General features: G+C 40.5%; 2 protein-coding genes, 3 long non-coding RNA genes and 2 pseudogenes across 22 annotated transcripts; 3 read left to right on the top strand and 4 right to left on the bottom strand.

Moving 5' to 3' along the window:
• Positions 1 to 8,923: 8,923 nt before the first annotated feature.
• LOC138760001 (dynein axonemal heavy chain 11-like) lies at positions 8,924 to 47,842 on the bottom strand (annotated as a pseudogene).
• A 19,033-nt stretch (positions 47,843 to 66,875) lies between these two features.
• LOC138759896 (dynein axonemal heavy chain 11-like) lies at positions 66,876 to 186,725 on the bottom strand (annotated as a pseudogene).
• A 104,867-nt stretch (positions 186,726 to 291,592) lies between these two features.
• On the bottom strand, positions 291,593 to 410,180 carry LOC138751513 (transcription factor Sp4-like). 6 transcript variants are annotated; one of them, XM_069913865.1, is made up of 6 exons: positions 409,886 to 410,174; positions 409,495 to 409,577; positions 407,499 to 409,149; positions 362,491 to 362,728; positions 339,880 to 340,079; positions 292,177 to 292,338 (listed from the first exon to the last, which is right to left on the bottom strand). In XM_069913865.1, the coding sequence occupies exons 1-6, from the start codon at positions 409,890 to 409,892 to the stop codon at positions 292,247 to 292,249; spliced, it is 2,271 nt and encodes a 756-aa protein (XP_069769966.1). In that variant the 5' UTR covers positions 409,893 to 410,174; the 3' UTR covers positions 292,177 to 292,246. The 6 variants fall into 6 exon arrangements, with proteins under 6 accessions (XP_069769967.1, XP_069769966.1, XP_069769962.1 ...); XM_069913861.1 differs by lacking the exon at positions 292,177 to 292,338 and adding an exon at positions 320,207 to 325,951 and having other exon boundaries at positions 409,886 to 410,162; XM_069913864.1 differs by lacking the exons at positions 292,177 to 292,338; positions 409,886 to 410,174 and adding exons at positions 320,207 to 325,951; positions 409,770 to 409,861.
• On the top strand, positions 375,513 to 383,047 carry LOC138751517 (uncharacterized). Its single transcript, XR_011350024.1, has 2 exons — positions 375,513 to 376,190; positions 380,534 to 383,047. It is a non-coding gene; the product is annotated as an uncharacterized lncRNA (long non-coding RNA).
• LOC138751516 (uncharacterized) lies at positions 407,686 to 435,214 on the top strand. 2 transcript variants are annotated; one of them, XR_011350022.1, is made up of 2 exons: positions 407,686 to 408,751; positions 434,946 to 435,214. It is a non-coding gene; the product is annotated as an uncharacterized lncRNA (long non-coding RNA). The 2 variants fall into 2 exon arrangements; XR_011350023.1 differs by having other exon boundaries at positions 407,686 to 409,823.
• A 1,000-nt stretch (positions 435,215 to 436,214) lies between these two features.
• Positions 436,215 to 532,204, bottom strand: LOC138751514 (uncharacterized). 11 transcript variants are annotated; one of them, XR_011350012.1, is made up of 5 exons: positions 531,911 to 532,204; positions 518,676 to 518,880; positions 512,328 to 512,361; positions 443,300 to 443,431; positions 436,215 to 436,426 (listed from the first exon to the last, which is right to left on the bottom strand). XR_011350012.1 is itself a non-coding variant. In XM_069913868.1 (3 exons), the coding sequence occupies exon 1, from the start codon at positions 456,214 to 456,216 to the stop codon at positions 455,161 to 455,163; it is 1,056 nt and encodes a 351-aa protein (XP_069769969.1). In that variant the 5' UTR covers positions 456,217 to 461,133; the 3' UTR covers positions 436,215 to 436,426; positions 443,300 to 443,431; positions 453,821 to 455,160. The 11 variants fall into 11 exon arrangements, 1 of the variants encoding a protein (XP_069769969.1); XR_011350011.1 differs by having other exon boundaries at positions 512,328 to 512,358; XR_011350016.1 differs by having other exon boundaries at positions 512,328 to 512,358; positions 531,989 to 532,204.
• LOC138751515 (uncharacterized) lies at positions 530,122 to 548,887 on the top strand. 2 transcript variants are annotated; one of them, XR_011350021.1, is made up of 6 exons: positions 530,122 to 530,197; positions 539,715 to 539,858; positions 540,495 to 540,557; positions 542,733 to 542,874; positions 544,981 to 545,025; positions 547,861 to 548,887. It is a non-coding gene; the product is annotated as an uncharacterized lncRNA (long non-coding RNA). The 2 variants fall into 2 exon arrangements; XR_011350020.1 differs by having other exon boundaries at positions 539,715 to 540,557.
• The last annotated feature ends 937 nt before the right edge of the window (positions 548,888 to 549,824 follow it).

Genomic DNA, 549,824 nt, shown 5'->3' with positions numbered 1-549,824 from the left:
GATTTTGGTTTTGTAAACTGGTCATTAGTAAATGTTCTTCAATTCTATATCTGCTGGATAACTCGCACAGAAAGTTCTTAATGTTGTGCTTCTGTAATAATGCCGTTCTGAATGCCCTATTTTGTTAAAGGAATTATGACCCCAAAACCCAGCAGCAATAGAGATTCACAAAGACGTGGCTTTCAAAATAAAAGTTATTTTTAATCAAATTCAAACATGAAAATAGAATCAAACATTAACTTAGCCCCTTTTAATTCTAAGTGCACGTGTATGCAAATTCAAGAAAAGTTCTTTGGTTCACAATTCAATCTCACTTCTCCTCCTTCCAAGTTCTCTGGTTACAGGTAATCATCATACTGTGCACAGAATTTAACATGTATAAAGTTTACTGCTCAGGAAGGTTCTTGTAGGGTTTGCAGAGAGAGATATTTGTTGCTCCAGGATTTCCACAATTGAGGTACCACCACTAGTCACCTCAGGGTCTCCTCGATGGTAACCTCTTTCTTCAAGAGAAACATCAGACAGATAGCACTTCCAGCCATCTACTGCTCTGGAACTTGTTTTCATCAGTTTCAAACTGTTTTCCCTGGATTGCACTTTTCAGTTACCTGTCTGTGTCCTACACATTGACTGACTGAGCTGTGAACTCAACTCTCTTTTCTAACTGAAACTCCAAAGAGAGCATATGACTCATGTCTTGCAAAAAACCCCCACCTTCTCCAGCAAACAGGAGTTCTTACTTCTGCTCCCATCTGTTGTTATCTTAGGTAAACAATCCAGAATTGACCTTTCTGTGAGCACTTTGTAGAAAGGGTACTGATAGACTCCAGCAAGACAATGGTCAAGCATTTTATGATGTCAGTTCAATTAACACCTACTTGTGAAAGGTGCTTACATTCTCCAAGAAATCCTGCAATGTGAATTCTTCAGTCTTTCAAATAAGATCTGTTTTAAAATGTGTGAAAGTATATGACCTACTCTAAATCTTATAAATTCTCCCCAAATATTAATATTGTTACAATTATCAAATGTAAAAATGTATGTTATTACTTCTGATAATGTGGGATAAGTAGTGGAAAGTTATTCTGTTAATTTAAATGGAGGACCATCGCCTTCCCAAGATCGTGTTCTATGGCAAGCTCTCCACTGGCCACCGAAACAGAGGTGCACCAAAGAAGAGATACAAGGACTGCTTAAAGAAATCTCTTGGTGCCTGCCACATTGACCACCGCCAGTGGGCTGATATCGCCTCCAACCGTGATCTTGGTGCCTCACAGTTCGGCGGGCAGCAACCTCCTTTGAAGAAGACTGCAGAGCCCACCTCACTGACAAAGGCAAGGAGGAAAAACCCAACACCCAACCAACCAATTTTCCCTTGCAACCGTGTCTGCCTGTCCCACATCGGACTTGTCAGTCACAAACGAGCCTGCAGCAGACGTGGACATATACCTCTCTATAAATCTTCGTCCGCGAAGCCAAGCCAAAGAATTTAAAATTGAGAATGGTAAAGGTGTTTTAACAGCTTCCAATCTGTGTCTAGTCACATTTCCTCTAAGTTGCCTTTTCTATCTGTTTACCACCTTTCCTTTCACACTGCACTGGCATGAAATGTGAAAGTAAGATTAAAGCAATTAAGCTCAGGATCCTTGTTGTATCAACAACATTTGGTATGTTTCCTGTAATCAAATAGTCATATATCGTGGAACCACACTGACTAAAATGTCCCATCTGCCTGTATTTTCCCTCTAAACCCATTGTATCCATCCAATTTTCCTAAATATTGCAGTAATACCTGCCTCAACTACCTCTTCTGGCAGCCCATTCTTTCTTCTTCGGCTTGGCTTCGCGGACGAAGATTTATGGAAGGGGACGTCCATGTCTCCTGCAGGCTCGTTGGTGACTGACAAGTCCGATGCGGGACAGGCAGGCACGGTTGCAATGGAAAATTAGTGGGTTGGGGTTGGGTTTTTCCTCCTTTGTCTTTTGTCAGTGAGGTGGGCTCTGTGGTCTTCTTCAAAGGAGGTTGCTGCCCGCTGAACTGTGAGGCGCCAAGATGCACGGTTGGAGGTGAGATCAGCCCACTGGCGGTGGTCAATGTGGCAGGCACCAAGAGATTTCTTTAGGCAGTCCTTGTACCTCTTTGGTGCACCTCTGTCTCGGTGGCCAGTGGAGAGCTTGCCATAGAACATGACCTTGGGAAGGCGATGGTCCTCCATTCTGGAGACGTGACCCACCCAGCGCAGTTGGGTCTTCAGCAGTGTGGATTCGATGCTTGCGGACTCTGCCAGCTCTATAACACACACTCATACACAGTGTGTGTTAAATCTCTTCCCCTCCTCCCCTTAAAGTGTCTGCTGGGTTATGATTCTCCTACTCTCTGTTCACCTCATCTATTTCTCTTATGATTTTGTATCATTCTAAGATCACCCCTTTATCTCCTGCGCTTCTTATGTTCCCGAGTCCTGGCAGTCTTGTAAATCTTTGTACTTCCTCTCGCTTGACACCATCTTTCCTGCAGCACAGTGAACAAAACTATACTCCAAGAGGTCTCAGCAACATCTTGTACATTTGCAATATGAACTCGATACCTAATACTCTGTAGGCCAGTGTGCTGAACATCTTATTTTCCTGTACTCCATCTGGCTCCCTACCAATCACTGTGTAGGTCATAGCCACATTAGATCTTCCAAAATGCAACACTTCACATTTCTCTGTATTAAATTCCATCAACCATTCTTCTGCCCAACTGATCAAGATCATTCTGCAGTCTTTTGCATTCTCAACACCATACACTTTTATACCATGTGCATTTTCATCTAAATCATTGATTTAGATAACAATAATGGGCCCAGCACTGAACCCTGAGGCACACCATTAAACAGAGCCCCCCCCACCTCCAAAGAACAAGTTTACACCATCACCCTGTTTTCTTCCATGAAGCCAACTTTTTATCCATTCTGTCTTGCCTTTGATCCCATGCAATCAAACCTTACAGAATGTTTTGCTGAAATCAATTAAATATGTATACAGCTGGGCCCTCATCAACCTTAGTCATATTTTCAAAAAACAATCAGATTTGTGAGATGACCTGTTACAAAAATTATGCTGGCTATACATAATCAGCCCTTGTCCATCCAAATGTTTGTAAATTTGCTCTCCAGTAACTTAGCAATCACAGATGTTACACTCACCAGCCTGTAGGTGTACGATAAAACAATGAATGTCTGTCTAAACTTAAGGACATCTCTCTGCTGACAAATATCAAATTAGTTAGTAACCAAGGTGGAAAGTTCTTGTAGCCACCTTCTTTTGTTGGATGACTGTAATCTTTAGTTTTCTTGGTGATATCTACAGTTAGGCACATCTTATCCAAGGACCACTCCTTCTTTCTGGCCATACTCTGCATAATAGCTATACAATGACCAATATTTAGTTAATTCCTGAAGGTGAATGACTCCTCACAAAAAAATCCTTCAGTTTTGTGTACTGAAAGGATATTTTAGAACCCTTTCAATCACATCCCTAAGGACTGAGATGAGCAGTAGGATAATTTTGGCCACTGGCACTGTATGTGAACTGGCCAGTTCTCTCCTTCCCCCAGTTAGTTCACTGACAAGAGTGGAAAGTTGCAAATACACATTACACTGGTGACTTGCCATTCTTTCAAACCATTATTTTTAGATAGTTTTTCTTTATTTTTTTTACCTTAAGTGCTTGCCAAATATCAAGTTTTAGACTGAACCTATACCATTGAATCTGTGTATTGACATTTTGTTAGTATATTTGTATTTGCCCCTTTCAGTTCTGATATTATTACCCTCTGTTGCTGTGGTGTTTTTTAGGCCATTCATTCCATTAACACTTGCAGTCCCATAAGGTAGACACAAGGCCCATGGCTTATTCCATGAATGGAAGACAAATTAAACTCCAGTTAGCATACGGCTAAACTCCAAATGACAGAATTAACCCACAGGACATGTGAACGGTCATTGGTGATGCCCTAATTTTGCATAAACTTTCTATTTTGCAGTTAAGTGAGAATATCAACTTTGCTTACCAATTTCTACTATTTCTTCAGCTTCACTTATTTATCTCCCTTGTACATTTTTAGTATAGAGACTCCCTCCTCTTCATATAAGCACACCATTCACCCTCCTGATTTTACAGCTCTATCACTTTGAGTGCCCCTTCACTCTAGACCAGATAATGAGATTCCTTTCTACAATACTTTACTTGTTCCCCTCATTGTTGCAGTCTAGGACCCTAGTAAAGTGTTGCTAGACCATGTATTGGGTTCTTTACTACTAATTCTAGGAATAGCATACACACATTTTTCTTGACAATAGTCCAAGATTGAAGAATCATTCTTCAATCAATCAAATTAAATAATAACTTTACTTCACAAGAGATAATGTATCACAGCAACTCAGTTTTTTTCCCAAGTGAAGTTGCAATTTATGTGAATGTTTCCTTCTGGGAAAACTATTCACTGCTATTCATGTAAATCAGTCCTGCCTTCCACCTGCCCACTGAATGGATTTAGTCTTTACATCTAGTCATTAACCGCTCCTTCCCCCCCCCCCCGCTCCCCCCCAAATGGTGTAAAATTTGCTGTATTTTGAGTACTTTGCGAGTTTAAAAACAGTTACTAAAAATAAAGTTTTAACTATCCATCTCAAACTTCTCTCTGGAAATGTGAAATAAAAACTGCAGTGGGGGAATTCAGCACGTCAGGAAAGAAGACTTGTGTTGTTCAATTGGCATCCATCCTCCTCAAATCCCTCTAACTTCAATCATTCATATGGATACCTTTAGTGTAACAAATTGTGCACATCACAATTTTAAACAGAAGCTGGATATTGAGGCAGCTAATGTTGGTGAAAATGAGAAAAGACCGAGTCAGATGTAGTGAAACAAGAAAGCCTGCAGGCACTGTAATTGTAGTTAATACACAAAAGTACTTGAGAAACAGCAGATCCTGCAGTGTCATTTGGAGGCAAAGACATAGAATTTTGGGCCTAAGCCCTTTATCAAGGAATGAGCAAAATCCAGGCAGGTGTCTGAATTAAAGGTCAGGGGGAGGAGGGCAGGAGAGAAAAGCTGAGGATTGATCAGGGGAGGAAGTAGCTCTCTGAGGAAAGGAGACAGGGAAAGGGAAAGAAAGAAGTTGATGTTAATGCCATTTGGTTTTTGGGTGCCCAGATGGAATATGAGGGGTGTTCTTCCAATTTGCAGGTGGTTTCAGTTTAGCAGTGCATGAGAACAGGGACAGATTTGTTGGCATGGACTTGGGGTAGTGATTGAAATAGGTTCCCATTGGGCAAACTGCTATTACAGCGGATAGAGCAAAGGTGCTCAACCAAGCGATCTCCCAGTGTGCATCCAGTTTATTCAATGCAGAGGGAACCATGATGGGAGCATTGGATGCAGTAGATGACCCCTGCAGATTCACAGGTGGTGTTTCTTCACTTGGAAGGACTGTTGGTGGGGCCCCCAAGTGGTGGCATGGGTGCATATGAAGCATTTCCTGCAGTCACAGATGTAGGTATAAAGGAGGGAAGGGATAAGTGGCAGAGGGGAGGGTTGAGAGGGGAAGATGTGTCTGGAGGTAGGAACATGTATGTAGATGATGGAATTTGTGGAGGCTGGTGGTAGGTAGGGACAAGGGGAATCATGTTCTTGTTGCTTCTGGGGGATAGAGGGAACCTACTGAATGGTTGAAAGAGTAAGAATTTGAGAAGGAATTGTAAAGCTTAATACCCAGTTAGTAAGTAATAAGATTAAATTTGGAGATGATTTAGAATTGGTGGATCAGAGATTTTGCAGCTAGAGCATGCAACTACACAAAAATACAATTAAATTTCTGACTTGGTAAAATTACAACATTAAAAACATAGCAGAAGTGCCAGGGAAGATGTTGCTTCAGACTGGTGATGCTCAATGTGTCCTAATATCCATCTTGAGTCTTCCTAACATCAGGCCTACAGTCTACTTGGGGAAAATGCAAGCCCAAGTGTATTGTGCTATTCTGTGTAGCAAGTACAGTATGTCAGATTTAGATACAATGGCAACGAGGCGTCACCAGTGTAAAGGAGAAACTAACCCTGCTAGAAGGTAATGCTACAAAGCTGTTGCATGTCAGGTGAGGCAAGGAGAAACACTGGAGGCAATGGTGCAGCCAATCCTGATTATTGATTAAATAAATATTTATGGATCAAAGGAACTCTGTCACTCCTATTCAATTGGATGACAGTGGAGAGGGTTGGGAAGTAGTGTATTCACAGTTCTAGCTTTCAGACTGGTCTTTATTACAATCACAAGTAATGTCATTAATGACTTAAAATACCTAGGAACTTCTCTGAAACACTTGAATTAATTGCATAAATCACAAAGAATATAGCCAAAGTACTAGGCCATTTCGGAAGTGAACAATTTTAACATCCTAAGGTCGGACATTCTCTGTGCTGAACTTGTTAATAATTCAACCTCATCAAAACAATAACAGGTTTCATGTGCAGAGCACCTTTAAATCATTTCAGTGGAGCAAAATTTGACAAGAAAACACTGATGTAATTCAAAAATACAAAAAAAAGCTTACCAATAAGACCAGGGATTGCCACACAACTGCAGGGAGACTAAGATCTTGAGACAATGTATCAAGTTCACGGCCCGCAAAAGAATATAATTGAACCTTTAAAAACAAAAATATTAAGTTACAACTGACCTATATATCTACATTTTCACAACTGAATCAGCACACTTGTGCATCTTTAAACGAATTGGAATATTGTTCATTGGTCTCTCTGCAACCCCCTTATTTCTGTGGGGCATGGTGGGGGGTTGGGGGGGGGGATTGGTGGCTGTCTTTTTCCATCAAGATACAATGTGCATGTGTTTGAAATGGACATGCATAAATCTCCAATTATAAATATCTGACTGCAGACACTGGATCTGGAGCAGAAACTAATATGCTGTAGGTATAGCAGGTGCTCAAGTAGTATCAGTGGGAGAAAAAGGATTGTCAATATTTTGGGTTGGAACCCTTTATCAAGACTGTCGAAGGGTACAGAACAAGATGTATGCTGCCAGCTGAAAATATATACTCCCTGCAAATGCATCCAAGAAGTTTGCACACTAATATTAAAATTAATTGCAATTCACATTGAGGCTCCCTTCAAAGAAGAGAAGTTGGGTGATTTTGAATAGTACTCGATACATCATGAATTCACAAGATATTAGGAGCAGAAGTAGGCCAATCGGCCCATTAAGTCTGCTCCAGCCAGTTTATCATGAGCTGATCCATCCCCACTCAGACCCACTTCCCGGCCTTCTCCCCGCAACCCTTGATGCCCTGACTTATCAAATACCTGTCAATCTCTGCCTTAAATACACCCACAGCTGCCTGTGGCAACAATTTCCATAAACTCATGACCCTTTAGCTCAAGTACTTTCTCTGCCTCTTTGTTTTAAATTGATTCCCTTTTACTCTGAAGTTGTGTCCTGTCCTAGACTCCCCTGCCACGGGAAACAACCTTGCCACATTTACTCTGTCCATGCCTTTCAGCATTTGAAATGTCTCTAGGAGGCCCCACCTCCCATCCTTCTTTACTCCATTGAGTACAGTCGAAGAGCTGTCAAACATTTGTCGTATGTTAACCCTTTCATTCCTGGTATCATTCTAGTAAATCTCTGAACCCTCTCCAATGCCTTTCTCAAATAAGATCCCCAAAACTACACAGAACTCCAAGTGAGGTCTCACCTCTGCCCTATAGAGTCTCAAAATTACATCCCTGCTCTTCTATGCTATTTCTCTAGAAATGAATGCCAATATTGCATTCATCGCCTACCACTGACTCAACCTGGAGGTTAACCTTTAGGGTATCCTGTATGAGGACTCCCAAGTCCCTTTGCACTCCAAATTTTGAATTTTCTACCCATTTAAATAATAGCCTGTCCGTCTATATTTTTTCTCCCAAAGTGTACTTTGCTCTTAAGATTAAAATAACCCTTGCAAAACATTGTGTTTCACCTGCCACCTCTTTGCCCATTCTCCGAATTATCCAAGTTTCTGCAGCCTTTCTGTGTCCTCAGCACCACCTACAGTAAAAGTTTTAAAATCTGGACTGCTCAGGGATTGGGTCCGTTTGGATTAACTGGATTCTCAGGCAGTACTTTTAAAATCAAATTTAAGGAGAATAAAGAGGAGATGAACATGTAAATTTTGATAGTTATGAACTAAACATTTTTTCATCTAAAATACAAAGTACAAAAAAAACCATAAATGTTTATTTGTTAATTTCTCTGACTGCTGTTCATCCGTGGCACGCGCGCGCGCACACACCCACACACACAAGGCCTGCTAAATTTAAAAAGTTTGACAGTTTTTGAGAAGTTAGATTCTTGGGGGTCCAGATTTTTGACTTACTACATTTTGGTATCATCCGCAAACTTAACTACAAAGTCATCTATTCCATAATCAAAATCATTTACATACAATGCAAAAGTAGCGGCTCCAACACCATCCTCCTGTGGCAGATGTTTCCATTCACCTCATAATTCATTTTGATACTACCATCAGCAGTGACATCACTGATGAAGATAAGTGAGTAAGTACCTGTGGCGGCCATACATGCCCAGGCCATAACAATTCCACCATCACGTTTCATAGATGAGATGGTATGCTTTGGATCTTGGGCAGATCATGTATGCTCCCACCCTTTTCCCATCACTGTGATACAGGTTAATCTTGGTCCTCCTCCTGTGGACATCACTGGTAACAGGTAAACAACCAGAATAGGCTCCCTTTATTCCCACTCTTGTTTCCTGCCTAGCAGCCAATGCTCTACCCATGCTAGTTGATGATGCTCTGAAGATTAAAATAACCCTTGCAAAACCATTGGACAATTTTTGGTGGATAGTAAACCTATATTAAGTATTTAATAAAATCTGTCATTCCATAAAACGATGGATATGCTAATCTGCTCCATAACATTGGAACATTGTCATAACACAGTGCGCTCTAGAGCTTCAATTTCTTCAGACAGTCAGCTTCCACTTTGCAACAAAAAAAATGGAAACGAGGATAAATTCTTGTTTTCTTTAATTGGACTTTCTAATCTTGAATTTTAGAGCAATTCAGTTCTTACTTCTTATCCTAATTTGTTTCCACCCTACCAAATCATAACTTACTCACTTTTAATAATACTTCAAGCTATTTGTTTGCTTTATATTGTGAGATTCTAAATTTGGGAAAGTATCTGCAATATTTTTCAATTTTGCAATCAGCTTTCCCGACAATTATTAACAAGTAAATGTTGATTAACATTAATGCGCGTCTCCTCGGCTACTACTCATGAAGATCACTCAACAAAATCTTGTCCAGCACTTTTGTGCATTGATCAGCACAACCTTGCCTCTGTTTAGAAATTTAAGGATTTTACAGAAGAAAAGCTCATTAAATTTGAGATATGCAAAAGCCAAGATATCAAAAGTTTGAATGCTGCTGCAAACATTACAGTGGTGCCCTTGCCTCTTCCTGTTTAAAAGGACTGTCTAATTGCTCTGGGCCACTGTTATGAGGGTTTACAGGATACGTACAAGTCAAGCCTGGAGATAATAGTGGACCAAAAAGACCCAAAACAATTTGAAGTAGAGTGTTGATGGGGGTGGTTGAGGATTGTTAACTGATCTCAATTTCCAAAATCTGTTTGGTAAATGGAGCCAAAAAAAAAATGACTTCCTTCCTATTTTATCACCTTCCCTGAATCAATATAGAAACTCAACTTTAGCCTCAGTCCAAGATCCAATTCCTTAAGTGACTTCCTGATCTCTCATGTAAGTACATTCTTGGAAACCCAACAAGGATATAAGGATTGCACTCTGCTGTCTTCACCATTATTTCTGACATGTTGAATTCTTCAGGAAGTTTCTCTAATATTCAAAACATTCTTCACCTGAAATAAATGATTACTATTTGTAATTCATGACATAATTAGTGTAATGTAATTAAATAATGATATTACAACAACCTTGCACTCAAATGTTAGCAAAACCAAGGAGCTAATTGTGGAGTTCAAGAAGGGGAAATTAAGAGGACACAAACCAGTCCTCATTGAGAGCTTAGCAGTGGGAAGGGTTAAGAACTTTAAAATGCTGAATATCAACATCTCTGAAGATCTATCCTGGGGCCATCATGTCGATGCAATCACCAAGGCGGCTCGCCAACAGCTGACTTCATGTGGAGTTTGAGGAGCTTCAGTATGTCACCAAAGACTTGCAAAGCTTTTTGACTGGCTGCTTCACTGTCTGGTAATGGAGATGCCAATGCACAGGACAAGAAAAGTACTAGAGAGTTGTGAACTTAGCCAGCATTTCATGGGCACCAATTTCTACTCCATCAAGGGCATCTACAAGAGGAAGTGTCCTCAAGGACCCTCATCACCTAGGCCATGCCCTATCAGGCCTGCTACCATCACGAAGGAAGTATCGGAGCCTGAAGACAAACATGCAGCATCACAAAGAGAGCTGTTCTTCTGCCATCAGATTTATAAATGGGCAATGAATCGTAGACACTACCTCACTTTCTCTTATTTTTGCAATTTTTAAAATTAATTTTATAGAAATATTTGCACTATAATACTATCACAAAGCAACAAATTTTGTGATATGTTCATGACAATAAAATTCTGACTACGTAGTGAGAAAAGACAACATAAAATTAGATAAAGGCTCCATTAATGTCATGTAATACTACATTTAGAATGTAACATACATGAAATTCTAAGACAGAGTCACCACTTTGTCCAGTGCCGCCTCACAGAATCTTACAGTAAGAACTAACCAGTCCTTAGCCTGCTTAGCTTCCAAGATCAGGCATATTCAGGCTATTAGGTCTTGTTGCATGATTGATTTAGGTTAAACTTTTAATTGCCTCTCAATTCAGGCTTAATTGTCATTTCTTTTCACTGGTGTGAATCAATGCAGCACTTAAAGATTAACAAAACCAATGTGTGAATTTATCAGACCTTATATATTAGGCAGAAAATATTTATAAATGCACAACATATCCTATAGGATTTATCTCATAAGCAAATTGGTACTATATCAGATTATGTGACATTTAATTGTTAGGTGCACTGCTAAGATTTAAAAGCAACTCATTGGTAAATTGGTCACTGTGTAGGGAGATCAGAAGTAGATTTGTGAATATCCTGGGGCTTAATTGTTTGGAACTAATCAACATGCAGCTGCAGGAAGAGGCCCAGACAGAGATTAAAAATACACTTTGGGGCTTTGTCCTAAGCCAGTTGAATCAATCAATTAATCCAATTTAAGATCCAAGCTTACCAGCAACATCTTCTATACATTCTATCCATGAGAGAGGAGGTGTGGTTCGGTGCAGGGAGATAGTTCACTTTGATGCAGACATACCAAGTAAGAGTCAGCTATTCGTTTGGTCAATGGAGACATGGACTGAAATTTAAAAAAAACATTTTTAGTTTTTATGTAGTTAGTAGGAAAGAAGTACAGAAGAAACCAGCTAAACCTGACTTCTTCACGAGGAAGTGGGCCCATGAACCCCTCCGCACCCCCACAACCCCAATGATCCCATCCTGTCCGTACCTGAAGATGATGTGAGTGCTATTTTCAGGAGAATGAATCTGAGGAAAGCATCCGGCCCAAATGGAATACCTGGCTTGAGTATGAAAGGTCTGTGCTGACCAATGTACCAAGATATTCATGGATATCTTCAATATCTTACACCAGCAGGGTGTGGCACCCACCTGTTTCTTTTTGTTTTGAATTTTTTTTAAAGCAACACATATATAACAAAAAAAATCATACAACACATTATTACAAAGTTATTGATTAAATAACTTATATATTGATTTATATAAAAAAAGAAAAATGCAAAATTACCCCATCTAAATGCAAACTACACCCCCAATCCTTCTACCCCCACTAAAAAAAACAACAAAAAAAGAAACGAAATTGCTAAAATACATAACAAATATGAATATATATTGAATTGGAGTGCCTTAGGAAATGCTCAAAGATCCCAAAAAACATTTTACAAGAAAACATTATTTATTATGGGAAGACTTCTCTGTTCTGAAGATTTCAAAGGAATTATTTATAAATTCAAATCCAATGTTTGAGCATATGGGCTCCAATTCTGTAAAAATATAGAATATTTGCCTCTCAAATTATATATATTTTTTTCTAATGGAATACAACATTGAATCTCTGCCATCTTCCTAGTGTTAATGAAACACCTGATTTCCAAGTGACAGCAGTACATTTCCTTCCTATCATCAGAGCTAATTTAAGAAATTTCAACTAAAAATCTGATTAACATAATTTAGGAGTTATATTTTCAAAATTCCCCATCAAAAATAACTCAGGATTCAATGGAAAAACAACAGCTGTAACCTGTTACCCACCTGTTTCAAACAGGCATCAATCATTCTGGTGCCCAAGAAGGGTGTAACCTGCCTGAACGACTCAACCAGTAGCACTTACATCAACAGTGATGAAGTGGTTTGAAAGGCGGGTGATGAAGCAGATCAACTCCTGTCTGAGCGGTGACATGGATCCATTCCAGTTCATCAATCGTAGAAACAGGGCTACGCCGAATGCCATCTCACTGGCTCTACACAAAGCCCTGGGACACCTGGACAGCAAAGATCCATACATCAGGACGCTCTTTATCGACTACAGTTAGCATTTAACACCATCATCCCCTCAAAACTAATAGCAAACTCCAAGACCTGGGAGTTAACATCCCACCATGTAATTGGATCATGGATTTCATCATCTCCAGAGCATCACAGGGCTATGTTCTTAGCCCCCTGCTCTACTCACTTTATACCTATGACTGTAGATCAGTATGACAATAAGACCATCTACAAATTTGCTGACGATGCCATGGTAGTGGGCTGTATAAAAGAAGGGGATGAGTCAGCATAAATCATGGAGTTGGAAAACTTGGCTGAATGGTGCACCGCAACAACCTTGCACTCAATGTCACCAAAACTAAGAAGCTGATTGTTGACTTCAGGAAAGGAAACCCAGAGATATACAATCCAGTGATCATTGGTGGATCAGAGGTGGAGAGGGTGAGCAAATTTAGGTTCATCTGAGTTATATCTCGGAAGATCTTTCCTGGACCCAACACACCAATGACTTTGTGAAGAAAGCATGTCAGCACCTCTACTTCTTCAGGGTTTTGTGGAGGATTGGAATAACATCAGAAACCCTGGCAAATTTCTATAGAGGTGTGGTAGTAAGTGTGCTGACCAGTTGCATCACGGAAAGAGGTAATAAATGCCAGAAGACTTGCACCACCTGGTTCAGGAACAGCTGCTACCACACAACCATCAAACTCCTCAACAACAAACTCAGAGGCTCATTTAAGGACTCTTGAGCACTTTATTGATTTTCTTTTGTTCTCTGTTTATTGCACAGTTTGTTTACATTCATTATCTGTTTACAGTTTTTATGTTTGTTTACATGTTTTACGCTGTGTACAGTTTAGTTTTTGCACTACCAATTGGTGGTAATTCCGCCATGCCCACAGGAAAAAAGAATCTCAGGGTTGTATGTGACAAATTATAGGAAGGATATCAATAAGGTAGAGAGGATGCAGAGAAGATTTACTAAAATGTTGCCTGGATTGCAGTATCTAGAATACAAAGTAAGATTGAGTAGTCTGCGTCTTTATTCATTAGAGCGTAGAAGGTTGAGGGGGAATTTGATAGAGGTATTTAAGATTATGAGGGGAATAGACAGAGTAGATGTGAATAGGCTCTTCCTCTTGAGGGTAGGTGAGATTGGAATGAGGGGACATAAGTTAAGGGTTAGGGGGAAAAGTTTAGAAGTAACATGAGAGGAAGCTTCTTCACTCAGAGAGTGGTGTCTGAGTGGAATGACCTTCTGGAAGAGGTGGATGCAGCAGGGTCAGTTTTGTCATTTAAGAGAAGGTTGGATGAATATATGGATGAGAGGGGACAAGGAGCAGGTAGGTGGACTAGAGGAGTTCACTTAGATTGGTACGGACTAGAGGGGCTGAGATGGCCTGTTTCCATACTGTAATCTGTTCTGGTATATAATAAATCTGAAATCTGAAAACTGAGTGGAGACCACAGCCAAAAAAAAGGTTGAGAATGGCTGGCTTAAATTTTCCACTGAACATATGGTAAACCTGACTATGACCCCCAACTCCACATTTCTGTCTACCTTTAACCTTTCATTACTTTTTTAAAAAATCAAGAATTATATGATACTGCCTTAAAGGTAGAGTCTGCCTTAAAGGTAGAAAAGACTCATAGCCTGACAATTTTTTTTGCCTCAAATGGGTGACTTAGATTATCTTCACAGCCACCTTGTCAAGACCCGAGGCTCCCCTCATTCACTTCGGTTTAGCAGATGGAAGTACTGCACACCAGTCGCTTGACATCTGGTTCAGGTGATGTTTGTAATTTCAACTGGATGAATTCCCATTTCCTGAGCTCCTTGTTGTGTCTCCAGTTCTGGTATTCCCTCTCTACTCAAGTCCCTTGTACATGCAATCCCAGTTCTAGGTTCCCATTTACTTCACCCCTTTCTATTTCATTGGGTCCCCAGTTTCTACACTGCCTGACCATCCACTGATTCTGTTTCTCCTGCTTCCTTTCCACTTACCTGTCCCTACACCACCCTCCACACACTGAGGCCTCATTTCATGTTGTGTCACTCACTAAAGGTTGTCATAGCCAAAGGGTGGTAGTGGGGTCGAGCTCCCACTGTTACACAAATGCTCTTTATGTCATGTGTCTCAATCCACTTCTGACAACCAAGTCCAATTCCTGTCCTTCACATGTTTCATAATTCTTATGCCTGGCAGAGCTGTTCTCACTAACAGAAGAAGGGGCAAAAGTGGGCTGCTGGTGCCTTGAAACCAGTTGCTCTTTAACCATGGATGGTAACTCATCTAGGGGAGGGAAAACTCCAATTTTAAACCTCCGCTGCCATGTGGCGACACCTACTCACTGGAAAGGTTTTGGGAGTAAACCTCAAGGAAAAATCCAGAATCGGAGTCCCAAAGATGGCTGACTGCGGTCCCCAGCACCAGCACGGCAACTACTGTGATGTTGCTGGCACCAAACTGTATCAACTTTCATCGTTCCTTTGAATGTCATTAGTATGGAGAAGCAGGGGGGGGGGTGGGGTGGCCCACTGCATGGGCAACTCTGCCCTGGCGAAGCCACTCCAGCTCAGTGTCCGTCAGAGGTGCAGTGCCCTTGGTTGACCATGGCCGACGGAGACCACAAACACTCACTGGAGCTTTGGTTCCTGACTCCTTAACTCACCCAGTTCTGATGGCTGCATTCCCTTGAAAATTACTTGATCCTGTTTTCTGTACAGTATCCCTTATAAACTTACTAATTAACTGAATTCTCACTAATATAATTATCATTAAAGCCAAGCTGGAATATTAATAGAACAACAATTGATAGTCTAGAAAATCAACCAGTCTGGCACCATTGATGAGTTTTACTGTACCATTGTCCATTATTTGATACCTTTATACCAGCTTATTTCAATTAAGCACAATCTATTACCATTTAGATTTTAAAAAAAAACTTTTTGTCAACATGGATAAATTCACATTTTTGCACATTATGGTCTCTTTGCCCACTTATTTAATACTTACTCAGGTCATATAAGGAACCCATTGAACCCATTGAATCTGCACTACTTTCAGATAAATCCTTTCAATTTCATTCCCACCACCTTCCGGGAATATCTGATCAAAGTGGAAGAGCATCTGGGATAGTATTGGGAGCACATGGAAGCCCAACTAAAATGTTACAGCAAGCTATCACCTTCTGTTCTACACAACATCTCCTTAAGTATTGAAAAATTAAGTACACAGGGCAATCTTATATGCATATACCATGTAAGATGAATAGCTGTTCTTCAATGTTTGAGAGACTTAAAAAGTGAAAGTACAGAAATTGTATTATATCTTTTACTATAAAGTATTTTCCTTTTTGGATTTATTTTAATAACAAATTAACACCAAAGCAATTCTGCAAATTATTTTTATGTTGAGAGATGTTAAACACACTATTTGATCCACTGGATCCATCCATCAGAGTGAGGAGCCACGGGAGATATTAATAGCCATCATCAACATTCATCGAAGACCTAGCAGTAATCATCAACTAGGAACAGATTTCATTTTCATTACAGTGCCCTCCACAATGTTTGGGACAAAGAAACAAGCATTTTTCCCCCTTTATTTGCCCCTGTGCTCCACAGTTTTAAATTTGTAATCGAACAATTCACATGTGATTAATGTGCACATTCCAGATTTTATTCAAGGTTATTTGTATACATTTTGCATTGACCATTTAGAAATTAAATCAATTTTTAGATATAGTCCCCTCATTTCAGGGCATCAAAATGGAAGATTTGGGATATAGCAATTGTATTTATATTGAAGTGGTCATGTTTCTAATTTTTTTCATATTCATTGGATGCAATGATTGCTTGAAGTTTGTGATTTGCAGACATCACCAGATGCTGAATATCTTCTCTGGTGATGCTCTGCCAGGCCTCCACTACAGCCATCTTCAGCTCCTGCTTATTTTGAGGGCTTGTCCCCATACGTTTTCTCTTCAACACATGGAAGGCATATTCAATTGGATTTACAGTAGTTCAGGTGACTTACTTGGCCAATCAAGAAATTTCCAGTTTTTTGCTTTGAAAAGCTCTTCTGTTCCTTTAGCAGTATGTTTGGGATCATTGTCTTAGGTTGAAGTGCTGTCCAATGAATTTGAAGGCATTTACTCAGACTTAAGCAGATGTTTCCATTCACCTCATAATTCATTTTGATACTACCATCAGCAGTGACATCACTGATGAAGGTAAGTGAGTAAGTACCTGTGGCGGCCATACATGCCCAGGCCATAATTCCACCATCACGTTTCATAGATGAGATGGTATGCTTTGGATCTTGGGCAGTTCATGTATGCCTCCACACTTTACTCTTCCCATCACAGGTTAAACTTGGTCCACAAGACTTTTTTCCAGAATTTTTCAGGCTCTATTAAATACTTGGCAAACTAAATTGGCCATCCTTGTCTCTGTAGCTAACTATGGTTTGCATCTTGCAGTGCAGGCTCTGTATTTCTGTTCATGAGGTCTTCTGTGGACAGTAGTCATTGACACATCCACAACTGCCTCCTGAAGAGTGTTTCTGATCTGTCACACGGGTGTTGGGGATTTTTCTTCATTATAATGAAAATTCTGTCATCTTCCTTAGCCTACCAGTCCCTTCACAACTACTGAGCTCACCAGTACATTCTTCCTGCTTAATAATATTCCAGTTGATTTTAATAATCCTAAAGTTTGGGTGGTCTTACCATTTTATTCTTGTTTTTTAGACTCATAATGGATTCTTTGACTTTTATTGGCAGAACTCTGGTCCTCTTGTTGTAAACTGGAAACTACAGATTCCAAAGGTGATCAAAAGCTTAGAAGCAAGCTTATACCTGTACCAATGAAGTAATTAAACATACCTGAGTAGTCACAAACACCTATGAAGCCAAATGTCGCAAACATCATGGTGCCCTGAAAGGGAGAACTATGTAGAAAAAGTGCTCTAATTTTTATATGGTCAAATCAAAATGCATACCTTGAATAAAATCTGGAATGTGCACTGAATCACATGTAAAATATTTGATTATGAACTTAAAACTGGAGCACATGGGCAAATAAAGGAAAAAATGTATTTCTCTTAAACATTATGGAGGACACAGTACTATGTTATTTGGTGAATTCTTTTAGTTCTAAATACAGGCAAATCCTACTTTACATGATTAATTCATCCTAATTTTTACTGGCATAAGACAAATTCACATAAAGTGATTAACAGAATCAATGGGGATAATTACAATGAATCCCTGTCCTTTCAGATTGTCCTTCAAGACATAAAAATGTGTTTTAAAAACATCTTTTAGCTGCATATAATGCCAAAACTCTTAAGGTTAATAAAAATAATTATGATATTTTTAATTTATTTCATAATGACCTCATAACTGTGTAAGAGCAGGGCAGTTGGATCAGTGTGGGACTAACACGGGGCCGTGGGGAGAGAGCAGGGCAGTTTGGGAACTGTAGGGAGAAAGCCGGGCATACTCCAATGACTTTAATAGAGGCAAATTTTGGAGATTGAGTACAACTTGCAGCTCTTTATTTTGTATGGTAGCATGAATGGCCAGAAATGAAAGTCTATGTATTGATGTTATCCACAAATATTGCTCATATTATAACTCACTGATGCTGAATGCACATCAACCAGGGGACTGTATTACTCCAATATTTTGTTGGCTATTCTCTGATCTTTCACTTCATATTAATCTAAATATGACCTCATATGACCTCAGCTCCCATTCAATCATGATCCCTGAGCTAGATTAGAATTGGAGTTAAATAATATTGGGAAAAAGTTTGGCTTTGAAGCAAGAGAATTTGCAAATTGAAACAAAGGTAAAGAGGTAGGAATTCAATGTTGAAAACATGCACTAAAGCATGCAATATATTCAATGTAGTATTCTGTAAATGAAGAGCAAGTCCTAGTTTAGTGATGGTCAGTTATAAAATGTAATTCTTATTTTCAAATCCCTCTGTGATTCCTCTCTTTTCATTTTTGTTACCCCATCACTTTCTATTTTTCTCCAAGTTTATCCTCTTACACATCACAAATCTCTATCACTCCACTCCTGTCAGCCCTGTCTTCAGTTCCCAGTGTTTTAAGCTCTGTAACTCCCTCAATAAACCTCTGTGCTTCTCCCCTTCCTCAAAAATCTATATTTTAATTATATCATCTTGCGCTTTTGGCCCAATGTTTTAAACAATATTCCTGTGAAGCATTTTGAGAGATTATAGTGTATCAAAAATCGCTGTATTTGTTATTACAATGGTTTAAATATGGAATCGATTCAATTTTTTTGATACCTGAATTCAGCTGTATGAAGACCCACAGGAGACTTCAGATGATGAAATCTGAATCTTAGCACAATCTGCTGGAGGAACTCAGTGGGAGAAAAAGATTGGACAATTGCTCAAGTTAAAAACCTTTCAAGTCCCAACAAAAGATTTCAGATTGAAACAACAACCATTCTTTTCCTTCCACTGATATTGCTTGACCCACTCAGTTCCTCCAGCAGATTATGCTTAGCTTCAGCTCTATGAAAATGATGTTGGGTTCTAGTTTCTGCTCTTAATTCAAATCATCCACTGAGTGAGTAAGAATTTGCCCAGCAGAACATCTGGCCAAATGTAAAGCATGCAATTCAGACTTGATTATAGGGACAGAATTGTAGAGTCTCACCATGATAATTCCATCTGTATTTATACAACAGACAGATTATGCTTAAAAAAAGACAATGGAAAACTACAATTTTTGTAAGATGTTCAGAAAAATATTTGACTGAACTTCTACCACTATCCCCTACATTTTTGTTTTTATTCTTGTACTACCTGTTGATGTGTAGGTGTGACAGTACACAAAATGCTTTTCAATGCTTCTTGGTGCACATTACAATGGACAAATCAATTCAAGTTCTGACCTTTTCCTCTGAAGATGGTGCAAATCCCTCTCCAATTGATGAATCTCTGAATTACACTTCCACCAATGTTGGAAAGAGATTGTCGGACATTACTGTGAGGAATTCTATTTCAGCGATGAAGTGCAGACCATATGGCAGTGGGCTTTCTGGAGGAAGCATTTCATCAATGTACTTATGGTATCCAATATAATACAACTTCGGAGGGGCGACAAAACCTGGTGTTAATGCACATTTTCCTTTAAGACATTTGCATTCAGAAACCTTGTTGATGGGGTGGGGGGGGGGGGGGGGGTGCCTGGCAAGATGGTGTAGAAGACAGACGTGCAATTCCACCTTCCCCCAGCTAGATTTTTAAATACCCAATTTTAAAATTTATAAAAGTAGTTAAAAGTAGTGTTTACAGTTTTTGTAATAGTGGAGGATTGCAATGGCTACTAATGTGAAAAAGTCAAAGGCTCAATTACAGAAGAAATTACCTTATAAAAGTGTTGAAGAATTGAGGCCTACCTATCAAGTTGAAACCATGGAGTCATCAATGGGAGCCCCCAGGACTCAGAGGACTCCTGCATGGCTAAGTATTATGCCGGTGCTGATCTTGCATTCGCAAGATGGTGCCGGCTCGACGACAAGCTCAGCTGGCGCTGGCTTGGGCGCCTGTTAAGTCAGGCGCGCAGGTGGTTGGGCCAAGAGAGGAGCCCTCGAGCCTGTGATGTAGTCTAGTGGTTCGGGAGCGTGCAGTGTAGCATCGGAGGACGCACCTGCGCGATTGATGGTTCTGCTGGAGGTGCGTGGATTTCTGGAAAAGGTGTGGGCTGTGGGGGAACCTGAGCGACGGAGGCCTGACGAGGTCGGTGCGCCGTCATCGGGTGTTCAAACCCATAGCTACACCAGAAAAGGACCAGTTGTGGTTGAAGAAGAAGAGGATTTAACTTTACTGGAATGTACACAAGAAGAAATAGGGGCTGAGACTAGAGAAGGTAGGCCTCAAAGGGAGGTGATGGAATCTGGACTGGATTTTGTGTTTATTGTTTTGGAAGGGATTGCTTACCAAATGGAGAATATGTCGAAACAGATCACTCAAGGATTTTTGGAAGTGAAAACTAAAATGAGTTCTATGTGTGAAGAAATGACAAATATGAAGCAAGATATGACTGTAGTTAAAAGTGATGTTAATAGATGTATAAAATCAGTAGACACTGTACAAGATAATTTCAAAAAAATTGAAGCAGCTTTTTTTGAATGTAAAAATCAAGTGGAACATAATAGAGAAAAAATGGAAAAAGTGGAGGATTCTTTTATGCACTGGGGGATTCAGAAAAAAGAATTACTGAAGAAGATTGATTCGTTGGAAAATCAAAGTTGGAGGAAAAATGTAAAAATAGTGGGTCTTCCAGAAGATATTGAAGGTTCAGACCCGATAAAATGTTTTAAGAATCCCAATGTTGCAAGTCTAGAATCAGGGGTCACAGTTTAAGGATAAAGGGAAAGTCCTTTAGGACTGAGATGAGGAAGAATTTTTTCACTCAGAGGGTGGTGAATTTATGGAATTCTCTGCCACAGGAAGTGATTGAGGCTGGTTCCATAGCCATATTTAAGAGAAAGTTAGATTTAGTACTTGTGACTAGGGGGATAAGGGGGTATGGAGAGAGAGCTGGAACAGGGTATTGAGTGGATGATCAGCCATGATCAAAATGAATGGCAGTGTAGGCTTGAAGAGCCAAATGGCCTACTCCTACACCTATTTTCTATGTTTCTATCCCTGAGGTGTTGGGCAAGAAGTTTTTTCCAGAAGGTCTGGAGTTGGATCGAGCAGATAGAGCATTAAGGAAGAAGCGGTTCCCAGGACAGTCACCACGGGTGGTTTTAATTTATTGTTTGAAATACCAAGATAGAGAAATGATATTACGGTGGGCGGTGGAGATGGCCCGACAACGTCAATCTCCAATGATGACTCAAAATAATAGAGTATTCTTTTATGTGGACTCGAGTCAAGAAATTATTGGACGACATCGGGAATTTAATTTAGCTAAAGAAGTATTGTGGCGGAAGGGTTATAAATTTGCTTTTCGTTATCCTGCGGTGTTGAAAGTTTTTTAAGGAAATTTTCAATCCCAATTTTTTGAAAATGATCACGATGCATTAATTTTTGCTAATTCGTTGCCAGATTTGTGAGGGAATAGTCGGTCTTCATTGTTGTCACCTAAAAGAAGGGCTAATGGAAATGGGAATGGGAAGAATGGAAAGAAAGAGGAACTGACACAAAGTCTTCTTGATTTTGATGACCTGGAAAAATCATTGGGGCTGGAATCACTGGGTTGAATATACTTACTATATTTGATTGTGTTTAATTAAACAATGTATATACGTCTGGTTGGGGGGGGGGGGGCTGGGCTGGTGGGGGGTTGGATGGCACCGAAATCTTTGATAGTCATCTGCCACTAGTGGGCTTTACCACACCCAGATTTTTAGGGTGTTACTACCTTTGGGTGTTTTTTTTTAGGGGTGATTTTTCTTTATTTTTTTCAGTTTGGCGTTTTATAGGGGAAGGTTTACGATTTTAAGGATTTATAAGGGGAACAATATTTTGTAGTGTGTGAATATATTATTAGTTTGTAGGAATGTCTAATTTGAAATTTGCAACCTTTAATGTTCAGGGGTTGAATAATCCAATGAAGTGGAAACGAGTATTGGCCTATATAAAAAAACATGAAAGCTGATATTGGTTTTTTGCAAGAAACACATTTGATTGAAAAAGAACACTTGAAATTGAAGAGAGAGTGGGTTGGGCATGTGTTTTTTTTTCTTATTTTAATTCTAAGGCGAGAGCTGTAGCAATTTTAATTCATAAGTGTTTGCCATTTGAATTAGAATCGTTGGAAGGAAATGCTGGGAGAGTTTTGAGGGTGAACTGTAAAATTTTTGCGGAATCTTGGACTTGGCTTAATGTGTATGCACCTAATATAGATGATGAATGGTTTATTTCAGAAGCTTTTTTGTTGTTAAATCAAGCTAATGAAAATATTTTAGTTGGGGGAGATTTTAATTGTGTTTTGGATCCTTTATTGGATAGATCTCTGAAAAGTATAAGCAAACCAAAGATGGCGATACAAATTGGGGCCTTGATGAAAAATTTAAATCTGGTGGATATTTGGAGAAGACATAAGCCTAAGGAGAAAGATTGCTCTTTTTATTCATCTCGACATGATTCATTTTCCAGAATAGATTTTTTTTGGTATCGACACATTTACAGGGTAGAGTATTACAGGCTGAATGTAAAAGTATAAAAGTAAGGTTATATCAGATCATTCTTTTTTGCTCTTTTCTTGTGTAAGCTCGGAAGTGGTACGTTTGTCTTACAGATAGAGGTTTAATACAATGTTATTGAAAAAACCAGAGTTTGTTACTTTTGTTAAAGAACAGATTACTTTGTTTTTGGCTGAGAATGTTAATTCTGTAGATAATCATTTTGTACTATGGAATGCTTTGAAAGCTTATTTGAGAGGGCAGATTATTAGTTATACTACGAAAGTTAAGAAACAATATAACCATATAACCATTTACGGAGCGAAAACAGGCCATGTTGGCCTTTCGAGACCGCTCCGGTTCACTGATTTTGTGAGCCCTCTTCAGGCAATGGTCCCGGTAGATCACGTCTATTTAACTTGTTTTAAAATTTCAAAGTACGCTACAACAAGTCTAGCTCTGAAACACAAGTAATTAGGTAAGCTCTCTTCAAAACATAAATTAGAACTGTTCTTTAGGTGAGCCTCGTGCCTTGATTTGATAATATTCACTGAGGATGTTCAATTTACAACTCACCTAAATGATGAAATGCTTCAGGTTGCATCAATCTTCGCAATCCATTTTCAGGTCAGGTTCCATTAGTCCAAACTCTACTTGGTTCTGCTGAAACTCACTCAATAAGAATAGTTGTTGCTTTCTTGTAAATATGAACTCAGCATCCATTCTGAGCCAATAAGAACAGTTATTATATGGCAGAAAGTTTAGCGTTGGAGAAACAAATTGCTGAGTTAGAGAAAGATTTTCAGAAAGATGTGACAGAAAATAACAAAGCTGCTTTAGCGAATTTGAAACTACGTTATAATACATTACAAATTTATCAATTTGAGCATTTAATTAATCGATCTAAACAGTGTTATTATGAATTGGGCGAGAGGGCACATAAGGTATTTGCATGGCAATTAAAAATGGAACAGGTATTGTGGACTATTAATGGTGTTAAAAAGGGAAAATAATGACCAGTTTTATTCATTCTATCAAAAATTATATACTTCTGAGGGGAAACAGGACAATAGTTTTATTGAATCTTATTTATCCAATTTAATGTTACCGATAGTAGGGGAGGAAGATGTTGTGGAATTGGAATCTCAGTTTACAGATTTTGAGATTAAGGAAGCTATACAGGAGATGCCAAATGGAAACTCTCCAGGGAATGATGGATTCTCTGTGGAATTTTATAAAATCTTTTATGATGATTTATCTTCTGTATTTGGGGATGTATTACAACAAATAACTGAAGAAGAGGTGTTAACGGAATCTTGTTCTAGTGCCTTAATTACTGTAATTCCAAAAAAAAAGATAGAAACCTGTTGAAAGTGTCTTCATATAGATCTATTTCTTTATTATATGTAGATTATAAAATTATAGCAAAAGTGTGAGCAAATCAGCTTGCTAAGTACTTACCTAAGTTGATACATATTGATCAAACAGGTTTTATTAAGAATAGGATTGCGTCAGACAATATTTTTTGGTTGATAACATTGGTCAATGCATATCAAAAGCAGCCCAACCACCCAATGGTGATTGCACTGGATGCAGAAAAAGCCTTTGATAGGGTTGAATGGGATTTTTTATTTAAGGAGTTAGAGAACTTTAATGGTTGGGTTAAAGCTTTATATACAAACCCAATTTCCAAGGTGTGACAAATAGTCAAGATTCTTTGCCATTTAAATTGACACGTTCGACTCGACAAGGTTGTCCATTGCCACCAGCCTTGTTTGCATTGGCTATTGAACCATTAACTCAGACAATTAAGAAAGAATGATAAGATAAGAGGGATGAGGGTTATGGATGATTAATATAAGATTAATTTATTTGCAGATGATGTGTTGATATATTTGACAGAACCAAAACAGTCATTGTCATAGAAACATAGAAGATAGGAGCAGGAGTAGGTCATTCGACCCTTTGAGCCTGCTCCGCCATTCAACGAGATCATGGCTGATCTTAAAGTTCAGTACCCCGTCCCCGCCTTCTCTCCGTAACCTTTAATACCCTTATACTGAAGAAATATATCTAATTCCCTCTTAAATATATTTAATGAACCTGCCTCTACTGCCCTCTGTGGCAATGAATTCCACAGATTCACCACCCTCTGGGTCAAGAAATTCCTCCTCATCTCGGTCCTAAATGGTTTGCCTATTATCCTCAAACCATGGCCCCGGGTTCTGGATTTTCCCATCATTGGAAACATCCCATCTGCATCCATTCTGTCGAGTCCTGCCAGAATTTTATATGTCTTTATGAGATCCCCTCTCAATCTTCTAAACTCCAGCGAGTACAATCCCAATTTGCGCAATTTTTCCTCTTAAGTCATTCCTGCCATTCCAGGTATCAGCCTGGTGAATCGCCTCTGCACTCCCTCCATTGCAAGAACATCCTTCCTTACATAAGGTGACCAAAACTGCACACAATACTCCAGGTGGGGTCTCACCAAGGCTCTGTACAGCTGCAGTAAGGTATCCTTATTCCTATACTCAAACCCTCTTGATATGAAGGCCAACATACCATTTGCCTTTTTAACCGCCTGCTGTACCTGCATGCTCACCTTCAGTGACTAGTGCACAAGAACCCCTAGGTCTCTCTGCACTTCCCCATCTCCCAATCTATTGCCATTCAAATATTACCAAACCTTACATTTATTGACATTGTAGTGCATTTGCCATGTATCTGCCCAGTCCCCTAATTTATCCAAATCACACTGGAGCTTCCTGATCCCCTCCTCAGTGCACACAACCCCTCCTAGCTTAGTGTCATCTGCAAATTTGGAGATATTACATCCAATTCCCTCATCCAGATCATTAATGTAAATTGTGAACAGCTGGGGTCCCAGTACAGATCCCTGTGGCACCCCACTGGTCACCGCCTGCCACTCAGAAAATGAGCCATTTATCCCAACTCTCTGTCTTCTACCTGCCAGCCAGTTCTCAATCCACATCAATACTTTGCCCCCAACCCCATGAGCCTTGATTTTGGAAGCCAGTCGTTTATGCGGGACCTTATCGAAGGCCTTTTGGAAGTCCAGGTACACCACATCCACTGGCTCTCCCCCATCTATTTTACCTGTCACCATCTCAAAGAATTCCAATAGATTTGTCAAGCACGATTTACCTTTTGTAAATCCATGTTGACTCCGTCCGATCCCTTCTCTGCTAGTCATATGCTCCGCTATTACATCCTTAATAATGGATTCCATCATTTTGCCCACTACTGATGTAAGGCTCACTGGCCTATAATTCCCCGCTTTTTCTCTACCCCCCTTTTTAAATAGTGGGGTAACATTAACTACCCTCCAATCCATGGGTACTGATCCTGAGTCTATCGAGTTCTGGAAAATAATTCTTAAAGCATCTGCTATCTGAATGGCCACTTCCTTAAGTACCCTAGGATGTAGATTATCAGGCCCTTGGGATTTATCTGCCTTCAATCCCATCAATTTCCCCAAGACCATGTCCTTAGAGATACTGATTTCTTTCCGTTCCTCCCTTGCATTAGTCTCTATGTTTCCCAACATCTTTGGGAGGTTATTTGTATCCTCTCTTGTAAAAACTAAACTAAAGTAAGAATTTAATTGGTCTGCCATTTCCTTATTCCCCATTATATATTCCCCTGATTCTGACTGCAAAGGACCTACTCTGGATTTCACCAATCTTTTCCTTTTGACATATTTATAAAAGCTTTTGCAGTCGGTTTTTATATTTGCCGCAAGCTTACTTTCGTAATTTATTTTCGCTCTCTTGATTAATCCCTTTGTTCTCCTTTGCTGGATCTTGAACTGCTCCCAGTCTTCGGTTGCGGTACTTTTTTTGGCCAATTGATATGCTCTCTCTTTGGACCCAATGCTGTCTCTAATTTCCCTTGTTATCCACGGTTGAGTCACCTTTTTTGGTTTATTTTTATGCCAAACCGGTATAAACGATTTTTGCAATTTCTCCATTAGATCTGTGAATGCTTTCCATTGTCTATCCACAGTCAACTCCCCCATAAACAGCACCTAATCAATCTTACTCAACTCCCGTCTCATACCATCATAATTCCCTTTATTTAAATTCAGGACCTTAGTCTCGGTTTTCTTTTTATTCATATCTTTGGTTCTCCATGTCGAGTGAGAATTCGATCATATTGTGATCGCTCCTACCCAAAGGGCCTCGCACAAGATTGCTGATTAGCCCCTTATCATTGTATAATACCCAATCTAAAATGGCGTGCTCCCGTTGGTTCCGCGACATATTGTTCTAGATAACCATCCCGTAAACATTCAAGGAATTTCTCCTCCTCACTATTTTTACCAATTTGACTAGTCCAATCTATATGCAAATTAAAGTCTCCCATGATGACAGCTGTTCCCTTATTGCACGCTTTTCTAATTTCTCTTTTAATGCCTTCCCTCACCTCTACACTACTATTTGGAGGCCTATATACCACCCTCACTAACGTTTTCCGCCCCTTGCTATTCCTCAGTTCTACCCATATAGATTCCGCATCTTCTGCGTTAATATCCTTCCTGTCAATCGTGTCGGTCCCTTCTCTCACCATCAATACTACCCCACCCCCTTTTCTTTCTTGCCGATCCCTCCTAAATATCGTATACCCCGGGATGTTAAGTTCCCAGGCTTGCCCACCCTGCAGCCATGTTTCTGTAATCCCAATCAAATCATATTTGTTTATCTCAATTTCCACAGCTAATTCATCTACCTTGTTCCGAATGCTTCTTGCATTAAGATATAAAGCCTTCAGATTTGCTTTTTTCACCCTCCTTGCTCTTTCTGATTTTTTTACTTTCGCTGCCTAACCTAACTTTTCCTGTCATAGTTGCAAGAATGTCTATTGCAATTTGGAGAGCTATCTGGATATAAAGTTAATTGGGATAAGAGTGAAATCTTACCAGTTGGAGAAGGTTCAGAATATTTTTAATTCAGAATATTAAAAAATCATAAAATAAAATGGTCAGATAAAATTACATTTTTAGGAGTAATTTTAAATGCTGATTATCAATCTTTATATAAATTAAATTATATTCCTTTATTAAAAAAAGATTAAAGTGGATTTAATTAAATGGAAAGATCTTCTAATTGGTAGGGTAAATTGTATTAAAATGAATATTTTTTCTCAAATTCAATATTTGTTTCCTTTCAAAGGGTTTTTTTTAGGATTTAAATAAAGTGGTGAGGGAGTTTTTATGGAAAGGTAAATGACCTCGAGTGGCATTGTATAAACTCACATGGAAATATGCATTAGGTGGATTTCAGTTACCTCATTTTCAAAATTATTACAAAGCAGCTCAGTTGAAATTTGTTAGTAGATTGATAGACTTGGATCAATCCCCAAGTTGGGCAAAAGTTGAGATGGCTTGTATTTCTGAATTTGAGGTACATCAATTTATATTTTGATGGAATATGAATTTGCTGTGGGAATGTAATATGCCGGTATTAAAACATTTGTTAAAGGTTTGGAATATGGTTTTTAGGATTGAAAGGTAAATTATCAATTTTAACTCCATATATAATAACCAGCTTATTCCTTTTTCAATGTTTAATAATCATTTAAAGGGTTGGGATTCTAAAGGTATAAAGATAATGCAGAATTGTTTTGAGGAAGGACAGTTTCTTTTTTTTAATCAATTGAGGGAATGATTTGATATATAAGTTTTTGTTCTACCAACTTAGAGCTTTGGTAAAAGTTAATTATGGTGAAGAGATGAATTTACCTATATTGATGAAATTTGAATCTTTGATTTCCTCTATACCAAAGAAGAGTTATATTTCAGTTATGTATCAAGTGTTACAAGATAGTATGGATAAACTGGAATGGGAGAAATCTAGGCTTAAATGGGAAAATGATTTAATGTATATTTTTCCGGAAGACAATTGGAAGGATATGTGTTATGATAGTGTAACTAGAATGACGAATGTAAGATATGGATTGGTTAATTATAATTTTCTACATCAGTTATATTTAAGTCCGGAGAAATTGAAAAAAATATGGTTTTAGTAATTCGGATTCTTTTTTTAGATGTGGTTTATGTACTGGAACTTTTTTACATGCTGTTTGGTCTTGTGTTAAAGTACAACCATTTTGGGAAGGAATTAGGTTAGTTTTGGAAAAATTATATAACATTAAATTACCATTAGACCCATTGATTTTTTTATTGGGTTATATGGTCTCTTTGAGGGGATTAGGGTTGGATAAGTTTCAAATTGCATTTGTACGCTTAGTGTTGTCTGTAGCACGAAAATGTGTAGCTAGTACTTGGAAAGATAATATAGAGATTAATATAGTACGTTGGCATAATGAACTGAAAGCTTGCATTATTATGGAAAAAAATTACATATAACTTGCATGGCAATTATTCTTTTTTTGTTAATAAGTGGTCTCCTTACTTGGAGTATATGCATTTAGATATACTTCGATTTATTGTAAATATTTTCAGTTTTTCTTTTTATTCATATCTTTGGTTCTCCTTAAGAGAGCTGGCTGATGGGGTGGGGTTTTTGTTTTCTTTTTCATACTTATACAAAATTGATTTCTTTTTGTTATTGGACTGTATGTTGTTTTTTAAAAAGATCTTTTAAATAAAGTTTTAAAAAGAAAGAAACCTTGTTGACAAATTAAAAAAAAAATCACCTTAATGTTCAGTAAATTAAAAAAAATAATCATTACCAAAAGTGGCTATATCTCATTAATGTATAATGCCAATTAATTTGACAGTCAATATATATATATATATATATATATATATAGTTACCCTGAAGAAAACTGAGGTCCTCCATCAGCCAGCTCCCCACCATGACTACCAGCCCCCCCACATCTCCATCGGGCACACAAAACTCAAAACGGTCAACCAGTTTACCTATCTCGGTTGCACCATTTCATCAGATGCAAGGATCGACAATGAGATAGACAACAGACTCGCCAAGGCAAATAGCGCCTTTGGAAGACTACACAAAAGAGTCTGGAAAAACAACCAACTGAAAAACCTCACAAAGATAAGCGTATACAGAGCCGTTGTCATACCCACACTCCTGTTCGGCTCCGAATCATGGGTCCTCTACCGGCACCACCTACGGCTCCTAGAACGCTTCCACCAGCGTTGTCTCCGCTCCATCCTCAACATCCATTGGAGCGCTTACACCCCTAACGTCGAAGTACTCGAGATGGCAGAGGTCGACAGCATCGAGTCCACGCTGCTGAAGATCCAGCTGCGCTGGATGGGTCACGTCTCCAGAATGGAGGACCATCGCCTTCCCAAGATCGTATTATATGGCGAGCTCTCCACTGGCCACCGTGACAGAGGTGCACCAAAGAAAAGGTACAAGGACTGCCTAAAGAAATCTCTTGGTGCCTGCCACATTGACCACCGCCAGTGGGCTGATAACGCCTCAAACCGTGCATCTTGGCGCCTCACAGTTTGGCGGGCAGCAACCTCCTTTGAAGAAGACCGCAGAGCCCACCTCACTGACAAAAGGCAAAGGAGGAAAAACCCAACACCCAACCCCAACCAACCAATTTTCCCTTGCAACCGCTGCAATCGTGTCTGCCTGTCCCGCATCGGACTTGTCAGCCACAAACGAGCCTGCAGCTGACGTGGACTTTTTACCCCCTCCATAAATCTTCGTCCGCGAAGCCAAGCCAAAGATATATAGTTACCCTAAATGTGTTAATTAGAAATTCTTAACTATTAATTATTAATCTAAATATTAACAATTAAAGACTTAGTGTTTATTTGTAGATAATGCAGTAAGATTCAGTGGAACCAAAATGTACTGGGTTGTAGGTTAATTGGATGTAAATTGGGCAATACGGACTTGTGGGCTGAAATGACCTGTAACCGTGCTGTATGTCTAAATTTAGAAAAAAAGAACGCCTAAGATGCTTGGACATTTTATAACAACCAGAAAATCTCTACAACTATCCATTGTTAGGATTCGATTATTTTAAAACTCAAATTTCACTTCTGACGTAAATTGTTAATCATCCATAAGGAACAAACCAGAGAGAAGGAAAAGTACATTTGGGCAATTCGATAATTTCAAATCCATCCATTTCCCTTTACAATGGCAAGCCTATTTCAGCATATTTTGCATTATTTCTCCCAAAGGCACTGATATAAAAAGTGTTATTTTTATTTCAACAATGAAAAATGTTATATTGTACAATGGTCAGAATTAACCATAGCTGATTAAAAATGGCCAATAGCAAGAATTGAAAATACTATTCTTAATCATTACACTGTTTGCTTTATCTGAAAAGTATTCTCCTGAACATGGCAATAAAAGTTGGTAGAAATTAATCAATGTCTCAGTTAAGAAAAATTTTATTCATTATTTTAGTGGGTTATTTTAGTGGGTTATTTTAGCTGCAGTGCATTTCTTTTGATCTTTCACTAGAGGGTGCCAAGAGCCCTATAAATTCTGGCATGGAACCCAAAGTTGAACTTAAAAAGTAATAATTACTGATATGAATAAATAATATACTTTAAATTATAATCAGGGAAACAGTCACAGTTTTATTAGCACACATAGACATATCTTCCAAGCATTTCTTGTGTAAAACTATCTTGCAAGGGGTTTTTATTGGTAAATAGTAATTTCCATTAGTAATTATTTACTTCAGGTATTGAGGAATTATTAAATTCTTCAATTAATGCTAAGGTATATTTCACTTCCATATATAACAGATACCAGGACTGCAAAAATTGACGAGGTTCACAATGACCTTTCATGAGTCATTATGTGTTAAATTTGCTACAGTAGATAATGATTACTGCTTAAATATTTCACAGTTGAAAGCAATAAATAGAACAAACAATAATAGGCAAGCAAAAGGTTGTAATTTAGTATAATGCTCAATTGAAGATTGAGAACATGGGTCGAGTCCTTCATACAAGCTGCCTTTCCTCAATTATACCCTGCTGTCCAACCTTCTGTTCATGGTTCCAATTCAGACACGCCTTTAGAGGAAAATTGCCATATTGAATGTTTTTTTTATTTTTAATTTATAATTTCTCCCTCCTTCCTATATTTTATTTTACAACATTTCAATCAAGGTTGAACGCAAGGTGACAACCTGTTGATTGAGTTCCTACCATTAACAGTAGCAAGTTAAAATCTAGTAAAAGGACACCAATGCCCTGATTCATGCATCGAGTTATAGACAGGTGATACCTAACATTTCACAGGTTCTGAGCAGATCCGGTCCCACCAACTGTCAATTGGTGACAATATAAATTAATCTTGGTAAAAGCAAGCTCATAGCCTACTTCATTGCTTTTTTGTAGATTCTATCCACTCATCATCTGAGATGTCAAAGGTGCAGGTTCAATCTACATAAAGGACAAATGTCCACCATTGTTTAAAACTTTTGGGTTTTTTTGTACATATGACACCAATAGATTCTTACCACTTTTCCCAAAAATTGCTTGTGACTAAATGTGGCTCCATCATGTCTCAACGTGCCTTATTTGAAGAAATGAAGGACAATGTACTACTTACTCTTGAGGATTTTAAGCAGATCAGTGGTTGTAAAATGAGCTACATTGATAAATTGCCGGTGACAAACCATTTTCCTATCCATAATTCCAGCCTAAAGACGTAGTCAGGAAAAGAGGAAAAATGGATAAAATTGTGCTCTTTAGCTTAATTTTATTCTTGGATGATGAAATTAATTACTTGTGAACATAAGGTCTATTCTTCTCTTAGCATTATTTTTGTGATCTTGTTGTGATGTAATCTTTCCAGTGCCCAGTTTCCGATGTAACAGTTTCTTTATGTGGATGAATTTGAGAATCTGAGTATCACCGAACCTTCTACACGGTTTCATAGACTTCTGAAATGGCACAGTTTAGACCATCCTTTTTCCCTGGTATTATTAAAAAGTTCCTTTGTTAAAATCAAAGTCAACAATGTCTAAAGAGTCATAACTCTTACCATGTTTGGATGCATGAATTCCTCCAAATATGTACAGCAAAGCCCTCTGTCCTCATCATCAGTAATGTGCCCTCCATACATAATCTCAGCAGAAAGCAAAGATCTTCCCAGGGTACCTAAGGCAACGGAAAGCATTTTAAATGAAAATACTGCAATGTGAATCTGACATTTTGAGGAGCTCATGAGTAGAGATGAAGATAAGGAAAGGCCAGGATGTACATTAGTCAAGTTTATTGTCATCTGATTGTACAAGTATAACCCAAGAAAACAGCATTTTCCAGTCCTCGATGTAAACACACACAATCAGACATAACACCCACACAATACATCAGCAGGACAAGTATTAGGCATTCGGCATTCTGCATTCCACTTCCCAATGTACACGTACCTATAGCAAAGATGACAATTGTTAGGTCTGCTTTGTTCATGAATGAGTGAGTCAGACACCAGACTGAGTCGAAATCAAGGTTCTTTGTTCGTTATTACCGGATTGTAACACTTGCAACTAACAGTGTTAGTTGGAGAAGGCGCATTCTGCCGTTATCAGCAAGTGGTGTTTTTTATATACCTTAGGATACGTACTTAGTAAATTATCATACCATGACATTGTCCAATGAATAAACTGTTGCTATCCCTCTCTGCTAGCCTCCTGCACATCAATTTGTCATCCCCACTCTTATCTTGAGAGTACAAGGTCACAACTGCATCTTGTTACGGCCCAGCACTGGGTGACTCCCTCTACATTCCCAGCTCATGATGTTTTTACCTAACACTATACAGTACCAGATGACCAATGCCTAGATAGATTGAAACTCCAGCAGATATACTATGCTGAAATGGATAGATCTTCAGAAATAAATTTCTCACAGCCTATAGTGTTGTTTAAAAGCAGGCAGGTCAGTGATGATCAGCCCCGACTTAAACCATGACAGGTATTGTATCTATCTGATAGTAATCGTTGGAAGCATTTCAGTTGAACATGGCCAAGATAAAACTGACTGCAGAGTGATGAATTTATTATCAAATCTTCTGCTATTATGTAATGTAGGGCTGACAACACTAACCATGCTATTAGTGAGCTGCAACCTCAGCAATGTTCCCACTGCCTTGCAGACCAGCTGTGAGTTGCATTTATGGAGATGACAATTGGTTGGGATAGGCACTGGGCTCCTCAGACACTCACCTGCAGATTCATGCCTGCACCTCAGATTTTCTTTTGCCTAATTAACAACCTAATTTGCTGTGAAGCTTTAAATCTGTAACCAATGGTGTTATCAGAAAATTATTTTGATGGTTAATAGATGAAGCAATCATTTATTGTTTAGACCAAAGGGTGTGAAAACAGAAATAGCTGGAAATGGTGTTTTGATCTCTTAACAAGGGCAAAGAAATGTGCCTTATTGTCATCTGAACCCTGCAAAAATTCAACCAATATTCACAGCACTCATCATTCAATGTACTCATCTTCAAATGAATCAATTTCTTTAGCAGCATTTTGCCTTCTGTGGTTTTGAGATAAAATGAATGAAATAAATTTATTTTAAAAGGTAAGTTAATGGTACAGGTGAAGATCTTACTGCGGCAGAGGTTAAGAAATCTTCAATTCAAAGCTTAAAACCAAAGTGCTCTCTAGATTGCCATATTTTTAAAAAAAATGGCCTCTATAAGAGCCAGCTACTGAATTTTGAGCTGCTAAATACCTTTTTCATGGATCAACTCTTAATTTTTAGGCTCATGGATGTGACGAGGAAGACAACAGATGGAATTCAAGAACATAATATTTCCTCCCATTGCATTATGAGTTTATTTGCCATTAACTAGATTTTCTATTGAAAATCTGCAAAGTACAAAATATGCTGAATGGTGTTCGAAAGGTCATGGATCTGTTGTGTTTTGAACAGTTTCAGATTTTATTGCACTTTGTTTCTGGGCTTGAGGCCAAGAAATAACAATTGGATGAAACAATGATATACTCGTCATGCAAAACACTGAAAAAACAAATGTCAATTAGGTATGTGAATAATGGTGACATCAAATAAATATTTGGTTGTGCCAATCCTTGCACCCACCAAAAGAACAGTTCAAAGGCAATCAGGGGAAAATAACAATAAATGTTGGCTTTGCCAGCCATGCTCAGGTCTTGAAAAATGAATCAGGTCTCAGCTGAGCTGGTGAAGCCATGATTGTGTACATATTTTCATGATTTGCTTTTCCAATAAGTGGCAGAATTTTTTTAAAATCTCTTGGTACAGCTACTGTCATCTTCTACTGAACTTGGATAAATTTAGCAGGAAGGAATTGTCTGCCATAATGGGGACACTCTTCTGTAAATACCACAAGTTATTAACATTAGCAAATTAGCAACTGCTTCAAGAACCACTCTTCATAAAGCTTAAACTCATAAAATGGTCAGTTTAAAATAGCGAATAAAACATTTTTAAGTAAAATTCTCCAGGGTTTCATGAGCAATATTATATACATACAAAGATGCCTGTCCCGCATCGGACTTATCAGCCACAAACGAGCCTGCAGCTGACGTGGACTTTTTACCCCCTCCATAAATCTTCGTCCGCGAAGCCAAGCCAAAGAAAGTTTGTGTAAAATATTGTTAGAGATTGGTTATATTGTAACATATTAAATAAAAAAATTATAAAAAAGAATTGGGGATCAAAGGTTTCTCAATCTGGGCAAAACTAATTATTGAATGGAAAGAAATGAAAGATTATAATTTTGGTGCAAGTAAAATTTTAATTTTTTTTTACAAATTTTAGAAAGTTTTTAAAGGTCCTGAAGCAAAATGCTGGAAATCGGACCAGAAAATAGTTTAAAAAAAAGTCAGCATGTCTGACAGCATCTGTCCAAAGGGAAAACAGGGTTCTGATGAAACCCCATTATTCTGAATTGTTGGGGCAGATTTTCTGCCATCCAGAGATTTCCTATTGTCTGTGACGTGGCCCATCCAGCTTGGCCTTGGGTGTAGTCTAGTGCTGGGAGCAGTTCTCAGCACGTCAGACAGGAGAGGGCTTTATATGGCCAATTGCAGAAGAAGAAGGTCGGCCTTGCTCCTGTATCACCCTCACCAATGCTTGTGTGTGTGATATTCCCAAATAACTCGCCACCTGACAAAAAAATTAAATGTCTAAAATTACTTTAAAATGTTAAATATTTTGAATAATAAAAAATTAAAATATATCTAAACAAAATTAAACATCTTTTATCTTTCTCTCAAGAGTTAGTTTCTCCCTCTGATTCCAAATGAAAGCTGGACAGAATAAATTTGCTGAAAATGAGAACCCAGTGACCATCTGTACACTATTGGCTCTTCATTAGGAATCACCTTCCCATATTTCAGATGCAAGTGGTAACATAACTCATAAGAACATCCCATCTCTCTTGTAAAAATGATGGTATTTCATGGATTGGATAACAAGAACTGGCCATGCTGATGTCAAGAAAGACCATCTCTTCTGTAATACATCCATAAAGTTTTTACCTACATGTCCTACAAGTCCTCACTATTTTGCCAGCCTCTTCTTACGAGGAGAATCAAAAGTATATTTGGAAGTGCACTACAGCATAAGATCTGGGTAGCCATCTTAAGGTTCAATGCAGTCTGTGTCTATATTTTCTCTAAATATTGGTCAGAATGGTTCAATTGAGAAGTGAATCCAATAGGTAAGTGTAGCAACCTGCCTTAACAACTATCGACCAGTAGCACTTATATCAACAATGATGAACTGTTTTGAAAGGTGGTATCAGCTTCCATCTGAGCAGTGACATGGATACATTCCAGTTCGCCTATCGTAGTAACAGGTCTATGGCAGATGCTGTTTCACTGGCTCTACATAAAGCCCTGGAACATCTGGACTGTAAAGATGCATTCATCAGAATGCTCTTTATCGACTACAGTTCAACATTTAACGCATTCAAAACTGATCAGCAAACTCCAAAACCTGGAAATCAACACCCCACTGTGTAATTAGATCATGGATTTCCTCACCTGCAGACCACAATCAGTGAGGATTGGTAAGAATATCTCCACAATCTCCATCAGTACTGGAGCACCACAGGGCTGCGTTCGTTCTTAGTCCTCTACTCTATTCACTTCACACCTAGCTATGACTGTGTGGCTCAGAATGACAATAATACCATCTACAAATTTGCCAAAGATACCATGGTAGTGGGTTGTGTAATGGATGGGGATGAGTCCGCATACAGGGTGGAGATTCAAAACTTGGCTGAATGATACACCAATAATGACATTGCACTCAATGTCACCAAAACTAAGTAGTTGATTGGTGACTTCAGGAACGGAAGAATCCAGTGATCACTGGGGGATTGGAGGTGGAGAGGGTGACTAAATTTAAGTTCTTGGAAGTCACTATCTTATAGGATCTTTCCTGAACCAAACACACTAATGGCATTGTGAAGAAAGCACATCAGCATCTCTATTTCCTCAGGAGTTTTTGTAGGTTTGTTATGACATTGGAAACAGTGGCAAATTTCTACAGAGGTATGATGGAAAGTGTGCTGACTGGCTGCATCACGGTCTGGTATGGAGACACCAACACCTGAGCATAAAGCCCTCCAAAAGGTAGTGAACACACCCCAGAGCATCACAGGCAAAATCCTCCCCACTATCAAGAACATCTACAGAGTACGTTGCCGTCAAACAGCAGCAGCAATCACCAAGAGTCCACACCCCCCAGCACACGCTCATTGCTGCCATCAAGAACAGTTGGTACTCCTCCACCATCAGAGTCCTCAACAACAAACTCAATGAAGGTCTCTTACTTGTGCACTTCATTGATTTTTTTTTATTCTCTGTATTTCAATCAGTTTGTTTACATTCGTTATCTGTTTATAGTTCTTTATTGTTTACCTGTAATGCTGTGTACATTTTTTTGCACTACCAATAGGTGATAATTCTGCTTTGCACACAGAAAAAAGAATCTCAGGTTTGTATGTGATGTCATGTATATACTCTTGACAATAAATCTGAAAATGCCTGTTTACTCTTTATCAAAAGGAGAATCAAATCTGGCATTCAATACAGGGGTGATAAGAATGGTCCATTGAAAGAGTTTTCTTGTACTTCACTCCTTGGGTAGTTGTCAAGAACCAGCTTTCATGGCTTGGGGTGAAGAATAGGGACTATCTTGCTGTAATGTGCAGTGGTCCATTGAGTCTTTCAAGTAATATTTTGTTTGGCTTTAATGGAGCAAATATTGTTGAATGAGATAGGATTTTCTTTTATTGGCTATGAGAGGGCTAAAACCTTCCTATCGTGGAGAAGTTGCTTAATTTCTTCAAATTCTCACCTACTCATAATAAGCATGCATACAATGTTAAGTTTTGATTTGGTAGTTGTTGACAAGGTAGTTGTTGAAAGGTACTGTGAATAGTCATGAGTGCAGAGCTGAGGTTACATTCTAATCTGCCAGGACCTTATTAAATGACAACTTGAGAGAACAAGTGCTTCAGTCTTGGTCCCAATGCATATGTTGATATGTTAGATGTATAACATTACACAACAGTGGATTAGTTACTAAACTCTCCAGGTATTTTTGCCATAAATAATTTTAGGATAACCATATATTATTTTTTAAATCTTTTTGCTGAAGCCAAACTGATAGAAACACACACCATTGTTTACATGACTGAGGCTGCATTACTTCAGAATTCAAATTGTTGCTCATGTATGGAACACTGCCAGGTTAATGGAAATTTAACTGTTAATTTATGCAAATTATATAAGTTAACAGCATTAAAGGGTTAAATACATACATAATTTTAAAGTTAAGCATGGCTAATGAATGTAATCTGTTCCTTGTTTTACTGAGTACATATCATTTGCATTTGCCTGATTTTATTGTCAAAAAGCCATCATCAAGCCAGGAGGATATGAAATTAATTAACTTTCATTTTACAATTTATTTTGGTATGCATTTAGTTTCACTACTTTATTTTAATTAAATATTAGAACTATACAAATTGCTCAAAACAAATTAACGCAAAATATTCCACACTTTGGATGGTGTGAATTGTTCATTCACTCACATTTCACATTCAAATTATATGAACCATTAGGGTCTCAGGCAGATATAATTACTTTTAATCACCTTCGATTATAATCAAAACATGGCTCACTAAGTAATATACATCTGTTAAAATGTATATGAAGTATCAGAACTGAGAAAGTCAAAGGAAGGAGGAAACTTAAACTCCTAATAATGACAAATATAGAAAAATATACAGTCATTTGTATATCGGACATGTCTTAAATAGCTGCCATCATCATAACAAATTGTCGATGTTTTTCATTCACTGTTTCAAACTGTCAAATATGCTGTATTCAATTACTTCTCTTCAAATGCTTCATTGCCTGCCTAATGAATTTTGGGTATATTCACAAGCAAACCATGTTTGGTTAACATAATGAAAGACAGTTTTTCTTTGCTGCAATATCCATGACCTGGGCATTTCCCAAAGGATTACAAAGGTGATTTTCAAAGAGGCAGGAATTAGAATTCTTTATACAGCAGTCTAATGTGTAAATCCCTCAGAAGCTACCCAAGAGGGGAAGCAGCATCGTGAATGAGCATCATGGATGGACTTTAAGCCACCTAATCAGAGCCCAACCATGATAATCACAATTTATCATATTAAGAAGTAGGAAATTAGCCTCCTGACTGCTGTAAAATATCAGGCAGAAAGTAATCCCAATGTGCTGATCAGTAAATTGCAGCTTAAGTGGAAAAGGAGCACAAAAGATGCATTTGGCTGATTTCACTTGGCCTTTATCATCAGGGAGAATACGTTGAGGGGCTTTCAATCTCAAACAAGGCAAATGTACACCAAGATCAATCTAAAGAGTTGGAGTTGGGCTGTAAAGGAATAAAATGGCAACTGAATAATGTCTGTATCAAGCACAAGATTCAGCTTCAAATGCATTCAGCTAAATCAAAGAAACAAGAAATACAATGTTTCTGACTGGCAATCCAGGATAATTATTCAAGGGCCTTTTAATGATTTGAAATCTACAATCAACAAAAGAAATTTCAGGCAAGAAGTCTGAAAAACACCAATGATTAAAAGCACTATTTAGGTCGATGGTAAATTGAGCTTACAATGCAGTATTTCCTGTTTTGCATTCCTACCATAAACCAACATCACACACCTGATGTTCAAATTTAAAATGATAAAAAATAATAGACAATTCAAAAGACAGATTCTGAATCTTTTGAGGAGGCTTTCATCTTTGGTGGACTTATAAACTGAGTGGTGTGGTTAAAAATAGAGGTATATCTTCTTCTGCATTTTGGCCAAAAGTTTAATCATAGAACAGATTATTGATCCACTGCCACTTGTTTTGCGCTAGCGTCAAAGGTGAATTTTGACCAAATTTATCAGTTCATTTCAGGTTTATCTGTCATCCGATAAAACCAGTACAACCCAATGAAACAGTGTTCTCCAGTCCATGGTGCAGAACTGTGTAAATCACGTGTACAGACATAACACACATACTAATGATATTTATATGATGTGATGTGTACATACTGTACACTCCTGTTCGGCTCCGAATCATGGGTCCTCTACCGGCACCACCTACGGCTCCTAGAACGCTTCCACCAGCGTTGTCTCCGCTCCATCCTCAACATCCATTGGAGCGCTCACACCCCTAACGTCGAGGTACTCGAGATGGCAGAGGTCGACAGCATCGAGTCCACGCTGCTGAAGATCCAGCTGCGCTGGATGGGTCACGTCTCCAGAATGGAGGACCATCGCCTTCCCAAGATCGTATTATATGGCGAGCTCTCCACTGGCCACCGTGACAGAGGTGCACCAAAGAAAAGGTACAAGGACTGCCTAAAGAAATCTCTTGGTGCCTGCCACATTGACCACCGCCAGTGGGCTGATAACGCCTCAAACCGTGCATCTTGGCGCCTCACAGTTTGGCGGGCAGCAGCCTCCTTTGAAGAAGACCGCAGAGCCCACCTCACTGACAAAAGGCAAAGGAGGAAAAACCCAACACCCAACCCCAACCAACCAATTTTCCCTTGCAACCGCTGCAATCGTGTCTGCCTGTCCCGCATCGGACTGGTCAGCCACAAACGAGCCTGCAGCTGACGTGGACTTTTTACCCCCTCCATAAATCTTCGTCCGCGAAACCAAGCCAAAGAAACATACTGTATATTAAAATAAATATTATTATTAGATTAATAAATGAATTAAATGTATTAATCTGTAATTGGGAGAGAGAAATGAGGAAAATACTAATGTTTTCTTTCATGGCTGACACTTCCAATCCATCAGCCAACCCAGGACTGTTTGATATCTTCTTCCTCAGCGAATCAGAATTTATTTCATGAACAGGCCACGAAATTCAGTGTTTTGCAGCACATTCATATAACAATAAATATTTAAAAATTAAATAAATTATAGTGCACAAAAAATAAGGCAGTGTATTTGGTTCATTTATTTTTCAGGATCTGATGGCAGCGGGGAAGAAGCTGTCCTTGTGCCGCTGAGTGCTCGTCTTTAGGCTCTTGTACCTTTTTCATAATGGTAGCAGAGTGAAGAGGGCATGCCCGGGGTGGTAGGGGTCTTTGAGAATAGAGGCTGTTGCTTTAAGATAACGCTTCACGCAGATAGAGTGGCGTCTGGTGCCTATGATGTCACAGGTCGTGTTAACAACCCTCTGGAGCTTTTTTTCTTGTCCTGAGATTTTGCTCCTTCATACCAGAGAGTGATGCAACCAGCCAGAATGCTCTCCACAGTACCACCTGCAGAAGTTTACAAGAGTCTTCAGTGACATACCAAATCTCCTCAAACACCTCACAAAGTATAGCTGATGACGAGACTTCTTTGTTACTGCATCAACATGGAAGCTCCAGGACAGATCATCGGAGATGTTGACACCCAGGAATTTGAAGTTCTTGACCCTCTCCATTACTGAGCCCTCAATGAGGACTGGGTCGTGTTCCCCTGACTTCCTTCTGAAGTCCACAATCATCTCCTTGGTTTTGATGATGTTGAGTGCAAGGTTGTTGATGTGACACCACTCAAAGAGCTGATCTATCTCCCTTTTGTTCGCTTCATCTTTGCTGTTTGTGATTCTGCCGACCATTGTAGTGTCCTTTGCAAATTTGTAGATGGCATTGGAATTGTGCCTGGCTACACAATCATGGGTGTATAGTGAGTAGAGCAATGAGCTAAGCATGCATCCTTGGGATAATCAGTGAGGAGGAGATGTTGTTTCCAATTTGTACTCACTATGGTCTTCTGATGAGAAAGTCAGTTGCAGAGGTGGGTTCAGAGGCCTAGAGTTTGTAGCTCCTTGATCAGAACTGAGGGAATAATGGTATTGAAGGCTGAGCCGTAGTCGATGAAGAGCAGCCATATGTATGAATTGCTGTTTTCGAGGTGATCCAGAGCTAAGTGGAGAGCTAGTGACATTGCATCTGTTGAGGAGTGACTATCACAATAGGTGAATCGCTGTGGGTCTAGATCTTTGCTTAGGTACATGTTAATTCTGACCATGACCAGTCTCTCGAAGCATTTCTTCACAGTAGAGGTTTGTGATCTAACAAAATGATTGCAGCAATGAACCTGCAACTTAGATGAGCATGCAACCTGTGTTGGAGATCAAAGTTATTTGTTTGAGTGAAGTCACAATCAACTGCACGTGTTGGTTTCTGAAGCGTACAAATTAACTGCTGGAGGAACTCAGCAAGTCAGGCAGTTTCTGTTATGGGTTGAAACTGCAACAGGACTGAGAGTGGAGAAGGAAGATGGGCAGTATAATCAGGAAAGGGCCAGTAGATGTATTATGAACACAGGGATTATGGGCAGATGAAGCAAGGTAGTGGAGCAGGAGTTCAGAGATAAGAGGCAACTAGGTGATGGGTGGAAGCAAAACAAAGTGCAGATGGAGCCAGGTTGCAGTAGGAGAGAGTGAAGAAGGAAACAATGGCTGAAGGTTGACAGTTGGGAGACCAAGGCTACGAGTAAAATAGGAAAGATGGGAACCATTAAAGGATAGATGAAGGACAGATAGAACTGGATGGGTGAAGACAGGCTGAAGGGGAATGAAGATCGGTAATGGGTGCTGAAGAAGACAGGGTATGGGAAAGAAAGTGAAAAATAGAAAGATCAGAGGTGGATCAGAAGGAGAGAAAAAGCAACACAGGATCACAATGCAAAGGGATACCTGAAATTTATCAAAAAATCCTCCATGTTCAAACCATTAGGTTGTTTACTTATACTTCAATCTTCAGGAAGTCTAAAGACTGTGGAAGATTGTCCATTAAATCCAGGGTCACTTCTTTTTAACTTTGGAATGTAGATTATCAGGCATTTGCCAGCTGTTAGCCCTTAATTTCTCGACCACCATTTCTTTACTAATAGTGAATTCCTTTAGTTTGTCCCCTCTCTAGAACTTGACCTTTTTTTTTTCCATTAATTTTTTCCTTTCCTCATTTGGACTAATTTGTATTGTTTTCTCTAAATCAGTTATTTCCATTTCTAATTGATCTACTTCCTTTAAATAGTCCTTTTTAAATTTTTTTGCCATATAACATATAACAAATTTATTCTTTACCAAATCTTTATTATTCTCCATAAAAAACTTAATTTGTTTTCTTACTAAATCACAAAAATCTTTCCTTTTCAACAATACCTTATTTAATCTCCACCTATATCCACTAATTTTTTCTTCCTCAGATACCATTGACAATAAGAAAGGCGAATGGTCTGAGATTGCATTTGCCAAATATTCCACCTGTTGTACTCCAGATTGAACTTGAGCTGCGTCAATTCGTGAATATGTCATAGGTCAGAAAGAATAAAATGAATAATCTCTATCATTCATATGCATTTTCCCCCAAATATCTATCAATCCCATAGCTACCATTAATTCTTTTACTTCTTTTGACACTTTACTATCTCCTACATATTTTCCCAATCTATCCATTTTCGAATTTAATGTCAAATTAAATATTGCCAGTACTGAAAGGATAATTTTAGTTCCAACCCTGAGGACCAAATTTCTGTCTTTCTGCAACAGATGCATGAAGTACCAGAGGCAGAATAGAATGGTTTTGAACTCTTGTTCTCGAGAACACATTTCCAAGATATTCTATACAACAAAGCACACAGGAACCATTTTTAAATTCATGAAGTTTATAACAAGGACAGTCGTCTACAATCATATGACTGTTGCCTTTAAATTTGAAATAGACAATTGGACATGCTTATAACTCAAATAGATTCCCAATGTGGCATTTCCAGGAAATCTGCACCAATTTCAAAATTTTGTATTAAACAGAATAGATGGCTGATCATAACTATGCCTGTTGTAAATTATTACTTGACCTTAAAACAAATCCATTCAGGTTAGTTTCTAAATATTAGCAGCATTTATATTAGCTCAAAGTATGGCACGTCATTGAATATTTTCCTGCCACCACAGTATCTTGACTGTGAATTGACACCAGTCTTTATTGGTTATGTGTTTTAATGGATATACAATATAATCATACATTCTTGCTAATTTGCATAGATGGAGTGTTGCAATATTTTGAAATAAATACTTTTTTCTTTGAGGGGAATGTTTATTGCACATTTCTAGAAGATTCTTTGAGAGAAAAAGATAAGCTTAACGTTGAGTCAAAGAAAGGAAGCACTAACAGGATAAAATGTTTAAATTGTGCATCTTCTACCTGGTCGAAATTAGATAAAGCAACATGCAAGTTTGCCAGTAGGTGGCTCATAAGTGATCTTGACTGAGATTCCCAGAATTTCCTGAGGAATATTGTGCTCCTCTGAGGTTGGGGCACTGATGAAGATTCTACAGTCAGGATGACCACCTCCACTGAATTGTTCTAGCAACTTTTCTAGCATTCCAACCAGATGAACGTTCTGAAGCAAATGCGTAGACAAGGATTTTCATGAACAATCTGACATCTTTTTGAAGATCTACAGTTGCCACAAATTGAGGATGGCAAATATATTCATTCCATTTAAAGCAACAAAGGACGAACCAAATGATTACACTCTGATTCATAAATTAATCATCAAAATTTCGCAAGACAAAGCTTTGCATGAGGCATCTCTGAATTCTAAAGTATCTTTTCACTCTGATCCATATGCAAAATAACAATGGAGAAAATAAGATAGCTAAGACATACATAATATAGCAATACAGAGCATGGTGTGATACAAGAACTATATAACAGATTAGTTGTGTCACACCCAGAATACCAAGTCAAGTTTTTTGTCATCTTATTAAACTTATTTAGTTTTGGCCAACGTCGTCACAACATTAGAGATCATCAGAGTGAATCACAAAAGTCTGCAGATACTGTGATTGTAGGAAAAACACTCCAAAATGCTGGAGGAACTCAGTCGGTCTTTTCAGCATTTATAGGGGACAAAGGTATATTGCCAACATTTCAGGCCTGAGCCCTTTGAATCGTTGGCAACATATCTTTGTCCCCTATAGACGCTGAAAAGACCGGCTGAGTTCCTACAGCATTTTGGTGTGTTTTTAGAACATAGAACACGACAGCACAGTACAGGTCCTTTGGCCCTCAATGTTGTGCTGACCCATGTATTCCTTAAAAAAAGTACTAAATGCTCTCTACCCCGTAACCCTCTATTTCAAAATATTGCAACACTCCATCCATGTGCCTGTCTTAGAATGCCCCTAATGTTTCAGCCTCCAACACCATCCCTGGTAAGGCATTCCGGTCATCAACAATTCTCTGCATAAAAAACTTACCCCTGATGTCTCACCTAAACTTCCCTCCTTTCACTTTGGACACTTGTCCTCTGGTGTTTGCTATTACTCCCCTGGGCAACAGGCACTAGCTTTCTACCCTATAATCTTGTAGACCGCTATTAGGTCTCCTCTCATCCTTCACTCCAAAGAAAAATGTCCCACCTCTGCTAACCTTGTCTCAAGATTTATTTTCCAATCCAGGTTGCATTCTGGTAAATCTCCTCTGCACCCTCTCCATAGCTTCCACATCCTTCCTATAATGAGGTAGCTAGAACTTGTTAGAGATTATCAGACAGCATCCATTTGAAAAAAAAGAGACATTCTTCAATCTGCCTATTTTTCCAAATTTAGATTAATTTAATATCTTAGACTACTTTCAGGATGGGTTCTCCATGTCTTGGTTGATTAAATGGTTAGCATAACAGTTAGCGTGGCACTATTACAGTCCCTCTGACCTGGGTTTGAATCCGGCATTGTCTGCATTGGTTTACCCTAGGTGCTCCATTTCCTCCCATTCTCCAAAAACATTCTGGGTTGTACAGTCGTTCTGGGTTGTTTTAATTGGGTGCAATTGGGCAGCATGGATCTCAATGGCCAGATTCAGCTACTACCATAGTGTAAATTTTTTTTTAAAATTCAGAAGCAGATGAGGTATAAAGAAAATGCAGAGGAGCAATTGTTCATAACCATCTATTGTTAATTCAGGGTGCCAAATTTGGACACATCACAAATGTATAGAAAGGAAATCATAGACCAAGGAATAGGAACAGAAGAGAAATGGAGTCTAATCTCTCCTCAACCCAGCCTACCAGGTCAAGTTTTTCCACCAATTATCATAGTTAGAGCCATGCAGCATGGAATTAGATCCTTTAGCCCAACTGATCCAATGCTGTCCTCTGCCTGAGCTGGTCCCATTTGCTTGCATTTGGCCCATATCTTCCTAACATTTCCAATCCATGTACTTGCCCAAATATATTTTCATCATCAAAAGTAGGAAACATTTCGAAGTCCATCAGGGACTCCGACCACCCATCCTTTGAAGACATCTCAAGAAGGCAGCAAATGTCATAAAGGACCTGGCCATAACTTCTTGCTTTTATCTCTGTGAAGAAGGTACACAAGCCTGAAGTCCTAAGGTTCAAGAGCAGTTTTTAACCAACTGCTAATAGGCTCTTTAAACTCCACCCCCCCCCCCCCCCCTTATTACCCTAACCATAAACTAATCTGAGACCACAAAAGGAATTGCCTGCACTATTAAAATGTTACTTCTTGTACTTGCACTAACCATAACTGCGAATATTTATCCATCTTTCCTTTATATTTATTTCCATGATGGGGTAATTTAATGTAGACTATTATAGAATGTGTTTCTTACACATCTGTTTGGCTGCAGTAAATAAGAATTTTGGTGCATATGTACCTTATACTGATATATCTGACAATGTACTCATTCTCCACATTAAAATGTCCCCTGACATTTTGGCCCCTCAGGGTTGCTTTTAAATGTTTCACTGCTCACCTAAAATCTATATCTTCTAGATTTAGAGTCTTGTGAAAAAAAGACTATGATCATTCACTTCATCCTGCTTCACATGATTTTATATACCCCAAGGTCACCCCTCACCCTCTCCCAGCTTATCCAGCATCTCAAGCTTTTTGGACTCAGTAACACCTTCATGCATCTTTGTTGTATTAGTTCCAGCTTAATGATATTGTTCCTATAATTGGTCAACCAGACTGCACACAAAACTCTAAGTGATCTCACCAACACCTTGTAGCTCTGACATGATGGCCCAACACCTGATCTTAATGCCTTGACTGATGAAGGCAAGCATTCCAATTGCCATCTTTGCCATCTTGTATCTCTACTTTTATGGAACAATATAATTTTACCCCCAGATCTCTGTTCTACAGCATTCTCCAGGGATCTATCATTTACTGCGATAGTTCTCCCCTGATTTAACTTACAAATGTGCAAAACCTTGCACTCCTCTCAGTTAAATTCCATCTGCCATTCTTTGAGCAACTTTCCCAGTTGATCTTGATACTGTTGTATTCTGACCATTGACGGCTCTACTGTTGAAGTCGTCGAGAGTATCAAGTTCCTCAGTGTGCACCTGGCAGAGAATGTTTCCTGGTCTCTTAGCACTAGTTCCATAGCCAAGAAAGCCCAGCAGTGCCTTAACTTCCTGTGAAGGCTGAGAAAAGTCCATCTCCCACCCTCTATCCTCTCAACATTCTACAGAGGATGTATTGAGAGCACTCTGTGCAACCGTATCACCACTTGGTTTGGAAGCTGTATTATCTCAGACTGCAAGGCCTTGCAGAGGATAGTGAAGTCAGTGGAAAAGACCAGTTGGGAACCTCTTCCTAACATGGAGGACATTAACTACACTAGATGCAGGTGGAAAGCAATAAACATTATGAAAGACTCCACATAACCTGCATGTAACCTGTTTTCCCTTCTGCCATCTGGCAAGAAGTACCATAGCACTTGGACCCTTACATCCAGAGTGGGAAACAGCTTTTTCTCCCCAAGCCATCAGGGTCCTGAACTCCCAGTAAAGATGTGGATAGCGTACCATGGACCTTCAGTGAATACATCTTAGTACCTTAATATTTGAGTGTGTTAACTACTTTCCTAACTTACATCTATGTAAAATATGCTCCATGGTCCTGAAGAAAAGCTATCTCGTCCTACATGCAAGAATGGTATGCATGATAAATAAAGTTGACTTGACTTGAATCTTAGATAACCTACTTTTTTGTCTACTACACCACCAATTTTGGTGTCATCCACAAACATACTAATCACATTAACTACATTGTCATCCAAATCATTAATAGAGATGAAAAACACTGTGGTCCCAGCACTGATCCCGGTGGCACATTATCAGACACAGTCTTCCAATCTAAATAACAATTCTCCACCACCACCTTCCACCAAGCCAATGAATACAATTGGCCACCCCATGCAATCTAACTTCTTGAACCAGCCCACCAAGTGGGACTTGTCAAAGGTCTTGCAAACTCCATGTAGACAATGTTCATTGCCCTACCCTCATTAATCATTTTAGTCACCTCATTAAAAAAATCATTCAACTTTGTGGGACATGACTTTTCAAGCACAAGGTCATGCCTATCAAAATGCTGGTAAATACTGTCCCTCAGAATACCCTCTAATAAATTTTCCACTGCTAAGATTAGGTTCACTGGTTTAACCTTCCCCTGGTTTTCTTGCAACCCAACTTAAATATAGGCAAAGTATTTGCTACCCTCCAGTCTTCCAGTACCTCACTGGGGCTAATAACATTGGATAATGAAGGTTTTTCTTCCTGAACACTTTTGGGTATATTTTATGGATTTTGGGTTGCAGATCATGAAAATTACCTTATAATGTTTTCTATCATATACTGTTCTTTTAGATATAACCTATTTTTGTGATTTCCAGTCATGTTTTAAGTCTACTACAATATTGTCCACAAAACATGCTGTTCTGGTCAGTCCAAACATGCCTGGTCATGCACTCAGTGCAGGTGCTATGCAAATGTTGACTTAAGCCTGGGTATGCTTGGAAGGCATTTAAGGATATAGCTGAGGATTTTCTTGGCATCGACAGAGCATGAAACTACATCCAGCTGATTGACAAATGCTTCAAGGATACAAAATTATTAAGTGCAACATGTCATTGAAAATTCATTTTTCTGCATTTGCACTTGGATTTCTTCCCTGCTGACCTTGGTGCAGTCAGTGACAAACATGGTGAAAGGTTTCACTAGGACATTACAACCATGGAAAAACAGTATCAGGGCCACTGGTCCATCAATGCTGGCCAATTATTGTTGGACACTGACATGAGAGGCATCAGATGCTGAGTACAAATGAAAATCAGCAGCAAAACATTTTTGGGTTAGTTTAACTAATACAACGTGTCAGCATCATTATGCAATTAAACATGCTAAATTCAATAAAAGTTAATTTAATGTTTCTTCATTTTTAAATTTAGATTTAATCTTCCTACATGATACAGCAAATCTGAAATTATCTTTGTGTTCAGCTTGAAGTTGTATATTTAAATTTAGACATACAGCATGGTTACAGACCATTTTGGCCCATGAGCCCGTGCTACCCAATTATACCCAATTGATCTAAACATTTCAAATGGTGGGAGAAAACCAAAGTCCATGGGCAAAACCCAAGCAGACATGGGGAGAATATACAATCTCCTTACAGACAGCATGGAATTCAAACCCCAGTTCCGATCGAAGGCATTAAAAAAATTGTTGTCCAGTGTGATGATACAAATTTCTCTACTAGGATCCCTCAAATTTCTCTATGGTCAGGACATAGGAATGTATTTAACTGCAAGCACCTTCTCTTTCATAATGTCCATTTCACATAATTGCTTAGCTTCCATGACTTACCCACAGAAATATTAATTTATTCACCTATAGATGTACAACATTTTACTTGAAAATCCTAGTTACATGTCTAACAACACTGAAAAGAGTGATAAAGTTTACCAAACACAATAAATTGCTCTTTAATTCTCTGAAGTTTTAGAAAGTATTTGTTGATTTAATCTACAATATTTTTCATGTACCTGCAAAATGACTCAATGGCCTTCCTTGAAAACTTTTTCCAAAGCGGTTCCAGCCACCAACTCCTGGCCTTGGTTCAGGGAAACATAATGAAAATTTCCAGCATCAATGATGAATCCCAGTTTTTGACCTAAAAAAAACATGCACAACTAATAATTGAATCACAATGTGAAACAATGATTCATTTTTAAACTTTGGAATAAAGTGAAGATTCACCATATTTTAAGCCCATTCATGCCAACCTATCAACTGACTGCTTTGTAAATCCTAGACAATTATTTTTAAAAAAATCTAGCTTTGGTTATTTTGAAGTAATAACAAGAAAGGATGCTGCAGATCAGAAGATTTATGATTTAAAAAAAAATGTTCATGTTGTGGACAATAGCATGGAGGACTCAAGAAGCAAGTGAACAGGTGGACACTGAGCAAAGAACCAATTCTTGAAGACGACAAGTGGTTGATGCTGAGGTCGAGATCAGTAAAGAGAAAAGTGGAAGAATCAGGAATCACTGGTGAAAATCAGTTCAGAAATTTACAACAGATTTGGCATCTTTAAAACACGATACAGACAAAAGAAAGAGCTGTGTATTGCTAGAAAATAGGACACCTGGGAAAAGGCAGGATTCTCTAGTGTGGCATCATTGGAGCTGGGTGAGTAAAGAACATTATGCTACAGTAGAGGAATAGAGGCAAGAAGTTGGATTTATTAAAAATGCTTGCAATTGTGACAACAGTATAATTAAGCTACCAGGGGGAAGGCATCAGAATTCCCAACATAATTGCTTACAGACCATTTCAGTTGTAAATACTATCAAAAAAAGGCCAAAAAATTTCAACAACTATTTGAATGTACAAGAGACCACATTTCATATTTTAATTATGGAGATTTCATTTATTATTCAAAAATAAATTGAATAAATATTAATTGATCTCCCAGTGGTGCATATTGGAAACATAAAAGTAAAGATATCAGAAACTAAAAGATGAAGAGAGTTAGGGAGCAGAGTGAAAGGAGAGAGGAGGGGAATGAAGGCCCTTTTCAGAGAGGAGTAGAGAGAGAAAAAAAATAACAAGGTCTATGGTGTGAGAACAAGGAGGGGGATTGGTGCGAGACAGCGGCGCAGAATTTGGGGAATAGGAAAAAAATGAGTTCATGGGAAAGGATCGCAGTATGATAGTACAGATTCTATCACCAATGTGCACATGTACATATGTACAGATGGTAGTGTAGGATGACTGTGATTGGCTGAGAGTGTAGCCACACCTACTGTCAGGTCTTAAAGGATTGCTCCTAGCCAGACCAGGTCATTCTGGACTGGTCGACCTATTTGTGATATGCTCCAGTCTTTTAGTTAATAAAAGGCTTGGTTTGGATCAATATGTCTTTGGTTCTTTCAATGCGCTCTACACGCAGAAAGGTAGTAAGAAGAGAAATAACGAGTTTGAGAGCAGGAAGAACTTGAGTTTTAATTTGTGCGAAACATGGAAACAAATATAAAATAAACAAAAAGGAAAATGGTGTTAATATTTTTTAAAATTTTGTGGCAGTCAGAAGAGGGCATGCAAGGCTCTAAAGGTAAGTTAATTTTCTTCTGACAATTTAATTTTAATTAACGTGATTTGCATCAAACTAATGTGAAGCATTTAAAACATTACAATTAGCATCAATGTACAAGTGATTAAATGCTGCAAGTCTGGGCTAAGAAGCATGGTAACAAAGAATTGTGATGAAGATATTATTTCATTCTTTCCACAAACTAAGAGGCTTGAAGATATTCCAGAATTTCACTGTTTTCTTAAGTATTCTTCCAAAATGTCCATAAAATGCATATGGCTTCATTCCTCAACTACAGTCACTATAAATTCTGCACATTTAAAATTAAATGCAATTCTAAAGTGCTATGGCTAAATTTTACACTTGATAATAAAACCTACAGTCAGTGAGCAAAAATAGTCAAATGATCCATAGCAAGTGATTCAAATCTTTCCACTCACATACTGCATAGGTGCTCTGTGATTAGTAAGGGATTGCTTAAGGCGGGATGTGGGTGGAAAGAAAAAGATTTGAAAACCATTGTTTTAATCGTACCTAATTGACTCATATGCATGGTTTCATAACTCCAAAGAAAATGGGCCAATGAGAGTTTTTCTCAAGCAAAATATTTTAGTAGCAATTGGGTCTCGAGTTGAGATTCTCAACCTTCCCTTCCCACTCACATCCCACCTTAAGCAATCCCTTACTAATCACAGAGCACCAATGGCATAGGGATTACTTAAAGAGGTATGTGAGTGGAAAGAAAAAGGTTGAGAACCACTGTCCTAGAGGATCAACACCTGAAGACGAGATGAAAAGAATGGGAATAGCTGGGCTACTTTGCTCAAATTATTTTGCAAAATCAATTTGCAGCTCATCAATATGTTTGGTTCCTAATTTTTCTTCAACAAAGTTTCTGTATTTTGGTGAAGTTGCATTACAAATTTCCATTTCAGTTTATACTGAAAATTAAAGTTATTACCTTAATTTAATATTTTTGTAACATTTTCCTTGCAGGGAATTTACAGAGGATGTTAAATAATTTTGTATAATTAAAGAAATGCATTGCACCTGGAATACGGTGACCTGAAAATGTATGTGGCACATACATGGTAATGACCTGCTTTTTCAGCATTTTCTCATTTTACCATCTTGGTATCTCTGCATTAGCTACACACAACTTCAGATCATGTTTTTGGCCAGCGCTAATTATTATATTGAGAAAATATTTTGTCAACAGGTTCCGAAGTCACCAACAAAAACATACAAGAAAGACAAAAATATCAAGCTTTTATCTGGTCAACATCCCTGCTGGCACACACTCCAACTATTTAAATTTACTTAGTACAAGTACCTATTGGTATGAGCTAAATATTGGAATCTTCCAAGTGTGTTAAGAACAATGTTGGAAGTTTGTTGTATTAAAAAAGACTGCATGGTTTTAGTTAGTTTCCCACCAGTTAACCTGTCAAAATCCTGCTTCCATTTAGCACACTTGCATTTAGGATTGTTGGGAGCAGACTGGAAAAAAATCCAGATAGTTCTACTCTTTGAAGCACTATGAATTAACAAAGGAGCATGGAAAGTGACATTGAATACAATTTTCATTGTTGTAGAAAGTAACAAATCATGTAGACAATTTACTCAATAATGCATTGAATGGTATAATATAGAGTAATCACATATTCTGATGCACACTCCTGTTACATAATTTTCGGGGGCACTAGAGAGCAATTAATGAAGTAAGTCACAATCTACCAAACTCCTGCAAATTGTATTAATATTTAACATCAACCCAGATAGTGATCTGACCATTTGTTTATGGTCAGCAATACATTGAAGTAACATGGGTGAATTTTGAAGTTTTGAAATGTCTAAAAAGAAGGCTTAAAGTCGAGATAGTATGCCGAAGCCCCAAAGCCCTTACCTACAGACTGAAGCCTTGGCCTGTCTCTCCAAGCAGTTCACTATCAGACCATGAAGAACTTTGAGCAGTTAAAGCTCGAAGTGCTGAATGCACTTTGTAAGCACATTGTAGAGACCATTAAAAAGGAAGATAAGAATACATATTGAAGAAGAACTGGCTGCCCTTAAGTCAGGGCTACAGGCTGTAGAAACACAATTTGTGGCCAAAAAAGTATCTGCAGACTGAAAGAAATTAAAGATACCATTGAGGAAATAGAACACTCAATGTCTGGGTGCACTGATGAATCTGCTCAATGCAAAAGAAAATTAAAACCCTCACTGCCAATATGATAAAGCTGGAAAACAGATGTGAGGATTTGGAAGCGAGGTCCCTGGAGAAATAACATCTGGATAGTGGGAGTTCCTGAAGGACCTGACAGTGTGAGTACAAACACAGCATCAGCTTTATTAAAAGAGGCATTCAGCCTGGATAAAGAGCCACTAGTGGACCGAGCATACCACACTCTACACCCAAAACCAAGGCCGGAGGAGTGCCCATAGGCCATAGTAGCCAGACTTCATTATTAAAGTGATTGTGTGGATGTTCTGCTTTAAAGACCATTTAAGGTCCATGGGTAAGTCAGGCTGTTCATTCCAATGTCAACTCTAAATCACGAGGTGTAGCTATCTTAATAAATAAAAATATTCAATTTGTACCATCTAATGTGACAGCAGACAAAATGGTAGATATATCATAAGCTTTTGCAGAAACAGGTGCCACTGGTCAATGTCTGTGCACCCAACTTCATCAATGTCTCATTTGCTAACACGCTATCGAGTAGTCTTCCCTTGTTAGATACCCACACGGTAAGATTGAGGTGGGGGAGGTATTTAAATTATGTTATGGACCTGCCTCTAGACAGATCTAATCCCTGTAGCACTTCCCGATCTGCCACGGCCAGGTTGTTTTCTGATGTTATGCTGTAGAATGGGCTGATTAACTGTTGGAAATTTCACAATCCATCAACAATAAAAAAATGACATTCTTTTCCAAAGTTTACAATTCATTTTCTTGGACAGACTATTTCTTTTTGGATGGCTCTCTCAATCCATGTATAGTTTTCTTGGATTATTCCAGTATTCCGATCTCTGTTCACCCAGCATTATTATTTGACCTTCAACCACCCAATCAACCCCTTAATGTGATTTTTAATTTAAATTGACTTTCTAGTATATACTGAAGTATTTTTTATTTTATTTATATTTTCAAATTTACATGAAAACAAAATTCATCAGTTACATAAAAGAAACATAATCTTGTCATTCGATGTTCATTTTGAGTAAGAAAAAGAACCTGCCCTAACCCTCTGCCTCCCAACCACCCAGGGAAAGAAAGGAAATAATCAACAGAATTGAAGAGAGAAAAGAAAAAAAGACAAAAAAAAAGAAAAAGGAAAAAGGTTTCATTGGGTTCATCAATTTCCCTCCAAGGGACAAATAACCCGACTTATCCGAATCCCAGGTGGTTCCCAGAAGCAGGGAGCAGAGGGCCTTGGGAAGGTGGCATCATTAAGAATTTACACCTACGTGTTGAAGATATGTACTCCAAATTTTTAGAAAAACATCATATTTCTTTTCCTAAGGTTATAAGTAATTTCCTTCAGGGGAATACAAGCATATATTTCCGCTTTCCAACGGGTCATATTCCCAGCTAACCACTATATATTTCCTGGCCACTGCCATGTGATCTTTACAAATACTAAGTTTAATTTTAGGTCTTACATCTGCTATATTTTCCAATATAAACAATTTTTGTATCTGTATAAATCAAATCTAGTGGGTTTCTTTCTAGAAGTTTTCCCAAATCCTCCCAGAAAAACCTCATCTTGGAACATGACCAGGTTAAATGCAAAAATGATTCCCGTTTCTTCACTGCATCTAAAACATTGATCTGATATATCTGAGTTTAATTTATGTCATTTTTGCGACATAAAATTGGAAAAAATTGCATTGCACCAATCTATACCTTACGTTAATAGTATTGGTCATGCTGCCCCAATACATTGAAATCTTTTCCCTTTCTTTTAAACAAATATTGGATCTTACATTGAGGTAAATCACTCAAGTCTATTCTTTGAAGTAAACCATGACTTTATTTTGTCCAGCAGATGTGAGCATTCAGCCAAAGAAATATCATACGAGTCCCATTTGCTGATGCAGCCGAGTTTATGTTTTTAGGAATGACAAACTGCTGCTCTTGTTATTATACTGACAAGACAGTTAGTTCCTTAAAGTGAGACCTGAGGTAAATGACTTGGCAACTTTGATGAGGGTGTGGTGGATGAAAATGAAATGGTTTTTTGCTGCAAGACTTTTGAAGACAGATAAATGTAACATGGACAAATATGAAAGGGAAATTCCCATATTCTCAGTATTGACATTCCTGTCCTATAGAGCAAAAGAGAGAGGAAATGTAGTGAACAATCTTATTCAACAATGGCAAGTAAAATTTGAGCAATTAAATAGAACACTTACATTGGATACGATCCATGTCAGACTGAGTAAGGAATGTAGGTTTCATCTCCTTAATGGCAGACAGGTTTTATGACAATTTTATAGTTTCGTGATTACGATTATAAAGACCACGACTTTAAAAACAAATTGAACTTAAATTTCCCAGAAGCCATTGAGTGATTCAAACGAATGTATCATGATCAACAGTACACAACTCGGATTACTACTCCAGTACCTCAAGGACTTATACCTCCACACCAGCCAACTATAATTCAACTTGGAACCTGGCAAGACACAAAGGTACATGGCTGCACACTCTCATTTTGGTTTCTATAAGCAATCATTTTAAGAGGTGTAGACTCTGCTATAGATTTGTTTGGCTTTGGATGACTTCTCACTGCTTTTTCCATTTTCAGGAACTTTTCCTAGATCTGATCAATGGATTTAGACATGAAGCGTTCACGTTCCTCTTTGCAAAGATGCTACCTGATACACCAAGCATGCTCTATTTTCATTCCAGACTTCCAATATCTGCTGCCTTTTAATTGCATTGTCTGCTTTTTTAAGTGCTCGAGAAGGCCAAGCCTCTGCTGTCTTCCACTCCTTATCTACACGTTTCCCCATTGCTCATAGCTCTATTCACCTAATGCTAGGACATGCTGAAGAGTTTATGGTTACTGGTGCTTAGCTTGATTTTCACTCAAAATCTCATCCAAGACAGTCACGATGCCTTGATGAAGGGATCATGCTCGAAACATTGGGTTATGTATCTTTATCTTACCCTCATAAAGAATGCTGTGTGACTTGCTGAGTTTCTCCAGTATTTTTATGTAAACAAGTCATGATGTTACCTAATTCTGATTTACACTAACTCCAAGATCTAGAAATTAAGCAACTATTTTGTGCAAAGCATTTTGCTGTGTGTCTATGAGTGCACACTCCTGAATTTACCCCAAGATTGCTGAATTTACCTTACTTTGGTTTTAATGTAAAGTTTCAGCCAGGAAATCCAATGTGTACACCTTTAATACACTATAATTTATTGTTCCACATATTCAGATCACTCGGCCTCTTCTCTGAAAAGGTTTATGCCAAAGCTTAGGAACTTGATACATTGGAGATGGCTTCCAGATAGAAGTTCATGCTCAACGATGAACTGCCTCTATCTGCACCCAAACTCAAAAGAGTAGTTATTTTTTGTTAAGGAAGAGCCAGGACTCACAACTAAGATGAAAGTAAGGTGCATCCAACACCATATAACCATTTACAGCACGGAAACAGGCCATGTCAGCCCTTCAAGTCCGTACCGGTTCACTTGAACAACTCCACTAGCTCCTCCGCAAACTCCTGAGGAAGTAGAAGCTTTCTTCATGATGCCATTGGTGTGTTGGTTCCAGGAAAGATCTTCCGAGATATGCTCATCACTAGCCACTTATCTATGCTTGTCACCGACAATTTCTTTTGATTTTCTCTGGGTTCTACTTTATGCAGAGATATTATTTACAGCAACAGCCCTCTGGTAAAACTCATGAGCAAAGGCTTTGCTGAAAATTTTATTTAAATTATTAAATTATTGTATTACACCTGGAAGTTCAAAGATTTACCAGAAGGAGCAAAAAAAATTAAATATCAGCATAAATGAGGATGAATTTTTAAAGAACTTGCATCAATAACTGTTTCCAACATAACCTTAATGATCCCATTAGTTTTAAAATATGGTGAATGTCATACAGTACAAAGATCAACACCTTTACCTTGCATGTTCACTACCACATTCTCTGCATGAATTGATGCAATTACCTCACTGCACACGTCATCCTGTCAGGTCGCAAAGCTCCGAGCATAATAGGTTTCTGAAGAGAACTTTTTTTCCCCCTTTCCTGTGAGAACTTTCCCTTCTTAGGGCATTCTGATTCAACATACTTCTTCCAGCATTTGGCAGAGCTCTCAATGTCCGTCTAACCTGCTGAACTCATCCATCATGGCCATGATCTAAAAAGTCGAAAGGTGAATATTTGCATCTTGTTAGTTTACAGAAGCAGCATTCCGAACAAGAAACAATGAATACAGGAGCAGAGGAAGGACTGCTGACATCTTCATCATTCATATGGAATAAGACAGTGAATTTGGATGATGTCGATATGTGACAACTTATTAATGAGATGCAGATTTTGCTCATAAATTAACTGCTGGAGAATTGCTCTGCAGCCTAAATAAAACGAGCATTTCTTCTGTAGCAGCATATTTTCCATAGAAAGAAATGCAGGCCAGCTTCTTAACAATACATATTGTGCTTTTTTCCTAATATTCTTCAGTTTGCTATACACAGGAAACGATCTGCACTCAAATGCAAAGCAAAAAGGTAAATGAATCGTGTTTTCCTCGAAACAATCAGAGCGTTTGACAGAGATCAGAATTGCTGTACAGCCTGCTCATGCTGCCACCACAGAGATAAAGACAGAATTAATGTTCTAGTTTGATAAAAAGTTAGAGAAGGAACAGGACGCAATGCAAAGGAAGGATGCAGAAAGAACACAAAACACTGCGATTGAATGCAAGGCTGAAAATTCAGAGAAGGTGTAGCGGCAGCTACAGTGCTACTGAAAGAACACACAAGCAGACGGGTTGAGCTCAGTGAGCAGAACTGATTTATTGCAGGCTGCTGGGCTGGACTTGTACTCCCAGCCCGGACCTGGCTGAGAACTGCGCTGGGGGGGCTGGGGGGGCTGGGGGGGGTGCCGACATCACCCAGGTGTCACGTGGTCCCCCAGCGCGGGCTTCTGAGCCCTGTGCTGAGAAGAAGGGGAAACCCCCGACGGTGCCATTTTGGCTGGCTGCCCCGCCGTGTGGATTACAAGTGGGGCCGGTTCGCCTGCCTAGTGGTGTGCCGCCACACAGCCCCCCCACCCCAGAATTGGCGCCAATGTCCTTTTTAGTTGGGCGGACTCACTTCTTGGGCTGGGCCACAATCACTGGTTCGGTGGGGTCGAGGTGTGCTGGTTTCAGCCTGTCCACAGTAAACAGTTCCCGCCCGCCACCGATGTCCAGTGTGAATGTTGACCCTGAACGCTGGACAACCTTGTACGGCCCCTCGTAAGGTCTCTGCAGAGGTGCCATGGGCAGGCCCCACCGAATAAAAATGTACTCTGCGGAAAGCAGCTCGCTGGGGATGTAAGATGGCCTTGTGCCATGTCTGGGCAGTGGTGGGGTGCGAAGGAGACCAAGTAGGCACGGAGGTAGGGAAGCAGCTTGTGTGGCAACCACTGGGGATTGTGAGGCACGTTGATGAACACACCAGGAAGTACCAGCAGTGCGCCATAGACCAATTCAGCTGATGACACTTGCAGATCCTCCTTGGGCGTGGAGCGGATGCCCAGGAGCACCCAAGGCATTTCAGCCACCCAATTGGGACCAGTGAGGTGGGCCATAAGTGCCAACTTAAGGTGGCAGTGCAGATGCTTGACTAGCCCATTGGCCTGTGGGTGATAGGCCGTGGTGCAGTGTAGCTCGATCTCCAACCTGTTGGTGAGCTGTGCCCAGAGCGCAGAGGTGAACTGGGCACCCCGATTGCTGGTGAGGTGATTCAGAATGCCGAACCGGGTGACCCAACCGTGCAACAGCACTCAGGAGCAGAAGTCCATGGAGGCATCCAGCATCGGGATCGCCTCAGGCCAATGAGTGGTGCGGTCCACCACCGTGAACAGGTAATGGTTGCCCTGGGAAGTGGGTAAGGGTCCGACTAAGTCCATGTGAATGTGGCTGAACCATTCCCGGACGTGCTCGAACTCTTGCACGGGCGCCCTGGTGTACCCATTTGGCAATGGGTTCATATTCTGGGCCAGCCCGCGATCTGCTTCTGTAGCCTATGCCAGACGAACTGCTCTGTCACCATCAGGACCATGGACCTGATGGACGGGTGCGAAAGGTCATGGATGTGATGGAAGACTTGCCTGCGCCACTGCAGGGGAAGCACTGGCCGTGCATGGGGTGCCCATGGAGACATCACACAGGATGGTGCTTCTGCCACTCTGAGTTGGGAGGTCTCAGAACCGCAGGCCTGTGATGGGAGTCCTGAAGGCTTGCGTCTCCTCGTTGGGTGAGCTGGTCGAAGTAGAGGCTGGGCATTAGTCCACAGATGGACAGTTACGAGAGTGCGTTGGCGACCATGTCCTTCCCCGCCTTGTGCCAAATGTTGGTGGTAAACTCCGACATGAAGGAGAGGTGACGCTGCAGGCGGGTTGACCAGGGATCCTTTGCCATTGCTAGTGCCTGGGTGAGGGGTTTGTGGTCAGTGAAGATGGTAAAAGTCTTCCGCACCGCCAGGTACATGCCCAGTCACTCATGGTCAAAAGTGCTATACTTGCGCTCTGGTGGGTGGAAAAGCTGGCTGAAGAATGCCATCGGCTTCCATTGTCCATTCACCTGCTGCTCCAGGACAGCACCGATGGCTGTGGCAGCAGCATTGACGGAGAGCACCATATGCAGGTCGGTTTGTGGGTGGGCGAGCATGGTAGCCTTCACAAGGGCATCCTTGGTGGCCTCGAATGCACTGCAGGCCTCTGGGGTCCAGGTGAGCATTTTGTGCTTGGCTGCAATGAGGGCAAATAGCGGCTGCATGATGCGTGCAGCTCCCAGAATGAATAGGTTGTAGAAGTTGACCATACCCGTGAACTCCTGCAGCCCCTTGAGATTGTCCGGATGTGGGAACTCCTTGATAGCGGCGACCTTCGTAGTGGTGGGCCTGGCTCCCTCAGTCGTGATGGTATGGCCCAGGAACTGCATGGACTCTTTCCCAAACTAGCACTTGGCTGGGTTAATGGTGAGGCCGAAGATAGCCAGCCGGGAGAAGAGGGTGCACAGGTGGGTCTTGTGTTGCGCCCGATCCCTGCTGGCATCGAGGATGTCGTCAGTAAATGAAGATGAAATTCAGGTCCATGCCCATTGAGTCCATGAGGAGCTGGAAGGTCTGAGCGGTGTTCTTGAGCCTGAATGGCATGCAAAGGAATTAGAACAAGCTGAAGGGGGTGATGATGGCCATCTTGGGTATGTCCTCAGGGTGCACTGGGATTTGGTGATTCCCGCGCACCAGGTCAACCTTGGAGAAAACCCTTGCACCATGCAGGTTGGCCATAAAGTCCTGGATGTGAGGGATGGGGTAACGGTAAGGAACTGTCACCTTGCTGAGCCGCCGATAGTCTCCGCAGGGGCACCAGCTGTCGGAGGATTTCAGGATCACGTGGAGAAATGGAGGCCCACAGGCTGTTGAACCGCCAAATGATCCCCAGCTTCAATAGTTGCAAAAACTCCTCCTTCGCCACCTGGAGCTTGTCAGGCGGGAGCCGGTGTACCTTGGTGTGAACCGGTGGGCCCTGGTTGGGGATGTGGTGGAACACCCCATGGTGTGGCGAGGTACCGGAGAACTGTGGCTTGAGGAGGGTGTGATAGTACAGATTCTATCACCAATGTGTATATGTACATATGTACAGATGGTAGTGTAGGGTGACTGTGATTGGCTGAGAGTGCAGCCACACCTGCTGGCAGGTCTTAAAGGATTGCTCCTAGCCAGACCAGGTCATTCTGGACTGGTGGACCTACTTGTAATATGCTCCAGTCTTTTAGTTTGGATCAACGAGTCTTGGGTTCTTTCGACGCGCACTACAATTTTATTAACTAAAAACTTTGAAGGGATGGAGCGTATGCAACGGCTGGGACTCCTCGACATCGACCCACAATAAGCTACAGCCTCGAATGACTTTTAAGCACTGGGTGAGATGCTTTGAAACATACTTACAGCTCTCTGATCCTGCCGTGATAGAGGACAACCATCGACTACTAATACTGATGACTATGGTGTCCCCAAGAGTTTACCAGAGTGACCAGGACGCGACCACTTATGCTGGAGCCATGAAGGTGCTGAAAGGGCTCTACAAGCGACCAGTGAACAAGGTCTATGATTGGTACAAACTTGTTACAAGGAGGCAAAAGGCCGGTGAGTCCTGTAAAGCTTATATTCAGGCACTAAGGGCAATGGGCAGGGACTGTGCCCGCACAGACAGAACTGCTGCGGAGACCACAGACGATCTCATTCGGGATACCTATGTGGCCGGGGTTCGATGAATGAGGTGAGGCAGCGCCTGCTAGAGCACAGGGGAGAAAACCTAGAGGACGTGGTCTGGATCGCAGAGACTATGGAGGCTGCGATCTTAAGTATGGACATGTACTCTCGGGGCTGGACCCCATACTCTGATGTGAGTAGGATACCCTCCCTCTACCCTACTACTGCCGCTATGCTGCCCAATGCAACCCCAAAGTGTTATTTCTGCGGGAGGATCAAGCACAGCAGGTCCCAGTGCCCGGTAAGAAAAGCCAGGTGCCAGAAGTGCCTTAAAAATGGCCATTTTGCTGCAGTTTGTCGCTCCAAAATGGCCGCCGTCAAACACAGTGCCTTGTGTGATGCCAAATCGCCACTTTCCATTTCAAACACTTCTTCCTCAGAGCTCTCGTCCAATGAGAGCGAGGGCTCCACTGCGCGGCAGTGCCTGACATCACGGGGCAGACATCGAGCGCGGAAGGTACAACCCACCCTCACTGGAATGAGGTTCACCCTACCTCACGAAGCAACCTCTGACCAGGCCCCAGCCCCAACCTCAGACCAGGCCCCAGCCCCAACCTCAATGCCCGCCGCCGCTGTTGACCAGGGTCCTGCTGCCGCCACCGATGCCACCAACCAGGGACCTGCCGCCGCTGACCGGGGACCCGCCGCTGCCGACCAGGGACCCGCCGCCGCCGACCGGGGACCCGCCGCTGCCGCCGACCGGGGGCCCTCCGCCGCCGCCGACCGGGGACCCGCCGATGCCGACCGGGGACCCGCCGCTGCCGCCGCCCGGGAACCCGCCGCTGCTGCCGCCACCCGGGGACACGCTGACTCTGCCGACCAGGGACCTGACACCGCTGTCCGCCCCACCACTGTCCGCCCACCGCTGTCCGCCCCACCGCTGTCCGCCCCACCGCTGTCCGCCCCACCGCTGTCCGCCCCACCGCTGTCCGCCCCACCGCTGTCCGCCCCACCGCCGACGGCAAGCAGCGACCCCCAACACTTACCTTAGGCTGCAGGCAGCAACACCAACTCCCCGACACTGTTTTTTCAGGCCCAACTGTTTGCGTGATGTCATCGTGTAGGACTCCAGTGTCTACATTACAAGTCTCTGCATCAATAACCCTCGACCAGGACTTCCCCCAACCCCTCACAAAAGCAATGGAACTGATTAAAGTGCATTGACACAATACCAATTGCTTATTTGACTCGGGGTCAACTGACAGTTTTATCCGCCCAGACCTGGCCCAACGTTGCGGACTGGCTATTCTCCCCACTGCACAGAGAATTTCATTGGCGACCAGATCGCTCTCGACTGGGGTAAAGAGGTACTGCATGGCGACCCTGAAAGTCCAGGGCATCACGTTCACAGACTGCAAACTATTAGTCCTTCCCCAATTGTGTGCCCCTGCTCTGCTGGGACTGGATTTTCAGTGCCAGTTTCAAACCATTTCCCTGCACTTTGGGGGGCCTCATGCTCCGCTCTCTGACTCTAACTACTCCACCCCGGAAACCTCCTGCCAGCGGCAGCCCGAGCCACCTTCCCCCACGCCCCGGGGCCTCACCTGTAGTCTCTCCACCCTCCAAGTTGCTCCGCCAGCACTTTTCGCAAATTTCACCCCTGGCTGGAACCCTGTGGCCACCAAAAGCCAGCAATATAGTTATGAACACAGGAAATTTATCACAAGCGAGGTGCGCAGACTGCTGGATGAGGGCATTATCGAACCTAGCTCGAGTCCATGGAGGGCCCAATGGTTGACTTCAGCCAGACAACCAACTGCTTTATGCTCCTGGATGCGTATCCCCCTTCCACGGATCACAGATGTGGTGAATCAGATTGGCCAATACCGTGTATTTTCCACCATTGACTTACATTCGGCCTATCATCAGCTCCCAATCCGCTGAGAAGACCGACCTTTCACGGCCTTCGAAGCGAATGGGTGGGTGTATCAATTCCTCAGGGTACCCTTTGGGGTCACAAATGGCATTGCGGGAAATGGACCGGATGGTGGACTAGAATGTGCTGACTGCTACTTTCCTGTATCTGGACAATGTCACCATCTACGGCCATGACACGGAGGATCATGATGCCAACCTTGAGAAATTTTTTCAGACTGCAACTCGGCTGCACTTGACCTACAATTTCGACAAGTGTGTCTTCCGGACCACTCGGCTCACAATTCTGGGTTGTGTGGAGGAGAACGGGGTGGTCATGCCAGACCCTGACTGCATGCTTCCCCTCATGGACTTGCCCCCCCGACCCCCCCACACCCAGAAGGCACTCTTACTATGCCCAATGGGTTCCACACTATGCCGACAAGGCCCTGTCAACCAAAGCCAGAGCGACCTTCGACCGCATCAAATCGGACATCACTGCTGCAACGCTGCACGCCATCGACGAGTCCATTCCGTTCCAAGTCGAAAGTGATGCGTCTCACTTTGCACTGGCAGCTACTTTGAACCAGGCCGGCCAGCCGGTAGCCTTCTTCTCCAGAACCCTCCAGGGTCCTGAGAGCCGACACTCCTCTGTCGAGAAGGAAGCCCAGGCCACAGTCGAAGCAGTACGTCGTTGGAGACACTTCCTCACTGGCAGGTGCTTTACGCTGCTGACCAACCAACACGCTGTCTCCTTCATGTTTAGCAATACCCAGCGAGGTAAGATCAAGAATGACAAAATCGCCAGGTGGAGAATCGAACTCTCCACCTTTAATTATGACATACTGTATCAGCCAGGTAAACTCAGCGTCCTGCCAGATGCGCACTCCAGGGGGACTTGCACCAACATACAATTGGACCCGTTGCAGAAACTCCACGAGGAGCTCTGTCATCCAGGGGTCATTAGGTTTGAGCACTTAGTCAAAGCTTGCAACCTGCCCTACACAGTCGAGGAGATTCGCTCCAAGACCCGAGCCTGCCCAGTGTGCGCTGAGTGCAAGCCCCACTTCTTTCATCCGGAGAGCACCCACATCATCAAAGCCACCCGCCCCTTTGAGCGTATCAGCGTAGACTTCAAGGGGCCCCTGCCGTCGACCAACCATAACACCTACATCCTTACGGCCATCAATGAGTAACCCCGCTTCCCATTCGCTGTGCCCTGCTCGGACATGACTGCCTCCTCAGTTATAGAGGCCCTGCACAGCATCTTCACCATCTTTGGGTACACCAGTTACATCCACAGTGACAGGGGGTCCTCGTTTATGAGCACGGAGCTGCGGCAGTACCTTCTGGAGCACCAGCTATAACTCACACGGTAATGGGCAAGTCGAAAGGGAGAATGCCACCGTCTGGAAAGCGGTTACGCTTGCCCTCTGGTCCAAAGGTCTCCCTACCTCTCGCTGGCAGGATGTGCTCACTAGTGCCCTACACTCCATCCGCTCCCTCCTATGCACCGCGACCAAAGCCAAGCCCCATGAAAGGATGTTCTCTTTCCCAAAGAAATCCAAGTCGGGTACGACCATACCGGCATGGCTCACGGTTCCTGGCCCAGTCCTTTTACGATGCCACGTCCGGTACTCTAAGAATGACCCCTTGGTTAATGTGATAGTACAGATTCTATCATCAATGTGTATATGTACATATGGTAGTGTAGGATGACTGTGATTGGCTGAGAGTGTAGCCACACCTACTGGCAGGTCTTAAAGGATTGCTCCTAGCCAGACCAGGTCATTCTGAACTGGTTGACCTACTTGTGATATGCTCCAGTCTTTTAGTTAATAAAAGCCTTGGTTTGGATCAACAAATCTTTGGTTCTTTTGACGCGCACTACAGAGGGTCAGAAACTCGTCCAGGATTCGCTGGAACTCGTCTCTGGGCGTGCTGATCTTGGCCATCTGCGGCTGCTCTGTGCGGGAGGTGATGAGGTGAATGGCCTGGAAAATACGGGCATCCACCAAGTGCCTACACCGAATGTCCACCAGAAGCCCATGGGCGAGGAGGAAGTTGGCACCCAGGACGGTGGTCAGAAGGGATGAGATGGTGAACCTCCACGAGAACTTTCATCGGCGGATCTGGAAGTGGATTGTCTTGTCTCCATACATCCGGATCTCTGTTGTGTTGGCTGCATGGAGGGGAGGTCCTTGAGGTTGGTTCCTGGACTCGATGGCCGTGGCCAGGATGATGCTGATCTGGGCCCCAGTGTGGACAAGGAACCGCCGGCTGCTGACTGAGCCCCGCAGGTAGAGGAGGCTGTGCCCTTGGCCAGACGCCGCAGCCATTAACAGCGGCCGACCTGCTCGTTTCCCTGGAACGAGTAGGGCTGACGACACTTCTGAGCCTTGGCTCCCCAGCGCTGGTGGTAGAAGCAGAGGCCTGGAGCAGATGCCATGCCCCTGGTTATGCTCCTGGTGGCCCCTCCAGGGGCTGGATGCTCTACCGCAGTGCTAGGGGTGGGCTTGGTATGGTCATGCCCGTGGCTCGTGACCTGCTGGACTGCTAAGCCCTCCGGGAATCACTTGATTCATAGCTCTTGGGCCTTCAGTGCCCAAGTGTCGGTAAAACTCTCTTGGGCCAGTAACGGCTGGATGTTCTCGGGCAGATGGTCGAGGAAAATGCGCTCAAAGAGTGGGCAGTTGGTGTGATCACCCATGAGTGTGAGCATCTCATCCTATCAGCTCCATCGGTGACCTGTCCCTCAGGGCGTTGAGGTGCAGCATCCGAGCAGCACGCTGGCGCCTGGATAGTCCGAGGTTTCCGGCTCCGAGGGTTCCGGTGAGCACTCGCTTGATGATCTCGTATTTGTCTTTGGCGGGTGGGTGCTGAATGAGGTGCAGCAGGCGTTTGGCAATGGCCTGGTCCAGGGCAGCGACCACATGGTAGAATTTGGTCGTGTCAGATGAAATCTGACGGAGGTGAAACAGCATTTGTGTGGCTGAACCAGGTCTCCAGCTCCTGAACCCAGAATTCAGGCAGCTTGACAGCTATAGCACTGATCCCAGGTTCGCTCATGACGGGTTCAAAAATGTTTGAACCAGTCGGGGTCACCAATTGTAGCGGCAGCTACACTGCTACTGAAAGAACATACAACCAGATGGGTTGAGCTCAGTGAGCAGAACTGATTTATTGCAGGCTGCTGGGCTGGACTTATACTCCCAGCCCAGACCTGGCTGAGAACCGCAATTGGGGGGCGCTGACGTCACCTGGGCATCACGTGGTCACCCAACGCGGGCTTCTGAGTCCTGTGCTGGGGAGGGGAAACCCCAGACAGCACCATTTTGGCCAGCTGCCCCGTCGCGTGGATTACAAGCGGGGCCGGTTTGCCTGCCTAGTGGTCTGCCGCCCAAAAAGCATAAATCGAAGGTGATGAATAATAACTTGAAATTACATGAAACAACATTACAAGCAGTGCAATTGCTTTTATCTGAAGTTATTCAGCTCAAATATTGAGCCCATAATGTTCCTCTTTGGAAGAGGGCTGTTGCTCTTCATATTGGAGTTGACTTCATTTGAACAATATTGGATGCTGACCAGAGTGAAAATGAGAATAAAAGTTAAAGCTACAGCCAAGTGAGAGCTGAGGGTCACTTTTACAGATTGAATGGAGGTGGTCACCTCATCTACATTTGCTTTGAGCATTGAATGAAGTACACAAAATTGAAAGAGAAACAAGTCAAACACTACTTTTGAAAAAGGTGTCTAGCATACTAGATATGGAAAAGAATAAGGGCAGATCTGACATTTTCTGTGATCGCACAGAAGTCAGTGACAAAATGAATTGGACTGCTTTAAAATGAATGATGGAATTCTGAAAGATGAGATTGGAAATCATAGTCATAGATCACAGAAAAATTATGTTTCCCCCACCCCCCCAATCTCTGCTGACCATCAAGTATCCATCCATACTACACTCTTCGTATTTTCCAGCTCTTGGTCAGAATCCTTCTTTGTTTTGCTGTCACCGCTCAGATCTCTGCAGAGATAGCATGTCAGGAATTATGTGGCCTTATTGAATTGCCTGAATAAACAACTTGTATGTTTACTTTTAAGGCCCTTAGACCAGAAGACAACACTTAAATGATCTTGATGGCACTCCAGGACTGAGTGGAGAGAAAATCAAAGCGGCTCTTGAATGTTTGCTCAATTGTGAATCTCAAGAAAAAGTCCAACTCCTTCGGATCTAATTCATTGGTTATCAATAGGATTTGACAAATTAAAAATGACAAATATTATGCTTGATGTCTTTGCATTCTTCATACAATAAACTCCGGTGATTGCTTTATGGTTCTTTAAAGCAACAAATCTGATATCTGGTTAAGTTTTCAGTAACATGAACTTTCTTCACAGAGAGAAGTTATGGAACTAACAACTTGTAATAATTATAGAAAGAATATAAATGGGAACAGGAATAGGATACCTAGCTCCTCAAGCCTTTTATTATGATCACAATTGATCTGCTCATGACTCTAATGCTCTTCTGTGCCAGTTTCACACAGCCCTCAATTCTTCAATCTTTCAAATATGTATCTGCCTCCTCTTTAAGTACATCCAGTGATCTAGCCTCCACATCCTTGTGGGGTAGAGAATTCCAGAATTGCCACTTTCTGTGAGAAAAAAAATCTTTGGCACCTTGGCTTTAAATGATCATGCTCTTATCTTGTTTCAAGATATTTTCAATGCTGAAAACATCTTGACATCTAAATTACCCTTAGGATCTTCTATGTTTCAATAAAATGCCAAAGAATGAAGGTATATTATTTTTAGCATTTATTCTTTGTTAAATTAGCAGATCAAAACTATTCCAATTGCTGCCTGAATAACCCCCCATCCAATTTAAAAATAGAGCATAAAAAAGTACACTTCAGAAAAGGTGCTTTGGCTTTCAATGTTTGCACTAACCACGTTGCCAAACTGAACTAATCTTATTTGCCTCCATGTGATCTACATTTTTCCATTTCCTCTACGTGCTTATTTAAATCCTTCTTAAACATCACTATCGTATCTGCTTTTACAACCTACCCTTTCTTCACCCACTTACAGCATGTTCCAGGCACCTACTATTCTTGGTGTAAAAAATACTTGCCTTGCAAATCTCTTTTAAACTTTTCACATTATACCTCAAAGCTCTGCCCTCTAGTATTTGGCATTTCCACCCTGGGTATATTATCATTCCTATTTATGTCTCTCATAACTTTCTAAATTTTTACCTGACACTCCAGAAAAAGCAATCCAAGTTTGTCCATCCTCCTATGCTTCATACCCAGGCAACATCTGCACCCTCTTCAAAGATTCCACACTGTTCCTATAATATGAAAACCAGAAATGCAAACAATACTCCAAATGTGGCCCAACCAAAATTTTACATGGCTGCAATGAGACCTCAACTTTTATACTAAATACCTGTCTGCTGAAATCCTTCTTTACATCCTATTTATCTGTGTCATCACTTTCAGGGAGAAATGGACCCACACCCCTGGAAACCTCTGTAGATCAGTGTGTTTCCAAGAACCTTGCCTTTACTGTGTATTTTTCCCTTACATTTGACCTGCCAAAGTACCACACCTCACATTTGTCTGGATCAACTCCATTTGTCCTTTTTTTTAAACTCAAATTACTTGACAACAAAGGCTAATATACCATTGCCTTGTTAAATAATTACAGTACCTGTGTGATAACTTATTGCGTTTCATACTCAAGAACAACTCGACGCCTCTGCAGTCCACTCATATGTAATTTCTCTCCATTTAGATAATAGTCCACCTTTTGATTTGTCCTACTGAAGTGCATGGCCTTACATTTTTGTACAATGAACCCCAATTAGGGATGAACAATGGGGACTTTTTAGTCACTCAAGGAAAAACATAATCTGCAAGATAATGATTTTGAATAGATTGATTAAATGAATTCTGCAGTGGTACAACCTTAAGTGGTAATGATTAGTGAGATGTGGTTGCAGAAGGGTTGTGATAGAATTGGAGGGGTAAAGGGGGAGGGTGTGGCATTGCTTGTCAGGGAAAATATTACAGCAGTGCTTAGATGAGCTAGATTGGAGGGCTTGTCAAGAGAGGCAGTATGGGTAGAATTGAGAAATGGGAAAGGGGTAGTTACACTTATAGGGGTGTATTATAGACCACCTAGTGGGGAGCGAGAAATAGAGGAGCAAATTTGTAAGGAAATAGCAGATATTTGTAATAAGCTCAGGATTGTGTTAGTGGGGGATTTTAATTTTCCTAATATAGATTTGAAAACACATTCTGTGAAAAGGTTGGATGGATTAGAATTTGTAAAATGTGTGCAGGATAGTTTTTTTTTTGCAGCAAGGGACAGTGTTGGATCTACTGTTAAGGAATGAGATAGGGCAGGTGACAGAGGTATGTTTCAGGGAGCACTTCGGATCCAGCGATCATAGTACCATTAGTTTCAATGTAATTATGGAAAGGGATAGGTCTGGTCCAAAGATTGAGGTTTTTGATGGAGGAAAAGCCAGATTTGAAGAGATGAGAAAGGATTTGCAAAGAGTGGATGAGGATGATTTGTTTTATAGGAAGGAGGTAGAAGAGAATTGGAGGTCTTTTAAAGGTGAGATTTTGAGGGTACAGAATCTTTATGTTCCTGTTAGGATAAAAGGCAGAGTCAAAAGTTCAAAAGAGCCATGGTTTTCAATGGATGATAGAAATATGGTTCGAATAAAAAGGGAGGCCGACATTAAATATAAGAAACAAGGTGTAAACAAGATGCTTGCAAAATACATTGATTGTAATAAGAATCTTAAGAAAGAAATTGGAAAAGTGAAAAGAAGGTACGAGGTGGCTATAGCAAACAGGGTGAAAATAAATCTGAAGGGTTTTTATAAATATGCAAATCACAAAAGGAGAGTGAAGGATAATATTGGTCCCTTAGAGAATCAGAGCGGACAACTGTGTGCAGAGCCAAATGAGATGGGGGAGATACTGAACAAGTTCTTTTCTTCAGTATTGACTAGGGAGAAGGATATTGAATTGTGCAGGATAAGGGAAGCAAAAGGGGTAATTATGGAAAATGTAGAAATTAGGAAAAAGGGATTATTGGAGCTTTTGAAGCATATAAAGGTGGATAAGTCTCTGGATCCTGACAGGATTTTCCCCAGGACCTTGAGGGAAGTCAGGGAAGAAATAGCAGAGGCTCCGACATTGATTTTTCAAAAGTCATTAGAGAGGAGCATAGTGCCGGAGGATTGGCGTATTGCACATGTGGTTCCTTTGTTTAAGGGTTCGAGGAGTAAGCCTAGCAATTATAGGCCTGTATGTTTGACGTCGGTGTTCAACAAGCAAATGGAAAGTATTCTTAGAGATAATATATATAAGTATCTGAGAGACAGGGTCTGATCAGGAACACTCAACATGGGTTTTTGCGTGGAAGGTCATGTTGAATTTTTTGAGGAGGTGACTAGGAATGTTGATGAGGGTAGAGTGTAGATGTTGTCTATATGGATTGCAGTAAGGTCTTCGATAAAGTTCCACATGGAAGGTTGATAAGGAAGGTTTAGGTACTAGGTATTAATTTTAAGATAGTCGAATGGGTTCAACAGTGGCTAGAAGGTAAATGCCAGAGAGTCATGGTGGATAACTGACTGTCAGGATGGAGGCCCGTAACAACTGGTGTGCCTCAGGGACTGGTATTTGATCACTTGTTATTTGTCATTTACATTAATGATTTGGATGGTGGAGGGGTAAACTGGATTAGTAAATATGTGGATGCTACAAAGATAGGTGGAGTTGTGGATAGTGAAGAAGGTTTTCAGAGATTGCACAAGGATTCGAACTGCTTAGAAGAGTGAGCTGAAAAGTGGCAGATGGAGTTTAATACTGATAAGTGTGAAGTGCTTTATTTTGGTTGGATATAATCAAAACAGGACATATGCAGTAAAAGGGAGGGCATTGAGGAATGCAGAAGAACAGAAGGATCTAGGAATAATGATTCATCGTTCTTTGAAGATGGAATCTCGTGGATAGAGTGGTGAAGAAAGCTTTTGGTGTGCTGGCTTTTATAAATCAAAGCATAGAAAATAGGAGTTGGGAAGTGATGTTGAGATTATTCAAGCATTGGTGAGGCCAAATTTAGAATACTCTGTACAGTTCTGGTCACCAAATTATAGGAAGGATATCAATAAGGTAGAGATGGTGCAGAGAAGATTTACTAAAATGTGGCCTAGATTTCAGAATCTAGATTACAAAGAAAGATTGAGTAGATTAGGTTTTTATTCATTGAAGCATAGAAGGTTGAGGGGGGATTTGATAGAGGTTTTTAAAATTATGAGAGAGATAGATAGAGTAGATGTGGATCAGCTCTTTCCCTTGAGGGTAGTGAGATTCAAACAAGAGGTCACAAGTTAAGAGTTAGGGAGCAAAAGTTTAGAAGTAACATGAGAGGGAACCTCTTCACTCAGAGAGTGGTGGCTGAGTGGAATGACCTTCTGGAAGAGGTGGTCACAGCAAAGTCAATTTTGTCATTTAAGGAAAAGTTGGATAGGTATATGGATGAGAGGGGATTGGAGGTTTATGGGCAGAGTGCAGGTAGATGGGACTACAGGAGATTACTTAGATTGGTACGGACTAGAGGGGCTGAGATGGTCTGTTTCCATACTGTAAGTGTTAAATGGTTTTATGGTTAACACTTTAATTGATCTTGTTTCATTTTTATGAAACTATTCGGAATGGGATAGAACATTTAATCAACATTAAACACGCAAATTAATTTTAAACTGGACAATTTGTACCAATGGTCACCTGAGATATACGGCACAAAATCTAGATCAGTAGGTGCACTGGAACATTTTTTAATTACGAAAGTTGTATCCACATCATGCCCACATAATTGTGGGATAAATCTCATTTTGTTACCAAGAATGCTGGTGCTTGCTGCAATCTGCAGTTAGCTTTGTTAATTTCAGTTTCTCCACCAGTTTGATATCACCAAGGGAGTTGCCCTCCACCACAGATAAATGTGTAAGGAGTTTGTCCTCAAGTCGTTTCAGCTCAATCTTAAAATGATTCTGTTGCATTGGCAATGTAGACTGCATAACATTTATTGTCACATGCAACTCCTCAAAAACTATTATCGCTCTGCTATTTTTTTGTTATTAACATTGAAGCTTTGTTTAAAATTTTTGCAGTACTGATGGAAACTTTTAAAGACTCTTCATTGCAACACTGATAAAACTACTGACAGGGCCTTTAACATAGGCAAGCCATGTGAGGTGAATTTAACCCTGAAAACAATCGGCTGCTAATGGGTGAGATTTTACATTTTAGAAATACTAAAATTCCCTCATCGATTCACTTTTGGGGGCCGACAATCTGCTGCCAAGAATCAGATTGGTAATATTCAGATTGACACTGCAGTTAGCCTGACAGTTCAGGAGAGAGAGATTAAGTCTGCTGAAATGCAAGTGCCTTGTAGAATCAATTTCAGTTTGAATAAATAAAAGTACTGCACCATTTCCCCATATAGCAAGGTACCTTCTGACCTGTAAATGATATCCAAAATCATGGATTGGGAACTCTTATATTTCCAAACACACCTCAAAATTCCAGCAGGAGTCAAAGATCTGACAAACCTTATATTGGTCAATGGATTCCGAACTAGTCCACCCAGATAGCTGTACACTTCTCATCAGGACAGAAGGCTATTCCAGAATATATTCTTGATGACTACTGGTTGTTAAATTTATCAATTAGGATAGGAGAATGGCAATTCTACTGTTTAAAATAGTTGCTGGGGAGATGGACTTCTACAATACGCTGAGAACTTGGAATTTTGACTCAGTTCATGGCCCATCCCATACAAAACCAGGACCCTCTTTTTTGAAGAAAAAATAATATTTTTGCAATGTCTTTCGCAGTCTTAGAACCATGGACCACTGCACCACAGAACTGGCCCTTCAGTCCATATAGTCAGTGCTGAACTATTATAAACCATAGATCACTGCAGCAGAGAAACAGGGTCTTCAGCGCTTCTAGTCTGTGGGGAACTATTTTTCTGCCTAGCCCCACTGACCTGTACCCACTCCTTAGCCCTCCATACCCTTCCAATCCATGTACCTGTCCAAATTCTAAAATGTTAAAATTAAGCTCACATTCACCAAGTCAACTGGCAGCTTATCCCACGCTCTCACCACTCTCTGTGTGAAGAAGTTCTCCCAAATGTTCCCCTACACCAGTAGTTTTCAAACTTTTCTTTCCATAGTTGCTCTGTGATTAGCTAGGGATTACTTAAGGTGGCATGTGAGTGGAAAGAAAAAGATTGAAAACCACTATTTTAATTGTACCTAATTGACTCGTTATGTGCATGGTTTCATAACTCCAAAGGAAATAGGTCAATGATGATTTTTCTCAAATAAAATATTTCAGTAATAATTGTGTCTAGAGCAGGGGTTCTCAACTTGTTTTCCCCAGTTACATACCACCTTAAGTAATCCCTTACTAATCACAGAGCACCTATATAGCATAGGGATTACTTAAAGTGGTATGTGAGTGGAAAGAACAAGATTGAAAACTACTGTCCTAAAGTTTTCCCCTTTCACCTTTAAGTCTTGTTACCGCCCTGAGCCCATTTCGCTGAGCTTTACTGTGTCAGTACAATTCAGCATCAGTTCTCAGGTGGGTAATTGTAAACAAGGACAATTTATCTTTGCTTGATCCATGCAGCCAGGCTTTAAGAGAACAAGCCCTAAATAAACCACCAGAAAAGGCTGCCTCATGTCTGTATAGAAATGAATCGCTTTCAGGATCACATTGCACTGTCATTAAAAAATGTGCCATGATCAATTCTGCTGCTACTTTATGCAGTGTCAATTAATGCTATTAGATTTTGGTTTTCAATTTATGTTCATACATTCTGGCATTTAGGAAAATATTAAACAATTGGAATCTTGGCAGTTATTGCAAATTAGAGACAGGTGCAAACTTTTAGTCTGCCATTTTAATGAGTTGTCCAACAAATTGAGAGCAGGCAAGCTTTGATAAAGCCGCCCTGAAATGGTTGATTCAGGGTGCAGAATACAATACTAAGTGAGAACAGTCTCCTGCATTCTCTAATACTTCAATCCTCTTGATGTTCATGCTCCAAAAAGTGATACAAATCCTGTTGAAAGCTTTAGGCTGATAATGCAGAACTAACATAAATAATATTGTCAACTTGGGTGAGGAGCAAAAGATTATTTTGCATTTATACATAAAGACTATAAGAGCTCAAGAAACAAGGCCAACATGGTTACAACACCAGCAACTTGGGTTCAAATCTGGCGCTGTAAGGAGTTTATACATTCTCCCAATATTCGTGTGGGTTTCCTCGGGCTGCTCCAATTTCCTCCCATGTTCCAAAGATGTACAGGGTTAGTAGTTTAATTGGTCACATGGGTGGAATTGGACAGTGTGTCTTTGTGGGTCAGAAGCACCTGTTATCGTGATATATCTTTAAATTAAACTAGAGCTGTACAGGTTATTTTAATTTTTTTTCATTATATCTTCCCCTTACCATTGTAAATTATGAAAATAACTTTGAATATACTGCATAATTTGTTAACTATTGGACAAGGTAGTTTGAAGTCATCAATAATTGATAAATTATTTGAGACAGTTACAAATTGAAGAAAAAACCAAAAAGGTATGGGAAATCCATCAATAGTTGCATCTAGTAAGATTACTGCTATTTCTGTCCCATCTTAGCAAGTATGGTACCTTCAGGTGCTCTAAATCCGATCTTCCTGTGTTGACCACTTCAGCCAAGCAGCTGATCTTCAAGCCCATTCCTTGTGACAGTAAAATTGATGAGCCGTGTCTGAGCCTGCAACTCAGCTTTGTAATGAGGATTGGCCAACTTGGTGTGAAGAATTAATCCGAAATGGCTATCGAATTCACACGCATTGTCACCAATCTTAACATATCTGAGAAATTTAAAAAATCTTTTAGACATTCAGGTATAATATATTTTGTACAGGAGTTAATAGAGGAATGTACATTTTAGTTGTGCTGTTATCTGGTCAGAAAAGGCTGACTGGTATGAAAGTCAGGCTATTTTAACAACTAATTTCAAAATACTGTACCATTTTCAGTGGGGTATAGTGTGAATTGCAGTGGAGGGAACACAATGGAACACAAATATTTTGTTTCATCTTCATGATTACTGACATTTTAAATACTTGGAGCCAGTTTGGATCCCCTGTATAAAAATGTATTCCAACTTTACCATTACTTACCATCACTACCTCCCACACATCCAGGAAAGCCCAATGTTAACTTCAAACAGAGAATAAGTCAGCAATAGGCTTGATGTCCATCTATTTGACTAATGAGCTACGGTAAGCAGTAGGTAGGTAGAAAATCAATTAGTTCCTATTTTGAGCCAGCTATTAGAGGAGGGTTTACTTAAACATGATGAGTATAGCCCAAAATTTCATGGATACAGAGAAACACATCTGCTTCTGCTTCCCATCTGTGAGAAACAGAAGTTCCTTCACAGATTTCGCTCGAGACATAAATTGAGAACAAAGAACATTTATTGTACAACAATGCAAAGTTGGGTGCTTCCCCTTACCCTGGGAATACACACACATACTGGGGCTCACCCAACTTTTATACAGTTCATTTCAGTGAAGAGGTACCCTCTAACATTCTTCTGCCTCCTGGATTGGTTTGGCATTTGTCTGCCTACGTGCAGTTTCTGTAAATTTGAAAGACCATGGGGTATCCTGTCTGGGTCCCATCATGTCATTGTCCTTATTCATGAATCTGCCTTTGTCCTTATTCACACATCTCAACCCCCAGGACTTACTAATCTTTATGCAGAACTTGCTAATTCTTTCTATCACTATAAGACCCTTATTCTATTATACTTGCGTAACCCTTCCTCACACTCTTATCGGAATTCATCCCTACTCAGCACTTACTTAACTTCCTCTAGTCTAGTCTAGTATTCCTTATTTCATTCATACTAGCTTTACTTCCTATATTCTATTATCTCTCACACATCTGATTAGAAAAAGAGCTTATTTTGTGTATTGCAGCCAGCTCAGCTAGATTCCACCTTCCTGTGTCTTGAAATTGGAATCCTCCAGTTTGCAAAAACAATGGCAGTTACAAGATGCAAACAGTAAAATGTGCTCAGATTTACAGACGGTTCCTACTTGCAACTTCATGGCTGAGTGAATCGTTAAGGAATTTACATTTACACACACACTTCTCAAATCTGTGCAATTCACCTATGGATAATTTGAAATTCAAACTCACAATTTCTTCTGACAGTAAGGATTCCAATCTTACAAACAATGAACTTATGACAAATATCAAAATAACAATGGAAATCTAAATAACCAAAATTGTAGCATCAAAGGCCTTCATCCAGCTTATCGTACCTGGGTTCAGTAACTCTTTAGCTAAAGCTATCTTCTCTATCCTACCTTCCTCTGTTCTCTTTACTTCTTCTTTTACTGCACATCAAGTTCATTCTTAAGAACCCTATATTCTATAAAATTTCTGAGTAAAAATATTTCTTTGACTTTATTCAAGGGTTAAATCAGTCCATAGTTTTAAGATTATTTATTTACCCACCTCTTATTTTCCTATCAGAACCCTTGATACATACTTTTTCCATGTTGCACCATTCTTGCAGACAGTTCCCTTCAGGACTAAAGCCTCTCAACAGATTGAACAGAGGACAAAAATAATAGATCTTATCCAAAATAAGATTCATGCAATTTATTTGCTCCAATAAATTGTTGGGATTGGGCATTGTTTTTGACTGAGACATGATCTGATATATTTTATGCAGAGAAATAAAATCTCTCATAACAGGACTTTAGACTCTTTGAAAGTAAGTGGGGTTTGACACTCTAACAAGTAGAATCGAAGAGAGGTGTTAATCTATGCTTCTTCTCAAAACAGAATTTATGCACCATTCATGGACCATTACTAAAACAAATTGAAGTCTTTGTTGATGGATTGGCCAAAAGGGTACTGTAAGACACGGAAGGAATAATTGGTGCTCATTACTTCACACTCTACGACTCTCTAATTATTATTGAAATTCAATTTCTGTGCAAAATCCATCACCAACCTCTCTGCAGCTACTACTAATTAGAGAAAAAGAAAGATGCAGCAATGGTCGCGACAACGACATTAACACAAAGAGAATATACAAGCTGAAGCAGAAAACAAAATCCTCAAACTATAGTATTCTGACCCAAAATTAAGTCAGACCATCTGCTGCTGTCTTGTCATGGATTCACCATAATGATGGTGGAAACCAATTTCACACATACAAATTTAATTTCCCACTGCAATTTTGGTTGCAGAGCAAGACGTGCTTCAATATTTTGACCTATTCTTTTTAAAATAGTATGGTATCGTCACAACATTGCCAGATTTCAGTGTTTCCTCAATGAATGTGTAAATAAGGGTGGCAATCTCATGTTTACAGTTCTTTCTCTGAGTTGTGCCAGCCACTGCAAAGCTGCAGCAGAAATTCTGGTGTAGATTGACCTTGTCTGGTTGCCCCGGAAGTGGGTAATGAATGATCGACTCTGTCAGCATCTTTGCTACCTTTCACCCAATCATCCTTAGCAATTCATCTTTCTTCTTGACATTTTGCAACTCAGAGATCTTCAAAGTGACTTGCAACTTTGGACCACTATCTTTCTCCATGTTCCTGTCCACATACAGTTCTCAATGCTGGAACCATCCTTCAATTTAAACTTCTTAATTCTGAAAAGATGTTTTTCTTCAGTAATCTTTCTACCATATTGAAGTTAATTTATTAACTCCCATTTAATTGCTACTTGGAATTTCTCCAACTTTTCTTCCTTTCTGTCTTATGTGGTTGTACTGAGAAAAAAAAACTGGAGTGGAGCAGGAGTCCAGAGTTTGGAGCAGGGTTAGGGAAAGAGAAAAAGAGCAGACAATGATAAAGGCTGAAGAGAAAAAAGATAAATATACAAAAATAATAAACTTTTTGTCATAACTGGTGAGGATTCACCTTCCAACAATAACTTTAATTTTACTTTTAATTATGTTTAAATAAGAACATTTTGTACTTTCTTGATTCAAGCTTCCTCTGATCAGTAACTGTGATTGACAGTCTGCAACTAATACAGTCACTTCACTTTTTACTTTTAAATAATAAATACATAAGTAATCATAAAATAAATAACATTTAACATTTACAAAATATACATAATAAAGGAGGAATGCTTTGGATCTGAAGTATTTTGCCAGAGTTTTCTTAATATTATATTAAAATAAATTCTTTTACACAAAGGTGCAATATTGGAAATCTGTTTCAGCTTTAAATGGTTTGAATTTCTGTTTGCTTGAGATATTTATACCAACTGGTTCTATTTTAATGTGATATTTTTAGGCCAAATTAACTGTGATTAATTAATAACTACTTGTGAAAAACTTAGCAGGAAGTATGTGTATTTATCATTCAGCAAAATAACACAATTTGCAATGTTTCCATTCTATTTTGACAGCATTTTATTTCTGAAAGCACACAAATGTCTGGAAAATGGGGTCACACAGCATTGTTTTATTCAATGGAATGCGATCAGAGTCATTGAAACCAGAGCAATTTGCACTGATGGTCAATTCCAGGTGAGTTTATGCCAATCACAAAATAAAACGGAACAATTCCAGTTCCAATCCATGTTAGTGTCTGTAAGGTGGCAGCGCTGGTCATCACCATACACAGAGAGAAGAGGCAAACATGGCCATTATGTAAAGTTGTCCAGAGTACAACTAATGGAAATGGACTGTTAGTCAAGAATCAAACACACTGGTACAACGAATCCATGATGCTGATGACAGCCAGCAAATGGGACCCTCTGCTCTATGAGGAATTTGCTTTTCTGTATTGGAATACATGGTTTCCTTGTGGTGAGCTTGTGCCTAGCTCAGGAATTATCATCATTTTTTTTAAATTTATTTTTTTATTTTTCACACCATAAATCACATTAGCCATGATACACACTTTTTCCTTTTCACACATATACAGTGACATTTTCTCCCCCCCCCCTCCCTCCTCCCAAGCCACCCCCCACCCCCCCCTCCCATCCATTTAAGGTATACAATCTAGGTTACATTAAACCAGTCAGACAATGTTGTCATTCAACAAAAATACACCAGAAATTCTACTGAGTCCATTCTTTTCTTTCCTTCTCCTTCCATCAACTTAGGTAATGATTGTCCCCGGTAGGTTTTCGCTATTGTATTTAATGTAAGGCTCCCATATTTGTTTGAATATTTCAATATTATTTCTTAAACTATATGTAATTTTTTCTAATGGAATACATTTATTCATTTCTATATACCATTGTTGTATTTTCAAATTATCTTCCAATTTCCAGGTTGACATAATACATTTTTTTGCTACGGCTAGAGCTATCTTAACAAATCTTTTTTGTGCATCCTCCAAATCAATTCCAAATTCTTTGTTTTTTATGTTACTTAGGAGAAAGATCTCTGGATTCTTTGGTATATTGTTTTCTGTTATTTTATTTAATATCTGATTGAGATCTTCCCAAAACTTTTCTACTTTCTCACATGTCCAGATTGCATGAATTGTTGTTCCCATTTCTTATTTACATCAAAAACATCTATCAGATACTGTTGGGTCCCATTTATTTAACGTTTGAGGTGTAATGTATAGTCTATGTAACCAGTTATATTGTATCATACGTAGCCTCGTATTTATTGTATTTCTCATCGTTCCAGAACATAATTTCTCCCATGTTTCCTTTTTTATCTTTATATTTAAATCTTGTTCCCATTTTTGTTTAGTTTTACCATTTGTTTCCTCATTCTCCTTTTCTTTCAGTTTAATATACATATTTGTTATAAATCTTTTGATTAACATTGTATCTGTAATCACATATTCAAGGTTACTTCCCTCTGGCAAACTCAAACTGCTTCCTAATTTATCCTTCAAGTAGGATCTCAATTGGTAATATGCCAGCGCTGTATCTCCAGTTATATTGTACTTATCTCTCATTTGTTCAAAGGATAAGAATCTACTTCCTGAAAAACAATTTTCTATTCTTTTAATCCCTTTTTTTTCCCATTCTCTAAAGGAAAGGTTATCTATTGTAAAAGGGAGTAACTTGTTTTGCGTCAATATTAGTTTTGGTAATTGATAATTTGTTTTATTTCTTTCTACATGAATCTTCTTCCAAATATTGAGGAGATGATGTAATACTGGAGAAGTTCTATGTTGTACCAATTTTTCATCCCATTTATATAATATGTGTTTAGGTATCTTTTCCCCTATTTTATCTAATTCTAATCTCGTCCAGTCTGGTTTTTCCCTTGTTTGATAAAAATCTGATAGGTATCTTAATTGTGCGGCTCTATAATAATTTTTTAAAGTTTGGCAATTGTAAGCCTCCTTGTTTATACCATTCTGTTAATTTATCTAGTGCTATCCTCAGTTTCCCCCCTCTCCATAAAAATTTCCTTATTATTTTCTTTAACTCTTTGAAGAATTTTTCTGTCAGTTGTATTGGCAATGCCTGAAATAAGTATAATATCCTTGGAAAAATGTTCATTTTAATACAGTTTATCCTTCCTATTAGTGTTAGTGGTAAATCTTTCCAATGCTCTAAATCGTCCTGTAATTTTTTCATTAGTGGATAATAATTGAGTTTATATAATTGGCCGAGATTTTTGTTTATTTGTACACCTAGGTATCTTATTGCCTGCATTTGCCATCTAAATGGAGATTCCTTCTTAAATTTTGAGAAATCTGCATTATTCATAGGCATTGCTTCACTTTTATTTATGTTTATCTTGTAACCCGACACTTCTCCATATTCCTTCAATTTCTTATATAATTCTTTTATTGATAGTTCTGGTTCTGTTAAGTACACTATAACATCATCCGCAAATAGACTGATTTTATATTCCTTGTCTTTTATTTTTATTCCTTTTATATTATTATCTATTCTTATCAATTCTGCTAGTGGTTCTATAGCTAGTGCAAACAATAAAGGTGATAGTGGGCATCCCTGCCGCGTTGATCTGCTTAAGTTAAATTGCTTTGATACATGTGCATTTACTGTCACTTTCGCTAACGGTCCCTTATATAATGCTTTAATCCAATTAATATACTTCTCCGGTAAACTGAATTTTTGCAATACTTTGAACAAATAATTCCATTCTACTCTGTCGAAGGCCTTCTCTGCGTCTAAAGCAACTGCTACTGCAGGTGCTTTATTTCCTTCTACTGCATGAATTAAGTTAATAAATTTACAAATATTGTCTGTTGTGCGTCTTTTTTTGATAAATTCAGTTTGGTCTAAATTTACCATTTTCGGTACCTGCTCTGCTAATCTGTTTGCTAATAGTTTAGCTATTATCTTATAATCTGTGTTAAGTAAAGATATTGGTCTATATGACGCTGGTGAGAGTGGATCTTTCCCTTGTTTTAGTATTACTGTAATTATTGCTGTTTTACATGAATCTGGTAAGCTTTGTGTTTCATCAATCTGGTTGATTACATCCAGGAGGGGCGGAATTAATAAGTCTTTAAATGTTTTGTAGAATTCTATTGGAAATCCATCCTCTCCTGGTGTCTTATTATTTGGTAATTTTTTTATTATCTCTTGTATTTCTACTGTTCCAAATGGTTCTGTTAATTTAGTTTGTTCCTCTATTTGTAGTTTTGGTAGTTCAATTTTAGTCAAAAATTCATCTATTTTCCCTTCTTTCCCTTCGTTTTCAGTTCGGTATAATTGTTCATAGAATTCTCTAAAGTTTTCCTTAATTTCTTTTGGATTATATGTAATTTGTTTGTCTTTTTTCCTTGATGCCAATACCATTTTCTTAGCTTGTTCTGTCTTAAGCTGCCATGCTAGGATTTTGTGCGTTTTTTCACCCAGTTCATAATATTTCTGTTTTGTCTTCATTATATTCTTCTCTACCTTATATGTTTGTAGTGTTTCATATTTTATTTTTTTATCCGCCAATTCTCTTCTTTTAGTTGTATCTTCCTTCATTGCTAATTTTTTTTCTATATTTGCTATTTCCCTTTCCAACTGCTCTGTTTCCTGATTATAGTCCTTCTTCATCTTGGTTACATAACTTATTATTTGCCCTCTAATGAATGCTTTCATTGCATCCCATAGTATAAACTTATCTTGTATTTATTTCAAAATACATTTTTAATTGTTTTTCAATAAATTCTCTAAAATCCTGCCTTTTAAGTAACATGGGGTTTAATCTCCATCTATACATTCTTGGCTGACTTTGTTTGGCCTGGAAGTCAGCCTGAAGAAAACTGAGGTCCTCCATCAGCCAGCTCCCCACCATGACTACCAGCCCCCCCACATCTCCATCGGGCACACAAAACTCAAAACGGTCAACCAGTTTACCTATCTCGGCTGCACCATTTCATCAGATGCAAGGATCGACAATGAGATAGACAACAGACTCGCCAAGGCAAATAGCGCCTTTGGAAGACTACACAAAAGAGTCTGGAAAAACAACCAACTGAAAAACCTCACAAAGATAAGCGTATACAGAGCCGTTGTCATACCCACACTCCTGTTCGGCTCCGAATCATGGGTCCTCTACCGGCACCACCTACGGCTCCTAGAACGCTTCCACCAGCGTTGTCTCTGCTCCATCCTCAACATCCATTGGAGCGCTCACACCCCTAACGTCGAGGTACTCGAGATGGCAGAGGTCGACAGCATCGAGTCCACGCTGCTGAAGATCCAGCTGCGCTGGATGGGTCACGTCTCCAGAATGGAGGACCATCGCCTTCCCAAGATCGTATTATATGGCGAGCTCTCCACTGGCCACCGTGACAGAGGTGCACCAAAGAAAAGGTACAAGGACTGCCTAAAGAAATCTCTTGGTGCCTGCCACATTGACCACCGCCAGTGGGCTGATAACGCCTCAAACCGTGCATCTTGGCGCCTCACAGTTTGGCGGGCAGCAGCCTCCTTTGAAGAAGACCGCAGAGCCCACCTCACTGACAAAAGGCAAAGGAGGAAAAACCCAACACCCAACCCCAACCAACCAATTTTCCCTTGCAACCGCTGCAATCGTGTCTGCCTGTCCCGCATCGGACTGGTCAGCCACAAACGAGCCTGCAGCTGACGTGGACTTTTTTTACCCCCTCCATAAATCTTCGTCCGCGAAGCCAAGCCAAAGAAGAAAAGAAAATACATTCTTGGAGGGATGTCCTCTAGCTTTACTGTCAATATTAAGGGTGAATGGTCTGATAGTATTCTCGCTTTATATTCTGTTTTTCTTACTCTATCCTGCATACTAGCTGATAACAAAAATAGGTCTATTCTTGAGTATGTTTTATGTCTAGCCGAGTAATATGAATATTCCTTTTCTTTTGGGTTTTGTTTCCTCCATATATCCAAAAGTTGCATTTCTTCCATTGATTTAATTATAAATTTGGTTACTTTGTTCTTTCTGTTAATTTTTTTCCCAGTTTTATCCATATTTGAATCCAAATTCAGGTTGAAATCCCCTCCTATTAGTATGTTCCCTTGCGTATTAGCTACCTTCAAAAAGATATCTTGCATAAACTTTTGATCTTCTTCGTTAGGTGAATATACATTGAGTAGATTCCAAAACTCCGAATATATCTGACATTTTATCATTACATATCTCCCTGCTGGATCTATTATTTCCTCTTCTATTTTAAATGGCACATTTTTACTAATTAATATAGCCACTCCTCTTGCTTTTGAATTATACGATGCTGCTGTTACATGTCCTACCCAATCTCTCTTTAATTTCTGTGCTCCTATTCAGTTAAGTGTGTTTCTTGGACAAATGCTATATCAAGGAATTATCATCACTTGATTAGATTTACATTTCAGATTTATTTTCACAGACAATCCCGAGATTCGAAGCAGTGGGTTGATGTATTGGAGTTTGGTTGGCATATGCACGAGAGTCAAGTACACAAATTCAATATCGTTAGGGTGGTTTACTCTTGCGCATGTGCCAACCGAACTCCAAAATGTTCGCCAATCAAAGACTCGTGTATGCGCACAAGAATCAAGGTGGCCACGCCCAGCCTATGGACCCCAGTATCCCGACTAACAAAATGTTGTACACATTTTGGCTCTTACATGCCCTGTATCCCTGTTCTAGTTTGTCAAATACAACATTTACTTAAAAAAAATTGTTTAAGACTTTTCAGTACTCCACACGCACAGGCAAAATTCTGACCTTCTTTCATTTCAAGATATGACTGATCCTTCAGTCCCAATTATGGTCGTAGCTGTAGTACATTTCCAATTTGCCACAATAACTTCTGCACACTGTTCAACCACCACAACATTGGATTGCTGCAACAATTCTAAGCAGCCAAAAAGTTTTTTTCAGATACCCAGACAGCTGCAACATTCTTGGGACAATGTCAGACTGTCAAAATGGCAGCAGCCATAGGAGTGGATTACCAAATAACTGTTGTGTACCTTTGGATGTTAACACATTGCTGTAAAACTGCAGAAATAATGCCATACTGCAATATCAATGCTTGAAAAATGCTAATGTGTCACAAAAAAAAAAACTGGATGGGCACAACTACTACTCACTGCTGCACTGATGCAATGATTACAACTACCACTGCCAGTCTACCACTCAATGCTGGACTACCATAGTGACTGCCACAATCTTCCACAGAATTCTGGAGGATTGCAATGACTTTGCCCACCATAGCATCCTCCTCAAATCCTGTACTTGACAAAATGCTGTAACAACTATCCCATACTGCCTGAGCTGCCATACTACTGTAGATTTGGATGCCATTGAGGCCACTTGGGAATTGAAAACTCTCAAGGTTGCCATGCAGATTGATAGAATAGTTAAGAAGGCCTCTGGAATGTCAGGCTTCATTAATAGGGGGATTGATTTCAAGAGTCAAGAGGTCATGTTGCAACTCTGCAGATCTCTGGTAAGACCACACGAGAGTATTGTGTTCATTTTGGTCACCTCATTATAGGAAGGATGTGGAAGTTATGGAGAGGGTACAGAGAAGATTTACCAGGATCTTGCCTGGACTGGAAAATGTCTTATGTGGCAAGGTTAGCAGAGCTGATGTTTTCCCTCTTTGGAGCAAAGAAGGATGAAAGGAGACCTAATACAGGTTACAAGATTCTGAAAGGCATAGACAGAGTGGACAGCCAGCACCTTTTTTCCCAGGGCAGGAATAACAAACATCAGAGGATGTATGTACAAAGTGAAGGGAGGGAAGTTTAAGGGAGACATCAGGGATAATTTTGTTTTACAGAGTTGTGGGTGCCTGGAATGCCTTGCCGGGGATGGTGGTGGAACAATAGGAGGATTTAAGAGACTCTTAGACAGGCACATGGATTAAAGAAAAATAGAGGCTATGAGGAAGTGTTTTTGGAAGGAACATATGGGCTGGGACAACATCGAGGGCCAAATGTCCTCTTCTGTGCTATAGTGTTGTATGAACTATAAATTTCTGGTTTTTTGTTTCTGGTTCTTTTCATATCTACAGGAAGAATATTATAAACTTGAAAAGATTGCTAATGGCAATAATGAGGCTGTTCCCAGGGTTAGGGGAGTTAAGTTTTCATTAGAGATGGGGGAAAAAACAGCCTGTTTTCCTTAAAGCACAGACAGTTAAGATCATCTATAAAATCATGCGGGCCATTGATAAGCTGAATATTGACCGTCTGCCTCCTAGAGTGAAGAGGGCATAACTACATCATGAGAGGGGTGGGATTCATAAGGACATGAGAGGACAGTTTCTTTATTCATAGTGTGGTAGGCATATGGAATGAGCTGCCAAAGTGGTAGAGGCAGGAATGTTTGCTTTCTTGAAAAATCATGGTTAACTACATAGGTGAAAGGGGAGTGGAGGAGTATAGGTGGAGGGCCGGGTAGTGTAGAAGAAGCAGGGAGTCCGAGGAGGGACTTTGATGTGTTGGAGGATAGGCAAAGAAGTGGCAGACAAAATACAGCGAGAGTATTGTCATGCATTTTGGTAGAAAGAATAAAGAAGACTTTTTTTCTAAAAGGGAGATGATTCAGAAAGCAGAGATCCAAAGGGACTTGGGAATCCTAGTGGTGGATTTCCTAAGGGATAACGTACAGGTTGATTATTCATTAAGGAAGTATTACATCTCAAACCAGCAACGACAGAAGACTCGATTAAAAGGTTAAATTTTAACTCAATATTTATTAATAACTCTTAACAATATAATGTCTTAACACAATTAACCCCACTTTAAGTATCTATAGCAAATATACAGATATCATATATTTATAAACAGTGTGTATGTGGAAAAAAATCAAACTATTACAGTCTGTGCTTAATATTCAAAAAGGAAAAATTCCCCCCAAACTCCGGGTCAGTCAGTCAAGTAATTCAGTACAAAAAATAGTCCACAAAATTCAATCTCAAAGTTCATTGTCCAAGTTCAGTTCTTTAACTGATCATAAAGGATGATGTATTGAATGTTGGAGAGTGATGTTGTGTTGCGAAAAACTCACGAATCCTTCCTTATGAGGCATGTGCACCTCACACAGCTCTCCAGCTGCCCTCTGCCGCTCCAACTGCTCCTCTCTGCTTCACAGCTGGATTCTCCCTTTGTTCTCAAAAGTTCCAAGCAATTGGTGAGTCAGCACTCAGCTGTACCATGTTGCACAGAGCAGAAATCCTTCCTTTATAATGATAGTCCACAGTCCAAAAGGTCAGACCATGGTCCATAACAGAAGGCAAATGCTGTGTTTGTATTTATTTCAAGATTAAAACATAAAAGCAAGGATATAATGCTGAGGCTATATAGGTGTCATTCAGACCACATTTGAGTATTTAGGCCCCCATATCCAAAGAAAATGTGTTGGCATTGGGAGTGGGTGAAGAGGAGGTTTACAAGGATGGTCGAGTTAACATACAAGGAATGTTTGATGGCTCTGGGCCTGTACTCACAGGAGTTGAGAAGGATGAATGTGATCTCAATGAAACCTTTTGAATATTGAAAGAGGCTGGATAGAGTGGATGTGGAGAAGAAGAGGGGGAGCATGGTTAGCGTAATGCTATTATAGCACCAGCAACCCAGGTTCAAATCTGGCTCTATCTGTAAGGAACTTGTATGGTCTCCCCATGTCTGCGTGGGTTTCCTCCAGGTGCTGCAGTTTCCTCCCACCCTTTAAAATATATGGGGTTGTAGCCTAATTGGGCGGCACAGGTCTGTTACCTTAAGTCTGCCGTATATTTAAATTTAAAAACGTTTCCAGTAGTGGGAGAGTCTAGGACCAGAGGGCACAGCCTCAGAACAAAAGCACGTCCCTTTGGAACAGAGATGAAGAGAAATTTCTTCTGCCAGGTTATAGAAAGAAGGCAGGAGAATGGGGTGCAGCGGAAAAAAACATCAGCAATGATTTGAAAGCTCGAGCAGACTGGATGAGCCGAGTGGCCTAAATCTGCTCTTATGATCTTATGGAATGGGGCTTAAGTGGGCAAGAGAGACTAAAGCAATAGGGCAAGTTGTTCAGTGTGGATAGAAGCCCAGCTGTAGGACTCAGCTAATATTTTTCAGGTAACAATTCTGTGACAGATGCTTGAGGATTCAATGCTCTAGAAGCTTAAAATCTTTACATTTAGACATACAGCATGGTAACAGGCCATTTCGGCCCACAAGTTCGTGCCGCCCAATTTACATGCAATTAACCTACATCCCCGGTACATTTTGAACAGAGGGAGGAAATGGAGACCTTGGGGAAAATCCACACAGACACAGGGAGAATGAACCAACTCCTTACAGACGGCGTGGATTTGAATCCCGGTCCTGACCGTTGGTACTGTAAAGGTGTTGCGCTAACTGCTACTCCAACCGCGCCACCCCACCTGGGGTATGTTTCATCATTGTCCTTGATGAGACTCAAAAACTAATTTAAGAGCAGTGAGAGAACATATCAGGATTTGTTAACTTTCTGAATTGGGCAAGGCAGCATTCCTGGACTCCTGACTATCCAGGATGCCTGCACCAAGGAGAATGGGATTCATGCAGAAGGTCTCATTGTCACCTTCATTGTTGTCTTTTATTCAATATGCCTTATGTGTTCCCGACATTGGAAACAGGCTCCATTTGCGTGGTGAAGTAGGCCCAGCCAACAGCACAGAAAACCTCTAAATCTTTTGGTAAATGTCACAGTTAGCACAGGGGTCCCCAAACTTTTTAGACTGTCGACACCTTCAGGTCTATGTGGTCCCTCATCCATGCCAAGCATGGAATCAGAATCACAGCACTGGTTGGGAAGGGGGGGGTGGAAATGCTTGACAGGGGGTGTTGGGTGGAGTGGCCAGATGACTGGTTTTAGGCTGCACAGTCCTCTGTCCTTCTCCAGTGCCAAGAAGCTGAATGTTAATTTGTCCCCCAAATGGAGGACAAATTAAAGGGCAGAAAGGACCTTAATGTGGGGTCCTGGGGTCCGCAGGTTGTGCATGGCCGGCTGGCGCATGTGCAAAGAGGGGCAAATATGACTGTGAAGCTTGAAGTCGATATCGACCACTTTGCAGACCCCTAGGTTAGCACAATGCTATTGGAATGCCAGCGACCTTGATTTGAATCCGACACTATCTGTAAGGAGTTTGTACTTCCTCGTTGTGACCTGCACTGCTCTGGTTTCCTCCCAAAAGTTATGGGGTTGGCAGGTTTATTAGGTGGAATTGGGTAGCTCTGCCTCTCAATGGCCAGAATTGGCTTCTACTGTGTTGTAAATAAATTTAGAAACAAATTTAAACATTTTTAGTTTCATGACATCCTTTCCCACAAAACAACTCTAATGTAATTGACCCCTGCAGAGTTTTTCAGGCCTTTTAGATACCCTTAGAAAAAGTATTGTTCCATCTCCAGACCCTTTTTGCCATTAGTAACAGGTGCTTCATCATTAAATTTCAGAAACCATCTTTTAATTTTTTTTCTTTTTTTTTTCTAAAACTTGTGTTTAAAAGTTAAAGGAAGTTGCTGGCAAATTCTTCACAGAGCATTCAATCAGATGCCCTCATCTCACTGCTACCATCAGCAAGGAAGTACACGAACCTGAAGACGAACACGTAATGGTACAAAATCAGCTCTTACCCTCTGCCAACAGATTTTTGAATGGACAATGAACCATATATACCTCACTTTCTCTTTTTTGCACATATTTATTTATTTATTTTTATAATGTAATTTATAGCAATATTTTCACATGTAATGCTGTCTCATTATGTGGTGTGGTATATGGGGTGTCTAGGGAGGGGTGGCACCACTGGTTGGGGGGGGGGGAAAGAGCCCATCGTGCTCTTTTCGGGCAGCTCGTCCACCTTCGGTCCCCACCTGACACTTAGCTCTCACATGTGGCTCCAAGTAGCTCTAGCACATACAGTGGCCACTCTCCGGTAAGCCATCTCGGTAGATGGCTAAACCAGGTGAGGGTAGCCGATGGGTCTTCAACCCTTGGTGAAGCAGGGGAATCTGTCTATCCCAGTGTGTGAAGTCTGGCCCTGGGTGGTTGAGTGGAAGAGACCAATTAATGGTTCAACGGTCAAGAAAGCACGCCCAGCAGGTATCGTGGAACACTAAGAGCATGACAAGACACTTGGACATCCTGGTCATGCACTGCAGCAAGAGAGGTCTCTAGTCGTAACGGTTGTCTGTATTACTGGATTAAGGTCTCTTCTGCCGAGAGAGTGGGATTGCCCATCACGCAACAGGTTTCTGTTATGTGATTCATCTCAGTTAACCCAACTCAACAAGTCCTGTGGCGATGGAGGAGTGACAAGGTGGAGATGACCACTGGCAGTTGTAGCTGCAAATGTGCACATAGGCAGCCTTTGGACCAGTGGTCATTCGTCTCTGTAACCAGGGCAGCAGAGATGTCCAACAGCATCCAGGGCAACTGTGCAGTCCTTTTTAAGACAGCACTGCCCACCCTCACATGAGGGAGAGGTTTAGAAAAGGTACCCTAAGCATTGTCTTCCCCACAACAGCATCTGGCTAGCTAACCACCAACAGCGAGTGGATATATGCTCTTTTGAAAAGGAAAACCACAGATTGACAAAAGGATCCACGGAGTAGGTTTTGCAATTAAAGTTGCTCTGCTGAAGAACATCCCTACCCTACCCACTGGAATCAATGAACGTATCATGAAGTTCCGCTTCCCTCTTATCAAGTCCTGGCATATCACCATTGTCAGTGTCTTTGCATCAACTCTCATGAGTTCAGATGAAGTCAAGGAAAGTTTCTTTGAGGACCTGGACCAGACTATTCAGACAACTCTTGCTAGCAACAAACTCGTCATTTTGGGCCACTTCAACACTAGGGTGGGGATAGACAGTAAAAACTGGGATGGAGTCCTTGGAAGGCATGGAGTGGGAAAACAAAACAGTAATGGCCTACTGCTTCTGAGTAAATATGCCAAGCACAATCTGTGCATCGCTAATATGATGTTCAGACTTGCAAACAAATACAAAACAACTTGGATGCATCCTAGGTATGCCTGTGTAACCTTCAAGACGGCACCATCATCCAGGCCATGGGAGGTGCTGAGTGTTGGACAGATCACAGGCTGGCTCAGTCAGTCCTCAACTTGCACGTAGCCCTTTTATAGCGTAAGCAATCAAAAACTGTCAGGGTGTCATTCGGCAGACTGCAAGGTCCAGGTCAAGTCCAGCATTTTCAAGATCTACTTAATGAAACACTCTCCAGCAGTTCAGCGCTTGTGGGAACCTGTTCTGAAAAGTGGAAGCGGTTCAGAGATGTTGTCACGTAGAATGCTACAACTATACTCAGAATGAAAACCCAATGCATCAAGATTGGTTTGATGAAAACCAGGAGGCCATTTAAGCAGCTCTTAGGGCCAAGAACAAGGCCTATGCAGACCAGCAAAATGACCCATCAAATGTCTCAAAGAAAGACAAGTTTAAACACCTGCAATCCAAAATACAGGCAGAACTCTGAGAAATGAGGGATAGGTGGTGGTAGAGAAAGGCCGAGCAGGTGGAACACTATGCATGCCACTAAAGAGTTTTTCAGTGCCATTAACTCAGTTAATGGTCCTTCTAAATCAGGATGCTCCCCCTTGCTGGCATCAGACTGGTCAAGACTGATCAAAGACCAGGAAGTACTGAAAGACCATTTGGCTGAATACTTTTCCAACCTACTCACAGTCGATCCTGGTGTCTTACAGCACATCCCTAAACAGCCAGTCCTGGATGACCTAGACGTGTCACTCTACTGATGAGATCAATAAAGCGATCTCGCAGATGAATTCAAATAAAGCAACAGGGCAGGATGGCATTCCTGCTGAGATCTACAAAGTTCTAAGCCCAAACGCATTACAGCCGCTCCAAGACATTCTGGAGGACATCTGGATCACAGAGGAGATGCCTGATGACTTCCATGATGCCCTCATCGTGGATCTCTACAAAAATAGGGGAAGCAAATCAAACTGCAGAAATTACAGGGGCATTTCAGTGCTGTCTGTCCATCTCAGGCAAAATTTTCACCCGCATCCTCCTGAACAGATGTGACACTGTCTTGGAAAGGAATCTCCTGGAGGCACGGTGCAATTTTCAGCCAGAACGGAGTTCAGAGGACATGATATTTGCTGTGAGGCAAGTTCAGGGGAAATGTATTGAGCAGAACAAGCTTCCTTACTCTGTCTTCATTGACCTGGCAAAGCATTTGACACTGTTAACAGGGACGCTTCCTGATCCATCCTGAGACGTTACGGATGCCCAAAGAAATTCGTAAAAATGATCCAGCTGCTCCATGATGGAATGATAGGACAGGTCCTCTGCTGTGGTGACATACCAGCTGCATTTACTATTTCTAATGGGCTGTAGCAGGTTTGTGTACTAGCCCCAGTCTTGTTCAATCTGTTCTTCACTTGCATGTGGTCATGTGCTGTCCAAGGTCTGGAAGAGAGAGTGTACATCAGGTACTGACAGGACAGCTCTCTTTGATCTTAGCCGCTTGAATGCACGGACGAAGTACCTCTACACAGAGGCTCAAAAAACCCTTTATACTGATGACTGTGCACTCTTGGTGCACAAAGATAGTGATCTACGGTTAATGTTGAACAAATTCTCAGACAGTTGACCATCAACAAGACTGAAGTACTCCATCAGGCCATGCCAAACACCAACACCATAGAACAAAAATCATTGCTGACGACACCCAGCTGACGAATACAAACAGCTTCAAATACTTGGGGAGCATCATCTCGAATGATGGGTCTTTGGACAAAGAAATTGATACCAGGATCAGCAAGGCCAACCAAACCAAAAGATGACCAATAATGCTGATGCAAAGCAATGAATTTCATAGAGTTCGTGACAATAAATTCTGATTCTGATGTGTTGAAAGGGTGTGGAAGCTATTTAGAGACAGAACAATGGATAGGATGAGGAAAAATGAACTCTGGAATTTAGGGTTTAGGCAGGTGAGTGTTGACCAAGGGGAAGTCAAGATTAAGATTGGTCAAAATTTTAGAAAATGCAGATAACTCAAATGGATTGTAGGGGTGGATGAGATTATAAAAGGGCAGAGGCAAAAGCTTAATTGTTTTTGAAAACAAGGATACAAATATTAAATGACAAATGGGCTGTTTAGGTAATTCTTTCAGTGTTTTCTATAAAGAATGTCACATATTCTTCATGTGGAAGCAGTATGATAATATACATTTGAGGACTATGACAAGACACCACCCTTTACATTCTGACTGGTGGTGATTATAACCTATTTGCCAGGATCATTCAGGAAGTTACAAGTGTGCGTCTTGATTGCACTAGGTTCATCAAGACTGGTTTGATGTTACCAAGCAACTCTAGTGCTCCAACATTTATAGATTTATTATATAGGAAATATGTAGGTATAATATGTCATTGCATTCTGTGTGTACTTTGTTGATGTACAAACTCATTTATTGGTAAGGTTAACTGCTAACATTTGTTGAGCATGACTATTAATGTCTAAGATCGTTTATTACACACTGACATTTCATACACAAATGCTCGTTAGTTCCCTGTAGTTCTCAACTCTTTTCTGTGCATCCATAAACCAATCTATTTCATACAAAATTTTTGTCCTATAGTGTTTTTGAATGATGATGATAAATGTACTATATTTTTCATGTTTAATTATGGACAGTTAACGTTAACACATGGGATTTGTTTCAATTAGATCTGAATTGTTATATTTTTGGTGGTTGGTGTGTGTGTATTTATATACACTGTATATTCAAGTCTTGAAAGTAGACTGATTACTTCAGTTGAATGATAGGAAAATGCTTTTGCTTCTTCCAGAAATCTGCAGCCCACTGACACTTCCTCATCATTCTCGAAAAGCTCACAATTGCATTCAAACTACAAAAGCGCAAGAATCAGGAAATAGGCATAAATATAAAGCCAAGAGAAGACATCCTGTCAAATTACAGATATAAATCGGTTATGTAATTAATGACAAGACCATGGGTGAGTAATGAGTTTATTATTTTCTGCCTGATTACAAATAAAATAATTAATTGATGACTCGTCATCACACTTACCTTCTCTTTTTAATTGTGTTTCATCCAAGTAGTGGATCGAGAACTGGGTCAGTGGTTTCTTCAAGGTTTTCAATGAGGACAACATTAACAGATGATAATGTATTCTCAATAATATCTAAATAACTTTATATAAAAATGTATTTCTTAAAAGTAATGACTGTGCTTTAGTTAAAAAAAATTGAGTTATTTCTAAACAGTTTATCCTTTCTGTCCCATGTGAATAACTCTCAGATCACTTCCATACTTGCTCCCAATTAATTGATCTCTTGCTGCTGTGTGTCGATCTTAAATGGCCAATATTCACAGTTGAACAGATTTTCTGTTGACATCTTCTCACTGGGTAATCCTTCATTACGCTAGGTTGCAATTGTGGCTTTGTCAGTCAACATTGTTATTGGATCCAGTCCTTTCATAATTGATATGGAAACCTGAAACAAGCAAGGAACAAATTTTATGGCTAAATCCAAGATTCTTTTTCTATGCACTGTTAACACATGTGATTGGTTTCAGTCATTATGCACTGCAGCTGGTTAGGATATTTAGAAAAATCAGAAGTTTTTCTTTAGATTTTATTTTATTATGCTAATAAATTAATAGCAATAGATTATAAGTATTGTATGTCAAAAGTATATATTTTTTGAATATTTTATTTAAATTTCCATATATGTTTTAATATCTAGATACAGGAAATATCCCTCATATCTCAAATCAGTAATACATAGTACTATATACCTCCTAACCCCTTCCCCCAAATAATAATACAGCCCCAAAGAACATAAGAAACAAAAAGAATAAGATAAAAGATATGAGTAAAAGAAAAGAGAGAAAAGGAAAGAAAACACATCTGGTTACTAAAGTTTCAATACATTCAATCAAATTTGCCTTTACAATATTAAACATATATTAATTCCAAGGAGTTGATAAGGTTCCTGTGGTTTGGGGATAGTTTTCATAATGTAATACCTACAACATGTAAATTTTAAAGAAAATACCATATTTATATGCAATTTTATAAAAAAGGTATACAACTATGTATTTCTGATGCCATCAATCCATTGCCAAATGTGAATCTGATTTCCATTTCGCCATTATACATTTTCTTGCAACTGCTAAATCAATTTTTACAAATTCCTTTTGAAACATATTAAGTTTCAGTTTTGGTCTTGTTCCAGATATATTACCTAATAAGAAACGCATTGCATTTTGAGGAAATTTAACTTTAGTGGCCCATTCTAAAAATGCTCCTAGTTCCATCCAAAAAAGTCTCAATTTTGGACATGATCAAGTGGAGTGTAAAAAAGTATCTATCTCTTGATTATTTGTAAAACACTTATCTGATAAAGCTAATTTCAGTCTATTTAATTTCTGTGGGGTAAGATATAATTGATGTAAAAAAAATATTGAACCAATTCATATCTAATGTTTATTGTGTTTGTTATACCATCATGACACTATTCCAACCAATTTTTATCCTCAATACTAATATTTAATATTTAAATATTTTAATATTTAAATCAGTTTTCCATCTTTGTCTAGATCTATGGGTTCCTTGTTTATGTATTCGCTTTTGCAACAGTGTATATACGTAGTTGAAATAAACTTCTTAATAGATTTATTACAAATCGATCTTTCTATTTCACTCCTTTCGGGAAATAACATTGTCGGACCCATTTTATCCTGTAAATATGCCTTTGTTTGATAATAACAAAATATTGTATTATTTTGTATCCCATATTTATTTTTCATTAAATCAAATAACATTAAACTTTCCCTTCAAAACAATCCACTATTCTCCTAATTCCTTTGCAGACCAAGTAATAAAAAAATTGGTTGTTCATTGTAAAGGGAATAAGTCTATTTTGAGTCAATGGCATTTTATGTATCACATAATTCCTCATTCCCATTTCAACATTTTCCTTGTTCCATATATTAATCAAATGTTTCAACAATGGCATATCCCTATCTCCAATTATTTATGTCTTACCTCATTTGCACATAAAATCTTCAGGCATTATCTCCCCTATTTTATCAATCTCTATCTTCATCTATGCTGGTTTCTCTCCCTCTTCAAAGAAGGAAGGGAGAAATCTCATTTGTGCTGCTTTATAATAATTTTTAAAATTTGGAAGGTGTAAACTTCCCAATCCAAGTTTCCAAGTTAGTTTTTCTAATGAAACTCTGACATTTTGCTCTTCCACAGAAACTTTCTTACATATTTATTCAATTCCTGAAAAAAAATGTGGAATAAATATAGGCAATGTTTGAAAAAAAATATTGTAACATAGGAAAAATATTTATTTTTATACAATTAACACTCCTTTTGTTAATTAACAATTAACAAATAAAGTTACAGGCAGTTCCATCCATTTTTAAAAAATCATCAATTTTCTTAAGGGGTAATAATTCAATATAAATATATATTTAAAAAAAATTATCTATTTGTATTCCTAACTATTTATTCTATTTACTGGCCATTTAAATTGAGTATCTCTTTTACACTGTATATATCACCCATAGTAAGAGGCATAATCTCACTTTTGTCCCAATTTACTTTATAATCAGATACTATTCTGTATTCGTTTAATGTTGAGTATAATTTACGTAATGAACTTTCCAGTTCCATCAAATTATATCATCTGCAAATAAACTAATCTTATATTTCTCTCTACCAACTCTAAAACCATTAATATCAGAATCAGACCTAATCAATTCTGCCAATGGTTCTATTGCTAAAATAAATAGAGCCGATGACAATAGACACACTTGTCAACTGGATCTAGTTAATTGAAAAAAGTCAGAGATTTGTCCATTTGTTACCACCGTAGTTTTTGGTCCATTATACTGGGCTTTAATCCATTTAATAAATAATTTCCCCATGCTAAACTTTGAATACATTAAATTAAAAAAAAAATCACATTCTCATCTATCAAACGCTTTTTCTACTCCTAAAGCGACAGCTACACTTGTATCTCCTCTTTTCTGTGCCATGGATTGTAACCATATAACAATTACAGCACGGAAACAAGCCAATTTGACCATTCTAGTCTGCACTGATCCAAATACCCTCCTCTAATCCCACTTACCAGCACTCTGCCCATATCCCGCCATCCCCCTCCCATCCATATACTTATCCTACTCTTTCTTAAATGACAAAATTGACCCTGTCTCCACCACCTTTCCCAGAAGCCCATTCCACACAGTAACCACTCTCTGAGTAAAGAAGTTTCCCCTCATGTTACTCCTAAACATTTGCCCGTCAACTCTCAACCCATGACCTCTTGTATCCATCTCTCTTACTCTCAATGGGAAAAGCCTTTCCACATCAACTCTATCTATCCCTCTCATTATCTTAAACATCTCTATCAAATCCACTCTCAGTCTTCTACGTTCCAAACAATAAATACCTAATTTGCTCAATCTTTCCTTGTATTCCAGATGCTGAAACATTTTGTAAATCTTCTCTGCACTCTCTCTATCTTGTTAATATCCTTCCTATAAATCGGTGACCAGAACTGCACACCGATTTGGCCTCACCAATACCTTGTACAGTTTCATCATTACTTCCCAACTCCTATATTCTATGCACTGATTTATATAGGCAAGCATACTAAAGGCCTTCTTCGCCACCCTATCCACATGCGCTCCTATCTTCAGGGAACAATGCACCGGTATTCCTAGATCTTTCTGCTCCTCTGCATTCTTCAATGCCCTCCCATTTACCACATATGTCTTGCTTTGATTATTCTTTCCAAAATGAAGCACTTCACACTTATCAGCATTAAACTCCATCTCCCATCTTTCTGCCCACTCCTCTAAGCAGTTTAAATCCCTCTGCAATCTTTGAAAACCCTCTTCATCATCCACAATTCACAATTAAAGGGTGAAAAACTACAGCATGCTGTTGTTCAGAGGGACTTGGGAGTGCTTGTGCATGAATCGCAAAAAGTAAGGTTGCAGGTGCAGCAGGCAAATGAAATGTTGGCCTTCATCGCTAGAGGAATTGAATTCAGGAGTAGGGAGGTAATGTTGCAACTGTATAAGGTACTGGTGAGACCACACCTGGAGTACTGTGTCCACTTCTGGTCTCCATATTTGAGGAAGGATATATTGGCTTTGGAGATGGTCCAGAGGAGGTTTACTAGGTTGATCCCTGGGATGAAGGGGTTGACTTATGAAAAAAGATTAAATCGTCTAGGATTGTAATCGCTCGAGTTCAGAAGAATGAGAGGAGATCTTATAGAAACATATAGGATTATGAAGGGTATGGATAGAATAGATGTAGGAAGGTTTTTTGAGCTGGCTGGGGAAACTAAAACGAGAGGACACAGTCTCAAGATTCGGGGGAGTAGATTTAGGACAGAGATGAGGAAAAATAGTTTTTCCCAGAGAGTAGTGAATGTTTGGAATTCTCTAGCCAGGGAAGTGGTTGAGGCTGCTTCATTAAACATATTTAAAATTCGGTTAGATAAATTTTTACATGATAGAGGAATTAGGAATATGGGGAGAAGGCAGGTAGGTGGAGTTAGGTCATAAATTAGATCAGCCATGATTGTATTGAATTGTGGAGCAGGCTCGATGGGCCATTTTTGGCCTACTCCTGTTCCTACTTCCTATGTTCCTATCTTCCTATTTTAGTATCATCTGCATATTTACTAATCCAATTTACCACCCCATCCTCCAGATCATTAACATATATGATAAACAGTAATGGTCCCAATACCAAACCCTGAGGTAAACCACTTGTCACCGGCCTCCATCAAACAATAATCTACTACTGCTCTCCGGCAACTTCCTTCCAGCTACTATTGAATCCATTTGACTATCTCCAAATTAATACCCAGGGACTTAGCCTTCCTAACTAACCTCCCATGCGCAAGCTTATCGAAGGCCTTATTGAAGTCCATATAGACAATATCCACTGCTCTACCCTCATCAACATTCCTAGTCACCTCTTCAAAAAATTCAACAAGATTGGTCAAACATGACCTTCCATGTACAAATCCGTGTTGAATGTCCCTGATCAGACCCTGTCCCTCCATATACTTATATATACTATCTCTAAGAAAGCTTTCCATCAATTTACCTACCACAGATGTCAAACTTACAGGCCGATAATTGCTAGACTTGCTTCTCGAACCCTTTTTAAACAAAGGAACCACATGCGCAACATGCCAATCCTCCAGCCCTATACCCGTCTCAAATGTCATTTGAAAAATCACTGCCAGAGCCTTCGCTATTTCCTCTCTAACTTCTCTCAAGGTTCTGGAAAAAATCCTGTCAGGACCTGGAGACTTATCCACCTTTATATGTTCCAAAAGCTCCAGTACTACCTCTTTCTTAAACACTATAGTCTCCATATTAAATCTTCGTCCGCGAAGCCAAGCCAAAGAAAGATAGTCTCCATATATACCCCCTTTGCTTCCTTTACCCTGCACAGTTCAATATCCTTCTCCTCAGTAAATACTGAGGAAAAGAAATTGTTCAAGACTTCCCCAATCTCTTTTGGCTCCACACACATTTGTCCTTTCTGATTCTCTATTTGACCAATTTTGTCTCTCACTTTCCTTTTGCTATTTACATATTTGTAGAAACCCTTTGGATTTATTTTCACCCTGCTTGCTATAGCCACCTCATGCCTTCTTTTAGCTTTTCTAATTTCTTCCTTAAGATTCTTTTTACTTTCAATATAGTACCAAAACATCTCCTTTTTTCCCTGTTTCTTATATTTATTGTAGTACTCCCTCTTTTTTCAAACCAAGTTTCCAATATCCCTTGAGAACCATGGCTCTCTCAAACTTTTGACCTGACCTTTCGATTTAACAGGTTTATAAAGATTTTGTACTCTTAAAACCTCTCCTTTAAAAGACTTCATTTCTCTATTACATCCTTCCCTGAAAACAAATTGTCCCAATACATCCCTTGTAAATCCTTTCACATCTCCTCAAACCTAGCTTTTCCCCACTCAAAAACCTCAACTCTGGGCCCAGACCTATCCTTTCCCATAATTACCTTGAAGCTAATGGCTCCATGATCACTGGACCTGAAGTGCTCCCCCACACATACCTCTGTCACCTGACCAATCTCATTCCCCAACAGTAAATCCAACACAGCTCCCTCCCTAGTTGGTACCTCCACATATTGATGTAAAAAGCTATCCTGCACACATTTTACAAACTCCAACCCATCCAGCCCTTTCACGGAATGAGTTTCCCAATCAATATTCGGAAAATTAAAATCACCCACAATCACTACCCTGTGGTTATTACAAATATCTGCTATCTCCCTACTAGTTTGTTCCTCTAATTCGCGTTCCCCATTCGGTGGTCTTTAATACACCCTTATAATTGTAACTTCTCCTTTCCCATTCCTCAATTCCACCCAAATAGCCTCCCTGGATGAGCCTTCTATTCTATCACACCTAAGCACCACTGTAATATTTTCTCTAACAAGTAGTGCAACCGCACCCCCTCTTGTCCCCCAGGTTCCATCACACCTAAAGCAACTAAATCCAGGAATATTTAGCTGCCAGTCACATCCCTCCTGTAACCATGTTTCACTAATCGCTACCATGTCATACTTCCAAGTGTCAATCCATACCTTCAGCTCATCCACCTTCCTTACAATGCTCCTAGCTTTAAAATATATGCATTTTAGAGTTTTCCCACTTTTTCCTTCCTGTAGGCCCATATCTTTACCAACACCTCTCTTATGATCTTTTGCAATCAACCTCTGTCCATCTTTGTATTGAGCATCCCCCTTTTCTATCACCCGCCTTTCACCCCCCAACACTGTCTACAAGCTTTCTCTAATTGCACTCTAACCTTCTCCTTGCAGTTCTCCTTCATTTGGTTCCCTCCCCCCAGCCATTCTAGTTTAAAGTCTCCTGAGTAACCCTAGCAAACATCCCCGCCAGAATCCTGGTCCCCCTGGGGTTCAAATGCAACCCGTCCTTTTTGTACAGGTCACACCTATCCCAAAAATGGTCCCAGTGATCCACAAATTTGAATCCCTGCCCTTTGCTCCACCCCTTCAGCCATGCGTTCATCCTCCATCTCATTCTATTCCTGCTCTCACTGTCGCGTGGCACAGGCAGTAAACCTTTGCAGTCCTTCTTTTTAACTCTCTACCTAACTCCCTGTACTCACTTTTCAGGACCTCTTCTCTATTCCTCCCTATGTCATTGGTACCTACATGAACCATGACTTCTGGCTCATCTCCCTCCCCCTTTAGGATGCCCTGGACTCAAGCAGCAACATCCTGGACCATGGCACTAGGGAGGAAAGCTACCATTTGGTTCTTCTTGCTCTGCCAACAGAATACTCTGTCTGTACTTCTGACTATTGCCCTCCTCTTCCTTTCCCTACTCTTCTGAGCCTGAGGCCCACCCAGTGCCAGAGGCACAGCCACTGACGCATTCCCCAGCTGGGCTGTTTCCCCCAACAATACCCAAAGAGGAGTACCTGTTGTTGAGGACCACAGCCATAGGGGTCCTCTCTACCACCTTACTATTCCTCTTCCCTCTCCTAACCGTGATCCATCTGTCCTCCTCCCGTGATCCTGGCGTGAACACCTGGCTGTAACTCCTATCTATGACGACCTTACTCTCATTACTCATTAATCCAGTCACATGATCTGCCGACTTTTTTTAAAAAACAAATTAAGTTTGATCCATATTTATTAACTTGGGTAAACATTTTGCCTACCTGCTTGCTAACACTTTTGCTACTATTGTATAATCTGCATTTAACAAAGATATAGGTCTATATGAAGATGCCTTTAAAGGACTCTTTTTTGGGAATCACTGTTGTTATTGTTGTCTTAAAGGATTATGGTTTAATACTTCCATCAAAAGTAGATCTTAAGGCAAGGCTTGAATCTTCTCCAGGAGGAGGGTGAAGTAATTCACAGGGGTTTCTGTGAAGAACAAGAAAGGGAAGTGTGGAGGAGAATAAATTGTAGTAGGTTAAGTTAAAATATTTGTTTCAACCTAGAAATGGCTATGATTGAGATGAGATGTTTTTAAGAGATGGGTTAAGGGTGGAGTGCTAAACAGATCCTTAAAAATTGTTTTTTTTTACATGTTATTGTGGTGGCGCTTTTTATTCAAAGTTCAGATTATTGTCAGACTACATACATAATATCACATACAACCCTGAGATTCTTTTACTTGGGGTCTTGGCAGAATTTCTACTTACCTGTATTGCAAAACACTGAACTCAAGAAAGAAATGTAAACAAAGAAAGAAATTGCAACAAACAAACTGTGCCCTAAAGAAAAGAAATATTAAATAATAATTAAAGTGGAAAGTAAGAGCACTTAAATGAGTCCCTGATTGAGTTTGTCGTTGAGGAGTCTAATGGTGGAGGGGCAGCAGTAGTAGTGCGAGTCTCGTGACACCTAGACCTCTTTCCTGATGGAAGCAGTGAGAACAGAGCATGTGCTGGGTGGTGTGGGTCTTTGACAATTGTTACTCCTCTCCAATGGCAGTGTTCCCCATAGATTTTCTCAATGGTAAGGAGAGTTTTGCCTGTGATGTACTAGGCTGTATCCACTACCTTATGGAGGGCTTTCTGCTCAGAGATACTGGTACCTCCATGCCAGGCCATAATTCAGCTGGTCAGCACGCTTTCCACTACACATTTGTAGATGTTTTTCCGAAGTTTAAGACGTCACACCAAACCATCACAAATTCCTGAGGAAGTAAAGGAGATGACATACTTTCTTCATGATAACATTTGTGTGTTGCATCCACAGGTTTTCCAAGATATGAACTCCTAGGAATTTAAATTTCCTCACTCACTCCTTTCTCAATTTACACTTCCTAACTCTGAGAAATACAAAGCTAGTCAATCCAATCTTTCATCATATTCCTACCATCCCAAGAAACAATATGATGCCCCTCGGTGGCAAATATATTTCTTCTTCATTAAAAAGATCAATATAAAAACATAAAATATTCTGTGTGATCTTCACCAAGGCCCTGTTTAAATTTAGCAAGGCACGCTTGTTCTTCCTTAAAGGATCACTTGCACGTTTGCTTTCAATAACAAGAACACTCAACTTTTACCAGCCTAACACCATTTGAGTAATACACTGTCTGTTTTCCTACCAGAGTGGATTCACATTTATTCATGGTTTTGCCCATTAACACAATCCCTTTGCATAATCTTAATCTCTTTGCATCCTCCTCACAATAACTGACATTTCTGGCTTGAGCCCTTCGTCAAAGTATGAAAGAATGTTGGTAGATGTCCAAACAAAAGGGGAAGGGGTGGGTGGAAGGGGTGGGGGGTCGCAAAGGCAGGAGATGATAGGTGAAGGAAGGAGGGAGGGGATAGCAGCAATGAGAGGGGAGGAGCAATGTCTGAGTGGGTAGATGAACTGGAAAGACAGGAAAAGGGGGAGGGGAAAGCAGTAAAGTCGATGTTGATACCATCTGGCTGGAGGGTGCCCAAATGGAAAATAAGGTGTTGTTCCTCCAATCTGCAGGTGGTCAGGGTGGGATAGTACATAAAACCATGGACAGGCATGTGAGTGCGGGAGTGTGTCTTGGAATTGAAAAGGCTGGCCACTGAGAGGTCGCTGTGGTTGCGAACAGAGCAGAGGTGCTGAGCAAAGTGATCTTCCAGTCTGTGCCCAATCTCTCTGATGGAGAGAATGCCACAAAAAGTGCTTGGATGCAGTAAATAAGTCCTCTGGATGTATAGGCGAAGTATTGCTTCACTTGAAAGGCCTGCTTGGGACCCCGGACTGTGGTGAGGGATGAGGTGTGGGCACAAGTCTTGTACCTTTTACAGGCACAGGGGAAGGTGTTGAGGGTGTGATGGGTTGGGAGGGGTTGAATGCACGAGAGAGTCATGGAGGGAGCAGTCACTGTAGAAGGCTGAGAGGGAAGAAGTTAAAATGTGTCTTGCTGTAAATGCCAGAAATTCCAGTGGATGAGGATGGTGAGATGGTAGGTATTTAATGTTGGTTGTGTCTAGGGGAAGAGGGAGCCAGGGCAGATGAGTGGGAAATGGAGAAGTGGGTGACGGCTGAGTTGATAGTTGGGGGGGGGGGGGGTTGTGGAGGAGCCACGTTTGTGGAAGAAGACAGACATTTCAGAAGGTCTGGACTGGAAGACCTCAACTTGGGAACTGATGCAACAGAGATGGAGAAATTGAGAGATGGGGATGGAATCCTTGCAGGGAACAGGGTGTAAGAAGTGTAGTCCAGGTAGTTGTGGGAGTTGCAGGGTTCTGTTATTGCCTCAATTGGAATAGGCTCCAGCATTTTCTCCACTACTTTTTAGTGCTGGGCACTGAGAGTAACCTTTCTACTGAAGGCAAGAGAGAATACCTGCGGGTACAGTGACAACCACTCAACCCTTTTAACTTTGGCCACTCCTCTCCGGCCTGGGGAATGCTGCTCCCATTCAGTGATTGCTGGCTCTTGAAATAGGCAGAGGGTTTTTTTTTAAATTGAATCGACTGTCGTATTTGTGAAGGTGTAGATTATTTTCCAATATCTCAATATATCCCACACAACATTGGATATGACTATTTTAGGGTTCTGGCATGGCAGCGGCAAGGGATGGTTGCAGGGTGAAGGATTGAAGAAGTAAGTTTTAGCAGGGGGCATTATTTTCCCTAGATATGCCACTGTGTAGGAATTCAGACATTAACAAAGTCTTGAGCCATACAAATCTTGATGTCAATTTGTCAAGAACTTTAAATGCTATCATAGGAACTCCTACTGGCAAAGGTTGGAACAAAAAAAGCAGCCTTGGCAAAACATTCATTCGGACAGTTTCAATTCTACTGATTAATGCTAAGGGGAAAATCTCCCATCTGAGCATATCTGCCTTTACCTCCTTTAATAACATCCCATAATTGGCTTCATACAGTTTTAAGATGGAACGATGACAATGCTTAGGTATCTGAAGCCCTCACTGAACCAATGAATCCTGACCAGGTTTTCTAATTGCAATGGCCACGTACCCAACAGCATTATTGCTTCTGATTTTGAATAATTAATTTTATAACCAGATATTTATTCATATTCTTTTAAAACCTGCATCATGCGAGACACTGAAGAAATAGGGTTGGTCACCTACAGCATGACATCTGCAAATAGGGATATCATATGCTCCATCCTTCTATTGTCTTTTATACCCTTTATATAACCCTCTTGCCTAATAATTTCACGAAGTGGTTCTAAGCACATATTAAAGAGCATGGAACTCAAACTGTCTCCCTGCCTAACTCTACGCTCTAACCTGAAAAACTGAGAGCAACATCCATTCACCCTCACTCTTGACCTTGGCAAAAATTTAGTACTTTCACGCATTTTATAAAGTTTGGGTGAAACTCCATCTTATCTAATGCATGGTTGAGATAGACCCAGACTACTCTATCAAAAGCCTTTTGCGCATCCAAACCAAATATCATAGCTGTCTGATGTTTCTTTTTGGCACATGAGAATAATGTTAAGAACATGCCTGATATTAATGGCTCCTGGTCTACTGGGTATGAATCCTGTTTGATCAGGGTGTATCAACTGTGTTACAATCTTTTGAATTCTCTTTGTTAGTATAGCACTAAGTATCTTTTAATAATTATATAAAAGACATCAGCCTATAACCTTTGCACTTAGTGGGGTCTTTCCAATCCTTATGAATTACAGAGATTATAGCCTTGCCCATGACTTAGGAGGATTTCCTTCCGATAGGACATAATTATAGGCCTTAGCCAAAATTGGGGAGAGGTCCTCCCTATAACACGTAGAATTTTCCCGGAATCCCATCAGTCCCTGGGGACTTATTATTCTTTGGTTTATTAATAACTTCCTTTATTTCCTGCTCTTCTATACATGCTGTCATTTTTACCACTTCTTGGGAAAGGGAGGGTAAATTTAGTCTATAAAAGAATGTTCTTATCTTCCCCTCTTTGTCTATGACTTCAGGAGAATTATATAGTTCCTAACAGGATGAAAATGCTTCTGCCATTTCTCTTAGTTGTGAAACTAACTTCCTTGAGGCCGGGTGAAAGACTTTGGAGTCCACTCAATTGGCTTGCTCTTTACACAGCTGAAATGCCAAGAGGCGACCAGCTCTGTTTCTCTTCTCATAATACTTTTGATTTGAAAATCTCCAGGCCCTTTCAGCTTTGTATGTCAGGAGCTCCTCTAATTCATGTCTGCTTTGTCTTAACTCATTTAGGAGTTCTTTATTTTTATTGTTATTTTGATGTACTGACTCTAGTACCTTTAGTTCACTTTCCAGGTCTGATCATTTCTCCAACCTGTTCTTTCTTATTCTAATTGATATTTCAATCATTTTACCCTTCCTATTGCTTCAGCAGAATCCCACAAGATGGATGGGGTAATGTTATCATTATCATAGATATGAAAATACTCCTCCCTACACTGTTTAATCTCCGGACTCAGTAAAGGGCCAGTCAATAGAGAAAGGTTTCCACTCCAATATTTAAAACACTTTCCTATTTCTAAATCCAGGGTGAGGATTATAGGTGTGTGGTCACTGATTGTTACTGAGTCTATTTTACAATCTAATACTTTATACATACATTGATTGTTTAGAAACACAAAATGTATCTATGTGTGAATAACTCCCATGCACATTTGAGAAGAAACTAAACTCCCTCCCCTTGGTTTCTGTGTCTTCATGGATCCACCAACCCCATCTCTCCTAACATGTTATTCAATGTTTTCAATCTTTTTGATTCCTTGTGTATTATCTGTAATCTATCCAGCCTCCCATCCAGAACACCATTAAAGTCTCCACCAATAATTATCATACTTTTAGCGATATTTGCAATTAGGTTCGCAATTTCTCCAAAGAAAGAGGAATAATTTTCTGTCAGAATATAAATATTCAGTATCGATATACCTTTCCCACTTATCATACCGATTACCATAACGTATCTCCCTAGTGTGTCTTGGATCACTTTTCTGCAGAGAGGTCTACACTCTTATTGAATAAGATGGTCTGCTCCACTCTCGGTTTGACTGCAAGGGATCCATATGCTCTCTCTATACAGATATTTAGGTCTCCTGGCAGTTCTAGCGATCTCTTATAAGAGTTCAGTCACATACTGTTCATGTCATTTTTTTTTCTTTTCTCTCTGCAACTCCATAAATCCTCAGGTTTTTACATCTCGACCTATTTTCCAGGTCTAAACATTTATCCGCTAGCTTAGCCTCTCAGTGTAACACGTACTTGATAATACTCTCATGTCGCATTCCTCTGTCTTCTGTTGAAGTTTCTCTGCCCCCCATTTCTTTCAGTTTCCCCTCCAGATTTTCAATTTGAGCAGTTAAATATCCTCCACTCTCACTAGCTTCTGTTTAATATCTTCTGAGGCTACTTTGTGTTCCTTATCAGAGACACTGCCGTCATGAGGGGAAAGGTGGGATGCTTTCTCCATCTGTCCTTATTCATCATTCTCTCCCTTTCCTCAGTGCTCATTAACCCTATGTGGGCTCATCCCACTCAATTAATCATTAATACTTAAATTGTAGCATATGCTTCAGTAATTATTTTGTACATGATTGGTTTAAAGAGGGTTTCTCGAGGAGCAAGTTGACTACACAGATGCTGTTTTCATGACATCACCAGAAGTCAGCCAAGTTAGTTTCAGTCATCACCAATAGTGGTTGAACTTATGCTGTCAAAGATACTGGTCCTGCTTCTATGGAAAACAAACATATTCCACCAATTCAACAACAAGTCCTAGTGCTCCAGAAATTTAAATTTCACTCTCATGAAGCACATCTCAAACATTTGGCAGGACGATCTTCTTGTTTTCAAGCTCATTGGCACGTGCCACCAACCGCACTCCTGAGAGTAATAATTTTGAGGTCCTCTTTTTGAGTTTCCTTCCTAATTCCTGAATCAATGCCTGCTGCTCATCATTTACTCTAACCTTGGGCATCTTGTGGACCATGGCTTCTGGCTGTTCACCCTCCAGAATAATCAGCATCTACTCCGTGATATCCTTCTATCTTGAGTTAACTTACCAACCTGGAATCACGTATTTGATCAGAGAAATGCCAGTTTTCTCCTCTAACAATAGACTCCATAGAACATTATAGCACAGAAAACAGGCCTTCAGCCCATCTAGTTTGTGCTCAACTATCATTCTGCCTAGTCCCACTGACCTGCACCCAGTCCCTCTCATCTATGTACCTGTTCGAATGTTGCTTAAATGTGAAAATCCCCCATCCCAATTGCTCTCTTGACCTTTTATTATAATCCTTTCTCATTATTTTATTTTTACAAGTTGTTGGTTTTGAGGAGCTTTAAGATTATCAACTGAAGTTATTTTTAAAATATTTTTGAGCTGATCCCAACTGCAGTTGATGATTGTCAGATTTGGGAGGGCTGAGTTGGGGGGTGGGGGATCCATTAGAGAGTTACTTAGTTTGGCAAGGTTACCTTTCTTTCAATTTTTTTTTATATAGTGTGGATCCAAGATGGTGGCCCCTGGAGCCACATGGGGATGACTGGAAAGGATGCTATTTTATACAAACCATTCTATTAATCGGACGATTGCTCCAATTTACATAGTTTTATGGAATGTTAAGGGTCTGGATGGGACAAATAAGAAGTAAAATGTTATGGCACATCTTAGACAGTTAAAAACATCTATTGCTTTTTTTTGAAGAAATCATAAGGAATTTCAATAAGGATAGGACAGCATTTAAATGGAGAAGACAATATTTTTATTTGTGTTCTGAGGCTAAAATAAGAGGAGTTTTAATATTAATAAATCAAAATATCCATTTTAGATAAACAAGGACATTTTATTATTTTAACAAACAAATTATATAATAAACTAGTAGTTCTGTCTAATGTTTATGCCCCTAATATAGATGATGCAGATTTTTTGGAATTTTTTTTCAGTATTACCAGATTTAAATCAATATTCATTGATTTTGCGAGGAGATTTTAATTGTTTTTTGAATACAACTTTAGATCATTCCTCTTCTAGAATAGTTTCCCTTTTAAAATCTACTGGTATAATACATTCCTTTTTATCTAATGTTAGTATTACAGATGTTTGACATTTTCTAAACCCTACTTGTCAAGAGAACTATTTTTTAATCTAACATACATCATTCGTATTCAAGGATTAATTATCAATAAAAATGCAATCAATTTCTCTGACTAAATCATGTGAGTATCAAGGAAGAGTTATTTCAAATCATGCCCCAGTTACTATATCTTTGAATATGTTTGAAAATTCCCCATTAAAAAGAGGGGTGATTTAATACTACTCTTCTTGCCAACAGAGAATTTTTAAATTTTATGGAGCAACAAATTCAGTTTTTTTTTCTACTAATTCTACCCCAATGATGTCTAACTTGATTATTTGGGATACAATGAAAGCATATTTAATAGGACAAATCATTTCATATATGGCCAACATTAAGAAAAAGACCAATAAGGAAAGGCTGATTAAGCAAATTGATCTACAATTTGCTCAAAACAAAAATACCGATTTTTATGAGAAGAGTTGATCTTAAAACCAAATTTAATCTACTTTCTATTTATCCAATTGAACAACAATAGTTAAGATATAGAAGTCTTTTCTATAGTCATAGGGAAAATATCTTGCAAGTTACTAGCTGGACAAGTAAAAGGAATTATTGCTTAAAAAACAAATAAATAAGATTTATATGAGTGATGGGAACATGACATCAGACCATTCCAAAATAAATTTTATGCTAAGTTTTATACTTCTGAATTTAAGAATTATTATGTTTTAATGTTGGATGTCTTAGATTGATTGAATTTACCATTCTCAAGAGAAACAGGCTAGTTTAGTGAAACCTATTTCGCAGGAGGATATAACCATGACTATTTCCTCATTTCAGTCAGGTAAATCTTCTGGATCAGATGGATTTCCTGCAGAATTTTATAAATCCATCTCTAAACAGCTTGTACCTCATTTTATTTGGTTTTGGCCGATTAGTTTTAAGAGGAGAAATTACAGGGGTGGGGGGCGGGGGGGGAAGGGGGTTTCATTTGTATTGTCTATTCAAAATTTTAAATAATTCAAAATAAGATAAATTACCTTTATCATTTAACAAGGCTGTATTTCTCTTATTTTTTTTTAAAAAGGGAAAGAGCCTTCTTATAGACCTATATTGTTACTTAATGTTGATATTAAAATTTAAAAAAAAGGTTTTTAGCATATACCAGTGGTTTAGAAAATAATTACCAACTATTATAAACACAGACCAAACTGGTTTTATTCAAAAAGTATAATATACATTGATTCCTGAATATTCTATATATGGCGTTTTAATATGTTCTTTGATTAGATGCTGAAAAAAATGTTTGATCAAGATGAATGGGACTATCTATTTGCTGTACTGGGTAAATTTAATTTTGGTCCAGATTTTATTAAATGGATTAAATTATTATAATCAAGCCCCAAAGCTTCGGTCCGTTCTAATTTACAGCAATTGGCTGTGTTTAATCTCAATATGGGAACACAGCAGGGTTGTCTTTTGCTTTTCAATATAGTATTGGAACCATCAGCTTTTATTCTTCGAAGTGTAGAGAATTTAATGGTATAATTAGAGGGGAAATTGAACATAAAATATCACTTTAGGCAGATGATTTATTGCTTTTTATTTCAAATCTTGCTAATAACTCCTTTCAACTCCATGTCTGAGGGAAATTATTCCAAGGGAGATAGTACAGGTTGCACCACAGACTCCCAATCTGATGACATGTCCGACACTGAGAGAGTTTTCAACTCTGTGAGAAACTTGTGTAATGACTCAGAAGTTGTTGTTTAATCAGAATATTCACAAAGTTGGCAGTAGTGAGTCTTTTCTACACACCTGTGGCGATGGGTGAAATGTTGGACAGTGGCTCAATGGCCTGCAGCATCAGTGAAACAGCTGATACTGAGAGAGGCTGGGGTGATTATGGACCAAAAGCAGATCGACGTGAATGTTGTCTTCGTCGGATGTGGCAGACTTTGGGTTAATCCAAAGCATGCTTTTGACATAGAGGTGGAAGTGTATGGCTGTAAAATATTCATCCCACACTAGTTGTCCTGGGACAACATAATTAGTTGATATGAGGGACCAATGTCATCAAACTCATCCTACATCAGTCTAAACTATGTGAGTCCTATTTGGAAGACAGTATCTGGACCCTGCTCAGCCAGAGACGCTGAAACCAAACATTTCCTTTCCATGCTCTCTAGTCTGAGCTCCTGGAGAGGTGAAGATATCCCTGACGAGGTTGGTACTCTCAGGTGTAACTCAGCTACTTGATTTGAGCCTGGCCGTGAATATCTCATCTGGGCAAAACTGCTCAAACACACCATTGTTTCCCCAGGTAGCACCATCTTGACAGAGCCTATGTTGCCCCGCTCAGCTCCTAGAGGTGTTCAGGTTGCAAAGATTATAACTCCAAAGTGGGCGGGAAGAAGAAGAACAGCTGGGTCCCAATGAAGGTCATTAATACATCTGACAGGTCTGTTCTGTTGAGACACAATGCAAGGCTGGCTGATGTTTACCCCTGTGTAGCGCTCGAGGTCATGGATGCCGTTGAGTGTTCAGTGGTCCCCTGGTCAGCTGCAGCCAATCAGCTGCACCACCCAATGCTGACGAAAATTATACCAAAGATGAGCTCAGGTCAATAGGGCTCAGTGCCATTGAGTAATATGAAGTATCAGTGGACTGTAAGAGGAAGATGGCTGACCTTGTTTTGCAGTACGAGGACATTTTTTTCATGCCACCATCGTGACAGTGGTGAGGCGAAGGGCCTTGTGCACCAAATACACTTATCAGTCAATAAAACATTCAGGTTCTCGTAGAGGAAAGTGCCCCCCTATCCAGTACCAAAAACTATGCCAGACGCTGATCAAGATGGAGGAAAAGGAAATCATCAGAAGATCTATGAGTGAATACGCATCACCATTGGTGCTTGCGTGGAAAAAAAATTGAGATATCCGCATCTGCACAGATTTTTGCCAGTTGAATAAAAGGACACTGAAGGACTCTCATCCTCTTCCCCATCAGGCAAATTATCTGGCAGCACTGGGAGGCAACTGCCTTTTCAGTACGATGGATCTGACCTCAGGATTTTACAATATGCCACTCCATGAGGAGGACAGGAACTACTCTGCCTTTACCACCCCCACGGGCCTGTATGAGTTAAACTGTCTGCCGCAGGACCTCTGCAACAGCCCTGGGAGTTTTATGCGCATGATGCCTAGCATTTTTGGGGATCAAAACTGTTTGAGTCTGTGATGTTATTTGGATGATTTGTTGGTGTTTTCCCCTGATGAAGTGACATCCTTGCTATGCCTGGGGATGGTGCTTGACAGGCTGAGATGCCATAACATGAAGTTGGCCCCCAAAAAGTGCTTCGTCCTCAGAAGGTCTTACCCCGCTGCCATGACCGAGTTCCGCAACCTCTACAGACCATGGGTAAATGAAGTCTACTCATGGTACCTCTTGGAGTCGATGGTGGAGATTGAGGTAAATGGCAAACGAACTAACTGCCCATTCGACAGTGGAAACACTGAAAGCTTCATCCACCCAAACTCTGCTCACAAACTCTCTCTCTCTCTCTGTCAGACCAACGAGCGGCATGATATCAATGGCTGCAAAGGACCAATCTGCCAAGATCCGTAGGTATTGTCTTGCATCGTTAATGGTGCGGGTTGAACGTTATGACAAATTCCATTTGCTCCTAATGCCTCAGCTCTGCGCACCGATCCTTCTGGGGCTGAACTTACAAAGCCAGTTCAGGAGTGTCACCATGGTGCTCAGGGGGCCCCAACCACCCATCGATGAATACAACCCCCAGCCCTCGCTTGCGGTCTCTCTACCCTCTGCATACCCCCACCATCGCTGTTTGAGAACCTAACCCTGGACTGTAAGCCGATAGCCACTAAGAGCCAACACTACAGTGCAGAGGACAGGGCATTCATAAAGTCTGAGGTGCAGCAACTCCTGGTGGAAGGGGTCATAGTGCACAGTTCCAGCCTGTGGAGAGCTCAAGATGTGGTGGTCAGGGGTGGAAGTAAACCCCGTATGGTGATCGACTACAGCCAAACGATCAACCGCTTCATTCAGTCGGACACACATCCCCTTCCCCAGATTGCCGACATGGTCAATAAGATTGCCCAGTAAAGGGTCTTCTCCACCAATGACCTAAAGTTGGTGTACCACCAACTTCCCCTTTGCCCAGGAGACCACCAGTATACTACAATTGAAGCGGATGGCAGGCTCTATCACTTCATCCGGATACCCTTCGAAGTCACCAATGGTGTCTTCGTATTTCAGAGGGAAATGGATCAGATAGTGGACAAGCACAAACTGACGGCCATGTTCCCCTACCTAGATAATGTCACCATCTGCAGCCCCGACCAGCAGGACCATAACTTGAACCTTGCCAAATTCCTCCACACTGCCAAGACACTCAATTTGACCTACAATTGGGACGTGTGTGCTTACAACAACTCACCTGGTCCTCCTCGATTGCATCATGGCACATGGAGTCATAGCCCCCACCCGCACACATCCTCTTATGGAACTCCCCATCCCGCACAACCTCAAGGCGCTAAAAACATGCCTGGGGTTTGTGATAGTACAGATCTATCACCAATGTACATAGTGTATATAGTTACTGTATCTAGACTGTGCTTACAGCGATTGGCTGAGAGCTAAGCCACACCTATTGTCTGGGCCTTAAAGGGTTGTGTCCCTAGCCAGTTCGGATCATTCCGGACTGGTCGGCCACCTGTGAAGAGCTCCGGTCTTTTTCTCGTATTACGCCCAATGAGTTCCATACTACGCCGACAAGGCGCGTCCTCTTATCAAGACCACCTCCTTTCCCCTCTCGACCAAAGCTACAGCGGCTTTCGATCGAATCAAATCCGACATCGCTGCTGCGACGCTGCACGCGATCAATGAGTCTGTCCCGTTTCAAGTCGAGAGCGATGCATCCGACTTCGCCCTGGCAGCCACCTTGAACCAGGCCGGTTGGCCTGTAGCCTTCTTCTCCAGAACCCTCCAGGGTCCGGAGAGTAGACACTCCTCGATCGAGAAGGAGGCCCAGGCCATAGTTGAAGCGGTGCGTCGTTGGAGACATTACCTCGCTGGGAGGCGCTTTACACTGTTGACTGATCAACGCGCGGTCTCCTTCATGTTCAGCAACACCCAGCTTGGTAAGATAAAAAACGACAAAATCGCCAGATGGAGAATCAAACTCTCCACCTTTAACTATGACATCCTGTACCGGCCTGGTAAGTTCAACGACCCGCCTGACGCGCTCTCCAGGGGGACGTGCGCCAGCATACAGATGGACAGACTACGGAAACTCCACGAGGCGCTCTTTCATCCAGGGGTCACTAGGTTTGCTCACTTTGTCAAGGCGCGCATCTTACCCTACACAGTCGAGGAGATCCGATCCATGACCCGAGCCTGTTCGGTGTGCGCTGAATGCAAGCCCCACTTCTTCCGTCCGGATAACTCCCACGTTATCAAAGCCACCCGCCCCTTCGAGTGTCTTAGCGTAGACTTTAAGGGGCCCCTACCGTCGACCAACCTTAATACCTACATCCTTACAGCCATCGACGAGTACTCCCGCTTCCCATTCGCTGTGGCCTGCCCAGACACCACTGCCACCTCCGTGATACAGGCCCTTCACAGTATTTTCACCATCTTAGGGTACCCCAATTCCATCCACAGTAATGCGGGGTCCTCATTCATGAGTGCAGAGCTGTGACAGTACCTTCTGGAGTGTGGTATTGCTTCAAGCAGGACCACGAGCTATAACCCACACGGTAACGGCCAGGTCGAGAGGGAGAATGCCACCATATGGAGAGCGGTTACACTGGCTCTCCGGTCTAAAGGTCTCCCTACCTCTCACTGGCAGGAGGTTCTCACTAGTGCCTTACACTCCATCCGCTCCCTCCTATGTACTGCAACAAATGCCACCCCCCACAAAAGGATGTTCCTTTTCCTGAGGAAATCCGAATCAGGAACCACTGTACCGGCATGGCTCACTGTCCCTGGCCCCGTCCTTTTGCGACGCCACGTCCGGCACTCAAAGAACGACCCCTTGGTCGACCGAGTGACTCTACTCTACGCGAACCCACATTACGCCTATGTTGAGTTCCCAGACGGGCGGGAGGACACTGTTTCGGTGCGGGACCTAGCTCAGGACGCAGTAGACCCAATAAACCCCCCAACCCAACCTTCCCCAACTCTTTATTCTCCAGGCCCCGTGCCGCAACAGAAGGACCAACAGCACCCCAATGACCCAGGCCACCCTGCCGACAACACGACTGGGGAATTGAGCGACGGAGCAGTCGCACCCGACGAGCCCGCTGGCGACACTACTCCAGCGACCCCAATCCCGGCACCACGGCGGTCACGCCAGATGGTCAGACCCCCTGACCACTACAGTCCTTAACCTACCCCTTCCTTTCATTCTCTCCCTCGTTTTTGTTTTTTTTCCCCAGGGTCAGTTCTCCAAGAAGGGATGAATATGATAATACAGATCTATCACCAATGTACATAGTGTATATAGTTACTGTATCTAGACTGTGCTTACAGCGATTGGCTGAGAGCTAAGCCACACCTATTGTCTGGGCCTTAAAGGGTTGTGTCCTTAGCCAGGTCGGATCATTCCGGACTGGTCGGCCACCTGTGAAGAGCTCCGGTCTTTTGCTAATAAAAGCCTTGGTTTGGATCAACAAGTCTTTGGTTCTTTCGACGAGCTCTACAGGGTTCTTCTCCTATTACGCCCAATGGGTGCCCAAATATTCCGATAAAACCTACCCCCGGTAAGATCCACAACCTTCCCCTTATCGGCAGAAGCCTGGGCAGCCTTCACCTAGATTGAGGGAGGCATTTCCAAAGCCATGATGCATGCTGTGGACGAATCCATCCTGTTTTAGGTAGAAAACGATGCCTCTGACTGCGCTGGCCACCACTCTCAACCAGGTAAGCAAGTAGCAATTTTTCCTGCATCCTTCACGGTCCTGAGACACGACACTCCTCCAATAAGAAGGAGACACAAGCCATCATTGAGGCAGTACACCACTGGCTTCATTACCTGGCTAGGAAGAGATTTATCCTACTAATGGACCAACAAGCCATTTTTTCATGTTCAATACCAAGTTGCGGGGTAAGATCGAAAACAACAAAATCGTGAAGTGGAGAATCAAGCTCTCCACCTACAGCTATGACCCTCCCAAGATGCCCTATCCCGGGGGATGTGCACCCCAGAGTCACAAGATTGTTCCACTTTGTGAAAGCCCTGAACCTTCCCTACTCCATTGAGGAGTAGGGAAGTCTGCGCGGAGTATGAACCATGGTTCTTCCGGCCTGACAGGTTGCACCTCATAAAAGCCACACACCCCTTTGAACAACTCAGTATCAACTTCAAGGGGCCCCTATCCTCGTCCAAGAGGAACATTTATTTCCTGAACGTCATTGTCAAGTTCTCCAGGTTGCCTTTTGCCATCCCGTGTCCCAACATGATCTCAGCCATTGTCATAAAGGTGCTCCAAAGCATATTTACCCTCTTCGGGTACCCAAATTACATCCACAGTGATCGTGGGTCCTCTTATGAGCGATGATCTGTGGCAGTACCTGTTGGCTGGAAGTATTGCCACTAGTAGGATGACCAGCTATAACCCCTGGGGGAACAGTTAGGTAGAGAGACAAAATGCCACAGTTTGGAAAGCTGTCCTCCTGGCTCTCAAATCCAAGGGCCTGCCAGTGTCCCATTAGCAGGAAGTCCTGCTGGAAGCATTCCATGCCATCTGATGCCTGTTAAGCTCTGCTATCAACTCAACCCCTTGAACTCATGTTTTCCTTTTCCAGGAAGTCGGCAACCAGAACCACACTACCACCCTGCCTCTCATCCCTGGGACCCGTCCTGCTGTGGAAACATGTGAGGGGTCATAAATCCAACCCGTTAGTCAACGAGGTGCAACTCCTTCACACCAACCCTCAGTATGCCTACGTGGTGTACCCAGATGGCCATGAGGACACGGTCTCCCGTCCAGGACATGGCAAATGCCAGAGATCCCTGCCCACTCCCCACCTCCTTTAAACCAGGTCCTATCTCCATCCATACTGCCCCCACTAGGGACGTGGAGCAGGTCAAGGACCCACCCCACCCACCATGCCATACACCCTGCTCTAGCTGCGCCGACCACCACAACTGCCCCCACATATAGCCAAGCACCACCTCCTACAGAGCCAGCTCTCCCTCCCCAGCCTTAAGACATATGACCGGCAATGGAGTCGACCATTGTACCACTGGTGGAACTACGCCAGTCACAGAGGCAAAGGAGACCACCCGACCAGCTGAGCCTCTAGGACTTTTAACCTGTTGGGGTTTTGTTTTAAAAGGGGTGAATGTGGTGATACCAATATGTGTACGTGTGTCAATGGATAGCTGGCCCATCCCCCACTGGCGACTCGTTCCCTGGTAGCTCCTCCCCTTGTGACCCTACAATAAAGGTCAACCTCGCTCTCTCTGTCCTCAGTCAAAGCACTTGGAATCAAGCCAGCTACAAGTCTAAAGTGTAATAAAGCCTATCATTACTCACTCTTCAGTATCAAAAGGAAGGCCAAACATCTAAAAAACAAACTGTCAAACAAGAGGCTGTGTGCATCCGAATGGACTTTGGAGCAGGTACTGGCCTTTGAAAACCTGAAGTCTTCGTTAGTTCGCAGCATTGTCCTGGCTCATCCCAACTTCAACCGACCCTTCATGCTGTCAACTGATGCATCCTTGTATGGCATAGGAGGTGGCTGTCTCAAATTCCAGAGGGTAAAGAATGAACCAGACCTATTGCTTTTGCCAGGAAGTCGTTAACTCAGTCACAAAAGAACTACCCGGCTCACCGATTAGAGTTTCTGGCTTTGAAATGGGCAGTCTGTGACAAGTTCGATGAATGGCTGGAAGGCCATAAATTTAGTCTGGATGGACAAAAACCTGTTGACTCACATTCTAGCGAAGCCAAAACTAGATTGTTGTGAGCAATGGTGGGTAGCCAAGTTGACGAGTTACAATTTTGATATAAAGTACGTCCCAGAATGACAGAACACTATAGCTGATGCCATGAAGCGTATACCATTTGTCAAGGAGAATGTTGGTCACAGGCTGCTCTGACTGAACCGTATGCAGATCTTATCGCCAGAGGTCAATAATATGTCAAGAACCTCAGTCCGAAATGTCTTCCGATCTTCAAGAAATATTCTCCATTGAGTAGTAATGGCTAGTCCACATGCAGTTCACTGCACTTTCATGCTCAGTCTGTTGCAGTAGAGGATGTGTCTACTGTACTACAGTCACACATTGAGTGGTATGCTGGTCTGAGGGCTCACGCTGCTGAGGTATTACAGTACTTACCTCAATTCATTCCATCTAGGCTGGACACCTTATCTACCTATACCGAAAAGGACCTCTGGGATAAGCAGTTGGAAGATAGTACACTCTCTCATATAGTGTTCTATGTTGAGAGACATCGGAGACCTTCTAGAAGGGAAAGATTTAAAGAGCCTGTCCCTGTCACAAGATAGTTGAAGCATTGGGAAATAATTATTGTGAGAAATCATGTGCTGTACAGGATTTCAAGGGACCAGAGTACCAAGGCAAAGCATTTTCAATACATTGTCCCTGACTCATTTAAGTTCAAGGTTCTGCTGAAGTCAGACAGAGGTTTTTCTAGCCAAACCTTGAACGAGATGCAAGAGGCTATGGGTGCCAATGTCAGCAAGATAGCTGAGGTTGAAGGAAGAATTCCCCTGGAGAGCATAGCATCAACCAGGCCACTGGAGCAAGTCTGCCAAAGACTCCAGAAACAAGTCTATAGATGTCCTGGTGATAACTGATCATTTCACCAAAGATGTCTCAGGCATTTCCATGTAAAGACAAGACGACTAAACAGGTGGCAAGATTTCTGTGTTCTTGGTTTCCCAGAAAGGATCCATAGTGACCAAGGTGCTAAATTTGAGAGGGTCTCAGGTATCAGGAAATCACACACAACTCCTTACCATCCAATGAGAAACAGGAGCAGAGATCGATTTAATCGGACCTTGGGTGGCATGATCCGTGCATTGCCTTCTGAATAGAAAGCTGAATGGCCACGACAAATGCAAACTCTGACATTCATGTATAACTGCATGGCCTATGAGACAACAGGATACACTCCCTTTTTACCTCATGTTTGGCCAGGTTTCCCGCCTACCTATTGATGTCCTCTTTCGTACTGTCTTCCGTGACTCTGATGTGACAAGCTATGAAAAGTACATGGCATGACTCACTAATGATCTAAAAGAAGCAATGGTGATTGCCCAGCACCATGCGGCAAAAGAGCAGAGTAGACATGCTCAGCTGTAGAGCAAGAAGGATAAGGGATCCAAAATTGGAATTTGTGACAGAGAGCTCTTGGCCAACAGGAAGGAAAGAGGTAAGAAGAAACTTGCTGACCGATGGGAATCAACCATCTGCATTATGGTGGACATGAACACAGAGACACATACAAGATCCATTACACAATCACTGGACAGGTGAGGTTGGCCCACAGGAACCTAACAATGCTGGCCAATTTCCTCCCTATGGGGGACACATGAAATGCCCGACCTTGCCTGTTACAGAATCCTCAGCCTCAGGAACTGATGACGTGAGAGAGGCAGAAGAGACCTTGTTTGAGAGGGAGACTGAGACTTTTTATTTCACTCGTGAAAGCCTTGATGCTGTCAGTGACAAAAATTCATCTGTGACTATGGAAGGGGGAACAGGGTCCCCTGACTGCTCCGGAGCCTGTTCTCCTCTCAACCATAGATTGGATTACACAGTTGTCTGTACCAAGTCTGTCAGGACCAGATGTTGCTGATATCTGACCTCTAGGATGCCTCAGTCTCACCTGGGAGTCACATGACAGTTCATCCTGTAGTTCTGTGACAGCCATGAATGTTCTGGCACACAGGAGACAGCCAACCCCAAAGGTCAGGTGAAGATCTAGTCACCTACTCAATCCTGTGAACAGATTCATACAAACCATGTTAAGGCAGGATGTTGTTCAGGACAAGCCCAATCTTGAGGCTGGTTGCAAATCTGTGTTTCAGGCTCCTGATGATGAAAACATTAATCAGATAGCCTATGGGTTGAGAAGTTAAACAGTCATAGGCCTGCACTACACAGGTTTTGGGGTCGTGTGGAGTGTACAAGCCACCCTATTACCATTTGTTGGGTGATGAATCAATGCTGCCCTCATACCACTTCATCCTTATGGGATACCACTGATGTCGATCTTCTTTATACTGACCCTTTGCAAATTGTCAGTTGTAGTGATTTTTTTTGGTGCATTTTGTGTATTAGAAGCTCATATTCAGAAAAATTCAGTGGTGGGGGGGGGTGTAACAGAGTTAAAATGGGTTTTAATAATTTCTGTATTTGTGAATTTTATTTCAATGAGTTACTTGTATTCACTGTCATTTTAATATTTCCAGTGGAAATTAGTTTGGTGGTGCACACCTCTTGTGCACCCCCTAAGCCCTCCCTTCCTGTTTCACACATTGCTGTTACCTTGCTAAGGGAGCAAAAGAGCAAAAAAGGAAGAAAACCCAGAAAACAATGATGGTTCTATTATTTTGTCTTCTTAAAAGGAGCAAATAAATGCTGGAAAACAATTCTATAAAGTTGTCTCTTCTACACCCTATGCAGACCTGTTACACATACTTACTGCTGGAGTGGCCATTCACACAGGAAGCACATTTACACGGACCTTCTGGATAGTGGTGATTGTCGGAGGGTGGGCATGAGTTGTCGTTGACTCGAAAATACGTCCGAAGCACAGCGTCACTACATCAACGTCATCATTAACTGTGTCAAAAAAAGCCTTCAGGAAGAAGATCCACGGATCATGTTAAAGGTGTTGGCATGTATGGTTAGCATTATGTGAACAAACCTTAACAGAACTGTTTCATGTAGTTCCATTCGTTTTTGTGTGTATGTATTTGTGTCTATATGAGATGACATGTTAAGTGCTTTTCTTAAAATTTTCTATTTAAGTTTATATGTTAAACTCAATCAAAATTCTTAAAATGGAACAGAACATCTCCTTGGCTTGCTGCAGATTTAAAATTCCCGTGTTGCCCATCATGAGCTGAACGCGTCATCAGGAACGTTGTGTTCATTAACACATTTTTGCGGACTGCCTGCAGTTCAGTTGAGACTGCAGGCACCCCATAAAAATGTCTAGGGCTCCTGCAATAAAAATGTTGGGATGGAAGTTAGCTACTAATTTCCGTCCTGACCTTTTGGCACAGCCTTCATTGTGGGAACTTAGCGCAAATTTCCCACTTCTCAGCGGCTGTGTAAAAGTCATAACAGGCACCTATCTTTTTTGTTTTGCTCAGACCTCAATGTAATATGCAGTCAAAGTTTTCAATGTTACATTTATAAACAAAACTATTTTATTTACAACTATTTTGTTTTATGAAATTATAGTTTACAGCTTTGCAGCATAGATTCTAGATATATGCGCAAAAACCTGAAAAATAACTATTGTGATTCAAACAAAATGTCTGGAGAAAAAGGGTAAATATATGCAACACCATGAAACAAACAGATTTAATTGCATATTTAGCTCCATAGAAAATTACTCAACACAATATTCAATCCTGTTGTGAAGGAATTTATAAAACAAATATTTTAGTTAAATTATCCTCTTCATCTCTATCGATGGTGACAACCAATAAGGTACCTCGTTGATCTTGCACATGGCATTGAAAGTTTCATGAAAATATTCACTGTTCATTAATTTCGACTCTATTTAGAGCAGCAACAATTTTAATACTGCACCATCTTTACTTAATTTATCACTGATGACACTTTTGCAACAAGGGTTTAGGAGCTATTTCATGTCTTGCAATAAATTTTCCGACAGTTAAAAATCACTATAATTTCATCCTAATGTGTTATAGATTACACATAATGTCATTTAGTCTAAGGTGACCCTTCCTAATTTTCAGCAGCTGTTCGGCCTGGGAGTAAGTTAATGATTAAATATATACTAGGTTCTTTCCATGTGATTTATTAACCAAATGCTTTGCTGTGATATATAGACAAAATCATCTGTCTTAGAATCATTGAAAGGCTTTAAATGCACAATGTCTTTCATACTAGCACCATAATTAATGTTCTGAGCCATTAGTAGTCTGCCATTCTAATCTAAACAAATTAGAAACATTATTAAATTTATCAGTGTTCAAATTGTGTTATTCTGTAAATAATGTACACTGAACAGAATGTGACTATACCTCCATCAAATTTCACGCAAAATTATTGCATTTATAATTAATAATGCTGACTACAAATGAAATCTCTTGCATACCCATACTCAGCATGGGATTTTTGTCACCAAGCCTGATTGGTGCATATGTAATACCAAGCATGTACAGATTAGTTTTGACTTCAATATAATTCACTCCTATAAAGAGGGCAGAGGCTGTAAAATTAATTTGAAGTTTTGTCATCAAGCATAATGCAAGTTTCTCCTCAAGGTACAGAGACACAAGACTCACATAAATATCGATGCTGAAAGGGGTTTGCACATTCAGGTCCGTTTTTTTTTCTAGCAATAGACCAGATCAAGATTTATTAGTTTCAGTTCGTATCTTTCCACACCTCTTGATGCAGATAAATAGAAACAAAAGTGCATTCCTGCAAATGCCGGTACTGAAATAAAACATCCATTGTGCTTCACTGGACAAAACTTTGACTGAATGTTGAAAAATCTCCTTTGGTTCAATGTTAATGCCTCCAACTTCACCTTATTCTGGGAAAACAAGTGACAAGGTCACCAAATGGTTATTGTTGAACAAGGCTGATTGAGGAACACAAAAGCTGGAATTACAGAAAGGGTCCACACCCAAACGGTTGACTAACTATTTCTGCCCATGGATGTTCTTTGTCTGCTCACTGCTGCAATTTCAGCAGGTGCCATGAGTGGCAGACTGGTTTCAGACTTACCACCACATGCAGATATTAAAAGAGGATAAACTTTTATTTTCCCCACATTACCTTTCTGTGCCATGGGTGTCCTCTTCTGGGTCTTGCAAGGTTTGGCCTCCAGTGCCCCAGGCCCACCTCACCACCAACTACAAGATATATCTAAGTACTCTCAATCTTTCTGATGGTGCTGGCCCACAACCTCCTGCCACATAATTTGGCTCTGGTCCATTGGCTATCCATCACTTCCTGCTGACTTAAGACAAGGAGGATCAGCAGCTCTACCAATTAGCTTGATCTTAAAATTACGAGGTCCTCATGCTGCCCAGGTCAGGCGAGTTTGTCTTTAACCCTGCCTGCCTAATTCGACAACCTATTTAAAATCTAGGGTAATACAATTAATTCCCACTATTCTCAGGAAAATTTGAAATGCCACACATATAATGCCTTCCAATGTGGTGCGCATCCCAATAACCATCCAATAAATGTCTTTAAAGTAGATAATATTCATTAGACAAACATTAAACAGGAAATGGGTCCTTTTCTAGAATGGGTTTATGGGAATTGGTGACCTTGGAGTAATCTTGTTAGTCTTTAGTCTTGCAGCTCTTTCTTTTTTTAATTTTTATTTTTCACATTATGGCCGAAGATATTATCTTACCTCAAGTCTCTCAACAAACCTGTTTGCCAGTTCAATTGTCCTGTTGGTCTGATTTACATAATCTTGACCTTGTATCCTTTCTGCTGTAGCACTTTGTAAAGTCAGCATAAATGAACATCTAGATCCTGTACATGCAAAAAGAAAATAAAGTGTTGTGTACAAAAAAGAACAATTTTAACTTGCCATTGAAGGAATGATTGCACTCATTGCTATTTAGAGATTGAAACTTTAGATCTCATCTTTTAAATTACAACATTGATCAAAGAAATTAGAATATGAGATCACATTCATACCCTTCTTTTGCAGTGACTAATTTTAACTGAGTACAGTTAAACTGTACGTTAACTTCATGAATTATACTCATGACTTAATTTCAAAATGACCAAAGTTAAGAAATTAGAAACAAAGGCAGTTGGCATTTTGTCTTTCAGGGAGTGCTGTAGTGATCTCAATTATGTAGATACAAGGCTAAAGACCAACAAGATTACTCCAAGGTCACCAATTCCCATAAACCCATTCTAGAAAAAGACCTATTTCCTGTTTAATATTTGTTCAATGGATATTATCTACTTTAAAAATCTGGTTTCTACTTCAGTGGAGGGCAGATTAAATTGTAACGTGGTAAATCCTAGACAAAATAAATAGAAGCATGGTTTAAAATTTTTTTTTACAATACTATTGAATTTATCGATGTCCATTATAATCTCAGGCAGAGAAATAATAGCCATCGTGTCTCTGAATTTTACAATAATTTTTCTAAATATGTCATCTGCTTTAACCACAACCCTGCAACTGAACTGCTGCTGGATATATTGAAAAGCAGGAAGATGCCTCCAAAATGTGTCATTGCACTGAATTATTCACAAAAGGCAATATTGTGGGCTATGTAAGAGACTGCATAGTCTCACCGAGACATGTAAAACACTCGGAATGATAGACACCATGATAATTCACAGAGGGAAATTAATTTAATATTGAATGTAATATGGAAATTTGATTTGGAAGATTTATTTTGTTTTGGCTTTTATTCTTGAATTCTGCCCAGAGGGTGGCATTTCAGTCAATAAATAATTATTTGATAAGTATGGTTTTTTGTTGTTTTATTTTATTTTATTTTATTTTATTTTTTTAAACACAGCAATCCCACGATATTTCTGTAATGAAGACCCACCACATGCAGGCATTGGTCATTCACACTGAAACAAACAAAGCCATAATTTTTCTGGGTCAATGTGCCTTTTTAACACATATTCCACGAACTAAATGGGCAGGACGTGTAACTCAACAGCGTTGATGTCTGCATGTAGTGTCACGTATAACATTCAGTATTTGACGGCACATTAGACCTACTTGTTTCCCTTCGCCCGGACCGGGGCCGGGGCCGCTGCTGCTCTCCCTGTGCCCGGACTGGGGCCGCCGCCTCCCACTCTCTGCCCGGATCGGGGCCTCCACCTGCCTCACTCGACCGAGGCCGGGACCGCCGTCTCCCCCTTGCTCCTGCCCATATCGGGGCCGCCGTTGTCTCCGCTCCATCCTCAACATCCATTGGAGCGCTTTCATCCCTAACGTCGAAGTACTCGAGATGACAGAGGTCGACAGCATCGAGTCCACGCTGCGCTGGGTGGGTCACGTCTCCAGAATGGAGGACCATCGCCTTTCCAAGATCGTGTTATATGGCGAGCTCTCCACTGGCCACCGTGACAGAGGTGCACCACAGAAAAGATACAAGGACTGCCTAAAGAAATCTCTTGGTGCCTGCCACATTGACCACCGCCAGTGGGCTGATATCGCCTCAAACCGTGCATATTGGCGCCTCACAGTTTGGCGGGCAGCAACCTCCTTTGAAGAAGACCGCAGAGCCCACCTCACTGACAAAAGGCAAAAGAGGAAAAACCCAACACCCAACCCCAACCAACCATTTTTCCCCTGCAGCCGCTGCAACCGTGTCTGCCTGTCCCGCATCGGACTTGTCAGCCACAAACGAGCCTGCAGCTGACGTGGACTTTTACCCCCTCCATAAATATTCGTCCGCGAAGCCAAGCCAAAGAAAAAGAGACCTACTTGTTTTTCCCCCCCAAAAAAGGCTTAAAGATATTCCCCTGGTTTTATATGCCAGATTGAAATTAGGTTGATAATGGTGAGCAACCCTAACAGTAAAGCTGTTGGTCCCCACACTGGTCATTGTTGTGTTGAGGAAATGTCATGTCTGTGAGAGACAAGTCTGGACTCAAGGCTTTGCTATCAAACATTATTTTTATTAACACACAATTAACAGAAGAGTATGGGAAAATCATAGCAGGAATAAAATATACATATGCACAATGTATAAAAGAATATGGGGAAAAATCATGCACAATTTATTAAGACATACACGCACAATTTATAAAAGAGCATGGGAAAATCTACTGCAAGTATTGATCCACAGATGTGGATTTCAAATTTTTTCTTTCCACTCACACACCACCTTAAGTAATCACTGCTACCTATTGTTGAGGGCTGGTGGCAGACTGTCAGTGAGGGGAGTGGGGCGGAGGGCTTCAGACTGTTCAAACCGAGGACAAACCCACAGACCAGCTTGCTCACAATCTGGCATACCTAGTGTCAAATCTAGGATTAGGGATAGTAGCCCACATCAAGAGAGAGCAGGCAATGGACCTCTGGGACAGAGTGGAACAACGGGCCATTGGAGAGAGTGGGCAGCAGACCGCCAAGACAGAGCAGGACAGTGGGCCGCAGGAGAGAACAGGCAGCATTAAAAAGAATTACGGTACGCAATATACATCATGAATTGGTCCTGAAATGCCAGAAGTGCCTGTACTTTACTGTGTGTCTAAATTGAACTAAGCAGCGCTTTCTATGATGTCTATGGCTCTTAACATATGCACGCCATCATGGTTGGATGACAAACAGGAATATCTGTGACCAGTGGGCAGCCCGTTTGGTATCTGAAGCACATCAATGTCTCACAGAAATGAAGGCATCAAGATTGCAGCTGGAATATCAGGCACTTAGTGTTATGGAATGGGGTTGGGTTCTCAGATAAACATCCATATTACAATTCTCTGTAATACAAAGCTACATCATCTGCATGAGCATGCATAAATGCAAAGCTGAAAATAAAATAAAATTCAACCCGATAGAAAGAGAAAGCACAGTTTTACTGTGTATCTCAGAATTTTTGATAGTAAAATTCTAAATTTTGGAAGGGGAAATTCTTCTTATTCAACTGCTATAACATTGGACTCTCTTATCCTGGTACTCATTAAAGATGGTTCACAATACAAGCAATGTACTGTGTTTGCCCTCAACGGCACATTCACCATAAAAAAACAAATCTTGCAGATCTCCATGCTTGCTCAACCTGTTTGTTTCTATTCAATAGGAAACTTCATTTCTGCTCAAGGAACAGCAGTGGAAGGCAAATTCCCAAATGATGCTGGTTAGTAAAGGTAGGTTCAAGAGTCAAGAGTTGTTGGAGAAAAACTGTTCTTGAACCTGGAGGTGCTGGACTTCAGGCTTCTGAACCTTCTTCCCGAAGGTAGGAGCAATAAGACGTTGTGACTATGGTGATGGGGGTCCTTTATAGTGCTGCCTGCCTTTTTGAGGCAGCACTTTGCAAAAATGTCTTCAATGGATGGGACATCAGAACCTGTGATGGACTTGGCTAAGTTTGCTACTTTCTACAGTTTTCTGCTTTCCTGGGCACTTGGATTCCCAAACCAGGACACGATGCAACCAGTCAGTACACCTGTCGAAGTTCGACAACATCCCAAATCTCCTCAGGCTTCTTAGAAAGTGCCTTCTTCACTGTTGCCTCAATATGCTGGCTCCAACCGAGGTCTTCCAATATGTGGGTTGCCAGAAACTTAAAAGTTATGATGCTCCTTGGTCTTGTGACACTGAGGGCAAGACTGTTGTTCTGGCACCACCCAACCAGGTTGATGATCTGTACTCTGGTTTGGAAATAGCAGAAGCAGATCTTGGTTTATGAACAATAATCTCCCATAGTACGCAAAAGAAAAATTAATTCCAATATGTAAAAGTAAAAATTTTTGTTAATCATACTTTTGTATGCAAAGCTAAAAATAACCATGACTCAGACATATCTGAACTAATTTAGTCATCAAGACTTTGATGGTGAAACTGACGACCTGTGATTATCTGTGGAGAATGACAATAATTATAACTATGCAATCCTTAGATTGTGAAGCAGACATATTCATTGTTTATCAGTGTAACCATCTGTAAATTAAGGATTACTGTTCCTCAACATTACTCTGAAAATACAAATAAATTTCTCTTGCCAGCATTTATTCATTACTAGTGTTAAACAAATGATTGTCTGCAGTACAATACCATTCTAGTTGATTATTTGGAGTCTACCCTTTGAACAAGCAGACACTCATGCTGCATTCTACTTAGCAACTGAATGTGAGGCAAGTTGTAGTCAACTCTTCACTAATGCACAAGGATGGGCTTCACACCCGACATCTATGAAATAAGAATCTTATACCAAGCTGCTCTTGCTTCACAACACTGTCTTCTGATCAACGATGAGACCCCAAGGTCATGAACCACTTGCTGATTCTCAAAAGCCACCTCTCAATTGAGGCAATCTCCAATGACGAAATTTACTATCATCTAATTGTTTTCGCAAATCACGACATAAACAAGTTTGTTGATGATACCATGGTGGGCCGTGCGAAAGGGCAATGAGTCAGCATTCAGGAGGGAGATTGAAAACTTAGCTGAATGGTAACAACAACCTCGCACTCAATATCACCAAGACCAAGGAGCTGATTGTAAACTACTGGAAAGGAAAACCAAATGTGTATGATCCAGTGATCATTGGGTGAGCAAATTTTAATTCTTGGTAGTTACCATTTCAGAGGACCTGTCCTGATCCCACCACACTAATGCCATTGTGAAGAAAGCATGTCAGTGCCTCTACTATACCAGGAGTTTCTGGAGGTTTAGTATGTCATCAAAAACCTTAACAAACTTCTGCAGATGTGTAGTGGAAAGTGGGCTGGACGGCTGCATCATGGCCTGGTATGGGAGCACATATACGTCTGAGTGGTAAGCCTTGCAAAAGGAAGGAACACAGCCCAGTACATCACAGGCAAAACTCTCCCCACCATCGAGAACACCTACATGAACTGTTGCGGTTGGAGGACAGCAGCAATCATTAAGGACCCACACCGCTCAGGACATGCTCTGTTCTTACTGCTGCCATAAAGAAAGAGGTACAGATGCCATAGGATCCATACATCTGGGTTCAGGTATAGTTGCTAGCATTTAGACTCCTAAACAAGACTCAATCAGAGAATCATTTAAGGACTCTTATTTTCCTCATTATTTATAGCAGTATATTTATTTTTCTACATTTGCCAAGTTTGTTTATGCTTCTTTCTTTTGTGTACATTTTCTTCTTCTTGAGTACAGCTTACTTTAAGTAGTAATTAGATTTCTGGCCAGGTTGCAAGATTGTACACATGTATTCTGACAATAAATATGAAAACACAAAGCTCATTGTTTTATCAGGTTGCCCTTGAGAATCATGGATGTCCTATGACACTTCAAAACAGCTGGAGAAATTCAGGTCACACAGCATCCGTGGAATGCAAAAGGATGTTGAGATTTTGAGACTGAGCCCTTCTTCAGGAGTCGACTGCCTTTTGCTTTCTATGGATGCGGTGGTGCCTACCGAATTTCTCCAGCACTCCTGCGTAATGCACTCGACCCCAGTGTATGCAGATTTCGTGTTTAATTTCAAAACATTGGGGCAATACCATTAATGCCGACTTTGCTAAATCCTCCTGGGTAAGCAAACAGATATCAATGCCCTCTCCCTGCATTGAGGGCCTAATTATATTCTGTTAACTCCAATTAGCAGGTGACATTGTTAGTTTGCCAGACACCAGACTTCAAAAGTAAACATTCCATTTCAAGATACTTCAGGGGAAGAGGTGATCAACTTGACACAGAATTTGTTCTCATCCTTAAGGGCTCCTTGAAATGATCATTAGGAATCCTTGGTTCATGACTGAACACTATGCAGGAGCGTATTGAGCACATCTGGTTTATTTGCCAGAAACAAAGAAAATCTCTGCTTAAATAATAGTAGGAAGGAAGAAACAAATTACCCACTTCCCCACTTCTTCAAAAACAATAGAAGAACATGGGTCTCACATTGGATCCTCCTTTGAGCCCACAGATATGGATAATGAGTTGAGTAGACGTGAATGACTTAATCTTTGCTTTATTTTTGGATTTAGGGCAGCAAGGTTGGCATAGTGGTTAGCGCAACACCTTTACAGCACCAGCGATTGAAACTGGGGTTCGAATCCTGTGCTGTCTGTAAGGAGTTTGTACATTTTCTCCGTGGCTGCATGGTTTTCCCCAGGGGCTCCAGTTTCTACCCACCATTCGAAATGTACCAGGTTAATTGGGTGTAAATTAGGCGGCATGGCATGGGCCAAAAAGCCTGTTACCATGCTATATGTCTAAATTAAAAAAAAAATCTTATCTGAATATTATTTTATTCTTAAGTACTTACTGAATGTTTATTTTGATGATTCCCAGCTTTTTGGTGGCTGTTACCAACTCAGTATTTACTTGTGTGAGAGCATGACACTTTGGTTCATCAGCGCAGTATACCTTGCAAAAATAATAAAGTGCAAATAGCAACTTTTAATTTACTTTTTAAAAAAGGAACAAAACTATCATTCAACTCCACCATTACTTAAGCACTCTGCATATTAACTACATTTACCCATTTTCAAAGATTAGCACATCATAAGCTTATCATATAAAAAAGGCAAAATAATTTTTTAAAATTCAGTTTGTTTTTCTTCAGGCAGATGGAGACGACACTTAACGATTTTAATTTATATGGCACCAATTCAATTATTCTCTTGGTATGCCTTTGCCCCAATTAATTTTCAGACCAGCAATTTAATGGGTTTGTCAGTTTTTCATTGCCCCCTCCCATTTATCCCGATGTCTCTTTTCGTCTCACTCCATCTCTCTTATGTTTTTACACAGCCGCTGAATGCAGGCTGTGTAAAAAGATTGGAACGGGAATAAGGACTCATTCTCATTCCGACATTTTACCTCCTCAACTCCTACTTATTTTCACGGATTACCTGCAATCTAAACTGAACTGCAGATGATCTGTGAACAATGGGCTTATGAATAGGATATCCAGCCTCCTTAAATACCTCACTTCAGGTTTTCTGTCTAAACTCGCAGTGTGATACGGATATTTGGAGTTTTGGTCATTCCTGCAATTACGTAAGTTCTATGTAAAAAATGTATTTGCCTTCCCCTTTGCCCATCTCCTTTCCCCCAGCTCTGCATTCACAAGCTCACTGAAATCCAATTTTTTTTGCTAATTGACACCTTTCTGCATACTAATCCTGGATCTAGAGGCAGATTCCTACTATTTACTCAGAACTAGTTAAAAGATTATTTGTCTGCAGTAGGTTATTTTCCTCCTTTGAATAATGGAACAATTTTTTTTTTCAGTTTCCAATCCTGGATCTAGAGAAATGTTTTTTTCACTCACATACCACTTTAAGTAATTCTATGCCATTGATGCTCTGTGATTAGTAAGGGATTCTCGGCTGCACCATTTCATCAGATGCAAAGATCGACAATAAGATAGACAACAGACTCGCCAAGGCAAATAGCGCCTTTGGAAGACTACACAAAAGAGTCTGGAAAAACAACCAACTGAAAAACCTCACAAAGATAAGCGTATACAGAGCCGTTGTCATACCCACACTCCTGTTCGGCTCCGAATCATGGGTCCTCTACCTGCACCACCTACGGCTCCTAGAACGCTTCCACCAGCGTTGTCTCCGCTCCATCCTCAACATCCATTGGAGCGCTTTCATCCCTAACGTCGAAGTACTCGAGATAGCAGAGGTCGACAGCATCGAGTCCACGCTGCTGAAGATCCAGCTGCGCTGGATGGGTCACGTCTCCAGAATGGAGGACCATCGCCTTCCCAAGATCCTGTTATATGGCGAGCTCTCCACTGGCCACCGTGACAGAGGTGCACCAAAGAAAAGGTACAAGGACTGCCTAAAGAAATCTCTTGGTGCCTGCCACATTGACCACCGCCAGTGGGCTGATAACGCCTCAAACCGTGCATCTTGGCGCCTCACAGTTTGGCGGGCAGCAACCTCCTTTGAAGAAGACCGCAGAGCCCACCTCACTGACAAAAGGCAAAGGAGAAAAAACCCAACACCCAACCCCAACCAACCAATTTTCCCCTGCAACCGCTGCAACCGTGTCTGCCTGTCCCGCATCGGACTTGTCAGCCACAAACGAGCCTGCAGCTGACGTGGACTTTTTACCCCCTCCATAAATCTTCGTCCGCGAAGCCAAGCCAAAGAAAAAAAAACTTAAAGTGGTATGTGGGTGGAAAGAAAAGTTTGAAAACCACTGTTTTAATCGTACCTCATTGACTCATTATGTGCACAGTTTCATAACTCCAAAGGAAATGGCCCAATGACAATTTTTCTCAAGCAAAATATTTCAGTAACAATTGGGCCTAGAATAGTGATTCTCAACCTTCCCTTCCCACTCACCTACCACCTTAAGCAATCCCTTACTAATCACAGAGCACCGATGGCATAGGGATTAATTAAAGTGGTATGTGAGAGGAAAGTAAAAGGTCGAGAACCACTGAATTCTAGAGGAATTTCTAAAATTATATCATCTATTTATTGCAATGTACTCAAATGCTTTAAAAATGTTTATTGTTGATTAAAAAAAGTAAAATGAATTTATATAGCTTAACTTCTTCCTTAGCTGACGATTGTACAGATCGAAAAGAGTAAAAGAATCAGACACTAAAAAAAATGAACTTAAAATAGCTTAACATTTTTGTGAAAATTTTTATATTAATGTAATAAAATTTCAATTCTCTAATTAAATATTTCTCACCTCATAGAACTTGTTGATATTAATGACCCATGAACAGAGACTCGGTGATGCAAATGATTTGGAACGAATCAGATCGAGATTGAGGTCTGGGTGATGTCGATTCTGCTCCTTTATGATCTTCAAAGACTTTTCAGGAATATGCTCTTTGTCATAATTTATGAAAGTTTGGAGGAAGTCGTCAACCTGAGGGAAATAGCAAAACTCACAGATATCATTACTACAATGAGAAAAAGCGAGAACCTAGATTGGTTAGTGTGACTGATACGTCTTGTGCAAAACTACAAATAAAGCAATTAATTAATACCTCTTCCATTTCATTATTGCCCATTCTAAATTTTGTCTCGAAGGATTTCACATTTGCCCTTGTTACTCTGTTCTTTTTCACATGCCTATTAAAACTCCCTCAGTTAAGTTTTATGTCTCAATTTTGAGAATGGGACATACCAAGGCAATATTCCATATGAGGAGGAGGATGTCAGTATTGTAACTGCTACTGCTTGGCTAGAGGCACAGCTGCTTCTGGAGCACAATATATATATATTTTTTTTTAATGTTTTTTTTTCACACTATGAACCATACTGACCAAAATACACACAAACATTTCCCTCTTGAATAAACACAGTGTCATTTTCTCCCCTTTTCCCCCCTCCCTTCCCTCCCTCCTTCACCCCCCCCCATCCCACTCACTCAACATTCAACATATATGATACATTAAACAATGTCATTACACAATGAAAATAAAGAAGAAATTTGTGTCTTCTACTTTTACATACTGGGTCAGTTCATTTTGTCTTCTTCTTCTGTCATTTTAGGCGGTGGAGGTCCGCGGTAGGACTTCTCTGTTGTGTTCCATGTACGGTTCCCAAATTTGTTCGAATACTGTGATGTTATTTCTTAAATTATACGTTATTTTTTCCAATGGAATACATTTATTCATTTCTATGTACCATTGCTGTATTCTCAGGCTATCTTCTAATTTCCAGGTTGACATAATATGATGCAAAATCAACTAATCCCTTTCACAATAGATAACCTTTCCTTTAGAGAATGGGAGAGAAAAGGGATCAAAAGAATAGAAAATTGTTTTTCGGGAAATAAATTATTATCTTTTGAACAAATGAAGGACAAATATGGTATAACTCATGGTACAATGTTTGAATACCACCAACTGAAAACCTACTTGAAGAACAAATTGGGAAGCAGGCTGAGGTTACCAGAAGGAAGCAATTTTGAGTATGTGATTACAGACACAATGATAATTAAAAGATTTATAACAAACATTTACATCAAACTGCAAGAGAAAGAGAACGAGGAAACAAGCTGTAAACCCAAACAAAAATGGGAACAAGATTTAAACAAAGATAAAGAATGAAACAAGGGAAAAGCTATGCTCCGGAAATATGAGAAATACAATAAACACATGATACAATATAATTGGTTATACAGGCTATACACCATGCCCCAAAAGTTAAATAAATGGGACCCAACAGTATCAGACAGATGTTTTCGCTGTAAGAAGGAAACAGGAACAACAGTACATGCAATTTGGGCATGTGAGAAAGTGGAAAATGTTTTGGGAAGATCTAAACCAGGTATTAAATAAAATCACAAAAAGCAACATACCAAAAAATCCAGAGATCTTCCTTCTAAGTAATACAAGAAGTAAAGAACTTGGACTCAATTTGGATGGAGCACAAAAAAGATTTATTATGATAGCCTTAGCTGTAGCAAAAAAAATGTATTATGGAGCACAATATTTTAAGTATTACAGTTACGATGCCATATTATGCACTCTCAGTCATTTCTTAAAATCACTTGGTTAATCAAATTGACCAGAGACAATGATTGTCAGGAAGAAGCCAAGATGGATCATCTATTTGGCACTTCTGGCTGAACACTGTTGAAAATGTTTCAGCCTTCTCATCACTATACAGGGCCCTGCCATCAGTGAGAGCGAGGACATTCGTGGAGCCTCTCCTCCACATTGTCCAACACTATTAAACATTGAATGTTGTAAGATTGCAGTGCTTTGCTTTGATTCAACAATTACCAGACTGCTTAGCTATGTCTATTGTTTATTATCTCACATACTTATATTCATTCCAGCATTGCAACTTTATTAGTCTTACACCTTAGTGTTTTTTTTTGGTATGTTTGATGCTGCTTTTAACAAGCCCTTCTTTATTCTGAATAAATTGGAAGAGTGAGCAATATGAAGAGTTTGGCAGGTTACATTTCTGCTGTTGTTGATGGACTGTAGTTCCTCATGGATACAGAGTTTAGAGCATTCAGATCTGTTCTGAGTCTATCCCATTTGATGTGCACCCTGATGTGTTTTAATACGTTAAAAATAATTCACGCAGTTCTTACTTCCATGAAGATCCTTCTACCTGCAGCTTCAATAAAGATCAATGCTTTTGTGAATTGAGAACGACATCAATCTAGGTGTATTACACAAAAGTGCTGCAGAACACAGCAGGTCTACCTATTGTACAAAATCGTGGTGAAGGGCCCAGCCCAAATTGTTAATTGCCTTTTACTTCCTATGGATCCTGCATGATCTGACTGGTTTCTCCAGCACTTTTGTGCATTGCACTCAAACCCAGCATCTGCACATTTTCTTGCTTAACTCCATCAATCAATGGTTCTGATGTTGTTGGCAAATGCATAGCTTCAGGACCTCATTTGCTATTGGGTGCAGTCAGCCCAGCAAATGGACAAGGTGAGGAGGAGGGGAAATGAAGGGTGAATGCTGCGAGCCTTTCCCTACCATATTTCCCTTTCTGTCCTTATTCTTCACAATTCCCTTCCATATTTTACACAATTCTCTCCATATCCCTTTGATCATCTCCTTGGCCCTGTCAGATTAATGGTATTGCCGCTGTCTGTTACACAGATGGCAGTGTGACTGTGAAATAACAGGTTGGGGTTTAACTCATTCAATCTACACAATGTCACTTTATTAAAAGATGGACATCCCAATTTCAAGATCTTTAGATAAATGTGAATGTGGCATTAAGGCCAGTTTTTCTCTGCACACACACATAATGAGTGATATTTGATTTTATAGCAATTGCTATCCACAACAATATATTGATACTGTTACAAGATCAAACCAGTCACCACAAAAAAGACCTATCACACAGGGGTACTTTATTAACAAAAAATTCACCTTCCAACTTTAATTAAAAATACCCCCTTTTATAACAATGCCCACTGGTTACTATGCAAATTTCTATAACAGTGTAAAACTAATAAATTCCCCAGCCTAAATATAACATATGCAATTAAAGTCTAAGTTATATTTACAACCAGCCCACAGAAAAATACTTGACACAAAACAAACAGAAAACACACAAGATTCACAAAACTTCGATCTCAACCGAAGCAAAGATCATAAACAAAATTCAGTTTGTTTGGTAAACTGAAGCCAAAAGATCTTTGAGAGAGAGAGAGCACAAAATCCGAAGTTGTCTCATGTTGCTTGCAGAGAGAGGAACAACTGGTCCGGATCCTTCTTGCTGCCTTCGGAATGTTCATCCCTTTTTGAAATCCCAACATTCTAAACTGTCTTCCAGACTATGACAGATGCTCTAGGCCTTCTTCCACTCCACAGCACCACCCAGTGGTGGTTTATCATCTAAGTCCAGAAATTATTAGATCATTTTCTGCACATGCCCAGTCCGTCTCCAACCCTTTCAGCAGTTCACCTTCACCTTGGCTCATAAAGGCAAAAACTGTCACTTTTTAAACATAGGTCAATACACAACACAGAACTCTGTAATAATACAATGAAAAACATCTGGACAGATCCCTATGAAACTTTACTGATCACACATTGACAAATGAAGGAATGTAAAGTGAAACCCAAAAGACTGCTGAAAAACTGTGATTGTAGTAAAAACGCAGAAATGCAAGAGGAAATCAGCAGGTCTTGCAGCATCCACAGGAGGTAAAGATACATAACCATTTCCAGCCTGACCCCTTTCTTAAGATACGAGGGAAAAGCAGACACATGCCTGAATAAAAAAGCTGAGAAGGAAAAAAAAAGCAGGGGAGGAACGCAGTCCAAAGACAAAGGTTGACAAATGGACATGGATAGGAGGAGAGGAGAGAATTGAATTAGCAAAGGACATGGCTCTGTGAATGCAGAGCTCGAGGAAAGGAGTCAGAAAAAAGATCAAGATGGGGGGGAAGTAATGGAAACTGGAGAAATCAATGTCAATGCCAACTGGTTGGAGGTTGCCTATACAGAAGATGAGGTGCTGTTCCTCAACTTTGCGGGTGGTCTCAGTCTGGCAATGCATGAGGGAATGGGAATGTCAGCTTGGGAATGGGCCAGAGTATTGAAATAGGTTGTCACTGGGAAATCCCCGCTATTGCGGCAGACAGAGACAAAGTGGTCAATGAAGCAATCTCCCAGTCTCCATCTAGTCTCTCCAATGTAGAGGAGACCACGACAGGAGCACCAGATGTAGTAGATGACCCCTGCAGATTCACAAGTGAAATGATGCTTTATTGGAAGGACTGTTTGGGTCCTTGAATGATGGTGAGGGAGGAGGTGTAGTACTTCCCGTGGTCAAAGGGACCGGTGCCAAGGAGGAGTAGATGAGGGAGACACGGAGGGAATGGAGAGGGAAAGATGTGTCTGATGGTGGGATCGTATAGCAGATGGCAGAAATGGCAGAGGATGAAATGTTAGATGCGGAGACTGGTGGGGTGGTAGGTGAGGACAATCCTGTCCATGTTGTGCGTGGGGGCTGAGGGGGCCAGGGCAGATGTCTGGGTAATGGAGGATATCTGGATGAGGACAGTGGAGTTGGTGAGTTTGTAGAAAACATCCGTCAAGAGTTGGTCTCCTCAGATGGAGACAGAGAGATCAAGAAAGGGGAGTGTGTTGCTAAAGATGGACCGTGATCTAGGTAAAAATGGGTTTAACTGTGGATCATTACTATTGATCGTATCACAGAATAAGACGAAAATATCTGAGAAGCTTAAAATCCCTTTATTTATATGAGGGAATCTTAATTGTATCTTATCCATTTTCTATTCAACATTAATTATGGCTATATTAAGAGGAATGGATTAACTTAATATAATTATAGAATTCAATGTTTTGAATGGAATATGTAAATAATTTTGGTTATACTTCTGATTTACAATTTTTGTGTGATATGTATATGATATAATTTGATTTACGTTATTAATTAGAAGACCATGTATAAAGGGGTGGAAGTTAGCAGCAAAGTGGACAAAGTTATGAGGTCATTATGAATGCATAAGGCAGCACTAAAGTAGTCATCAATTAAATGGAGCAAGAGTTGAGAAGCCTTGCTTGTGTAGGCCTCCAATTTTGTGTGCTTCTATTCTTTTTTATGTATACAATGATCTCTCTTGTAGAACCGTATCAAATGTCATTAAGACATCCATATACCATTCATATCCTTATTAACAACTACAAACCCATTCCTGCTCTTTTTGACCAATTCACTCTTAATCCATGTCTTCGGTTATTTTTTCAGCAATGCCAACATTTGAGTTACTTTGCCAAAATTGTTGTGTGACGAAGAGAACTTCGTTTTTCAATCTACATTTCTCAAATTATGAAATTAGAGAGCCAATTTTCCAATTCAAGTGGACAATTTCAGAATTGCTGATGTTTTGGAAATAATTTTGTCAACTTATTCAAAAAATCTCCAGGACCTTATCTCTACATTCAGATTGATTCATTTCTCCATTACTATTTGTTCATACTAATTATTTCAGGAAGTTGACATCTTTTCTTTTCCCATAGCATCTCTGCGCTTTCTTAATTCTCTTCCCTTACTGAGCTGCCTAGCTATTGTTTTAAAACTTTTAAAATCTAAAATCCTACTATTGACATCAAATTTTTAAATGGTAAATTATCCTACCCTTTCCATGAAATCCTTTGAAGCCTTCCAACTTCTGACTTTAGGCCCTCTGCCTTTGGAAGCCAATAGCACCATTACTGCTGCTGTGACACTTGTGATTGCCACAGGAAGGTTGGGGAAAGTTTTCAACTCTATCAAGTTCATCTGAAGTAGAAGAGTGACAGAAAATTGTATTTTTTTAATAAATGCAAGTCTACACAAAGTGTAACAAATTGTACTTGATCTTAAGCTCAATTATTCCTGAGAATTATTACCATAGATTCATACCTTTTAAAAAAATCTGAGCAATACAGACAAGCCTACATTTAAAGCTCACCCCCAGCAGACTGACAGAATGGTGGTGAGTTCAATCCTGGTTACTGAGTTGATGAGCCATTTTGCCAGTAGCAGGAAGAGAATACTGGGACATTGATCTAGTACTGATGGAGAGAGAGCAATAATATGTACCCAGATAAGGATGACAAGCAGCTTGTTGATATGGCCTCTGTAAGATATTGCTACTCTTGCACTTTAAAAAAAAATTAAAGTTAGACATGGTAACAGGCCATTTCGGCCCACGAACCCATGCCACCCAATTTACACCCAATTAACCTATACCACCAGTATGTTTCGAAAGGTTGGAGGAAACCCGAGCCACTACGGAAAACACACAGACACAAAGAGAATATACCAACTCCTTACAGACCTTGATCCCGATCACTGGCACTGCAAAGGCGTTATGCTAACCGCTACGCCAAACGTGCTGCCCCTTTGTGCAAGAATGTTCTATAATTCAACAAAAGAGGATAGGATCTTGTTGAATCAGATCTAGTGTCAAAATGTGATCTGCCTATCACAACCATAGTGTCAAAAACAATTCAAAGTTCTGGAACTGGAGGCACAGATGCTGCAATAATGATACATATTGAAAATGTGGAGCAGGCCATTTCTGTGACTTGTATGTTCTTTGAGTGAAAACCTAACATTCCATTTGTTGTTGACCTTTCCTTGTTCAAGGGATTTAGAGCAGTAGTAGCTGCCGCCAGGGCAGATTCAGCTTTGAAAAAGTTGTCTTCACATTCTTTCTGCTTCAAAGCTATTGCATCTTGTATTGCTTCTACCCAAAGAGAATTATAATGATATTTTGTTGCTCTGCCATCACGCTTTATTTCTTTGGCTTGGCTTTGCGGATGAAGATTTATGGAGGGGTATGTCCACGTCTGCTGCAGGCTCGTTGGTGACTGACAAGTCCAATGCGGGACAGGCAGGCACGGTTGCAGCGGTTGCAAGGGAAAATTGGTGGGTTGGGGTTGGGTGTTGGGTTTTTCCTCCTTTGTCTTTTGTCAGTGAGGTGGGCTCTGTGGTCTTCTTCAAAGGAGGTTGCTGCCCGCTGAACTGTGAGGTGCCAAGATGCACGGTTGGAGGCAATATCAGCCCACTGGCGGTACCTCTTCTTTGGTGCACCTCTGTCTCGGTGGCCAGTGGAGAGCTCACCATCGAACACAATCTTGGGAAGGCGATGGTCCTCCATTCTGGAGACGTGACCCACCCAGCGCATTTGGGTCTTCAGCAGCATGGATTCGATACTTGTGGACTCTACCAGCTCGAGTACTTCGATGTTGGTGATGAAGTAATTCCAATGAATGTTGAGGATGGAGCGGAGACAGCGCTGATGGAAGCGCTCTAGGAGCCGTAGGTGATGCCGGTAGAGGACCCATGATTCAGAGCCGAACAGGAGCGTAGGTATGACAACGGCTCTGTACACGCTGATCTTTGTGTGTTTCTTCAGGTGATTGTTTTTCCAGACTCTTTTGTGTAGTCTTCCAAAGGCGCTATTTGCCTTGGCGAGTCTGTTGTCTATCTCTTTGTCGATTCTTGCATCAGATGAAATGGTGCAGCCGAGATAGGTAAACTGGTTGACCGTTTAGAGTTCAATGTACCTGATGGAGATGTGGGGGTGCTGGTGGTCATGGTGGGGAGCTGGCTGATGGCGGACCTCAGTTTTCTTCAGGTTGACTTCCAGGCCAAACATTTTGGCAGTTTCCGCAAAACAGGACATCATGCGCTGGAGAGCTGGATTTGAATGGGCAACTAAAGCGGCATCATCTGCAAAGAGTAGTTCACGGACAAGTTGCTCTTGTGTCTTGGTGTGAGCTTGCAGGCGCCTCAGATTGAAGAGACTGCCATCCGTGCAGTACCGGATGTAAACACCGTCTTCATTGTTGAGGTCTTTCATGGCTTGTTTCACCAGCATGCTGAAGAAGATTGAAAAGAGGGTTGGTGCGAGGACACAGCCTTGCTTCACGCCGTTGTCAATGGAGAAGGGTTCGGAGAGCTCATTGCTGTATCTGACCCGACCTTGTTGGTTTTCGTGCAGTTGGATAACCATGTTGAGTAACTTGGAGGGGCATCCGAGGCGCTCTAGTATTTGCCAAAGCCCTTTCCTGCTCACGGTTTCAAATGCTTTGGTGAGGCCAACAAAGGTGATGTAGAGTACTTTGTTTTGTTCTCTGCACTTTTCTTGGAGCTGTCTGAGGGCAAAGACCATGTCAGTAGTTCCTCTGTTTGTGCGAAAGCCACACTGTGATTCTGGGAGGACATTTTCGGCGACACTAGGTATTAGTCTATTAAGGAGAATCCTAGCGAAGATTTTGCCTGCAATGGAGAGCAGCATGATTTTTCCATGTAGTTTGAGCAGTCTGATTTCGAGCATTTGTTTTTGTACAGGGTGATGATGATGGCATTACGAAGGTCCTGAGGCAGCTTTCCTTGGTCCCAGCAGAGCATGAAAAACTCATGCAGTTTGGTATGCAGAGCTTTGCCGCCAGCCTTCCAGACCTCTGGGGGGGGGATTCCATCCATACTTGCTGCTTTGCCATTTTTCAGTTGTTCAATTGCCTTATAGGTCTCTTCCCGAGTAAGGACCTCATCCAGCTCTAGCCTCAAGGGTTGGTGAGGGAGCTGGAGCAGGGCGGATTCTTGGACTGAGCAGTTGGCACTGAAAAGGGATTGGAAGTGTTCTGACCATTGATTGAGGATGGAGATCTTGTCGCTGAGGAGGACTATGCCATCTGAGCTGCGCAGAGGGCTTGGGACTTGGGGTGAGGGGCCGTACACAGCCTTTAGTGTCTCATAAAAACCCCTGAAGTCACCAATGGAGGCCTGGGGTCCAGGTGGAGCCACCGCCAATGGAGGCCCGGGGTCCTGGTGCTGTCGCCGCCAATGGAGGCCCGGGGTCCTGACGCTGCCGCCGCCAATGGAGGCCCGGGGTCCTGGTGCTGCCGCCGCCAATGGAGGCCCGGGGTCCTGGTGCTGCCGCCGCCAATGGAGGCCCGGGGTCCTGGTGCTGCCGCCGCCAATGGAGGCCCGGGGTCCTGGTGCTGCCGCCGCCAATGGAGGCCCGGGGTCCTGGTGCTGCCGCCGCCAATGGAGGCCCGGGGTCCTGGTGCTGCCGCCGCCAATGGAGGCCCGGGGTCCTGGTGCTGCCGCCGCCAATGGAGGCCCGGGGTCCTGGTGCTGCCGCCGCCAATGGAGGCCCGGGGTCCTGGTGCTGCCGCCGCCAATGGAGGCCCGGGGTCCTGGTGCTGCCGCCGCCAATGGAGACCCAGGGTCCTGATGCTGCCGTGCGCCAATGGTGGCCCGGGGTCCTGGTGCTGCCGACACCAATGGAGGCCCGGGGTCCTGGTGCTGCCGCCGCCAATGGAGGCCCGGGGTCCTGGTGCTGCCGCCGCCAATGGAGGCCCGGGGTCCTGGTGCTGCCGCCGCCAATGGAGGCCCGGGGTCCTGGTGCTGCCGCCGCCAATGGAGGCCAGGCAAATCCCGGCAGCCTGCATAGCCTGACCGTTGGCAGCTGAGCCCCGGTCCGGGAGCCATCAATGAGAACTGTGAACTCCATTGCAGAGCTCTCTCCAGCCTTAAAAAATTTTCTACTAGAACTTTTCTTTCTGATCCTCATCCAATGCTGCATCCCCTTTACTCGGCCGCGGCAGGAGTAAACGCATTCAGGCCGATTCCAGGGCTCACCACTCCATAACTGTGAACAGTGGTCGTAGATCTCCAGATATGGTTCGACCTAAAAGGGGAGGTGGGCCTCTTTAGCCATCATCCAATCTTCATGATAATGACAGAGATTGAAATATGGGAGAATTCTTGCATTTTTAATGAGTAATTCTTAGTTATGGGTTGTCCAATGGAGGACAACTGAGAATCTGTAGGGTAGGGCAGAGAATGAGTGTGGGGCACAATTTCAAAAATTTACTAGCTTAGTTTCTTTGGCATTGTTAGTGGCTGCTCATTTTACCTGACCCATACACAATCGCCTTGCACCTCACACAAGGAGATAACAGGTCAAGAGAAGATGCAGGTTGAACTAAACCACAAACTACTGGAGGAACTCAAAGAGGCAAAGGGATAGTCGGCATTTCAGGTTGAAACCCTGCATCTGGACTGAGGATAGAGGAAAGATATCCAATGCAAGCAGGTGAGAGGAAAGGATCAGACAGGGAAGGATCAGACAGGGCTGATTGTAAGTAAACCCATTGAGGATGACAACAGATAGGCAGAGGGGAGGGGAAGGAAATGTTTAGAGATAAAGGTTGGTGGGTGACATGTGGAACAAGATAGGGATAATGGGCAGATGGAACTAAATATGGTTGAGAATAGGGAGGGTAAGCCAAGAGTGTATAAGCCTAGTTTGATGGGTGTGAGACAAAATCTAGGTGTGCTGGTAGGTGTGGAAAAGGAACACAGGGAAAATGTGCTACCTGAAATTGGAAAATTCAATGTTCATATGATTGGGCTATAGGATACACATGTTGATTATGAGGTGCTATTCTTCCAGCTTGTATTTGGTTTTGCTGTGGCACTGGAAGTGGCCAAGGACAGACAGTCTCCACTGTCACTTCAATCCTTTCTGTTTCAATCCATTTGTTTTTTTAAAATAATAAATACAGGTCATCTGCACAGAAAGAAACCTTATTGGTTACTCCATTTCTAACAAACACTCATGTTTCTAAGGGCTTTTGCCAGAGGTTCTAGAGCTAGATCAAACTGTAAGGGGCTAAGGGGACATCCCTGTCTAATTCCCCTAAACAGCCCAAATAAGAGGATTTTTTTATTATTAGTAACCACCATAGCTAAGGGGGTACTATAAATCAATTTAATCTATGATATAAAGCCCATATCAAAATTAAATCTCCTTAATATTTCAAATAAATAGCTCCACTCCACTCTGTCAAAAGGCTTTTCAGCATCTGGAGAAACTACACATTTTGAAATTTTGTCAGAAGCGAAATAAATAATGTGCAATAAGCTACAGATGTTAAAATGTGAATAACGACCTTTAATAAATCCAGTCTGTTGTTTAGATATAATAGAGGAAGGATATTTTCCATCCTACTGGCCAAAATCTTAGAAAGAATCTTAAAATCTACATTCAGCAAAGAAATCGCTCTATGGAAAGTATATTCAGCCAAATCTTTATATTTTTTAGGAATCAATGAAATTGACGCTTCATAAAAACTTGCCGGTAAGGTCCCAGAAAAAAAACAAACAAAAAAAAACGGCATTTTCAAATACTTTATATAGTTGAGGGGCAAGCAAATTACAAAATGATTTGAAAAATTCCACCATAAAGCCATCCGGATCTGGGGCCTTGCCAGATTGAAGAGAAGAAATAGCTTGAGAAACTTTCAACTCTGAAATTGGAGCATCCAACAAGTTTTTATCTTCTGGTGATATTTTGGGAATATTCAATCGATGCAAGAATCTATCCATTGAAATAGAATTATCAGGAAATTCAGATTTGTTATAGATCTGAATAGAATTCCTGAAACACTTTATTAATCTCAGCATGATCAAAAGTAAAGTTTCCATCCTTCTTACATAGCTTAGTAATTTGTCTTTTAGATGCTGGTGCCTTCAGTTGACTAGCTAACAGCGTACCTGATTTCTTTCCATGTACATAAAATTGAGATTTAATTTATGTAGTTGACTGTCGATAGGGCAAGTTAATAATAAATCACGCTGAGTTTGAAGTTCTACTCTTTCCTTATAAAAGTCCATACTAGGCTTCATAGAATATAACTTGTCAATCTCTTGAACTCTGTTGGTGAGTACTATCAGTTCACCTTTTGTACGTTACTAAGTCCAGAAGAATAAGAAATTATTTTTACTCATAAAAATGCTTTAAGTGCATCCTAAATTACCAGAGTCTGTCTGGAAAAAAAGAAAGATCCGATCTTTAATAAAGCTGATGAATTTCTCACCCTGAAGCAAAGTGGAATTGAACCACCATTGTTGAACTCTGGAAGTGACACTGGAGATTTCAACATAAATCTTTAAAGGCGTATGATCAGAAACAACGATTACGCCGTATTTGCTTTTCCCTATCGAAGGCACCAGTCACGTATCAATAAAAACATCTATTCTAGAGTATTGGCACTTCAATCTCTTTTGTCAAAAATCACAATTCAACGGATGCCTGACACATACATGTTCTACATAGCTACAAAGAACCCCACTTGGAGTTCATTCTGCAGATGTACCCTTAATTCTCTGCATTTCATTCTGCCTCCATCAGGTCAATGATAAAACTTGAAGAACAAATGATCTGACAACTTATAAAACCATCATTGCCTCCCAAGTTCCTACTTGCAGACTCTTTCACGAGGTCAACTCAAATATCTTTTACCACTCACACCATCACCCACTCCCACCCTTCACCCTATCAGCACCCACCAACTAAATTTCCTGCCCAGTAGAAAATTAAAACCACTCAGATACCTTCCAATAAAAATCTTCCATTGCATTGAAACATTGTTCACATATCTTCTATCTAGCTTAGCAAAGTACATGCCTGCTGTAAAAACATAACAACAATAATGAGAGCAATAAACTGATCATTAAAAATGACCACGGAAATTATGGTCAATCACCCAGTCCTTATGCCGATAAATTCAATTGTCCAGCTTTCGGTAAATTGTTCTGGTCACTGATTTGCATATCTATCCCTACTGGGAACTGAATTTCAATATATTAATGTACTTGCTATTCTTATCAAGTCAGTCTTATGTGTGACCTCAGAACCACACCAATATAGTTGACTGTTAACTTCCCTAGGAAGTCACTCAATTCAACCAAGAGGTTCACTATTTCCTTCTCAAAGGCAATTAGGGATGGACATTGACATCCATGGTATGAAAACTTAGTAATTAAATTGGAAATGGGTAAAGGTGATATTTTGTATGCGTACATTAATTTGTCACTAATTCATTGCAAGCAATATTAACTGCAGGAACACGATTAAAATCGGAATAGCCATTAATACAGTCAACTATACTTGATTAAAAAACCTCTGCACATATTTCACAAGCAGAAACACACTGTATGAGAATTTCAGTAGAAGGAACTTCCATGGAGGAATTGCACAAATTTAGAGCAGCCTAGTAGAACAAATTCATTTTTCAATATAATATTTTAATAATTAGTTAAATGAGGAAATGGCAATTGCTTGAGGTTTGGTAATTTTTTTTTGAAAGTGGGTGGCCATTTCGATTTATCCTGAAGCTCTTTAATTCTATTGAATTTATAAAAAGCATGATCTCAAAACATTTAAAATCATAGACTGGTCTAATTCATTCTGTTTTCTGCTGTAAAGTTAAAATTGCACCTTCTGTCTTTGGGCATCAAGAAAAAAAAACCAGAATGCATGCAAACATCAGACTTTAAGGTCATTATCTTCAGAAGACAGAAGACAAATGAAAAGAATGTTAATTGGACCTACATTTTACTCTTCTGCATCAGCCTTCTCATGTCTCACTTTCTCAGTCTGTTGCCCAATTTTAGTTATAAGAGCTTCTGTATCTTTATTTCAGACTTTCAGTTCAAACTCTTGAGATGCAAACTTGCTCTCCAGATCTTCCAACCAATCACATGAAGCAACATGTCACATGAACTGAATAAATATTCATCCTGTGGCTTTTCTCCCCAATTGATTATGGTCTGAGGCTTCAGATAAACTATAGTTTGCCTACAGCAATATTCATTTCAATAACATCTTGGTGTTAACGGCAGCCACTCTCATTTCTTCTTTGGCACCTTCTTTGCATGTCAAAGTTTGGATGGAGGACATGATAGCATTGTGGAGCTGAATGAATTGACAATATAGTCAATGAGACCTTCCATTAAAAAAAAATTAAATTGAGTCTAGGAGTTGAATTGCTATGGTGAAGTTGCACAAGAATTGGTGAGGCCAAATTTGGAATATTTTGTGCAGTTTTGGACACCTACCTACAGGAAAGATAGCAAGACATTTGAAAGAGAGCAGAGAAGATTTACTAGGATGTTGAAACTGAGTTAGAGGAAGATTAAACAGGTTAGGACTTTATTCCTGGAGAGTAGAAGAATGCGGGGAGATTTGATAGAGGTATACAAAATTTTGAGGTGTATGGATGGAGTAAATGCAAGTAGGCTTTTTCCACTGTGGTTAAATGAAAGAAACAAGACCAAAATGATGTGGATTAAGGTTGAAAGCTGAAATGTTCAAAGGGAACATTAGGGGGAACTTGTTCATGTAGAGAGTGGTGAGTGTGTGGAATGAGCTACCAGCTGAAGTGGTGCATGCAAGATTAATTTTGAAAAAATAAAAAATAGGGATGAATATATGGATGGTTAGGGTATGGAGGGCTATGGTCCTGATGCAGGCCACTGGGACTTGGCGGAATAGTAGTTTGGCACAGACTAGATAGGCTGAAGGGCCTGTTTATTTGCTGTAGTGTTCCATTAATTAAAGTATCCTTATTGTGTGATAATGAGCTGGATTAGATTTGTGTGAATAGCACATACCTGGGCAATTTTCTTTACTGCTGGATACATGCCATTGTTGTTACTGTACTGGAGTATGTTGGCAAGAGACAGAGCTATGTCTGGGCCAAAATACTCAGCCCTTGAATGCAGTCTATTCCCATAACCTCTGCTTTAATCGATGCTATTAATTGTTCCTTTATCATATTAATTGACTAAAGAAATTATTTTGTGATGAAATGGATCTGAAGTGGAGGTTGACATGGATCACCTACTATCTGCCATTGTTGAGAGTTAGAGTATGCTGGAGCCTCCTCCTGTTTATATTTCTCCTCCACTATGGGATAGAACTATACAGCTTCGATCTGATCTGTTGATTGTGGGACACAATTTTCTGCTTCCAGCAATCCTGGACTCAGCATTCCCAAATGATCAAAGTTGATCACGAAACATCCTGAGCCACATTACAGATTATGGTGGAATACAATTTTTATAACCAATTGCACAGCATAGATGCCCATTTTCTGTGCATGAAATCTGCCTCGAATCTATCAGATGGCAAAGCCACGCAACAAAACAATTGGTGTGAAGCTGGGATTGTTTTTTCTTCATTTGGACCATGTAGTAATCATTCTTACCAATGCAGTTATTTTCCTATGTTCTATTGAGCTGCCAAACGTGCATCAACATAGGAGACAATTCCAAAACTTTCAATGCATAATAGTCAAACTACACCACTCTAGTAGTAAGACAATTTTGGACTTCACTTTCAAACCAGGTCCTATTGCTATTATTTGGCATCTCAATTCAATGAATGTTATATGTATTCAAGAGAAATTCATTACTTCTTGTACATAATATTCATGTACAATTTTTGTTTCCTCAGTTCCACAAAGCATCCATGTTATAGTTAACCTCAGGTCAATTAATTTTCTCTGTTATCGTACCTTCAAAAAAATGAAACAAACTTTTGTGAACCATTAATCATGTTTACCTGTGATGCTATTGACTTTAGCTTCTGGATGCCATTTGAGAGGCAATCCATTTTCTGTCCTAAATCTTTCTGGTTTTTTTTCTGAAGCAGGCTTTTGTAGAGTGTGAACTGTTCCAGGAGTGGAGTAATTGTATCCCTTGTCATTCTGGCGATGATATTTACTCATTTCATTTACACTGGGGTGAATGTAGGCCATAAATAGACTGATAGAATCTTGCAAATTTGGCTGAAAAGAGGCAAGGAGAGAGTTAAATCAATCCAACTGGTGTTTCTTTCTCTACTTGCAGAAATGTGGTTTAAATACAACTGACACTGGAATTTCAGTCAATAATTATTTCATTTATAACTTGAACATTTATGCAATTAATTTAGAGATACATCACGGTAACAGCCCTTCCAGCACCCAAACCTATGCCGAATGTGACCAATTAACCTACCAACCTCATATGCCTCTGTAATGTGGAAGGAAACCCAAGTGGACAAGCGGAGAACCAACTCCTTACAGACAGTGCCGGATTCAAACACTGGATGTGGTGCTGTAAGAGCATAGCACTAACTATGCTGCCATTACAAATTTACAATACCACGAGAATACAATATTGTGACTGGAACAACTTGTGATCAAAAGCAATATGCGAGTTTAATATTTCTTTCTATAATACATCTTGCTATTTTGAAAAATACTCAGAATATTTTTGACCAGTATTGCAAGTTATGTAACAATGTCAATGTCAAAGATGTGGTCTGTTTCTCATTTTATATGTAAGGCAGCCTCAAATGATGCTTCTAAGAATTCTGATTATGCTGTCCTGCGATACAGGTAGACATGGTGAAGGTGATGGTTGGCACACTTGCCTTCATTGTCCAGGGCATTGAGAATAGCGACAGGGAGGCCATGCTACAATTTTACAAAACAGTTGTGCAGTTTTGATCATTCAGCAACTGGAAAACTATCATTAATCTGGAAAGGGTGCAGTAAAAATTCACAAAAAAGTTACAGAGCCTGGCAGGTTTGAGTTACAACAAACTGGATTTTCTCTCTGAAGTACAGGAGGTTAAGGGGGTGGACCCAATAGAGTTTGTAAAATCATGCAACTACGGATATTCCCCTCTTTTTGAAACTAGAGCTTTCCTATGAAACCTCTCATAAGATGAAATGACCCATTCACTACTATTGGAGGCTATTTTCGTAAAAGCAAAAACCCATTCAAACCCTTTCTTAAAAGTTAACACAGCTTTCCTCATAAAAGCAAATTTTCATAATTCGAGTATTCAGAAAGCAGCGTATACCAGTATTATCCTATCTATTTCTCTAGTTAGGGAAATCAAAAATGAGAGGGCAAAAATTTAAGGTAAGAGACCCAAGGAGCACATTCTTTGTACAGTGGGCAGTGGTATATAGAAAACGTTTCTAGAGAATGTGGTACAGGTAGGGTCAACTGTAATGTTTAAAAGATGTTTAGACAGATACATGGATGTGAAAAGTTTATCGGACAAATGCATGCAAATACGATGTGTGTAAAAGTTTACACCTTTAATGCATGATTCAGAGCCAGCTCTTCAGCGCTTGACGTCCTGCTTTGCGGAAACTGCCAAAATGTTTGGCCTGGAAGTCAGCCTGAAGAAAACTGAGGTCCTCCATCAGCCAGCTCCCCACCATGACTACCAGCCCCCCCACATCTCCATCGGGCACACAAAACTCAAAACGGTCAACCAGTTTACCTATCTCGGCTGCACCATTTCATCAGATGCAAGGATCGACAATGAGATAGACAACAGACTCGCCAAGGCAAATAGCGCCTTTGGAAGACTACACAAAAGAGTCTGGAAAAACAACCAACTGAAAAACCTCACAAAGATAAGCGTATACAGAGCCGTTGTCATACCCACACTCCTGTTCGGCTCCGAATCATGGGTCCTCTACCGGCACCACCTACGGCTCCTAGAACGCTTCCACCAGCGTTGTCTCCGCTCCATCCTCAACATCCATTGGAGCGCTCACACCCCTAACGTCGAGGTACTCGAGATGGCAGAGGTCGACAGCATCGAGTCCACGCTGCTGAAGATCCAGCTGCGCTGGATGGGTCACGTCTCCAGAATGGGGGACCATCGCCTTCCCAAGATCGTATTATATGGCGAGCTCTCCACTGGCCACCGTGACAGAGGTGCACCAAAGAAAAGGTACAAGGACTGCCTAAAGAAATCTCTTGGTGCCTGCCACATTGACCACCGCCAGTGGGCTGATAACGCCTCAAACCGTGCATCTTGGCGCCTCACAGTTTGGCGGGCAGCAGCCTCCTTTGAAGAAGACCGCAGAGCCCACCTCACTGACAAAAGGCAAAGGAGGAAAAACCCAACACCCAACCCCAACCAACCAATTTTCCCTTGCAACCGCTGCAATCGTGTCTGCCTGTCCCGCATCGGACTGGTCAGCCACAAACGAGCCTGCAGCTGACGTGGACTTTTTACCCCCTCCATAAATCTTCGTCCGCGAAGCCAAGCCAAAGAAAGTATGGACAAGTTGGGGGGAAAAGCTATGCTGTAGAATTTTATGTATACACTCACTATGTTGTGCCTACTATTGCATACCCAGTTGAGTCATTAAAAAAAGTGCAATGGAGTAAACCATAAGACAGACACTTTATGTATTAATCTGCTTCAAAACCAATGGTTATAGAAATGAGTCAGTGAGTACCATGTTCCAATTCTCATTCCACGATCAGTTACTTCGATCTCATGGATGTGATGAAAGTTTGCCTGAGCATCTCATGTACTGTATAATTACTTATTTAAAACTGAACTTTCAATTTTGAAAAAAGCTAATTTCTAAACAGATTATTCAGAATGAGTTTTACAAATGCTACATATTCAAAATATTTTACACGTATACTGCATCCAATGCCTTCAGTCTCCTTCAATGCCCTAATTAACTACAATGTTTTAAACCACATTGTCCTCTTGATGTCCTCTGTTCAGCTTCATTTTACATCACATCTGATGGTTGATCTAATGAATCTTATACTCATGGAGCTCGTTTAATTAATCAACAGATGTCCAAAAATCAATTAATATGATTTAAATGAGGTAGATAAATACTAAGTAAGGCTGTACAGAATTCACCATCAGGATGTCATCGGAGGATTAGTACCTTCAGACAAAAGCCGGGCATAATTGATTTTGGATGTGAACAGATAAATTATTGTTCTGGGTGATTGTACAAACTAAGTTTTGCTTTCAATTCTATTCACCCAGCATTTTGCAAACTTTCACTATTTTATTTTTTCCCCAGTTTGAATGTATGCTGTAATTTCAGAAAAACTCTCCAGTTTACAAGACAAAATATTTATCATCAGCTGTACATCAGCTCCTGCCTGAGCGGCGACATCGATCCCTTCCAGTTCACCTATTGTCGCAACAGGTCTACAGGGGGATGCCATCTCACTGGCTCTACACAAAGCCCTGGAACACCTGGACAGCAAAGGTTCATTCATCAGAATGCTCTTTCTCAACTACAATTCAGCATTTAACACCATCATCCCCTCAAAAATGAGCAGCAAGCCAAAACCTGGGTCTTAATACCCCTCAGTGTAATTGGATCTTGCGTTTCCACACCTCCAGATCACAATCAGTGAAGATTACCAAGAATGTTTCCTACACAATCTCTATCAGTACCAGAGCACCACACAGAGCAACATTCTTAGCACCCTTCTCTACTCACTTTACACCTACAACTGTGTGGTTCAGTATGACAACAATACCGTCTACAAATTTGCCGAAAATACCACAGTAAATCGGTTATATATAAAAAGGTGATGAGCCAGCATACAGGAGGGAGATTGAAAACTTAGCAGAACTGTGCACCAACAACAACCTTGCACTCAATGTCACCAAAACCAAGGAGCTGATTGTTGACTTCAGGAAGGGAAAAACCGGAGGTGCACGAACCAGTGTTCATTGGGGGAATCAGAGGTGCAGAAGGCGAGTGAATTTAAGTTCCTGAGAGTCACTATTTCGGAGGATTTTTCCTAGACCCACTAACGGCATCATGAAGGAAACACATCAGCACCTCTATTTCCTCAGGAGTTTGTGGAGGACTGGTACCACATCAGAAACCCTGGCAAATTTCTACAGATGTGTGGTGGAAAGTGTGTTGACCAGCTGCTCAGTCTGGTATGGTGACACCAATACCCCTGAGCGTAAAGCTCTGCAAAAGGTAATGGAAACAGCCCAGGATATCACAGGCAAAACTCTCTCCACCTTTGAGAACATCTACGGGAAACACTGCCATAAGAGAGTAGTAGTATTCATCAAGGATCCACACTACATAACACACACTCTGTTCTCCCTGCTGCTATCAGGGAAGAGGTATAGGTGCCACAAGATTTACACCAGCAGGTTCTGGAACAGCTGCTACCCTCCACCATCAGAATCCTCAAAAACAAACTCAATCAGGGACTCATTTAAGGACTCTTGCATTTTATTGATTTTTTTCTCTCAATTGCAGAGCTTGTTTACATTTCATAATCTGTTTACAGTTGTTTACATGTGAAAACGTCGGGAACAGTTTTTTTGTTTGCACTGCCGTAAGTGGTAATTCCACCTCACCTGCAGGAAAAGGAATCTCAGGGTTCTACGTGATCTCACTTGTGTACTCTGACACTAAATCTGATAGTACCCTGGTGCAACACCAAATGGCCAGAGTTCTCATCAGAAAACTGGGAGTTTTTATATATTTTCTGGAAATGTCCTCCACACTTTTTAGAACTGAGAAGAAAAAAAATCAAAATTTTAAAACATATCACTCTTTATATTCTGTGTAAAATACAACAGACTTGCCTCTAAAACACAACTCTATTTTTTGAGGTGATCCCATTATTTTTGTGATGTTCTTAAAGTTGAAAAATCTTTCCACATACTTGCAAAGGTACACACCTATCTAATTAAAGGCTTTAAAAACTGAATAATTGGTCAGCATTAAACATAATAACTGCTAGGCATAGCAATGGAACATATTAATTTAACCTTTGATTTGAAATAGCCTCACCTAAGTCAAAACATTTGTGCCGGAACCCAGTTTGCTAGACCAGTATCTCATTGCACTACAAGTGTTTTGAGAAGACACATCTCAAAGGGTAAAATGGCACTTGTCATTAATTTAACAAAACAGCACAGCATGGAAGAGACATTGTCAGTCAAAGAGCAGCTGGTAGTAATTCAAAGTGCTTTCAGATAATGATAATCACCCCAGAACAGAACTCTTTGATGACTGCTCTATCCTTCATTCACAATTTAGCCCTTCTGTTCAGATAAGCTCAGTAGTGACAGCACTTCCTGACTTTAACAGCTGTGGCTTCTCAAAGGGTCATTGTGTGACTACTAATTATTGTAATTCATTAGCATAAATTATTTGTGCTGAATGATTGATCACTATGAATTTTTTCAACACCATCCTCTTTGCATTTGTCTGTGAACACAGTGCAGTGATGCATGCAACTAAAGCGGTTGTTTTATGTCAAAAGGAGCATTATCAATCATTCCTTTTTTGGGACTTGGAAGCTGAAATCATAGTCTTAAAATAATTACATTTCTCTTAAAGCAAATTCTCACTCAGATAGTTTGTTCATCACCAAGAATTTTAATTGATTATCGACTGGAGTTTATAACCTTAATAATTAAAAATAAAATTGCCAGGAAAATAAAACCAAATGTAACAAATTTCTAAAACATGAGTTAATTTTATTCCACGTTATCCAAAAGTTTTACTTCACATTTTTAAACAGAATTCTCATCGGAAATATTTAAGGTGCGAATCAATCAAGAATGATTAATATTTAAATCATATAGAGAAAGTTTAGTCTTAATTGTGCTGGGTAAAACCAACAGTTCCACACAGAACTGCCATGTTCAGCCATTAAAAGCCAACACCCTCTTCTCCAGCATGTGTTGGAAATGACAGAACTCTAGAGCATGCTGACAAATACAAGGGCGAGATCTGTCCACATTTTCCTGGGATTCCCCAGCATTACATTAGGAAAACTACTCTTGGATCAATTAGCCTTGTCTGATTAAGCACATCATAAAAGACCCTGTTGATTTCTCTTTTTTTTGGTTAGAATCTAAGAGGCCACAGAGTCTTTCTTTGGCTCGGCGGACGAAGATTTATGGAGGGGTATGTCCACGTCTGCTGCAGGCTCGTTGGTGACTGACAAGTCCGATGCGGGACAGGCCGGCACGGTTGCAGTGGTTGCAAGGGAAAATTGGTTGGTTGGGGTTGGGTGTTGGGTTTTTCCTCCTTTGTCTTCAAAGGAGGTGGCTGCCCGCCAAACAGAGTCAAGTTACTTATTTTTCACACAACAGTTTTACCTTAATGTCAGTTAATTATTTCCTGTTGTTTCAGTGCTTTTTGTTAACCTTATCACAGTTTAAAGGTCATCACTCATTCTTGGGTAAGACCGCACGCGACATCTAGTTTTTGGTGTATTGTTAATATAATATTTTCTTAAATTATGTCCTTCATTTTGTTTCACATTAAAGTTATTGGATTGATTTGGATCAGCTAAACTTTAAATAGTCAGGTGGACAGAAGCTCTGAGCTCCTGAGTGCTGACCGGTACAAACTTTCTACTTCAGTTACCGTCACTCAACTAATGTTGATAATTCCAACAGGGCAGCATTGACTCTCCCCAGTTTCCAAGTGTTCGATACACCAGTTTTAACCACATGAAAATGAGGCCCTTGAAAATGAAGAGGGGAAAAATGTTGCTGGGAGAATGGTATGACAACCTGATTATTTCATTTAACTTTTTTTAAAAAGAGTAGACAAATGTTTTTCTTAATTTTGCAGAAATGGATTCTTCTTTTTGAGCATGTCTATAAATACAAAAGATTTGAGAGGACAAGACTCTTTTCTCAGTATTGCCTTCTGTCAGGAGTGTTTTTGCAAGACATTAGGATTAACCTGAGGCTTAATCACTATCTGTACCTTACTGCTGTCTGAATATGGGACAGCTAGATAGGCCCTGAATCCAGGCAAGGTAATGGTGGCTATGCAGTGACGACTTCCAGTAATTCAGTGAAAAGTATGCACAATCCGGCCCAAAGTTAAAAGTAACTTTGAATATCTCACAGCATTTTAAAAAAATGCTTATTTATTACAGTAATTGAATGCTGTTAACAATGTCATTTCAATTCATGAAATTGAATCATCCAAGTATATTTACAAATCCATAAGGTGTAACAAAATTTATAACAATTATCTCAACACATCATTTTAGTTCTGTATTTTGTATCTCAAAATCTTTCTATTTATGCAGTATGTGTTATAGTGTCTAAACAACCACTATTGGATGTGGAGAATCTCTTAACAAATCACCAGATTTGGCAGGATTAAAAAAAAATCCTCCTCGAATGAGATTGAAGTAATTTTTGTTGAGATTCATTGATGAGGTTAATTCTCTGATGGTGTGATTATGAATATGATTTTAAAAAAATCACACAAGTTAGTAACTTGTTCAATGTTTACTTTTAACACAAGATCAATGCTAGAAATATTAAACAGCATATATAATTTTCAGCAGGAGCTAAAATAATCTTTTGAACTTTCTTCCTTATTAAATAATTATTTTCCCTCTGGGAATTTCACATACCCACCAGCATTAATTGATTAGTATTAACAAGTTTTAATGCAAACAGTGGTTTGTGCAATGCAAATCTTAAACTGAATGCTTTATGATCATTTAAGGTCTATAATTAACTTCTTCAAACCCTTGAAGGGTGATAACATGAAAAATTAACAAATGCACACAAGGTGCAATTTAATCAACTTATTCAGTTCTTAAATATTGTAGCTGTTCTTCATATTTAAAATGCATGAAGTAGAAATTATTTTTTGTTGAGCTGGTTTTATAAAAAACCACAGGACTAACATAATGATGGCATTCTGAGACAGAAATAGTCCCTTATCCCCTTCTTTTTCCTCTTCCCACTGCCATTTCCACAACACAACCTTTCTGTGAGATGACAAATATCACCTGCTTGACTCCATATTGGGAAAGATACCTCAGCAGCCTTGACTAGATATGAAAAATCAATGGTCTAAGGTTTGTTCTGTCCTACCCAAGGGAATTCATTTATGACTGACTGTAGCACAAAAACTAAGGAGTTTCATGCAAGTTAGTGATACACTAAGGTCTGAAGGACTGCATTCAAATTTTTTTTCTTCATTTATATTATTGCAAAACCCTAAACAATGCAAGCAGTCTCCACTGCTGCTCATACCTGCCACAGTGCACCCTGCTGCTTCAGCCATTCAGATAGCACAGCCAGCTGGCCCTGTTTTTCCTCTTAATTCACCTTTCTGCGTCTGCCCCAACACTGTGTAACCTCTGCAGTTGCAAATGACACCTGTGAGCTGATGGAACAACTGGCCATATTGGTACCACTAGCCTCAATCGGACTAATTAGGTGCAATTCAATTACTAAGCACACTTTTAAGGGGAAATGCTGCAGTAATCGATAAAGAACATAGAAAGTTGAAGTAATCAGCTTTTCAACCAAAAACAAAAATCAGGAAATGCAAAATGAAATTGACTCCTTGATTTGACTAAAAGAAAGTATTTAAAACAAAAGTCTCACTGGCCCAAACAATTTTGTCACATCTCTTGGTAATGTCAAAAAATCAACATGACTGACCCCCAACCAGCCAATGTCATTTCAAATATTACTGAAAGCAATGATGTGTAATAAATTGATGCAAATGAGAGTCAAAATACCAACTTCAACAATTTATATACTTGTTGGAATATGAAGCAAACGAAATATAGCAGTTTTAGATATCCCTGTCAATTTTGTCCCAAATCAATTGAAAGTTCATGACATTCTTACAGCTTTAGCCAAGCTGTACATTCAAAATGTTAAAAAAAACCCAACTACTAGCACTAGAGTTAACAACACTCTAGAATTGAGAAACTAATGTTTTGGGTAATCTTTATTAGTAATGTATGCAGGTTTTAATATTTACCTTGCTACATCTGAATTTGTAGATGAAGGAAATTTTTCTAAAAGGAGTATCAAGTACACAGTAGTTCACAGCTGAAATTTCTGTAGTTATGCTTCAGATACACTGACATTTTAGCAAAAGGGATCCTGCAATTCAATGACTGATACCATTTAAAGCAACATGAATTAGGTAAGAATGTCCTTGAAGTCCCATACACTGGGAGGCATTTCTAAACATTAGTTTGATTGACACTCATACGACACCCACCTTAATCCCTTCAATCTCCTCAATGAACCACCTGCTGACAGATATTAGGGCCTCCTGTGGCCATTCGTGAAACCAGTCAATAGTTGTGCAGTTAACTATGGCTGGGAACTTCCGGGCTTTCACGTGCAGGGTTGAACCAACTGGGGAGAAACAGAGAACAACTTGTAGAGTACAAGATTACCAACACATCTATGAAATGACAATGATCAAAGGAGTTCTTAGAATGAGGTAAGATCACAATAAAAAGATGAAGCTTAGCTCCAAATTCATAATCAGCTGGAGCAAGAAGCCACTCATCAATATAAAAATTGGACCCGATTTAAATTAATTGATGATGGATATACCCCGCAAACACAAAAACAAGTAATAGTGAACAATTCAAGATATGCCAGTTTAATTTAAAGAAAATGTGGGATATCTCAGCAAGAATGGTAGGTTCTAAGAAATTATTGCTTAAAGACTGTTCAGCCCATAATACCTCAAAATGGTTAAGTGGAAGGATGTATCAGTCACCCTCCATATATTCAGCACAGATTCAATTGCTGAAGGAGGATGGGAGGTGAAAATGAGGAAGCTTCCACGACTATGTTTGATCTAAAAATCCCTAAAGATGATAAGCCACATTCAACTAAAATTACTTTCTGAATTATGTCAAGATAAAACACAGCAAAATTATAAAAAAGAAAAAAAGTCTGCAGATGCTAGAAATCTGAACCCCACTCCAGGAAAATTCAGACATGCTCAAGAGGTCAGGGAGCATCTGTGAAGAGTACTGCAGTTAATAGCACACACAGAACAGTACAGCACAGGAAAAGACCCTTCAGCTCCAATGTCAGTGAAAAACGACGTCCAAATCAAACTAAAAATCTGCCACTTCCACCTGATCGATATCCCTCCATCCCCTTCACATTCTTGTTCCAATCCAGAAGCCACTGAAATGTAACCATTGTAGGTGTCTGCTTCTAACAGTACTGCTGGCCACCCTTTCCAGGCAATTCCAGGTATTTGCTCAGCACATCTCCCTGAAACATTTTACCCTTTACCTTCAACACGTCCTCTGGTGTGTGATGTGTTTGCTTTGGGAAAAAATTCTAAATGTCTATCATAGCCTCTTATAATTTTATACATCTCTATCAGCCTCCTATGCTCCAGAGGACACAATCCAAGTTTATTCAATCTCTTTCCATAACATATGTCCTCTGAACCAAGCAAATTCCTGTAATGGAGTAATCAGAGTTACACACAGTATTCTATGTGTAGCCTAACCAACATTTTCTATAGATGCAACATGACCACCTTAGTTTCATACTCAATCCCCCACCTAATGAAGCCAAATATACCACAGGTCTTTACCACTCTATCTACTTCTGTGGCCAATTTCAATCAACTATGCACTTGGACCTGCAGATCCCTCTGCACATCAATACTGAACTTTTAAGAGCCTTAACATTACCTGCATACGTTTCCCTTATATTTCACCTCAGAAAGAGCAAAACCTTGCCCTTCTCTGGTTAAAATTCCATCTCCTATTTCTCTGCCCATATCTGGAATTGATCTACATCTTGTTGTATTCATTGCTCACCCATTAAATTGTTCATATCTCCACCAATCTTTGTATCATCTGCAACTTACCAACACATCTACCTACTTTTTCATCCATGTCATTTATGTATGTCACAAACAATCACTGTGGATACAAGCCTCCAGCCCTTTACCACTGTCCCTAATCAGATCATGACTTTCCAAATGTACACTAATTCTCTCCCCAAATATCCTTTCCCATGGTTTCCCTAACCCTAATGTGAGGCTGACAATTTGCAGATTATCTGTTTTTGTACAAAGGTACTACATTAGCCACTACCCAGTCCTTTTGGACCTCTCCTGTTGCTAGAGAGGTTGCAAATATATTTGCCAAGGCTGCAACTGTTACTTCACTTGGCCTCTTTTAATAATCAGGGAACTATCCCATCAGGTCCAAGGGACATATTCATATTAATCTTTCTCAAAAGACCCTTCTCTTTCTTGATTTCAGAATATCCTAACACATGAGCATTCGCCACATTATACTTCCAATCATTGTTCATATCCTTCTCCTGGGTAAATACCAATCCAAAGTACTCATTTAGCACTATCTCCGAGCATAAATTCCCTCCTTTGTCCTTGAGTGGTCCTATCCTCTTCCTGGTCATCCTCTTGTTTGCAATGCAAGTAGAAAAGGTCTTGCGATTTTATTTAATGCTGCTCACCCAGGACACTTCATGGCCTGTTTTGACCTTCCTAATGCCCTGCATGAGCTCTTTCCTGCAATCTTTATATTGCCCTAGGTCTTGGTCTGCTTATAGCTTCTGGAACCTCGCGTCTCCTTTTCCTTTTTTGACGAGTTCATGACCTCTCTCATCATCCAAGGTTCTCTTACCTTTCCGCCTTCGGACTGGAGCTCCAGTGCTGAATTCTAATTCATAAATAACTCCCATGTGTCAGTTGTGGACTTGCCTAATTACAGCTGCTCCTAGTTTACTCCTCCTTTAGGACAAAGGACCACCCCCCACTACTATGAATGACTCAGTCGTAGAGAGAGTGGGGAGCACAATGTTTTTTGGCATCAATTTAAAGGACGACTTATCCCGGACCCACAAAACCTCCTCATTAGTCAGGAAAGCGCAGCAGTGCCTACACTTCCTCAGGAGGCTGAGGGCAAGGCTACAACGTTCCTAACAACGTTATACAGAAGCACGATAGGGAGTATCCTGGATGGCCGCAGTGTGGTATGATATCTACAAAGCATCAGATCAGAGATCAGCATGGAGGGTAATTAAAACTGCTGAGAAGATCACTGGTGTATCCCTTCCCTCTATCAATGAAACCTGCAGGAAGCAATGCTTATAGAGGGCTCAGAGAATCATCAAGGACCCTTATCATCCAGCCCGTGGTATCGATGAGACACTACCTTCAAGGAAGAGGTGCAGAAGCACAAAGATCAGGACTGCCAGCTTATTCCCACAGACTGTGAGACTATTGGACAATTCTAGAAATCCGTACATTTTTGATGTATATGCATTTTGCATCACTATGTATATACTATGTCGTTTGTGTGTTGGGTGTACGATGTGTAAGCACTGTGGTCCGGAGATACACTATTTTGTTAGGTTATACATGTGTATGTACAATCAGATCACAATCAATTTGAACATGAATCTCCTGCCTCATATCACAATAGTGGTGAACCCTGAAACGTTAACTCTGTTTCTCTGCAGCCTACCCTGCAGAGTATTTCCAGCATTTTCTGTTTCTATCACCAGTAAAACAATGATCTTGCTTTTCAATTCTTGCACAGCGTTTATTGTTCTATATGCTTGACCTGCCAAACTGAACAATCATTTCATTCTGTATTTATTGAGTTATTCCAAGACTGCAATCTGGGATTTAGGGAATGGCCACTAGGGGGTGTGTTAATGCAGCCTGCTTGCCTCTTATTCTTGTGATGTTGCTGGGTTGCTCGTTACGTCACGCCATCCGTGCCAGCACTGCTGAGCTTAGCACTTCCAAGAAGTGCAGGTTTAATTCAACACCCTAATTTTTGCTGTCACCCATTCGCTGTCAAGCACACCACACGAATGTGCATAATCATATTTCTTTAATATTGTATCAATGAGCTGCATTTTAAAACAAAATGCGCTGCATGGCTTTTTTGGTCATTACTGGGGGTGAAGTTACAATTCCATGACTGAAACGTTATTTCTAATCTCACATCAGATACGTTTGGCAGGCCCAGTGTGATTGGGAACCTAGAAAACTTCCAAGGAGCAACAATGACTGGATTAAGAATCAATTCTACAAATGAAGCATGAAAGAAAATTCAAAACCATTATTCATCAAAATGAATACATGAGCAAAATACAAAAGGTGCCAAAAATCAGAAATAAACTAAGTTATAGAAATATTTGCAAGGTCGACCACACCTGGTCTCGGCCTATTACCTTTCATCCATGACCTGAAATGTGGATTCTGTTTCTCATTCCATTGAAAATACTCTATTGAGTATTCCCAGCATTTTGTGCTCAGAGTGTATTAAATGTACCTCAAGAAAATGCTGCTGTTTCAAGGGAAGGAAGTGGTAAATGGGAGAGCATTGAGGAATACAGAAGAGCAGAAAGATTTAGGAGTAACGGTACATCGTTCCCTGAAGGTAGAAACTCACGTGAATAGGGTGGTGAAGAAGGCTTTTAGTATGCTGGCTTTTATCAATCATTGCATGGAATATAGGAGTTGGGAGGTGATGTTGAGATTGTATAAGACGTTGGTGCGGCCTAATTTGGAGTTCTGTGTGTAGTTCTGGTCGCCTAATTATAGGAAGGATATAAACAGAGTGGAGAGAGTGCAGAGAAGGTTTACCAGAATGTTACCTGGGTTTAAGCATCTAGAGTCTAGGGAGAGATTGGACAGATTAGGTCTTTATTCTTTGGAGCGTAGAAGGTTGAGAGGGGATTTGATAGAAGTATTTAAGATTATGAAAGGGATAGACAGAGTGGATGTGGATAGACTATTTCCGTTAAGAGGAGGAAATATTAAAACAAGAGGACATGAGTTAAGAATTAAGGGGCAGAGGTTTAGAGGTAACATGAGGGGGGAACTTCTTTACTCAGAGAGTGGTAGCCATGTGGAATGAGCTTCCGGGAGAAATAGTGGCGGCGGAGTCAATTGTATTATTTAAGAAAAGGTTGGACAGGTATATGGATGAGAAGAAGATGGAGGGTTATGGGCATTGTGCAGGGAGGTGGGACTAGAAAGGGGTGTTTGGTTCGGTGCAGACTAGAAGGGCCTAATGGCCTGTTTCCGTGCTGTAATTGTTATGTTATGTTATGTTATGACTTGTTGATGCATTTAATATTTTTAAAAATACCTTCAGCTGTTGCCGTGTCCCTGCTGAAAAAGAGCGTCCAGGAGTTTTCCCAGTTATCCACATGCCTAAATGTCAAACCTCATTATGCACACTAATGATAATACTGTCAACCTCTTCATCATTGAACAGATCGGGAATCTTACCTGTTTAAAACAGTTTAGGATGCTGATTGCCGCAAGATTATCAAAAGGATCCCAGTTCAACAGTAAATGTTCTCTTGAATTTTTACAGGAATCATGTTGGTAACAGAACAGCAAAGGGGTAACATAAATATTTCCAAAATGAAAATTTATTGCTTTTTCTGGCTTGTACTTTGAGTTAGAGTCAGGGGTATACAATACATAAACAGGCCTGTCCGCCAAACTCTTCCATGCTAGCCAAGTTCCTTCTCTGAACTAGTCCCACTTGCCTGTGTTTTCCCCATATTCCTCCCAGTCTTTCCTATCCATGTACCTGTGACTCGGCAGCTCATTCCACATACTCATCACCCTCTGTGTGAGAAAGTTTCCCTCGTGTCTCCTTTAAATTTTTCCTCTCTCATGGTTTTAAATGCATCTATATTGTCAGTGGCTTCAGAAGTTCCCACTGCTCCATAAATGCTCTTCATGGCGTGCGTCTCAAACAGCTTCTGACAACCAAGTCCAACTCCTGGCCTTCACGTGTGCCTGGCAGAGCTGTTCTCACTGTCAGGAGAAGGATCGAAGGCGGGTCACCAGTGCCTTGAAACCAGTTGCCCCTGGCAGCTGGGGCTCATTAACCACGGATGGTAACTCATCTAGGAGTGGGAAAACTCCAGTTGCAAACTTTCTGCTGCCTTGTGGCCATACCCACTCATGGGAAAGGTTTTGGGAGTGAACTTCGAGAAAAAATCTGGAGTTCGAGTCCTGAAGGCGGCTGACTGCTGTACCCAGCACCGACCAGCAGGGCAACTCCTGGGATGTTGCTGGCACCTGTTCTTGTTCCTTTGGACCTGTCATTAGCATGGGGGGAGCATGGGCAACAGATGAATCTCCATGAAACTCCCACACTTCAGGAGAAATCACTGTCAAACATTTTGTTGACATTATAAAGTGTGAGGTGATTTTAAAAAAAAGATTGACATGAATATATTTGTATTTCATGCCCTGTGAAAATATCTGTTGATATTGGAACAGCTTGGGGATAACTTACAGGAAAATATTTGAGATTTTTCTTCTCAGAATGATTAGCTTTGCAACATCATTGATTTTGGAAATAAAGATCATCCTTAACCTACTTGTTTGGATGGGTTTTTTAAAAAATAAAATACATCGATAAAATGTTGGAATGAGAAATTGTCGTAAGCATTACACACTTAGCTTTCCAGAAAGCTTCTGACAAGGTGCATGTTAGCCATTCATCAATATTAAATACTAATGTGCGGGACGATGAAACAGATAAAATATGATCTGCAATTGGAAGTGTCTTAAATAGGGGAAAGGCATAAATTGAGCATTTTTCAGATAGGAAAGTAGTTCGTTGTAGACTGCAGGGATATCATCAAAACTGGTTAATAGCTTGAATAAGCAAAGTTTATATGTATTAATTTTAGTTAACATATAAGTTAAAAATCAGCTTTAATATAAAATAATTAAAAAAGAACAGATAAAGGGAAGGGGGAAGGAAAGATATTTGTCCTTAAAAGCATCAAATGGGATAGATCAAGGTCTTATAGTGCAAAGATGCTACGTTGGCATTCATTTCAAGTGGAATAGTGTACAAGAGTAAAGAGGTGCTGATGAGGCTCTATGGGGCCCTGGTGGGACCTCATTTGGAGTATTTTGTGCTGTTTTGGGCCCCTTATCTTAGAAGGGATGCAATGATATTGGAGAGAATACAAGAAGATTTACCAGGATGATTCCTGGAATCCAAGGGCTAGCATATGAGGGATGTTTATTGACTCTTGGACTGAATTCATTGGAGAATATAAAAATGAGAGGGGATCTCATAGAAGTATTTTGAATGTTGAAAGGATTGGACAGAGTAGATGTGAATAAGATGTTTCCCTTGGTGGGTGAATCCAGGACATAAATTAGAAAGTACCCATTTAAAACAGAAATTAGGAGACATTTCTTTAGCCAGAAGTTCATGGGTTTGTGGAGTTTAAGGAGGAGATTGATAGATATCTAATTAGTTAGGGTATCAAGGGACTTGGGGAAAAGGCTGGAATTTGGTCTTGATGTAAGAACTGTTTAGTTCTGGGTGAAGTTGCGGAGAAGACACGATGGGCCGAATGGCTTACTTCAATTCCTTTATCTTGAGATCTTGTCACCAGCACTGCACTGTTAGGCAGCACAAGATTTTGACCCTGGAAATCGGACACTTACACAGAACAAATCTAAGTCTAGCAGCATGACAGAGATGCAAGGGGAAAGTATTTGTGTACATTTGGTCTGACCATGTAGAAAGTATCTTCTCTGGTATGCTCTGCCATGCCTTTACAGTAGCCATCTTCAAGTCCTGCTTGTTTCAGGGGCTTATCCCCTAAAGTTTTCGCTTCAGCATGTGGAAGATGTGCTTATTTGGAATTAGAGCGGTGACTGACTTGGGCATTCAAGGATTTTCCAGTTTTTCAGCTTTCAAAAACAATTTTGTGGCTTTAGCAGTAAGTTTGAGATAATTGTCTTCCTGTAACAAGAAGCACCATCCAATGAGTTTGGAGACATTTACTCAATCTTGAGCAGATAAAATGTTTCTATACACCTCAGAATTCACATTGATACTACCATCAGCAGTTACATCATCAATGAAGGTAAGTACATCAGTACCTGTGGCAGCTACACATGCCCAGCATGTTTCACAGATAAGGTGGTATGCTTTGGATCTCGGGCAGTTCCTTTATGCCTCCACAGTAGATTGTCAGATTTTAATTTTCCTTAGGGTGAAAAAGTCAGTAGTAGAAGGAAATCTAAGACACTTTTTTTTCCCCCCCACAGTGATGCCAGGAACATGCATCAGGGAAAAGGAGGGTTGTTGAAGCAGCTACAATTATATAATTGAACTGACATTTGAACACGCATATGATCATTCTAGGAATGGAATGAAATGGATCTCATGTAGTCAGATGGGTTTAGTTTAATTTGGCCTCATGTGCAGCACAGAAATCATGGGCTGAAGGGCCTGCTCCTGAAGGTATTATGCTATTCATCTAGTTCAGAATTTAGCAGAACATACTGATCAGATGAAGTTCACATGGGATGCTTCCACAGATTTAAATCAGAAAACAATTGTGTCATGAAGCTACAGTTATTATGTGAACTTTCATTCAGCATATACTAATAATGATAACTATTTTTAACAATGCAGTATTATAACTGGAAAATAATGGCCTTTAGATCTGAAATCCCAAAGCCCTTCTTCAATGTGATTTGGAATACTTCAAGAGAACTAATGTAAGCAGCCAATCTGGATAGAATTTACTTCCCACTGGCACCAATCCCCACCAGCAGAACAGAACCTCGGCTGCTCTCAAATATTCAATCCATCCGACACCTTATGATATGAGAAAAAAGTCTTCATTGGTACATATTGAACAATATTTCAGTAAAATTATACAAGATCTAATCTAACTAATGGCAAGACCAAGTTAGCATTACTGGGGCAATAGATTTCTCCCATTGATTATAGAGCAATATACTTGCCACCAACTTCACCAGGACCCAGAGTACAGAATAAAGGCCGTGCCACCTGGATGCACGTGATTGGAAGAGAGGAGGACATGAGGTAATATCACAACCTTAAACACAATGTTAATTCCAGAGAAGCATACATAGTGCCACAAAATATTCCTAAAGATTGCATAATTTTTAGATCATGAAAAACTTGGATCCTGCAGTTACAGACAAGTATTAGTATGAGTTGAATGACACATTTCTGTAGTCTCTGCATTTTATTTCTTCGGACTACTGAACAATACTTGTGTGGCAGCATCTTGGACCTGGATAGAGTTGGAAGGAGAAAATGAATTATTGGGAGAAGAAAAACTGAGGAATGATTACATGAAACTTAGTAGGTCTATAAGACCTTCTGTAACAGGTGTCACAGAACTGGTCGTGGGGGGAGTGTGTTTCTCCAATGTATTCAAACAGTGACAGAGGAGAGCACCAGTCAAATGGCTTTAGAAAAGGTAACGATGATCACTTCCCAATATCTGCCCCCAAGTTACTGTCCGGGAGTTTTCAATCATAACTATTTTGCAAATAACCAAAATATCTGAACATTAAAAGGTAACAACATTATAAGAAACTCTATCTTCACTTTTTCCAGTCATATCCATTTTGTCAATCAAGTACATTAACCACTGGCACATGATGTTACTGACATCCCTGCATCTTTTTTTCATTTTACATGTTTTTACATCAAAAGAAATGAATGATCATTTAAAAAAAAAGTATTTTAGTCTTACTTACACATGTTGCATGGCATCATCAATTAAATCTGGGTTCATCATAGCACTGTGCTCATTACAACTGTCAGAAGTTTCAGTTAGAATGTTCTTCAGGACTTTCCACTCTTTTACAGCCATATACTGGGAAGCTCCAATAACAAGAGCAAAATAACAAAAGATCAGTGGCTTCTGAAGCAACATATTATCTTCAACACCCTGAAATATAAGAAGGTAAAATTCTTCACTTGCATCAAATCAAAGAGGAGAACACTTATTATAAATTGATTTTTAAAATCCTATTAGACTATCTGAATGGATGAAAGGCCCCAGGCAACAGGGATGATGGGCAGCGAGATACCAGATTGCTCAACAGATCCTTTCAGGGTCCTCCTTCAATCTTATTTGTCTTGGTTCACTATTCACTTCTAAGCCAAGACTTGAATATGAATGGACCAAAATTTTAATATCATTCAATAGTTTTTTTAAAAAACAGTTAGCTTACTTCAAAGAATTTTTTGGCTGTGCCTAGTAGGGTTCTTTGGAAAAGCTCTGAGTCTTTTAACTGAACCAACTTATCTCCATAGACACGGGGTGATTAATGAAGTCACAATAGTACCACATCCATGGATTTTTTAAAAACAATTAGGAGCTGTGAATTATATTCCCTGAAAAAAATAAAGGTGGGGTCATTCACCAGTCAACAATTTCAACACAGTTGGATAAAAAGTTATATTTAATAGAAAATGTACATCTACAAATTTTGACATCAACAAGAAAACCACACAAATCCAGATGCTGGAAAGATGAACTGCAAAGAGAACATGCTGGAAATACTCAGCAGGGCTGACAGAATCTGAGGAGACAGAAAAAAAATTAATGTTTCAGGTTGATGATCTTTCGGCAAGGTTTTGAAGCGGAAGTAAATTGAATTGTTAACCATTCATTTCTCCACAAATAATGCCTAATCTTGAGTATCCACAGCACTTTTTTGACGTTTTCACAAGTATAAGGCAGATGTTCAACAGATTTTAAAAAAACACTGATGCTCCTTCTTGGACAACTTTCAGAAGTGGATGCTAACATATTACATCACATCACCCATCATTTAGGCAGAAATATACAGTGTTTGGAACAAAACATTTTTTTCTTATTTGTCCCTATGTTCTATGCTTTTAAATTTGTAAGCAAACTACAGGGTTACGAACAACTCGTAATTATGAATGAGCTGTTCCCCAATTCGTGCATGTGCATAATGTTACATCATGAACACTAAATAAGAACCATAAGTACCTGTTCTGTCTAATATGTACAAAACTGGCTTATGGACAGACCCAGGTAACAGAACTCGTTTGGAACCTGGGGACTGCCTGCATTCACAAATGATTAAAGTGTATTTTCCAGATTTGATTTAAGATCATTTTGGTTTGACCATGTAGAAATTGCAGTACTTTTTATGCATAGTCCCCTCATTTCAGGGCACCACAATATTTTGGGTATAGCAATGGTATGGATATTAATCATGTTTAGTTTTTTGTTGCATATCCCTTACATGCAATGACTGCTTGAAGTCTGTGATTCATAGACATCGCCAGGTGCTGAATAACTTCTCTGGTGATGCTCTACCATACCTCTACTGCAGCCAACTTCAGCTCCTATTTGTATCCGGGGCTTGTTCCCTTCAGTTTTATCATTGGCATATGGAAAATAGGCTCAATTGGATTTAGATCGGATGACTAACTTGACCATTCAAGAATTTTCCAGTTTTTAGCTTTGAAAAGCTCCTTCGTTGCTTTAGTACTATGTTTAGGATCATTGTCTTGCTGGAGGATGGGCAGGCAACCAACAGCCCGCGAGCCAAATCTGGCCCACGATCCAAATTTATCTGGCCTGGTGCTCGGCTTCCCCCCCTCGGTGCATGGTTCCCTCCTTCGGTGTGAGCTCCACCTCAGGGTGCAGCTCCCCCGCTCTCTGCACTGGAAGCTCCCACTCTATGCGTGGCTCACCCACTCTGTGCATTGGAGACCTCCCCCCGCCCTCTGTTGTGAATACACCCTCCGCACCCTGCATTTGAGTCCTCCCTGCCTTCTGCACTGGAGTCCTCCCCCTGCCCTCTGTGTGAGATGCCCTCATGACATTCTCCCCCCCCCCCACCAAGGTGACATTATCCCACTGTCTGTGAGAGCCTTCTCTGCATGAGACCCATTTCTTCTGTGAGAGAACCATGTCTGTGAGAATCCACCTCTCTCTCTGCAACACCACCTATTTCTGTAACACTCTTTCAACATCTGTGTGTGGTACTCCTCTCTCTCACTTCCTGTTTCTGTATGTGAGACTTTTTCTGTGTGTGTATGTGACACCATCTTTCTGTGTCACTCCTTGTCTCTCTGCAATCACCTGCCTCTCTGTGTGGGCTCCCCCTATCTGTGAGTAAATCCCCTTTCTCTCTCTCTCTGTCATCTCTTTGCTCAATGTGTGACACAGCCCCCTCTCCACTGTGCCATTCTCCCCTTCTCACTGCTGTCTATTTTGGGGTTAGTTATTTTGTTTTCATTATGACTATTTTTCTCCTTTTTGTCTTTTGCTTTTTATTTTGTCAATTTAATGACTAATATGTGATTTTTGCATTTTTAGATTTGAAATCGCCTTCCCTGACCTGAAATGCATCACTGTATTTATTCCATCTACTTATTTATGTATGTATTTATTTATTTATTTGATTGATTATTTTATTTATATTTTCAAATAAACATTGAATTCATCAATTATATAAAATAAATATTATCTTCTCATTCGATGTTGATTTCGAGTAAGTAGAAAAGAAAAAAAGAACAAGGCCTAATCCTCTCCCCTCCCGTCCACCCAGTGGGGAATAAAAGAAGGAAATAGTTAATAGAATGGAGGAGAGAAAAGAAAAATAGCCCAAAAAAAAGAAGAAAGAAGTTTCATTGTGTTCATATTTGTCCCTTGTTGCCAAGGGACAAATATCCTGACCTACCCAGAATCCTAGGTGGTTCCCATTTATTTATTTATTTCATTTATGGTAGCATCAGTGCACCCCCCTTTCCAACCACTGACACACCATCCGGCCCAGGCATGGTGAAAGGTTGCCTGCCCAAGTTATAGAATGACGCACCATCCAATGTGTTTGGAGGAATTTGTTTGAACTTGAGCAGGTAAGGTGTTTCTATTCACTCAGTATTTATTCTGCAACTGCCATCAGCAGTTACATCATCGATGAAGACAAGTGATTAGGTACCTGTGGCCGCCACACATGCCCAGGCCACAACACCCCCACCACTATGTTTCACAGATGAGGTGGTATGCTTTGGATCTCAGGCAGTTTATTTACACCTCCACAGTTTGCATTTCCCATCACTCTGATATAGGTTAATCTTGGTCTCATCTGTCCACAAGACCGTTTTCCAGAATTATACTTCTTGGCAAACTGTAATCTGTATTTGCCCAATAGGGAAGTTGGGCCTGCTGGGTCTAAACTCCTCCCTCTGCAATTAGATTCTTGACTTCCTGTCGTCGAGATCTAGGCAGTCCAGGTCGGAAACAGTACTTCCAATACCATCATACTGAGCACAGGGGCCCTCCCTAAGGCTGTGTGCTGAGTCCATTGTTGTTCATTCTGCTGACCCATGACTGTGCAGCTAAATACAGCTCGAACTACATCATCAAGTTCGCTGACGACACAACCGTGGTGGGCCTTATTAGTAAGAATGAGGAGTTAGCGTACAGAGATGAGATGCAATCTTTAACGGACTGATGGAGAGCCAAAAACTTGTATCTAAACGTTAATAAAATAGAGATGGTTGTCGACTTCAAGAGGGCCCAGGGGGACCAGGCTCTGCTGATCTTTGATGGCTCGACCGTTGAGATCATCAAGAGTATCAAGTTCCTTGGCGTGCACTAGGCAGAAAATCTCACCTGGTCCCTTCACACCAGTTCCATACCCAAGAAAACCCAGCAGCACCTCTACTTCATCGGATCACAAGACCCTGCAGAGAATAGTGGAGTCAGCGGAAAAAATTCATTGGGGGCATCTACAACACCCGATGTAGCCGAAAGGCAATAAACATTGTGAAGAACTCCAGACACCCCTGATGTAAACTGTTCTCCCTTATGTCATCTGGTAGGAGGTACCTTAGCACTCAGGTCGTTATGTCCAGACTGGGCAAGTTTTCTCCCCCAAGCCATCAAGCTCCTGAATTCCCAGAATATATGTTGATAATGTACCTTGGACTTCTCTGTATACATCTTAATATTTTAATGTGTTTAACTTCTATTCTAACTTATATTATGTAAATATGCTCCATGGTCCTGAAAAAGCGCTATCTTGTATTTACCATGCGAGCGGCGTATGAACGATAAATAAAGGTGACTTGACTTATACATGGGGCTAAAAGATGGAGGCTTTTTGGGATAAAGTTACAAGTTGTGCTTTTATAGTGTGGATATGCTCTACAAGTTTGACAATTTTGTTGTGTTCTTTAATTTTTGACATCTATTTTGTGTACTCTACAAATTTTCTGTATATTCTTGTAAAATTCAATAAAAATATTATTAAAAGGGAAAAAAAACTGTGGAACACAGGTGCAAATAAAGGAAAAGAATGTCTTTGTCCCAAACATTATAGAGGGCACTTTGCAGTTTGCTATTTTAAACAAACCAAGGCATACATTTAATTTGCAGTTTAAAAGCCCTGAGCATGGTAAGAGGCAATTACCAGAATGTGTATACAAATAGGCCCCACTGCTCTTGTTAAATTGTGTAAACTGTCATAAAGCCAGTGAAAGTGGACTGCCACAGAATAAAATATACCTTGGCAGCTGGCAAGGAATATGGATATGGTGAAAATACTTGAACACATGAACCCCTTCCAGATGATCAGGGGTGGGGTGTGAGGGCACTTCAGTGCCACATGTAATATTCTGTGTGTTTTCTCGTCATCAGACAGAATCATAAAGCCCAGCTCCTGATAAATTTGTCTTTTTCCGGATTTGACAAGCCAGCCAAATCTGAGAAAATCATAAACTGCAGAAGCTGCAACTTTGATCAGACAAAGGATTGCTGGAGGAATTCAGCAAGTCAGACAACATCAGTGGGTAAAGTTCCCCACAGGAGGTTAGGAAAAAAGGTGGAGGCATTAGGTATAAATGAGGAGGTAGTGAAATGGATTCAGCAATGGTTGGATGGGAGGTGTCAGAGAGTAGTGGTAGAAAATTGTTTGTTCAATTGGAGGCCAGTGACTAGTGGAGTTCCTCAGGGATCGGTCCTGGGTCCACTATTGTTTGTTATATATATTAACGATCTGGAAGTAGGGGTGGAGAATTGGATAAGCAAGTTTGCGGATGATACAAAGATTGGTGGTGTTGTGGACAGTGAGGAAGATTACCGTAGATTAAAGGGTGATTTAGGAAGGCTGGAGGTGTGGGCTGAGAAATGGCTGATGGAATTTAATACAGATAAGTGTGAGGTGTTACATTTTGGAAAGGCAAATCTAAATAGGTCATATGCATTAACTGGTAGGCTATTGAGATGTGCAGAGCAACAAAGGGATTTAGGAGTTGTGGTAAATAGTACCCTCAAGGCTGATACTCAGGTAGATGGTGTGGTGAAGAAGGCATTTGGAATGTTGGCCTTCATAAATCGGAGTATTGAATTCAAGAATAGGGAGGTTATGGTGAAATTGTACAAGGCATTGGTGAGGCCAAATTTGGAGTACTGTGTACAGTTTTGGTCACCAAATTATAGAAAAGATCTAAACAAAATAGAGAGAGTGCAGAGAAGGTTCACGAGAATGTTGACAGGATTTCAAGGTTTGAGTTACAGGGAAAGATTGTGCAGACTGGGGCTTTTTTCTCTGGAGCGTAGAAGATTGAGAGGGGACTTGATAGAGGTGTTTAAGATTTTAAAAGGGACAGACAGAGTAAATGTGGATAGGCTTTTTCAATTAAGAGTGGGGGAGATTCAAACTAGAGGGCATGGTTTAAGATTGAAGGGGGAAAATTATAAGGGGAACATGAGGGGAAATTTCTTTACGCAAAGGGTGGTGGGGATGTGGAATGAGCTTCCGACAGACGTGGTCGAGGCGGGATCATTGGTTACATTTAAGGAAAGACTAGATAGTTACATGGATAGGAGAGAACTGGAGGGGTATGGACCGGGTGCTGGTCAGTGGGACTAGGAGGGTGGGGATTTGTTACGGCATGGATTAGTAGGGCCGAACTGGCCTGTTCTGTGCTGTAAGTGGTTATATGGTTATATGGGTAAAAAAGATGGTCAAAGTATCAGGCTTGACTTAAAAAAAAAATCAAGATAAAAAAAAAGTGAAATGACAGATATAAAGAGGAAGGAGACTGGGGTAAGGGCGCAAAGGTATGGGAGATGGAGAGACAGGTGAATGAAGAAACCATTTTTAGAGTTGATGAAAGGAAGAAAAGTTAGAGAGAGAGAGAGAGATGGATTGTTTTGAAGTGCAGGTTTAGTCAAAGGAGAGATGGAAAGAGTTGATCGATGGTGGTTGGGGAATATCTTATATCAGAAAGATCAATGTTCATCCTGTTAGGGTTCAGCCTGTGCAGGGAGGAAAATAACATTTACATTTGGGCCTCGTCCTGACAATGGATGAAACAGAGGATAGACATGTCACTGTGGGAATGGTTGGGGAACTTCGATTGCAGGAAGCTCAAGTTTAGCCCCGCAAATAGAGTGTGGATGTTTGATGAAGTGGTCACTCAATCTGCGTTTGGTCTCACCAATGTAAAGGAGGCCACGCCAGGTACACCAAAGACAATAGATTAGGTTGGTCAATATGCATTTAAAGCTCTGCCTCACCTGAAAGGTCTGTTTGTGGCTGTGGCTGGAGGTGAGGGAGGAGATGTGGAGACAGGTTCTGCACTTCCAGCAGAAATGTCCTAAGGGGGTGGAATAATGGGTGGGGAGAGAAGAATGGATGGGTTTCTTGGAGAGACTTATCCACACAAAAAGCAGAACAGGGTGGAGAGGGAGAAGATGTAGTTGCTTTTCTTTATGCATTTGCTATGGAAAGATCCTGAATGAAAGCTCCGATGGAGCTTTGGTAGGATCTCAAAGCAAAAGATATGTAACTGACAGTCTGCGATAAAGAGTGACTTTAGACCTTGATGCTGATAGTCTTGTTCCAATTGCTTGGACATTTTTAACACCTCCTGACACGACACCATATCTCAGTCACAGATATTCAGACCAATGGAGGCACATTGTTACCTTCTTGACATTTACATCCTATTCCAGGACTGGACTCTGAACTGATCTGTTCTCTTCTATGGTGGCACTGGTCAGAAAGCATCAGGTGTTTGGAGCTGCAACTCCTGCACTTTGATATCTTGCTCTTCATCTGAGAGTAACAAGGTAAATGTGCCATCCATACTGACCTGATGGATCCAGACCCCATGAGAAATTTAAGATGCCTAAACTCATGTTCAAGATTATTTGTCAGCATAAGGCCATAATGCAATATATTAGAAAACGGCTGTAAATCGCTTTTGCAAGTTTCCTTGTCATTGCTTCAGCTCCCTCAACAAATTGCCATTTTATTATGTTCTTTCATCTACAAGGGCAAAATTAAACTACAAAATCAAACTTAACATTTCATGAAATTGGCAAAACACTATTCTTGAGTGGTGTGCATGAATTCCATCACATCCTCAGGTTAATGGTACACAAGCTTCTTGATGCAGCAGTAAAATTCCAATTTTACAATGGTCTGTGAAATACATGCACTGGATCATATAAAAAAATCTTTAATTAACTTTGCTTCTTTCTCCAAAAGTGTTGGCTTAGCTGCTGAGGGTTTCAACATTTTCAGTTTTTATTTTTATAAGATGATTGGCATCATTAACACTAATGGGTAATATAGGGATCGGATAATGGGAACACATTTGATGCTAATTTAGGGAATGTCAACTGATCTTGAAACTTACCTGAAGCAACAACCAATTTATTGATTCAACAGTTTAGCACCATATGATTGAAAATTGATTTAACCAGCAGTAAATCATTTCTAGGATACCTCGCAGTAATGCTGAATTCACTAGACACTATCAGTCTAGAAAGGATGCAACAATACATGATTCCTTTGGTTCTGCAGATGGCCGTCAGATAGAGAACAGGATTTTATGGCTACATTAAGCTATTTTAAGCTTTAGTGGGAGATGGGTGGTTAGTTAGGAAATGTGCTGAAACCATCAAGCCACTTACAAACGTGCCTCAGCATCCTGACCAGCAGCTTAATACTTCTGTGATGTCACCTCCAGCCGCACCCCTCCATCCTGCTTCTCAATCCTCAGGGAATCCCCTTTCAACTGGCCTCCACAATCTCCCCTCACCCATTTATGGCCCATACCCTCCAGCTTCAGGAGAGATGTACCAGGCTTTATATTTTCATGCACATAAATGTGCAACAAGTGGTAGTTTATGAGACTGAGATTGCATCAATTATAAAGTGACCAGAGAGTCCAACATAGTTTCAACACATAGTACCTAATTGCATTTCCAGTAACGCACACTATACTCCAGGCAGCATAGACATCAGGAAGAAGACAGAAAAAGTCAACACTTAGTCCAGTATCCAGCCCAGTTTTGTTTTATAAATCAGAAATCAATTTCAGAAAAATTAAATATTTTAAAACAATATTACTACATAAATAAACTGCAAACGTCAGCTGCAACCTTACCTGAAAAATATTGGCAAGGTCACAAATGTTAAAAGTATAATGAAATTTAACTGCTGTTGGCAAGAAATGTTGGGTCATTTTTTTGATGAAGCCATATTGCTGCCTGGACAACTGCAGGAATAGTCTTTACCCTTGATGCTGCAGAATTTGAACTTTGAAAATAGAAACTTAGAATTTTGCTGTAGATTGTCTCCATGGAATTTACTGAAGGAAAATTCACTGTAAAATGTCTCTGGAATGCAAAAAAAAATCAGAAAAAAATCAATCATTTCTGACACTACTGCATGAAATTAACCATAATAAACAGTGTAGAAAAGAGGGGGTAATTTATCAGCTATAAATTCAACAATTAGTCAAAACATACAAATAAATAGAGAGACTGAACCCCAACAGCCTTCTCATGCACCAAGAAGTGATCCTGCAAGTGGACCTTTCTTAGGGTGGAAGTAATATCTAAAATGGAAGTAGTGCGTCCTCCTAAACAAAGTGAAGAAATTTTTTTTGGCCATAGCCAGGTCCAGAATAATCCTGCTTATTATCTAAATTTATAGTCTGGATGTTAACTCAACATTGTCAGAATTTTGGATCAGAAACTGGGTGCTACAGTTCTTATGAAAACACAATGCTGGAGAAACTCAGCAGGTCCAACAGCATCCCTTAAAAGACCAAATTTAAAGATTCATAACCAATGTTTCGGGCTTGAGCCCTTCAACAAAATAAAAACTTTGTTCTCCGAAGGGTGTTCTTTGTAATTTCTCTCTCACTGCTTCTCATCCATAAAATCCTTTGTTACAATTCTAATATTGTTCATTGAAAGTTTGAAAATAAAATGAAATGTGCATTCAATTTCAACCTTAAAAAGAAAAAGATCTAATTTAACCAGCAGCTAGACAATGATTAATTTTTACCTGAAGGCAAGGACTGATGGCAAAGATGCCTGCTGTTGGGTTCATGCAGCTGATATACTGACAGTTGTGAATTTCCTTCAGAGTTAACTTTTTCTCAATCATACCTGATCATTGGAAAATGTAAAGATTTCAGAAAGACTTAAAGTGGTAAAATAGCTTCAAAATCTTTTGCAAGGGTTAACTAAGACTTTATTGGTGTAAAATAACCAGTATGATTTGGTTTCAGCTGTCTTTGGAGTTACAGAATTTCCACTCTGAAGAGATGAGTTTCTCCTCATCGCAGACTGAAATGGCATACCTCCTATTCTTAGGCTGTGATTTTGAGTTCTGGACATCCCCACAGCTTGGAACATATTTTCTGCATTTCAGCTACCCAGTCCCAGCAGGGATTTTGTAAGCTTCAGTTAGGTCCCCTTGTAATCCTCTAAAGTCTGATGAATTTAAGACCAATCATCTCAATCTATGATTTCCTTTGTAATGACATAAAAGTAATTTGTTCAATTGTTCTCCACTTATTTCTTCTCCATTATAAATTTGTGTGACTCAAATGAGCTGACATTTGTCATCGCTATCTATTTTTATCTTCCTTTGCTGAGCTCTTTTCTGTTCCCAGTCTTCAGGTTTGGTGCATTTTTGGGTCATCTCCTGCTTTATATATGACCCAGACATGAATGAACAATGTTATACCTCGTCTGTGTGTTCCTTAACTGCTTGCTGTTGATGACCCAACATAATTCCACTTTATCTTGACTCTCTCTTTCTCTCCTCATACCATTGTGGCCTCCCTTATTTAGAATCAGAATCAACCATGCCACTCTCCATCTTAATGAAAGACTGTTTGGTCACTTCCCCCACTCTCCTAAGAGGGTCTGCCCAAAAAGAAAGCTAATTAATCATTGTTTATTTTTATATAATATCCAGAATGGATGGCTTGCTTGTTTGCTGGTTTTTCAGTGAATTATCTTAGAAAACCACTCTAATATACCAGTTTAGATCCAGAAAACTAACCCAGATCTTCTCAATTCCCTTCTCTCAGAATTAATAAAGTAGTGGAATAGCTATAGAAATAATTAAGTATGGTATAAAGCATAGAATATTTAGAATTATTTTTAGAAATCCAGATTCTATCAGATTCTTCATAAGGAGAATAAATATTTTGTTCAGACTTGACCTTCCATGAAACTGCAAATACACAAACATTTAGGCCCATTATGATTGACCTTAGCAAAACTTCAACTTTGACTAATTAAAGGCACAGCACATCACACATGAAACATGGTTATGACTCAAAATTATGACTGTTATTCATTTAAACACTAAAAAAAATACTGCACTTAATGGTCCAATCTTTTAAATATTAAAATAAAATTCAGATAATCAAAACATGATCCCAATAGTTCTTAGTACTTGTCAGAAGTAGTAAGATTTCCTGACATCTAGTTGACAGTTAACCCACAACAAACACTGATAAAATAAATTATTTTTTTATTATTCATCTTGTCCCTGATTTTAGAAACAGGTTCTCATACAAATTGGCTGCAGCTCTTACCCTGCCAAAGCAATGACTACATTTCAAAAAAAAATTCACTGATCATAAAGTACTTTAGCCCATACAGAGGTCATGGGGGGGGGGGGGGGTGGGGGGGAATATTTTTTAGTTTAATACTTTCTATAATCTTTTCAAAATTCCTAAAAGTGGTTTCCTGCATTGAAGCACTTTTGTCCTTTACCCAAGAAGCTGATCCCAACCTCCAGCTGTGAAGCATTTGCTTGTTAGTACAGTATGTAACTGCTATCCCACAGTAAAATAAATGGTACAGAGGCAACTTCTACTTCACTATGTGAAATTTGAGACTTAAAGTGTCAGAGGATATTCTGAACCATGACAAACCTAAATGCTGCTCTATTATCTTAGCCTAGAAACTCTTTGACACTAACATTATCATATTGACTGAGACCTACCAGACAGGATATGGTTGTTTAAAGAACAAAGAAGCAGGAACATTTTTTTTCTAGCAGACAAACTGAAAAGGTTAGATGGTGTTTTAGGTGTTCTCCTGTAGAGTCATTCAGCACCTTGTGATCCTTCAGTTCACAATATGCAGAACCACCATTCTGAGCTCTGTGAACTATATTCTATATTCTATATATCTATATTCTAATGTCTCTATATTCATCAAGTCTCTGTATAATACTCACCAGTGCTGGTAATCAATAAGTGTGGGGATTGAACTGTTCCATAAGCATCTACCTCTGGCATATTCATGTCATCAATAAGATAAATGAGTTGGATTTTTTTTATTTACAGAGGGTCCATAATTAGGACCAGCCTTTTTCTCAAGAGATTTTTCAAGAACACCCAATTTAAATTTACAATGATAAAAGCATAAAACTGCATTTATTAAATTAGTAGAACAAATAATTTTGATAAATAATGGTGAAATTTATTAATTTGCTCTGTTGTGAAATATCACATACTGAAAGGGCACAATGCAAATATCACTGCATCATTAGCTTTCCAGCACAAATCTTCATTGATCAATATTCACACTTCAATTCCAGTTGATGTAAATCTATAAATTCACACTAAGAAACTTCTTTCACCAATAAATGATGCCAAAAGTTATAATTTGTTGAGATTTGAGAATCAGTCAAATGAAAAACAAATCAAACCTCCTTATTTATTGTCTCCATGATGAGGCTGGCCTAGTTTGTGAGTTTGTCGATGCTGGCTGATTGAAAAATGCCTATCAGATGCCCGTGAACCTGCATAGGCAAAAAGGACTTCTGCTTCCAAACATCATCTTCGATTATTTTATCACTGGCTAGCCTGTGCCATTTCTGCAGCGTTTGTGATGGACTTCTATCACTGAGGTTGTCATTTGCCAGCAGCTCTGCAATGCAGGATTGATTTGAGTGTTGTGTTCGCTCCAAGATGGCTGCTTTAAGATGGGCGTCACAGTTTGCAAAGCGGTTAGTGCCAGTGTTTAGGACCAGGCTTCAAATCCTGCATTGTCTGCTATGAGTTTTTATGTTCTTCCTGTGACTGCATGGGTTTCCTCCAGGTGCTCTACATTCCTCGCACCCTTAAAAAAAATGTACGGGGGTTATAGATCAATTGGGTGTAATTGGGTGACATGGGTTCATGGGTTGTGTAAGGTAAAACATCATGAGATGGGAATGTGTAAGGAGTTACCCTGTGCAGGGCTGTAACAAGATGTGAATGCATCCTTGTACTTACAAGATAAGAGAGACATTGATGGATTGAGAGGCAGGAAGCTAGCAGGGAAAGGATAGCAACAGTTTTAGTCATTGGACAAGTAATGATATGATGATGTTCTAAGCACGTATCCAAGGGTATAAAAAAATCACCATTTTGCTGATAACGGCAGAATGCATTCTCCGACTAACATTGTTAGTCGCAAGTGTTACAATCCGGTAATAAAGAACAAAGAACCCTGATTTCGACTCAGTCTGGTGTTTGTCTCACTCATTCATGAACAAAGCAGACCTAACAGTTGTAAGGGCCTGTTACCGTGCTATATGTCTAATTAAAAAATTAAGTTTAAAAAAAAATTAAGCACATCGTATGGCATCATTTCATCAGGATTAAGCAGCACATTTTCTACTTCATAAGCAGGGAACAAGCAGCGAGAAAGTCAAACTTCGTTCTCTGGTTGATGACATTCAGTGAATGGAACCGTGCCTTCAGGATTGAAAACCACACTCATGCATTGGTTGTAAAAAGGGTGGGGACTTCGAGTTTGCCCATCGACTGCCACTGTGCCACTTCTATCATCAGCTATTTCCATACGAGAAAGGAAGATTTTACGTAGTAATGACATCACCAGATGTAGGAGTTACAAAATCTCACAACGGAACAAATAACAAATGAATGTTAAGCTGTGCAAGACACTTTGTGCCCTTAGTTTAATAGGCACGACTCAATTAGAGACTAACTGCTTAAACCTATCCCGCTGCATTCCATGTGTCCCTGCTCTCGACTGGTTGGCCCGCCCGAATGTAGGCCCCAGTGAGTCACCAGAGATAACAGGCCCCATACAAAATGTGCCCTTCCCCATTTAAACACTTTACCATTTGGTCTACTCCTATACCAGTCAGAGAATTGCGGTCACTTTCACCAAAACGCTCCCCTACCGAGTGGTCTTGTCACTAGTCTAGGATCATTACCCATTACTTGATCCAGTATGGCCTCTCCTCCAGTCAGCCAGTCGACATACTGTATCAGGAATCCTTCTTGGACACACCTGACACATTCTACCCCATCTATCCCTCTTGCATTTAGGAGGTACCAATCAACATTATTCAAATAAAAGCACAAGAACATTAACAGGAACATTCATTTGTCTCCCTCATTCTGCTGAGCTTTGAACTTTAGTTTGGTAGGAATCCATGGAGCATATTCACAAAATACATATATTTAACTGTGCAAGATTATTTTATAGCTGGGGAGAGTACTGAACTTCAAAACAATAGCTCTTGAAATCAAACTGCATGCTGATTGGCATCACGACTGTCTGCTTTTGACACATCCATGAGATAAGCACTCCTTTTGTGTGAATAACCTCGCTGAAGCAATTTTGGAGCTCAAATGTCAATTTTAAATGTGTCTTGAGATCACCTTTCAGTCTTCAGTTATGTATTCAAGAGATCAGTTAGTTTTCCTACTAATACCGTATTACTCTTTCAGTTCTGGTTTTACCCTTGGAAAGGTTCTTTGTACTTTCTTCTAGGCTTCTTTTTAATAATTTGCAGACAAGAATTCTTCACAATACTTCAAGTGTGAGCTTTTCAAGTTTGACTGAATGTTTGGTTTTGCCGTTACAAACCACAGGGCTTCGTTTTATACTTTGGATGTTCACAAACTACATTGGTACATGTTAAGAGTTGCTTCTATTTTCACCCACTCATCATATTGCATGCAATCAAAATTGAAAGTACTGACCACATTGCTTTTTTCATTGTTAAACATTAAAGAAATGCAAAAATAAATGTTATCATTGAAGAAACTCAACAATGCTCTTGATATTAGTGCATTGTAGACGTAACATATGGTTGCCAGTGCTGTCTCCCTTACAAATACTTTTGCTGAAATGTAATTTTAAAAATCTGCCTTCAGTTGATGCTTGATGGTAATCTTTCAATATTCCTACCAGTCTTCCAAGTGGTCAAGTAAAACCAAAAGCATTTCTTCAAATTTCATGACAAATTATACAAAAATTTTGAAGAGATGCATTTGGAGTACCTTGTTATTCTTTGGTTTGTTTGAAAAATCTTAAACGTTTGTGCTTTTAATCAAGATTTTTCAATCACAGAATCTGTATAATACCAGGTTTGAGCAAAATTTACACTAAATACATCACGTAATGTGTACTGTTATGGAGTCCAGAGGACCCCAAAAACCAGCAACAATAGATATGCACACAACACAGGGTTACTTAAACAAAAGTAGTTTTAATTATAATTGAACAAGAAAACAGAATTAAACTCTAACTTATTAATTAAACTACCTAACTACTTAATCCCCCCCCCCCTCTAATACTAAATGCAGGTGTGTGTAAAGTATATTTAAGATTAGAAAAGTTCTTTGGTTCACAGTCCAATTTCACTGGTTGCAGGGAATTCTTGTACTGTGTACAGAAGTTAGCATTAACAAAGTACACCAGTCTTTGGTGCTTAACAGGCAAATGGTTATCACTCAGGAGGGTTCTTGCTGGTTTTCAGAGATTCCTTTTCCAGGACATCTGCAACTGATCCCTTCTCAATCAGTCTTGCTGATGAAACTTGTCCTCTTCAGGGTTCTCCAGATGATCCTCTTTCTTTCAGGTCATCTTTCACACTGCCAGCCTTTGCCTTTGACCAGGCAGTCTTCCAAAGTTTGCCAGCTTGTCCCTATGGAACGCATTTCTGTCTCTCTCCTTCGTTGTTTCACATCCTCTCTCTCTGAGAGCAAAACTCTTCTTCACTGCCTACAAAGATCACATGCCCTCCCAGGCAAGATGCTGTCGATATTTGTTGCATTCTGCAAAAGTCCTAAAAATATTCTGCGTTTTAAAATGTACGTGTGCAAGCTGCTCTAACAATTCCTCCCAAACCACCTCTAAATACTCTTGTCACAAGGTGAAAGCCCAGTCAACCTGTCACGAGATTGTTATTACAATCACCAAATCATCCTTCATCAATGTCACTAATGATCAGAAGTTGAATGAACCAAGTTGAAAATCATAAAAAAGTTATAACGAGGAAAGAGAAACCTCGTTAGAATGCGAATCATTAATCCGCGGAATCGCTCATAGCGCTGGTATCTGTGGACCCCAAACTGCTAAGGGGCGGGCTGATGACAATCAGCCGGTGACCCAATGTCCCGCGGCGGCGGCCCCTGCCCTGATGTCCCACTTCAGCTGCTGTTGCAGCTGTTTCACGACTCGGCTGTACTGCAGTATGAAATCTTGGACCCCAACTATTGCGTTCTAACGAGGTTTTACTGTATTTAGCCTGTCAAGTTTATGCTAGCTCTATCAAGGGTTAGCTCAGCTATTCTCACATCCCCCATCCTCTCCTCTTTTTTGTTAGACATTTATCCTTCTTCCTGTTGGATGTCAAATTGAATTGGTTCCCACTGTTACTGCTGGCAATTTATTACAAGCCTAATCACTTGTTGGGGAAGAGTACTTTTCAACATCACTTAAGCTTGTCAATTGCTTTCATTCTCATCATTCCAGCAATAGAAACAGTTTCTATTTATCTTGACTCATAATTTTAAATACCCTATCAGATCACCCACCAATTTCTTCCATTTAAAGAACTGCCCAGTTTCTAAAGTCTATCTAGTTCAGAGAGAACATTGAGTAATGTTTCTTTTATTGTAATAAAGAAATTTGGATTCTTTAAAAACCACAAAACTTTATTAGCTAACGTACACAAGACCATGTGGAGGCATCCATCTTGAATCAACAGAAGCTACCATAAACTAGTCTCTAACTCCCTTTAGCAGGCAGGAGGATCACTAGCACTCTATCATTATATCCCCTTTTCTTGAGATGTTTAATCTAACAAAATTACACACTAATACAGTATTCATTTCAATTTAAAGTTCAATACAAACGTAAACATAAACAACGGCAGCACAAACTTTTAAAGTGCGTGGTTCTTTTTCTTTTAGAGATTCAGTCTGTCAGGTGTTTTAATAACGCGTGTTATCTTCTTATAACAGATGCTTATGTCGGTTCTGCTGGTCCACTATTGTCTATCACTGGGGTGTTTCCTCTGTTGCCCTGCAGGCTGGATCCTCTGCATTTGTCTGTTCCTGCAATGTCTCTTGCATTTTCAGGCTCTTTTGATTCCTCCTCTGTATTTGGCCCTCCTCTGAGAGTGTCGGACCTTGGATTTACTTCCTCCAGAACAGTGGCCTGTTTGTTGGTATCTCTGAGTCTCACTGTGTCGTGTTACGCCAGTGGCCCCAAGCCTCTTGCTGACTTGTCATATTTTGCTTTTTGTCTCCATTGCAGTTGCTTTTGTTTCCATTTGACACCTTCAACATCTCTGTTCTTGTTTGGGTCTGCAGAGAGTAGAGAATTGTGGTGTGTCATCTACGTCCCATCAGCAGGTGACATGCCATGTTCAAGTGGAGATGCTCTGTAACTCAATGGAGCTAGATATGGATCTGAGCCATTGTCAAGAGCTTTTTTGAGCAACTGTTTAACTATGTGAACTCCTTTCTCTGCTTTATCATTTGACTGTAGATGCAGAGGACTTGAAATCACATGTCAAAAATCATACTCTTCTGCAAAGTTCTGAAATTCTCTGCAGCTGTAGCATGAGCCATTGTTGGTATAGACAAATTGAGGAATTCTATGCCTTGCAAAGATCCATTTCATATATTTGATCACATAAGCAGTAGACATGTTAGGAAGCAGCACCATATCTGGATAGTTTGATAGATAAACAATAACCAGCAAATAATTTTTTTCATCCATCTGGAGCAAATCAGACCCAACTTTCTGCCATGGATCTGTTGGTACATCAGTTATTTTCATGGGTTCCTTTGGCTGCTTTGCTTGAATTAATTCTGTAAATGCCAGTGTATATCCCTGGCCAATAAACAGAAGTTCTGGCCCTTCTCTTGTTTTTTTTTCCATTCCAAGATGCCCCCAGTGCACTCTTTTCAGCATCTCATCTTAATTTATCATTCATACCATGCTCACATGCTAAAGACGAGTTGCAGTGATTGAGGAATGGTAATTCTGCTCTGTCCTGCCCATTGACAGCACTCAGCTCAGCTCTGATATTATAGTATGGCTAACATTCATCTCTAGGCCATCCTTCATTTAGATTCTTTATGAACTTCTGTAGAACTGTATCCATTTATATTTCAACTGTGATCTGTTTGGATTTCATGTCAGATACAGGAAGAGATTCAGTGATCAGGTTCATGTGGAGATTCACATCTGTTCTGTGGAACTCTCATTGTTTGCTTCACGCTGCATCATTGCCTTGGATAACACATCAGCTAACACAATCAGTTTCCCTGATTGGAATCTGATAATGTTCCTTCTTTATATTGGCATTCAAGTCTTTTGGGCCCATACACACAAGTAGATCATTGTTCTTCTTTTCGATACACACCACACCCATTCTGTGGGCTCCTCCACTTTCTTTATGATCCCCTAGTGATGTCATTCGGTCAAGTTCCTACTTGAGCTTTTCTCTTAGTGCTGCTGAAACAAGCCTCAGGACATGCACTACTGGCTGTGCATCCTCCTTGAACTATATCTTCTAGATGAATGGTAAAACTCCAAACCCTTTGAAAATGTCTGGAAATTGATCCAGTATTTCCTCTACGCTGTTCAGTGCATGGTCACTGTTAATATGGTACACCCTCTTGCTAGGCTTTAAGTTTTCACATGCTTTGTCACCAAGCAGTGAATAATGTCTATCTGGGACTACTGTGAACCTGAGGTGGTGCTCTTTATCTTTAACTTTCACCTTGAGTTTACATATACCTTTCGTGTTGATGCTCTGTCCATTGTAGGCTTTGAGCTGTACAGGATTTGCATTGATGTATGGTTTTATCTTCATTGCCATGATGTTGCGCTCACAGATCAAATTGACCTTTGCCCATGTGTCCAGCTTGAAAGGAATATCTGTTCCATTTGTATGTAATGACACAGCCCACTTGTCCTGCTTGGCTCTGTTCACATTTGGCTGTTCAGTGTCTGTTGGTTTAGAATCTTTCTGCACTACCATGTCCACAAAAAGTGTGTCACTGAGGGCAGTTTCTTCTACAGTGTGTACAGTTTCACTTCTGTTTTGTTTCCGTTTGGGGAAAACGCTGCTTTGCTTAGTGATTCTGCCCTTTGCACTTATTACAGACTTTTCCATATGGTGGGCATTGTTTTGGTGCATGCTCCTTTTTGCTTGGTTTCTTTTTATTGCTTTTAACATATGCAAAATACATAAGTGCATATGATAATAATTATAAAGTAAATTAATAAAGTTATGTCATATCAAATAACAGTAAACAAGGTACATAAGAACCTATGTTATTAATTGGAAAAAAGAGAAAAAACATATATAGTGAAACCCCATTATAATGAGATCATAGAACTATAGATCATTACAGCACAGAAAAACAGGCCATTTGACCCTTCTGCTCTGTGCTGACCAATATAACTAGATAGTGTCACTGACCTCCTCTCATTCCATAACCCTCCAGACCACTCCTATTCACGTATTTATCCAATTTATTTTTAAAACTCAAGATTGAATCTGAATTCACCATATCAGATGCCAGCTCATTCCACACTCCTACCACTCTCTGAGTGAAAAACTTTCCCCTAATATATCCCTTACACCTCTTCCCTTTCAGCCGAAAGCTATGACCTCTCATATTTATCTCCCCTAATCTAAGTAGAAACATCTCACATCTACTCCTTCTATACCCCTCAAGTCTCCCCTCATTCTTCTTCATTCCAAGGAGTATTGTCCTAACCTGTTTAATCTTTTCCGGTAATTCAACTCCTGAAGACCTGGAAACATCTTAGTAAATCTCCATAAAATGGCATCGTAAAAAAAGTGGGGTCGTGCTAAATCGGGGTTTCACATATACGAGAACATCAGCAGCAGTGTTTCAACCTGCCTCACCTCCATTTCAGCCGAATCCCAGTCCAACCTGCACAACCTGGCACACTCCACCTACATTACTTGGGCATCACCTCCCTGCGCAGGAGCAGAACCTTTGGCAGCTGAACAAGCTGAGGGAGTTGATGACGCTGGAAGAGAGCACACTGTCGACGGTTGTGCTATGTCTGTCGTCTGTGTTGGCTGCTGCGGTCGGACCAGACCAGCTCCCCGCTTCGACGAGCGGCCACCATTGGGACAGTTGACTGCTGGAGTTCTGTCATGCCTTGCTCCACCACTCACTGGCCTGCCACAAACTCCAGATCCAGGAGTGGGTTGTGTTATATCCAATTTCGGGTTAAATCATGTTGTGTTAAATCTCTGTATTTCAAAACTAAGAATCAAACCCCACACTATGAAGGCTGCTGGCCAAGTTAAGGAGTCCACTACTAGTAATAACAATGGGTTAAAAAAAAAAACAATAATCTACATGTATTGATAGAAACTGAGAAAAGTACTCAAAAACAAAAGTTAAAATCCATTACAGTAATAATGTCTTTCTAGAAAAAGACATGCCATCACATCTGACAACCATCGAGTAAGAATGGGAGGGACAGCATCTCTCCATCTCAGCAAAATGGCCCCTCTAGCAATGAGGGAAGCAAAAGCCACACGGGATTGTGAAGAAGTCAATATTAAATCCATTGCCTCACTCATTACAAAGATAGCCAAAATAGGGCTAGGAGTCAAGTTAATATCAAAAACTAATGATAAAGTGCAAAATACCCCTTGTCAGAAATTAGTGAGAGGACATAACCAAAACATATGATACAAAGTACCTTCCTCAGTTATGCATTTATCACATTTAGAAGAGATGTTAGGATAAAATTTAGTTAACTGAACCTTGGAAAAGTGGGCCCGATGGAGTACTTTAAATAGTATTAATGAATGCCTAGCACAAAGAGAAGATGAGTGAACACATTTCAAATTAGAATCCCATGTAGTTTTGGCAAATGGTTGTTGAAAGCTGAAAGCAATCCCTTATGATTAGGTTTAAAATTATATAGATCCTAAGCTTATTTAAAAAGTAAGTCCTGGGGAAGTTTCAAAGTTAAAGAATTTAGTCATTGCTGTTCCTAATCTATAAATAATGAAAAAAAAAGTGATGTTTTGGTATTTTAAATTTAATAGATAATTGATCAAAAAAGTAAGGTTTTGGTCAATAAATAAATCTAAAAAAGATTTGATACCCAAACCTAACCATTGAATATAGCCAATACCTTGGACCGAAGGTTTTTTTTAAAAAAGGAATTACATAAAATTGGGTTAATCAATATAAAAACCTATGGTAACCAAAATGTTTTCTAAATTGAAGCCAAATTCCCAAAGAGTGTCTGGCTACCAAATTATCAGTCAACTTTGAAGCCAAAAAAGGCAAGGGTGTTCCAAGTATTGATAGTAGTCTTAATCGAATTTTGGTTTGTTGGAGTGATAAGATTGTAATTCAGAATATCGAAGCAACGTTTCTTAGAAGATGATAGGTTTTGAAATTGGGAAATACGAGAGATTGGAAATTGTCATCTACATTATTTATTTAAAAAAAAAGTATTTCAATACTTACGCTACCTGACATGGTTCTTCGAAGACTAAAGGTAATGTACTTGCTAATTTATAAATTATTATAAACAAATTACCTAATTAATCAAAAAAAGGATTTAAGAACAAACACCGGTACAGGATGGAAAATATGTAAGAATTTAGGCAAAACATTCATTTAAATAATATTAATATGTCTAATTAAAGTCATCAAGAGAGGAAACCATTGAGATAGGGACTTCTTAACAGGAGTCAATAGGGTAAGAACATCTTAAACAAATTATTAATCTTTTTAGCAATAGTAATGCCTCGAGAGTTAAAATGATTTTTAACAATGTTAAAAGAGATAGAGGAATCTAAGGAGCAGGAAGAATTCAAAATAAACATTTTGCTGTTATGCAGGTTTAATTTACTGAGAAGTAGCAACATATGTGGAATCGAATGGCCAGGATTGGATATGTATAGCGGAAGATCATCAGCATGGAGAGAAACCTTATGCGATCTCTGCCGATTGCCAAAAAGCAAATGCTAATGGTTCCAAAGCCAAATTAAGTAAGAGAGGACTTGAGGGACAACCCTCTCTGGTTCCATAATGCAGTTTAAAGGGCTTAGAATTAATTGAATTATAAAAAAAAATTGAAGCTGTAGGGGATAGATGCACCAATTTAACGCTCTACTGTAATGGCAGCACTGCCGCTGATGAAAACCCTGATGTGCGGGGAACATGGACACAGCGTTGCTCCACAGGGTCCTACCACCTGGCGTAATCCCAACAGTTTCTTACAGGTTTTAAAGGGCCCGTTAAAGGAGCCGTTGGCGTCTTTTTAAAAGATTCCTGTAGCCACGGGGTCTGTGCCCAAGATGGTAGCACCTGTGCTGGGTAATGTACCATAGGGGAATGCAGACTCTGGGGGAGTAGTGGACTGGAACAGGGCACTAGAAATAGGAGAACACTCCCTGTTGGGAAAAAAATGTCTAGGAGATTAACCTACAGGCATCCGACCACAACAGCAGTCCAGCGACGAGCTCAGCTGCTGAGGGATCCATACAGGCTTGTGGGCTGTTGGTGACATGGTTGAAAGATCCTCACAGGATCCTTGAGACTGGCTCATGCGAATTAGGTATCGGAACTAGGATTCAAGAGGATGCTGACAGCAAGAAGGGCTGCCAAAGGGCCTCGGGTGCTTATGTACTCCTTGTTGTATTGGACGTTTGGGTTTGGAGTCTGGGTCGCCAACAGAGAACAGGGTCCCTTGAGGCTGTTGAGGCTGTGGGAGACCTGGAAACAAATCCAGCGACTCTGAAGGGACTCTCTTCTGCTGTCATTCGGGGCACTGGGCAATGTTCTTGTGATTTTTTGTTTTATGGCAGACAAAAGTTGAAGTATACCATGTACATTACATTTTTTTTACCATGTACATTACATTTTTTTAATGCATTATTACATGACAATAAAAGGAACCTTTGACCTATTGAAACAGAAATAACTGGTTAGAAGACTTGCATTTTTATTTTAGAAGACATCCAGCTACATCATAACAAGTAGGATCGGGAGCAGAAACCAGTTGCTCCGGGCAGATGGGGCTCATTAACCATGGATGGTAATTCATCAAGGAGAGGGAAAATTGATTTTAAACCTCTGCTACCTTGTGGCTACACCCACACATCGGAAAGACGTTGGGAGTAAACCAATACTAGTGTACCCAGCACCAGCACGGCAACTCCTATGATGCTACTGGCACCAAACTGTATAGACTTTCCTTTGGACCTGTCATTAGCATGGAGAGTGGGGGGAAGGGGGTCCCACTACATGGGCAGAGCCTGCCATTCCAGGATCAGCCTCAATAGCCACAGTCAATGCTGTTCAACAAACCAGTGACTAGCAGAGACACAGTATCCATGGTCAACCATGATTGACAGAGGCCACAAAGATCATCAGGTACATTGAGCCTGCTCTGCTATTCAATCTGATCATGATTGATCTGGCCATGGACTCGGCTCTACTTCTGCCTGTTCCCATCACCTTTAATTCCCCTATTACTCAAAAATATATCACACTGTGACCTGAGTACATTTAAAGAGGCTGATTCTACTGTTTCTTGGGCAGAATTCCATAGATTCACTACTCTATGGGAGTTTTAAATAGACACCCCTGAATCTTGAGGCTATGTTCCCTAGTTCTCATCTGTCAGTGAAATTGGCATATTCCTACATGGTCCATCTATCTACTCCTTTCATAATTTAATATGTTGCTACAACATTCCCCCCTCCCTCCCATCCGTCTAAATTTCAATAAGTATTGTGCCAGGTTATTCAATATCTCCTCCTCAAATAACCTCTTCATTTCCAGAACCAACCTAGAGAATCTTCTTTACATCTCCTCCAAAGCCAGTATATCCTTTCTCAATTAAGGAGACCAGAACAGTAAGCAGTGCACCAGGTGCCTCACCAGTACGCTCTACTGTTGGAGCAGAGGCTCCCCGGTCTTAAATTCAATTCCTGGAGCAATGAAGGCTAACGTCCTCTATCTGCTGCACCTGCAACTAACTTTTTCTGATTTATGTCTAAGTACATTGAGATGCCTCCGCACAACAGCCACCTGCAATAGTCCAATGTACTATTTTTTTCAACAAAATGGATGACCCCACAGATACCCATGTTGTACTCAATTCACCAGATCCTTTCCCATTCACCTGATCTATCCAATAACCATTCTGTAGATTCTTGTGTCCTTTGCACAATTTACTTTTCCACCACAGTAAGTGTCATCAACAAACTTAGATATGGAAACACTTGACTCCCTCCTCCATATGATTTATGGAGATTATGAACTGAGCCCTGCAGCACTCCACTAATAAAAAAAGGTATTTTATCTTGATAAAGGTCTCAAGCCCGAAATGTCGGTAGTGTATCTGTCTTTACTATATAAAGAACACTGTTTAACCTGCTAACTTTCTCCAGCATTTTGTTTTTACTTCAACTACGGAGTCCGTAGTCTTCTGTGTTTTACCTATGAAGGGAAACTTCTTTGTTTTACTGTGGAGAAAGACAGAAGGACTGGGGAATGGTCGTGCCTTGAGACAGCCAGCATTACAGCTGAGGAGGTATTAAAGGTCCTGATGCATATGAAGGTAAATAAATCTCCTGGGCCTGATCAGATATTGCTGTGGATATTGTGGGAAGCTAGAGAGGAAATTGCAGGTATCCTGGCTGAGATTCACGAGTCATCATTAAGCCCAAGTGAGGTGCCAGAGGACAGGAGGATGGCAAATGTTGTGTCACTATTTAAGAAGGACTGTTGTGAATAGGCTGGGGATTACAGGTCAGTGAGCCTAATATCTGTGGTCAGCAAGTTAGTATTCTGAGGGAGTAAATGGTCATAAATGAATTAATAAAATTTAATTCCAAAAGGACTAGAATTTTCTGAAATATTCTCGCTTCAAGTTAAAAATGGGGAAGGGGTAAAGGAGACTGCATTTTAAAAAAATCATTTAATTGCCTGAGCTTCTGGCCTATTCTTGTCTCTGCAACAACTAAAACAGATTTCACTGCATATAGGCCCCAGTCATAATGGGCCTTAAAAAGAAGAGAGGAACCTGGGTTACCAACATCAATACTTCATTTTTACTGTTCACAGTTATTGGATATTATCTGTGCAATTGTAAAACAATCCAAAAACTTTGAAACAGAAAAATTTGCCACATGTTCAGCTGAGGAGCATTGGTTTCCCTGTTGCTTCCTTTATAAAAACCATAATTTACAGAGGACAGCAAAAGCAGAGATTTTGATGGGCTCAGTATATAGATTTCCAAAGACAGATATCATTTGATGTTCCATGACCAATGGAAATCATATATGCTGCAACTGGCAGTAATAGCTTGGGTAAGGTTTGATACAGTGTAGATTATTCTTGGAATCTAATACCCTCTAAACACAAAGTGAGGAGAAATCATAGATATTAAATAATCCAATTACTGTGATGCAAATCATAGTAAATCTTTCCTCAAAATACCAGTAGTCAATACACAAGTTTGAAATCATCCACATTCCAAAAATTTAGTCATCTGAAAATCCATATAGAAATTTCTCCATTGATGCTACTATTTTATAACTCCAAAACAGCAATGCATCTTACTAGATTAATCAATTGTTCTTTTATTTGCTCATCACTGCTATTTTCTTTTAAAACAATTAATACAATCCTTTTTTCTATAGATTAATAAATCACATTTTAAACACCAAAACATGTAGGGGAAAGGCAAATCACCTTGGTCGACTGAGGAGCTTTATTATTTGAATTAGTGATTGAAGACAAGGCAAACATTTTTAATCTATATAATTTACAGAGGTGGGCAATTAGTGTTAGGATTCATTGTGAGAAATGTATCCATGCAGATCCCACAACATATTTTTTTATATTTCATTACTCTGGACAGCATTACAGTGCCAATGTGGCAACATAGATCAAATAATAGTATTAAGTGATGCATTTGGAAAATATCTCGTGTTTGAAAATGTAGCATCATTCTTTAAGGTATTAAGTATCTCGATTGAATTCTCAAAAACTATTACATTTAGAACTAGGCATAGAATTTCTTCAGAACTGGTATTGTCTGACCTTTGAAATATTAAGAAGTTTGTTGGAAACCAGTTTCACTTGTATAAATACATATAGGCAAGGATGAACTCTGAGAAAATGTATGATTTCCAAAGTGTTTCATTTATCATTAAAATATACTAATGTACAAAGTAATTTTCTGATTCTAGTGTTTTAAAGTGTATGAGAAATTTCAATGTAACTTGTACATTAGTTATTAACCATCAGAGAATCAGAAAATCACCTTCAATGTACAATTCACACAGAAATTTTTATAAGCAATGATTTTGAAAATCAGATCAACCTAAAGAAAGTAAAACAATACAACCTGTTTTAAAAGCATTTCCTTACAAAGAGTGTACAAAGTAATGAATTTCATGGCCAATAAGTTGGCATCCAAAAATCCTTCAGCAACCAGCATAATCTCACAAATCAGTTCAAAATCAGGAACAACCACTGCTCAAGGTCTTAAAAAAAAAGCAAAATACAAAAATTGATTTTGACTGTAATTCCACAGCCTCCATGTTAGAAAAAAAACACTAATTTTACAAATTTATTGCATCTCAATAAATGAATTTGAACACTAGTCAATTAGCAGCTGAATCTATATAATGTTATTCAACATATTTTAAATACAGAACTAATTTCACAGCATTATTTAATTTACATTGTATATTTTAATATTATTAATTAATGGAGCAGTTGTATTTCCTTTAAAAGAGGTAGAGATAACATCACAATATTTGAACAAATATGGGAACCATACATGAAACACAATATAGAAATCATACCACGGACCTCCACCACCTAAAATGACAGAAGGAGAAGACACCGAAATGAACTGACTCAGTATATAAAAGTAAAAGACAACATTTTTTGTTTATTTTTATTAAGTGATGACATTGTTTAATGGGTTTAATGTATCTTATAGATTGAACTTTGAATAAATGGGAAGGGGGTGAGGGAAGGAGGGAAGGGAGGGGGAAAAAGGGGAGAAAATGACACTATATATTCAAGAGAAAAATATCTGTATGTATTTTGGTCAGTATGGTTTATAGTGTGAAAAATAAAAAAATTATATAAAAAAAAATAAATATATGCAAGGAAACTGATAAACAAATTTGGAAGTTGCAGTAAAATAAATTGCTTCATTATAACAAAACAAAAAAAAATGGGTAGAGATGCCCTGGAAAAACTGAATTTTTTCCCCAATGATATTATCAGAACTGATAGCTTATAACTATTGAGAAAGTTTTAAAAAAAATCTTCAGCTCTTTCAAGAGAAAAGATTTGAGTAATCTGATAAGAGATCTTTCATGTTATGACAAAAAATTGCATGTCCTTGATATCTGTATTTATAGCAGACAATATTAGAAACAATGCATCTTGGTCAATGTAAAATATAAACTTAATGCTCAGATCAGACCTGTGGAGAGAAAGAGAGTGAAAGGGTCTTGAAATTGAAATATTAAGTCTGTTTCTTTTTCCACAGTTGCGCCTTGAATGTTTCCAGTATAAACTGTTTTCAAATTGGTGCTTTACAGCATTCAATATGTTAACTATCAAAAACTCAATTTTTATATTTATTTATATTTAAAAAAAGTTTAGACATACAGCATGGTAACAGACCCTTTCAGCCCATGAGACCGTGCCGCCCAATTACTCTCAATTAATCTACAACCCACTGTATATTTTGAACAGTGGGAGGAAACCAGAGCCCCAGGTAAAAACCAATGCAGATAGAGGGAGAACATACCAACTCCTTACAGAGAGCATGGGATTTGAACCCTGGTCCCAATCAATGGTGCTGTATCAGTGTTCCGCTAACTCTACGTGAACCCTTCCGCACATTTTCGGTGCCATTTTATATAAACTCTGCAATAAATTATTTGGCTTGAATTTATTTATTTGGTCTATATAACAAAAATAAAAAGGCTTGTTTTTTGGTGTGTTATTTAATTGGTGTCAATTTCTAGCCCAAATTCCACTTTGGTGTGCCTTACACCCACTGCTAAGGCAAGCAAGTCATTTTATTAATCATCATAAATCCCTATGATCAAGATCATAAACCCAAGATTTGTATGCCAAAATATCATTTATGTGCTGTCTATAAAGGCTTTATTCAATCTAGCCAGTAAGCTCTGGCTTTGAACAAGAAACAGTATCAAAGCTTGCATGCTGTGGTAGAGCAGCAAATTGAACAGTTACCTTGCTGGGCCAAGGTGTCTATCAAAAGGTTGAGAGCTGATCTAAAAAGGAGCAGATATCAATCGGCTAGAGTACTTCAAATATCAGGCATAAATATCAATGGGCTAAAATAATCGCCTTCCAGCAGAAATATTTACAGAAATAACAATTTACAAAAGTAACAATTTCTTAAAGTAAAACACACACAATGCTGAAGAAACTCATCAGGTCAAACAGTGTCCTTTATATAGCAAAGGTAAAAATACATAACCAATGTTTCAGGCTTGAGCCTTTCATCAAGGTATGGAAAAACGTCAGTGGGCGTCCGAGCAAATGAGTAGGAGGGAGAGATGTGGTCACAAAGGCAGGAGTTGATTGGTGTAGAAAGGAGGGAGGGGACAGCAGCGGTCAAGGGGAGGAGGGGTGGCCAAATGAAGGGAGGAAGGAGAACTGGAAAGGGGAAGGGAAAGAGGGAGGGGGAAAGAAGAGCAGATTAGCAGAAACTGGAAAAATTGATGTTAATGCCATCTGGTTGGAGAGTGCCCAGACGGAAAATCAGGAGTAGTTCCTACAATTTGCAGGTGGTCGGGGTGGGATGGTACATAAGGCCATGGACAGACACTTGAGTTTAATACAATAATCCATATACAAGTTATTAATATAGCGAAGCAATACGTTAACATATATATAGCATATAATTAAAGTAAATGCATAATACAACAATTTTTAAATCTCATCCCTAATTGTTAAATGTGATTGTTAAAATGATTATGCGTAGAAGACAGTTAACAATATTATAATAAACCTCATTATACCTTAATATAGTAATTAAAAAAAAGATATATCTAGTATAACCATAATTAAACCCCATAAATCCACTTATCAAAAAGTAAAAAACTTAAAACTAATACTAATCTAACCCCTCCCTCTAATCAACAAAAACATTCTGCTGATTGGCCAAAACTGCACATTGATATTTAGATCATTGCTAAAGACTGAACAACTGAGGCCCACGCATCAATCCCGATGGAAGTCCAATAGACTCAGTCTGGCAACCTGAGAAAGATTCATTAATTACTCCCAATTCCCAGGTACTCCAATCTTGTGGACCACTCTCCTATGCAGGACCTTATCCAAGCCTTCTGAAATATTTAAAATACGACATTTACATTAATGATTTGGATGATGGGCTAGTAAATTGGGTGAGTAAATATGCGGATGATACAAAAATAGGGGGAGTTGTCGATAGTGAAGATGGTTTTCAGGGACTGCAGAAGGATTTGGACTGCTTAGAAGAGTGGGCTGAAAGGAAGCAGATGGAGTTTAATATCGACAAGTGTGAAGTGCTTCATTTTGGGAATAACCAAAACAGGACGTATGCGGTGAAACGGAGCCCACTGAGGAATGCAGAGAAACAGAGGGATCTTGGAATAACGGTTCAGTGTTCTTTGAAGGTAGTTTTTCATGTAGATAGGATGGTGAAGAAGGCTTTTGGTATGCTGGCCTTTATAAATCATAGCATAGAATATAGGAGCTGGGAGGTGATGGTGTTCAAGGCATTGGTGAAGCCAAGTTTGGAATATTGTGTGCAGTTCTGATCTCCAAATTATCGGAAGGATATCAATAAGGTAGAGAGGGTGCAGAGAAGATTTACTAAAATGTTGCCTGGATTGCAGTATCCAGAATATGGAGAAAGATTGAGTAGACTGGGTCTTTATTCATTGGAACGTAGAAGGTTGAGAGGGGATTTGATAGTGGTATATAAAATTATGAGGGGAATATATAGAGTAGATGTGAATAGGCTCTTGCCCTTGAGGGTAGGAGAGATTGAAACAAGGGATCATAAGTAAAGGGTTAGAGGGCAAAATTTTAGAAGTTACATGAAAAGGAACTTCTTTACTCAGAGAGTGGTGGCTGAGTGGAATGACCTTCCAGAAGAGGTGGTTGCAGCAGGGTCATTTTTGTCATTTAAGAGGAGATTGTATGAGTACATGGATGTGAGAGGGGTTGGAGGGTTATGGGCAGGGAGCAGGTAGGTGGAACTAGTTAAGTTTCACTTAAATCAGTGCGGACTAGAAGGGCCGATATGGCCTGTTTCCGTACTGTAATTGTTATATGGTTATATACTGGCTCCTCATCTATTTTTATTGTCATTTTCTCAAAAAAGTTCCAATATGCTTTGATTTCATAAATTTATAATGAATGCATAAACATTATTTTTCTTTGTTTAAGTTCATTATGATTTGTGATTAAAGTGCACAATTCAGATTTCATTCAAAGTTATTTGCATACATTTTGGTTTGACCATTGAGAAATTACAGCACTTTTTGTACATAGTACCATCATTTCTAGATGCCGTAATCTTTGGGGCACTTGGCTTCACATGTGTTTGTGAGTACTCAGGTATGTTTCATTGTTTCATTGATGTAGGTATAAGAGAGCTAGACTTACTTCTAAGCTTTTGATCACCTTTGAAATTTGTAGTTGCCATTTTTCAACATGAGGACCCAAGTTGTGCCAATGAAATTCAAGGAAGCCATTATGAGACTGAAAAACAAGAATAAAACAGTAAGAGGCATTGCCCAAACCTCAGGATTACAAAAATCAACTGGTTGGAACATCATTAAGAAGAAAGAGCGTACTGGTGAGCTAAAGTCGCTTTTAGGTGTTCTGATGAAGATTAGGCGCCTGCAGGTGTGGCTAGTGGAGTTCAGTCGGCACATTAGGTGGCCACCGAATGGACGGCTTTCTGGCACCTAAACGTGCCAGCTGACTGCTAGCCGCCTAGCAGCGGAAGCCAGCTACTCGGGACAGTGGCAAGTCCCATCCACGTTGACCTCACGTCGTCGCAGCGCGTCAAGGCATGCCTGACAAATAGCTCAGGCATGACTTGACTCCCACTGCCGGTCTCCCCCCACACCCTCGCCCGCCGGACTCCCGCTGCCAGTCTCCTCCCCCCACACTCTCACCCACTGGGTTCCTGCTGCTGGTCTCCTCCCCCCCACCCTCACCCACCCGACGTCTCCCCCCCACCCGACCCCCACTACCGGTCTCCCCCCCCACCCACCTGACTCGCCCTGCCGGTCGTTCCCCCACCCCACCGACTCGCCAGGTACCAGAATCTGTCGGATCCAGTGAAGTTAACGTCCTTACACAAGTCCCGGCTAATGAGGACTCCCCCATCATCCGTATCGCGCAAGAACCATGTTTATACGGTGTCCATCTCAGAACGTTATTGAACCTAGCAAAGTCTTGACCATCGGACGATATACCAGCATCGTGTTCATCATAGCATGTCTCTTAGTTCTCAGGATAAAAGAATGCTGAACAAAGAAAAATAATGTTTAGGTACAATTAGCAGTTGGGAGACCGCGGGGCAGTGCAATATGTGTGGGGACTGATAGCACTGTCGAGAGAGTGTGGGGCAGTGGAATCAGCATGGGGATTGATAGTGGGAAGTCGGAAGAGCGCAGGGCAGTTGGATCAGTGTTGGGACTCATAATGCTGGGACTAAAGGCCATGCTAACATATGTACAACTTACATTCATTTCGAGATCTGACCAGTTGGTCAGAACGGAATTTGGGCATTTGTCAGGGAATGGGTGTATTTAAGCTGTTTCTCAGCTTGGTGGTGCTGGCTCTGATACTCCAGCATTTCTTTCCCAACGGGGGTAGCTGAAAGATGCTATATGTGGGGTTGTAGGGGTCCACAACAATTTTGAGCACCCTGTTCAAACAATGACCCCAGTAGATCATGTTGATGGGGTGGAGGGAGACACCAGTGATCCTCTCTGCTGCACTTAAGGTCCTGTGGATTGATTTTCGATCCAACCACTACAGCAACCATACCACACTATGATGCAAGTGGCCAGAATTCTCTCCATGGAGCTCCTGTACAAAGTGACAGGATGATGGCCTGCAGCTTTGCCCACCTCAGTCTTCTCAGGAAAAGGTTGCACCTTCCTATCAAGTGAAATGTGTGTCTAGGATAGGTCACTTGTTAAGTGAACTCTGAGCAATTTGGTGCTCTGTACTCTCTCCACTACTGTCCACAATCATCTCCCTCGACTTGTCTACATTGAGACTCAGCTTGTTATTCTCATACAATATCACAAAATTTTCCACTTCTCTGTAGTGTGATTCATCGTTGTTCCTGCTGAGGCCAACTTCTGTCGTGTCATCTGCAAACTTGACGACTCACCTTTCAGTATTTTGAAGAGACCATTCTCTCAGCGATTCCTTTATCCATCTTTAACAATACTCACTCCTTCTCACAGCACTTTAGCATTCAATACAAGAAATACAACATTTGTTTATCCTCCTCCCTTTACATTTAGTGTTTAAAAGCAGCCCTTCTGCATGGAATAGCAAGTAACTCACACTCTTTACAATTTAGTGCATTACAATCACTGCACAAACTATTGACTCCTTTACATTGGGGAATTCAAATACAGCTTTGTAATATATTTCTGTTCAGATCAGAATCAGACTTATTGTCATGAATATATCAAGAAATGTATTGTTTTGTGGCAGCTGTATGGTACAGAACAAGTTACAAAAATTTCTATAAAATTATATTTATGTAAATACAATATTTTTTAAAAAGTAGTGCAAAAAAAAGTGAGGTAATGTCCATAGGATAATTGTCTGTTCAGAAATTTGATGGTGGAGGGGAAGAAGCTGTTTTTGTAACATTGAGTGTTTGTCTTCAGTCTCCTGTATCTCCTCCCTGATGGTAGCACTGAGATGACTCGGGGCACCTAATTGCCTGTTATTTTCCAATTTAATTTCATTCTATCTTTTTGCCTGTGACTTCCTGCACTGTTCCAATGATGCTTAGTGCAACGTTAAGGAACTGTATCTCATCTTCCATCTGAGTGCAGTACATTCTTTTGGACTCAATTGAATCCATCAATTTCACTTAGCAGGCTTTCCCTATCTGTGATGGAGCTGGGTGGATGCGTCATAAGGCCATCCAGCCTGTGATATTAACAAGGTTTTTTTTCCACTTTGCATTGATGGTGTCTGAATTTTTTTTAGCCTTTGTTTTATTCCATATTTTCAATAACTATAATGCTCTGCATTTGACACTCCAACAGATTCTTTCCTTTTTCTAGCTGCCAGAATTGTAAGTAGTTGTTACCTGGACATATGCAGCCTGCATCTTTTCTCAGAGTCCTTCCAGTTCTCCGTAACTTAAAACATGCTGATTTTCTGCTTTTCCCAGCTTTGAAGATGAATTAACCTGAATAGTTTAATCAGTTGTTCTTTCCATAAGCCAACCTGCCGAGTAATTTTTTTCTGGGCAATTTTGGTTTTTGTTTTAGATTTCCAGCATTTGTAGATGCTTGCTTCAAACACTATAACTTAACCCCGTGGTTCTCAATCGTTTTTAGTCTAAGGGTCACCTGACCTAAGGGCCTTCCAACCTAACACACCATGCTCCACTAGTGGCAATGACTGAGCAATATTTTCAAGTGAAAGGCACCTCTGTAAGAAACACATCTTTAGCTAACTAAAGCATTTTATTTAACATTTTAAAAGACCCACATGGAAACATGCTATGGACCACTGGTTGGAGAATCACTACCCTAACCCCTTAAACAGGAATTTTTTTTTGTATTTATGTATCCAAATAGGACCTTTAATAGTACAGGATATAACTGGTACACATCAACCTTTCGCTCAAATATTTTCACACAATTCTCGATGATCTACTGCTTTAAAAACTGCTCAATGCTATAAAATCATTGAGATAAAACTGAATTGATTGGAAAAATCTATCATGTGTACCAAAAAAAACTTTTAGTATGAATAAGTGTAGCTAACTGAATAAATCTGCTACATCATGAATTTTGAGATTATAGCTACACAGTATATTCAAATTCTGCTCTTTAAAAATTATTTATGTGCACAATTGAGAGATAAAACTCTGAACTAATGGTACAAAATCCTAAGATTATGCCTTTATATTCATAAATATTTTTGCCAGCGTTTTTGAACACACATTTGATCTATTTTCATGTTCCCCCAACCCTTCCACAGATGTCCCAAAGGGAGTTCTTAAATAAAGCTTTGCTTTTGAAGTACTCACTCTTTAAAAGACTTAATCACGAAGAATGATTACTCAGTAAAGTAGTTGATAGTCTACTAAATTTAGATGACTAAACACAGAGCATGACTATGTGTTTGCTGCATTTCACTGATGTCAGAACTTTTTCTGATCAGTTCAATGGCAAACATTGTTAGTCCTTGTCAAAACTCAGCAATAATTATTTTCAAAGATACATTTTCACTAACCACCTGGCTGTCTCCTAAATTAAGCATTGGAATTGCTACCAATGTGCTTCACTGCTGTCACACGATTTAAAAAGATGATCATAAATAAGGAACGTCTTCTCTCATTGGTAAAAACATCATTCCTAATAACCAATTGATTTATTTTTCAAAGGTTGCTCATTCTTTGCACAAATAACTTCACATCTGACTGATAATCCCCAATAAAAGTGTCATATTCTAATGAATGAACTTCAATTTAATTTAACTAAGTAATTAAGGTTGTATTTAAGGCAGAGATTGACAGATATCTGAATAGTTGAGCTATCAAGGGTTACGGAGGGAAGGCAGGGGAGTGGGACTGAGTGGGAGAATGGATCAGTTCATGATAGAGCAACTCGATGAGCAAAATGGCTTATTTCTGCTCCTATAGCTTCTGGTCCTTACTAGGTTAAGACTATAACTATAATGGATCCTATAACTTTATTGTTAGAATTTTAAAAATAGCGGAATAAAAGTAGGTAGATGTTACACAATTGGGATAAAATGTTGATAGTGAATAGCACTTCATAATATTCAGTTATGATCCTTATAATTAATTTCTGAATTCTTATTGTTCCAACCCCTGACACTGCCATCTAGTGTTACTATGTGGCCAACCAACTGAATGAGAATTGCAATAAAGACTAGTGAACATTTTATGAAAAAAAAGTCCAATTTCAAATTTATCATCAAAGTTACATCCATGGCATCACATCCAACCCTGAGATATCTTTTCCTGTGGGCCAGTTAGAATTCTTACTTATCACTGGTGCAAATGGTATTCAAGAAAAAATATAAGTAAACAAAAGAGAGAAATGTAAAATAGATATGTAAACAAACTGACTGCAAATATAGAAAAAAAAATCACGAATAGCTAAATATGTTCTGAGTTAGTTGGTCAAAACAAGGGAGCTATATCATGGCTGTTTGAGTTACCAAAATTTCCCCTTTTGGAATTCACAAAACACTACCTCCAAAAAAATATTAACTAATAACATTTTCCCTTATGCAATTTGTATGCAGGGAATTGAATAAATAATAAAAATTCAAAAATTAACCTATTTTTGTCTTTTTTTTCCATTCTGCAGTTCTTGATGTATGCTCATAATGAAGTGAAACACAAAAGTCTGCAGATACTGTGATTATATTTAAAAATACAAAAATACTGGAGGAACTCAGCCAGTCTCACAGCGCCCATAGGAGGCAAAGACATAAGATCGACATTTCCAGCCTGAGCCCTTCTTTTTTAAATTTTTAAAAAATTTTTTCACACTATGAATCATATTGACCAAAATACACATAAACATTTCCCTCTTGAATACACACAGTGTCATTTTCTCCCCTTTTCCCCCCTCCCTCCCACTCCTTCCCCACCCACAAAACGTTCAACATATACGATACATTAAACCCATTAAACAATGTCATCACACAATGAAAATAAACAAGAAAATTGTGTCATCTACTTTTACACACTGGGTCAGTTCATTTCGTCTTCTTCTCATTCTGTCATTTTAGAGGGTGGAGGTCTGTGGTAGGACTTCTCTGTTGTGTTCCATGTACGGTTCCCAAATTTGTTCAAATACTGTGATGTTATTTCTTAAATTATATGTTATTTTATCCAATGGAATACATTTATTCATTTCTATGTACCATTGGTGTATTCTCAGGCTATCTTCTAATTTCCAGGTTGACATAATACATTTTTTTGCTACAGCTAAGTCTATCATAATAAATCTTTTTTGTGCTTCATCCAAATCGAGGCCAAGTTCTTTACTTCTTATATTACTTAGAAGAAAGATCTCTGGATTTTTTGGTATGTTATTTTTTGTGAGTTTATTTAATACCTGATTTAGATCTTCCCAAAACTTTTCCACTTTCTCACATGCCCAAATATGGTATAACTCACAGTACAATGTTTGCATACCACTAACTGAAAACCTACTTGAAGGACAAATTGGGAAGCAGGCTGAGGTAAACCAGAAGGAAGCAGTTTTGAATATGTGATTACAGACACAATGATAATTAAAAGATTTATAACAAACATGTACATCAAACTGCAAGAGAAAGAGAACGATGAAATAAGCTGTAAACCCAAACAAAAGTGGGAACAAGATCTAAACATAAAGATAAAAAGTGAAATACAGGAAAAGCTATGCTCTGGAACTAGGAAAAATACAATAAACACGAGGTTACGCATGATACAATATAATTGGTTACACAGGCTATACACCACGCCCCAAAAGTTAAATAAATGGGACCCAACAGTATCAGATAGATGTTTTCACTGTAAGAAGGAAAAGGGAACAGCAATACATGCAATTTGGGCCTGAGCCCTTCTTTAATGTATGAGTAAAAAACAGCCAGGTGCTTGAACTAAAAAGGCTGGGGAAGGAAAGAAAGAGCAGGGGGAGCAGAGACCAAGGGTGATAATTGCGCATAGATAGGAGAGGAAAGGAGAGACTTGATCAGGGGAGGGGTGACTCACTCTGTGAATGAGAGGCAGAGCTAGAGGAAATGAGAAATAGGGATTGAGGGGCAGGGGACAAATGGAAGCCAGAGAAGTCGATGTTAATGCTATCCAGTTGGAGGGTGCCCAAGCTTCCTCTTCTCCCATGAGCAACAAGGACATGATTCCCCTTGTCCTCACCTACCACCACATTAGCCTCTGCATCCATCATATCCTCTTGCCATTTCTGCCACCTAATACATGATCCCACCACCATACACATCTTGTCTCTGCCTTCCATAGGGACTGCTGCCTCCATGCCTCCCTAGTCCATTCATCCCTTCCCACTATTCGCCCTCATCACCTACCTCTGTGACCACAGGAAATGCTACATTTGTGCTCACACCTCCTCCCTCACTACCATTCGAAACCTGAAGCAGTCCTTCCGAGTGAAATAACCACTTGTGGATCTGCAGGGATTATTACTGCATCAGTGCTCCCATCGTGGTCTACTGTACATCTGAGAGACAGGATGCAGACTGGGAGATTGCTTCGTTGAGCACCTTGGCTCTGTCCATCGCTATAGTGGGGATTTCCCAGTGACAACCCATTTCAATTTCCTGACCCATTCCCATACCGACATGTCTGTCCATGATCTTATACACTGCCAGTCTGAGACCACCCTGAAATTCGAGGAACAGTACCTCATATTCCATCTAGGCAACCTCCAAACAGATGGCATTAACATAGATTGCTTCAGTTTTCAGTTTCCTTTAGCCCCACTCCTCAACACCCCTACTGAAGAACTAAGGTTCTGCCTTATGAAGTAAGGGTCTGCCCTGATGCTTTGCAAAATAATACTGAGGGCTATAAATCTTCAAGGGGTGGGGAGGGGGGGGGGGAGGTGGATGGCCATGACTTGTTCTGCTAGGCATCCCCAGTTATGCCTGAAGATTGAATAATTTGAATGAAGTGATAATGGTTTGATGTGGTTGCTGGGCAACCTCTGACCAGTTAGTAAGTTTCCTTCACCATGGAGTTTTCTCATTCAGGTGATGTGCAAGAACAATGCCTGAGGAAGGGAGAAGCTGGTTGTGTGACTGGTTCCCATTTGCAGATAGATAGTGTGTATCTTAATGCTGATAGGGTAATGCTTGTCACATAGGAGAAGATTGTCTTTTGGATTGGCCAAATCACATTGCGGCAGGGGTATACAAATTGATGTAATTGTATGTTCAGAGAACTCCTGGTTCCCCCAGGGGGGTGACGGACCTCCCACTGGCCTATGTAATGAATAAAGGGAATTAACTAATGAAATGTCTGAGTCCTTCATTCCTCAGGAGAGTAAACTGCTGATTCGGATCTCACCCCAGAACCTGGATCAAGGATCGACACCAATCCTCCTCACCATCCCCATTTCTCTCTTCCTCTAGCTCTGTCTCACTCTTTCCTTTCCCCTGTCTTCTTTCCTGCAGCTCTGCATTCACAGGAGTACACTCTCCCCTGACCAATTCACATCTTTCCTCTCCTGTCCTCTCATCAATACATCATGTCCAATTATCACCCTTTGTCTGCTGGTCTGTGCTACTCCTCCTACTCTTTCTTCTCTCCAGCATTGTATTCACACCTTGAGGAAGGGTTCAGACCAGAGCGCGATGAGACCTGCTGAGTTCCTATGTTTTTTTCTGTGTTTTTAACTGCATGCACATAATGGTTATTTTTAGACAAGGTCGGATTATTTTGCTTGCAGTTTCTTTCCCCAAGAGTTTTTCTTGTTATTTACCATCAAGCTGTCTGAGAGATAGCAAGTTTAAATGCAAGAAGTAAACTTAAACAGACAGTTAATTTTTGTGATTACGTCATTGAGCTATCTTACCTATATTTGATATGTATTTAAAAGTGTGGGTCTCCATTAAAAATGATTGAAAGATGATAAGCGTCAGTAGTGTGTCTCCAAATGCAGCTGCTGGCTTCTTAAGAGAGTTGCTTTGGAAACCACCAAGCACAATCTCTTCAGTGAACCAGCAGCTGCAATACTCATTATTTTGAGACACAAGCAGCCCAAAGAAACATATCTCTACTTATAATGCTAGATGCAATGGGGACTTGTACTCTGGAAAATTGTAATAAGAATGATTTTCGCAGAATGCGACCCCTCCATAACACAGTAAAGTAAATGGATTTTTTTTTCTGATCCTGAGACAATAATAAAGCTTCTTCAGATATATTAATACTGATGTCCTTCTTTTCTTGGGCACAACCTATTATTACATCGACATAAAAGTTTGCAAATTCTCACTTTCTTACAATGCTTTTTTTTCCAATTAATATAATTGCAGGTACCATGGTAGCACCAAACCAATGGACTAGAAAGAGGCCGCTGCCCATGTCCAAGGAGGTTACGCTTGTTGCAGAAGCAGCTATAATCAAGGTAGTCAGATGGACCCACGATCACTTGATGTCTCTGAAGTGACCCTCTTTTGCTTCTTCTCTTTGTCTTCTTTCTTTTTAAAATATTTTTATTGGCATTTATATTGTACATTTTAAATACTTATATATTGTGCCATACGATTCAAAAGAAAAAAATAAATTATTATAAAAAAGCTTTTCATGATTTAAAAAAATCCAGAGCACAATCATATTGAAAAATAGAATTAATCATACACAAAAAAAACCAAAAAAAAAAAACAAAAAACAAAATTAATCACCCCCCCCCCACCACCGACCACAAAACAAAGTTAAAAGTTAACATGTAGGAATCAAGTGCCAACTTCTTGGAAATGGACAGCACAGCACCAAAGTTTCAGAACATCCCTAATTTTAGATTATGATAACAGTCCATAAAAGGGCCCCATCTGTTTTGGAAGTTAATATTTGAATTTTTGCTGGCATATCTAATTTTTCCTAAACTTAAAAAAGACATCATTTAGTCACTGTGTATGTGGAGGTGGAGTATTATCTTTCCATTTAATCAAAATTGCACGCCAGGCTATCAATGAAGTAAAGGATAAAATTCAGTTTTGAGTTAGAATCAGTAAAACATCATCCTTTATTAAAACATTTAATAATATGCAGGAAACTCTGAGGAGAGGAAGTACCTTTGGTGCTGATAGCTGCGCCTCACTAAGATGGGGATGGTAGGCATCACTGGACCTCACTCACCTCCTAAATCTGTCACTTGTTGACCCCTCGTGCCACACCCTGAAAACTGCTTCAGCTAGTGGGTGAAAACAAGTGAGTGGGTGGTGTCATTTCTACACCACTAGGTGATCATCCCAACAGTGGAGCAGGTGGAAGAGGAGACATCTTCCAACGGCTGCAAAGGTGGATGAGGATGCCCAAGAATGGGAAGGGAACCTTGCGAGTTGGACCCACAACACTCAGGGCTGGTCTACCTAGTGTGTGAAGCCTGAATTCGGCGGACTGTGCTGAAGAAACCATCACTGGTTCAACGGGCAGAAAGGCGATTCTCAGCAATGCGTCGTGGAGTGCTAAGAGGGCACAGTGAGACACATACAAAACACTGCTGGCCATCCACTGCATCCTGACCTGCCTCCAGCCGTCTTGACTATGTCTTGCCACTGGGTCCAGATAGGCCAGGGCAAGAGAGTGAGACTGACGACCTGCACAACTCTCCCTCACTTTAATCCAAGTTAAGCACAAGTCATGACTTCAAGCAATTTTAAAAATAATGGCACTGAATTAGTTTGTGACTCTTTGTTTTCCTTTGCAGGGCAAAGAAAGTATTTTTATGTATTTTGTGTATGTGACACCAAGTTGAATCTTGATCTTGATCTGCATCTCTTTGCAAGCGACGCCACCTTTTGACCTGCTCACTGCTTAAGGGAAACCCATGCATGGCCAGGGACTTTCCAAGGCCAACACAAGCTTTCCATTCCACATGTCAATGGAAAGATACAAGAAGGAGGTAGTGGGCTAATACAAGGAGGTAATTGAGTTTATTTCTAATCTCACTTCACCTGACCATTAGTTTGACTTTGTGGACTATTTGAATTCCATTTGGCTGACGTGTCATTATCAGCAATGGCTTTAAGATGACCTGGCTTCTAATAATTGTTGGAAAATGATGAGACCAGCAGCTGGTATATAAAATAGGTCAGACAGGTCGTCATTGTACACTGTAATTTTTAAGTATCATTGAGGTAGTCATGTTTTTTTTAAATTTTTTATTTTTCACACCATAAATCACATTAGCCATGATATACACTTTTTCTTTTTCACACATTTACAGTGACTTTTTCCCCCCCGCTCCCTCCTCCCAAGCCACCCCCCCACCCCCCACCCCCATCCATTTTAGGTATACAATCTAGGTTGCATTAATTCAGTCAGACAATGTTGTCATTCAACAAAAATACACCAGAAATTCTACAGAGTCCATTCTTTTCTTTCCTTCTCCCATCAACTTAGGTCATGTTTGTCCCCGGTAGGTTTTCGCTATTGTATTTAATGTAAGGCTCCCATACTTGTTCGAATATTTCAATATTATTTCTTAAACTATATGTTATTTTTTCTAATGGAATACATTTATTCATTTCTATATACCATTGTTGTATTTTCAAATTATCTTCCAATTTCCAGGAGGTAGTCATGTTTAATGCACCAGATGTGATCTGCCAATTTTTGCAAATTATGGAGTGAAGTTGCTTTCTTTTTCAACAGGATCAAAAGGAGACGTCTGTTTTCTGAGTTGCAGATCAGCACAAACCCTGACCCATTTCCCACTATGAGTCCCTGATGAGTTGCAATAATTAAAAAAAATTGCTTGGTTTCTGCAAACTATCAAGCCTCTCCACACATGTCTGGGGCCTTGCTATCACAACATGCATGCTATCTGTACATTATCCATCCAGAGTGAAAACTATCCCTCTCCTGTGCAGTGCCAAGAGAGACGAGCCAATATTAACACAAAGTTAACATTTTATATAAATCAGTGTAATCAAGCTGATACCAGTTTTTTTAAAATGTTATTTACCGATCAATCAGAGGAGTGAACACGTCGAAGGAGTGTTCCAGAGATATTCATAGGAGTACACTGCATTGAAAATGACCATCACAAATATCAGCCTAGCAGTGAGAATGATCTGCACAACATTGATGCCTTAACTGGGATAACCAAGAAAAGGATTGGGATCTTGTAATCTGAATCAAAAACAGCACTTATCCTTTTAGTTAAAAATTCTTGAAAAAAAAACTTTTAAAAAAGTAAACAAAAACAAGAAATCATCAGATAATTTACAATCAAAATTCTTAACATCCCTTTTTATTTTATTTTTTATCAAAATACTATTTTTATTTTATTGTTATGAAATATAACTTATGTTTTATATTTAAATTTTAAAATACTTTAATTAATGCATTAACATTTATTTTTCCCCAAATGCACATATATCCATCTTTTTACCAATGTCACCACAATTAATTTAAGCTTGATCCTTTTGATTTTTGGATTAATGGCCTCATCTTTGTAACTTCAATATCCTCTTATACACAAAAATAGACTCTGAACATACTATAATTGCTATTTTCAAAGTGTCGAAATGTACACTGAATGCTGACAAAGAACGCAAAATTATTTTTTAAATACTTGAGCTTTCATTCAAGTATTTACACTTTAAAAAGTTCACAAACTTGTATATATACAATTCTTGTAGCAAAATTATTTCTGACATGCAACATACTTGTTTTTTTTGTTATAATCTTTTTAGTGCTGTTCATAGCCCTCTTTCAGCCTTTCAAAAGCAACTCCTACATCCGTTGTCAAATATATTTGAGATATATTGAGAAATGATGGTTTTGAGAAAACTGCTATCTGTTGGTGAGCGGGATTAGTCAAAAATCCATTGGTCTCTTAGCTTTTCCTCATAAGATGCTGCAGCCTCTAATCTGATGACAAATGGCTTCCTGCATGCTTGCCTCCACTTGATTTAACCAAGCTTCAACCTTGGAAAGATAAGAAAGGGCTGCTTTTACATAAACATCAAAATTCACTTATGAGCAATTGTTATCTCAGGATTTGATGGCAAACCGCAGAGAAATGATATAACACTATAATTTGTAAGCATGGTCACGCTATCCACTTCACAAATTGAATCAAATAAGCTGTTCAGCACTTGCTTTGCTACAGATAGATTGTCAGATCATAGTTTAATGAAAGAAAACTCTATTCAACTCAATAAATTTAACTAAAATAGTCAACTTTATCTTCTGCATAAAAATCTGCACTGGTTAATGTGACAAGGCCTGATAATCCCCTTCATTTCTGATTACAATCACTTTGTGTTGAAAAAAAAAACCTAGTGAAATTGCAGATATTGAAACCCTGAAATAAAAACAAAAAAATGCTGGAAATACTGAGCAGGCCAGGCAGCACCTGATCATGATAATGAAGTTATTAGCATATTCATTGTATGATGCATGTATGCTCCAAATTCTATGGGAAGAGAATCAGTTAACATTCCTTGTCGAAGATTTTAAGTATGAGTAGAAGTTACATCAAATAAACTCTCCATATTTTCCTTTATTCCCTTATATAGTATTTTTCAACTATCAGATTTAAAAAAATTTTAAATCATATGTGCTCCTCATGTATTTATAGAATGAATATTTTTTTTAACTTTGAACATGTTATTTCCACCTTTAAATATTAAAGCTAAGAAACATCACTTCATCCTGGAGGTGATAGATGACAGATGATTTTCAACGCAGACATGCTGGATGAAAAACTTTTCATGCAATTTTATTGACCACACAAAGGTCTGGGTTTCATTTTGTGCACTAGACAGACATCCTCACCATTTGTGGGAGGGCCCCAAATTGATGTCAACTTGTTGCAAGCTGTGAAAAAGAGGACAAGGTAACAGCAAAGCTCAGTCCCCTTGGCAAGCAGAAGATGAGAAATGCTATAATTGGCAAGGGTAGGTTAACTCAGGGAAGGATTTTATGGAAATGAAATGGTGGTTTTGAGAAAACTGCTATCTGTTGGTGATATTTATTGCACACTTCTAATTAGAATTGGTTCTCATAACCTTTTTTGCAGTTCATTGATTTTGCTTATTACATGCCAATATTAGTCTTTTCTCCAAAACACCCATAGAGGAAAATAAAATATAGAAGACCTTGTGAGCTCCAATTTTAAAAGCAGTCTTCTTCTTTAGCTTGGCTTCGCGGACAAAGATTTAAGAAGGGGTAATGTCCACGTCAGCTGCAGGCTTGTTTGTGACTGACAAGTCCGATGAGGGACAGGCAGACACGGTTGCAGCGGTTGCAAGGGAAAATTGGTTGGTTGGGATTGGGTGTTGGGTTTTTCCTCCTTTGTCTTTTGTCAGTGAGGTGAACTCTGCGGTCTGCTGCCCGCCGAACTGTGAGGCGCCAAAATGCACAGTTTGAGGCGATATCAGCCCACTGGCGGTGGTCAATGTGGCAGGCACCAAGAGCTTTCTTTAGGCAGTCCTTGTACCTCTTCTTTGGTGCACCTCTGTCTCGGTGGCCAGTGGAGAGCTCACCATATAACACGATCTTGGGAAGGCGATGGTCCTCCATTCTGGAGATGTGACCTACCCAGCGCAGTTGGATCTTCAGCAGCGGGGATTCGATGCTGTCGGCCTCTGCCATCTCGAGTACTTCGATGTTGGAGATGAAGTCGGTCCAATGAATGTTGAGGATGGAGTGGAGACAACGCTGTTGGAAGCGTTCTAGGAGCCGTAGGTGATGCCGGTAAAGGACCCATGATTCAGAGCCGAACAGGAGTGTGGGTATGACAACGGCTCTGTATACACTAATCTTTGTGAGGTTTTTCAGTTGGTTGTTTTTCCAGACTCTTTTGTGTAGTCTTCCAAAGGTGCTATTTGCCTTGGCGAGTCTGTTGTCTATCTCGTTGTCGATCTTTGCATCCGATGAAATGGTGCAGCTGAGATAGGTAAACTGGTTGACCGTTTTGAGTTTTGCGTGCCCGATGGAGATGTGGGGGGGCTGGTAGTCATGGTGGGGAGCTGGCTGATGGAGGACCTCTGTTTTCTTCAGGCTGACTTCCAGGCCAAACATTTTGGCAGTAGTAGTGTGCATGTATAAACAGAGATCACACTTTGCTTGTTTATATTTTATAAACTGTTAGGTTACTTGTTAAATTCTCCTGGGGTGGGGGGGGTGGGGCAAGTGAAGTCTGGGCCTGATGTCCCGCTCACCCAGGGAAAGTGCACGCATAACACATCACCTCTACTTTCTTGGTATAGTGATCGCCACATGGCCACTGTCTGGCTTGCCAGGCAGGAGGTCTCTGCAGATTGCCTCTCCTACATTACTGCATCCTTAGCAACACCTTCTCATTAGTGCGCCACCCCCCAGTTTCACTGAGTTTGTTAAGTCACGGAGCGACCGAGTGTCCGTCGGTATAACTGGATAGCTTGGCTGGGCTCATAAGCCTTGGTTGGCAGCCAGCCTAAGAGAAGGAAAACTGATTTCAAACTCTGATTTCAAACCTGGCCAGAGGGGACTTGTTAGTCTTCTCAGCCCATCCATCTAGGAGAAGAACAATCCAACATAACACCTGCGACCCAAGGACCTGGCTGTCACCATGCTGGGCCATGGCAAATAAAAACCCGGGTGCAAAGGGTTGGGCCAGTACAGCATACACCACACTCCACCTAAAAATAACCATTGTGCTGGCTCGAAGGACAAGCCCATGTTTACGACCCTTCTTAAATCTTTGCTTGCGGAGCCAAGCCATGAATGAAAAATTCTCCTTCGTCTTTTTATAAGCATTTCAAATCCAGAACTTCACCACATTGATTTTGATCAAATGTTCCATTTATGAATCAGGTAAATAAACCTGAAACATCCTTGATTAATCATATATACGTTCAATTAATTCTTGTTGATAATTTTGCTCAAGTTTGGAACATTCTTTTAAACAATCTTCTTGGTGTCCTGGATTTATTTACAGGCTCATCCCACAATAACTGCTGCAGTTAATTCTTGGGATACAGGAATTGCCAGCAACTCATAGCATTTAATACCCATTTCTAACTGCCCATGTGTAGATGGTGGGCATGCCAACCATTTTGTTAAACAACAACTCTGAAGTCCTGGTGATGGAGATAACCCACATTGCAATTTTGCTGAAACATTCATTTTCTGCCAAGGTACAACATGTGCATCTGGTCTCTCATACCTTGCTCCCTTTGCTGAATCTCAGAAAAAAAACTACTCTTCCATAGCTGGATATGGCTTCAATTTATTCCTTACATCTTTAAAACACTTAGCAGTTTGAACATTCAGAATTATAATTTGTCTTTTGACTTGTGGACTGTTGAACTTTGAATGCATTTCAATTGACATTTATGAAATATTGTTGAATGTGGGTTTCGAAAACAGATAAGTTAATACTCATTTGAAAAAAGATCATGTGGATTAAACACATTGCTGTTTGTCTGTTGAATTTCTGACATTAAAACAATTGCTAATTGATTAGTTGTAAAACAGAAACATTACAACACAAGTACAGTATACATTTATCCATCGATCTTTTTTTTCACTTATCTGTCCAACGCATTTACAGTTTACTTGGAATGGGACATATTCTCTTTCTCAACTGTACATTCATATTGCGATCTTATTTATTAGTTTTTCTCTGTCTTCAAATTTAAGATCAGTCATGTTATCAAAGAGTTTGGTAAAATGACACATACCCTGAAATGAACATTGACTGAGAAATATCGCTTCCTTTTTAGACAGCCCCTCAGATTGTGAATAAATTGCTTCCACTCTAGTTCTACAAACAGACACATGGACATTTATTTCCATTACTTTATTAAGGTTGGCCCAAAATCCTTCACAACACCTTCACAACAAAATCTACAGCAGTTCCTTTTTTTAAATTTTTTTATTTTTCACACTATGAACCATACTGACCAAAACACACACAAACATTTCCCTGTTGAATATACACAGTGTCATTTTCTCCCCTTTCTCTCCCCTCCCTTCCCTCCCTCCTTCACACCCCCCCCTCCCCACCCACTCATCGTACAACCTATATGATATATTAAACCCATTAAACAGTGTCATCACACATTGAAAATAAACAGGAAATTTATGTCTTCTACTTTTACATACTGGGTCAGTTCATTTAATCTTCTTCTCATTCTGTCATTTTAGGCGGTGGAGGTCCACGGTAGGACTTCTCTGTTGTGTTCCATGTACGGTTCCCAAATTTGTTTGAATACTGTGATGTTATTTCTTAAATTATATGATATTTTTTCCAATGGAATACATTTTTATTCATTTCTATGTACCATTGCTGTATTCTCAGGCTATCTTCTAATTTCCAGGTTGACATAATACATTTTTTTGCTGCAGCTAAGTCTATCATAATAAATCTTTTTTGTGCTCCATCCAAATCGAGTCCAAGTTCTTTACTTCTTATATTACTTAGAAGAAAGATCTCTGGATTTTTTGGTATGTTGCTTTTTGTGATTTTATTTTATACCTGATTTAGATCTTCCCAAAACTTTTCCACTTTCTCACATGCCCAAATTGCATGTACTGTTGTTCCCGTTTCCTTCTTACAACAAAAGCACCTGTTTGATACCATTGGGTCCCATTTATTTAACTTTTGGGCCATGGTGTATAGCCTATGTAACCAATTATATTGTATCATGCGTAACCCGTGTTTATTGTATTTCTCATAGTTTTGAAGCATAGCTTTTCCCATGTTTCATTCTTTATCTTTATGTTTAGATCTTGTTCCCATTTTTGTTTGGGTTTACAGCTTGTTTCCTCATTCTCTTTCTCTTGCAGTTTGATGTATATGTTTGTTATAAATCTTTTAATTATCATTGTGTCTGTAATCACATATTCAAAATTGCTTCCTTCTGGTAACCTCAGCCTGCTTCCCAATTAGTCCTTCAAGTAGGTTTTCAGTTGGTGGTATGCAAACATTGTACCGTGAGTTATACCATATTTGTCCTTCATTTGTTCAAAAGATATTAATTTTTTTCCCAAAAAACAATTTTCTATTCTTTTGATCCCTTTTCTCTCCCATTCTCTAAAGGAAAGGTTATCTATTGTGAAAGGGATTAGTTGATTTTGCGTCAATATTAGTTTTGGTAGTTGATTATTTGTTTTATTCCTTTCTACGTGAATTTTCTTCCAAATGTTGAGCAGATGTTGCAGTACTGGTGAATTCCCATGCTGCACCAGCTTTTCATCCCACTTATATAGTATATGTTCAGGTATCTTCTCCCCTATTTTATCTAGCTCTAATCTGGTCCAATCTGGTTTTTCCCTTGTTTGATAAAAATCTGATAGATATCTTAATTGTGCTGCTCTATAATAATTCTTAAAGTTTGGTAGCTGTAAGCCCCCTTGTTTGTACCATTCTGTTAATTTATCTAGCGCTATCCTTGGTTTCCCCCCCTTTTCATAAGAATTTCCTTATTATTTTCTTTAACTCCTTGAAGAATTTCTCTGTTAGGTGAATTGGTAACGATTGAAATAGGTATTGTATCCTTGGGAAGATATTCATTTTAATACAATTTACCCTTCCTATCAGTGTTAGTGGTAAGTCTTTTCAATGTTCTAAGTCGTCTTGTAATTTCTTCATTAATGGCTGATAATTTAGTTTGTATAGATGGCCTAGATTATGATCTAGTTGTATACTTAGGTATTGAATTGCTTGTGTTTGCCATCTAAACGGTGATTCTTTCTTAAATTTTATGAAATCCGCATTATTCATTGGCTTTGCTTCACTTATATTTGCGTTGATCTTGTACCCCAATTCTTCTCCATATTCCTTCAATTTCTTATGTAATTCTTTTATTGATATTTCTGGTTCTGTTAAGTATACTATGATGTCATCTGCAAATAGACTGATTTTATATTCCTTCTCTTTTATTTTTATCCCTCTTATTTTATTTTCTGTTCTTATCAGTTCTGGCAGTGGTTCTACAGCTAACACGAGCAGTGAGGGAGATAGTGGACATCCCTGCCTAGTTGATCTGCTTAATTTAAATTGGTTTGATATATATCCATTTACAGTCACCTTCGCCAAAGATCCCTTATATAATGCTTTAATCCAAGTAATATATTCCTCTGGTAGGTTGAACCTCTGTAGTACTTTGAATAAATAATTCAAATCTACTCTGCATCTAAGGCAACCGCCACTGTTGGCGTCTTGTTTCCTTGTACTGCATGGATTAAGTTAATGAAATTACAGATATTGTCTGTTGTTCGTCTTTTCTTAATAAATCCAGTTTGATCTAGTTTTACTATTTTTGGTACACAGTCGGCTAATCTGTTTGCTAATAGTTTAGCTATTATCTTATAATCTGTGTTAAGTAGAGATATTGGTCTATACGATGCTGGTGTTAGTGGATCTTTCCCCGTCTTTGGTATTACTGTAATTATTGCTGTTTTGCATTAATCTGGAATGTTTTTTGTTTCTTCAATCTGGTTCATTACTTCCAGGAGAGGAGGAATTAATAAGTCTTTAAATGTTTTATAGAATTCTATTGGGAGTCCATCCTCTCCCGGCGTTTTATTGTTCGGTAGTTTTTTAAAATATATCCTGTATTTCCTCTATTTCAAATGGTTTTATTAATTTATTTTGCTCCTCTTCTTGCAATTTTGGTAGTTCAATTTTAGTTAGAAACTCATCTATTTTGTCTTTTTTCCCTTCGTTCTCAGTTCGATATAGTTGTTCGTAAAATTCCTTGAAGTTTTCATTGATCTCTGTTGGATTATATGTAATTTGTTTGTCCTTTTTCCTTGATGCCAATACCATTCTTTTAGTTTGTTCTGCTTAAACTGCCAAGCTAGTATTTTGTGCATTTTTTCTCCTAGCTCATAATACTTCTGTTTTGTCTTCATTATGTTCTTCTCCACCTTGTAAGTTTCATATTTTATTTTTTTGTCTGCCAATTGACTTCTTTTTGTTGTATCTTCCCTTATTGCTAATTCTTTTTCTGTACTTGCTATTTCCCCTTCCAGCTGTTCTATTTCCCGATTGTAGTCCTTCTTCATCTTAGTTACATGACTTATTATCTGTCCTCTGATGAACGCTTTCATTACATCCCATAGTATAAACATATCTTTCACTGATTCCTTATTTACTTCAAAGTACATTTTAATTTGTCGCTCAATTAATTCTCTAAAATCCTGTCTTTTAAGTAGCATGGAGTTTAATCTCCATCTATATGTTCTCGGTGGGATGTCCTCTAGCTCTATTGCTAATAACATGGGTGAGTGATCTGATAACGATCTAGCTTTATATTCCATTTTTCTAACTCTCCCTTGGATATGGGCTGACAACAGGAACAGGTCTATCCTTGAGTATGTTTTATGCCTACCCGAATAATATGAGTATTCCTTCTCCTTTGGGTGTTGTCTCCTCCATATACCCAAAAGTTGCATTTCCTGCATCGATTTAATCATAAATTTGGTTACTTTGTTCTTTCTGTTAGTCCTTTTTCCAGTTTTATCCATGTTTGAGTCCAAATTAAGGTTAACGTCCCCTCCTATCAGTATATTCCCCTGCATAACTGCAATCTTCAAAAAGATATCTTGCATAAATTTTTGATCTTCTTCATTAGGTGCATATACATTGAGCAAATTCCAAAATTCTGAATATATCTGACACTTTATCATTACATACCTCCCTGCTGGATCTATTATTTCCTCCTCTATTTTGATTGGTACATTTTTATTGATTAATATAGCTACTCCTCTGGCTTTTGAATTATATGATGCTGCTCTTACGTGTCCTATCCAATCTCTCTTTAATTTCTTGTGTTCCACTTCAGTTAGATGTGTTTCTTGCACAAATGCTATATCAATTTTTTCTTTCTTCAGTAAATTTAACAGCCTCTTCCTTTTGATTTGGTTATGTATTCCATTAATATTTATAGTCATATAGTTCAACATGGCCATTTCATACTTTGTTTATCTCTCATTTCCACTTCCTCATCACTACCTTCCCTCCTTATCCATTTCTGTTTTCTTTTTTTGAACACATTGTAAGCCAACATTTCTAAAACATAAAATATTTCCACTATTCCCACATCTAAAATTCCCTTAACCCCAAACGGTTCCCCCCCCCTCTGAGTTGCCCCTTGTCCCTTGCCAGGCAACCACATCTCCCCTCTCCATTTGGATTGCAAACCCGCTCGCAAGCGTCAACTGATTTCGCAGTGACCGTTATTCTCTCCCACCCAGCCCCCTCCAGAAAAGACTTTTATCTTCACATATAACAAAGCTCACCCTCTTAATACCCCCTTACTTCCTTTCTTCCCTTTCTTAGTTCTTACTTATACATATTTTTCTTCTTTATATGAAGTATGTTGTCATTCTTGTTCTTGTTACATCTCTTCATCTCTCTGTCTGTTTTGCAGGCGTTCTGCAAATTCTTGTGCTTTCTCCAGATCCGAGAACAGTCTGCTTTGCTGCCCCGGGATAACTATTTTAAGCACCGCTGGATATCTTAACATAAATTTATAGCCTTTCTTCCATAAGATCGATTTTGCTGCATTAAACTCCTTCCTCTTCTTCAGGAGCTGAAAACACGTCTGGGTAGAAAAAAATTTTTTGACCTTTGTATTCCAGCGGCTTTTTGTCTTCTCTCATTTTTTTCATTGCCTTCTCCAATATATTTTCTCTTGTCATATATCTCAGGAATTTTACTAGAATGGATCTTGGTTTTTGTTGTGGCTGTGGTTTTGGGGCTAATGTTCTGTGCGCCCTTTCTATTTCCATTCCTTCCTGTATTTCTGGCATTCCTAGGACCCTGGTGATCCATTCTTTTATAAATTCTTTCATATCTTTGCTTTCTTCATCTTCCTTAAGGCCAACTATCTTTATATTGTTTCTCCTATTATAGTTTTCCATTATATCCATCTTCTGAGCTAACAACTCCTGTGTTCCTTTAACTTTTTTATCAGATTTTGCCAATTTCCTTTTTAAGTCGTCCACTTCCATTTCTACGGCTGTTTCTCATTCTTCCACCTTGTCTACTCTTTTCCCTATTTCTGTCATGACCATCTCTAATCTACTCACTTTTTCTTCTGTACCTTTTATTCTTCTTTTTATTTCACTAAATTCTCATGTCAGCCATTCTTTTAATGCTTCCATATATTCTTGAAAATTTTTTTTCTATGTACTGTCCATTCCCTTCATCTTCCATTTCTTTGTGCAGAGCTTGATGCTCTCCCTCCTCTTCCCCTGTGTCCGCTCCAGGATCTGTGTCCTCTACCTCTCTTCCTTGTATCTGTGTCTATTCTGACTTTCTTGTTGGGCTGTTTATCTCAGTTTGCTGGGTATTTTTTTTATTAATGGTGTCTTGTTGTTGGTCCTCTTCTTCTGGACTGGTCATCTGCTTTGTCTCTGATTTCATTTTTTAATTTTCCTCCCTCCCATTCCCATTATTTTCTATATCTTCCCACTGGGAGCCTTGCTGTTGGGCCTTTCTCAGCTGTTCAAGCTGTGGAGTTCCACTCCACAGCTGGTCCCCCCTCCCGTCAGTGTTGTCTTTGTCATGAGTGGTTGCGCACCTCTGTTTGGCTCAATGAGCCATCCTTGTAGTCCTGCGTTCAGTGGGTCGCGACCCTTCGGGGTTTCCACTGACCTCAGGGAGTGGGCCTCTCTTTCCACAGTTGGTCCCTGCTTCTTCGTACAGGTAAGGCCTTCACTTTTCTCTTCCGGCGTCTTTCCTTCTTCTTTTCTTCCCATTTTTTTTTGGCTTTTCTCCACACCTTTATTTTTAATTTGTTGTGGTTTGTGTGTCTGTGGCTTTGCTTTTTCTTTACTTTTTTCCTTCTTTTCTGGAGAGGGCTGGTATTCTCCTACTGGTCACTACTCCATCACATGATTCCGGCCAAAATTTACAGCAGTTCAAGGAGAGCAATTCAAAAAGCTGTACCAAATGAGAAGAAAGAATAGCAAAAGTTTTTTGCATTGAGAGGGTATTTAATAGTTAGGGTCAGGTAGGAATTTACATGACCACATGCAATTCCAGGATACTACATGACCACACAGATGCCTGGTCATGGAACAGAGGCAGAACATTTTGAAGGAGGAGGATGAACAGCCGGAAGTCATGGTCAATGATAGTCCAATTTTATTGGTAAAAAGATTAGATTGTTCAGACAGATTGAGGGATCAAGAGAGGAAATTAAAAAGCAGCCCATCATATAAATAAAGAGAGGGATCCTTTCTTATTTCATACTGAAGTGTTAGTAATCCAGCATTTGCTTCAAGTGGCTAACGAGATTGCTGGTGGCATGGGGCTTAAATTCTTAGAGCAATACTGCATCAGGTAACATTAATACAAGCCAGACAAGCAGGGCCAAGACAAACACTCTTTCAGGGTATTTGGGTGCCACTGAAGACTACTTAAACCAGCTTGGCAGCAGGGTGAAGAAAAGTTCGGAGCTGATTGAAGAGTGAAATGGAAAGATGGACAAAAGCGGTAACCGAACACTGTTTTCACATGAGATTGACAGTGGGATAAAATAGGGGAAGGTAGCCATTTTGCTTGATTCAGCAAACATTTGTCACTTTGAGAAGGAAGGGGAATGATCTCACATTGATGGGAGCTTCCCATAAATATACAACAGAGGGAAATAGAAGAATGAAAAAAAGTGAAGCTATCGGAAGTGATACATTAGGAAAGCTGAGGATTTCAAATTGTAACACAAACTGGGGCAGTACCGGAGCAAATGAAATTAGAATGCAAAAGGGTACATGTGTGGTGCACTGTTAGCCAGAATCAGACACACACAAAGATAAGACTGTACCACAAAGACTTCCGCAGAGCCAGGCTGGCTGTGCCTGCAGCAACTCTGAGTGAGGCCTCGGGAGGCCGGTGCAGGCTTATATCCCAGAGGGTGATTGAGACCCAACCGGGTGGGGCTTGATCCCTTCAGGCTGACTGATTGACAGCCGGCCAGGTGTTGTCCTGTCCCCTTACACTCCTGCAGGTACAGTGGTTGCGCCCTGCAGTAGACCGGTGGTGTACCACCACAACATGTAAATTTACTGGCTGGTAAGGTCAAGGAAAACCCTAAAATGTTTTATGAACAAGTGAAGGGAGTGAGGATTGGAAAGGGAAATGTAGATCCTGCTCAAATGAGAAAAATGGTAATTTGTTTGTGGAGGAGGAAACATTCAATTTTTCATGAGAAGTGCATTGAAGTAGGGGAGATGACACAAGGAAGGGATAACAATAAACAAAGATACCCTAGTATGTCCTCTCCCTCTACACCTAGTCTGTCAAACCCCTTGAGAATGCTTAACATTTCAGTGAAATCATAGAAGAAAAATGCCTGAAATTCATTCAAACGATAAATTACTGTAATGCATTTTATTTCAACATGGTAAAACTAAAATAGGTTCCCATAATTTTAGTTTTGTACTCCTTTTAGATTTAATAGTTGCCACTTGTTCTTACATTTGTACAGTTTAACTCAAGCATTTGCTCAACTTCCCACCCAACGAACCACATGACAGAATCCTACTCATCATCTGCCATGTGTTCATTGGGTGGGAAGTTGAGCAAATGTTCAACGTCTCTCATCAAGGCAAACACTCTCTGTCTCACAAACGTGTCACTGTACAACATACTACCCAGCAATGCTTTGCATATCATTATTTGGAAATTCTGCTCTAAAATATATTGACAGCTTTTGCAATTAGGGATTTCAGAACAATGAAATAGTCAACACATAACAGAAATTCAAGCCAGTCCAACAACTAGTGTACATACAGAACACTTCTGTTTAGAACAGGATTTGTATATTAGTCATAATAACATGAAGTATGACCTACCACAAAGAAAAGATAAAGTGATCTTAAGTGAACTATAACTTTCAATGGCACACTTTGTGAAGGAAGCATGCATCTGCAACAGAAAGCATTGTTTGATTCCCAGCCTTATCCTACTTTATTTGGGCTTAATCATTAAACCATTACAGGAAGCCTCATAAGCATTTTAACTCCTTTACTATAGAAGGCAGAGCATCGGTTGTCTGAGCAAGCAAATGAGTAAATTATACAAGACAGGTAGTTACTGACTACAGTAAAATCCCAGTATCTGGAATTCAAGCACCAACAACCCAACCAAATAGCCAAAAAAAAATTAAAAAAAAAAAAGTAACAATTTAAATAGCAATTAAAATTGTAAAAGTGTTCTCCGAAGCAACACACCTCGGTGAAGATGGGAGCAAACGTTCAGCCAGCGGAGCAGCCTGGTCATTCCCCGCCCACACCAGCTGCTTGAACAAAGTTTGAATAAAGTTGAGTTTGATTAAAATGGCGGCACCCACAGGATGAAGAAGGGAGTGTCGCTCTAGTGGTGAAAGGCAAAGTGTCTCCCTATCCCTACCAAGTAAGAGTTTCATCTTTATTAGTATTAAGTATATTAGTAAGGTTTTAATCTATAAACTTGAGGGGTGGGGGGGGTGGTTAATTATGATGGCAATGCAGTTAGTGCAGTGGCACAGTTAACACAATGCTGTTACGGTGCCAGCAAATGGGGTTGGAATTTCAATATTGCAAGTTACAGGTATGACCTAATTAAAGTGAACTTTACATAATTAAGGACAATACTGATTCTTTTTAAAAATATTTTACATTTTGCCCTGTCTTGACCTTTAAGCTGTGTATTTTTAACACAGGTGTATTAGTTAGGCATTATAAGAGTCTCAGGCCACCAGAAAATTTGCATATCTGGCATCCGCAATCCCCATGAGTGCCAGACACCAGGGATTTTTCTATATTAAGGGTGAATACCTCAAATGTTGGAGATATATTTATCTTCAATGGACTCTTCAAGGCCGGCTGCGTTCCTGCAGCATTTTGGTGTCATTTTACGACAATCACAGCATTTGCAGACTCCTGTGTTTCACTCAGATGCCAGATTGACCATGTTAGTGCTTTTTGGAGAAGGTGATGTAGATCTTCATAGCTTCTGAAGGCTAATATTGTCCTTCTCCATATTCAGCCAACCCATTTCCCAATTCACTGACTATCAAGTACCCACCTGCTTGATTATCAGGATGGTGTAAGCAGTAAAACTTTGTTGAGACCAAATAGAGTGAAAAGTATGCGATGTGTAGGACAATCTTCTAAATTTAAAAATGCCACCTCAAAATCAGGGGTTCACTGATATCATCTGAATCTTCATGGTGAAGCCTCAACACCATTACCATCTTCCCCCTTCCCCTCCATATCCTATCCCCATCCCACCGGCTCTGACTCAAGTGTCCCAGTCAGGCCCTCAGTGCACTCTACCACCTTCTTTGTGCTGAAAACCTGCTCACCTCTTCGCAAATGGTGACAGAGAAAAGAAAGGAAGCTTAGTTGCAGATGCCATTTCAGATTCGTCTCCATGCCAGGAGTCCCTCAGGTTGCTCACGCATTAAGGGACATTTCCTGTTCGGTGGGGCGAACCAGTTTGGGTACTTCCTCAATGTCATAGCACTGGGAAACATTAAAGTTCACTGCAAGAGCCAATGACATCAATGAATAAGCCCAAACTTGTGCATGATCTGTTAGTTATCCATGAAGTCTCAGCTCTCTCACAGGGTCAATCCACCCAGTATAACTACCATTAGCTCTATAAAGGCTTTAAATAGCCTGTTTAATGAGCCAATAGTGGTTTATTTTAAAATATATTATTAAAATTTAAACCATTACAGGGTAATTTGTTATTAAATTTTGTGACAGCATCACTCCACTGGTCAGAGTTGGGGGTCATCTGACACAGTGGGTATGACTGAAAACCTACATTTTAGATGGAAATTCAGGTGTCGTTCTATATGCCGGCATGTATGGTAAAAAATAAAACGGCAAGTTCTCTGTGTGATAGTACAGATCTATCACCAATGTATATAGTGTATATAGTTACTGTATCTAGACTGTGCTTTCAGAGGGTTGTGTCCCTAGCCAGGTCGGATCATTCCGGACTGGTCGGCCACCTGTGAAGAGCTCCTGTCTTTTGCTAATAAAAGCCTTGGTTTGGATCAACAAGTCTTTGATTCTTTCGACGAGCTCTACACTCTGATATAAACATCTTTTACAGAGACAAAGTATTCTCATTTGCCTGACTTTACTCCTCCACTATAACCAGTAAACTGTCAGAATAACATACGTAGAGAATAAGTCAATACTTTCTACAATTAACAAACAAATGTTTTAAGTCAAATGATTTTATAAATCTAAAGAAATACATACACCATTCATTTCAATTGGACAACACATTTTTTAATAGATTCAATGAAATTTAATACAACGACATTTATCTTAAAGCAATCTTTGCATTGATTACCCAGTGGCCACTTGCTTCAGTGCATTCTAACAGACATGAATGCTAAGTACTCAGTCTTTACCAACATATTACAGTTGGCAAACTCTGTGCAGTACTCATGCACACTGCTTTGAAGTGTCGGTATCTTAATTCTGTACAGTTCCGTGTTGTTTTTAAGGCAATAAAAAATATATTTTCAACTCCTTCTTCTATTAGTGTATCTGAAGAAGTTTTTTTTCCTCAAGTTGTGTTCAACAACAGTAAATCTAGTTGGCTAATTAAAAGAATAATTGCCTGAATTCAGCAGAGCATGATGAGAGAAATTTGACAGAAATGTATTAAAACTGATATAATATATCATGAGATAATTTGAAACACACATTGAAATTATAGAAAACAAATTATAGTCTTCCATTTTAACCATGGCTGCTTTCTACAATTAGTAGTCCTCAAGCAGCCAACACTCAAAAGGAACAACGAAATGTTAAGTCATTACAACTTCTCTTCAATTCCATTCAATGTAAAACTGAAATTAGCAAACAGAATTTCAATTTTATTACTTATCTTCGTTCTCAGTTTTAATAATTAATTAATGCTTCTCGCCCAGCTCCTTTACAAACAATTCATTCTGTTGCAGTAATTGCATGAATATCTTTTATTATGTTAATTGTTTCCCAAGTGGATGGCACTGCTAAGAAAGCTTGCTCATAAACAAAAAAATGTCATTTAATATCTATTTGCTGGATGTAAACTATTCGGTAACTTTTCATACATCTGTATACACATGCATATACAGTGCAAGGCTGCGTTCTTGCACCAACCCTCTTTTCAATCTTCTTCAGCATGCCATGAAAGACCTCAACAATGAAGACGCTGTTTACATCCGGTACCGCACGGATGGCAGTCTCTTCAATCTGAGGCGCCTGCAAGCTCACACCAAGACACAAGAGCAACTTGTCCGTGAACTACTCTTTGCAGACGATGCCACTTTAGTTGCCCATTCAGAGCCAGCTCTTCAGTGCTTGACGTCCTGTTTTGCAGAAACTGCCAAAATGTTTGGCCTGGAAGTCAGCCTGAAGAAAACTGAGGTCCTCCATCAGCCAGCTCCCCACCATGACTACCAGCCCCCTCACATCTCCATCGGGCACACAGAACTCAAAACGGCCAACCAGTTTACCTATCTCGGCTGCACCATTTCATCAGATGCAAGGATCGACAACGAGATAGATAACAGACTCGCCAAGGCAAATAGCGCCTTTGGAAGACTACACAAAAGAGTCTGGAAAAGCAACCAACTGAAAAACCTCACAAAGATTAGCCGTTGTCATACCCACACTCCTGTTCGGCTCTGAATCATGGGTCCTCTACCAGCATCATCTACGGCTCCTAGAACGCTTCCACCAGCGTTGTCTCCGCTCCATCCTCAACATTCATTGGAGCGACTTCATCACCAACATCAAAGTATTCGAGATGGCAGAGGCCGACAGCATCGAATCCACGCTGCTGAAGATCCAACTGCGCTGGGTAGGTCGCGTCTCCAGAATGGAGGACCATCGCCTTCCCAAGATCGTGTTTTATGGCGAGCTCTCCACTGGCTACCGAGACAGAGGTGCACCAAAGAAGAGGTACAAGGACTGCTTAAAGAAATCTCTTGGTGCCTGCCACATTGACCACCGCCAGTGGGCTGATATCGCCTCAAACCGTGCATCTTGGTGCCTCACAATTCGGCGGGCAGCAACCTCCTTTGAAGAAGACTGCAGAGCCCACCTCACTGACAAAAGACAAAGGAGGAAAAACCCAACACCCAACCCCAACCAACCAATTTTCCCTTGCAACCGCTACAACCGTGTCTGCCTGTCCCTCATCGGACTTGTCAGCCACAAACGAGCCTGCAGCTGACGTGGACATTTACCCCTCCATAAATCTTCGTCCGCGAAGCCAAGCCAAAGAACAGTGCCCTCTATACAGTTGGGAAAAATACACTTTTTTTTCCTTTAATTGCCCCTGTGCTCCACAGTTTTAAATTTGTAATCAAACTATTCACGTGCAATTAAAGTGCACATTACCGATTTTATTCAAGGTTATTTGTATACATTTTGGTTTGACCTTGTAGCAATTCTTTGGCTTGGCTTCGCGGACGAAGATTTATGGAGGGGGTAAAAAGTCCACGTCAGCTGCAGGCTCGTTTGTGGCTGACAAGTCCGATGTGGGACAGGCAGACACGGTTGCAGCGGTTGCAGGGGAATATTGGTTGGTTGGGGTTGGGTGTTGGGTTTTTCCTCCTTTGCCTTTTGTCAGTGAGGTGGGCTCTGCGGTCTTCTTCAAAGGAGGTTGCTGCCCGCCAAACTGTGAGGTGCCAAGATGCACGGTTTGAGGCGTTATCAGCCCACTGGCGGTGGTCAATGTGGCAGGCACCAAGAGATTTCTTTAGGCAGTCCTTGTACCTTTTCTTTGGTGCACCTCTGTCACGGTGGCCAGTGGTGAGCTCGCCATACAACACGATCTTGGGAAGGCGATGGTCCTCCATTCTGGAGACGTGACCCATCCAGCGCAGCTGGATCTTCAGCAGCGTGGACTCGATGCTGTCGACCTCTGCCATCTCAAGTACTTCGACGTTAGGGATGAAAGCGCTCCAATGGATGTTGAGGATGGAGCGGAGACAACGCTGGTGGAAGCGTTCTAGGAGCCGTAGGTGGTGCCGGTAGAGTACCCATGATTCGGAGCCGAACAGGAGTACACACATTAAGTATCTATGCACACATATATTAAGTATCTATTCACACACATATTAAGTATCTATTCACACACACACACATTAAGTATCTACTTACACACACACATTATGCATCTATTTACATACACACTATGCATCTATTTACACACACTGTGCACCTATTTACACACATACTGCACATCTATTTACGCACACACTGCACATCTATTTACATACACTTGGCATCTATTTACACACACATTAAGTATCTATTTACACACACATTACACATCTATTTACATACACACTACACATCTATTTACACACACACTGTGCATCTATTTACACACACTTTAAGTATCTATTTACACACACATTACACATCTATTTACATACACATTGCACATCTATTTACACACACATTGCACATCTATTTACACACATTACATATACGTTTATACACACATTATGTATTTATACACACACATTACATTTGTACATTACATATTTATACACAGACATTACGTATTTATACACAGACATTATGTATTTAGACACACACACATTACGTATACATTTATACACACACACACATTATGTATATATACACACACATTACGTATACATTTTTACACACACATTACACATTTATACACACACATTACGTACATTTTTATACACAGACATTACGTATACATTTTTACACACACATTATGCATTTATACACACACACATTACGTATACATTTTTACACACACATTACGTATTTATACACACACATTACGTATACATTTATACACACACTATATATTTATACACACACTATGTATTTATACACACACACTACATATTTATACAGACACACTTTATGTATATATTTACACACACACCTCTCTATAATGACTACTGTCTGCAGAAGATTTTTTTTTATTTTTTAAATTTTTTATTTTTCACACCATAAATCACATCAGCCATGCTACACACTTTTTCTTTTTCACACATATACAGTGACTTTTTCTCCCCCCCCCCTCCCTCCTCCCAAGCCACCCCCCACCCCCCCCCATCCATTTTAGGTATACAATCTAGGTTACATTAAACCAGTCAGACAATGTTGTCATTCAACAAAAATACACCAGAAATTCTACTGAGTCCATTCTTTTCTTTCCTTCTCCTTCCATCAACTTAGGTAATGATTGTCCCCGGTAGGTTTACGCTATTGTATTTAATGTAAGGCTCCCATATTTGTTCGAATATTTCAATATTATTTCTTAAACTATATGTAATTTTTTCCAATGGAATACATTTATTCATTTCTATATACCATTGTTGTATTTTCAGATTATCTTCCAATTTCCAGGTTGACATAATACATTTTTTTGCTACGGCTAGAGCTATCTTAACAAATCTTTTTTGTGCATCCTCCAAATCAATTCCAAATTCTTTGTTTTTTATGTTACTTAGGAGAAAGATCTCTGGATTCTTTGGTATATTGTTTTCTGTTATTTTATTTAATATCTGATTGAGATCTTCCCAAAATTTTTCTACTTTCTCACATGTCCAGATTGCATGAATTGTTGTTCCCATTTCTTTTTTACATCGAAAACATCTATCAGATACTGTTGGGTCCCATTTATTTAACTTTTGAGGTGTAATGTATAGTCTGTGTAACCAGTTATATTGTATCATACGTAGCCTCGTATTTATTGTATTTCTCATCGTTCCAGAACATAATTTCTCCCATGTTTCCTTTTTTATCTTTATATTTAAATCTTGTTCCCATTTTTGTTTAGTTTTACCATTTGTTTCCTCATTCTCCTTTTCTTGCAGTTTAATATACATATTTGTTATAAATCTTTTGATTAACATTGTATCTGTAATCACATATTCAAGGTTACTTCCCTCTGGCAAACTCAAATTGCTTCCTAATTTATCCTTCAAGTAGGATCTCAGTTGGTAATATGCCAGCGCTGTATCTCCAGTTATATTGTACTTATCTCTCATTTGTTCAAAGGATAAGAATCTACTTCCTGAAAAACAATTTTCTATTCTTTTAATCCCTTTTTTTCCCATTCTCTAAAGGAAAGGTTATCTATTGTAAAAGGGAGTAACTTATTTTGCGTCAATATTAGTTTTGGTAATTGATAATTTGTTTTATTTCTTTCTACATGAATCTTCTTCCAAATATTGAGGAGATGATGTAATACTGGAGAAGTTCTATGTTGTACCAATTTTTCATCCCATTTATATAATATGTGTTCCGGTATCTTTTCCCCTATTTTATTTAATTCTAATCTCGTCCAGTCTGGTTTTTCCCTTGTTTGATAAAAATCTGATAGGTATCTTAATTGTGCGGCTCTATAATAATTTTTAAAGTTTGGCAATTGTAAGCCTCCTTGTTTATACCATTCTGTTAATTTATCTAGTGCTATCCTCGGTTTCCCCCCTCTCCATAAAAATTTCCTTATTATTTTCTTTAACTCTTTGAAGAATTTTTCTGTCAGTTGTATTGGCAATGCCTGAAATAAGTATAATATCCTTGGAAAAATGTTCATTTTAATACAGTTTATCCTTCCTATTAGTGTTAGTGGTAAATCTTTCCAATGCTCTAAATCATCCTGTAATTTTTTCATTAGTGGATAATAATTGAGTTTATATAATTGGCCGAGATTTTTGTTTATTTGTACACCTAGGTATCTTATTGCCTGCATTTGCCATCTAAATGTAGATTCCTTCTTAAATTTTGAGAAATCCGCATTATTCATAGGCATTGCTTCACTTTTATTTACGTTTATCTTGTAACCCGACACTTCTCCATATTCCTTCAATTTCTTATATAATTCTTTTATTGATAGTTCTGGTTCTGTTAAGTACACTATAACATCATCCGCAAATAGACTGATTTTATATTCCTTGTCTTTTATTTTTATTCCTTTTATATTATTATCTATTCTTATCAATTCTGCTAGTGGTTCTATAGCTAACGCAAACAATAAAGGTGATAGTGGGCATCCCTGCCGCGTTGACCTGCTTAAGTTAAATTGCTTTGATACATGTCCATTTACTGTCACTTTCGCTAACGGTCCCTTATATAATGCTTTAATCCAATTAATATACTTCTCCGGTAAACTGAATTTTTGCAATACTTTGAACAAATAATTCCATTCTACTCTGTCGAAGGCCTTCTCTGCGTCTAAAGCAACTGCTACTGCAGGTGCTTTATTTCCTTCTACTGCATGAATTAAGTTAATAAATTTACAAATATTGTCTGTTGTGCGTCTTTTTTTGATAAATCCAGTTTGGTCTAAATTTACCATTTTCGGTACCTGCTCTGCTAATCTGTTTGCTAATAGTTTAGCTATTATCTTATAATCTGTGTTTAGTAAAGATATTGGTCTATATGACGCTGGTGAGAGTGGATCTTTCCCTTGTTTTAGTATTACTGTAATTATTGCTGTTTTACATGAATCTGGTAAGCTTTGTGTTTCATCAATCTGGTTGATTACATCCAGGAGGGACGGAATTAATAAGTCTTTAAATGTTTTGTAGAATTCTATTGGGAATCCATCCTCTCCTGGTGTCTTATTATTTGGTAATTTTTTTATTATCTCTTGTATTTCTACTGTTCAAAATGGTTCTGTTAATTTATTTTGTTCCTCTATTTGTAGTTTTGGTAGTTCAATTTTAGTCAAAAATTCATCTATTTTCCCTTCTTTCCCTTCGTTTTCAGTTCAGTATAATTGTTCATAGAATTCTCTAAAGTTTTCCTTAATTTCTTTTGGATTATATGTAATTTGTTTGTCTTTTTTCCTTGATGCCAATACCATTTTCTTAGCTTGTTCTGTCTTAAGCTGCCATGCTAGGATTTTGTGCGTTTTTTCACCCAGTTCATAATATTTCTGTTTTGTCTTCATTATATTCTTCTCTACCTTATATGTTTGTAATGTTTCATATTTTATTTTTTTATCCGCCAATTCTCTTCTTTTAGTTGTATCTTCCTTCATTGCTATTTTTTTTCTATATTTACTATTTCCCTTTCCAACTGCTCTGTTTCCTGATTATAGTCCTTCTTCATCTTGGTTACATAACTTATTATTTGCCCTCTAATGAATCCCATAGTATAAACTTATCTTCCACTGATTCCGTATTTATTTCAAAATACATTTTTAATTGTTTTTCAATAAATTCTCTAAAATCCTGCCTTTTAAGTAACATGGGGTTTAATCTCCATCTATACATTCTTGGAGGGATGTCCTCTAGCTTTACTGTCAATATTAAGGGTGAATGGTCCGATAGTATTCTAGCTTTATATTCTATTTTTCTTACTCTATCTTGCATACTAGCTGATAACAAAAATAGGTCTATTCTTGAGTATGTTTTATGTCTAGCCGAGTAATATGAATATTCCTTTTCTTTTGGGTTTTGTTTCCTCCATATATCCAAAAGTTGCATTTCTTGCATTGATTTAATTATAAATTTGGTTACTTTGTTCTTTCTGTTAATTTTTTTCCCAGTTTTATCCATATTTGAATCCAAATTCAGGTTGAAATCCCCTCCTATTAGTATGTTCCCTTGCGTATTAGCTACCTTCAAAAAGATATCTTGCATAAACTTTTGATCTTCTTCGTTAGGTGAATATACATTAAGTAGGTTCCAAAACTCCGAATATATCTGACATTTTATCATTACATATCTCCCTGCTGGATCTATTATTTCCTCTTCTATTTTAAATGGCACATTTTTACTAATTAATATAGCCACTCCTCTTGCTTTTGAATTATACGATGCTGCTGTTACACGTCCTACCCAATCTCTCTTTAATTTCTTGTACTCCAATTCAGTTAAGTGTGTTTCTTGGACAAATGCTATATCAATTTTTTCTTTTATTAGTAAATTTAGCAGTTTCTTCCTTTTAATTTGGTTATGTATTCCATTAATATTTAAAGTCATATAGTTCAACGTAGCCATTTTATACTTTGTTTATCTTCCCTTTCCGTTTTTCCATCATTACCTTTCCTCCTTTTCCATTTCTGTTTTCTTATTTTAAACCCTTTATAAGACAACATTCCTAAAACATCAAACATTTTCCTTATTCTCCTATTTATAACTTCTTTAGCCCCAATCTCCCCTTCCCCTCCTGAGTTGTCCTTTATCCCTTGTCGGACAACCACGTCTCCCCTCTCCATTTGGGTTTGCGAATTCACTCGCAAGCGTCAACTGATTTTGCAGTGACCGCTATTCCCCCCCACCCAGCCCCCCCCAGAAAAGATTTCACTTTTCATATGTAACAAAGGTCACTCTTTTAATTCCCTCCTTATTCTCTCTATTCCATTACCTTCCCTTATTAATTCTTGTCTATACTATCTATATTTTCCTCTAAGTACAGATACATTCACGTATGCACATTATACCTATACACTCTTATACCTCTTTACCCACATACATATCAATCGTGATCATTTTTACTCTCATTACACGTCTTCATCTCTCCGTCTATTTTGTAATTGTTCTGCAAATTTTCGTGCTTCTTCTGGATCCGAGAATAGTCTGTTTTGTTTTCCTGGAATAAATATTTTCCATACCGCTGGATGCTTTAGTATAAATTTATACCCTTTCTTCCATAAAATCGCCTTTGCTGTATTGAACTCCTTTCTCTTCTTTTGGAGTTCAAAACTTATATCTGGATAAATGAAGATTTTTTGCCCTTTATACTCCAGTGGCTTGTTGCCCTCTCTTACTTTTTCCATTGTCTTCTCCAGTATCTTTTCTCTTGTAGTATATCTTAGGAATTTTACTGAAATATATCTTGGTTTTTGTTTTGGTTGTGGTTTAAAGGCCAATGCTCTATGTGCCCTTACTACTTCCATTTCTTGCTGTAGTTCTGGACATCCTAGGATCCTAGGGATCCAATCTTTTATAAACTCTCTCATATTCTTGCCTTCTTCATCTTCCTTAAGGCCCACTATCTTTATGTTATTTCTTCTGTTATAATTTTCCATTATATCTATTTTCTGAGCTAACAGTTCTTGTGTCTCTATAGCTTTTTTATTAGATTCCTCCAATTTCTTTTTTAAGTCCTCTACCTCCATTTCTGCTGCTACTGCCCGCTCTTCCATCTTGTCCATTTTCTTTCCCATTTCTGTTAAGGTCATATCTATTTTATTCATTTTCTCTTCTGTGTTGTTTATTCTTCTTCTTAAATCATTAAATTCCTGTGTTTGCCATTCTTTAAATGACTCCATGTATCCTTTAATAAGAGAAAGTATATCCTTTATCTTGCCTTTCCCTTCTTCTTCTATTTCACTGTACTCTTCCTCTTCTTCTTCCTCTGGGTTGGCCATCTGTTGTTTCTTTGTTGCCCTTTTCTTCTCTTCTTTCTTGTTTCCATTGTCTTCTGTGTTCTCTTCTTGCTGCAGGTGTTCTGCAGCTGTCGTTGCCGGCTGTGGAGATCGACTCCCCAGCTGGTCCCCCCTCCCGTCGGTGTGTTTTTTCTCATGCGCGGTTGCGCACTTTTACTCGGCTCAGCGAGCCATTTTTGTAGTCCAATTTCTACTGACCTGAGGAAGCGGGTTTCTCTCTCCACAGCGGGCCTCTTCGAACAGGTAAGGCCTTCTCCTTCTTCCTCCGTTGTCTTCTCTTCCTCTCTTCTTACCGTTGATTTCGATTTTTCTTTTTTTGTCGCCATCTTCTTTCCACCTTTATACTCACTTTTCTTTAACTTTTATTTCAGTGCCTTTGTGTTTTCCTTTGTTTTTTCCGACTTTTCTGGAGAGGGCTGGAGTTCACCGTCCGGCCACTACTCCATCACGTGACTCCTCCTGTCTGCAGAAGATTTCATGAACACAAATACAGAGGTTATTCTGCTAGATGTGAACCACTCATTAGCCACAGAAACAGGTTCGCTAGATTACAATTTGTCATGAAGTATTGAAAGACCCTACATAATTCTGACAAAAGGTCTTGTGGACAGATGAGACCAAGATTTACCTGCATCAGACTGATGGCAAGAGCAAAGTGTGGATGCATAAAGCAATTGCCCAAGATCCAAAGCATACCACATTTGCATGTATAATTTAGTAAACAGCGTAACTTTTGTCATTAATAGCCTACCTGGCTTTAGTCCTTTGGAAAGGATGTCCAATAAGTCCACTGATGACACAAAGTAAATCCTCGGGAAGATTAAGTATTTGGTTTCAAGGTTTTCAGCTAAAGTTTTTTCACATATAGCAAACCTTCAGGAGAGAAAAAGAACATGAAAACTATATTTAAATTTCCTAGATTACAACAATCATACTTAATTTAATCCTGAAAATGAAACAAAACATCAGCAGGACTAAACTTCACAAACAATTGATTTTGAAATGCTCATATATCTCCTCTGCTCAGGAAAGGCAATATAAGTGTACCACAGGAGTAGGTCATTTGGTGCAAGATATCTGCACCCATTCGGATACCAAATTAAACTAAATTTCTTCTGCCTGTGCATGATCCATACCCCTCTGCACCTTTCATATTCATGTGTCCATCAAGAAGGCCCTGAAATGCTGTTTCCACCTCAAATCCTTGCAGTCCATCCAGGAATCTACCACTCATTGTACAAAAAAAAACTTGTCCTGGATATCTCCTTTAAACTCTCCCACCCTACATTAAACGCTTCTAGTACTTATCATTTTTCCACCATGAAAATAATTCTGATCATCTACCCTATCAACTGCTATCAGGTATCCTTGCATCTTCCAGTGCTACAGAGAAAACGACCCAAGATTTTCTAACCTCCCTTGATAGCTCATATCCTTCAATACCAGCAGCAAATGGTAAATCTATCTGCATCCTTCCTGTAATGGGGCAACCAGAATTACACACAACACTCTAAATGTGGCCCAAATAGTTTTAAACAGCTGCAATATGACTTTCTAATTCTTGTTCTCAATGCTGTGCCCATCTGCTGTCTTTCCCACCCTACTTACTTGTGTGGTTAATTTCAAGGAATTATGGACTTGGGCCCCCAGATGATGCACAAAGCTACATTTCTTTTCTTGTTGTGATTAAATGTTGTCCTACTTCCACATAATTCCATTTCTCAGTCATGCCTTAAAAGTGAAGAAACACTTCTAAGTGCTTCCAGCTTAAAGAGAAATCAAGTGTTTCTAGCCTAAAGAAAAATGAAGTAGATACGGAATACTCTCACCATAATCTTAACCCAATGGCATTCCTGGTCTTGGGTTAGAAAAGCATACCCAACATGCACTCTGCACCACAGAAATCTCAGTGACCTCCATTTCACAACTGCTCTAATTAACACATACGTAGTATAACTGCAATGCAGGCCTGCTGGCTGCTGGCTGGCAGAATTTTAAAACTGGACAGTTTACTTGGACTAAATATAGGACCAAGTGAATAAAGGTCCTCTAGCTATCCTAAACTGGCCATTATAATAATATCTCTACCCCAGAAGGAAATGATGGTGCTGTGAAACTTCATTGATGGAAAAGATTGTTATTTCACAAACAAGTCTCCTATTTTTAAAAAAATACTAAGTACAAATGTCAGAAAAATCTAGATGTACACAGACACAACTGAACACATAAAAACAGCATCTTTGTAGTCTTACCTTTGCTGGAGAGCTTTGAGTTTTTCATACAATTTGGTTTATTTGTTGCTTCAACCACATTCTTTGTCTGAGCTGCTTCAAACGTTACTTCCTTTACCCCCATAAAATAAGTAGGAATAAACAATTCAATCGATCGTCTGAACCTGACGTTCCAACTACTTTTGCAATGCGAATCATCGCTTTGAAACCCAAGCAAGGGTAGTTGTCTTTTAATAAAATTATTAAAATGTATAATTGTTTCTAAAGTGGAAATAATTCCAAGAGAAAGATTTCCCTCGCTATGATCAGCGAAAGTAAAGGGATCATCAGCCAAAGCAATGAGAAACCCACATCAACTAGCTGAGCCCTGTGGGATGTTAGCATGGCTATTACTGCTGTTGGCTCACAGTTCAATTACAACTGTAAGGAGTTTACAAGTTATCCCTGTAACCATGTCATTGTTTTTCATGGTCAAAAAAAAAATCAAAGAGAATCGTAAGGCATGAATGTTAGGAATAGTGTGAGAGGGCTAGAAAATTGCAAATGTCACTCCACTCTTTAAGAAGGGAGAGAGATAAAAGACAGGAAATTGTAGGCTGATTAGCCGAACTTCAGTGATTGGCAAGATCTAACATTCATTATTAAGAATACAGTTTCAGGGGTACCAGCACATGATGAAATAGGCTGAAGTCAGCGTGTTTTCCTTCCCGCCTGACGAATCTTTGCAATTATTTGGGGAAGTAATAAGGACAGAAAAGGAAAATCGGTGAATGTTGTTTACTTGGACTTTCAGAAGATATTTGACAAGGTACCACTCAGGAGACTGTGACATAATATAGGAGTCCCTGGTACTAAGATAAAGGTACTAGTGTGGACAGGGCAAAAACCAATGATTGGGAATAAAAGGGAACTTTTTTGGCTGGCTGCCAGCAACTAGGGGTGCTCCACAGGATTCAGTGCTAGATTCACTAATTTACACAGCAGATGGATTCACTAATTTACATGGCAGATGGCATACTGGTAGGGAAGGATGTGGCTGTGCACTTCGGTAGAAGGAATAAAAAAATCAACTACTTTCCTTCCAAATTTAAATTTAGACATACAGACCGTTTCGGCCCATGAATCAATGCTGACCAACTTACACCCCTTTAACTTACACCCCCAGTACGTTTTGAATGGTGGGAGGAAACCCGGAGCTCCTGGAGAAAAACCACGCAGACACGAGGAGAACGTACAAGCTCCTTACGGACAGCACGGGACTCAAACCCCAGACCAGACTCTACGCTGGCACTGTAAAGGCATTGAACTAACTGTGGGATGAGATTTTAGAAAGTAGAGGTCTAAAGAGACTTGGCAGTCCTAGTGCAGGATTCCCTCAAGGTAAACTTGCACGATGAGTCAGTATTAAAGAAAGCCAAAGCATCATTTGCATCATTCTGAGAGGACTAGAATACAAAAGCAGGCCGAATGTTAACAAGACATTGGTCAAACCACATTTAGAGTATTCTAAGCAGTTTTGGGCTCCATATTCAAGGAAGAATGTTCTGACATTGGAGAGGGTCCAGAGAAGGTTTAAGGGAATGAGCCCAGATATGAGAGGGTTAACAAATGAGAAGCATTTGATGGCTTTGAGTCTGTACTCATTCAAGGTTCAGAAGCATGGGGGTGGGGGGGGGGGGGGGGAAAGAATCTTACTGAAATCTACTGAAACCTGAGTGGCTGAATAGAGTGGACAAGGAAAACATATTTCCAATCATGGCACAGCCTCAGAATGGAAGGATGTAACTCTAGAACAGAGATGAGAAGCAATATTTTTTAGGCAGAGGGTGGTGAATCTGTGGAATTCATTGTTACAGATAGATGTGGAGGCCAAGTCAAATTTAAACAGGTTCCTGATCAGCAATTGTGTCAAAGGTTATGGGGAGAAGGCTGAAGAATGGGGTGGAGGAAAAAGGCAACAGCCATGATTTGAATGATGGACTGGATTTGATGGCCAAATGGCCTAATTCTGCTTTTACATCTTACGTCATGTGTGAGAGAGAAGATGCAGTGGTACAGGGAAACAAGACAAGAATGAAATGGTTGAATGGAATGATTGTACTGACACCCATCATGGATCCTTGGGTCTAAAGGACTTTTTTTGTTGTTATACTAAATAACACAAGAACTGGGGACAGAGCTTCAAACTTCAGGGGAGTTGATTGATAGGAGGAAATGCTTCTCCCAGAAAGCAATAAATATGTGGAATTCACTCCAAAGAAGCAGTAGAAGCTGCCTCACTGAATGTATTCAAGGATCGATGGATTTTTGAAGAATAGGGGAATTGAGGGAACAGGTGGGTAAGTGGAGCTGAATCCACAGCCATGATCTTACTGAATGATGGAGGCTTGATGAGGCAAATGCCTGACTCTTCCTATTTCTTATATTCTCCCAATTTGGAAATAATGTAATGATCGTGTTATATGGCGAGCTCTCCACTGGCCACCGTGACAGAGGGGCACCAAAGAAAAGGTACAAGGACTGCCTAAAGAAATCTCTTAGTGCCTGCCACATTGACCACCGCCAGTGGGCTGATATCGCCTCAAACCGTGCATCTTGGCGCCTCACAGTTTGGCGGGCAGCAACCTCCTTTGAAGAAGACCGCAGAGCCCACCTCACTGACAAAAGGCAAAGGAGGAAAAACCCAACACCCAACCCCAACCAACCAATTTTCCCTTGCAACCGCTGCAACCGTGTCTGCCTGTCCCACATCGGACTTGTCAGCCACAAACGAGCCTGCAGCTGACGTGGACTTTTTACCCCCTCCATAAATCTTCGTCTGCGAAGCCAAGCCAAAGAAAGAATGATGTAGAGTAAAATCCTGTTAACTGGAATTCAAGCAATTGACAGCCTTAAGCAACTGGCAAAATAATTGCCACATTTGAAGTTTCAATCACCTAACTACAGGAAGGATATCAATAAGATTGAAAGAGTGCAGAGGAGATTTACAAGGATGCTATAATTTAAATTTAGACGTGCGGCACAGAGGCCTGTGTCCCCCAAATATGCCAGTCAGCCTACCATGCCCTGGAACCTGCTTGTGAATCTGAGAGGAAGTTAGAGCACCTGGTGAAACCCAGTCAGACATGGGGAAAATGGAGAAACTCCTTACAAACAATGCCAGATTCAAACTCAGGTCCTGGCACTGTAAGAGCATTGGGCTAACCACTATGCTTACCGAATGCAATACAGATACAGATTGATTCTTGCTTCATTTAGGAGGACTGCTTGGGGTCCTCAATTTATTCCACTCCCCAAAGACTTCAAGCAACCAACATTCAGGAGAACTTCAAAAACTCCATTGCACGACTTATTAGCATTTAACATCGCAAACGGTACAAGATTATTTTAGTCATACCATGCTGCTCATCTGAGTTGCAGCTTTATATCTATTTTAACATGCCATCCACTAAAACATTCAAGACACTGTTCCTACATTATCTATCAATACATATTGGCTCTATGTGAATTATATAAGAAAGGTGCTTCCATTTGGAATTTTTCTCTAAGCTCCATCTGTTTTACCTGTAAAAGCAAAAGGAAACGGCAAGACATGTGGAGTTCCTCCAGCATTTCTGTGTTTTTACTACAATCGTAGCATCTATAATCCTTTGTGTTTCGTATAATTTTCTGAATGGGCATTTTCAACTGTTATAATTTTTCAACCACAAGGCAAGATGGAGTCTTCATTAAAATAAAAATACTTACACGAAATGATAAACATCTTTTCCGAATGAGTGAAGTGACATCCCTGCACTCTGAAGAGCTGCAACTTCATGCTTCAGGGAAGCAGCAATCTTCTTTGTATCATTCCACTTCTCTGGTACTTCATATTCATTAAAGAACAATTAATTCCTTAAAAATCCAGATTTTCTTTAATGTTATTTTGAATACTAAAAAAAACTTTGAGGTGATTGGATTTCCTGTGGTAGCAGTTGATAAAGACAGTTTTATCCCATTACCTGAACAGCATTTCAACAGGATAGACTGCCCAGACCTTATAATTTCAGCCTGATTTTCATTTCAATGCCTTGAATAAAAAGAGATTGGATTTGGCAACTAAATCCATCTATAATTTAATGAAATAAATATTAATAAAATGTTGTTTATATTAATTTGTTAAAAAAATAAAATATATTAAAATTTGACTCAGTTCAAAACTCTCAGTGAGGATTAGCAAATTTTAATGACAGTCCATTAGCAAACTATTGATGCAACATTATGTGATTATGTTCAACAATCTGAAGGTGATGAATGGATCTAAAGTGGTCTTACTTCTTCCTAGTAGGACACAGTAGAACTCATTGAATGCAGCAATCAGAATACATTAATAAGATGTTGGTGAAACTCAAGGAGATGCTTTCACTACTTCATGTTGAAGACACAAAAGCAAAGATCTATTCCTTTCCATAAATATCAACAGAGCCCTCCATAATATTTCAGACAGACACTTTTTTCCTTTATTTTCCCCTATGCTCCACAATTTTCCTTTACTTGTCTCTGTGCTCCACAAAAGACTTCATCAAAAGAAATACCGATGCCACACTCCACCACTAGTTAGTACAGAAAGGATGGTCAAATGAGCTTGCCAAGAAGTATTTGGGAAGGGATAAATAAAGAAATTGGTACTCAAGATAAAATATCTAGATATACTCCTTTGTATCAGAATAAACTTTTCCTTTTATGGTTAGTAATTACCTTCTTAAGATTTGGGATCAGAAAGGGATTAAAATAATAAATAATTGCTATGAATTAGGCCAATTTCTTTCATTTGAAAGAATGAAATAAAGATATCAAATACCAATTCAGACTTTTTTTTTGTTATTATCAAATTAAATTGATGTTGTATGATTTCTTTGGAAAGAATTTGTTTCTTCCAAAAGAGTCGAAATTTGAAATGTTGGTTTGTGATGGAGAGAGAAAAAGATTTATTTCTGAAATGTATAAATTATTGCAACCGAAAATGTCTAAAATTGATTTGCATAAATCAAGACTCAAATGGGAGAAAGATTTGGGAGATGATTTGGATAGAGATCATTGGAAGACTATTTGTAGCGATACTATGACAAAATAATAAATGTCCGGTACAGACTTGTAACTTATAATTTTATACATCAATTATATTTAACTCCGGAGCATTTGACAAGATATAATTTGATTTTTTTCTGATTTGTGTTTTTGATGCAATGGTCAGAAAGGTACGTTTTTACATTCAGTATGGTCTTGTGATAAGGTTAAGCCTTTTTGGTCTCGGGTTAAGGATTGTTTACAGAATATTTTGAAAATAACATAAATAAATAGGTGATATGTGGACTTTGTTTGGTATATAAATTGGATAAATTTCAAATAGCTTTTCTGAGACTGGCATTAGCAGTGGCGAGGAAATGTATAGCAAGTTCGTAGAAAGATCAAATAGAACTTAGTTTACAGAGATGGCATTCAGAATTAAGGTCCTGTATTCCATTGGAAAAGATAAAAATATAATATTTATCCCTAAAATTATACGTTAAGAAGATTTGGAGCCCACATCTGGATTATTTTAATTGGAAAATTTGAAGATTTTGATCTGGATGTAGTGGGATTTCCTCATTTCACGACGTATTAATTTTCATTTTGGCTTTCTCTTTTTATTTTTTTTAAATTGGGGTTAGTTGGGATATGTGGGGTAGAGATGGAAGGAGGGGAGTGTATTATTGTGGGGGTTAGGGGTAGTTAGAAGGTTTTTTTTAGAATATCTCTCTCTCTCTCTCTCTCTCTCTCTCTCTCTCTCTCTCGCTCTCTCTCAAAACAATGTTACATTTAAAGATATATTTGTATTATTGGTGTAATCATAGATGCTTATATTTTAAATAAAATATTTTTAAAAATCACTTTTTTCCTTTATTGCCCGTGCTCCAGTTTTAAACTTGTTATCAAACAATTCACATTTAATTAAAGTGCACATTTTCGTTTGATCATTTAGAAATTACCGTAAATCTTTGACACATCGACACTTTCCTCCCAAAGAGTGTTTATGATCTGCCAGAAGTGTGTTTGGGGAATTTGCAGAAAAATAACTTCAAATTGAAAACTTGGCAGATTGTCAGAAAACAGTCCCATAGCACTCAAGCCCAAAATGTCAGTTATGTGTTTTAACCTGTGCTATATAAAGGACACTCTTTGACCTGCTGAGTTTCTTCAGCATTGTGTTTTTAAACCATGTCAGGTGCCAAGGTCAAGACCATATACATTGAGGTTGATCACAAAGTTGATAAGTTTGATTTTTACTCTTAAGGTAATTATATTGACATAAAAGGGAACAAAAGACAAGACTTGTGTTCCTCCTAAATGTTTATTGAAGCTTCAGATAAAATGCTAGTTTTTCCAGCAGTGAAACAGATACTTTACCCTAACTTGTCCATGTCGACCAAGCTACTACCATTTGCCTCATATTCCTCTAAACCACTTTTAAATACAGTATTGCAATTCTACCCATCTCAAATACTTCCTTTGGCAGCTCATTTCACTGATCTACCACCCTCTGTGATAAAGGTTACCCTTCGCCTTTTTAAATCTTCTCCATCTCATGTTTTGATGCCCTCTAGTTTTACTCTCCTATGTTTGGAAAAAAGACTACAACTAAATATGACAACTATCGTCTTTTGAATGTCCTTCATGATTTTATATACTGCTATAAGGTCACCCCCCCAGCCTCCCTATTGTCTTTGGCTTGGCTTCGCGGACGAAGATTTATGGAGGGGGTAAAAAAGTCCACGTCAGCTGCAGGCTCGTTTGTGGCTGACCAGTCCGATGCGGGACAGGCAGACACGATTGCAGCGGTTGCAAGGGAAAATTGGTTGGTTGGGGTTGGGTGTTGGGTTTTTCCTCCTTTCCCTTTTGTCAGTGAGGTGGGCTCTGCGGTCTTCTTCAAAGGAGGCTGCTGCCCGCCAAACTGTGAGGCGCCAAGATGCACGGTTTGAGGCGTTATCAGCCCACTGGCGGTGGTCAATGTGGCAGGCACCAAGAGATTTCTTTAGGCAGTCCTTGTACCTTTTCTTTGGTGCACCTCTGTCACGGTGGCCAGTGGAGAGCTCGCCATATAATACGATCTTGGGAAGGCGATGGTCCTCCATTCTGGAGACGTGACCCATCCAGCGCAGCTGGATCTTCAGCAGCGTGGACTCGATGCTGTCGACCTCTGCCATCTCGAGTACCTCGACGTTAGGGGTGTGAGCGCTCCAATGGATGTTGAGGATGGAGCGGAGACAATGCTGGTGGAAGCGTTCTAGGAGCCGTAGGTGGTGCCGGTAGAGGACCCATGATTCGGAGCCGAACAGGAGTGTGGGTATGACAACGGCTCTGTATACGCTTATCTTTGTGAGGTTTTTCAGTTGGTTGTTTTTCCAGACTCTTTTGTGTAGTCTTCCAAAGGCGCTATTTGCCTTGGCGAGTCTGTTGTCTATCTCATTGTCGATCCTTGCATCTGATGAAATGGTGCAGCTGAGATAGGTAAACTGGTTGACCGTTTTGAGTTTTGTGTGCCCGATGGAGATGTGGGGGGGCTGGTAGTCATGGTGGGGAGCTGGCTGATGGAGGACCTCAGTTTTCTTCAGGCTGACTATAATCCTCCCTATAATCCAGGAAGAAAAGCCCTAGCCTTACCCACCTCTACTTATAACTAAATCTGTCAGTCCTGCTAACATTCTCAAACATTTTCTTCCATGCTTTCCATCTTTATATCTTTCCTTTTGCTTTCCCATAATGTACATCTGTGCTTTCATTAAAGTCTTGTACAATTGCAACTTGTCCCAGCTCATGTACTCAATTCCCTGTCTGATGAAGGCAAGCACGCCAAATGCTTTCTTCAGCATCAATTCTACCTACAGTGCCCTCAATAAGGTTAGAGGCTAAGACACTTTTTCCTTTTATTTACCCGTATGTTCCACAGTTTTAAATTTGTAATCAAATAATTCACGTAATTAAACTGCACATTTCAGGGCACCATAACGTTTGGAACATTTGGCTTCCCAGGTGTTTGTGAATACTCTGGTATGTTTAATTGCTTCATTGGTGCAGGTATAAGAGAGCTTGGCTTCTTTTTAAACCTTTGATCACCTTTGGAGTCTGTAGTTGCCCTTTTTCAACATGAGGGCCAAAATTGTGCCAATGAAAGTCAAAAAAGCCAATACAAGGCTTAAAAACAAGAGGATTACCAAACTTGAGGATTACCAAAATCATTAATAAGAGCATACTGGTGAGCTCAATAATCGCAAAGGGACCGGTATTACAAGAAAGACATCCATTGCTGATGACAGAATTCTCATCACAATGAAGAAAAATCCCCAAACTTGTGTGTGACAGATCAGAAAGAGTCTTCAGGAGGCAGGTGTGGACGTACCCTTGACTACTGTCTGCTGAAGGCTTCATGAAAAGAAATAGAGGCTACACTGCAAAATGCAAACCCAGGCAAAGGTGGTAATGCTTTGCATCTTGGGCAGTTCCTTTATGCCTTCACACTTTGCTCTTGCAATCACTCTGGTACAGGTTAATCTTGGTCTTATCTGTCCACATAACCTTTCTCCAGAATTCTGCAGGCTCTTTTAAATACTTCATGGCAAACTGTAATTTGGCCATCCTTTCTGTGGCATGAAGTTTTCTGGAGACAGTAGTCATTGAATATTCTCACCTGCTTCCTGAAGAGTCCTGAATGAGTGTCTTTCGCCCAAACATTATGGAGGGCACTGTATGTACCTGTACCATGCAGGGTATCTGTTCTACAAAACTCTCAAAAGCCCTATAAAAAGTCTTGGCCTGGCTTTACCTAACAAAGTGCAATATACCTTGCACTGCTCAAGTAGAATTCCATCTGCTAGTCCTTGCCTTATTCATCTAGATCCTGTTGTAATCTCAGATAAACTTCTTCATTTTTTCACTTCCCATTTACTCACTAACCCTATGAATTGCATTGTCATCAAGGTTGTTAACGTACACGACAAGCAACAGTGAACCCACCACCGATCCCTGCGGCATGACCACAGGCTTCCAATCAGAAAAAGAAACCACCTTTTCACAACCATCCATGTCCTACCATCAAACAATTTGTCACCTTCAGATATAGGACCTGGTGTGGTTTTTGAGATGATTTTTTGGGAAAAAAAGTTGGGGGGGGGGTAAGAGATTCTTGTATGCCATCAAAAACGGTAATTGTACAGTTTCCACATTCCCTTTTGTCTTCTGAAACCTGCTTGTCAGGTCCTGGACCATTACCTGCATAATGTAGCTCCAATAATTTTTGTTCTGCCAAGTTAGTTTCCTCTCTAACTATCAGCTATGCATCAATAGTTTCCAATTCATCGCATATCAGTGGAAGCTTCACTTCTAAAACCGTCTGGTTCAGCTCATTGTACCATTTCACCGTTAATTTCAAGGTTCCTACATACTAAAGTATTTACAAATAGTAGTCAATAGTTTTTTTTTGGCAAAAATAGCCCTTCAGGACATTCTGAATCAAGAATGAATAAATCAGTGACAAATCCAATATTTTATTTTTATGAATCAGTTACTTTACTTTGACGTTAAAGCTATTACCTTCAATTACTGAATTATGACAATATTTTCAGGTTGAGGTAGTGGCAAAAATAATCACATGCCTCTTTAAAAACAATGACGCGTGTAGTAATGATAGTAGATAATTTTGACTAAGTTTGCAATTCCTTGCATATTTTTAACAAAAGTTGTCAAACACCCCTGAGAGACTGTCATCCCTTTACAGGATACATAGTCCAGGTACTTAAGAATAATAAACAAATATATTTGGATCACAAGCTAATTTTCCCAAGGAACACAGAACCAGAAAACATTCATTGTGGATTTTTTTTATTCAAGGGATTAATAAAGCAGGTGCAATGAGTGGCAATAATTATCAACAATCAGTGATAATTCTAGATTTTGCACTTGTAGTGAGTGTTTAAATATATTGCTTATATTATTTTATAAATAATATTAAATCCACCAAAATGCAAATTAAAGTTGTTCTAAGTTATGAATTTAATGTTATTCTGATTCTCAGGGATGAACATCAACAGAACAAGGGATACACAGGAATTTAATAATGATTCCTTTTGGAACAGAAAATGAAAATGCTAATTGGCTTTTTAAAGTTACCCTTCCAGAAAGATAGACTAGAAATGTTAGCCTGAGACCAGGTCCAATCCTGGTGTAATTTGCTTCACAAAAATAAAATGCAGGGCAAAAATTGGCTGTGCCTCAGTCAGGAAATGCTCATGTAGCTCAACAGCCTGAAGCCAACAATTTTGGGTACAATTAGACTGAGTCTTAAGGAAAGAAGGAGGGCAGGTTGCGACAAACGGATTGGGAACAGAGTCAAGGACAGTGACTGAGTTGTTTTAATAAGGTATGCGAGATGTATTCTGTTCATTTCATTCCACAACCAGGAGAATTACTTGCTTTCTTATACGTCAGCCTGATTTTTCTGAGTACCATTCTGAATAGTTATTAGAACAGGGACTTGGTTGAATATTTTGCCTAAAGCCTGCATTAAAAAAAAAGTTTTAATACATGCTTAAAGGATTAATGCTTGGATAGAGAGACTTGCGTTCATCACCATATGACAACCAATGTGTGCTTTCCTGCACATTCTCTTCGATACCAGCAGCTCTCACAGCACATGCTAAAATCAGTGCTCGATAGCTTAATTTCTAAAACACCATCTCCACACCATGGAAGTTCAAAGTGAACCCAAAGTTTATTCCATTATTACATCTGGAAGTCCACTTCAAATCTTGAGCAGATTTTATTCCAAACTTTACCCTCGCTCATAATGTGATAACAAAAATTGATTACAATCCTGAATCTGCAAACAATGAGGCCAAAATATTTCCTAAGGCATAGAAAATCAGGAAAGTAAAACTGGAGGAAATATTTTCAGGTGTACTACCAGGATGAGCAAAAGGCAAAGTTGGAGAGGAATCAAGTTAGTATTAAACATGCTATTGCATACAAGATATCTATTGCTTTTACATATCTTATAACTTTCAGTCTTTGCTCCGAACACAAATCAAAATAAGTAGAGTCTTATTACAATCATCCCTGAAGCAGTTTTCATAGTAAACCTGACAAAATTATAACTTCAGGAGCAAAAGTTTATGAACTCGCCATCCAAATGAAACAACATAGGAAAGAAGGGAAACAATGCAGGCTTAGAGATACAGATGGAAGGAAACCTTAAATCACATTGGTGGGCAAAAATTAAAAAAATGGCTAATCTGTGAGAAACTGCCATGTTATTTCCATTATTAATTGAGAGCTTACACTGTTCTGACTCTTCCTAAATCCTGTATCAAAGTGGGTTATGCTTAATTTAAACATAAACCAGCTACAGGTGCCAAACCTTTCATCCAGGATTCCGAACCCTGGCAACCTCCAAAAACCAGCATTTAAAAAAAAAAAAATTTTCTGTCATGGAAACGCTCAACCAACTTGCTCCTAGCCCCTGCCATCCCCCCTGTCCCAGGTCGTACCCACTCACCCCCAGCAATCCGTCAGTCCCCCCCCCCCCCCCGCACCACCTTCAGGCCATCCGCCCATCCATCCATTGACCCCCCCTCAGCTCACTTCCGACGCGGCAGCAGGGGTGCAGTGCTGCCAAGCCCAGACTTCACGTGCCGCTTTCTTCATTAACCATAATCTCCCATGTAATTTCCCTCTGCAAGCAGCAACAGCCAGCAGGTCTTTGTTTTTAGGGCAAACCCCTCTGTGGAGACAGCAGCAGCAGAATTTTCCCACTCAAAGTACTTCACGGAGGTGAGCCCAGAACGCACCAGCCCGCACACAAGGCGGGTCGAGGAAGTATAGTTGGGTGCACTTGATAATTACAAGACTTTAATGGTTGGTGTTTGTTTAACACTATTCTTTGATAGATGGTATAATATTACCACTGATGCTTCTATTCGGCAGACAGTGAAGGGGAAAAAAATCGATTTTGACATGCAGAGATCCCCTCCGATAAGGGGATGAGATACAACTAATGGAGGCTGTACATGTCGAAATCATGGTGTTAAAAATGAAAAATGTTATTGAACTTTGTAGCCATGAAAAACATGAGTTTGTATCAAACATCTTCACACGATCCAAAAAAAGTGGTGGCACTAGAGTGATACTGGATCTATTGGATCTTAATGAATGCATCTTGTACAGGCATTTTAAAATGGATAACCTATATATTGTGATGCCTATGTTACATAAGGGCTATTACATGGCCTCGAATGATTTGCAAGACGCATATTATTTGGTTGCGATCTGCCCGCAGCTCAGGAAGTTCTTAAAATTTACTTGGAAGGGAGAGCTCTGGTAGTATAAGGCCTTGCTGAATGGGTTGAGCTCAGCGCCCAGGCCATTTACCAAGTTACTGAAGCCAATGTTTGCCAAGCTCAGAAAAGGGGCACATGGTAATAGTTACCTAGACCAGGGGTGTCAAACTCAAATTCACGGAGGGCCAAAATTAAAAACCTGGACTAAGTCGTGGGCCAAACTAAATATTTATTGAAAATTTTCAACAACATCTGCATGTTTTCTCTTCTTTCAACATATGTAAAGTTAAACTTTTTCTTATTAAAATAAATGTTTAATAATAGTTTTGGCTAAACTTTTTCCAGAAGAAGCATTAACAAATGAGAAATAAAATATTCAATAAATAATATTTCTCTAAAGCCTTTAAGCTCCTTTTAAATGTATTTTTTTTTCACAAGCCAACAAGTCAAAAAAATAACAACTTGCTTCAATGAAAATCCAATCTTTCAACTATGAAGAGTCCAAAGTTAACCAAAGAAAATATTAATCCAAGCTTAGCTTGCTACACTGTGATTTACTCTGATGCACCTGGGTCTAAACCAGATACTTGGCATCTCTTCTTCGATGCAAGTTCATCAAACTCTGGGGTCAGAGTTTGCCTCCCACCTGTCTTGAAAGGTCCTGTTTTCTGTCTTTCGTTTGGCCATTTTTCGTAAGGGGTTTATTACATGTGAGTTGGCGACAGGTCGCAGATGCTGATGAAAGTAAAGAGAGGAGGTGGGGGCGATTAGCGGGCTGACGGGCCGGCGCCAACGCATTTGCAAAGCATTCTGTGATTTGTAGTATTAGCTGTGCATGTGCTATACTGGCGCGGCACCCAGCGGGCGAGCTCTAATACATATTTGATATGATCTTGCGGGCCAAATATAATTATATCACGGGCCAAATTTGGCCCGCGGGCCTGAGTTTGACATGTGTGACCTAGACGATACTCTTATTGTGGGCAGATCGTTCGAGGAATGAAAAAGGGCAGTAGCAGCCACCTCGAGATTATTAAGCCATGTGGGGATTCTTATACATCCCGAGAAATCAGTGTTAGTGCCTACTAAGAGGTTAAAATTCCTTGGCTTCACTATTGATACACAAGACATGAGATTTATCCTGCCAGAGGATAAAGCGGCAGAAATTAGGACAGACTGCAGAGAGCTCATGACAGTGTCGTCCCTCCATATGAAAAGTGGCCAGGCTGATTCGGAAACTGGTGGTGGCTTTCCCTGCAGTACAATATGGCCTGCTAAATTATAAGTTCCTGGAAAGGGACAAAATATCAGCTCTTAAGGCAGGCAGGAGACATTTTGACAGGTCCATGAAGCTAATTAGCAAGGCCAGATCCAACCACGACCATATTTCCCGGGCTTACGTGAGGATAGAATTCAGAAAGGTGGACCTGGAGATCAGGTCAGATGCCAGTAGCGAAGGATGGGGAGCCATAAATCTAAAGGTCTCTTCTGGGGGCAGATGGACGAGCATAGAGCTCAGGGAGGCCTCTAAATCAGGCATCAATTATTTGGAAATGCTAGTGGAGTTTCTAGCACTAAAGTCTTTCTGTGTGAGGGAAGCTGACATTCATGTGCTGCTGAGGTTGGATAACACTTCAGCAGTGGCCTACCTCGATGATGTGGGAGCTCTCAACTCTCATTCCTGTAACAAGTTAGCCATTGAATCTTGGCACTAATGCATTCAAAGAAACATTTCTGTTACAGAAGCCTTCCTGTCAGGTTGGATCAACATACAGGCAGACCTGATGTGCAGAAAATTCAATGATAGCACTGAGTGGACTCTGGGTAAGTGTTAGCAGACACCTTTGGCATGCCGGAGATAGATTTGTTTGCAACCAGGCTTAATGCCCAGGTTCCAAGGTTTGTGCCCTGGCTGCCAGATCCCCATTGACGGAGACCATTGACGCCTTTACCCTAGACTGATCAAAATACTACTTTTATGTGATTCCCCCCCTCCCCCAATTCGCCTTGGTGGTGAAGTGCCTGAATAAGATACAGGAAGATGGTGCCAAGGGATTGCTGGTAGTGCCAAATTGGCCTTCCCAATGTTGGTTCCCCATAATCCTTAGGCTTATGGTGGGGAGTCCGTTGGTATTCATGAAAATCAGAGTTCTGCTAATCCATCCGGTGTCAAAGATATCTCATCCATTGTCTCACTTAAGTCTGTTAGCTTGCAGGATCGGAGACCAAGGATTGACATAAACACTCTGCAGCCTAGAACTCTGAACATCCTGTGGGTATCTTGGCATCTGACTGAGCATATTATACTCAGAAACAGTATGCTTCCTATGTGGAGAAATGGAAAAAGTACTGTGCCCAAATCGGACTGAATGAAGTCAGCCTCTATTAGTGGAGAACTAAGTTTTCTAACCGACATGTTCTATCTGCAGGGGACCAGCTACAACGTGGTGAATATGGCAAAGAGTGCACTGGCTGCTTTCTTGACACTCCAGGGCTCTGAGCACGAGATGATGAAAGGAGTGTTCCAATTGCGTCCTCTGGTATCCTGATATCAAGAAAGTTGGGATGTAAAGATTGTTTTGGACTATTTAAGGCTACTGTTGCCAACTTTCAGTTTGGATTTACGTAGCCTGTCCCATAAGCTGATAATGCTGGTGGCCTTGACATTAGCCCAGAGGGTACAAACTTTGTCTCATATTCATATGGACTATATCCGTTGGGAAGGGGACTGTGTAAGCATTCAAGTTACTGATATTTTGAAACAACAGGCAAGGGAGAATTGGGACAAAATTTTCATTGTATGCATATGGGGAAGATGAAAGATTATGTGTGTTGGATTGTACATTGTATGTACAAAACATATTAGACTAAATGAGAAATATTTATTTATATGTTATAAAAATCTGCATCAGCGGGCTACCTCCCAGACATTGGCCAGATGGCTGCAGGAGGTCATGAAAGTCACTGGAGTGGATATTTCTCAGTTTGGGTCCCATTCAACTAGAGTGACAGCGACCTCAGCAGCCAATAGGGCCAAGGTCCCTATATGGGATATCCTTCTCCAGGCAGGATGGAGCAATGAGAAAACCTTTAATAGGTTCTACAATAAACCTTTAAACTCAAAGGGGCAGAGTTTCACGGCTTCCATCCTACATGTGGCAGATTGAACCAGACTGCGGGAAGGGAACCCATTGAACTGATTATGTTCTGTTGGACAACACGAAGGGGATAAACCACTGAGCTACAAACTCCCATGTTGGCGAACCATCATACATTGCGAAGAATAATGAAGAGTTAAATGAGTGAAGTTTGATGATTATTATTCGAGCAATGGGAATTGGTGAGTCAATGTGCCCACCTCTCCCTTCCTCTCTTTTTTCTTGTTTATGGATAAAGATATTTTGATTGCAATAAACAGGTTTAGTCATAGGTTCGTGTTATGGTTGGTTCGTTTAATTTATTGCATTTGAATTCAGTGGCTTCTCCCTACTGGGCTGTAAAGGAATGGTTGCGCATGTACAGATGGGATCTCACATTGACTCACCAACTCCCATTGGTCGAATAATAATCAGCAAACTTTGCACAGGTAAGTGCTCATTTAATTCTTCAAACTACATAATATGATGACAAACAGTGCCACACCAAGTGGTTCCAGGTACTGAACAACAACCCAATTCATACTGCAAACAATATCCTTGGGTGGTTCACAAATCAGGTTCCTCAATTGCATGTATAACTACAATTTTACATCTGTTTTGAGACACTTGTCTTGTATGATCAGAGCATCGGTCATTTGATATTTCATATTACAGATGTATAAGATGTTGCATATTAGAACAATTGTGACTGCAACAAGGAAGTATGCGCTCAGTACAGTACCAAAATGAAAGCTCAGGCAATCGAGTAAGGCTTTAATTCAGTGTAATGTAGCATACAAGCCTATATAGATAAGTTCTACAACAGTTTTCTTTTTTGGCTTGGCTTCGCGGACGAAGATTTATGGAGGGGTAATGTCCACGCCAGCTGCAGGCTCGTTTGTGGCTGATAAGTCCGATGCGGGACAGGCAGGCACGGTTGCAGTGGTTGCAAGGGAAAATTGGTTGGTTGGGGTTGGATGTTGGATTTTTCCTCCTTTGTCTTTTGACAGTGAGTGTAGAAGCTACATAAATACAACTCTTCAGGAAAAACTAAAGCAACCGCCATTTGAATTTGCCCTATTCATAAATTGAAAATAGCTGAGATCACGATGTCTTTTCTATTTTTCAGTATTAATTGAAGATCATAATCCAAAGAATCAGAAATAACACTTTGACTTGATCATTGTCAAATCCTTCTGGATGTAATTTCTCGAAGGACAAGATTTAGTCTATAGTTAAGATCATCAAATTATTCTCATCACAATTAAGAACAGAATTATCAATGATTATCAAAAATTCCTTGATGTCCATCCCAAGATTTCTCTAACAAAGGGGTTTCCTTTAAAAGCATTGCATTTTGATAGATAAAACAATTTTGTATACATCACTGTCAATATCCATCTGCACAATTTACCATTTTATAGAAGACAATTTTTCAAAATAATTAGTGAAATATTGAAACACGATTCTCTGTAGCAAAGTAATACAATACAAAGATGGATTAAAAAAAATCAGACAATGACATTTTGACTCTCTTGATTTCCATTATTAAATTTAAAACAGATCCCTACCTTAAAAGGAGATTCCAAACTCGAGCAATCATTAAAATGGTCCCGTTATTTGTCAAAATCCACAATATTTTCTTTAAATGCACTGTAGTCTTTTGCAGAATCCTAACACAAAATGTATTACTCTTCAGTCATAAAATAAACCAAGCTGAGTCAATTATGTTCTTTACAAAATCTTTATTTCAAATATAACTAAAAAATATTGGAATGGCACAGGATGAAACCTTTAACCTTTTCTGAGATTCATCTAATAATTCCAAATGGCTTACCTTCAACAGAACATTTATTGCATATATTTCTTGCTCTGCCATTGACCAATATTAAAATTATTTCTGATGTAACAATGTATTTTTAAAGCCAACATTAATCATTTCAAATGATTAAAAAAATTAGAGCACCCGATAAGCAGGAATAGTAATTATTGTCAAGCTCTTATTATTTACAAACTTTCTTAGATCAACCCTTCAATCTCTTTCTATTCTAAACTATAACCAAAATTAACTTATTTTTCAATGGCAATTTTTTTACAATCCTGATATCGTCATTGAAATTACCAAAATTAATACAGCCTTCCAATGTGAATACAATCCTGAGAATGAGGCCATGTACAACATAAAACATGGCCAACACTGCAATTTAAGCAATGTTGTGAAAAGTGACATTTCTGGCAAATGAACAGAAGACTAAAAAGTTTCAACCTCTGCTTAACTTCAGATTTCAATACTTGCAATATTGTTTATCTCTGTTTATAATATTCTACACAACTGTTGCAATTACATCAGATTGACTTTTGTAATTACAAAAAGTTGCTTCTCTTCAGTGACTGGATTACTAAATCCATTAGTTTTATTTATCCTCTTAAATATTTTGTTATTCAATATAGATGTATAATTTGTTATTGGGTTGCCAAAGTAAAGGGGAGTCTGCAGTTCACGGTTTTGAGAGGGGATTTTAAAGTGTCCCAAACCTCGTGGTGTTCTGAAATGAGTGGACTTTGTATAAAATGTACTGTAATTTCTACATGGTCACTTTAATTAAACTATCAGAAAATGTCCATTACATTTGCACAATATTTGATTAGATGTAAAGATCTGATCTGAACATTCTAAAGCATAACTCAACTACAACTCATTAAAGCAGAGACTTCGACTGAGAGCTTGATCTTTTAAAATGAACATTGTGAATAACTGGGGTTTGGAGAGGAAAAACCAAGAAATTACCATCTACATATTCACCAAGGAAACAACTAATTCCAGAGTTTTTTATGCCTGTAATTTATATATCCTAAGACACCATAGCAAAGATAAATTATTTTAGCACTGAAGGGTCATAGCAAGCATCACAACAATATCCACAAATGGCAAACATGATTCAATAAATTGCATAAAGTCCCATTGACATCAGAATTGCAGCTAGCATTCTGTCCAATCCAGACTTCTAAACAAGTATTGGGAGGCAAACTCCTTTTTCACATGGTGTGGTTCAAGAAGTCGTTTTTGGCATTCACCCTGTACCACTGTTAACTGGTTCCATGAATCCTTTCACACTCACCACCAGGAATCCCAGGGGAGAGAGGCACCTAATTTGTCCTAGAACACTCCATGTCCCTTTCACACTGGGCTAACTGGTACATAGGCGTAAAATCTCCCCAGGGATGATGCCTCTCGCTAGGTGGCCCATCCCCAGGGTGATCTGACAATTCGCAAGTATTCACACTGGCACGTTAACTGATACACTGGCCATTAATTAATGAGATAAAGTGCCAGTGTGAATTGGAATGCCTCTGCTTTTTGGGATGCCTCAGATCTGATGAGATCTTTCTTGGCTCTTACTGGAATTTTTTTAATTGTTCATTAGTGTTCAAAATTATGCATATTTTAGGAAAGCAAATAAGGAGAAATTGTTTCCACTGGTAATAGAATTAATAGGGAGATTTAAGGTAACAGGTAAAAGAATCAAAGGAATAAATGAAAGATTATTTTCCCCCATTCAGAAAGATAAAAATGGCTGGAGGTTGCCAAGACACTTTATTATGTTTTGAGTTAGATCTTTAAAAGGAGTATCCCTGGTTATTTTCTAAAAGGAACTGAATAAATAATTGAAAATGTTTTTTTTCCAGTATTGCAAGGTAGATGATTGTTCTTTGGAACTAGCATAGAAGAGGATCAAGTCCACAGGAGTGCTAACCTGGCTCATTCTTGATGGCAAAGCTTACTCTGAAGACCAAATTTGGTTTGCTGTGCTGCACACAGAATTGGTGTACACACCACCTTGTTCTTTATACAAGGAATTTCTTGGCCATCATGTTTTACTCAGGACAACATCAAAGCATCCAAGTTTCCAAGTTCATAAACTATAATAGCAGTTAAATCCATGAATGAAGATCCATTTTCAACACATTTTTGTCAATAATGAACAATCTGTCTTATCCATTAATACTGTGCTTCACTAATACTTGTTCAGAATGTAGATATAACAGTTGAAAATAATTTGAATAACTAGTTAATGACTAAAATCAATGACATAGACCCCTGCTGGTTTAATAATTTCATTTAAGTTAAGATTATGATCTGAAGATCATTTGAGTGTAAAATTCACAGTCATTTTCATATATTACATCCCAACACTCAATATTAACATTTCAGTGAGCAAATGTTATATTTGCTGTTAAATCTATTAATCTTGATATCTATTTACCATATTGGACAGCATATAGGACCCCTCCCCCAAAAAAAGCCTCAAAAACTACCCCGGATCGTATACGCGAAGGAGAACTTTTGGTGTTGCCATTTTGACCACTGAAATACAAAGCACTCAAACTACTTACCCAGCTTCAAGAAGCCCGAAGAAGTGCCGTGGCTATCTAGGAAGTGGGCACCTCAAAGCAAGCAATCGATCACCTGCTCCCCGTGACGGTGGGCCCTGCCCGTTGCCCTGGTGACTGGCTTCTCTCCCTCCTGCCCCCCCCCCACCCTCGCAAGTCCCAGCATGCCTGTCAATCGGCCTTTACCTTGTTTTGGGGGGGAAGCGGCCTGCTCCTTGGTATGTGGTGGATAGGATGACATGTTGCTGCTGTTGTTCATGTGTGAGGAGGCTTCAACATCTCAGCCATGCAAGCTGAGCGAAGGCACACAGACACACACACACTCTTTCTACAAGGGACCTTGCAGGAGGAACCCATTTGCCAACTTACTGGGTACCCCTAAATACACTAAAACAAATTTTTCCTAATATTTCCCCCTAAAAATTGGGGGAGGGGGAAACTTGTATGTCAGTGGATCCTATATTCCATCAAATACAGTACTTATGTTTATTTCATTTTCTGGATTAAAGCCATCAAGTTCAATCTTTTCTATACTGACAGCATGAGAGTGGGGAATTAAAAGCTTTCAACCACTTTCTTAAATAATCAATCCCACTGCACAATACCTAGAAATTGTGAAATTACATTTTGTGGCAAAAGAAATGATCACTTTCTCAAATCTCTGACAATACACTCTTCTGTGTTAAACTGCCACTTCTGTTTGTTAGGTCTGCTTTGTTCATGAATGAGTGAGTCAGACACCAGACTGAGTCGAAATCAAGGTTCTTTGTTCTTTATTACCGGATTGTAACACTTGCAACTAACAGAGTTAGTTGGAGAAGGCGCATTCTGCCGTTATCAGCAAGTGGTGTTTTTTTTTATACCTCAGGATACGTACTTAGTAATTTATCATACCATTACATTGTCCAATTAATAAACTATTGCTATCCTTCTCTGCTAGCTTGCTGCACATCAATTTGTCATTACCACTCTTATCTTGAGAGTACAAGGTCACAACTGCATCTTGTTACGGCCCAGCATTGGGTGACTCCTTCTTCATTCCCAGCTCATGATGTTTTTACCTAACAATCCCTCCTTTGTCCTCTTTAGAGGACGATCTTGCCCTGACTATGCTACCACCGCGTTACATTAGTTCGCCTATTATTGCCAAGCTCTATACGGGTTCTGTTCACGGGGTTGTTCGGCTGGTGGGCGAGGGCTCCCCCCAACCCTCTTTTGCGTATACCCCCATCCGTTTCCCCGATCCCATTGCCTGTTTACAAGTTTCATCCCCATTTGCCCCGAAGCAAATAACTAGCTAACCCCCCAAACATTAGTAAGTACCCAAGTTAACATATGGTCTACAATCTATTTCATAATATTTGTTCTACAATCTATTTTATAATGTTTGTGTTACAATCAATGTTATAATATTTGTGTTACAATCTATTTCATAAACGCTCCTCCCCGTCACATTCTCCATCAGACTCCAGATCGATCTCAGCAACTTTTGACGCCTCCTGTGATGTGAGATAGTCCCGCTCCGCAGCCTGCACAGCTTGATATTTCGGAGGCAGCTCATCGTGGTTGGCAAAGGCTCTCTCAATGGTCCTCGTGACCAGCGTTCGAATGCATGGAATACAACAACAGCCACAAGTGATAAAAATCGATACAGAAATGAACAATCCTAGCAAAAGTTGTCCTAACATTGTGCCCCATCTCCCAAACACTCCCTGTAACCAGGACAAAACAGGGTTAGAGACTCCAGATTGGGCTTTTAATTCCTTCGCCAATGTCCTAAGTTTTGTTAGCCCCTTAGTGAGTGACCCATCTGGCCCTGTGTTATTAGAGATAGAAGTGCAGCATAGATCTCCAAACATGGCACACACTCCGCCTTTTTCTGCCAGGACCATATCAATCGCTATCCTATTCTGAAGTGTCATAAGGGAAGTTTCTGACAGTTGTTGGTGTACTGCCTCAACAACATCCCTGGTCAAATTTGCAAGGCGCTGGACATTATAGTGAATTAGGTTGATCCTATTTACATTTTTATTTACTGTGATGGGAAAAATTGCACTAAATATAGGAAAACTTTCAAACCCAGCTGCAATCTCATCGGCTAGTTTAAATTCGTCCGGTATAATCCGGGCTTGGCCAATTGCATCAATCCATACCCCGTCAGGGTTCCTTCCTCCTGGCCCCAAGAGTCCAACACTCCTCCTTCTTCTCCACATCCAACCCTCTGTGTGGTGTAAATCTAGGGCATCCTCGTCCCCCCTCCTGCCTTTCCACAATCAGGACTGGCGCATTAAGCGTTACTAGAGCACACCGACCATTCCAGTTAGAGGGGAGCCAGTTATAGAGCACTCTCCCTCCGCAAAACCACCAAATATCTGCCCTAGCCTGGGACAAGCGGGTTGCACTACTGCTGCCTGAGAGATCAACATGAGTCCTGCACGAGTCACTGGGCAGCCAACCCATGTGGAAAGCGTGCGCTGCTGTGTTGTTATTGGCGAAGCAAGTAACATTACTTATGCCCTTGGATCTAAAGATAGGGGGGGCCACATTAGCCGGAGCTATGGGAAACGCCTGTTCCCATGTCAGACACCTATTCAGTGGGTTAGATTCTGACATTAGGTTCAAGGCGCAGTCCATAGCATCTGTCTCCTCAAAAATCGATCTGCTCATCCGTAACAATGGCTTTCCTCGGGCACAGATCCAGCAGTTCCCATACCCTGCCTGGTCCGCATATTTACCCATCTGTTCTATCCAGGAGTTTGTCTCATCTATACCTGTCTCAATTGCTATCTTCTCTCCCCTGGACAGCTTCGTACTGTCAAATTTTTGCACTGCCCCCTCTGTCGAAGTGGGTTTAGGTATGTCCTTTGTGTAAGTTTGTAAGTCGAACCTCACCACTCCCCAAGAATCTTTTCCACTTACAGACACTCCAGTCATTAGGTAGAGGAGGTCTCCGACACCATGTTCTCTCCCTGTGCCCCCCTCGCATGTCTTAGAGCTCCATCCCTTCATATCCCACGGGTTGTTCAGCCCCACTTTTACTGCCAAAATCAGGGGATTCTTTCCTTCCATAGTATGGGTCACAGCACCACGTATCAGGGAGATTTTAGTGAAAAAATTATAATAGGGTCTGCTGGACCCTTTGTTAAGGGGTTTTCTTATCCATCTAGTGTCGGGTCCTGTCCACCACCAAACCTCACCCCAAGACGGACATACATTTAGGCCCCACTTAGGATATCCTCTCCGAAAGTTACACATGTAAACATCATATCCTCTCCAGGACGCCTCATTCCTACCACACGCTATTACACAGCATAGATCGAACTGGAAGGTGCTATCCCTGTCTTTGTCTATCTTCAGAATAACTTTGGCCCTGCAGGGATCCGAGCTACTCTGTTGACTTATTTGGCATCCCATCAGTAGGAATGCCCATAGGGCCCTCGGCATTGTCCACATGAGTCTCATCAATTTTTCCAAGACTGGCTACTTGCTGTTTTGCCTTGGAACAAAAGGCAAAATGATGCCAATTATTATCCCCTGGTTTGTCAATTCTTACCGACCTATCTGTTACGGCGGTAACAGTGTATGGTCCAGACCACCTAATTTCAGTCCAATGTACTTTCCCTGGTTTACGGATATACACCAGGTCTCCCTCCTTCACTGGAACTCCTTCAGTGTCCGGGTTCTCCTTATTTGCATTCGCCACCTGTTGTGAGACTAAAGCAACCATATTACCCAGCATCTGCATATAATGGTCCAGTTCCACTTCCCTTTCTTCCCACAACTTTACCCAGGCTGGATCAGTCTTTGGACCGGGCATGGGTCGACCCGTTAGAATCTCGTGCGGTGACAGGAAGGTATCTTTGGCCTTCTCTTGTCGCATAGACATCAGTACTAATGGCAATGCCTCGACCCAATTCAACCTGGTCCCACCCAAAACCTTTCCTAATTTAGATTTTATCGTCCTGTTTGCCCTTTCTACCAGCCCCTGGCTCTCAGGACTATAGACACTACCGAAGGTGTTTGATCCCTAAGTATTCTTCAACCTGTCGGATCAGCTCATTCTTAAAGTGAGACCCATTATCAGAGCATATCCTGCTGGGGACTCCGTAGCGGGGTATTAACTCTCGCGTCAGCCAGCCTATTACACTATCTGCATCTTCCCTCTTTGTTGGAACAGCCTCCACCTACCGTGAGAACCTATCCACCGCCACTAAGAGATATCGGTATCCTTCCTTTGTCCTAAGGTCAGTACCCATATCTGTATAGTCAATATAGATCTCTTTCCATGGGGCTGTCGGTACTGGAAATCGTAAAAGCGGGTGGGGTAAGGTGATCCTTTGGTTATGCCCATTGCAGATAGCACATTCAGCTCTAAAGTTGTCAATGTGCTCGCGTAAGTGGGGATTCCACCAATGTTGTTTAAGCGTATTATAAGTTTTGGTGGCGCTAATGTGAGTCGGCCCATGTGCTTCTTCAAATAATAATGGAAGTAATTGGCGGGGGGCAACTATCGTACCTATTGGGGAGCGCTAGACATGTACTGTCTGATTGTCATAGATGATCTCCTGTCGTGTAGCACCGCGTTTCATCCATTCCTCTTTCTCACTTGGGCTAGCTATTTCCTGTATTTCTATCAGGTGCTCAATATTCGGTGGGGGTCCCTCTCCCTCCTTTTCTGTGTGGTCACTCAACTTGCTACAATTTTCCCTATTCTCCAATTCCTCTTTCTTGCTATGGGACCTCAAAATCATCCCCTGTATGGGTTCATGATAACCAGTAACCTGTTTGGCTGCCCTGTCAGCCGCCGTGTTTCCCTTCCCTTCCTTTGTGTTTTCTAGGGAATGGCCTGCCACCTTAATTAGGCTCAGAGCCCGGGGAAGCATGACCGCCCTGACCAGTCTCCGTAAAACCAGATCATGACGGACGTTTTGTCCGGCAGCAGTCCGAAAGTCCCTTCTTATCCAGCCTGGTGCTTCAATATGGACTGCACTCCAAGCATACGCAGAGTCAGTATAAATGTTAACCGATTTACCTTCGCTCAGCTCCAATCCTCGTATGAGCCCTATCACTTTTGCTAATTGTGCTGATGCCGGTTGGGGGATGATAGAGGACTCTACTAGATAGGGTGCATCATCCTCCCATCCTACCACTGCATATCCCGCCACATTACCCTCTGAATTTTTGTGGCAACTTCCGTCTGTAAATAACTCCCAATCCACCTTCTCCATGGGATCCTCAAATAGCTTCTCCCTCAGCTTGGAATCTATCTTGACTCTTGCTACACAGTCATGCGTTTCCATCAATCCCGAGTTCAATCCCCTAGCCATGTTGGAATAGTTGTCCCTTGGCGACCTGAAGGTGATGTGAGGACCCTTAAGGGCGTCCTCCATCTTAATAGATCTGTTGGCCGAGAAGCTGAAGGCATTAGACATTAAAAGGGCTGAGACACTGTGGTCTGTATTAATAACCAGGGGATGACAGAGAACAATATGTGCAGTTTTTTGTATTGTTCTAGCTACTGCTGCAAGATATCGGAGACATGGGGCCTTTCCTCTTTCTACATTGTCTAGTCTGCAACTATAGTAACTCAATACCCTCCTTCGTCCTCTATCCTTCTGATACAGAACTGAGCTAACAATGCCCCCAGTTTCAGCCACGTCCAAGTGGAATTCTTTACTATAATCCGGATTAGCCAGGCTGATCGTTTTCCCCAATTCCTGTTTAACACGCAGGAAAACCGCCTCGCGTTCTACATTCCACCTGACTGGTTCCTTAAGCCTCCGGTGACCTATCTCTGTGACCATTTCCCTCAAACCCTGGGTCAAACTCACATATCCTGGGACATAAGTTCGACTATATCCACAGAGCCCCAAAAATGCTAGCATGTCTTGTACTGTTGTAGGTTTCCGATAACCTAGTATCGTTTCTCTATGTGCCTCAGACATGGCCGTACCATTTTTACCGACGAGTCTTCCTAGGAAAGTTACCACCCTCCTTCCGATCTGACATTTCAACCTCTTTACTTTAAACCCAGCCTCACCTAACCGCCTGAGTAAAACCGTTGTCCGCATTAGGCACCCATGTGCCGTTCTCCCTGCTAATAGCAGGTAATCTACATACTGAATCAGTGTAACATCTTCCGGGAGCTTCGATTTCATTAAGATTTCACTAAGGGCCTGATTGAACAATCCTGGACTGTCCTTATAACCCTGAGGTAATCTAGTATATGTGTACCGATTTTCTTGGTAAGTGAAGGCGAACCAGTCTTGGCATTCCTCGGCTAATTTTAAGCAGAAGAATGCGTTTGCCAGATCAATGACAGTATAGTATTTGTGCTCTGGACTCAGAGCCCTAAGTGCAACGTATGGGTCTGGGACTGGTCTCCCGATGGTCTTAGTAGCAAAGTTAATTTCCCGGAGGTCGTGTACCATCCTCCAGTCTTTTCGACCCGGTTTGGGGACAGGCATGATGGGCGTGTTCCACATGCTGTCTGGTGCCACCCTCAAAACCCCCGACTCCATTAACCCTCCTATCGTTCCTCTAATACCCTCCTCCTGACTGGGCGACAAGCGGTATTGTTTTCTCTATATCGGTTTCTGCCTGGGGTTGGCCAATTCCAGAAATACTTCCCCTTTTATTGCTCCCACATCATAAGGCCCCGTTGTCCATATTTGTGGACTCAGATCAGAAAGATATTTGTCTGAGTCCCCGTGATGAATATTTTCTCCTTTTATGGGTCGGTCTCTTTCTACTTTCTCATTCACTACCCGGTCCCATGCTTCAATATTTAGTCTGACAAATTTCCCTCCCTCCGAGGTGGAATATCCCGGGATTTCTGTCTGCCTGTATTCACACCCCATCGCTTCCTTCACCATCGGACCCAACTATCGGGCGTGGTGATCTTTGGCAATTCCCAAGGTTACATGTGGCACACTTTCTACTCCTAAGCAGAACCACTCCATTTGTTCTTCTGTCATGACAACCATAGCAGCTATTCCCTCCTTACCCACAAAGATAAATGGACAATGTATCATTTCTGTCTTCCCTTCTTTTAGAGAGTCCCACCTCTCCTCATACTCCTGGTCCGGATGGATGGTATAGTTTAATGTTACATGCATAGGATCCAGTGGATATTGGTAATCCCCATACTGAGGAATACTGGCCCTCCACTCAAAAAAACTGTTTAATCAACCCCGGGCCTGGTTCATCATACAGTAGTCGACTCCAGAAAATAATAACCTCCACAGAGTCTTCTGAAGCATTGGTTGGAGTCATTACTATAAACTGTCCTTCCCTTTCTATTGTGTCCCCTGGGTATGTTAACCGAAGGCCCTTCTCAGAACATTGTATGGTTATTCCCAGTTTAGTAAGAATGTCCCTTGCCAATAAATTAATGGGGCAACTTGGCACAACCAGGACAGGTGCTCTAACCCTTTGTCGTCCAAATGTCATGTCGATGTTATCTGTATAGGGCTGTGTTTCCCTTATCCCGGAGAATCCTATTGTAGATAATGTTTTGCCCGAATATGTGCTCCCTGGGGGCTGTTTAATCACGGTCGTAACCGCTGCCCCTGTGTCAATCATAAATTCAATTTTTTCTCCATTTACCATCCCCCAAATTTTCGGTGGCTCCCAGGGAGGCGTGATTTTTGATTCTCCAGGGCCCCGTCAATAATCAAATTCAGCACCTTCCCTAATATCGTCATCACACTGGGGTGCCTGGACTTGTTGATCACTCTGTCATCCCCCAATTTTCTGGGGCCGATCAATGTGTCCACCCCTACCCCTTGCTTGTCCTCTTAAATTTCCTCCTCTTCCTCTATAGCCTCTAATAGAGGGTAATCCTTTTCCCCTTCCTCTCCCAGCCTCTGGACAGTCCCGCTGGTAGTGTCCAGGATTTTGGCAGTGCCAGCATAGGGTATGTTCTCCTCTATACTTGGTACTTAGTGGTCTTTCCCAACCATTCCTTACTTGGGGTTCCGGATTTATCACTGGCCCCATGGCCTGTGGGACTATCTGTTGGGCCGCTAGTTTAATCCCTATTTGTTCTATGGCTCTCATCAATTTATCGGTTGTCTTGTCCACTCCCTTCTGGGATGCACTTTCTGACTTAGCCTGCTCTGATTGACGATGTCGTTTGAGTGCATGTGTCAGGTGTCTTTTCCACAAGTCCTCTGACATCGTCTCTAATCCCACAATGTCCCTTAATTTTGCTTGAACCGGACCAGGTAGTCCGTTTATTGTCCCATTACGAAAATGAGCATTTCCCAGGGGGCTGTGGTCGGGTCTTTCTCCAGTCCCTGTCTCCCATAAGTCCCATGCTCGAGAGAGGTACTCGTGCGCAGTCTCCCCTTCTTTTAGTTGGAGGGTTACCAAGGCGTCCAAACTATAGGGTGTAGGGAATGTTTTTCTAAGTGCTTCCCAAAATCTATTTCGAAGTGGGTCAAATTCTATTTCATCCCCCAATTTATTGCTTCTAAGGATTCTCTCTATTTGCTTCAGGGCCCCTTCTGCCTTTATTTTTATCATGATAGTTCTGACATCTGCGAGTGCTAATTGTTCTTGACAGGTTTCTCGCTCAAAACAAGAGATCCATGGACCAGCCCCATTACTCAATGGAGGAAGTTTTTTCATTAGACTCTCAAAGTCCATTCGTGACCAGGGTACATATTTTTGATTTCCCTGCCCCGTGATCAGCAATGGGCATTGATATCTCAATTTTGGGGATTTCTGTTCCTTTTTTACTCTTGGAATACATCTATTTATTCCACCCTGTTCAGACACCTCTTCGTCACTACTGTCACTGTCCCCGTCAGGTTCTGATGTCTCAGAGTCAAAGGTATATCGTTCATGCTCGTCTCTAAGATAATTTTTTCGGTCATAGTCTAGTGGTTTCACGTCTTTCTCTTTCGTCCTAACTATGTCCAGGCGGGCATGTCTACTCTTCTCCCTCCCGAGTTCTTTTATGCTACTTCCCTCCCATGGTGGGTCGTATCTCGTTTCCTCATCTGTACTACACTTTTCGTCCTTTATTCCTATTACTTTTCCTCCAGCTTTGAGTTCTGCTGACAGTGTTGGAGTTATCTTTTCCATTTCTTTCAATACACCTACCATTAATTCTTTTTGTTCCTTACTGATCTGCCCCAGCACATTCACATCTTTGTTTAAGTTTTTAACGTTATCCTGAACCTTTTTCATGTTCCTTTTCTGCGTCTCTAAGTCTTGGGGCCGGGGGCGGCCCCGGCCTCGGTCGAGTGAGGCAGACGGAGGCCCCGGTCCGGACAGGGAGTGGGAGGCGGCGGCCCCAGTCCGGGCACAGGGAGAGCAGCAGCGGCCCCGGCCCCGGTCCAGGCGAAGGGTAGACGGCGGCGGCCCCGATCCGGGCAGGAGCAAGGGGGAGACGGCGGCCCCGGCCTCGGTCGAGTGGGGCAGGCGAAGGCCCCGATCCGGGCAGAGAGTGGGAGGCGGCGGCCCCAATCCAGGCACAGGGTGAACTGCGGCGGCCTCGGCCCCGGTCCGGGCAGTATGGACCGACCTAGGAGGGGAGGCAGGCCCCTCCAGCCCGGGTAAGAAACCTGCATAGGAGAAGGCCACTCCGATATAAAACCTACGACCCAAGGACCTCGCTGCCACGTCCCAGCTTGCTTGGCCACGGCACACGAACCATGGGTGTAAAGGGTGGGGCCAGTACTGAGCGCACTGCACTCCACCTAAAAGCTCCTTTGCGCAGGCCCGAGGACAGGTCCACGTCCTCCCCCTCCACGTCCTCCCCCTCCACGTCCTCCCCCTCCACGTCCTCCCCCTCAAAAGATGCTCACAAACTCAAGCTAGCATGCTGGAACATCAGAACCATGCTAGACAAGGCTGACAGCCACCGACCTGAACGTCGGTCTTATCTCATCGCACATGAACTCCTCAGACTTGACATTGACATAGCCGCTCTCAGTGAAGTCCGCCTGGCAGATGTAGGCAGCCTCCAAGAACGCGGCGCGGGCTACACACTCTACTGGTCTGGCAAGCCTTCGGATGAACGACGCCTATCTGGTGTAGGCTTCATGGTCAAGAGCTTCATTGCCTCCAAACTCGAAAACCTTCCGACAGGCCTCTCGGACCGAATCATGTCCATGCGACTCCCACTTCAAAGCAAGCGTCACATCACCCTCATCAGTGTCTATGCTCCAACCCTCCAGGCGGAACCAGCAGAAAAGAACAAGTTCTACACCGACCTGGGCAACCTCATCCAACGTACCCCTACAACGCTCGTGTCGGCAAAGACTCAGAAACCTGGCCAGGAATCCTGGGCAAGCATGGTGTCGGCAAGTGCAACGACAATGGGCGCCTCCTGTTGGAGCTCTGCGCAGAACAGCGACTTGTCATTACAAACACCCTTTTTCAGCAGAGGGACAGCCTTAAGACCACCTGGATGCATCCCCGATCCAAACACTGGCACCTCCTGGACTACATCCTAGTGCGAGAAAGTGACAAACAAGATGTGCTCCACACCAGGGTCATGCCTAGCGCGGAATGCCACACTGACCACCGGCTGGTTCGCTGCAAGCTCAACCTTCACTTCAAGCCAAAGCCCAGGAACAATAAAGCCCCCAGAAAGAGGTTCAATGTTGGAAACCTGCAGTCAGACGAAGCGAGAGGAAACTTCCAGGCAAACCTCAAAGCAAAGCTCGACGTTGCAACCCACCTCACGGACCCGTCCCCTGAAACCCTCTGGGATCAGTTGAAGACTACCATACTGCAATCCACTGAAGAGGTACTGGGCTTCTCCTCCAGGAAAAACAAGGACTGGTTTGACGAAAACAGCCAGGAAATCCAGGAGCTGCTGGCAAAGAAGCGAGCTGCCCACCAGGCTCACCTTACAAAGCCGTCCTGTCCAGAGAAGAAACAAGCCTTCCGTCGCGCATGCAGCCATCTTCAGCACAAACTCCGGGAGATCCAAAATGAGTGGTGGACTAGCCTCGCCAAACGAACACAGCTCAGCGCGGACATTGGCGACTTCAGGGGTTTCTACGAGGCTCTAAAGGCTGTGTACGGCCCCTCACCCCAAGTCCAAAGCCCGCTGCGCAGCTCAGACGGCAAAGTCCTCCTCAGCGACAAGATCTCCATCCTCAACCGATGGTCAGAACACTTCCAATCTCTTTTCAGTGCCAACCGCTCAGTCCAAGATTCCGCCCTGCTCCAGCTCCCTCAACAGCCCCTAAGGCTAGAGCTGGATGAGGTTCCCACCCTGGATGAGACATATAAGGCAATCGAACAACTGAAAAGTGGCAAAGCAGCAGGTATGGATGGAATCCCCCCCAGAAGTCTGGAAGGCTGGTGGCAAAACTCTGCATGCCAAACTGTATGAGTTTTTCAAGCTTTGTTGGGACCAAGGTAAACTGCCTCAGGATCTTCGTGATGCCACCATCATCACCCTGTACAAAAACAAAGGCGAGAAATCAGACTGCTCAAACTACAGGGGAATCACGTTGCTCTCCATTGCAGGCAAAATCTTCGCTAGGATTCTACTAAATAGAATAATACCTAGTGTTGCCGAGAATATTCTCCCAGAATCACAGTGCGGCTTTCGTGCAAACAGAGGAACCACTGACATGGTCTTTGCCCTCAGACAGCTCCAAGAAAAGTGCAGAGAACAAAACAAAGGACTCTACATCACCTTTGTTGACCTCACCAAAGCCTTCGACACTGTGAGCAGGAAAGGGCTTTGGCAAATACTAGAGCGCATCGGATGTCCCCCAAAGTTCCTCAACATGATTATCCAACTGCACGAAAACCAACAAGGTCGGGTCAGATACAGCAATGAGCTCTCTGAACCCTTCTCCATTAACAATGGCGTGAAGCAAGGCTGTGTTCTCGCACCAACCCTCTTTTCAATCTTCTTCAGCATGATGCTGAACCAAGCCATGAAAGACCCCAACAATGAAGACGCTGTTTACATCCGGTACCGCACGGATGGCAGTCTCTTCAATCTGAGGCGCCTGCAAGCTCACACCAAGACACAAGAGAAACTTGTCCGTGAACTACTCTTTGCAGATGATGCCGCTTTAGTTGCCCATTCAGAGCCAGCTCTTCAGCGCTTGACGTCCTGCTTTGCGGAAACTGCCAAAATGTTTGGCCTGGAAGTCAGCCTGAAGAAAACTGAGGTCCTCCATCAGCCAGCTCCCCACCATGACTACCAGCCCCCCCACATCTCCATCGGGCACACAAAACTCAAAACGGTCAACCAGTTTACCTATCTCGGCTGCACCATTTCATCAGATGCAAGGATCGACAATGAGATAGACAACAGACTCGCCAAGGCAAATAGCGCCTTTGGAAGACTACACAAAAGAGTCTGGAAAAACAACCAACTGAAAAACCTCACAAAGATAAGCGTATACAGAGCTGTTGTCATACCCACACTCCTGTTCGGCTCCGAATCATGGGTCCTCTACCGGCATCACCTACGGCTCCTAGAACGCTTCCACCAGCGTTGTCTCCGCTCCATCCTCAACATCCATTGGAGCGCTTACACCCCTAACGTCGAAGTACTCGAGATGGCAGAGGTCGACAGCATCGAGTCCACGCTGCTGAAGATCCAGCTGCGCTGGATGGGTCACGTCTCCAGAATGGAGGACCATCGCCTTCCCAAGATCGTGTTGTATGGCGAGCTCTCCACTGGCCACCGTGACAGAGGTGCACCAAAGAAAAGGTACAAGGACTGCCTAAAGAAATCTCTTGGTGCCTGCCACATTGACCACCGCCAGTGGGCTGATAACGCCTCAAACCGTGCGTCTTGGCGCCTCACAGTTTGGCGGGCAGCAACCTCCTTTGAAGAAGACCGCAGAGCCCACCTCACTGACAAAAGGCAAAGGAGGAAAAACCCAACACCCAACCCCAACCAACCAATTTTCCCTTGCAACCGCTGCAATCGTGTCTGCCTGTCCCGCATCGGACTTGTCAGCCACAAACGAGCCTGCAGCTGACGTGGACTTTTTACCCCCTCCATAAATCTTCGTCCGCGAAGCCAAGCCAAAGAAAAAAAGAAGTCTTTTTCTATTTTCTTTGATCCCGCGGGGGTCTCGACATCTATTACTCCCCCTTCTATTTTTAGTAAAGGGGTTGTACCTTGTCTGACGTGTCCCTATTCCCGATGTTCCTGTCATGTCCCAGTGTTTCAATATCTGGATATAAGGGACGTGACTCCTGGGTCCCGTCTGGGGTGTCAGGGGTACCTTGTGACTCCACATATGCATAGGGCGGGGGTCTACAAGCTATTTCTACAGGTGCCATAATAGGTGGGTTATCAGGGAGACCAAATTCTTCGAATATAACTAGGACATCGCGGTACTGCATCTCCTTGTCTCTCATCTTTTTTTGTGCAGACTCTCAATTAAAGATTTTCCTTTCTATGTCCCGTTTTGTTTCTTCCAGCTTATCTAAGACTCTACATTTTAAAATTTTGTTTCCCTCACCTGTCAGGAACATCTCAGTGCTCCTGGGTAACCAACCCCTCTTCCTCCAACGATCTACACATTTTCGGAGAATTTTTTGTTTCTCCAATGCCACAATACTGGTATTTCGCTTCCCTAACTCCTGATTAATTTCCCTAATTACTTGGTCAAAGGTCTTAGCAGGCAACTGTGTAGCCATTGCTGCGGGACCGCTTCCTAATGCTTCTCTTAATTTAGGTTCTTGTCCGTTAAGAGGATCTATGTTAACAAAAACCGCCTTTAAAAATGTCTCCTTACAGGCCGGATGACAAAGGTTTTTTAGCGAAACAGTCTCCAAGTCTGTTTCTCCGGTGGACCTCAGACTATCCTGTGTACTCTGAATGCTCGTCTTCCACTCTCTTTTTTCCCAAAGAGGTCGGAAGGTTAGGTTACAACTAGGAAACCAAGTTTCTGGGCTATATTTTTGTCCAGTTTCCCTGTACCAATCTATGAACTTACGTAACTTTATCTCCTTGGTGTTGCTGGGAATACCCTCATTTAACTTATCAAAAATACTTCGAATAAACCGGGTGTCTCTTAAGATTCTGTCAACTTTTTCATTGATATCTCCTACCTGATCCGGACACAGCTTTTGCAGCCTTTCGTCGTCGTCCTTGTTCACCAGGCAGGCGTCCCTGAGTACTCTTTTTGTCATCTCAAGGTCTCTAATGTCCGCTGTGGTATTCCACCACGGCGAATTGGGGAAATAAATTCTTAAGTTTTCAAGTGTACAGACATTATCATATCTACCGGACACTTATAAGTGAGTCTTATACAATTGAGGCCAATAAGCCTGAACCTTTGTTTTCTTTCAAAGCCCAACCTTCACGTGGGAGATTTATCCTCTTAATAACCAGTTTAGGGCAGAAAACTCAGGTCCTCAATTGTTCTCAGACCACCTTCTCACTCTATTTGACTTTGCAACGTCACAATAAAGACTTTTTAAACTCTAGTAGTTTGTCGGCGAAGCACTTATCAAATGTCACTAAAACACCTTAAGGACTTTTCTTTTATCTGTAACCACTTACGTGTTACAATCCTGGCAGGTGACGACCTTCAATTATGGTCGTCTAATTTGTCCGATCTCCAGTTCTTACTGACAATCATAAAGATTTTAAAAGAGAGAATTTTGTTAAAACAGGCTTCTCTGGACCTTTTTATCAGCCGGCTGAGATGATTGTCAAGAAAAACAGAAACCATCGTCCAGTGTCCACTCACCCATCACGTCGGGGTCGCCAAATTGTTAGGTCTGCTTTGTTCATGAATGAGTGAGTCAGACACCAGACTGAGTCGAAATCAAGGTTCTTTGTTCTTTATTACCAGATTGTAACACTTGCAACTAACAGTGTTAGTTGGAGAAGGCGCATTCTGCCGTTATCAGCAAGTGGTGTTTTTTTTATACCTCAGGATACGTACTTAGTAAATTATCATACCATTACGTTGTCCAATGAATAAACTGTTGCTATCCTTCTCTGCTAGCTTGCTGCACATCAATTTGTCATTACCACTCTTATCTTGAGAGTACAAGGTCACAACTGCATCTTGTTACGGCCCAGCACTGGGTGACTCCTTCTTCATTCCCAGCTCATGATGTTTTTACCTAACATGTTACAAGTAGATTTACATTAAAAAAATGTTAATGTCTCATCAGATGGAATGGGAATGCATCTCTCAGATCAGTTGAATCCACACAATTTAATCCTTCTGTGTTATATGTACTTTAAAAATTAAAAATAAAATATTATTAAAGAAAGTATTACAAATAATCATGGACGACAGTAGGCATGGAACATAATATGTTCAAATATAACAGTAATCTACATAGGCGACAACAATATAACATTTCCAAACAACAGCTTTCCGAAAGTTTAAAAAATGCCCTCGCCAGTGCGTTTCTAATAGCAAACCTAGCATTGAGGTTGAGAACCAGCATATTAAAAGGGACAACTCAAGAGGAGCAGCAATTTTGAAAGGTTGAAATGCTGTGCTTAAGACCTAAGGCTTTGATGAGGCAGGCGTTGGGGACAAGGCTGAGCAATAACAAGGTGAGTCAAGGCAAGGTCTTTCCTTTCCTTTTTGTTTAAAGCCAGCTGTAACTTGAAGGATACAAACCACAGTTAGCTTCAGTAGTAATTTGAGGAATACCAATGGCAGTCAGCAGAGCATGATTCTTCTGAGAATTGAGAGAGATTTGCAGGATTGTGTCCACCTGCACTCCTCTCAGACAGTGTAGATCAGTTGGAGCAGTAAAGAGACTTACTGAGGTACATACAGGAAGCTGAAAAGTGTTGCAGGTAGAAGTTTCAGGGAGCTGGTCACACCACAGATACAGGTGGTCTGAGAACAATTGAGGACCTGAGTTTTCTGCCCTAAACTGGTTATTAAGAGGAGAAATCTCCCACGTGAAGGTTGGGCTTTGAAAGAAAACAAAGGTTCAGGCTTATTGGCCTCAATTGTATAAGACTCACTTATAAATGTCCGGTAGATATGATAATGTCTGTACACTTGAAAACTTAAGAATTTATTTCCCCAATTCGCCGTGGTGGAATACCACAGCGGACATTAGAGACCTTGAGACGACAAAAAGAGTGGAAGGCAGGTTTTACAGGACTACTATTCACCTTTCAAACATGTATACTGCTTTGGATATTTTGGGGAGTGGGCAGGGTGGTAGCTTCCAGGAGAAGCAACAAAAAAAGCCATATCAGTGTTATCACTGGCTCAATTATACAACAGTTCAGTTGTATATCTGCAAGGGCTGAAGGTTCTGCGAGAAATTAGGAAAGTGCAAGACACATACATAGCAAAAATAAAAATCTATGAAGGGAAACAAGGGAAGTTAAAGCCAAAGTAAAAGCAGAGGGCAGAAAAGGAAACAAAAATTAATGTGAAGATAGAGAATTGGGAAGCTTTTAAAAACTTAGGGAAGACAGCTAAGAAGGGGATGAGGAAGGAAAAGATAAATTATGACAAAAAGTTGGGAAATAATATCAAAGAGGATCCTAAAAGCTTTCTTAAATATATAAAGAGTAGCCAAAGTAGACATAGAAAACAACACTGGAGAGATGGTAATGGGAGTCAAGGAGATGGCAGAGGAACTGAATTTATATTTTGGATCAGTCTTCCCTGTGGAAGATATTAGTAACACATCAGATTCTCATGGCGCTCTCAGAAGGGAAGTGAGTGTGGTCAAGATCACGAGATAGAAGGTACTAGGGAAGCTAAATGGTCTAAGTCTCCCAGACTGGATGGAATGCACCTTGGGGTTCTGAAGGAGGTAGCTAGCTGTAGCTATTGTGGAGGCATTGGTAATAATCTTCCAGAAATCAATGGATTCTGACATGGTTCCAATGGACTGGAGGATTGCGAACGTCACCCCACTGTTTAAGAAGGGAGTGAGGCAGCAGAAAGGAAATAATAGATTTATTAGCCTGATGTTTGTGATTGAGAAGCTGTTGGAGTCCATTGTCAAGGATGAGGTTATGAAATACCTAGAGGTGCATGAAATGATAGGTGTAATTTTCCTTTAAGGAACCATGCTGACTTGGGCCAATCAAACTTTATGCAATTTATTGATAAGATCAGAAGTAGGATAGAGAGGGGAGAGGAAGTGGATGTTGTGTATTTGGACTTCCAAATGACCTTTGATAAGGTGCCATACACAAAGCTGCTGAACAAGATGAGATCCCATGGAATTCCAGGAAGGATACTAGCATGGGCCAATCGGCAGGAAAGAGAGTAAGAATAAAGGGATCCTATTCTGGTTGATTACCAGTCATCAGTGGTGTTCTGCACAGGTTGGTGTTGGGACCACTTCTTTTTATGAGATATATAGATATATCTATGATTTGGATTATTGAATAGATGGTTTTGTGGCTAAATTTGCAGATGATACCAAAATAGGTGGTGCTGAGGATACCAAAAGGCTGCAGAGAGTCTTGGATAGATTAGGTGAATGGGCAGATAAAATATAATATTGGAAAGTGTACGGTCATGGACTTTGGTAGAAGAAATAGATGGTTAGATTATTACTTAGATGGGGAGAAAATTCAAAATTCTGGGGTGCAAAGGAATTTGGGAGTCCTGGTGCTGAATACCCAAAAGTTATCCTTCAGGTTGAATTGGTGGTGACGAAGGCGAATGCAATGTTGGCATTCAGTTCTAGAGGACTAGCATACAAGAGCAGGAATATAATGTTGAGACTCTCTAGGGCAATGGTGAGACCTCACTTGGAGTATTATGTACAGTTTTGTGCATCTTATTTGAGAAAATATGTGCTATTGTTGGAGAGGGTTCAGAGAAGATTTAATAGAATGATTCCAGGAATGAATGGGTTAGCTTATGAGGCATGATTGTCGGCTCTTGGACTGTTATTGTTGGAGTAAAGAAGGACGGGGGCGGGGGGGTGGGGGGGGTAGAACTCAGACATTCCGTCTGCTGAAATGCCTGGATAGAGTTGATTTGGCAATGATGTTCCTCATAGTAGGGGATTCTAGGACAAGGGATCATAACTTCAGGAAGAAAGGGTGTCAATGTAAAACAGAGATGCAAAAAAAATTCTTTAGTCTGTGGGTCATGAGTCTGTGGAACTTGTGCCACAGACGGCTGTGGAAATTTGGCCTTTGGGTGGATTTAAAGCAGGGATTGACAGGTGTTTAATTAATCAGGGCATCAAGGGTTACCTGAAGAAAGCCAGGGAACTGGGCTGAGTGGGAGGATGGATCAGGTCATGATTAGAATGGCAGAGTAGACTTGATGGACCCACAGGCATAATTCTGCTCCTATATCTTGTGGTCTTATGAACAGGAAAAGTCAAGTTCCAGGCCAATAATGGTGATAAGGACCTCAATACTCTAGAGCACTGATAAATGTTTCTGTGGCAGTAGGTGAGACTTGGGCAGCTCATTCCATACAGTGACCATCCTCAGAGATGGTGTCCGAGGGGTCCCTTTTAAAATATTTCCCCTCTCACCTTCTTAAATCTATGTCCTAATAACCATATCATGATTTTATAAGCCTCTAAGGTTTCTCTCCACCCCACCATAGGTTATAAATGCTCTAGGATGAAACATTCCAGTCTATCCAGCCTCCCATAATTCAAGTCCACCAACCCTGGAATATTCTCCTGCATCTTTCCTGCTCCCTTTCCAGCTTGATGATACATTTCCTAAAGTTGAGTAACCAGAACTACACACAATACGCCAAGAGGGGTCTTACCAACATCTTGTACAATTCCAACATGACATCCCAATCGCTGCACACCATGCCCTTACCAACAAAGTGTGTCATATGCCTTCTTCAAAACCCTGTGTACCTGTGTCACCACTTTCATGGAACTGTGCAGCGCTGTTTCCCAGCACTTTCCGGGGTCAAAGTGCAACACCTTGCACCTCTCTGAATTAAATTCCAACGGACATTCTTTGGCCCACTTTCCCAGGTCATCTATACCCTTTTATCATCTCAGCTAATTTTTTCCCCACTGTTCATTCCACCATATATTTTGGTGTCATATGTAATATTATTAACTAGAGGTCACAAAGGAAGTGGATGAGAGTGGTTGAGGTAGTCTACATGAATTTTAGTAAGGCACTTAACAAGAACCCCCATAAGAGAGTCATAAGGGATGGGATCCATGGAACCTTGGCTGCGTGGATTAAAAATTGACCTGTATGTAGGAAGCAAAGACTAGTAGTGGAAGAGAAGTATTCTACCTGGAACTCAGTGACTAGTGGATCTGTTCTGGGACCCCTGCTCTTTGTGATCTTTATAAATGATCTGGATGACAAAGTGGAAGGATGGGTCAGTAAGTATGCAGATGATAGAAAAGTTGGAGGAATTGTGAATGGTGCTGAAGGTTGTCATAAGTTACTGAGAGAAAGCCTGTTTGACTCTCTCTGCTTGCAAAACCTCATGACCCTCTTTTTCAACAGTAAGTTCTCCTTTCAGACAATATGCGGCTCCAACAATCTCTTTCATCTGTTGCTTTGGTAAACAACAATCCATTAGTGAAGTCTCTTGAGCACTCTTCAAAGCTCTTGAAAGAAAAACAAAGAAGCCACTATGTCTAGCATAAACAGAGCTCCAGTATTTCAAATAAGATCTGTTTTAAAGTCTTTGCATGTGACCTACTCTAAAAAACCTTTCCCAATTGATCTCCCAAAAATATTTCTATATACTCTGTCACAATGGATGCACCAAAAATGGTGATTGGAAAGCACAATTTTGGCCTTGAATAATATCTAGTTTCCTCTACCAATCATGAGACATAAGGGAGTAACATTTCAGGAAAATTTCTACTCTATTTTGTAATACATTATACTGTATAACACTCCCTACATGAAGTAACATGTCCACCATTTACCACAAAAAAAATGTTAATCTGATACCCAAGTTCTCCAAATATATATTTTTGTCTTATTCCAACTATTGAATCTTGTAGCTAACAATTGTAAACAAATCTTTAAGTTATTTAACAAAAAATCAAAACAGCATGCAAGATTGAATAGTGTTTGTCAACCATAACTGAAACATATTGCTTAGATTTTACACAAAATCTTTTAGATGATTAAGATGACAAGCATTTTGATAGTTGACAAGAAAATAAAAGATGCTACGCAAACATATTCCATTATAATGGACAGCTTTTCAATCGCAAGAAGTATTTAGTTATGACATGTGATTGGCAACATTGTAATCTCAAAGTGTTTCAGAATTTAGTTCAAATCGTAAAAGGGAGCTGAATAAATCTGAATATCTAATTTTCATAAAAGCACACTTTAAATGAACCAGATTTAATTTTGATCAACATTTCAAACATTTATTCTGAGTATTATCACAGTATGAAAAAGAATAATAATTTAGCCAGTGGTTTTATTATGTTAGTTATGGAGGGTCTTGCCTTTTTAAAAATCTAATTTCATATTCTTATTCCATGCACTTAATAAGTATGAATTTTCCCTTGAGAAAGCTTAACTAAATCAGCAATAACCTCCTGGGGAAGTATATTTCATTTAAATGAAACCACATCTTTTATTCTTTATGTAGAAATTGGAATTTGACTGGTAAGTATTAAATGACTAACAGCTCAATAACAGGATACTATACATTTTTCCTTTTATCTTTCTATTATTTGAAGCAAAAACAAGAAAACCAATTTGTTTGAAAATGCTATGTTTTGCCACAAAGCTATACTGTAACTTTCACTTTGATATTATTTATTGATGTATGCAACATCTCTTTGCTCATGCATGTCATTTTAATCCATGGCTTTTGAAACATGATTTTCAGCATTATGACATAGCTAAATAACATTTATTTTAATTTTTTTTTTATTTTTCACACTATGAATCATACTAACCAAATTATACACAAACATTTCCCTGTTGAATATACACAGTGTCATTTTCTCCCCTTTCCCCCCTCCCTTCCCTCCCTCCTTCACCCCCCATCCCACTCACTCAACGTTCAACATATATGATACATTAAACCCATTAAACAATGTCATCACACAATGAAAATAAACAAGAAATTTGTGTCATCTACTTTTACATACTGGGTCAGTTCATTTAGTCTTCTTCTCCTTCTGTCATTTTAGGTGGTGGAGGTCCACGGTAGGACTTCTCTGTTGTGTTCCATATACAGTTCCCAAATTTGTTCGAATACTGTGATGTTATATCTTAAATTATATGTTATTTTTTCCAATGGAATACATTTATTCATTTCTATGTACCATTGCTGTATTCTCAGGCTATCTTCTAATTTCCAGGTTGACATAATACATTTTTTTGCTACTGCTAAGGGTATCATAATAAATCTTTTTTGTGCTCCATCCAAATCGAGACCAAGTTCTTTACTTCTTATATTACTTAAAAGAAAGATCTCTGGATTTTTTGGTATGTGGCTTTTTGTGATTTTATTTCATACCTGATTTAGATCTTCCCAAAACTTTTCCACTTTCTCACATGCCCAAATTGCATGTACTGTTGTTTCCATTTCCTTCTTACAGCGAAAACATCTGTCTGATACTGTTGGGTCACATTTATTTAACTTTTGGGGCGTGGTGTATAGCCTGTGTAACCAATTATATTGTATCATGCGTAACCCGTGTTTATTGTATTTCTCATAGTTTTGAAGCATAGCTTTTCCCATGTTTCATTCTTTATCTTTATGTTTAGATCTTGTTCCCATTTTTGTTTGGGTTTACAGCTTGTTTCCTCATTCTCTTTCTCTTGCAGTTTGATGTACATGTTTGTTATAAATCTTTTAATTATCATTGTGTCTGTAATCACATATTCAAAATTGCTTCTTTCTGGTAACCTCAGCCTGCTTACCAACTTGTCCTTCAAGTAGGTTTTCAATTGGTGGTATGCAAACATTGTACCGTGAGTTATACCATATTTGTCCTTCATTTGTTCAAAAGATAATAATTTATTTCCCGAAAAACAATTTTCTATTCTTTTGATCCCTTTTCTCTCCCATTCTCTAAAGGAAAGGTTATCTATTGTGAAGGGGATTCGTTGATTTTGCGTCAATTTTAATTTTGGTAGTTGATAATTTGTTTTTTTTCCTTTCTACGTGAATCTTCTTCCAAATGTTGAGCGGATGGTGCAGTACTTGTGAATTCCCATGTTGCACCAGCTTTTCATCCCACTTATATAGTATATGTTCAGGTACCTTGTCCCCTATTTTATCCAGCTCTAATCTGGTCCAATCTGATAGGTATCTTAATTGTGCTGCTCTATAATAATTCTTAAAGTTTGGTAGCTGTAAGCCCCCTTGTTTGTACCATTCCGTAACATCTTGATGTGAGCATAAAAATACATAATTCTGAAAAAAATTGTAATTACAGTTAAGTGCCATTTAACATCCACGATACGTTCTGTGAAACTGGGCGTTATGTGATATGGGCATTGTGCTAACACCATGTAACTGTATATACTTTAGCAAAACATGGGATTCTGAACTTAATGATAAATTAGACTACATAAATGTTTAAAAAGTGAAAAAAAAATAAACACTTTATTAGCCGATATCACACACAATTTAACAAAGAGGATCAGAATCATCCACATCACTGTTCTCAACTTCCTCATTGTGTTCCACTGGAAGAGTTTCAGGTTGAACTGAACTGTCACTCTGTGATGCCTGAAGGAGCTGGCTGAGGCTCTTCATGGGGCGGTGTGGGGTTCTTAAGGAATATGTCCAGTGGAGTTTGCCTAGTTTGCTTTATCCTTTCTTTATACATTTCTTTATATGCAGCAAACACTGCATGAACATTCCTTTCTTTCAGTAAAAAGCGTTCAGTGTTTGGGTCCACCCCTTTAACAACTTGTTAAAGTCTGCAAAGAACTTGGCTCACCCCTTAAGGGTGGACCTCTCTGCACCTGTATGTCTTCTCCTTCTGCAGTTTCTTTTGCCTCTTCTTCACCTTTTTGTTCTTGTTCCAGCAACTCTTCATCTGTTACTTCGTCAGGAACCACCCCTAGGACTTCTTCAATGTCCTCATCATCTATGTCTAGGATCAGGTTGTTGTTTACCACGTCGACAACAGCTCTATTAATCCTTGCAATCTCATAATCTTTTGCAGATCCCCTTAAAGTCATGCACATACTGTTTCAGTATTTTTTTTCTCATATGCCATTCATGCATCCTTTGGTCACATCATCCCAGGCCCAAGCAAAGTTCTTTATGCAATGGTAAATGTTGGACTCCTTCCAGAACTGCATCAGTGTCTTGCCAGTGTCATTAGTTGCAGTAACATCTTAAGCAAAGGTCCACCTCGGGTAGTCGGCCTTGAATGCTGCAATAACCCCTTAGTCCATTGGCTGGATTAAAGAGACGGTGTTTGATGTTGGGGTGGTGGTCACCAATGAAATAAAGATGTCCTGGAGCATTGTCTAGAATCAGGAAAATCTTCAAAGGTATGCCTTCTTCCAAGCAGTACTTATCCATTTCACTGGTATAGCAATCGAGAAGGGCATCCTAAAACACTATGTTATCCAAGACTTTATATTGCTCCTGTAATAAACCAGTAAGGTGGGTTTGTTGATGTTCCTGAAAGCCCTGGAGTTTTCACTATGCCAAATAGGAAATAGCTTTAACTTGTAGTCAGCAACACTGCCTCCTAACAACACTATCATTCGGTCTTTAAAAGCCTTAAAGCCTGGCATTGACTTGGCCTCCTTGTGGATGAAGGTTCTTTCAGGCATTCTGCTTCAGAACAAGGAGGTTTCATCCACATTAAAAAATTTGCAGTGGCGAATAAACTCCCTCCAAAATCCATTTATCTAAGTTATCAACAAATTCCTCTGCACCCTTCACATCAGCACTCACAGACTCACAGCTCACCTCCACATTATGCAGTGAGAACCGTTGTTTGAAGCACCTGAACCACCCAGATCCAGCACTAAACTTGACATTGTAGTTTTCTGCTGATTATTCTTTAAGCACCTGGAACAAGCTTTTTGTGCCTTACCAGTGATCGACAACGTGCTAAGAGGGATTTGCTTTTGGTCCACGATCCACGTCATTAGCAATTTCTCCATATCTGATATGGGTTCTGTCATGATAATGAATATGTATGAGATGTACCGGAAGTCACGTGGTATGAGAGAGATAAAAACACAAGCAGGAGAACAAAGGAAAACGGGAGAATATAAAGACTCGGAGAAGTTTACCTGATAAAACTTGTGTTTAATGTTTTATTAGGTAAACTTCTCCGAGTCTTTTTATTCTCCCGTTTTCCTTTGTTCTCCTGCTTGTGTTCTTATCTCTTTGAAGTTGTCTGTAATCCTCTGTAATCTTGTTTAGTCTTTAATTTTCTTCAAGTTTCTTTCATCCTCGTCGCCAATGACACATTTGTGGCCCGAAATGTGAAATTAATAAATCATTAAACACAAGTTTTATCAGGTAAACTTCTCCGAGTCTTTTTATTTTCCCGAACTGAGGGACCTGCAGTGAAAAGAAGTAACGCCCTCCTCTGCGCTTTTTGTTCAACTGTACCGGTATCTAGAAATAGGCCACGACTGTCGGCGTAGGATTCAAATTCTTCCAGCCATGCCTTCCACTTCACACTTACAGTGCTTGCATCACCCGTTGGGTCAAAATGAGCAATTCCACTATGCGTTAGAAAGTTACCGTCTGCCCCAGCCATGAGGAAATATTCCAGCCCCAAAAGTACTGAGACAAAGAGAAAATTCTTATCACCTTGCCTGGAATGGGTTCGGCCCGAGAGAGGGGCCAATACGAGATGCTGAAACTAAGAGACCTGATGATGTTCCAGAGGCAGTTACCAGCACTCCTGATGAAGTGACTAGAGCGCCAGAAACACCCGAAGCCGTGGCGAGCAGTATTTCCGACGCCGAGAGTGAACAACCGAGAAGCGACGACAACATCGCAGACAGGCCGAAACGAAACCGGAAAGTGCCCAAACGATACGAAGATTTTGTGCCATAGTTTTAATAAGAACTTTGGGACAGTATTTTAATCTTATATCATAAAGTGCATGTATGAGTGCTGTAGGAAGTAAATTTTATGTAGTTGAGTTATAGTATTACCATTATTTATGATGTTTGTATGTTTCCGAGGGATATTGGTAAGTGAAGGTAACGTTTATTTCTGATTAAAGGAGGGATGTCATGATAATGAATATGTATGAGATGTACCGGAAGTCACGTGGTATGAGAGAGATAAGAACACAAGCAGGAGAACAAAGGAAAACGGGAGAATAAAAAGACTCGGAGAAGTTTACCTGATAAAACTTGTGTTTAATGTTTTATTAACTTCACATTTCGGGCCACAAATGTGACAGGTCCCTCTCGAATTTCCATTAGCCTTGTAGCTTTCAGGTGAGCTGACCCTTTTTTTGTAGTTTTTGGGGATCCTTGCGATTATTGAGTGCGATGTGTCTAAACCGCAAACAATAGCGGTTACTGTTTTTCTACTTTTATGTTTTTGTTTCACTTCCAAGTTGATACTTCTCCTTTGCCTCTTGCTGCTGCTATTACTTGCACAGGTCTTGCTGCATTTTGGAGCCATGATAGATAGATAGAACAGTTGCCAGTACAGTAAATCTACATACATAGGCCTTTGCTACACATGTGGCATGGGGAAAGTTCTTGCGCCCGTCCGGTTATGTCCGCTATCTCCTGTTCTGACTGAACTCCATTCTAACCCTATCGGACCACGATCGTATATGTGGTCGGACGTTGCCTGATTGGACGTGAAATGGTGCACACCTGTACTTGATCATTTAAAATGTGTTCAATTTTCCATGGAACTTCCATAAAATTTGAGAGGTGTGAATGATGGTGATTTCCAAATGTTGTGTAATGCACTTGAATGTGAATTTTCTGGGAAAAATTAAAATCATGCATGCTTCACAATTACCTCATGTCACATACGAACATGCACACATGTAGCACTGATAATTAGGTAACAGTGATTCAAGATCTTCTCCAAACTCTAATGTGAATTGAAATAATACTCCATGACTCTTTCTTTCTTTTACATTTTTTATTTTTCACACTATAAACCACTTTGATCAAGATACATACATTTTCCCTCTTGAACATATACAGTGTCGTTTTCTCCCCCCCTCCTCCCCTCCCTCCCTCCCTACCTCCCCTCCCATTCATTTAAAGTTCAGAAAATAAGATACATTAAACCCTTCAAACAATGTTGTCACTCAATAAAAACAAACAAGAAATTCCACTGAGTCAGTTCTTTTCATTCTCTTCTCCTTCTGTCATTTTAGGTGGTAGATGTCCCTGGAAGGTTTTCTCTATTATGTTTCATATTTGTTCAAATATTGTGATGTTATTTCTTAAATTATATGTTATTTTTTCTAATGGAATACATTTATTCATTTCTATATACCATTGTTGTATTCTCAAGTTATCTTCTAATTTCCAGGCTGACATAATACATTTTTTTGCTACAGCTAGGGCTATCCTAACAAATCTTTTTTGTGCACCATCCAAATCAAGTCCAAATTCTTTGTTTTTTATGTTACTTAGGAGGAAGATCTCTGGGTTTTTTGGTATATTGCTTTTTGTGATTTTATTTAATATCAGGTTTAGATCTTCCCAAAATTTTTTTCACTTTCTCACATGTCCATATTGCATGAATTGTTGTTCCCATTTCCTTTTTACAGCGAAAACATCTGTCAGATACTATTGGGTCCCATTTATTTAACTTTTGAGGTGTAATATATAGCCTGTGTATCCAGTTATATTGTATCATACGTAACCTCGTATTTATTGTATTTCTCATAGTTCCTGACCATAACTTCTCCCATGTTTCCTTCTTTATCTTTATGTTTAGATCTTGTTCCCATTTTTGTTTAGTTTTACCATTTGTTTCCTCATTCTCCTTTTCTTGTAGTTTAATATATATGTTTGTTACACATTTTTTGATTATCATTGTGTCTGTAATCACATATTCAAAATTACTTCCCTCTGGTAACCTCAGCTTGCTTCCCAACTTGTCCTTCAAGTAGGATTTCAGTTGGTAATATGGCAACATTGTATCATGAGTTATATTATATTTATCCTTCCAGGAGCAATTTAAATTGATACTGGTGCAAAATCAAGTTCTTTGTAGCAGTATTTCACTGCATAAACAGACTATTTATCTTAAAGAAATGAGCCAATGCATCTAGTGCTCAACCAGAAATCTTTACATGGGTACGTACAACAAAACTTTCTTAAAAAAGGTTTCCAACTACAAAGATCATACTGTTATGGTAAGGCCTTTTTTAGCTAGCCTTTCAATTTTGAAACTCATTAGAGACATCAAAGTAAAAATATCCAAAAGTTTCAACCACAAGGTAGCATTCCCAATAATTTGGTGAGTCACCTTGAAATGTTAAGTTCATCCATGTTACTTCAGGAAACATTTGCAGCATCAGTTAACTTGGATTGCAGAATTTCACTAAAATTACATTAGTGAAGTTTACCAGATACACATCTCCATTCCATGGAATCAAGAAGGAATTTAAGATTCAAGGATCCTTTTATTGACACGTAATAATACTTGATGCACTTAAACTTCAGTCTGCTATAAAGCAAACAAAGTCACCATGAGCATTGCCCAGTTGGTACCCCTAATAAGAGAGAGAAGCAAAAGACCATCACTTCAGAGACACAGCATTCTCATGGATTCACCTCCAGTGTACCTGTAGCCTTTGCAGTCGCAAAGACTCCAATTCAAACCATCAGGAACCTAAGCTCAAGGTCTAAACATTTGATACAATCATGAAGCCTTGAGAACCTGAGGCCCCTCGGGAGCTCTTCTTGCCCTCAGAACCCTCTCAAATCCTGGTTCTGATATTTGGTTCCCTTGAGCCAATCTTCAGCAGCCTCCAACCTGTGAGGGTCCTTCAACCGCAAGTCGCCAGCAGCCCACAGCCTGTGTGGGTCATTCGGCCACCGAACATCTTGCTGGTCTGTTTCCATGGTCACCTTCCCTGTAGGGTCATCTCTCAAGCTCTTTCTTCTCAACAGGGGCGTGGGGAGTGCAGGAACTGTTCTCCCAGTTTCTGTTGCCCTGTGCCAGCCCTCTGCTCTCCCAGAGATGGCAACTCCTCATGGGATATTGGACACCACAGCCAAATAACAGGATTTCGAAAAATCAGGACATTATTGATGAACTCTCTGAAGCCATACATTTTCGCTTCACCCCCCCCCCCCCCCCACATAATTTGGAAAAGACACGAGGATGAGTAAGAAGGTAAGTTTATCCAAGTCATCACGATGTAAGCACTAGTTTTAACAATTTATGCATAAATAAGGCAAATTCAAACAACAGAGTACTTATGAAAATTATAAAGTAAGATAGCCGTACACTTTAAATGGATGCTCATGGACTTCAACTTCAGAAGACCATTTGCAATTTTTCCAAAAGTTAACTGATCTTTCCCCAAAGAATATCAAAGAACTCAAAGGACTCCAAGGATATCAGCTGTACCAAAATTTGAAGGAATATTTTTTCACTCCACCCAAACCAGACCAGACCAAGGAAAATGACAATAAAACCCCTGTACCAAATGATCCAAAGGATCACAAGTGCTTTTCTTAAAAACCTTACACATTCCAAAAACTTGCTAAGTGGACAAATTTCTGAAATGAATTGCATTTTTCCCTTCATGCCACCAAATTTCAACTTTTCTAATTTTTGGAATTTACACATGGTAACACAAATCCTGCAATGAAGAGAAATTACATCATTAATACTTCAAATTTAATAAGCATTATTAGATGTAAAAAACATTTATTTCTGTAAAAACAATATTCATGTAATAAAGGAGAGAATCGAGAATTTTCCCCTGGCTGAAATTATTCTTGAGAGAATGCTGCAAGAGGTGAGATAATCTGAGAATATAAAAACAATATTCATGTAATAAAGGAGAGAATCGAGAATTTTCCTCTGGCTGAAATTATTCTTGAGAGAATGCTGCAAGAGGTGAGATAATCTGAGAATATAAAAACAATATTCATGTAATAAAGGAGAGAATCGAGAATTTTCCTCTGGCTGAAATTATTCTTGAGAGAATGCTGCAAGAGGTGAGATAATCTGAGAATATAAAAACAATATTCATGTAATAAAGGAGAGAATTCAGAATTTTCCTCTGGCTGAAATTATTCTTGAGAGAATGCTGCAAGAGGTGAGATAATCTGAGAATTTAAAAACAATATTCATGTAATAAAGGAGAGAATCGAGAATTTTCCTCTGGCTGAAATTATTCTTGAGAGAATGCTGCAAGAGGTGAGATAATCTGAGAATTTAAAAACAATATTCATGTAATAAAGGAGAGAATCGAGAATTTTCCTCTGGCTGAAATTATTCTTGAGAGAATGCTGCAAGAGGTGAGATAATCTGAGAATTTAAAAACAATATTCATGTAATAAAGGAGAGAATCGAGAATTTTCCTCTGGCTGAAATTATTCTTGAGAGAATGCTGCAAGAGGTGAGATAATCTGAGAATATAAAAACAATATTCATGTAATAAAGGAGAGAATCGAGAATTTTCCTCTGGCTGAAATTATTCTTGAGAGAATGCTGCAAGAGGTGAGATAATCTGAGAATATAAAAACAATATTCATGTAATAAAGGAGAGAATCGAGAATTTTCCTCTGGCTGAAATTATTCTTGAGAGAATGCTGCAAGAGGTGAGATAATCTGAGAATATAAAAACAATATTCATGTAATAAAGGAGAGAATCGAGAATTTTCCTCTGGCTGAAATTATTCTTGAGAGAATGCTGCAAGAGGTGAGATAATCTGAGAATATAAAAACAATATTCATGTAATAAAGGAGAGAATCGAGAATTTTCCTCTGGCTGAAATTATTCTTGAGAGAATGCTGCAAGAGGTGAGATAATCTGAGAATTTAAAAACAATATTCATGTAATAAAGGAGAGAATCGAGAATTTTCCTCTGGCTGAAATTATTCTTGAGAGAATGCTGCAAGAGGTGAGATAATCTGAGAATATAAAAACAATATTCATGTAATAAAGGAGAGAATCGAGAATTTTCCTCTGGCTGAAATTATTCTTGAGAGAATGCTGCAAGAGGTGAGATAATCTGAGAATATAAAAACAATATTCATGTAATAAAGGAGAGAATCGAGAATTTTCCTCTGGCTGAAATTATTCTTGAGAGAATGCTGCAAGAGGTGAGATAATCTGAGAATGAATTATGTAACTTGCTTTGCTTTTTCTGTTCCTTGCTGCACATTTGTCTACTACAGTATAATACTTTTCAATCATCTCGATGTTGAATAAACCCAACGTTGATTCAAAATGTTAAGGAATAAACTCGATAAAAGAATTATGCAAAAAGGGGAATGCTAATTATTCAATTATTAAGTCATACCACCACAGTCTTACAGCATGAAAAAGGCCCTTCAGCCTAAGTCTTCCATGGCAACCAAGTTGGAATTCTGGGCTGTTCCAATTTGCCTATATTTGGTCCATATTCTTCCAAGTCCTTACTGTTCATTGAACTGTCCAAATGCCTTTTGGAGCGGCACAGTTAGTATTGTGGTTCGTGCAACATTGTCACAGTGCCAGCAATCACAACTGGGTTTCGAATCCCGCACTGTCTAGAAGGTGTTTGTACATTCTCCCTGTGTTTGCAAGAGTTTTCTCCGGGGGCTATGGTTTCCTCCCACTGTTCAAAACATTTTGGGAGTGTAGGTCAATTGTGTATAATTGAGCCTGTCACTGTGCTGTATTTCTAAATTTAAATAGTGCAATTGTACTGCTTTATGGCTTCCCTGACAGCTCATTACAAATGGTGACCACCCAGATGAAGCAACCAGTTCAAGAGAGTTGCAGTAGCAGTGGAGGTGAACCAGTCTAATGTATAGACAGTATATTGTTATGCAGTAAAGCATACTAACTGCGCAATTATAAAGCAACATGCAAAATGCTGGAGGAACCAGTAGGTCAGGCATGGAAGAACCATGAAGTTTGCTCCAATTTCCCAGCATCAGTTTACTAAAGGCATCATAATAGTTAATTGTCTATAATCCAGTAACATTTAATGGGCTTCTTTGTGATCCTAATGAAAAGTCTCAAGATTTTCTATACAACCCAAATGTTCCTTCTTCTTTTAGAAAAAGTGATCGTCTAGGGTTTTCTTTGAATTTCTTTGTCACCTGAAGCAATCCTTTCCCAATCACAGAGCACCTATGTCATCAGGAATACTTAAAAGTAGTATGTGAGTGGAAAGAAAAAAGGTTGAGAACCACTGGTATAGTACTTGCTGCAGAGTATTCAAGTGATTAGTAGGAGGCATGAATTACTGCTGCTTGGTGAACAAAGAGCTTAGTTGCTTGATGCACTGAAGACAGATGACATTCGCCATCACTGCCTGCTTTCTCTGTTGAGATGGCTCTCCAGATCTGGAGCTCAACTTTTCCAAGGTTTCATGGAGATTTAATGTTGGAAGATAATGATTTGCAGCAAGGGCGTATTCTGCTTCTTCAATCGATAGGCTTTGAAGCTTGAAAAAAAAATTGCTCTAAATGGGCCAACTAGGCTAAAAATGAATTTAATTTTGGATTCATCTTTTAAAAGAATCTGAAAACCAAAAGATAATGCAAACAAACTTAAAATCAAGAACTCTGCAAATGTATTGCTTTGTGATCATTTGAACCAGGTTCAGATTTAAAATCATTGATCTAAAATATAAAGTACTCTGTACCCCTCCAGACATCCCGGCTTACCTGCTCATCACTTAGCACTTCTTGTTTATATTTCAGATTCCCAACATCTGCAAATACTTTGCTTACATATCATAGGTTATAGAGATTAGCACAGATAATTGGTAACAAAATATTAATAAGAACCATGAATTTTTAAAGTAATTAAATGCCATGAACTGCTAAAATAGTAACTAGCTTTGTATGGGAAAATGAGGCAAAGCAAATTTTTCCACTTCAAAATTTATTAACGCACTGACACAACAAGGCCATTGGACACAGCAACATAAATATCTTGATTTATAATTAATTTTGGCACTACAGGTCTGGTGCCCCTTATCTGAAATGCTCGGGACCATACCCTATTCAGATTTTGGGGTTTTTTTTTCAGTTATCAGAACAAATCTGAAAAAAAATGTAAACAGCACAGCAGCATCGTCTGAGTATATGTACTAAATGGTTAAATAACAGCACAACAAACAACGGCAGGCTTTTTGAGTGCTGACATGAAGCCACAATGGAAAATTCACATGAAATGATGTTTATTACTTACTAAAAAAAAAACTTGATCTCAGCTTACAAAAGACAAATGCAGAACCAAACACTATAATTTCTCCTGGGTGGCTTTTTTAAATGTTTCCTCCAGTGTCCACTGTGGTATCTGCAGGGCATTTTGGACATTTCAGCTTAATCTTCACACACCAGAGCTCTGTTGTAATCAAAATGGCAGCAACGGAAGGTCGGAACCCCACATGGGCAAGTCAGGTGGTGAATTTTTTCCAACTTGTGACATCATGTCGGCACAAATTTTTTTTTCCAGTTTTGGGGTCTTTTTTAGTTTTCGGTACTTCAGATTATGGGTATTGTTCTGTATAACTTTGTATATGAAATAATAAAACCTTGAAAGTTCAACTGTTCTTCATGGCAACTATTGATTACTTTTAATTATTTGTAACTTAATCACACCTTTTGCTGGATTTAACGTACTAACTATTGAATTTAACAATCAACGGCAAAACTCTACAACAGGGTTTCCCAACCAGGGGTGCTCACACCCCTTGGGGTGCAAGATAGCATTCCAGAGGATGAGAGATAACATTCCAGTTTTTAAAAAATAAATCCATACTCCTTCAATTTGGATAATAGGTCGGATGATGAAGAGCTGAAGGAAGATCTTATTGAACGCCGCACAAATAGTGTTCTCGAAATACAGTTTGAAAGCAAAACTTTGGAACAATATTGGTGTTCGGCAATGGACATGTTTCCAAGACTTTGTGAAAAAGAACAAACTATGCTCATCCCATTCACAACGACATATTGATGCGAGTCTGGATTTAGCGCCCTTTTGTCAATCGAAACAAAATCTAGAAATTGCTTGGGTGGATTGCTGTCAGCAACAAAGTGCCAGGTTTTGAAAAAAACTCTCAAGCAATAAACAGGAACAAAAGAGTCATTAAATTTAAATTGGCTTATGATGATTTGAAGATTAATTATTTAATTTTTTAAAAGAAATTTCATGCATGGATGAAAATTTTATTTTTTGTAGGGTTTATGCAACTTTTAATTTGTTGTAATATTTTTTCTTTTCCATATGTTTCATTTTTGTTTATATTATTAAAAATTGATTATACAAATTTGTTTTGGTCACCTTCACCTTAATTCTTAAATAAATTATTACTTTAAGGGGTGCGAAAAAATATTAAAATGTTTTAGGGGTGCGGGGCATAAAAAAGGTTGAGAACCACTGCTCAACAGGGCTTTACTGGTAACAAACAAGAATTTATTTCATTTCCAATCACAATCACTTGGTACTTGTGGAGCAGCATCAGCAAACAAGAGACAGTCCACCACGATGCAATACAAATCATAGTCAGTAACTTTAGCCAGGCTGGTTTCAAGAAAACCCTGCCCAATTACCACCAGCACATAACTTGCTGAACCAGAGATCCTAGCACACTTGATCACTGCTACACTGAGATAAGAAAGACCTACCAGTGTTTCCCAAGACCACATTTTGGCAAGCCCAGCTGTGATCCTTCAGTCTTCATACAGAGCCTAAAAAGATAGGCTTCAGAGATCAGGACCACCAGAAGGTAGTCGAGGAAGGTTGAAGAATGGATACAGGATTGCAGTGGATTGGTCAGTGTTCAAGGACTCAGCTGAGGATCTGAATAATTACACCAGGGTCGTTACAGAGTTTATGGGGAATCGTTCAGGTTTTCCCTAACCAGAAGCTTTAGATGAACAATGAAATCCAGAACATGCCAAGAGCCTGATCACAGGCATTGAAGCACGGAGATCCAGAACAGTACACAAGGAGCAGGTACAACTTATGAGAAGGGGAGGTTCCAGATGAAAATGGAAACAACAAAGGATACATGACATCAAACTTAATTACTCTTAGTTTGCACATTATTTATTATTGAATATTTTCTGTTTCCACTTCCTTTTATTTGTTTAAATTTCTCTTTTGTTTACACATCTTTGAGTACAGTTTTATTTGTACCACTGACAAGTATAAGTTCTGCCGTGCCCGCAGGAAAAAGAATCTCAGAGTTGTATGTGATGTCAAGCATGTAGTCTGACAATACATCTGAACTTGGAACTTGACATGATGAAATAAGCCAATCATGCCAACCTCTCACGAGAGCTGGCCTTGGAGGCCGCCGTGTTGTTTTTGGCTTCAGCCTCTTAACAAGCTGAGAGCAAACCAGAGGATGAGGACAGGTGGACAGTGCATAAAGTGTGGTGTGTTTTTTTAGGTTAGGTGGGTCGTGGTCAAGGGCGCCCACTGCCAACTCCCCCCAGACAGCACCTGCCACCCTCCCCGCCCTACATCATGGATTCTTCATGTGCTCTTGCTCCCCCTGACTTCAGAACCTGGCTATGCCCTTGTTTGGTAGGACATCAAAAAACCTTAGCAAACTTTTACAGATGTGTGGTTGAAAGTGTACAAGACTTGTATGAGGCAACAATGCTTCTGAGTGGTAAGTGCTACAAAAAGTAGTAAACGCAGCACAGCACATCACAGGCAAAACTCTTCCATCAAAAAAATCTATTTGGAATGATGCTGTTGGAGTGCAGCACCATCCAGGACACACTCTGTTTTCACTGCTATCATCAGGAAAGAGTCATAGATATCAAAAAATTCATAACACCAGGTTCAGGAACACTTGCTACCCCTCCCCTATCAGACTCTTAAAGAACAAACTCAGAGACTCATTTAATGACTCTTATTTTGCAAGTTATTTATTATTGAATAATAATTCCTTTTTGTTTACATTTCTCTCTTTTGTTTACACAACTTTTCTTGAATATAGTTTTATTTGCATGACTAACAAGTATAAATTCTGTCGGGGCCGCAGGAAAAAGAATCTCAGGGTTTTATGTCATGTATGTAGTCTGACAATAAAACTGGACATGCTGAAATACACAAATTAACATGCTTATCTAAATTTACCTGTTCAATTAATAAATTTCACAATTCTTGCAGGAGGACTATGATCTGAACAGGAAAGCAACAATATCTGGAATGGCTCCAGATAAGAGAAATGGTGTGAAAAATTGCAGGAATAAATACAGGAATCTTTGAAAATTCAGTCTCTTGCAAAATTTCAATATGGCATTGCAGTGGTTGAAGCCGTATCTTGGACTTCAATGAAATGCTTAATGAAACAACAGTGAAAAAGATAGAGTACAAAATGCAACTACATTGAGAAAAACAAAATTTTAAAATGTATATTTTCCAATATAATGAATGTGTGCTGGTTATTGAATTAATTAAAAAAAATTAAAATCTGAAAGCATTAGCTCCTTTGCAAAAGATATGATGGTCAAGAAATTTAATTTTGTATTGTATATTTTGAATATGTACTCAATGCAGATAATGAAAACATAAGTCAATCCAGAGAATAAAGCAGGGACAATAACCATCCTGCAATGTACTTCAATGTGTATGCTGTTAACAGAGTGGCCCTTGCACAGAAAAAAAAAACTATGTCTGAACATTTGGGAATACCCCTGCATCTGATCGGTTTGAAGGATCATCAATTCTTGCAGAGTTAGTTAGAACTTTAGGCTTGTTTGGGCACCTCAGCTGGTTCAGATTTAACAAGTACAATCGTGTTTGCAGTTACCTCCATTTGTGGAAAATGAGGGCACCATGCAAAAACTGGTCCCTACAGTACCTGTGTTTTTTTGGGGGGGACCCATGAAACTCTAGCTCAACCTTCAGATCCTATTTTCCAATTCATCCAAACTCAAACTTTAGTGTTGTAAGTACTCTAGAGGACCCTCATCAGTTTATTAAATAAAGTACAACAGCTCGTCAACCTCCTGTGACAGGGAGCTTTCATCAACAGGAAATGATCGGCAAAGCTCGCAGACTATTCAGCAAATTGGAATATTTACATTGCTCAGTCACTACTTATCATTTTAATTCCAGAAATATTACACATTTTGTGGGTAACAATTATGGAGTTATACCTACCACCTGCAACATCTTGTAAACTTGGAAGTAACTGCTTTCTGTAACTTCCAGAATCTTGGCCATTTTTTTGAATAACAGGGGCTGGAAGCTAGAAGAATACAGCAGTTAAAATAGAAATAACGTCTAGAAATGATCAAGCAGTACAGCATGACGATGGAAACTAGACACACTAACTTTATGCTGTGAATTCTGAAGCAAAGTCAGAACATGTTTTGCTTTCACTACCACTCATTTGCTCGTAAACTCAGAGCAGGTTTTCTTTCCTTGCCTTCCAGAAATCCTACTCTGCTTCAAGGGATAAATCCAGGTCCAAAGACAATGATTCAGAAGAATCCTTCTTCATTAAATCCCATATTTGATTACCATTGATTCTTATTTTTCAATATATTTTATTGGTTTTAATCAAATAAATGTTCCATAGGTACATGACAATAAAGTATTAACAAATCTCATACAGCAATACAAATAGTACTAAAATCTATGTTACATTAAAAGAAAACCACTACACTAATTATCTAAATATTAAACCCTCCCTTCGGAGGCTACTGGATTAACAGTCTACTACTAAACACCTAAATGAATCCAAAAAGTTATGTATCGGATAACCATTGATTCACTTGGATGAACTATTAACCAGTCAAATATCTAGTCTAAAAGAATGTAAAACAAGAATGAGATAAAGATTCAAATAATTGCTCTTTTTAAATTGTAAAATATAACAACAGACATGTTGACAAGACCCCAAACACCAAAGTAAGTAATAAACTCTCATTTGTTAAAATGACTTTTCATTCAGTCATCTCTTGATTTTCATACAAGCGCTTTGACAAGACAGCCTCTCACGGTGTTTTAATCTGTACTAAATGCTGTTCGTTAAGAATACAATATAATTTAGATGGAGCGTCTGTCTGAAATAACAACTGAATGCAGATCCATTTTCCTTCCAGTGATTTCTATATTTTGCCAATGGGCTTTGGTGCGTAGATGATAAATCATTTAATCCCAGAATCTATATGCAACTTGCAATACCCATACTGCTTTACAATACTTTAATGTCACATGAGAGCAATCTTTAACATCGGCTTAACTGAAAGTAATTTTTCATACAGGAAAGAAACTATTGTCTTATTATTTTAATCCCCAGGAAAATGAATCTCAAGGTTGTATGCGATGTCATGCATGTACTCTGACGATAAATCTAAAATTTAGGAAATAAGTTCTGAAAACAATTTAGCTTTCAAGCATCCATTTGATCAAAATTTAATTAAACTGAGAACACACAAAATGAAATAGTACTGTGATCTGTTTGGAAACACAATGTGCATGGACACAGGAACATAACCAAGGACACTATATGTCTGTTAAACACAGTTCGTTTGCTTTCACAACCTACCCAGTCGTATAGGGTCCAATTCACTCAGGAGAGTGATTCTAATTGAAGAGCAATATATCACTCAGTTGTTCTTAAAACATTGCTCGGCTGCACCACCACCAAAAATAATAATTTAAAAAATCCTCAGGTTCATCAAAGAAATTCTGATTCTGATGTTAAGTTGACAAAGCAAAACTATTCTCTTTTCTTCGCCAATGTCACACTCTTACCTTCCATTTTTAATTATTATCTCCCACTTTTCTGCAATTCTTTCCATTTCTATTTGGTCACACACCTACCTCCATACTCCTCCTTTTCTCTGTTATTGCAAATTATTGTACAATTACACAGAATAAGATGGGAGAGCCAATCAGCTAGAACTCTCAAACCCCCAAGCTTTTATTTTTAAAAGGCCGCATTTCAAAGCGGAATACGAAGCAGTACAGCAACAAGAAAGTAATCCTGCTAAATACTGATTGAGAATAACAATCATCCTGAAAGGCGACTGTCTCATCAAATCGATCCTCTTTCTCCTGAAGCTCGGCAAAATAAAGTCCAAACCTATTCCACCTTTCCCTGTAACGCACCATCTATGTAAATTCAATCTTATTGATATCTTTCCTGTGGGTAGATAAGGTCACAAAGGGTCTGCATGAGGTTAGCTGGTCTCGGGAGGAAATGAATTTAGAAGTTCACCATTCCTAGGAATTCTTGTCGGCCTTTGATTGTGTTTATCCTGGGAAAACGTTGGATGGTTTCCACCTTATCCGGCAGCGGTGTGGCCTCCTCTCAGGTGATACGATGCCCCAGGAAATCAAGCGTTTCCATGCCAAACTGGCACATAGCCAGGTTCACAGCAAGCCTGAACTCCTGAAACCTATCGAAAAGGCGAGTCAGATGTGTCCGGTGTCGGGGCTGGCAATGAGAATGTCATCCAGATAGACGAAGATTAAATAGAGGTCTCTACCAATCATGTCCATGAGATGCTGAAACATGTGGTCTGCATTCTTTCGACTGAAAGGCATCCAAAGGAACTTGAAGAGGCCAAAAGGTGTAATAATGGTCATTTTTGGGACATCATTAGGATAAACTGGAATCTGATGGTACCCTTTGATGAGGTCCACCTTGGAAAAGTTCCAGCAGCCCTGGAGCCTAGTGGCAAAATCCTGGATGTGTGAGATGGGGTATCTATTTGGGACGGTGGTATTGTTGAGTTGCCTGTAGTTGCCACACAGGTGCCAACCTCCTGAGTTCTTCCAGACTATGTGCAGCAGGGACGCCCAGGGGCTGTTTGAGCGGCAGATGATATCCAATTCCTCCATGGCAGTGAACCCGGTCTTGGCTTGAAGGAGTTTGTCCTGCAGGAGGTGCTGTGCCTGTGCATACACTGGGGACCCAGTTGTCTCGACGTGATGCTCCATGGCATGTGCTGGTTTAGCATTGTTGGGCACCAACAATCACAGGTACATGGCCAGTAGGAGTGCATATTTGTTACAGTCCAGAGCGTGGATTCCTAATGGCAGGAAGGAACATTGCTGTAGAGTGAGGGGGTATGAATGGAATGTGGCAGCATTGACCAAATGCCATCTGTTCATGTCCACCAAGAGCTCGTGTGCTCTGAGTAGTCCTTGTCCCATGAATTATCGAACCCAGTACAAGTCCTTGGCATGCACAAGTGGTAGTGGTCAAAAATGGCATGAAACCTAGAATGGTCTTGGACTACAGCCAAACTATAAACAGGTTCACACAACTAGATGCTTACCCACTGCCTCGTATCTCAGACACGGTAAACCAGATTGCACAATACAAAATATACTCCACAATTGATCTGAAATCTCAAAGATGAAAGGCACTTTACTGCTTTTTAGGCAGATGGCAAACTTATACAGTTTAAAAGAATTCCTTTTGGAGTTACCAATGGGGTATCCATCTTCCAAAGAGAGATGGATAAACTAATAAATGCTCAACCTACCTTTATCTGGACAATGTCGCTATATGTGGCAAAGACTTAAATGATTATGATCAAAACTTACAAAAATTCCTCCAGGTGGTCAATCATCTGCATCTAACCCTTAACGATGACAAGTATGTATACTGCACTAAACACCTGGCCATACTAGGCTATGTAGTGAGTAAAGGAGAGATCAGCTCAGACCCAGAGAGAATGAGACCACTCATGGATCTTCCCCCACCAGCGACACAAAAGTCCCTCAAGTGCTGCCTGGGGTTTTTCTCCTATTATGCTCACTGGGTGCCCAACTCCTCTGACAAAGCATGGCCACTGTTTAAAACTACTAGTTTTCCCCTGATTGAGGAAGCCCTCCGTGCTTTTGAAAACATCAAACAAGATATAGCCAAAGCAACCGTGCCAGCTATTGATGAGGATTTGCCATTTCAAGTGGAATCCGGTGCATCAGATTGGGCCTTAGCTGCTAAACTAAACCAAGCTAGTAGACCAGTAGCCTTTTTCTCTCGGACATTACACGGCCAGAGTTAGGACATTCCTCTATTGAAAAGGAAGCATGGGATATCGTAGAGGCCATTCGCTATTGGAGACACTTTTTAGCCAGAAGGAAATTAACATTGCTGACTGAACAAAAAATCTGTCACCAACACTAAGTTGAGGAGCAAGATTAAAAACGATAAGATTATGCGTTGGCGAATTGAATGTTCTCCCTATGATTATGACATACTCTATCACCCAGGAAAATTCAGTGACCCTTCAGACACACTTTCTCGCATGACCTGTGCAAGTCTGCAACTAGATCGTTTAAAAGATCTTCATGACGAATTATGTCACCTGGGGGGTCACTAGATTTTATCATTATGTGAAATCTCTCAATTTGCCATACTCACTGGAAGAGATCAAAAGACTAACTAAAGACCATCCTGTTTGTGCAGAGTGTAAACCACGCTACTACAAACCTTCCGCATCCACGTTGATTAAGGCGCCTCGACCATTCAAACGCCTCAGGGTGGATTTTAAAGGACCTCTACCCTCAAACAATAAAAATATCTATTTCCTCAATGTTATTGATGAATTAACTCGCTTCCCCTTCGTTATACCTTGTGCAGATGTGTCTGCTAGTTCTGTTATTAAATGCCTTGATTTGATTTTCAGTATTTTCGGTTATCCTAACTTCTTTCAGTGACAGAGGATCAGCTTTTATGAGTTCGGAACTTCGGCAATATCTTCTTGACAGAGGTATAGCTACAAGTCATGTTACAAGCTATAACCCTCGGGGTAATGGTCAAGTAGAGCACAGAAACAGTACAATCTGGAAAGCTATCATGCTAGCTCTAAAATCAAAAGGTCTCCCCACAAGCCACTGGCAAGAAGTACTGCCAGAAGCTTTGAACTCTATCCATACTTTGCTTTGTACAGCTACCAATGAAACTCCTCACCAATGTCTTTTTCTTTTCCCTAGAAAAGCGAAAAGTGGATCGACCTTGCCAACTTGGCTATCTAAACCCAGAGATGTTTTATTAAGAAAACATGTTAGACCCAGCAAGACTGACCCACTCATGGAGCGTGTACAACTGCTTCATCCTAATCCAGAATATGGTCATGTTGTATTTCCCGATGGTAGAGAGGACACTGTTTCCTTTAGGGATCTAGCTTCACCTGGTCTGCTGCCTGCTAGTCCTTCCACTAACCTGTCTCCTTCCTTACCCTCCCAATCCCAAGAACCTTTGGAGCAACAATTCCCTCTTCAAGGGAATCTGCTGACCGAAGACCTTTGGCCAACACCTGCTGACAAAAGTCCTTCAGTTAAAGGTAAATCTCCAACATCTGTGCCTTTACGTCGGTCTGAATGGATATCAAGACTGCCACAAAGACTTACCGGTAGTTACGACGCTTTCTCATCTTTGTTATGGTTTCAGTGAGCACAGACCTAGTGTGTTTACTCAGACTCACAGCTGGTACATTATTTTCATTTATTCTGTTTGCAACCCTTTTTTTTCTTGCCCTTTGCTTTTGCCCTTATTGCATTTTCTTAAAATTAGTTAATTTTAGAGGGGGGTGAATGTGATGATGTAATGAGGAGGGGGCGTATTATACTGACTTATTGCTATTGGGTATGGCTGTAGAGATACTCCACCCTACTGGTATAACAGATGGAGAACCTTTTCCCACTTGCCAGTTTAGAGCTGGATTTTTGTTTGTTAATAAAAGCCCAGTAATGGAATGATACTTGACTGGTCCTTGTCTATGGCATTACACCATCACAAGGAGCTTTCAAAGGCCCACAGAAACAACATTGTTCCTTATTATACAAAGTTCATTTTAAACATGTAATGTGATAACTTTTCCAATTTTCTAAGTTGAGGAAGTGTTGAACTGATGACATTTATCTTACTCCCCATGATCAATTCTAATGGTTTCTAATACCTTTGTATTTTACATAATGAAGATAGACGTCTACATTTACTGTTGAAAAATTATCAAAGAACATTAAAGAACTAATTTTGCACCAACTGAAACAAGAACAAATGTACCAAATAAGCATTGCACGCATAGCAGAATCACAAGTTGTGCAACTATAGCCTCTCTCCCTCCATGTGTTCTGGGTTTGAAATGAAAAGCAAAAGATCATCTGCATATGAAGATACTTTATGTTCATTTTTTTCTCCAGATATCTACAAGTCAGACATATTGTTCCATCCAAGCTTTCTGATTTTCCATGGATTTCTGAAACAAATATTCTTGATTTACTTTTTGACTTTCAATTTTTTACCCAGAGGATCAATATTAATTATCTATCATAATTTGATGGATTTGAGAACAGTTTGTCTGATTAAGATGAAAAGTGATTGGGAGCACGACTTGGATTTCTCACTTCCAGATGAGGACTGGGAATATTGTTCTAAATTTGATTAGTGAGTCCTCATTTTGTGAGCAGGATTTTTTGTTGCAATTTAAGGTTGTATGCAGAGTACATATTTAAAAAGTTATTTCTCTTTCATTATGAGATCAATGCAAATTTTTTGAGGCTTCATTGATACATGTTTTGGACTTGCCCTAGTTTAGGAAGTTTTTGGACAAATTATTTTCAAACTTTATCAACCATTTTTTATGGTCAAATTAGAACCATGTCCGTTAATTGCTCTGTTTGATTTTACTCCAGAAGAGGAAATATTATTGATTTCATCTCAGAAGTGAATTTTAGCTTTTATCTTATTGATAGTTCGATGGGCAATTCTGATTTCCACTTACCCATACTCAATGATTACAGGAGTCATGTCCTTCCTAAGTTTACAAAAAAAAATGTCAAAGATGTAAAGGTGAACTTTTATAAGAGATGGGGCCCATTCATGGACTATTAACATAATTTAACAAATTAGGGTGTTTGGATGCTCCTGGACAGCACTGTCTAGTCTCTAAATGTCATCCTTCATTTCCTATTTTTAAATCAGATATGCAAGTTTGCCTTGTTTAGAGGGGTTTGATTAATTTTTTTTTCTCATTTTCCTCTTTTTTATTTTCTTTATTCTTTTCAATATTTTTGATATAGTGGGTTTGATTTGAAAGGATGCACACAATTTATATCATGTATAATCAATTTTTTTGAATTCTCATATTCTAGTAAATGTATTAGATCTATACAGGTGTATAGATGTGCATTTTCTTATTAAACTCAATAAAGACATTTTAAAAAGAAAAAAAAATGTTTACCACAAAAAAACCGTAATCATTAAGTCCAAGCCAAACCAATACCAATGGCATTTGATGAGATTACCATGACACCTATTGCCATCACCACTATTTGGCTCACAAAGAGTCCTTCCAAGTGAGGCAACACTTCACCTCAATCTGTAATGGTTTATTCATCCTGATGCAGCCTTCTCTGCTTCAAGGAGACTGGACATAGAGTGGGAGATCATTTAATGGATATTTGCTCCATCTGCTGCAAGCACCTCCCAGTGCCCAACCATTTTAATTCCACACACCAATGCCACACTAACATGACTCATGTACTGCCAAATCACAGTCACCCATAAATTGGAGGAAAAACATCTTGTATTCCATCTCGGCAGTCTCCAAGCAAACAGCATCAATATTGACTTCTAATTTCAGTTATTCCCCCCTCCCCAGTCTCTCTTTCATTCTCTCCTTTCCTCCAGCTACCTACCCCTTTTCCTTCCTTCTCCCGAGAGCTACCTTTCTTAACCCTCCGCCCTCTTCTTCTATGCTCGCACTTGATCTTATCTATTACCTTTTACCTGTTAGCAGGTGCTCCTCCCCTTCTCTCTCCACTTTTTTATTCCGACATCTACCTGTTTTTTTCTGATTCCTAAGGAAAGGCTCAGGCCAGAAACACCGGCTGTCTTACTTCCTATGGATGAAGTGTGACCTTCTGAATTTCCCTTGCACTACTGTGCATTGGACTCAACCCCAGCATCTGCCGATTCTCTTGTATAATTATGGTGTCATACAGTCACCTTGTACTGCAGCATATGATGCATCATATCTGCACTGATCATTTGCCCTTCTACTCCAATCCAATTTGCGAGCATTAAGATTGTATCCTTCAACGTTAGAGCACTTGAGCCTTGTCCTATTGTAATGGATTCTGTCGTCTCCTCCGGCAGCACATTGCAGCTGTCAATCCTTATCCTCAAACCCCCTTGAAAATTCTTACCTTTCATTTTAAACCTGTCCTTTTGGAAAAAAAAAAGTTTTTGACAGCCTACCTTTCTCTAAAAATATTTTATACTTATTTCAGGTCACTCTTCAGCCTCCTTTGCTACAGGAAAAACAAACCAGCCTTTCCACCCTCTTCACAATGGCACAGTTAATAAATTTAAGTGTATTTGTCATCTGATTGTACAAGTGCACCCCGACGAAACAGCATACCCTGGTCTTTGGTACAAAACATGCACATGCAACTAGATATAACACACATACAAACAATATATATGCAGGACAAGTTACAAATAAATAAATGTTGCTTTGTACAAGAGTCTCAGATGGTGAATGTGAGCAGTTCCTTTGGTTGTTCAGCATTTTCATTGGCCGTGGGAAGAAGCTATTCCACAGCCAGGTGGCGCTGGCTCTGATAATTCTATATTTCGTCCCCAATGGGAGCAGCTGAAAGATGCTGAGTGAGGGGTGGAAGGGGTCCTCAACAATTATGTGCACCCTCTTTAGACAAAAAATCCTGATAGATCATATCGATGGGGGAGTGGGGGGGGGGGTTGGGTGGGAAGTCGCCAGTGATCCTCTCTGCCTCTCTTATGTTCATAAGAGAGGCAGATTGATTGATTGACATCTGATCCATTTCACTGCAGCAACTGTACCACACTATGTTGCAACCGGCCAGGATGCGCTTGAAAGAGCTCCTACAGAAGGTTGACATAATGGTGGCCGGTAGCCTTGTCTGTTTCAGTTTTCTCAGGAAATGCAGTCACTGTTGCACCTTCCTGACAAGTGAGATGTTCAGTGTCATAATAGGTCACTAGTTAAGTAAACTCCAAGAATCAAGTTAGTGCAGCTGTTAGTGCAGTGCAGTTCCAGTGCCAGTGGCCTGGATTAGGATCTATTGCTGTGTCTAAGAAGTTTTCATGTTCTCCTGTAACCTGTGTGTCTTTTTTTTCCTGCAGGTACGGATTTTCGCCCAGGTTAATTTGGTGGCACGGGTTTCATAGGCTAGAGGAGCCTTCTAACATGCTATATGATTTTTTTTTAAAGTCAACATGCTGTAGGGAGAGTAAACTGCATCAGGATGAATGTATTTCCATGGCTACAATATTTGTTCCAAACACTACCGATTCCCTTGAAAGAGGAATTTTTAAATGAAACTAAATAAATTATTTAGAAAGTTTTTACGGAAGGGTAAAAAATCAAGAGTGGCTTTGGAAAAATTAACAAGGGTGTATAAAGAAGGAGAATTGCAGCCACCAAATTTCAAAAACTATTACAGGGCAGCACAGTTAAGATATCTATCAGAATTTTATCAGACGGGAGAAAAACCCAATTGGCTCAAGATAGAATTATATAAATTAGGAGAAAATGTCCTGGATCATTTACTCCATAAATGGGATGAGGGATGAGAAACTGGTGCAGTTCAACAATTTCCCAATACTACAACATATACTAAAAACATGGAAGAGAATACATCTGGAGCGAAAGATGATAAATGATCAAATACCAAAAATGTTAATAATGCAAAACCCATTAATTCCTTTTACAGTAGACCATTTATTTTTAAGAAATGGGCTAAAAAAGAAATTAAAAGAATAAAAGATTGCTTTTTGGGAAACAATTTATTAACATTTGAACAGTTAAAAGACAAATATCACATGGTACAATATTTTCATACTAGCAGTTGAAAACTTATTTATAATAAAAGTTGGGAACTAGCCTAAGATTACCTGAGAGTAGCTACTATGAATACTGCAATAGTAAAAAAAAATTACGAACATGTACAAACGTGTACAGCAAATTGCAACACAAAGAAAATGATGAAGCAATGTTCAAACCCAAACGATGTTGAGAAAAAGATTTAAATATACGAATAAAGAATGAAACATGGAAGGAACTATGCGCAGGGACCATGAGTAATGCAATAAATACTCAGTTTACGATGATACAATACAATTGGCTACATAGATTATATGTTAAAACAATGGAGTCTCACAATATTGGACAGGTGCTTCCATTGTAAACAAGAAATTGGAACCACATTATATGCAATTTGGACATGAACAAAAGTGAAAACTTCTTGGGAGGATTTAAACCTAATATTAAATAGAATTACGAAAAATAGGATACCAAAAGTTTCAAAAATGTTCCTGTTAAACAACATAAAAGACAAAGAATTAAACCTAAAATTAGACAGGGCTCAAAAAAAGATTTATTATGATTGCACTCACAGCAACAAAGTGCAGAATGATAACTTGGAAAACAGAAAACCATAAAAAAACAACAATGGCACATAGAAATGAACAAGTTTATTCCATTCGAAGAAATTACCTACAATCTAAAAAACAAATATACTTCATTTGAACAAATTTGGGAACCATGCATAGAGTATATTAGAAACCGCCGATTTCAGACCTTCAGCTCTTAAAGTGATAAGATATAAGTACAAAAATACTTAAATATAGAATTTTGGATGACACAATTTCTTTTTCTTTTTTTTCCTTTTGTGTTCTTTTATTAATTATATTTTTTTTCTTTCTCCTTTTTATTTCTTGCTTTAAGTTATAGGGGGTGGGGAGGGTGGGAGGAAGGGGAAAAAATAAAAATGTCACTGTGTATATTTTAATGATGAATATTTGTATATATTGTTATTGACATAGTTCACAGTGAAGTATTAAATAAAAAATTAATATCTATTCTGTGTGAAGAGACTCTGTGTGTTTTTGTACTGTTAGGTCAATGCGAGCTTGCACAGAGATGATTTCACTTGGTCGACGCTGTTTAATGAATACAAAAAGTTGCTAGTTGTGAAGTTAACTTAATATAATGGAATTCCAATCGAAGTACTCGAGCTGGCAGAGTCTGCAAGCATCGAATCCATGCTGCTGGAGACCCAACTGCACTGGGTGGGTCACGTCTCCAGAATGGAGGACCATTGCCTTCCCAAGATCGTGTTATATGGCGATCTCTCCACTGGCCACCAAGACAGAGGTGCACCAAAGAAGAGGTACAAGGACTGCTTAAAGAAATCTCTTGGTGCCTGCCACATTGACCACCGCCAGTGGGCTGATATCACCTCCAACTGTGCATCTTGGTGCTTCACAGTTCGGTGGGCAGCAACCTCCTTTAAAGAAGACCACAGAGCCCACCTCACTGACAAAAGACAAAGGAGGAAAAACCCAACACCCAACCCAAACCAACCAATTTTCCCTTGTAACCACTGCAACTGTGCCTGCCTGTCCCGCATCGGACTTGTCAGTCACCAACGAGCCTGCAGCAGATGTGGACATACCCCTCCATAAATCTTCGTCCGCGAAGCCAAGCCAAAGAAAGAAATAGGAACTCTAACATCGGGGGATTAAGAATTTCTGAAAAATTCTGTAAAAATGGTGTGGCTTATAGAAACTTTTGCAGTCAAGGTGTTTCTTTATGTATTTGGAAAATATCTTTTATATTGATCTCTTGATCACAGTTTTAGAAGTGATCACTAAGGAAAGATATGATTACTAGAGTTCAATGCTACGAATGTAGTTAGTAGTAACGATAACTATCATTAAAATTATCAATTCATGTAGATCGGCTGCAATCATTCAAAGTGGAGTGGGCAGACTCTCCCACTGTCTTATGTGAGTAAAATGTGAAAGTCTGTAGTTTCTGTAATTGAAGTAAAAACACTATGCTGGAGAAACTCAACAGGTCAAAGAGTGTACTTGAAAGATGATGATACATAACCAATGTTTTAGACTTGAACCCTTCAACAAGGTATGAACACTCTTTAACCTGCTGAGTTTCTCCATCATTATGATTTTTCTTCATTTTATGGAGTCCTGATGGTTGAAGATTTCCTTCCATTCCAGTTCTGAAAATTCTAAGGTGACTCTAGTGACTTTAATCAATAAAATAGTCGCTCGGAGGCTAAGTGAGTCATTTGTCTGCAACACATTTCTTGAACGAACCAGTAACAAAACCCAAATGAATTTTTTTAAACAGTCTTTATTAACAAACAAAAAGAACTAAGTCTGTAGTAACATTCAATATCAGTAGCAAAAAAACTACTGTAGAAGAAAATAACGTTCTACCGAAACACCAATTAATCATAACATTTAACTTTTCGTGTAACACTCCTTGTAATGTTCTAAGGTCCGTGTAACGTTCATGTAAAGTAACAGTTGACAGAAATTATCAATACGTAACTCACCCTCCTCGGATCACCTAACTGACGATGCAGGCTAGCGAACCTCCTTTCAACACGTGCAAACCCCCACACATGCTCATTGCAGAACACGCTGGCCCTGGCTCCAACTGCTCACTGCCAGAACTGAGCCAAGCGTGCATGCATTGACCCAGTTCATGGAGCATGGGCACTGGCGGACACACCACCACTGAGGTTGAGCCAACCATACATATGCCACTACACTCCTTTGGCTTCATAAATGGCGCCGGCTTTTGCACATGCGGCTAACCGGAAGAGGCTTACCAATGCCCGCGGCCACAACAGGTAAGAAATGTGCCCTTAGCTCTTACACTGGCACTTAATTATTATAATGAGACACAATGTCTCTAATAATAATTACATAATTATACAATAAATTATATAAAAAAACAATTAACTACATGATATTGAACATTTTTCAGGACTTCTTTCTTCATTTGTTTTAAGGCCAGAAGTTACCAGCACATAGCCTTTGAAAGAGTGATCTTTACCACCACTCTGTAGTCTGTGTAGTGGGCAAAATAAAGTCAGTTTGTACTTATCAAGGTCCCTCCATCTTCTGTGAATCAGTGAGTTAAAATGTTGACCAGTAAAGCTCAGATCTTCCTCAGACAGAATAGACACAGCTTTCCCTTTGAGTTTACCATGAGGTATGTCTTCAGCATGTCATTTGGCTTTCTTCCTTTCTTCAGCATTCTGCTTCTCTTAGTAAGAATTTGAACTTTTAAAATCAGATTTTGAAGATTTATCTGATCCTCTCAATTATAATAAACAAGTCTCTTTAACCTTTCCAACAACAAATTTGCTCATCATTTTCTTTATTTCCCGTGGTTGATCATAGAGAAGGTAAGATTCAAATGACATTAGTTCTTCTAACTCATCATCATTTCTAGAATCCTTCTGTAAAGAAGTAAACTGGTTCCAATTATGGCTCCTACAAATTTCTTTAACTAGAACTGCAGCTTTTTCAACCACTCTGGTTTCTATTGCCTTGTTCTGTAATTCCAGATCAAATTTGGCAACTTCCAATTCATCTAATTTTCTGACTGTTTATTTTGAAGCCTTTTATTAGATTCTATCTCTGCATTCAATTCTTTGGACAGGAAAGTAATTCTCTCATTATCTATCGAGAAGTTAATAACTTGATCAGGAGTTAAAGGATCATGTGATCCATTAGTACTTCTGCTTTCAGGCCTGCTGTAGCAAACTCGAAGTGTTTGAATTTCTTCATCTTGCTTCTTACATGGCTGAAATGCAATTTCTCTTTCTTTCTGCCTTGCTATTAGCTGGGCCTTCAAGTTACGTTCTTGATTATTTTCTGTAGTCAGCTGTCTTGTGTTATCAACCAATGACTTGTTCTCTTTAAGCATTTTGTACTCTGAAGGCAGTTGCACCAGTTTTGCAGTCATTTGTTTTAGTCCTGCCTCAGATTCAATTACACAGGAATAATCACCAGCAATATTCACAACACCTTCTAAAACTTCATTTTTATCTGTTGTTGATAAAAAAAATAATTCCTTCAACATTGGTTTAGATGCTTTGATTTATTTTCACATTGATCTGTTTTCTTTTCTTCAGAAGTGAATTTCTTATTTACAGTCTTTTGCTGTTCCCACAACTCATCAAGTTCCACAACTGAAATCCCGTTGACACTTGTCGCTAACTGTTCCTGAGCAATATCATTAATCTTTCTAATGGTCCATTGATTGTCCATCCAATGACAGTTTTAATAGCACAAGATCCATCTCTCACACTCAGTATGATTTCTAAGCCAATTAGCATCTCTATAATTGAGCTAACTTCCAGTATGTAAACCTTTCTCAATTATGACCACTGATCCACATCATTTGGATGAGGGAAGTTTCTTGTATGGACAGGTAGAGTCTTTTGTGTGTATATGGCTGGAAGATCACAAAAATTGTCATGGTGTATTCCAGCAACGTCTAACCCTGAAACCATATTAGTTTCATGACTTGCTCATGACAATAAATTCTGATTCTGATTCTTTTCTTGTCCAATGGGTTTCAATAGAATCCTTGACACTTTTCCTTTAAGATTAAACCTTCTCAAAAAATGGAAAGATTTAGCCATAATGTTAATAGGATGCGTGAATTGTATTAAAATGAATATTTTTCCAAGAATACAGTATTTGTTTTAATCATTGCCCATTCAAGTACCAGAAATTTTCTTTCAAAACTTAAATAACTTAATAATAGATGAATTTCTTCGGAAAGGTAAAATCTCACAAAGTGGTTTAGAAAAAATAATGTGGAAATTGATCAGGGTGGACTAAGATTACCAAATTTTAAGAATTATTTTAAAGCAGCTCAATTGAGGTTTTTGTCCTCCTCAACGGGGTGAAAAACCAACTTGGATTCAAATAGAAATGAATAAAATTGGTGAAACTATCCCAGGTTAATTTTGTATAAATGGAATAGTGAGTTGTTTAAAGGAACTAAAGATTTTTCTGTATTGAAACACATATTAAAAATATGGAATAGAATTCATATTGAGAGAGGAATTAAAAATTATCAATGACCAAAAATATTGTTAAAACAAAATCAACTTTTTCCTTTTACTTTGAACAATTCTATATTTGACAATTGGTATCGTAAAGGTTTACAGGGAGTAAAGGATTGTTTTTAGGATCTTTTTTCTTAACCTTTGATCAATTAAAAGATAAATACAATATACATAATAAAACAAAATTTGCATATTATCAATTAAAAATGTATTTGAAAAAGAGACTGGGAGCAGATTTAGACTCCCTAAACAAAGTCAATTTGAAGATAAAACAGATACATTTGATGTTAAGATATTTATTACTAATATGGATATAAAATTACAAGAGACTACAAAGAAACAAGTTTTATATAAATCAAAAATGCGATGGGAGAAAGATTTAAATATACAAATTCAGGAGGAGATTTAGTCAAAATTATGTTATGAAAGTGTTACAAATGCAGTAAATATTAGATATCAAATGGTTCAATATAATTTTCTTCATCAATTGCATTACACTCCACTCAAGCTAAATGGACTTAATCCTAATTATTCAAATAAGTGTTTTCGATGTGTGAAAGAAATGGGGACAGTTTTGCATTCAGACTGGTCTTGTGAAAAAGTGGAAAGGTTTTGGAATGAACTGAGTTTATTATTAGGACAAATGATGAAGATAAAGATAACAAAGGATCCAAGATTATTTTTCTATGAAAAGGATATAAATTTGAAATTGGACAAATATCAAGAATTTTTTTTAAAGTATTGCAATAACAACTGGAAAGAAATGTATAACGGTATCATGGAAAGATGATAGAGAAGTGTTATTAAGTAGATGGTATAATGAGATACGGAATTTTATACCTTTGTAAAAAAATACGTATAGTTTAAGGAATCAAGCTGAAAATTTTAATAGCATTTGGAAACCATATATTTATTTTATAGATAATTTTACATCCACCTCTTCTATCTTAACTACTCCTTTTAATTAGTAATTTTTAATAACAATTAATGATGGTATATGCTAATATTATTGTATTCTTTTCTTTCTCTTTCTTACTTTTGGGTGGGAGGGGATGGGGAGAAAAATATCAAAGTTTTTTGTATCATTGGATATGGTTATTTGATTGTTCTATTCATTTTTTTAAATTGATGCAAACAATTAAATAAAATTTTCAAAAAAAATTAAACCTTTTCATAAGCCCCCCAGTGCAAAATGTCGCAGTGCTTCCTGGGGTCAAAAAATGCATGTGTACATACTGTTGCATAGCCATTCTTGGCCTTGACTTCTACAGGTACTATTGAGAGTTTGCAGTTATCCTTACCAGCCCCAGTAAGACCACTTGTCTGAACCAAGGCTATAACATTGTTTTCTGCGGCTTCCCTTGTTTCTATTTGCACATTTTCCAGTTCCTCATTACTTTGGCGAATATACAGCATTCTAGGATGTTTCAAATTGCATATGTTACAACTGTTGCTTCTTGCAGTGTTTACTGATGTGCCCTTTACACTTATAGCCAAAACATACTCCTTTTTCCTTTAAGAAAGCATTCTTCTCAATATGCTCCTTCTTTTCCAATTGTGAACATATTTCCAAAGCATGTCCACCTTCACAGAACAAACAGCTCTTCTCAGCAGGAAAACTTTCCTTTTCTTTAGTTGCTTTATCCTTTTCCATATTTACAACTGACATAGTAGTGGTAAATGTACTCCTTTTCAATTTCGGGCCAGGCTGTGTCTTGGACTTCTTTATGTCTTCGCTCACTGTTGGAGTTCCAAATACTGATACCGCACGTACCAGTCAAGGAACTCCACAATATCCTCCAAGGTGGCATCCTTTCTTTATTTTGTCTGAAGTTTACAAACTCTTGTTCTACACAAATCTTTCAGCCTAAAAGACAATTTGCTTTATGATGATTAACATATTAGAAAGTAAGTTAAGCTCACGCATGCAATCAACATCTTCCATGGCATTACAACATCTTCTTAGAAAGAGGGCGTATGCTTGTAAAGCCTTTGTATCCTCTGGTTTTATTGATGACCATGAAAAAACCTTATCCATATAAGCTATTGCAATTTTATGCTCATTCCCAAAATGATATTGTCGCAAAACCTTTGCCTTAGTCAATCCCCTTCTCACAAATTTCTTTGGCTGTACTCCAGCATACTGTTACAAGTAATAAAGACAATCACTGGTATTTTTATTCTTACTTTCGATATTATGTTCAAAAGATTTAATAAATGTTTGATACTGAAGTTGATCTCCATCAAAAACTTGAATCTCCTTCTTGGAATAGAGACCTGGATGCCTGCATCAACAAAGCAGTAATTGCCATGTTTTACTATATATTGTCTTAATCTGTGGATTAAAGACAGTTCTGTAGCTGAAATGTCCTTGTTTACCCTGATTTTTTTTTTACCTGATGGAAGGGAATAGAATTCTGGCTGGATAGACTGAAAATTGCTCATACCTCTATCCACTGGGTGCATTATTGGTGTTTGAGTCCAGCAACACCATGCTTGGGGAGGATTTGTCCAGGTATGTTCATGCCTTGTGACCATGGTGAAAAAGATTCTGCCTTAGCATCAAATGCTCTCATTTTATATGATGACTTCTTACCATCAGACCTCTCAGATAGGTTGCTTTGAACAACAGATCCTTTTAAACTTGTCAGTACTTTCACTTCAGCCTTCTTAGCAACGTTCTGATTTCAGATCCAATTGTTCCCTTCTTCTCCTTAGCTGCACCTTCTAGTCCTCTAAGGCATATTTTTCATCAAGCACAACTCAACCTGAGCCTTTATATATTGAGATGGAGCACGGGAAACATTGGAGCTCACTTTGGAACTTCTTTTGCTTCCAGCAGATGATACACTGTCTTCTGGATTTACTTCTGGTATGTCAGTTGTTGTCGCAAAATCAGACTCCCTTTCAAATTTGAATCAAACATCCTCTTCCCTTTTGTCCTCTTCGCCAACATTTTGTGACACATCTTTAGCCATTTCTATACTACAGACTCTAGAATCAGCTGACGATCTGCAGTGCTTTTGCTGGGTCTTTACTCTCATTGACCAAAGTTGCCTCTTCTTCTTCTTCTTTAATTCCCAGCTCCAGTCGAGTGCCCTGCACTTCTACCGCCCGCAGAGGTGCACCTGATCAAGTCATTCAGGCCCTTCGAACGTCTCAGTATTGATTTTAAGGGACCTCTCCCCTCTATGAACGGGAACATTTTCTTCCTCTCTATTACTGATGAATACTCCCACTTCCCGTTTGCCATTCTATGTCCAGGCACGCCCACTTCATCAGTCATAAATGTCCTAGATTCCATTTTCGTCCAGTTCAGGTATTCCAGCTATATTCATAGTGACCAGGGCTCATCTTTTATGAATGATGAGCTACATCAGTACCTGCTGGCAAGGGGCATTGCATCCAGCAGGACTATGAGATACAACCAACGGGGGAATGGGCAGGTTGAAAGGAGAACTCCACAGTCTGGATAGCTCTCAAACTGGCCCTGAAGTCAAGAGGCCTTCCAGACTCACGCGGGCAGGAAGTCCTTCCTATGGGGCTCTATTCCATCCGGTCGCTAATATGTACTGAAACCAACGCTACTCCTTGTGAGCTCCTATTCAATTTTGAAAGAAGGTTGGCATCAGGAATTACACTCCCAACCTGGCTCACAGCTCCTGGTTGGATCATTCTCAGGAAGCACGTGAGGAGTAACAAGACCAACCCTCTGGTGGAAAGGGTGAAACTGCTCCACGCCAATCCCACATACACCTATGTGGAGTACCCGGATGGCAGAGAGGACACTGTCTCCATCAGGAACCTGGCACCCGTCAGAACAGAGGGACCATTGCCTCAAGTGCCCTGCGAACCATGGAGCTCATTCCCGCCACCCACAGTCAGGGCCTCAGGGAATCCGGTTCAGGAGGAAAGTGCATTCCCCTCCACTGTAAAGCCAGAGACCCTGCCCGCCACTCCTCCCCCACAAGGGGACCAGGACACTCAAGGAGACTAAGGCCCTCCTATGTTTAGGCGCTCAACCAAGATCTCCAGACCCCCAGATCACTTATATTTGTAAATAATTGTATATTTTTTTGAATTTTTTTTCTTCTGAATCCATGTTCTCTGTTTTCATCCACAGACCCTAAATTCTGCAGGAAGGGGTGAATGCAGTGAACTGAGATTCACTGGTGGCGTTATATTGATGGCTGGCTCTGCCTCCTGATTCCGCCCCCATCTATGCATATATAATCCTGATTTCCCACCTGAACTCTGAGCCCTTCTGAAAACCACTGCAAGACCCTACCCATAGTTATAAACTAATAAAAGCATATGTTCTGCCTCCAATTGTGAGAACTTTTATTCATGCTTCAATACATCTTTTAGCTGCTCCTGTAGGGGAAGAGGTACAGGAGGGTCTAAGACAGCACCCCTAGACTGAGGAACCGTTTCTTCCCACAGGCAGTGAGAATGCTGAATAACCAAAGGAACTGCTCACATTAACCATCCAAGACTCTTATATTCATGAAACAACTTCTATTTATTCATCCATTTATTCATCCATTTATTTATTAATCTATCTATTTATTTATTTATTTATTTGTATTGATGTCTTGCGTATGTACTGTTTGTCTATATTGTGTATTATGTCTGGTTATATATCTGTGTGTTTTGCACCAAGGACTGGAGAACACTGTTTCGTCAGGTTGTACTTATACAATCAGATGACAATATACTTGATTTGTCTTTCCAATCCCATTTTACAGCTATTTCTGTTATTAGTTCTTAGGGAAGGGTAGTTGAGAGGTGGGTTTTTGAAATATACTAAACATAATAAAACAGGCCTTAGTATTCTTATGTTAAGTATATTTATATGGGATAATTTAGAATCACTAAATATGAGTTCCAGTTATGTCAGCGCATAAGTTGTATAAATTATTATTTAAAGTATACTTTGCAATGCTGAAGCAGTGAATTCTGAACTTGTTTGGCAAAGCTTACTGGGATACTTGACCACAGTAAACATTTCAGGATACCAGGAAAAGGAGAGTCAATAGCCTAATGATGACTGTTCAAACCGTACCAAACAGTCCACGGACACTTGGATAAGAACATTTTCCAAAAAAAATTAATTGTTTTTTTATATCTCAGGAATTAGGAGATAAGGGGCTCTTTAGACATCTGGTCCATGTGTTTTCTTTACTAAAGAGAACAAAGACTTTACTAAAGAGAACAAAGACCTCTTGCCCTGGCCTATCTGCAAAGTTCTGAAAGCAATACCAGTTCATTGGCAATATTCATGCATGGCCAATCATTGTCTCAATTGTGTTTAAAAAAAAATCAGCGCATTCTGGTGACTTCAGAGGTTCTTACCTCAGAAATTCTCCTTTGCATATCCATTTCAATCCAATAAATACTTGTTATACTGTATCTATACCTCTCGACTCACATCTGTTGAATTCACTGGCTTTCTTGTTCTATATTATTAATTCTCCACATTCACTTTCTGTATGACCAATGATCATTTCTTTTGTCTATCTCTTTCCAGGTTTTTATATATTTCCAGTTCACTTATTTGCATACTCTAATTTTTCATTCATAAGTCTTTAACTCATTAATTTTTGCAGTCTTTTAGATATTGTCCAATATTTTCAACCTCAAGGGTGGCACAATGCTATTACAGTGCTCGTGGCCCGGATTCAAATCTGTAAGAAACTTTTATGTTCTCCCTGTGTACGTGTGGTTTTTTTTTTTCTGGGTGCTCTGGTTTCCTCTTACCCTTTAAAATGGACTGTAGGTTAAATGGTGTAATTGAGCAGCATAAGCGTATGGGCTGGAAGGGCCTGTCACCATACTGTACATCTAATTTAACTTACTTTTTTATTATCATCTTATTATACATATACAACCCAATGAAATAGCATCTCTCCGGACCATGGTGCCTGCACAAAAACACACAATACACAGTACATGAATATAAATAAATATTTGGGATGATTGTCATGTTACGGCATCAGTCTCACCATTCCCAAGCCTGGCAGTTCTGATTTTGATGCTCCTGTACCTTCTTTTTGATGGTAGTGGATTGAAGGTATTGGTGCTGGATGAAGGTGTATTCTATAATTCCTCAAGCTCACTGTAGACAACGCGCCCAGTAAATATCATCTATAGTGGAAAGGCATACCCTAGTGATCCTCTAGCTGTTTTAATTATCCTCAGTATAGACTTCCATTCTGATACTGTGCCACAAGAGTCACAGCACCAGTTTCAGAAATTGTTGCTATCCTTCCACCTTCAGACTCCTAAACAAGAAACTCAATCAGAATCTCATTTAAGGATCTTACTTTGCACATTATTTATTACTGAATATTTATTTTGTTCTGCATTGCACAGTTTGTTAGCATTTTTACTTGGTTTATATTTCTCTTTTGTATTGATATATTTTCTTGAGTACAGTATTTCCACTACTAATAAGTAGAAATTCTGCCTGACCTGCAGGAAAAGGAATCTCAGGGTTGTGTATTATGTCATGTATGGGCTCTGATAGTAAATCTGAACTTTGAACTTTAACTTTGAACACAATGATGCAGGACATTGTGCTCCTGTGAAAGGTTGTCAAGATGGAGGTCAGTTGCCTTGCCCTCCTCAGCCTCCTTTTGACCTACCATCTGTCTTTGCTTTAAGTTTGATGCTATCTAATTTTTTTTGTTAACCAGGTCTGGCATGCCTTCCCTTTTAATATTTTTTCTTTCCTTATGCATCTATTTAGTATGTGCTGAAAGTTTCCCATAAAGTCAACCATAGTCTCTTGAGTGATCATTGAATCTGGTTTTAGTTAACACCATTTTCTTCTCTTCATAGCAAGAGTTTAAAATGCTTTGTCGTGTACCCATTCTTCTCTCTCTTAAAATGAATGTAAAATGCAATCAGATGATGACTAATTCTATCTAGGGGTGCCTTCACACTAAAGTAATTAATTAATCCTATATCATTACACAATACCAGTTCTATTGTAGCTTGCTCTCTTGATGTCTCGAGAGTATGTTGTTCTAAGAAATTATCCTGAAAATATTATGAATTCTTTATAAGGAGAATGCTTGCCAACTTGATTTTTCCCAGTCTAAATGTCGATCAAAGTCCCCTATGATCATTTCTGACAGGCTCCTTTATTTCTAATCCTGTCATGTGTTTGCCCATAAATGGCCTGCACACCACTCCCATGGATGACATTTCTTATTTCCACCTGTTTCTTGTATTTAGGTCATCCCTCTCCTGACTGAACTAAACCATGATCAATCAACAGGAGCGCTCTTCCTCACTTTTGTTTATTTATATCTTTCATAAATCCAATCCCTTTTCAATATTTAGGATCCACAGCCATGTCTCTATTGCTTCATATGACAACTATTTGTCTATATTGGAACTCTCAGTTATTTAGTTTGCTTTGAATTCGATGTGCATTCAGATGCAGAGCCTTTGGTTTTGTCCTTTTATCATTTTTATAACCTCTACAATCAGAGGTTAAAAAATATAATTTTAGATTTATATTCTCTGCACCTTCCTATCGCAGCCAATCATTATCTACATTCAGGGCCATTATGGACTTTATCAAAGCAGCCATAGACAAGTGTGTCCCCATCAAATCATTCAGGATTTTATCCAGCCAGAAGTCTGAGATGAACAATGAAATCTGGAACCTGCTGGGAGCCAGATCACAGACATTTAAATCCAGAGATCCGGAACACTATACAAAAATGTGGAAAGCCTTCAAAGGTGAAATTTTGAAAGTGCAATGATTGCATGTTCCTATCACGATTAAAGGTAAAGTTAATAGGCATAGGAAACCCTGGTCTTCAAGGGATATTGGTGATCTGGTTAAGAAAAAGAGAGAAGTGTATAGCAGGTATAGGCAACAAGGAGCAAATGAGGTAATAGAAGAGTATAGAAAATACTTAAGAAGGAAATTAGGAAGGTAAAAAGAAGACATGAGATTGGTTGATGGATAATGTTAAGGGGTTGTATCAGTATATTAAGAGTAAAAGATTAGCAAGGGACAAAACTGGTCCCTTAGAAGATCAGAGTGGTTGTCTACATGTGGAGCCTCATGAGATGGGGAGATTTTAAACAGTTTTTTTTGCATCAGTATTTACTCAGGAAACTGGCATAGTGTATAAGGAAGGAAGGGAAACAAGCAGTAGTGGCAGGGAACATATAGAGATTAAAGAGGAGGAGGGGCTTGCTGACACAGTGAATAAAGGTAGATAAATCCCCCTGGGCCCAACATGATATTCCCTTGGATTCTGAGTGAGACTAGTGTAGATATTGCAGGAACCCTGACAAGATCCCACATGGGAAACTAGTTCAGAAGGTTTAGACACTGGGTATCTATGGAGAGATTGTAAACTGGATTTGAAATTGGTTGAATGGGAGAAGATAGAGAGTGGTGGTGGAAAATTGCTTCTCAGACTGTAGGCCTGTGATTAGTGGTCTGCCTCAGGGATCTGTGCTGGAACCATTGTCATTTGTTGTCTATATCAATGATCTGGATGATGATGTAGAAAACTGGATCAGCACGTTTGCTGATGACACTAAGATTGTGGACAGCAACAAAGGTTTTCAAAGCTTACAATTGGGAAAATAGGCCAGAAAGTGGCAGATGGAATTTAATCCAGACAAGTGTGAGGTGTTGCATTTTGGAAGGACAACACAAGGTAGGACATACGCAGTAAATGGTAGGGCATTGATGAATGTGGAGGAACAAAGGGATCTTGGAATTCAGATACATAATTCCCTGAAAGTGGCATCACAGGTAGTCAGGCCTTCATAATTCAAAGTATTAAGAACAGGAGTTAGGATGTTATGGTGAGATTGTATAAGACATTGGTAGGGTGAAATTTAGAGTATTGTGTGCAATTCTGCTTGCCAAAATACAGGAAGTATATCAGTAAGTTTGAAAGAGTGCAGAGAAGATTTATTAGGATGTTGCCAGGTCTTCAGGAATTGAGTTACGGGGAAAGATTAAACAGATTAGTACTTTATTCCTTGGAGCATAGAAAAATTAGGGTAGATTTGATAGAGGTTTACAAAATTATGAGAGGTATAGACAGAAAAAATGTGAGTAGGCTCTTTCCACTTAGATTAGGAGAGATAAATGCAAGTAAACATAGAGTTAGAGTGAAAGGGGAAAGGTTTTGGGGAAACATTAGGGGGAACTTTTTCACTCAGAGTGTGGAACGAGCTGCCATCTTATATGCAAAGTTTTAAGAATAAATTAGATAGATACATGGATGGAAGAGGTCTGGAGGGTTATAGAATGGGTGCAGGTTAGTGGTGTAATGATAAAGTGCTACCACCAGGAGGAGTTGGAGATGGAATGTGCAGCACCTGGGTAATGTTGCATCTTGCAAATGTGTTCTTTCATCTGTTCCTGCTGTATCTCTGGTGTTTTCAGCAGGCTCCTTCGATTTCTCCTCAGTTTTTGACCTTCCTCTGTTCTGACAGTGTAGGATCTTCGATTTACTTCTCCCAAAACAGTATCTTTTTGGTCCTTGGGTCTAGGCATCTCTAAAATTGCTTTCACCTTGCTCTTGTCTGGCTTTACACCTGTCTCTGACAGTTTATCTCCCCAAAACTGACATTTTTCTCTGTTTAACTTTAATCCGTACTTGAAGCACTTTAATGAGCCTTCTTGTGTGGATATCCATAGGATCATGTCATCCATGTATATGCATACCCCATTTATACTTCTATGGTGTGCTCCATTGTCCTGTAGAACACTTCCAGAGCTGAGGAAATTCAAAAAGGCATCCTCAGACAATGGTGAAAGCAGTTTGAGAGATGCCCAGACCCAAGGAACAGATAAATGCAGAGGATTGAACCTGCACAAAATCAGAGGAAACACCACCCGTGTGGGCCAGCAGAGCCGACACAAGCACCTGCAGAGCTGACACAGGACCTGTGTTAAGGAGATCCACATGAGTTGTCAAAGCATCTGATAGACTAGATCTACTAAAGATGCAACAACATTCACAAGATGCTGCACACTCCGTCTCCTTCTCCTCCTGATGGTAGCATTCTATCACTACATTGTTCTTGGTAATGTAGAAATTATATCCTCCATCATCTGTACAAAGTCCTGTGACACTAGTTTGTCCTTTGTATCCCTTATAGACGCTTTTATTTCTGTTCAACATCTCAGTTCTTGTTTCGGTCTGCAGAGTAGGGAAGTGTGGTGCATAGTCTATATCCCATCAGAAGCTCATGTTCTTGCTTTTAGTTTTAAGTCTGCTAAAAACTATCAAAACTCTCTCCCTACAGCTATGTGCGCACACAAAACATGTAACTCTCAAAGGTTTCATTTTTCTTTGGTGAATAGTGTTCGTCAAACATCTCGATAACCTTGTCAAATTTACTCTGGTCTTCTGCCTCGGCAAAAACAAAAGAGTTGAGGTCCCACCACAGTAAGTAGCATTGCAATTCTCCGTGTATCCGATTGGTTAAATAAAGCATAAACCTTTGCTTAAACAGCCTCCTGGATTGGAGACAGTTTCTTCCAACCCATTTCAAAAATGCTCATTAGCAACTCTCATTTAAAACAATAATCTTCAAATTCATTTCCTTTTTGTGGCAGTTACATCCAAAGTTTTCATCTGCCTGTCTTTTGGAGGCAACTTTAAGTTTAAGCAACTTTCCCCAGATGCTACACACTTCGTCTCTGACTCCTCCTGGTGGTAGCACTCTATCACTACAAGTGGGACTAGTGGTATGATGTTTTTGGCACAGACTAGAAGGGCTGAATGGCCTGTTTTCTGTGCTGACATGTTCTATGGTTCTATGGAGCAGGTATGACCTATCAAAAGCAATCTCCTGGGCGAAGTGTAGATTTAGGGCAGGAATGGAAATAACAAAGGATACCCGACCGCTGTGGAGAGCCTAAAATGACATAAACTGCGACAAAAGGAAATCCGGTGAAATAGGAGGCACCAAAGTTTTACTCCCACATGAGATCAATGTCTTATTTAAATTTTTTTTATTGAGTTCAATATAATAATCCCATATACATGTTGCATTAATATAACAGAAACTATCATAATATGTACCTATTAAAATGCACTAATTAACAACTTCCAATTTTCATTAATAATTATTGATTAATATTTGTTAAAATGAAAAATAAAAAACACAAATTATGTTATAAGCATTCTGCTCATAACTTGGTATAATATCAAATAATGTTATGGTCAAGGACAATAATATATAAACCCTATTTAATTATCTTATTTAAAAAAAAACAAGAAAATGAAAAAGAAACTAAACTAATGCTAATCTAATCCCTTCCTCTAATCAAGGTTACTTATAAAGGCAAACAAAGAGAAGAGAAAGAACAACAAAACTGGAGCATCGCTGGAGCAGCCAAACTGTCTATAAGTGCTGACCATGATAATATTCTATGAATGGACGGCATACTTTTTCAAACTTGAACTTTTTATCTTTGATATTGTATCCAATTTTTTCCAAACTTAAATAGGCCATTATATTGTGCAGCCACTGCCCATGAGTCAGCGGAATTTCATCTTTCCATTTCATTAAAACCCCTCCTCTGCCTATCAGCCTACTAGAAGTTAAAACCTTCTTTTGAGATGCCGATAAAGGTATAGTCAGATCAAGAGTAAAATCAAACAAGACAATTAAAGGATATTGATCTATTTTAGTTTTAAATATAGTTGATAAAAATTGAAAAATGTTCTCCCAGAATCATCCCAATTTGGGATATTCCCAAAACATGTGAATTAGTGAGGCCTCTAAAATTTTACCTTTCACAAAATGGATCAACATCTTCATAAAAACAAAATAACTTAAGTTTAGATATATGTAGTCTGTGTACCACTTTAAATAGTTTATTTATTCGTGGTTATTTTCCCTGCCATATAGAAGAAATAATTGAATCCAATGAATTGAAAAACAATTTGGGAATAAAAATTGGTAAAGCTTGAAAAAGATATAGAAATTTGGCTAAAATATTCATCTTAATCAAATCTTAATTGGATACATTCAATCATTGTAATCAAGAGTGGAGACCATCCAGATAGTGAAACTTTAATCTGATTAAGTAGTGCTACAAATTTTTCTTTCATAAGCTTTACATAACTTTTTGTAATTAAAATTCCTAAATATTGGAATTAGTCCTTAACTATCTTGAATGGAAAGTTAGAATACGTAGAAATGGGCCCCTTTAAAGGTAAAAGTTCACTTTTATATAAATTTACTTTATAACCTGAAAATTGTCCGAATTGAGCAAACATATTTAATATATTAGATATAGAAACCATGGGGGCTGGGGTTATATGGGGTAAACTATCATGTATTGGTTTGTACTTTTATTGTTTGACTTACTATGATTAATAAACAAAATTTTCAAAAAAAGATATAGAAACCCCCAGAGTTGAAATAAATCTTCTGCATAAAGAGATAATTTATGTTCATTTCCATGTCTGGTTATTTCCTCAAACTCTCTACACTGTTGGAAAGATGGAGGTTCTAACTCTATGTCAAAGAGTAAAGGACTTACTGGACATCCTTGACGTGTTCCCCTGTATAACCTAAACATTTTTGATTGTTGTAAATTAGTACAAATCAAAACCATAGGACATAAATATAATAATTTGAACCAATTGATAAAATCTGGACCAAAATTAAATTTCTCTATAGTAAATAAATAGTTCCATTCTACCTGATCAAATGCTTTTTTGGCATCTATTGAAAGTACACATTCTATCGTATGGGTTGAAGGTGAATATAGCGTATTCAGTACATGATATATTATAATAATGATTTTTAATAAAACCTGTTTGGACTGAATTAATAATTGTTGGTAAAATATTTTCTAACCTATGTGCTAACACTTCAGATAAAATCTTCATATTAACATCAAATAATGAAATAGGTTTTTAGGAGGCACATTCTATTGCTTTATTTCCATTTTCTCAAAATAAGAGAGATGCTCACTTCATTAAAAGGAGGATTCCTTCTTTAATTGAATCTTCAAACACTGAACTTATATATGGCACAAGCGTTTTAGAAAATAATTTATCAAATGCTACAGGGAAACCATCTAGTCCCGGAGAGTTACCCTTTTGTGTACTGGATAAACTATGAGTATAGTTTGAAGTTCCAGTAGTTAATACACACAGTCAAAAGAACAGAGACCAGGCACACATGACTTGATAGAGTGAGATCTAAAACTCAAGTGGTTTATTCACATAACACATGTGCCACGTGGCCGTCAAGTGACATTCCATAGCAGTTCAGTCATAGTTGTACAGAGCTTACATGGTTATAGTGGACATTCCTTGGTTACTAATTACGCAACAGATCACTGACATAAAGCAATGAGGTTAATGACTTAACATAGTTGCCTAGTCATGAGATACTTATAATATATCAGCATAGATGCCGACTTACCCACTGTAATGAAGAAATAGCAACGGAAATATCTTCCTGAGAAATAGGTGCCTCCAACTTTAAACACTTATTCTGCGATAAGGTAGGTAAATTTATTCAGTCCAAACATTCTGACATCAAAATGAAATTATTTTTAAACTCGGAGCTGTAAAGATTAGAATAAAATTGTCTAAAAGTCTTAATAATTTTAGATTGATCTGCTGTCATTGTACTATCTCTGATCTGAATCTTGTTAATTTGTTTTTTCATTGCATTACCTTTCAATTGACCTGCAGGTAACTTACCAGTTTTTTCACCATGAATATAGAAATGACTCTCGCTTCTCAACAATTGCTATTCTATAGGATATGTAGAAAGAAGATCAAACTTAGTTTTGAGTTCCACACATCTTTTGTTTAGATCCAGAGTTTTATTTTGAGCAAATGTATCAATTTTTAAAATCTGATTTATCAATTCCAATCTTTATTTCTTTGGCCTTTTTGTTAATATTAGTTAAGAAATAAGAAATAATTTGTCCTTTCAAATCAGCTTTCATAGTTTCCCAAACAATCAAATTAGATATTGATGCGGGGGGGGGGGGAGTTAGTACTAAAAAAAAATTGTATTTGTTGTTCCAGAAAATTTAAAAATACTTTATCTGCAAGTCAAGAAGAGATCAATGTCTAATTTTACAACCAGAACAAGGAAAAGCCACTGTGCACTCTCATAGCCCCTGATAATTTACTTCTGTCAGTATCCAAGGATGATGTGAGGATTGCCTTCAGGAGAATGAATTCAAGGAAAGCATCTGATTTGGACAGAATACCTGGCTGAGTACTGAAAATCTGTGCTAACCAACTTGCCAATGTTTTCATGGATATCTTCAGTATCTCACTGACAGGACATGGTACCCATCTGTTTCAAACAGGTCTGAATCATACCAGTGCCCAAGAAGAGCGTGGTAACCTTTCTAAATGACTACAACTTCATTTACAAATTTGCTGACGATGCCGCAATAGTGAGCTGTATAAAAAGTGGTGGTCAGGAGGGAAAATGAAAGCTTGGCTGGATGGTGTACTAATTATAACCTCTCACTCAATGTCACCAAAATCAGCTATAATTATACTTTAGGAAGGGGAAACCAAGGTGTACGATTCAGTGATCATTGGAGGATTAGAGGTGGGAGGATGAGCAAATTTAAATTCCTGGGAGTCACTATCTCGGACCTGGACCCAGCGATTTAAGGGGGAATCCCGCCCCGCGATGATGCAATAAGTGATGAGTCACACACTTAGGGGGACCAAAAGAGTGCATCATACACTGGAAAATTGAAATAATTACTTACACAAGTTGTATCAGAATTAAGAACCAATGTGAAAGATTGAATGGTTTCAAAATTCTTTTGAATTCAAAATTCAAAATTCTTTTGAATGTACTCATATCATAGCTATATCCAAAACTGCATCTTGCTGCATAGTTGGGAGGAGAATGTTTTGGACTCAAGTGCTGATCTAAAATAGGGATCAGAGCAAAAGGAGTTTATTCTCAACTTTGATCTGAGTAGACAGTTCTAGTATGTTTCTATCCATTCAAGCCCCTTAAAAATTTTGCAGCTTCAATGTTTTTTTTTTAAAAATCTAAGCACACTAGTACTGGCCTAGTCTGATCGATCTCTTCTCATACTATGTGCCTACCATCCGAGGAATCAGTCTAGAGAACCTTTGCTGCACTTTCACTGTTCACAAGTTCATGCTTCCTTAAGTAGGGACACCAGACCAGTAAACGTATCAGATGTTACTTCACAAGGCTTCTATATAGCTTGACAAAAGCCTCAGGTCTGAAACATTGGTTACATATCTTTATGTCTTATGGATACTTCAAGACTTACTGAGTTCCTTCAGCATCTTTGTGTTTTTACCACAATCACAATGTCTATAGAGTTTTGTGTTTCACTCTATATGATTGAAGCAAGGTCTTTCATCTTGCACTAATAACCATTGCAATTGCATGGCTTTACAAGGGAACTACATTTCTTTGCTTTAAAATGAGATACTATTTTATTAACCCTGGCTTCTACCTGTTCCAGATCACACCCAATTTTGAAACTTAAGGAGAATATTTCTCAATTCCGAATGAACTCGCAGCTGTAGATAAAGCAAATAGCTCGATACTCATTAAGAAATTATATAAAAGATACAAAAATCTGCTCCAAAGCTAAAATGAGGTACATTAAATAGGATAATTGAGAACGTGTCACAAATTTGATGGATCAGACTACCAGCTTCTATATAGCATCTTTTGTCAATTATAAAAAATACAAGCCCATCTTTGACACAACTGACTACTTGGTAGAATGCGTCATTTGACGAATGTTACAAGTTGGTGCTCTAAAATTTTACTCCACCTGACATTGTTTAAATGGACTCCCTCAAATATCACTACAAAGAGGGTGAACAAGTCCTTGGCCAATCACAACAAATAAATTGGACCGCATTGATACGAATCCCACTGTGTGGGGAAAGGGTGGAATTGGAGAGGTAGAGAGAGAGAGAAACGGAGTTCATTACAATGGAATGGAGAAGCAATAGCTCAAATAAAAGACCTTTCCATCAGAATTCTTAGTACTAGACGGGAAGAGGGGTGATAAATTCTGAAAAGTCATTACCTGGGCAGCTTTATATTATTTAGCATAGGGTACTGATGGGGCCCTGTGAATGAGTCTGTTCCACCCCACTGAGCTGTAGCAGTGTAGATCAGTCAGAACAAAAAGGTAAAATTGGTCAAAAATGTCACATTGACCAAGAAGAAATTAAATCCTGCACTGTAATTTCCATCGGGAAAATATGAAGTCCTTCAGACCATTTGAATCTAACATACTGACAAATTTGCTCACTTTAACATATACATGTTTGTTCAGGTTATTTTCTATTTTAACATTTTTATTTTCCCATTGAAAGCAAATGACATGCCCTTTGTGGTTCATTGGGAAAAATAAAATCAAAATATTAAAAATAAATATTTTATGAAGGAGTCTTCCCAGTCCTGCAGAAAGAAAGCAACTTATGAACTATCGAAGAAACACACACCAAGTTTCTCAACTTAAAGGATATTTTAATGGACAAGTTCAGTTTTCTGCTGCAGGTGAAAAAAAGCATTTCCGCCCACAAAATGTACTCTTTTATACAAATCTGCATTATAAAAATGTGAACAAATCATGCCTTTAAGGCCATACTGGCAGAATCCATTATTAAAAGTCTATGATGCCAGGAAAACATTTCTTGAAAAAAGATTTACAAGTGAATTATTGTAACAAAATATTCAGGTTAATAATCTTGTTGTAGAAAGTCTGATATTCAAATCCAAAATTTCTTTCACTCCCCAAATACCACCAATAAAATTCCTTTTATTTATTTTAACACATTGACTGTGTACTTTTTAATTCTTAAACATCTGTAAGTTATTTAGAATTTAGTTCTATGGGCAATTATTCATTTTAATCATTACATGCTCGATTATAACCACGAATGGAAGCAGACGCAAGTTAAAGCAAAGTTACTATGCAAGGCCAGAAACAACCTGTATCTTCACAATAAGGTAGTTAGTGACTAGAATGAAGCAAATCATCTTTATAAAAAATTTGGTTTTCACTTCTCTCCAAAAAGACTAGTTTACTTGCACCTACAAATATATGAATTTCATTCCTGGCCTTGCATAATAAAGTAAAAAAAACCCCACTTGTGATAAATAATAAATCAAATGTAATTTTCTACAGTCATGTCCACTTGTGACAGACATTAACTCACTGGAAAAAATGCACCGATTACTCATGGCAACATTTACCATTTATAGAACTATACATAATTATTTCGTACAGCTTTCTGAAATTAAGACCAAGAAAGTATACGCCAGTCAGTGATATAAACATATTTATACAAAAAGGAATGAGCACTGAATCAGTCTTCTGAAGATTTACTGGGATGCCAGATGAAATCAGTGCCTAGCCTATCTCCAAGAGCAGGCTTCATCAAAGAAAGTTTAAATAGGTATAAAGCAGACACTAAATAATTCAAAGTTGGAACCCAGCAGCAAAACCAAAATACAGAAGCAAATATAAAAGGCTGAATACATGAATAGAAGTTGAACAATCAAGTCCCCCTCGCAAAGTTAGTAACAGTTATCTGGTCCATGAAAATATTTGAACAAATCAACAAAATTTTCCTTAAAATGATTACAGCTGAATTAAAAAAAAAATCTCAACAGGAATACAAAAATTACATGCACAAATTGAATTGCAAAAATTGTGATGCAAGTATCTGACAAGAAGTATAGGAGCAGGATTTTGTCTTCAACCACAGAGGAGTTGCTCCTGTCATTCTTTATCTGAAATTTCCTTGGTAGATATCCTCTGACATTTTGGATCCTAGAAAGTTATTTGCAGAACTAAACAAAGCTGCAGATGTAAAATCTATCAGGAAATTATCACAATTTGATGTTAAATAAAAAAAAAGATTTATTCCATGTGTAAATAAAACTGGGAATAAAATCCTTCCAGTCAGGCTGAATCAATAGTATCATTAAATGTCTCTCCATCATTGCAGCAGATTATCAATGTCCTTGAAACCACTTCAAAAAAAAATTGTTTTTTGAAGAAAAATTGGATATTTGTCAAAGCAAATAGAAAGAGGGCGGCGAATCGAAATTTCAATTGTCATCTACGTTAAGAGATCAGAACCTGATTTTTAAGAAAAAATGTTAGCATAATCTTACATGACAACATGATTATCACCAGATACAACTTGCCCAAAATGGGGACAGAAAGCCAAGTTACTAGACATTTTTGTAAAAGGATTCTATATATATATATATATGTATAGGTATGTATATCTATATATATATATTAGTAGATGATGTCTGCAGATTAAGATTGAACAATTAAACTCCAATAAAAGCAGTTTCACTGAAAACATTCATTTTTGAATCATATCCAACAAGTAATTGTTTACAACAGGGATTATCCTACTACAATTTTCAGGAAAACAGTGGTAAAGCTGCTGCACATTGTTTAAATCCCAACATTCAATGATAGAACTGAACAGCTACTTTGCACGTGGCTCCTTTGTCCAGCTAAAATGTCAGACTCAAATCTGTCTTACAAGTAACAAACAGCAAACTCAAAGTTGCATTCCAATTTCCATACAGAGTTTTCTAAATTTTTAACATGGTTCTGAAATAAACTGATAAGTATGCAATCTGGACCACTCCATTATTATGTTATTAATATTCATCTATGCTATTCGCCACAGCTGACATTGTCGGACTGGAATCCTGGGAAGAGGGGGTTATGGCAACCATCCTGGGTGAGACTAGAACTTCGGCCACAGATGCCTCCATGTCTGGTGATATATTGCCAACAGTTTGAACAACTGCAGCACCTTTCTTGTTCTGATGGGTTTTGACATGTTTTGAAAGATGATCACTCCTCATAAACCGCTTTGAACACTCTGGGCAAGAGAACTTCTTTTCACCTACAAGACAATGAGAATAAATTAACTGAGAATATACCATGATCCATCATCTTCCTCAGGAACTGGAAGAATGGTGGTAGGCAAGGGTGGAAGCCTTCCCTTTGCCATGATATATAGACTTGTTCATGTTTCATTCTTTGGAACCAGAGGAAATTTCACTTTACAAATTTGCATGAAGAAGCACTGTCCTTTGCAAAGTGCATCACGGAGGCCTTGAGTGCAGGATGAAATATGCAGCAAGTGTAACTTCCTTCAGGCAAAATTGTGCACAATACTCCAAGGGGATTGCACAGCCACAAAAATAAAGAAGACACAAAGGGTGAAAATACTAGAGGATACTTAAAATTCTATTTAAATGGAAGTTATGTACATGACAGACATCAAATTACATAATTTTAATATACAATATTATTATGTTGTGGATATTTTCAGTGTACCAAAATTACTAAGCAGTATAATGACGTATGCTAATACAGTGACTTTCATAATGTTTAGGACAAAGTCACTTTTTTAATTGATTTTCCCCCATGCTTTGTAATCAAACAATTCACATGTGATTAAGGTACACATTCCAAATTTTATTCAAGGGTATTTGTGTACATTTTGGTTTGACCTCATAGAAATTACGGCACTTTTCACGCAAAGTTCCCCCTTCTCAGGGCACCATAATATTTGGGACATTTCGCCTCACAGGTGTTTGTGAATACTCAGGTATGTTTAATTGCTCCATTGGTGCAGATATAAGAGAGTTCGGCTTGCTTGTAAGCTTTTAATCTCCTTTGGAGTCTGTAGTTGCCATTTTTTTTTAAACATGAGGACCAGAGTCGTGCCAATGAAAGTCAAAGAAGCCATAATAAGTCCAAAAAAAGTGCTGTAATTTCTACATGATCAAACCAAATTGTATACAAATAACCTTGAATAAAATCTGGAATGTGGACTCCAATCACATGTGAATTGTTTGATTGCACATTTAAAACACTGGAGCACAGTGCAAATAAAGGAAAAAAGTGTCTTTGTTCCACTGAATGTCTTCAGTGATTTAACAAGTACATTTGAAAGAGACAAGTATCTGGCATAAATGTCAAGAGTAAATGATTGTTGTGGTTCTCATTTTAATTAATAATTTCAGAGTTCTCCTTAGAAAGGGTTACAGGAGCGACATTGTACCTCTCAGACACACATCATACAATAATTCATTCGCAGCCTCTGTAAAAATAAACTTTTCAGCTGAATAATGACTTTGCCAGTTCTGTACTTTTCCAAATAAAGAACTTTCAATTAAAAAAAAAATCAAGCTCTCTCTCACTCTTAAACTATAGCTTGTTCAACACAGGACAATCTGCCCATTCCAGGTATTATTTTAACCAATTTGCCAAACTGATTCTCATGCATTAACATCCTTCCTCAAACAAGTTCCCCAGCTATACTATCAACCCTAGGCACTTTTAAGCTCCAGCACCTGGGTAGTCCTTCTGGGACCCAGGTGCGATTAGTGGGGCAAAGGTGCTTCCAGCACCTTTTAAGCTGCGAGAGGGTCGACCCCTTAAATTGCCATCCCAGCAATTTAAGGGGGATCCCGCCCCGCGATGATGCAATAAGTGATGAGTCACGCACTTAGGGGAACTGTCGATAAGTCTCCCCTGCCCCCCCTCCAATCGGCCATCAGTCCCCACCGACCGTCAATCACCCCCCAGTCAGTAACCCACACCCCGTGTATTAACCCTCATATTGCTGAGATCATTCTCGTAAACATCCTTGGGATCTTTTCCAATGCCAGCACATCATTCCAGAGATATTGTGCCCAAAACTACTCACAAGACTCCAAATGTGGTCTGACCAATGCCTTGTTAAGCCTCCATAAGGCTTTTTGCCTTTATATTTCAGTCCTCCCAAAATCAATGCTACCATTGTATTTGCTTTCTTAATTACAAACTCAACCTGCACTTGGACTCCCAAGCCCCTTTGGACCTCTGTTTTCTAAATTCTCATCCCTTTTTGAAAACAGTGTGCTTCTTTATTCCTATACTAAAGAGCCTATCAAACACTTCCGTACATTATATTCTATCTGCCACTTCGTTCATTCTCTCAACCTATCCAAGTATCTCTGTAGACTCCCTAGTTTCTCAATACTACTTAACCCTCCATCTATCTTTGCATTATATGCAACCTTGGTCGCAAAGCCATCAATTCCCTTGTCCAAATCATTTACATACAGTGTGATAGGCCCAACAGCAACCCCTGCAACCACTAGTCACAGGCAGCCAGCCAAAAAAGGGTCACTTTATTCCCACTTTCCCTTCTACCAATCAGCTCATCTATTCATGCTAGTACCTTTCCCATATACCATGGACTGTGGTCTTGTTTAGCAGCCTCACGTGCAGCATCTTTTCAAAGGCCTACTGAAAATCTATTGACTCCTTTGCCTGTCGTGCTCATCGAGTGCCTTCAAGTACTCTGGGAGGTAGTAGTGTGTATTATCTAAACAACATGTGTTGCGGGGGACGGGGGTATTCTCTTTATATATAGTTACAAATGTTGGAATATGTATTCTTTAGTGGTAAATCGGTTTTCTTTTATATATCTGGATTCCCAGAGGAAGTATGTGCCAACACCTGGAGAATAGAGTTGAGGGAGGAGGGTTCGCAGGCAGAGGTAGTAGTGGTTTATTATGTGAAATTTATAAAGTGAAATTTGTAAATATTAATTTTAATGGGTTAAATGTGTCAGTGAAGAGGAAGAGAGTATTAACATATATTGAGAAAATGGAAGCCGACTTCTTTTTTGCAAGAAACTCATTTAATTGAAAGAGAACATTTGAAATTAAAAAGAGACTGTGTTGGGTACGTAGTGGCTTCTTGGTTTAATTCAAAATTAATAACTAGCGTTAAAGAGACACCATTGTTGAAACACTTGATAATTGTTTGGAATAAGATAAATGATGAAATGGGAACAAAAGGAAATATAATTGCCCAAGATGCCTTTGATTTAAAACCATCTTGTATCTTTTTCAAAGGACAATCGATTTTTAAATTTTGGTTTAGTAAAGGTATTAAAAATATTGAAGACTAGTGAACAAGGTCAAATGATATAATTTGAGCAACTGAGGAATAAATATGGAATACCTAGTAATACTCTTTTTTTGTTATTTTCATTTGAGAGGATATTTAAGGAAATGTTAGGTCCAGAGATGTGATTATCTACTTGTAGTGAGGTGGAAACTCTTATTAGGAGGGGAAATACTAAAATATTTACTGTTGAAATGTATTTTTTATTACAAACAGGAACTACTAAACATGGCGTTCATAAATCTCGACAGAGATGGGAGTTGGATTTGAGTATTACAATTGATGAGCAAAGATGGTCAGATCTCTGTTGAGATTGTATGACAAATACTACTAATGTAAGGTATAGATTAGTTCAATATAATTTTTTTTACATCAGCTATATTTGACACCATAAAAATTGAACAGAATGAAATCAGATTTATCAGATCAATGTTATATATTTGGTGAGGAGACGGGAACCTTCTGGCATTCAATTTGGTCATGTCCCAAGGTAAAGCCTTTTTGGGTGGACTTACGGAATTTTTTTTAGGAACAAGTTACAGGCATTGTATTTCCACAAAATACAGATTTATTTCTATTGAGAAATATAGAAGGACAAGACCCAAATTGAAACTATCAATACCAAATGAAATTTGTTAAAATAGCATTAGTGGTGGCAAGGAAATGTATTGCAGTGACCTGGAAATCAGATTTACATTTGGGTATGGGAAGATGGAATACAGAAATTCAAAGTTGTATCCCCTTGGGGAAAATTACATACAATTTAAGAAATAAATACAGTATATTTTTGCAAATTTGGACCCCATATATGCAAATTTTAGGAATAAATATATAGTGGTGTTCTTCCAACCTTGAGACCTGTGTTAATCTTCTTCTCTAAATTGATTACATAAACCTTGCTGGACTGCTGTGTTGGAAAGCGATCCTCTGATCAATTCATGAAGCTATTTTTCCTTTTTACTTCTTTTTACTCTATATCCTTTTTATATATAAATTTCTTTGGGGTGGGGAGGTATGGGAAGGAAGGGGATGGATTATAATCATCATGTAATGATTGAAATTCTCTTAAATTTAAATTCTTATTGTTTTATATTAATTGTTTTTTATTGCATGCATGGCAATTTAAAAAAAATATAAAAAAACATGTTGTACACCGCATACAGTTTTTTTTTGCACTATCAATAAGTCGTAATTCTGACCTTACAGTATGGGCGAGCTAGTCAATAGGTGGAAAGTTAAAATCTCCAAATATCACTATGTTTCCTGTAGCTGTCTGCCATCTTCTGCAGGTTTGCTCCTCCAATTGGGTGGTCTATAATACAACACCTTGAGTGTGGTCATAACTTTGACATTTCTCAGCTCCACCCATATAGCCTCCGTGAACGAACCTGACCTGACCTGACTGAGCACAGCTCAGATGAGCAATGCCACTCCTCCCCCTTTCATTCCCCCCATTCTATCTCATCTGAAGCAATGGAAGCCTGGAATATTAACTGCCAGTCCTGTCCCTCCCGCAACCAAGTTTCACTAACGGCTACAATGTCATAATTCTACATGCCAATCCACACTCTAAGCTCGACTGCCTTTCCTGCAATATTCCTTGCACTGAAATAGATGTACTGGAGAGCATTTCCACCAGGAACAACCTGTTGACTTTGTGCAATTTTCGCATCTTTTCCCTCCTCCACTCCTCTATCTGTTCTGGCACTCTAGTGTGAACACAACTGGTGCAGCACTAGCAAACCTTCCTGCAAGGATATTAGTCCCCCTCCAGTTCAGATGCAAACCATTCCACAGAACGGTCCCACCTTCCCTGGAAGAAAGCCCAATGATCCAGAAACCTGAACCTCTCGCTCCTGCACCATGTCTTTAGCCATATGTTAAACTGCATTATTCTGTTTCTAACCTCACTAGCTCATGGCACGGGTAGCAATCCTGAGATCACAACCCTGGAGGTCCTATCCTTCAACCTACCGCCTAACTCCCTGAACTCTCCTTGAAGGACCTCCATGTCATTCCCACCCACGTCACTGGTCCTGACATGGACCACATTGGGCTGCTCATCTTCCCTCCTGAGAATGCAACATTCCATTCAAAATACTTGATCTCTTCCACAGAACTCCCTATCTATGGAATGGCTTATCACTACAGCTTGCCTCTTCTCCTTCCTTCTCTTCTTATCCACAAACTAGACTCCATGCCAGAGACCTTATCCCAGTGGCTTGCCCCTGGTAGAATCCCCCCCCCCCCCACCCCCACAACTGTCACCAATATGGTAGATTTCCTCCAACCAAGTCTCTGTAACTACCACAATATCATAGTTCCATATACTCATCCATACTCCAAGTTAATTTCCTTTATTCGAAATACACCTGGCATTGAAAGACACATTTCAAAGCCTCTGACTACATTTGTGTTTCCTCCCCAGCCTGTCCTTCCTCACAAACACAGAAAATATTGTATCATGCTTTTGACCTTCTGCCTTATTCTCTGCACTCACATTCTGATTCCCACGCCCCCCCGCCAAACTAGTTTAAACCCCACCCCCAACAGCTCTAGCAAACCCGCCCACCAGGATATTGGTCCCTTTCCAGTTCAGGTACAGCCTGAACATTTATGTACAAGTCAGACCTTCCCCAGAAGAGATCCCAATGATCCACAAATGAAGAGGGTGGCACGGTTAGTGTAACGCTGTTACAATGCCCGTGATCAGGACCGGGGTTCAAATCCCGCGCTGTCTGTAAGGAGTTTGTGTATTCTCCCAGTTTCTGTGCGAGTTTCTCCCAGGTCTCTAGTTTCCACCCACCATTCAAAAAAACGTACTGTGGGCTGTAGGTCAATTGAGTGTAAATTGGCAGCACATGCTCAGCACAGCCTGTTAACATGCTTCATGTCTAAATTTAAATTTAAAAAAATTGAACCCCTGCCCCAACTCTTCAGTCACATATTCATCTGCCACAACTTCTTATTCCTACCTTCACTGGTGCGTGGCATAGACAGCAATTCCGAGATTACTACCCTTGAGGTCCTGTTTTTCAACTTCATCCCTAACTCCGGATACTCCCTCCTCAGGACTTCATCCTTACATCTATTTATGTCATTGGGCCCCAAGTAGACCATGATATCTGGCTGCTTAGCCTCCCACCTGAGAATCCTGTGGATTTGATCAGAGATGTCCCTGACCCTAGCACCTGAGAAGCAACATTAAATCCAGAAGCCTTGATCTCATTCACAGAACCTTCTATTTGTCTGCCTAACCAACAATTTCTCCCATCACCATAGCTCTCCTTTTCTTCCCCCTTCCCTTCTGAGCCAAAGGGCCAGACTCTATGCGAAAGACGTGACCACCACAACTTGTCCCTGGTAGATCATTTACCCCAACCAACAAACAGTATCCAAAACAGTATACTTATTGTTGAGGGGAGTGGCCACAGGGGTGCTCTGCACTGTCTATTTCCCTTCCCTCTCATAACTGTTACCCAGCGAACTGCCTTCTGACTTTTGATGGTGACTATCTCCCTCAAGCTCCTGTCTATCAGTGCCTCTGCCTCCCAAATGATCCGGACTTCATTCAACTCAATTTCTTTCATTCAGTCTGTCCAGAGCTGCAGCTGGATGCACCTCTTGCAGGTGCAGTCATATGGGACAAATGTATGGTCCCAAATTTCTCACATGCTACATCCAGTGCATTCCACTACCCTAGCTGCCATCTCCATTAACTATTCTTTGTTTAAATGTAGGTTGATGCCACTTATCATTGGGGTGACTTTCACAGCATCTCCCGAACTCTGCTTAGTAAGTGTAGTCCCAATCAGAAGCTTTATCTGTAAACTTGAAGAAGGGGGAGGTGAATTATCTATGATGCTATTGTTTATCTTTTGGGCAACTCTATGGAGGGGGAGGAACCTGCAGATGCAGTAATGGTTAAATGTTTTCAAAGAATGTGACTGAAAATAAAGTGCTTTAAGGTTTATATATTAGTGCAAGTGAAGATTGTTCAGTGTAAGTATAGAATATTTGTATTTTAAACTGTTCTTAACACAGATGTATTAGTTAGGCATTGTAAGTGTCAAGCAACTGGAAAATGCACTTATCTGGCATCTATCAATCCCCAATGGAGCCAGATACCAGGGGTTTTACTGTATTAAGATTAATCATTGAGGGGGATTGGCATGATGGCACGAGTGGGGGATGTGAAGATACACCTCTCCCAGGAGAACTACCATATATTTTGGTGTAACCTAAAAAAAGTTTATACCCCAGATATACTTTAGAGACCTTAAATTTAGCTCAAAATCCAATCCTCACTGATCCAATGTGTAAGTCGACCCTTGAAAAACCAATTTGGCATACAAATTGGCCATTGTAAAACAAAAAAACCCGAATGCGACAGATTTTCATTGAGATTTTTATTAAAAAGAACACAATTAGCACCCTTCAAAATCACTACCATTGTCTGAAAACAACACATTTAGAACCCTTCAAAACTACTCTCGCTATAGTCATCTGAAGCAAATATGGTGGCAAGCACGTCCATACTCTCACTGTTTAAACAGTTATCATATTGGGTCCCAGTCTGTATCTGATGAGGCAGTTTCAGCTTTTTCATCAGTATCTCATCATAAATGATCTTCTGTGGCATCAATTGCACAAGAGATACCGCAATTTTTAAATGATTTTTATCACAGTCTCTACTTTAACTTTGTCCTATGCCTTGAGCATAAAGTTACACAGCACATCAAGCGAGACAGCACGCACTGCCCCGCCTTTTGTAAACAACTTTTCTGCACTTAACATCCATGTATTCCATTCCTCTCGCACACACTCTTTGAATGGCGTGTTCAAGTAGACGTCGAGAAGGTGTAATATAGACGTCAAACCACCCAGGATAACTGCCATGTATGTATTATGCAGTACTAATCTACTTTTAGTGTTCTCAGTTAAGTGGCTACAAAATGTATCCCAGACCAGCAATCTCCATTCCTTGCATAAACTACCCCTGACCTCTTGTTCCACACAATGTCTATCCATTGTCTTACACTATTTTCATCCATCCATTCTTTTTCATAAAAATGTACAAAAATACTTTAAGGGATTTATGTTTTATGTTTTAGATGTGGACAAGAGATTGGATCATTTTTGTATTCTACATTGAAGGGTACTAAAGTTAAAAATTTTCAGTTGGAAATTGGTGATTTTTTGGAAAGAATAAGCAGGGGTTAAGTTTCACAGGATCCAATGTTATTTCTGTTGGGTAATATTAGGACTACAAGACCTACATTGAAATTAACTATGTATCAAAATGAATTTGTAAAAAAAATTGCTTTAGCAGTTTCTTAGAAATGTATAGCTATTACTTGGAAACCAGACACAGACTTAGGGATGGAGAGATGGCATGTGGAACTTGGTAGCTGTATCCCACTTGAGAAGATGACTCATAGTTTACAAAAATTAATATCAGATATTTTGGAAAATATGATAACCATATTTGCAAAATGTGGGTATGAATGTTTAACAGAATCCCTCTTGGGATTAAAAACTTACGATATACAGTTTATCTCCTTGACATTCTCCATTCTTTTTTTTCTCTTTTTTTTGTGCTTTGGGGAGGGGAGGGGGGAGTTGTATACCATATGTGTAACTTTTGAAGAAGTCTTTTATTGAATGAAATGTACTTACTGTAGTGGTTTAAAAATAGTTAAATAAAATATTTTTAAAAAGCTTAATCATCTTTAATTTAACAGAAATATAAATTATTGAAAATATTTTTAATTATTCATTTTTCAGATTTTGGACACTATTGAGGTCCACCTCTAATCACCAATAACAACCAAGTTATTTTTGGGTATATTTAAATATTTTTTCCCCAAAACAAGTCAAACACTGGTGTACTCAAAGTCATACAAATATCAAATGAGGTAAGCAAATCCATCAGTCCACCACCCCCCACCCCCCCCTCATGATAGTGAACAAAATAATTTTGAAAACAATTCACAGCTTTATGTAAGTATTAAGATGCAACTGTCCAGATTAACAACGCAATTTAAATTTCTCAGACATTATAGTGGGAATTCAACTTGGGTCTCAGAATCGTTAGCCAAGTTTCTGGGTTATTAATAGGGTAACTTTATCCACTGTGCTACAATTGTGCCTTCAAAAGAAAAATAAATAACAAGTACTATTCCCTTTGTTTTTTAATTAGGCCTAAGAAGCCACATCAAAACATACAGGATCTCACATCCTGGAGCTGGATCCTAAAGACAATGTCCCATCATAATGCTTTGGAATCCTGCCAAGTCTGAGCCATGTCATCAGTCTCCATGTGGGATATAACTGGAGAATTGTGAAAGATCTCGTCAGCAAAATCTTGAATTTAGAATGCTTGTGCACAGGCTGATTTTCTGTATTGGTTTGGAAGATCTGGCTACAATCAGAAAGATTTCTACCAGAACACTTCAACCCAATTATTTCACTTTGTAAAGTCAAGGCAAATGACTAGTTTTTTTTTGTATTAAAATAGCTTTGGCATCTAACATTACTTCAGAGAGCAATTTTATTCTTGAAAACTTTCTAATTAACTATTGCAATACTCACTTGTTTAGTGAGATTCTTTCTGATTTGTATTTTACTTGACATCACACAAAATATTAAATAGCAATTTACTCTTTTACTATTTCAGTCACACCCAAGTCTTATTAATTTCAAATACCATGATTATAAGTAAATAGCTATCTTGTTATGAGCCCAGAGGATGCCAAAACCCAGCAGCAATAGATATTCACTAAGACAAATGGTTACTTAAACAAAAGTTACTTTTAATTATCTTTAAACATGAAAACAGGATCAAACTTTATCTTATCACTATTAACTTAACTAACCTAACTTAACCCCCTTCTAATTCTAAGTGCATGAGTATGTTATGTGTGTAAGTTTAGAAAAGTTATTTGATTTACAGTCCAATCTCACTTCTCATTCCTCCAAGATTACTGGTTGCAGGCAATTCTCATACTGTCCATAGAATTTGGTGCTTGACAGGTAAATGGTTACCGCTTAGGAAAGTTCTTGTTGGTTTTCAGAGAGAGATTTGTAGTTCACTGGACACTCACAACTGATTCCTTGTAACTAGCCACTTTAGTGTCTTGCTGAAGAAACTTGCCCCAGTAGGGTTTTCCAGATGATAAGCTCTTTCTTTCAAATCACCACAGAGTTCCTTTTTGTTTCTCTTATTTCAAGTGAAACATTAGGCAGGCAGTCCTCTCCTCTTGTATGAACCGCAATTACTTTGACCAGGCTGAACTAAGCACTCACAACTCGTCTTCCAAATGAGGTTTTTCCACAAGCTTGTCAGCTTGTCCTGTTCTAGTCCCAGCTGCTGCTGCTGACTGTAGCACCACAGAACTGAATTCTCTCTCTCACACACACACACACACACACACACACACACACACAAAGAAAAGCCTGTTTGACCCCTTCTCTGCTTGCAAAACAATATGACCCTCTTAGAACAGCAAGTTGCACTCCAGACAGCCTGCAGCTCCGAACTACTCCTCTGATCTCTTTCATCTATTGCTTTTCAAAACAATCCATTAGTGAAGTCTCTTGGGCACTCCACAAAGGTTTTGCAAACATCCGCAGGAGCTGCTCTGTCTGGCTTGAGCAGACTTCAAGTATTTTAAATGAGATCTGTTTTAAAGTGTTTTTATGTGATCTACACTAAAAAAAACCTCCCAAAAACATATCTATTTTAAATACAAACACCACATAATCTGTCACAATCTCAATTTTAAAAATGATATCACAATCCAGATGAATTGAAATTAGATTACAAACTATGACAGAATGTATACCTTTTTGTGGAGTAAAGTCTGAGTATTTTTCTAAACAGTGATTCGAATTTGATAGCAATTTGTAAGTTAGGTAACTGGGGCAACATACAGTTGGAGTAAATGGAGCACTTAGAAAGTTTGTGTACTGCAGTACTTTGATCTAACTTTGGCTGAGAGAGTCAACTATGAAAATATCCAGCATGAGGATTTAATTCAGAAGTACCTATCAATTTGGCATCACAAATGCTCTTGAGCTCCAAGATAGTAGCTGTGTCATGTCGGCACATGTGTGGAGTTCAGCCTGCTGAAATCCAGGCTACTAAGGACATTAATGACCCACTGCCAGAAGCATACAGATTAGGCAGATTGATTTGACATCAGAGCTTCTATCCCAGCAGCAGCAGGATCTTCAGCTAGCTAAATCCTTAAATTCCAGACTGTTATTCCCAAACTAGGGTAGATTAGGAAGATTTATCCAGCCACGGTATACTATGAAACTCTTCTACGTTAACAACGTGTTCCAATATGTACGTCCACAATGAAATTGACCACCTGCTGCAGCCACAACTCAAGTCCCAGAGCAGGTCAAAAACTGAATATACAAATTTTGCATTTTTTTTCTCTTTTTGCTGGAGTGTTTTTCCTGCACTTAATACTTGAATATTGTCTCCTTATGACTGATAAGGAAGAGTCACCAATTAAATCAGAGTTCAAGAAGAAAACTGCAGTTTTACCCCACATGGGACAATGCGAAGACCATTGGAGAAAAGGGAAAACAGGTTTAAATCCCAGCTACAGGCCTTATTGTTTGGCAGTAAAACACAAAAATCTGCAGACACTGTGGATGAAATAAAAACACAATGCTGGAGAACTTCAGCTGGTCAAAGAGTGGACTTTATATCGCTTTTGGGCTTTGAGGCCTGACATCAAGGTTTAGAAAAATGTCAGCAGGCGTCCAGACAATAAAAAGGTGAGGGGGGAGGGGTTGGGTGGGTAGGGGAGGGAGGGGACCGCAGGAAGCAATAGGTGGGTAGGGGAGGGAGGGGACCGCAGGAAGCAGGGGGAAAAGGAATGGCTCGGCGAAGAGAGAGGGAAGGGGATGGAGAGCTAAAGAAAAGAAGACAAGGGGAAGGGAAGGGATGGAGAATGGAGAGTTGTTTCTCTATTGAAACTGGAAAAGTCTCTGTACTGCCATTCAGTTGGAGTGTGCCCAAACAGAAAATCAAGTGTTGTTCCTCCAATTTATAAGTGCTCTTGGTGGGATGAGGCCATGGACATGCAAGTATGTGAGTGGGACGTGGAAATGAAGTGGTTGGCCACTGGGCAATCCCTGTCACTGTTGCGGGCACAGTGAAGGTTCTCTGGAAAGCGATCTTCCAGTCTGTACCCAGTCTCTCCGATGTACAGAAGGCCACAAAGTGAGCACCGGATGCAGTCAATCACTCCCACGGATAAACAAGTGAAGTGTTGTTTCACTTGAACGGCCTATTTGGGGCCCTGAACTGTGGTGAGGGAGGAGGTGTAAGAGCATACCCAAGTATGCTCTTCCTTTGGCCACAGGGGAAGATGCCAGGAGAGCAATTGGAAGGGATGAATGACTACACAAGGGAATCACAGAGGGAGCAGGGCATATGAAAGATAGAGAGAGGAGGAGAGGGGAAGGTGTATCTGGTCGTGGGATCATGTTGCATGTGACGGAAATTATGGAGGATAATGTGTTGGATGCAGAGGCTGGTGGGGTTTTAGGTAAGGACAAGAGGAATCCTGTGTTTGTTGCATCTGGCAGAGGGGGCCAGGACAGATGAGTGGGAAAGGGAGAAGATGTGGGGCAAGGGCTGAGTTGATGGTGGTAGAGGGGAAGTCCCAGTTGTGGAAGATGGCAGACATTTCAGATGATCTGGACTGGAAGACCTCATCTTTGAAACAGATATGGTGGAGACGTTGAAATTGCAAGAAAGGAATAGAATCCTTGCAGAGGACAGGGTGTGAGGAAGTATAGTCAAGGAAGTTGTGGGAGTTGGTGGGTTTGTAAAATATGTGAGTGGAAAGCTGATCTCCCAAGATGAAGAAAGAGATCCAGAAAGGGGAGAATGTTGTTAAAGATGGACCAGGTGAATTCGAGATCAGGGAGGAAGTTGGCATCGAAGTGAATGAAGTTGACGATCATATCATGGATGCATGAGGAGCTCCAATATAGTTGTTGATATAGTGGAGGAAGAGTTGAGGGACTTTGCCTGTGTGGGCTTCAGTGGGGCAAGAGCAAGCGGAAACAATAGGTCCACCTGGGTAATTAGGTTTATGTATCTTGGATAAGAGGTAGAATGAGGCAGAGCAGGAATGGGATAAAATGAGTTTGGAGATTGTGGGAGGGAGGTGACCAGAGGCGATGAGGTTGAAGATGGTGTTGGAGACAGTGGCTTGAAGTGCTGTAGTGGAGTCCTGTGGAAGGGGCAAGTAGGAGGTGTCTGAGAGCTGTCGTCTGACCTCAGGAAGGTAGAGGTCAGTGCACCAGACCACAACAGCACCACCCTTGTCTGTGGGTTTGATGGTGAAGTTGGGATTGCTGCAGAGATAGTGGAGAGCAGACTGTTCAGAGGAGGTGCAATTGACACGGTTGATGTCTCGGTGGCAATTAGAAATAAAATGATACAAAGCAACCAGCTGGCCAGGATGAAGTGTCCAAGAGGAAGAAGGCTTAAAGTGGGAGAAGGGGTCTTGGTGGACATTCCTCTTCCCCCTGTTTGCTGCTGTGCCCTCCCACCCCTACCCATTATTACCTCCTAACTTTGGGACCCCTGGCCCCCCAAAGATTTTTTTCTTTTTTTTTCAGATGCCTGCCATTCTTCCATACTTTGACGAAGGTCTCAAGCCTGAGATGTTGGTTATATATCTTTATTTTTGCTTTATAGAAGACACTGTTTGACCTGCTGAGTTTCTCCAGCATTTTGTTTTTACCTATTGTTTGGCAGTGGTATTCACTTAAAAGTATTTCTTTTATAAAGACATTAAATGAAATCCAGCATTGTACTTTGCTAACCTGTATGAGTTCTTCTATGCCTCTGCAATTCATCACTCCGTGTAAAACGTTTGCCACAGAAGAGCCAATTGCACACAAACGGTCTCTCACCAGTGTGCCAGCGAAGATGGGCCCGTAAATGCGATGTTTTACCATAAACTTTCCCACAGCCTTCCATGTGACAGATGTGCTGTTTCTTCTTCCCTGGTTCACTGGAGGCCCTATTGTAAAAAGAAGTTGCAGAATAAATCAGCCATTTTGTATTTTTTTCACTCTGAAAATGATACCCATGTATAAGCAGTGAATTTTCCAGAATGTTTCATCCTTATTCAATAATCTACTGCTTAATGCCTTTCAAACAAAAGATTGTCTATTGGACACCAACAGATTACTGGCATAAACTCAGTGATTCCCCTTGATTCGTAGGGACCTGGATGCAACGAAAGGATTTTTCTCAGACAGCACCCACACTCCTCATTTTGGTGGTAAGAAAGTGAATAAGGGTAACTTCTGAAGGAATAATTTGAGGTAAAAAAAAAGGATGAACACAATTGATTTAAAATGAATGCAATCAAATTATTTTCCCCTCCCTTTATTTCTTGAAACTGTCTGCGCCGTTCTACAATCGTGCTACTCTTGGTCATTGAAGTTTGAAAGTTCAGTAATCAAATGAATAACTTGAATGATTCCATCAGTTTCTCTTTAAGTGCTTTGCTTGCATTTGTGGTTTTAATCTGGATCAATGCCAGATTAACCTCATTAAACTTGCTTTAGCCAGGCATCGAGAAATAACACCAATGACATATTTAACTTCCATTTCATCTATCATACTCTGCCCCCTTGAGGAGTAGATATTATATTAAAGCAAGAATGATGCCCACTGGCTTGGCCTGTCAACACTAGATTACTTAGTATATTGTACAGTTAACAAATTAACATGCTATAACAAAAATAAAATGCAAACTATTAAATATTGTGCAAACTATAATATTCAGCAAGATTTGGTGCTTCAGAATAAGTATTTTTTTACTCCAAAAACCTTGTCTGCTGCTGTTAAAATCCAAGCAGTTATGAGGACTCTGAAAGTCATGTTTCTTTTTTCCCATCTAATGCTGCAAATATAAGTTTTCAGTAAAGCTTGGGGTTTTTAAAAAAGTTGCGTATTAACTTTATCATGCCAGTAGTTTTGATGTCCATCAAGTACATGTGTGCTCCTATTGTTTAAAGATGACATGCGCATGCTCTGTTGTAAAGAGCTCATCAGTTCTGTGCCTTCCTTGATGCTCCTTTTCCATTTTATTCATCTATAGACCAGAGATTCCTATGAGTCAATAGGGATGTTACAATTGCTGGGAATATTGCCCTGGGAGAAGATGCTAATGTTGGCATTAAACATGAACCAATAAATTTCCAAGATTTTGTAGAGATAATATTAATGGTATTTTCTCAGTGTTTTGACTTGTCCACAATTCAAACAGCCTTGAGGTATGTTTCAATGAAAAGTAACTCCAAAAAGTACAGTTATATGGCAAGAACAGATTGATGTTCCAAGTTCAAAATTATCCTCAAACCCTTCACTAAAGTAAGCAAAAGAATGGGCCTGCGCGCAGAGACACAGACCAGCCCATAAAATGGCTGACAAACGCAGCAACTGCACAGACTTGAAGGTGACATCTGCCGTCATCCCAGGTGACCTCTGTACGATGGGAAGATGAGGAATGCTGGTGGGAATGCTGTCCAATCCTAGGCTGGCACTCCAATGACATGGGGGCCTGACGTCAGTGCCAGAGACCCATATAAGCATGACAGCCAGAGCAATAAACCAGTCAGTTTTCCAAGGCTTCATTATGCATGTCATTATCCTCCACACTCACGTAGTGTGCACGCCACATTGGTGACCCCGACAGGTCCAACTGGCAGTTATATCCAAAGATGATGGATCAAGTGGAGCCAGCGACCACCCACGAGGTCTCACTCAGGATCCCAACGTTTTGGGTGTCGCAGCCACACATGATTCAAGCAGGCCTAGGCTCACTTCCAGCTTCACCACATCACCGCCGACAACACCCGCGACTTCTACGTCAGGAGTGCCCTCGATCAGTACACACTGGCAAGGGTTGTAGATTTTGTATGGCAGCCTCTGGAGCAAGGTAAATACGTGGCCCTGAAAGAGCTGTTAACCCACACTTTCAGGCTTTCCTGGGTTGAGCGTGCCACCCGATTGCTGCATATAGATGGATAGAGGACAGGGCCTCATCTGCCCTAATGAGCAAGATGCTTGCTCTAACCGAGGGCCACAAGCCTTGCCTGCTCTTTGAGATCTTTCTGGACCAGCTGCCCATGGATATTCAACTATTACTCCGCAGCCGCGCCAAAGCATAGGGTAAGACATTACACATTTAAAAAAAATTATTTAATAAGAAACAATAATTCAAAACTATACATTTTGCATACATAAATTATATACTGTAATTATTAGTGTATAATACGAACATTTTTGTACCGAAATTTGAGCTCAAAGTGCGGGGAGGGGGGGGTCGGATTATATACGAGGTTATTATTTTAACAATTTTTTCCTGCCAGGTTTAATGATAAGTATGATTATCAGCAGCCGCCTACATTGACGGCAGCGTGAACTGGGTAGGCGAGGGGGGAGAGACACCAGTGCGAATCGGGCGAGCGAGGTGGGAGAGAGAGAGACGCCAGCATGAATCAAGCGGGCGAGGGGGGAGAGAGACGCCAGTGCGAATTGGGCGAGGGCAGGGGGGTTGTATTATACACGGGGGTTAAAATTTTTCCCCCTTTTTCCCCCTCAAAAATGGGGGTGGGGGTGTCGCATTATACATGAATATTTACGGTGTGTGTGTGTATATATCTCTATCTATCTCGTGCTCTCTCTGTCTCTCTGTCTCTGTCTCTCTCTCTCTCTATCTATATAGATATCGATATCTATATAGATATATCTATATCTTTTGGCGGGAGTAATATATATATCTATAAAATTAAACCCAAATAAAGAAAAAAGGTATCATTTGGTTATTATCCAATTTTTATTGACTTGATGAAATTATATATAATAGTATAATGTGCATTACTGAATATAATATCCCTTTAAGAGATGGAGGTTTGAGTGTGGTGATCACCAATGAACTTTATATATGGTTCCCAGATCTATTTATTTTTTAATTGTCCAAAATTATCTCTTAAATCATAGGTAGGTTTTTCCTAATGGAATGAGATGGCAGAGGTCGACAGCATCGAGTCCACGCTGCTGAAGATCCAGCTGCGCTGGATGGGTCACGTCTCCAGAATGGAGGACCATCGCCTTCCCAAGATCGTGTTATATGGCGAGCTCTCCACTGGCCACCGTGACAGAGGTGCACCAAAGAAAAGGTACAAGGACTGCCTAAAGAAATCTCTTGGTGCCTGCCACATTGACCACCGCCAGTGGGCTGATATCGCCTCAAACCGTGCATCTTGGCGCCTCACAGTTTGGCGGGCAGCAACCTCCTTTGAAGAAGACCGCAGAGCCCACCTCACTGACAAAAGGCAAAGGAGGAAAAACCCAACACCCAACCCCAACCAACCAATTTTCCCCTGCAGCCGCTGCAACCGTGTCTGCCTGTCCCGCATCGGACTTGTCAGCCACAAACGAGCCTGCAGCTGACGTGGACTTTTACCCCCTCCATAAATCTTCGTCCGCGAAGCCAAGCCAAAGAAGACTGCAATCTATTTTTATATACCAACACTGTATTTTCAAAGATGCTTTCATTTTCCAAGTTGGCACTATGCATTTTTTTTTGCTGCTACTAAAGCAATCATAAAAAAATGTTTTTGACATCTATCCAATTTTAACTGCAAGTCTTTATCATTTATATTACTTAATAGAATTTTTTTGAATCTTTAGGTATTTTATTTTTTGTTATTTAATTTAATATTAGATTCAATTCATCCCAGAAAAAATTTACTCTCTCACATGTCCAAATTGAATGTAGTATTGTACCAATGTCTTGTTTAGAATGGAAGCATTTATCTGATAAGGTGGGATTACATTCATTTAAAATTTGAGGTATAATATATAATCTATGCCATAAATTATATTTGTATCATATGATACCGAGTATTTATTGTATTTATCATACCATTACATAGTTCAGAGACCAAGCTTCGCTTTTATCTGCATATTTAAATCTTCTTCCCAACGTTGTTTTGATTTGTACATTTCTTTATCATTTTTATTATTTTGTAATTTAATATACATATTTGTAATAAATTTTAAACTATCAATATATTCAAAATGCTTGACTCAGATAGCCTTAAATGTTCGTTATCCTTTGAATATTTTTTAATTGATAATAAGAAAATAGTGTCATTTGATATTTCATATTTCTCTTTCAATTGATCAAATGCCATTAAAATATTATAAAAAAAATCTTTTATTCTTTTAATTCCTTTTCTTGTCCATTCATTAAAAAATTATTGTTCATTGTAAAAAGAATTAACTGATTTTGCTTTAACTTTTGGTAGTTCATAGTTTACCATCCCTCTTTCTAAATGTATATTAATCCATATTTTAATATTTGATTTAATATTGGTGTATTTTTATTCCTTACTAATTTCTCATTCCATTTATAAATTAAATGTTCAGAAACATTCTCTTCTAATTTATATAACTTGAGCCAAGCTGTTTTTTCCCCTAGTTGATAGAAGTTTGACAAGAATTTAATTGAGCTGCCTTATTTTAAAATTTGGTAACTGCAAAAGCCATGTTAACTTGTCCAAAGCCACTCTTGGTTTCTTACCCTTCTATAGAAATTTTCTTATTAATTTATTCAGTTTTATTCATATTGAATGAGGGCCTCCTGCTCCACATCAGGGCACGGTGACTCCCTCCCAAAAAGCTCAGCCTGGCAAAGGAGGAGTTTAAGAAAATGGAGTTTAAGAAAATGGAGGAGTTTAAGATTGTGCGGCGCTCCGATAGTTCCTGGGCCTTTCCCCTCCACATGGTGTCCAAAAAAGCAGGGGGTTGGAGACCATGCATTCATCTAACCTCATCACCAGCTGTAGTCACAAGGACCACGCTGCCCACCTGAGACAACTGTGCACCCACTTGTGGGAGTTCGGGCTGACTATCAATCCCACAAAGTACCAGTTCAGTCTGGACACAATCGATTTCCTGCAGCACAGGATTAACAGACATACGGCTACACCATTCCCTGAGAAAGATGAGGCTGACTGGCATTTTGCTAAGGCATGCACAGTCAAAGAGCTACAGGAATTTTCAGGTGTGGCAGAGTATATAGATATGTTTTTGGGAGATAAATTGGGAAAGGTTTGTTAGAGTAGGTTACATGCAAACACTTTAAAACAGAACTTATTTAAAATACTGGAGCTCTGCTTCACAGCATTTGGAAGAGCTTTGAAGAGTACACAAGAGACTTCACATTGTTGTTTACAAAAGGCAACAGATGAAAGATCTCGTTGGAGCCGCAGATTGTCTGGAAGAGAACAGTAGTTGGGACAGGAACAGGACAAGCTGGTAAGCTTGTGGAAAGCCCCATATGGAAGACGGCTTAGTCAAAGCCCTTATGCTTCATGCAAGAGGAGAGGACTGCTGTCTAATGTTTAACTTGGAATAAGAGAAACAAAAAGGCACTCTGTGGTGACTTGAAAGAAAGAGGTCATCATCTGGAGAATCCTGAGGGGGAAAATTTCATCAGCAAGACACTGAAGTGGCTGATTTAAAAATGAATCAGTTGTGGATGTCCTGCAACAATAAATCTCTCTCTGAAAACCGACAAGAACCTTCCTGAGCGGTAACCATTTACCTTTCAAGCACCAAAGCCTGGTGAACTTTATAAATGTTAAATTTAGTGCACAGTATAAGAATTGTCTGCAACCAGTGAACTTTGAGGAATGAGAAGTGAGATTGGACTACGAATCAAAGAACTTTTCTGAACTTAAACACACATTACATACATAGGGTTAAGTTAGGTTAGTTAAGTTGAAGTTTGATTCTGTTTTCATGTTTAAAGATAATTAAAAGCAACTTTCATTTAAGTAACCATTTGTCTTGGTGAATATCTATTGCTGCTGGGCTTTGGGGTCCTCTGGGTTCGTAACACTGGTATGATAACATTTTACCACAGGTTCATATCGGCAGCAGCACACATCATGCGTCCCCTCTTTGTGTTGATGACAAAAGAAGTTACTTGGGCATTCCAGAACACCAAAGATGTGCTGGCCAACGCCTCCCTCATGGTCCACCCCAGACCAGAGGCACCTACATTCTGTTGATGCCTCCAGCACAGTGGTAGAGGATGTGCTAGAACAATTCAATAAGATACAGATGAATGGAGTTGCGGAAAGTATATTGGCATGGATTGAGGATTGGTTAACTGACTGAAGGCAGAGAGTCGGGATAAATGGGTGTTTTTCTGATTGGCAAACAGTAGTGAGTGGGGGGCTACAGGGGGTCGGTGCTGGGCCTACAGCTGTTCATCATTTACATTGATGATTTGGAAGAGGGGACAGAGTGAGGTGTAGCCAAATTTGTAGATGATACTAAATTAAGTGGAAAAGCAAACTGTACAGAAGATTTGGAGCAGCTGCAGAGGATATAGTTAAGTTAGGTGAGTGGGCAAAGATCTGGCAGATGGAGTACGTTTGTAAATGCGAGGTCATCCACTTTTATAGGAAAAATAGAAGAGCAGATTATTATTTAAATGGTGAAAAACTGCAGCATGGTGTAGTGCAGAAGGACTTGGGAGTGATTGTGCATGAATTGCAAAAGGTTGGGTTGCAGGTACAAGAGGTTATTAAGAAGGCAAGTGGAATGTTGGCTTTCATTGCTAGAGGAATTGAATTCAAGAGAAGGGAGATCATGCTGCAACTGAACAAGGTACTGGTGAGGCCACATCTGGAGTACTGTGTACAGTTCTGGTCTCCATACTTGAGCAAAGATATACTGGCCTTGGAGGCAGTCCAGAGGTTCACCAGGTTGATAGAGATAAGAGGCTTAACCTATGAGGAGAGACTAAATCACCTGGGATTATACTCACTCAAATTCAGAAGTATGAGAAGAGATCTTATAGAAAGATAAAATTATGAAAGGGCCAGATAAGCTAGAGGTAGGAAAATTGTTTTCACTGGTAGGTGAGACCAGAACTAGGGGCCACAGTCTCAAATTCAGGGGAGTAGATTTAAGATGGAGATGAGGAAAAGCTATTTTTCCCCAGAGAGTAGTGAATCTGTGGAATTCTCTGCCCAGGGAAGCAGTTGAGGCTACTTCATTACACATAGTTAATATTCAGTTAGATACATTTTTACATTAAAAAATGAATTAAGGGATATGGGGAAAAGGCAAGTAGGTGGAGTTGGGTCAATGATCAGATCACCCATGATCTTACTGAATTACAGGCTCGATGGACTGGATGGCCTACTGCTGTTCCTATTTCTAATTTTCTTATGTATGTTGTCTTACCAAAGAATCTTGCCCCCTTGGGTTTTTCAAAAAGATCATCTCTTCCAGGTTATCACAAAGAGTTATTTTTCCCCTATTCCAGGAGAAACACAATAACCAGTCACAACCTCTAAATGACCACAGAGGTTTAGAATAGACTGAACTAGAATTCAAAATCCATCTTGAAATGGGGTCATGCAGCAGGTCTGCTAACTTGCAGTCTGCGCCACAAACTGCTACAGTATACTCTCAGTCACTCTTTATCTCCCAAAAATTGATAGTTTCTCTCTGTTTGCAAAAACTACATGGCCCCTCCTATGACAACAAACTTCAACTAGAAATTTAAAACTCTGGGACCAGTCTAACAGCAAAAGACTTCTCAGTTCTTCAGCCTGGACACTGTTCAACATGCTGGTCCATTAACAACTACTTGTGAAACTCTCACAAGCATTTCCCATGGTCTCTGCAAATCCAACTGCAGACATGAAGTTTACTCTTGTATAATTCTTGCATGGCAAATATTTGTTTGTGAAGTGTGACCCAATAACTAAATCTCACAATCTTACCCTTTTAAGATCTATTTTTAAATCATAATTTTATTAACATATTCCATAACAGTTGTTACCTCTAAAATAAGTACAGTGTGCAACAGTTGAACATACTATTCCTAACATCTGAATAGTAAACAAATACACAGTGCCTGCTAAATTGACCAATAATAACACTGTTATGCCCATAACAGATTATGGTGCAATTCCATTTGTTTGCCTGTGGATTTTTTTAATCTACTTTCTTTTCACTTGATATTCATTCCATTTTATCTCAATATTCATTCCATCTTGTAGTTTGCTTGAGAGGCACAGAGCGAAACTGTTATCATGGATGTAACCAGATTAAAAAAAAAATTATAAAATGAAATTATAGAAATATTATAATTACCATATTTTATTCTTTTTCACCATTTTTTCATCATATTGCGGCCTATTAATTTGATACTGTTGCGGCCTGCTAAGTGGCATGCGACCCAGTACACAAAATGACCAACAAACGTGACAACAGCGCAGACCCTACAGGCCAATGACCTTCATCCAAAGTGACCACCTGCACGGTGGGAAACAGCAAGCAATGGCAGGAACACAGCCCAATTGGAGATCAGCGCTGCAGTGACGCCACTCCCGATGTCAGCAGCGATGAGAGAATATAAACAGAGCTGCCAATGCAATAAAATCAGAATTCAACATCGACTCCTCATGTATGTGTTTTCTTTCCTTGCTTTGTGGTAGTGCACACTACATTGGTGACCCTGAAAGGTCCAACTGGCAGTAGACCTGAAGTTCTTCACGCGGTTTCATTGAAGCTGCCAACTTTCCAGGTGTCGCAGCCACACGCGAGGTTTGAACAGTCGAGGCCCAGTTCCATCTTCAACAGATCAACGCTAATGACACAGGTTACTACTACGTGGTGAGCTCACTTGGCCAGGACACGGCAGCAAGGGTCGTCGATTTCCCATGGCAGCCTCTGGAGCAAGGGAAATATGATGCCCTCAAGGAGCTATTAACCCACACCTCCGTGATCTCATGGCACCAACGCACCACCTAGTTGTTACATATGGATGGTTCAGGGGGACAGGGGCCAATCCACCCTCATGAACGAAATGCTCGCCCTTGTTGAGGGACACAGGCCTTGCCTGCTCTTCAAGCAGATTTTTCGGGAGTAGCTGCCTGAAGATATTAGACTCTTGATTGCCGTCAAGGACTTCAGTGACCCCAGGAAAGTCGCTGCCCAAGCAGACATTCTCTTGAGTGTGAAGAAAGAAAACAGTGGCTCGGTGGAACAGGTTACTAGGGCCTGCACACTGCCAGCAGCAAGGCCAAAACAGAGAGGCAAGTGGATCCCTCGACCCAACAGTATTGCTACTATCACCAAGGATGGGGTGATGGAGCCCATCGATGCAGTTCACCCTGCGCATTTCAGGAAAACACCATGGCCAATCATCGCTGATGGTTTTGTGATTGGCCAACGTGACAGCCTCCTCCACGTGTGGGACTCTGTCCTCATGGACACTGGTGCCAAAATAAGTGTCGTCTTCCACTCCACACCCAGCATATGACACCCAGAATGGCAAACTGGGCCTGGCACTGAGGGCACCAAACAGCACTACTATACAGTTGTTCAGCACCTGCACTGTCCCCATGATGGACATACATGATTGCGGCAGTGGGACAACCACTCCTGGGAGCAGAGTTCCTTTGAGCTCACTACCTGCTGGTGGACCTTAAAGGACGGTGATTGGTACATGCCAGGACTTTTCAAACTACACCCCTGGGGGAAGTCAAGTTACCTGCCCCCCACCTTGACTCCGTTATGCTATGCAATAACACTTTCAGGCAGATCCTGCGGAGTTCTCTTCGAATGTGGTGCCACAGTTTTCCACTGCCAAGTCAAAGCATGGGGTAAAGCTCCACATCCTCACCAAGGGCCTTCCCCCCACTGAGAAGCTCGCTCTCACCAAGGGGGAAGTTTAAAAAAAATGGAAGAGCTGGGGATAGTGCGATATTCTAACAGCCCATGGGCCTCTCCCCTGCATGTGGTACCAGAGGCAGCAGGATGGTGGAGGCCATCTGCAGGGAAGATGGGGTGAGGATGGGTGGTAGGTCAGGATCTCCCATTCATATTCATCTATTTGGACAATATTCTCATCGCCAGCCACAATGACACTAAGCATATGGCCCACCTGTGACAGATTATTGATAATGTTTTTGGGATATAAATTGGGGCAGGTGTTTTAGTGTAGATCACATACAAGCACTTTAAAATAGATCTTATCTAAAATACTGGAGCTCTGCTCATACTGGACAGGCTGGCACCAAGAGCCTATGCAAAAGCTTTGGAGAGTGCCCAAGAGATGTCACTAATGGATTGTTGTCTACAAAAAGGCAACAGATGAAAGAGTTTGTCGGAGCCACAGATTGTCTGGAGGGGAACTTGCTGTTCTAAGAGAGTCATATGGTTTTGCAAGCAGAGAGAGTAAAATAGGCTTTTTCTATCAAGCTGGGAAGCTTGTGGAAAAACCCCATTTGGAAGATGGGTTGTGAGTGCTTACTTCAACTTCAACAAGGGTCAAAGCCCTTGTGGTTCATGCAAGAGGAGAGGACTGGCTGCCTAATGTTTCACTTGAAATAAGAGAAACAAAAAGAAACTCTGTGGTGTCCTGAAAGAAAGGTTATCATCTGGAAAACCTTGATGGGGCAAGTTTCTTCAGCAAGACACTAAAGTGGCTGGTTAAAAGAATCAGTTGTGGGTGTCAAGCAAACTACAAAACTCCCTCTGAAAACTGACAAGAACCTTCCTGAGCGGTAAACATTTACCTTTCAAGCATCAAAGCCTGATGAACTTCATAAATGTTAAATTCTATGCACAGTATGAGAATTGCCTGTAACCAGTAAACTTGGAGGAATGAGAAGTGAGATTGGACTGTGAATCAAAGAACTTTTCTAAACTTACACACATGTGCACTTATAATTAGAAGGGGGTTGTTAAGTTAGTTAATAGTGATAAGTTTAAGTTAGTTTGATCCTGTTTTCATGTTTAAAGATAATTAAAAGCAACTTTTGTTTAAGTAACCATTTGTCTTGGTGAATATCTATTGCTGCTGGGTTTTGGGGTCCTCTGGGCTCATATCACACCTGAGGCAACTGTGAGCCCAGCTACAGGATTATAAACCCTGCTAAGTGCCAGTTTGTATTGCAAATGATCAACTTCCTGGGGCATCGAATCAACAGGCATAGAGTGAAACCCCTACCCAAAAAGATAGAGGCCATCTGGCATTTTGCCAAGCCCCACATGGTGAAGGGGTTGCAAGAATTCACCAGTATGATTAACTTTTATCACCAATTCATACCGGCAGTGGTTCACATTATGCACTCCCTTTTCGCGCTCATGGCAGGGAAGGGTAAGAACTTTACCTGAGACAATGAGGTCTTAGAGGCGTTCCAGAAAGCCAAGGATGCTTTGACCAACACCACCCTTCTGGAACACTTCAGGCCAGAGATGCCAACTACCCTCACAGTAGATGCCTCTAGCATAGCGGTAGGGGGTGTACTGGAACAATTTATCAAAGGGCAATGGCAGCCCCTGGCCTTCTTTAGCAGGCACCTCCAGTCACCAAAACTCAAATACAGAGTCTTTGACCAGGAGATATTGGCGTGGTACCTGGCAGTCAGGCACTTTCTGTATTTTCAAGAAGGCAGGCAATTCAAGGTCTTCACGGACCATAAACCATTAACCTTTGCCTTGCAGAAAGTGGTTGGCCAGGCAGCAACGATGCCTCTCATGTGTGTCCAAGTTCACCATGGATATCCAACTCACCACGGGTAAGACCAATGCGGTGGCTGACGCACTGTTCCACCCTGTGATCGAGTACACCCTAGCCAGGGCACAGCAGGAGAACCCTGAGATCCTTGCATACAGAACATGTTTACGGCCTCAGACTGGAAGATTTGGGGATCACACACAAACACAGAGTTGGGATTGATTTGACTAATGTGTTATATTATTAGTAGTTATTATTAACTATATTGTTTAAAAACAAAAAATAATACTGCCTTGGTGAATTTCCATTGCCACTGGTCTGTGACATAACAGGCATAGCCTTACAGTGGCATCGCCATGGTGCACGCTGCTGCTTCTTTTCCCCTGGCCTTCCTCCCTCCCCTCCGTTGGGCTGCTCAGCAGATGCGTGTCACTGGCCGCCTGACAATTAAGGAGATATTGGTAATCTATCAAACAATACAATGCCCTAACATCGAAGTACTCGAGATGGCAGAGGCCGACAGCATCGAGTCCACGCTGCTGAAGATCCAGCTGCGCTGGGTGGGTCACGTCTTCAGAATGGAGGACCATCGCCTTCCCAAGATCGTGTTATATAGCGAGTTCTCCACTGGCCACCAAGACAGAGGTGCACCAAAGAAGAGGTACAAGACTGCCTAAAGAAATCTCTTGGTGCCTGCCACATTGACCACCGGCAGTGGGCTGATATCGCCTCAAACAGTGCATCTTGGCGCCTCACAGTTCGGCGGGCAGCAACCTTCAAAGACCGCAGAGCCCACCTCACTGACAAAAGACAAAGGAGGAAAAACCCAACACCCAACCCCAACCAACCAATTTTCCCCTGCAACCGTTGCAACCGTGTCTGCCTGTCCCGCATTGGACTTGTCAGCCACAATCGAGCCTGCAGCTGATGTGGACATTTACCCCCTCCATAAATCTTCATCTGCGAAGCCAAGCCAAAGAAAAAGAAAAGAAAGAAGAACAATAACTTCTGATGTACACATGCCAGATACTGGATATCCTCCAGAGGATAACTTGCTTCACCATAGCTTGGCTAACAGCTATAGAAATCTGCTGTGCGGAAACTTAATTCAACAGATATCTTAAAGCCAGCCAATGGAAAGCAAGCTCCACTCGAACCGGAAATAGATGTCATTCTTCTTCAGTCAGTTCACAACTACAGGTTGTTTGTACATCAGATATTTTCAACCCGGAGAGTGCCTGTATATTAACAATTTGAATAAGAATGTCTGAGGTATGATTAGTAAATTAATAGATGACACAAAAATTAGTGATGTTGCGGATAATGAGGAGGGTAGTTCTAGGATAAGAATAATATTGATTAGATATTAGGTGGATGGGGAGGTTGTAATAAGATCTTGCTTGCACAAGGAACACATAATCATTGAGTCACAGAAATCGGCCCTTCAGTCCAACTTGCCCACAACCATAATGTCCAACCACACGTCCCACCTGCCTGTGCTTCGACCATGTGTCTGAACCTATCCCATCCATGTATCTGTTCAAATCTTTCTTAAACACTGCAATATTACTTCTCTTCACCACCTACTCAGGCAGCCCATTTCATATACCCATCACCCTCTGTATATAAAACCAAGTTTATGCCTCAGGTTCCTGTTAAACCTCTCCTCCCTCACCTTAAACCTCTATCCTCTGATTACCAATTTCCCTACTCTTAGCAAAGGACTCTCTGCATTCATCCAATCTATTTCTCTCATGATCTCGTCTATTGTCGACATTTACTGGCAGCATTGCTTCTCTTTCAATATTTTTATTGGTTTTATCAAATAAATGTTCCATAGGTACATTACGATAAAGTATTAACAAATCTCATATAGCAAAACAAACAATACTGAAACCTATGTTACATTAAAAAGAAAAACACAATGCTAAATATCTAATTCAATCCCCTCCCTTCGGAGGCTACTGGCCAACACAAACATTTCACTACTAATACGAAAAGGTAAACATTGGGTTCAAAAACCAAAAACTTGTTATCTTACAAATTGTGAAAGTGATTAAGAATCCCCTAAAGAAACAAAGTTTAGATTCATTTCAGTCGTGGAACATCTAATTATTTCCAAAGTCAGACATGCTATCATATCAGACAACCACTGAGTACGAGTGGGAGGGACACCATCTTTCCATCTCATTAAAATGGCAATACGGGAGCGGAGGGAAACTATATGGGACTGTGGAGCAGTCACAGTTAAACCAGTTGGCCCACTTAGTGCAAAGAGAGGAATAAAAGGATTTGGAGTCAAATGAATATGAAGAACAAAAGACAAGGTATGAAATACACCTTCTCAAAATTCGGAAAGAGAACATAACCGAAACATATGATACAGTGTTTCTTCTTCAGTTATACATTTATTACATTTAGAAGAGAGATTAGAATAGAATTTAGCCAATTGAACTTTGGAAGAGTGGGCCTGGTGTACTACCTTAAATTGTAATAATGAAGGTCTAGTATAAAGAAGTACACTCATTTCAGTAGAGAATTCCATATTGTTTCAGAAAATATCTGTTGAAAATCTTGTTTCCATAGTTTTTTGTTTTTTTTAAATTCTGTCCAAGGAACTATCTCTAGAATTTAAAAGTAATTCATAAAAGCCAGATATCACTCGTTTATAATGAGGCTGAAAATTATAAATCATCCCTATCATGTTAGGTTCTAAGGGAAATTTTAAAATTAAAGAACTTAAAAAGCTCCTAACCTGTAAATAATGAAAAAAAATGTCTAGGTATGGTAAATTTGGTGAATAATTGTTCAAAAGCAGCAATATTTTGGTCAGTAAAAAATCTAAAAAAATTGGATACCTAAATGTAACCAATGCTAATAATCACCATCTTGAATCGAAGGTGAAAAGGAATTACTCTAAAATAATTAATAAAAATCTGTGGTACCCAAAATCTTTCCTAAATTAGGGAGAATTATTGAGAACTCTCTCCATCTACCACACAGTATCTTTGACTGCTACCATCAAAAAGGATGTACAGGAACATCAAAATCAGAACTGCCACGCTGGGAAATAGCTTCTAGGTATGAGATTGATGAATGGTATCCTGTAACTGAGCAAATTATTCCAAAATATTTATATTATTAATATTATTATTAATTTTGGATTTTAATTTTAGGTAAATATGTGATTATTATGTGCTGAGTGCTTTGTGTGTGCACCGTCGTCTGGAGAAACGTTTCATCTGGTCTCCGAACCCTTCTCCATTGACAACGGCGTGAAGCAAGGCTGTGTCCTCGCACCAACCCTCTTTACTATCTTCTTCAGTATGATGCTGAAACAAGCCATGAAAGACCTCAACAATGAAGACGCTGTTTACATCCGGTACCACACGGATGGCAGTCTCTTCAATCTGAGGCGCCTGAAAGCTCACACCAAGATACAAGAGCAACTGTCCGTGAACTACTCTTCGCAGACGATGCCGCTTTAGTTGCCCATTCAGGGTCAGCTCTCCAGCGCATGACGTCCTGTTTTGCGGAAACTGCCAAAATGTTTGGCTTGGAAGTCAGCCTGACCTCCATCAGCCAGCTCCCCACCATGACTACCAGCACCCCCACATCTCCATCGGGCACACAGAACTCAAAACGGTCAACCAGTTTACCTACCTCGGCTGCACCATTTCATCTGATGCAAGGATCGACAACAAGATAGACAACAGACTCGCCAAGGCAAATAGCGCCTTTGGAAGACTACGCAAGAGTCTGGAAAAACAACCACCTGAAGAAACACACAAAGATCAGCGTGTACAGAGCCGTTGTCATACCCACACTCCTGTTGGGCTCCGACTCATGGGTCCTCTACCAGCATCACCCATGGCTCCTAGAATGCTTCCATCGGCGCTGTCTCCGCTCCATCCTCAACATTCATTAGAGTGACTTCATCACCAACATCGAAGTACTTGAGCTGGCAGAGTCCGCAAGCATCAAATCCACACTGCTGAAGACCCAACTGCGCTGGGTGGGTCACGTCTCCAGAATGGAGGACCATCACCTTCCCAAGATCGTGTTATATGGCGAGTTCTCCACTGGCCACCGAGACAGAGGTGCACCAAAGAGGTACAAGGACTGCTTAAAGAAATCTCTTGGTGTCTGCCACATTGACCACCGCCAGTGGGCTGATATCGCCTCCAACCATCTTGGCGCCTCACAGTTCGGCGGGCAGCAACCTCCTTTGAAGAAGACCGCAGAGCCCACCTCACTGACAAAAGACAAAGGAGGGAAAACCCAACACAGAACCCCAACCAACCAATTTTCCCTTGCAACCGCTGCAACCGTGCCTGCCTGTCCCACATCGGACTTGTCAGTCACCAACGAGCCTGCAGCAGACATGGACATACCCCTCCATAAATCTTCGTCCGCGAAGCCAAGCCAAAGAAAGAAAAAATAAGTACAGTCAGATAATAATAAAGTTGAATTTGAACCTGTACACCTCCATGAGATCACTCTTCATTTTCCTGTGCTCCAAGGAATAAACCTGTGGTTAATCCCTCCCTATAATTTAGGCCTCATAAATCCTGGCAACATCTCGTAAATCTTCTCTGGACCCACTCCATTTTGACATTCTTCCCATAGAATGGTTTAAAACTGAATACAATATTACAAGTCGGCCTCATTAAAGTCATATATAAATGTAAATGCCCTCCCAAATTTTTGCTCTCTCTGCTCTACAACATTCTCCAGGTCATACCATTCACTGTACAGGTCCTACCCACATTAGACCTCCTAATATGCAATACCTCACGTTCCTCCACATTAAATTCCATCAACATTCTAATGCCAACCTGCCCGACCAGTCAACAAACTTCAAACAAAAATGTAAAACTGGCACCAGTCTATAAACAAAAGATTTCAGTTCTTGAGACATGCTGGTCCATTAACACCAACTTGTGAAACTCTCACAAGCACTTCCCATTGTCTCTGCTAAGCCAACTGCAGACATGAACTCTACCCTTGCACAGCAAATGAGAATTTTGTTTGCGAACTGTAACCCAATAACTAAACCTCACAATCTTACCTTATTAAGATATATTTTATTATAATTGTATTAATTTCTTCCATAACACGATCTCCATTCCAAACAATACCTGGTGCACAATTGGAATGTAAAAGGTTGAGCAGAGGGTTGGGTGACATCAGACTTATTCAGCCCATGTCTGCCCAATGATTGATTATGTGGTGGACCAGCTGGCTAGGATCATGGATTTCATATTGTCATGAATATGACTTAGAGTGGTAATAAACGAATGAGTCAAACTTGGAGAAGATTCTCCATAATCTCCTCCCCCACAAAACTACCCATGAATTCAGATTTTTACTTGACATTGAACTTCTGCCACCTTTTGTGTCTTTGTTCATTTATTTGGCCAGATCTCCTTGCCCTCGACGGCAGTACCCTTCTCTAGCATTTTGCTCAGTAAGAACCATCAACAAAGTGCTACTGAAACAACAGTTCCTCAGGTGATCTTTTCTCTAAAGCCTCCATTCTTGTAATGCCTCAGAAATTCTTTTTGACCTGCCCAAGAAGCACAAGAAGGACCACCTGGACAAGAGCCATCATTTCAGCTTGCACCTATCCTTGTGAACCCATTTCTTCTTACCTTAAACCCAATAATTTTCCCAGCCCATTTAAATATTCTCTGCCCCCTAAATGGTTTCCAATTCCCTGATTACAAGATAACAGACTCCCAACCCTATTCTGAACATAGCTCTTCCTACCCACAAGGAACTTTGCAATCTTAGTCTCCATCACATTAGTTCAAATGGTGAGAAGTTTCTTACAGATGCTTCAGTCATGGGATGGTTTCCTGACCAAGGCTATTCCTATACTATGGTTAGCAGAACCCATTTGTGTTCTGCACCTTACTCTCACACACTCTCCACTTGAACAAGAACATCTTCCATCTCACCAGCCTTTGTATTCAAAATGTGTTCTCCACAAGTGAACAACATTCCCCCCCAACACGAATCTGCAGGGAAAGCAACTAGCTGGTCCATAACATTCTATGTTCTAGGTGCACTCTTCTATCCTTACGAATCACTCACTGGCAGGGGGGGGGGGGGGGAGCACATATGGACACAGTGAGGGAGGGGGAAAAAAAGAGACAGAAAGATAAGTGTACGGGAGGAACCAGAGGGAGGGGTGGTGGGCGGGGATGCAAGGAGTATTCGACATTAATGCTTACTGGTTGGAGAGTGTCCGGACAGAATTTGAGGTGTTGTTCTTCCAATTTATGGGTGGTCTCAGTCTGGCAGTGCTGGAGACCCTGGACAGGTATGTTAGTATGGGATTGGGGCAAAGAATTGACACTGACAGATCCCCCGCTATTGCAGCAAACAGAACAATGGTGCTCAATGAAGATTGCTTTCCACAGCATCTTCAGTTCACAGGAGTGGCCATGAGCTTCAAGTTGTCTAGCACTTTAACTCACCATTTCTACCCCAACCCAATTGCAATCTACTGCACTGTTACCTGAACAAGTTTGAGCAACAACATCTCATCTCCCATCAGAGTATGTTGCACACTTCTGAACTCAATAACAAATGTAACTAAGCATCTCACTCTTTGCATCAGAACTATTTTTACTTTTCTTCTTTCAGTTAGTACAGTCTTGCCTGCTTTACTTACCTCACACATCACTAGTAAAGAAGTAATAATGTGCCACTAATTGCTCCACTTCAAAGCTTTGCTTCACGAATGAAGATTTAGGAAGGGGGCTGTCCACATCTGCTGCAGGTTTGCTAGTGGTTGATGTGGGACAGACATGCCTGGCCACAGTGGCTGCAAGGGAAATTCTGTTCTGGGTTTGGTGCTGCTGTGTCATGATTCTTCCTCCACCTCCTTTTGTCCTCAAGGCCAGCCCTGTGTGTGTTGTCGAAGAAGGAGACAGACTGGTGAATGGGGTGTGTTGCCAGGCCTCACGATCAGAGGCTAGAGCAGACCACTTGGCGATGATCAATGTGACAGGTACCAAGTCATTTCTTCAGAGTCTCCTTGTATCTCTTTTTCGGAGCCCTTCTGTCAGTGGCCAGTGGAGAGTTCGCCATACTGCACAATCTTGGGCAGTCAATTATCCTTCTTCCTAGAGAAGTGCCCTGCCCAGCGTAGCTGCGTCTTCACCAGTGTGTCTTGATGCTGGTAACTTCCACCTATTTGAGGACTTCAATGTTGGTGATGCAATCACTCCAGTGATGTTGAGGAGAGTGCGGAGGCAGCACTGGTGAAAGCGCTCAAGGAGTTGAGGTGGTGACGGTAGTTTGACCCACGACTCTGAGGTGGTCAGTACAACAGCTCTGTACACACTGAACTTTGTGCCTTTCTTCAGATGCTTGCTGTTCCAGATACTTTTGTACAGCTGGCCGAATGCGCTGTTTGCCTTTGCCAGTCTGTTGTCAACCTCTTTATCAATCTTGGCATCTGACGACATGGATTGTCTTCAGCTTAGTCTCACCGATGGTAATGTGGGGAGTGTGGTACTCTTCCTGAGGTGTGGGCTGATGCAGAACTTGCCTTCTTCAAGCTGACGCAGTCCAAAGAACTTGGAAGCCCTCGCAAAGCAGTATGTTATAAGCAGAAAGACGGTCTCTGCAAAGGCAATAAAAGGGCAGTATTGTCAGCAAAGAGTAGCTCCGGTGTCTTGGTGTGGGACTGTAGTTGCCTCAGGTTGAACAGGCTGCCATTGGTAGAGTATCGGATGTAGACACCATCCTCGTCATCAAGGTGTCTATGGCCCTTTGGAGCATCATGCTGAAGAAGAGGGTGAAGAGAGTCGGCGCGAAGATACTGAAATATTCCCCACTTTTGTTTTTGCCAGAGAAAGTTTGTTTTCTATTTTTTTTTTTTAAAAGGATATTGGAGCTGGAATATTGACCACTGCTCTTTCCAAAGATGTTGCTTGATCTAGTAAGTGGGTTTCCAGTATTTTCTGTTTATAATTTCCCATAATTTATCTTGCTTTACAAAGTGGAAGACTTTAGGTAGATGAAAGTGATTGGTGCTGCTCTCTACGTTTTTGTAGAAGCTGTGCCTCAATACATCATGTATGCCCGACCTCATGATGGATGTTATAACTTTGTGATGAACTCTTCCACTGCCAAGAAGCAGATGAGGAGAATCTCTGCAGTGACTTTCCTTATGGCAGATAACAGGAAAAAATCCAATGGGAGGGGTGGGGGGGGGGGCGGGGGGATGCAAGGAGTATTCGACATTAATGCTTACTGGTTGGAGGGTGTCCGGACAGAATTTGAGGTGTTGTTCTGGTCCTTCCAATCAAACAAAGTTGTGGTCTATTCATTTTGCCATGAGGATTTCAATTACATCAGCTTTCTGTACTTCTTCCTAGCCAGATATTCATGCCTCAGAGATTTATCACCATCTTCCACTGGGACTCTGGCCAGCAAGCATTGAAAGGGATCAGTGTGGAATTATTCTTGTGGTCTTCATCAACTGCTTTTAGGGTTGGTTGGATTGCTGGTTCAGCCTCGAGTTGAGCCAGAAACTCACTCTTAAACCATGTTGGGAATCAATAAGATGCAAGACTAGGTCATTTATTTCCACAAAAGTAATCACACAAATGCAGTCTTCTGGATTTCCTATCCAGAAAGCGGTATACCCATCATATTGTTCTTTGATCTGGCCAGCTTCTCCCCTCCCTCAGGGAAATATCACTATTGAAACATCAAAATTTCTTGGCTACAACAGCAGAGCAAACTTCCCCTCTTCCTCAGTCCCCATGTTTCTCTCTATGCTCTACGCTCTAGCTGCCAACTGCTCACTCTCTTATGGAAAAAAAGATGAGGCCCCTCTCCTTCTATTTTTCCCCTTTCAGTGTCATTCCCTATCTAAGGGAAAGGCCTCTTTCAAGTCTCAACTACCATTCCCCTAACAACAACCAGTTAGTCTGCTGCAGGATGCAAGTGTATATAGAACCACTCCAAAACCATAGAGTAAAGGTCTTATTTACCCACAAAATGCTGCCTGATGTTGACACACAAAAAGCAATGTAGGCTGAGAAAATAATGCTGGACCTTGAGAGGAAGGATTAATTGTCTAGAAACAAGAACATCTCATTTTGTTGCTGCCACTCCTGCAGTATCAAGGAGGTGTGTCATAGACTTGTAGACAATGAACATGCACATTATGTGAATGTGCGTAACTGCTAGCTCTTAGGGACAATACCAGCACAGTGTGATGTTTAAAAAAAAATCAGTACTATTTTCCCCCACAGTCCAGGCATTACAGGCTTTATGATTATCATAGTTGCACAATGTCAATCAATGCTCACTTCATTTAAAGCACTGGAACCAGTGTTGAAATCTTAATTTCTTACATTACAATTTTCTCTCAATTAATAAAGGTCTTTACTACAATTGTTTACTGCATTAGTCTTACATTTGACAATTTCCTTATTCACAGTATCATGTTTTTGTTGCTTTATGGTATGGTTAGCGCAATACTGTTACACTGCCAGCGACTGGGTTGAATCTGGTTCTGTCTGTAAGAAGTTAGTATGTTCTCCCAGTGCCAGCATGGGCTTCCTCTGAGTGCTTTGACTTCCTCCCACCATTCGAAACATATGGGAATTGTAGGTTAATTGGGAATAATTGGATGGCATGGGTTCATGGGCCTGAAGAGCTTGTTATGGTCAAATTTAAAATTTAATTTATAACCATATAATCAAATGTCTGCCAACTTTGGAACAGTTCCTATATTTAAATGCACTAAATCTTGATGACCAGTATCTAAGCATTTCAGACTGCTGCGAGTAAGCTACCATTGTTTTCTTTAAAAAAAATAAAATCCCAGAGAAAATTTTCCACTGTCATTAATCAAGTCGATGAAACCCCTACAAGTCTCTCCAAATTTTAATTATTTCTTAAATTGTTATAGGGTTTATGCCCAACTACTTAATCTGTAATTTTATTCCATGTGCAAACTACAGTGTAGCATTTAAGAGGCTACTAGATTGACATATGAATATGCAGGGAATAGAGGAACGCATAACAGGCGCAAGCAGCAAAAATTGTTTAATTTGGGTATCATAGACATTGCGGGCTGAAGGGCCTGTTCTTGAGCTGCACTATTCCAGGACACAATCTTCGGTTCAACTTCAACTGGTTTGAACCTACCATTTTGAATCCATATTTTCTGTATGTGGCCACACTGAGCAGGATTCATATAACCATTTTGTATAGTTCAGATTTTTACTTAGTTTTGTCCAAAGCTTCCATCAGTTTATCCGATGCACATCACCACACAATATATCGTCTCCCAGTCCAGCAACAAATTTCTCCCATACCTTTCTGATCTCCCTCCCAATTTTTTTCCCCATATATTTTCCCTTCTTTTTGGTCTCCCAGCACTGCTCCTCTAGAACTCAGTTTCACTTCTGCTCCCTCGCCAAAACTTGCCTCAGCTCCAACTTGTGTCACTTTACATAACTTTATTTCCTTCAATGTTTCCTTTCCCTTTTACTCTTTGAACTGTTTTTCACATTCTACACCTCCTCACAACTTTGTGCAAAGATTTAAATTATTGCAACACTTTTTCAACTTAAAATCTTCAACTCTCTCTGCATCTATAACCTTGGCATCCATGTTATCCTTTTTTTTTTCCTTTATGGTACTTCAGATTAAATTCAACAACATTATTTTGTCCACTTTCAAGCTTTGTCAAACTCCTTTTGTGGTTTCTCAATTGAATCCCAGTACTAAATGACATATATTTTAGGAATTTATGTTTAATGAATAAACTTCTTTTCAAACAGAACTCAACCCTTACATTTCTGAAAACACAGCCACTCACCTTCCTTCACCATCTCTGCAGTTAGGGCACGAGCAGGCAACTCTTCGTAATCTTTTGCCAGGTTGAACATCTTGATCACTAGATGACTGGAGCTGTACTTGACTGAGGTTGTTAGGGCTAAGAGTGCCCAATGAAGCACCAGCAAGACCACTAACAGCTACTGTGACTGGAGTTACAGCTGTAGGCTGTACTTTTAGATGCCATTTTGTATCCCCACCTTCCTGGGTCTGCTGTTGACCTATGAAATAATATGACATTTTACTGCTATTGCATTAAAATTCCCTTTCATTTCTACTGAAGTGCCCAATTTATGTAAGCAAACTTGTTTAATTGGATTAAAAAAAACCTCAAAATTTAAACATTTATACAAATTTCAGAACTTCAGAATATTGGATGAAGAACGTCATTTCGAACTACAGCTTGTTCTGTCAGTGTAATATCGGTAATATAACCTTATCTCCCATGGAAGCTGTGAGATTGTGTATATTAAAGTTTTCTGATTTCAGATCCTAAAATTCTCCATTCCAATCTTTCATACTATGAAGGGTAGCCAATGAATTGGACTTAAGTTGCCAGGTATCACAACAAGAATGAAACCAACAGTATAATTATTTTACCAATGAGATGTAAAAATCATGAAAGAAAAAGCAATGGCATGTTTAAACAAAACAATGTTAGTTTGGAAATTCCATTCTTTCAGAGTAAATTATAATTAAAAGGTTAACTGATATTGTTCAAATAAAATTCTCTTTTTAAAAAGTTGAACCACTGAGCCTACTTTATGTGGCAATTTTAATGGGCATTTCCCATACAGTGCACATAGGGCAAACTGCTATTTTCACATGGCTAAATCACCCAGTAATGCAACAATTCAAAATTCCAATGACATCTCTTCTTTGCTACAAGTTGAGAGACAATTTACACATTCAAAAAAAAACTCAAGCATCATTAAACAATGTTTTGACATTAATATGCTCACTCACTCAATAAATAGACAGATAAACATTTACGTTATGGCCCATGATAATAAGGACATTCAGGTTCGAACTACAAGGGCTACAGTGCTGTTACAGATAGATTCATTGTCAGAGAACATACATGCTATCACATACAACCCTGCAATTTTTTTAATCCTGTGGGAGAGGCAGAATTACGACTTAATGGCAGTGCAAAAAAAAAACTGACTCAACATACACAAATAAAGAAATGTAAACATACTGGCTGTGCAATACAGAAAAAAATAAAATCAATAAACTCTTAAATAAATCCCTAATTGAGTTTGTTGTTGGAGTCGGATGGTGGAGGGGTAGCAGCTGTTCCCAAACCTGATAGTGTGAGTCTTGTGGCACCTATACCTCTTTCCGGACGGTAGCAGCGAGAACAAAGCGGGTTATGGGTGTGTGGATTCTTGATGAATGCTGCTGTCTCCAACAGCAGCATTCCCTCTTGGGTTTTACCCTCAAGCTGTGTCCACTACCTTTTGCTGGGCTTTTCATTCAGCAGTATTAGTGTCCCCATATCAGACCATGATGCAGCCGGTCAGCACTTTCTACCTCACATCTGTAGAAATTTGCCAGGATTTCTGATGTCATGTCAAACCTCCACAAATTCCTGAGGAAGTACAGATGCCGCCGACCTGCTTTCTTCATTGGTGCGTATTGGGTCCAGGAAAGATCCTCCGAGATATTGACTCTCAATTTGCTCACCTTTTCCACCTCTGATCCCCCAATAATCACTGGATCGTACACCTCTGGTTTTCTCTTTCTGAAGCCAACAATCAGCCCCTTGGTTTTGGTGACATTGAATGCGAGGTTGTTGTTGGTGCACCATTCAGCCAAGTTTTCAATCTCCCTTCTGTATGCTGACTCATTGCTTCTCTTTATACAACCCACTACTGTGGTATCATCAGTGAATGTGTAGATAGTATTGCTGCCATACTGAGCCACACAGTTGTAGGTATAAAGTTAATAGAGCAGGAGGCTAAAAGCACAGCCCTGTTGTGCAACCTGACTGAAGTTAACTTACAGTATCTGTTCAATTAAGTGATTCAAAAACAATCATGGAAATTAATGTCTCTAAATAACTGCAACTAAGAAAAAAATTGAATATAAACCACACTTGATGTTTCTGAAGGGACTCTCTTTTGCTTCTCTTTCTCATCTTGATGGTGACGCTGGGAGAATCTTTAAATGCCTTTATAGGGCAAACAAAGAAAAACAAATTTTCTATTTGTGAGAGTAATAGAATCTTAATGAAATCTGTCCCAAACAATCAATCAACCCACCAAAGTGAAAGAGTAGCATAATTACAGGATTAAATTGGGGTTTAAAAACAGTACTGTTAGATGCTCAGCAGCATCTGTGGAAAGAACAAAAAAATTACATAGCAGGTCAAAGGCACTTCTTCAGACCCTTTAAAATAAAACCAACAATTTTTCTATTCATAGAAGGAAGAAACCGCTTTTCCAGCTTTTAGTTTAGATTTGCATCATCTGAAGTTTCTTTTCTTTTACGTTTGGGATATTTACTTTTCCAACACCAGGTGGAAAACATTTTTGAACACATCTTCTAAGTGCATGAAAGATGATACAGAAAAGATGTACCAGAAAATGAAAGGCAATAGGACTTTGGGAAAAGTGCAAAGGAATACAACTCAATTAAAAGGTCTTTTCAGCCATCCTGGGCTGAATATAATTTTCTGTTTCATTGCTGATCATATACACACACTCCCCAACCTAGTCCTAAAATCTCCAGTGAAAGGAGAAACTATTCCAATTAAGAGAAAATTAGCTCAATCCCAACTTCTGAAGGCAATGAAAATCGAATTCTAAACCACGGTGATAATGATATACCATCTTTCAAGCTCTCATCTGCAGGGCATAACATTTGAATTTAAAATGAGAATTGCAATACAAACTTTCTGATAAGCTTGCAAGTCCTACACAAAATTCTTATACTTCTACAGTCATACAAAAACATCGAGACATACAACATATGCAGTTCCACATTTAAACTAAGTGCAAAGTTCACCACCTTCATGCTTTGCCTTTCTGGATACAAAATATTTAGATTAGAACAAAGCCACAGAAATGGTGCCTCCAGACCACAATCAATGAGGATTGGTAAGAACATCTTCTCCACAAACTCCATCTTTACCAGAGCACCACCTGCTCTGCTCACTTTTCATCCTACGACTGTGTGGCTCGGGAATAACACTATCTACAAATTTGCCGACGATACCACTGTAGTGCATTGAACTAAAAAAGGTGACGAGTCAGAATACAGGAGGGAGACTGAAAACTTGGCTGAATGGTGCACCAAAAACAATCTTGCATTCAATGCCACCGAGCTGATTGTTGATTTCAAGAAGGGAAAGCCAGAGGTATACAATCCAGTGATCATTGAGGGAAATCAGAAGTCGAGAGGTGAGCAAATTTAAGTTCTTGGGAATCACTATCTCAGAGGATATTTCTTGGACTAATACACTAATGGCTTCATGAATAAAGCATGTCAGCACCTCTGCTTCCTCAGGAGTTTGCAAGGTTTGTTATAACACCAGGAACCCTGGAAAACTTCTATAGATGCGTAGTAGAAAATGTGCTGACCGGTACATCAAGGTCTGGTATGAGGACACCAATATTCCTGAGCGTAAAGCCTTGAAAAAGGCAGTGGACACAGCCAAGGGCATCAAAGAAAAAACTCTCCCCACTATTGAGTACATCTACAGGGAATGCTGCTGTGGGAGAGCAACACCAATCATCAAAGATCCACACCACCCAGCTCACATTCTGTTCTGGCTGCTGCCATCAGGAAAAACATATAGGTGCCATAAGACTCACACCACCAGGTTCAGGAACAGCTGCTACCCCTCCACCATCAGACTCCTCAATGACAGTCAATCAGGGATTCAATTAAGGACACTTACTTGTGCACTTTATTCATTAAAAAAAAATTCTCTCTGTATTGCAGTCAGTTTGTTTACATTTGTTATTTGTTCACATTTCTTTATTTGTTTACAATGTATATGCTGTGTAGTTTTTTGGCACGACCAGTAAGTGGTAATTCTGCCTCGCCTGGGGAAAAAGAATCTAAGGGCGGTACGTGATGTCATGTATGTACTCTGACAATAAATCTGAAAAACTGAAATTGATTGGATTCTTTATCCAAGTTACAATTCAAATGTATGGAGTGGAGAAGCATCAACTTCATTAAAATCTTCATTTGATCACACTGCCATGCTAGTTGAGAATGTCTGCATTGAAATTCATAATGACCACTGTGCCTTAAAGTGCCAATTTAAGAGATTACCTGCTCTAATATAAACTTGGCTTGTAGTTATACCAGGATATTGTAAGATCTTTCCATCACACAGAGGTGAAATTGAACTTGCAACTTCTGAAAACACACTTGTGTCCTTGTTAACATTTATTACTCATCCAACAATCAGAAGTTGAGCTGAATTCTACAATTATGATTCTGTCTACTGTTTAGTTGTGTGGCAGCTCTCCTAGTGTTGGCACACGTGTTCAGATGTTAGTGAGGAGCACTGGGCTGCCTTTAGTATCAGAGTTGGATTCCCAGGTGGACACAAATATGATTCAATTTCTGCAATGATTTGCCACAACAGAGGTTCAATAAGCGATCTCAGATGCCACTACAACATTGCGAATCTGGAGTAACTTTGCAGATTAAATCAAATGTGGATGATTTTCCTTCCCGCTATGAAGGATAAAGAATCTGATGAGTTTTAAAATAATAATTTGTGAGTTGCATGATCATCAATTTTGTAATTTAAATGTAACATTTTCATTAATAAGATTAAAGAAGTCCTAATTCATTTAACATAACAAGTTAACATAACAATCACAGCACGGAAACAGGCCATTAGGCCCTTCTAGTCCGCACCGAACCAAACACCCCTCTCTAGTCCCACCTCCCTGCACAATGCCCATAACCCTCCATCTTCTTCTCATCCATATACCTGTCCAACCTTTTCTTAAATAATACAATTGACTCTGCCGCCACTATTTCTCCCGGAAGCTCATTCCACACGGCTACCACTCTCTGAGTAAAGAAGTTCCCCCTCATGTTACCTCTAAACCTCTGCCCCTTAATTCTTAACTCTTGTCCTCTTGTTTTAATCTTTCCTCCTCTTAACAGAAATAGTCTATCCACATCCACTCTGTCTATCCCTTTCATAATCTTAAATACTTCTATCAAATCCCCTCTCAACCTTCTACGCTCCAAAGAATAAAGACCTAATCTGTCCAATCTCTCCCTATACTCTAGATGCTTAAACCCAGGTAACATTCTGGTAAACCTTCTCTGCACTCTCTCCACTCTGTTTATATCTTTCCTATAATTAGGCGACCAGAACTGCACACAGAACTCCAAATTAGGCCGCACCAACGTCTTATACAATCTCAACATCACCTCCCAACTCCTATATTCCATGCAATGATTGATAAAGGCCAGCATACTAAAAGCCTTCTTCACCACCCTATTCACGTGAGTTTCTACCTTCAGGGAACGATGTACCATTACTCCTAAATCTTTCTGCTCTTCTGTATTCCTCAATGCTCTCCCATTTACCACGTATGTCCTATTCTGATTCTTCTTACCAAAATGAAGCACCTCACACTTATCAGCATTAAATTCCATCTGCCATTTTTCAGCCCACTTTTCTAAGCAGCCCAAATCCCTCTGCAATCCTTGAAAACCTTCTTCATTATCCACTATTCCACCTTTCTTAGTATCGTCTGCATATTTACTAATCCAATTCACCACCCCATCATCTAGATCATTAATGTATATAACGAACAACAATGGGCCCAATACAGATCCTTGAGACACACCACTGGTCATCGGCCTCTAACCTGACAGACAATTATCCACTACCACTCTCTGGCCTCTCCCTTTCAGCCAATGTTCAATCCATTTGACTATCTCAAAATTTATACCTAAAGACTGCACCTTCCTAACTAACCTTCCATGTGGTACCTTATCGAAGGCCTTACTGAAGTCCATATAGACCACATCCACTGCGCTACTCTCATCCACATTCCTAGTCACCTCTTCAAAAAATTCAATCAGATTGGTCAAACATGACCTTCCTCCCACAAATCCATGTTGAGTGCTCCTGATCAGACCCTGTCTATCCAGATGTTTATAAGTACTATCTCTAAGAATTTTCTCCATTAATTTACCTACCACAGACGTCAAACTTACAGGCCGATAGTTGCCAGGCTTCCTCCTTGAACCCTTTTTAAATAACGGAACCACATGCGCAATACGCCCATCCTCCGGCACTATCCCCATATCTAATGACATTTGAAAAATTATCGCCAGAGCCTCTGCTATTTCCTCCTTCACTTCTCTCAATGTCCTGGGGAAGATCCCGTCTGGTCCCGGAGACTTATCCACCTTTATATTCTTCAAAAGCCCTAAAACTACATATTTTGTAATCTCTATATTCCCCATATTTACCCAATTTGCTTTTTTTATCTCACATCTCCCAATATCCTTCTCCTTAGTGAATACCGAAGAAAAGAAACTGTTCAATATCTCCCCCATTTCTCTAGGCTCCACACACAGTTTTCCGCTCTCATTTTCTAAGGGACCAATTTTGTCTCTAGCTTTCCTTTTACCATTAACATATTTGTAGAACTCTTTTGGATTAGTTTTCACTCTGCCTGCCATAGTTTCCTCGTACCTTCTTTTAGCTTTCCTAATTCCTCTCTTAAGATTCCTCTTACATTCAATATATCTTTCAAACATCTCCTTAACTCCATGCTTCTTATATCTAATGTACGCCTCCCTTTTTCTTCGAACCAAGTTTCCAATATTCCTTGAAAACCACAGCTCTCTCAAACCTTTTGCCCCTCCTTTCAACCTAACAGGAACATAAAGCTTTTGCACTCTCAAAATCTGATCTTTAAAAGACTTCCATCTCTCTACTACATCCTGCCCATAAAACAAATTGTCCCAATGCACACCCTGCAAGTCCTTTCGCTTTTCCCCAAAACCTCAACCCTTGGCCCTGACTTCTCTCTTTCCATAATGACATTGAAGCTGATGGCATTATGATCACTGGACCCGAAGTGCTCGCCAACACTAACCTCCGTCTCTTGACCCATCCCATTTGCCAACAGTAGATCTAACACTGCTCCCTCTCTGGTTGGCACCTCTACATATTGTTGTAAAAAACTATCTTGCACACATTTCACAAACTCTAACCCATCCAGTCCTTTCACAGAATGTGTTTCCCAATCTATATGTGGAAAATTAAAATCTCCCATAATTACAACCCTGTGCTTATCACAAATATCTACTATCTCCCTACAGATTTGCTCCTCTAGGTCTCGGTCCGCTCCGGGTGGTCTATAATACACCCCTACAAGTGTAACCTCTCCTTTCCTACTCCTCAGTTCTACCCAAATAGCCTCCGTGGATGTGCCCTCTAATCTATCCTTCCTAGGCACCGCTGTAATATTTTCCCTGACAAGCAATGCAACCCCACCTCCTCTTGCCCCTCCGATTCTATCACACCTAAAACAACGAAACCCAGGGATATTCAGTTGCCAATCACATCCCTCCTGCAACCATGTCTCACTAATCGCTACCACATCATACTTCCAAGTATCAATCCACACCTTCAGCTCATCCACCTTTTTTTTAAACAATACTCCTGGCATTAAAATAGATGAATTTCAGAGATTTCCCAATTTTTAATCCCTGTTTTCCCTTATCTTTAATAACAACATTATTTACTTTTCCTGCCAATTGCCCTTCAACTTCTTCCAGAGCATTTCCCTTCTCTATCACCTGCCCATCCATATTCAAATACTTACTACAAACTTTCTTTGTTTGCATTCTAACCTTCTCCTTACTGCTCTGTACTATTTTGCTCCCTCCCCCCAACCATTCTAGTTTAAAGGATCCTGAGTAGCCCTAGCAAATACCTCTGCCAGGATTCTGGTCCCCCTGGGATTTAAGTGTAACCCGTCCTTACTGTACAGGTCACATCTTCCCCAAAAAAGGTCCCAGTTATCCAGAAACTTAAAACCCTGCCCCTTACTCCACCCCTTCAGCCACATGTTAATCCTCCACCTCATTCTATTTCTATTCACACTGTCACGTGGCACAGGGAGTAATCCAGAGATTACCCCCTTTGCGGTCCTTCTTTTTAACTCCCTACCTAACTGCCTGTACTCACTTCTTAGGACCTCTTCTCTATTTCTCCCTATGTCATTGGTACCTACATGTACCACGACCTCTGGCTCCTGTCCCTCCCACTTTAGGATATCCGGGACACGAGCAGCAACATCCCGGACCCTGGCAAACCACCATCCGGTTCTCCTTGCTGCGTCCGCAGAATCCCCTATCTGTCCTCTTAACTATGGAGTCTCCTACCACAATTGCCCTCCTCTTCCTTTCCCTCCCTTTCTGAGCTACAGGGGCCGACCTCGTGCCAGAGGCACAGCCACTGTCGCTCCCCCCAACCTTGATGTCCCCCTCAACAGTACTCAAAGAGGCGTACTTATTGCTGAGGGTTACATTCACAGGGCTCCTCTCTGGCACCTTATGTTTTTTTGTCCCTCTCCTAACAGTTACCCACCTTTCATTCTCCCGTGGCCCTGGCGTGACCACCTGGCTGTAACTCCTGTCTATGACTTCCTCTGTTTCCCTAACCAGCCTGAGGTCATCAAGCTGCAGCTCTAGTTCCCTAACACGGTCCCTGAGAATCTGAAGCTCGACACACCTAGTGCAGATATGGACCCGGGAGTCTGGAAGACTCCAGGACCTCCCACATCTGGCACTCCCGTCAACACATAGCCTTAACACTCATCCCTTACCCCAGTGAAGTAGTAATAAAGACTATCTTAGCTTTCTCTCCGCCTGCTTTTGCCAAAGCCTGATGAGCCAAAGCCTGGAAGTCCCACTCGCTCGCTGGGCCACTCGCTCGCTGGGCCACTCGCTCGCTGGGCCACTCGCTCGCTGGGCCACTCGCTCGCTGGGCCACTCGCTCGCTGGGCCACTCGCTCGCTGGGCCACTCGCTCGCTGGGCCACTCGCTCGCTGGGCCACTCGCTCGCTGGGCCACTCGCTCGCTGGGCCACTCGCTCGCTGGGCCACTCGCTCGCTGGGCCACTCGCTCGCTGGGCCACTCGCTCGCTGGGCCACTCGCTCGCTGGGCCACTCGCTCGCTGGGCCACTCGCTCGCTGGGCCACTCGCTCGCTGTCCCTCTTATTTATTGGCCTTTTACCAATTAACCCCTACACACTCTCCTGTACGCTCGCTCGACCAATGGCCGCCTCCGACGCAGACTCCTCCCCGCAGACCCTGGTAAGAGACATTTTTAAAAAGTTTTCTTACCTGCCCCGGACTCTTTTCTTTTCTGTCCTTCTCCTCTCTCCTTTTCTCTTCTCTCCTCTCCTCTCCCTACTGCTAGGCTCTGTCCCCAGTAAGAGTCTTTAAAAAGACCTTACCTTCCCGTCACACTCTCCTGTACGCTCTCTCGTCCAATGGCCGCCTCCGACGCCGACTCCTCCCCGCAGACCCTGGTAAGAGACTTTTTAAAAAAAAGTTTTCTTACCTGCCCCGGACTCTTTTCTAATATCAAATGCTAACAATTGCGAATCTTTGACAGTTTAGTGAGCTTGGGAGAGATTTGCAACAAGTTAAATTTTAAGTTTTTAAAATTTATACATACAGCACAGTAACAGGCCTTTTAGGCCCATGAATCTGTGCTGCCCAGTTACACCCAATTAACTGACAAACCCTAGTAGATTTTATTTTTTGACTGTGGGAGGAAACCAGAGAACCTGGAGGAAACTCAGGTAGACACAGAAAGAAGGCACAAGCTCCTTACAGACAAAGCAGGATTCAAACGCAGGTCGCTGTAATAGCATTGTGCTATCCGCGATGCTAACCATGCCAACCTTATTATTGGCATTTGGTCATCACATCCAGGTACAAATGGAAGAGGACCTTTGCGAACCTGGATTATGCCAATGAGATGAGAGTCGTTCCTCTCTGAAAGTCTGCACTCATTTACAGAAATCATATTGTCCAGGCCTGATTCTCCAGCACTCTTAGGAGAGAAGGGCTGCTCAAAACATCTATTGCACAGTTAAAAGTTTATATTCCTGGGAAGAGATAGGAATGCAATTAGAATTACTGCTTTTATTGAAGGAAAAAAATATATGGATGAGATGGGCTGGAAAAGTGTCCCAAAACTGTAATTTCAATATAATTCTATGCAATTTAGTCAAAACTAAAGAAGATAATCACGTCCACTGGTTTGTCAGTTCTATTTTAACACTTTTCAACCCTTTTTAAGAGGAAGAATCTATAATTAATTATTTATTAAACAGGATTATCTACCTTTCAAAGTTCCCATGGAATATCAGTGCACAGTTCCTCTTAACCCATGGATTAACATGGCATCAGCAACAACTGGGAAATGGCATAATCCTTTGCCAATTTTCTGAGTGCTATTTAGTTCTTTTTTTCTTCAAGAGAAGCAACTACTAATGTACTGCTATATTGCACATTTTCAGTGAAATTAACACAAAAGGATGTGGAGAGAACCCATAATTTTGTTGAGACTGACATCTTCCACAGGCTCTCACTGTATACACTTTAAATTCAACAATAGTGGTATTTGAATGGATGTTGATGAATCCACAAGATACAACTTGACCTCCTCAACCCCCCACCAGCCTTCCTAACCCTCAACTACCCCTCTCTGTTTCCCCCTCCACCACTAATCCTCTTCTAACTCCTGCAGAGTCTTCACTATCCTCTTTGATCTTCACCTCATGGAGATGGAACACTCGGTCCATATCTTTGTCCCCCACTTCACCCACACCTCAACTAGTTCCAAGCATGCCATAATGCCAAAATCTTCTGCTGTCCCAAAGTCCAATTTTTCAACATCTTCACCGAAGAGCCCTTCTCCTGACTTGAGCCTTCCTTCTCCTCTTGGATACAGTGTTCTGGTCTTCTGCCCGCTCTGGATCTTTTCAGTTCCAAATGCCAAGACATCAACAGTCTCATCTTCACCACTCTACTCACCTGTTCCAATTCTTACTCCCTCAGAGCACACTGCCTCCATTCTGTCTGCACAAACCCCAGCATCACTGTCAAACCTGCAGTCGTGGCTCTGGTGCACTGATAACTTACCAAAAGTACGTAGACAAGTCTTGGCAGATGAGAAGGCAGAGAATGTCACGCCACTACTTTAAAAGCGATGGAAGCAAATAGTTCTATATACTATAGTTCAGTTAATGCACTACCTGTAGTTGGGTAAATGTTTGAAACTATTAAGGAAGAAATAGCGTGATATCTGGGTGGGAATAGTTCCATCAGGCAGATGCAGCAGGCATTCAGGAAGGGGTGGTCATGTTTGACAATGTTACTGGAGTTCTTTGAGGATAAAACAAGCACAATGATTAGAGGGGAACAGGCAATTAAGTGTATTTGGATTTCCAGAAGGTGTTTAATTAAGTGCTGCATAAAGAATATCCATAAGATGATGCATGGAGCTGAAGATAATGTATTTGCATGAATAATAGGACTGGTTAATCAATTGAAAACAGAGTTGGGATAAATGAGTGCTTTTCTCTGGTTGGCAATCAGTGGTGAACAGAGTGCTGCAGGATCAGTGCTGGGCCAGCAACTATTCATGATATACTGTACATAACAATTTGGAAGAGGGGACTGAGTGCAACATATTCAAGTTTCTGATGACAATAAATGAAAGGGAAATTTGTGCAGAGCATGCAGAGAGATAGCGATGTGAGTGGACAAGGGCCTGTCAGATGGTGTTCAATGTTGGTAAATGCAAGGTCATTTACTTTGGAAGAAAACAAGTAGATAACATTATTATTTAAGTGATGAAGGATTGCTGCATGATGCTGTGGAGAGGGTTTGGGAGTGTTTGGGCATGAATCTCAAAAAGTTAATCTGCAGGTGCAACAGGTAATCAAGAAGGCATCATTGGATTGAATTTAAGAGGGAGGGGGTTCTGCTGTAATTGCATAGGATTCTGGTGAGGCAACACTGGGAAATTTCTGCAGAGGTGTTGTGGAAACTGTGCTGACTGGCTGCATCATGGTCTAGTATGGGAACATCAATACCCCTAAGCATAAAGCCCTCCAAAAGGTAGTGGATGCAGCCCAGGACATCACAGGAAAAACCCTCCCCTCTATTGAGTATATCTATAGGGAATGTTGCCATCGGAGAACAGCAGCAATCACCAAAGACTTACACCACCCAGCACATACGCAGGAAAAAGGAATCTCAGAGTTGTATGTGATGTCATGTTTGTATTCTAATAACAAATCTCTGAAACCTGAGTACTGTGTGTGGTTCTGGTCACCTATGCGAGAAAAGATATACTGGCTTTGGAACGGCAAAAAGAAGGCTCACCAGCTGGATTTGTGAAGGGTCATGTGACCTCTCCATCTGGAACCTGAAGGGAATGTGGATTGTGGAGGATCACGTGTGACCTCTCCATTGAAAAATTAGTCAGAAGTCACATCACCTTCCAAACAAGGTTGGACTCTGCCCACTCATTAGTGTACACCCAACCACTGGCCCCTTTAAACACTTAATGATTAGCTTTATCTTACTGTACAATAATTCCACCACGTGCAGTAGCTCTTGCTCTTTGGCCCTGAGATGAACCTAGCTCCACTCCAGGTTGCAAACTGTGGACAATGCTGGAGGAGTAGTTGGTAAGGTGTGCACTACACAGGGATCAGGACTGTTAGATAGCATTGGAGCCATGCCTATGTTAGACAAGGAACAGTGTAATGTAATCCTTGGTTGTTAAGAGTCTGTACACAGATGCTAGTATGGGTAGCGTTAAGTCCAATGTGACTGGGTTGTACTGTGCTTGTAAATCTGTACAAGTTACTGGTATCGCTAACATCAAGTCTGATGTGACTGGATTATACTGAATTTGTATTAGTGTAAGTATTTGCTAGTATCAGTAGTATTACATCCAGTATGTTAGAGATAGAGAATTTAGGTTAAAATGGCTTAAGTTAAAATGTGATGATTAATCATAAAAAGGGAAGCCAGAACGGACAGGGAGCTTACTAGCAGCCAAGGACAAAAAGTTCAGCTGGATATGTTTTTTTTTAAACATATCTTTTCATGGTCATAGTGAGAGACATGCAGGAGACAAAAGATTGATAAGAAGGGTGAGAAACAGAATTTAGTGTATGTAGAGTTCGCAGCGTACGTAACGAACGTGATAATTAAAAATGCAGTTGTACTTAGAATGCTTTTGCAATACTAACCAATTAAAACAGTATTAATAAGAAGGGGAAGGGCAAACAACAAGGGTATAAAAATCAATGCACTGTATGTATCGGGGCTTAACTGGTGAGAAGCCAGTTGAGTCCAACTCTGCAGACTTGTAAATAAAGCTTGTCGTGTCATCAGTTTTAAAGAGACTCATGTGTGAGAAGTTTTATTTCTGACAAATGGGGGCTCGTCCGGGATCTACACTCCGGCCGTGAGGGGAGGCGAGAAGAGGGACATCGGAGGTGGTGCACCCCGCTGAGTTCAGCGGCTCCTAGTCCCTTGCTCGTCGCTTTGGGCGGCTTGAGCGAGTGGTATCCGGACAAGGTGACACGACAAGACGGAGAGGAGAAGGGTGACGTTTCAATCCCCGAGAAGACACCGGTAAGTGACGACTTACGATTGTGGTGTGGGGATTGGGTAACAGGTGTAACGGGATACACCTGTTTGGATAAAAAAAACCTAACGTAATAGATCAGGTATAGAGCTTTTGTCGTGGCGTGAGGACCCTGTCGTGGGACTCTAGGATAGACCCCAGGGAAACCTCGGCGGTAACCGAAGGAGGGACAGCACCTCCGACGAAGTGCCGAGAAGAGAGGGGTCGACCCCAGGGAAACCTCAGCGGTAACCGAAGGAGGGACAGTACCTCCGACGAGGCGTCTGAGAAGAAGGGAGTAGGGTCCAGAACGAGAGGGTCCTCAGCAACGATAAACGGATCTAGGTGGGAAAATGGGAGGATCAAAATCTAAGGGCTCGTCTGAAAATTCAGGACAATTCCTGGGAGTTCCCCTTGACAGCCCTTTGGGGAGAATGTTTGAAAATTGGGATAGTAAAAGATATCGAGACAAAAACAAGAAAAAGATGGTTCAATATTGTCTCCTTTGGTCGAAACAACCTATTAAAGGTTCCTCGGTCTGGTGGCCGAAATTTGGATCTGATGAGGATTGGGTTAGACAAGCATTAAACATATATGTAAATTCGAGACCAAAGGTGAATCAAGAAGAGTCAGCATATGCATTTTGTTGGGTTCCCTGGCCAGGATCCTTAACAAAATGTTTTAAATTGAGGGTAGCGGGAGAAAAGAAGTGGGAACCTCTGGACAACCTTCCCCCTCCTTATATTCCCCCGGTGCCTACTGCGCCCGAGGAAAGCTCATTACCGGAGGGGAAAGGTGATGAATCTGATTGCCCCAAAAGGGGCCGGGAAAAAAAGAATGAATTAAGGGAGTCGGACCCTAAACTTCCACCGGTAAACCGACCCTGGACAAGATCCCAGACTGGTCCAGGACCATCAAAGTTTTCAGTAAGCCTAAATCCCCTGAGGGAAGTTCCTATGGGAGGATCGGGAGGGGGAACGGGATATGTGAATGTTCCCCTAACTAGTACAGAGGTGCGGGGATTTAAGAAAGAAATGAAAAAGTTATTGGAAGATCCTATAGGACTGGCCGAACAGCTCGACCAATTCCTGGGACCAAACACATATACATGGGAAGAGATGCAGGCAATAATGGGAACATTATTCTCACCCCAGGAGAGGCAGATGATTCGACGGGCTGCCCTCCTCATGTGGGAATATGAACAACCTGGGGACCCCAGACCCCATGAACAAAAATATCCCTTAAATGAACCCAGGTGGGACAAACGAACACCCGAGGGATTGGCAAGTATGAGACAATATAGAGAGTGGACAATTAAAGGGATACGGGAGGCTGTGCCAAAGGGTCACAATTTCACCAAGGCATTTGGGAACCACCAGGGGAAAGACGAGTCCCCTACTGATTTCTTGGAGAGGGTGAGAAAGAATGTCCAACAGTATGCGGGCGTGGACCCTAGTACACCAATGGGTGAACAGCTTATTCGAATTGAATTTGTTTCCAAATCATGGCAGGACATTAGAAAGAAACTAGAAAAGGAGGAGGACTGGAGCGAAAAACCCCTAAGCGACCTGTTAAAAAAGGCGCAAAAAGTATATGTGCAGAGAGAAGAAGAAGATCAAAAGAGGGCGACAAAGGTTATGGACTATCCGACAGATGAATGCCGAATCCAGAGGGGAAAGAAAACAAAACCTTCCTCTAAACAATCCAAGATATCCAAGAGAGGGAAGACCCCGGAGGTTCGTTAAGTGCTATTACTGCAATGAGGAAGGACACTTTAAGAGGGAATGCCCCCGATACAAGAGGGAATTGCGTGCCCTCGAACTTATGGAAGAAGATTAGGGGGGTCAGGGGTTCCAAATGTTGGGGACCAAGTATAAGAGGGAACCCCTGGTAAAACTAAAAATTGGTCCCAAGGGAGAAGAGGTGGTGTTTATGGTGGACACAGGAGCGGAACGAAGTAGTGTAATAACTGTGCCAATCGGGACTGAACCTGTAAAAAGTAATTTAAAAATTTCTGGGATAGAAGGGGCTCCCAGAATGGTATCAATAATTCCCCAAGTAACAGTGAAACTGGAAGAGAGAGAAGGGGTACAAGACCTCTTGTTGTTACCGTCGGCTGGATTTAACCTCCTAGGAAGGGACTTACAGGCTCTCCTAGGTTTGGGTGCTCTCCCTGTGGACGGAGAAGTGCGAGTCCACCTCTGTGCTCTAAAGGAAGAGGATGAACGGCAGATTGATGAGAGAGTCTGGTATAAGGAGGGAAATCGAGGAGGTCTGGACATCCCACCTTTACATGTCACATTAATACCAGGTCATCAGCCGGTAAGGAAACGTCAGTATCCTATTTCTTTGGAAGGGAGCAAAGGGCTACAGCCGGTAATTGAGACTCTAATATGAGACGGACTATTAGAAGAATGCATGTCACCTTATAACACCCCTATACTCCCAGTGAAAAAGTCAGATGGATCCTATCGCCTAGTTCAGGATCTAAGAAGTTTGAATGCTATTGTTCAGACCCGCCACCCAGTGGTGCCTAATCCCTATACTATTATGAGTCGGATTCCCCCAGACCATGAGTGGTTTAGTGTTATCGACTTGAAGGATGCCTTCTGGACGTGTCCATTAGAAGAGGAAAGTAGAGATATGTTCGCGTTTGAATGGGAAAATCCATGGACAGGTAGACGGAGACAGCTTCGGTGGACTGTATTGCCCCAAGGGTTCACTGAATCTCCGAACCTGTTTGGACAAATGCTAGAACAAATCCTGGCGGACTATCCACAATCTGATGATTCCCAACTAATGCAGTATGTGGACGATTTACTATTATCAGGACCCAAGGAACAAGAAATGAGGGGAGATACAATTAGACTCTTGAATTATCTGGGGAAAAAGGGTCTACGGGTGTCCAGGAACAAGTTACAGTTCGTTGAGAGAACTGTGGTATATCTGGGACACCAGATAAGTAAAGGACAGAAACGGATTACCCCTGAACGGATTGCGGGAATCACTAGAATGCCGTTACCCCGTAATAAGAAGGAAATAAGACAATTCCTGGGACTCTTAGGTTACTGTAGGACCCACAATCCCTGGCTTAGTAGAATCCACGAGACTACCCGGAAGCTGGTCAGCACAGTCCTGTGAACTATATGCCTTGCAGAGAGCCCTCAGAATACTGGCAGAGAAAACTGGAACGATTTACACTGATTCCAAATACGCATACGGGGTAGTGCATACCTTTGGTAAGATCTGGAAGGAGCGTGGTCTAATTACATCAAGAGGAAAGGAATTGGCACACGAACAGATGATTACTCTGACTTTAGAATCCTTGACATTACCCCAGGAAATAGCAGTGGTCTACATACCAGGCCATCAGAGGGGAGATACCCCGACAGCAATTGGAAACAGACTGGCTGATGAAGAAGCCAAAAGGGCAGCAATGCAACAAGAAGTCCGTTTGCTGACCTTAATCCCAATAAGACAAGGCATAAAGAAGGCTCCCATTTTCACTGCTAAGGAAGAAAAGGACATGGCGCAAGCCAGCTGCCTGATGGAACATGGAAGACACCAGATGGAAGAATGGTTCTAAATAAAGAAATAACTCGCAATATTTTAAAACACCTGCATCATCAGACCCACTGGGGCACCCAAGCCTTATGTGACACAGTGCTTTGAGAATATGTGTGTAAGGGAATCTACACCTTGGCCCAACAGGAGGTGCAGAACTGTCACCTATGCACAAAAATTAATAAGAAGATAATGAGGACAGGGACCATGGGAGGTCAACCATTAGCCATACGCCCTTTTCAAAGTATCCAGATCGACTTCACAGAGTTACCTCAAGTCCAAAGATGGAAGTATCTGTTGGTGGTAATAGATCACTTTACCCAATGGGTGGAAGCCTTCCCAACAGTAAATGCTACAGCCTCTACAGTAGCTCGCCTCCTCCTAGAGCAGATAATCCCCAGATATGGTATAATGGATTCTATAGACTCAGACAGGGGTCCACATTTTTGTTCAAAAATCCAGCAATTGATTTGTAATGCATTACAGGTCTCTTGGAAATTGCATACCCCTTGGCATCCACAAAGCTCAGGGAGGGTTGAACGTATGAATGGAACCCTAAAAATGCAATTGACAAAATTAATGGTGGAAACTAAAATGCCTTGGATAAAGTGTCTGCCCCTGGCTTTATTGAGAATTCGTACTGCCCCACGAAAAGATGTAGGGTTGTCCCCTTATGAAATGATGTTTGGGCTTCCCTTCTGGAGTACAGTTGAGGGGTGTCCCACCTTGGGGGAAGGGGATATATTTGTTAGGAACTATTTACAGGCACTGTCACGCTCTCTTACAGATTTACGAAAGAGAGGACTATTGGCACAAACACCGCCTCTAGACTTTTCTTTACACAAAGTGGAACCAGGAGACTGGATTCTCATCAAGACCTGGAAAACTGAAAAACTCCAGCCCCAGTGGGAAGGTCCATACCAAGTTCTCTTAACTACAGAGGCTGCAGCACGAACAAGAGAGAAGGGGTGGACACACGCATCCAGATTTAAGGGACCTGTAGAGGCGCCTCAGGACCCTGATACGAACTCAGATTGGACTTGTGTTCCTGGAGAAAAACCTCTTACCTTGCGATTTTGCAGAAAGACTTGATTCACAATGTTATTGTTATGTTCTTTGATTTTTCTTAGTTTGCCTATGTCTTTATCAGGTGTGAAATGTAAGAAATGCAGAGACACAGTGGTCCTGTTTCAGGACCGCACTTGGGGAAGAAAGGAGGGTAATTTTATTTCCCATACCTCAGTTCCTGAGAAATGCTGGGCAGAAAATACCACCCAACATCCATATACCCCTTGTGTGGAAAAAGAAGGAAATAATATGGGTCATTATATACAGATTCCTAATACCACTCCTTTCCCTCTTAACGGTTGGAAGGGTGACTCAGGCCCACCATGCCCTGATGGACTCTGGTTTTGCATACACCAGCGTACTGTTCCAATAAGAGATTCCACTCCACACTCAAAAGTGCCTGCCCCTTTAAGACAGCCGGACTTAGTTCGAGTCCATCCAAATAACCATGAAAGTTTCGGTCACGCAGTTGGGGGAGATAACCTTTTTGTTGATCTTGCAACTAGAATTGCAGGAACTTTTAATGTAACCAATTGTTGGGTCTGCGGGGGTCCACGGATGTCAGAGCAATGGCCTTGGTGGGAGGAGTCCCTCAATTCATTGACCATGATTTCCCGAATTTGGACAACTAACCGAACGAGATCAAGAGAAACTTGGTCTCTATCTCTTACGTCCCCTCTGGTTTTTATTGTCTCTCACGAACCGGCAAATACCCAGTAGGAAAAAGTCCCTGCAAGGCTGTATGGATTTGCATTTCGCCTGGTAATTTCATTTGGTTTCCTAAACCCCTGACTTGGTTCTTATCCACTGTTTTTAAAACTAATTCAGCTTTGGAATTGTACCAGTTCCACCATCACAGGACCATACCAATCAAACCCCATTCTTAAGAGTTTGGGAACGGGGATATGGAGTATCCCCAAATGGATTATTCTGGGTATGTGGTAATAAAGCTTATACTTGTCTCCCCTTACAGTGGAGTGGAACTTGTTTCCTAGGAATAATCCGCACAGAATTTTTCCTCCTACCCCACGATCACGGTCATAAATTAGGAGTGAAGATTTTTGATACATTACACCATCAGCCCCGCTCTAGCACGGTACATTTGGGACAATGGGGAGATGATTGGCCTCCAAAACGCACAATTCAATATTATGGTCCCGCTACATGGGCTTAAGATGGATCCTGGGGTTATCGTACTCCTATTTATATGTTAAATCGCATTATTCGCTTGCAAGCAGTCCTTGAAATTGTTACAAATCAAACAGCTCTAGCCCTGCAATTACTTGCATCCCAGCAAGGTCAAATGCGCTCTGCTATATATCAGAACCGTCTGGCCCTAGACTATCTTCTAGCCACAGAAGGAGGTGTATGTGGAAAGCTTAATTTGACTAACTGCTGCTTACAGATTGATGATAATGGCCAAGCCATTCGAAAAATCGCTGATAATATTCGTACTTTGCCCCATGTACCGGTTCAAACCTGGCATCCTTTTGCAAAATTAAATTGGATGGACAAATGGTTTGGAGGAACCTGGTGGCGTACCTTATTGTGGGTCATCGGAGGTATTTTATTCCTCCTACTTGTTTTGCCCTGTATTATTCCCTGTCTACGCAGCCTGGTGATTTCCATGGTCCAACAGGCTATGCAACCAGGGGAACTGGGAGATCCCGTTAGAATTTTACTTCAGCACGAAATTAATTTATCATGAGACGTTTCTCTTCCCCGAGTTAAAATCCCCATTTATATATATAATACACACATTTTAAAGAGAGAAAGGGGTGGATTGTTAGAGATAGAGAATTTAGGTTAAAATGGCTTAAGTTAAAATGTGATGATTAATCATAAAAAGGGAAGCCAGAACGGACAGGGAGCTTACTAGCAGCCAAGGACAAAAAGTTCAGCTGGATATGTTTTTTTTAAAACATATCTTTTCATGGTCATAGTGAGAGACATGCAGGAGACAAAAGATTGATAAGAAGGGTGAGAAACAGAATTTAGTGTATGTAGAGTTCGCAGCGTACGTAACGAACGTGATAATTAAAAATGCAGTTGTACTTAGAATGCTTTTGCAATACTAACCAATTAAAACAGTATTAATAAGAAGGGGAAGGGCAAACAACAAGGGTATAAAAATCAATGCACTGTATGTATCGGGGCTTAACTGGTGAGAAGCCAGTTGAGTCCAACTCTGCAGACTTGTAAATAAAGCTTGTCGTGTCATCAGTTTTAAAGAGACTCATGTGTGAGAAGTTTTATTTCTGACACAGTATGACTGATAATATCGTGTTTTGTGATTGAGAGAATTAGTTAGTGTTATCCCTGTTGCAATCCCCTTGCGTGTTTTAATAAAGATTCTTCCTGTATTCAACGGTGTCCAGATTCATTGCTATTTGCATCCACTGCACTTTTCCCTTCCCGCACAACATATGGGGGTTAATCTAAGAGGAGAGATGGAGTCATCTGGGAATCTACTTGCTGGAATTCAGAGAGGGAATCTTACAAAACCATATAATTATGAAAGAAATAGATAAAAGAGTCAGGAAAGTTGTTTCCACTGGTAGGTGAGACTAGAACCAAGGTACATAGCCTCAAGATTCAGGGGAGTAGAAGGAGGACAGAGATGAGAAAGAACTGCTTTTCTTAGAGAGAGTGAATCTGTGCAAATTTTTTGCCCAAGCAAGCAGTTGGGCTGCCTCATTAAATATAGTTAAGAAATAGATTTTTGCAGAGTCGGGGAATTAAGGAAAAGGCGGGAAGGTGCAGCAGAGTCCACAACCAGATCAGCCATGATCTTATTCAATGACAGAGTATGCACAACTTGTGTGAATTTCCATTACTGAAATAGCCATTATGGAATTCACACATTTCACCTAATGTAAATACACTCAGCTCATGGTACAGTTTTTGTTTAAAAAAAACAAAAATCTCTCAACAACACATTTCACGGAGGAGTCACGTGATGGAGTAGTGGCCGGTAGGAGAATACCAGCCCTCTCCAGAAAAGAAGAAATAAAGTGAAGAAAACACAAAGTTCAAGAAACATAAAACACAACAAATAAAAGATAAAGGTGTGGAGAAAATAAAGAAAATGGCACCCAAGAAAGAAAAAGCAAAAATGGGAAAAAAAGAAAAGACGCTGGAAAAGAAAGGAGAAGGCCTTACCTGCATAAAGAGACAGGGAGCCGCCATGGAGAGAGGAGCCCGCTCCCCAAGGTTAGTGGCGACCCCACAGAGTCACGACCTCCTGACCGCGGGACTGCAAAAATGGCTCTCTGAGCCAAACAGAAGTGCGCAACTGCGCACACCAAGGAAAAAGAAAACACCGACAGGAGAGGGCCCAGCTGAGGAGTGAAGTTATACAGCGCGACCAGCTGAGGGATGCCCGACAGCGGGGCTCTCAGCTGGAAGAAGAGGAAAGCAACAGGAAAGGGAGTGATAGGAAAGAAAAACAGCAACAGGAAGCCCAACAGATAACTAGCCCAGAAGAAGAGGACCAACAGCAAGAAGCTATGCAAAAAAACACCCAGCAAACTGAGACAAGCAGCTCAACAAGAAAGTCAGAAGAGACACCGACACAAGAAAAAGAAGTAGAAGACACAAACACAGGTGCAGCACAGAAGAAGACGACCAAGCTCTGCACAGAGGAATCAAAGGACAGTATATAGATATAAAAAACATTTTCAAGAACAAATGAAAGCATTAAAAGAATGGTTGATATTCAAATTTAGTGAAATTAAAAGAAAAATGAAAAGTACAGAAGAAAAAATGAGTAGAATAGAGCTGGTCATGACAGAAATAAGGAAAAGATTAGAAAATGTGGAAGAATGAGAAATGGCTGTAGAAATGGAAGTGAATGACTTAAGAAGAAAATTGGAAGATAGTGACAAAAATGTTAAAGAGTCACAAGAGTTGTTAGCTTAGAAGATTGATATAATGGAAAACTATAGTAGGCGAAACAACATAAAGATAGTGGGCCTAAAGGAAGATGAAGAAGGCAAAGATATGAAAGAACTTATAAAAGAATGGATCCCAAAGGTCCTGGGAATGCCAGAAATACAGGAAGGAATGGAAATAAAAAGGGCACACAGAACACTAGCCCCGAAACCACAGTCACAAGAAAAACCAAGATCCGTTTTAGTAGAATTTCTGAGATACACGACGAGATAATATATTGGAGAGGACAAGGAATAAAATTAGAGAAGACAAAAAACCATTGTAATACAAGGGTCAAAAAACATTTTTTTTTAACTCAGACATAAGTTTTGAACTCTTAAAGAAGAGGAAGGGGTTTAACACAGCAAAATAGATACTATGGAAAAAAGGCTATAAATTTATGTTAAGATATCCAGCTGTGCTTAAAATATTTATCCCGGGGGAGCAAAACAGATTTTTTTCAGATCCAGAGAAAGCACGAGAATTTGCAGAATGCCTGCAGGACAGAAGGAGAGATGAAGAGATGTAACAAGAACGAAGAATGACGACAAACTACATATAAAGATGTAAAAATAATGTATAAGTAAGAACTAAAGAAGGGAAAGAAAAGGAAAGAGGGAGAAAAAAATGGAGGGGGAAAAAAAAGAGGGTGAGCTTTGTTAAATGTGAAGATAAAAGCTTTTTCTGGAGGGGGTTGGGTGAGAGAGAATAACAGTCACTGCGAAATCAGTTGACGCTTACGAGCAGGTTCGCAATCCAAATGGAGAGGGGAGTTGTGGTTGCCCGGCAAGGGACAAGGGCAACTCAGAGGGGGGGGGGAACACTTTGGGTTAAGGGAATTTTAGATGTGGGAGTTGTTGAAGTATTTTATGTTTTATAAGTGTTGTCATACATTGAGTACAAATAGGCAAAATTGAGAGATGAAAATGGGGAAAAGGGGAAAGAAAGGTGGTGGTGAGGAAGCGGAAATGAGGTGTAAACAGAGTATGAGATGGCCATATTGAACTATATGACTATAAATATTAATGGAATACATAACCAAATTAAAAGGAAGAGGCTATTAAATTTACTGAAAAAAGAAAAAAAATAGATATAGCATTTGTGCAGGAAACACATCTAACTGAAGTGGAACGTAATAAATTAAGGAGAGACTGGGTAGGGCACGTAATGGCAGCATCATATAATTCAAAAGCCAGAGGTGTAGCTATATTAATCAATACAAATGCACCAATCAAAATAGAGGAGGAACTAATAGATAAAGCAGGGAGGTATGTAAATGATAAAGTGTCAGATATATTCAGAATTCTGGAATTTGGTCAATATAAATGCACCTAATGAAGAGGATCAAAAATTTATGAAAGATATTTTTTTGAAGATTGTAGATAGGCAGGGGAATATATTGATAGGAGGGGATTTTAACCTTAATTTGGACCCAAAGTTGGATAAAACTGGACAAAAGACTAGCAAAAAGAATAAAGTGGCCAAATTTATGGTTAAATCAATGCAGGAAATGCAACTTATGGATATATGGAGGAGGCAGCACCCAAGGGAGAAGGAATACTCATATTATTCGAGTAAACATAAAACATACTCAAGGATTGACATGTTCCTGTTGTCAGCCCATATTCAAGGGAGAGTTAGGAAAATGGAATATAAAGCTAGATTGCTATCTGATCATTCACCCCTGTTATTAGCAATAGAACTGGAGGACATCCCACCAAGAACATATAGATGGAGATTAAACTCCATGCTACTTAGGCAGGAATTTAGAGCATTTATTGAACGCAAAATTAAAATGTACTTTGAAATAAATACGGAATTAGTGAAAGACAAATTTATATTATGGGATGCAATGAAAGCCTTCATCAGAGGGCAGATAATTAAGTTATGTAACTAAGATGAAAAAGGACTACAATCGGGAAATAGAACAGTTGGAAAGGAAAATAGTAAGTACAGAAAAAGAACCAGCAACAAGGGAAGATACAACAAAAAGAGAATTGGCGGACAAAAAAATAAAATATGAAACATTACAAACGTATAAAGTGGAGAAGAACATAATGAAAATAAAGCAGAAGTATTACAAGTTAGGAGAAAAAAAAACACACAAAATATTAGCCTGGCAACATAAAACAGAACAAGCTAAAATAACTTTATTGGCATTAAAGAAAAAGGACAAACAAATTACATACAACTCAACAGAGATTAATGAAAACTTTAAGGAATTCTATGAACAATTATACAGAACTGAGAACGAGGGGAAAGAAGACAAAACAGATGAGTTTTTAGCTAAAATTGAACTATCGAAATTGCAAGAAGAGGAGCAAAACAAATTGATAAAGCCATTTGAAATAGAGGAAATACAGGATATATTAAAAAAGCTGCCGAACAATAAAACACCCGGAGAAGATGGACTCTCAATAGAATTCTATTAAACATTTAAAGAATTATTAATTCCTCCTCTCCTGGAAGTAATGAACCAGACAGAAGTAACACAAAACTTGCCAAATTCATGTAAAACGGCAATAATTACAGTAATACCAAAGACAGGGAAGGATCCACTAATACCAGCATCATATAGACCAATATCTCTACTTAATTCAGATTATAAGATAATAGCAAAACTATTAGCAAACAGATTGGCCGACTGTGTACCAAAAAATAGTAAAACAAGATCAAACTGGATTTATTAAGAAAAGATGAACAGCAGATAATGTCCGTAAGTTCATTAATTTAATCCTTGCAGTTCAAGGAAATAAGATACCAACAGTGACTGTTGCTTTAGATGCAGAAAAAAGCCTTTGACAGGGTAGAATGGAATTATTTATTCCAAGTATTACAGAGGTTCAACCTACCAGAAAAATATATTAATTGGATTAAAGCATTATTTAAGGGACCAATGGCGAAGGTGACAGTAAATGGATATGTATCGAACCAATTTAAATTAAGTAGGTCAACTAGGCAGCAGGGATGTCCACTATCTCCCTCACTATTCACTTTAGCAATAGAACCATTGGCAGAACTGATAAGAACAGAAAATAAAAGTGATAAAAATAAAGGAGGAGTATAAATCAGTTTATTTTCAGATGACATCATAGTATACTTAACAGAACCAGAAATATCAATAAACGAACTACATAAGAAATTGAAGGAATATGAAGAAATATTGGGGTACAAGAACAATGTAAATAAAAGTGAAGTGATGCCAATGAATAATGCATATTACACCAAGTTTAGAAAAGAATCACCATTTAAATGCAAACACAAGCAATCCGATACCGAGGTATTAGATTAGATAATAATTTAGGCCACATATACAAATTAAATTATCAGCCATTACTGAAGAAATTATAGGATGACTTAGAACATTGGAAAGAATTACCACTAACGTTGATAGGGAGGGTGAATTGCATTAAAATGAATGCTTTCCCAAGGATACAATACCTATTTCAATTGTTACCAATTCCCTTAACAGAGAAATTCTTCAATGACTAAAGAGAATAATAAGGAAATTCTTATGGAAAGTGGGGAAACTGAGGATAGCGCTAGATAAATTAATAGAATGGTACAAACAAGGTGGTTTGCAGCTACCAAACTTTAAAAATTATTATAGAGCAGCACAATTAGGTATCTATCAGATTTTTATCAGAAGGGAAAAACCAGATTGGAACAAGATAGAGTTCGATAAAATAGGGGAGAAGGTACCAGAACATATACTTCACAAGTGGGATGTAAAACTGGTGTAATATAAAAGTTCACCAGTACTGCATAATTTACTCAACATATGGAAGAAGATTCATGTAGAAAGGAAAAAAAAACAAATTACCCACTACCAAAATTATTATTGACGCAAAATCAACTAATCCCTTTCACAACAGATAACCTTTCCTTTAGAGAATGGGAGAGAAAAGGCATTAAAAGAATAGAAAATTGTTTTTTGGGAAATAATTTGTTAACATTTGAATAGATGAAGTACAAATATGGAATAACTCATGGTACAATGTTTGCATACCATCAACTGAAAGCTTACTTAAAAGGACTAATTGGGAAGCAGACTGAAATTACCAAAAGGAAGCAGCTTTGAATATGTGATTACAGAAACAACGATAATAAAAAAGATTTATAACAAACATGTACATCAAACTGCAAGAGAATGAAAATGATGAAATAAGCTAGAAACCCAAACAAAAGTGGGAAAAAGATTTAAACATAAAGATAAAAAATGAAATATGGGAAAAGTTATGCTCTGGAACTGTGAAGAATATAATAAACACGAGGTTACGCATGATACAATATAATTGGTTACACAGGTTATATATCATGCCCCAAAAGTTAAATAAATGGGATCCAACATTATCAGATAGAGGTTTTCGCTGTAAGAAGGAAATGGGAACAACAGTACATGCAATTTGGGCATGTGAGAAAGTGAAAATGTTTTGGGAAGATCTAAATCAGGTATTAAATAAAATCGCAAAAAGCAACATACCAAAAAATCCAGAGATCTTTCTTCAAAATAATATAAGTAGTAAAGAATTAGGCCTCAAACTGGATGAAGCACAAAAAAGATTTATTATGATAGACTTAGCTGTAGCAAAAAATGTATAATGTGAACTTGGAAATCAGAAGAGAGCCTGAGAGTACAGCAATGGTACATGGAAATGAATAAATGTATTCCATTGGAAAAAAATAACATATAATTTAAAAAATAAAGTCACATTATTTGAACAAATTTAGGAACTGTACATGAAACACAACAGAGAGGGCTTGCCTCGGACTTCCACCCCCTAAAATGAAGAAATGATAAGACAAAATGACCTGATCCAGTGTGTAAAAGTAGATAACACAATTTTGTTGTTTATTTTCATTATGTGATGACATTGTTTAATGGTTTTATTGTATTGTATATATTGAACGTTTAATGCGTTTGGAGGGGGGTGGGAAGGGGGGGAGGGAAGGTGGGGGGGGACAGAGAGAGAGAGACAGAGAGAGAGAGAGACAGAGAGAGAGAGAGACAGAGACAGAGAGAGAGAGAGACAGAGAGAGAGAGAGACAGAGAGAGAGAGAGACACAGAGAGAGACACAGAGAGAGAGAGACACAGAGAGAGAGAGACACAGAGAGAGAGAGACACAGAGAGAGAGAGACACAGAGAGAGAGAGTCACAGAGAGAGAGAGACACAGAGAGAGAGACACAGAGAGAGAGAGACACAGAGAGAGAGAGACACAGAGAGAGAGAGACACAGAGAGAGAGAGACACAGAGAGAGAGAGACACAGAGAGAGAGAGACACAGAGAGAGAGAGACACAGAGAGAGAGAGACACAGAGAGAGAGAGACACAGAGAGAGAGAGACACAGAGAGAGAGAGACACAGAGAGAGAGAGACACAGAGAGAGAGAGAGACACAGAGAGAGAGAGAGAGACACAGAGAGAGAGAGAGAGACACAGAGAGAGAGAGAGAGACACAGAGAGAGAGAGAGAGAGACACAGAGAGAGAGAGACACACAGAGAGAGAGAGAGAGACACAGAGAGAGAGAGACACAGAGAGAGAGAGACACAGAGAGAGAGAGACAGAGAGAGAGAGACACAGAGAGACAGAGACACACAGAGAGACAGAGACACACAGAGAGAGAGAGACACAGAGAGAGAGAGAGACACAGAGACACAGAGACACAGAGAGACAGAGAGACAGAGAGACAGAGAGACAGAGAGACAGAGACACAGAGACACAGAGAGACAGAGAGACAGAGAGACAGAGAGACAGAGAGACAGAGAGACAGAGAGACAGAGAGAGCTTTTGGAGGTTCCAACATGGCAGGACGACAGGCTTGTTAAAACCCCATTTTGAAGATGGGTTGTGAGTTGTGAGTTCAGCTTATAGAAAACCCATGTACTCCTTGTACTGGCTAGAGTGTTTCCCCTGAAATAAGGGAAACAAGAGGACCCTATGGTGACCTGGAAGAGGAGATTAACATTTGGAAACCCATGATGGAGCAAGTTTCTTTGGCAAGACATTGAAATGACTGATTGGAGGGAATCAGTATGCGTGTGCGTCCAACGAGCAACAAATCCCTTGGAAACCAACTAGAACCTTCCTGAGTGGAACCATTTACCTTTAAGCATCAGAGCCTGGTGAAAATTGATAAATTTTAAATTTGTGCACAGTATAAGAATTGCCTGATACTGGTGAACTTGTAAAAGTGAGAAGTGAATGACTGTGTTGTGTCTGCACTCACACAATTAAGACTCGGAGACGTGATGCTTTCTCATCCTTCACTTCTATTGGACTAACATGACTACTGACATATAGGGTTATATAAATGGGCATGATGGCATCATGATGTCCAGCAGAGGGCGGGCTTATACTCAACAAACTGGACTATTAAAGCAAAGAACATTCCTAAACACATTACATACACTTGTGCTTAGATTTAGAAGGGGGTTAAATTAATAGTAATAAGTTAAAACATGATCCTGTTTTTATGTTTAAAGAAAATTAAAAGCAACTTTTAAGTCACCATTTGTCTTGGTGAATTTCTATTCCTTTGTGTTCTCTTTGGCTTGGGTGTGCTCAAGTTCTAAATTTTGTAAAGTTTGTTGCTACTAACTCAAATGCTAGAACTCTGAGACCATAAGATGTAGGAGTGGAACCAGACCATTTGCAATACCATTGTGAGCCAATCCATTCTCACACTCAGCCCCACTCCACTATCTTCTCCCCATAACTTTTGATACCCTAACCATTCAAATACCTATCAATCTCTTCCTTCAATACACATAATGACTTGGCCTCCACAGCTACCCTTAGTAGCAAATTTCAGAGATTCACCATTTTCTGGCTAAAGAAATTCCCCCACATCTGCTTTTTATGGGCACCCTTCTATTCTTAAGTTGTGACCCCTTGTCCTAAACTCTCTAACCATGGGAAACAACTTTGCCACATCTGCTCTGTCCTGGATTTTCAACATTTGAAATGCTTTTATGGGATCTCGCTTCTCTCTTCTGAACTCCAAGGAGTACTGTCCAAGAGGTGTCAAACATTCCTCGTGCTAGTCCCTTCATTCCATGAATCATTCTTGTGAGTCTTCTCCGAATCCTCTCTAATGCCAGCATATTGTCTCTTAAATAAGGAGCTGTTCTAAGAAGCCACCTTGAAGGCATTTAGGATCCCGTACCAACCTAGTTTTCCTCAATCGACCTTTATATTGAAATCCCCCATTTGTAACATTGCCCTTTTTTGCATACCTTCTCCATCTGTAGTTTGCATGCCAAATCCTGGCTACTGTTTGGAGCCCTAAATACAACTCAATTCAGGGTCAAGGGGTGTGATGTAATGGCGTGAGTAAGGAATGTGAAAATATACCTCTTCTGGGAGAACTAATTAATACCGCACTTTAAAAAGTTTTAAATCATGGCTTCAATGAAGAGGAAGACACAGACAAGTAAGAAAATAGTTGAAAAATAGTAAGAAAATTAAATGGAGAAAGTTGAGTCTACCTTGACATCAAAGCTACAGACTGAAGTACCTCTTCCTCCTCGAGCAACCAGAGCTGCAGCTGCTTGCGTGCAAATGACACCAGCACCACCCCTCTGGGGAGCCAGAGAAGATGGCGCTGTAGTCCAGAAGAGATCTATCAAACTACAACTACTTCAGGAACAAGCGCGCATGTACAAGAGTTCACACATGTGCAGAACGGATCAATCTGCTACTCTATGGGGAACAAGTTAAGCTGCTGTCAGCAGCGCTGCCCCACAGATCCTGCCTCCTGTGGAGTTGGAGGCACACTCAGAAGTCCCCGTTTCTACAGCTAGGAATTTGGAGGGACAAGAGGAAGAGAAAGGTAGAGATGAAGAAGCTCAACTAATACATGGAATAAAAGCTATGCAGGTAAACATTCCTGAAGCTAGAGGTCAAGGTATGGACAGACAAGAACAAACTTTTATATTAATGAATCAATTGCAGACAATGGGGGGGAGAAGATTGATAAGCAATTTCCATCTGTAAGACATGACGTTAATACACAATTTGAATGTCAAAGGAGATTAAAAATATTGAGGAAATGAAAAGATAAACTAAAGTGATTGACAAAGCACAAGTTCAGAAAGTTGAAGAAAATATGCAAGAGTACCGTGATGAGGTGGAACAATGTAAGACACAGTTAATAAAATGGAAGATTCAGCTATAGCATGGGATATGCAGAGGAAAGAACTTTTGCAAAAAATTGATATATTAGAAAATTATAGCCGAAGAAATAATGTGAAGATTGTTGGGTTGATAGAAGATTTTGAAGATTCTAATCCTGTACAATTATTTTCAAAAATGGATCCCAGAAGTTTTGGGTTCTGATAATTTTCTGAATGGAATTGAATTGGATAGAGCACATAGGGCAATAAAAATAGCCATTGCCAGGACAGGGTCCACATTCTGTTTTGATAAGATGCCTGCGTTATCGAGATAAAGAGAGAATATTGAGAGTAGCTGTCCAGAATGCTCAAAAACATCAGGACCCATTGATGGTGGCTGAAAAGAAAGTATTTTTTCTATGTGGACTTAAATATGGCAATTATGAAAGAAGAAAGGAGTTTAACCCAGCTAAATCAGTTTTGTGGAAGAAAGGATACAAGTTTTCTTTTCATCATAGTGCTACACTCAAGGTGTTTCTGGGAGAGAATCAAGATCGATTCTTTGTAAATAAGATGGAAGCTTTGGAATTTTCTAATTTTTTTTTCAAGTATTAAACAGGATCAACAAGTTGGTGTAAACATTTTGGGATCCAACAGCTTTGTCAGACAAATTGCAGGTGATACAAGTTGCAGGAAAAGTATTGATGCAACAAGAAACTGAAGAACCTAGAGAATGAACAAATAAATTTATAAAATGTTTGTTCTCACCATGGGGCGGGGGGGGGGGGCATGGAGGTTTCCCTTCTCCTTCCTTAACTATTTTTAATTTAGACATACAGCACAGTAACAGGCCATTTCAACCTATGTGCCCGTGGTACCCAATTAACCTACACTCCTGGTACGTACACGAGGCCTGAAATGGCCTGTTACCATGCTATATGTCTAAATTAAAGATTAAAAATTAAAAGGATGGCCACCCCTGTTCTAGGAAATCTTAGCAACAACTTGGAAATCGGATACAGACTTAGGGATGGAGAGATGGCATGAGGAACTTCGTAGCTGAATTCCACTTGAGAAGATAATTTAGTTTATGAAATAAATATCATAGTTTGGAAAATATGGCACTCATATTTGCAAAATGTGGGTATGAATGCTTAACAGATTCTCTGAGGACATAATTTCTTGGTAACCCCCCAGTATTAAATTTTATAATATATACAGTTTATTCCTTTGACACTTTCCAGTCCTTTTTCTATTTTCTTTATTTTATCAGGGGTCAGGGGAGGGGGGTGTACCACATGTATAATCTTTGAAAGTTTTTTTTTAACTGAATGAAATGTATTTACTGTTATGGTTTAAAATTTGTAAATAAAATATTCAAAAAACTCACAGGGTCTTTTTACCCTTACAGTTTGTCAATTCCACCCATAGTGATTCTATATCATCTGATCCAATTTCTCCACTCTCCAAAGATTGAATTTGATTTTCAACCCCACCTCCTCTGTCTACCTCCCTGTCCTTCCAGTACACCTGTATATCCATGAATGTTTATTTGGTCATCTTTCAGCCACAACTCAGTGGATGTCTTCCCTGCTAACTTTCACTTGCGCTACGAGGTCATCAACATTTATTTATTATTTTGCGGGCATTTAAATAAAAGACTTTCAGTGCTGTATTCATCATTCTTCTCATTTTTGTTTCTAAAGTACCCCAAGTTAAATCCTTAATCTTGTGCTTGCAATTTTGCTTTATTGGCTGCATATCCTTCCTCACCATCTTGCTACACAACATATCTACCATGCACCTTCTGTCCCATTCACTGCCCCCTCATTCTAGTTTCTATTCCCTGCCAAACTAGCTTTAATGTACCCCAACACCTCTAGTGAACATGCCTACCACTATATTAGTCACCCTTCTGTTCAGATACATCCAATCCTTTTTGTATAGGTCATCATAATGATCCAGGAAACTGAACCCTTGCCCCCTGCACCAACATTTACCATAACGTCCTATTCTTGCCCTCACAGGCACGTGGCATAGGCAGCACCTCAGAGACTTCCACCCTAGAAGTCCTGCTTTTCAGCTACCTTCTTAACTCCCTCTATTTCCTCTTCAAGACCTCCTCCTTTTTCCAATGTGGACCATGACATCTGGCCGCTTACCCTCTCACCTGAGAATGCTGTGGACTCAATCTGAGATGTCTTTGACTGCCACCTGGGTGGTACTGGCATCTAGGAGCCTTTATCTTGTTCATAGAACATGTCTGTTCCTCCAATTATCAAATTCCCCACCACTATGGCTCTCCTTTCCTCCCTCTTCCCATCTGAGCTGTGGTTGCTTATCTCCTCCCCCAACAGTATTCAAAACGATATACACTGTTGAGGGGTACGACCACAGGAGTGTTCTGCTTTGACTGCCTCTCTTACCAGTCACCCATCTCTCGCCTCTTGGGTGTGACTGTCTCCTTATAGCTTCTATCACCCACTCTGTCTCCTGAATGATCCAGAGTTCATCCAGAACTGTCCTCTCTGTAAAAAGTGACTCACCAACTTTGAAGAAGCATCCTCATTTATAGCTGAAGATAATTAATTCACTTTATTTCATCTCATTTAAAATTGTAAACTAATCTGACAAACAATGTATTGGGGGTCATGAAAGTGCCAGATAATTAATCAGTGAATGGCACATCCAAGAACATCCCAATTCTCAAACAATGGTAGTAGCACCATAGTCTAAATCCTGGTATTCACCACTGATCAAAAACTTCCTGTTACAAGTGATACAGTAAACTCTTTCAGCTATCTACAAAGCACAAATTAGGATAGTGATTGAGTACTCTCACTGGCCTGGATGAGGCTAGCTTCTACAGCAACCAAACAAACTAGCATATTTAATTAGCATCTGACCCACCACTCTATACATTCACAGAATACCTGTCATCTTCCCTCAGCTGATGACTTGGTGCTCCTCCAGATATTCCAATGGCAACTCCCAAACCTAGGACCTCAACCAAGAAGGATATGGACTTCAGGAACATGGGAAACAGTCATCTGCAGGTTCTCTTGCAAGATGCACACGCTTTCAAATGGAACCATTTATTGCTTGTTATAGATCCTAAAACCTGCTAACCAACACACTGTGAGAATAGTGTTATGAGCCCAGAGGACACCAAAACCCTGCAACAATAGAAATTCACCAAGACAAATGGTTACTTAAACAAAAGTTACTTTTTATTAAACATGAAAACAGAATTAAACTTTAACTTATTACTATTAACTAACTTAACCTAACTTAATTACCTTCTAATTCTAAGCACATGTGTATGTAATGTGTGTGTAAGTTCAGAAAAGTTCTTCAATTCACAGTCCAATCTCACCTTTCATTCCTCCAAGTTCACTGGTAGCAGGCAATTCTTATACTGTGCACAGAATTTAACATTTATGAACTTCACCAGGCTTTGGTGCTCGAAGGGTAAATGGTTACCGCTCAGGAAGCTTGACATTTTCAGAGAAATTTGTTCCTCATTGGACACAAACTGATTCCTTCAGTGTCTTGCCGAAGAAATTTGCCCCATCAGGGTTTTCCAGAAGATGGCCTCTTTCTTTCATGTCTTCACATAGTTCCTTTATGTTTCTCTTATTTCAAGTGAAACATTATACAGCTAGCCATCTCCTCTTGTATGGACCACAAGGGCTTTGACCAGGCTGAACTAAGAACTCACAACCAGTCTTCAAAATGGGGTTTTTCCACAAGCTTGCCAGCTTGTCCTGTTCCAGTCCAAACTGCTGTTGCTGAACTGTAAAATTGTAGAACTGAATTTCTCTCTCTCTCTCTCTCTCTCTGAGAAAAGCCTGTTTGACTCTCTACTTGCAAAACCACATTACCTTCCTAGAATAGCAAACTGCATTCAGATAGACTGTGGCATCCGACCTAATCTTTGAGAGCATTCATCTGTTAGCTTTGCAAAACATTATTCCACAGCATATCCAATTAACACCTACTTATGAAGTCTTGCACTCGGAGCCTGGACAGTCTAGCTTGAGCAGAGCTCTGGCACTTCAAATGAGATCTGTGTTGAAGTGTTTGCATCTTTTTGTGATCTACACTAAAAAAACCTGTCACAATTTATCTGCTTTAAAACATATCTATATACAATACAAAACATATCATCATCTGTCACAATAGCTTCACTAGCAAATTTGAAGTGGTTCAAAACAGCAACTTACCACCATCTTCTTGAAGTCATTTGAGTAGAGGCAATAAATGTTTGGCTTGCCTAGTAATGCCCAGATTATCAAAAACAAAAACAGAGCAGCAGGCAAAAGGATCAAATGTTTTGCACTCCCTAACACACCGGATTGCCAAATCCAACATTCAGCTAATTGGGTGAGTGAGAAAGGGAGATTCTAAGATATTTTATTCCTTAATCATTATGTCCAGTAACTCCATCCAAAATGATAGTATACCATTCCACCCTATCACCCAACCCTCTGTTTGTTCTCAAAATCTCCAAGACTACCTTTTCAGAATTGGAAATTTCCTCACAAATAAATCCTATCAAAGAGAAACACAAGAATAGCAGAAAGATTTGTCTGCTTCCTGCCCCAACCACCAGCAATAATGTAGCTATTTTTTGATGCACACCTCACTGCAATGCAGAATAAATCTTCAATGTCTTTGCTCCAACATAATCTAAAAAGCTTTCTGAAAGCTTGAACCATTTGAATTTCTGTGCATAATCTCTGGGTTTGCTAACAAGATTTGATAATCAGTGTCACAGTGTAACCAAGATGAACCAGACAATCTTTCAACCAAATTATGTTGAATATTCCTGTATTTTTCCAGTGCAGACACTAATAGTTCTCATTGTTTCATGAATATTCATTTATATTGTAACTGTTCCCTTATAAAAATTACCATCAGGACTGCATTTTAATGCAATTTATTAGTAGTCAAGATTTTACTGGGGTTCAATAGCTGTTTATGGCATGGCCTGCTGATGTTAGCATACCCTTCATGTTTTATTGTACAGTTTTGATGAAATAAAAGGTAGTAGTCTGAATTTAAAAGACCAAGGACTTGTGAGTTTCCTGTTCCTTCATCATTGTTGCTACTCAAATAACGACCTCCATAAACTCAAGATGACAAATGTAGCCTCCGCTGCAACATCTGAAATGTCTTTTAGATGACTTTCTTTTCAATTTATTCTTTTGAAATGTACCAGGGGTTGTAGGTTAATTGGGTGTAATTGGGTGGCAAGGACTCATGGGCCGAAATGGCCTGTTAACACGCTGCATGTCTAAATTTTTTTTTTTAATTAAAATTTCATCATTTGCAGCTTTATGAAAGAGGGTTTTAATATTCTATTCTCATCTAGTGCACAGGGATGCTGCATAAGCCGACCATATTGGACTCATTTTGGGCGTTGCTTTGCTATTCTGTGGAGGTTACTGGCAAATTATGTAATAGTCAGGCTGGAATGTTTCCTTACTCCTCTCTGAAGTAGAAGATAACAACAGTAAGTTGCTTTCAATCAGTTACAGCTTTTTGGTGGATCACACTTCATCCTTTTAGATTTTCTTTTTGCACTATGAAAAGAACAATGAAAACTATTCATCTACAAGGCAGCCTTAACATCTTCAATAATGTATAGTAAAAGCCACCATTATCTGACACCTGCGGGGATCGCAGATATTGGATATGGCAATTTTCTAGTTGATTAAGACTCTTAGAATACCTCACTAAAACACATTACGAATACATAGTTTAAAAGACAATGCAAAATGTTAAGTTATTGGGGGGTGGGGGGAATAAATCAGTATTGTCGACTTTAATTCTGTAAAGTTCACTTTAATCAAGCAATTCCCACAACTTACATTTAAATTCAAACCCTGGCCACTAGCACTGTAACAGTGTTGCGCTAGCCGCTAGTCTAAGTGTGCTGCCATCATAATTAATGTCCACGCCAGTGTCCCAGACAGGCCCTCAAAGCACCTTCCTTTACATTCAAACCCATTAACGAGCACTGTAACAGCACTGCACTAGCAGCTACGCTAACAGTGCCGCCATAATAATTTCGCGACCCCCCCCCCCCCCCATATTTACAGATGAAGCTTTACTAAAATACTTAATTCTAATAAAGACAAAACTCTTACTAAGGGTAGGAAGACACTTTGGCAGAGTCGACCCAGTGGTGTCGACTTGGTCTTCATCGTGAGCGCCACTATTTTATTCGAATACAACAGCTGCTGTTGTATTGACTGGGGAGCTTCACTGGCTGAATGTTTGCTCCCAAAGGTTGTGTTTTGCTTTGGAGAATATTTACTTGTACAATTTTAAACTTTTATTTAAAAACTTTATTTATATTAAAATTTATTTTTCTATTTCCTCCATTTTTTTTGCCAATTATTTGAGTGCTGGATAATGGGGATTTTACTGTACCTTTATTGACTAATTGCCACAAGGTTGATGATTACTTACTCTGCTAGCTTTAGCAGTATAGCTGGACATAATACAGCCACCATCAGATGCATCCATTCATTAGGATTTACAAGTATTATTCATATATTTAATGGTGGCAGACTTCCAAGGGGCATCCTGATAATAGACGTCTACATCTCTAACTCGTTACAGTGACAATCAAAATTTTTAAATGAAAATTACTATATTCTCTATTGTGAGCTATTTTTGATGCTTTGTGAGGTTGGGGAGCTCCTTAGGTTGAATTAAATCAGATCCAGAAAATTATTCTTTAATAAAATAATATCAACATCCTATCTACCCCAAAAACAATTTTTGCCAGAGGCAAAGTACATCAAACAGTGATTCTGAAGGATGCAATTGAGAGACCATAAACAGAAACATTAAGATAATGAAAGTAAACGCCATCTTGAAGGAGGGTGACCAGACTGAATAGGAAGTACTGTTCCTCCAATTTGTGGGTTGTCTCAGTCTGACAGTGCACAAGACCATGGACAGACATGTCGGCAAGCGAACAGGGTGGGGAATTGAAACGGGTAACCAGTGGAGACCCATGCTATTGCACCCTCCTCTCCCATGCACATCAAGGACAAGATTCCCCTAGTTCTCACCTATGACCCCATCAGCCTCCACATCCATCATCCTCTGAAATTTATGCCACCCAATATGGGATCTCACCATCAGACACATATTCCCTTCTCCTCCCATCTCCCCTTTCACACCAATTGCCCCCTTGTCACCTACCCCTATGTCTGTAGGAAGTGCTCCACTTGCACCCACACAATCTCCCTCATCACCATTTGGAACTCCAAACGAAGCAACACTTCGCTTGTGAATCTGCAGAGGTCATCCACTGTATCCAATACTCCCATTGTGGACTCCTCTATAATCAGAGAGGTTGGATACAGACTGGGAAATCAATTTGTTGAGCACCTCACCTCTGTCCGCTGCAATAGTATGGATCTCCCAGTGGCTACCCATTTCAATTTCCCACCCAATTCCCATGGTCTTATGCACTGCCAGACTGAGACAACCCACAAATTGGAGGCACAACAGCTCATATTCCATTGAGCACCCTCCAATAGGAGGGCATTAACATCACATTTTAATTTCTTTTAATTAAATTTTTCAATAAAATTTTAAATTTAGATATACAGCACAGTAACAGGCCATTTCAGCCCACAAGTCCATGCCGCTCAATTTACACCCAATTAACCCATATCCCCAGAACATTTAGAACAGTGGGAGGAAACCAGAGCCTCCAGGGAAAACCCACAGCCGCAGGGAGACATACAAACTCCTTACAGTCAGTGCGGGATTCAAACACCAGAACCTAAACCCCATCTCCCTTAATCAATTCTCACCTTTCCTCTCTCCAACCTTCTTGTCATATCCAATTAACACCTCTTGTCTGTTGGTCTGTACTTCTTCCCCTCCCTTTCCATCGGCCTTTTAATGTAGACCCACGCATGATTTTTACTCATACCTTGAGGAAGGGCTTAGGCCCATATCAGCAGGAATATATCTTTACCTCATATGGACACTATAATACTTGCTGAGTTCCTCTTGTATTTCTGTGTTTTTACAATTACAGTATCTGCAGACTTCCGTGCTTCACATTTTTTTTGTCAAATATTTCCTTTTTTTTGGTATATATTTATTCTGCACCTTCCTCATTTCTCACATAAAATCCATTCATTGCTGCCTTGCTGTCATTCATGCTAGGGCCCTCATCCAATCTACTTTGGTCAGTACCTCTCTTATGCCATCGCAATTCTCTTTACTCCGATAATGGACATGCCTGATTTTAGGAAGGAACAAGTGATTATGAAGGACTGACAGAGGAATCCTCAATAATCTTCTTAAATGCTTCTCAGTTTCTAGTAGCCATTTCCAGTTCACTTTTATGGAATGAGATCGTAGCCTTGCAAAACTGACCTGATACAAATTTAGAATTCTCGATCCTGATCCATCACTCCCCTTTCCAATAAAAACACTAAAATTACTCCAACAAGTCTTCTCCCTCCAATAATGCTCACATACTGCTACATTTTATTTCAAGCATCCAGTATCACTCACTCTTGTGGGATTTATCACCAACTAATTTGAATGGAAGTTCCCCAGAATGTATTAAAAATTGTCCCGTCTTGATCTTTTGTAATACCAGAGGGTTAACTCAGCTTGTGACTTCACTGGCACCAGACTTCATTCTATTGAGGACATCTACATGAGTCGGTCTTAAAAAAAAAGCCTATCTCCTCAAAGACTCCACCACCCAGGCCACGCCCTCTTCACTCTGCTACCATCAGGGAAAAAGTACAGGAGCCGGAGGACAAGCACTCAGCAGCACAAGGGCAGCTTTTTCCCCGCTGCCATGAGCTTCTGAATAATCAATGAACCAAAGGCACTGCCTTACTTTTCTTGCATTATTATTGACATTTTTTTTTTAGTAATGTCACAAGATGGTTATAATAATTTTGTTTACACTACGATGCTGCAGCAAAAGACAGAATTTCATGACTTGTTCAGGTCAGTAAATCCTGATTCTGTTTGAAGGAACACTTGTACATTCCCACCAATGAAGCACCAGGTTTTTTTTTTTGTTTCTTGTTTTTTTGGTCCATATCACCTCGTTTGCTGTTCCATCATAGCTGAAGAATAAAGAATCAAATGGCACAAATGTAAAGGGAGTGGTGGAAATATAAACACCTGGAGTGTGTAAAGCTCTGATGATGTCTTGAGATGTTCATAAGACTTTTTAATCAATGGAACTCCAAATGTTGTTAATAGAGATGTTTTGGGAAATAAGCAAGCTGTGCCAACAAAACTTGAGTTTTGACCACTCTGTTTCTAGGTCGTTCTTGAGGGTAGAGGTTGAAACAGTCTGGGCAAAAATTTATCCTGCATTTTACTGGTAGAAATCAGGAGAGCTATAGTGCAGTAGTGTCCTGAATGGTTTTGATCTTCCTGAGGGTTGTTTGATCTTCATGCATCTAGACAAGTAGAGCAGTCAATCACATTCCTTTTTGTGTGTTGGATATGGTGGAAAGATTAGTGTCAGAAACAGATGTGAGTTGACCTCTCACTTTGGACACATTATTTGTACTTGGTCTGTTTGGGTTTCTGGTCAATGCCGATTGTCAGGAAATCGATGGTGGGGTCTTTGCAATGGTAATGCATTGAACATCAGAAGTAGATGGTCAGAATACATCAATAGGAATGTTCATTATCTGCCACTTTTGTGGTAGTATATACCTTGAAGGAGGACTCAGGCACAAAATGTCAGTAATACATCTTTATCTCCTATGGAGACTGCAAGACTAGCTGAGTTCCTCCAACATTTCTGTGATTTTACTCTTTTCAGATAGCGCTCACGGTCAAATGCTGTCTTCATTTCAACAGCAATTACTCTTGACATACCTTTGGAGTTGAGCTGTTGGGCTAGTGTTTAAACAAAATGTGATGGGGTCTGGTATAATCTAAACTCAGCAACAGTAAATATATCATTAAGGAGCAAGTGTTTCTCAAAGGTTTTCAAGATAAATCAGCAGAATCAGATCTGTTCTTTTAACAAGACATAACCAAGCAATTTTCCATATTGTAGGTGAGATGCCAGTGTTCTGGGGTGGAAAGGCTTGGTTATTCAAGTAGGAATTGAACAAGTTGCAATTTAAAAAAAAAAGGAATAATAAGAAAAGAACAGAGTGTATTAATTGGATAGTCCAATTGAGGAATTAACACTAAGAGTAAATGGCATCTTCCTGAGCTGCTGGATTGAAAACAAAATCTGTGATAACTGGGAAGAGGTAAAACATGACACTTTACACTAGAGATATTTCAAACAACCTTTTTTTTTAAAAACGCCAACATCAAAGCAAAAATACAGCACTAAGTGCCATGCAGACATCAATAAAAAAAATACTGAGCAGGCCTAACCATTCCTGATCAGAAGTACATTTTAAGAAAGAGAACACAACTTAACAGTGGCACATCCGGTAGAACTGCTACTTCACAGCGCCAGAGAATCAGGTTTAATGCTGACTTCCGGTTCTATCAGTGGAGTTTGGCCTCCCTGTGATCATGTGATTTCCTCCAGCTGCTCTGATTTCCTTACACATTCCAAAGATGTGTGGGTTAGTTAGTTCAGTGACTACTGTTAATTCTCCCTTGTGTGTAGACAAATGTTAGAATGTGGGAGGAATGTTATCAGAATATAGGAAGATTAGAAAATGAGAATATGATGATTGCAAATAAGTAGGTAATGAATGGCGCGGACTGCTGTACCAATGCAGCCAAAGGTTCTGTATTAGTGCAGAATCTCTCTTGGTCCAATTTCTTTCAAGCATCTGGTCATCAGCCCCAAATTCTCCATGCATGGCAAAGCATCCATTTTTATCTGGTATCAATATTTTACCATCTTAGAGATACCCAAGATGATAAAACAAAATGGATGCTTTGTCGCAAATGGTGATACCATCCAAGTACTCAATGGTGTTGGAAATAAGGCTGATTTTGTCCATCCATTCAAACCTCATCTGCATTCCTGGAGGGGGGCGGGGGGAAGAGATCAGATACATCTTCCCCTCCCTCCTAATTTCAACATTCTGGAGGTATCTTTCCACATGGCATGTGCCCTATTACTGCTTCCTTTCCTACCATTCACACTGAGGGCCCTACAAGTGAAGCAGCAATTCACCATGACTTCTCCAAATTTAGTGTACTGCATTCAATGTTTGTGATACAGTCTCTTCTACATTGGGGAAAGCAAATGGAGATTGTGTAAATGCTTTACCATTCCACAAGAGTAATCCTGAATTTCAGTCATCTGTCACTTAAACCTTCTATCTCAGTCTGACCTTACCGCCTTTGAAACACAAAACAAGCTGCTAGAAGAACTAACATTTCCACTTAATATCCTGCATCAGAACTGTGATTGGTTTGCTTCAGATTCCAGCAACTGCAGTCTTGTGCCTCTCCTCCAACAAACCTGATCAACTCTGTAGAACAGCACAGCATCGAGGCATGCTACAATGCTCAAAATTCAACAATGAATTCCGATAACCAGACTTTTCAATGTGCTTCAGGATTGGTCAATTTCAGCTTGATTTTCTCATTCTTAGGCTTTACCACATTCTCTTATATTTTAAATTTTTAGTAAGTGCAGTACCCCACATTATTTAATTTCCCCTCCATTTATACTTCCTGAAGCCAGATTAGCTACATTCTTCTCTCAGTTGGCATTTTTATTTCTCTCCACCCATCTTCCTTTACTTCAACTTGAATCATTACCACTGATCTTCTGAGTATTAAGACCATTGTTTTCACTTCAGCTCCTGAGAGGGAATGTCTTATGAAGACTGGGCCCATGCTCTTAAGATATAAGGAATACGAGAAAATCTCATTAAATTGTACACAATTCTTCAGGTTGACAAATAGCTGATGCTCTCATGTTTAAGGCATCAAGAACCAAATAAGAGATTGGCTATTCAGGACTGAGAAAAAGCATTTCTTCATTGGGAGGAGAGTCTTTGGAGAGCTGTAGAAGCTAAATTGCTATGTATATTCAAGACAGATTGAAAGACAGACCATAAGGGTTTTTATGCAGAAAAACTGCATTATTGACTGCTCACACTAAAAAAAAAGGCAAATTTACCTTTTATGCAGAGGATGGAAAAGGCAGATCATGTGGTCCTTTTATGCAGGGAGATTCCAGAGACGGCTTCTGAAGGTGAAGGAGGCAGGGTGTGTAAAGCAGTAGCGCCGCCTGCCACTGTGACGTGGAACATATGCGCTGGGGAGTGAAACCGTGACATACACAACAAAGGCGACTGAGGAACAGATATGTGTGTTAGTAGAGATCTATTTGAGCAGTTTTAGAACTCAGACAGATCTTCTGCGCATCAGAATCTCCTTGTTCACCAATAGGTGCTTTAAAATTCATGCTCTTGGGTCGTGGGCTGATGATGTTATCGTCACGTCATCAGCCCTGCCCTATGGAGCCGCTTCAGAGGCAATCCTTTTACACTCCACCTCTGACACTACACCTCTGGCAGAGGGAACCTGGATCGAGTTGAACCAGCCAATCCATCTATGGACCTTTTACGCAGGCAAGTAGAGCGTCCTAAAGGCAGAGGACACCTGTCTTTACAATACATTAAATTTCACTATAAAAGGGCTTCATGACTGAGTGTAAAGGGAGAAAGACAGTATAAAGAAGTGAGAAGGGAAGGAGACAAGGGAGGACCTGTTAAGTGATAGGTGAATCAAGATTTAGAGAGTTGGAATCAGGTGGAGTAAAAAGATTAGTAAACGATGGAGCAGTCACAAAGGGCCGAATAACTCCTTCTTGCTTCTCCAGGCATATCGTTTATGTATCTTTCCAAATACAGTTGTAAGATGAATGAAAGGGAATTATAATTTGACTATCTTAAGTAAATTCAAAAATTTTCCTGTACACAAGGATCCACTAGTTGTCCCATCAGACATGATCTGTGGTCAACAATTAAAATTCTCATGCCATCAAATAATTTATAAATTGTACATTTCAAAATGTTTTAATCAGAGATTATTGTCCTCAAAAATTTAAGGATAAAAATTTTGCATGTGCAGTTTTGTAATATGCCTCCTGATTCACAGGCTTCATTGAACCATTCTGAATTAAATACACATATAATAAACAGGCCACAACACATAGATGCTTCTTCTTAACCATCTTTTGGCAGTCAAAGAACATTGAGTCTTTTTCTTTCTTAACATTCAACATTGTTAAAACAGGATGATAATCCAGTTATACACTGTCCAAACAGAGCTAAACTTTCAGAAACACATTTGGAATTAAGGCTATTGTGTCAGAATGCCTTAACCAGTAATTTGAAGATTAGTCAGTCAAAAAGAAGTATGGTTGTAGTTGGAACGTAACAGTGCAGCAGTGCAACAGGTCAAACATTAGACACGATTAGAAATTAGCTCAAAACAGTAGAGATTACCCAGGAGTGGCCAAAATAATCTTGCGGCAAATTTTATCTGGTCACATTTCTTAATTTAAAAAAAAGCTAAGATGCCAACTTTCATTCAACATTTTCCTACAAATACAATAAATTACACAAAACTCAATAAAATAAAATTTAAATTTAAAAGAGCTTTCAAATATTTAAGACTTGGTCTAAAGGTCCCTTTTCTGTTTGGGGCAGGAAAGTTTGACAATTCACAAAGCAAACTGTACTTCAAATAAGATAATTAATTTACTTCTCTCATTCGGCCACTGTAAAATTGTAATCTGCAGATTACTTAATGTTGGAAACAATACGTCATCGAAAGCATACGTCATTTTCATTGGTGGAAGCACACATATCAGATGAGATCATTATTAAATAAAGAATAAGTTATCTGGATGGCTGACACTTGGTTTTACAGCTTTGATTCCACTTTTGTGTGGTGTGTAAAATAAAAAATTGATTTTAAAAAATTCATTTGAAAATAAATCAATTCACAAACATTTAATGCAAGACAAAATATATTTTCTTTATCAACACAATTTAATGCATTGAAAATAAATACTGCCACTAAAATGTAGATATATATTCTTCTGCTTTTCAGGTCTCAAAAGGAGTTTTGTTGAAGCCAATCCACCTTTAAACAGCTCATGTCTAATCATTAACTTTTGTCTGTCTATAGTTTGTAGTTTTTGCTCAATTTAATCAGAGCAGGCAAACTCCAAATGTGGAAAAACCCACGTGAAAACACCCCTGAAGAGGCCTTTTTTTGCCAACACTTTGTCTGCAAAACATCTGCTACAACTTAAAATTTAAATTCAAACACAAAGTTGTAATTTGTAGCTCAAAGAATACCAAAGCAGCACTTGTTTCATTCTAGATATGACTCAGCGTTCAAGTCTTTATTACTGTATATGGAAAGATTTTTGGCACTTAATATCAAAACTTCAAAAAACTTTAAAAAAAAATGGCTGCTCTCCATTTTTTAACCCCGGTTTTTGTTTCTGGCATCTGCCATACTTTAAAATTTAGGTTTTTAAGAATGCCAAGCAGTTTCATTCTAAATTTCCCACAACCGTTACTTAACATATATGTATTTATACATTGAGTTTACTTCAAAAATTACCTGAATTATAATTATTTCAAAGAATAGTCAGTCATACCTGCTAGATTGGCAATGGCCACTGGTATTCCTTGCACCTGGACTCCACCTGAACTCAAACTCCCAATGTTGACTGTCTGGAGATTAGGAAGTTGGGTGGCACTTAGATTAATGGCACCGCCAGTAACAGTAACAGGTGTAATTTGGGCAATAGCAGTTCCACCAGAATTACTTGAAGACACAGGAGTCACAGTCATTTGCTGAGCATTTTGAATTTGGACACTTGACAGGTTCTGGATGTTTTGCAATTGAATGGTTTGCCAGTTGATCTGCCCAGATGGTGTCAGACTTGGTGCTCTGATAATCACCTGAGTTGGGTTCTGCATTGTTGATAGTTGTTGCTGGGCATTCGTTTGTCCTGCAACTGCACCACTTTGGATGGTCTGAAGGGCTTGGTGTGGGATTGTCTGAATAATCTGTTGCTGAATCGGAGAGGAATACTGTTGCTGAACCTGCTGTCCCACAGCCAACTGTACTTGATGAAGTTGACCATGTTCGGGCAAATTCTGCAACCCATTGGACTGAGAGATGTTTGCCCCTTCGCCTTCGGAGCCTGTCACGGCTGATGGTAGCTCCTCTTCGGTGCTCTCAGAACTTGAAGTCGTGCGGAAGATGGTCTGGGTCGTCTCGGAAGAATTTGCCAGCGAAGTAACAGAAGACAACGACAGGGAGGCGGTGGTAACACAGGTCGATGTGGAAGAGCAGGAGGAAGAAGGAGGAGGAGGAGTTGACGAAGGAGATTCGGGCATGCTGCTCAAAGAGGCGGTGGAAATGGGCGTGGAGACTATTTGATTCCCATTCGAGACCCCGCCGTCCGAAGGCTGGACAAACTGGATGGACCCTCCCCCAGCGGCGGCGGCCGCCAAGCTGTTTATAGGCACGGCCAGGGTCACACCGCCTCCTATATTAATTGGCAAAGTGGCGACCATCTGGGTCTGAGCCCCGGAAATGTTCACTCCCTGCAGCTGCAGCGGAATGGAGAGGCCCGGTCGGATCTGGATAGGGACGCTGGTGGGCGGTTGAGGAGCCGCAGTGTTTGGCGAGACTGTACTTGTCGAAGTCCCCCTGGACATCGGGCTGATGAGGGGGCCGTGACCAGCGGACAGGATTTGAATCTGCCCGTGCAAATCCTGCTGCAGATTGGCCGAGCTGATCTGGATCTGCTGCCCGTCTACTGTTTGCAGCTGCGGGATGACTTGATACTGAACGCTGTTGGAGGACCCGCCAGCAGTGGCTGCTGCGTTGACCACCATGGTAGGATTTGGGAGTGATTGCACTGGCACCACATTGTATTGCCCCGCTGCTGAGACAATGGGTCTGGCTTTGATGGGTGAACCCGTGCCATCTTGGACACTTGCAATATCGCCGTTGGTGGTGGCCGCGGCGGAGGTTGTGCTGGCAGACACCCCTTGGTGTGGGGTTACGCTCTCTTTCGTGGTTGCGGGGCCGGCGGCAATGATCTGCCAGCTGTTTCCACTAAGCTGGGCGGTCACAACCTCCAGTTGCTGCTGCTGAACCGCTCCTGAACTCTGGTCGATGAGCAATTGTCCGCTTTGCAGGGTGTTGGAGGCGGTCGCGCCGTCAGCCGGGCCCGGTGAACCGATCTTGCTGCAAGTCGCTGCGAGCAGGGCGAGAGGAGACGGCTGGGTGTCCTACCCACAGACACAGTGGGCGGGTTTAAAAAGGAAAGAGTGGGTGTGAATTTACATTAGTACAAAAAGGGGCTTCACTCAGGAAGTACAGAGTAACGAACATTGAAACACTTGCAATTCAATTAAAAAAAAGAACATCTGAAATCGTAAATGTTACAGTTTAAATCAGGAAGTGGCTGCACAGATCTGCAAGAAAAATGGCTTCACGTTCAAATGCAACATAGGCAAGTGGTGAGGGAAAATTAGTTAAACAGCAAGCAGTTGGTCGCAGAATTTTTTGGGGGTATATAACACGAAAAATAAAATGTTTGATACGCATCGTGTATTCCCATTTGGTTTTCATACCTGTGAGCCTGATGTTTTGATTTGCAAATAATCACCAGGTTTCCCTCCTTCAGTTAGGGTGGCCATACTTTCCTCCTTTTGATCTGTGAACGGAAAAAAAACAAATAATCATAACCAAATAATCCATTTTTATGATGCATTCGACTTTCACATAGTTGCTTCAATCACCCATCAATTCCCCGGGAGGGGAGGGGAAAAAAACAGAAACGTGGTTTGAAACCCGACCCAGTGGATACAAAGTAACACCCAAAAGAGGGTTGGCTCAGACAACTCACTACTGTAGATTCTTGTTGTCAAGCTGATCAATTTGCTGAAAGCTTGTCACCAAGGTAAATTGACTTATCCCTCTTGTTTTTTTTAAGGAGGGAGGGATAGAGGGAGGGTTACGTACCACTCATTCTGCATTGCTTAAGAAGGGAGGAAAAAAAAATAAGGCCAGTCCAAAATGTAGGCAGAACAAGGCAGGGCTGGCCCTTTCTTTCCACGAATGGCTGTTTGCGTAGGACGGAATAATCGGGTTCCTCTTGATTGACGGAAATGGAACTGGAAGGCGGCGCTTAGAATTCGGCCACAGACCAGCAACCCCCCGACGACTTGTCGTTCTCCGATCACTCGATTGGATTTGCGGCGGCGGCGGCTTGGTGCGCTGAGGCTGATGGGACTTGGAGTCGGGCCCGGCTGACATTTCCTCATGACGGGGAAAGCGGACCGCTGAAACTCCATGCCCCAGGAGCGCTGGGCGCCTGCGTGGGCCGTGCTCACGTGTTCCCGCCCTCGAGCGCGCCCTTCCCCCCCCCCCCTCCTCCCGTGGCGTAGGTAAGCTTGAGCGAAAATGAACAAAGGCGGTGCTTGAGGAGGTGGGAGATCTGGATGTCTGTGGAGTGTCAGGATTCGTGCCATCTGTTTCTTAAGTTTGAGCAACATTATGCAATATCCTCCAGCAGACGTGGGAGGAATGAGTGAATTCGGCTTTGCAATGTGCATGTAGGTGTGGATGGAGTGTTGTAATGTCTCCCGGGTTACCAAAGGACTGACATTTGAACGCTTTTATCATCGTTATTGTGCTGGCAAATGTTGCGACGTGTTTTCAGGTAGGGGAGAGGATTGAAGCCATGGCCCCGGGTTTGCTAGTGAGATGTCAGAGTTGTGGGGTTTGGTTCCTTGTGGATGGAAGTCTGCTCCCCCCCCCCCCCCCCCCCCCGGGTGATTTGGTGAGCTACTGTGTCCCTTGCTTATGCATGCCTTATTTTAAAAAAAAATATCCTTGAAGTGATCACGATCCACAAAACTCTTTTTTACACTGAACCATCTCCATCAAAATATGTGCAACTCATTAAATTTACAGTGGTCTTTCCCTCCCTCCCCCTCCAAAACCCATAAATAGTCAACATATACAATGCAACCATAAAACAATATTTTCACACAGTAAAATAAACAAGAAAAATGTGTCATCGATTTATTACACACTGAATCTAGTCGTTTTGTCTTATCATTTTCATTCTCATTTTAGGTGGTGGAGGTCCTAGGCAAAGCACTCTCTCTCTGATATGTTCCATGTATGGTTCCCAAATTTGCTCAAATATTGTGACTTAAATTGTATGTTATTTTTTCCAATTTTCATTTCCTGCATTGAGTTAACCATAAATTTGGCTACTTTATTCTTTTTACTTGTCTTTTCTCCAGTTTTATCCAACATTGGGTCTAAATTAAGGTTAAAATCCTCCTATCAATATATTTCTTTGTGTGTCTGCAATCTGCAAAAAAAATAGCCTTCATAAACTTTTGAACCTCCTCGTTAGGCGTAGATATATTTTGAGCAAATTCCAAAATTCTGAGTATATCTGACACTTTATCATTGCATACCTCTCTGCCAGATCTATTATTTCCTCCTCTATTTTGATTGGTACATTTTTGTTCACTAGTACGGCTACGCCTCTAGCTTTTGAGTTATAGGATGCTGCCATTACGTGTCCTACCCAGTCTCTCTTTAGTTTATGTTCCACTTCAGTTAGATGCGTTTCCTGCACAAATGCTATATCTGTTTTTTTCCTTCTTCAATAAATTTAGTAGCCTCTTCCTTTTAATTTGGTTATGTATTCCATTAATCTTTATAGTCATATAGTTCAATATGACCATCTTATATCTTGCTTACGACTTGCACATATCTTGCATATGACTTTGCCACCTTTTCCCCATTTTCATCTCTTTGTTTTCTATTATTACTCTTAATGTATGACAACACATTTAAGACATAAAGTACCCCCGCAGTTCCCACTTCCACTAATACCTTACCCCCCCGCCTCTGAGTTGACCCATATCCCTTTCCGGGCAACCACAACTCCCCTTTTCATTTGGATTGCAATCTTGTTTGCAGCGTCAACTGATTTTGCAGTGACAGTTATTCCCCCTCTACCCAGCCCTCTCCAGAAAACACTTTTTTTAATACATATAACAAAGCTCTCTCTCCTTTTTTTCCCCCCTTACTCCCTTCCTTCCCTTCTATTTTCCCTCTTTAGTTCTTTACATATACATTGTTTTTACATCTTTATATATACTTTATTGCCGTTCTTCATTCTTGTTACATCTCTTCATCTCTTCTCCTGTCCTGCAAACATTCTGTGAATTCTTGCACTTTCTCTGGATCTGAGAACAGTCTGTTTTGCTCCCTGGGTATAAATATTTTAAGCACAGCTGGATGTCTTAATGTGAATTTGTAACCTTTTTTCCATAAAGTTGATTTTGCTGAATTAAATTCCTTCCTCCTCTTTTAAGAGTTCAAAACTTGTGTGTGGGTAAAAAAATATTTTTTGACCCTTGTATTCCAATAGTTTCTTATCTTCTCTAATTTTATTCCTTGCCCGTTCCAGTATATTTTCTCTTGTCGTGTATCTCAAAAATTTTACTAAGATGGATCTTGGTTTTTGATGTGTCTGGTTTCGGAGCTAATGCTCTGTGTGCCCTTTCTATTTGCATTTCTTCCTGCATCCTTTTATAAATTCCTTCATGTCTGTGCCTTCTTCACCCTCCTTCAGGCCCACTATTTTTATATTGTTTCACCTACTATAATTTTCCAACGTATCAATTTTCTGAGATAACAACTCTTGTGACTCTTTAATTTTTTGTCACTTTCTTCCAATTTTTATCTTGTCATTTACTTCCATTTCTACAGCAGTTTCCTGCTCTTCCACATTCTCTTCTCTTTTCCCTATTTCTGTCATTACCAGTTCTAACCTTTGCATTTTATCTTCTTTTCATTTTCCTTTTAATTGCATCAAACTCTAATGACAACCATTCTTTTAATGATCTCATTTGTTCTTCAAAAAAGACTTTATCTATATTCTGTTCATCAGTTTTACCTTTTACTTATCTTTGTCCATCAGTTTTGCCTTCTATTTCTCTGTGAAGATCTTGGTCTTCTTCTTCCTCTTCTTCTGTGCCTGTATCTGCATTTTTCTTCTTCTCTTTGTGTCTGTGTCCCTTCTGTTTTTCCTGATGAGCTGCTTGTATCTTTGTTGGGCCTCTTGTTGCTGGTCCTCCCCTCCTGTGCTGCTCGTCTGTTGATCCTTGTCCTCCAGCTGAGAGCCCTGGTGTCGGGCGTCCCTCAGCTGCCCACTCTGTGACAGCCCGCTCCTCTGCTGAACCCCCCTCCCGCTGGTGTCCTCTTTCTCCTTTGATTGAGCAGTTACGCACTTTTGTTTGGCTCCGAGAGCCATTTTTGTAGTGCACCGGCTGGTGGGTCGCGACTCCGCAGAGCAGGCACTGACCTCGAGGGTCAGGTGCTCCTCGTCACCACAGTGTCCTGTTCCTTCGTGCAGGTAAGGCCTTCTTCTTTCTTCTCCAGAGACTTTTTTACTTTTTTTTTCCAGTTGTTCTTACTTCCTCCTTCTTGGAAGCCATCTTCTTTCTCTTTATATCTTTATCTTCTATTTCTTCTATTCAATTTTATTATTGTGCTTTGCTTTTTCCTAACTTTTCCTATTTTCCTGGAGAGGGATGGTTTTCCCGACTAGTCACTCCTTCGAAACTCATTCTTGACAGTGGAACATATTTCCTGGCAAGTTTTCAATGTTCAAATTTTTATATATATATTTATATATCTATATATATATATTTATATATCTATATATATATATTTATATATCTATATATATATATCTATTTATATATCTATATATATATATTTATATATCTATATATATATTTATATATCTATATATATATTTATATATCTATATATATATTTATATAGCTATTTATATATCTATATATATGTTTATATATCTATATATATGTTTATATATCTATATATATCTATATATATTTATATATCTATATATATCTATAGATATATATTTATATATATCTATATATATATTTATATATCTATATATATATCTATATATATATTTATATATCTATATATATGTTTATATATCTATATATCTATATTTATATATCTATATCTATATATCTATATAGATATATTTATATATCTATATATATATGTGTGTGTGTGTGTGTCATATACACGCATAAAAGAGACAAATGTAATTGAAGAAAGAAATGTAAACACATTGTACATTACAGACAAAATCAGTAATAAATAATGTGCAGAGTCCTTAAATGAGTCTCTGATAGAGGGTTCAGGAATCTGATAGTGGAGGGAGAACAACTGTTCATGAACCTGGTGGGAGTATTATTTTTAAAGGCAGAACATTAGAGGAAAAGGACAGTAATGTGATGGCAACTAAGCAATCATATAAGAGATTTATGCCAGTTTTGGAGTCTTATGAGCTACCTAGGGTGGAGCTGTTTGGTGCATTGAAGACTATTTTGAGGTGTACAAAATAATGCCAGGCAAAAATTGAGAAAAGGAATTTTGCCTCTTAGCAAGGTGTTTAACACCATGGGTGCATGAGTTAGAAGAGTAAAGAAAAATATTTTTCACTCAAAAGTAAATGGAATTCTGATTTTCATCATCTGAAAACGCTAGGTGGTACAAGCAATTTATTAAGAGTAAGATCTAAGTTCCAGGGTAAATAGGCTTTGTGAGATTACACCTGGAATATTGCATACTGTATAGAAGTGTAGTATGGAAACAGGCTCTTTGGCCCACTGTCCATGTGTTTGGCCCATATTCCTCTGAATCTTTTCTAGTCATGCACCAGTCTTAATGCTTTTGGTGCCAGAACAACAAATACAATTGTCTGCACTTCTACCACTTCTGAGAGCACATTCCATATATCCATCACCCTTTGTGTGAAGGTGCCCTTCAGCTTCCTTTTAAATAGTTCATCCGTCACCTTAAATCTATGATCTCTAGTTCTTCTTTCCCATATCTTGGACCTTATCTATGCCCCTCATGGTTTTATAAACCTCTGTCGGGTACTCTTTAATCTTACACTTCAGGGAGAAAAGTTCCAGCTTAACCAACCTCTCATCATAATTTAAGTCCTACCAGTTCAGTCAACATTCTTGTGAATCTTATCTTTACCCTTTCCACCTTAATTAAATACTTCCTATAGCTGGGTGACCAAAACTTACTCAATGTACAGTCAGTGTCCAGTTATATGACATCCCTACTCCTGAACTCAGTGCTCTAATTCAAATGCCTTCTGCATCTAGCCCCCCCCCCCCCCCCCCCTTTCCTTCCCACTCGCCTTAGTCCATCACCACTTTCATGGAACTGTATCTGTGACCCTGAGTCTCTTTGTTCCCCCACATTCCTCAGGTCTCTACCAGTCAATGGAATTTCTGCCCTGATTTAACCTTCCAAAGTTTAATCAGAATTAGGATTTATTGTCATGAACGAGTCATGAAATTCGTTGTTTTGTAGCAGCATCTTAATGTAAACATTCATATTATAACCATCTTACAACATTACTATATATTAAAAAAAAAAGATTATTCAGGAATCTGATGGTAGTGGGGGTGAAGCTGTCCTTGTGCAGTTGAGTACTTGTCTGTAGGCTCCTATACCTTTTTCCTGATGTAGCAGAGTGGAGGGCATGGCCTGGGTGGGACACAGCCAAGTTTTGTCTAGTTAATGTCCTCGATGGGGTGAAGTCTGGTGCCTGTGATGTCACAGGTCAATCAACAGGCCTCTAGAGTATATTCTTGTCTGAGAATTGGTGTCTTCATACCAGGCAGTGATTCCACCAGCCAGAATGCTCTGCATTGTACATCCGTAGAAGTTTGAGAGTCTTTGGTGACTTACGGAATCTCCTCAAACACTTTACATAGTATAGCAGCTGGTGAGCCGCCTTTGTGATTGCACCAGCATGGAAGCTCCAGGACAGATCCAAGGAGATGTTGACACCTAGCAATTTGAAGTTCTTGACTTTCTCCACAACTGAGCTCACGATGAGGACTGGGTCTTGTTCCCCTAACTTCCTCCTGAAGTCCACAATCATCTCCTTGGTTTTTCTGACATTGAGGGCAAGGTTGTTGCCTTACACTATTCAATGAGCTGATCTATCTCCCTCCTGTGCATTTCTTCATTGCTGTTTGTGATTCTGCCGACAACTGTGACATTGGCAAACTTGTAGATAGCATTGGAATCGTGCCCATGTCTATAATATCAGTATATCACTAATTTTGGTGTCATGTACAAACTTGCCAACCACACTAACCAGTTCTTTTTTTTAAATCATCTGACTGTATATATGCAACCAGACAAAAGATTGTTTCTCCAGACCACATTGCATGGACCTACAGAACATAATCACATCTGTACATAAAGATATAATTTAAATAACCATATATAAATATTTTGGGATAATTTACTTGGATACAGGATACTGTTAATCAATCCCACAGCCTGCAGAGGAAGCTTTTCCCTCATCTAATGGTCCTGATTTTGATGCCCCTGTCCCTCCTTAATGGTAATAGGTTAAAGGTACTGTATGCTGGACAGAAATGGTCCTGTATAATTCTTGAGCCCTATTTAAGCAATGCTCCAATAAATCGTGTCAGTTGAGGAAAGGGAGACCCAAGTGACCCTTTGGGCTAATTAGATGATCCTGTGTATTGATTTCTGGTCTGATGCTTTGCAACTACCACACCATGTACTTTCCATTCTCCACTAATGTGTAATGGAGAATGGTTAACTTTTATCATCCTGAAGGCCAAAATCGTCTCCTTTGTCCTGTCCACATTTAGACTTGGGTTGTTCTTGCACCATTTTACAAGCCTCTTTATAGGCTGACTCATGATTGTTGCCTATATTTGAATTGAATCAGTCAGTGCAGTTGTGAGTCAACAACATGAACAGTAATAGGCAGAGCGTGCAGTTTTGAGATGCGATATTGCTCAGTGCTGGGACTTCTTGCTGATGACTCCGACTAACTGTGTTCTTTTATACAAGAGGTCTAGAATCCAGTTGCATAGAGGGGTGTTGAGGTCAAACAAGGACAGTTTATCCACTAGCCTCTGAGATATTAATGTGTTTAATGCTGAAGTCATTGAACATCAGCATCATTCTCTCAGTGGTCAGGACAGAGTGGAGGGACAGGCTCTAACATCATCTGTGGACCGGTTTGGTCAATAGGTAAACTAGAATGAATTGAATGTTGCTGGAAGGTGCGATTTGATTTATTCCATTCCCAGTTGCTGAAAGCACTTCATGATCATAGAGGTCAGTGCCTCTGAATGGTAGTTATTTAGTCTAGTTACTGCCACTCTCTTGGGTATTGGGGTGATGATGCCTGTCCACGGAGCTGGTCACTGAGCTCGTATACTCATCAGTGGTGATTTTAGATGGCGACCTCCATAAATCTGTTCCAGTCCATGCTTTTGAAGCAATCTTGTAGTGCTGCTGTGGCTTCCTCTGGCCAATCATGCTCTACTTGTGAACTGGTTTGACTTGTTTTATCTGTGATCTGTATACAAGGATTAGCAGAATAGATATGTGGTCTGAGTATCCAAAGTGGGTGCTGGATGGGATTGGACAGACTTGTGTGCTCAAGGGGCATTTATTTAGACCAGGTCTAAGATGTTCTCTCTTCTGGTTGCAAAGTTGACATGTTGGAGCTTCAGCAGGAATGTGTTTGAGTTTCTGTGGCTGAAGTCACCAGAAAACAATCATACAATCATCAGAGCGAGTTGCCTGGGCTTCACAAATGGCTCCGTACAGCTATTTCAGTACTTTGCCAGCTTTTGCAGAAGGTGAAGCAACCACAGGTACATTGTCATCCAAGTTATTCATACAGATGACAAACAGTGGACCCAGCACCAATCCCTATGTCACACAACTGGTCACAAGCCTCTAATCCTCTGCCTCCACCCTCTTTCCCTACCATCAAGCCATTTTTGGATCTGATTAGCTAGCTCACCCCGAAGTCCACGCGATCTGACCTTACAGACTAGCCTATCATTGGGGGTTTTGTCAAATCCCTTGCTAAAGCCCATGAAGACAAAGTATACTACCCAGCTGCCATTCTTGGTTACCTCTAAAATAGACTCTGATTTATAAGACATAATTTCCCCACACAAAGCCACACTGGCTGTCCCTAATTAGTCTTGTTTTCTGAATGCAAGTTGGCAGTAATAGTTTTGGTCTCCTTATTCTAACAATGGATATTCTTATCAAAAAGAAAGTTCAGCTTGAATGGTTCGATGGATCATGGGAATACAATATGAGGAGAGGTGGAGTAAACCAGGTCTCTATACTCTAAAGTTAAGAGGAATGACAAGAGATTGTATTGAAAGTCACAACTTTTACAAGAATTACTATCGACCAGTGGCACTCAAATGCACTGTGAAGTGTTTTTTCAGAGGCTGATGTTGAAGCCTATCAGTTCCAGCCTGAGGAGCGATGTAGATCCATTCCACTTTGCATACTGCAGCAATGTTCTCCAGCAGATGCACTTCACTGACTCTACACAAAGCCCTGGAACACCTGGAGAGCAAAGATGCATTTATAAGGATGTTCTTCATCAACCTTTGATTCTTTATCATTTAATACCATCATCCCCTCAAAACTGATCAACAAACTGCAAAACCTGGCCACAATCAGTGAAGATTGGTAAAAACACCACCTCTCTAATCTCTATCAGTACCACGGGGCTGCATTCTTAGCCCCCTATCCTACTTGGTTTATATCTGTGGCTTGATACGACAGTAACTCCATCTATAAATTCACTGATGATACCACGGTAGTGGGTTATATAAAAAGGGGCAATGAATCAGCATACAGGAGGGAGTCTGAAAACTTGGCAAATGGTGCACCAAAATATCCTCTCACTCAGTGTCACCAAAACCAAGGAGCTGATTGTGGACTTTAGGAAGGGATCAGAGGTGGAGACAGTGAGCAAATTTAAATTCCTGGAAGTCACTATTTTGGAGACCTTTCCTGGACCCAACGCATCAATTCCATCATGAAGAAAGTATGTCAGCGCCTCTCCTTTCTCAGGAGTTTGTAGAGGTTTGGTATGACCTTGAAAATCTAGGCACATTTCTATAGATGTGTTGTGGAAAGTGTGCTGACAATATGGCTTGGTGTGGAGGCACTAATGCCTGTTGGCAGAAAATCTTGGAAAAGGTAGTGGGCACAGCTTAGTGCAACACAGGCAAAACTCTCCCTGCTCTTGAAAAAATATAAATGGAATACTGTGTTAGAAGAGCTCCAGCAATTATCAAGGATCCATACCACCCAAGCTATGCTGTTCTTGCTGCTGCCATCAGAAAAGAGAGATAGATACTACAAGATTCATACCATTAGGTTCAGGAACAGTTCCTACCCTTCCTAACAACAAACTCAATCATGGACTCATTTAAGGACTCTGACTTGGCACATTATTTATGAATGAATATTTTTCTGTAATGTAAAGTCATTTTGTTTCCATTTCTTTCTTTGTTCATATTTCTCTCTTTTGCACATCAGGACATACTTCAAGAGGGTGCAACTGCATTCTTGACTTTTCTCATCAGAAGACTGCAGTCAGTACTAGTTGGAAATAACATCTCCTCCTCACTGATTATCAACACAGACGCACCTCAAGAATGTGTGCTTAGCCTGCTACTCTACTCATGATACACCCATGATTATGTGGCCAGGCACAATTCTGTTGCTATTTACAAATTTGCTGATGATGCCACAGTTTTTGTCAGAATCACAAACTGCAATGAGAAATTGCACAGGAGGGAGATAGAGCAGCTTATTGAATGGTATCACGCCGACAATCTTTCACTCAACCTCAGCAAAACCAAGGAGATGATGGTGGACATCAGGAAGAAGTCGTGGGAAAATGACCCAGTCCTCATCGAGAGCTCAGTTGTGGAAAGGGTCAATAACTTCAAATTCCTAGGTGTCGACCTCTCCGAGGATCTGCATGTCGATGCAATCACGAAGAAGGCTCGCCAACGGCTATACTTTGTGAGGTGCTTGAGGAGATTCGGTATGTCACCAAAGACTCTCAAAAGCCTATACAGGTGTACTGTGAGAACATTTTGGCTAGTGGCATCACTGTCTGGTATGGAGATGTCAACTCTCACAGCAAGAAAAAACTGAAGCAAGTTGTTAACTCGGCCTATGACAGCCTTCACTCTATCGAGGACATCTACAAGAGGCAGTGTCTTAGCAAAGCAGCCTTTAACCTCAGAGACCCCCACTACCCAGGCCATGTCCTTTTACTCTGTTACAATTGAGGAAAAAGGTATCGAAGCCTAAAGACGAGCACTCAGTGGCACAAGGACAGCATCTTCACCATTGCCATCAGATTCCTGAATAATCAATGAACCAAAGATACTTCCTTACTTTTTGTGTGCTATTGTTAACAATTAATTGTTGCAAGGGTGGTTTATATGAATGTTGCTGCAAAACATTGAATTTCATGACTTGTTCATGACAGTAAGTTCTGATTCTGATATCTTTTCGTGACAACGGTTTTTTGCACAAGTGATGAGTAGAAATTCTGCCTGGCCTGGAGGAAAAAGGATCCCAGAGTTGTACATGATGTCATATATGTACTCTGAAAATAAATCTGAACTTTGACAGGCTTCTTGTAGATTGGATATTTTCCCTGACTGACCAGTGGTGCAATCTGGCAATACAGTTACTGTATTAGAAAGTGCAAAGCTATTACAATGCCAGTGACCAGGGTTTGAATCCAGTGCTGCCTGTATGGAATTTCTATGCTCTTCTTGTATCTACTTGGGTTTCTTCCGAGTACTCCGGTTTCCTCACACCCTTCAAAAAAAAAACAAGTATGGGTTTGTAGATTAATTGGTGCATTGGGCAGCAAGGGTAAGGGCCTGTTGCCGTGCTGTATGTCTAAATTAAAAAAAAACTTTAAAATAAAATTAGGAATTATCCATTTAGGATTATGCTGAGTAGATTTTTTTCCTCTTGCAGTGAATCTGAAAAAATAAAAAAGCCTTAAGGTTGTATGTACCCAAATATTTGATGTTAGCAGTTTAAATTGAATTATCCAAAAGGATTTAAGATCTTGCAAGAATACAAAACTATGATTAAAGTTCGACATGCTAAAATATTATTTATTCATTTAGGCTCCTTTTTGAATTATTTTCATAACTCTTAATGATAAATAATCTGTGATTCTCATGGATTTGCACTTTTAATTTTTACTTGTAGTGTACTCCCTTTTGATATTAGGTATGCAACTTTGGAATAGTTTGGATTATAATTTTTAAAATTATTTTTGTTTTATTTTTTTAAATTTTATCTTTGAATTAATAGTATTGCATAATGTAAGAATTTTTCTGTTATAGTGAGTTTGCTCACTTTGTTACAGTTATATCATTGTTAATATTACTTAAGAGTTAACTCTAAATAACTCTTCCTTCGACTCATCCCACTTCCACGAAATCAAAAGAGTAGCCATGGGTACTCCTGCCTGTTTGTGGGCTTTGTGAAGCAAACCATGTTGCAAGCCAACACAGGCAAGATGCCCCACCCCCCCCCCAATACTTTCTCTGATATTGATGGCTACATCAGGGCTGCCTTATGCATCTATGATGAGCTAGTCAACTTCATTCACTTCACTGCCAACCTGGTCTATCTTCAACAACACTCTCCATTTTCTTGATCTCTCTAGCCCCCTTCACAAGCAAGTGGTCCCAGAAATTAACTGCCAATTGGCCTTTAAAGTGCCTAGTGTGAAAGCAAAATCATCTCAACACCAGTGTTGGATGACATCATCTCACTCCAGGGATTAATGGCCTCGACTCCTAATGCAGTCCCCGGAGTCTGTAGATGCTGGTGTTGCAATCAGGCAAGTGTGAAACACTTGCGTGAGTGCAGAAACTTGAAGGAAGAAAAGATTGAAGATATAAACCTTGCTGTGGGGAAAGTTGCAGTGAGAGAGCGAGAGGAAATAAACAGCATAGTGGACGATTTTTAAACAGCGTGGGAAAGTTAGTAGCGCTGTAGTGCACAATTTATAAAGACCGTGGGGGGATAGAGCAAGGCAGACCCGACTTTCCAGAATTCTGTGCAGCAGAGAAACCCCTCCATGAATGCTCCGTTAATGCAACCAGGCATACAGCCCTTTCTCTGCCACACAGAATTCTGGGAGGGCAGGTCCACCATCGCTTTTTACCATGGTATTTATAAATTGTAACACGATAGTGCTACCAACTTTCCCTAGTTAAATAAATTGTGCGCTGTAGTGCTACACTATATAAATTAAGTGTGATAGCTCTATCAATTTTCCCATCATGTTTAAAAATTATCCGCTATTGCTATTTATTGCTAGCACTTTCCCACAGTCCCTTTATAAATGTTTATATAGGTCAGCACAACACTGGCTAAAGGGCTCATACTGAGCTGTACATAAAACTTAATTATGTGATAATTAGGCATGATTAATTTTAGGGCAGGTCCACCATCGCTCGATGCATCATGATGTCACTTGTAGAAGGTAGAACAGTTCTAACTCCAGGGATGACTCCTTGCAAGTGTGCAAGTGTTTAGTGTCCCAGTTAGCAGTGGTCAAGTGTGAAAAGCTAAAGCCCCCATTCATATCCCAGGACAGTGAACTGCCAACTTAGTGGGATGCAAGTGTGAAAGGGGCACCATTCTCTATCTTGGAAGATAAGATTTCCACTGACATATTTTACAAACTCACCAACATCCACAACTACCTCAACTGGACTTCCTTACACCCTGTCCTTTGCAAGGATTCTATTCCCTTCTTGCAATTTCTCCATCTGCGCCTTATCTGCTACCAGGATGAGGTCTTCCAGTCCAGATCTTCTGAAATGTCTACCTTTCACAAATGGGGCTTCCCCCTCCCCCCTGCACCCTCCAACTCGATCAACTCAGCCACCCACATCTCCTCCATTTCCCACTCATTTGCCTTGGTCTCCTGTGCCCTAGACGCAACAAATATAGAATCCCCTTCATGCTCACCTATCACCCCATCAGCCTCTGCATCCAACACATCATCCACCAGAATTTCTGGCACTTACTACAGGATCCCACCACCAGACATATTTTTCCCTCTCAATCTTCTACAGGGACTGCTCCCTCCATGTCCTCCTTATCCACTCATCCCTCCCCACCCATCACACCCCGGCACCTTTCTCTGTGCCTTCAGGAGGTGCAACACTTGTGCTCACACCTCTTCTCTCACCATGGTCTAGGGCCCTAAACAGTCCTTTCAAGTGAAGCAACACTTCACCTGTACATCCAGAGGACTTGTTTACTGCATCCGGTGCACCCTTTGTGGCATTCTCTACATCAAAGAGACCAGTTGCAGACTGATAGATCACTTCGCTCAGCACCTCCGCTCCGTTTACAAGCACAGCAACCTCCCAGTGCCCATCCATTTTAATTCCGGATCAACTCCTGTGCTTACATGCCTGCTCATGGCCTTGTGTACTGTCCCACTCTGACCACCCGTAGAATGGAGAAACAACACTTTATTTTCCATCTGGACATCCTCTAGCCACATGGCATTACTGCTTTCCATTAAACCTGCTTACCTTTTCTTTCCCCTCCCTCCTTTCTCAACCTATCATCTGTCTTTGCCACCTCCCCTTCCTACTCTTTTGTTCAGACACTTGCCAGCATTTTCTCATACTTTGATAAAGGGCTCAAGCCTAAAACATGGGTTCTGTATCTTTATCTTTGCTACGTAAAGACCATTGTTTAACCTGCTGAGCTTCAACCACGGAGCCGACAGAATTTTTTGATTTTCTTTCATGATGCATCAATCTTTATATATTCTTGTATAAAAATTTAATAAAAATATTGAAAAAGAAAATAAATAGTTTGATTACTTCTGAGCACAAATTTAAGTAACAATATCAAGTTCATTCAAATGCTGAATCAGTGAACACTACAGTACAAAAACAGGCCCTTTGGTCCACCTAAGATGTGCTGAACTATTATTCCACCTAGTCCACTTGACTCACATCTGGACCATAGTCTTCCATACCACTCGTATCCATTTTCTTTTAAATGTCAAAATCGAACCTGCATCTACTGCTTCTGCTGGCAGCTCGTTCCACACTTTCACCACCCTCTGAGTGAAGAAGTTCCCCCTAATATTCCCCTTTAACATTTTACCTTTCACTCTTAACGCTTGTCCTCTGTGTGGGGGGAAAAGCCTGTTTACATTTACCCTATTTATACCCTGAATAATTTTTTGGAATCCAATCAAACCTCCCCTCTTTGTCTGATGCTCTAGGAAATAAGGTCCTAAACTATTCAACCTTGCCCTACAACTTTGAAGAACAGGCTATATCCTTTCCAAATTTTACTGTATTATTTAAATAATATTGAAATCTTTCCTGCAAGTAAATGACCTAAATTATATACAATGCTCCCAATTTGGCCTTAAAAATATTTTAAGCAACTCCTACATAACATCCCAACTCCTGAATTCAATATACTTTGATTTATGAAGGTAATGTATCAAAAGCTCTCTTTACCACTCTGTCTACTCATGACACCATTTTCAAGGATATGTTTGTCATTGTCCCATGCACCAGGCTCTGCATCCTACATAGCATATTATCTGCCTCAATTTCCATCACCTACAGCAGGATCCCACCACCAGATACATCTTCCCCTCTCTGCCTTGTGTAGGGACCACTCTTTCCATGACTTCCTCATCCCTTCCCACTCTCGCCCCCTTGGCATCTTCCCCTGTGACTGTAGGAAGTGCCACACTTGTGCCCATACCTCCTTCCTTCCCACCATTTGGGGCCCCAATCAGTCCTTCCAAGTAAAGCAACACTTGTGAATCTGTAGGAGTGATCTTTTCTATCTGGTGCTTCCATTGTGGCCTTCTCTACATCGGAGAGACTGGACACAGATGGAGAGATCACTTCGTTGAGCACATTCCCTTTGTCCACATCAATGACAGAGAACTCCCAGTGTTCAACCATTTTCAATTCTGTGCCCCACTCCTGTGCCTACGTGTCTGTCCATAGCACTACCAAACAAGGGATAACCTAAATTTGAGGAGGAACCTAATATTCCATCTGGTGACTCTCCAACTGGATGGCATTAACATCAATTTCTACAGTTACTGCTGGACCACTTCTCATTTTACCTCTCTCCCTTATCACTCTGTTTCCTTCCCTCACAATTCACAAAGTTATCCTCCCCACCCCCTTATTCACCTATTACCTCTTGCCTGTGGTCCTCCTGCCTCCCCCTCCCTCCCCAACCACCATTTTATTCAGACTTCTACCTACATTTTGCTCATACCTTGATGAAGGGCTCCAGTCTAAAACATTGGTTATATATCTTTATATTTGCTTTCTAAAGTAGGCTGTTTGACCTGCTGAGTTTCTCCAGCTTGGTATTTTTACCACTTTCATGGAGTTGTGTATTTGTATTCCCAGATCCCTCTGTTTTGCCACACTCTGCAGTTCCCTACTGTTTACCGTTAAAGCCTTGGTTAGCTCTCCCAAAGTACAGTATAGCACCTCTCAATTGTCTGCATTAAATTTCATCTGCCATTTTGTCAATTTTTCCACCTGGTTGAGATCCTGCTGCAAGCTTTGAAACCCTTTTTTTTTTAAACTTTATTTATTCGTTCAAAAAACAAATAGTACATAACATATACAACAATTAACCCTAAACATGAACGTTATTTTTTATATATAGAGAAAAAAAAAGAAAAGAACCCCTCCCCCCTTCAGCCAACTCTCTTAAGGAGAGCCATAAAGAAAGAAAAAAGAAAACATATTTAAAAAAAATTAAGCATACATATTAAGATCTAATCAATATAAATTGAAATGTAAATATTCTGAATATAACAACCACTTATTAATAAAAAACTATAATTATCATGTGAAATGTAATTTTTTCCATTATTAAACAATATTTCATCTCATTATGCCATCTATTAATATCAATCATATTTGTACCTTTCCATGTACTAGCAAATCATTTTTTCGCTACAGATAAAGCTAAATATACAAAAGCAAGTTGAAACTTGTCTAATCCCAAACCTTTCAAAGGTTTCAAACTACCCAGTAAAAACACTGTCGGATCTATGAGTACTTTAATCTTATACAGGTATTCTAAAAACAATTGAATTTTCTTCCAAAAAGATTGTATATGTATACATGACCAAACAGCATGAAAAAAAAGTTCCAACAGAATTACCACATCTAAAACACAAATCTGATTCATGAAAACCATACTTTTTAAATTTTTCAGGTGTTAAGTATAATTGATGTAAAAAATTATAGTTAATCATTACATAATGTGCATTTATCAATCTAGTTACACTATCATAACAAATATCTAACTAATCATCCTCTGGAAAAATAAAACCACTATCCGCTTCCCATTTACTTTTAGACCTATCCCAACTCTTTTTATCCATACCATCCTGTAATATTTGATACATAGATGAAATATAACCCTTCTCTGGCACCTTCATAAGAAAAATCTCAAATTTAGTCATTTCAGGTAAAATCATATCTCTACCAAACATACATTTTACCAAAGATTGAATTTGATAATAGAGAAACAAATAATTCTTATCAATACCAAAACTGTCCCTCATCTGATTAAAAGATAAAAATTTACCCTCTTTAAAACAATATCCCAAATTTTTCACACCTTTTTAATCTCCAGTGCAATAAACTTTGATTATGTATTGAAAAAGAAATAAGTTGATTATTATACAACGGAGTCAAAGCCGATAGTTCACCCCTAGAGTCCATCATTTTATTTTTATTAATCCATAACTTCATTAAATGTTTTAATATAGGCACATTATATTGCTGTAACAAATTTATATTCCATCTAAACAAAAATTGATGTATTTCAAATTCAGAAATATTAGCCATCTCAATTTTGGCCCAACAAGGAGGCCGTTCCAAATCCATCAATGAACTAATAAATTTAAGTTGGGCTGCTTCATAATAATTTTGAAAATGTGGTAAACGTAATCCCACTAACTCATATTTCCAAGTTAATTTATTCAAAGCTACTCTCGAAAATTTACCTCTCCATAAAAACTCCCTAACCATTTAATTCAAATCTCGAAAAAAATATTATCAAGTAAATACGGAATAGATTGAAACAAATATTGCATATGTGGAAAAATATTCATCTTAATTGTATTTATCCTACCCAATAAATTAATAGGTAAATCTTTCCATTTAATTAAATCAGTTTTAATTTTTTTTATTAACAGAACATAATTTATATAAAGATTGATAATTAACATTCAAAATTATACAAAAATATTTAATTCGATCAGTCCATTTCAAATTAATAATATTCTTATAAACTGAATAATCTCCTTCACTTACCGGTAATATTTCACTCTTTTCCCAATTAACTTTATATCCAGAAAGACATCCATATTTTGCATCCTTCAAGTGTGAAAGTGACTGAGCTGGGTTTGTTAAATACACCAATACATCATCAGCAAATAAATTAATTTTGTATTCCTCATCTATAACTTTCATACTTTGTATCTGTGTATTTTCTTATCAGCTGTGCTAAAGGTTCAATCACTAACGCAAACAAAGCTGGTGATAAAGGACAACCTTGACGAGTGATCGAGTCAATTTAAAAGGTTCTGAAATCAAGCCATTCATCAATACTCTAGCTACCGGTTTACTATATAAAGCCTTAATCCAACCAATAAAGAAAGGACCAAACTTAAATTTCTCTAGAACTTTAAACAAAAAATTCCACTCAACTCTATCAAATGCTTTTTCTGCATCTAAAGATATCACCATCGGGTAATCTGAAGATTGTCGAAATCTATTAATCAAACTAATCACGCGCAGAATATTATCTGAAGCATATCTATTCTTTATAAAACCTGTTTGATCCATATGAATCAACTTAGGTAAAAATTTAGCCAATCTATTTGCTAATATTTTAGCTATTATTTTATAATCTACATTTAATAACGAAATTGGTCTATATGAAGATACTTTCAAAGGAACTCTATTTTTTTGGGGATTATTGTAATTAAAGCACTAGAACAAGACTCAGGTAATTCATAATGTTCTCCAACTTGACGTAATACATCCCCAAATACTGCAGAGAAATCATCATAAAAAATTTTATAAAATTCAACCAGAAATCCATCATCACCAGGCGATTTACCGTTTGGCATTTCCATCATAGCCATTTTAATTTCCGAATCAGTAAATGGTTCTTCTAACTCCTGTATATCTGTATCCTCTAATATCGGTAAATTCAACTGTGATAGAAAAAGATCAATCGATCCAGTTTCTTGTTTGTCTTCAGATGTATATAACTTTTTATAAAATGAACAAAATTCATCATTAATCTCACGAGGTTTATAAGTAATAAGAGAATTCTGTTCAACAGCATTAATAGTCCTCGATATCTGTTCTTTCTTTAATTGCCATGCCAATACTTTATGTGTTTTCTCTCCCCATTCATAATACCGTTGTTTAGTCCTATTAATCACACATTCAAATTGATAAGATTGCAAAGTATTATATTCAATTTCAACCCAGATAATTCTATTTTCTGATCTTCTGTAGCATCTTTCTGGAATTCCTTTTCAACTCATCAATCTGTTTCTCTAATTTAAGACTCTGATTTAATCGATTCTTTTTTATTTTAGAAGTATAACTAATTATTTGTCCTCGCAAATAAGCTTTCATAGCATCCCATAATACAAACTTACTTTGAACAGAATTAGAATTTTCTTTAAAAAAAATTAATTTGTTTTTTCAAAAAATCAATAAATTCCGTATTTTTTAACAACATAGTATTAAACCTCCAAAGATAGGCCACTTGAATTTTCTCAGAAGTTGCGTATGTAAAATATAACAAAGAATGATCTGAAATCACCCTACTTTTATATTCCGCTTGTTGTATCTTCCCTTGTAAATGTGCCGATACTAAAAAAAAGTCAATGCTTGAAAACGATTCATGTCTAAATGAATAAAAGGAGAAATCTTTCTCTGTTGGATCAAGACATCTCCAAATATCTACTAAATTAAGATCTTTCATTAATGCTTGAACCTGAACTGCCATCTTAGATTTCTTAACTTTCTTCGGAGATTTATCTAATAAAGGTTTCAAAACACAATTAAAATCACCACCAACGAAAATATTATCATTACCCTGACCCAAATATAAAAATGCATCTGAAATAAATATTTCATCATGTACATTTGGGGCATAAATATTAAGTAAAGTCCAAAATTCACTAAAAATCTTACAATTCAATTTAAGAATACATCCTGCCTTTTCCTCCATTGATTGTAATTCAAAAGATAAATTTTTATGTATCAAAATTGCTATGCCTTTAGCCCGAGAATTAAATGAAGAAGAATATACATGCCCAACCCAGTCCCTCTTTAATTTCATACTTTCCTTCAGTTTCAAATGTGTTTCTTGTAAAAAAGCAACATCAATTTTCATTTTCTTAATATATGCCAAGACTCGCTTATGCTTGATCGGACTGTTTAAACCTCCAACATTAAAAGTAGCAAACCTCAACATTGACATATCTACTATTGTTACTAAATACCAATAATATCTTTATATGAAAACTCAAATGAACGTATATAGGCCCTGCAGTAGGAGAAATAAAATCACAAATTAAAAGCTAACGAAAATGAAAATAAAAAAAATCCCCCCCTCAAAAAAAACTACCAAAATATAGTAATCCCTAAACAAAAATTGGGTGTGGGTCACCCACCAGTGGCTGTTGACTAGTAAAGAACTTAGAGCAAATCTCTCCCTCCCCAGCCAAACAGTCAATAACATCAAAATATCATAATAACAAGAAAAAGTAGAATAAGAATAAGAAAATTCTTCTATTCATCCAAGAGATTCCAATCTTGGAGATCCCATTTCAGAAAAAGTTGGACTCTTTCCATTCCCATTTTTCTTATTTCTGCCATTCCTTCCGTTTCCAGAACAAGCAGATTTTTCTTTAGGAGACAATGGTGAACTAAGTCTTTGTCCTCTTATATCTGGCAATGAATCAGCAAAAATCATTGCTTCACGATCATTCTCAAAAAACTGAAATTGATGGTCTCCATAAAACACCTTCAACACTGCCGGGTAGTGAAAAGTAGACTTATGACCTTTACGCCACAAAACTTCTTTAACTGGATTAAATTGACGTCGACGTTAACCATATAACCACTTACAGCACAGAACAGGCCAGTTCGCCCCTACTAGTCCATGTTGTAACAAATCCCCACCCTCCTAGTCCGACTAACCAGCACCCGGCCCATACCCCTCCAGTCCTCTCCTCTCCGTGTAACTATCCAGTCTATCCTTAAATGTAACCAATGATCCCGCCTCAACCACGTCTGCCGGAAGCTCATTCCACATCCCTACCACCCTTTGCGTAAAGAAATTTCCCCTCATGTTCCCCTTATCATTTTTCCCCTTCAATCTTAAACCATGCCCTCTAGTTTGAATCTCCCCCACTCTTAATTGAAAAAGCCTATCCACATTTACTCTGTCTGTCCCTTTTAAAATATTAAACACCTCTATCAAGTCCCCCCTCAATCTTCTGCGCTCCAGAGAAAAAAGCCCTAGTCTGCACAACCTTTCCCTGTAACTCAAACCTTGAAATCCTGTCAACATTCTCGTGAACCTTCTCTGTACTCTCTATATTTTGTTTATATCTTTCCTATAATTTGGTGACCAAAACTGTACACAGTACTCGAAATTTGGCCTCACCAATGCCTTGTACAATTTCATCATAACATCCCTACTCTTGAATTCAATACTCCGATTTATGAAGACCAACATTCCAAATGCCTTCTTCACCACACCATCTACCTGAGTATCAGCCTTGAGGGTACTATTTACCATCACTCCTAAATCCCTTTGTTGCTCTGCACATCTCAATAGCCTACCACTTAATGCATATGACCTATTTAGATTTGCCTTTCCAAAATGTAACACCTCACACTTATCTGTATTAAATTCCATCAGCCATTTCTCAGCCCACACCTCCAGCCTTCCTAAATCACCTTTTAATCTACGGTAATCTTCCTCACTGTCCACAACACCACCAATCTTTGTATCATCCGCAAACTTGCTTATCCATTTCTCACCCCTACTTCCAGATCGTTAATATATATAACAAACAATAGTGGACCCAGGACCGATCCCTGAGGAACTCCACTAGTCACTGGCCTCCAATTGGACAAACAATTTTCTACCACTACTCTCTGACACCTCCCATCCAACCATTACTGGATCCATTTCACTACTTCCTTATTTATACCTAATGCCTCCACCTTTTTTCCTAACCTCCTGTGGGGAACTTTGTCAAAAGCTTTACTAAAGTCTAAATAGACAACATCCACAGCTTTCCCATCAACCTTTTTTGTAACCCCCCTCGAAAAACTCAATTAGGTTTGTCAAGCATGATCTACCCCTGACAAAACCATGCTGATTACTCCCTAGCAATCCCTGTACCTCCAAATATTTGTAAATACCATCCCTCAGAACACTTTCCATCAACTTGCCCAGCACAGTCGTCAGATTCACGGGCCTATAATTCCCAGGTTTACATTTGGACCCTTTCTTAAACACCGGAACCACATGCGCCACCCTCCAATCCTTTGGCACTACCCCCGTGACCAGTGACATCCTAAATATCTCTGTTAATGGCCCCACTATTTGTCCACAAGCCTCCCTGAGTGTCCTTGGGAATATTTTGTCTGGTCCCGGAGAATTATCCACCTTTATCTTTTTCAACACAGCCATCACTACCTCCTCAGTTATCCTTATATGCTTCATGACCTCCCCACTATTTTTCTTTACTTCAACTGGTTCAATATTTTTTTCCCTAGTGAATACCGAGGCAAAGAAATCATTCAAAATTTCCACCATTTCCTCTGACTCCTCACTCAGCCTACCTTCGCTATCTACAAGGGGTCCAATTTTATCCCTCACTAATCTTTTACTTTTAATATACCTATAGAAACCCTTTGGATTTATTTTTACTCTGTCTGCCAAAGCCTCTTCGTGCCTTTTTTTTGGCCTTTCTAATTTCTTTCTTAAGATTCCTTCTACACTCCTTGTAGTCCTCCTTCAAACTCTCAGCTCCCTGCTCTTTATACCTCTTGTACACCTCCCTTTTTCTCCTAACCAAATTTCCAATATTCCTCGAAAACCAAGCCTCCTTATGACTTCCAGCCTTTCCTTTGATCCTCACCGGGACATATCTACTCTGTACCCTCAAAATTTCTTTTTTGAATATCCTCCATTTTTCATTTACATCCTTACCTGAAAATATCCTATCCCACTCAATACTCCCCAAATCCCTGAATCACCTCTTGACTCAAGTCAGGATTAAAAAAAACTCTGCTATTCTGAATCAATAACGGAGTTTGTCGTTGTCTTGCATTTTGCACTGCTAGTCGAAGTATTGCTTCTCTGTCCAAATAATTCAAACATCAAATTATTACCGGTCTTGGTGGTTGACCAGATAAAGGTATTCTTTTTAACGCTCTATGAGCTCTTTCCAGTACCAAGCCTCCAGAAAAAAATTCTTGCCCTAATTCTTGTGGGATCCAGTCTTTAAAAAAATGAAGAGGATCTTGTCCTTCTATACCTTCTGGCAAACCAACAATTTTCACATTATTCCTTCTACTTTGATTCTCCAAGTAGTCTATTTTCCTCTAACTCCTTCTCACGTTCCCCCAATTCTATGACTGATTTTTCAACCATATAACCATATAAACGTTTACAGCACCTTCAACACTTTTTCTGTGTTAGAAACCACTTGTTGTTTACAGTCCAAAAAAGTAGTCTGAATTTTTAAAAAATTCTTCATAAGATGCATCTACACGTGCTTTAACTGTATTCAATTCTGAACTAATCATTTGAGCCATCTCATTCATTAAAGGCTGAATGACTGCATTTAGTTGCTTACACTGTAAATCAGAAAAACTCAGCCCTGCTTTCTCTGACGCAGTGGCACAACCAGGTAACTGCAGCTCCTGCTGCAACTCAATAAAAGCCATTTTAAACGTTTTACTGCGGGTCTGGACTCCCAGCGACGGCACCCCGACTTCCTCAGGAGGTCGCCGCTGGTCTCCCCCCACAGCTCGTTGTTTTTTTCGCAAAATCACGAAGGAAAGCGATATCTTCAGGTTGAAATGCTTCCTGATGCATTTCAAACAATGGAGTCGTCTTCCACCGTGCTTCCTCCGTTAAAATCGAAAGGCTTCCAGAATCGGGATCCACTTCTTGGGAACATGCACCTTCTTCCAGAGAACAGGTAATTTTGAAACCCTTTTTTTGCTGTTCACTGCACCCCTACTCTTAGTGTCTTCTGCAAATTTGCTGATTCCATCTACCACATTATCATCTATATAGATAACAAACAATAATGAACCCAGCACTGATCCCTGAGGCAGACCACTCGTCACAGTCCTCCAGTCAGAGAGACACTTATGTATGATCACTCTCTGGCTTTTCATACAAAGTTAATGTCTAATTTACTACCTCATGTTGAATATTGATTGACTGAACCTTCTTGACCAATCTCCCATGTCGAGCATGACAAAGACCTTAATAAAGTCCATGTAGATTGGAGTCATTGCCTTTCCTTCATCAACTTTCCTAGTTATCTCTCTTTAAAAAAAAACTGTAAGATTGGGTGGACATGACCTACCATGCCCAAAGCTATGTGGTATCCCTAATCAGTCCCTGTTTTTCAAGTACTTATAATTCTGGTCTTGTCCGATGTCTTTCAATAATTTACACACTGCTGATGTCATGCTGACTGACCTGTAATTAGTTGGATTATTCTTCGAGCCTTTCTTGAACAATGAACATTAGCTATTCTCCAAACCTCTGGCAACTCACCTATGATTACAGTGTTTTAAAAACATTTGATGCAACCTCTGCAAATCTACACTTGGCTCCCACAAGGACCAAATAAATATCTTGTCAGGCTCTGGGGACTTATCCACCTTTATTTACCTGAAGAGAGCAAACACTGCAATCTGTATCAGGTCCATGAAGAATTAACTAGAATAAGAATTCGAATTTAATTATGTGATGAAACTAGGTTTGTTCTCTTTGGAGTAAAGGAGATTATAAGAAGATTTGACAAAGGTGATTAAAAAACTCTTGGAGAGGTTTGAAAGAGTAAGTAACAAGAGAAACTTTTCAATCGCAAAACATCTGGAATTGGAACACAAATTATGGTGATTAGCAAAAGAACCAAGGTAACATGTGGAAACAATCTTTTACACAGCAAGTTGTGATATGAAATACACTGCCTGAATGGGTGGTGGAAATGGATTTAAAAGGAAATTGGATAAATACTTGAAAAGAAAACATTTTCAGCATAATGGGTGGAGAAGAACAAATTGTTCTATCAACAAACTGATACAGCCATGATGAGCTGAATTGGTTTGTTCACTAGAATCATTCACTGATATTTGCTTTTCAACTATGTATTTCTTTGCAATGTACCAAATTTAAAAAAAAGTTAAGCTATTGTATAAGTACATATTTTGTATTAAAAGTACTGTATAGTGGTCCCTGCTCCCAGCGGCAGCCCGAGGTCTCCGAGTTACAACCAACTCGTCGGTCCCAATTATAGTCATAAATGGGGGACTACCTGTAGTGTTTTGCATCTTGCAGTGTAGCCTCTTTATTTCTGTTCATGAAGTCTTATTCTGACAATAGTCATTAATGTATCCATGCCCACCTCCTGAAGAGTATTTCTGATCTGTCAGTAAGGCGTTAGGGGATTTTTCTTAATTAGGATGAGAATTCTTTTGTAATTAGCAGTGGAGGTCTTCCTTGGAATACCACCTGGTATTCCTTATGGTAGACAAAACTTAAAGAATTTCATGTATGTTACATTCTAAATGTAGTTATACATAACAATAATAGAAACTACCTTCCCTTTGTGATTTCTGAGCTCACCAGTGCACTCTTTCTTCTTAATGTTGTTCCAAACTGTTGCTTTTGGTAATCCTAAGATTTGGGTGATGTCTCTTACTGTTTTAATCTTGTGTTTCAGCCTCGTAATGGCTTCTTTGACTTTCACTGGCACAACTCTGGTCCTCTTGTTGAAAACTGGAAACTTCAGACTCAGAAGATGATCACAATCCTAGCTCTTTTATACCTGCACCAATGAAGCAATTAAACATACCCGAGTAATCACAAACACCCATGAAACCAAATGTCCCAAACATTATGGTGCCTTGAAAAATGAGGGGACTATATATATTTTTTTTAAAGGCCAAACCAAAATGTATACAAATAACCTTGAATAAAATCTGAAATGTGCACTTTGATTATGTATGAATTATTTGATTACAAATTTAAAACTGGAGCACGGGCAAATAAAAGGGGAAAAAGTGGCTGTCCCATATATTATGGAGGGTACTGTATCTGCTGAATAAAAATTTGGGTTGAACCACTGGCACCCATTTCCCAGCCACTCCTCTTCATATTTATCATTATCAGCACAGCTGAAAGTTGAAATTGAGTGTATGATTACTCTTTGACTGTCACCCAGTCGATGGTGTAGGGAATAACAAATGATAAAGTAAACAGAATCAAATCATTAGTAATCACTAAACTTGATGATAGGGCAGTCTTAAGAGTTTATAAGTTTCCAAAAATCAATAGAGGATTTTTATTCACTTTTGCTCTTTGAGTGCAGGCTTGTGCTTGCTTCTGACATAGATAACTAGCACTTTCATTCCTCCCCAAGCTCCTTCAGTGCAAATATGAGATTCTCAGTGGACATAACTTTGGCATGTTATAAGAGAAAGTGGAGCAGAGAATGGAATGAAAGAGAATTGGTTAGCAGTTAAGTGCACAAGGTATTGAAACCAAAAGACTAACAAAGAAAGCACGTCAGTGCCTCCGGAGTTTGCGGAGTTTTGGTATGATAACAGAAACCTTGGCAAACTTCTACAGATGCGTAATCAAAAATGTGTTGACCAGCTGCATCGCAGCCTGGTATGGGGGCACCAGTACCTCTGAGTGGAAAGCCGTGTAAGTGGTAGTTGACACAGCCCTGTAACTCGCAGGAAAATTCTCCCCGCTGTTGAGAACATTTACCAGAACGCTGGTGTCAGAGAACAGCAGCAATCATTAAGGATTGGCAGCACCGAGGACGTGCTCTGTTCTTGCTGCTGCCATCAGGAAAAAGCTATAGATGTCAATAGTCTTGTAGGTTCTATTGAATAATCTGAGCAATGGACTCGTAGATTCAGGAACAGTTGCTACTCCTAAACAACAAACTCAATCAGAATAAAAGCACAATGGTAGAGAAACACAGGAGGTCAAATAGTGTAATTTATATAACAAAGGTAAGGACACATAACCAATGTTTCAGGCTTGTCCAGTGATGAAGTTTTTGAAAGGTTGGTGTTGAAGCATATCAACTTCTGTCTGAGCGGTGATATGGATACGTTCCAGTTCACTTCTCGTAGCAACAGGTCTACGGGCGATGCCATCTCACTGGGTCTACACAAAGCCTTGGAACACCTGGATGGGAAAGATGCATTCATCAGGATACTCTGTATTGACTACATTTTGACATTTCACACCATCAATCCCTCAAAACTGATCAGCAAACTCCAAGACCTGGGACTGAACACCCCACTGTGTGATTGGATCCTGAATTTCCTTACCTCTGGACCACAATCAGTGAGAATTGGTAAGAACATCTCCTCCACAATCTCCATCAGTATTGGAGCACCATAGGACTGCGTTCTTAGACTCAGTCTGTTTTACTCACTTTACACCTACGACTGTGTGGCTCAGTACAACAACAACACCATCTACAAATTTCCTGATGATACCACGATAGTGGGTTGTATAAAGAAAGGAGATGAGTGTAGAGCTCGTCGAAAGAACCAAAGACTTGTTGATCCAAACCAAGGCTTTTATTAGCAAAAGACCGGAGCTCTTCACAGGTGGCCGACCAGTCCGGAATGATCTGACCTGGCTAGGGACACAACGCTTTAAGGCCCAGACAATAGGTGTGGCTTAGCTCTCAGCCAATCGCTGTAAGCACAGTCTAGATACAGTAACTATATACACTATGTACATTGGTGATAGACCTGTACTATCACATTCACCCCTTCTTGGAGAATTGACCCTGGGAAAAAAAACAAAAATGAGGGAGAGAATGAAAGGAAGGGGTAGGTCAAGGACTGTAGTGGTCAGGGGGTCTGACCATCCGGCGTGACCGCCGTGGTGCCGGGATTGGGGTCGCTGGAGTGGTGTTGCCAGCGGGCTCGTCGGGTGTGACTGCTCCGTCGCTCAATTCCCCAGTCGTTTTGTCGGCAGGGTGGCCCGGGTCATTGGGGTGCTGTTGGTCCTTCTGTTGCGGCACGGGGCCTGGAGAAGGAGTTGGGGGGTTTGCTGGGTCTACCGCGTCCTGAGCTAGGTCCCGCACCGAAACAGTGTCCTCCAGCCCGTCTGGGAACTCCACGTATCCGTAATGTGGGTTTGCGTGGAGTAGAGTCACTCGGTCGACCAAGGGGTCGTTCTTTGAGTGCCGGACGTGGCGTCGCAAAAGGACGGGGCCAGGGACGGTGAGCCATGCCGGTACAGTGGTTCCCGATTCGGATTTCCTCGGGAAAAGGAACATCCTTTCGTGGGGGGTGGGATTTGTTGCAGTACATAGGAGGGAGCGGATGGAGTGTAAAGCACTAGTGAGAACCTCCTGCCAGTGAGAGGTGGGGAGACCTTTAGACCGGAGAGCCAGTGTAACCGCTCTCCATATGGTGGCATTCTCCCTCTCGACCTGGCCATTACCGCGTGGGTTATAGCTCGTGGTCCTGCTTGAAGCAATACCACACTCCAGAAGGTACTGTTGCAGCTCTGCATTCATGAATGAGGACCCCCTATCACTGTGGATGGAATTGGGGTACCCGAAGATGGTGAAAATACTGTGAAGGGCCTGTATCACTGAGGTGGCAGTGGTGTCTGGGCAGGCCACAGCGAATGGGAAGCGGGAGTACTCGTCGATGGCCGTAAGGATGTAGGTATTACGGTTGGTCGACGGTAGGGGCCCCTTAAAGTCTACGCTAAGACGCTCGAATGGGCGGGTGGCTTTGATAACGTGGGAGTTATCCGGACGGAAGAAATGGGGCTTGCATTCAGCGCACACCGAACAGGCTCAGGTCATGGAGCGGATCTCCTCGACTGTGTAGGGTAAGTTGCGCGCCTTGACAAAGTGAGCAAACCTAGTGACCCCTGGATGACAGAGCGCCTCATGGAGTTTCCGTCTGGAAAAGCCTTGGTTTGGATCAACAAGTCTTTGGTTCTTTCGACGAGCTCTACAATTTTATTAGCAAAAGACCGGAGCTCTTCACAGGTGGCCGACCAGTCCGGAATGATCCGACCTGGCTAGGGACACAACCCTTTAAGGCCCAGACAATAGGTGTGGCTTAGCTCTCAGCCAATCGCTGTAAGCACAGTCGAGATACAGTAACTATATACACTATGTACATTGGTGATAGACCTGTACTATCACAATGAGTCAGCATACAGGAGGGAGATTGAAAACTTGACTGAATGGTACACCAACAACAACCTTGCACTTAAGGACGCCAAAACTAAGGAGCTGATTGTTGACTTCAGGTAGAGAAAGCCTGAGGTATATGATCCAGTGATCATTGGGGGATCAGAGGTGGAGAGGATGAGCAAATTTTAAGTTCTTTGGAGTCACTATCTCAGATGATCTTTCCTGGACCCAACACACTAATAGCAGCATGAAGAAAGCAGGAGTTTGCGGAAGTTTGGTATGAAACCAGAAACCTCGGCAAATTTCTACGGATGTGTGGTGGAAAGTGTACTGACCACAGTCTGGGGAACAGCCCAGGACTTCATAGGCAAAACCCTCCTCACTACTGAGAACATCTATAGGGAATGCTGCTGTTGGAGAGCAGCAGCAATCATTAAGGATCCACACCACCCAGCACATGGTCTGTTTACATGCATCGTCTGTTTACTGTTCTTTATTTGTTTACATATGGTGTGTGTGACAGTACAGACCTATCACCAATGTATATAGTTACAGTATCTAGATTGTAATGACTGTGCTTACAGCGATTGGCTGAGAGCTTAACCGTGCCTACTGTCTGGGCCTTAAAGGGTTGTGTCCCTAGACAGGTCGGATCATTCCGGACTGGTTGGCCACCTGTGAAGAACTCCTGTCTTTTGCTATTAAAAGCCTTGGCTTGGATCAACAAGTCTTTGGTTCTTTCGACGAGCTCTACAGTGTGTACAGTTTATTTTTTGCACCACCAATAAATGATAATTCTGTCTTCTCGCCTGCAGTAAAAAAAGAATCTGAGGATTGAATTTGATGTCATTTATGCACTCTTGACAATAAGTCTGAATCTAACCCCTCATCAAGATATGAGCAAAATATTTGAAGTCACCTGAACAAAAATGGTGGGGGTGGGGGGTTGTTGATGGGATGGAGGGGCAGGGGAGGAGCACAGGCAGGAGGTAATAAGGGAGTTATAGCACACGAGCAAACTGAGATGGGGAATGCTCTGTGAATGGAGAGGGGAGAGGGTGGAAAGTTGTAGAAAAGAAGACAGAGGCATGGGGAAGAGAGGGAGAATGGGTAGTAGGTTAGCAGAAACTGGAGGTTGATGTTAATGCCATCAGAGTGCCTAGACAGAAAATTAGGTGTTGCTCCTCCAATTTACGGGTGATTTGGTTTGACTCGGTGGAGGGGGGGGGGGGGGGGACTCATTTAAGGACTCTTTGCACATTATTTGACTGAATTTTTATATTTTTCTGTATAGCACAGTTGCTTTACATTTTTTCTTTGTTTACACTTCTCTCTTGTATGCAAATATTTTGATGTGTACAGTTTTTTTGCACTACCAATAAGTGGTAATTCTGCCTCGCCTGCAGGAAAAATACTCTCAGGGTTGTATGTGATGTCATGTATGTACTCTGACAATACATTTGAAATTTGAAACAAGCCCCAAAGCACTCTGACATAGAATCTACAAGCATTAGTGGACTTCACTGATCTAATATTGATGAAAAAAATGTACTGCAGAGGCAGGACAGCAACTTTATGACCTAATGCATGAATATTTCCAATTACGTTCATTTCTCCAATTTGCTTTTCAGTGAATATAGATGCGCTCATTGCACTCAACATTTATGATGTTAATTCATTTCAGATAGTCACAGACAGGGAGTAGTACAGGCATGCATTTACCTGACACATTTAATAAGATAACTGGCAAAGATATCACCTTTGACATCAGGGTTATATTAAGTTTTTAACTTCCCTTCATTGTGTGCTTCTATTTTGTCCATGTACAAATGTTGTTTGTGAAATGTAATTTTCAATTTAAATGTGGGCCAAAGTGCCGAATTTCACAGGTGCATTGGATTTCTTCTCTTGAAATAATTGCAAGATATGACTGAGAGTGGTATTAATCATTTAAAATCAAGAGGAATATAGTTGGATTCGTACTTTCCACAAAGGATGGTTTTGGAAATCATTCTTCCCAATTCCAGACCATTTACTGTAAGAATTCTTCAAGACAGTGTTGTAAACCCAACCATTTGCTACAGTGTCACAAATGATCTTCCCTCTATCATGTGGTTTACTAATGCTTAATTCCATTCACAATGTTTAATTCCATGCACAACTTTTCATCAAATGAAACAGCTCAAGACTGTATAATAGCAAGACATAGTCAACATTTAGACATAGTTGATTAGTTACAAATGTCAGGTGATGACAATTGAATTGAGTAATAGACTTTGAAGTTGCAACCTCTGAGATGGTCATCCAACATCATAACCACTAGACTACAATATATGACATCTCCTCCTCATTTAATAGCAGTGTGTTTACTGTACATTGGGTAGACTTCAGCCACACAAGGATAAGAACAGATTTTTCTGCCTATTGACTAAGATTAGGTGAAAAATCTATCAAAATCTACTCATCAAAATCTACTCATTAATGAAAAACACGGAATGTGTGGATGAGAGGAAGAAAGAGACAAATCTAGACAAAAATGAGCATTAACCTTCAGGAGTAACCTTCAGTTCAACATCCCAATGGAAAGTGCTCAGATTATTCAGTTATTTTTGGTTTACATTGGGACTATTGAGAATCTTTAAGTGTTATTTGTTATTTCTAATTAATCTGCTCATTGGTTAGACATGCAAGAGTCTGAAAGTTTATTTCAGCTATCAGATCTATTAACCTCTGCTATGGAAATATTAGCAGCTCTGCAAGTGATTGGACATTAAGATGAAGAACTGCCTCGGAATGGCATTTGTTTGTCATAGGATTTTACCATCTTTCCAATTAAATATAAAAATATTAACAGGTCAACATGGAATATTTAATTTCAATTAGTCAAGGATTCTAATCACAAAGCATAACTAATACTCTGTATTGTGTGAAGGAAATGGTGGAATTAGTTATTTATTGATAAGACCACAATGTTACCCATAATTACGCACTTTGTAGCATAATTACTACCTCCTGTATATCTCAATTTTTAAATAAACCTTTAATAAAACTTTTGACTTTTTTTTCCATGTTTCTTCTCTCCCCTGCTCAATGTTAATTTTATAGTGCTCTACCTCAGGTACATTGCACAAGGAGCTACATCTGATGGGCCTCAGAGTTCCTGCTGTCAAAGCTGTCAAATTATGAACACATCACTGGCTTGCAATTATAAGTGTGACCATAACTTTTCTATTTTTTAAATGATAGTGAGTAAGTCATCGATTTTCTTGTTTTTGTCAAAGAGTTTGTTGTACTTATCTGGATTTTCAAGAAGTTCAACTAACAAGGCTTTTCATGAAAAGGCTAGAAAGAAATACTGAGTTTTACAGCAAGATGTTCCAAATCAAAGTAAAGAAGCACTTAAGAAATCACGTTAAGGGTCCAGTTATAATGCCAAAAAAGAGAATCAAGGTTTTCTTGATAGGCCTGGCTCCTCTTCATAAGGCAGCTATGACACAAAAATATTCTGCAACTCTTCTGGCAATACTTTTGTCCTGGGTTCTGTCTGCCTGAGAAAATATCACTGTTGGATTAATAAAAACATTTCTGGCTGTTGTAACTGAATGCATATTTAAAAAGGAGTCTGCTGGACATGGCCTGATGCCCACATCAGTTGGAATTAAGGCATCAAAAATAAAAATGGATCCTATTTCCGCTTTGCTTTAGCCATGCTCCGGCTTGGTTTCAATTAGTAGAGGTACAGTCAAAGCCTGTGATTTAAGCAGAAGTCAAATCATTCATTTAAAAAAAAATGAAAATAAGAGCAAAAAAGTAAGCACATTAAATTGGGTCTAGTGTACATTAGTAGAATCCACAGTAAACTTGCAATCTGAATATAATAAAAATAAACTGCAAATGCTGGAAATCTAATGTTTTAAAAGAGAATACTGGAAATAACAGGTTAGAGAAACAGTGTTAATGCTTCGTCTTACAAGGACTCGTTGACCTGAAAAATTAATCCTCTTTCTCTTCTTACAGATGTGGCCTGGCTTATTATTTCCAACATTTTGTGTTTTAACATAAAGAACGCTGCCTGAACTGCTGAGATTCTTCAGCACCTTTTTGTATTGAACTACAAGCATTGTGTCCGCAGACTTTCTTGTTTAACTAGCAAAGTACTCTTGAATTTAGAAGAATGGTTATCCTATTGAAATATACAAGATCCTAAGGATGCAGGACAGGATAAATGTTGAGATGTTTCCATTATTGGAAGAGTCTGGAACAAAGCGACATGATTAAAAACTTTAAAATTTAAAACTGAGGTACAAAGGAACTTCACATAGAAGGCGATGAACCTCTGGATAGAAAACATGTAATGGAAAACAGAAAAATAGGAGCAGGAGCAGGTTATTTCTGAATTTTAGGCCTGTTGTGCCATTCATTATGATCTTGGCTGATCTATTTCTGTCATGCTCTCCCCCCATACCTGTTGATGTCTTTGGTGTCTAGAAATGTCTCTGTCTCCTTCTGAACAATATTCATTGATTTGTGGCCTTCAGTCATCAAAGGCCTTTTTATAGTGTTTTTAAAAAGTGATATTCTCCACCTTTATATCACTTAATTTACCTTGTTGAAAGCTCTGAGAAGGGATTAAGGAGGCGAACTCCTATCTGCCTAGGGGGTAGACTCAGAGGTGGAGTGACTCTCTCTACCTCTTCCATGAAGATAATGCTGCTAAAAGTGGCTATGAAGGGGCAGGCTGATGACATCATGATGACGTTGCAGGCCACGACCCAGGAGCGGGATTTTTTAAATTCTGTATGCCATAATCTGGCTAATTACATTGTGCAGGAGATCTGCTGAGTACTAAAACTGCTTGAACTGATGTACACCAGCACTCTTACCTGCTCTTCGGTCGCCATTTTGGGTGTAGGCTGCTTTCCCTTCTCGTCGCATATGGATGATGTCACAGTGATGGGTGGCACCTCTGCACTACTCGCTCCTCCTCTCTCAGCTTCAGAAGACATCTCCCAATGCTGCTCAGTAAGAAAGCAATGTTGAATCAGCCTTATAGGCCTTCTCCAAAAAAAGGTAAATTCAACTTTTTTTTCTTTCCATTGAGCTGCCTTCAAGGCGGCTCCATAAAAAGGCCTATAAGATTTCCATTAACTTATCATGTTAAAATCATGAGATCTAAATCATGAGTTCATCTCATTGTCACCAGATAGTAATGTCCTGTTTCTAGATCTTCCCTGCATCCAGACACTCAGGTTTGGAGGAATGACCTACTCAAACTCATCAGCATGGAACAATCTCCCTTCCCTGGAATCAATTTGGTGAAGCTCCCTCTATTGACAAGAATATACTTATTGGGTAAGGCAAAAACTGCACACAATATTGCAGGTGTGGTCTCTTCAGGCTCTGTGTAATTGTAGTTCCTACATCAAAATCTCTTGCACTGAAAGTCAGTGTACATTTTGTCCTCTCACCTTGCAGCAGCTGCATGTTTGCTTTCAGTGTCTTGTAAAAGGATTCCCAGATCACTTTGTACATCAAAATTTCCCACTGTGGATTTTTTTCAGTGCCTGATCTAGAAGGACACTAATTGAGCATCAATAATTTCTCTAATGTGCTACTTAAATATTTATGTACTTTTTCTGTATTTTCTACCAAAGTAAATAACTTCACTTTTGTTGACACTATTCTCTCTCTACCTTGTATTTGCTCCTTGAGTCACCTTGTCCAAATTTTCTTGGAACGTATTTGCACCCACTTCACTACTCAGTCCAGCCCACTTTGGTGTCATTGACAAAGTTATAACGTTGTATTCAGTTCCCTTTCCAATATTCTGAATAACTGGGGTCTGAGCATCAAATCGTACAATACTTCAATAGTCATTTGACAATTGATCCTTTAACCAATGGTTGCATGGTTGGCTCACAATCTGATTTAAACTGGACCAGCAGGTACTAAATCTAAACAAAGCTAACTATGGAGCATGAATTGGCTGGTATTTTGCAAAACTGTTGAAAAGTATGACAGCAGATAGGTAACATTTAAATAATTAATGCATAGTTTGCACATGTTCCTTTTAAGGGACAAAAACACAGCAGAAACAGCTCATCTTATGGTAGCTGAAAGTAAAAGTTAAGTATCAAGACTATTATAGGAAAAGACGTAATGTGGCGAAAACAACTAATGAGCCTAAGGTTTGAAAAAAATTCAATAAACAAGGACCAAGGCATTAATAAAGAAGTTATGAGGGGAGAAGTTATTGATGTTTAAAAATTAAAAAAAAAATCTTTATAAAGGTTAAATTGGGTCCCTTAAAGACTGGGGTTGAAGAATATCATGGAATGAAGAAATGGCAGAAAGTTAAACAAATATTTTGTATTTACCTTCACAAAATAAATATCAATAAACATACAATAAGTACCTGTAACACAGTTTAAAAAGAATGAGGAACTGAAAGAGGTTCAATTTAATTGGATAATACCATCAGTAAAAAATTAATGGGACCAAAAGCCCCTATATTTGCAGAAAATAAGTATTTTCCAAAAGTTTTGAAAAGGATGATGGTAAAGTTAGTACAAACATCGTCAATGTCCCAAAACTTTATAGATTCTCGAGCAGTTCCAACAGATTGAAAAGCAGTATATGTATTTACTAAAGAAGGGAGAGAGAGAAAGGGGAACTGCAGAGAGTTAGCCTGATATCAGGTAAAATTCTTGGAATCTATTGGTAAATGGTAATAGGATATCTAGAAAATTTTCCTCAGATTGAAAAGTGTCAACATGGATGTATAAAAGGGAAGTCACCTTTAACAAAAGCTTATGAAAGTTTTTTTTTGATTGTAACCAGCAGAATAGATAAGGGGGAACCAATGAGTGTAGTGCGATTGAACTTTCAAAAAGGCTTTGATAAAGTCCCATGTAAGTGGCTATTAAACAAGACTACTTGGAATTAGGTTTATATACCTCTATGGGTTGAGGATTGGTTATTAGACAGCAAGTAGAAATAAGCAAGATAATTTTATATTGGGAGTCTGTTGGCCTTTTTATAGTGGAAAAATAAACAAGTGTAAAGGTGGATATTCTCCGCCCTTACATCGCTTAACTCACCCTGCATAAAATCTCCAAGGGCAGATCCAGCACGAGAACTCTGATCCATTCTGAGGTTAGTCTCAGAGATAAAGTAACTCACTCACCTCTCTCCATAAAGACGCTGCTGCTGTAAAGGGGCGGGCTGATGACTTTGCAATTTTTAAAACCCTGTATGCACGCACAGCCCTAATTATGTCTGTGTGCTAAGATTGCTTGCACACATCACAACCATTGTTCTTACCTTCTCTAAGGTTGCCATTTTCTGGTATAGGCCACTTTCCCCCTCGTTGCATATATCATGATGCAATGTTGATAGGTGGTGCTACGGCACCAGTCGCCCTGCCTCCATCAGCTCCGGAGGACATATCCCGGTGCCACTCTCCATAAAAGCAATGCTGGAGCAGCCTTTTAGGCCTTCTCTATAAAAAGATACGTCTACAATCACCCCACCCCCCCTCCAACGGAGCCAGCCTCAATGCTCCGTCGCTCCATAAAAACAGTTTGTACCTTAAAATGTACCAAAGATCTAAGTTGTGGCCAAAGTTTTTCATAATCTATTACAGTGATTTAAGTGAGGGAACCAATTGTTATAAATATTAGATTGTTAATAATGCATAGCTGAATGCAGAATGAGTTGAGAGGAGAATGAAGCAAAGTTTCCAAGAAGGGAAAGGTTAAGTGAATGTAGATAGTGCTCCTGTTGGCTGTCTGCACCCGCTGCAGCCACTGTACTTGCCATGATGCTATTGTGCATGCGCAAGTCCTCACAAAGCACGCTAGTTAAAAAAATAACAGAGCTTGGCTGGTAGTGGGTGCCGTTTCCATGGGCTCCCATTATATATTGTATTGTTGAATTTAACAGTAAGGCATTCGTCAGAGGTTGCCACTTTGTGTTGTCTGGTTATTCGAGGTAACAACAAACATGGTGCCAGAATTCTGAACCCGAAGCCTTCAAGTGAAAAGTGAGTAACCAACGCCACGTTTGAAACACCTTTGTGACCTCGCCATAATGGCAGACGGATTCATGAGTTGCAGCATGCAGACAATGACTGGATTTGGTCAGTCGACAAACTCCAAGTTGTTCTTAATAATTTCACTAAAGTAACATGGAAGACAAAGGCCTTCTACCAATTTGTTCCTTCTGTAACATTCTGCCTCGGACAATTCAGCTCGAAGGAGAAATTTTGAATATCACAGATCACTTCCAGAATGCTGAGAGCCACCTTTCACTGAAGGTAGATATTAGTAATGAAATTCACCATTGCTTTCCAAATGCCAGGATATCCTTGGTTGATTTAGGAACGGGGTATTTGAAGAGCTGTTTACTGGACAAACATGATCACTACACTCCTAAATCATTCTGAAACTTGGATTATATCAGTAGATATCACAAGGCACTGGAAAATCATCACTGTTTATGCAAAATCTGGAATTCACTGAAAGAGTAAGCGGATCAATGTGAAACTCTAGGACTAAACCAATATTTCCAGCACTTTGTTTCCAAAACTAAACACTTAAAATACACACTCTGCTCTGAACTTTGTCATGGGAGGAAATTGCCAGTCAAACACAAAAAGATTTTACAATGTGCTCAAATTCTTGTAGGAATGCAACATTTTCATTGCCTTCTGGGAATCCTTGGCTCTTGACTGTTCACATGTTCTCCTTGTGGAGAAGGGACATATGGGGTGGTATTGAGAACTGGAGGCCATTCATTGAAGAACACAGGGGCCCTGCATAAATGAAGGAAGTGGATCACCTCATAAAATGCCCATATTGTCACCGAGCATCTCCTTTGTGAAAAATTCTGTAGTTCCCCCAGATGTCTTCATTAGGTACCTTAACTGCCACAAAATTGGATTGGAAATTGGATTGGATCCTGGGTGTGTGTTCCTGAACTAGTAGTGATTAGGATCACCACCCAGTCAATCATCCTTGCACAAACCTGTGACATTACCGATGGCATTGTGCATTAGTGCAAAATAAAAACAATAAAAAAATTAAGGGATGGCTTTCTGACTTATTTAGAGCCATAGAACATTACAGCTCAGAAACAGATCCTTCGGCTCCTCCAGTCTGTACCAAACTATTTTTTTGCTTAGTCCCACTGGCTTGAACCCACTCTATAGACCTCCATACATCCCATCCATGTACCTGTCAAAATTCTTAAATGTTAAAATTGAGCCTGTATTCACCACTTCAGCTAGCAGCTTGTTTCATACCACCAGCACGCTTTGTGTGAAGAAGTTCCTCCTCATGTTCCCCTTAAACTTTTCTTCTTTCACTCTTAACCCATGCCCTCTGGTTTGTATCCCATGTACCCTCAGTGGAAAAAGCCTGTCTATCCCCTTCATAATTATAAATACCTCTATCAAATCTCCCCTCATTCTTCTCCACTCCAGGGAATAAAGCCCTCACCTGTTTAACCTTTTCCTGTAACTCAGTTCCCAAAGTCAGAGCCACATCCTAGTAAATCTTTTCTGCATTTTTCCTATCTTATTGATATCTTTCCTTTAGTTAGATGATGAAAACTACCCACAATGCTAAAACTTTGGCCTTACAAATGTATTATACAACTTCACCATAACATCCACACTCCTATATTCAATACTTTGATTTATGAATGCCAAAAGATCTCTTTATAACCCAATCTAACTGTGACACTAATTTTAGGGAATTATGTATCTGTATTCCCAGATCCTTCTGTTCTTCTGAACTCCTCAGTACCCTACCATTTAGCATGTATGTCCTTTCTTGGTTGTCCTTCCAAAATTCAACACTTCACACTTGTCTCCACTAAATTCCTTCTGTTATTTTCAGCCCACTTTTCCAGCTGGTCCAGATCCCTCTGCAAGCTTTGAAAACATTCCTCGCTGTCCACAAAACCTCCAACATTTGTGTCATTTGCAAACTTGCTGATCTAATTTCCCATGTTATCATCCAGAACATTGATATAGATGAGAAACAACAATGGTCCCAGCATCAATTCCTGAGGCACGTCACAAGTCATAGGCCTCGAGTCTGAGAAGCAAATGTCCACCATGACTCTCTGCCTTATCCCCTATAGCAAATGCCGAATACAGCTTATTACCTTATCAAGCTTCTGAACCTTCATGACCAACCTCCCATCTGGGACCTTGTCAAAGGTCTTACTAAAGGAATGTAGACAACATCTACAGCCTTTCCTTCATCAATTTTCTTGGTAACCTCCTCAAAAATTCAAATTGGTTAAACACGACCTACATTGGATTGGTTAAACATTACCTATCATGCACAAAGCCATGTTGACTATCCCTAATCAGTCCCTGGCTATCCAAATACTTGTATATCTGATCTCTTAGAACACCTTCCAATAATTTACCTACTATGATGTCAGGCTCACTGCTCTATGATTTCCAAGGTTACTTTTAGAGCCCCAGCCTCCCTTAAGGCCCAAAGTAATATATTATCAGGTCCTAGGGGATTTATCCACCCTTATTTCTTTTAAGACAGCAAGCATCTTCTCGTTCATCTGTATAGGTTCCATGACTTCACTACTTGTTTTCCTAACTACCCTTCACTCTGTCCCAGTTTTCTGAGTTAATACTGACACAAAAAAATTAATATTTCCCCCAATTTTTATATTCCTCAAATACCTTAATTGTTCCGTGTTGCCTATACCTGCAATACATATTTCTCTTCTTCCGAACTAGATCCCCATTATCCCTCACAACCTAAAATTCCCTATGCCAGTTAACTTTGCCTTTAATCCTGGCAGGAACATACAAACTCTACTCTCAAAATTTCTTCTTTGAAGGATCTCCACTTAACTTGCACATCCTTGCCAAAAAACAACTTATCCCAATCCACACATTCTAGATCCTTTCTCATTTTCTCAAAATTGGCCTTTCTTCAAGTTAGAACCTCAACCGGAGGCCCAGACCTATATTAACTTAAAACTAATAGCATTATGCTCACTGGATCCAAAATGTTCCCCTACACATACTCTTGTCACCTGGCCTGCTTCCTTCCCAATAGGAAATCCAGTATTTCACTCTCTCCAGTTGGTACCTCTATATATTGATTTATAAAACTTTCCTGGCACATTTACAAACTCCAAGCCATCCAGTGTTTGACGGCATGAGAGTCACAGTCAATATGTGGAAAGCTAAAATCTCCAATTATCAAAACCTTGTGTTTCCTGCAGCTGTCTGCTATTTCTGTACAGATAGGCTTCTTTAATTCTCTTTGAATATAGAACACTACAGCACAGGCCCTTTGGCCTTCGATGTTGTGGCAACCATATATTCCTTCCTCAAAATAATGTACTAAACCCTCCCTACCCCATAATCCTCTATTTTTCTTTCATCCATGTGTCTGTCTAAGAGTCTTTTAAATGCTCCCCACATTTCAGCCTCCACCACCATCCCCAGCAAGCCATTTCAGGCACTCACAACTCTGTGGGAAAAAAAACTTACCCCTGATGTCTCCCTTAAACTTCCCTCCCTTAACTTTGTATGTATGTCCTCTGGTGTTTGCTGATCCTTCCCTAGAAAACAGGTGCTGACTATCCACCCTATCTATTCCTCTCATAATCTTGTAGACCTCTATCAAGACTCTTCTCATCCTTCTACGCTCCAAAGAGAAAAGTCCCAGCTCTGCTAACCTTGCCTCATAAGACTTGTTTTCCAATCCAGGCAACATCCTGGTAAATCTCTGCACCCTTTCCATAGTTTCCACATCTTTCCTATAATGTGGTGACCAGAACAGAATACAATGCTCAAAGTGGGGTCTTACTAGAGATTTGTAGAGTTGCAACATGACATCTCTACTCCTGAACTCAATCCTCCTATTAATGAAGCCCAGCATCACATTGACCAATTATCATATCAACCTTTGAGGCGATCTTGAGGGATGTATGGATTTGGATCCCAAGGTCTCTCTGTTCATCCATACTCTTAAGTAACTGATCCATCTGCCACTTTTCTGCCCAACTCTGCATCTGTCCATATTGACTTGTAACCATTGACAACCTTTGTGTTGTCTGCAAACTTACTGACCTATCCTTCTGCCTCTTCATCCAAGTCAATTATAAAACTCACAAAGAGCAGGGGTCCCAGAAAAGATCCCTGTGGAACTCCACTAGTCACTAATCTCCAGGCGGAATACTTTCCTTCCACTACTATTCTCTGTTTTCTTTCTACAAGCCAATTTTTTTATCCACACAGCCAAGATTCCACTGATCCCATGCCTCATGACTTTCTGGATTAGTTTCATGGGGGACCTTGTCAAATGCCTTGCTAAAATCCTTGTAGATCACATCTACTGCCCTGCACTCATCAATTTGTTTTGTTACCTCTTCAAAAAACTCAATTAGTCTTGTGAGGCATGACCTTCCCTTCAAAATGTCTTGTTGATTATCCTTGAGAAGACAGTACTTCTCCAAATGCTCATAGATCCTAACCTTAAGAATCTCTCCAGTAGTTTGCACAGTACTGATGTAAGATTCACCAGTCTATAATTCCCAGGATTCTCCCTATTACCTTTTTTAAACAAGGGGACCAGATTTGCCATTCTCTTATCTTCCAGCACCTCCCCTGTGGCCAAAGAGGATTCAAAGATCATAGCTACTACCCTAGCTATATCTTCTTCACTTCCCACTGCAGCCTGGGGTATATTTGCATCCAGCCCCGGGGACCTATCAATCTTGATGTTTTCAAGAAGATCCAACACTTCCACTTTCTTAATCTCCACATTGTCCAGCACACAGGCCTGTTCAATTTCGACCTCACCATGATCAAGGTCCTTTTCTCTTGTGAATACTGATCCAAAGTATTAATTTAGGACCTCCCCAACCTCCTCTGCCTCCTTTAGCAGCCCCACCTACAATCTCATCATCCTTTTGTTCTTCATATATGCATAGAATGCCTTGGGGTTTTCCTCAGTCCTATATGCCAAAGCCTTCTCATGCTCCTTCAAGCTCTCCTAAGTCGTTTCTTAAGCTTCTTCCTGGCTGCCATATACTTCTCCGGAACTCTTCCTGTTTCCTGCTTCCTATATCTGATGTATGCTTCCTTCTTCCTCTTGACTAGTTGCTTCACCTGTTTTATCAACCATGGTTCCCTTTTCCTACCATATTTTCCTTGTCCCAGTGGGACAAACCTATCCTGAGCCCTACACATGTGATCTCTAAACTTCCTTCACATTACTTCTGTGCTATTGGGTATCCCAATTAATTGGCTGTGCAGTGTTCACTGGGCCACCTTAACTGGAACACTAATTGCTTTTCCACTGAACACACTCATCCCCGGGGATCGGGGTGTTCCACCTTCAAATGGAAACAGGTGACATTCTGCTTTCCCTTAAATGTTAATTTATGAAGGGAGAAATAGACATTGCTATGGAAATTGTGCTCTTATAAAGAAGAAAGGGACACTGGATCGAAGGATCTTCATCGGAGCATTTTCTTCAATCAAATCCTCTGTCCAAAGTCTCCAATGTCTGTATTTTACTTTGGAAGCTTTGCTTGGCCCACACTGATGACATATCTGGCATTATTTCCAGCAGGTAAAATTAATGCATTGAATTCTTCTCTATTTTTATTAGCTCACTGGCATCATCAAACACCGGGGATATGAGGAGGGGTAGTGGCAGTTAATCCCCGGCATATAATGACGTCACTTGATGCCAGTGTTGGGACATTGTTACTTTTCCACTGGACCCTGTCCCAGTAAATTCCAAGTTAGTTCCTGGGACAGGGTGCCAGTGGAAAAGAAGCTTATAATACAACACCATGAGTGTGGTTATACATTTCCCATTCCTCAGCTCTATCTATATAGCCTCAGTAGATGAGCCCTCTGGCATGTCCTGACTGGCCAGAGCTGTGATATTTTCACTGATGAGAAATGACACTCCTCCCTTTATCCTCCTCCCCCCCCCACTCCATTCTATTGCATCTATAACATGAAGCTGTTAGTTCTGTCCTCTCCTACAACCAAGTTTCACTAATGACAATATTATAAAGCTCGTCTGCCTTTCCAACAATGCTCCTCGCATTGAGAGCATTTCCACCATGTACAACCTTTTGACTGCTAACAATACATGCAATTTTCACATAATAATTTCTCTTCTCCACTCCCATATCTGCTCTGGTTCCCATCCCCCTGCAAATCTAGTTTAAACCCCACGGAGCAGCACTAGGAAACCTTCCTGTAAGGATATTAATCCCCCTCCAGTTCAGATGCAAACCACCCTGCATGATCAGGTCCCATCTTTTCTGAAAGAGAGCCCAGGGATTCAGAAATCTGAAACCCTCCCTCCAGCGCCATGACTTTAGCCACATGTAAAGTTGCACTATCCTCCTATTTCTAATCTCACCAGCACGTGGCATGGGTAACAATCCTGAGATCACAATCTTAGAGGTCCTGTTCTTCAACTTTGCACCTAACTCCCTCAACTCTCCTTGCATGATCTCTCACCCTTCCTTCTCAGGTCATTGGTCCCCATGACATGAACCATGAACTGCCACCTAACAAGTGTGACTAAGGTTAATTTTAAAAATAGAGAAGAATTCAATGCATTAATTTTACCTGCTGGAAATAATGCCAGATACTTCATCAGTGTGGGCCAAGCAAAGCTTCCAAAGTAAAATACAGACATTGGACACTTTGGACAGAGGGTTTGATTGAAGAAAATGCTCCGATGAAAATCCTTCGATCCAGTGTCCCTTTCTTCTTCATAAGAGCACAATTTCCATAGCAATGTCTATTTCTCTCTTTATAAATTAACATTTAAATTTTCTAGTTAAATAGCAGAACTCAGGTGGAAATTAAAATATCATTATGAATTTTCTGTTATTAATGTCAATCAATAATACTAAAACCTAAATGCAGATCTTTTCAGAATGTCAAAATGCTAAAATTAGATTAGCTTTGATAAGAGAAAACCATATCTGCGAACAGCAAAGTAAATGCTATAGTGTTAAGACCAGATGGGTAAATTACTGTTTTAAAAATGGCAATGTAATAAAAGTACAAAGATGAGCTTGTTGTAGTTCAAACTGATGCATGATTCTGTTATCTGATCTTACAATAGGTTTTGGATTTAACAACTGATTGTATTATTTTCAGTTTCAGTATCTCATTAGTTTGTCCAACTGTTAAACTATATAAAAAAAAGGCTTCACCAATGTCATGTTCATTAATTACAACTTTAGGAAAATATTAATGAAAGCCATGGAAGAATACATTTAGGAAAGTAATCTGTATTCAACAGATCAATATTTTAGTGCATATGGAACCACTTCATTTTAAAACACGTTATGCAGATTAAATGCTTGCTTACTGTCATGTTCTTGAAGTTATGGGACAAAAGCTTCCTTAAAACAAAACCCTTCTGCTCATGGACTAAATGGTGTCCAGTGATATTCTATGATTAGCCTGTAATAGTGATAGGTGAAGATTCTGCCTTTGGTTTAATTCGTGTCCCAATAAATGAAGTGCAGGAGCTCCAAATTAAAAAAGAGATTATATCATCCAGGTAAAGTTTGTGCGCAGAGTTTAGTTTGAAGTTATTTCGGAGAATAGCACGTAAAATGTAAACAAGTGAATTAAGCATCAAAATAGCTCATGCTTATCATAAAATATAATTCTTCTTTTTCTTTGGCTTGGCTTTGCGGACGAAGATTTATGGAGGGGGTAAATGTCCACGTCAGCTGCAGGCTCGTTTGTGGCTGACAAGTCCGATGCGGGACAGGCAGACACGGTTGCAGTGGTTGCAGGGGAAAATTGGTTGGTTGGGATTGGGTGTTGGGTTTTTCCTCCTTTGCCTTTTGTCAGTGAGGTGGGCTCTGCGGTCTTCTTCAAAGGAGGTTGCTGCCCGCCAAACTGTGAGGCGCCAAGATGCACGGTTTGAGGCGATATCAGCCCACTGGCGGTGGTCAATGTGGCAGGCACCAAGAGATTTCTTTAGGCAGTCCTTGTACCTTTTCTTTGGTGCACCTCTGTCATGGTGGCCAGTGGAGAGCTCGCCATAGAACATGATCTTGGGAAGGCGATGGTCCTCCATTCTGGAGACGTGACCCACCCAGCGCAGCTGGATCTTCAGCAGCGTGGACTCGATGCTGTCGACCTCTGCCATCTCAAGTACTTCGACGTTAGGGATGAAAGCGCTCCAATGAATGTTGAGGATGGAGCGGAGACAGCGCTGGTGGAAGCGTTCTAGGAGTCGAGGGTGATGCCGGTAGATTAATTAAGATTGCTACAAAAGCTTATTGAAAATATTTAACTGTTACTGTGCTATATCGCCATGGTGGATAATTTGAATGGAAATGAATTTATGATGAAATTATGAAATAATTGTTATTCAATGAATTACAATCAGAGAGAGAGAAAATAACTTGACGTAGCAGCTCTACATTGCTCCTGAAAGAAAACCCTCAACCAGAGAACTTATACTCCCAGCCCGGACCTGGCTGAGAACCGCGCTGGAGGGCGCTGACATCACCCGGGCGTCTGAGCCCCGTGCTGGGAGGAAGGGAACACCCCCGACAGCACCATTTTGGCCGGCTGCCCCGCAGCATGGCTTACAAGCAGGGCCGGTTCGCCTGCCTAGTGGTGAGCCGCCACACAGCCAGCCCCCACCCCCCCAGAACCAGCGCCAATGTCCTTTTGCACTAGACGGCCTCACTTCTTGGGCTGGGCTATGACCACGGGCTCAGTGGGATCGAGGTGCATTGGCTTCAGCCTGTTCATGATAAACAGCTCCCCCTTGCTGCCAATGTCCAGCATGAATGTGGAGCTGGAACGCTGTACAACCCTATACGGCCCCTCGTACGGTCGCTGCAGAGATGCCGCCGTCGAGCCCCACCGAACGAAAACGTACTCCACAGAAAGCAGATCACCAGGAACGTGAGACAGACAGGTGCCATGCCTGGGCAGTGGTGGGGGTTCGAACAAGTCCAAGCGTGCCCTGAAATGAGGAAGTAGTTTGTGCAGCGACTGCTGGGGATTGTGAGGTGCGTTGACGAACGCTTCAGGTAGTGCCAGCGGCGCTCTGTAGACCAGCTCAGCAGATGACACCTGCAGATCTTCTTTGGGAGTGGAGCGGATGCCCAGGAGCACCCAAGGCAGTTCATCTGCCCAGTCGGGACCGGTGAGGTGGACCATGAGTGCCGACTTAAGGTGGAGGTGCAGACGTTTGACCAGTCCATTGGCCTGTGGGTGGTAGGCTGTGGTGCGGTGTAGCTGGATCCCCAAACTGTGGGCAACCTGTGCCCAGAGTGCAGATGTGAACTGGGCACCCCAATCGCTGGTGAAGTGACCCGGGATGCCGAACCGAGCGACCCAACCATGCAACAGTGCTCTGGAGCAGGAGTTGGTGAAGACGTCTGGCACCGGGTTCACCTCAGGCCAGCGAGTGGTGCAGTCCACCATCGTAAACAGGTAATGCTTGCCCCGGGAATTGGCTAAGGGCCCGACGATGTCAACGTGAACGTTGCTGAACCCGTTCCTGGACATGCTCAAATTTCTGTATGGGCACCCTGATGTGCCTGTGCACCTTGGATGTCTGGCAATGGGTGCATGTTCTGGCTCATCCCATGATCTGCTTCTGCAGCCCATGCCATACGAACTGTTCTGCCACAATCCAGACTGTAGACCTGATGGATGTGAAAGGTCGTGGATGTGACGGAAGACCTGCCTGCGCCATTGCTGGGGAAACACTGGTCGTGGAGTGCCCATGGAGATATCGCACAAGATGGTACCTTCGCCGCTCAGAGTCAGGAGGTCTCGGAATCACAGGCCCATGATGGTGGTCTTGAAGGCCCTCGTCTCCACATCAGACTTCTGGTCCTGGGTGAGCTGGTCAAAGTCGAGGCCAGGCATCAGCGTGTAGATGGCCAATCGCGAGAGTGCATCGACAACCACATTGTCCTTCCCCGCCTTGTGCCGAATGTCAGTGGTAAACTCCAACACGAAGGAGAGGTGACGCTGCTGGCGGGCCTACCAGGGATCCTTTGCCATCGTGAGCGCCTGGGTGAGGTGTTTGTGGTCGGTGAAGATGGGAAAAGTCTTCCTCTCCAAAAAAGAGCGGAAATGCCCCACCACCAGGTACATGCCCAGTAACTCGCGGTCGAAGGCACTATACTTGCGTTCCGGTTGGTGGAGCTGGTGGCTGAAGAATGCCAGCAGCTTCCAATGTCCATTCACCTGCTGCTCCAGGATGGCACCGACGGCTGTGGCAGAAGCATTGATGGAGAGTGACATTTGCAGGTCGGTGTGTGGGTGGGCGAGCATGGTGGCCTTCGCGAGGGCATCCTTGGTGGCCTCGAATGCGGTGCAGGCTTCTGGGTTCCAAGTGATCATTTTGTACTTGCCTATGATGAGGGCGAATAGCAGCTACATGATGCGTGCAGCTCCTAGGATGAAGCGGTTGTAAAATTTGACTATACCCACGAACTCCTGCAGCCCCTTGAGGCTGTCCTGGCCTGGCGTGGGAACTCCCTGATAGCGGCGACCTTCGCAGCGGTGGGTGTGGCTCCTTCGGCTGTGATGATATGGACGAGGAACTGCATGGACTTTTCCCGAACTGGCACTTGGCCGGGTTGATGGTAAGGCCGAAATCGTCCAGCTGGGAGAAAAAGGCTCATAGGTGGGCCTTGTGTTGTGCCTGATCTTTGCTGGCAACGAGGATGTCATCCAAATAAATAAAGATGAAATCCAAGTCCCTGCCCACAGAGTCCAAGAGGCACTGGAAGATTGAGTGGCATTCTTGAGCCTGAACAGCATGCACAGGATTTTGAACGAGCCAAAGGGGGTGATAATAGCTGTCTTGGGTATATCCTCAGGGTACAAAGGGATCTGGTGATATCCGCGCATCAGGTCAACCTTGGAGAAAACCCTTGCACCATACAGGTTATTCGTAAAGTCTTGGATGCGAAAGATGGGGTAACGGTCAGGAACTGCCTCTTTGAGCCGTCGATAGTCTCCACAAGGACGCCAGCCGCCGGAGGCTTTCAGGACTAGGTGGAGCGGCAAGGCCCATGGGCTGTTGGACCACCGAATGATCCCCAGTTCCAACAGGTGCGGAAACTCCTCCGTCACCACCTGGAGCTTGTCAGGCGGGCGCCGACGTGCCTTGGCATGAACCGGTGGGCCCTGGGTGGGAATGTGGTGGAATACCCCGTGGCGCGGCGAGGCAGCGGAGAACTGTGGCTTGAGGAGTGTTGGGAACTCTCCAGGATTTGCTGGAACTTGTCTATGGGCATGCTGACTCTAGCCATCTGTGGTTGCTCCGAGCGGGAGGCATCGAGGCGAATGGCCTGGAAGGTACGGACGTCCACCAGGCGCCTACTTCAAATGTCCCCCAGAAGCCCATGTGCGAGGAGGAAGTCTGCACCCAGGATGGCAGTCGGGAGGGACGAGACGGTGAATCTCCATGTGAAATTTCGTTGGCCAATCTGGAAGTGGACTGTCTTGTCTCCATACATCCAGATTACTATTGCGTTGGTCGTACGGAGGGGAGGTCCACGTGGTCGGTTCCTGGACTCGATGGCCGTGGCTGGGATGACGCTGATCTGGGCTCCAGTGTCAATGAGGAATCTCCGGCCACTGACTGTGTCCCACAGGTAGAGGAGGCTGTGTCCTTGGCCAGCCGCCGCAACCATTAACAGCAGCCGCCCTGGTTATTTCCCTGGGATGAGCAGGGCTGATGACACTTCTGAGCCTTGGCTCCCCAGTGCTGGTGGTGGAAGCAGAGGCCTGGAACGGATGCTGTGGCCTTGGTTATGCCCTTGGGGGCCCCTGCAGGGGCCGGATGCTCTACTGCAGCACTAGGGGTGGGCTTGGTATGGTTGTGCCTGTGCTTCATGACCTGCTGGACCACTAAGCCCTCCAGGAATCATGTGAGCCATAGCTCTTGGGCCTTCTGGATGACCTTCCTCGGGTTGGTGAAGCTCTCCTGGACCAGCAGCAACTGGATGTCCCCGGGCATATGGTCGAGCAAAATGCACTCGAAGAGTGGGCAGTTGATGTGCTTACCCATGATTGCGAGCATCTCGTCCATCAGCTCCATTTGGGATCTGTCCCCCAGGGTGTCAGGGTGCAGCATCCGAGTGGCACGCTGGTGTCTGAATAGTCCAAGGGATCCGGTAAGTACTCGCTTGATGGTCTCATATTTGTCTTCGGCGGGTGGATGCTGAACGAGGTGCAGCACGCATCTGGCAGTGGCCTGGTCCAGGGCAGTGACCACATGGTAGAATTTGATCATGTCAGACAAAATCTGGCGGAGGTGAAACTGAGCCTCCGCTTGGCCGAACCGGGTCTCTGGCTCCTGAACCCAGAATTCAGGCAGTTTCACGGCTATTGCGCTGATCCCAGGCTCGCTCATGATGGGTTCAAAGACGTTTGAACCAGTTGAGGTCATCAATTGTAGTGGCAGCTACACTGGCTCCTGAAAGAACACACAACCAGATGGGTTGAGCTCAGTGAGCAGACTAGTTTATTGCAGGCTGTTGGGCTGTAATTATACTCCCAGCCCGGACATGGCTGAGAACCGCGCTGGAGGGCGCTGACATCACCCGGGCGTCACATGGTTCCCCAGTGCGGGCTTCTCAGCCCCATGCTGGGAGAAAGGGAACACCCCCGATGGCGCCATTTTGGTCAGCTGCCCCGCCGCATGGCTTACAAGCCATATTGATAGTATTCATGTGGTGTCCCATTTACCAAGATAGAATCTTTACTTCATTTTATAAATAAATCTGTTTTTTTCTAAATTGTTGATTTTTTTTTTTCTTCAGATTCTGCAGGTGTTTATATCTTGTTTGGTGCAACAGGAAATGATCAAAGTGTACGATGGCTCCGCAGAAACCTCGCCAAGATTCTCCAGAAAAAACATGGTGGAACATTGAGAAGAATGTTGATATTTCAGGTCAGTTCCCTTTTTCAAAGACTGACTTGGAGGAATTCCGCTTGGAGTTGAGTTCATTCATCAGATTGTTTGTTATAATAAGTTTCATTGCTAACTCCTCACATGTGCTGATACACAAAACAGCCGGACTTATTTACAAGTTCTACATATTTTTGGTTGCTGGTTCCACTACTTGCAAGGGTACCCATGGTGGGGAAGTTGGGTGGGTAGTTGTGATGCTGGGAATGTGGTCCCCCCGCTGATGTGAGCTCCTTGGTCGAGACGGTGTCCTCATGGCCACCTGGGTACCTGATGTAGGCGTAGTTGTGGTTGGCGTGGAGAAGGAGCACCTGCTTGAACAGTGGGTCGATCTTGTGGGTCCGCATGTATTTGCGTAGGAGCACCGGTCCTGGAGGTGTGAGCCAAGCTGGGAGTGAGATTCCAGTCACCGATTTCCTGGGGAATGAGGAAAAGGCACTTGTGAGGGGTTTGACTTGTAGCCGTGCACAAGAGTGACCTAATGGCTTGGAGTGCCTTGGGGAGGGCCTCTTGCCAGTAGTTGATGGACCAGCCTTTGTATCTCAGGGCCAGGAGGACTGCCTTCCAGATCACCCCGTTTTCGCACTCCACCTGCCTGTTGCCCCTCGGGTTGTAACTAGTCGTGTGAGGAAGTAAACATTCTTGTTCATGGAAAACACGGGGCCCTTGAAGCCGTTCAAAGGGCCGAGGGCCTTGATGATGTGGGCCTATGGTGGGTGGATGAAGCCCAGTTTGCACTCCGCCCAGACCCGGCATGACTCGGTCATGGTCCAGACTTCTTGTATGGTGAAGGGGAGGTTCCAGGACTTGATGAAATGGTACAGGCGTGAGATGTCTGTGTGACAAAGGGAGTCGTGTAGCGCCTGCAGTTGGTTGGCCTGCATCGTGGCACAGGTCAGGGACAGGGTGAGGGGGGAGTCGTTGAATTTCCCTGGTCTGTACTGGATGTCGTAGCTATATGTGGCCAGCTCAACTCTCCAGCGCCAGATCTTATTGTTTTTGATCTTGCCTTTATGAGTGGTACTGAACATGAGCGCCACTGCGCACTGGTCGGTGAAGAGGGTGAACCTCCTGCCTGCCAGGTAGTGGCTTTAGTGGCGGATCGCTTCCATGATTGCCTGGGTCTCCTTTTCAATGGCGGAGTGCCCGATCTCAGAACTGTGGAGGGTCCTGGAGAAAAAGGCTACGGGTCGGCCCCTTTTGGTTGAGGGTGGCTGCGAGGGCAGCATCAGAAGCATCGAACTCCACGTTGAATGGGGTGTCCTCATCCATGGCATGCATCGTGACATCGGCGATGTCCTGCCTGATGTGGGCAAAAGCTGACTGCGTCTCAGGAGGGAGAAGAAGGGTGGTGGCTTGGGCCAGTGGGCGGACCTTGTCTGAGAAGCTGGGGGACCCACTGCGAGTAATAGGAGAAGAGCCCAAGGCACCTACGAAGGGCCTTGAGCATGTGAGGGAGGGGCAGTGGCATTAATTGACACATGCGTTCTGGATTAGGACTGATGACACCATGTTCCACGATGTAACCTAGGATGGCAAGGTGGGTGGTGCTGAACATGCACTTCTCTTTGTTGTACGTGAGGTTCAGCTCCTCGGCCGTCCGGAGAAATCTCTCCAGGTTGTCATCGTGGTCCTGCTGGTCATGGCCAAAGATGGTAACATTGTCCAAGTACAGGAAGGTCACTCTTAGGTTGTGCCAGTCTACCATGTGGTCCATCTCCTGCTGGAAGACAGAGATCCCATTAATGACCCCAAACGGAACTCGGCGGAACTGGTAAAGGCGCCCGTCAGCCTCGAAGGCAGTATAGGGCTTATCCCATGTATGGATAGGTTGATTCTGTGCAGTAACCAGACCCTTAATATGTGAGTGAGTATATTGCTGTAGTTACAATCTTGCAAAACTTCCTCAATTGCCACCGTCTCCTTATGTTTTCTTAACCGTGAATCTGATTTAAACCTTTGCGCAATCTTGCTTGGTTAGGGTCACAGTAGTTCTTCAACAAACTTACCAGTTCCTTAATATTTTTTTCACAACTAGGTTTTTCATTTATTTTGTAAGTCCCTATCTGTAGCTTAATTAGAATAAATTATTGTATTAATGTTGCAAAGAGGAAATTTGACAGCATCTTTCAATATTTCTCAAATATCTGGGGTTGAGTGACATATGCTGCAAGAGTTACACTTTGCCTCACTCTCCCTTTTAAAAACAGCTTCTCTTCAATCCTAACTGGATAGGTGAATAATTTTCCTTGGCAACAATCTTATATCTCAGATTACAAAAATGGAAGAGGCCATGTGTCTTTGTTTATTTTCTACCAGCCTGTTGAAATCACGTGACTACAAAATCTTACAGAAATCAACCAAAATGTCATCTACTAAAGATGCAAGATAAATCCCAAAAGCTCCATAAACCCAATTGATTTGGAGGAAAACCCATTGATGACCTCCCCCTTCTCTTTTGGCTCCATACATAGTCAAACACTCGGATTTACAAGGACCAATTTTGTTTCTTACTATCCTTTCACATTTAATATACCTGTAGAAGCTTGTCAAATTTTCCTTCAATTTGTTTTCTAAAGCAACCTCATGACTTCTTCTAGCCCTCCTGATTTTCTTCTTGTTTTTTCCTACATTTTTATATTCCTCATGATCCTTATTTGCTCCTTCTTGCCTATATTTGCTATACATCTCTCTCTCTTTAACTTAACCCGATCCCAATATCCCTCAAAAACCAAGGTTCCTTATGCCTGTTAAATTTGTCTTTAATCCTTGCAGGGACATACAATCTCAGTACTCTCAAAATTTTAGCTTTGAAGGCTGCCCATTATATGGGTGTGGTGAAAAGTGTCAGACTATCCAAATAGATTAAGGACAGCTGAGCCAAAATGATAACAGACAGGAATGGCTGCCAAAGAAATAAAAATTGAGTTACCTAAAGTTGGCGAATGCGATATAGAGTCTGAAAGGATGAAAGATGCACAGACAGAAGATGGCGATTGTTCTTCATGCTCGCATTAGATTTCAAATTCATTTGTTATCATCCGACTTTATTTACAGAATCAGAATCTATTTTTGTAAACGTATCACAAAATTAATTGTTTTGTGGCAGCATCACAGTGAAACATTTCTGTGAACCATATTACAAAGTAAATAAAAATAGTGTAAAAGAAAGAAAAATACAAGGTAAGGTAGTGTCTGTGGCTTATTATTCATTGAGGAGTCTGAATTGAATCATGTGATATTTGTATTAATATATTATAATCAATGATGTATGATTTAAAATTGTAAATAAAATATTTTTAAAAAAGGAGTCTGATGGCAGTGGGGAAAAAACTGTCCTTTTGCCACTGGGTGCTCATCTTCAGGCTCCTGTACTTTTTCCCCAATGGTAGCAGAATGAAGAGGGCATGGCCTGGGTGATAGGGGTCCTTGAGGATAGAGGCTGCTTTCTCAGGACACTGCATCTTCTAGATGTCCTTGATGGAGTGAAGTCTGGTGTACGTGATGTCGCAGGCTGAGTTCACAGCCCTCTGAATTTTTTTCTTCAGTGTTGGGACTACCATATAAGCAGTGATGCAACCAACTCTCCACAGTACATTTGTAGAAGTTTTCGACAGTCTGGCAACATACCAAATCTCTTCAAACTCCTCACAAAGTATAGCTGCTGGCGAGTCTATTTTGTGATTGTATCAACATGGAGGCTCCAGGACAGATCCTCAGAGATGTTAATACCCAGGAATTTGAAGTTCTCGATCCACTCCACTGCTGACCCTTTGATGACGACTGGCTTGTATTCTGATTTTTTTTCCATGAAGTGCACAATCATCTCTTTGATTTTGCTAACATAAAGCTAGAAGAATGGGAGGGGGTGGAGTCCGGACATTCAATCAAAAGGTGTTAATGGATATGATTAGAGGAAAGGTGAGAATTGATTTTGACTGTGGAAGGAGACAGAGGGAAAAGGAAAGAGCGAGAGAGACAGAATGAGAGGAAAGGAGATGCGGAAGAAGATTGGAGAGGGGTGGGGATTTAATCGAAATTGGAGATGTCAATGTCAATCCCATCTGATTGGACGGTGCCCAGACGGAAGATGAGTTGTTGTTCAACCAATTTCTGGGTGGTCTCAGTCTGGTAATGCATGAGACTATGGACAGAAATGAAAGGCTGTGGAGAAAAGATAGTGCCTTTGGAGTTGATATTATTAACATGCACTTAAATGTATGTAACTTTACTTGCTGGCCACACTGATGTCAAGAATGTTCTATCCCATGGATGGTGCATCACATGAAGGTTTGATGTAAATGGTTGATGGACAATGCTTCTCACTGACAGCATCCATTCATTATAATCTCAATGTAGACAACCAGAAACTTTCACATTTCGTTCTTATAAGTTAATCGTTAGTCTTGTATACATTGAAAGAAAAATGAAGAATAAAAAATGCTACCAAAGTTAAGGTCTTGTAACAACACAGCAGAAGGAGAATGCAAATATGGTGTTGGTACTATGGCAATGATAACAATGGAAGAACAGCTGAGAATTTCCTGGCAGCAATTGCACTTGCTTGTTTTAAATTCATAAATGAAGACATTTCATATCTTATCAATGCTCTGCATGGTAGCAGTACCTCGCTCTAGTGGGCGCAGGGTTAAGGTGAGAGAAGAAGGATTTAAAAAGAACCTGAAGGAACCTTTTTCATTCAGAGGATTGTGGATACCAGAGGTAGCTGTTGGGCTTGGTACAATTGTATAATTTAAAATATATTTAGATAGTTACATGCATAGGAAAGATTTTGCGGGCCATAGACCAAATACAAGCAAATGGGACTAGTGTGAGTAGACAACTTTGTCGGCATGGACAGATTGGGCTCAAGGGCCTGATTCCCTCCTATAACTCTATGAAGATCACTAAAAGTTAAGTTGACTTTTCTGGATAACATGCAAAACTAAGTTTTTTTTAGTGTATCTTGGTTCTTGTGGTAAACAATTCAATTCAAATTTTTGCTTCAAATATGCTCTTGGGTTGTAGTTATAATCCCTTTATTCTCTCTGCTTTTGCATGACTAGTGAGGAGATTGATGGGCACCAATGGGATCAATGAAGCCTACTAATATTTCACAGCTTAATTTAATTCTCCATCAGATAGACATTTGAAAAGAAAGACTCCTGAGTATTGGCACAACTTTTTAAAAATCTCTGCTAAATACACTAATTAGAGAAAGTTGTAAATAAAATACATAGGACTATCACTGTGAGCTTCATTGTGGATGTCTAGAGAGCACAGAATCTTCATAATGATTAGCCAAATATCTTAGCAAGGATATACCTTTGTAATGAAAGGAGTTATTAATAGTGTTACTGAATAGCAAGTATATGCCAATAACCCACCCACCCATGTCCATATAGGGTTTTACCAGGATCACTTGCTTCCAGAAGTCATTGTAAACTTAGTCCAGTTATGGACCAAAGAATTAATTCCAGAGGTAAAGTGAGGGTGGCTGCCCTTGACACGAATAAATTATATTCAGTGGCATTGCTTTTGCAAGCTTATTACCATCAACCTTCTGCAGTAAAACATGAAAATCTGTAAACACTGCGGTTGACACCATCGTAAAACTCCACAATCACACCACCCACTTATTCTTTTGCTCAGTTGCCTGTTGACATTTTTCCATACCTTGATGAAGGCCTCAAGCCCGAAACGTCAGTTATTTATTTATTATTACCTTTGCCATATAAAAGACACTGTTTAACCTTCTTGCAGTTATCGTTGACCAGAGGTAAGAGACATCTAAAGAAAAACTATGGCTACAAAAACAAGTTTGAAATTTCCTGCAGTAACACTATTTGGACATTGTACCGGGCACAAATCCATAGTTAATAAATATTTTATACTTGTGTGGGTGTGTGTAGTTCCAACAACACTCAAGAAACTTGGCATCATCCTGGACAAAACAGTCAATTTGATTGGCCTTCCCTTGACAACCCTATATATATTGACTCCCTTCATCAACATTGCATAATTACTGCAGTGTAGACTAACTTGAAACTGCACTGCAGTTGTTTGCCTGGAATACATCTGACTGCATTTTCCAAATCCATAACTTCTACCATCACAAGGTAAGGGCAAAAGGCAATACCTGCTTGCTCCCCTCCAAATTACATTTGATTTCAAAATATATATCAGTTTCTTAATTGTCACTAGGTCTAAATCCAAGAACTCTCTAACCATGGAGTATCTACAAATGGTTCAAGAAGGGGATGTAATGGAGGATTAAAACAATGTACTCAGATGCTTTTTGCTTATGTGGAACTGACGACACTGGGTCCACACGCAGGTCACCTTACTTTCAGAACTAGCAGATGTAATTAAACTCAGCCATGGGGACTTATCTGAAGATACACTTTGAAATGGAATTCCACCGTGAGGCCCAGGGAAAGCAGTTGTCAAATACGACACTCTGAAATTGACGTATTGGTCACAACCTGTCTTGCTCAAGAAGTTTTAATGAGTCCTTGTATCTACGAGATAAACCAGGATATCATAGCATCCTGCTCCATAATAATTAATCTTCTAAATTGTAGAATAGTATGCTCAGCTTTGATTTTGACTGACAAATGTTAGAGGGAGTGGGTGCATGATTAATTGTTTTTGGGGTATAAAAGTCTGTGGTCCTGCTGCTGAAGTTTAGACTCTCCGAGGGGTGGGAACACCCCTTGTCAAGAAGGAAGAACAGCCAGAGTCCGAGCAACGTCCCGGTCGGGGGAGGTGGAGAAGCTGCTACCAGCGCCCTGACAACCTACTACAAGTGTGCAGTTGTTGCCTCGCTTCGGCAGTTGGGACCAGTCCAAGCGTTGATAAGTATAGTTGGGAAGGGCTTGCATATTGTAGTGTGAAATCAGCTTTTGAATTAGTAATAAACATTTGTATAAACTGAACTGCTCTCGGTGTGTGTGTCTATTTTCTTTCGGTAGCTAAAACACTGTGACCAATCTAAAATGAACAAAATGAGAGGTATAAGTTTACCCAAGACAATTGGCGCTGCGAGCAGGGTTGGTCTCAAGATGTTTCGCCGAAAGAAAGAGGTGAGCCCTGAGCAGTTCTTGATTCCTGGATGGACTTCCAAAGACGATGGGTTTGGCATGTTGGCCAATACCCTGTCTTTGTTGGGACCACCCATTAGTTGGGATGAGAAGTTAGACTCATCAAGTGCACCTCTGGGAGAGCGGGTTGCCACTCTCCTTCGAGAAAGTAAATTTCCTGATAAAAAGGGAATGCTGACGAATGGTTTTTGGTTGCTGGCCACAGCATTACGCCACTCCGTTCAGCGTGAAGCAGAATTAATTCAAAGAGAAGTAGAATCTCAGTGCAAAAGAAAGCAATTAGAGGAGGAGCTAGAAGTCCTGCGACAATGCTGTTCCATGATGAGCGAGATTGTTCGTACCAGTCAGGACAGAGCCAAAGAATGGGAAGATAAGCATGTCCAAATGATTTGCCGTAATATTAAACTCCGGCAGCAGCTCTGTGCAGATAAGGAAAGGCATGGAGTAGAACCCGATCCATATCGTATTCATGCCATGATAAGGAATGGTGACGATCCTGATGTAATTGAGGATTGGGATGGGAATATCTGGAATGACAATGGTAATAATGCAGATACTCCTCAGCATGTGTCTAACATACTACCCTCTCCATCTGCTGTTCATGCCCGCCCTATAAGGCAGCAGATTTCCCAAACAGACAGAAGGGGGGATGATGTAAGGGTAGAGATGGAAGGGATAGATACCCCGGTTTCCCATGTGGACCCAGGGGAAAATACCCAAACCCCTGCTTATGCTCTATGGCCTACTCCCTCTGTTGGATGGCCTCCACCTCCTCCCCTAGACTGGGTGGAGGACCCTGTGAGCCAAAGTGGGAACAGGGGTCGGAAGGAGTCAATGATCCGTGATTTCTCTGTAAAAGAGCTGGCTGCCATTGGAGATCGATTTAGGCAAAAAGCAGGGGAACATCATCCCCAGCTGCTGAGTCCTCCTGGCCCAGCTGTGCTTTCTGCTCCCACTGCTGCTTCTATCGAGCTGGCTTCTCCTGCTCCAGTTACTCATGATGAGGTAAAACAATGGGTTAAACAGGCTCTTAAAGATAACAATAGCATGTGGTCCTGGAAGCCCCCGAACCCTTCTGAAGCCTGAAGGTGTGGGCAGGATTCCCGTGTCTACTCCATCGAGACACGGCGCACACACGGGGATCCGCGGCCCTACATACCGTTAACAATCCACTGGGGTGGGGGTAATGATCGCCAATACTTGGCTTTGGTCGACACCGGTGCAGAGCACTCGGTGATTCCTGGTAATCCAGACCTCTGGACTGGACCGGCCTTTCGAATAGAGGGGTTGGGAGGAGCGGTCACCCTGGCAAAGGAAATAAAAGTCTGTGCCATGGTGGGTGATAGCCCTTCCCCTGTCTGGTTACATGCCCTGGTGGCTGCTACTGACGAGTGTATCCTGGGTATTAATATGTTGGCCGGTATGGCCCTTAATACTAGCCAAGGGGGATTTGAATTTGGAATTCGAACTATTACAAAAAAACTAGTAGTGGGTCAGGCTAAGTGGGATCCTGTGATGGTGCCAGCCCCCATGAAACCAGTGTGCATTCCACAATATCATCTCCCTGGGGGGCAGGAAGAGATTACTGCCACCATCGATGCTCTGCAAGAAGAAGGGGTAGTGAGGCCCGCAACGTCGCCCTTTAATAGCCCTGTTTGGCCGGTCCAGAAGCCGGACGGCTCCTGGAGAATGACAGTTGATTATCGTTTTTTGAACAAACATGCCCCACCACTTGCTTCAGCAGTTCCGGACATTGTCACTCTTATTGAAAACATTGCTACTGGGAACTCAGGAACATGGTATGCTGTCATTGATCTCGCTAAGGCCTTCTTCAGTATTCTTATAGCTGAGGACTCACAGGATCAGTTCGCCTTTACCTGGAAGGGGCGCCAGTATACCTTCACCCACCTTCCAGTATCGCCTTCCCTCTCAATTCACCATTATATTGATGATGTGGCCTCCTGGAGCCTCTGGCAGAAACAAGAGGGTCGCCGAGTCCCACTAGGATTCTGGTCACGTACCATGCCTGAGGCTGCCACTCGTTATTCTGTTTTTGAACAACAGTTACTAGCCTGTTACTGGGCCCTGCTAGAGACTGAAAGAATGACAGGTGATGCAGATGTTCAATTGCGACCTGCACTTCCTATAATGAATTGGGTCCTGGCTAATGATGCTAATCTAAAGATCCGGCGGGCTCAGCATTCTTCTATTGTTAAATGGAAGTGGTATATTCAGAGTCGTGCGACCAGAGGGCCTGAAGGGGTGGGCCGCATACACGAACAGGTGGCTTACCATCCTAGGTCAGGAACTCAGTTATCGGAGGAGGGGGATGGTGACTCCAGTCAGTATGCTGAGTTGAAGGCAGTCACTTTACCACTAGATCCCCATGATCACCCTCTTCGCCTGTTTACTGATTCCTGGGCTTTGGCTAATGGACTTGTGGTATGGATGCCTGATTTGCAAAAGAACAACTGGATGATACATGACCGCCCAGTATGGGGCAAAGAGTTGTGGCAGCTGTTGTGGGATGCTTCCCACCATCGTGAGATAGCCGTTTATCACGTTGATGCCCATACCAATATGGCGACTAACATGGCTCAACATAATGCAGTAGCAGATCAGCTTGCCACTATCAGCTGTGCTGATACCGTCCCCCTGGCTCGATGGGCACATGAACAGAGTGGTCATTTGGGGGAGAAGGGATCAGCTATGTGGTCCCGTACACATGCTTTATCCATCCATAAGGATGATGTCCGCATGGTCATATGTACATGCCCAGAATGTCAGCTTGTGAAGTTCCATACCGTTCCACCTGGTCCGCATGGCCGAATAAAACGTGGTGCTCACTCAGCTGCGGTCTGGCAAATTGATTACATAGGCCCCATGCTAGACTGCATGGGTAAATATTACGTCCTAGTAATGGTTGACACCTTTTCGGGCCTGGTTTTTACTTTTCCCACCAAGACGGCTGACCAAGCTAGCACTATCCAAGGACAAAACCATTTGATTTATCGTTATGATGTTCCAGAGGAGATTCACTCTGATAATGGCTCGCACTTCTCCGGGAAAGCAATCTGTGATTGGGCAAATGACAACGGTATTTTATGGGTCCACCATATTCCTTATTACCCGCAGGCTGCCGGGTTAGTTGAACAAATGAACGGCTTACTGAAGGAACAAATTCATTTGTTAACATCACTGGGGACCCAGAAGGGATGGTGCCATGTGCTGCAGCAGGCAGTCGACAATTTGAATCATCGCCCTTTAAAAGGAGGTACACCTTTCCACCGACTTCTTCACGCTCCTGAATTACAGCCTATTCCAGAGGAATAACAGTCAATGCCCCCCATCCCCGAACTAGAGAATGTTGGACAAAAGGTATGGGTGGCACCACCAGGTAGTGGCCCTCCTGTAAAAGGGGAAATAGTGACACCTGCCCAGGGTAACACTCGGTGGGTAGCTATTGAGGGACAGGATGATTTAGTCTGTTTAAACACTGAACGCTTATGGTATCGTGAGTGACATGTGTCAGGCTTCTTTGTTCCAGGTTCTCCATTTTACACTCCTGGTGATCTGGCTTAACAGCTGCTTTGATGCCAGCAATTGGATTTGTAATGTCGAGGACGTTCCAAGGGAGTTCCCAGTGGGAAACACGGTCCGATGCATTACACCAAGGAAGTCCTCGGTCACCAGCCTCAAGTGCAGCTTATATAAATATGTTATTGTTCAGCATGTTTCAAAATCTGTTCGTGAGCTCCAGTATCTGGGTATTGTGGCCAACAAGGATAATTTGAGCCTTGGTTGGAATCCTTTCTCATGGCTAACTGCTACATTTGGGGGAGTGGGCCACAATATCCTCCGTTGGTTGCTCGCGTCATTGCTTATCTTTGTAATTGTTGTTTTGATTTCTCTTTTTTCGCTCCCTCTGTACTCAAATACTGGTTAGGCCTCGCAAATGACAGATTGTGACCAAGGGGTGGAATGTAATGGAGGATTAAAACCATGTACTCAGATGCTTTTTGCTTATGTGGAACTGACGACACTGGGTCCACACGCAGGTCACCTTACTTTCAGAACTAGCAGATGTAATTAAACTCAGCCATGGGGACTTATCTGAAGATACACTTTGAAATGGAATTCCACCGTGAGGCCCAGGGAAAGCAGTTGTCAAATACGACACTCTGAAATTGACGTATTGGTCACAACCTGTCTTGCTCAAGAAGTTTTAATGAGTCCTTGTATCTACGAGATAAACCAGGATATCATAGCATCCTGCTCCATAATAATTAATCTTCTAAATTGTAGAATAGTATGCTCAGCTTTGATTTTGACTGACAAATGTTAGAGGGAGTGGGTGCATGATTAATTGTTTTTGGGGTATAAAAGTCTGTGGTCCTGCTGCTGAAGTTTAGACTCTCCGAGGGGTGGGAACACCCCTTGTCAAGAAGGAAGAACAGCCAGAGTCCGAGCAACGTCCCGGTCGGGGGAGGTGGAGAAGCTGCTACCAGCGCCCTGACAACCTACTACAAGTGTGCAGTTGTTGCCTCGCTTCGGCAGTTGGGACCAGTCCAAGCGTTGATAAGTATAGTTGGGAAGGGCTTGCATATTGTAGTGTGAAATCAGCTTTTGAATTAGTAATAAACATTTGTATAAACTGAACTGCTCTCGGTGTGTGTGTCTATTTTCTTTCGGTAGCTAAAACACTGTGACCAATCTAAAATGAACAAAATGAGAGGTATAAGTTTACCCAAGACAGGGGAATTTTGGATGAGTATATCAAGATTTGGAGCAACAATTCATTTAACTAAAAATAAAAAAAAATATATTAAAGGAGCCAGGCAGCAATTCTGTGACATTCCCAAACAAACTTTGACTGTGCCAGTAAGTCAACAGGATTTTTAAATTAACTTCTATACACAAGAAAAATGGACTCATTGTACAATGATAATTAATTTATTCTTAAATACATTGTACATATGCTCCAAAAATCTTATTTGCTGCAGCCAAACAGGTACTTCATTTAAAAAAAAACTACAGTAGTATATGTTAAATTAAATTGAATAAGAGGTAATAATTACCATAGTGCAAGGAGAAAATGCGGCATTACGATAATATAGTTAGTGCTTCTTGTGTCAGAGCTGTCCACAATGAACTACAACTGAGTCATTTATCAAAATGTGATCCTAATGTCTCAGGTTAATAATAATCTTGTGAAAAGGTAGTAAGGATAAGCCAAGGAACTACACGCTAAGACACTTAATGTTAAGCTTTGCTGAACACCTATGCTCTGTTCGTGGGTAAATTACCACCAAGCATCTATTCTAACTTCCACCATTTCTTCCAGTACAAAGGGATACATTCCATTGGGATCAGGAGACCTATCTAGCTTTAGACACATTGGTTTGTCAGCATTAACTCTTTAGTAATAGTGATCTATATTGAGCTACTCGCCTCTCATCACATCCTTAATATCACTTTTTGCCACATTGGTTATGTCTTCCACTGTGAAGACCGACACCAGATAGTCAGGCAAGGCCTTGGCCATTTCTATATTACCTAGTATGAAGTCCATTGTATCATTTCCAAGGGTCTGACACTCTCTTAAGCCATCCTTTTCCTGTTTTATATAAGTATTAAAAAAATTATTTTTATCTTTTGAGCTAGCTCACTTTCATAATTTATCTGTCCTTCCTTTATTGTTTGCTTACTCATTCTTTGCTGCTTTTTAAAGTTTTGCCAGTCTTCCTGTTTCTCACTTTGTACACAAGATCATTTAATCTCAGGCCTCCCTATATTTCTTGAGTTATCGAAGATTAAGGAGGATAAGGGGTGAATACAGGTAAATAGTATGAGCCCAGCTAGGCAACTTGGTTTGCCTGGATGAATGGACAAAGGGCCTGCTTCTGTGTGTAGTTTTTTAGCAGGTGACCTATTTTCTTCTCTTCTCCTACCTGAGCTGATGAGGTGGTAATTTGATATTCAAATAAAACTTTTGAAATCATCATCCTTCGTTAAAAAAAAATTGAAATACAATTCAACTGCGGATCATAACTTTTTACATGCTTGTCTGGTGGTTATTGCAGCACCTGTGTTGGTGCAGGTATGTGTTCTTCTTCATTGGCCTCATGGTGGCGAGGTGTTTCACCCTCTCATCACAAATTCCAATTATTCCCTCTTCCAAGTGTGTCGTTCTTCCTGTCATTGATACCCCTGTTCTTTTTTTTAGCCTCCACTTTCAATATTAAAACTAGAAAGGATTCTTCTGTTCCCTTCTCCCTTGTGAGTAAGCTCAGTACAGGTATGCCATGCTTTACGAAGACTTGCTTTACGAAAATTCGCTTTTACGAAGATGCCTGTGTTTGCTATCCAAAAGAAATTTGAATGGGTTTTGGCTTTTACGAAAATAGCCTTCAATAGTAGTGAACGAGTCTTCGCTTTACGCCATTTCAGCTTATGAAAGGTTTCATAGGAGCATTCTACTTTCGTGAAGTGCGGAATACCTGAATTTCAAAACCGGTCCAAAGATGATGCTATCAGCTTGATCCTCCATTTCACTCTGACCCAGAGATGAATCAGAATTTATTGTCATTAATGTCACAAAATTTGTTGTTTTTGGGGTAACATTTCAGGTGCAAAATTGCTTACAAATTAGTGCAAAAGAAGAAAAGGTAAGGTAGTGTCTGTGGTTCATTGACCATTCAGAAATCTGATGGCAGAGGGAAAGAAACTATTTCTGTACAGTTGGGTTGTCATCTTCAGTTTCCTGCACCTCGTTCCTGATGGTATCAGTGAGAAAAAGGCATGACTTGAGTGGTGAGGGTCCTTGAGGATAGAGGCTGCTTTCTGAGACATTGCCTCTTGTAGATGGCCTTTATAGAGTGAAGACTGATGCCCATGATGGTGCTGGTCAAGTTCACAACTCTTTGTAGTATTTTCCTGACCTGTGCATTGGCATCTCCATACAGAGAGTGATGCAACCAGTCAGAATGCTCTCCACAGTACACCTGTAGAAATTTGTAAGTCTTTTGTGACATACCAAATTGCCTCAAACTCAGCACAAAGTAGAGCTACTGGTGAGCCTTCTTCATGATTGCATTGACATGGATGCCTAGAATAGATCTTCAGAGATATTAACATTCAGGAATTTGAAGTTGTTAATCCTCGATGAGGACAGGTTTTTGTTCTGAGTTCTCTTCCCAAAGTCCACAATCAGTCCCTTAGCTCTCCTAACATTGAGTGTAAGCTTATTGTTGGACATCACACACCAGCTGAACTATATCACTGCTCTATGGTTCCACATTGCCATCTGTGATTTTTTTTAAAAATATTTTATTTTAGTTTTATGGTCGAACAAGTATCAAGAATTAACCATCACAAATATATAAAATAAATGAAAAGGAATCAGTGATACAGATTGTCCAAATTTTCAAAAATGAAAGAAAAGATCCCATCCCTCCTCCCCCAAACAAAAACCCCTCAAAAAGAAAATAGAAATTAAAAGAAAAGCAATAAAGAAATAGAATGAAGAAAAAGAAGAAAAGAAAAGATAGAGGAAAGAAAGAAAGAAGGAACTGTCGGGATCCGGGATCCAGTTCAGAAAGTCAAACTTTTTTTCTACCTAGATCTCAAATATGGGAGAAAAAAGGATGGAAAATTCAGAAATTGTACAAGTACCTTAAGTATTTAACCCTGTATTTGTAAATATGGCTTCCATACCTGCAAAACATATTGTATTTTTTCCTTAAATTGTAAGTAATTTCTCCAGGGGAACACAGCTATACATTTCTGCATTCCAACGGGCTATGTCCAGAAGGGAATAAGACTTCCAGGTAACTGCAATACATTTCCTGGCCACTGCAAATGCAATTTTAAGAAATTCTAATTGGTAATTGGACAGCTTCATTTTAGGTTTTATGTCTATAATATTTCCTAGAAGAAACAATTCTGGAATTTGTAGCTATTGCTTCCCAATAATCCGGTTTAATAAAATTCTTAAATTTTCCCAAAAAGGTTTCAATTTAGAGCATGACCAGGTCAAATGTAAGAAGGTACCTGTTTCTTCCCCACACTTAAAACATATATCCAATATATTGGAATTTAATTTATGCAACTTCTGCAGGGCAAGATATAGCTGATGCAAAAAAATTACATTGCACCAGTCAATATCTTACGTTAATTGTATTAGTCATGGAATCATGACATAAATCAGACCAGGTCTTATCAATAAATCTAATATTCAAGTCTGATTCCAATCTTTGTTTTGATTTATTTAACTCCCACTTAGGAGTGCCCCATTGAAGTAAAAAGTATATTACTGATGTCAGTTTCTTTGTGATTCTCTTTCGAATTAACTGTTTGACTAACATTAATTGGCCTTGTACAAAGCAATCTTCTACATATCTGATCCCTTTATGGGATCAGGCATGTAGAATTAAATTATGCATAGTTGAAGGAATTAATCTATTTTGAATCAAGGGTGTTTTTGGAATGATCTTTTGTCTTGATCCAATTAAATTGTTCAATTTATGCCAAATATTCAAAATATGCTTTATTAATGGTGCCTCCTTCCAGCAGAAATAAATTTAGTATCCCATTTGTATATAAAGTCTTCTGTCACTCTCTCTTCGACTTTGTGCAATTCAATTTCCACCCATGAAGGTTTGTCTCTTCCATTAAAGAGGGAAGTGACAAATTTCATCTGGGCCACCCATATAAACCATATAACCATTTACAGAGCGGAAACAGGCCATGTCAGCCTTTCGAGTCCCCACCGGTTCACTTGAACAACTCCACGAGCTCAATCCTCTCGCTCTCCGCCAATATCCCTCCAATCCCCTCACCTCTATGTACACATTCAACCTTCTCTTAAATGACAGAAGGGACCCTGCCACAATTATCTCATTCGGAAGAACATTCCATTCTGCCACCACTCTCTGAGTAAAGAAGCATCTTCTAATATTTCTCCTAAAGTTTTGCCCTCTTACCTTTAACTCATGCCCTCTTGTTCCAACCATCCCTGCCCTCAGAGGAGTCTGTTTATGTCAAGACTATCTACTCCTTTCATAATTTTAATATGCATACTTTAATCATATGTACTAATATAGGATTATCCATCTTTTTTGTTATTGACTTAACACTCCACTTATAGTTAAAATCCTCCGCTGTCCTCTTTTTCATTGAGTATAATCCCATTCTAATCCAAGAGGGAAGGGGCTGTCTTCCTCAGAGAAAGATGAAAGAAATCTGGCTTGTGCTGACAAATACTTTCTAATAGTAATGTTTAAAATTTGGGAGTTGTAAACCTTCCATACGATATTTCCACATTAATTATTTTATGGAGATTCTAGCTGACTTACCTTTCCAAAGAAACTTCCTAATTAACTTATTCAAGTTTTGAAGAAATTTCTGTGGTAATGGTATTGGAAGAGTCTGGAAAAGGTATTGTAAATGTGGGAATACATTCATTTTGATACAGTTCACCCTTCTAATCAATCCATCTGTGATTCTTTAGATGACCATGGTAATATTGGCAGATTTGTAGATGGCATTTGAATTGTGCTTAGCCACACAGTCGTCGGTGTAGATAGCACTGGACTAAACATGCATCCTTGAGGTGCACCAGTGTTGATTGTTAGTAAAGCGGAGATGTTGTTTCCGAACTGATGAGGAAGTCAAGGGTCCAGTTGCAGAGGGAAGTGTGGAGGCCCATGTTTTGAAGCTTGCTGATCAGTACTGAGGGTATGATGTAGTTGATGAAATGTAGCCTGATGTGCATGTTGCTGCTGTCTGGGTGATCCAGGACTGAGTGGAGAGCCAGTGAGATTGCATCTATTATGGAGAGATTGTGGTGGTAGGTGAATTGGAGAGGGTCCAGGTCTTTTCTTATGTATGAGTTGATACTGGCCGTGACCAACCTCTCAAAGCATTTGCTCACAGTATATGTGAGTGCTGTGATGATGCCTCATACACTAGGCCAGGGGCGGTCAACCTTTTATATTCCATGCATCAGTTTTTTTCACTCGCAAGTTCAGTTGTGCCATACAACTCTTGTACCCCCACTGTATCTTCAGTGATTGGGAGGCCAGTCTGAATAATGGACATGGCTAACTTTGACACTTTCTGCAGCCTTTTGCATTCCTGCCATTTGACTTTCTAAACTACGATGTGATGTAAGCAGTCAGTACTCTTTCCACGGTATATCTGTAGAAATTCAATTGAGTGTTCGACAACATAACAAATCTTAGAAAAAAGAGGCATTTGTGTGCAACTTCACAGTTGCCTTAATGTGCTGGCACCAGCAGAGATCTTCTGTTATGTGGATGCTCAGAAACTTGAAGGCACTAACCCTCTTCACCACTATCCTGCCAATGAAGGCAGGTTCGTGGTCCCTGAGTGTCCACCACAAACTCCTTGGTCATGCTGAAGATGAGAGCCAGATTGTTGTTCTGACACCACCCAACCAGATTTTACACTCTGATTTAGCATTCCCAAAGTCAAAATGTGGAATGAACATTCTCTATTTGTCCAGCAATGATGGTGTCATCAACAGTGATGTACCTTTCTATTAGCTTTAAACTGTGAAAACTGGCTTGAGCTGGGTCTGACTATTCACAAAATTTACCTCTTTAATAATTCAACAAACATTATAAGTGATGGCTGGATATTGAAATCATTGCAATGAGCAGGCAGTAAAACTTTGGAACAGAAACACTGTGCCAGTATTCTCGGCCTGTACCATTTACATTCCTAACTCCCCAAAATGGAACATTAAGTTTAAATAATATAATAGCTCCCTCTGTTGGTTCCTCTGCAGAATGGTCAAGGATAATGTATCCTGAAAAAACTGGAAAATTGTATATTTAATTTTCAATTCTTTAAGGTCTGATTATTGTATTCCATCTTTTCAATTACATGATCTACAGTAATTGTGGAGTTTAGCCTATTTGTGTTAACATTTATTTCAGGATCTGAGAGTGCACCTGTGCAAAATAATACAGCACTCTCTTCCTCACCACATATAAGATCTCCTTTGTGTATCAGAAGTGGCTTTATTATGGGTTAAGACAAAAAACAACAACGTGCTTTCATTGTGTGTGTGTGTGTGTGTGTGTGTGTGTGTGTGTGTGTGTGTGTGTGTGTGTGTGTGTGTGTGTGTGTGTGTGTGTGTGTGTGTGTGTGTGTGTGTGTGTGTGTGTGTGTGTGCGCGCGTGCGTGTGTTTACACAACATATGCTTGAGGTGATGCAGAGAAAGAGACTCCCTGGGTGATATTACTTTTGGTTCTCTGATCGAGATAACCAATTAGTCCCACATTCTTTCTTTTTCCTCTTGGGGCTATTTTTTTTTATTATTAAATGAAGATGGCACTCTGATCAAGAATTGTATATATATATATGCATTCATTTTGGTTATTTTGAATGAAATTCATTTTAAAATTAGATGGATCTATAAAATTTAATCCATATTAAAGGCAGAGATACCCTCAGTATCATTAAACATAATGCTGCAGTTGGTTTAGGATTTGTTTCTAAAGTTAGAGCCAACCATAAAATGTTAATGAATTCCTTCTGCCTTAATATGAAAATTGCCACAAATTGACGGACTGGTAAAATGCACACAAAGCTTGTATTCTTTTGGAAATAACTAAGTTTTACAAGTACAAGAGGATTAGGCATCAGTTATACTTACAAAAATAAACAGAATAGAAGTGACAGATCAATAGAATATTTCACTGCAAACATTTAAAATTGAATATGTAAATTTATACCTAGAAATACTGAAATATGTAACTGGATTTGATCAGGATAAACACCCTGGGACTAAGTTCGCTCTTCATGGCAACAGCTGGCATGATTTAAAAAATGCTGGACTGGGAGAATAAGTCATTAGATGTACATGACATGTAGATTAAGCCTTTAATTCATTATTGCTCATGAATTCTACCGTGGTCAACTTTAAATGTCATATTTTGTTTGTCTTCAAGTTTAAAAGATATTTAAATGAATTAAGACTCCCGGTTGAATCTAAAGCCAGTCGGTGGAAACTCTGCAATCACGGATGAAATTTAAATAGCAAAGTCACTTCCGAATGATGACATCAAGAAAGAAACACAGGGCACCTGTTTACTCTGACCTGAAAAGTCTTGAACATACTAGCAATAGTTGGTGGCATCGAGCGTCATTGCCATGTGATCTTCTGATTGTTAATTTCTGCATAACAATCTATTGAAAACTTGAGACTTGTGAGCAGCATTCTAACTTTAAAACTACACAAGAAATGTGTATGTAGATTTTGCCTAAAATGTAGTTTTATAAATTGTGGTGTGTAGTTCTGTGCTGATTATAATTGTGACCATCATTGTGAAACATGAAGCAAAGGTTCAAAAATTGGTTTAGCTCTGTGGTTGATTTGCTGCCTCGCATGAGATTGGGGTCACGGGGAGCTACATTTTGCTGATGCTGGAGGGTGTCTCTAGAAGCAAACTAATCATAATAAGGGATACACAGGGGATACCGATGATAGTTGTAAAAAATTGGTTAATCATTTTTTATTGTGCACCGGGGAGCAAGTGATTGCAGTATAAATGGTGGTTCACTCATCTTTTGATACTTACAGGGCTTGTAAGAGCCTCATAATCTGTACAATTCAGTTCTGGTTTGAATGCTTAACACTGTTTGTTGTCATGTTCTTTTCTAGTATCTCTTAACATGAATATTTAACAGAAAACATTAACATCAGAATTAACATCAACAATTAATGGTAACTGAAGAAACTTTTAGCTTGTACTTTTTTTTTATTAAGGCATACATGTTTCTGAACTAATTTTAATGAAAAGCCTACTTGTTATTCACAGTATTTTCAGTTTTTCAGCATCTATGGCATTTTGCTTCTCAACAATTGTCAATGGTGTAGCTATTTATTTATTTAGCTATATTCCCAAACCCCAAATACTTTAATTAATAAAAGTTTTCTTATATATTTGTTATGTGCTCATATTTTAATCCTCAACATCCAGGGAAATCTACGTAAAAGACCAAAATTATGCTCTGAAGGTGTGGGATCCTAAACTTTTCACAATATAGTATTATTCTATTAATCCAGACTTCTTGACAACTTAATGCTGGAGTTGAAGATTTTACAAAAAAAATATTGGATGTTATTCCCATTAGTACTCTCATGCACTTTTAAAATCACTTAAAAAAAAATGTTACACAGTAAAATAAGGCATTTTCCAATGAAATGGTGTCAGTGTGGGAAATAAAGTCCCAATAAGTTTCAAGGGACCGTGGGAAGCAGAACAAGGTGAGTATAAAGAGGGAGCAGGAGCAAGGTCTGTGAATGTGGAAGAGAGCTTGGGAATTACACTGGTGTGTGAAAGGGCATGTAGAAACAAGGGCCCAGAGGGTCCATTGAAACACAGCAACGAGGGTTCTTCTATTTTAAAGGAGGCATGAAAATCAGTACCCAAAGAACCAGACTGATGATGAATAGTTGCTACCCTGCACCATCAGACTCCTAAACAACAATTCAATCAGAAATTCATTGAGGGGCTCTTATCTTATTTATTACTGAATATTTATTTTTCTGTATTTTCATAATTAATTTGTTACATTTCTTTCTTGGTTTTAAATGTTCTTTTGTGAATATTTCTTTCTTCTTGAGTGCAGTTTACATTTACCTATAATTAGAAATTTCGCCAAGCCTGCAGGAAAATGAAGCTCAGTATTGTATATGATGTCATTTATGTACTCTGACAGTACCTTTCAACTTTGACTTTGATTGTAGTTCAATGCACAAAAGTTCTGGAACAACTTGACAAGTCTGGCAGCATTCCTTATGTAGCAAAGGTACATAATCAACATTTCAGACCTGAGATCTTCATCAAGATATGAGCAAAAATCAACAAAATGATGAGTGGAGGGGCAGGGGAGGAGCACGGACACACTTCTCAATTTTGATGATTTCAACCTCTTCCTTAATTCAATGTTATAGCTCTCTTTTGAGTTGATTGGTTTTCGCCCCTTATGTATCACTCCATTTAAACTCCCACCTTACTACCAACGACCCATTCACCCTTGCAATCTCCCACCATCTAAATTTTCCATCAAATCCATCGTAGCTCAGGCTATCACTAATGACATAGCTCTGAAAATTGCTCATGCGAATCACACACCGTAATTTTTGGCAATATACATTAAGACAAATGACAACACTATTTTTCTTCGGATGATTTTATTGACTGGAACTGAGACATTAATTTCAGATTTCAGATTTATTGTCAGAGAACATACATGACATCATATTCAACCCTGAGATTCCTTTTTCTGTGGGTGAGAAGAATTACTATTTATTGGAAGTACAAAAAAACTGTACATAGTGTAATTATGTTAACAAATAAAAAAACTAAACAGATAACAAACATAAACAAACTGTGCAATACAGAGAGAATTAAAAAAATGAATGAAGTGCACAAGTAAGAGTCCTTAAATAAGGAGAAGTTCTTACCAATCCTCACTGATTGCAGTCTGTAGGTGAGGAAATCCATGATCTAATTACACAGTGAGGTGTTGAGTTCCAGGTCCTGGAGTTTGCTGATCAAATTTTAATTTCAATTTCAATTTGAGAGAAGCATTATTTATCAATTTCATTTGATAATGAACATTTGAAAGGATTTTCAGGTTAAAAAAAATCTTTCATGTAAGCCGCTTTGACAACTGCTTCAAGTTAATCAACAGGATGGAATTTACTGATAATTGTTGAGATGCAGAGATTTGCCTTTTATACTGTTTGTTATATTTGGTAAAATGTCCACTGGCATCAGTTAACACCTGGTGTGATTCTGGCAGTTTTTTCACATATATGGTAATAAGTTTAAATAATTCACGTAACATTTACCTATTTAAGATTTTTTTTAGAGTTACAGCACATAACAGGCCTTTCCAACCCACAACCCCATGCTGATGAAATACACCCATGTGACCAATTAACCAACTGACCCTATGCATCCTTGGAACATGGGAGGAAACCAGAGTACCCAGAAGAAGCCCACACAAACATGAGGAGAACATACAAACTCCTTACAGACAATGCCAGATTCAACACTTTTCTCTGCAAAGATTCAGCAATTTCTTGAGGAGATTTAAACAGCTGAGAATCCTTGAAAGATAATACCTCTGTCCAATGTTCAGAAACTAAGTCAGATGTTTATTCTTGAATCATTGAAATGGTTCAAAATACTTTCAATTAATTAAAAAGTGATTCTTATGGTTTAAGAATTCACAAATTAATAAACATGATATGATCCTGTCCTTCATTCTTATTGATGTCAATGTAAAGGCTTTAATTATATAAAATAACAACATAAATTTAAAAAAAAATAGACTAAATGTATCTTAATTTGAGTCTTTAGTTCCTTCATAAACATATTCCAAACACTTAGTACTCAGTATTGCTATCTGGCCATTGCAGAGAAGAATCTTTTTGAAAATATAAAATAAATGATGAAGTAAATAAATAAATATTCCTGAAATCATGGTGGTGTGGTGACGCTCATAATTGTAGTGGCGAACCAGCCCCGTGGCAAAGATGGCGTCACGGGACCTTCTCTTCCAGTCCAGACTGGAAGAGCACTTTTGTGCTTGCGTTAGCATTACGTAAGCTCCGGAACAGGAGGGGCGGGCCTTAAAGGCTGCAGCGCAGAATTCAAAGAAAAGCAGTTGTGCTAAATGAGCTCCCAGCCTGTTGCCTCAGTCTTTCTGCTGCGCTTGCGCACAACCCACTGCACTGGTGACCCCGATGAGGCTCCACATCCTGAAGACTTGGCACAATGGACCCCGGAGCCACAGGCACCGTGCATTGAAGCTGCTGACTTTCTGGACCAACAGGCCCCGGACTTGGTTTGGCCAAGCAGAGGCCCAATTCCAGATCAAACAGATAACCTCTGATTCAATGAGATACTTCTACTTCGTCAGCTCACTCGACCAGGTAGCCACTCATAGATTGATGACCTCATCCAGGCACCACTAGAGGAAGGTAAATACATGGCTTTTAAAAACCTCCTCATTAGCACGTACGGACCTAGGCGATAGGACCCCATCCGCTCTCATGGACAAAATGCTCACCCTGGCAGAAGGGCACAAACCCTGCCTCATGTTCGAGCAGACGATCCTCGAGAAAATGCCTGAAGACATCAGACTCCTCTTGGGTGACATGGATTTCAGAGACCCCGATAGGGTTGTGGCAGGAGCAGATGTCCTTTACCACTCCAAGCGTGAGACCATAGACTCAGTCAATCGTGTTACATGGCTGCCACCAAGGGCAATGGGCAAGTCTAGTCCATCACATGAACAGGCCTCGCCCCACTAGAAAACAGAAAAGCCTGATCCTAAATGGTCTTTCTACCATCAGCATTGGGGATCAGCAGCATGTAGGTGCCATCAGCCATGCTTGTTTCTGGGAAAGAATGGGGCCAGCCGCCATAAATTGCTGTGGCAGCTGGCTGACCGAATAGCCTTCTTCACGTCTGGGACAGGATCTCAGGCCACAGGTTCTTGTGGACACAGGGGCAGAGATAAGTATCATTCCCCTACTTCACTTGAGGCATGCACAAGACTTCATGGACCCTCCCTGCGTGTACCCAACATCATTGCCATTAAAACTTTTGGCAAGAGGCGCATTCCTGTATGTTTGGGTGAGAAACTTTCAATTGGTCATTCATGCTGGCTTTGGTATATAAGCCTCTATTAGGTGTAGATTTCCTATGGGCGCATTCGCTACCAGGGCAGATGATTAGTGCACACAAAGAGTTTCTAGAATGTGCCCCTTGGTATGTCCAATGAACCGTCCACCCAGGTCGCCTCCGCGGAGGATCTACATGGCCAATACAGCCACCTCCTTGCTAGCTATCCCTTCATCCTGTGCCCCCAGTTCACCGTCATCATGCCAAAGCACAGTGTCCAGTGCCACATTGTGACCACAGACACACCATTGCATTCTCAAGCCCATCACCTAGCCCCAGACAAACTTAACCTCATTGAGGAAGAGATTAAATGCATGGAAGAACTCGGCATTGTCTACCACTCTGACAGCCCATGGGCCTCACCCCTCCATTTAGTACCCATGTCCAACGGCAGCTACAGATGCTTCAATAATGCGACAACACCAGACTGCTACCCGATTCCCCACATCCAGGATTTCATGGCGAACCTTCTTGTCACAAAGCTTTTCTCTAAGGTTGACCTGATCCAGAGTTGCAATCAGATTCCCGAGCACCCAGACAATGTCCAAAAAACCACCATCGTCACCTCTTTCAGCCTTTTTGAGTTCTCCTGCATGCCCTTCAGCTTGAAGAATGTGGGCCAAACTTCCCAGCGCCTCATGGACACGGTTGACAGAGAGTTTCTCTTCCTTTTATCTACCTCGATGATATCCTGGTAGCCAGAAAGACGCCTGAGGAGCATATTTCTCATCTTCGTCAGCTTTTTAACTGCCTTGTTGAGTTTGGCCTCACCAATAACCCAGAAAAGTGCCAGTTCAGCCTCGAGGAGATCAACTTTTTGGACCACAAAATTATCAAAGATGGCGCTACTCCTTTACCTGACAAGGTGGAGGCTATACGGCAGTTCACCAAACCAACGTCACTGAAGGGGCTACAAGTGTTCGTGGGCGTGGTGAATTTTTACAACAGGTTCATCCCCACGGCCGCCAACATCATGCGCCTACTCTTTGCTTTAATGTCAGGCTCCATAAAGGAGTTCACGTAGACAGATGAAGCTTACAATGCTTTTGAGGAGACCAAGGAGGCCCTGGCTAATACGATGATGCTAGTCCACTCATGAATGGGTGTACCAACAGCCCTCACAGTCGACATATCCAACAAGGCAGTAGGCGCTGTCCTGGAACAGTTCATTGACAACTCATGGAGACCTCTTGCCTTTCTCGGTCGCCACCTGCGACTGCTTGAACTGAAGTACAGCATGTTCGACAGCTCTCTATCTGGTCATCCGCCATTTCTGCTACTTCCTGTGGGGGCGACTATTCATAGTCTACATGGGTCACAAGCCGCTGACATTCGCCTTCTCCAAGTCCTCCGACCCATAGACTGCCCGCCAACAGGGGCACTTATCCTACGTCTCTGAATTCACTACCTCCATCCACCATCCCTCGGACAAACAAAATGTTGTCACTGACACATTCTGCAGGACAGGGGTCCATACTTTGTCACAAGGCATCAACTACCATGATCTGGCTTGAGCCCAGACAACTCTGAGATGCACAGCTTCAGGACAGTGGTCACAGGACTCCTGCACCAGGACCTCCCACTGGACTCCAACAGCACGACTATCCACTGCGACATCTCCACAGGCCAATTCTGATCACCAGTCCCCCCACAATGAAGGAAAATGGTTTTTGACACGATACACAACTTGTCCCACCCCTCCATCCGAATGACAGTGTGGATGGTATCCTGCCGGTTCATCTGGCATGGCCTATGCAAGCAGATTACAGAATGGGCAAAATCTTGCATGGACTGCCAGACTGCAAAGGTCCAGCAACATGCCAAGCCCCATGTCCAGCAGTTTGACGCTCCAATCCGCAGGTTCCAGTGCGTCCACCTCGACATAGTTGGATGCCTGCTCACTGTGGTGGACAGGTTCACTTGATAGCCAGAGGTCATTCCCCTCCCAGATGCCACCACAGATACATGATCGAGCCAATAATGTGGAGACAACAAGGGCTGCAGCAATGGCGGCTCAGCTGGATGCGACCCGTAGGTGCCAGTTCTGTGGCCAAAACCCCCACCCCCGGGCACGCTGCCCGGCAAGAGACGTGGACTGCTTGAAATGTAGAAAATGAGGTCATTATCCATGGGCAACCACGAAGACCCATTGTTATGTAAATGGGCGGCAGGATAACTCTGCTTCTTCCCCAGGTCAGCCAGGAAGGAACACCATGTGCGCCCAGAAGGAGTGGCCATCTTGAACCCGGGATACAGAGGAGGAGCGCCACTACTACAGAGACCATGAGGAGACCGAGAAATGCATGCTAGCTTCCCTCAGGATCAATCAGATGAGTCCACACAATTTGTCAGAGGCTACGGTCTCTGTGAGGTCAAACAGGTTGATATTTAAATGTCTGTTGGATAGTGGTAGCATGGAGAGTTTCATAGAGCTGAAATTAGCCAAAGACCACGGGTTCCCCATATACCCTAGCAACAGGCAGATTCTCCTAGCATCCATCATCCACTCAGTGGAAGTAAAGGGGTACTGTGTGGTGACACTAGAAATTAAAGGGAGGGTGTATAAGGACTTCCATCTGCTGGTCCTGGAACAGCTCTGCGCCCTGGTGCTGTTGGAATTAGACTTCCAGTGCCAGCTGGAGAGCCTCACGGTTGTCCACATGGACCACAGCCCCTGCTAGTGCTTACGAGCCAAAAGCGCTGTGCGCTATCGGTCCTTAATATCGAGCCCCTCTCCCTTATTTACCCACCTCACCCCAGATTGTAAACCCATAGCCACAAAAAGCAGGAGGTACAGCCCCAGAGACAGAGCTTTTATTAAAATGGAGACACACCGATTGCTGCACAAGGGCATTATTGAACCCAGGCGAGCCCAGGTAGTCATAGCAAAGATGGTGGAGAAATTACGCTTAGTGTTTGACTATAGCCAGATCATTAATAAGTTCACACAGCTGGATGCATACTCTCTCCCCCGGATTAGCGAGGTCGTGAATACGATAGCCCAGTGTAAGGTCTTCTCCACCATCGACCTCAAGGCTGCGTACCACCAGTGCCCATCGGGAGGAGCGACCAGCCCTGTACAGCGTTTGAAGATGATGGCGACTCTATCAATTCCTCCGACTCCCATTCGGAGTCACTAATGGGTTATCACTGTTCGAGAGGGAAATGGACTGACTGGTGGACGACTACTGCCTGGAGGCTGTTTTCCCATACCTGGACAATGTTACCATCTGCGTGCACTCGGTGAACGGTCACAATGCAAACCTAAAGAGATTCCTGGATGCTGCCAAGGAATGCAACCTGACATACAATTAAGACAAGAGTGTGTTCAGGCTTTGTTGGGTTATGTAGTACAGAACAGGGAGGTGGGACCAGATCTGGCTCGCACGCAGGCCCTGATGGACCTATCCATTCCCATTATGTCCAAATCGCATAAAAGATGCCTAGGCTTATTTGCCTATTACGCGCAGTGGATACCCCAGTACGCAGACAAGGCCCATCCACTGATGAGAGCAAAAGAATTCCCTGTGCCCAGTGAGGCAGTTCAGGCACTTAACAGCCTGTGCGACCACTCGGCATTTATCACCGAGGAAACATTCCCCTTCCAGGTGGAGACCGATGCCTCAGATGTAGTCATAGCAGCCACCATAAACCAGAAGGGACGCCCAATGGTTTTCAATGCTGCAGGGCTCAGAAATCATACACTCAGCAGTGGGGAAAGAGGCCCAGGCCATAGTGGAGGCACTACCTGGTGGGCAGCCATTTTACAGTCGTCACAGAGCATCAGTCGGTAGCTTTTATGTTTGACAATCAGAACAGGGGAAAATTAAGAATGATAAAATCTTACGTTGGAGGATCAAACTGTCTACTTACTCGCATGACATCTGATACCGCCCTGGTAAGATCAAGAACCCCCAGATGTGCTGTCCAGGGGTGCTTGCGCGGCCACTCAACACATGTCCCAGCTGCAGAACATCCACAGCGAGCTGGGGCTCCCCGGAGTGACCAGGATGTTCCACTTCATTAAGAATGCCAACCTGCCATTCTCCGCAGAAGAGGTAAGGACTACGACAAGGGGTTGTTGTATATGTGCAAGTGCAAACCACAGTTCTACCACCCACCTGAGGCAGCCCTTATCAAATCCACCAGCCATTAGAGCATTTCAGCATCGATTTTAAAGGCCCCCTCTGTCCACCAATAACAACTGTTACTTCCTCACTATGATAGATGAGTTCTCCCAGTTCCCCTTCGCCATCCCCTGCGCCGATGTGTCCATGGCAGCAGTAATTAAGTGCCTGAAACCCATCTTCAGCCTGTGTGGATACCCTAACTACATCCACACAGACAGGGGGGCAGCCTTCATGAGTGCTGAGCTGCAGCAATACATTCGAGAGAGGGGGATAGCTACCAACCGCACCACAATTACAACCCCCAAGGGAATGGGCAAGTAGAGAGGGAGAATGGTACCATTTGGATGATGGTCCTTCTGATACTAAAGTCAAAGGACTTCCCGATATCCAGGTGGCAGGAAGTGTTACCTGGGCCCGGTGCTGATCAGGAAACATGGCCGAATGCATAAGATGGACCCACTGGTCGAGAGGGGAGAGCTGATCTGCAAACCAGAACTATACGTTTGTGACGTTCCCCGACAGGAGGGAGGACTCCATCTCCATGAGGAACCTGGCACCAGCCGAAGAAGAACTGGCCAAAAAAGAAGAGGAAGAACCAGAGGAACCCCAGCCCGACCCAATTGGCACCCCTCCAAGCACCCACACCCCCCTCAGCCGCATTGCAGAGGACGAATGCCACCCCCCTGGGGACCCACAACCCACCCAGTATATACATAACTCCCAGCTGAACGACCGCCCACCCCAGCCCAAACCACTCATCCTCCCTAGGAGGTTCCAGAGGGTGCAGAATCCAACGGTACATCTGGACTTGTGAGTAATTCCAGGACGTTTTAAAGAGGGTGAATGTGATGATACGCTGCGGTACATCACTCGGCCAACAGGTGGCCTAGAGACACGGCACTCGGCTTAATGACATCCGACTCACTCTCTCTCTCTCTCTCTCTCTCTCTCTCTCTCTCTCTCTCTCTCTCTCTCGCAAGCAGCTAGCAGCCAACTATCTTGATGTGAGTAGAATAAAGCTGTGTTGCTCCAAATAGCGTTGTGTCTGTGTTTTCCTTTGGTGCAGCCTGCCATAGCTCACACCACCACCACCATCATGACACTGTCAGCCACCTTTCAACTACCCCACAGGCTTATCCTCCTGCCAATATGTGTTCGTGCGAAGGGGCGGGCACAGGACAACCCTATTAGAGACCCTACAAGGTGCTGCAAAGGAACGGATCCACTTTTACACTCAACATCGAGGGCCAAGGAGGAACTGTTCACACTGGACTTGTCAGAACCAGTACAGTTTTCCTCACCAGTACGTAGGGGTCAGCCACCAAGGCAGCAGACCTCACCCTCAACACATCGTGAGACCAGCGGTGCCAGTTCTTGGGGGGGGGGGTTGCGTAGTGACGCACATAGTCGTAGCAGCGAACCGGCCCTGCTTGTCGCACATGGTGAGTGGGGCAGCCATGGCAGAGATGGCATCACAGGTCTTTCTCTTCTGGTCCAGTCCGGAAGAGTGCGTGCATGCTTGCATCAGTATGATGTAAGCTCCGGAACGCAAGGGACGGGCTAGTCACAGCCTTAAAGGATGCAGCATGAGATTCAAATGAAAGCAGTTGTGCTAAATGAGCTCCCAGCCTGTGGTCTCAGTCTATTCGCTGCACTTGCACACAACCTGCTACAGTGGATAAAGAATGCAGGTCTAAGCATAAGCACAGACAAAATGTAAACTTTGTTTTGTTTAGCAGCGAAGGTATAACCTTTGGAATTATTGCAAGAACTGCTAGTGTTAGTCCACATGTAGTCTTAACTCAGCTGTTTATTACTCCGACCACACAATCTCGATCCATGACTTCTCTGCCAGCAGTTTGTCCAGTTGAAATGTTATCATTTTCAGTTGCTGGTGGAGGCTTTCTCTGCTATTCTTTGAGAAACACATAAGCTGATCTTTTCAGCTAATCTCTTGAGCTCTTTCAGCATGTTTTAGTTCAGACTAATACATGGAATGAGAATGATCGCAAAGATGGCAACATTTAGAATGTTTGATATATATTTACATGTCCTGAAAAGAGAACTTTGGAAGAGGTCCCTAAATTTATAATCCTGCTCTCTAGTAATACAATCCTGGTTACCAATAATATAATTATACCAAAAGTCATAAATCTGTTTCTATTTCTACACTATGAACACTTTACATATAAACAATTTAGTATGTCTTTTTTTATATATATTTAAAAATCAGTCTCATTATCATGTGACAATTTCCAATTGTGCTGATGTGTATGTGAAAATAAATTTAAGTACATACATGCAGATAAAGCTTGTTTGCATTTATCAGTAGAGGAAGTTGTCAGTATTTTATAAATGTGAACACATGTGCTGGTTAGCTGAGTTGTAGTGAATATTCGGTCAACTTGCAGCTTTCTTGATATCTTGTTCTTCAACAAAATATAAAATATCTCGCAGATGTTGGTGTTCAAAGGGACCTTGGTGTCCATATGAGGTGCAAAAACCAAACTTGCAGAAATTGTAAACAAATGGGAAGGCTAATTAATTCCAAAGAGGTTGGAGTGCAAAAGTAAGGAAGTCACAGCTGCAGTGTCCTTGTGCAGTTCATTAAAAATGTACCAGCTGTTGTAGGTCAATTGGATGTAATTGGGTGGCATGGACTTGTGGGCCAAAAGGGCCTGTTACCGGGTTTATGCCTAAATTAAAAAAAAGAAAGATAATAATGATTTTGTTGTAAAATATCTGCTTGTTCTAATAATATTTTTTTCTGCAATATGCAGTAGGAATGAAACAATAGAAAGAATCAGTAAATAAAACTTATTTGCAAAGCCGAGAAATGGGTCCAATTGGAGAAGTGACATTCAGTTGTGTCAACTCCATGATACTGCGCAAAGCAGCTCAATGACATTGTCCAGTCAGGCAAGATAAAGGGAGACCAATCATCATTTCCAGGATGTACTGAACTGTGTTTGCCAGCCACTTATAATCACCTGACTGAGTGAAAGTGCTTGAAAGCTTAACAATATTCCTTCACTTACAGTCTAACATATATCCATCTTCCTAAAAGCATTGCATGGTGTGCAATTACTTGGCTCCTGCTTCTGTTATCATCCTTATCACAGTTCACCTGCTGACATCTAAATCTGAAGGCATCTCATACCAGTAGTGATTTTTTTTTCAAGAACAACCCTTTCCTTCCTAAAAGAGACTGCCAACAGTGAAAGGAGCCCCCAACCTTTACCTTTTTACTCCATGCAAGAAAAAATAATTGATTCTTGTTAATAGCAGGATCAGAAAGATAGAGAAAGATAGGAGTTTAGGCATCATTTGCAAAATTATCATATTTGTTCTCTTCCACCTTATTGTACCATCTCCCCACTCCTCCCCCCCCTCCCCTACACTTACCTATAAATGCCTGGAAATTGAATTAGTGCTTCTAATTCCTTAAGTATTAACTGCATTTCAACTGCTGCTATTCACATTCTTTTGTTACATATCCTTTGATACCCTTACTCAACTAAGGCTGAATGTGACAGTATTTAAGAGCATAAAAGCTTCATGGTACTTCTTGTGTTCAATCACTTGAACTCAGCAACAAGTTTTGTCTTTATTGGAAAGGAATGTCCACTTTAGGGACACCTACATGGCTCTGTGCAGGGCAGGTAATATCTTACAATTTGATTGAGGTTGGTGAGGAGATGACAAAGTTGCTGGCTGGGGGTGAACAGTTGATGTTGGCTGCATGGATTTTAGTCAGGCATTTGAAGGCCCCTCGTGTTAGGCTGATCCAGGACGTACAGATGCCTGGGACCATTATTGAGTTGATAGTTTGGATTCAGAATTGGATTACCCTTAGAAGACAAGCAGTAGAAGGGTATTATTCTGGCTGGAGGTCAGTGACTCATGGTGTTCTGCAGGGATCAGTGTTGAGACTCCTGTTGTTTGTGATAAATGTGAAAATGACTTGGATGAAAAAAGTAGGTGGGTGGGTGAGAGAAATGGCAGATGGACTTTAATCTGGAGAAGTATGAGGTGTTGATCTTGGTTTGGACAAATGCAAGGAGAAAGTATTCATTATAATTGAGCCAGTCTGACTGAAGGGAATTAGGTCATGTATTAGCCATAATTTAAAGGCATATCAGTTTGGGTCTGAGGAGCCCATACTCATAAGCCCCTTTGCCTTTTTTTACACAGTGAATCCCAGCTCGCGATTACACTAGTGCATTACTCCCCACTGTTGTACTTTTTATTCTTTTACTACATGGAGACGTTAATGGCAAGGGCAGTATTTATTTCTATTTATAGGAGTCTAGAAAAAAGTGTATTCATGAAAATGAGTGGAGAATACTTTACCATACTCATGACTTGTGCCTCATCAGATTCTGAAATGAACTTCTGTTATATCGTGGCTGCTAGAGTTAAGCTTCTAGTCTGTGGTGACCCATTGGGTCACTGCCTGGGGCTCAAGGGCATAAAAGTTATTTGATCTTTAACAGCAAATACCTAAAGGTTGCCCAACTTGGAGGAGTCATGTGATGGAGTAGTGGCTGGTCGAATGGAACCAGCCCTCTCCAGAGAAAAGAAAAAAAAAGTTTGAAAAAACAGAGCTCAATAAACATAAAATACAGGAAGAGAAAGATAAAGTTACAGAGAAGAGACAGAAGATGGCACCCAAAAGAGAAAAAGTAAGAATAACAGAGAAAAGGGAAGAAGGAAAATTACTGGAGAAGAAAAAAGAAGGCCTTACCTGCACATTGGAGCAGAGAGCCACCATGGAGAGGAGCGGCTGATCTCCGATGTTGGTAAGTCCCCAGAGGAGGGGTGTCTTCCCGACCGGCAGACTTCAAAAATGTCTCTCAGAGCCAAGAAGAGGTGCGCAACTGCACATGCGTGAATAGTTGCACGTGCGCAGTGTGCAAGTAAAAGAAAAGGTTAACGCTGGCGGGAGGGGGACTCAGCTGAGGAGTGGCCAGCTACGGAGTGGCCAGCTGAGAGATGCCCAGTATCGGGGCATTCGGCTGGGGGAAGCAAACAAGAAAGAAGAAAAGAAGAGTGGTGAGAAAGAGAATGAAGGGCGGGAAGAGGATGAGCAGCAACGGGGCGACCGGCAGGGGGACAACCTGCGGCAGAAGGCCCAGCAGTGGGTCGGCCTGCAATGGGAGGCCCAACAATGGGTCGACCTGCAGCAGGAGGCCTAACAGCAGGAGACACAGCAGCTGGAGACACAGCAGCTGGAGGCCCAGCAAGGATACAGAAGCAGCTCACCAGGGAAGGATGAAGATACACAGATTCAGAAAAGAGAAGAAAAGCGACACAGACATAGATACAGACATAGAAGAAGAGGAGGAAGAAGACCAAGAATTTCAGAGGAAAGAAGAAGGTAAAATAGAAGGACAAAATTTAGATAAAGCCTTTTTTGAAGAACAAATGAGGTCATTAAAAGAATGGCTATCATTAGAATTTAGTTCAATCAAAAGAAAAATGAAAAGAGCTGAAGACAGAATGCAAAGCTTAGAGTTGGTCATGACTGAAATAGGGAAAAGAGTAGAAAATGTGGAGGAACGAGAAGCTGCTGTAGAAATGGAGATAAATGATTTAAGAGGGAAGATGGAAGAGAGCGAAATTTTTTTTAAAGAGACACAAGATTTATTGTCGCAAAAAATTGATTTATTGTAAAACTACAGTAGGTGAAACAACATAAAAATAGTGGGCCTGAAAGAAGGCAAAGAAAGGACAGATATTAAGGAATTTATAAAAGGATGGATCCCGAAGGTGTTAGGAATGACAGATTCACATGAAGAAATAGAAATCAAAAGGGCACATAGAACACTAGTACTGAAACCGCCACGACATCAAAAACCGAGATCCATATTGGTAAAATTTCGAAGATATACGACAAGAGAGAACATACTGGAGCAGGCAAGAAAGAAGGTTAGAGAAGACAATAAGCTGTTGGAATATAAGGGATAAACAATATTTTTTTACCCGGACATAAGCTTCGAATTTTTAAAGAAGAGGAAGGAATTCAACACGACGAAAACAATCTTATGGAAGAAAGGTTATAACTTTGTATTAAGACATCCAGCAGTACTCAAAGTATTTATTCATGGGGAATGGAATAGACTGTTCTTGGACCCAAAGAAAGCTCAAGAATTTGCTGAACATTTGCAGGACAGAGAAGAGAGGAGGAGAAGGAGTGACAAGAAGGAAGACCAGCAAGAAAATATACAAAAATGTGTAAAAATATAAAGTAAATATAATGTATATATAAAGATTTAAAGATGGATAAGAGAAGGGGAAGAAGAGGAAAAAAGTGAGAGAGCTTTGCTATATGTATAGGAAAATAGTGTTCTCTGGGGGGGCTGGGAGTGGGAGAATAATGGTCACTGTGAAATCGGTTGATGCTTGCGAGTAAGTTCGCAAACCGAATGGAAAGGGGAGTTGTGGCAATCCAAGGAGGAGAGGTTCATTTGAGGTTTAAGGGTTATTGCTTGTGGGGATTGTTGGGATATTTCATGTCTTAAGTGCGTTGTCATATATTGAGATTAAAAAGGAAAACTTAAAAAACAGTAATGGAATAAAAGGGGATGGAGTTGGCGAAGAGACGGAAAATAAGTGAAAATAAAGATATAAGATGGCCACGTTGGACTATATGACTATAAACATTAATGGAATATATAACCAAGTTTAACTGTATCCCATTGGGAAAAAAATCACATATAATTTAAAAGACAAAGTTACAATCTTTGAAAAAACCTGGGAACCATATATGGAACATTACAGAAAGAGCAGGCCTCGGACCACCACCACCCAAAACGATAAGAAGATAAACACAATCCGATTTAATGTGTATAAGTAGATGTTTCATCTTTTTTGTTTGTATTCCTTTTGTATAAAGATATTGTTTTATTTTATTTTATATGTTCAATATTTACTGTTTTTGGAGGGGGGTGGAAAGAGGGAAGGGAGGGATGGGGGAAAATATGTGAATATTTAAAGAGATGTATCTGTAAATATATTGGTTGATATGGTTCATAGTGCGATAAATAAAGAATCACAAAAATAAAAGGTTGCCCAACTCTCATTATATGCATATGTGGACTCTTTGCTGAGGAGTTAAGGAGGTTCTTGATGAAACAGGTTAAGATGTGTGGGCTGGGACACTACCATGAGAAACTCCTGCAGTGATGTCCTGGATGTAGGTTAATTGGCTTCCAGGAACTATTGCTGTCTTCATTTATATGTGGTCTGACCCCAGGCTGTGTAACTTTTTTGCCTTGATTCCTACTAATTACCGAAGATCAAAGCCACTCTATGTCAATGATGTATTGATGTCAAGAGGAGTAAGTCTTATATCAACTCTGGAATTCAGCTCTTGCTTCATATTGACTCAGACATGGGCCAAGAGCTCAAGGCATACAGATAGCAGTAAACAAATGGCCTTGAAAGCACTATCAATGACACCTTCCATTGATGACTGAGACATTTATCAGTAGGATTGGATCTGACCTGCTTATTGGTAGGAAAGGCACATCGTTTGATGTGGCTAATTCAAGATGACAAATATTCAGCATGACTGATGTCATCAGTGTGTTCCATAGCCTTTGGTTTAGTCAGTGCACTGCAGTGGGTGCTTGACATCATGTGAAACAAATTTCATTTGCTGCAGACTAGCCTCTGTGGAAGAAGCCAGGAGATATCATCTGCTCATCTTTTCTGGTTGAAGCTGGTCACAAATCATCCACCTTGTTTTGGTATTCAAATGTTGTCATTATGGACATGAATTTTCTTCATGCCTTCTCTTTCAAGTAGTCATTTAACAGTCTAGCACAATTCTTAACTAGATAGACAATAGACAGTAGATGCTGGAGTAGGCCAATTGGCCTGTTGAGCCAGCACCGCCATTTTTCAGATCATGGCTGATCATTCTCTGTCAGTATCCATTCTCTGCCTTATCCCCATAACCCTTAACTCCCATGCCCACAAGAGCCTTATCTAACTCTCTTTTGAACATATCCAGCAAATCTACCCCTACCACCCTCTACGGCAAAGCATTCCACAGATCCATACTTCTCATCTCCATCCTAAAGGGCCTTCCCTGTATTCTTAAACTATGCCCTCGAGTCATAGTCTCTCTCAACATTGGGAACATGTCATCCGAATTCACCCTGTCTAGCCCCTTAATAATCTTATACACCTCAATCATGTCTCCCCTCATCCTTCTAAACTCCAGTCTTTCTAACCTTTCAGCATATGTCAATCCTGCCATCCCAGGAACCAAACTTGTAAATCTGTGCTGCACTCCCTCTATAGTGAGTATGTCCTTCCTCAAATTTGGGGACCAGAACTGGATGCAATATTCCAGGTGAGGTCTCACCAAGGCCCTGTACAACTGCAGGATGACATCTCTGCTCCTATACTCCACTCCCACATGCCATTTGCCCTCTTCACAGCTTGCTGAACCTGCATGCTAGCTTTTAGTGGCTGGTGTATGAGTACACCTAGATCCCTTTGCACTACCCCACTCCATAACTTGTAGAGCTATGATTTAACCTTTTGGTTTTGTGATTGCTTGGCTTTTGCATTTTAGGATATATGCTGCAGCTTCACCAGGTTGACACCTCACTTCTAGGTTCACCAGGTAATACATAGAACATAGGACACTGCAGCACAGTACAGGCCCTTCAGCCCATGATTTTGTGCCAACCTATATATTCCGACCAAAATTTTTTTAAAATGTCCTACCTCGTAACCTATTTTTCTTTTATCCATGTGTCTGTCTAAGAGTAACTTAAATGCCCCTCTGCCACCACCCCTGGGAAGGCATTCCAGGCACCCACAACTCTGTGTAAAAAAAAAACTTACACTGTTGGAGTCTCCTTCTCAAAATGGGCATAGAAGGTGTTCAGCCCACCAGGTAATGAAGCATCACAGCCATCTATGGTGTTCGCCCTCACCTTATAGGATGTAATGGTCTGCATTTCCTGCCATTGCTGGCATGTATCTGTCTCTGCCTCTAGCTTCCCTTCAGAATTACCACTTTGCTTCAGAGATAACCTTCTGTAGGTCATACCTAGACTTCTTGTAGAGCTTTGGATCCCTGGCCTTAAACACCCTTGCTCTCACCCTCAGCAGGTTGTGAATCCTCTGATCCATCTAAGGTTTCTGATTAGGGAACAGCCAGTATGTGTGAGTGGGTTGGATTAGTGCTCATTAAAATATATGCACTTCTTTAGCCCTGCTCACCAGATGGGCGGGGGGGGGGGGGGGGGGCAACCTTATTTATCTGTCTATAATCGATGGTCATGCAGCATATACCATTGTTTATGCACAAGGGCCAGACTGGGCTGTTGAATGGGAAGATGACAGGTTGGATGACGACGTCCCAGAATAGGTTAATTGTCTCAGTGATTTCCTTGGTGCCCCCAGGGACCCAGTATTGTCGTATGCTGACTACCTTGGAGTGAGGGGAGAATGATTATCGGCTCCCTTTTGGCTGCTCCAACTACTATGGTCCTGCAGGTAACACCCAAGGTGAATCTCCCCTTTTTGTTGCACAGGCACTACCCCTGGTGCACGTTCATTCCTAAGATACCCTCAGTGGGGTCAGTGACCAAATTGGGCATGAATCATGGCCTATGGATAGGCAGAGGGTAACCTCTCTAGCAGGAATTGTGGACCCTTCTCATTCCTCTGTGAAGAGCTGTGGTCCTCTCCAGACTGCGGAATTATCAGGGATGATGGTGTGTTCGGCCCCAATGTCCTCTAGGACCATTCAACACAATGTGTTCCCTTTGACCCAGTGTACGGCCACTGGGATTACAGCCTCAGGTCACCTGGCCAGGACAAGACTGCTGAATCTATCTGCTGGGGGCCTTGGCCTCTATCCTATGGGAAGTTGGAAGTCTGACACCCTGCAGGGGGTTTCCTGCTTTCGGATATGGGCAATATTGTGCAATCCTTGAGTGTGTGTGTCTACCTGTCATGACTTCCCTTTGTGTATGAATAAAGATGTCTGATATAATCAGTCCATGTTCAGACTTGCTGATCTTTGAACCTGTTGAGCTTGTTTTCCTCACACAACTATTGGTGCTGTGTGCAGGATTCCTTGGAGTCTTAATGGAACACAGATGTGGGGGAGATGTTTTCAAATCAAGTGCCAATAGGATCCCTCAGTGGACCGATGGTAGTGCAGGGTTTGGGAGCTTGATGAATATGCTGGTGAACCACAGCAAACCAGTAGACTGGTCCAAACACCTGGACCCACGTGGTGATAAAATGGGGCACCATGTGGTGTTCCTTCTCAAGAGGTCGGCGTTCCCAAAGAGAGGGAAGCTGGAGGGGTGCCTTTCGTATCTCACCTGAGACACTAGTGCGAAACCATAGAAAGATCAAAAGAAAACCCAGAGAGATAACAAGACAGAGACACTTTGCAATGCTGCTGTGTGCTTCAGAAGGCAGCATAGACTGTCCAAGCCCAAGCCATAGAACTTGAAATTAAAACATCCAAGGTAGCCTTCAAACTGCTTAAACTGAAAAATCTGTGTGCAACTCACTGGTCCATCTGGAAGCCAGACCCGGTTAAGGTCCGGGTCATTGTCCAGCGAGGGGATGGACCTGATATGTATTGGGGGAGATGGGGATGTGCGGATGGACAGCAATGAGAGTGAGGAGGCTGAGACCGACTACAAACGTCCTCCCCCTATGCACCTTCACCCCTGGAGGATAGGCCAGTGACCAGGTGGTCCCATACCCACCATGAGGGTTCCTCACTGACCCTACATAATAGGGAAGCAGTAAAGAATGGGGGTATCTTGGACGGACATGCCTGTGAGCACTGTGAGACCACAGAGACCCCAGACTAGTCAACCAAAGAGCTGACTGAGCCAGGGGACCAATGTCATCAGCAATTTACTCCATCTCCGGGATGAGGGGGCCCCCAATATGAGCCTCTCACTTAGAAGTGAGTACCCTGGGTAGCCTGTCCGATCAGCAAATGATTAATAATGCCTGGCGAGCACTGCCTGAAGGCGTCAGCGATGGCAACTCATGATGCGATCGGGTGGTGACAGTGGTTTGAGGTCAATACCCCAGCCTCCTGGAATGGGATTATATAATTGGATTGGATGCAACAGCTACCCAATACTCCAACCACCCATGGAGAAATAGCTTTACAATCAAGGAATATAATACAATAAACCCCCACCTCTTGATACAGTGCAGGCTCGACTCTACTAAACTAAACTAGGCTTACAATAACAGTGATCTCTACATGTACAACACCTCAGCTTTCAATCCTTTGTCAGCGCACACCTTATCAATGATTCTCCAGCGCTACCCATAGTTCACAACCTGGAACGGAGCTGGGGTTCACCCCGGAGGAAGAAAAGTGGCAGATGGACCACACATGGGGAGCTTTATAGTGCCATTGGCTGGAGAGTCCGGCTCAGGTATGTGTTAGGAGATTAAAGGGGCCAATGGTCAGGTGTGGGCTAATCTGTGAGTGGAGTTTGACCTTCATCGGCCGGTGAGGAGACTTCCGACTAGGTACCCGCCAGTAGGATCATGTGACACAAGTGATCCTCTGTATTACACATGGTCAATGTCATGTAGTCAGTGTCATTGTTGTTGTGGTTTGAAATTTTGATTTTGATACATGTCTCACACGGCCATTTCAGAGATATGTTGAAGTCAACCATGTTACTATGGATCTGGAATCACATACGAGATAGAATAAATCAAGGTGTCAAAGATTACAGGGAGAAGGCAGGAGAATAGGGTGAGCAGGAAATGTACATCAGCCATGATTTGAATGGCTGAGCAAACTCAATGGGGAAATTCTGGTCTGACGTTTTATGGTATTATAGAATGGCTGATTTTCTCTTTTAGTGGAATAATTATTGAATCAGGTGGGTTTTTAAGAATTAACTGTTACTTCACATTAATAATATTAGCTTTGTTCAAAATAAATTGTTAATGAACTGAATTTTAATGGGATTTTAATTCCTGTGTCAATCACTGCCAGAAATTCACGGCCCTCAGACACAATAGCTGGAGTATGCTGTCAATATTGCAACAATATAGCACACTGATAATGACCTTAGACAGCATAAATAGGATATATCAAATAAATCCTGTTCATTGTGGAGTGGTGGTGGTGAATATATCTGAAAGTGATCACCATTTTCCCTGATTTAAGAATCATCCTATACTGATACAACTGCTTTAAAATAGTTCAGCCTGAAGTTCACCAAACAGATAAAGTCAAGGCACTTTATTATTTTGTACGGCATTAAAGTCTCTCTGAGGCTTTGTCAGAGGGGGGCAGTGGGGGTGAACCTGGAGTTCTGAAATTTATTCTGCTTACCAGCAGTGTTTGGCTTGAAGTGGAGTTGAACTCGTGCAATTGGTAAAACAATAAATCCATAGCAAAATGCAATCAGCTGGCAGAATTCAGTAGGTCAACCAGCTGTTCAGCTTACTGAGTTCCTCCAGCACCTTATTGCTCCATGTTCCATCATCTGCAATCTCTCGTGCGTGCCAATACATCCAAGTCGCTATTTGAAATTCAAGATTCAAGATTCAGTTTATTGTCATGTAATAAAACAGTGTTATGTTGCACAAAATTGCTTTTGCCTGCTGTAAGGCAGACAGATTCGCCATCGGCAGAATTTGCCTGAAGCATTTCTTACAGTCAGAGAAAGAGAAACAAAAGAGATGTCCCCCCAGAGTCACTGAGTGCCCGTAGATTCGCCTCCAGCGCTTCTGCAGCCACACAGAGTTCAGCCCAAATCATTGCCAACGTGAGCTCCAGATCCGAACCTCTGACACAATCTGGAACCCTTCAGTGACTTTGGCACTCCCTCACATCTCGGGTTCCGATTCCTGGTACCCCTTCAGCCCATTTCGAGCCAGTCGCCAGCAGTTCACAGCCCGGCATGAGTCCCCCGACAGCAGTCTCCAGCACCCCACACCCTCCGTGGCTTCCTCTCCTTGAGTCGCCAGCAGCCCGCTGCATGCGTGGGTCTTTCAGCCACAGAGCCCTCTCACTAGTCCACCGGTGTGGTCATCGTTCCATGGGTTGTCTCCTCTGATTCTCCTTCTCAGATGGGGGTGGTCTCCCCATTTTCTGGTGCCCTGCGCCACTCCTCTGCTTCCCTGGAATTTGCTACCCTCGTGGCTGCTGCCGATTATAGGCACTGCCATCTTTGGCGCAGACTCCATAGTCGCGGAGCTTTAAATTAAACTACTGTCAGCACCTTTAACGGGCTGTTCAAAGTCTGTGAGGAGCTGATGGCAGATGACTGGGTGGTTGGGCCCTGCAGGAGCGTTGTATCTCCACTCCTCATTCTCCATGCGTACGCTGCAGCCTGGCTGTGCCACCAGTTTTTGCTACCAAGTTAAATAACACAATAGGGTAGAAGCTCGTGAGTTCAAAAGAGAAGCAAGCAAATTTTGAACTCATGTTAAGAAATTCTTTGCATAAAATGTACAGAGATAAAACTGAGAATGCTAACATCCCGGAATGATGAAATAAACAGCTGAATTTGCCATCATGGCTATCCTTTGAGATCGAGGATGATTGCCTTTGTTCCGATGATCCACTGAGCGAAGGTGTGTTTGTTTAATGTGTACTTGATGTTGCACTCCAAGAAGCACACAATACTTCACAAATCAACCAACTAGTTCCAATGGCATGAAAACCACGACGATTGGAACTGATGGATTTGTTGCAGCCTTCATCCACCTTCACAGCCGTTGAGTTCATCCACTTGTTCCACCATTGAGGATATAGTTGGATTGTTCTTTGTCAGGGACCTCACCCTCAACCTGACCTCCATGGGTGACCCTACCAAAAGCATAGCTCCAGATGGCATCGCTCTTGGGATCACAGTTCCACACAAGCTTCTCCACCATGGCAAGAAAAGAACAGCTGATATTGTGCTGTGCTGAATTTTCTCTGAGCTGAATGATGTTTATGTTCGATCATTGTGAGTTGTGAAGTGGAGCTCACCTGAGATTGGAAGCCTGCGCTCTGCACAATTGGAACTATAAAGTGAGCATAAGCCCTCACAAATGGTTTTCTGATACCATAAACCCTTGGTCTCAACCATCAAATATTATGAAAGGGGGAGTATTTACACCAATTTATTTGACTACTTGTCTACAAAGGTATTCAATCTTTTATAATGTTATAAAATAGCTTGGAGAGACCTCGTCTGCAGAAGAGGTTTGTACATCTTTGTATTAAGTTCAGATAGGAACACCTGCTGCCATTGAGCTTTATAACACACCCTGTGACTTCAGTAAACTGCAGAATTTTCAAGCTTTCATTTTGAGCTGCAGCGTGCTACCAGCAAGTGTGTTCTTCTCCAAGTCATTAATTCTTAAATTTTGAATTTATGATCTCAACCATCCTGAAAAATATCTGTATTGATCTCAGTGTAAGCGAAGTTAAGACCCCAATTTGTCACTATCACTGTTCTTGTTTATGAAGTTCAGATAAGGACAGGATCTGACTTGGCTGCAATTCTCCAGCTTGTATTCAAATATCTGGGTTACACGCAAGGAATAATCACAGACAAGATACAAGGGCAACGATCACAGATAATAGCCAAGAATAAATTTTGGAGGAGAGAACCTGCAGCAACATTTGAAGATTACAATAAGTCTGTCCAAGAGAAGGATAACAATGGGAAAGAAACTGTCATTGAATTTGGTGATGTGTGTTTTAAAACTCATTGATCCTCAGCCTGACTTGTGGGGGAAGAAGAGAGTATGACAAGGTGGTGGGGTGGGGGGAATGGGATCGACTCTTTAATGTGTGGGCTGCTTTCCTGAGCCAGTGATATTTGTAGGCAGAGTCAATAGATGTGGTTGGTTTATGCCTGACTGTGTTCACCACATCCTTCAATGTCTTGAGGTCAGACAGAGCAGTTCCCATACCTAAGCAAGCACTCATTATTAAAGTATACAGCTTCAGGTAATTAGCTTTTTATGTTTGTATCTGAACTGTAATATATTCATCTGCAATATTGGTTCTGTTTTTTTTAAATCTCCACCAGCATGGTCTGACCTGGTCATTTCCTACAGCTTATCTATTTTTATCTTTTTTTCCTCCTCTTTTGCATTTTCCTTTTTTCTTTCGCTTTCTTTAGCACTTTCAGGTGGGGAAAATTCAGTTCCAGAGCAGCTGCGAGTGTCTGCGAAGGGACGTTCAGGTGGCAGCGCTGAAGGTGGTGTTCGTCCACCTGAAAGGTCCACAGCGGGGAGAGGTTACTTGGAGCAAACGCCGGCTCCTGAGACGGGGCAGGGGCAACTGTCTGACAGCAACCGTCCCCACTGCCGACAGCCCCCTCCTCGCTGCCTGACAGCCCCCCGTTGCGGGACGTCAGGGCTGGAGCGGCCTGCGCGGAACTACAGGACTGGGCTCTGTCGGGGGACTGTCCAGCTGACTGTCATCAGCCCGCCCCCTGCTAGGCACCTGAAAGCTGCTAACCGCTTTGCCTTGCTGCTTTCAAGTGACTAGGGGTAGCACTTGGAAGCGGAGAATATACCTCTCTGAGGTGGGTTGAGTAAGTGCTCCTCAGGGACGGGTTTTCCACTTTCAGGTGGCCTCCAAACAGCTGCATTCTGGTATTTTAGGCGGCTTTACATTCGGGTATTCTGGCTACCTGAAAGCGGCTTTTCTTTCTCTTTCTATTTCTCGTCTATATTCTCCTGTATTTCATACATTTTATGCTTCCTTATTTATGGTTGGTCTCTCACTGCCCACTTTTAACTGTCAACCAGATGACTCCAGCAAATAAGATGGGACATTTATTGACTAAGGCATAGTGAAACTCAATGGTTTATTCGTGGGGACTGACTGGCAAGAAATTAGAAATCAGACAATTTCACTGGAGAAAGGCATCTCATGGAATGAGGTTGTGACTGTTGTATAAAAGATGTTAATGGGGGAGTGGGGAGAGGGAGGTGTGGGCTGAGGTATATTAAATAGCCACATCAGGTATAATTATTGAGTGTGAGAACTTAACGGGATGTTAGATGTGTTGTAGGTCGTTATGAATTAATAGATAAGTATTTCACTGATTCTACTCCCCTGTGTACAATATAAGAAAATATCACGGCAGTGATAAAGAACCTCTTGAGCTTTTCTGTTTGTTCTAATCCATTTTTCTCTGTAAACAATGCCACCTTGGTAACTCATCCATTTTCATAGATCCTGTTTCCCAAGCTTCTTTTGATAAATAACCTCCACTTGTATTTCTACATTTTTCTACATTACAAGTTCATTGGCTGTAAACAACAAAAGCAACTCATAATTGTAGAGTGCTTTTAATTCAGCAGAACACCCCAAGGTACTTCACAGGGGAAATAGTAAACAAAATCTGACATTTATCCAGATAATGAGATACTGAGTGAAAAGATGGGTTTGGAGAAAAGACAGCAAAAAGCAGTGGGGAGATTTCAAAACTCGGGTCCTCTTTCAGCTTAAACAGAAGCAAATGCAAACACATGCCTGGGGAATTAAATATTGGGTTAGAGTTACCACATTGACTGCAGAGTTTTGAATGTTAGAAAGAGGGAGCCGACAGGAGTGCATTGAAAAGCCAAGGCAGAGAAAAGTGTTTCTGCTAGAGATGAGCTGGGAAGAGTCAAGAGACATGGAAGAAGACTGTGATTGGGACAGTTTAGAAATGATATGTTGCCCACACTGGAATCAAATAGACCATCAAGATTGGAAACATCCTGCCTCACTTTCAATCAGATCATGGGGAAGAGGATGAAACAGAAATTTGAAGAGCAAAATTTGTAAATGGGCTTTAGTTTTGTTCCAATGTAGTTTACTAGGTAAGGAGAAATATATGGAGAAAATTTCTGCTTATCCAGTAAAATATGTTGAAACATACTTAAGTAATGAAAGGCACCCCATAGGGCAGCACACTTGGCAGAGCGGTTAGTGCAATGCCATTCCAGCGGTAGCAATCAGGACTGGAGCTCAAATCCCGCACTGTCTGTAAGGAATTGGTACGTTCTCCCCATTTCTGCGGAGTTTCCACCGGGAGCTCTGGTTTTCTCCCACCATTTGAAATGTACCGGGGGTGTTGGATAATTGGGAGTAAATTGGGAGGCACAAGCTTGTGGGCTGAAATGGCCCGTTTACTGTGCCGTATGTCTAAATTAAAAAAATTAATAAATCCAAGCCCTTTTATTTAATAGAAATATACAATGGTTTAATTGCCCGAACAAATCACAATAAAATGATAATAGTTTTAATTTAATTGGTAGATGCTTAATATAAAATATTCTGTTGAATATTCGCTGCTTCAATTCAATTTACCCATTGTTGAGGCCAAGCCTATGAAACACATATTTTGAGTTAAACATTTGCACCGTACACGAGCTGTTCCATGAAGCCTCTCCGGAACAGAAATTGACATTATTGTCTGGAAATGTAAGCTTTTAAAAAACTTTTTTTTATCTGCGCAAAGCATAAGTAAATTCTTCATACAAGAGTTGTGCATTGAGGCCCTCTGGTGGCAATACTGGGAAGAATCATGATCACTGCACTGCTGTCAGTAGGCTTCTACCATCTTAACATGATTTAAGTCTGATTTCTTTTCAACTATTCACAATAAATAGTTTCTATGGTACAGTGATATTCCGCATTCTTTCACTGGATGCTGACCTACAGAATACTGCTTCATTAAATTCCTCATAGTCTTCCCTTCAGTCCAAACACTTACATGTTTGAAAAACTAGAGGACGTGCATTTCAGGGGAGGGCAGGGGTGGCGAGTTTAAAGGAGATGTGCATGGCAATGGAGTATGTGCCTAGAATGCGCTACCGGGGGGTAGTGATGGAAGCAGATACAATAGTAGCATTTAAGAGGCTTTTAAATAGATATGTATGTGCAGGGAATAGATGATATGTATTACATACAAGCAGTAGAGTTTTTGATTAATTTGGGTATCATATTTGGTGCATAAGCACCTCCAATAATTTAGCTTCCACAACTCTGATCCATAGATTCATCATCTTCTACAAGAGTGGCCTGCCATAATCCTCTCCGAGAACAATACATAAAGATGTTGGAAGGACTCAGCAGGTTGTCAGCATCCGTGGAGAGCAATAGGCAGTTGACCATTTGGGCCTGAGCTCTTTCTATTCCATGATAAAGCACTACCACATTGCAATCTCCTAAAGTTGAGAGTCTGATTTAGTTGATTATATTTCCATTTACAAGCTGAAAGATGTGGTCAAAATGATGATTCAGCTTTAAAATCAGAACATTACTCAACACTATCGATTGATGAATAATGTAGTGATGTTTTCATCCTCATGAATCATTTCCTGAAATGTTGGTTCTTTAAAGACAAAGAGATCCGGCAATGTTCCAATGTTGTCTCAAATATACTATGAGAGCAACAGGTTAGAAAAAGTTACGCATAACAGTTGCTTCTCAAGAGAACAATGGCAAGGTCGGAATATTTCAACCAAATATGGAAATCGTGGTATAAGAATCATTACCAAGAATTTCAAAAAAAGGTTTAAAAGTATGGGAATAAAAGAAAACCATGTGAAGTTATCAATGGCACTGATCAGAGTACATGGCATTGTGGAACAAAATAATCATGATCAGACAGAATGATGGATCATCTAAATGTTTTAATTTAGAGATACAGCATGGCATAACAAGCTGTGTCACCAAATACACCCATGTTCCCAATTAACCTTCTAGATCTGATGCTTTCTTAACTTCAGTTTGAAGTCCTGAGGGGTTCAATGTATCCTGAAAAGATGAAGAGTTGTTCCTTGAGTTTACTTTGGAATGATGTTGGAGTCCAAAAGAGTCAGATTGGATGCAGAGTTATTGTAAGAAGCAACTAGAACAGCAGGGTCACCCATGCAGACTTAACAGAGATGATCCACAATGTGGTCACCCAATTCATGTTAGGTTTCTTCGGTGTAGAAGAGGCACCTTCTGCGCACTGAATACATATAGTAAATAGGAAAAGTGCATATGAATTGCTGCATCACCTGGAAGGATCAGTCTCCAAACAGATGAAAAAGAACAGATCTCACTCTACCTATTAACTACTTGCTCCTGTTTCACTCCTTCCTATATAACCATATAACCATATAACCATATAACCACTTACAGCACAGAACAGGCCAGTTTGGCCCTACTAGTCCATGCCGTAGCAAATCCCCACCCTCCTAGTCCCACTGACCAGCACCCGGTCCATACCCCTCTAGTCCCCTCCTATCCATGTAACGATCCAGTCTTTCCTTAAATGTAACCAATGATCCCGCCTCGACCACGTCTGCCGAAAGCTCAGTCCACATCCCCACCACCCTCTGCGTAAAGAAATTTCCCCTCATGTTCCCCTTATAATTTTCCCCCTTCAATCTTAAACCATGTCCTCTAGTTTGAATCTCCCCCTTTCTTAATTGAAAAAGCCTATCCACATTTACTCTGTCTGTCCCTTTTAAAATCTTTAAAATCTTCCTCTTGATGTGTATCTTCCCTTTACACTCTCAGGCCTAATACAAAGTCTAAACTTGATATGTCAACCATAATAAATGAACTGCCAGAGGAGGTGTTGGAGACAGGAAGAATAACTAAAGGTTTATGGCATTGGGACAGGTACTTGAATGAGCAGGGCATTGGGAATGTGAAATTAATAGAGGCAAGCTTGATTGGTATAGGTCAGCATAGATATGATGGGATGAAGGGCCTTTTTCCGTGCTGTATAACTCTATTACTCTATGCCTCTGTCATCATTTCATTCAACCCCACCTGTCTCAAAATTCAAACACATCTCCATTGAAGGCTACTGGAACTCCACATGATTACCTCAATTTCTGCCTTTTATTTATCGGAACAAGCTGAAGGGAGTTTCTGCTCCATAATTAACAGATCAAAAGTGATAGATAGTTCCAGCCTTGGCTTTTGAAATGGGTTCTGTATTGACAGAAAACTGCCTGGAGGGAAACTGTTTTGTCCAAATAATGAAAAACTCTTCTGACCTCAAAGGAATAGCTGAGCAGTTCTGTAACATTTTAAATGAAAGCTCTGTTGGTGCTTTGGATTTTTGCAAAATGCTGAACTCCTCAGATTCAAATTTCCAACCATTATGCTATCACCTTGAAATTTATGTAGTTAAGTGGCTCAAAAGCCAACAGAATGTTTTCAATTTGAGATGAGTTGGCCTGCTTGGTGAATTTACTAAAATTTTCTTTCTTGTATTGAAGAAGGAGTCAAGTCAGTAAAGAAACCTGCAGATTTGGTGATATCTTGACCATGAGTGTAAAGCCATTGAGCTGTTTAAGTGGACCCTCAGGGCATTGTCAGAGAAGGCTATCTCCTCTTACTGCCTTCCTTGTTGGTGTTTGGAAGGATTTTAGGTACTTTGGAGGAATAGGCTATCTTCTCCTTAGCCAGCACCTGGTCCAATGTGTCCAGTGCAGCCACAGAGAGTTGACTCACTCTTCCTCCCAATGCTGGCATTATTGAATACAATCAGGAAAATTCCACAATACCTAGCATTGTAACCATAATTGACCATTTTAATCATGGCAGGTTATTTTTGACTGCTGTTAGTCAATAGGATCCCCGCTAAGATGCAAAGTCCATGACCAAGGCAATTAACATTACCAGAGAGTTGGGGATCTATGCATCTGGAGTCACCATTCATGGTCTCCTCCATTTATACTGCATGGTGCCTGAATTTAGTGCACCTTCTGCATCAGGACAAGTTGGGTGCAAGTGAATTCAAACTGTGATCCTGTGCACATTTTTGGGAACTCTTTTATTTTGACCTCATAGAGTCAAAACTAGTTTGTGTAAAATAGGAAAGGTAAATGTGGTTGGTTGGCAAGTATCCCAAATTTATTGCTGTTCCAGTCATTTCAATAACAAGTTCTCAGGCATGGACTACAACAAAAAAAGCACCAGGAGGACCATGATCTTTTGAATTTCAGCATGTAACTGCATCTGTGTAGTCACCAGAAGTTACAGGCAGATTTACATTGTAGCAATTATTTTGGGTAATAGTGTTGAGTTACAGCTCTTGCTACATCGTTAAACTGAGGCTCCAATTGGCTGCATTCCTGGACATTGAAGATTCCACAGCACTATTTGTAGAAGAGGAGGAGACTCTTCAATTATCTGGTATTCTGGTCAATACTTTCCTCAACAAACAACACCAGAAAGGGAAAGGGAAATTATTATTTCACTGCTGTTTGTCAAATCTTGCAACATGCAGATTGTTGACTCTGTTTGCCTACATATTTTAGTGCCCAGACTTCAACAAGTAATTTATTGCCTGTGAAATCTTTTACAGGATGTCCTGGGAGCACAAAAGCTAACGTGTAAATTCAACATCATTCTTTTCTTCCCACAGGATAGGCACAAGGTTTCACCAGTCAGAAAAGTAAAAAAAATGTGTAAATGAAACCAACATTACATAACTTATTAAATATGAAATTACAATACAGCCCCTTTCACCTTACACTCCTATTTTTAAACTTTTCCCTAAAATTCAGCCCTTTGACAAAGCTTTAGTCAACTAAAACATTCTCTAAATGGTAAAGGTAGGTACCCCCCCCCAGTGGAAACCCATTTCAATTCCCCACCCATTCCAATGCATTGTACATGGTCTTGTGCCCTGCCTAACGGAGACCAGCCACAAGTTGAAGGAATAATACCTCATATTCCACCTGGGCATGCTTCAACCAGAGGGTATTAACATCAATTTCTCTGGTTTCCATCATGCCCCCACCCCATCTCTCCCTTTCTATATCCCTATGACCCTTTTCCTCCAGCCTTTTCTCTTTCTGTTTCCTTATCACTCTGACTCCTTTCTTCCGCCTCTTCATTCACAGAGCTACCCCCATCCCCTGCTAAATTCTCAGATTTTCTTTCCTTCCATCCTATCCATTCCACCAATGGCTTCTTGGCTGCTGGACTGTGCTCATCCCCCTGTACTTTTCTTCCTCCCCCCTCCTTTTTTATTCAGGTGCCTGGCTGCCTGCCCTTTGCTCATATCTGGACAAAGGCACTAAACGTTGATTATATATTTTTGCCTCCTATGAACGCTATGTGATCTGCTGAGTTTCTTCAGTGCTTTTGTGTATTTACCACAAAAACCTGACCCTGTTTGGTGTTAAGCATCAGTTCAAGGATGTTTTCAAGCTGGCTGTGCAGAAAAAGATTCTTCCTCCATAGCAAATCAGGAAAGAAAAAACCCAAGAGATTGCAGATGTTGGAATATGGAGCAAAAATAATCTGCCGGATGAAATCAAGTGTGTCAAGTAGCATCACTGGGAGTAAAAGCATTGTCAGCACTTCTGGTTGGGACCCCCTCATCAAACTGGAAATACCCAGCTGGCCAGGAAGCATATATGAAGGGAGAAGCACCCTATGAGAAAGCATCAACCCAAAACACAAACCCCGCACCCCACAAATGTCTGAGTATCCTTAGCCTTCCCTATTCTTACACCAGGGCTGGTAATTGTATATAATAAAAGGCTGAAATTAATATCCTATTGGACATGGCCACACCTTTATTTGCAAAGGTGTTGCACTGCAGTGTGGATTATAAATATTCCACTGTTTCAGTATTTACATACTGTCTAAATTTGCCTGATATTTTCTGATTATTTGCAAACAGAAGTACAAATAATTAAATGAAACAGTTATATAAAAAAAAAATTTCCTGTATAATTTCAATATCATGAGAAAGTGAAATATTGTTGGTAAAATAAATAATGTGTAATCAGACTCCAGTGCTATTTACACTCTCTGGCTGTGTTTGTTTGGGATTTGGATGATCTGATCATAATGTGTTACTGATGGTTGTGTTTTAAATGTCCACTACCCTGATTCCATGTTCCAAAACAAGCTTTGATTTTCTGTTTTAAAGTCAGGATACAATTACCAGTGTGAAGTCCCATTGTGGTCTTCAAACAAAATTCCTCCACCAATTTATTTTGCATTTTCTCCCTTTTTTGAATAATTCAATTTAAAATAAACTTAGAAGGATTGTGTTGGATGGATTGATTAACTGCTTTTGTGCTGGCTTCCTGAAGCCAAGATAGTATGTGACGGAGGGCCAGTGGTCTTTTGGGGCAGGCTGGAAGTCCGGCTGAGGTGATAAATTATCCAATGAATGCACCATGTGTGTCCAACTGGCACTAGCATGTCAGAAGATTTGCATCCAGCTGTTCAACTTGGCCTGCTGCTCAGCCTCTCATTCTCAGTTTGTTTGGAGTCTGCATCGAAGGAGTGGGAGTTAAAACTCTGTAGATCAAGGTAAATAACTCCATGGTAGTAATTTTGCTGCTTGTCAGCTGCAGATTCGTAACAAAGGTAAATATACAGCTGTGGTGTGCAAATGAGCCTTTAGCATGAAATTGTATCACTAGAATTGAAAGGAGTGCCTGGTAAACTGTACACACCAATTAAACTTCATTATTGCTTTATATAACCTTGAAAAGTAGGTGGCTGATGTGGGATTAACAGACACCTTCCAAAGGTTTTAGCAGTGCGCTTAACTATTACTAACATAGTGACAGAATTTGGACAGAAAAAGGTATAATCTATTTAGGTTAGAGAATGCAGCGCATTCCAGACTTGTAAAGAATTTCTGTAACTTAACCACAGCCTACAATTTTTCTGTGAATTCTGATAGATGTGAGAAAGGTACAAAACAATTAAAGCAGAAAGAAGGCACAAAGGCTGATAATATGTGAATTAAATACGGAAAATGTGGTAAATGTTCACTGTGTTGGCCAACATTTGGAAAAAAAAGGATAACTTAATAACACTGGTCTGCACTTTTACTGCAGCTGATGAAGCATTCTCATTAAAGAGCATACTTCACTTAATAATCTTTTGCCTTGTTGCAGTTGCTGATATTACTGTTGGTGGAAACAACACTTTATATGTTCCTTTAAATATGTATTATTTCATGTTGACATCTTTCTATAGAGTTCAATAAATATGCATGGCCTTTTATTGTACACCTGAAATATTTGTTAATAATTTGGATATCTTACTACAGTTATGCAGGGTCTTGGCAAGACTGCATCAGGAATATTGTACAGGGGTCTGGTCTCCCTATGTCAGGAAGAATAAATTTGCAATAGAAGGAATGCAACAAAGGTCCATCAGATTGTTTTCTGGGAACAGAGGGAGGGGATGGGGGAGGATTGGGTGCATGATGGTTGTCTGATAATATGATATTAACTAGACTGGATATACAGTTGCTTGAGTTCAGAAGAATAAGATGTGATCCGGTTGGAACATACTAAATTCTTACTGACCTTCTCAGGGCACCTGTAAGGATGGGCTTTCTCCAATCTGCCAACTATGGAACCTGGGGTCATAGCCTTAAAATGAGAGGTTGGCTTCTTAAGTGTGTGACAAAAAGAAATTTCTTTGCCAGGTGCAAAGTATCAGAGTATGTTTTGAATTGTCCACTCAAAAGAGTTATGGAGTTGAGTTTCTGACTATTCAAATAAGATATTGATACATTTTTGATATTGAGGGAATAAAGGGAAATGGGATTGGATACAAGAAAGTGACACATTAGTGATATATCTGACATGAATCTATTAATGGTGCAGTTAACATAAACTGCAAGATGGATACTGCTGCTGCTATGTATGATGTGTAGTATTTATATGCTCAATAACTGACTCAATCCTATGTAAATGTGCATATTTTGATTTGCAGGAAACTTGGTATCCTTGTATCCTCATGTTATGACAAAAGCATTATGACATTGAAAGGCCTTTCCAGAATTATTTATTTATTCTTTTTGATGCAGCTAATATAAAAGCAGGAGGATGCTTTTCAGGCTATCAAGCCATCCTTTATGTCATTAGGTGAAGGTTCCTCTGAACCTCAGTTTCATTATTCACCTTTGTTCTGTGGAAATCCGTCAATTCCAATCTGCTGAGAAAGAAAGATCCAGAATTACAAAATCCATTGAATGAATTTTTTTTTACTCCTCGTTTTAAGAGCCTGGTTCTGGATTCTCAGATCAACAGAAGCATTTTTTTCAGTATATTCTCTTACAACTATATCAATGTCTCTCTTGTGAAGAAGAGCAATCTGGAAATCCCATCTTTCTGGGAAAACAGACTTCTTAGCATTTTAGCTCTAAATATAAGATTGCATTTTTTTTTTGTTCTGAATTAATTTACCAAAGGAACTTGCTACATTGTATGTACACTATAAACTTCTTAATCAATTTAAGCCTTTGGAATTATTCTAAATTTAAGGGCATACAAACTAGCTCAATGTGACCAGTGCTGATAATTTATCTGATTTAACCCAGGTCTCATTTAGATGAACCTAATTGGTGGTCTCTCCAAGGCAATGTAGTTTTCTTCCTTGTTGTGCTTTACCATCATTTTCTGTTTTCATTGGGTCTTCGAGTCAGAGTTTTACAGCATGGAAATAGGCTCTACAGCTCAACTTGTCCATGCTAACCCATCTGCCTACCCAAGCTAATCCCATTTGCCTGTGTTCAGCCCATGTTCCTTTTGTATCTAATCTAAATGCCTTTTAAACATTACACCTGTACCCATCTCTGCCATCACCTTTAGCTGTTTGTGCCATATATCCACCACCTTCTGTGTAAATAAAAAGTTTCTCTCAGGTCCCTTTTAAATTTTTTTTACACTTAAACATACACCTGTAGCAGCTGCTACACACAGAAAACACCACTAAACCTGGTGGAGTTTCCAGTTGAACTGTTTATTTGAATTTCACTTGTGCCCCTTTAAGGCCAATGGGAGCTCCGCCCCATGTAGCGGTGATGTTATCACATGGCCTGGGGCGCGACAGAGGCCTAAGCCACGAGGCAGTGAGTAAGCCCTGATGGTGCCATCTTCTGCAGCTGTCCCGCCAGCACAGTGGTACAAACAGGGCCGGATCACTTACAGCAATGTGTGCTGCCACACAACCCCCCAACCCCCAGAACCAGCTTATGCATTCTGCTGCTTGGGCGATCGGCCCCTCCATTTGGGCTGTGCCCTTATCACGGGCTGGCTCAAGTCCACGTGCGCCGGCTGTAATCAGTCGACAGTGTAAAGTTCCTCCCTGACCCCAATGTCCAGAGTAAAGGCTTTGCCCGATCGCTGGAACCTTGTAAGGAGCCTCATATGGCCGTTGCAGGGGGGCCAGGTGCGGGCCTCGCCGGATGAAAACTATCTCCGCTGAGTCCAGCTCTTTGGGGACATTCGCCAGATGCTTGCCATAGTGGGTTGGTGGAGGGGGTGTTAACGAGGCGAGCTTGCTGTGGAGGTCTGAGAGAAGTGTCGGGGGTCTCACCTTCCAGCCCGGTGTCTGCTCTGAGAAACTCCCCTGGCAGCGACAGCGGTGTACTGTAGACGAGCTCTGCGGTTGATACTTGGAGGTCTTCCTTTGGAGCCGTTCGTAAGCCAAGCAGGACCCATGGCAGCTCATCTGCCCAGTTGGGTCCTCTCAGCCGCACCATGAGAGCTGCCTTGAGGTGTTGGTGGAAAGTTCTATGAGTCCATTCACTTGGGGAAGATAGGCCATTGTGTGGTAGAGTTGAATCCCTAAGCGGTTCGCCAGATGCGCCCAAAGGGTGGAGGTGAACTGGGCGCCCTTGTCGCTAGTAATGTGGACTGGGATGCTGAAATGTACAACCCAGTTCACGAGCAGGGCTCTGGCCCAGGACTCAGCGGAAGTATCGCTGAGGGGGATGGCTTCTGGCAAACGGGTTGTCCAGTCGACCACGGTCAGGAGATAGCGGGTGTCCTTGGACACATTATGTTGATGTGGATATGGTCGAACCGCTGTATTGGGGCTCTGACATGGCGCTGAACTTTGGATGCTTTGCCATGTGTGCAGTTCCTCGCCAAATGGGCCACTTGTTTTTTCAATCCGTGCCAGTTAAAATGTTCTGCCACCATGCGCACCGTTGTCTTGACCAAGGGAGAGGCCAGGTCATGGTTTTCCCGGAATGTCTCCTGCCTCCACTGCGGGGGCAGTACTGGTCATGGCGAGCCTGTGGAGACGTCACACAGGACCATGTCATTGCTGCCAGGCAGCTGTAGCTCCTCTAGGCGCAGGCTGGTGATGGCAGTTCAGAAGACGTGCGCCTCCTTGTCATCCCTCAGGGCCTGAGCTAATTTGGCATAGTTCAGGCTAGGCGACAAGTTGTGGATGGCCGGTCTGGAAAGCGTGTCGGCAACGATATTGTCCTTACCCGCCTGGTGATGGATGTCAGTAGTGAACTCCAAGATAATAAGAAAGGTGTTGGTGGCGTACTGACCAGGGGTCTTTAGCCATGGTGAGGGTCTGAGCGAGTAGTTTGTGGTCTGTGAAAGCAGTGAACGGTCTGCCCTCCAGGAAGTAGTGAAAGTGCCTGATCGCAAAGTACAAGGCCAGGAGTTCTCGGTCGAACGTGCTGTACTTCAACTCAGGTGGTCAGAGGTGCCGGCTGAAGAATGCCAGGGGGCGCCACTGTCCATTGACCTCTTGCTTTGGGGCGCCTCCGACGGCCGTGGCGGATGCATCCACAGAGAGTGCTGTATGAATCTCAGGTCGGGGGTGGGCCAGCAGGGTGGTGCTTGCGAGGGTGGCCTTAGTCTGATTGAAAGCTGTCTCAGCATCTCTCAACCACTCGAGTGTCTTCTGTTTAGAATCGATCAGGGCAAACAGCGAGCGCATTAAAATTGCGGCACCCGGGATGAAGCGGTGGTAGAAGTTGACCATCCTGGTGAACTCCTGCAGGCCCTTGAGGGTGTCCAGACTGGGGAACTGCTGTATGGCCCTAATCTTTCCTGTGACGGTGCTGCCTCATCTGCGGTGATAGTATGGCCAAAAAACTGTAGCGACTCTTTTCCGAACTGGCATTTGGCCACGTTGACGGTGAAGCCAAATTCCGCCAGGTGGGTGAACAGTGTGCAGAGGTGGGTCTTGTGCTCATTGTAATCTCGACTGACAATGAGGATGTCATCAAGATAGATGAACACAAAGTCCAAAACTCTGCCCACCATGTCCGTGAGCCGTTGGAAGTTTTGGGCTGCATTCTTCAGGCCAAAAGGCATCCAAAGGAATTCAAACAGGCCGAACGGTGCGATGATGGCAGTGTTGCCAATCTCATCGGGGTGTACGGGGATCTGGTGGTAGCTCCTGACTAAGTCAACCTTGGAGAACACCTTGGCACCGCCCAAGTTGGCCGTGAAGTCTTGGATGTGGGGGATGGGGTAATGATCAGATGTAGTCCCAACACGGGCGCCAACCCCCATAGCCCGGGGGCTGTCTGACCTGTGGACGATGCCAAGCTCTTGGAGGCGGGAGAACTCCTCTTGTACCAACTGCAGCTTCTTGGGTGGCAGTTGTCTGGCCTTGGCATGGAGCAGAGTGCCCTGTGTGGCAATGTGGTGGCGGATGCCATGTTGCGGCATGGAGGCGGTGAACTATGGCCATGACATGGCGGGGAACTCATTGAGGATATGGGAGTACTCATCCTTGGACATGCAGACGGTTGCTATCCCTGGCCTGTGCACATTGGTCAGCTCGAGACGGAGGGTCTGGAAGGTATGGGCATGCACAAGCCTCTTGCCCTTCAAGTCGACCAGCAGGCAGTGCACCCAAAGGAAGTTGGCCCCTAACAATGCATTTCTCATGGTGGCCAGTAGGAACTTCAAACGGTATTTCTCCTGCCCAAGGTGTACCTGAACAGTCCGTGTGCTGAAGGTCTTAATATCTGTGCTGTTCGCTCTCATGCAGGACTCAAGGGCGGTTGGGGGCAGCACGCTCAACTCTGCTCCGGTGTCCACTAGGAAACGCCAACTGTTGGTTTTGTCCACCATGTGGAGGAGGCTGTTCGTGTAGCCAGCCATTGCAGCTGTCAGCGACAGCTGACCCGGTCGTTTTCCTGGTACGAGTAGGGTTGGCGACATTTGTGAGCTTGTGCTCCCCAGCGCTAGCGATAGAAACACCAGGTTGCCTGGTGCTCCTCGATCTTCTGTCTGGGGACAGGCTGCGGTCATCTAGGTGTAGGGCGGGTGACCTGGTTCATAGTGGCCTTGTTCTCCCTCTTTGTCTGCCACAGCACGTCGGTGCAGGTTGCAACTTTCCTGGGGTCTGAGAAATTCTCGTCTGCTAGCAAGAGCTGGATATCCTCTGGCATTTGTTCGAGGAAGGTTTGCTCAAACATCAAGCAAGGCTTGTGACCCTCTGCCAGTGTGAGCATCTCATCCATCAACGTGGATGGGGCTCTGTCCCCCAGGCCATTGAGGTGCATCAGCCTGGCCATGCGCTGCCTACAGGAGAGCCCGAAGGTGCTGAGAAGGAAGGTTTTGAGTTGATGTACTTGCCCTCCTCAGGAGGATCGTGGATCAGGTCATCCACTCTGGCCACCATCTCTTCATTGAGGACACTCACCACATGATAGAACATGGTTGAGTCCAAGGTGATCTGCCGGAGCCAAAACTGAGCCTCTGCCTGCCCGAACCATGTGTGGGGCCGGTGAGTCCAGGAGCTTTACTGAGATGGCACTGATTGCCGAAGTGTCCCTGTTTGGAGACCAGATATTGTCTAGGCTCGTCGTGGTCACCAATGTAGCAGCTGCTATACACAGAAGACACCACTAGACTCAGTGGGGTTTCCAGTAGAACTGTTTACTTGAATTTCATGTGTGTCCCTTTAAGGCCAATGGGAGTTGTGCCCCGCGCAGCAGTGACGTCATCACATGGCCCGGTGTGTGAGCAGCGGCCTAAGCCATGAAGCAGTGAGTAAGCCCTGACAGCTCCATTTTCTGCAGCTGCCCCGCCATTGCGGCGGTCCAAATGGGGCCAGTTCCCTTACAGTGATGAGCACCACCACATACTCTTTATTTTGAGCTCCCCTTATCCTGGGCAAAATGACTAGGACTATTTACCTTGTGGTAACACATAGAAGTCTGCAGATGCTGTGATTGTAGTAAAACACACAGAAATGATGAAGAAACTCAGCCGGTCTTGCAGTGTCCATTGGAGGTAACTGAATTTTCAGGCCTGAGCCTTTCTTCCATTTATAAGCGAAAAGCAAGCAGGCATCTGAATAAAGACTGAGAGGGAAAAGGGGAAGAATGGAAGGTAGAGGAGTCAAAACCTACCAACAAAAAGTGGTAATTTGATATGATAAGTGAAAAGGTGAGAATTGATTTTGGCTTTGTGAAAGGAGATGGAGAGAAAAGGGAAGAGAGAGAGGACTAGAGGAAAGGAGACAGGACAAAGATTGGGGTGAAGGGGGGGGTTAACAGAAACCAGTGAAGTCAATGCTAATGCCATCTGGTTGGAGAGTGCCCAGAAGGATGAAGAGGTGTTGTCCCTCCAATTTGCGGGTGGTCTTAGTCTGGCAATGCATGAGACCATGGACAGATATGTCAACAAGGGAATGGGATGGGAAATTGACTGTGTGTTATATTTGTGGTTCTGGAATCCTCCCCCTGAAATTCAGCCCTCTTTCTCTCCCAGTCTTTATTCAGACACCTGTCTACTTTTTGCTTATACATTGAAGAAGGTCTCAGGACCGAAACATTGGCAATATATCTTTACCTCCAATGGTCACTGAGAGACTGGCTGAGTTCCTCCAGCATTTACTGTGTGTTATAACTATTTACTTTACCTATGCCCATCATGATTAAAAAAAATACTTCAATAAGGTACCCCCTCCGTCTCCTACGCCTTAAGGGAGAAAAGTCACAGTCCATCCAGCCTCTCCTTATAATTGATGCCTACCAGTACTGGTCACATTCTTTTCTACTCTCTTTCCTGATTAATTATATCTTTCCTATAGTTGGGTGACTACAACTGCATACAGTACTTCATGTGATTTCAACTACATCTTGTATAATTGGAACATTATGACCCTTCTCCTGTACTCAGTGCACTGTCTGATGAGGGTATGTCTAATGCCTTCTTTACCATACTGTCTGCCTGTTTTATCACTTTCATAGAACTATATACAGTAAAATCCCTGTTATCTGGAATTCAAGCAACAAGCAGCCTCAAGCAACAGGCAAGAAATTAGCAGAAAATAAATACGGTCAGTTCGCCACTCACGCAACACACAATCTCAAGCAACTGGGAAATATACTTCACTGGCAAACATGCAATCTCAAGCAACTGGGAAATATACTTCACTGGCAAACATGCAATCTCAAGCAACTGGCAAATATACTTATCCGGTATAGGTGCTGGATACCTTGATTCTTCAACAATCCCCAGAACCCTATAACTTACCGTATAAATCTAGCCCTACTTTAACCTATCCAAAATGCAACATTCCACACTTGTCCATGTTAAGTTTAATTTTTTTATTCCTTGGCCCATTTTCCCTGTTCATCTCTTCACTGTCCACTATATTTCGACTTCTGTTCTCCAGAATAATCATCAACCCCTTTTAGTTCCAAGGTTTTAATCTCATTGATAGCCTGTATTTGAGGTGCTGAAAAGAAGAAATTGTAATATATCGGGCTATTGTTCCATTGTTCCATTAGCACATTAACTATTTACATTGTATAAATTGTAAATATAATCCAATTAACCCATTAGCAATGAATCTCAAAATCCTTGGGGATTATTCATAAAAGTATCAGGTTTCAAAAAAATTCAACGATGTATAGAGATTATCTCAGAATTTTGGAGGGATTATTTCTTTTGTTGGTTGTTATCAAAGTTACAGATCTCATAACAGGTAAGTACATTAAAGTCATATTTAATAAGGATAAGGGCCTGTGTAGAGAATAGAGAAAGATGAAAGCAACCTTCAGTGGTATTCTGAATATTAGTGTAACAATTGAAATAAGTTGAATAACCATGGGTAATAATTGCCACCAATGTGTCAATCATTGTTATTGAACCAAAGGTCACTTTTTTGTCGAGGTTTTTCCCCTTCACTTAAGAACCACAACTGCTTTCAACTGAACACTGAGAAGACAAAGCCATCACTCTTATTTGTTGCCATTAAACTCCAGCCCCTTGGAACTAACACCATCTCGTATCTACCCATATTCTTAGGCAGATCTGTTGCTTGCTTTCAAACATCAGTAAGGTCTTTTTACTTCAATTGCTACGATATTATCCATCTTCTACCTTGCTCAGTCCCTCCCTCTGAAATCCTTTATCTGTATTTTTTGATCTGTTCGAATGTTCTTTGTATTCTGCAACTTTTACCCAGCTCAAATCGTTTTGAAATTTTGGTCATTTATGCTTCATATCTCCTTCCATCTCCACCTCTCACCTCCCCAGCAACTTCCCTCATTGCCAATTTCTAGAAGGACGGGATGGCTGAATTAGACTGAAGGGTCCTTTTCTATGCTCTATCTGTCTGTCTTTAAACCATTCTTATTGTTTAATCCATTTGGAAACAGAGTTAATATGGATGAAAATCAAAGTTGTGTGTAAAATTGCCTGTGTCCTTGCAGTGTAATTGTAAAAAAAAATGGCCAGAAGGAAAATATTACATTTTACTGCTGACAGATTGGACTCTTTTCCTCAATACAAGGACCTTATTTTTGACATGATTCCATCAATCCAGTCCACTTTATGACACTTTGTCTATGTAACATGTTGGAACCCCAGCCTGTGCAGCCGACCCTTCAGTGGCTCTTGCCAGTTTTACAAAATCAGCCTCATTTCATAAGTTATGTAGTGCTCGATGACTGTTGTTTCAAATAATCAGAAGCTTCACACCACTTGATATGAGAGAAGGATAGGGAATAGAATTGGAAGATCTATAGAGTTTAATGCCAGACCCTCAGGAGGAGCATTGTTCCCAATGCTTTATTCCTATAGTTTCTTTGCTTGCTGAATAACATCTTCATGATGTGAAACACGAAAGTCTGCTGACACTGTGATTGCAGTAAAAACACAAAACTTCTGGAGGAACTCAGCAAGTTTCGCAGTATCCACAGGAGATGAAGATATATAACCAACTTTTCAGGCCTGAGCCCTTCTTAAAGGTATGAGTAAAATGCAGGAATGCATCTGAATACAGAAAGTGGGGGAGAAGGGAGGAAAGGGCAAGGGTGGGATCACAGGCCAACAGATAAAAGGAGATCATTGGACATCGATCTGAAGACAGGGGAGGGAAGGTGAGAATTGATCAGGGAAGGAGTTGGCTCTGTGACTGCAGAGCTGGAGAAAAGGAGATACGGGGAAGGGGAGAGATGGGGGTTGGGGAGACTAACGGAAAATGGAGAAGTTGGAGGGTGCCCAGATGGAATAAGAGGTCTTCCTCAACTTTGTGGATGGTCTCAGTCTGGCAGAGCATAAGACCATGGATAGTCATATCAGCTTGGGAGTGGACCAGAATATTGAAATGGGTTGTCACTGGGAAATCCCCGCTATTGTGGCGGATAGATCTGAGGAGCTCAACGAAGCGATCTCCTAGTCTGCATACAGTCTCTTTGATGTAGAGGAGACCACAACGGGAGCACCAGATGCAGTAGATGACCCCTGCAGATTCACAAGTGAAGTGTTGCGTCACTTAGAAAGCTGCTTGGGGCCCCGAATGGAGGTGAGGTCATGTGTTGCAAGAGGGGTAATTACCAAGAGGGCAATTAGTGGGAAGGGTTGAGTGGATGAGGGAGTAATGGAAGGAGTAGTCCCTGCACAAGGTTGAGAGGGGAGGAGAAGGGAAGATGTGTCTGCTGGTGGGATCACGTAGTAGGTAGCGGAAATAGCAGAGGATGACATATTAGATATGGAGGCTGGTAATGTGGTATGTGAGGACAAGGGGAATCCTAACCTTATTGCATGTGGGGGTATGGGGGCCAGGTCAGATATGCGGGGAATGGAAGATATGGGAGTGAGGGCCATTGATGTTTGTAGAGAGGAAGCCAGATTTTTTGAAGGAGGATATCTCAGATGATCTGGCATGGAAAAGATGCAATGGAGACAGGAGAATTGTGATAAAGGAATTGAATGCATTCAGGCATAATGTGAAAAGACGTAGTTGAGGTAGCTGTTGGACTTTGTGGGTTAGAAAACATCTGTCGTGAGTTTTTCTCCCGAGATGGAGATGGAGAGATTAAGAAAGGGGAGAATGTTGCTTGAGATGGAACAAGTGAATTTGAGGTCAGAGTGGAAGTTCGCAGAAATGTGGATCAAGTCGATGAGGTCATCATGGGTGCATGAGGCACCATTATAGTAGTTGTCAATGAAGTGGAGGAAGAGTTGAGGAGCTTTGCCTGTGAAGGCTTGTAGCATGGATTGCTCCATGTAGCCAACAAAAAGGCAGGCATTAACAACACAGAACTGCTGGAGGTATGAAGAAGGCCTCAGGGCTGAAACGGTGGTTCTATATCTTTACCTCTGATAGATGTTGGGTGACCTACTGGGTCCCTTCAACATTTCTGTGTTTTTACTACAATGACAGCATCTGCAGACTTTCGTGTTCCACTCCCCTCAAATGGCAGGCATAGCTGGGACCCATGCGGGTACCCATGGCAGTCCCTTTGATTTGGCGAAAGTGCAATGTTATGGGCCCAGAGGACCCTAAAACCCAGCAGTAAAAGAAATTCACCAAGACAAATGGTAACCTTGATTTTATTATGATATCTTGAATGTTTACTGTAATCATTATTGAGGCTATTTCTCTGCTTTGTGCTTGATTGCTGATTTTAGAACCCCCTTTCCCCATCCAGAGGGCTTTCCCCATTATCTGCCTTCGCATTACAAAAGTTAGATAATTTGCCCCAAGACATCCAACCTCTATACACTTTGTTACCAGCCCAGAGGACCCCAAAACCCAGCAGCAGTAGATATTCACCAAGGCAAATGATTACTTAAACAAAAGTTGCTTTCAATTACTATTAAAAGTTACTTTTAATTTTCTTTAAACATAAAAACAGGATCAAACTTTAACTTATTACTATTAACTTAACCTAACTTAACCTAACTCAACCCCTTTCTGATTCTAAGCGCACGTGTATGTAAGGTGTATAAGTTTAGAAAAATTAATTGAATCACAGTCCAATCTCACTTCTCACTCCTCCAAGTTCACCGGTATCAGGCAATTCTTATACTGCACACAGAATTTAACATTTATGAATTTTCACCAAGCTCTGGTGTTAAAAAGTAATTGGTTACCTCTCAGTAAGTTTCTCATTGGTTTCAGAGAGAGATTCATTGCCTGTTGGACACACACACACACTGATACCCTCTGATCAGCCACTTCAGTGTCTTGTCGAAGAAACTTGTACTATGACCTCTTCTTCTGCAGATCACCACAGAGTTCCTTTTTGTTTCCCTTATTTCAGGTGAAACTTCTAGCCAGCCATTTCCTCTTGTATAGTCCACATGGGTTGTTCCAACAGGCTGAATTCAGAACTCACAACTGGTCTTACGACGCTGCAGAAGCCAGTTCTCTCTCTCTCTCTCTCTCTCTCTCTCTCTCTCTCTCTCTCTCTCTCTCTCTCTTTCTCTCTCTCTCTCTCTCTCTCTCTCTCTCTCTCTCTCTCTCTCTCTCTCTCTCTCTCTCTCTCTCTCTCTCTCTCTCTCTCTCTCTCCCCCCTGTTTGGTCTCCTCTCTCCTTTGGTTGCAAAACCACATGACCTTCTTAGAACAGCAAACTTCATTCAGACAGATTGTGGCACTGGACCCAATCTTCTGAGTCTGTTCATCTGTTGCTTTCAAAACAATAATCCATTACTCCATAGCATGTCCAATTAATACCTACTTGTGAAGTTTCTATAGGCATTCTTCAAAGTTTTTGTGAAGGCACCCGGAGCCTGGACTGTCTGGATTGAGCAAAGCTCTTACATTTTAAATGAGATCTGTTTTGTGAAGTGTTTGTGTTTGTTTGTGACATACACTAGTCCCATAATCTATCTCCTTCAAAAAAATATCTATATACAACATAAAATATGATATAATCCTTCACAGGGATGACTTGAATTAGAAGATATTGAGGGCAAAGATAAGATGTGCCAACCAGAGGAGGGTGGTGGTGGAAAGGGATTGGTTGAGTCAGTTGTCAAGGAAGAAATGAAGGGCTTTGAGGCCTTCAGTATGGGGAATAGAAGTTGTGACAGATTATGTTATGTTAGTATTGTATATAGATATGTTTTTGGGAGATAAATTGGGCATGTATTTTAGTGTAGGTCACATACAAACACTTTAAAACAGATCTTATTTAAAATACTGGAGTTCTGCTCATGCTAGACATGTTAGAGCCAAGAGTCTTTGCAAAAGCTTTGGAGAGGGCCCAAGAGTCTTCACTAATGGTTGAAAGAACTTGTCAGAGCCGCAGACTGTCTGGAGTGGAACTTGCTGTTCTACGAGAGTTTTTTTTTTAAGCAGAGAGTGTAAAACAGGTTTTATCTCAAAGAGAAAGAGAGAGACAGAGAGAGAGAGAGAGAGAGAGAGAGAGAGAGAGAGAGAGAGAGAGAGAGAGAGAATTCAGAGAATTCAGTTTTGCAGTTCTACAGTCAGCAGCAGGAGCAGCAGCTGGGACTGGAACAGGACAAGCTGGTAAGCTTGTGGAAAACCTCATTTGGAAGACAGGTTGTGCTGCGTAGTTCAGTCTGGTCAAACCTCTTGTGGTTCATGCAAGAGGAGAAGACTGGCTGTTTAATATTTCACTTGCAATTAAGAGAAATAAAAAGGAACTCTGTGGTGACCTGAAAGGAGGTGGTTATCATCTGGAAAACCCTGAAGGGACATGTTTCCAGCAAGATACTGAAGTAGCTGATTAAAAAGGAATCTGTTGTGGGTGTCCAGCAAACAACAAATCTCTCTCTGAAAACTGACAAGAACCTTCCTGAGCAGTAACCATTTACCTTTCAAGCACCAAAGCCTGGTGAACTTTATAAATGTTAAATTCTGTGCACAGTATAAGAATTGCCTGCTATCAGTGAACTTGGAGGAATGAGAAGTGAGATTGGACTGTGAATCAAATAACTTCTCTGAACTTAAACACACATTACATACACATGTGCTTAGAATTAGAAAGGGGTTAAGTTAGGTTAGTTAAGTCAATAGTGATAAGTTAAAGTATGATTCTGTTTTCATGTTTAAAGATAATTGAAAGCAACTTTTGTTTAAGTAATCATTTGCCTTGGTGAATATCTACTGCTGCTGGGTTTTGGGGTCCTCTGGGCTGGTAACAAAGTGTATAGAGATTGGATGTCTTGGGGCAAATCATCTAACTTTTATAATGCGAAGGCAGATAATGGGGAAAGCCCTCTGGATGGGGAAAGGGGGTTCTAAAATCAACAATCAAGCACAAAGCAGAGAAATAGCCTCAATAATGATTACAGTAAACATTCAAGATATCATAATAAAATCAAGGTTACCATATAGATTGAAAGTTTTTCTGAAGCTGCTTAACCTGAATCTGAATTGCTTTTTATTCAGAGCATCGCGTGTTTGTACTTCACAAAAATCATCATGTGATGAATAATTGTGTATTTCCTGCACCCTTCATTGACTCATTATAGTCTGTCTGTTGACACCTGGATTGTTCAGCACCTCACATCAACCAGGAGGCATTTACACTGTCGGCATTATTTCCAAAATTGAAGATGATCCATGATGCAAGGGAAAGATTAGCCGCAGGTGTTGCTCCACCCAACCTTAGATCACTCACTTCTTAAGAGGAAGAAATTTTAAAAATGATCAACAACACAGGTGATGGAACCATTAAGGAAAGAGAGGAAAGGAAACAGCTGTGGAATTGTTATGATATTCTGTACCTACCTCTTCTTTGTCATGCTATGCAATACAATTAGCTGCCAACCAACCAGATCATAAATTATTGTCCATCTCCTTCTGTTACAAGTCAGTTGTGAATTCCAATCACCTCTGAACTCAGTTCTGTCCATTCCTTTCCCTCCTTGACATTTCTGCTGTGCTGAGGTTCTACTTGTCCCAGGTGTTGTGAAGAATAGGCATAGCCCTACTGCCGCGCAACATCCCAGCTAGCTGGATGGTGCTGCACTACCTACCCTTCATGGAAAGGTTCTTCCAGGACAACACCTTCAACCACAGGGCCAATAGGCAGTGGTCAGCATGGAATGTCCTGCAGAAACTGAGAGAGGAGGACTCAATAGATCCAGTGGGATGGTTCCCGAAACAGACCGTTCAGGCCTCATCGCCAGGGCTAACTAACAAGTACCAGGACTTGGCCTGGCAGGCAGTGAAAGGGAGCCCTCCCAGTGAGATTCTTCCTGTATGACCTAAACATCACCCTCAACGCACGCTGTCCTCGGGACAGCTGCGGTGGGGTGCAGACCGTCGTGCACCTCTTTGGCAAATGCAGATTTGCAAGGAGTGTGTGGCAAGGGATGCAGGGGACTCTTATGGTTCATTCTTAGTGACAGCATGACAGAGGACTCCTTGATTTACTGACCATTTCCGGGGACCCACTCTGAGTCTGATGTTCGGAACTGCTGGAAGACCATCAACTCAGTAAAGGACGTTCTTTATTCAGTCCGAAACCTGGTGGTCTTTCAGCACAAGGGATGAAAACAAAAGGCAGATAACTATAGGCTGGTTAAACAGGAAAGTCTTCAAAGGCAGTGATTGCATTGCAATACACAAAAGTGCCAGAGAAACTAAGAATGTTGGAAAGCCTTCTTTCATTTACTCTATACCCCCTCATAATTTTGTATAACTCTATCAAATCTCCCCTCATTCTTCTAGGCTCCAGGAGATGCGTTCAGAGATGGCTGGAAGATAGACAGCAGAGAGTCATGGTGGACAACTGTCTGTCAGGTTGGAAGCCTATGACAATCGGGGTGCCTCAGGGATCGGTGCTGGATGCCTTGTTGTTTATCATTTATATTAATGATTTAGAGGAGGGTGTGGTTAACTGAGTAAGCAAATATGCAGATGATATGAAAATAGGGGGAGTGATGGATAGTGAGGAATGTTTTCTTGGATTACAGAAGGATTTGGTTTGTTTGGAAAAGTGGGCTGAAAGATGGCAGATGGAATTTAATGTAGACAAGTACGAGGTGCTGCATTTTGGAAAAAAAAATAACCAAAATAGGACATATGCAGTTAAGTGGAGGGCATTGAGGTAAGCAGAGGAACAGAGGGATTTTGGAGTTAAGGTGCAGAGTTCATTGAAGGTGGATTCCCATGTAGATAGGGTAGTTAAGAAAGCATATTGTATGTTGGCCTTCATAAATCATAGTATAGAGTATAGGAGCTGGGAAATGATGCTGCAGCTGTTTAAGACGTTGGTGAGGCCAGGTTTAGAGTATTGTGTTCCGTTCTGCTCTCAAATTATAGAAAGGATATAGATAACATGGATAGGATGTAGAGAAGATTTACAAGGACGTTGCTTGGGTTACAGTATCTAGAGTTCGAAGAAAGATTAAGACTGGGACTTTATTCATTGGAACGTAGACTGCTGAGAGGGGATTTGATAGAGGTATTTAAAATTATGAAGGAAATAGATGAGACGTAAATAGACTCTTTCCCCTGAGGGCAAGGGAGATTGGAACAAGAGGGTATAAGTTAAGGGTAAGGGGGTAAAACTTTAGGAGAAATGTCATAGGATGCTTTTTCACTCAGAGAGTGGTGGCAGAATGGAATGATCTTCCAGAAGAGAGTTATGGCAGGGTCCCTTCTGTCATTTAAGAGAAGGTTGGATGTGTACATTGATGTGAGGGGGTTGGATGGTTATGGGCGGAGAGCAGGAGGGGGGAACTAGTGGAGTTGTTCAAGTGAACCGATACGGACCCGAAGGGCCGACATGGGCTGTTTCCGTGCTGAAAAACAGTTATATGGTTAAATAAAAAGTGGAATGAGCTGCCAGCTGAAGTGATACATGTGGACTTAAATTTTAAACTTAAGAAAAATGTGGACAGGTACATGGATGGGAGGGGTATGAAGGGCACTGAGACTAGGGAGAATAATAGTTCAGCACAGATTAAAAGGGTTGAAGAGCACTTTGCTGTGCTGAAGTATTCCATGGTTAAAGAGGAAGGTTTAGAAATACTGGGTACATTCCTATTGGAGCAGATAAAACTAACAAATATGAAAGTTTATAAGGTGGAAGTAGATGAAGATAATTTTCGTTAATTGAAGAATTAGTGAAAAATATGTTTATTAATTTGAAGTTATTGGTAAAGATTAGAAATAAAGATTATCCCAAAATTTGTTTTGAGGATAGAATTCATTGCCAGACATGGTGACTGAGGAAGGAACCATTGGATGTGTAAGGGCAAATACATATGTGAAACAGAGGGATTGGAGAAAGCCGGATAGTAACATTAGTTTTGGACTTCACTGCCTGTCAAGGTCACAGATATATTTAAGGTTTGTTGGAACCTTCTAAGCTGCGAACAATGATGTAAGTCACATATTACAAAAATTCTTTACTTCAGCACTTGAGAGGCCTTAGTCGTCCTGTGTGCTCTAATAAATGCTATACGTCAGTCACTATTGCTGGTGGAGATTGTAAACTGAGAACCTTCGGATTTGATGGGATTGTTGGATTCTCTGTGATCTGTTGTGCTATTGAATTTACATATTTGTCTATGCAGGCTCCTCACTTTAACTGGCATACATTTTAGCATAGCAAAGAATTCAATTTCTTTTAAATGTACAGCTTGTCTGCAAACAGTGACAGTGTGTTACACAGACTCACTTTCATGAATCGATGTCCCATCACAGCCCTCTTTCATCTCACACCATTTTTCCATTACTGTACTCATTTAATCTCACTGACTTCTAATCTACTTCACTCTTTCCTTTGTGCTCTCTCCAACCCCCATCCATTCACTGTATCTTAACACTTGCTTTAACTCTGTTTTTATATCTGTTTAAAGTTCAGTGTCCTAAATTATAATTTCTATTTCTCACTCTGAAATACAGACGGGCCCATTGAGTATTCCTAGCAGATTTTGTTTTTCTTTCAGATTGCAATTGTATGGGAGAATCAGTAAGTCTGTACTTTGTGTATTGTGTACAGTTTTCATCTCCTAACTTGAGGGAAGACATTCTTGCAAATGAGAAGGTTCATCAGACTGATTCCTGGGTTGACAGGACTGATGTATGAAAAAAGACTGGATAGACTAGGGTTATCTTCTCTATCCCTCTTTCCTCCAATTCTCCACCACCCCCCCCCCCCCCTTCCATCTCCATTCCCCCCTCCTCCTGTTGCTGGTGCGCTCTCCCTTATCCACCTGTGACCTCTTGCTTGTGCGACTGTGCTCTACCCTCGCCCCTCTCCCCCACCATTTTGCTCATATCTTAATAAAGGGGGTCAAGTCTGAAATGTTGGTTGGTGTCTTTATCTTTGCTATATAAAGTAGTGTTTGACCTGCCAAGTGTTTTCAGCGTTGTGTTTTTACTTCAATCACAATGACTGCAGAGTTTCGTGTTTTAATCCGAATGACGATTATGTTCATTGGAATTTAGAAGAATGAGAGGAGCTCTCAAAAAACATATAACATTTTTATATGACTAGACAGGTTAGATTGAAAAAAGATTATGTTGTAGCTGCCCGTGCCTGGGGTCAACACCAGAAAAGGTCATCGAGCGTGGCAAATGGCAAGAACTTGCTCTGGCTGAGACATCTATGTCCATAGGCCACTGGTGGAACCCAGGGGGGCCCAATTGGGGCCCAGATGCTGGAACTGACCAATCGATGGACGGCCTTCTCAAGCCACACCCTGGTGGTAACGTGGCCAAGCTCACTATAAAAGGCAGAGCTGCCCCTGAATAAACTCAGTGTTGAATACACTCTACCAGTGTGCATGTTTTCTTTCCTCTGCAAGTTTTGAGCTACAGCCCAGAAGCTACAACTTTGAGCTATAACCTGGCTGTAGCAGTAGCAACCCCACTACAGTGTATGATGCTGGAGAAGTTAAAAACAAAGGGTTATGTAACACTCCCCAGCAGCAATTGGGAGGCACACAAATTAATGAGTTAAGTTTAACACAAAATTTATTAACCAAACTAACAATAAACATAACACCTGAACACCAGCCTTAATGGCAATTCTATATCAACAAAAGACTATTATGCAGCGTATGTGAAAAAAACTCAGGCTATTACAGTCCAGGCTGAAATGCCCCAAAAATCACCAAAATTCCCAAATATAAACCACAAAACGAAAAAACTCCCTCCACCCCCCATATCAGTCAAGACTGCCACAGGGTTCGAATGGGCTACCACCATCCTTCATTTCCTTTATCTAGGAATTTCCACAATGACCTACTGGTTCACACCTCCGAAGCCTACTTTAGGGTTCACAAGTGCCCTTCTGGCACGCAAGTCTTCTTCTTCGAACACCTTGTCTTGAGTGGTCAGGTGACCCTCCAAAACCCTCCTTAGGGTTCAGTAGAGCCCTTCTGGCACATGAGTCCTCCTCCTTGAAAGGGGACAGGAGAGGCCTGGTTAGTCCTGCACACTCCACCAATGAACCTCTCCAGAACTAGCACACTGGGGTTTTTAAACTGCCCAGCGCTGCCTCCAGCTCTCTCAATTGGTAGAGAGAGGTTAGTGGCTACAGGCTTGCTCTCCTGCAAGCCCAAGGACTTCTAGAGCCTGGTTCCTATGCTTTGACAGTTGTTAAAATTTCCTAGTGATAGCTTAGTGCTACTACATTTGTCAAATCTCCAGCAGTAAATTCAGTCCAGTCAAAAAACAAAATCGTCACAGTCCATAATAGTTATTCTCTGATAAGGGGTGAGTCATTTAGGACTGAGCTGAGGTGAAACCTCAGGTTAACATAGCATGAACACAACACTGTTACAGCACCAGTAATCAGGACCAGGGTTCAAATCCTGTGCTGTCTGAAGGTAGTTTGTACATTCTCCCCGTGTCTGCATGGGTTTTACTGGGGGCTCCTGTTTCCTCCCACCTTTCAAAGTATACTGGGGGTTTTAAGTTAATTGGGTCACAAGGGCTCATAAGCTGAAATGGGCCTGTTACTCTGCTATAAGTCTAAATGTTTTAATTTAGATTTAAATTTTTTAAAAAGTTGTATTCCCTCCAGAGAGTTGTGAACTTATCAAACTCCTTGCCATGGAACGTTGTTGAGGGTTGTTTGATATATTTAAAAAGAAGTTGAATGTGGCCCTTATGGTTAAAGGGATTGAGGGATCTGGAGAGAAGGCAGAAATAGGGCACTGAAGTCATAGTATCAGCCATGATCATGTTAAATGGGGGAGCAGGTTTGAAGGCCAGAATTGCCTTCTCCTACTCCTATTTTCTATAATACTTTGATTCTAACCTAAATAATTCACTTTTAATTGGCATTAACATGATGGATCTTCATCTGGAGTTGATAATTTCATGAAGTATAGAAAGGCTGGCTCATTTTCTTTGCATCATTCTAACTTGGTGGCAGCAATACCAACAGTTAACGTATCCTTCCAAAGTTTAGAATATTGGCATCATAGGGCAGGACTTGCATTAATGGAGCTTTTAAATTTGGGAGTAAGCAGAGGATCAGGCATGAAGAGTGTTGTTATCTCAAATGGTTTTGGCTGGAGGATAATGTGTAGAGAGATCAGGGTAGATAAGAGAGGACATTGTGGGATTTGTCAATAAGGCTGTAAATGCTTGCCTAGGAATCACTGCGGATCAGGAAGAAATTAATTGAACTGGACCTTTTACAAGTTAGAACACGGATAGACAATTGGTTAACCAAGAAAAGGTAAAGAATAGGGATAATAGATATTTCTGTTACTAACAATAAGCGGTGAATGGAGCGCCACGGGGATCAGTGCTGGGCTTGCACCTGTTCACAATTGCCTTATATGAGTTCAACAATAATTGATTATTCCAATAGATTCAGATAATCTGAGTTTTCTAGAAATGTGTTTATCCAGTTGATCAAAATGTTACATAGGGAAGGAAATGGTTGACTCCCATCTTTGACTGATATTCATAAAGTTCAATGTAGTGTTCAATACCTAATAGTCATCAATTTTGTAGTGTTCTTTGAGATGTTTCAAATGAGTTGGTTGCAGTACATCCTGTTTGCTACATATCTCATAAAATGAACAAAAAAAAATCAGAACAATTATAAAATTATGTATGACATTTTTTTCTTATAAACAGCCAGATTAATTAATAAACTGTTGCTTTGCAATTGGGTAGAAAGATGTTTACTTTCAGCAGATAATTACTTAATTTTCTTCCATCAGAAAATGAAGTTGTCATTTTGACAAGTTAAATATACATGATCTAACAGTCAAATCTCTGCATACGTTTCTGCAGCATTTTTGTCCAAGTAATTCAATGCACAAAGTTTACCCTTTGGCCTAATTTGTGTCCCAACTTCATTATATCAGTCAGATATAATGGTATTCAACATGGTCAATATAATTACTGTCTGGTTCAGACTCCTGATTCTCTGCAAATAGTTAATATGGATCCCAGAAAGGTCACAAAGATCACAAGCCAACATATCTATCTCAGCTGCTGGGGAAGTTACTTTCCATTAACTATTATGTTCTTTACATTGAACTTGCGTGATTTTTTTCCATTCTGAAGTGTCTCCCTACCTTCCGGGTGGTGGTGTTCATACAGGAATGACCAAAACTCCAAATATTTGTAGCACACCGTGAGTTTAGACAGAATACCTGAAATGAGGTATATAAGGAGGCTGGGCATCCTATTCATTAGCCAGTTGTTCACGGATCGCCTGCAGTTCAGTTTAGAGTGCAGGCTATACTTGAAAATAACTAAGGGTCGAGGAGGTAAAATGTCAGAATGAGAATGAGACCATGTTCTGGGAAATTGGGAATAATTTCCTGGAATGCAGCAGCTGTGTGAAAAACATAAGTGACATTATTTGAACTGCATCATCTGAGCCTGCAGGTACATTAAAATGCAGTACATTATGACAGTGTAAATGAATCAGACTTTGCTAACTGATTAGAAATTGTTTAACTTGCCTTGTTTGCATAACATTTTGTACTCTTTCTAAAAACTGGAGTAGTGCCAGAGTGTAATTTATAGGAGATCTTGTAGACCATGTCCAGAGTCAATATTTGTCCGGATGGCATGTGACTCGTAAAGGAGCCTGGTGATATTCCTGTGAATCTGTCATTCAAGTTCTTCTAGATGAAGAAATGTTGAAACCTACAACTGCAAACATTCTAGGTGGTATGTTCTTCAGCTATACATTCTGTTGATGGTTCATAGAGCTGGCATAGAATGACATGAAGAGAAGAAAGTGGGTGTTAAAGCAAGGGTTGGACATTTATAAAGTATCCTTCTTGAGTGTCAATGCAGTACACCTTCTAGAAAAGAGCATCAAAATTTTTCAGACTCCTGCTGTCTCTTGTGAAAGGTGAAGGTGCTCTAAGGAAACAGGAGATCCAGCAGTCATTGCAGAAAACCCAACTTTTGTTCCGCTTTAGCAGCCACAGCATTTATGCTGTTATCATTGAGATTTCAGTCTATGAATCCCAAGATGTTTACTCATCCATGGTCAATTCATTGAATGTCAAGGCCATACTTCTCTGCCCATTCAATGATCACTGAAAAGACTATACAAAGTGTACCGACTGGTTGCATCACAATCTGGTTTAGGAACTCGAGTGCCCAGGAATGCAGAAAGCTGCAGAAGGTGACAAATCTAGCCAAGTCCATCGAAGGCAGCCAGCATCACACTGGTCACAACCTCTTCTTGCTGCAATCTTCAGGTGGAAAGTACAGAAACCTGAAGTCCAGCACCTCTAGATTCAAGAGTTGCTCCCCCCCTCCCCCCACAGTTATTTGACTCTTGAACTTGCGCGGATTATTCTAAACATAAATTATCCTCGGACTACGGAAAGATCTGTCTGCATCATTGTAACAACACTTTTTTCCTCACACTGTGAATATTATTAATTATCTTTCTTTTATAAATATTCTCCATTTAATTCAATGTATACTATTGTAATTGTTTTAAAGAAAGTACTTGTATAGCTGCAGCATATAAGAATGTTGGTGCATATGTGGATTGTAAAATGTACAATGCACAACAATAAACTTATTATCTTATCTTGCGTCTATGATCGCCCAGTGAAGACATGCTGCTTCAAGTAGACACTGTTGCTGACTGCTACAAAGAAACACATACACTCGCAGTGTGGGAGGTTAAGCTCTGAGATGTATTGAGGCTGGAAAGGCTCCTTTTATACAGTTGAAATTCCCGCCGTTTGTTTCATTGGCTGACATCAGCCTCAAGAATAACAATAGCAGATGGGAACATGTGAATACTCTTCTTCCCCAGCCTGTTATTGATTTGTTAGCTGGGCAGCTTGGCCAGTGCCATTTTAGGGCTGCTGGTCTTGTACTGTTCTAGCTTTCAACTGCGCTGTGTTAAGGGATGTGTTATGGTGTGTTATGCTGCTGTTTATTACTGTGCGTGCCATGCGATGTGCCGGCTCAATCTTTGCGGTGGCAGGCCGCTACAACACTAAGAGTGGAGGTGTTTTGGAAAACAAAGAAGGTTTTCAAAGCTTGCAGGGGGATCTGAACCAGCTGTAAAAATGGGCTGAAAAATGGCAGATGGAATTTAATACAGACAAGTGTGAGGTGTTGCATTTTGGAAGGACAAATCAAGAAAAGACATACACAGTAAATGGTAGGGAACTGAGGAGTGCGGTAGAGTAGAGGGATCTGGGAATACAGATACATAATTCCCTGAAAGTCGTGTCACTGGTGGATAGGGTTGTACAAAGAGCTTTTGGCATATTGCCTTCATAAATCAAAGGATTGAGTACAGGAGTTGGGATGTTATGTTAAAGTTATATAAGACATTGGGGAAGCCAAATTTGGAATATTGTGCGCAGTTTTGGTCATCTAACTACAGGAAAGATATCAATAAAATACAAAGAGCGCAGAGAAGATTTACTAGGATGTTGCCCCGACTTCAGGAACTGAGTTAGAGGTTAGGACTTTATTCCCTAGAGCACACATGTCAAACTCTGGTCCGCGGGCCAAATTTGGCCCGTGATATAATTATATTTGGCCCGCAAGATCATATTAAATATATATTAGAGTTGGCCCGCTGGCCGCCGCGCAAGTATAGCACATGCACAGCAGCAAGCACTACTGTAGTAGTTTTTAGCACTTCCACAGCAGGCACAGCAGTACACCGATATAGTTAACGGGAAAGTTAATTAGATATTCACAGCGGCGCCGATACAATGGACCTGCCGCCTAGCTACAACGGACCCGCCGCCTAGCTACAATGGACCCGCCGCCTAGCTCCAAAGGAACCGCCGCCTAGCTCCAACGGACCCGCCTCCTAGCTACAACGGACCCGCCGCCTAGCTCCATGTGGCTGGACGTGGTGGGTCACCTCCGTGTCTCCTTGAGCTTCATCTGTGGGCGGGTGCTGCTGGTCATCGAACTTTCCGCTGGGGTGGAGGTCGCAGACGAGTTCCACCGCTCTCACGGTATTTCCGGTGAGATGGCAAGATCAGCGGGGACTCTTTGGGTTGTTGGCGGCGGTTGCGGCGGCCGGAGGCGGGGGCGGAGGAGGGAGAGGGGGCTGGGGGGGGGATGCCGCTCGGGCCTGCTGGCTGGGCTGGGGAGGGCTCCCTGCAGACCTCCGCTCCCTGGCATGCTTCTCGGCAACGTGCGATCCTTGGCAGGCAAAATGGACGAGCTGGAACGTCAGGTGGTTGATGACCTTTATGTTAAGAACTGCGGCATTTTTTTTTGTTTATTTAACTTCCCTGGTGCTGTCTGTGGTTGAGTTGCTGCATTAGGTAACCTTGAACTGCTGTCTTTTAATCTCGTTGTATATTTTGTACAATGACAATAAAGCTATTTGAATTGAATTTGAATTGAATCCCAGAATGCTTTGCAAATGCGTTGGCGCCCCCACCTCCTCTGTTTATTTTCATTAACATCTGCGAGGTCCTGTTGCCTAACTCACATCTAATAAACCCCTTACAAAAAATGGCCAAACGAAAGATAGAAAACAGGACCTTTTAAGACAGGTGGGAGGCTCACTATATGTTCATCATTTTAAAAGACAAACCTGTTTGTCTTGTGTGTGGAGCCAGTGTGTCTGCGGTTAAAGAATATAACATAAAACGACACTATGAAACAAAACACCAGGACAGGTATAAGGATCTGAACGAGAAGCAAAAGCTCCAGAAGGTGGAGGAGATGAAAAAAAGTCTGGTTTTACAGCAAACTATGTTCACCAAAGCAGAATCCCAAAGTGAGGCTTCTGTAAAGGCTAGTTTTATTGTGGCCGCAGAGATCGCCAAATCAGCCAGGCCCTTTACGGAGGGAGAGTTTGTTAAAAAATGCCTGCTCAAAGATTGCGATGTCATTTGCCCAGATAAAAAGCAAACGTTTTTAAATGTGAGCCTGAGCAGAAACACCGTGGCTGCGCGTGCTTGTGAGCTTGCTACTAATCTACAAGAACAACTAAAGGAGAAGGGGAAAGATTTTATGGCATACTCACTTGCTGTAGACGAGAGCAGCGACACATCAGATACTGCCCAGCTATCAATATTCATCCGTGGAGTGGACACGAAACTTTCCGTTACAGAGGAACTTTTAGGATTAAAATCCATGCATGGCACAACCACAGGAAAAGAAATCTTCGAGGAGGTGTCCAAATGTCTCAATGAAATGATGCTGCCTTGGGATAAATTTGTGGGACTAACGACAGATGGTGCACCTGCGATGCGTGGTCGGAAAAATGGACTGGTGGGCAGGATTCGGGAGAAGATGCGGGAGAATCATGCAGGTGAGCTTACAGTTTACCACTGCATAATCCACGAGGAAGCCTTGTGTGGCAAAGCCTTGAAAACGGAGTATATTATGAACACTGTAACTCGAGTAGTTAACTTCATAAGAGCCAAAGGTTTAAATCACCGCCAGTTCAAGTCCTTTCTGGAGGAGTTAGGGTCAGAATACGGAGACGTGCCCTATCACACAGAGGTGCGATGGCTTAGCCGAGGAAAAGTACTGAAGAGATGCTTTGAGCTGCGTGAAGAAATATTTCTGTTTATGGAGAGCAAAGGCAAAGATACAAAAGAGCTCAGGGATAAAAAGTTTCAATGTGAACTGGCATCCCTGTGTGACATCGTGAGCCATCTCGATGCACTAAACCTGCAGCTTCAGGGACGAGGGCACATCATTACAGATATGTACAGTGCAGTGAGGGCTTTTAGAACCAAGTTGTGCTTGTGGGAAACTCAGATGCTGCAGGGAAACATGACTCATTTTCTGTGCTGCCAAATTATGAAAGAACAGATCTCACCTGCCGTGTTGCCCAGTGCAGAGTTTGCTGAAAAACTAAGCGTACTTCGTGCGGAGTTTTCCCGACGATTTGCTGACTTTGAAGCCCAGAAATGCAGATTTGAACTACTCAGCAATCCGTTTGCGGTTGACGTGACAAGTGCTCCAACCAACCTCCAAATGGAGCTGATTGAGCTTCAGTGTAATGACACACTCAAGTCAAAGTATGACTCTGTCGGTGCTGTGCAGTTCCCACAGTTCCTTCCCGACGCAGTGCCCCAACTCCGTACACAAGCTGCTCAAATGTTGTCAATGTTCGGCAGCACGTATCTCTGCGAACAACTCTTCTCTTTGATGAAGATAAACAAAACACCACACAGGAGTCGTCTTACTGACGAGCACCTTCATTCAGTCCTGAGGATTTCCTCAGCTCAGAGTCTGACACCAGAGTTTGATGAACTTGCATCTAAGAAGAGATGCCAAGTATCTGGTTTAAACCCAGGTGCATCAGAGTAAATCACAGTGTAGCAAGCTAAGCTTGGATTAATATTTTCTTTGGTCAACTTTGGACTGTTCATAGTTGAAAGATTGGATTTTCATTGAAGCAAGTTGTTATTTTTTTGACTTGTTGGGTTGTGAAAAACAATACATTTAAAAGGAGCTTAAAGGCTAGAGAGAAATATTATTTATTGAATATTTTATTTCTTATTTGTTAATGTTTCTTATGGAAAGAGTTTAACCAAAACTATTATTAAACATTTATTTTAATAAGAAAAAGATTAACATTACATATGTTGAGAGAAAACATGCATATGTTGTTGAAAATTTTCAATAAATATTTAGTTCGACCCTCGACTTAGTCCAAGTTTTTAATTTTGGCCCTCTGTGAATTTGAGTTTGACACCCCTGCCCTAGAGCATAGAAGAATGAGGGGAAATTTGATAGAGGTATTTAAAATTATGAGGGGGATAGATAGAGTAAATGTAGATAGGCTTTTTCCTCTGAGGGTAGGTGAGATACAAACCAGAGGATATGGGTTAAGAATGAAAGGGGAAAAGTTTAGTGGGAACATGAGGGGAAACTTCTTAACATGGAGAGTGGTGGGGATGTGTAACAAGCTTCCAGCTGAAGTGGTAAATGTGGGTTCAATTTTTATATTTAAGAGGAATTTGGACAGGTACATGGATGGGAGAGGTACTATGGACGAGAACGAGGCAAAAAAAAAGTTACGGCATGGGATAAAAGGGCTGAAGAGGTCTTTTTCTGTGCTGTAATGTTCTATGGTTCTATGACAGCCAACCTCATAATGGCCCCCATAAACCTAGTTACAATCTTTTGTCGCCACTATCTTCAGGCACCAGCTACAGAAGGCCAAAGTCCAGTGCCTCTTGCTTCAGAAGCATTTAAAAAAAAATCTGGCTCTTGATCCTCCCCATACTATCCAATACTAAGTATAAACTAGTCCAGGACCACAAAACAAGTATTTTGCATGATTGAAATTTCACTTTTTACTTGCACTAACTCAACTGTGAATATTTATCTATTTATCCTTTTATATTGATTATATTTTTTTTATCATGGCATATCACTGGTAACAGATTTCAGATTTATTGTCAGACATGACATCACATGAGATTCCTTTTTTCTGTGGGCGTGGCCGAATTATGATTCATTGGTAGTGCAAAAAATAAACTGTACACAGTGTAAGCATGTTAAAAAAAATTGTAAACAGATAACAAATGTAAACAAACTGTGTGCAATACAGAGAGAGCAAAGAAAATCAATCAAGTGCGCAAGTAAGAGTCCTTAAATGAGTCTCTGAATGATTTAGAAGACTTTGATGGTGGAGGGGTAGCAGCTGTTCTTGAATCTGGTGGTGCAAGTCTTGTGGCACCTGTACCTCTTTTCTGATGGCACCAGTGAGAACAGAGTGTGTGCTGGGTGGTGAGGGTCTTTGATGATTGCTGTTACCCTCTGACAGCAATCTACCCTGTAGATGTACTCAATAGTGGGAAGGGTTTTGCTTGTAATGTCTTGGGCTGTGTCTACTATATTTTGGAGGGCCTTATGCTCAGGGGTATTTTTGTTCCCATACCAGACCATGATGTAGCCGGTCAATGCACTTTCCACCACACACTTGCAGAAATTTCCCAGGGTTTTGGCGTAATACCAAACAATGTATACTATTGTAATCAGTATATCATGTTTGGCTGCACCAAGTAAGAATTTTTTTTTTTTTAAAATTTTTTATTTTTCACACCATAAATCACATTAGCCACGATATACACTTTTTCTTTTTCACACATTTACAGTGACTTTTTCTCCCCCCCCCCCTCCAAGTAAGAATTTTAGGGCACCTCTACATTGTATTACTTTTTTTGACATTAAACTCATCACTCTTGTTCTGCTTCATACCTAAATCATAAGATCTCCTTACATGATAACATTACCAATGGAAACAAGTCAGTCATTTGGAAGTGCCATGCAAACTGCTGTTTTTCTCACTTCTATTACAGTGTGACATTATAAATAAAAATTCAACTTCATCATTTTGTTTTTAATTCGATGGAGAGTCACCTAAGTAAATGATTTTTTAAAAATCTAATCTACTAGGATTAACTGTAATTACTTCACTCTATTTAATGTATATATTAATGAATTGTAGACTCAGTGATTCACAGATAAGTGGAAAGGGATATTTTCATTGATTCACAAAACAGAGTCTATATGTTGAATTGTACTCGAGAACTTAAAAGAAAAAGATGAAAAGTAAAATGCGAACATGCGAAGTCCAAAAAGGAAACCAGAAGTGCTGGAAATGCAGAACTAATGCATCATTATCAGAAGGGAAGAAGACTCATTAATATCTCACACCTTAAGGCCCGAAACATCAGTAATATACCTTTACCTCCTATTGACTCTGCGAGACTGGCTGAGATCCCCCTGCATTTCCGTGTTTTGACTACAATCACAGAGTCTGCAGAATTCATGTTTCACTCCCAATACCCCAATCCTAATCAATCACTGAATGTTCATACAATAAGTAGCAGATGTGATTCCATCCTATTGTTCCATGTAACAAAACTGATTTTGTGCTTTCTCTTTCAGTTCTTACATGCAGGAATACATTCGCAATTAAAACTGACTGCAAGATTATTGACAAATTTACATTGACCTCTGCATGTTGCTTGGAATCATCTGGGACTCAATGAGTTAATGCAGAAATGTTTTAAAAAAGAGCTGTCATTCTGGGTGAAATACTGCTGTAAAACAATGTTGTTAAAATATGTTGATACTATGTTGTTTTTATGCTATGAAAAAGAAATGTACTCTGACCATCGCTCAGAGGGATAACAGGGTGAGATAAGCTGTTATAATCGGACATATTGCTGTTTATTTCCTGAGCCTGAGGGATTTCTTAAATCATGTACAGTGAGATAAACAGTGCAGCTATCAAATTTGACACAGGTAGTTCTTATTTGAATTTACACAGATTGCAATGTTTTGGTAGACAGACATCGCAGATCAAGATTAAAATCAATAACAAAAAAAAATTAGAACCTATTTTTTGACCTTGTCTGTGTAAGGCCAGCAGCAAAATAGAATTTGTATGGATTTAAAAAGCAAGTGTGACTGGAGCCATCCTATGTGCTGATGGGTTTTCACTTGACTTGAAATCTTTAAAGAACATTGCATTTCATCAGGAAAACACAGAGGATTAGGAAATGAATTATTGTAAAGGATTGTGATCTAATTGCCTGAAGAGTAACCATTAATGCAAGGTTAAACCATTAATTGCCTGCAATCCTGGAGCAAGTTCAGCAGATCAGAAGCAATGCCCTATGGGCTCCTAAACTAACACTGCTGACTTGTACTTTCTTTGTCTAGTTTACTCATGGCTACAATGAATGTTTCGTTATGTTAAATGCTGCGATGGAGCACCTCAAGGTGGTAAGATCACTCATTTTACCCCATCCACTTTAATAAGCTTTCTGTCCACAATTCAGTATATTCTGTAACATGCAAACATGTTAACACATTCTGGTCCTTCTCTTCACTGGAACAATCTTACTTTATAATCCTGCTGTGGATTTTTTATGCTGTTGTAAATTAGATTGAAAGCAGGTAAAACAAATGTCCCATGATGCCTATTTCTAGTACTGTATGTTTTACTATCAAATAGTCTAAATTACAGTCACCTTAAATTGAGCATGTACCCCTGCAGTCCCACACCCATTCTTTATATGGCACTACATATCCTTGGCACGAAAAGGAAGATAAATTTGTGAGCAGTGATGTGGTTATTTAATGGGGAAAAAAAGCTGTGATTTGTACTTTGTATATTTCATGAAGTAAGGTCGACAGCATCGAGTCCACGCTGCTGAAGATCCAGCTGCGCTTGGTGGGTCACGTCTCCAGAATGGAGGACCATCGCCTTCCCAAGATCGTGTTATATGGCGAGCTCTCCACTGGCCACTGTGACAGAGGTGCACCAAAGAAGAGGTACAAGGACTGCCTAAAGAAATCTCTTGGTGCCTGCCACATTGACCACCGCCAGTGGGCTGACATCGCCTCAAACCGTGCATCTTGCCGCCTCACAGTTCGGCAGGCAGCAACCTCCTTTGAAGAAGACCGCAGAGTCCACCTCACTGACAAAATACAAAGGAGGAAAAACCCAACACCCAACCCCAACCAACCAATTTTCCCCTGCAACCGCTGCAACCGTGTCTGCCTGTCCCGCATCAGACTTGTCAGCCACAAACGAGCCTGCAGCTGACGTGGACTTTTACCCCCTCCATAAATCTTCGTCCGCGAAGCCAAGCCAAAGAAATTTCATGAAGTTGGAGCTACAGTTTCACTGAAGATAGTGAATAGACAGTTTCACTGAAGACAGTTAAATTGGGTTGTATTTATGAGTAGAACCATTCCCCTTAAAGTAGCGTACTTGTTCAATCTATCACAGAAATGGAGTATTTGACCCATCATGCCAGTGCTTTTGCCCATCTACACTAATCCTATTTGCCTGCATGGCATTTCCTCCTCTTCCTTGCCTATTCAACGACCTGTCTAAATGATTGTATCTGATTTAACCACCTCCTTTAACAGATATCAACCATTCTCTGTGTAAAATGCTTTCCTCTCAGACTCTCTTCTTCCTCTCAGCTTAAACATGTCCTCTTTTCTTTTGGCTTCATCAGCATGAAGCAGCCAGTTGTATTCTGGGAATCTTAATTTTAGGACTAAAGCTTCAACCAAGCCTGGGCCTCCATATTTGACAGTTGTGAACAGTTTATGCTTGTTTCAGATGCAGCCTTGAGGGCCATTGCGAAGTCTTGAACACATGGGTTGTAGAATGTGTGTTCTCGAGCAAGCTCCTTATTGAATTTGTACAACATATCTATGAATTGCAGTTTTCAAATGAGAAGATCAGCTGAAATGTGCTCTGCGTGTTCAGATAATGCAGTATACTGCACGTTACTACCTACTGAATGTAGTCAAATTTTAAATGGATATGCATTGGCTGTGGCTCAGTCATTAACCATCATGCCATCAAGTGTAGGTTCAAATCCCATTCAAGAGACTTGAGTACACAACTCTGGACCATCATACTTGGCAATACTGAGAGGGCACCATTTTTTAGAGAAAATGTTAATGATGAAATGATGAGTATCTTCCTGGTCAATATTTCTCAATCAATCATCATTTACTTAAAAAAATCATCAAGCTTTATTTTACCCAATTATTACTTGTGGGAGTTTGTTGAATCCAAATTATTTGACCATGGTTGTTACTTTACAACGATAACTACATTTCAAAATGATCTTATTGGCTGTAAAGAACATTTGGATCAACATGGAAAAGGTGTGAAAGATGCTGTTGAAATGTGTGATTTAAAGACTCCATGAAAAGTATTGAATAGCTTTCCAATATCTTTCTCATTTTTAAATTGTTAATTAGTATTTGGAATGCAAAATGGAAAGTAGGAACTGAGAGTGCATCACCTTGCAAATATGGAAGCTAGCAATCCTACTTTTTATTATTGCTTTGAAGAAATATATAAATTATTCATAAGATCAATTAAGGGTAAAAAATCTTCAGTGATAAGTTCGGTTGTTTAAATTTCAGAGCAGCAAGCAATCAAATTAGATTGAGACATCACGTGCAACTGTAGATTGCTCTTGGGTTGGTGATTCTACCAGGAGTCCATGCAGTTTTGGACCTGTCTATTTGGCTACATCACGAGTATCTGGATACAGTCACTATTAGGGTATGTGATTGGCTAATAAGGGAATATGGACCACCCTCTTCTTTTCTCTTTAAATCCATGTCTGACTTTGCCAGTGTTTTGCCCAATTTTTCATTCTTGGTCATCATTTTAAATTACAGATTTGTCTGAATTTTGTAATATGAAATATAATAGGGTGGCATAGTGGTTTGTGCAGCGCTATTACAGTACCCGTGACCTGGATTCAAATCTGATGCTGTTTGTAAGGAGCCTGCATGTTCTCCGTGTGACCTGCATGGGTTTTCTCCGGGTGTTCCAGTTTCCTCCTATCCTCCAAAAATGTACAGGCTTTGTAGGTTAACTGATGTATTTGGGTGGCTTGGACTTGTTGGCCATTGCAACTCTTTAAAAAAAAAGAATATTTGTGAAATGATTTAGCAGTATTTGCACAGAACACAGGAACAGGCCCCTTGGTCCACATGTCTACACTGACCATGATGCCCCAGTTAAACTAAATATTTGATCCTTGAACTTGATATATATCCCTCTATTCCTTGAATATTTCCATATCAGTCTAGAAGCCTTTTAAATGCTGCTGTTTGATCTTCTTCTACCACTACTCCTGTGAGTCTGCTCCAGGCACCTATAATCCTGAGTAAAAAAAAACTTGCCCAGCGCATCTCCTTTACACTCATCACCCAACCCACATCTTAAATGTATAACCTTTAGTTTGAGACATTTTTTTCCTGAAAAACAATAGTGATTGTCCACACAAACAAGGGCTCTCATAATTTTCTAAAGTTCTATCAAGTCTCCCCTCAGCTTTGCACTCCAAGTTTGTCTAAACTCTTCTTTTCGTTAATTCCTTTTAATCCAAGCAACATCTTGGTAAGCATCTTCTGTATCTTGTCCAAAGCTTGCACATCTTTCCTATAGTTGGATGTCCAGAATTACACACAATACATCAAGTGCAGCCCTACTAGTTTTACATAACTGCCTCATGATGTCCTTGTTTTTTTAAACTTAATGCCTTGCCCAATGAAGGCAAGCATATCTTGTAGCTTCTTTACCACCCTATTTATTTGTGAGGTCACTTTCAATGTTTATGGAACTAACTCCTAGATCCCACTGCACATTAATGTTTTTAAATACCTGCCATTAGCTGTAAATGTCCCCCTAACATATGTCTTCCCAAAATGAAGAAGGCCCCTCACACATCCTAATTAAACTCCATCTGCTATTTCTCTGCCCATATCTGTTACTGATTTACATCCTGTCTAATTTTGTTTTAATAGCCTCTACTCTCTCCACAGCTCCACTAATCTTTGCATCATCTACAAACTTACTCACCCACCCATATACTTTTTTTTTAATCCAAGTCATTTATTTTTACCAACACCATGCTGAGCACCACTAGTCACAGGCCTCCAGCCAGACTTCTACCAGTTCTACCATAATTCTCTTCCTATTGCCCAGCTAATTCTGAATTCAAACTATCAATTCAATTTGGATCCCATGCATTCTGGATCAGCCTTTCATGAGAGAACTTGTCAAATGCCTTCTCGTGTCCACGCAGACAATATCCACTGCCTTCCCCTCTTCAATCACCTTTGTCATTTATCCAAACACTCAATCAAATTTATAAGTCGTGACCTGCCCAGCACAAAGACATCTTGACTGTCCTTAAATTGACCAGGTCTTTTCAAATATGCATAAAAAGCATTTTTCTGGATTTTAATTTTGATGGCAAACACTTGTAGATCCATTTAGATATTAGCAGAGAAACTGGAAGAATTCTTTTACTGTCACCATCTTGTGAACCCAAAAACAAACTGACTCTGGGACCAGTAAAAAGATTTAAAAAATAATATTAAGGCAAATAATTTTAACTCGTGTGTGGCCTCAACAATCATCTGTTGCTATTTTGATGGAATGCTTCTCACTCTCTTGATCAGAATTCCTGGCTTCTGCCTCGCTGTCAGTTTTATGCTAAGATTTATTGTTCAATATCGACAACAGGTTTTCCTCTCTGTGTTTTTTGGCTCTCCTACGAGATAGAGTCCCTAGGGTGAAAGTCAATGGTATTTGATGGGATGGGCCTGTTCAGTTCAATGACCCATTCTTATGCTTTTTTGTTTTGTTTTTCAGCCTTGTTTTTTAGAGGCATTCTCTACTTCCTGGCTAAATTACCAGGTAATTATTGAGACTTATGTAGTTATACCTGACTGCTTCTCTTCTTACTTGTAACATTAAAATTAAATTGAAGTTCTTGTTATTTTGCTGTCAATTTAATAGTATTTTGCTATTTTAACTTAGAAGTATGCAGTCCTGAGGGGGGAAAAAAACCCCCAAAAAAGGTAGATATAAAATAGATAGATAAATCTGGAAAATTAGGCTTGCTGTTTGGTTTAAATTAAGAATAAATATAGCTTATTCATAAAATACCCCAACCAGCCAAAAACCATTCAGGCAGTTGCCCAAATGGAGATAAACCAGAAAATGTGCAGATGTGACTGCTCAGCAAGTCATGCAGCGTCCATGGAAAGTAAAAGGCCTGAGTTTCTCCAGCACTTTTGTGTACTGCACTAGGCAGTTACTTTATATTTAAGCTAAACAGTAAAGTCTGCAGGCATGGTGACTTTCTATTAATATATATTTTAATGCTGAGTTTGTTTGATTTTTTTCCCCACAGTGTTACAGTGTACCAAATCTTCATCAATTTCTAAATATTTGTAGGTCCAAAAGATGGGGCATGTTTTACACAAATAGTTGTACAAATAGCCAGGATAATATTTTACTCTGTGAATGAAAGGAAAGGAGAAGTGCACAAAAGTCAATAAAACATAGCTTTTTTTAAAATAATGCCATGCACAGTACAATAACATTTGTGGACACTTCTGCTTGGAATTGTCTGGTTTTCCTCAATAGTACAAAAAAAATATTTAAGCTATTTTAAGTGCTTGGTGAATACCACTGCAGAAATGAATTTGTGAAGTTTAATAAGCTGTAGGAATATTTATATCTTGCTACAGCTGAAGCGTGCAGGATTTTGGAGTGCTTTTTAATCCTTAAGTTTATCTGCTGCTTACCAACACAACTACTCCTTCCATGAACCATGGGGTGAAGTTGAATTAGTTATACTTATTTGTGAGTTACTGCAGGACTTTCTACAGGTGAAATTTAGTTTACTGTTAAGTTAAAACTTTTGAACTGGCTCTTCATTTGTGCACAAAAAAATTAAAATACTTCCCTAAATAAAACAAATAAATACTGGTGAAGAGTAAAGTTAAAAATAAAATGATAAAATCTATAACTTAAAGAAAAAAATGTAATAAAGAGGTAAGAAAAATGAGAGAATAATTAACAATATTTTAAAAGAATGAATATTTATACTGTACTATGGTTAGTTTTTCCAATTCGTGTGCTGCTTCCAATCAAAGGAATAAGTTGTAATTTTACAACCTCATAGTTAACAAGGGAATTTAAAAAAAACATACATCAGTTCTTTCTCCATGTTAGAACTCAGAAAGATTTGAAAATGGAGATAAAACTGGAATGTACCAGTTGAAAGGATGATAGGACTAGATTTTATATAATGTTCAATAGGGAAGAAAATTGCACAATCACTTGGAAAAAGTTAAAAAGTGGGAATAATCAGATATCTTTGTCCAAAGCTTGACATACCCATGAATGAATCACCTCCTTGTGTGTTGTAAGAATCTGTGTTATGATCTATTGTCATTTGCATTAGAAACAACATCTTACTTTTTATAAACAATTATATCCGAGACAAAATTAATTATTTTAATTTAAGTTCCAAATTCAGTTTTATTGTCAGACGACAGACAGGATATCACATACAACTATGAGATTATTTTATCCTGCGGGCGATGCTGAATTTTGACTTATCAGTAGTATTAAAAAAACTAGACTCAAGAAAAAATACATGTACAAAAGAGAGAAACGTAAACAAAGAAAGAAACTCCCTAGCAATACAGAAAATGAATATTCGATAATAAATAATGTGCAAAGTAAGAGACCTTAATCGAGTCTGAGTTTGTTGTTCAGGAGTCTGATGGTGGAGGGGTAGCAACTGTTCCTGAACTTGGTTGTACAAGTCTAGTGGCACACGTATCTCTTTCCTGCTGGCAGCAGTGAGAACATAACATGTGCTAGGTGATGTGGATGCTTGATGATTGCTGCTGTTCTCCGACGGCAGTGTTCCAGGAAGATTTTCTCAATGGTTGAGAGAGTCTTGCCTGTGATGAACTGGGTTGGGTCTATTACCTTTTTCAGGGCTTTCTGCTCCGAGGCATTGCTGCTCTATAACAGACAGTGATGCATCCAGTCAGCACGCTTTCCACTACACCTCCTGAGTAACTAGAGGTGCTGACATGCTGATATTTGAGTGTAGTCATAAGGCATTTCCACGCACACTTTCTTACACTGGATTGATTTAATTACCAAATTTAAATAAATCCCATTATAAATATTTAAATGTGTTGGATTTCATATCAAATCAGAGAGTAACCCCAATTTATGTGGTTGATTAACACTGATTGGAACAAAAGATTTTCTGTGATCCAAACTAGAAAACTTATTTTTGCCTGTGATGGAAAATAATGGAGATAGTATTTTATATTTAATTTAAAAATTGATATATTTTGTACACTGTGTGGAATTTTATCAGGACATTTTTTTTCACCTGTGAGCTTATTGTCTTCAAACATCACCACTAAGTGGCAATATTGAGAAGTCCTGTTCCATGAAAGGGCAGCCCAGGGTTTTTAGAGAAGGGTTTGTCTGCTGATTAATTTTGAATAATGAAGTACAGGCTCAGTTAGGCACTTATTACCCAGAGTATTAGCAAAAGCAGCATATAAAAAAGAAGCTTTGTATGCCTGCCATTTATAGGAGGAGTTGGTTACGGTTCTGGTAAGAAATATGAATGTGTCTGAAATCACCTGGCATTCACTTAGTAATTTCATTTTTTTTAATATTGCCTCATTGCATCCACAAATCTGAAAGTGGGAAACTGAAAGTAACATCGAAAAGGTTCTAAGAGAACATAGCCAGGTGGATGTTGAAAATGAAAAAATTATGAAGATGATGCAAATTTATCAGAAGGAACTTTATTGATATATTATCATCCGGATGTCTCAGTGTGCTTCATGTTGCATTAAAATGACACCGATTGAGATTACCAGAAGGAAGTAGCTTTGAATATGTGATTAGACACAATGATAATAACAAGATTTATAACAAACATGTACATCAAGCTGCAAGAGAAAGAAAATGATGAAATAAGCTATAAACCCAAACAAAAGTGGGAACAAGATCTAAACATAAAGATAAAAAATGAAATACGGGAAAAGCTAAGCTCCGGAACTATGAGAAATATAATAAATATGAGGTTACGCATGATACAATATAATTGGTTACACAGGCTATATATCATGCCCCAAAAGTTAAATAAATGGGACCCAATAGTATCAGATAGATGTTTTCGCTGTAAGAAGGAAACGGGAACAACAGTACATGCAATTTGGGCACGTGAGAAAGTGAAAAAGTTTTGGGAAGATCTAAATCAGGTATTAAATAAAATCACAAAAAGCAACATACCAAAAAATCCAGAGATCTTTCTTCTAAGTAATATAAAAAGTAAAGAATTAGGCCTCAAACTGGATGAAACGCAAAAAAATGATTTATTATGATAGCCTTAGCTGTAGCAAATAAATGTATAATGTCAACTTGGAAATCAGAAGAGAGCCTGAGAGTACATGGAAATGAATAAATGTATTCCATTGGAAAAAAATAACATATAATTAAAAAAATAAAGTCACAGTATTCAAACAAATTTGGGAACCGTACATGGACTACAACAGAGAGGGCCTACTGCCGACCTCCACCCCCTAAAATGATAGAATGAGAAGAAGACGAAATGAGCTGACCCAGTGTGTAAAAGTAGATGACACAATTTTCTTGTTTATTTTCATTGTGTGACGACATTGTTTAATGGGTTTATTGTATTGTATATGTTGAACGTTGAATGGGTTTGGAGGGGGTGGGAAGGAGGGAGGGAAGGGAGGGGGGAAAAGGGGATAAAATGATACTGTGTATATTCAAGAGGGAAATGTTTGTGTTTATTTTGATTAATATGGTTCATAGTGTGAAAAATAAAAAAAAATATTTTTTAAAATGACACCAATTCTGTTTTATGTGTGCGGTGGACATGCCAGGAATTTTGCACACAGGAAAATCCTGTAAGCAAAAATGAAATGATTTTAGGGTGAATTTGTTTTTGATGGGACTGAATGAGGGAGAAATGTTGTCCAGGATATTAAGATAACTCCTTATCCTCTTTCAAGTCTTCAATCTTTTATCCCCACTTGAAACACCAGTCAAGCTGCATGCATAGAACAAAGCTGTAAAAGATTTTCCTGATAGTGTCTGTAATCTGTTGCCAAATTGCTTCCTTTTTGTAATTTGTTATTTTTAATATTACTGTTCCTTTATTCTGTTCTCTCTTGGACAATAGTGCACATTAACAGTATTCCTTTCCAGTCAAGCAAACTAGTTAATGGAATTCAGATCCTTACACATTCCAGAGTTCATGCTTTTCTCCACTTTAGGCTAGCAGGAGGTGCCTTCTATTTCACAAATCACTATGCCAATCATCTTTTTGCAATGAGCACTTTCAAAACTACACTGGAAGAGGGATGATGAAAATAATTACACCAAACAGTTAAAAGACCTGATCACAACGGAAGCACTGTTCAGTGAGAAGCTTAAATACTGAGCCTCTTAACAGAGTAAAAATCTTAATACCAGTTAGTGGTTTGCAAGAATAAGTGATACACCAAATTGGTTTACTTTGCCAAATTCCTAGTATTTGCATAACAGAGGTAGTTTATACTTGAACTGGACTCCACCCTAAATTTATGCTTGAAACAAGCTAATGTTGCTGGTCAAAATGTGCCTCTGCACATTTG

Source organism: Narcine bancroftii, chromosome 1 (assembly GCF_036971445.1).
Source record: "Narcine bancroftii isolate sNarBan1 chromosome 1, sNarBan1.hap1, whole genome shotgun sequence".
Lineage (NCBI taxonomy): Eukaryota > Metazoa > Chordata > Chondrichthyes > Torpediniformes > Narcinidae > Narcine > Narcine bancroftii.
The sequence above is the reverse complement of the archived record's forward strand: the minus strand, read 5'-3'. Positions and strand labels throughout refer to the sequence as shown.

Excerpts from the sequence above, each read along its gene's own strand:
- LOC138751513 (XM_069913861.1), bottom strand. Across the intron at positions 409,150-409,494 it reads TCAAAACATCAGGCTCACAG|GACACCCAGCCGTCTCCTCT; the intron begins GTATGAAAACCA and ends GTCTGTGGGTAG. Across the intron at positions 325,952-339,879 it reads GCATAGAAGAACTCATACAG|GTGAAAAGAAGTTCTCTTGC; the intron begins GTTAGCAAAGTA and ends ATTGTCTTGTAG.
- LOC138751514 (XM_069913868.1), bottom strand. The coding sequence starts at position 456,216 with ATGGGCACTCCACGACCAGTGTTTCCCCAGCAATGGCGCAGGCAGGTC.